Below are 455,702 nucleotides of genomic sequence, written 5' to 3'. Positions count from 1 at the left end.
ATGGGGGTCTGGAAACCCAGTTTCCTGTCTCCAGGAAGGGGTTGCGTCACCCAAGCAGGGAGGGGCTTCCTTTAGCCTCTCCCTCCCCTCCCTTGCTGATTAAACACCTTCGATCCCAGTATCAAAGTGCACCTTTCCCTAGACCAGAGCTTTCCAAACTGTGTGTTGGGCTGCAGTGCGTAGGTGTGTCCTGTGAATGCTCATTTTTAATCCTTGTTGGAAGCCGCCCAGAGTGACTGGAGAAACCCAGCCAGGTGGGCGGGGTACAAATAAATTATTATTATTATTATTATTATTATTATTATTATTATTATTGTAAAACTGAATGACTGTGTTGCAAAATGATGCACGTCCAAAAAGTGTGCCGCCAGCAGGAAAAGTTTGAAAAGCAATGGCCCATATTAATATGGATGGCCAGCATGCCCCGCTGGCTGAGAGCTGCGTGACAGGCAGGAGTCCCACTGGCATAGTTCCTGCTGGCATCATTCTGCTTCTTCACGCAGCTAACTTGCGGAATTTGCTGGAGCAGGAGGCAGGGATGGCTTTAGAAGAGGCTCAGACAAATGCACGGAGAAGGAGATGGGAGTCCAAGGTTGGAGGTTCTGGATCCCAGTTGCTGGAAACCCCCAGGGGGAAGTCCTCTTGCACCCGGGCCCAGGTTGTGAGAACAGGACTCTGGACCAGGCTGAAGCTTCCCCTCTTGAACTTCCACCTGCACGGCCGACTTTAAAGTCACCAAAACTCCTTTCTGTCCCACCAGGTTCCAGTAATGCCTCCCAGGCCATCTTTGCCATCCTTTACAGTGGTGCCCTGCAAGACGAATGCCTCGCAAGACGGAAAACCCGCTAGACAAAAGGGTTTTATGTTTTGGAGGTGCTTCGCAAAACGAATTTCCTATGGGCTTGCTTTGCAAGACGAAAATGTCTTGCGAGTTCCTGCGGGTTTCCCCCCCCCTTTTTTTCTAAGCCGCTAAGCCGCTTATCCGCTAAGCCGATAAAAGCCGCTAATAGCGCTAATCTGCTAAACCGTCAATGGGCTTGCTTCGCAAGACGAAAAAACCGCTAGACGAAGAAACTCGCGGAACGGATTCTTTTCGTCTTGCGAGGCACCACTGTATTTTAAAAAAGCATGTTCGGTGCAACCGAAGGAATTGTTTCATTTGTTTGTGTATCCTACGGCGGTGGCGGCAAGAAGAGGGATATAAGATTTTGGAGAAAGGTGGAATTAAGAAATGCTAGGATTGGGATTATTTGTGTTATGGAGAGGGAGAAATATAAAATGCAAAGGGATTCGTGGGCAGCCTGGCCAAACTAGGGCTGTTAAGCGGAAAGCAGAGACCCATGGAGAGCCATTGAAAGTCCTCAGCAAGACTTCTTGCCCCAGGTGTGACCAGAGATGGGGGGGGGCAGATTTGGGAGGTTGCAGGGTAACTGCTCCAGGGGAGGGCAAGGGGTTTGGGGGAAGGAAAAGGGGGAGAAGGGCAGAGAGCCATCTTGGCGAGGTTTGGGCTTCTGTTCTCCAGAGACGCAGGTCCTGTGGGGGCACCTGAAAGCCCACGGGCCCCTGGCCAGAGAGAGGGGCAGGAGCCAGCCTTTCTCCACGAGGGTCCACGTGCAAAAATGGAAAGGAGCCCTTGCCCAAACGAAAGGGGGGAAAGGCTTATGAAGATGGCGGAAGAATATGCTGAGATGCCATGAGAAAGAAAGAATTTCTTGGAGGATGGAAATGTTTGCCAGGTGGAGGGGGAAGCCATTGCTGGACTCCCCTCCTGAAGGAGGCAGGGCCTTCCACTTGCAAAGTCATTTCCAGAGGGAAGGGAGGCAGGGATGGCTGGGTCTGTGTGTGTGTGTGTGTGTGTGTGTGTGTGTGTGTGTGTGAGAGAGAGAGAGAGAGAGAGAGAGAGAGAGAAAGAAATCGTCACAGTTTTGTGACGATTTTCCCTTGTCCTCTCCTTCGCCCGGTTTCCTGAGGGAGTTTTCCCCCTGAGTTTCCCTCTTGGCTGCTCCCCCTCCCAGCTTCTCCTTCATTTCTCCTGCCTTCTCTCCATGTTTCTCTCTCCCCCCACCCATTGTTTGGGGCCAGCTGGATTCCTCCACCCCCCCCATGGCCAGGCAGGCCCAAGAGGAGCCCAGGAGGCGACAGGGCCAGGAGACGCCATTTCCCGCCCTTTTCTGAAAAAAGGCGGGAACGCCATTTTGTTTCTTCCAGAGGCCCCAGTGGCTCCCAGAGATGGCTCCCCTGTGGGCCTCGGGGGTCCCACGCTCTCGGGGTCTCTCCTCCCAGATGAAGGAGGGCGGAGCTTTGGTCCTCAGCCGCCTTCCTGCCATGATGGCTTGGCCTCCGCAGGGCAGCCTCTCTCCCCGCCATGTTGGCCCCACAGAGGAGGAGGCCTCTCCATTAGGGGACGCCAGGCAAGCGGCCTTGGGGGATCCGCCAGGTTCTGCGCCAGGACAGGCAGCGAGGAGGGAGGCCCAAGAAGAAGAAGAATAAGGAGAAGGGCTTTATCTCCCCAGAGGTGGAGGGTTCCCTCAGGGGAGTTTGACCCCCAGACCAGCTTCCTTCGTCACCCCAAGAGTCAGCGCAAGCAGAAGGGCTTCATCTGCCGGCCTGGGGGAAAGGGGGTCTCTTCCCAGACAAGGCTGGAGACTCCCTTTCTGGCCCCTCGGGGTCCCAGTGAAGGAGGTGAGGACAGGTGACCCCACCGAGGACCCAAAGTCACACACACCCCTCAATAATCACCCCAGGCCTCAAAACTGTCCAAAATCCCTTTTCTCTCTTCTAAAAAAAATCCACAGCTAAAGTTTTCCTCTGTTTTCTCACAAGATGCTGTGCAAGGGCAAACCGCTACTTTTATCAGTACAAGAGAGCTTCAGAAAGGCTAATGAATAGACTGTGTCAGAGCAGGCCTGAGAACTGAATCTTATCTCATTCAGTTGCAACATCTTGGACATGCTGAACCACAAGGCTCCTCGACCCCCCCACCCCCTTTCCTGGGTAGAGTCCCAAGACAGGAGCTTTCTGTTCATGCTCAGGGGAACTCGAGGCAGGACTCCTGAAGAGGAGGAGAAAGGGGAGGGAACTGGAAGGGGAATATATGCTCTGTGCAAATGACTGTGAACCCGTGCTTGTTTGTGAACTATCACACTTGCTCCTTCTACCAGTTCGTGGATGGTAGAAATAAAGCTTTTTCTCCGAAACTATTCCTTGAGTGTCTGTCTGACTCCCACTCCCTTTCCCGGGCGCAATATTTTTTCCCACCCGAGGGCAAAGCCTCATAAGGCTACACCAGGAGCCCTTTTGTAGACGGCCCTCACTTGCCCCCAAAACGGGCTAAGATACAAAACCCACTCAAGTCGTCATATTCTCATTATCTTCTAATTGTTATTTTGATTGCTATTATAATATTGATTAGTTATGCCATGCATAAAGCAAAAAAATAATAATTATTTGACTCGTTTTTGTTACATAAAATACGAGATTGAATTTTTCTGCATCAGTCTGCCCCGCTTCCCCCTAAGGAAGGTTTTCCAATAATAATATTAATAATAATAATAATATTTTTTATTTATACCCCGCCCTCCCCAGGCAAGGCCAGACTCAGGGCAGCTAACAAGCAACAATAAAAACAAGTTGAATGAATACAACTTAAAAACAAGATTAAAATACATTAAAATATTGAAACATTAAAATATTAAAATGTAGCCTCATCACAGGAGAAAGAAAAGAAAAAAAAAGAAAGAGGGGGAGGGAATCAAATTGGCTCCAAGCCAAAGGCCAGGCGGAACAACTCTGTCTTACAGGCCCTGCGGAAAGAGATCAGATCCTGCAGGGCCCTGGTCTCATGAGGCAGAGCGTTGCACCAGGCTGGAGCCAGAGTTGAAAAGGCCCTGGCTCTGGTTGAGACTAATCTGACTTCCTTAGGGCCAAGGACCTCTAGGGTGTTGCTATTTATGGACCTTAAGGTCCTCTGTGGGGCAGACCGGGAGAGGCGGTCCCGTAGGAACAAACTTCTTTGGATGCTGCAGAGAGGAGTTCCACAGGGATATGGAGGCAGAGGAAGCCCTCCCGAATCCGGGATACTGCTCTGGTAGATCCCTATCAGGAATGGCGCCCCCCTTTTGTCTAGTAAAAACATACATTTTTTCTTCCCATGAATTTCAGTTTACAGATGGGGGGACGACATTCCACCCTCCTCTATCTTCCTCTGCTTCAGTGCATTGCAGCATTTGTTGCCCCCAGTGGAGGCGGCTGTTGGTTTATAGACTGACATGGGGAGGAACTTATGGGGCCCTGCCTTTGGCATGCTGTTTAGCCACCTGCTTTGTGTACGAGTGTCCTGTCTTTCCAGGACTCCTCTGGTGATGTGGCTGGCATACAGACACCTGTTTAAGGGGGAGGCGTTAGGAGGGATGACTCCCCCCTCTGCAGAGGACACTGCAAGTTGAAGACCCTGCCTGTCTCTGTAAACTGAACTTCAGGGTAAGAAAATATTCTGCTTAAAAAATTTATTCTGATTCATTTTTTGATTGTTTTAAAGAGTTGTTTCTACCAATAATGTTAGTGTTTCAGTCTCATTATAAATCACATTCAGATTTGTTTATTTTTAAAATCCAGTCATTTCAAATATATATGTAGGAGAAATTCAAAAAGAGATTACCCACGCATAAAAACCCAAAAGAAAAGGATGCAGTCTCCAAGTGAAAAGATAGGCATTTATTGAAATACAAATGTGCAGGCAAAGAACCACATCCAAAACAATGGTTTTTAAAAAAATACACTTCCAAATTGCACATGTCATTCCTATTAACCAATCACAGAATCACAGCAATCTTAATAGTTGCAATCCAATGTCACAATAATCAACCAACCAAAATCATTTGACTCTTCAGATCAGCCCTCCTCATAATATATCATGTGATTACATATAACTATTTTCAGTGTCTTCCTTTATTAAGACTTTGTTCTAATACCGTATTTTTCGCACTATAGGACGCACCGGTCCATAGGACGCACCTAGATTGGGGGGGGGAATAAAGGTCCAGAACGGGACCCAGAGCCATGCCGAAGCTGCGCGCAGCTTTGGCATCGCTCTGGGAGCTTGCGGGGCTGGGGGAGGAGGAAGCCCTCCGCCAGCCTCCAAACCATGTCGGGAGTTTGTGGGGCTGGCGACGGGGAGGAGCAGGCTTCCTCCCCCCCCCCCGCCAGCCTTCTAGCCAAGTCGGGGACAGCGGGAAGGGCGCGCTGTGCCTCTCCCGCTGTCTCCCGAGTTTGCGGGGCTGGCGACGGGGAGGAGCAGGCTTCTCCCCCCCGCCAGCCTTCTAACCACGTCGGGGGACAGCGGGATGGCGGCGTTCCGCCTCCCCGCTGTCCCCCGAGCTTGTGGGGCTGGCGGTGGGGCTCTCCTGAAGCCTGGAGAGCGAGAGGGGTCGGTGCGCACCGACCCCTCTCGCTCTCCAGGCTTCAGCAAAAGCCGACATTCGCACCATAGGACACACACACATTTCCCCTTCATTTTTGGAGGGGAAAAAGTGCGTCCTATAGTGCGAAAAATACGGTATATGTCTTCCTTTATTAAGACTTTGGCTAATTCACTAAGTGTCTTCCAATGTCCTCTTTCATCCGTCTACAAAACAGTTCAAGATGAATCACAATTGCCATGCCTAGCAGATTCTCCTTTCATGCATTCAACGGTCCCCATAGAGTCCAACACTTAATACTTTTCAGAATTCCGGAACCAACACTTGCTATGTACAGGACCTAAAAGCAGCTGGTTCTGTAATGTAAAAGGTAGGCAGGCACAGGCCTTTTCAGTTTAACTAGGCAATAGGCTAAAAAGAAAATGGAATCACCCAAATGCGGTTTTATGAAATTGTTATTTTCTCCAACGTATGCATGTTATGAAAAGGGCTGTCACCTGCAGGATGGAGCAAGATGGTCCTTCTCCTGCTCCAGAGGGTGAGACCTGAGACAATGGCTTCAAGTTACAAGAAAGGAGATCCAACTCCATATCAGGAAGTACTTTAGGACAGGAAGAGTTCTTCCAGAGTGGAAGGTGGTGGACTCTCCTTCATTGGAGTTTTTGAAGCAGAGGTTGGATGGTCATCAGTCTTGGAGGAGATCCTGAGATTCCTGCCTTGCACGGGGGCTGGACCAGGTGACACTGAGGACCCCTTCATACTCTCCCATTCTACGATTCTGTGATGGAAACTTGGGCCAGTGTTGCCACAGAAACTAGGGAGCTAAAGATGCTTCTGGCAATGGGGCAGAAGGTCATGGCTAAAGTCTTTGAGGGCAGAAACTGGAAAATACTGGAGGTTCTGTTCTTTTCTGCTGAGGCAGTATCTGCTTTGTGAGGAGGAAAGCGACAAAGATCATCAAGTGTATGAAAACAAAGCCTTATGGGGAACACTTGAAGGAGCTGGGTATGTTGAGCCTGGAAAAGAGGATATATGAAAGCCATCTTCCAATATCTCAGAGGCTGACACATGGAAGATGGAGCAAACTAGCTCCTCCTGCTCCAGAGGGACACAGTTAAACCAGTGGATTCAAGTTGCAAAAAATTAGATTCTGACTAAAAATCAGGAAGAACTTCCTGGTGATTAGAGTTGTTTGACAGTGGACTGGTCTCCCTCTGGAATTTGTGGCCTCTCCTTCATCGGCGGCTTTTGAGAAGAGGTTGGATGGCCATCTCTCAGGGATGCTTGAAATGAGATTCCTGTGTTGCAGAGGGTTAGACTGGATGACCCCAGGGTACTTGCAACTCTTGTAGGGACGCAGGTGGTGCTGTGGTCTAAACCACTGAGCCTCTTAGGCTTGCTGATCGGAAGGTTGGCGGTTCGAATCCCCACAATGGGGTGAACTCCCGTTGCTCTGTCCCAGCTCCTGCCAACCTAGTCGTTCAAAAGAACACCAGTGCAAGTAGATAAATAGGTGGGAAGGTAAACTGTGCTTTCCGTGCGCTCTGGCACTCGCCACAGTCCTCCATGTTCCAGTAGTGGTTTAGTCATGCTGGCCACATGACTCAGAAAGCTCTCTGTGGACAAACAACAGCTCCCTCAGCCTGAAAGCGAGATGAGTGCTGCAACATAGTCGCCTTTGACTTAAACGTCCAGGGGTCCTTTACCTTTTACATTTACTTCCAACTCTACAATTCTTCCACTTTCCAAACACTGATATGCTTCCTCCTCTGGCATGAATTATTTGATGGACCATTTGATGTTCCGCATAAGAGACTCTTGGGAGGGCAGAGAGACATTGCCCTGCTGTGAGTCCTGAAGAGCTCAAACTCACTGGAACAAACTCTGGGGTTGGGGCAAATGTCCCACCCCCCCACCCCCGTTTTTGCTCTGTTGGGGGTGGGATAATTGTGGCTGGGGTATAGTTTACCGTATTTTTCGCTCTATAAGATGCACCTAGTTTTTGGAAGAGGAAAACAATAAAAAAATATATTCTGAATCCCAGAAGCCAGAACAGCAAGAGGGATCGCTGCTTTCGCTGCTGTTCTGGGTTCTGGGATAGCTGCGCAGCTTGCATTCGCTCCATAAGATGCACACACATTTCCCATTACTTTTTAGGAGGGGAAAAGTGAGTCTTATAGAGCAAAAAATACGGTAATTAAAATTAGTTTCTACTGTCTTATTGGTTTATTGTATAGTTTGTTTTCTGCACTGAAGGGGAGAAGATCAGGGCAGCCTGGAAGTGGGGATCAACCAACAGAATGGCTGGGGCAAGTTCCACGGGGGGGGGGGTAGGATGCACTGGGACACCTGATCTCAGTGATCACGCGTAGGAGGAGGAGTTACACTAAGACCAGACCATGTCCTTACCAAGGAGGTTGTTTGAAGACTATCCCTGCCTCCGGGTCTGGTCTTGACTGGAAGGATACTGGAATCAACAAGAGAGATCCTCATGACCTGAAGGTGCTGCTGTGCAATGCCAGGTCAACGATTCACAAGACAGCGGTCATCCATGACTTGATTGTGGATGGAGGGCTTGACTTGGCATCCATGACAGAGACATGGTTGGTTGAAGCAGATGGACCTGTCCTTGCCGCTGCTTCTCCATCGGGTTTCTCTTACGCACAGCAACCCTTTCCGCTGATTCCCTGGTGGCCCACTGGAATGTGGAGATAACCACGGCTGTTGACTGTCTGGCTCTGAAGCGCCCTATCTGATTGAATGGAGCGCGGACAGCCCTGTGGTTTTCCTCAGAGCTGAGGACAATGTAAGAATGGCTGAGACCTCTAGAGCATTAGTGGTGTAAAACTCATTCTGAATCAGACCAGACACGGTTTACAGCTCAATGCCAAGCCTACCAAGTGGCTATGTGTCTGCCTCAGGGTTCCATTCTCTCCCCCATGCTTTTCAACATCTATATGAAGCCACTGGGAGAAATCATCAGGGGATGTGGGCTGGGTGTTCATCAGTATGCAGATAATACCCAGCTCTACCTCTCTTTTACATCAGAACCAGTGAAGGCAGTGAATGTCCTGTATGAGTGTCTCGAGACAGTTGGAGGATGGATGGCACTTAACAGATTGAGGCTAAATCCTGACAAGACAGAAGTATTGTTTTGGGGGACAGGGTGCAGGCAGGTGTGGGGGACTCGCTGGTCCTAAATGGGGTAACTGTGCCCCTGAAGGACCAGGTGCGCTGCCTTGGAGTCATTTTGGACTCACAGCTGTCCACGGGGATGCAGGTCAATTCTGTGTCCAGGTATGCAGGCTGAGACCCTACCTGCCCGCAGACTGTCTCGCCAGATTGGTGCATGCTCTGGTTATCTCCCGCTTGGACTAGTGCAATGTGCTTTGAAGGTGACCTGGAAAATATAACTAATCCAAAATGTGGCAGCTGAACTGGTGACTGGGAGTTGCTGCCATATAACACCAGTCCTGAAAGACCTACGTTGGCTCCTAGTACATTTCCCTCTGGTGGTCCCTCACTGCGAGAAGTGCAGTTACATGGAACCAGGCAGAGGGCCTTCTCAGTAGTGGAACCAGCCTGTGGAACGCCCTCCCATCAGATGTCAAGGAAGTAAACTATTTAATGCTTTATACTTCTTCATGGATCACTGCCTTGTCGTGTCAAAGGGTCTTGAATAACTCAGAGAAGCTATGAGGTATGCCGTGCAGGGCCACCCAAGATGGACAGGTCATAGTGGAGAGTTTTGACTAAACGTGATCCACCTGGAGCAGGAACCAGCAAGCCACTCCAGTATCCCTGCCAAGAAAACTCCATGGTCAAAGACAACAGGCATATAAAAGTTATGCTGCTGAAAGATGACCCCCTCAGGTCAGAAGGCGTCCAACATGCTACTAAGGAAGAGCGGAGGACAAGTATAAGTAGATTCAGAGCTGATGAAGCAGCTGGGCCAAAGCCAAAAGATCGCTCAGTTGTGGATATGCCTGGAAGCGAAAGGAAAGTCCAATGCTGTAAAGAAAAATATTCCATAGGAACCTGGAATGTAAGAACCATCAACCTAGGTAAGCTGGATGTGGTCAAAAATGAGATGGCAAGAATAAATATTGACATTCTGGGCATCAGTGAACTAAAATGGACGGGAATGGGCGAATTCAGTTCGGATGATCATCCTATCTCCTACTGCGGGCAAGAATCCCATAAAATAATCCCATAAAAGCCCAACAAAAGAGTGGCGAAAGCTGTACTGGGATGCAGTCTCAAAAATGATAGAATGATCTTGATACGATTCCAAGGCAGACATTTTTGTTGGGATTCCTGCTCGATGTCTGCAATCATGAGATTGTTGTCTATCACATGATGGTGTATGTTTTCATTCCACAGAGTGGGAAGTGACGGAGACAGGATATTTATGTTACTATGTTCCATGGAGTAGGACTATTGTCCTTTGTTCTTTATCTTTGCTGTCTGATGAGAAAGAGGATGGAGCTAAGTCAGAATTCTCCGAGTGTATTATATGTAAATAAAGTAGATTAGCCAAAATGCTGAGCTACTGAGTTCTGTTACGCGAACCGCTAATACTCTGCTCTTCCGTAAGTGTGCTGATGCTTCTTGGCATCAGTTGCTGTGATGTTCGGGCTGAAGAAAGCTATTGAAGTTCCCGAACGATCGACCAGGAGGGAGAGAGCATGCCAAGCGGGCATGTGTCTTTACCAAGGTCCTACTCCGTGGAGGGAACTGGGTGGAAGAAGTCACATCCCCCGAGTTAGGGAAATGGGGGAGATAAAAGACCAAAGTGGTAAGGACCTAACAGAAGCAGAAGACATCAAGAAGAGGTGGCAAGAATACACAGAGGAATTATACCAGAAAGATATGGAGGTCTCATACACCCCAGGTAGTGTGGTTGCTGACCTTGAGCCAGACATCCTGGAGAGTGAAGTCAAATGGGCCTTAGAAAGCACTGCTAATAACAAGGCCAGTGGAAGTGATGATATTCCAGCTGAACTATTTAAAACTTTAAAAGATTATAGTGTTAAGGTGCTACACTCAATATGCCAGCAAGTTTGGAAAACACAGCAATGGCCAGAGGGTTGGAGAAGGTCAGTCTACATCCCAATCCCAAAGAAGGGCAGTGCCAAATAATGCTCCAACTACAACACAATTGCGCTCATTTCACATGCTGGCAAGGTTATGCTTCAAATTCTACAAGGCAGGCTTAAGCAGTATGTGGACCAAGAACTCCCAGAAGTGCAAGCTGGATTTCAAAGGGGCAGAGGAACCAGAGACCAACTTGCAAACATGCACTGGATTATGGAGAAAGCTAGAGTTCCAGAAAAACATCAACTTCTGCTTCATTGACTAAGCAAAAGGATTTGACTGTGTTGACCACAGCAAACTATGGCAAGTTCTTAAAGAAATGGGAGTGTCTGATCACCTCCTCTGTCTCCTGAAAAATCTCTATGTGGGATAAGAAGCTACAGTTAGAACTGATTGGTTCAAAATTGGGAAAGGAGTATGACAAGGCTGTCTATTGTCTCCCTGCTTATTTCATTTATATGCAGAATTCATCATGCGAAAGGCTGGACTGGATGAATCCCAAGCTAGAATTAAGATTGCCGGAATAAATATCTACAACCTCAGATATGCAGACGACATAACCTTGATGGCAGAAAGTGAGGAGGAATTAAAGAACTTTTTAATGAGGGTGAAAGAGGAGAGTGCAAAATACGGTCTGAAGCTCAACAACAACAAAACTAAAATCATGGCCATCACCTCCTGGCAAATAGAAGGGGAAGAAATGGAGGCAGTGAAAGATTTTACTTCCTTGGGTACCATGATCACTGCAGATGGTGACAGCAGTCATGAAATTAAATGACGCCTGCTTCTTGAGAGAAAAGCAATGACAAACCTAGTGTCAGGAGTGCGTGCAGGAGCCAGGCCCTGGGACCAGTAGGACTTTGCAGGACTGGGGCCTTCCTAAGTTTGTTCTGAAGAGGCAAGGTGCAGCTGCACAGGTGAGGCCGACTGGTAACTCACAGCACCTGGTGGCAAGAGCCAGGAAGGGATATAAGGTCAGCATTTCCCTTCGGCTCTTTGCCACAACAACACGTTTCCTGCCTTGCTGCATTTGGCTTCTTGCTTCCCGACTCTTGGACCCTTGACTTCATGACTCCTTGCGTCCTGACCCTCGGACCCTTGACTTCGTGACTCCCTGCTTCCTGATCCTTGGACCTCTGGCTTCTAGACTCTCGTTCCTGCTCCCACTCTGCCATCTTGCCCCCGGTCTCGACGTCCACAGCCAGAACTTCAATTGCCCGTAGACTGGACCGTGACACTTAGACAGCATCTTAAAAAGCAGAGACATCACCTTGCTGACAAAGGTCCATATAGTTAAAGCTATGGTTTTCCTAGTAGTGATGTATGGAAGTGAGAGCTGGGCCATCATAAAATCATAGAGTTGGAATAGACCACAAGGGCCATCGAGTCCAACCCCCTGCCAAGCAGGAAACACCATCAGAGCACTCCTGACTGACATATGGTTGTCAAGGCTCTGCTTAAAGACCTCCAAAGAAGGAGACTCCACCACACTCCTTGGCAGCAAATCCCACTGTCGAACAGCTCTTACTGTCAGGAAGTTCTTCCTAATGTTTAGGTGGAATCTTCTTTCTTGTAGTTTGGAACCATTGCTCCGTGTCCGCTTCTCTGGAGCAGCAGAAAACAACCTTTCTCCCTCCTCTATATGACATCCTTTTATATATTTGAACATGGCTATCATATCACCCCTTAACCTCCTCTTCTCCAGGCTAAACATGCCCAGCTCCCTTAGCCGTTCCTCATAAGGCATCGTTTCCAGGCCTTTGACCATTTTGGTTGCCCTCCTCTGGACACATTCCAGTTTGTCAGTGTCCTTCTTGAACTGTGGTGCCCAGAACTGGACACAGTACTCCAGGTGGGGTCTGACCAGAGCAGAATACAGTGGCACTATTACTTCCCTTGATCTAGATGCTATACTCCTATTGATGCAGTCCAGAATTGCATTGGCTTTTTTAGCTGCCGCGTCACACGGTTGGCTCATGTCAAGTTTGTGGTCAACCGAGAGACTTCCAGGTTAGCGCCATCGCCGAATGGCGGATTCCCTCCGAGCTCCGGAGGGAATCGGCTCAGCAGGGATCAGGTTCTGCCGTGCCGGCGACGTGGGGACCCTTAAAAACCATGGGCGCGAAAGCCCGTGGACTTGGTGACTCGGTGGGCACTGTTAGCGCCCTTCCCGACCCGTGAAGGAGCCTTTTTAAAGGCTACGGAACGGGGGATGGGGAGCGGCGCAGTACTGAGAGTCCTCTGCTTCCCCTGCTGAGCGAAGCCACATGCCATTTGACGGAGAGCGCTGACTTCTTCTTCTGAACATTTGGATTAAAACAACAACCCGTGAGTAATACGGAAATTGGACTTAAAAGGGAAATTCTTTGTCTTTTTTGAAATTCGGTACGAGCGGGGGAGGTGCAAAGAGGAAGTCCGCCTCCCCCCCACTGTAGACAACTTAAAGCAAGGATTTAACAATTAAGGTCAAGAGAAGAGCCTCTTCCTCATTGGGAAAAAGTTATTAATTCCATGAGTTAAAATTACAAGTAATTGTGCTGGAGGATAAAAGCGGATCGAGATTTAAAGTACAACCCCCCCCCCCCGGAACCGGGAGTAACCCGCGAGAGAGCCTGGGGAAGAGACATAGAGATTTTGACAGCTGTCAAAGTAGCTGTCAAAGTGAAGTACAAAAAGAGAACTTTGTTCTGGAGACTTTGCTGGCTAGATTTGTTACAATTTGGATATAATGTGTTGAAAACAAGGAATAACAAGTTAATTTGACTTTGGGCTTGGATTTGGAAGGAAACTAAGTAACTATAACCCCTCTAGAGGGGGTTCTGGGACATTACAAGAATGGCTGTAAGTGGAAAAATACTGATGGAGTTGAACAGGACTTTTTATCTCCTGGGAAAACTTCAAGAACAGAGCACTGTTTTGTCTACAGAAGTATCTACACTGAAGGAAACAATAGAAGTATCTATTGAAAATGGAAGGGACTCGACGCAAGTTTTGGTTCCTGAACAAAAAGCTTCTGTAGCGAAATTGGAAATACTTACAACTGAACAGGGAAAGAAACCATCGCAGAAGACCCAAGGAAGGCCAAGGGCCTGTCAGGAAGGACATAAAGGAAAACAGGAATTGGATCATGGAAATTTGGTTTAAATTGGACATGGAAGATGGGAGAGATCTCCCGATGGGGGGATTAGAAGACCTATGGAGTACAAATTTGAGCAAGATGGAAGTGGGAGCATTGGGGGCACTCAGGCTCAAAAGGATAGGCCTGGATGCAAGAAAAACAGATACTTTTGAGACAGAAATTTTACAAGACTGGATGCCTGACATAAAAGACTATCAAAAAAACCAGCAAAGAGGAGCAGAGAGAGAATTAAGAGCCTCGGATGTGAGATCGCCGGCTGACACTAGATAGACTGATGGATTTTGGGGATTGAAACCGGGAAAGAGGGGAGGGAAAATGGGAATCCAAAGGGGGTACAATCATATTTTGAATTTTTCTTTCTTTTTATGTGTGGTTTTTTGAAATGAATATAAAAAAGGGAAATTTGTGGAAGGGAACTGGGGTCGACCTTAGAAAAAAGATGTTTATGTTTAAAGACCGTGGAATATGAAAGAGGGTACTTAAAATGAGCTAAATTGAATAAGGGGTTAAAAACGATAAGGTTAGAAATTTGGGATAGGAACTTGTTGAATTAAATAAACAGAAATGGAATACAAGAAGGGGAAGGGTGGGGAAGTCCTGGAAAGATATTATTGAAATTAAGGTTTAAAATGTACATGTTTCTTTTTTATTTTTATTTTTTATTGTTCTTTTTTTTGTTGGATTTTTTACTTTTGGAAACCTCAATAAATATGATAAAAAAAAAACAAGTTTGTGGTCAACCAAGACTCCTAGATCCTTTTCACATGTACTGCTCTCAAGCCAGGTGTCACCCATCTTGTATTTGTGCCTTTCATTTTTTTTGCCCAAGTGCAATACTTTACATTTCTCCCTGTTAAAGTTCATCTTGTTTGTTTTGGCCCAGTTCTCTAATCTGTCAAGGTCGTTTTGAAGTGTGATCCTGTCCTCTGGGGTGTTAGCCACCCCTCCCAGTTTGGTGTCATCTGCAAATTTGATCAGGATGCCCTTGAGTCCATCATCCAAGTCGTTGATAAAGATGTTGAATAAGACCGGGCCCCAGACAGAACCCTGTGGCACCCCACTAGTCACTCTTCTCCAGGATGAAGAGGAACCATTGATGAGCACCCTTTGGGTTCAGTCAGTCAGCCAGTTACAAATCCACTGAGTGGTAGCATAGTCAAGACCGCATTTTACCAGCTTCTTTACAAGAATATCATGGGGCACCTTGTCGAATGCCTTGCTGAAATCAAGGTAGGCTACATCCACTGCGTTCCCTTCATCTACCAGGCTTGTAATTCTGTCAAAAAACGAGATCAGGTTAGTCTGACATGTCTTATTTTTCAGAAATCCATGCTGACTATTGGTGATCACAGCATACCTTTCTAGGTGCTCACAGACTGTTTGCTTAATGATCTGCTCCAGAATCTTCCCTGGTATTGATGTCAGACTGACTGGGTGGTAATTATTTGGGTCCTCTTTCCCCCTTTTTGAAAATAGGGACAACATTTGCCCTCTTCCAGTCTGCCGGGACTTCGCCTGTTCTCCAGGAATTCTCAAAGATGACTGCCAGTGGTTCTGAGATCACATCTGCCAGCTCTTTTAATACTCTTGGATGCAGTTCATCTGGCCCTGGAGACTTGAATACATCTAAACTAGCCAAGTATTCTTGTACTATCTCCTTAGGTATTCTGGGCTGTGTTTCCTCTGCTGAATCATTTGCTCCAAATTCTTCAGGTCGGGCATTGTTTTCTTTATCAGAGAAGACTGAGGCAAAGAAGGCATTGAGGAGTTCAGCCCTTTCTGTGTCCCCTGTTTGCATTTCACCACCTTCTCCTCTGAGTGACCCCACTGTTTCTTTGTTCTTCCTTTTGCTACGGACATACCCATAAAAGCCTTTTTTGTTGCTTTTAACCTCTCTAGCAAGCCTGAGTTCATTCTGTGCTTTAGCTTTTCTGACTGTGTCTACATGTGCTGGCTATTTGTGTGAATTCCTCTTTGGTGGTTTCCCCCCTTTTCCATTTTTTGTACACATCCTTTTTTAATCTTAACTCAGTTAAAAGTTCTTTAGATAGCCACCCCGGCTTCTTTAGGCACCTTCCATGTTTTTGTCTCATTAGTATTGCCTGAAGTTGTGCTTTTACTATCTCCCTCTTAACAAACTCCCAGCCATCATGAACTCCCTTTCCTTTTAGTATTACTGTCCATGGGATCTCACCCAGCACTTCCCTAAGTTTTATGAAGTTGGCTTTCTTAAAGTCAAGAAATTGAGTCCTAGTATGCTTGGCTGCTCCTTTCCGCTGTATAGTAAACTTCAGAAGAGCATGATCACTCGTGCCTAATGATCCTTCCACTTCTACCCCACTAACCAGGTCATCAACATTGGTTAGGACCAGATCTAAAATGGCTGTTCCTCTTGTTGCTTCTCCCACTTTATGGACAATGAAATTGTCTGCAAGGCCAGTGAGGAATCTGTTTGACCATATGCTCTTGGTTGAGTTTGACATCCAACAAATATCCGGGTAACTGAAGTCCCCCATTACTACTATCTCCCTTCCTTTTGCATGCTTGGCCATCTGTTCCAGGAAGGCATCATCTATGTCCTCCGTTTGGCTTGGGGATCTATAGTAAACTCCCACAATGAGGTCTCTGTTATTCTTCTCTCCCTTAATTTTGACCCAAATGCTCTCACTTTGGCTTTGAGGTTCTAAATCTTGCATCTCTTCACAGGTATACACATCCCTGACATATAACGCCACTCCTCCTCCTTTCTTGTCTGGTCTGTTTCTCTGAAATAGATTGTATCCCTCCATTATTACGTTCCAATCATGGGACTTATCCCACCAGGTTTCAGTGATGCCTATTATGTCATATTTAGTTTGCTGTACCAGGAGCTCAAGCTCATCTTGTTTATTTCCCATGCTTTGCGCATTAGTGTACAGACATTGAAGTCCATTAATCATTCCCCTGTGTCTCTTATTTAAGGATTTTTTCCTCCCACCACTAGGTCTGCGTGCTGTTTGCTCCATTTGGTCTATGACATTTGGATGATCATCTTCATCAATTGATAGACTCCTACCTTCAGGAGCACTGTCTCCCTCCCCCACATTAGTCAGTTTAAAGCCCTCCTGATGAGGTTTCTGAGATTTTTGGCAAAATCATTCCTCCCAACCGTTGTGAGGTGCAGCCCATCGCTTGCCAGAAGTCCATCTCCAAGAAACTGCAGTCCATGATCTAAGAATCCAAACCATTCCTGTTTACACCATTTGCGAAGCCAGCTGTTCACTTCCACTATTTTTCCCTCTCTCCCTGGGCCACGTCGTTCAACTGGGAGGACACGTGAGATGACAATTTGTGCATTTACCGTATTTTTCCCTCTATAACACGCAGATTTTTTCTCTGAAAAAGGAAGGGGAAATGTCTGTACGTGTTATTGAGCGAATGTGTGGTCCCTGGAGCCAAATGGCAAAAAAAAATCAGGCAAAAATCAAATTGCGCGTCTCGGAAAAGGGAAACCTGAAAAGAGGAAGTGGCTGCTTTTCTGCATTCTGCCTCAGGGTCTTACTGCCCACCCACCTCTGTTTCCTTGCTGTGTTTGCTCAAACGGAACAAAGAGCAGGGAAAGCCCCTCCCCTCCAGGCAAGAAGAGGGGAAAGCAGAGTGTCGTTCCTTTTAATTCCTCTCCGTGAAAACATGCAGGAGGGAGAGAGAGAGAGAGAGAGAGAGAGAGAGAGCTGGCTGGCTTGGGTGGGTGGGTGAGTGGGGGAAAACTTTTGCCTTCCTTTCCTCCCTCCCGTTATACCCCTCTCCTGCATTCTTAGCCAGCTGCTTCTCTGCACACCCCTCTCGTGCTCCTTGTCCATTCTGTTTTTCCTTCCCTCTCCACTTAAAATGTGGTTAAAAAGCATGGATCCACATGGATCCTCAGGATCTTTGCATTGGGTCACCCCAAATTCACCATCAGATCACATAGCATGTCCATGGCTACAGCCTGCCCCCCAAAAATCACGCACCCACTGTTGCCTGGGGCTGCAATGGTGCAAAAACGTAGTTACAAAACATGGATCCACAGGGATTCTCAGGATTTTTGCATTGGGTCACCCCAAATTCACCATCAGATCACATGTCTGTGGCCACAGCATGAAGCACAAAAATGATACATCCACTGTTTCATTCAGAATGTTTTTTCCCTTGTTTTCCTCCTCTAAAAACGATGTGCGTGTTATGGTCAGGTTCATGTTATAGAGCGAAAAATACAGTAATTGCTTCAATTTCCTGCCCAGAGCCTCGTAGTCTCTTTTGATCTTCTGGAGGCTATTGCTTGCAGTGTCATTGGTTCCCACATGAACCAAGAGGAAGGGGTATTTGTCAGTGAGTTTTATGATTCCTTGCAGTTGTTCAGTTACATCTTGGATCTTAGCCCCGGGGAGACAGCACACCTCCCAAGACATCTTGTCAGGCCCACAGATCACTGCTTTTGTTCCCCTCAGTAGGGAATCCCCTATCACCACTACCCGCCTCCTCTTAGGTTTGGTTGGGGTTCTTCCGTGAGCTGTCTGTTCCAAGGTCGCCTGCACATTCCCTGAGGACTGACTTTGCTGCTCGTCTTCATATACCTGATCAACTGTAATGAGGGAGAGATCCTCAAATGGAGTCTGTTCTTCGTCTTCCATGCTAGGGGAGAGGACTTCAAAGCGATTGTGTATTTCTAAACAATCAGAGCAAACCCTGGGCCTCCTACTTCTTTGAGTCACGTTTCTCCATATATCTGGCACCTGTGTTGGTGAACTAGCCTCCTTCTCAGGGGTGCCCCCTGTCTCCTCCTTGGTGGAGACGGTGTTCTCTGTTGCTTCCAAGAAGAGCTCCAGAAGAAGGCTGATCGCCGAAGAATGGACGCTTTTGAATTCTGGTGCCCCGCAAGACGAATGCCTCGCAAGACGGAAAACCCGCAAGACGAAAGGGTTTTCCGTTTGCGAGTTGCTTTGCAAGACGAATTTCCCTATGGGCTTGCTTCGCAAGAAGAAAGCGCATAGGGAAATCTCCGGGGACCTCTTTTAAATGCTGGCGGTGGGGAGCAAAGCCTTTCCCCCCCTCTGGCCTTCAGAAGAGGTCCAGGAAGGCCGGCGGGAGCCGAAAGGCTTTGCTCCCCACCGCCAGCATTTTAAAAGCAGTCCGGGATAGCAGGGAAGCGCTTCCCGCTATCCCGGACGGCTTTTGAAGGCAGGCGGGGGGGAGCAAAGACTTTCGCCCCCCCGCCGGCCTTCAGAAGAGGTCCAGGACCTCTTCTGAAGGCTGGCGGGGGGCGAAAGTCTTTGTCCCCCCTGCCTGCCTTCCCGGGGGCTTTTAAATCGCCCCGGGACAGCGAAGTCCTCTGCTGTCCCGGGGTTTTTTAAAATGCTGGGCGTGGGAAGAAAAGCCCTTGTCTCCCCCCCCAGCCTTCAGAAGAGGTCGGGGGACAGACTGTCCCCGGACCTGGTCTGAAGGCGGTTTCCATAGGACCACATTGATTGATTTTCAATGCATTCCTATGGGAAACCGTGCTTCGCAAGACGAAAAACTCGCAAGAAGAAAAAACTTGCGGAATGAATTAATATCGTCTTGCGAGGCACCACTGTATTATTAGTTCTTTAAACATTCCAAGCACTGTTAGTGTTGGGAGTCATTCTTCAAAGAAACAGTAAGGATGTTTGTACCTTTAAGAACTGTTTCTGTGAGCTTTGGGCAGATTGGTTACAGCTGGTCATGATTAGGAAGGAAAACTTGCAGTTTGAACTTTGCCTGCAGGAAAAACACCCACAAGCTTTGCTGTTTGTTGCTTTGTCATAAATCTTTATTTGATTTGGGTTTGCACCAGTCTCGTGGTGTTAGTCTTCTGTCATCTGCCACCAGAGGAAACCCCCCCTCTAACAGTTATGGTTTCTCTCCTGTATGAAATTTTTGATGGGAGGTGAAACTAACCTTCCATCTGAAGCTCTTTCCACATTCCAAGCACTGATAGGGTTTCTCCCCTTTATGAATTCTTTGATGGGAAGTAAGACTATCCCTCCGACTGAAGCTCTTTCTACATTCCAAGCATTGATAGGGTTTCTCCCCAGTATGAATTCTTTGATGGGAAGTGAGTTTACCCCTATCACGAAAGCTCTTTCCACATTCCAAGCATTGATAGGGTTTCTGACCTGTATGGGTTTTTTGATGGGACAGGAGATGGGCCCTTTGGGTGAAGCTCTTTCTACATTCCAAGCATTGATAGGGTTTCTCCCCTGTATGAATTCTTTGATGAGCAGCGAGTTTTCCCCTCTCACGAAAGCTCTTTCCACATTCCTGGCACTGATAGGGTTTCTCACCTGTATGAATTCTTTGATGGATGGTGAGTTCGTGGCTGTGACTGAAGCTCTTTCCACATTGGAAGCATTTATATGGTTTCTGACCTGTATGAATTCTTTGATGGGAAGTGAGATTATTCTTCTGAATGAAGCTCTTTCCACATTCATGGCACTGAAAAGGTTTCTCCCCTGTATGAATTCTTTGATGGGAAGTAAGACTAGTCCTAAAATTGAAGCTCTTTCCGCATTCCAAGCACTGATAGGGTTTCTCCCCTGTATGAATTCTTTGATGGGAAGTGAGAATTTGGCGGTTACTGAAGTTCTTTCCACATTCCAAGCACTGATAGGGTTTCTCCCCTGTATGAATTCTTTGATGGTAAGTGAGACCGTTCCTCTGTCTGAAGCTCTTTCCACATTCTAGGCACTGATAGCGTTTCTCCCCTGTATGACTTATTAGATGGGAAGTGAGGCTGTGGCTCTGACTGAAGCTCTTTCCACATTCCAAGCACTGATAAGGCTTCTCCCCTGTATGAATTCTTTGATGGGAAGTGAGCTCTGAGCTCAGTCTGAATCTCTTTCCACATTCCAAGCACTGATAGGGTTTCTCCCCTGTATGAATTCTGTAATGGGAAGTGAGCTCTGAGCTCTGTCTGAATCTCTTTCCACATTCCAAGCACTTATAGGGTGTCTCCCCTGTATGAATCCTTTGATGGGTTGTCAGATTGCTCCTCTGACTGAAGCACTTTCCACACTGCAAACACTGATAGGGTTTCTCTCCTGTATGAATTCTTTGATGGGAAATGAGAGAATCCTTCCGACTGAAGCTCTTTCCACATTCCAAGCACTGATACAATTTCTCTCCACTGTGAGTTCTTTCGTTTGAAGTAAGGCTATCCCTCTGAATGAAGCTGTTTCCTTGATGGGAGGTGGACTGGGAGCTCTGACGAATGTTCTCTCCATACCCTGTATATTTACTTGACTTCTCCGCTATGTGGATTCTGTTGTGGTCCCCTTTGTTCTTCCCTTCCAATTCATCACCATCTGCAATGAAGGGAGAAGCTAATTAGAGTGTCAGGAAGATTATTCTCCATATTATTGAACGATGTTAATGAATTAAAAAATTCCTTCCAGTAGCACCTTAGAGATCAACTAAGTTTGTTATTGGTATGCACTTTTGTGTGCATGCACACTTCTTCAGATACACTGAAACAGAAGTCACCAGACCCTTATATATAGTGAGAGGGTGGGGAGAGGTATTACTCAGAAGGGTGGTGGGAATGGGTGATTGTCTGATAGGTGTGGTAAATCTGTTGAAGACTGTTAAAGACTGCAATTGGTCTTACAGGAAAAAGCAAGGGGTGAGATGGCTAATAATAGCTACATATAACATGTATAATGAGATAAGAATCCAATGTCTGGGGGGCCACTAGGTGGCACGTTGGAAGATGGCTGACAATAACATCTCTCTGACCCATACGAGGTACTAAGGGGCTGCTATGGGAAGTATGCAGCCTTCCTAAGGATGCGGGGGGGGGCTCTGCCCTGCCAGCGGTGTTCACAATGCACCCCCTGATACGAGTGATGGGGGTGCTGAACACTTGACAAAAGGCCCTCGGTGAAGTCAGATCTTCCTGACGCCGATTCCAATCAGCGCGTGCTGGTTGCTTCAGCTTGGAATTATAATTGGAAACATATGATTGGAAATGAAGCTGAAAGCACATACATCAAGTAAAGCTCGAAGATAAGACTGTTGATTAATGGATCTCTGCGACCAGGAGTGATGGACGGATAAGTAAATCTTCTGATGAATTACCACAAGGAAACTGTATGTTTGGAACGAAGGGGGGGTGGAGGAAAAAACTCTTTTTTTTCCTGCATGATGTGACATAAATAACCCTTCACCCCAGAAAGAAACAAGATCGTTGCGTTTTTATGAAACACAGGCAGGATTTTAAGAACTATGTGGGACGTATTAAAACAGGAAAGAAGACTGGAGAATGGTGAGAAAAGTGGAAAATTCTTATGACGCAGTTAAAATATGGCGTCGGAGGAAGAAGGACTGGGGGAGGAGAATCAGGACTGTTTGAAAGAGAAGGAATGTTGGAATGCAAGTTTGACCTGACAGAGCCCCCAGACTCATTTGATTTATTTGAAAAATAAAGGACAGATTGGAGACTGAGCTTGTGTATGGAAGCGTTGTACAGAGGCTGTCCCTGATCGATATGATTTTTGGAAGAGTACAAAAATCCACATAGAATGCCAGCTTACAACCTGCTTGTGAAAATCATCAGAGATCGCAAAGAAAGGAATTTATGATAACAACAAGAAGAGAAAGGAAGTAATAAAGGACTATCCGGATCAAACTGGACAGAACTGTCTAATGAAAGCAGTAAGAAAGTGATGCTGTTTTGGACTCGAGCGGAGTTTGATGTATGGGCACCCCCAACAAAATTTAAAATTTGACTGTATAATTTGGAACTAATGTGATATGATAATGTGATGTGATTGGCCTGTTAATAAAAATTATTTAAAAAAAAAAAAAATCCAATGTCTGTATTCAGACCAGGTCTCTCCATGGCTTTAAGTTTGGTAATAAGTTGTAATTCAGCAATTTGATGGCATACATAATGTTAGAAGATGAGCAATTAAATAGTCCTGAGATGGTATTTTTGATGTTGTTGAGGCCAGTAATTAAGAATGTTAATGAACGCTTGTGATAGAGGAAGAACTGAAAATAATTAGTTATGAGGCCTTACTATAATTTTTACTACCTTTGTTAGCTGATATTTACTGATATATTACTTGGCTTTTATCTGGGATAGATAATGTTTGGCTCAGTCATGGAATTATCTTCATCTCCAAGGTCAGTCATCTCTTTGGTCAATAAAATGCAGACAAAAGCAAAAACAAAAACAACAAACCTGACAGAACTTACTTCAACTACCCTAAAAATTCTGAAGATGACATTTAAAAAGGCCTGGGTAGTTCAAAAAAGCCTGGTCATTGCTTAAACAAGCTTGATGAAATGAAGAATATTCAGAGAGAAAACAGTTGATATCCCTCCATTCAGGATTCACGGTGAGGATGTTGGAATCCCAGATGATGATGATGATGATGATGATAACAACAACAACAACAACAATAAAAATATATATTATTTGTATCCCGCCCTTCCCGACCAAAGCCACGGTCAGAGTGGCTAACAACAGGTAAAAAAATCATAAAATCACACAGTCAATTAATTAAACCACCAGGTTAGAGTTCTATGAAGATTACAGAAGGAGAGAGGGGGTCAGACTGTGCCCTGACCAAAGGCCTGGTGGAACAGCTCTGTCTTGCAGGCCCTGAGGAAAGATGTCAAGTCCCGCAGGGCCCTAGTCTCTTGTAACAGAGTATTCCACCAGATCGGAGCCACTGCTAAAAAAGCCCTGGCTCTGGTTGAGGCCAGCCTAACCTCCCTGTGGCCCGGGACCTCCAAGATGTTTTTGTTTGAAGACTGTAAGGTCCTCCGTGGGTCATACCAGGAGAGGCGGTCCGGTAGGTACGAGGGTCCTAGGCTGTATAGGGCTTTAAAGGTTAAAACCCGCACCTTAAACCTGACCCTGTACTCCAGCGGGAGCTAGTGCAGCTGGTATAGCACTGGGTGAATGTGATCCTGCTGTGAGGACCCCGTAAGGAGTCTGTCATGGGGCTGCCAGGAAATGCCCCGGAGCTGAGGGAGGGGGAAGAACAAGAGCCGTTAGAAAAGACAGGAGAGGGAGAGGAGGACAAGTAAGCGGAAGGAACTCAAGCGGTGAGGATGCTCCCGGATGCTGGAGACCATCAACACCACTCAACCAGTTCAGGGGGAGGACAGAGAGAGAGTCAATGCCCACTCCTTCAGCACAGGACTGAAGGGGGTTAAAATGTAGGGAATTAAGGAGGCGCTTGGGGTTTCCCAAGCTCCTCTGCTGGAGGAGGAGCCAAAAGCTCCCACTTCCTGGATCTGCTACCAAGGATGCATGAAAGCTATGTCCTGTACCTTGTAAATATGTATGTAAATAAAGACTGTAAATATATCTCTGAGTGAGCAGAGATATTTCTTGTGAAAGGCTTCCAGACCCACCAGAGGCCTGCCTTACATTCTGTATCTGCTGGAGTTTCTGGGTCAGTCTCAAGGGCATCCCGACGTAGAGTGAGTTACAATAATCAAGCCTGGAGGTGTCTGTCGTGTGGATCACAGTGGCTAGGTCAGGGCGAGAGAAGTAAGGAGCCAACTGCTCAGCTTTTCATCTCCATCAAAATAGTGAAGGTTCGTCACACAGAGCAGGGGTCAGGAAGGTTTACCTTGCCTGGGTCGGTTCAGCCCTGCGAAGATCCCGCCATGGGCCGGATCGCTCATGCGTCTGATTTCCGGCACCACAGAAGCAAGTCCCCGCCCTGGACTGGTTTTGTGCAGCAGGCGGGGACTCACTGAGTGGGCGGCTTGGTTCGGGGGTGGCTTGTGGCCCGTTTAAACGACCCCCCCATGGGCTGCAGGTTGCTGACCCCTGACATAGAGATATGTATGGAATTTCAAAACTGATTTTATGATCCAACAGGGAGTTTTACTGAGAGGGTCCATGATCCCACGGTTCTCCTCCTTTACTTCCTTCTGCAGAGCTCTGTGGTCAGGATGCAGCAACGTCCATGCCTTGTCAATGAAACCTACACCCCATCAGCAGTTGCCTCACTCTGATTGGTCTAAATTTAAATTTATACATAAATCACTTTCTTCAGTTTGAACCCCCCTCCCGTGTTCATGAGACCAACTCTGTATTGTTACATTGGAAACATAAGAGGAAAAGTGACTATAACTCACACTAAATCTAAACACAACGGCCACAAGAGCTCCTGACTAGGCATTCGGCTATGCAATGTTGAATGCTCTCTGTTCTCTCCTGTTGCCTCATTTTTTGTTCCAGTTTAAAACATTTCATGAACCCAGAACTCACACACTGACCGCTAATGATGAATCGTATGTTACAGATATTCCTGCAAATAGATTCTGCTAGTTTTGAGATGTACAAATGGCATGAGAAGACTTGGTCTACATCAGGGGTCGGCAAGCTTTACCTCGCCTGGGCTGGCTCACTCTCACGGAGATCGCTCCGTGGGCAGGATCACGTGTGTAGACACGGGACTCACCGAGCGGATGGCTTGGAGGCAGCTCAGGGGCCGGTTAAATGACCCCTGTGAGTCGCTTGCGGCCCAAGGATGGTAGATTGCTGACCCCTGGTCTACGTATTTCATCATTTAGTAGTCCTATGATCCTTGTTTTTAAAAGCAAATAAAAGTTATTCCAAAAAGAAAAGAAAAAGGCAACACACGGAGGACGCAGGATTACGATTCAGTTCCAGAAATTTGTGTGCAGAAGTCTGATCCATGGAAAATGTGTAAAAGGAATTAACCTTAAACCTAAACAGCATACAGCCTATAACTTGAAACTGTATTCAAGGTAATAGAAAAAACCAACAGCACTGTTTGTTCCATTTCAGTGGAAGAACCAAAATTCCTTGTTGACATCTGTTATAATAAAGTTTGTTTGCAACCTGTTTTCCCAAAGAAAACCCACGGTCGCTCGTGATTCATACTCCATTGGGGATTTCGCCTGAGGGAAAGGGAAGCAGAGGGCTGGCCCAGCGGTGCCAGGGAGAGAAAGTGACGTGGTGTCATTGCAGCTTCCGATCGGCTCTTCCCATTTCAAGAGCCAATCAAAAGTCACGCCTTGGAAATTGAACCAACTTCCAGAACGGATTCTGTTCGACTTCTGAGGTTCAACTGTATTCCTAACTCAAAATGCCTGCAGATTACAAAGGCGCAGGCAGGAAGCAGGGGGAGGAGCCCAAAAAAGTGCTCCCCTTCTCCATCTCCATCCGCCTGCCTGCCTCCTCCCACCCCCAAACTGAACAAGCCCTGATACCTCTCCGGCTCCATCCATCCACGTCCCCATCTCCCCTCCCCTGGGACTCACCAGATCTCTCAGAGGTCCCTGGGAGGGAACGCTCAGAGGTTGTGGGGAGGGATGCAGGAGACAACCTGACCAGGTCAACTGTCCATCTTCCTCCTTCCATCCTCACTAGCTTTGCAGGATCCGCCTCTTTCATCCTTCCTGAGGAGCCAAAACGAGCTGCAGGGTCCTGGGAGAGAGGAAGAAGCAAAGGGAGCCTCAGAGGCCCTGCAGGGATCCTCTTGCCCTAGATATTCTCCTGCCCTTAGAGAAGCACAAATGGGGCAGCCCCTTCCCAAGAGAAGCCCCATTTCTAAACATCTCCAGTGATTCCAATTTCCTCTGTATACTCCTCACCCCACTTCGTAAGGCTGGCATGGTCTGCACAGTAGTGACCTGAGAGTAGTTCCCTTTGAACTCAGTGGGGATAACTGACAGAACTTGGTGCAAAAACCAGTCACCGTCCTGTCCCCAAGCCTGAAAAATGCAACCCCAGAGCATGGGCAGAAAACAGCAGAGTAGATATTACATGTAGGTGCCCCCATGCTAGGTGCTCTGTATGGAGAGCCCTGTTCACAATCTTTGAGCTCTCTCACCACAAGCCAGATGTTGTGGCCATATTTGCCTCCGTCAGGTGTTGCATGGGGACCAAATCTGTATGTGGAAGCAGAGGAGATGGCGATGCCACATTTCTGAAATATCTTGAGACTAATACACCCCTCCTCCTTAGATATTATCTGGTGTTTATACACCATCTTCACAAGTCTCCAGTCTCAATATGTGGCCCCCACCCTGGCATGGAAGCCATCAAAATATAGATCTTCCACATGTCCTAAATCTGTTGTGTTCTTAAGAACACCAGGCATGTATACCCTTTGAAAAAACTCCTGAGGTGAGCTTTACACTCCTCTTCTGACAAGATTCCAAAAGGCTTAGTGTAGCTTGATAGAACTAGTCTATTTTGAGATAACACCAATTTGCCTTTCTTGTTTATCAAAACCCACAGACCCTCTGCTATATTTTCTCCCAGAAGGTTTTACAAGTACCTATCAGGATAATAAGAATTTTATCACAGTCAGGGGGGAAAAAAAGGATTTTATGCATTCTATGGCCTCTGTTTGTAGTACAAGCCATCCAGTTATTGATAATCGCTCCTCATTTGTCCCAGAATGTTGGGAAAAGGAGTCTTTTATCCTTGCTTTAGCATTTCCTGAAAATACATCTGAAATTTGCTTTCACATTAGTTCATCTACTTGTTTAGCCTGAACAGGGGAGAGGCATGTTTTGTTGCATCTGGGACAGAGGAAGTGGTCCAGTTGTGCCGCTGCAGATGCAGACAGGCTTTTCTTCTCCCTGTGCTCCCCCCACGTGGGAATGTTCCCGTCTGGCTGCAGCCTCTGTTCACAAATGTGACTTACTCCTCAGTCTGAAGGGGGTTTCTTGGTGTTATGTACTGAGTCAAATAGGATCCAAACTGCAGCAGTCTGATTGGTCCTAGAACAATAGGATCCAAAAGGCAGCAGTCTGATTGGTCCTAGAACAATAGGATTCAGAATGCAGCAGTCTGATTGGTCCTAGAACAATGCAGCAGTATGATTGGTTGGCAGGAACCACCCAGTCATGCTCCAGATTGAAGTGAATCCACAACCTGATTGGCTTACAGTAGAATTCCGGAATTAGCCAATCATGTGCAGCCCATTGTGTAAATAATGTATATAAAGCAGATACTTTGAGGGGACATTCATTCCTCCTCACCACTATGAGCTGAATAAAGAGCATGAAATCACTTTGCGACTCTGAGTATATTTCACTGGCGACGAAGGTGGGATCCCGCTGAGCTGACTGCCACACACAGCACCGCAGCACCGCCACCTGCCGCACCGCTGCCTCGCACCGTGTATCCAGGCTTCAGCTCCGGGACACAAGGAACTCAGAATGGCAACCGACAGCAGCTTCTCACCGTTCAACCCAGCATCCGGAGACTGGGAAGCGTACGCCTCCCGTTTCACCTTCCTCCTAGAAGCCAAAGGGGTCACCGATGAAGAAGACGCCAAGAAGAGGGCAATATTCTTCAGCGTTTGCGGAGAGGAGACATTTGAAATCGCCCGGGCTCTCCTTGCGCCTGAAGACGTTGCTACTGTTCCATACAAAACAATAATGGAACAGCTGAAGGGGCACTTTTCGCCACAGCCCTCAGTGGTAGCTCGTCGAAATGCCTTCTATGCAAAGCGGCAAGCCCCTGGGGAAACCATAACTGGGTTTGTGACCTCTCTCCGCCAAGCCGCCCGGTTCTGCAACTTCTCAGAGCTGGAGAACATGCTTCGTGACCGCCTCGTCGGTGGCCTGAGGGATGAGAAGCTGCAACGACGCCTCTACGCTAAGAAGAACCTAACGTTCCAGGTCGCTCTGGAGGAGGCCCTGGCAACGGAAGCTGCCGAGAGGTCGACGCAAGAGGCACGGCCGAGCCAGCCATCCCAACCGAGGGTCCACCACGAAGACCTCACCGACGACTCAGGATCTGACAGGGAGGAGGTGCACCGAGTACAGCAGCGCACTCAAGCAGCCCACATACCACAGCTGCCTCGACGAGAAGGAGGGAACTGCGCAAGCTGTGGAGAAAGTCACGAGAGGAGGACCTGCCGTTTCCGCAACGCAGAGTGCAGGCAGTGCAGAAAAGTGGGACACATCGCCCGGGTGTGTCGGGCTCGGCCCACCCGATGCCAGGCATCAGATGACCAATCCAAGAACCCCAGGTCCCGGGGCCCAACGCACCAAGGCAACTCGACGGAGCTCACGGACTTCCAGGTATACCAGTTGCCCCACCCCAACGTAGAAAAAATTTATGTAGAGGTACAGATAGAGGGGGCCCCATGCCGCATGGAGCTTGACACGGGTTCAACTCTATCCATAATCTCGGCAAGGACCTTAAGGAAACTGTGTCCTACTGGGGGTCCCAAACTCAGGCCGGCCCCATTCACCCTCCGGGACTTCCAGAAACGTAAGGTCCCCACAATGGGGGTGGGGACCTTCAGGGTGCAATACCGAGGGCGGACGCGGCAACTGGACTTACTTGTGGTCAAGGGCCCCTACATTAGCCTACTGGGATTGTCATGGTTTGGACCACTGGGGCTAGCTGTCACCGGGGTGAACCACACTAGCTTACAAGTGGACGTGGACGCCATATGCAAGGAATTTCCGGGGGTTTTCGATGGGAAATTGGGACAGTATACGGGCCCCCCCATTGCTCTACAGCTTGACCCCGCAGTACGACCGGTCAGGCTCAAGGCCCGCCGGGTCCCGTTCGCCCTGAAACCCCGTATAGATGAGGAATTGGACCGGCTCATGGAGCAAGGAGTGCTGGAACCGGTGCCTAATGCCCCCTGGGAAACCCCAATCGTCACACCTGTCAAGCCTAATGGTTCAGTCCGCATCTGCGCAGACTACAAATGTACTATAAACAAGGCCCTCACGGCCCATGCATACCCAGTGCCAGTGGTCAGCCATGTCCTTGCCACCCTGGCTGGGTCGAAAATTTTTGGCAAGCTGGACTTGGCCCAAGCATATCAACAGCTGCCAGTAGATGAGGCCACAGCAGAGGCACAGACGATTGTGACGCACAGAGGAGCATTCAGGGTAAAGCGGCTGCAATTCGGTGTCAGCGTGGCACCAGGCATATTCCAGAATCTAATGGACTCTCTCCTTAAAGGGATTCCTGGCGTCACCCCCTTCTTCGATGATGTGTTGATTGCCGGGCCCACACCAGAGGAGTTTGAGGACCGCCTCCGCACCGTTCTGCACCGTTTCCAGACAGCAGGTCTCAAGGTGAAGCGGGAAAAATGTCTACTAGGAGTGCCCCAGGTGGACTTTCTGGGATTTATGGTGGACGCAGAAGGGGTCCACCCGACTGGGGACAAGGTACGGGCCATTTGTGATGCCCCAGCGCCCAAGAACAAGACTGAACTTCAGGCCTTCTTGGGACTATTGAACTTTTACCATTCCTTCCTTCCCCACAAGGCGGCGGTAGCGGAGCCCCTACACAGACTCCTGGACAAGCGGGCCCCTTGGGTGTGGGGCCAGCGCCAGGAGGCCGCATTCCAGGCAGTCAAGGACTTGCTTGTCTCAAACTCGGTCTTGGCACACTTCGACGAGAGGCTGCCGGTGGTGCTAGCATGCGACGCCTCACCCTATGGCATTGGCGCTGTCCTGGGACACCAACTCCCAGATGGAAGAGAGGTACCGGTGGCATACTTTTCCCAGACACTCAACGCAACTGAGCGGAACTACTCACAAATTGACAAGGAGGGTCTGGCAATCGTGAAGGGAGTTAAAAAATTCCATGATTTCTTGTACGGGCGGCCCTTCACCGTGGTGACTGACCACAAACCGTTGCTTGGCTTGTTTGCCCCCGAAAAGCAGACCCCCCAAGTGCTGTCTCCTCGCGTCCTCAGGTGGTCAATTTTCCTTACCAGCTACCAGTATGCACTGATTCACCGCCCTGGGAAGGCGATGGGCCATGCGGACGCCCTCAGCAGGCTGCCACTACCGGAAACAGGCCCTGACCCAGCACCTGCACAAGAGGTTATGAGCCTGGAGCTGCTTCCTGACCGCCCCATTCAGGCACAAGAAGTTGCACACCATTCCAAGAAAGATAGGGTCATCTCCCGGGTCCTGGACTGGGTGTGGAGGGGATGGCCCAGCAGCAGCCCCGGGCCAGAATTCGCCGGCTACACAACCCGCAAACATGAACTGTCGGCCCACAAGGGGTGCCTGTTATGGGGAAGCAGGGTCGTTGTTCCCCAGCCCCTCCGAAAAAGGGTCCTCACAGCCCTACACGAGACACACCCTGGGGTAGTAAGAATGAAGGCCCTTGCCAGGAGTTATGTGTGGTGGCCGGGGATTGACGGAGAGATAGAGGCCTGGGTCAAACACTGCCAGGCCTGCCAAGAATCCCGCCCAGATCCCCCAAGGGCCCCAGTCCAGTCCTGGGAGTCCGCCCGAGCACCATGGTCACGACTCCATGTGGACTTCGCTGGCCCCTTTCAGGGGAAAACATTCTTCATAGTGGTGGACTCCTACACCAAATGGCTGGAAGTCGCACTGGTACCGTCCACTTCTACGTCCGCAGCCATCCGGGTACTACGCAGGCTGTTTGCTACCCACGGGCTCCCTGACACTCTCGTCTCAGACAACGGGACTGCATTTACGTCAGGAGAATTCCAAACCTTCACAGCGCAGAACGCCATCCGCCACATCCGTTCGGCGCCATTCCACCCTGCCACCAATGGCCAAGCAGAACGCATGGTGCGGACCACCAAGGAAACCCTTCGCCGCATGACGCAAGGGGATTGGGAGTACCGCCTTGCCACATTCCTTCTAGCACAGCATAACACTCCTCCCCGCCACAGTCACCAGGGTCACTGGCCCCGTGTCGTACGAGGTGATAACAGATGGGGGGCAATGCTGGCGCCGCCACTGCGACCAGATATGCCGACGATTCCCGGGAGAAAACCAGGAGGAGGAGGACAGGTCAGAGGAGTCCCAAGGGAACAGTGGGGCAGTGAGGCCCATAGAGCAGCAGGGGCCAGCAGGAGAGGCAGAATCAGTAAATACAGAGAGGACCCGTGAGGCTGAAAGGACACCGGAACCAGAACCACGACTGAGCGAGCCGGTTGCGCCAGACCAAACAGCCCCATCACAGCCAGCATCCTTGGAACACGAGCCAGAACCTGAACCCCGGACCAGGGAACACCCCAGGCCGCAACGCACACGTAGGCCGCCAGCGTACCTTGAGGACTATGAATGCGACCTCCCGGGCAGGACTGGAACTTAGAGGGGAGGGGTGTTATGTACTGAGTCAAATAGGATCCAAACTGCAGCAGTCTGATTGGTCCTAGAACAATAGGATCCAAAAGGCAGCAGTCTGATTGGTCCTAGAACAATAGGATTCAGAATGCAGCAGTCTGATTGGTCCTAGAACAATGCAGCAGTATGATTGGTTGGCAGGAACCACCCAGTCATGCTCCAGATTGAAGTGAATCCACAACCTGATTGGCTTACAGTAGAATTCCGGAATTAGCCAATCATGTGCAGCCCATTGTGTAAATAATGTATATAAAGCAGATACTTTGAGGGGACATTCATTCCTCCTCACCACTATGAGCTGAATAAAGAGCATGAAATCACTTTGCGACTCTGAGTATATTTCATTTGCATGCCCAGACCCAAAGCCCGCTCCCCCAAAAGGAATTCAGCATCTTGATCCCAAGGAAGAGCAAAGCTGCAGACCTCCTGCAAACTGGCTTGGCAGAGAGAACAAGGGAGGACCAGTGTGGTGTGGTGGTTAAGAGCGGTAGATTCGTAATCTGGGGAACCGGGTTCGCTTCCCTGCTCCTCCACCTGCAGCTGCTGGGTGACCTTGGGCCAGTCACACTTCTCTGAAGTCTCTCAGCCCCACTCACCTCACGGAGTGTTTGTTGTGGGGGAGGAAGGGAAAGGAGAATGTTAGCCGCTTTGAGACTCCTTAAAGGGAGTGAAAGGTGGGATATCAAATCCAAACTCCTCCTCTTCTTCTCTCTTCTCCCCCCACTGTGCATGATCTGAGCAGGGACCCTCATGCCCCCTCCCTGCACCCCCGGGACCCCTGAGGGGAAAGAGAGAGGGGACTCACCGAGGAAGCTTTTGCAAAGGAGAAAACAAAGCAACCTCCTCTCGGCTTGCAGGAAGGGATGTGGGAGGGAGGGAATTTAGCCATGGAGGACCTTGACCCCCCTTCACTTCCTGTCCTCTCTAGGAATCCAGCTCTGCTCCTTTTAACCCTCGCAAAGCCGAGGGCACCCCTCCCTCTCCCTACCTGCTGTTTTCTTACTTCTGCACCTGCGCTCAAGGGGCTGCCCCCCTCTGTGCAAAAGACGGGGGTGGCCATGAGGGGGGTTACCTTGGCTCTCCCCCTCCTCCAACACAGAGGCTCCTGGATCCCAAAGAAAGGCTGGGATGGAGAAGAGGCTAAGAAATGGCTCCATCAAGACACCCCTCAAAAAAACAAACCACCCTCCCGATCAGCGAGTGGGGGGGGAGAATGGAGGGGGGGCTTCCCAGCCAGGAGATCCCTCCCCCCCGAAAATAATCTCTCCCCCCGCCCCGCCCAGCGGACTTTCCTGCTTCTTCGGCCCAGGAAAAGAGACAGATGAGGAAGTGTCCCATGCGAGGAATGAGACGCAAACGCCATCCTGGGGGGGGGGGGGAGGTGAAAGCCCCCCCCCGTAAAAGCACCACAGGCAGGAAAGGCGAAGCCCGCTATTGGGGAGGGAGGGAGGGGGGCACATGCTGCTCAGGGGGCAGCCCCCCTACTCTGGGACTCTTTCCCCCTTCCCAACTCCATCCTTTCCCTGCGTTTCCTGTCAGAAAACCAGTTTATACTGGGCTCTCAGAACCATTTGACCCCATTTCTCACCACAGAGCAGGACCAATCAGAAGCCTCTCCATCCCCTTTCAGATTCCCCTGGGCCTCGTCCTCTCCTTTGCCAGGTTTTCTGAGGGAGTTTTCCCCCTGAGTTTCCCTCTTGGTTTTCCCCCCTCACAGCGTATCCCTCATTTTTCCTTCTTTTAATGTTCCTTCCCCCCCCCCCACAATGTCTGGGGAAGGGAAGAGTTTGGGGGCAGCTGCATCCCCCCCCTCATGGCCAAGCAGAAACCCACGGAGGCGGCAGGGCCAGGAGATGGCATTTCCCGCTCTTTTCCAAAAAAGGTGGGAACGCCATTTTGTTTCATCTGGAGGCCCCAGCCGCTCCCAGAGATGTCATGGCTCCCTGTGGACCTCGAGGGTGCCATGCTCTCGGGGGTCTCTCCTCCCAGTGAAGGAGGGCGGCAGCTTTGGGGGCCAGCAGTCCTGCCATGATGGCTTTGCCTCCACAGAGCAGCCTTGCTCCTCACCAGACCCCTTCTGGCTCCTCAGGGTCCCAGGAGCCCTTTCTGAACAGCCCTCGCTTGTACTTCCCCCTCAGTTCAACAGGAGAAGTCGCTTCTGTTACCGGAAAAATCCGAGGGCTCCCTTGGACAAAACAAAGACACCAACCAGGATAACTTGGAGCAAAACAGCAGCCTGTAGGCTTGGCCTTTATTGAACTGTTGCAACAGGGTATTCCCCTCACGTGCAGGAGAGAGGAAAGACCCAGAATAATGGTGTGCAAGACCTTATAAAAACTTTTGAAATTCCCCTCCTCTAGGTCTAGCCCACCCCCAGAAACATCATGCATACATTACAGAAAGGAGGGGCTGAGGGAGGAGTTGGTGGTAACTTGAGTGTCTTGTCACCTGGCTGGTTCCTCCTTTCCCCCCTCCCCACAGTTTCCTGCCCCCTGAGGGAAGATCTGATCATTGTCCTTTGTTTCAGTCCATGTTGAATCCACTCCCATATGCAAGTTCTTTGTGATCTTGATTGTCTTCTGTCTGGGATCATCAGGGTTGGTATGGGCAGGGCTCCTGTGTATGTGCTGAGACAGTGAAGGGATTATGGCTGACCAGGACTAAGTCACCCTCCTTTGTTAGTTCTTGTCATATGGAGTAAAAATAAAATGAAACAGTGCAAATCCGATGTATGATTGATTTTCTATTTTTCTATGAATTTATAACAGAAATGTGGCGTGTGTGTGTGTGTGTGTGAAGTTTATACAAACAGAATGATTGGGGTGGGGGGGTTCCTGCAACAGTTCCCCCCTTCGGAGATAAGATTGCAAAGGTGGCTACTTTGCAATCCTTTTCTCCGCACAATTTAAAGTAACCTGCTATTCTCCCTCCCAGATGCGTGTGTCCATGTGAACCTGAAAGGGACTTGGATGTCACATTTCTCAAGGATATTTGCATAGAAATGTAACAGTGTAACAGTGCTCATAGTTAGACATAGGATATCACGTAAAATCAATATTTTGTTGCTCAGTTACTTGTGGTATGTTAGCACCTTGGAATAAATATTTTCTCAATAGTGGCGTATGCTTTACATTTAGCAGGAAGGTCCACTAATGACTGAAAAATGCAGTTTGCTTTGTCCCCCGCCATTTTTGTGTTCTCAGGTGTCAAGGTAGCTCTTCTGTGGTCTCACACCGGCCTGGTGTAACAGTAGTAGCAATCCCTGGTGAATCCACTTAGGGCTTTCATATTAACCATGTTGCCTGGCACTCACCACAGCTGGCACAGGTTTGGGCACGTCAGGAGAGAAATGTCCTTGCCTGGCCATTCTATGGGATTTTATTATTACAGGCTCTGGTCTTGCAGTCATGGGAAGTTGCTCACTTGCACATTAAGGACCAAAAAGCTAATTGCAGCCTGGATACACTTGCCCAATTCACACTGAGTCCAATTTGAATTTTTCTTGCCCCATGGTTCTCAACTTTTCAAACCAATCTGTTAAAAGAAACCCATTCTTAAAAGGGCACTTGTCCAAATAAGTCAATTTAACTCTATAAGGGATTATTCCGGCTAAACCAAAGCATACACACCTTCCTGAAGCTTCTCCTTGGTAAAGTGAGTTTTAGCACATTTTTAAAATGGGTAGGGAAGTTGGCAGAGTGCCAGGTGAAATAACTAAATGTGGTTATAAATTTATCTAATTCTAAACATTGGACTACATAATAGCCTGATCTGTAAAAAGCATAAAATGTATGAGAATCCTCCACTGGGGTGTAAGGAATAAGACATTAAACATAAAAACAATTACACACAAAAATAGCCACAAAAATAGCCCCAATTCCCCTCATTTGTGGAAATAACACACTGTCAGACACATTTCAACATTCCTACATAATAACATAATACAAAACAAACTAATAGTATCAGTTGCATATCTTGAGACAATTGTGATATTTTTACGCATGTATCTTGAGGTTCAAAAGTGAGGAATGTCCTTGCAATTCAACTCCTCCCCCCTTTGTCAGCCCCACTCCCCCGGCAGTCTATATCCTTTGAAAGAGATAGCTGTGGCCACTTTGAAAACTTTGGTGTCTGTTGCTGCAGGTGGTGGCGAAGCTTTTTCATCATAGGTCTGTAGTAACACATCTGTAGAAGTGACATCCTGTAAGGGGCAGGGTTTTGGAGACTTAAAAAGACAGGAGTTAGTAAGGGGAAGGGGCAAAAGGGAAAAAGGATGTCCTTCAGTTTCCATGGGAAGCTGCAAATAATAAAAATCTTTGCGGATTAAGCATTTTATTCATTTCAATATTATTATCACATTTCCATATAATTACTGTTATTATCTGCTAAGTTTGTTTGCTTTCCTTCGCTTAGTTTTGTTGTTGTTGTTGTTGTTTTCATATTATTAAATTAAAAATTACTCCACATGTATAGAAAGAGGACTGTAAAAATACAACAAAGGTTAAAAAAATAAAAAAGAAAGCCAAAAATTAGATTACCAGTCAGATGAAAACAGACTTGACACAAAGACATCAGATTTAGAAAAGAATTATTATTAAATAATACAAAGATATTATCAAAACCACAGATTACTACTGGACCGAAAGAATGAGAAAACAATGGAAAAGGGCTTAAAATGACTTTCAATATGTGATGGACATGTCCCCAAAGTAAAACACACACACAATGACCTATGAGGAACCAAAAATAATAATACTCAGGCAAAAAGGTAAACAAATACCATTCCACAAACAATGTTTGGTTGTGCTTCGATTAATTTCATAGACATCATGGAAAAACTGATTAAATAAATGAAAAGAGATTATTTGTAACTTAAAGCGTCAAAGCCACAAAGAGATGGAAGTCACTAATACAGCAGGGATTCAGACTTGTTTCACAGAACAGGAAAGAAAGTTGCTGTGGGAGAAAAGAAGGGACAAACACTTTGTTATCGGGGTTCACATATCCTGTTAAAAGGGAAAAATTATTTCATGTGAGAAGCCTGTGAGGAAATGCTGTTCCTAAAATGCACACAAAGTCTGTGATTTAAATCCCTTGGGGGGGGGAGTGCTTTGATATTTACCTGTGAAAAGAATTTGGCATGTTAATCATGTTAAGATTTGAAACTTGGCAACCTCTTGACTTTGATGGTCCAGTACTTAACACCTTTTGTCTTACGAAGCCCCTGGAGCAAAAGACACATTAAGGGTGATTTCCCTCAGTGGCTCCAACATTAAGGGCGATTTCCCTCAGTGGCTCCAAGTTTTACATAAGGATAAATTTCCCCCTTCAGCCCAAGCTCCTACAGTTCCCCCTCCTTCCTCTCTCTATCTCTTCCCCCCCCTTTTTTTTTTTTTGATCTAGCCTCTGTGCATGTGCAGAGTTCATGTCTCAGCAAACCTTTTATACTATTGAAAATGTTGAAACCTTTGGCTAAATTACCATTTGAATAAAGGGAATGAAGGGTAAGGAGTAGATTTTAAAAATAGGGTTAGATTTTAAAACAAAAAAGAGAAACTCAGCAATTTAAGTATTCACAAAAGCTAGCAATTGCAGCCCAAGCAAAAGGGATTGCTTCCTTTATGTACAGGAAAGGGCTAATATCCCTCTGGCAATTCGCGGAACAATGCCACGCCCTTATATATGGGAAAAAATGGCCAGAGAGTCAGAATTTATAGGATTATTTTTTTTTTTCAACATAGGATTTTTTTTTTTAACATTCTCAGTCATTTCAGCCTTACCATTTGCAGACAAATTTTGCTGCCCTTTATTTACAGGATAAATGGTCAAGACTCATATGTATTTTATGTGCTTAAACTTTGAATTGACTTTGAAGTTTGATTTTTTATTTTTATTTTTAATAGTAGAGAAAATGATAAACACTGTAATTACTCAAATGCTTGAAATTACCAGTTCTGCTTCAAAACATCACGGATTTTACCTCTCACCTTTTTTTTTTTTTTTAAAGAAAAACAAAGAGCAAAGTTGGGCTGAATTTCAACTCATCACATGCTTGCAGACACATGGCCCTCCACACAGCCACAAACTGGGAGAGCTAAAAGGGACCCTTGGGTCATCTAGTCCAACCCTAAATACAGTGTTCATAGCAAGATTTCAAAGCAAGATTTGCACTACCAAAAGGACATATACATTTAAGTACAGATTTTCAACTGGGAAAGGAAACATCTATGCTCGTATCATGTACTAAGGAAGAGAAAAAGAAAAGTAGCCAACTTTACACAGAACCGTTTTAGCAGATCTTGAGATAGTTTGAGTGAGTTTGCTTCCTTCAAGTTCCTAGAGAAATTATCTTTAAAGGAAGATTGAAGTGAACATTTTTCCTAAGAGGGAGAGGATCTCTTATAAAACATAGTTAAAACAGCCATAGATTTGATTTAAAAGGAATACAAAAGTGAGTTTTTCCTGAACTTGCAGAGGAATAGTAAGCCTAATCTATGCCCCCCCCTTGCAGTTTCCTTTAAAGGAAGCTTACTTGGGAGTAAATTTACCTAGCACAGAAGTAAGAAGAAGGAAAAAAAAACCCTGAAAGAGACAGAATGAAACAAGGGGGGCATTTTCTAAGAAAAGAGGCCAGGAAGTCTTATAGAGACTGATATCAGGACTGGACTCAGATAGACAATTTCGCTGGCCATGGAAGCCTCTACATTTAATACCAATTTTCTTAGAAAGGACACATTTTCATAGGCATATACTTATGAAATACACACACTGCATTTTAGCTTGAGAGAGCAGTTGGCTCTACTAGGCTTTTGCAGCAGAAACATTAGTTTCTTCACAGCACATTTCAAAATACTAGAAAAAAGACTGGAACACAGATGTAGACTCACAAGCTTAAAAGTTGCAACAAAACATTATCTACCATCAACTTAAAATCATGCTCCTCACTCAAGCTACTCAGAGGAAGACTCCTTGGAGCCTCTCTCAAAGAACAAACATTTGCGCACTTCATTCTAATGATTTTTTATTTATTTATTTATTTATTGGTCCTGTTTAAGATTGATGAGGCCCAACATGGCTTCCTTAGATTCAAAATTTCGAAGCATGCTTGCAATTTAAAAACTATGTGCATTTAAGAACAGTCTGTGGATGCCGGAGCCAATGTAAACACAAACCCTTTAAATATTTCCAAATCTTTGAGTACATCTCTTATCCTTTTTTTTTTTTTTTTTTTTTTTTTTTTTTTTTTTGAGAAACTAAGATCTCAAATGCATGGGCTCCCAGGCTGGGCTATTATATCTACTGCCTTCTGAGCATCATTAAATTTACGGTTTCATGTTCTAGCTTTTGGTTCTAGTTTAACAACCCAAATTTGATGTGTTCAGCTCTCCCTAAGGGTTCAAACCCTGATTTTGTTAAAGGATCCCTGGGGTGGCCACTGTGCCCTGGGTTCCAGGTGGTGGGCCTAAGCCACCCACTAAAAGTTACAATGGTCTCATACTTTGTACTTGGAAAGACCATTTTGCCCCTTTATTTTATTTATTTTTATTTTTTTTTCAATTGGAGATGCTGGAGGGGCATTTTAGAATCCTCTCTGGGGCAAAAAGGCTTCAAGGAAGCTTTGTTGCCAGGAGGAGTCCAGCTAGGGTGTTTAGTGAGCTCCCATTCTCTCATATGTTATTATTAGGCTTTTTCTTCTTCTTCTTCTTTTTTTTTTTTTTTCATTAACAAAGTACGCTAAAGACAGAAAGAGTGGACGCACACACACAAGGGAAGAGGGGCGATGGGAAAGAAAGGGGGGACAGATAAAAGATCCTTTCAGTACTCAAAGTACCCTTGACTAACACAATTCCTACTTATCTATAAACCACGAATTAATTTCTGGAAATCTCAAACCTGAACCTGAAACAAAACCACGGGTCTCTGCCCGGAAACTCAAACCACGGGTCTCTCTGCCCGGAAACTAAACCACGGGTTTCTCTACCCGGAATTCCTTTACCTCAGCGCTGTTTACAAGACAATTTCCCCCTCTACCCTCCACGACAGCCTCCTGCCTAGCCTTTGAGACTAAGTTCGGAACCCCTACTGGACGCTTGCGCAGTGCAATGCCAGATTAAGGCCCGAGAAAATGAAGGTTTGGAAAGGAAACAAACAACCTTGCGTTCTCACGTACCCGGATCATCCCTAACAAAGGTCGCCAGGCAGGAGGGGCAGCTTTGTTTGCATAATTAGAGGAGAGAGAGAGAGAGAGAGAGAGAGAGAGAGAGAGAGAGAGAGCTTTGAAGGATGCCTCTGGACGACTCCGAGAGAGGGACATCAGAGAAAAACAGTAAAGAGCCACGCTTTCCCGGACTCAATTCCAAGACGGAAAACGGGGGAGAAAAGGGATAGAGAGATTAAGACGTTCCTGGACGACCCCGAGGGGGAACGTCGGAAAACAGTAAAAGTACCACAATTTCCCCGGACACGTTCCGCGTAAGAAATTGGGGGGAGAGAAAGGGAAAGAGGAGAGAGAGAGAGGAGAGAGAGAGTGCTTTGAAGGACGCCTCTGGACGACTCCGAGAGAGGGATGTCAGAGAAAAACGGTAAAGAGCCACGCTTTCCCGGACTCAATTCCAAGACGGAAAACGGGGGAGAAAAGGGATAGAGAGATTAAGACGTTCCTGGACGACCCCGAGGGGGAACGTCGGAAAACAGTAAAAGTACCACAATTTCCCCGGACACGTTCCGCGTAAGAAATTGGGGGGAGAGAAAGGGAAAGGTTTTGGCGTTCCTGGACGACCCCAAGGGGGAACGTCAGACAGTAAAGTTCCGCGACCTCCCTGGCCACTTTCCGAAAGGGGAGGGTCGGGGGAGAAAAGGATAAAGCTGAACGTTCCTGGCCGACCCCGAGAGGGAACGTCGGAAATGAAAGAAGGAAAGTCTGGCTGTCGTGAGGACGCTGCTTCTCCACCCCCCTCCCAATGTATTTACTTCAAACCATACTCACGTTTGAAGATGTCCCCCGCGGATCCCGGGATCCTTTCCCCTTAGCCGGCTTGACCTCGCCTTTGCTCCCCCTGGTTGGGCTTTTGGTGACGATTGATTACCGCCCGCAAAGAGGAAGCAGGGAGAGAAAGAAGGATCCCTGGGCTAAGGTTGCCCAGTGGCGCCCGATCCCCTCTATCTCCCCTCTCACCTTTGCAGGAGAACCAAGTGTCCCTTCGTGGTCGCCAAACTGTTACCGGAAAAATCCGAGGGCTCCCTTGGACAAAACAAAGACACCAACCAGGATAACTTGGAGCAAAACAGCAGCCTGTAGGCTTGGCCTTTATTGAACTGTTGCAACAGGGTATTCCCCTCACGTGCAGGAGAGAGGAAAGACCCAGAATAATGGTGTGCAAGACCTTATAAAAACTTTTGAAATTCCCCTCCTCTAGGTCTAGCCCACCCCCAGAAACATCATGCATACATTACAGAAAGGAGGGGTTGAGGGAGGCATACATTACAGAAAGGAGGGGCTGAGGGAGGAGTTGGTGGTAACTTGTCTTGTCACCTGGCTGGTTCCTCCTTTCCCCCCTCCCCACAGTTTCCTGCCCCCTGAGGGAAGATCTGATCATTGTCCTTTGTTTCAGTCCATGTTGAATCCACTCCCATATGCAAGTTCTTTGTGATCTTGATTGTCTTCTGTCTGGGATCATCAGGGTTGGTATGGGCAGGGCTCCTGTGTATGTGCTGAGACAGTGAAGGGATTATGGCTGACCAGGACTAAGTCACCCTCCTTTGTTAGTTCTTGTCATATGGAGTAAAAATAAAATGAAACAGTGCAAATCCGATGTATGATTGATTTTCTATTTTTCTATGAATTTATAACAGAAATGTGGCGTGTGTGTGTGTGTGTGTGAAGTTTATACAAACAGAATGATTGGGGTGGGGGGGTTCCTGCAACACTTCCACTCCGGATCCCTGCAGGTCTCAGGGGGCCACTGGAGCCCAGTGGGGAGACTGAGGGGAAGTGGATCAACTGGGGTCCTCCCAGTCCAGTCCAGCCCAGACAAGAAAGAGAGGGAGCTCTCAGAAGAGGAAGCCATTGCGGAGAAGAACCGGACTTGGCTGCTCTCTGCTGAGGGTCTCCTGCCTTTCTTCAAGGCTTCCTGGGGGCTGCCATGGCCAGAGGAAGAGGCAGGCCCCCCACCCTGAATCCCCTGCAGGGCCCTGGGGGGCAGCCAGAGCTCTTCCTATTGCCATGGCCAGGCCTGCCTCAGTTTCCTTCCCCAAGGCCTTGGAGGAACCTCGGGGTGCGGAATGACAACCCCAAAAGTGTTCGGGTAATTAAGCGTGACGTGGCTAATTACTTTACGATCCCAATTAGCCCTTTACAGCGGTCCGGTATGCTTCCTCAAGCTGCGTCAATCTGCTCCATTCCGTCATGCCTTGCAGAGTAAAAACACAGCGGAAAAAGCTGTTGCTGCTGCTTAGATCCAGACAAACACATCAAGCACTTGTGTGTCCATTTATCAGTTCTTTATTGCGACATTTCTCAGACATACACCCCAGGGCTCCTCGCAGCCATAGCTACTGCTTCCATCTCCCTCAAAGACAAAGGAACAGTGAGAAAAACTCCTCCCACCTTCCAAACCTGACGTCAGAATGTGAGGCATCACTCAGAACATCTTAACCCTATAAGTTCTGAATCCCAACAAAAAGGAGCTTAGGTTCCTGGCCAATGGGGAAAGGAACATTATATTGCAGGAGTCCAGGAATCACCTCCAAGGTCCAGGGACTGATCCGCCCTGGCTTCCTCCTCCTTGGAGGTCCCTTCTGGAGAAGGGGTCCCAGGTCTCTATGGGGGGAACGGGGAGAAGCGTCCCTGAGGCCTGCGTTCGAGTCCAATGCTTTTCCTCTTACGCCCCGGCCACCTTCCCTCTGGTGTTTATGTGAGCTCTAGAGATGGGATCACATACAGATCCTCCCCTTTAGGGATTCCTGCTCCTTCCTTGCCCAGGGAAGCAGCCTCTCTGGCATGTAGGGGGGAGGGGGCACATTGATGCAAGGGGCACATTGATACACCAACAATATTTCAATTTCGAGAAACATGTCTATAGATGTGAGAGTACAACAGTTGTGACCACGCCGACCACCAGTTAGCCGTTGGCGTTTCACAAGAGTAGGTGTGTTTTTAGTGCAGCCAAATGAACAATTATGAGAAATGTACAAGTGTTCCAACGCTGTTTCAAATTTATTAAGACCAAGTAAGTTATTCCACTCAGTAATCAAGATTACACATGATTTTTAAATAAATTCAGTGGTTTTATTAATAAATGTTAATTTCTTGAAAATGTCCATTGGGGCACTTTGATACACTAAGACATGGGGCACATTGATACGTATAGAAGTGCCCTGCTAGTGAATAATTATTGATGTTCCCAATCCTGAAAATATAAATGTTGGAGATTTTTACTCATTAAATTTGGAAAGAAAAATGCTGTTGTTTACTACAAGAGTCAGTGTGGTGTACTGGTTAAGAGCCGTGTTGGTCTGCCATAGTCAAAGCAAAATAAAAAAATTCCTTCCAGTAGCACCTTAAAGACCAACTAAGTTAGTTCTTGGTATGAGCTTTCGTGTGCATGCACACTTCTTCAGATACAATGAAACAGAAGCCACCAGACCCTTCTATATAGTGAGAAGGTGGGGAGGGGTATTACTCAGAAGGGTGGTGGGAATGGGTGATTGGCAGATAGCTGTGATGAGCCTGTTGAGATGTCAACAGGTTTACCACATCTATTAGCCAATCACCCATTCCCACCACCCTTCTGAGTAATACCCCTCCCCACCTTCTCACTATATAGAAGGGTCTGGTGGCTTCTGTTTCAGTGTATCTGAAGAAGTGTGCATGCACACGAAAGCTCATACCTAGAACTAACTTAGTTGGTCTTTAAGGTGCTACCGGAAGGAATTTTTTTATTTTGCTTTGGTTAAGAGCGATAGACTCGTAATCCGGGGAGCTGGGTTCGCATCTCCACTCCTCCACATGCAGCTGCTGGGTGTCCTTGGGCTAGTCACACTTCTTTGAAGTCTCTTAGCCCCACTCACCTCACAGAGTGTTTGTTGTGGGGGAGGAAGGGAAGGGAGAATGTTAGTCGCTTTGAGACTCCTTCGGGTATTGATAAAGCGGGATATCCGTGTGCTAGTAGCGGGTTAGTCATGCTGGCCACATGACCCGGAAAGCTGTGTGTGGACAAACAACAGCTCCCTCGGCCTGAAAGCGAGCTGAGCGCCGCAACACAGTCGCCTTTGACTTAAATGTCCAGGGGTCCTTTACCTTTTACCTTTACTTGCAACTCTACAATTCTATGATTGGGCAGTGAGACTGTTTCTCTAGGTGAAGCTTCTTCCACTTTCCAAACACTGATATGCTTCCTCCCCTGGCATGAATTATTTGATGGACCATTTGATGTTCCGCATAAGAGACTCTTGGGAGGGCAGAGAGACATTGCCCTGCTGTGAGTCCTGAAGATCTCAAACGCACTGGAACAAACTCTGGGGTTGGGGCAAATGTCAGAAATGTTTTAAAATGTTTTAAAATAGTTTTCAATCTGTGGTGTTTAAAATTTTGGTGTTTTTTTGTTCTGTTTTTGCTCTGTTGGGGGTGGGATGAAAGTTTAATTGTGGCTGGGGATTACTTTAATTTTATTATAAAGTTGATTTTTTTTAAAAAAAATAGTTTCTACTGTCTTACTGGTTTATTGTATAGTTTGTTTTCTGCACTGAAGGGGAGAAGATCAGGGCAGCCTGGAAGTGGGGACCAACCAACAGAATGGCTGGGGCAGGTTCCATGGGAGAAAGGAGATGCACTGGGACACATGATCTCAGTGATCACGGGTAGGAGGAGGAGTTACACTAAGACCAGACCATGTCCTTACCAAGGAGGCAGGTTTAGTCATTGTTTGAAGACTATCCCTGCCTCCAGGTCTGGTCTTGACTGGAAGGATACTGGAATCAACAAGAGAGAGCCACATGACCTGTGTGAGATTTTTAGACCAGCTTCGGCCCGTCTTATCTTGAGCCCGAACAGCGTAGTCCACACAGCGGAAGGATGAGCAGTATGTGCCACATTCTTAACTTTATTTACACTTCTATGCTGAGAGAATACAAACATGCATCTTGCCTCTGCGAGAGCAGAGAAGCAACTCCTCTCGGAAACAAAGAACACCGAGAGAAACAGTGAAAAACAGGAAACCAGTGAACGTCACATCCAGTCTCCCATTCCCGTGGGAACCCAACAGTACTCTGACTGTGGAATGTAAACAACTGTCTTGTGACAAGACAAGCATTTTGCTGCACAGTGAAGGAAGCAGAAACCAACAACCTGAAGGGGCTGCTGTGCAATGCCAGGTCAACGATTCACAAGACAGCGGTCATCCAGGACTTGATCGTGGATGGAGGACTTGACTTGGCATCCGTGACAGAGACTTGGTTGGTTGAAGCAGATGAACCTGTTCTTGCCGCTGCTTGTCTATCGGGTTTCTCTTATGCACAGCAACCCTTTCAGCTGATTCCCTGGTGGCCTGCTGGAATGTGGAGTTAACCAGGGCTATCAACTGTCTATTCTCTGCAGCCAAAGATGGAGAAGCTCTATGCAGTCAGCAAAAACAAGACCTGGAGCTGACTGTGGCTCAGATCATCAGCTTCTTATAGCAAAATTCAAGCTTAAACTGAAGAAAGTAGGAAAAACCACTGGGCCGGTAAGATACAATCTAAGTCAAATCCCTTATGAATACACAGTGGAAGTGAGGAACAGGTTTAAGGATTTAGATTTGGTGGACAGAGTGCCTGAAGAACTATGGATGGAGGCTCGTAACATTATACAGGAGGCAGCAACGAAAACCATCCCAATGAAAAGGAAATGCAAGAAAGCAAAGTGGCTGTCCAATGAGGCCTTACAAATAGCGGGTGAGAGAAGGCAAGCAAAATGCAAGGGAGATCGTGAAACATACAGGAAATTGAATGCAGATTTCCAAAGAATAGCAAGGAGAGACAAGAAGACCTTCTTAAACAAGCAATGCAAAGAAATAGAGGAAAGCAATAGAATGGGAAGAACCAGAGATCTGTTCAAGAAAATTGGAGATATGAAAGGAACATTTCGTACACAGATTTCCATAATAAAGGACAAAAGTGGAAAGGACCTAACAGAAGCAGAAGACATCAAGAAGAGGTGGCAAGAATACACAGAGGAATTATACCAGAAAGAAACGGATGTCTCATATACCCCAGGTAGTGTGGTTGCTGACCTTGAGCCAGACATCCTGGAGAGTGAAGTCAAATGGGCCTTAGAAAGCACTGCAAATAACAAGGCCAGTGGAAGTGATGGTATTCCAGCTGAACTATTTAAAATTTTAAAAGATGATGCTGTTAAGGTGCTACACTCAATATGCCAGCAAGTTTGGAAAACTCAGCAGTGGCCAGAAGATTGGAGAAGATCAGTCTACATCCCAATCCCAAAGAAGGGCAGTGCCAAAGAATGCTCCAACTATCGCACAATTGCACTAATTTCTCACGCTAGCAAGGTTATGCTTAAAATTCTACAAGGAAGGCTCAAGCAGTATGTGGACCGAGAACTCCCAGAAGTGCAAGCTGGATTTAGAAGAGGCAGAGGAACCAGAGACCAAATTGCAAACATGCGCTGGATTATGGAGAAAGCTAGAGAGTTCCAGAAAGACATTTACTTCTGCTTCATTGACTATGCAAAAGCCTTTGACTGTGTCGACCGTGGCAAACTATGGCAAGTTCTTAAAGAAATGGGAGTGCCTGATCACCTCATCTGTCTCCTGAGAAATCTCTATGTGGGACAAGAAGCTACAGTTAGAACTGGATATGGAACAACTGACTGGTTCAAAATTGGAAAAGGAGTACGACAAGGCTGCATTTTGTCTCCCTGCTTATTTAACTTATATGCAGAATTCATCATGCGAAAGGCTGGGCTGGATGAATCCCTAGCCGGAATTAAGATTGCCGGAAGAAATATCAACAACCTCAGATATGCAGATGACACAACCTTGATGGCAGAAAGTGAGGAGGAATTAAAGAACCTTTTATTGAGGGTGAAAGAGGAGAGTGCAAAATATGGTCTGAAGCTCAACATCAAAAAAACGAAGATCATGGCTACTGGTCCCATCACCTCCTGGCAAATAGAAGGGGAAGAAATGGAGGCAGTGAGAGATTTTACTTTCTTGGGCTCCATGATCACTGCAGATGGTGACAGCAGCCACAAAATTAAAAGACGCCTGCTTCTTGGGAGAAGGGCAATGACAGGCCTAGACAGCATCTTGAGAAGTAGAGACATCACCTTGCCAACAAAGGTCCGTATAGTTAAAGCTATGGTTTTCCCAGTAGTGATGTATGGAAGTGAGAGCTGGACCATAAAGAAGGCTAATCGCCGAAGAATTGATGCTTTTGAATTATGGTGCTGGAGGAGACTCTTGAGAGTCCCATGGACTGCAAGAAGATCAAACCTCTCCATTCTGAAGGAAATCAGCCCTGAGTGCTCACTGGAAGGACACATCCTGAAGCTGAGGCTCCAAGACTTTGGCCACCTCATGAGAAGACTCCCTGGAAAAGACCCTGATGTTGGGAAAGATTGTAGGCACAAGGAGAAGGGCACGACAGAGGACGAGATGGTTGGACAGTGTTCTTGAAGCTACCAACATGAGTTTGGGGTCATGAAGAGTCGGACACGACTAAACGACTAAACAACAACAATACTTGATTTTTTATCATGTTTTCAATAGTCTGTTGGGAGCTGCCGAGCGTTAAGAATTTTTTAAATTTTGTTTTGATTATGGCAGACCAACACAGCTTCCTACCTGTATCTGTTGTTGTTATTATTAGTTCTTTAAACATTCTAAGCACTATTAGGGTTTCTCCTCTTCATGATTTCTTTGATGGGAAGTGAGATAATCCTTCCTAATGAAGCTCTTTCCACATTCCAAGCATTGATAGGATTTCTCCCCTTTATGAATTCTTTGATGGGAAGTGAGAGCATCCTTCCGACTGAAGCTCTTTCTACATTCCAAGCATTGATAGGGATTCTCCCCTGTATGAATTTTTTGATGGGAGGTGAAACTAATCTTCCATCTGAAGCTCTTTCCACATTCCAAGCACTGATAGGGTTTCTCCCCTTTATGAATTCTTTGATGGGAAGTGAGAACATCCTTCCGACTGAAGCTCTTTCTACATTCCAAGCATTGATAGGGTTTCTCCCCAGTATGAATTCTTTGATGGGAAGTGAGTTTACCCCTATCACGAAAGCTCTTTCCACATTCCAAGCATTGATAGGGTTTCTGACCTGTATGAGTTTTTTGATGGGTCAGGAGATGGGCCCTTTGGGTGAAGCTCTTTCCACATTCCAAGCACTGATAGGGTTTCTCCCCTGTATGAATTCTTCGATGCTGAGCAAGTTTTCCAATCTCACTAAAGCTCTTTCCACATTCCTGGCACTGATAGGGTTTCTCACCTGTATGAATTCTTTGATGGATGGTGAGTTCGTGGCTGTGACTGAAGCTCTTTCCACATTGGAAGCATTTATATGGTTTCTGACCTGTATGAATTCTTTGATGGGAAGTGAGACTACTTTTCTGATTGAAGCTCTTTCCACATTCATGGCACTGAAAAGGTTTCTCCCCTGTATGAATTCTTTGATGGGAAGTAAGACTAGTCCTAAAATTGAAGCTCTTTCCGCATTCCAAGCACTGATAGGGTTTCTCCCCTGTATGAATTCTTTGATGGGAAGTGAGAATTTGGCAGTTACTGAAGCTCTTTCCACATTCCAAGCACTGATAGGGTTTCTCCCCTGTATGAATTCTTTGATGGTAAATGAGACCGTGCCTCTGTCTGAAGCTCTTTCCACATTCCAGGCACTGATAGGGTTTCTCCCCTGTATGATTTATTTGATGGGAAGTGAGACTGTTGCTCTGACTGAAGCTCTTTCCACATTCCAAGCACTGATAAGGCTTCTCCCCTGTATGAATTCTTTGATGGGAAGTGAGCTCTGAGCTCAGTCTGAATCTCTTTCCACATTCCAAGCACTGATAGGGTTTCTCCCCTGTATGAATTCTGTGATGGGAAGTGAGCTCTGAGCTCTGTCTGAATCTCTTTCCACATTCCAAGCACTTATAGGGTGTCTCCCCTGTATGAATCCTTTGATGGGTTGTCAGATTGCTCCTCTGACTGAAGCACTTTCCACACTGCAAACACTGATAGGGTTTCTCTCCTGTATGAATTCTTCGATGCGAAATGAGAGAATCCTTCCGACTGAAGCTCTTTCCACATTCCAAGCACTGATGCAATTTCTCACCACTGTGAGTTATTTCGTGTGAAGTAAGGCTATCCCTCTGAATGAAGCTGTTTCCTTGATGGGAGGTGGACTGGGAGCTCTGACGGATGTTCTCTCCACACCCTGAATATTTATTTGACTTCTCCGCTGTGTGGATTCTGTTGTGATCCCCTTTGTTCTTCCCTTCCAATTCATCACCATCTGCAATTAAGAGAGAAGCTAATTAGAGCCTCAGGAAGATTATTCCCCAGATTATTGAACGATGTTAATGAATTAAAAAATTCCTTCCAGTAGCACCTTAGAGATCACCTAAGTTTGTTATTGGTATGCGCTTTCGTGTGCATGCACACTTCTTCAGATACACTGACACAGAAGTCACCAGACCCTTATATATAGTGAGAGGGTGGGGAGAGGTATTACTCAGAAAGGTGATGGGAATGGGTGATTGTCTGATAGGTGTGGTAAATCTGTTGAAGATTGTTAAAGACTGCAATTGGTCTTACAGGAAATAGCAAGGGGTGAGATGGCTAAAAATAGCTACATATACCATCTATAATGAGATAAGAATCCAATGTCTCTATTCAGACCAGGTCTCTCCATGGTTTTAAGTTTGGTAATAAGTTGCAATTCAGCAACTTCTCTTTCCAGTCTATTTCTGAAATTTCTGAAAGACAGCTTCTTTGAGATCTTGTTTAAAATGTCCTGAGAGACTGAAGTGTTCTCCTACTGGTTTCTCTGTCTTGTGATTCCTGATATCAGATTTATGTCAAGTTACAGATAGGTAGCCATGTTGGTCTGCCATAGGTAAAGGTAAAGGTACCCCTGCCCGTACGGGCCAGTCTTGACAGACTCTGGGGTTGTGCGCCCATCTCACTTAAGAGGCCAGGGGCCAGCGCTGTCCGGAGACACTTCCAGGTCACGTGGCCAGCGTGACATCGCTGCTCTGGCGAGCCAGAGCCGCACACGGAAACGCCGTTTACCTTCCCGCTGGTAAGCGGTCCCTATTTATCTACTTGCACCCGGAGGTGCTTTCGAACTGCTAGGTTGGCAGGCGCTGGGACCAAGCAGCGGGAGCGCACCCCGCCGCAGGGATTTGAACCGCCGACCTTTCGATCGGCAAGTCCTAGGCACTGAGGCTTTAACCCACAGCGCCACCTGCGTCCCCCTAGTCTGCCATAGTCAAAACAAAAAAAATTCCTTCCAGTAGCACCTTAAAGACCAACTAAGTTAGTTCTTGGTATGAGCTTTCGTGTGCATGCTATCCCGGACTGCTTTTAAAATGCTGGCGGTGGGGAGCAAAGCCTTTCGGCCCCCGCCGGCCTTCCTGGACCTCTTCTGAAGGCCGGGGGGGGGGGGGGAAAGGCTTTGCTCCCCACCGCCAGCATTTAAAAGAGGTCCCTGGAGATTTCCCTATGGGCTTTCTTCTTGCGAAGCAAGCCCATAGGGAAATTCGTTTTGCGAAGCGCCTCCAAAACGGAAAACCCTTTCGTCTAGCGGTTTTTTCGTCTTGCGAGGCGTTTGTCTTGCGGGGCACCACTGTATGTAAATAAAGACTGTAAATATATCTCTGAGTGAGCAGAGGTATTTCTTGTTAAAGGCTTCCAGACCCACCAGAGGCCTGCCTTACATTCTGTATCTGCTGGAGTTTCTGGGTCAGTCTCAAGGGCATCCCCACGTAGAGTGAGTTACAATAATCAAGCCTGGAGGTGTCTGTCGTGTGGATCACAGTGGCTAGGTCAGGGCGAGAGAAGTAAGGAACCAACTGCTTAGCTTTTCATCTCCATCAAAATAGTGAAGGTTCGTCACACAGAGCAGGGGTCAGGAAGGTTTACCTTGCCTGGGCCGGTTCAGTTCTGTGGAGATCCCGCCATGGGCCGGATCGCTCATGCGTCTGCGTCTGATTTCCGGCACCACAGAAGCAAGTCCCCGCCCTGGACTGGTTTTGTGCAGCACGCGGGGACTCGCTGAGTGGGCGGCTTGGTTGGGGGGTGGCTTGTGGCCCGTTTAAACGACCCCCCCATGGGCCGCAGGTTGCTGACCCCTGACATAGAGGTATGTATGGAATTTCAAAACTGATTTTATGATCCAACAGGGAGTTTTACTGAGAGGGTCCATGATCCCACGGTTCTCCTCCTTTACTTCCTTCTGCAGAGCTCTGTGGTCAGGATGCAGCAACGTCCATGCCTTGTCAATGAAACCTACACCCCATCAGCAGTTGCCTCACTCTGATTGGTCTAAATTTAAATTTATACATAAATCACTTTCTTCAGTTTGAACCCCCCTCCCGTGTTCATGAGACCAACTCTGTATTGTTACATTGGAAACATAAGAGGAAAAGTGACTATAACTCACACTAAATCTAAACACAACGGCCACAAGAGCTCCTGACTAGGCATTCGGCTATGCAATGTTGAATGCTCTCTGTTCTCTCCTGTTGCCTCATTTTTTGTTCCAGTTTAAAACATTTCATGAACCCAGAACTCACACACTGACCGCTAATGATGAATCGTATGTTACAGATATTCCTGCAAATAGATTCTGCTAGTTTTGAGATGTACAAATGGCATGAGAAGACTCGGTATACATTAGGGGTCAGCAAGCTTTACCTCGCCTGGGCTGGCTCACTCTCACGGAGATCGCTCCGTGGGCAGGATCACGTGTGTAGACACGGGACTCACCGAGCGGACGGCTTGGGGGCAGATCAGGGGCCGGTTAAATGACCCCCGTGAGTGGCTTGCGGCCCGAGGATGGTAGATTGCTGAGCCCTGGTCTACGTATTTCATCATTTAGTAGTCCTATGATCCTTGTTTTTAAAAGCAAATAAAAGTTATTCCAAAAAGAAAAGAAAAGGCAACACACGGAGGACGCAGGATTAGGATTCAGTTCCAGAAATCTGTGTGCAGAAGTCTGATCCATGGAAAATGTGTAAAAGGAAGTACCGTATTTTTCGCTCTATAACATGCACCTGACCATAACACGCATATCGTTTTTAGAGGAGGAAAACAAGGGGAAAAACATTCTGAATGAAACAGTGGATGTATCATTTTTGTGCTTCATGCTGTGGCCACAGACATGTGATCTGATGGTGAATTTGGGGTGACCCAATGCAAAAATCCTGAGAATCCCTGTGGATCCATGCTTTGTAACCACGTTTTTGCACCATTGCAGCCCCAGGCAACAGTGGGTGCGTGATTTTTGGGGGGCAGGCTGTAGCCATGGACATGCTATGTGCTCTGATGGTGAATTTGGGCTGACCCAATGCAAATATCCTGAGGATCCATGTGGATCCATGTTTTGTAACCACGTTTTTGCACCATTCAGCCCCAGGCAACAGTGGGTGCGTGATTTTGGGGGGGGCAGGCTGTAGCCATGGACATGCTATGTGATCTGATGGTGAATTTGGGGTGACCCAATGCAAAGATCCTGAGGATCCATGTGGATCCATGCTTTTTAACCACATTTTAAGTGGGGAGGGAAGGAAAAACACAGAATGGACAAGGAGCACGAGAGGGGTGTGCAGAGAAGCAGCTGGCTAAGAATGCAGGAGAGGGGTATAACGGGAGGGAGGAAAGGAAGGCAAAAGTTTTCCCTCACCTACCCACCCAAGCCAGCCAGCACTCACTCACTCACTCTCTCTCTCTCTCTCTCTCTCTCTCTCTCTCTCTCTCCCTCCTGCATGTCGACACTCTGCTTTCCCCTCTGCTTGCCTGGAGGGGAGGGGCTTTCCCTGCTCTTTGCTCCGTTTGAGCAAACACAGCAAGGAAACAGAGGTGGGTGGGCAGTAAGACCCTGAGGCAGAATGCAGGAAAGCAGCCGCTTCCTCTTTTCAGGTTTCCCTTCTCCGAGACGCGCGATTTGATTTTTGCCTGATTTTTTTTGCCATTTGGCTCCAGGGACCACACATTCGCTCAATAACACGCACAGACATTTCCCCTTCCTTTTTAGGAGAAAAAATCTGCGCGTTATAGAGGGAAAAATAAGGTAACCTTAAACCTAAACAGCATACAGCTTATAACTTGAATCCGTATTCAAGTTAATAGAAAAAAACAACAGCACTGTTTGTTCCATTTCAGTGGAAGAAGCAAAACTCATTGTTTACATCTGTTATAATAAAGTTTGTTTGCAACCTGTTTTCCCAAAGAAAACCCACGGTCGCTCGTGATTCATACTTCATTGGGATTTCGCCTGAGGGAAAGGGCAGCAGAGGGCTGGCCCAGCGGTGCCAGGGAGAGAAAGTGACGTTGCATTATTGCAGCTTCCGATCGGCTCTTCCCATTTCAAGAGCCAATCAAAAGTCACGCCTTGGAAGTTGAACCGACTTCCAGAACGGATTCTGTTCGACTTCTGAGGTTCAACTGTATTCCTAGCTCAAAATGCCTGCAGATTACAAAGGCGCAGGCAGGAAGCAGGGGGAGGAGCCCAAAAAAGTGCTCCCCTTCTCCTTCTCCATCTCCATCCGCCTGCCTGCCTCCTCCCACCCCCAAACTGAACAAGACCCAATACCTCTCCGGCTCCATCCATCCACGTCCCCATCTCCCCTCCCCTGGGACTCACCAGATCTCTCGGAGGTCCCTGGGAGGGAACGCTCAGAGGTTGTGGGGAGGGATGCAGGAGACAACCTGACCAGGTCAACCGTCCATATTCCTCCTTCCATCCTCACTAGCTTTGCAGGATCCGTCTCTTTCATCCTTCCTGAGGAGTCAAGGAGCCAAAAGAAGCTGCAGGGTCCTGGGAGAGAGGAAGAAGCAAAGGGAGCCTCAGAGGCTCTGCAGGGATTCTCTTGCCCTAGATATTCTCCTGCCCCTAGAGAAGCACAAATGGGGCAGCCCCTTCCCAAGAGAAGCCCCATTTTTAAACATCTCCAGTGATTCCAATTTCCTCTGTATACTCCTCACCCCACTTCCTAAGGCTGGCACGGTCTGCACAGTAGTGACCTGAGAGTAGTTCCCTTTGAACTCAGTGGGGATAACTGACAGAACTTGGTGCAAAAACCAGTCACCGTCCTGTCCCCAAGCCTGAAAACTGCAACCCCAGAGCATGGGCAGAAAACAGCAGAGTAGATATTACATGTAGGTGCCCCCATGCTAGGTGCTCTGTATGGAGAGCCCTGTTCACAATCTTTGAGCTCTCTCATCACAAGCCAGATGTTGTGGCCATATTTGCCTCTGTCTGGGGTTGCATGGAGACCAAATCTGTACGTGGAAGCAGAGGAGATGGCGATGCCACATTTTTGAAATATCTTGAGACTAATACACCACTCCTCTTTAGATATTATCTGTGTTTATACACCATCTTCACAAGTCTCCAGTCTCGAAATGTGGCCCCCACCCTGGAATGGAAGGCATCAAAGTATAGATCTTCCACATATCCTAAATCTCTTCTGTTCTTAAGACACCAGGCATGTATACCCTTTGAAAAAACTCCTGGGGTGAGCTTCACACTCCTCTTGTGACAAGATTCCCAAAGACTTAGGGTAGCTTGACAGAACTAGTCTATTTTGAGATAACACCAATTTCCATTTCTTGTTTATCAAAACCCACAGACCCTCTGCTACATTTTCTCCCAAAAGGATAGGATGTATTTTATCAGAGTCAGGGGGGGAAAGGATTTTATGCATTCCATGTTCTCTGTTAGTAGTACAAACCACCCAGTTATTGATAATCGCTCCTCATTTGTCCCAGAATGTTGGGAGAAGGAGTCTTTTATCCTTGCTTTAGCATTTCATGAAAATACATCTGAAATTTGCTTTGACATTAGTTCGCCTACTTGTTTAGCCTGAATAGGGGAGAGACATGTGTTGCTGCATCTGGGACAGAGGAAGATGTCAAAGCGATAAATAACTACCTGACATTCAGAAGACATCTTAAGGCAGCCCTGTTCAGGGAAGTTTTTAATCTGTGACATTTTAGTGTATTTTTGGTTTCTATGGAAGCCACCCAGAGTGGCTGGGGAAACCCAGCCAGATGGGTGGGGTACAAATAATAAATTATTACTATTATTATTATTATGCAGATGCAGACAGGCTTTTCTTCTCCCTGTGCTCCGGCATGTGCAAATGTTCCCGTCTGGCTGCAGCCTCTGTTCACAAATGTGACTTACTCCTCAGTCTGAAGGGGGTTTCTTTGCCTGCCCAGTTTTCCTTGACCCAAAGCCCCCTCCCCAAAAATGAAGGCAGCATCTGGATCCAAAAGGAAGAGCAGAGCTGCAGATCTCCTGCGAACTGGCCCCCTCCCTGGCTTGGCAGAGAGAACAAGGGAGGACCAGTGTGGTGTAGTGGTTAAGAGCGGTGGATTCGTAATTTGGGGAACAGGGTTTGGGTCTTGGCTCCTCCACATGCAGCTGCTGGGTGACCTTGGGCCAGTCACACTTCTCTGAAGTCTCTCAGCCCCACTCACCTCACAGAGTGTTTGTTGTGGAGGAGGAAGGGAAAGGAGAATGTTAGCTGCTTTGAGACTCCTGAAGGGGAGTGATAAAGCGGGATATCAAATCCAAACTCCTCCTCTTCTTCTCTCTTCTCTCCCCCCCCCTGCATGATCTGAACAGGGACCCCCATGTCCCCTCCCTGCCCCCCTGGGACCCCCTTCTCCCCATTGCACCCTCAGGGGGAGGAAATGGGGGACTCACCGGATTCCAGGAGGGGCTCCAAGGAAGCTTTTGCAAGGGAGAGAAAACAAAGCAACCTCCTCTCGGCTTGCAGGAAGGGATGTGGGAGGGAGGGAATTTAGTCATGGAGGACCTTGACCCCCCTTCACTTCCTGCCCTCTCTAGGAATCCGGCTTTGCTCCTTTTAACCCTTGCAAAGCCGAGGGCACCCGCTCCCTCTCTGCAGTTTTCCTGCTTCTGCGCCTGCGCTCAAGGGGCTGCCCCCCGCGTCTGTGCCAAGGACTCTGCCCCAAGGAGACCACATCTGATCCGGACTGACCGGAAGGGATACGGGGGTGGCCATGAGGGGGGTTACCTTGGCTCTCCCCCTCCTCCAACACAGAGGCTCCTGGATCCCAAGGAAAGGCTGGGATGGAGAAGAGGCTAAGAAATGGCTCCATCAAGACACCCTCAAAAAAACAAAACACCCTCCCGATCAGCGAGGGGGGGGGGAGAATGGGGGGGGGTTCCCAGCCAGGAGATCCCTCCCCCCCCCGAAAATAATCTCTCCCCCCGCCCCACAAGCGGACTTTCCTGCTTCTTCAGCCCAGGAAAAGAGACAGATGAGGAAGTGTCCCATGCGAGGAATGAGACGCAAACGCCATCCTGGGGGGGGGGGGAGGTGAAAGCCCCCCCCCGTAAAAGCACCACAGGCAGGAAAGGCGAAGCCCGCTATTGGGGAGGGAGGGAGGGAGGGGGGCACATGCTGCTCAGGGGGCAGCCCCCCTACTCTGGGACTCTTTCCCCCTTCCCAACTCCATCCTTTCCCTGCGTTTCCTGTCAGAAAACCAGTTTATACTGGGCTCTCAGAACCATTTGACCCCATTTCTCACCACAGAGCAGGACCAATCAGAAGCCTCTCCATCCCCTTTCAGATTCCCCTGGGCCTCGTCCTCTCCTTTGCCAGGTTTTCTGAGGGAGTTTCCCCCCTGAGTTTCCCTCTTGGTTTTCCCCCCTCACAGCATATCCCTCATTTTTCCTTCTTTTAATGTTCCCCTCCCCCCCCCGCAATGTTTGGGGAAGGGAACAGTTTGGGGGCAGCTGCATCCCCCCCCCCCCCCGTGGCCAAGCAGAAACCCTCGGAGGCAGCAGGGCCAGGAGATGGCATTTCCCGCTCTTTTCCGAAAAAGGCGGGAACGCCATTTGGTTTCATCTGGAGGCCCCAGCCGCTCCCAGAGATGTCATGGCTCCCTGTGGACCTCGAGGGTGCCACGCTCTCAGGGGTCTCTCCTCCCAGCGAAGGAGGGTGCCAGCTTTGGGGGCCAGCACTCATGGGGCATCCTCAGCTGCCTTCCTGCCATGATGGCTTTGCCTCCACAGAGCAGCCTTGCTCCTCACAAGACCCCTTCTGGCTACTCAGGGTCCCAGGAGCCCTTTCTGAACAGCCCTCGCTTGTACTTCCCCCTCAGTTCAAAAGGAGAAGTCGCTTCCACTCCGGATCCCTGCAGGTCTCAGGGGGCCACTGGAGCCCAGTGGGGAGACTGAGGGGAAGTGGATCAACTGGGGTCCTCCCAGTCCAATCCAGCCCAGACTAGAAAGAGAGGGAGCTCTCAGAAGAGGAAGCCATTGCGGAGAAGAACCGGACTTGGCTGCTCTCTGCTGAGGGTCTCCTGCCTTTCTTCAAGGCTTCCTGGGGGCTGCCATGGCCAGAGGAAGAGGCAGGCCCCCCACCCTGAATCCCCTGCAGGGCCCTGGGGGGCAGACAGAGCTCTTCCTATTGCCATGGCCAGGCCTGCCTCAGTTTCCTTCCCCAAGGCCTTGGAGGAACCTCGGGGTGCGGAATGACAACCCCAAAAGGAGCTTAGGTTCCTGGCCAATGGGGAAAGGAACATTATATTGCATCTTTTAAGAGGAGTCCAGGCATTGCCTCCAAGGTCCAGGGACTGATCCGCCCTGGCTGCCTCCTTCTCGGAGGTCCCTCCTGGAGAAGGGGTCCCAGGTCTCCATGGGGGGAACGGGGAGAAGCGTCCCTGAGGCCTGCGTTCGAGGCCATTGCTACGCCTTTTATGCCCCAGCCACCTTCCCTCTGGTGTTTATGTGAGATCTTGATATGGGATCATATACAAATCCTCCCCTTTAGGGATTCCTGCTCCTTCCTTGCCCAGGGAAGCAGCCTCACTAGCATGTAGGGGGGAGGGGGGCACATTGATACACCAGCAATATTTCAATTTCGAGAAACATGTCTATACATGTGTGAGTACAACAGTTGTGACCACGCTGCCCACCAGTTAGCTGTTGGCGTTTGACAAGAGTAGGTGTGTTTTTAGTGCAGCCAAATGAAAAATTATGAGAAATGTAAAAGAGCTCCAACGCTGTTTTAAATCCTTAAGATTTAAAAAGACCAAAGGTAAGTTATTCCACTCAGTAATCAGGATTACACATGATTTTAAAATAAATTCAGTGGCTTTATTAATAAATGTTAGATTTTTAAAAATGTCCGTTGGGGCACTTTGATACACTAAGACATGGGGCACATTGATACGTATAGAAGTGCCCTGCTAGTGTACAATTATTGATGTTCCCAATCCTGAAAATATAAATGTTGGAGATTTTTTACTCATTAAATTTGGAAAGGAAAATGCTGTTGTTTACTACAAGAGTCAGTGTGGTGTAGTGGTTAAGAGCGATAGACTCGTAATCCGGGGAGCCGGGTTTGCGTATCCGCTCTTCCACATGCAGCTGCTGGGTGACCTTGGGCTAGTCACACTTCTTTGAAGTCTCTCAGCCCCACTCACCTCACAGTGTTTGTTGTGGGGGAGGAAAGGAAGGGAGAATGTTAGTCGCTTTGAGACTCCTTCGGGTAATGATAAAGCGGGATATCAAATCCAAACTCTTCTTCTACGTGGCCAAAATCATTTCTAAATATAATACGACCGATTTTCAAGTGTCATATCTCAGGGAAAAACCAGGATCTTGTATGTTGTTTTGCAGTTGCCAAAACCAAATTTATCAAAGGGCTCATCTTCCTGGTAATTAGAGTTGTTTGACAGTGGACTGGTCTCCCTCTGGAGTTTGTGGTCTCTCCTTCACTGGCGGTTTTTAAGAAGAGGTTGGATGACCATCTCTCAGGGATGCTTGAAATGAGATTCAGGTGTTGCAGAGGGTTGGACTGGATGACCCCAGGGTACTTGCAACTCTTGTAGGGATGCGGGTGGCGCTGTGGTCTAAACCACTGAGCCTCTTGGGTTTGCTGATCGGAAGGTCGGCGGTTAAAATCCCCACGATGGGGTGAGCTCCCATTGCTCTGTCCCAGCTCCTGCCAACCTAGCAGTTCGAAAGCACACCAGTGCAGGTAGATAAATAGGTACCACAGCAGTGGGAAGGTAAACGGTGTTTCTGTGCACTCTGGCACTCGTCATGGTCCTCCGTGTGCCAGTAGCAGTTTAGTCATGCTATCCACATGACTCGGAAAGCTGTGTGTGGACAAACGTCAGCTCCCTCAGCCAGAAAGCGAGATGAGCGCTGTAACACAGTCTCCTTTGACTTAAACGTCCAGAGGTCCTTTACATTTTACTTTTACTTGCAACTCTAGAATTCTACTGCAAGAAGATCAAACCTCTCCATTCTGAAGGAAATCAGCCCTGAGTGCTCATTGGAAGGTCAGATCATGAAGCTGAGGCTCCAGTACTTGGGCCACCTCATGAGAAGAGAAGACTCCCTGGAAAAGACCCTGATGTTGGGAAAGATTGCAGGCACAAGGAGAAGGGGACGACAGAGGATGAGATGGTTGGACAGTGTTTTCAAAGCTGCCAGCATGAGTCTGACCCAAGTGCGGGAGGCAGTGGAAGACAGGAGTGCCTGGCGTGCTCTGGTCCATGGGGTCACTAATAGTCGGACACGACTAAACGACTAAACAACAACAACGCTTGATGTTTTATCAGGTTTTCAATATTATGTTGGGAGCTGCCCAGCGTATCTGTGGAACACCAGCCAGATGGGGAGGGTACAAGTAATAAATTATTATTTTTTAAAAAAAAAATTCTTCCAGTAGCACCTTAAAGACCAGCTAAGTTTATTCATGCATGGTATCTGAAGTAGTGTACATGCACACAAAAGCTCATACCAATAGCAAACTTTTTGTTTCGATTATGACAGATCAACATGGCTACCTACCTATATCTGTTGTTATTATTGTTTCTTCTTTAAACATTCCAAGCACTGTTAGAGTTTCTTCCCTGTATGAATTATTTGATGGGAAGTAAGAGTACCCCTCCGACTGAAGCTCTTTCTACATTCCAAGCATTGATAGGGTTTATCCCCTGTATGAATTCTTCGATGAGAAGCGAGTTTTCCCCTCTCACGAAAGCTCTTTCCACATTCCAAGCATTTATAGGGTTTCTCACCTGTATGAATTCTTCGATGAGAAGCGAGTTTCCCCCCCTCACGAAAGCTCTTTCCACATTCCAAGCATTGATAGGGTTTCTCACCTGTATGAATTCTTCGATGAGAAGCGAGTTTTCCCCCCTCACGAAAGCTCTTTCCACATTCCTGGCACTGATAGGGTTTCTCACCTGTATGAATTCTTTGATGGGAAGTGAGAGAGTTACTCCGACTAAAGCTCTTTCCACATTCGAAACATTTATATGGTTTCTGACCTGTATGAATTCTTTGATGGGAAGTGAGATTGGCCCTCTGAGTGAAGCTCTTTCCACACTCATAGCACTGAAAAGGTTTTTCCCCTGTATGAATTCTTCGATGGGAAGTGAGACTTTTCCTCTGACTGAAGCACTTTCCGCATTGCAAACACTGATAGGGTTTCTCCCCTGTATGAATTCTTCGATGGGAAGTGAGTTTTCCACTCTCACTAAAGCTCTTTCCACATTCCAAGCACTGATAGGGTTTTTCCCCTGTATGAAATCTTTGATGGGTTGTCAGAATCCTACTATGGCTGAAGGTCTTTCTACATTCCAAACACTGGTATGGTTTCTCCCCTGTATGAATTCTTTGATGGAACGTGAGAGAGACTCTGTGACTGAATTTCTTTCCGCATTCCAAGCACTGATAGGGTTTCTCCCCTGTATGAATTATGTGATGGGAAGTGAGCTGTGAGCTCAGTCTGAATTTCTTTCCACATTCCAAGCACTGATAGGGTTTCTCCCCTGTATGAATTCTGTGATGGGAAGTGAGCTCTGAGCTCTGTCTGAATCTCTTTCCACATTCCAAGCACTTATAGGGTGTCTCCCCTGTATGAATTCTGTGATGGGAAGTGAGGTGTGAGCTCAGTCTGAATTTCTTTCCGCATTCCAAGCACTGATAGGGGTTCTCCCCTGTATGAATTCTGTGATGGGAAGTGAGAGTATCCTTCCGACTGAAGCTCTTTCCACATTCCAAGCATTGATAGGGTTTCTGATCTGTATGAGTTTTTTGATGCATCAGGAGATGGGCCCTTTGGGTGAAGCTCTTTCTACATTCCAAGCATTGATAGGGTTTCTCCCCTGTATGAATTCTTCGATGGGAAGTGAGAGTATCCTTCCGACTGAAGCCCTTTCCACATTCCAAGCACTGATGCAATTTCTCACCACTGTGAGTTCTTTCGTGTGAAGTAAGGCTATCCCTCTGAATGAAGCTCTTTCTTTGATGGGAGGTGGTCTGGGAGCTCTGACGGATGTTGTCTCCATACCCTGAATATTTACTTGACTTCTCCGCTATGTGGATTCTGTTCTTCCCCTTCAATTCATCACCATCTGCAATGAAGAGAGAAGCTAATTAGAGCCTCAGGAAGAAATGAAGCACCAGATTAATGAACAATGTTAATGAATTAAAAAATTCCTTCCAGTAGCACCTTAGAGACCAATTAAGTTTGTTATTGGTATGAGCTTTCGTGTGCATGCACACTTCTTCAGACACACTGAAAGAGAATTCACTACAGCCTTATATATAGTGAGAGGGTGGGGAGAGGTATTTCTCAGAAGGATGCTGGGAATGGGTGATTGTCTGATAGGTGTGGTAAACCTGTTGATGACTGCAATCGGTCTTACAGGAAAAAGCAAGGGGTGAGATGGGTAAAACAGCTTTATCATATATAATGAGATAAGAATCCAATGTCTCTATTCAGACCAGGTCTCTCCAGGGTTTTAAGTTTGGTAATAAGTTGCAATTCAGCAACTTCTCTTTCCAGTCTATTTCTGAAATTCTTTTGTAATAAGACAGCTACTTGAGATCTTGTATAGAATGTCCTGGGAGATTGAAGTGTTCTCCTACTGGTTTCTCTGTCTTGTGATTCCTGATATCAGATATATGTCCATTTATCCTTTGGCGTAGGGTTTGGCCTGTTTGTCCAATATAGAGAGCTGAAGGGCACTGTTGGCATTTGATGGCGTACACAATGTTAGAAGATGAGCAATTAAATAGTCCTCAGATGGTATGTATCACAGGTACAAGAGAGGTTTAAGTGGATAGGAGTTTAGGAAATGTTGTTAGAAATCTGCCATGAGGATGTTGGCATACTGTGGGGCCATGCGGGGGCCCATTGCTGTGCCGCTGATCTGGAGGAACAGGTCATCACCAAATTTGAAGTTGCTGTGGGTAATGACCAAATGGCAGAGTTTGGTAGCAAAGTCCGCTGTGATTTTATCTAAAATGGTGTTCCTTATACCTTGTAAACCATCCTTGTGTGGGATGTTGGTATACAGAGATTCCACATCCATAGAGGCTTCTATAGTATTGTTAGGTAGATTATTCAAATCTGTGGTGTCACATACGTAGCTGGGAGCACTGATGGCATATGGTTTCAGGACAGCGTCCATATAATCGGAAACACCCACATGTGCCAATACCTGAGATGATGGGGCGTCCTGGATTTCCTGGTTTGTGTATTTTAGGTAGAAGATAGAAAGTTCCTGTTCAAGTTTTTGCTGGTGTGTTTGTGAGGATCTGTTCTTGGATGTGTGGAGGTAGCTCCTCAACAATCTTGCTCAGTTCTTTGTTATATTCTTTTGTGGGGTCTGAGTCCGATTTTATGTAAAAGGCGGTACTAGAAAGTTGACTGTGAGCCTCCTGGATGTAATCAGTTTTGTTCATGATGACGACGACAGCTCCACCCTTGTCCGCCTCTTTAGTTATAATGTCTGGGTTGTTCCTGAGATTATCTATGGCTCTCCTTTCAGCATGGTTTAGATTTTGTTGTAAGCGATGGTGTTTTCTGGTCACATCCGTTTGGATTCTGTGGCGGAAGCCCAGTGCAAAAATCCTGAGGATCCATGTGGCTCTGTGCTTTGTAACCACGTTTTTGCACCATTATGGCCCCACGAAACAGTGCTTTTTTTGGTTCAGGCTGTAGCCATGGACATGCTATGTGATCTGATGGTGAATTTGGGGTGACCTAATATAAAAATCCTGAGGATCCATAGACTTTTACCTCCCCCCTCCCAGGCAGCCTCCTTTATCGCTAGCGTCCCTTATCTCCCTCCTGAGCCCTTAGCGATCAGCAGCTTCCTTTCAACACTCCCTTCCCTCGTTTGCCTTAGTTTCTTTTCCTTAGATGGAGCAGTTCTTTGCTCCTCCCTTTCTTCTAATTACTCTCCTCATTGCTTTAGTCTTCCTGTCTCCTCTCCTTGCAAGTTTGATGTCTTTATCTCCCTCCTCCCGGGCAGCCTTCTTTATTGCTAGCATCCCTTATCTCGCTCCCGATCGCTTGCCAATCAGCGGCTTTGTTTCAACACCCACTTCCCTCTTTCAAAAAAAGGGGGGGGGAGCATGATCTGCGTTTTGCCCCTGGGCAATTCGGCTCCAAGGACCACGCATTCGCCCCATAAGACACACAGACATTTCCCCTTACTTTTTAGGAAGAAAAAGGTGTGTCTTATGGAGCAAAAAATACAGTAATTAAAATACATTCTAGAATCAATTCAGAATGAAATTAATGGCAACCATTGGGTTAGAGTTCTATGAAGATTACAGAAGGAGAGAAGGGGTCAGCCTGTCCATGATCCCAGGATTCTCCTCCTTTACTTCCTTAGGCAGAACTCTTTGGTCAGGATCCATTAACATCCATGCCTTGTCTGTGAAACCTACACCCCATCAGCAGTTGCCTCAATCTGATTGGTCTAAATTTAAATTTATACATAAATCACTTTCTTCAGTTTGAACCCCTGTCCTGTGTGAGGAGACCAACTCCGTATTATTTCATTGGTAACAGAAGAGGGAAAAAGACTATTAATCACACTAAATCTAAACACAACGGCCACAAGAGCTCCTGACTAGACATTCAGCTATGCAATGTTGAATGCTCTCTGTTCCCTCCTGTTTCCCCATTTTTTGTTCCAGTTTAAAACATTTCATGAACACAGAACTCACATACTGACCACTAACGGTGAATTTTATGTTATAGATATTCCTGCAAATAGATTCTGCTAGTTTTGAGATGTACAAATGGCATGAGAAGACTCGGTCTACATCAGGGGTCGGCAAGCTTTACCTCGCCTGGGCTGGTTCACTCTCACGGAGATTGCTCTGTGGGCAGGATCACGTGTGTAGACACGGGACTCACCGAGTGGACGGCTCGGTTCAGGGGCAGCTCAGTTAAATGACCCCCGTGAGCTGCTTGCGGCCCGTGGGACATAGATTGCCGACCCCTGGTCTACATATTTGTATCATTTAGTGGTCCTATGATCCGTGTTTTTAAAAGCAAATAAAAGTTATTCCAAAAAGAAAAGAAAAAGGCAGGAGGACGCAGGATCAGGATTCAGTTCCAGAGATGTGTGTGGATAAGCCTGATCCATGGACTATACGACTGTATTCCTAGCTCAAAATGCCTGCAGATTACAAAGGCACAGGCAGGCAGGCAGGTGGAGGAGCCCAATAAACTGCTCTCCTTCTCCATCTCCATCTGCCTGCCTGCCTCCCCCGACCCCAAGCTGAGCAAGCCCTGATACCTCTCTGGCTCCCTCCATCCAGGTCCCCATTTTCACTCCCCTGGAACTTACCAGATTTCTCGTAGGTTTCAGGGAGGGAATGCTCTGAGGCTGTGAGGAGGGATGCAGGAGACAACCTGACCAGGTCAAGTGTCCATCTTCCCCCTTCCATCCTCTCTAGGTTTGCAGGATCCGTCTCCTTCATCCTTCCTGAGGAGTCAAGGAGCCAAAACAAGCTGCAGGGTCCTGGGAGAGAGGAAGAAGCAAAGGGAGCCTAAGAGGCCCTGCAGGGATTCTCTTGCCCTAGATATTCTCCTGCCCCTGGAGAAGCACAAATGGGGCAGCCCCTTCCCAAGAGAAGCCCCATTTCTAAACATCTCCAGTGATTCCAATTTCCTCTGTATACTCCTCACCCCACTTCGTAAGGCTGGCATGGTCTGCACAGTAGTGACCTGAGAGTAGTTCCCTTTGAACTCAATGGGGATAACTGACAGAACTTGGTGCAAAAACCAGTCACCGTCCTGTCCCCAAGCCTGAAAACTGCAACCCCAGAGCATGGGCAGAAAATAGCAGAGTAGATATTACATGTAGGTGCCCCCATGCTAGGTGCTTTGTATGGAGAGCCCTGTTCACAATCTTTGAGCTCTCTCATTGCAAGCCAGGCAGATGTTGTGGCCATATTTAATAATAATAATAATAATAATAATAATAATAATAATAATTTATTTATATCCCGCCTCTGTCAGGGGTTGCATGGGGACCAAATCTTTGGGGAAGATTTGAGGATACAATTTTCCCGAAAGCGAGAATTTAACTCACAGTGTTATATCTAGTGGGCTGGATCTGGAGCACAAAGGGTCAAGTTTTGCTTGCATGAGGCTTTCTGCTCCTTCTCCAAACTTATCAGTCAGGAACTTAAGAGGTCAAATCTGGAGAGTATTTCATTCTGGGCGTCTTGTGGCAGAGCACAGAAGGATTGTAATAAATTCTTTTCAGTTCTGTCAATAAGGTCATTTCCCAGATTCCTCAAGTACAAGGAGCCTGGGGTGTCTGAGTTATCGGGGCCTGGCAGGGACCCCAGGATCTCCTGCAATGCTTTTACAAAGTTTTGGTGGAAGAATATTCCCAGATAAAACAGGAGATACCCCCCCCACACACACACATTGATAGTTTTCCATTCAGGGAAAGTTGTGGTTGTGTTAAAATCTCAGATGCTGTAGCTGGCGTTATTGGGCTCCCTCAATATTGCAGAGGTTTGTCCTACAGAGATCTGTATGGAATTTCAAAACTGATCTGATGATCCAGCAGGGAGCCTTACCAGAGAGTCCAGGATCCCACACTTCACCCCCTTGACTTCCTTCTGCAGAGCTCTCTGGTCAGGATCCAGCAACGCCCAGTCCTTGTGTGTGAAACAAAAAGCTATGTCTTCAAAACATACTGGACCCTAAGAGAGAAAGGGAGAATGAAGACCATCTTCTACACATTGCTCCGTTCTTTTCTGCCTCTTAATAGCTGCACTGTTTTAATTCTATTCCTTTCCTGCATGCTTATTTCAACATCATAATGGAACAATTTTAATGATGGGTTTTAATCTTTGTGTAAATGGGGGAATTCCACATCATAATAATTTTATGATTATGATTATACGGCACGCATCTTCACATAATTCTTCAAAGTTTTCCCATTTTCCAGATGGAAGGACCTCCTCTCTCAGCATCTGGTGGGATGCACTCCCCCCCCAACGTCCTCAAGCCAACTTCAAGGGGCACCAGGAGGGGGAGGAGAGGGAAAGCCCCATTGTGTATTGTGAGGGGGTGTGAATGGTTCCTTGGCCTCCATCTGTCTTGGGAGACCATGGAAGAGAGTGCCTTTGGGAGTGAGATCCAGCTGTTGGAAGGTAACAGCGCCAGCTGTTGGTGGAGAGAGGGCAGGAGAGAGACATGTTTTGTTGCATCTGGGACAGAGGAAGTGGTCCAGTTGTGCCGCTGCAGATGCAGAAGGGCATTTCTTCTCCCTGTGCTCAAAGCCGCCTCCCCAAAAATGAAGGCAGCATCTGGATCCCAAGGAAGAACAGAGCTGCAGACCTCCTGCGAACTTGCCCCCTCCCTTGCTTGGCAGAGAGGACAAAGATGACCCTCTACTCCCTGACTTGAGGGTCTCCCCCCACTGTGCATGATCTGAGCAGGGACCCCATGCCCCCTCCCTGCACCCCTGGGACCCCTGAAGGGAAAGAGAGAGGGGACTCACCGAGGAAGCTTTTGCAAAGGAGAGAAAACAAAGCAACCTCCTCTCGGCTTGCAGGAAGGGATGTGGGAAGGAAAGATTTGGCATGGAGGAACTTGACCTCCGCTTCACTTCCTGTCCTCTCTAGGAATCCAGCTTTGCTCCTTTTAACCCTTGCAAAGCCGAGGGCACCCGCTCCCTCTCTGCAGTTTTCCTGCTTCTGCGCCTGCGCTCAAGGGGCTGCCCCCCCCCCGTCTGTGCCAAGGACTCTGCCCCAAGGAGACCACATCTGATCCGGACTGACCGGAAGGGAGACGGGGGTGGCCATGGGGGGGTAACCTTGGCTCTCCCCCTTCTCCAACACAGAGGCTCCTGGATCCCAAAGAAAGGCTGGGATGGAGAAGAGGCTAAGAAATGGCTCCATCAAGACACCCCTCAAAAAAACAAACAAAATAAACCACCCTCCCGACTAGCGAGTGGGGGGAAGAATGGGGGGGGGGGGCTTCCCAGCCAGGAAATCCCTCCCCCTCCGAAAATAATCTCTCCCCCAGCCCAGGAAAAGAGACAGATGAGGAAGTGTCCCATGCGAGGAATGAAACGCAAACGCGATCTGGGGGGGGGGAGGTGAAAGCCCCCCCCCCAACAGCACCACAGGCAGGAAAGGCGAGGCCCACCATAGGGGAGGGAGGGACGGAGGGAGGCACATGCAGCTCAGGGGGCAGCCCCTCCACTCTGGGACTCTTTCCCCCCTTCCCAACTCCATCCTTTTGTTACCGGAAAAATCTGAGGGCTCTCTTGGACAAAAAGTAAAGACACCAACCAGAGTAAATTGGAGCAAATCAGCAGCCTGTAGGCTTGGTCTTTATTGAAGAAAGACTGTCGCGACAGGGTGCTCCCCTCACTTGCAGGTGAGAGGAAAGACCCAGAAGAATAGTGTGCAAGGTCTTATAAAAACTTTTGAAATTCCCCTCCTCTAGGTCTAGCCCACCCCCAGAAACATCATGCATACATCACAGAAAGGAGGGGTTGAGGGAGGAGTTGGTGGTAACCTGAGTGTCTTGTCACCTGGCTGGTTCCCCCTTTCCCCCTCCCAGGAATTATTCTCTGAAGACAAAAGGTAGTGGCAGTTTCCTGCCCCCTGAGGGAAGATCTGATCATTGTCCTTTGTTTCAGTCCATGCTGAATCCACTCCCATATGCAAGTTCTTTGTGATCTTGATTGTCTTCTGTCTGGGATCATCAGGGTTGGCATAGCAACTGGGCAGGGCTCCTGTGAATGTGCTGAGGTGGTGAAGGGATTATGGCTGACCAGAACCAAGCCACCCCCTTTTGATAGTCCTTGTCATATGGAATATAATAAAAATGGAACAGTGCAAATCTGATATATGGTTGATTTTTTCTATGAATTTATAACAGAAGTGTGGCGTATGTAGTGTGTGAGTGTGAGTGTGTGTGAAGTTTGTACAAACTGGATGATGGGGGGGGGGTTTCCTGCTACACTTTCCTTGCATTTCCTGCCAGAAAACCAGTTTATACTGGGCTCTCAGAACCATTTGACCCCATTTCTCACCACAGAGCAGGACCAATCAGAAGCCTCTCCATTTGAGAGCTGACCAATCCCCTTTCAGATTCCCTTGGGCCTCGTCCTCTCCTTTGCCAGGTTTTCTGAGGGAGTTTTCCCTCTGAGTTTCCCTCTTGGCTGCTCACCCTCACAGCGTATCCCTCATTTTTCCTTCTTTTAATGTTCCTCCCCCCCCCCTCAATGTCTGGGGAAGGGAAGAGTTTGGGGGCAGCTGCACCCCCCCCCCCCCATGGCCAAGCATGGGCTGCATCAATAGGAGTATAGCATCTAGATCAAGGGAAGTAATAGTGCCACTGTATTCTGCTCTGGTCAGACCTCACCTGGAGTACTGTGTCCAGTTCTGGGCACCACAGTTCAAGAAGGACACGGACAAACTGGAACGGGTCCAGAGGAGGGCAACCAAAATGGTCAAAGGCCTGGAAACGATGCCTTATGAGGAACGGCTAAAGGAGCTGGGCATGTTTAGCCTGGAGAAGAGGAGGTTAAGGGGTGATATGATAGCCATGTTCAAATATATAAAAGGATGTCACATAGAGGAGGGAGAAAGGTTGTTTTCTGCTGCTCCAGAGAAGCGGACACGGAGCAATGGATCCAAACTACAAGAAAGAAGATTCCACCTAAACATTAGGAAGAACTTCCTGACAGTAAGAGCTGTTCGACAGTGGAATTTGCTGCCAAGGACTGTGGTGGAGTCTCCTTCTTTGGAGGTCTTTAAGCAGAGGCTTGACAACCATATGTCAGGAGTGCTCTGATGGTGTTTCCTGCTTGGCAGGGGGTTGGACTCGATGGCCCTTGTGGTCTCTTCCAACTCTAGGATTCTATGATTCTATGATCCTGTTTGCATATGCAGCACAGGTGTGGTCTGGGGCATGTGTTGTCTTTTTCTTTTCTTTTCAGAATAACATTTGGGGGGGTTATTAACAAGGATTGTAGGAATAATGAAAGATACAGATAAATAGACTTGAGTCTTTTCATGCCATTTGTATCACAAAAATAGCAGGAGGATCTATGACATATAGTTCATTATTGCTGGTTGCTGTATGAGTTCTTGGTTGGTGAATTAAACAGAAGCATAAAAAATGGAGACAGGACAGAACAGAGTTTACAGAACAGCCCACATTGCATAGCCAAATGGCTAGTCAGGAGTCCTTGTGGGTGTGTTCCTGTGTCCAAGGCGTTGGAGTAGAGGGGAAAGTGCCTGGTTCATCTCTGTGGAGAGAGGGAATTCCCCAGCGGAGGATCCGCCGCCAGGATGCCCTCCCTTCACCCCAAACTCTGAGATTGGGGAAACTACCAAGAGGGCCCCCTCTGCCAACCTAAACACGCAAGAGGGTCCCTGAACACCCAGGAAGGTCTGTAGGGAATCACAGGATCTGTGAGGTGGAAGTCATTGGCCAAGGTGCTGAATTCAGGCTTTTCTCTGTGGCAAGGTTACATTTAGGATTCACTGGCTGCTGTTCTTCAGCAAGTTTGCTTCAGCCAAATCCAGTTCACAACTGCACACGTCCAACACAAGTAGGAGGTTTGGATGGAACTGAGAGCAACACGAGTCACCCCAGTAGCAGTGTCTGAGTCCTTTTTCCATACCATGTGGAAAGAGCACCAGATGTTGATCAGGGGGACATTTTTGTCAATGTCTGACACTTTCCCCACAAGCTGCTCAAGAAAGTTTTTATGGTTTTCTTTTTACCATTGTTGATCTGCAGTGTTGAGGGTCATGGGCCCAGTGACTAGTGATTCAGACTCAAGTGCCTTCAAATAGGCAGGCCATGAGGAGGAGCTCCCGAACAAGGGTCTATGGATGCTTTCTTCTTCTTTCTCCTCCTCTTCTTTAATGTGTTTACTTTTAAGTACAGTGGTACCTCGGGTTACAAACACTCCGCTAACCCAGAAGTAATACCTCGGGTTGAGAACTCTACCTCAGGATGAGAACGGAAATTGTGTGGTGGCGGCAGCGGGAGGCCCCATTAGCAAAAGCGCACCTCAGGTTAAGAACAGTTTCAGGTTAAGAACAGGCCTCTGGAACTTATTAAGTTCTTAACCCGAGGTACCACTGTAGCTCTAAAACTTTTATGATATTATTGTTCTATGTGCTGTAAACCACTGTGGTATGTTTTTAAGATACCAGGGTCTATGAATTTTGACTAACCATCCTGTGTTCCCCGAGGACACACGCTGAGCTTGGTGGCAGAGCGGCAACGCTCCGTGTTAATATAACACATAATCCCATCTTATGTTCTGCTTCTGCATCACCCTGTTGACTCATGCTCAGCTTGTGATCTACCAAGACCCCTAGATCCTTTTCGTATGTACTGCTAGCAAGCCAGGAGTCCCCCCCCCCATATTGGTTGATCAGGTTCTGCCTGCCTAAGTGCAGGACCAGACATTTTGTTGAAGTAAGTCTCGCTCCAGGACTCCCAACTGGGAAATGTATTGATTCTTCTGTATTTTGTAGTAGTCAGAAGGGACCACCAGGGTCATCCAGTCCAACCCCTCGCCATCTTTTGCCCGAGGTGGGGCTCGAACCCACAACCCTCAAGTCCCCTCCCAATATTGCTCGGACCTTTCAAGCTGCTGGTGGGCAGGTGAAGGGGACTGGGCCCGAGGCTGCGCTTCCCTTCTCCTCCCTCCTTTCCCGCCTTTTCCTTTCCCCTCAGCTCACGGCCGCGTCGAATTTCGAGATCCCCTTGCGGCATGACGTCACCCACGAGCCGTTAGATCGAGGGACCCGAGGAGGCGCGGCCTCCTGCTGCCCTCGCGCGTCAGAGACGGCGACCCTCAGGGGTGCAGGGCGCAGGCGCAGGCGCCATGGAAGAAAAGGAGGCGAGCTGGAATCCTAGAGAGGCCAGGAAGTGGGGGCGGGGGTCCCAGGTCCTCCAGAGCGGAAGCCCCTCCTCCTTCGTCCTCCTCGGTGGCCCCTCCTGGGATCCAGTGAGTCTCCTCTCTCTTTCCCCTTGGGGCGCCTGGGGAAAAGGGGGGGGGGGTCCCAGGGCTGCAGGGGGAGGATGCCCAAGGGGGGGGAGCATCCTCCCCCTTCCTCTTTCTTCTTCCTTTGCCCCTTTGGGGAGGGGGAAAGTGGCATGCCAATGCCCCCCCCTTCTGAGGGAGGAGCCCCCACCAGGCCGTCCTTTGCTTCTGGAACAGCCTTTCCCCCTACAAGCTGCTGCCTTACAAGGGGTCCCCACCCTCCCCAGAAGAAAGCCCCTCTCTGTGGGCTCCTGCTCTCCATAGAGGGGGGAACTGGGTGCGTTCAGCTCACGAAGGGTTAAAAGGAACTACTGGATTCCTAGAGAAGGGAGGACAAGGGGGCGGGGTCCCTCAGAGCAAAAGCCCCCCCCCGTCTTGAAAGGGGAGGGGGTTGCTTTCCTCTCTCTCCTTTGCCAGAGCTGCCTGGGTCCCCCTTCTGGGATCTGCAGTCTCCTCTCTTCTCCCTTGGGGTGCCTTGCATAGAAGGGGGGTCCCCAGGCTGTAGGATGAAGATGCATGGGGGGCAGAGACCCACAAATCAACGAGCTTTCCCTGCACCCTCATCAAACTACAGTTTCCCTGATTCTTTGGAGGAAGCCAGTACTCTTTAAAGTGGCCTCATCCTGCTTTGTAGATGGGGGGGCTGTGCTTGTCTTTTTCCTTTCTTTTGGAATAACTCTTAATGGGGTCATGTAAACAAGGATAATGGGAACAGTAAATGATACAAATGAATAGACTGAGTCAATCAGTAAAGCATGAGACTCTTAAACCCCTAGTCATGGGTTTGTGCCTCAAGTTGGGTGAATATTTCTGCATCACGGGGCTGGACTAGATGGTCCTCAGGGTACCTTCCCATTCAATAGTTTTCCGATTTTAAATCCTCTCCCTTCATTTGTATATCACAAAATATCATAATAAATGTGCAGGGATATCTGCAACATATATTTCATTATTAGTGGTCACTGTACAGTGGTACCTCGGGTTAAGTACTTAATTCGTTCTGGAGGTCCATTCTTAAGCTGAAACTGTTCTTAACCTGAAGCACCACTTTAGCTAATGAGGCCTCCTGTTGCTGCTGCGGCGCCAGAGCACGATTTCTGTTCTTAACCTGAGGTACTATTTCTGGGTTAGCGGAGTCTGTAACCTGAAGCGTCTGTAACCTGAGGTACCACTATACTGAGTTCATTCATTCATTCCCCACCCATCTGGCTTGGTTTCCCCAGCCACTCTGGGCAGCTCCCAACTGAATATTAAAAACACAATACAGTATTAAACATTAAAACTTCCCTAAACAGGGCTGCCTCCAGATGTCTTCTAAAAGTCTGGTAGTTGTTTATTTCCTTGACATCTGGCAGAAGGATGTTCCACAGGGCAGGCGCTACCACCAAGAAGGCCCTCTGCCTGGTTCCCTGGAAACTCACTTCTCACAGCGAGGGAACCACCAGAAAGCCCTTGGCGCTGGACCTCAGTGTCTGGGCAGAACAATGGGGGTGAAGACGCTCCTTCAGGTATACAGGACCAAGGCTGTTTAGGGCTTTAAAGGTCAGCACCAACACTTTGAATATGCTCAGAAACGTACTGCCACTCCCAGTCACCAGTCTAGCTGCCGCATTTTGGATTAATTGCAGTTTCCGAGTCACCTTCAAAGGTAGCCCCATGTAGAGCACATTGCAGTAGTCCAAGCGGGAGATAAAACTAGAGCATGCACCAATCTGGTGAGACAGTCTGTGGGCAGGTAGGGTCTCAGCCTTCATACCAGATGGAGCTGATAAACAGCTGCCCGGGACACAGAGTTGACCTGCATCTCCATGGACAGCTGCGAGTCCAAAATGACTCCCAGGCTGCACATCTGGTTCTTCAGGGGCACAGTTGCCCCATTCAGGACAAGGGAGTCCCCCACACCCACACCCACTTGTCCCCTGTCCCTCCAAAACAGAACTTCTGTCTTGTCAGGATTCAACCTCAATCTGTTAGCCACCATCCCTCCTCCAACCGCCTCCAGACACTCACACAGGACCTTCACAGTCCAGAAGGAAGTTATGGTTGATGGTATCAAAAGCCACTGAGACCCAGCTAGGAGAATAATTGCTCTACTCATGCAGAAACATTTTTAATGTTTGATGCCTTACTGTGTTTGATGTTCATCTTATTGGAAGCCGCTCAGAGTAGCTGAGATGACCCAGTCAGATGGGCGGCATAATAGTAGTAGTAGTTATAGTAGTAGTAGTAGTAATTATGTATTACTATTAAAAGGTAAAGGTACCCCTGCCCGTACGGGCCAGTCTTGACAGACTCTGGGGTTGTGCGCCCATCTCACTTAAGAGGCCAGGGGCCAGCGCTGTCCGGAGACACTTCCGGGTCACGTGGCCAGCGTGACATTGCTGCTCTGGCGAGCCAGAGCCGCACACGGAAACGCCGTTTACCTTCCCGCTGGTAAGCGGTCCCTATTTATCTACTTGCACCTGGAGGTGCTTTCGAACTGCTAGGTTGGCAGGCGCTGGGACCGAGCAGCGGGAGCGCACCCCGCCGCAGGGATTCGAACCGTCGACCTTTCAATCGGCAAGTCCTAGGCGCTGAGGCTTTAACCCACAGCGCCACCTGCGTCCCTTGTATTACTATTACTATGCTTAAATTTTTATTTAGACCAGCCAGACTCAGCCAAATTCTGATGATTTGTGTGTGTGTTTTCTGCAGATAATAACTTCTTATACTTAAATTTAGACCAGCCAGATTAAGACAAATTCTAATGGTGTGGAGTTTTTTTTTTTCTGGAGTCTTTATTTTTCTCTCACGGAGCTGTAATAAGTTTAAAAACAGCTTAAAACAACTTACAACCACAATATGTTCAGAGCCTGGGCTTTAGTGCAGTGCAGCCTTGATCGCTAGCAAAAACCATCCACATTTGTCTGGGGACATTTTTCTGATCCTGACACAGTGCCAATTTTATAACAGAACAATGCATTTGCTTTGTAGGGTTTGCCAGCATCTCTAATTCGGACAGGAAGAACTTTCCAGAAGAAAAAAAGGACTCCTTCTGATAGCTTGGGAGCTTCCTGAAAACATAGATGGATGAGCAAGACTCGGCTGGACCTAAAGCAGGAAGAGACCATGCGATTGAAGATGGGAGCACTGGGGGATTCTGGGAAAACTCTGTGCCGGTGATCCAGGGTGAGAAGGACACCCTCCACTCAGATGTCCAGAGCCAGCAGCCCAAGCAATTCTGCTGCCAGGAGGCTGAAGGACCTCGAGAGGTTTGCAGCCGACTCTACCACCTTGACTGTCAGTGGCTGAAGCCAGAAAGGAACACGAAAGCTGAGATGCTGGACCTGGTGATCTTGGAGCAGTTCCTGGCTGTCCTTCCACCCGAGATAGAGAGCTGGGTGAGCGAATGTGGAGCAGAGACCAGTTCCCAGGCAGTGGCCCTGGCCGAAGGTTTCCTCCTGAGTCAGGCAGAGGAGAGGAAGCAGGCAGAGCATCAGGTGAGAGAGACTTTCCTCTGGAAACTCCCAAGGGGCTCCAAACCGGAGCTAGAGTATCCCAAAATATGGTACTAATGTCCCATCCCTTTATGGATCGGATCCAAGGAATGAGATCTGCTACCCCTAAAGTGTTTGCCTCTACCATTGCTTTTCTAATCCCCCTTGCCATTTTGTTTTGAATCTTTGTTGCTCTTTCAGGTTCAGGATCTGTTGACAGAAATGGGTCCTGATTCCTCTGAGGCAGAGAGGACTCTGATGGACACCAGAGAGAGACCACTAGGTAAGGAGCGAGTTATTTCTCTCCTTGGTCACATCCTGGGGATTTGGAAATTAATCTGTCAGTTCTTTCCGTCTTTTGTGGGGAGGCAGTTGGGGCCAAGACCCCAAAGGAGGTGGGATAAATTTTTACATAACTAAAAGACGAAAGGTGTACGGATGTCAAAAGGCACTCAATAGGGTAGACTTCTTCAAAGGTACACCTGTAATTAGAGATACACTCCTGAACATTGGAGAAAAGCAGGCATTCATGGCTTCCCACTTCTCTTTGTCTCTGGAAGGTGACAGGATGATACCCACAAGACCTCCTCATCTGTCTTTTCATGAGCCTGAAGGGGAAGCAGCAGCTATGGAAGCAGATCAGGTAGGGGGCAGGAGACATGTAGGGAGAGAGGCTGAGGGGTGGGGCTGGCAGGGTGACTCCCTCTACCTCCTGGCTCCTGTCAACGGTGCCCTGAAGTAAATGAGGAAATGCCATTCAAGATGGTTTATGTGCTGAGAATATGGAACATCCACCTCATCCTTATCGCCTTCTCAATGTCGCCAATATTATTTATCAGCAGTTGCTGTTTTGTTTCTATATTTACATTGAAGACTAAATAGGTTTCTAAGCAGTTGACAAACCATAAAAATGGGCCAGGATTTATCTAACTAACCCCATCACCCTTATTTGTTTAGGATTTGGTATGCTTTGAGGATGTCGCTGTTCATTTCACGGACAAGGAGTTGGCGTTGCTGGATCCTGACCAGAAAGCTCTGCATGAGGAGGTCATGGAGGAGAATCGTGGACTCCTGGATTCTCTGGGTAAGGCTCTCTGAGGATCATCATATCTGTTTTGAAATTCCATATCTCTCTCCTTGCGATGAATCTCCAAGGTTTGGCTGGAACTCAGTAGAGCTACCTACACCACCTGGAAATCTCACGCCCCCAGAAATCACTTGCAATGGAGGGCGATTGGCGGTGTTGTCTGTGAATATCCATCAGAGTGGGTAGGGAGGTTGAAGTAGCTTCTGCCAGATTTGTGTTTTTGCTTCTGTTGATTTTGGTTGACTAAAGAGATAACTGACAATGGATACATAGCAGATTCCATGATTGGGCCAAACAAAATTAATTGAATCTCAGGTTCCCATAAATATATCAGCTAATACCAGCCAACAAAGGCAGTGAACTCCATAGTAAAAATTCCCATCTAATTCCCTTCAGTTATTCCTCTTTTACAGCTGTTAATTAGCAATGTTGAAGAATGAACAGTTGTGAATAGTTGTTCTTCCTGAGTCTCTAATTACCGTGTTTTTTGCACCATAGGACGTACCCGACAATAGGACTCACCTTGTTTTAGAGGGGGAGAACAAGAAAAAAAATCTCCCTCTCTCTCCCCAGCGCCTCTTCAGCGAAGCGGCAGGAGGCGCTGCGCAGAGAGGGGGAGAATTTCCCCCCTCTTGTTTTCCCCCTCTAAAACAAGGTGCCGTTTAAGGTGCGTTCAGTCGCCTTCAGGTGGCTACCTTGGAAGCCTGGGGAGAGAGAGGGGTTGGTGCGCACCGACCCCTCTCGCTCTCCAGGCTTCAGGTTTCTTTCAACCTGCTCTTTGGGGCTGGCGGGGGGAATCCCGCCACCCGACCAAAATCTTGAATCAATTGTAGTACTCTTTTTGTACTAGATTCTGGCTCCTGCAGGGTCAGAACTAGGTCATCTGCAAAAGCTTTACGTTTATATTGTTTCGCTCCGACCTGAATCCCTTCCACCAACCGGTCCCCTCTAATCATATTCAAGAGCACCTCCAGAACCGATATAAATAACAAAGGGGAGAGCGGGCAGCCTTGTCGTGTTCCTTTTTCAATTTTAAACTCTTCTGTAACCACATTGTTTACTATTAATTTAGCCTTTTGTTCTGAATATATTGCATCAATCCCATTCTCAAAACCCCGACCCACTCCCATTTCTTTTAAGTTTCCCTTCATAAATTTCCAAGAGATATTATCAAAGGCCTTCTCCGCATCTATGAAAATTAGCACTGCTTTTGTATTTATATCTGTTTGCAAAAGTTTCAAAATGTCAATAATGTTCCTTGTATTAGCAAACATGTGTCTACCTGGGAGAAAGCCTGTCTGGTCTTTATAAATTACTTCATTTAAAACTTTTTTAAGTCTACTTGCCAGGACATCTGCAAATATTTTGTAATCCACATTTAAAAGGGAGATGGGACGGTAGTTCTTAAGTTGTGTCTTTTCAGAATCCGATTTAGGTATCAATGTGATAAATGCTTCCTTCCACGATTCCGGCGCCCTCCTCCCCTCCATAATTTCATTACTAACCTCCATCAGTGGTTGTATCAAGTAGTCTTTTAATATCTTATAATACTTGGAGGTTAGCCCATCTGGTCCTGGAGATTTGCCCAATTTCATGTTTTGAATGGCTTGTTCAATCTCTTGGCGTGTTATTTTACTGTTCAGGAGAGATCTGTTTTCTTGTGACAATTTTTTAAGTCCATTTTTCTCCAAAAATTGTTTAATCTCAACCTCGTCCTGCGGCCCTTGAGTATATAATTTTTTGAAGTATTTCTGGAAACACTTTCTGATCTCCATGGGGTTCTGAATGTTTCTTCCTTCAATTTCCAAATTTGTAACTGTATTTAATTTTTGTCTCTTCTTCAACTGCCAAGCTAGCAGTTTCCCACATTTATTTGCCGATTCAAAAGTTTTTTGTTTCATTAATTTAATCTTCCACTCTATTTCCTGATTTATCAATTTGGAATATTGTACTTGTTGAAGTTTGATTTCTCTCAAGATCGGCTGTGACTTCGGGTTTAATCTTAACTTCTTCTCTAGTTCTTTTATTTTCTCCAAAATCTTATCTTTTCTGTCGTTTTGTGTCCTCTTCCTTACAGCATTCTGTTGTATCAAGAACCCCCTCATCACAGCTTTACTTGCGTCCCAAACAATTCTTTTTTCCACCGTAGTGTTCATATTTATCTCAAAGTAGTCCTTCAAAACTTTCTGGGCCTTCTTAATAGTCCCCTGATCTCTGAACAAATTGGCATTCATCTTCCATCTAATGGAGCCGGTTGGTAATAGTATCATGTCCATTTTCAATGCGTTATGGTCGGAGCAGGTTTTTGGGCAGATTTCCACCTTTCTGACCTTGGGTGCCAGACCTCTAGTTATCCATATTTGGTCGATTCTTGTCCAAGTCAGCTGGGCTTCAGAGAAGAATGTTCCTTCTTTTCCCAAGGGGTTCTTCGTTCTCCAAATATCAATCCATTCCATATTGTCTGTCAGTTCAAAAAAAGTCTTTGGTAGTCTACCGTCTTTTGTAACATTTTGGCTTTGTGACTTATCCATATTTGTTGATACGACCCCGTTCGTGTCTCCCATCATAATGATGTTGTCATAGTCCAGATAATCCAGCATGGTCTCATGCAACTTCTTAAAAAATTCCGATTTCCCTTCATTTGGTGCGTAAATTCCTAATATCAGAATCTTTTCTCCTTGATGTTGTATTTCAATTGCCAAAATTCTTCCATATTCATCTTTAAATAAAAATTTAGGTGACAGGCTCTCTTTTGCATATATCACCACGCCTCTCTTCTTTACTTTGTCTGAAGATATAAATTCCTGACCAAGTCTTTTGTTTATTAATACTTTTCTGTGGAGCCTAGTCACATGTGTTTCTTGTAAGCAAATAACGTCCAGTTGTTCCTTTTTTAATATATGAAAAATTTTCCTTCTTTTTTCCGGAATATTGCAGCCATTTATATTCCAGCTCAAAAGTTGCAGAGACATCCTGAATAAATCTGGTTATTTTTCTAAGAGTGGTACCTTGTTCGCTGGATCTTCAGGATCCGAGGGTGCAGGCACCCCTGGTGCCCCAGGCCCCGAGGGTAATTCAAGTCCTTTTTGAAGGTCCTCTCCGTACGCGATCAGAAACCTGTCTCTATCTTCCGGTGTTCTGATTTTGATCTTCTTTCCTCTAAAAGTGAAAGATAATCCTTGAGGAAAATCCCACCTGAAGATGATTGAGTTGCTCCTCAACAGTCTTGCTAGTTCCAAATAATCAGATCTAAGGTCCAACAGTTGTTTAGGAATATCCTTGTAAATTTCAATTCTTTTGTCCAAAATATCCAGTGACTTTCCGTAATGCAGGCCCAAAATCTTGTCCCTTTCCTCCTTTGATCTCAATATTATTAAACAGTCTCTGGGCTTCTCTTTCTTTATAAGTCTTCCAAGTCTGAAGGCTGATATGATTTTAAAATCTTTTTCCTCTAAGTTCCAAAACTTGGAAAATTCTTTAGTCAAAAACTCAGCTAGGTTGCCTTCTTCCACTTCTGGTACCGACCTTATCCTTAAGTTGGTCTCCCTGTTCCATAGTTCTATCATGGAAAGATAGGTCTGGTGTTCACCTACTTGTTTGCTGAGTGGTCTTACCTCTTTTTCTAAATTTCCCAGTCTTTGGCTGGTATCCTCAGCCAATTTCCGATTTTCACCTGCAGTCTCCTTCAGTTCTCCAATTGCTTGTACATTCTGTGCAACTTGTCCAGTTAATCTATTTAAACATTCTGTGTTATGATCAATTTTAGCTGTTTGCTGATCAACTTTTTTATCCAAAGATTCCAATTTTTCAAGAATTTTCTCTAAAGTAGAGCCAATTGCTCCTGAGGCCATCTCTTCCAATTGTAATTCCTCAGTTTCTCCCTCCCCTGCCCATGGCAAAGAAGCAGCTTTTTCCTCAGAAGTCAAAGTAGGCAAAGTAAGCAAAGTAGGCACAGATGATCTACGTGCCTGAGAGACTGCGGTTAAAGTTGTTTGTCTGGTTCTCGGTCCCTTTTTTCTTGCGCCACTCATTCCAGAGTTATCTAAAATTCAAGGTCAAGCTGAGTTGTTCCCATGAGAAAACAACGGCCCAGATGGTAACAGTCAAACAGGAGGCCGGGAAAAGGAAAGTAAAACAATGTCACTGCTGTAAATCCCAAATCCTCTAGGGGGAGCTTAAAATGTCTTTAGGGAAGAAGTCAATTCCAATAAAAATAATAAAATCTAATTTAATGTCCAGGAACCTTCAATAAGGTAGGTTTTAGCAGAGTTAGTATTTAAAAAACCACAATGTTTCAGACAGTGCTTACTGGTATTCCGAAGGGTGCTTCAAAATAGCCAGTCCAAACACCCTCAGATTGTTTCAAAGTTTAAGTTCAAAGTATCCAACCCTGCAGACTGACTGCTCAGTTACTCAGGCAGTTCCAGCACCTGGGTTTCTTGCTTAAATTGTAATCCAAATGGAAGAAAGGTATCACAGTCCAAATAGAAGTCATATAATCAGTTACTTGAAGTCCTTATTCTGCTTAGAAATAGTTTCCACGGGTGCCAGATCAGTTAAGTTAAAAGTTCACTCTTTGCCTCCACTCCTCCAGCTCTTTGCTTTGAAGTTCAGTGTCAGCGGAAGACGGACATCCTATTTTTCGTCACTCCGCTTTCAGCCAAATTCAATGTTTTTAGGTCTCAAAATTTTGTAAAATCCTTATTACTCACGGATTGTTGCTTTCCAAGTCAGAAGTTTTAGGAAGAAAGGTCAGCGCTCACTGGCAGCAGCAACGCGGCTTCGCTCCGTTGACTGCGGAACGACCCACAGCGCCGCAACCCCCTCCGCGATCCGGAGCCCCTTACGGGGTTCCTTCAACGTTTTGGGGGCTGCTCCTGGCGCCCGCCGGGTCCCAAGACCACAGGCTTCTGCCACCTGTGGTTTTCCAAGATGGGTCTCCGCTTCGCCGCAGCGGACGACCCGTTCTTAGCGGAGCTTCCCTCTCCCGGTTAGAAGAGGGCAGCCATTGCCGTTCGCGCCGCCTCCGGAAGTGTGTATTTTTCCAACATTCTTTTCCTCTTTCAAAAATTGTTCTTCCACACTTTTCTCTTTTTATTCATTCCTCTTATCATATTATATTTTCATGAATGTAAAACATTTAAATAAAATGTTAATGTTTAAAAATTATTGTTTTTTACATTCCAGGGGGTGATGAATTGGAAATTAGTAACAAGGGGGACCAGGACAGAATCCACACAGTGAAGAAGCCATATAAATACTTGGAGAGTAAAGAGAACTTTAGTCAGAGTTCCCAGTCCAATTCTCATCAAAGAAATCCCATTCGAAAGAAACCCTACCAGTGCTTGGAATGTGGAAAGAGCTTCAATCAGAGCACCCATCTCACTTCTCATCAAAGAATTCATACTGGGGAGAAACCCTACCAGTGCAAGGAATGTGGAAAAAGCTTCAGATGGAAGATCAGTTTCATTTCTCATCAGAGAATTCATACAGGGGTGAATCCATATCAGTGCTTGGAATGTGGAAAAAGCTTCAGTCAGAGCACACATCTCACTTCCCATAAAAGAATTCATACTGGGGAGAAGCCCTACCAGTGCAAGGAATGTGGAAAGAGCTTCAGATGGAAGGTCAGTTTCATTTCTCATCAGAGAATTCATACAGGGGAGAATCCATATCAGTGCTTGGAATGTGGAAAAAGCTTCAGTCAGAGCACACATCTCACTTCCCATCAAAGAATTCATACTGGGGAGAAACCCTATCAGTGCCAAGAATGTGGAAAGAGATTCAGTCAGAGCGCCTCTCTCACTTTCCATCATAGAACTCATACTGGAGAGAAACCCTATCAGTGCTTAGAATGTGGAAAGTGCTTCACCTGGAAGAACAATCTCACTTCCCACCAAAGAATTCATACAGGGGAGAAACCCTTTCAGTGCTTTGAATGTGGAAAGAGCTTCAGCCACAGCCACAGTCTCACTTCCCATCAAAGAATTCATACAGGCGAGAAACCCTATCAGTGCTTGGAATGCAGAAAGAGCTTCAGTAAGAATGCCCATCTCACTTCCCATCAAAGAAGTCATACAGGGGAGAAACCTTATCAGTGCTTTGAATGTGGAAAAAGCTTTAGTCACAAAAACAGTCTGACATCGCATCGAAGAAGTCATACAGGGGAAAAACCCTATAAGTGCTTTGAATGTGGAAAAACTTTCAGAAAGAGCTCAGATCTCACTTCCCATCAAGTAATTCATACTGGAGAGAAACCCTATCAGTGCTTGGAATGTGGAAAGAGCTTCAGTCAGAAGTGTGGTCTCATTTTTCATAAAAGAATTCATACAGGGGAGACACCCTATCAGTGCTTGGAATGTGGAAAGAGCTTCAGTCACAATGGCTCTCTCACTTCCCATCAAAGAATTCATACAGGGGAGAAGCCTTATCAGTGCTTGGAATGTGGAAAGAGCTTCAGCCAGAGTAGCCATCTGACATCCCATCAAAGATTTCATACAGGGGAGAAACCCTATCAATGTTTGGAATGTGGAAAGAGCTTCCGTCACAGCTACAATGTGACTTCTCATCAAAGAATTCATACAGGGGAGAAACCATATCAATGTTTGGAATGTGGAAAGAGCTTCACTCAGAAGAGTAGTCTCACTTCTCATCAAAGAATACATAAAGGCGAGAAACCATATCAGTGCTTGGAATGTGGATATAACTTCAGTAGTAGCAGCAATCTTACTTCCCATCAAAGAATTCATACAGGGGAGAAACCCTATCAGTGTCAGGAATGTGGAAGGAGCTTCAGTCACAATTCCTCTCTCACTTCCCATCAGAGAATTCATACTGGAGAGAAACCCTTTCAGTGCTTCGAATGTGGAAAGTGCTTCAGCCACAGCTACAAACTCACTTCCCATCAAATAATTCATACAGGGGAGAAACCGTTTAAGTGTCAAGAGTGTGGAAAAAGATTCACACAGAGCACAGGTCTCACATCCCATCAAAAGATTCATATGGTGCAGAAACCATATAATTGCTTGGAATGTAGAAAGTGGTTCAGTCGGAAGGATAGTCTCATTTCCCATCAAAGAATTCATACAGGGGAGAAACCCTACCATTGCTTGGAATGTGGAAAGAGCTTCCGTCACAACTCCACTCTCTCTTCCCATCAAAGAACTCACTCTGGGGAGAAAGCATAGCAATTGCTAAGTTGTGATTGTATTTTAGTAGACTATAATTTGTATCGCAACAGTGTTCTTGTGCTTCTTCAACCCAGCAGAGAAGTCAGCCTTGCATCTCAAATCCATGGAGGGCAAACCTGGTGTCCCATATTATTCATACTATGTATCCAGATCTGTAAGGTGGAAGTCAAGGTGTTGATTTCAGACTTCTTTGTGGGAAGGTTAAGTCTAGAAATCTCTCACTACTCTTCTCCTTGATCCTTAAAAGTCCTTAGCGCATGCCAGGAGCAAAAAATTGCATTCTTGAGGGAGAAAGAATTCTCTGTATATTACATGTTGTGAACAGCAGTAAGCAGTTTGCTTCAGCCAAATCCAGTTCTCCTCTGCACACATGATACATGGAAGGAGACTTAGACTGAACAGAGATTCAGAGCAGTCTGATTCACCCCAGTGGAAACGTCTGACACCTTTTTCCATTCCTGTTGAGTGAGCACCAGATCTTGACCGGGGAAATTTTTGTCATTGTGTGGCATAAATTCCTTGAACTGGCGACCCTGTTTCCCTTCCTCCTTAGTGTTAGTGGAGTATCAGTCCGTCACAACAGATGAAGTATTTTTAGGGTTACTTCTTCACTGAAATTTCTCTCTGCCTGTTGAGATCAGGCAGCAACCTTGACTGTACTCTTTTTGATCCTTGCTTAAAATATTTTGCTATACAAACCTTTCCAGAAATAGAGGTATTGGTTTGTTTTAACATTATACATTTAATATTAATGTTTTTACTGTTTTCTTCCATTTTTTATTTATATTTCTCTTATATCTCACCAACAAAACATACTATGTTAACGTCATAGAGAAATACTACTACTACTACTACTACTACTAATAATAATAATAATAATAATAATGGCATACCTATATTATTCTAAATTATTTAAATCCTATACCGTATATTTTTACTTTTACTTCTCTTCCACTCTTTCCATGGTTTCCTGTCTGCACCTGTTATGATTCTTGGTGTAAAATGTTTCTATATAATCTGGATATGATATCCAGTCACCTTTCAAGTCTTTTATCATATTTCTTTCTTAACCTGTTTGTCATATTGGCTACTTTGATATATATATCTAGTATTTTGAGATGCCATTCTTCTTTTGATGGGACATTTTTGTGTAATTAGAATTTGAGTGAATGTCCTCACGTACATCCATAAGTTAATTTTTATTTTACTTTTTAGATTTCTGTCATTATTCCCAGAAGAAAAGCTTGTGGATTATTGGGTACTGTTTCTAAAAAAACCTTTTCTTAAGCTCATTGTACACCATTTCCCCAATTTTTTTGTTACCCTACAACATGAACACCATACGTGATCAAATGTACCAACTGTTCCCTTACATTTCCAACTACATTTCCAATTATACTTTTAGATCTAAACATTTTGGCTAGTCTGTTTGGTGTCACATACCACCTGTGGATCATTTTTAAATACTTCTTCTTTAGAGCATAGCTGACAATGAATTTCATTTGTTTTCTACAATTGCACCCATAAATTTAAATCACTATTGTGACCCACATCCCACCCCAACTTATCAAAGATGATTTCACCAGCTCTGCTTTCGTTTCCCACTCGAACAATATTTTATACATTTTACAGAGGTTTTTAACCGTACATCTTAATATCTTTTTCAAATTGTGATTATTGTTCTGTAAATCTGTTTTTTGTCTGCCTTAAATCTTGAGTTAATTTGATTATAGTTTAGCCAGTCCGACACATTTTTTTCCTAATTTCATTTTTGTTTCTCCCTCAAGTCTAACAGATGTAGCTACCCCATTTGTAACCCATATTGATTTTTTCCTTGTCTTTGCTTCTATTAAGGATACCCACCTTGGTGTTTTGTTTTCCAGTAAGTTTCTATGTTTTCTCCAAACTCTAATTATTTTGTCCTGGTAACATGATTTTGTTGTTTAGTCATTCAGTCGTGTCCGACTCTTCGTGACCCCATGGACCAGAACATGCCAGGCACTCCTGTCTTCCACTGCCTCCCGCAGTTTGGTCAAACTCATGCTGGTAGCTTCAAGAACACTATCCAACCATCTCGTCCTCTATTGTCCCCTTCTCCTTGTGCCCTCCATCTTTCCCATCATCAGGGTCTTTTCCAGGGAGTCTTCTCTTCTCCTGAGGTGGCCAAAGTCTTGGAGCCTCAGCTTCAGGATCTGTCCTTCCAGGGAGCACTCAGGGGTGATTAGAGAAGCTTTTATGTATTCCAGCTTTACCATACCAGATACATGAGTGCCAACCATGTCCCTCTAGCTCTTAACAGCTATGTGTTTTCCAGCAGTATCTAGCCTTTTATCCAACACAGATAGAACGCTTCAGAAGACGATTCTAAATCTGGAACTGTGGAGCCCACACTCACCCTGAACAACTAAAAGGCTCCTGGGAGGCCAGAGGGGCATTGCTGCTGCCCTGAGTGCCGGAAGGAAGACTGCTCCCTGCTGCAAGGCCCATTTCCATGTGGCGTAAAAGGCTCCTGAGAGACCAAGGGGACATTGCCGGAACAGCTGATTGAGGCAACTTGCTAAAATGTTTTAGATGGTTCTAATTTTGGTTCCCCTGTTTTGATTTTGTCGGGTTGGTGTTGGATAAATGTTATTTGGGGTTGATGGTTACTTTAATTAGTGTATAAATGTAAGCTGGTTGTTGTTGTTACTGTTTTCCATTGATTTATCGGTTACTTTGTTGCTTCTATAGGATTTGTTTTATTGTTTGTTGTGCTGTGTTTTTATATTTTTATATTGCTTTTATATTGTTGTTGTGCTGTGTTTTTATATTTTAAATGTTTGTTGTTGTGCTGTGTTTTAAGCCAAAGTGAGTGGCTGTGGAAACCCAGCCAGATGGGAGGGATGTAAATTAAAAAATTATTATTTATTCTCATTATATTCATTTTTATCGCCGAGATTCTCCCCATCAATGATAGTTTCATTCTTTTCAATATTTCTAAATCTTTGAATTCCCCCACCCCAAATATTCACATAATGCTAAACCTAGGTGAGCACATAATGCTCACCAAAAAGCTTCCAGACCCAATCTTTACATCTTCACGCTACAAAAGTAGAGGTCAGACTAAGCATCTCTCTGGTCAGCCCAGAAGCAACGCATGTGTAGAACATTCTTTGGAGTGAACTTGCACCTGTTCTGGAACCCATCTTCTGGAAACTTCACATAGTGTTGTTTCTGTGAATCAATGAATCTAATCCAGCACATTAAACAGGGCAGGTGGCAACCCTGCATGATGTGACTGTTGCTTAGCTGGGGTGGGGGGCAGATGGGGTCCTGCCACAATAGTGTGGGGGGGTCTCCTTTGGCATGAAGGAGCAGGGGGTGCCTGTCCCCCCCCAGAGTTCCCTTCCCCCACCTGACCTTCCTTGATGGCACCCTGCCCCTTGCAATAACATGTCCTGTACCAGATGAAGCAGGATTGCCACTTCTTGCAATGGCATGCAGAAGGTTCACTACCTGTACAGGTACTTCTTTGACTGGCAGGAGCTCTTCCATTTTGCTGATGACCGAGGGAAGATTGTAGCCATGTTCGCAGTGGAGGAGCCCCACATCCAAAACTGGGACAAGGACTACCTGCAGGGCTTCAAGTCCATGGTGGATGGCTTCTGCTGGGGCCACTACAGGATCCTTGGGCCCTTCTTGCACCCCAGTTTTCTCTCTCACACACAGACAGACACAAGTGCAACGCCTGAGGTGGAGAAGCCTCTTCATTTCTCCTCAGTAGCAGCGGAGGAGGAGTCGGGGGAAGGGATGGCACTATAAAGGACTATTTCGAAATCCATTTGAATAAATGGATTTCAATACTTAATGGCATGCAGGCAAAGCTTGGCGAAAGGAACTTTTTTAATAAAGGAAAATGCCTCTCTAAAGAAGCAGATAGAAACTCCAAAAGCAAGAGAGATGAACAGAAATCGCGCAGAATGAAAATAAATCCCCCGATAAAGGAGGGAGCCCAGGGAAACTGCTGCCTGGTGTGCCAGGAATCGGCCTCCTTGGCGCCCGAAACTGAGGGGAAGGTCAGGTTTCGAAAGGCGGGAAGGTGGGAAAAGTCGTTTCCCTCAGAGCAGCCACGGCCGCCTTCCCGGCGGAGGGGCGGGGCCAGGGCTGTTTCGTCACTGGTCCTTGCCCCGCCCTTCCTCCGCCTCCCCCTTTCCCCGCTTCGTGCTCTGAGGCGTCCGGGTCGCCGGCAGGGAGCATGCGCAGCTCCTCAGAGCCTCCTCTGCCCTCTGTGCGCTCGGCTCGCCAAGGGTTAACAGGAGCCGAGCTGGAATCCTAGAGAGGCCAGGAAGTGGGGGCGGGGGTCCCAGGTCCTCCAGAGCGGAAGCCCCTCCTCCTTCGTTCTCCGCCATGGCTGCCTCGATGGCCCCTCCTAGGATCCAGTGAGTCTCGTCTCTCTTCCCCCTTGGGGCGCCTGGGGGAGAAGGGGGAGGGCCCTGGGCTGCAGGGGGAGGATACTCAGGGGGGGAGAAGACCCCCAAGGCAGGGAGCATCCTTCCCCCCTTCCTCTCTGTTCAAGCTGCTGCTCCTCTCTCTGCCTGCCAAAGGGGTCCCACCTTATCATAGAATCATAGAATCATAGAGTTGGAAGAGACCACAAGGGCCATCGAGTCCAACGCCATCAGAGTACTCCTGACATATGGTTGTCAAGCCTCTGCTTAAAGACCTCCAAAGAAGGAGACTCCACCACACTCCTTGGCAGCAAATTCCACTGTCGAACAGCTCTTACTGTCAGGAAGTTCTTCCTAATGTTTAGGTGGAATCTTCTTTCTTGTAGTTTGGATCCATTGCTCCGTGTCCGCTTCTCTGGAGCAGCAGAAAACAACCTTTCTCCCTCCTCTATGTGACATCCTTTTATATATTTGAACATGGCTATCATATCACCCCTTAACCTCCTCTTCTCCAGGCTAAACATGCCCAGCTCCCTTAGCCGTTCCTCATAAGGCATCGTTTCCAGGCCTTTGACCATTTTGGTTGCCCTCCTCTGGACCCGTTCCAGTTTGTCCGTGTCCTTCTTGAACTGTGGTGCCCAGAACTGGACACAGTACTCCAGGTGAGGTCTGACCAGAGCAGAATACAGTGGCACTATTACTTCCCTTGATCTAGATGCTATACTCCTATTGATGCAGCCCAGAATTGCATTGGCTTTTTTAGCTGCCGCGTCACACTGTTGGCTCATGTCAAGTTTGTGGTCAACCAAGACTCCTAGATCCTTTTCACATGTACTGCTCTCAAGCCAGGTGTCACCCATCTTGTATTTGTGCCTCTCATTTTTTTTGCCCAAGTGCAATACTTTACATTTCTCCCTGTTAAAGTTCATCTTGTTTGTTTTGGCCCAGTTCTCCAATCTGTCAAGGTCGTTTTGAAGTGTGATCCTGTCCTCTGGGGTGTTAGCCACCCCTCCCAGTTTGGTGTCATCTGCAAATTTGATCAGGATGCCCTTGAGTCCATCATCCAAGTCGTTGATAAAGATGTTGAATAAGACCGGGCCCAAGACAGAACCCTGTGGCACCCCACTAGTCACTCTTCTCCAGGATGAAGAGGAACCATTGATGAGCACCCTTTGGGTTCGGTCAGTCAGCCAGTTACAAATCCACTGAGTGATAGCATAGTCAAGTCCGCATTTTACCAGCTTCTTTACAAGAATATCATGGGGCACCTTGTCAAATGCCTTGCTGAAATCAAGGTAGGCTACATCCACTGCGTTCCCTTCATCTACCAGGCTTGTAATTCTGTCAAAAAACCTTCCCCAGAAGAAAGCCTCTCTCTGTGGGCTCCTACTCTCCATAGTTAAAAGGAACTCAGCTGGATTCCTAGAGATGAGAGGAAAGAAAGACTTGGGGAGGAAGGTCCCCCAGAGCAAAGGCCATGAAAGGGGAGGGGGTTGCTTGGTCATGGGTATGTGCCCAAGTTGGGTGAAGATTTATTCATCGATGTTGCAAAATATCGTAATACAGTGGACTCTTGGGCTACGTTTCCCCAGACCCCCAGAACAAATTACATTCGTATCCAGAGGGTCCTCTGTAAATGTGCAGGGATATAGGTGACATGTTCTGTTATTAGTGGTCATTGTATTGAGTTAAGGGTTCGTGAATTGTCTTAAACAGAAGAAAGGGAAACAGGATAGAGAATAATTAACAGATTAGCAGTTACAGATAGGTAGCCGTGTTGGTCTGCCATAGTCAAAACAAAAAAAATTCCTTCCAGTAGCACCTTAAAGACCAACTAAGTTAGTTCTTGGTATGAGCTTTCGTGTGCATGCACACTTCTTCAGATACACAGTGTATCTGAAGAGTGTATCTGAAGAAGTGTGCATGCACACAAAAGCTCATACCAAGAACTAACTTAGTTGGTCTTTAAGGTGCTACTGGAAGGAATTTTTTTTGTTTTAACAGATTAGCAGTTCACATCGTATAGCCAAACACCTAGTCAAGAGGCCTTGTGGTTGTGCTTAAGTGTAAGTAAGAGTTATTTTTCCTCTTCTGCTACCAATGAAACAGCGGAAAATCTTGGAAAATCTTTGTCCGTTGATGAATTCGGGGGTGGGGGTGAGGTTCAAAGCGAGGAGAATAATTGCTGTATTGATGAAGAAAAGTTTTTACTCTTTGATGCCTTACTGAGTTTGATGTTCATCTTATTGGAAGCTGCTCAGAGTAGCTGGGGCAACCCAGTCAGATGGGCGGCATAACAGAAGTAGTAGTAGTAGTAGTAGTAGTAGTAGTAGTAATAGTAATAATTATGTAGTACTATTACAGTGGTACTTTGGGTTAAGAACTTAATTCGTTCTGGAGGTCTGTTCTTAACCTGAAACTGTTCTTAACCTGAAGCACCACTTTAGCTAATGGGGCCTCCTGCTGACGTTGCGCCACCAGAGCACGATTTCTGTTCTCATGGTGAAGCAAAGTTCTTAACCCAAATTACTATTTCTGGGTTAGCGGAGTCTGTAACTTGAAGCGTATGTGTCAGAGCTGCCCCTAGGTCCCAGCTCACAGAGGACCAATGCCAGGCTGTCGTTATGTACAAAAGTCTTTATTGAAGTTCAGTTTCCATTTCAAAGCCGCAGCGCGCAGCTCCACGTCTTAAACCCTAGACCGGCGAAGTCCCGTCTGAATCTCCTCCCCTCTGACACCAGTTTAAGATCCTAGCCCTGCTCCACCTTTTCTGCTGCTCTCTCCTCCTCTGGGTCCTCCTGCCCGCTGGGGCATTCCCCTTTCTGGACTCTTCTGACGCTGAGTCGCTTAACTCCTCCCCCTGCCTCCGGCGGGCTTTAGGACCCGGTTCCCAATCCTCATTCTCTGCTGTCCCGCGCTCCTGTACATTTGAACTTGCCTCTCGCGCCAACCCAGTGACCTTCCTCCTGACCGTTACACTACTTCTGTCACTGCTTCCCTCTTCCGGGACACTGGCCGGATCTGACCTCCCCTCCGTTGTCTGACTCTCCGATGGAGGCGTGGTCAGCCCTGCCTTATCTTCTCTCCCTGGTGGGGAATGCACTGGCCCCGATACCTGGGACTCTTCCCCCCCACTATGCTCTGGTGGGGAAGCTGGTCCTGATTTCCAACTGCTGCTCTGGGAGTCCCTGCTGCCCCCTTGCTCCTGGGGCGTTCCCCTTGGGAACCCCCTTCCCCTGGCCACTGGCGCCCCCTTCTGTGAATCTTCCGATTCGCTGGAGAGGCTCATGGAATCCCTCGGGCCACTGTCATCTTCTCCTACGCTCCCCTCGGATTCTTCCCCTTCGCTCTCCATCTCCTCTCTTCCCGGTGCCTCTGCTCCTGAGCCCCTGACAGTATGTAACCCGAGGTACCACTGTAATTCGTTCCGGAGGTCCATTCTTAGCCTGAAGCTGTTATTAACCTGAGACATGCTTTCGCTACCGGCACACGATTTCCGTTCTCAACTTGGGGCAGAGTTTTCAACTCAAGGTAATTCTTCCAGGTTAGCAGAGTTTGTAACCTGAATCGTTTGTAACCTGACGTGTTTGTAAGTCGAGGTCCCACAGTACTGCGCTGAAATTTAAATTTAGACCAGCCAGACTGAGCCAAATTCTGATGGTGTGTGTCCCCCCCCCACTACCCAAGGGATAGTAACTTCTGCTTATATTTAAATTTAGACCAGCCACATTAAGACAAATTCTGATAGTGTCTGCCCCCCCCCAAAAAACTTTATTTTTCTCTTGTGGAGTTTAAAAACAGCTTGAAACAACTTAGAACCACAATATGTTCAGAGTCTGAAGTGCAGCCTTGATTGCTAGCAAAAGCCATCCACGTTTGTCTGGGGACATTTTTCTGATCCTGACAGAGTGCCAATTTTATAACAGAACAATGCATTTGCTTTGTAGGGTTTGCCAGCACCTCTAATTCGGACGGGAAGAACTTTGCAGAAGAAAAAAGGGACTCCTTCTGATCTCTTGGAAGCTTCCTGAGAGCACAGATGGATGAGCAAGACTCGGCTGGACCTAAAGCAGGAATAGGCCCGGCCACTGAAGATGGGAGCACTGAGGGATTCTGGGAAAACTCTATGCGGAAGATCCTGGGTGAGAAGGACACCCTCCGCTCAGATGTCCAGAGCCAGCAGCCCAAGCAATTCTGCTGCCAGGAGGCTGAAGGACCTCGAGAGGTTTGCAGCCGACTCTACCACCTTGACTGTCAGTGGCTGAAGCCAGAAAGGAACACAAAAGCTGAGATGCTGGACCTGGTGATCTTGGAGCAGTTCCTGGCTGTCCTTCCACCCGAGATAGAGAGCTGGATGAGGGAATGTGGAGCGGAGACCAGTTCCCAGGCAGTGGCCCTGGCCGAAGGTTTCCTCTTGAGTCAGGCAGAGGAGAGGAAGCAGGCAGAGCAGCAGGTGAGAGAGACTTTCCTCTGGAAACTCCCAAGGGGCTCCAAACCAGAGCAAGAGTATCCCAAAATGTGGTACTAATGTCCCATCCCTTTATGGATCGGATCCTAGGAATGCGATCTGGTACCCCTAGAGTGTTTGCCTCTTCCGTTACTTTTCTAATCCTCCTCCCAATTATCTCTTTTGAATCTTTGTTGCTCTTTCAGGGAAAGGATCTGATGGCAGAAATGGGTCCCGATTCCTCAGAGGCAAGGAGGACTCCGATGGAAACCAGAGAGAGACCACTGGGTAAGGAGAGTGTTATTTCTCTCCTTGGTCACATCCTAGGGATTCGAATCTGTGGGTTCTTTTCCTCTTTTATGGGGATGTGGTTGGGCCCAAGAGCCCAAAGGAGCAGAGATGTATTTTTGCACAACTAAAATATGAAGTTGTACAAATGTCTCAGTAGGATAGACTTCTTCAAAAGTCCATCTGAAATTAGAGATGCAGTCCTGAACATTGGAGAAAAGCAGGCATTCATGGCTTCCCACTTCCCTTTGTCTCTGGCAGGTGACCGGATGATGCCAGCCAGACCTCATGCGTCTTTTCATGGTGGAGAAGGAGAAGCAGCGGCCATAGAAGCAGATCAGGTAGGGGGCATGAGACTTGTAGGGAGAGAGGCCGAGGGGTGGGGCAGCCAGAATGCTTGGAAGAAAAAAATGTGGAGTTCCACCCATTTACACAAAGATTAGGACCCATCATTAAAATAATAAAGGAATTCCAGCGAGATGTTAAAATAAGCATTCATACCATGTGAAGCAAAACAATCCCATTTAAACAACACAGCAATTAACAGGCAGAGAACAACGGAGCAATGTGTGGTAGATCATCTTTATGCTGTCTAAGAGGAGGACATTTCCCTTTTTCTTTTAGGGTCCGGTGTGCTTTGAGGATGTCGCTGTTCATTTCACAGACAAGGAGTGGGCGTTACTGGATCCTGATCAGAGAGCTCTGTATAAGGAGGTCATGGAGAAGAATCATGGACTCCTGGATTCTCTGGGTAAGGCTCTCTGAGGATCATCATATCTGTTTTGAAATTCCATAAATCTCTCCTTGCGATGAATCTCCAAGGTATGGACGGAACTCAGTAGGGCCACCTACACCACCTGGAAATCTAACGCCCCCAGAAATCATTTGGAATGGAGGGTGATTGGCGGTGTTGTCTGCGAATATCTGTCAGTCAATGGAGACAGAGCAGATTTCGTGATTGGGCCAAACAAAATTAATTGAATCTCAGGTTCCCGTAAGTATGTTAGCTAATACCAGCCAACAAAGGCAGTTAACTCTGTAGTAAGAATTCCCATCTAATCCCCTTCATTTCTTCTTATTTCACAACTGTTCATTAGCGATGTTCAATAACCAACAATTGTGAACGGTCGTTCTTCCTGAGGCTCTAATTAGTTTCTCTCTATATATACAGTCATACCTTGGAACTTGAATGCCTTGGTACGTGTATGCTTTGGCTCCCAAATGATTGAAAATTCAAAATGAGTGTTCTGGTTTTCGAACGATTTTCGGAAGTCGAATGGTCAGCGCAGCTTCCAATTGAGTACAGGAAGCTAAGTCAATTGGAAGCAGCGCCTTGGTTTTTTATCAGTTCTGGGAGTCGAACAGAACCGTTCGAGAACCAAGGGACAACTGGATATTAGTGTAACAATACCACTTAACATCTATATGATATAAAAGGGAAATTTATTTTTATTACACTGCATTTGTTCCACAATTTTTTTCCTCTTTTAAAAATCGTTCTTCCACACACTCTTTCCTTTTTGTATTCCTTTCTCTTGTATTACATCTTTATGAACAAAATATATTTCAATAAGATATTAATATTTTAAAATGAAGTGGTACCTCGGTTTTCAAACAGCTTAGTTCTCAAACTACTTGGAACCCGAACACTTCAAACCCAGAAATGAGTGTTCCAGTTTTTGAACCCTTTTCGGAAGCCGAACGTTCTCCAATTTGAGTGCACACTTCTGTTTTGAACGAGCAGCTTGTCCCAGCAGTGACTGCCACCACTCCCTTCCCTTCCCTTCCCTTCTTCCCTTCCCTTCCCTCTCCTCTGATGGGAAGCGCCTCTTTCCTTGCTACAAAGTGGAGTTGGGTGGCTCCTCAGAATGTAAGTGACTCTGGAGTAGGGAGACTTGGAAGTTGGTGACTCTCCCCCAGCGGTGGGGGAACTATGCTGGGCAGGTTGACCTTCCCATCCCTTTGCCTTCCCTCCCTCCCTCCCTCCCCAAGCCTGACCCCAAGCAAGATCCAGGCGAAGCAGCAGCGTGGGTGCCACATTCCCGAGCAGGAGATAGGGGCGCTCGCACGGTGCGTAGGCTCCAGCCCACCTGACTCAGCATCTGGCAGCTAGGAGAGCAACAGCTGCCGCCTCCTCTCTGCGCTCTGCTGCTGCTGCTGCTGCATTCCTGTTCCATCACACCAGGGATGTGTAGGCAGTACCGCCCTGGCTGGCCCAAGGCTGCCGCTTTGACATGCTGCCCAAAGTGGAGGCAGAAGCCCTGGGACTCGCCCAGGTGAATGGGGAGGATGGGCAGATGCTGGAAAACATGCAGAGGGGAGAGCAAGCAAGCGAGAGAGCTGCTTTGGGGAGAGAGAAATTTGCCTCCCTTTCCTTCCTCCCACTTAAACTCCCCCCCCCCCCCGCATCCAGTTAGCCACATCCTTCCCCACACACATCCTACGCGCACTCCTCTTCCCTCCAGTTTGAGTGTTTTTCGTTCCCCCCACTTAAACTCCCCTCCCGCATCCAGCTAGCTACCTCCTTCCCCACATGCACCCCTTGTCCCTCCAGTTTGTGTCCCCCCCTTAAATTCCGCTCTTCCACCCCTGTCCCTCCAATGACAATGGGTAGATCACTGCCAATTTTTGATACTAGGTAGTAGATGGCACCCTGGTTTATTGCTTTCATTTTATGGACCAATGGTCTCATTAGAGAGTAAAATTCATGTTAAACTGCTGTTTTATGGGTTGTTTTTAATTGTCTGGAACGGATTAATCCATTCCGCATTACAGTGGTGCCCCGCAAGACGAATGGCTCGCAAGACGAAAAACCCGCTAGACGAAAGGGTTTTCCGTTTTCCGATGCACTTCGCAAGATGAATTTCCCTATGGGCTTGCTTCGCAAGACGAAAACGTCTTGCGAGTCTTGCGATTTTTTCCGCTTCCCCCCCTTTTTCTAAGCTGCTAAGCCGCTAATAGCCTCTTAGCCGCTAAGCCTTTAATAGCCACTAAGCCGCTAATAGCGCTAAGCCGCTAATAGACGAAGAGACTCGTGGAACGGATTATTTTCGTCTTGCGAGGCACCACTGTACAGTGGTACCTCTAGTTACGAACTTAATTTGTTCCGGAGGTCCGTTCTTAACCTGAGGCATGCTTTCGCTAATGGGGCCTCCCACTGCCGCCGCGCCGCTGGCACACAATTCCCATTCTCATCCTGGTTCAAAGTTCTAAAGTCAAGGTAACTACGTCCAGGTTAGCGGAGTTTGTTACCTGAAGCATTTGTAACCTGACGCATTTGTAACTCGAGGTACCACTGTACTTTCTATGGGAAAGCTCGCTTTGGTTTTGGGATACAATTCAAGAACAGCTTAAGTTTGAGAACCAAGGTACCACTGTAATTGGTTTTATAATTGCAGGTGGTGATGAAATGGAAATTAATAACAAGTGGGAGCAATACAGAATCCACACAGTGGAGAAGCAATATAAATACTCAAAGTGTGAAGAGAGCTTTAGTCAGAGGTCCCAGTCCACTTCTCCTCAAAGAAATCCCATTGGGAATAAACCCTATCCATGTTACGAATGTGGAAAGAGCTTCAGTCAGAGCGCCTCTCTCACTTCCCATCAAAGAATTCATACAGGGGAGAAACCCTATCAGTGCTTCAAATGTGGAAAGAGCTTCGGTCACAGCAGCAATCTCACTTCCCATCAAAGAAGTCATACAGGGGAGAAACCCTATCAGTGCTTCAAATGTGGAAAGAGCTTCGGTCACAGGAGCAATCTCACTTCCCATCAAAGAATTCATACAGGGGAGAAACCCTATCAGTGCTTCGAATGTGGAAAGAGCTTCAGCCAGAGCGCCTCTCTCACTTCCCATCAAAGAATTCATACAGGGGAGAAACCCTATCAGTGCTTCGAATGTGGAAAGACCTTCAGTCAGAGCGCCTCTCTCACTTCCCATCAAAGAATTCATACAGGGGAGAAACCCTATCAGTGCTTGGAATGTGGGAAGAGCTTCAGCCAGAGCACCCATCTCACTTCCCATCAAAGAAGTCATACAGGGGAGAATCCCTATCAGTGCTTCGAATGTGGAAAGACCTTCAGTCAGAGCGCCTCTCTCACTTCCCATCAAAGAAGTCATACAGGGGAGAAACCCTATCAATGCTTGGAATGTGGAAAGAGATTCAGTCAGAAAAATAATCTCACTTCCCATCAAAGAATTCATAGTGGAGAGAAACCCTATCAGTGCTTAGAATGTGGAAAGACCTTTAGTCAGAGCGCCTCTCTCACTTCCCATGAAAGAAGTCATACAGGGGAGAAATCCTATCAGTGCTTGGAATGTGGAAAGACCTTCAGTCGGAGTAGCAATCTTGCTTCCCATCAAATAATTCATATAGGGGAGAAGCGCTATCAGTGCTTTGAATGTGGAAAGAGCTTCAGTCATAGCACCAATCTCACTTCCCATCAAAGAATTCATACAGGGGAGAAACCCTATCAGTGCTTCCAATGTGGAAAGAGCTTCAGCCAGAGCGCCTCTCTCACTTACCATCAAAGAATTCATACAGGGGAGAAACCCTACCAGTGCAAGGAATGTGGAAAGAGCTTCAGTCATAGCACCCATCTCACTTTCCATCAAAGAATTCATACAGGGGAGAAACCCTATCAGTGCTTCGAATGTGGAAAAAGCTTCAGTCGTAGCGACTCTCTCACTTCCCATCAAAGAATTCATAGTGGAGAGAAACCCTATCAGTGCTTGGGATGTGGAAAGAGCTTCCGTCACAACACATCTCTCACTTCCCATCAAAGAACTCACAGTGGAGACAAACAATAGCAATTGCTGTGTAGTAATTTTATTTCCAGAAACTTTAATTTCTATTCCAACAGTGTTCTTGTGCTTCTTCAGCTCAGCAGAGAAGTCAGCCCTGCCTCTCAAAGCTCTCGAGTGCTAACCCGGTGCCCAATATTCTTCTAATACGTATCCAGATCTGCAGTGTGGAAGTCAATGGCCAAGATGTTGAATTCAGGCTTTTCTTTGTGGGAAGGCTAGGTCTAGAAATCTCTTGCTACTCTTCTCCTTCGATCCTTCAAACCATTTCCTGAGTGCATGCCAGGAGCAAAGAATTGCGTCCCCAAGGGAGAAAGAAAAGAATTATCTGTGTATTATATATCAAAGGCTGTTGGGAACAGCAGTAAGCTTGTGGAGTGAGCACCAGATCTTGACCGGAGACATTTTTGTCAGTGTCTGGCATATATTCCTTGAGCAGGTGACTCTGTTCCCTTTCCTCCTCAGTGTTAATGGAGTATCAGTCCATCACAACAGATGAGGTATTTTTGATGATGATGATTTATCCTGCCCATCTGGCTGGGTTTCCCTAACCACTTTAGGTAACAGCAACAACCGGGAAAAGATAGACATAACATTTTACAAGGACAGGAAGGAACACTACGGACAGGATAATTGCCAGAACAAGGAGGTAGTTTGAATCCTTCATTTGTAGTCTTATAAATCATTTAATGTGTCAACACAAACAGAAGTTATTAATATTGCAGTTGTTGTATAAGGGATTATTATTATGACTGTAATGTAATTGAAATTTATAAGATTTTGGAATGCCAAAGTAAAGAAAATCATCAATTATACAACAAGCCAACAACACCAAAGCTGGCTTATGAATACAAATATAAAGGACAATTTTACTAGAATACGTATATAAACTCATAAACCTACTAAACAAAAAGCAAACTAAAGTGCAATGTGCATAACCAAGCCTGGAGATACTCATAAACGTAGAATGAACTAATGTCTCTCTTTACTATATCGGTTGTGTATGCGGTAAGCCGTGTTTGCTCACAGCTGGAGCAAACAAATCGTTCTGCAGATAGTCATTCACTGGAAGCACAAAACCATAAACGTAGGAGCAGTTGCAAGATAGCGTTCTTCCAATAGTCATTCCTCTTCATTAAGAGATAGAGACTATCTGCAGGAGTTAATTCAAACAGCCTTTGAAAGGGCTAAAAGAACTAGGCAGGATTTGTTGGTACCGAAACCTAAAAACAAACAGGACAGGCTTTTTTGTTCTATAGAGTACAATTATTTATCTTCTCCTATTTAAAGGGTGATTAAGCGACAGTGTACTGTAATTGATAACTAATAAAAATTATTATTAAACAAATCTGATGATAGCTTGGCCAGTCCAATACAAAAATTTCTTAATTTTTACATTTTTGTTTCTCTCTCAAATGTCTTAGCAGATCATTGTAGGTATCCCATGTAAGGAATGATAATTGGAGCTTTTCAGATTGCTTTTCCAGAATAAATGATGCTTTTATTGCTTTTTCATAAAGGTCATAAGGTTGCAACAGCCAGGGCGTAGGTTGCAACAGTTAGCATATTTTTAATATAGCTTGTGGCTAGGCTACCTACAGGGAAGTTGTATATTTAGAACAAATTGGGGTTAAGATATTAGCAAGAAGAACAGAACTAGGGAGCTAATGTCTTGAAAGTAGCCAGGATGTGGCTTTCTTGCTAAAACTAGTATGTCAAGGGTTGAAGAGGTCAGACCCAAAAAGGGAATTCACAAATACAGTGGAACCTCAGCTCCTGTATGCCTTGGGAGCCGAACGCTCCAGCTCCCAAATGAATGAAAACCGGAAGTAATTGTTCCGGTTTTTGAACAGTTTATGGAAGCCAAATGCTTGGTGCTGCTTCCATGGCTTCTGCTTGGCTGCAGGAGCTTCCATGGCTTCTGCTTGGCTGGAGGACGAGGTGATTAGACAGTGTTCTCTAAGCTACCAGCATGAGTTTGACCAAACTGCGGGAGGCTGTGGAAGATAGGAGTGCCTGGTGTGCTCTGGTCCAGGGGGTCACGAAGAGTTGGACACAACTCAATGACTAAACAACAACATCACACTCCTAAATATTTCACTTTTTTCTCTATTTTTCTTGTACCTGTTATAATAACCCATTATAATAACCCATCTTCTGGAAACTTCACACAATGTTGTTTGTAGGAATAAATGACTCTGATCCATTCAATGTATTATACAGGGCAGGAGACTACCCTGCATGATGGGACTGTTGATCCTTAGCTGGGGTGGGGGGCAGATGGGGTCCTGCCACGATGGCAGGAGGGAGCAAGGGTATCAGCCTGTTCCCGTGCCCCTCCCATACCTGACCTTCCTTTACGCCCCTCCCGCCCCCAACACATCCTATACCGGATGAAGCAGGGTTGCCACTTCTCCCAACAGCATGCAGCGGCTTCGCTACCTGTACAGGTACTTCTTTGACTGGCAGGAGCTCTTCCATTTCGCCATCGAACAAGGGAAGTTTGTGGCCATGTTCCCAGAGGAGGAGCCCCACATCCAAAAGTGGGACAAGGACTACCTGCAGGGCCAGCTCCATGGTGGATGGCTTCTGCTGGGGCCACTACAGGATCCTTGGGCCCTTCTTGCACCCCAGTTTTCTCTCACACACACAGACACAAGTGCAACGCCTGAGGCGGAGGAGCCTCTTCATTTCTCCTCAGTGGCAGCGGAGGAGGAGAGAGAGAAGGAAGAGGGTGGCACTATAAGGGACTATTTTGGAATCCATTTGAATAAATGGATTTAAATGCTTAATGGCATGCAGGCAAAGCTTGGTGAAAGGGACTTTTTAAATAAAGCAAAATGCCTTTCTAAAGAAGCAGAAGCTCCAAAAGCAAGAGATATGAACAGAAATCACGCAGAATGAAAAGAAATCCTCCGATAAACGAGGGAGCCCAGGGAAACTGCCGCCTGGTCTGCCAGGAATTGGCCTCCTTGGCGCCTAAAACTGAGGGGAGGGTCAGGTTTCGAAAGGCGGGAAGTTGGGAAAAGGCGGGAAAAGCCGTTTCCCTCAGAGCAGCCGCCGCCTTCCCGGCGGAGGGGCGGGGCCAGGTCTGTTTCGTCACGGGTCCTTGCCCCGCCCTCCCTCCGCCTCCCCCGTTCCCCGCTTCGTGCTCTGAGGCGTCCGCGAGAGAAGGCCCTGGGTCGCCCGCAAGGAGCATGCGCAGCTCCTCAGATTCTCCTCTGCCCTCTGTGCGCTCGGCTCGCCAAGGGTTAACAAGAGCCGAGCTGGAATCCTAGAGAGGCCAGGAAGTGGGGGTGGGGGTCCCAGGTCCTCCAGAGCGGAAGCCCCTCCTCCTTCGTCCTCTGACAAGGCTGCCTCGGTGGCAGTGAGTCTCGTCTCTCTTCCCCCTTGGGGCGCCTGGGGGAGAAGGGGGGTCCCTGGGCTGCAGGGGGAGGATACTCACGGGGGGGGGGAAGATCCCCAAGGCAGGGAGCATCCTCCCCCCTTCCTCTCTGTTCAAGATGCTGCTCCTCTGCCTGCCAAGGGGGTCCCACCCTCCCCAGAAGAAAGCCTCTCTCTGTGGGCTCCTGCTCTCCATAGAGGGGAAAGCTGGGTGCCTTCCGTTCGCCAAGGGTTAAAAGGAACTAAACTGGATTCCTAGAGAAGGGAGGACAGAAGGGGGGGGAGGGAGAGGTCCCCCAGAGCTAAAGCCCCCCCCCCGCCCTTGAAAGGGGAGGGTGTTACTTGGTCATGAGTATGTGCCCAAGTTGGGTGAAGATTTCTTCATCGCAGGGAATGGACAATATGGTCCTCAAGGTCCCTTCCCATTCAGTAGTTCTCAGATTGTAAATCCTCTCCCATTGTTTGTATATCACAAAATATCGTAATAAATGTGCAGGGATATTTGTGACATATGTTTCATTATTAGTGGCCACTGTAGTGAGTTCCAGCTTCGTGAATTGGCTGGAAAAGAAAAAGGCAAAACAGGAGAGAGAAGAATTAACAGATTAGGAATCCACATTCCATACTCAGACGCCTCCTCAGGAGCCCTTGCGGTCGTGCTTAGATTAAGTGTGAGTAAGAGTCATTTTTCCTCATCTGCTACCAATAAAACAGCATAAAGTGTTGGTCTACTGATGAATTCGGAGGAGGGGGGATTCAAAGGGAGGAGAATAATTGCTCTATTGGTGAATAAAATTTTTAATGTTTGATGCCTTACTGTGTTTGATGTTCATCTTATTGGAGGCCACTGAGGCAACCCAGTCAGATGGGCGGCATAGTAGTAGTAGTACTATTACTAGTAATAATATTTCTATTGCTATGCTTAAATTTATATTTGGACCAGCCAGATTGAGAAAAATTCTGACGGTGTGTTGTTGTTTTTCTGGAGTCTTTATTTTTCTCTTGTGGAGCTGTAATCAAGTTTAAAAACAGCTTTAAACAATTTACAATCCCAGTAAGCTCAGAGTCTGGGCTTTAGTGCAGTGCAGCCTTGATTGCTAGCTAAAGTCACCCATGTATGTTTGGGGACATTTTTCTGATCCTGACAAAGTGCCAATTTTATAACAGAACAATGCATTTGCTTTGTAGGGTTTGCCAGCATCTCTAATTCGGACAGGAAGAACTTTCCAGAAGAAAAAAAGGACTCCTTCTGATAGCTTGGGAGCTTCCTGAAAACATAGATGGATGAGCAAGACTCGGCTGGACCTAAAGCAGGAAGAGACCATGCGATTGAAGATGGGAGCAGTGGGGGATTCTGGGAAAACTCTGTGCAGGAGATCCTGGGTGAGAAGGACACCCATCATTCAGATATCCAGAGCCAGCAGCTCAAGCAATTCTGCTGCCAGGAGGCTGAAGGACGCCAAGAGGTTTGCAGCCGACTCTACCACCTTGACTGTCAGTGGCTGAAGCCAGAAAGGAACACGAAAGCTGAGATGCTGGACCTGGTGATCTTGGAGCAGTTCCTGGCTGTCCTTCCACCCGAGATGGAGAGCTGGATGAGGGAATGTGGAGCAGAGACCAGTTCCCAGGCAGTGGCCCTGGCCGAAGGTTTCCTCCTGAGTCAGGCAGAGGAGAGGAAGCAGGCAGAGCAGCAGGTGAGAGAGACTTTCCTCTGGAAACTCCCAAGGGGCTCCAAACCGGAGCTAGAGTATCCCAAAATATGGTACTAATGTCCCATCCCTTTATGGATCGGATCCAAGGAATGAGATCTGCTACCCCTAAAGTGTTTGCCTCTACCATTGCTTTTCTAATCCCCCTTGCCATTTTGTTTTGAATCTTTGTTGCTCTTTCAGGTTCAGGATCTGTTGACAGAAATGGGTCCTGATTCCTCTGAGGCAGAGAGGACTCTGATGGACACCAGAGAGAGACCACTAGGTAAGGAGCGAGTTGTTTCTCTCCTTGGTCACATCCTGGGGATTTGGAAATTAATCTGTCAGTTCTTTCCGTCTTTTGTGGGGAGGCAGTTGGGGCCAAGATCCCAAAGGAGGTGGGATAAATTTTTACATAACTAAAAGACGAAAGGTGTACGGATGTCAAAAGGCACTCAATAGGGTAGACTTCTTCAAAGGTACACCTGTAATTAGAGATACACTCCTGAACATTGGAGAAAAGCAGGCATTCATGGCTTCCCACTTCTCTTTGTCTCTGGAAGGTGACAGGATGATACCCACAAGACCTCCTCATCTGTCTTTTCATGAGCCTGAAGGGGAAGCAGCAGCTATGGAAGCAGATCAGGTAGGGGGCAGGAGACATGTAGGGAGAGAGGCTGAGGGGTGGGGCTGGCAGGGTGACTCCCTCTACCTCCTGGCTCCTGTCAATGGTGCCCTGAAGAAAATGAGGAAATGCCATTCAAGATGGTTTATGTGCTGAGAATATGGAACATCCACCTCATCCTTATCGCCTTCTCAATGTCGCCAATATTATTTATCAGCAGTTGCTGTTTTGTTTCTATATTTACATTGAAGACTAAATAGGTTTCTAAGCAGTTGACAAACCATAAAAATGGGCCAGGATTTATCTAACTAACCCCATCACCCTTATTTGTTTAGGATTTGGTATGCTTTGAGGATGTCGCTGTTCATTTCACGGACAAGGAGTTGGCGTTGCTGGATCCTGACCAGAAAGCTCTGCATGAGGAGGTCATGGAGGAGAATCATGGACTCCTGGATTCTCTGGGTAAGGCTCTCTGAGGATCATCATATCTGTTTTGAAATTCCATATCTCTCTCCTTGCGATGAATCTCCAAGGTTTGGCTGGAACTCAGTAGCGCTACCTACACCACCTGGAAATCTCACGCCCCCAGAAATCACTTGGAATGGAGGGCGATTGGCGGTGTTGTCTGTGAATATCCGTCAGAGTGGGTAGGGAGGTTGAAGTAGCTTCTGCCAGATTTGTGTTTTTGCTTCTGTTGATTTTGGTTGACTAAAGAGATAACTGACAATGGATACATAGCAGATTCCATGACTGGGCCAAACAAAATTAATTGAATCTCAGGTTCCCATAAATATATCAGCTAATACCAGCCAACAAAGGCAGTGAACTCCATAGTAAAAATTCCCATCTAATTCCCTTCAGTTATTCCTCTTTTACAGCTGTTAATTAGCAATGTTGAAGAATGAACAGTTGTGAATGGTTGTTCTTCCTGAGTCTCTAATTACCGTGTTTTTTGCACCATAGGACGTACCCGACAATAGGACTCACCTTGTTTTAGAGGGGGAGAACAAGAAAAAAAAATCTCCCCCTCTCTCCCCAGTGCCTCTTCAGCGAAGCGGCAGGAGGCGCTGCGCAGAGAGGGGGAGAATTTCCCCCCTCTTGTTTTCCCCCTCTAAAACAAGGTGCCGTTTAAGGTGCGTTCAGTCGCCTTCAGGTGGCTACCTTGGAAGCCTGGGGAGAGAGAGGGGTTGGTGCGCATTGGAAAGAAACCCTACCAGTGCTTGGAATGTGGAAAGAGCTTCAATCAGAGCACCCATCTCACTTCTCATCAAAGAATTCATACTGTGGAGAAACCCTACCAGTGCAAGGAATGTGGAAAAAGCTTCAGATGGAAGATCAGTTTCATTTCTCATCAGAGAATTCATACAGGGGTGAATCCATATCAGTGCTTGGAATGTGGAAAAAGCTTCAGTCAGAGCACACATCTCACTTCCCATAAAAGAATTCATACTGGGGAGAAGCCCTACCAGTGCAAGGAATGTGGAAAGAGCTTCAGATGGAAGGTCAGTTTCATTTCTCATCAGAGAATTCATACAGGGGAGAAATCATATCAGTGCTTGGAATGTGGAAAAAGCTTCAGTCAGAGCACACATCTCACTTCCCATCAAAGAATTCATACTGGGGAGAAACCCTATCAGTGCCAAGAATGTGGAAAGAGATTCAGTCAGAGCGCCTCCCTCACTTTCCATCATAGAACTCATACTGGAGAGAAACCCTATCAGTGCTTAGAATGTGGAAAGTGCTTCACCTGGAAGAACAATCTCACTTCCCACCAAAGAATTCATACAGGGGAGAAACCCTTTCAGTGCTTCGAATGTGGAAAGAGCTTCAGCCACAGCCACAGTCTCACTTCCCATCAAAGAATTCATACAGGCGAGAAACCCTATCAGTGCTTGGAATGCAGAAAGAGCTTCAGTAAGAATGCCCATCTCACTTCCCATCAAATAATTCATACAGGGGAGAAACCGTTTAAGTGTCAAGAGTGTGGAAAAAGATTCACACAGAGCACAGGTCTCACATCCCATCAAAAGATTCATATTGTGCAGAAACCATATAATTGCTTGGAATGTAGAAAGTGGTTCAGTCGGAAGGATAGTCTCATTTCCCATCAAAGGATTCATACAGGGGAGAAACCCTACCATTGCTTGGAATGTGGAAAGAGCTTCCGTCACAACTCCACTCTCTCTTCCCATCAAAGAACTCACTCTGGGGAGAAAGCATAGCAATTGCTAAGTTGTGATTGTATTTTAGTAGACTATAATTTGTATCGCAACAGTGTTCTTGTGCTTCTTCAACCCAGCAGAGAAGTCAGCCTTGCATCTCAAATCCATGGAGTGCAAACCTGGTGTCCCATATTATTCATACTATGTATCCAGATCTGTAAGGTGGAAGTCAAGGTGTTGATTTCAGACTTCTTTGTGGGAAGGTTAAGTCTAGAAATCTCTCACTACTCTTCTCCTTGATCCTTAAAAGTCCTTAGCGCATGCCAGGAGCAAAAAATTGCATCCATGAGGGAGAAAGAATTCTCTGTATATTACATGTTGTGAACAGCAGTAAGCAGTTTGCTTCAGCCAAATCCAGTTCTCCTCTGCACACATGATACATGGAAGGAGACTTAGACTGAACAGAGATTCAGAGCAGTCTGATTCACCCCAGTGGCAACGTCTGACACCTTTTTCCATTCCTGTTGAGTGAGCACCAGATCTTGACCGGGGGACATTTTTGTCATTGTGTGGCATAAATTCCTTGAACTGGCGACCCTGTTTCCCTTCCTCCTTAGTGTTAGTGGAGTATCAGTCCGTCACAACAGATGAAGTATTTTTAGGGTTACTTCTTCACTGAAATTTCTCTCTGCCTGTTGAGATCAGGCAGCAACCTTGACTGTACTCTTTTTGATCCTTGCTTAAAATATTTTGCTATACAAACCTTTCCAGAAATAGAGGTATTGGTTTGTTTTAACATTATACATTTAATATTAATGTTTTTACTGTTTTCTTCCATTTTTTATTTATATTTCTCTTATATCTCACCAACAAAACATACTATGTTAACGTCATAGAGAAATACTGCTACTACTACTAATAATAATAATGGCATACCTATATTATTCTAAATTATTTAAATCCTATACCATATATCTTTACTTTTACTTCTCTTCCACTCTTTCCATGGTTTCCTGTCTGCACCTGTTATGATTCTTGGTGTAAAATGTTTCTATATAATCTGGATATGATATCCAGTCACCTTTCAAGTCTTTTATCGTATTTCTTTCTTAACCTGTTTGTCATATTGGCTACTTTGATATATATATCTAGTATTTTGAGATGCCATTCTTCTTTTGATGGGACATTTTTGTGTAATTAGAATTTGAGTGAATGTCCTCACGTACATCCATAAGTTAATTTTTATTTTACTTTTTAGATTTCTGTCATTATTCCCAGAAGAAAAGCTTGTGGATTATTGGGTACTGTTTCTAAAAAAACCTTTTCTTAAGCTCATTGTACACCATCTCCCCAATTTTTTTGTTACCCTACAACATGAACACCATAAGTGATCAAATGTACCAACTGTTCCCTTACATTTCCAACTACATTTCCAATTATACTTTTAGATCTAAACATTTTGGCTAGTCTGTTTGGTGTCACATACCACCTGTGGATCATTTTTAAATACTTCTTCTTTAGAGCATAGCTGACAATGAATTTCATTTGTTTTCTACAATTGCACCCATAAATTTAAATCACTATTGTGACCCACATCCCACCCCAACTTATCAAAGATGATTTCACCAGCTCTGCTTTCGTTTCCCACTCGAACAATATTTTATACATTTTACAGAGGTTTTTAACCGTACATCTTAATATCTTTTTCAAATTGTGATTATTGTTCTGTAAATCTGTTTTTTGTCTGCCTTAAATCTTGAGTTAATTTGATTATAGTTTAGCCAGTCCGACACATTTTTTTCCTAATTTCATTTTTGTTTCTCCCTCAAGTCTAACAGATGTAGCTACCCCATTTGTAACCCATATTGATTTTTTCCTTGTCTTTGCTTCTATTAAGGATACCCACCTTGGTGTTTTGTTTTCCAGTAAGTTTCTATGTTTTCCCCAAACTCTAATTATTTTGTCCTGGTAACATGATTTTGTTGTTTAGTCATTCAGTCGTGTCCGACTCTTCGTGACCCCATGGACCAGAACATGCCAGGCACTCCTGTCTTCCACTGCCTCCCGCAGTTTGGTCAAACTCATGCTGGTAGCTTCAAGAACACTATCCAACCATCTCGTCCTCTATTGTCCCCTTCTCCTTGTGCCCTCCATCTTTCCCATCATCAGGGTCTTTTCCAGGGAGTCTTCTCTTCTCCTGAGGTGGCCAAAGTCTTGGAGCCTCAGCTTCAGGATCTGTCCTTCCAGGGAGCACTCAGGGGTGATTAGAGAAGCTTTTATGTATTCCAGCTTTACCATACCAGATACATGAGTGCCAACCATGTCCCTCTAGCTCTTAACAGCTATGTGTTTTCCAGCAGTATCTAGCCTTTTATCCAACACAGATAGAACGCTTCAGAAGACGATTCTAAATCTGGAACTGTGGAGCCCACACTCACCCTGAACAACTAAAAGGCTCCTGGGAGGCCAGAGGGGCATTGCTGCTGCCCTGAGTGCCGGAAGGAAGACTGCTCCCTGCTGCAAGGCCCATTTCCATGTGGCGTAAAAGGCTCCTGAGAGACCAAGGGGACATTGCCGGAACAGCTGATTGAGGCAACTTGCTAAAATGTTTTAGATGGTTCTAATTTTGGTTCCCCTGTTTTGATTTTGTCGGGTTGGTGTTGGATAAATGTTATTTGGGGTTGATGGTTACTTTAATTAGTGTATAAATGTAAGCTGGTTGTTGTTGTTACTGTTTTCCATTGATTTATCGGTTACTTTGTTGCTTCTATAGGATTTGTTTTATTGTTTGTTGTGCTGTGTTTTTATATTTTTATATTGCTTTTATATTGTTGTTGTGCTGTGTTTTTATATTTTAAATGTTTGTTGTTGTGCTGTGTTTTAAGCCAAAGTGAGTGGCTGTGGAAACCCAGCCAGATGGGAGGGATGTAAATTAAAAAATTATTATTTATTCTCATTATATTCATTTTTATCGCCGAGATTCTCCCCATCAATGATAGTTTCATTCTTTTCAATATTTCTAAATCTTTGAATTCCCCCACCCCAAATATTCACATAATGCTAAACCTAGGTGAGCACATAATGCTCACCAAAAAGCTTCCAGACCCAATCTTTACATCTTCACGCTACAAAAGTAGAGGTCAGACTAAGCATCTCTCTGGTCAGCCCAGAAGCAACGCATGTGTAGAACATTCTTTGGAGTGAACTTGCACCTGTTCTGGAACCCATCTTCTGGAAACTTCACATAGTGTTGTTTCTGTGAATCAATGAATCTAATCCAGCACATTAAACAGGGCAGGTGGCAACCCTGCATGATGTGACTGTTGCTTAGCTGGGGTGGGGGGCAGATGGGGTCCTGCCACAATAGTGTGGGGGGGTCTCCTTTGGCATGAAGGAGCAGGGGGTGCCTGTCCCCCCCGGAGTTCCCTTCCCCCACCTGACCTTCCTTGATGGCACCCTGCCCCTTGCAATAACATGTCCTGTACCAGATGAAGCAGGATTGCCACTTCTTGCAATGGCATGCAGAAGGTTCACTACCTGTACAGGTACTTCTTTGACTGGCAGGAGCTCTTCCATTTTGCTGATGACCGAGGGAAGATTGTAGCCATGTTCGCAGTGGAGGAGCCCCACATCCAAAACTGGGACAAGGACTACCTGCAGGGCTTCAAGTCCATGGTGGATGGCTTCTGCTGGGGCCACTACAGGATCCTTGGGCCCTTCTTGCACCCCAGTTTTCTCTCTCACACACAGACAGACACAAGTGCAACGCCTGAGGTGGAGAAGCCTCTTCATTTCTCCTCAGTAGCAGCGGAGGAGGAGTCGGGGGAAGGGATGGCACTATAAAGGACTATTTCGAAATCCATTTGAATAAATGGATTTCAATACTTAATGGCATGCAGGCAAAGCTTGGCGAAAGGAACTTTTTTAATAAAGGAAAATGCCTCTCTAAAGAAGCAGATAGAAACTCCAAAAGCAAGAGAGATGAACAGAAATCGCGCAGAATGAAAATAAATCCCCCGATAAAGGAGGGAGCCCAGGGAAACTGCTGCCTGGTGTGCCAGGAATCGGCCTCCTTGGCGCCCGAAACTGAGGGGAAGGTCAGGTTTCGAAAGGCGGGAAGGTGGGAAAAGTCGTTTCCCTCAGAGCAGCCACGGCCGCCTTCCCGGCGGAGGGGCGGGGCCAGGGCTGTTTCGTCACTGGTCCTTGCCCCGCCCTTCCTCCGCCTCCCCCTTTCCCCGCTTCGTGCTCTGAGGCGTCCGGGTCGCCGGCAGGGAGCATGCGCAGCTCCTCAGAGCCTCCTCTGCCCTCTGTGCGCTCGGCTCGCCAAGGGTTAACAGGAGCCGAGCTGGAATCCTAGAGAGGCCAGGAAGTGGGGGCGGGGGTCCCAGGTCCTCCAGAGCGGAAGCCCCTCCTCCTTCGTTCTCCGCCATGGCTGCCTCGATGGCCCCTCCTAGGATCCAGTGAGTCTCGTCTCTCTTCCCCCTTGGGGCGCCTGGGGGAGAAGGGGGAGGGCCCTGGGCTGCAGGGGGAGGATACTCAGGGGGGGAGAAGACCCCCAAGGCAGGGAGCATCCTTCCCCCCTTCCTCTCTGTTCAAGCTGCTGCTCCTCTCTCTGCCTGCCAAAGGGGTCCCACCTTATCATAGAATCATAGAATCATAGAGTTGGAAGAGACCACAAGGGCCATCGAGTCCAACGCCATCAGAGCACTCCTGACATATGGTTGTCAAGCCTCTGCTTAAAGACCTCCAAAGAAGGAGACTCCACCACACTCCTTGGCAGCAAATTCCACTGTCGAACAGCTCTTACTGTCAGGAAGTTCTTCCTAATGTTTAGGTGGAATCTTCTTTCTTGTAGTTTGGATCCATTGCTCCGTGTCTGCTACTCTGGAGCAGCAGAAAACAACCTTTCTCCCTCCTCTATGTGACATCCTTTTATATATTTGAACATGGCTATCATATCACCCCTTAACCTCCTCTTCTCCAGGCTAAACATGCCCAGCTCCCTTAGCCGTTCCTCATAAGGCATCGTTTCCAGGCCTTTGACCATTTTGGTTGCCCTCCTCTGGACACGTTCCAGTTTGTCCGTGTCCTTCTTGAACTGTGGTGCCCAGAACTGGACACAGTACTCCAGGTGAGGTCTGACCAGAGCAGAATACAGTGGCACTATTACTTCCCTTGATCTAGATGCTATACTCCTATTGATGCAGCCCAGAATTGCATTGGCTTTTTTAGCTGCCGCATCACACTGTTGGCTCATGTCAAGTTTGTGGTCAACCAAGACTCCTAGATCCTTTTCACATGTACTGCTCTCAAGCCAGGTGTCACCCATCTTATATTTGTGCCTCTCATTTTTTTTTTTGCCCAAGTGCAATACTTTACATTTCTCCCTGTTAAAATTCATCTTGTTTGTTTTGGCCCAGTTCTCTAATCTGTCAAGGTCGTTTTGAAGTGTGATCCTGTCCTCTGGGGTGTTAGCCACCCCTCCCAGTTTGGTGTCATCTGCAAATTTGATCAGGATGCCCTTGAGTCCATCATCCAAGTCGTTGATAAAGATGTTGAATAAGACCGGGCCCAAGACAGAACCCTGTGGCACCCCACTAGTCACTCTTCTCCAGGATGAAGAGGAACCATTGATGAGCACCCTTTGGGTTCGGTCAGTCAGCCAGTTACAAATCCACTGAGTGATAGCATAGTCAAGTCCGCATTTTACCAGCTTCTTTACAAGAATATCATGGGGCACCTTGTCAAATGCCTTGCTGAAATCAAGGTAGGCTACATCCACTGCGTTCCCTTCATCTACCAGGCTTGTAATTCTGTCAAAAAACCTTCCCCAGAAGAAAGCCTCTCTCTGTGGGCTCCTACTCTCCATAGTTAAAAGGAACTCAGCTGGATTCCTAGAGATGAGAGGAAAGAAAGACTTGGGGAGGAAGGTCCCCCAGAGCAAAGGCCATGAAAGGGGTGGGGGTTGCTTGGTCATGGGTATGTGCCCAAGTTGGGTGAAGATTTATTCATCAATGTTGCAAAATATCGTAATACAGTGGACTCTTGGGCTACGTTTCCTTTTTTCAGGTTGCGAACATGGCAACTCTGGAAGTGTATTCTCCTGGGTTTTGCTGCATGCGCAAAGCACTTTATGTACATGCACAGAAGTGGTGCTTCTACTTGCAGAGTTTTTGGGGTATGTACAGACCCCCGGAACAAATTACATTCGTATCCAGAGGGTCCTCTGTAAATGTGCAGGGATATATGTGACATGTTCTGTTATTAGTGGTCATTGTATTGAGTTATGGGTTCGTGAATTGTCTTAAACAGAAGAAAGGGAAACAGGATAGAGAATAATTAACAGATTAGCAGTTCACATCGTATAGCCAAACACCTAGTCAAGAGGCCTTGTGGTTGTGCTTAAGTGTAAGTAAGAGTTATTTTTCCTCTTCTGCTACCAATGAAACAGCGGAAAATCTTGGAAAATCTTTGTCCGTTGATGAATTCGGGGGTGGGGGTGAGGTTCAAAGCGAGGAGAATAATTGCTGTATTGATGAAGAAAAGTTTTTACTCTTTGATGCCTTACTGAGTTTGATGTTCATCTTATTGGAAGCTGCTCAGAGTAGCTGGGGCAACCCAGTCAGATGGCGGCATAACAGAAGTAGTAGTAGTAGTAGTAGTAGTAGTAGTAATTATGTAGTACTATTACAGTGGTACTTTGGGTTAAGAACTTAATTCGTTCTGGAGGTCTGTTCTTAACCTGAAACTGTTCTTAACCTGAAGCACCACTTTAGCTAATGGGGCCTCCTGCTGACGCTGCGCCACCAGAGCACGATTTCTGTTCTCATGGTGAAGCAAAGTTCTTAACCCAAATTACTATTTCTGGGTTAGCAGAGTCTGTAACTTGAAGCGTATGTGTCAGAGCTGCCCCTAGGTCCCAGCTAACAGAGGACCAATGCCAGGCTGTCGTTATGTACAAAAGTCTTTATTGAAGTTCAGTTTCCATTTCAAAGCCGCAGCGCGCAGCTCCACGTCTTAAACCCTAGACCGGCGAAGTCCCGTCTGAATCTCCTCCCCTCTGACACCAGTTTAAGATCCTAGCCCTGCTCCACCTTTTCTGCTGCTCTCTCCTCCTCTGGGTCCTCCTGCCCGCTGGGGCATTCCCCTTTCTGGACTCTTCTGACGCTGAGTCGCTTAACTCCTCCCCCTGCCTCCGGCGGGCTTTAGGACCCGGTTCCCAATCCTCATTCTCTGCTGTCCCGCGCTCCTGTACATTTGAACTTGCCTCTCGCGCCAACCCAGTGACCTTCCTCCTGACCGTTACACTACTTCTGTCACTGCTTCCCTCTTCCGGGATACTGGCCGGATCTGACCTCCCCTCCGTTGTCTGACTCTCCGATGGAGGCATGGTCAGCCCTGCCTTATCTTCTCTCCCTGGTGGGGAATCCACTGGCCCCGATACCTGGGACTCTTCCCCCCCACTATGCTCTGGTGGGGAAGCTGGTCCTGATTTCCAACTGCTGCTCTGGGAGTCCCTGCTGCCCCCTTGCTCCTGGGGCGTTCCCCTTGGGAACCCCCTTCCCCTGGCCACTGTCACCCCCTTCTGTGAATCTTCCGATTCGCTGGAGAGGCTCATGGAATCCCTCGGGCCACTGTCATCTTCTCCTACGCTCCCCTCGGATTCTTCCCATTCGCTCTCCATCTCCTCTCTTCCCGGTGCCTCTGCTCCTGAGCCCCTGACAGTATGTAACCCGAGGTACCACTGTAATTCGTTCCGGAGGTCCATTCTTAGCCTGAAGCTGTTATTAACCTGAGACATGCTTTCGCTACCGGCACACGATTTCCGTTCTCAACTTGGGGCAGAGTTCTCAACTCAAGGTAATTCTTCCAGGTTAGCAGAGTTTGTAACCTGAATCGTTTGTAACCTGACGTGTTTGTAAGTCGAGGTCCCACAGTACTGCACTGAAATTTAAATTTAGACCAGCCAGACTGAGCCAAATTCTGATGGTGTGTGTCCCCCCCCCCCACTACCCAAGAGATAGTAACTTCTGCTTATATTAAAATTTAGACCAGCCAGATTAAGACAAATTCTGATAGTGTCTGCCCCCCCGCCAAAAAAACTTTATTTTTCTCTTGTGGAGTTTAAAAACAGCTTAAAACAACTTATAACCACAATATGTTCAGAGTGTGAAGTGCAGCCTTGATTGCTAGCAAAAGCCATCCACGTTTGTCTGGGGACATTTTTTCTGATCCTGACAGAGTGCCAATTTTATAACAGAACAATGCATTTGCTTTGTAGGGTTTGCCAGCACCTCTAATTCGGACGGGAAGAACTTTGCAGAAGAAAAAAGGGACTCCTTCTGATCTCTTGGAAGCTTCCTGAGAGCACAGATGGATGAGCAAGACTCGGCTGGACCTAAAGCAGGAATAGGCCCGGCCACTGAAGATGGGAGCACTGAGGGATTCTGGGAAAACTCTATGCGGAAGATCCTGGGTGAGGAGGACACCCTCCGCTCAGATGTTCAGAGCCAGCAGCTCAAGCAGTTCTACCAGGAGGCCAAAGGACCCCGAGAGGTATGCAGCCGACTCTACCACCTTGTCTGTCAGTGGCTGAAGCCAGAAAGGAACACAAAAGCTGAGATGCTGGACCTGGTGATCTTGGAGCAGTTCCTGGCTGTCCTTCCACCCGAGATAGAGAGCTGGATGAGGGAATGTGGAGCGGAGACCAGTTCCCAGGCAGTGGCCCTGGCCGAAGGTTTCCTCTTGAGTCAGGCAGAGGAGAGGAAGCAGGCAGAGCAGCAGGTGAGAGAGACTTTCCTCTGGAAACTAACAAGGGGCACCAAACCAGAGCAAGAGTATCCCAAAATGTGGTACTAATGTCCCATCCCTTTATGGATCGGATCCTAGGAATGCGATCTGGTACCCCTAGAGTGTTTGCCTCTTCCGTTACTTTTCTAATCCTTCTCCCAATTATCTCTTTTGAATCTTTGTTGCTCTTTCAGGGAAAGGATCTGATGGCAGAAATGGGTCCCGATTCCTCAGAGGCAAGGAGGACTCCGATGGAAACCAGAGAGAGACCACTGGGTAAGGAGAGTGTTATTTCTCTCCTTGGTCACATCCTAGGGATTCAAATCTGTGGGTTCTTTTCCTCTTTTATGGGGATGTGGTTGGGCCCAAGAGCCCAAAGGAGCAGAGATGTATTTTTGCACAACTAAAATATGAAGTTGTACAAATGTCTCAGTAGGATAGACTTCTTCAAAAGTCCATCTGAAATTAGAGATGCAGTCCTGAACATTGGAGAAAAGCAGGCATTCATGGCTTCCCACTTCCCTTTGTCTCTGGCAGGTGACCGGATGATGCCAGCCAGACCTCATGCGTCTTTTCATGGTGGAGAAGGAGAAGCAGCGGCCATAGAAGCAGATCAGGTAGGGGGCATGAGACTTGTAGGGAGAGAGGCCGAGGGGTGGGGCAGCCAGAATGCTTGGAAGAAAAAAATGTGGAGTTCCACCCATTTACACAAAGATTAGGACCCATCATTAAAATAATAAAGGAATTCCAGCGAGATGTTAAAATAAGCATTCATACCATGTGAAGCAAAACAATCCCATTTAAACAACACAGCAATTAACAGGCAGAGAACAACAGAGCAATGTGTGGTAGATCATCTTTATGCTGTCTAAGAGGAGGACATTTCCCTTTTTCTTTTAGGGTCCGGTGTGCTTTGAGGATGTCGCTGTTCATTTCACGGACAAGGAGTGGGCGTTACTGGATCCTGATCAGAGAGCTCTGTATAAGGAGGTCATGGAGAAGAATCATGGACTCCTGGATTCTCTGGGTAAGGCTCTCTGAGGATCATCATATCTGTTTTGAAATTCCATAAATCTCTCCTTGCGATGAATCTCCAAGGTATGGACGGAACTCAGTAGCGCCACCTACACCACCTGGAAATCTAACGCCCCCAGAAATCATTTGGAATGGAGGGTGATTGGCGGTGTTGTCTGCGAATATCTGTCAGTCAATGGAGACAGAGCAGATTTCGTGATTGGGCCAAACAAAATTAATTGAATCTCAGGTTCCCGTAAGTATGTCAGCTAATGCCAGCCAACAAAGGCAGTTAACTCTGTAGTAAGAATTCCCATCTAATCCCCTTCATTTCTTCTTATTTCACAACTGTTCATTAGCGATGTTCAATAACCAACAATTGTGAACGGTCGTTCTTCCTGAGGCTCTAATTAGTTTCTCTCTATGTATACAGTCATACCTTGGAACTTGAATGCCTTGGTACGTGTATGCTTTGGCTCCCAAATGATTGAAAATTCAAAATGAGTGTTCTGGTTTTCGAACGATTTTCGGAAGTCGAATGGTCAGCGCAGCTTCCAATTGAGTACAGGAAGCTAAGTCAATTGGAAGCAGCGCCTTGGTTTTTGATCAGTTCTGGGAGCCGAACAGAACCGTTCGAGAACCAAGGGACAACTGGATATTAGTGTAACAATATCACTTAACATCTATATGATATAAAAGGGAAATTTATTTTTATTACACTGCATTTATTCCACAATTTTTTTCCTCTTTTAAAAATCGTTCTTCCACACACTCTTTCCCTTTTGTATTCCTTTCTCTTGTATTACATCTTTATGAACAAAATATATTTCAATAAGATATTAATATTTTAAAATGCAGTGGTACCTCGGTTTTCAAACAGCTTAGTTTTCAAACTACTTGGAACCCGAACACTTCAAACCCAGAAATGAGTGTTCCAGTTTTTGAACCCTTTTCGGATACCGAATGTGCTCCAATTTGAGAGCACACTTCTGTTTTGAGTGAGCAGCTTGTCCCAGCAGTGACTGCCACCACTCCCTTCCCTTCCCTTCCCTCTCCTCTGATGGGAAGCGCCTCTTTCCTTGCTACAAAGTGGAGTTGGGTGGCTCCTCAGAATGTAAGTGACTCCGGAGTAGGGAGACTTGGAAGTTGGCGACTCTCCCCCAGCGGTGGGGGAACTATGCTGGGCAGGTTGACCTTCCCATCCCTTTGCCTTCCCTCCCTCCCTCCCTCCCCAAGCCCGACCCCAAGCAAGATCCAGGCGAAGCAGCAGCGTGGGTGCCACATTCCCGAGCAGGAGATAGGGGCGCTCGCACGGTGCGCAGGCTCCAGCCCACCTGACTCAGCATCTGGCAGCTAGGAGAGCAACAGCTGCCGCCTCTTCTCTGCGCTCTGCTGCTGCTGCTGCTGCATTCCTGTTCCATCACACCAGGGATGTGTAGGCAGTACCGCCCTGGCTAGCCCAAGGCTGCCGCTTTGACATGCTGCCCAAAGTGGAGGCAGAAGCCCTGGGACTCGCCCAGGTGAATGGGGAGGATGGGCAGATGCTGGAAAACATGCAGAGGGGAGAGCAAGCAAGCGAGAGAGCTGCTTTGGGGAGAGAGAAATTTTGCCTCCCTTTCCTTCCTCCCACTTAAACTCCCCCCCCCCCCCGCATCCAGTTAGCCACATCCTTCCCCACACACATCCTACGCGCACTCCTCTTCCCTCCAGTTTGAGTGTTTTTCGTTCCCACTTAAACTCCCCTCCCGCATCCAGCTAGCCACCTCCTTCCCCACATGCACCCCTTTTCCCTCCAGTTTGAGTCCCCCCCTTAAACTCCCCTCTTCCACCCCTCTCCCTCCAATGGCAATGGGTAGATCACTGCCAGTTTTTGATACTAGGTAGTAGATGGCACCATGGTTTATTGCTTTCATTTTATGGACCAATGGTCTCATTAGAGAGTAAAATTCATGTTAAACTGCTGTTTTATGGGTTGTTTTTAAATGTCTGGAATGGATTAATCCATTTCGCATTACAGTGGTGCCCCGCAAGACGAATGCCTCGCAAGACGAAAAACCCGCTAGACGAAAGGGTTTTCCGTTTTCCGATGCACTTCGCAAGATGAATTTCCCTATGGGCTTGCTTCGCAAGACGAAAGCGTCGTGCGAGTCTTGCGATTTTTTTCGCTTCCCCCCCTTTTTCTAAGCCGCTAAGCCGCTAATAGCCTCTTAGCCGCTAAGCCTTTAATAGCCGCTAAGCCTTTAATAGCGCTAAGCCGCTAATAGACGAAGAGACTCGTGGAACGGATTATTTTCGTCTTGCGAGGCACCACTGTACAGTGGTACCTCTAGTTACGAACTTAATTTGTTCCGGAGGTCCGTTCTTAACCTGAGGCATGCTTTCGCTAATGGGGCCTCCCACTGCTGCCGCGCCGTTTGCACACAATTCCCATTCTCATTCTGGTTCAAAGTTCTAAAGTCAAGGTAATTACTTCCAGGTTAGCGGAGTTTGTTACCTGAAGCATTTGTAACCTGACGCATTTGTAACTCGAGGTACCACTGTACTTTCTATGGGAAAGCTCGCTTTGGTTTTGGGATACAATTCAAGAACAGCTTAAGTTTGAGAACCAAGGTACCACTGTAATTGGTTTTATAATTGCAGGTGGTGATGAAATGGAAATTAATAACAAGTGGGAGCAATACAGAATCCACACAGTGGAGAAACAATATAAATACTCAAAGTGTGAAGAGAGCTTTAGTCAGAGGTCCCAGTCCACTTCTCCTCAAAGAAATCCCATTGGGAATAAACCCTATCCATGTTACGAATGTGGAAAGAGCTTCAGTCAGAGCGCCTCTCTCACTTCCCATCAAAGAAGTCATACAGGTGAGAAACCCTATCAGTGCTTGGAATGTGGGAAGAGCTTCAGTCGGAGTGACTCTCTCACTTCCCATCAAAGAATTCATACAGGGGAGAAACCCTATCAGTGCTTCGAATGTGGGAAGACCTTCAGTCATAGTAGCAGTCTCACTTCCCATCAAAGAAGTCATACAGGGGAGAAACCCTATCAGTGCTTCGAATGTGGAAAGACCTTCAGTCGGAGTGACTCTCTCACTTCCCATCAAAGAATTCATACAGGGGAGAAACCCTATCAGTGCTTCGAATGTGGAAAGACCTTCAGTCATAGTAGCAGTCTCACTTCCCATCAAAGAAGTCATACAGGGGAGAAACCCTATCAGTGCTTGGAATGTGGAAAGAGCTTCAGCCAGAGCACCCATCTCACTTCCCATCAAATAAGTCATACAGGGGAGAATCCCTATCAGTGCTTGGAATGTGGAAAGACCTTCAGTCATAGTAGCAGTCTCACTTCCCATCAAAGAATTCATACAGGGGAGAAACCCTATCAGTGCTTGGAATGTGGAAAGAGCTTCAGTCATAGTAGCAATCTCACTTCCCATCAAATAATTCATACAGGGGAGAAGCGCTATCAGTGCTTGGAATGTGGAAAGAGCTTCAGTCATAGTAGCAATCTCACTTCCCATCAAATAATTCATACAGGGGAGAAGCGCTATCAGTGCTTGGAATGTGGAAAGAGCTTCACTCAGAGCGGCTCTCTCACTTCCCATCAAAGAATTCATACAGGGGAGAAACCCTATCAGTGCTTTGAATGTGGAAAGAGCTTCAATCAGAAGAGTAGTCTCACTTCCCATCAAAGAATCCATAATGGGGAGAAACACTATCAGTGCTTGGAATGTGGAAAGACCTTTAGTCGGAGCGACTCTCTCACTTCCCATCAAATAATTCATACAGGGGAGAAACCGTATCAGTGCTTGGAATGTGGAAAGAGATTCAGTCAGAGCGCCTCTCTCACTTCCCATCAAAGATGTCATACAGGGGAGAAACCCTATCAATGCTTGGAATGTGGAAAGAGCTTCAGTCAGAAAAATAATCTCACTTCCCATCAAAGAATTCATAGTGGAGAGAAACCCTATCAGTGCTTAGAATGTGGAAAGACCTTTAGTCGGAGCGACTCTCTCACTTCCCATGAAAGAAGTCATACAGGGGAGAAATCCTATCAGTGCTTGGAATGTGGAAAGAGCTTCAGCCAGAGCGCCTCTCTCACTTACCATCAAAGAATTCATACAGGGGAGAAACCCTATCAGTGCTTTGAATGTGGAAAGAGCTTCAGTCATAGCACCCATCTCACTTTCCATCAAAGAATTCATACAGGGGAGAAACCCTATCAGTGCTTGGAATGTGGAAAGAGCTTCAGCCAGAGCGCCTCTCTCACTTACCATCAAAGAATTCATACAGGGGAGAAACCCTATCAGTGCTTTGAATGTGGAAAGAGCTTCAGTCATAGCACCCATCTCACTTTCCATCAAAGAATTCATACAGGGGAGAAACCCTATCAGTGCTTCGAATGTGGAAAGAGCTTCAGTCGGAGCGACTCTCTCACTTCCCATCAAAGAATTCATAGTGGAGAGAAACCCTATCAGTGCTTGGGATGTGGAAAGAGCTTCCGTCACAACACATCTCTCACTTCCCATCAAAGAACTCACAGTGGAGACAAACAATAGCAATTGCTGTGTAGTAATTTTATTTCCGGAAACTTTAATTTCTATTCCAACAGTGTTCTTGTGCTTCTTCAGCTCAGCAGAGAAGTCAGCCCTGCCTCTCAAAGCTCTCGAGTGCTAACCCGGTGCCCAATATTCTTCTAATACGTATCCAGATCTGCAGTGTGGAAGTCAATGGCCAAGATGTTGAATTCAGGCTTTTCTTTGTGGGAAGGCTAGGTCTAGAAATCTCTTGCTACTCTTCTCCTTCGAACCATTTCCTGACTGCATGCCAGGAGCAAAGAATTGCATCCCCAAGGGAGAAAGAAAAGAATTATCTGTGTATTATATATCAAAGGCTGTTGGGAACAGCAGTAAGCTTGTGGAGTGAGCACCAGATCTTGACCGGAGACATTTTTGTCAGTGTCTGGCATATATTCCTTGAGCAGGTGACTCTGTTCCCTTTCCTCCTCAGTGTTAATGGAGTGTCAGTCCATCACAACAGATGAGGTATTTTTGATGATGATGATTTATCCTGCCCATCTGGCGGGGTTTCCCTAACCACTTTAGGTAACAGCAACAACCGGGAAAAGATAGACATAACATTTTACAAGGACAGGAAGGAACACTACGGACAGGATAATTGCCAGAACAAGGAGGTAGTTTGAATCCTTCATTTGTAGTCTTATAAATCATTTAATGTGTCAACACAAACAGAAGTTATTAATATTGCAGTTGTATAAGGGATTATTATTATGACTGTAATGTAATTGAAATTTATAAGATTTTGGAATGCTGAAGTAAAGAAAATCATCAATTATACAACAAGCCAACAACACCAAAGCTGGCTTATGAATACAAATATAAAGGACAATTTTACTAGAATACGTATATAAACTCATAAACCTACTAAACAAAAAGCAAACTAAAGTGCAATGTGCATAACCAAGCCTGGAGATACTCATAAACATAGAATGAACTAATGTCTCTCTTTACTATATCGGTTGTGTATGCGGTAAGTATTACATTACACGGCTGGAGCAAACAAATCGTTCTGCAGATAGTCATTCACTGGAAGCACAAAACCATAAACGTAAGAGCAGTTGCGAGATAGCGTTCTTCCAATAGTCATTCCTCTTCATTAAGAGATAGAGGCTATCTGCAGGAGTTAATTCAAACAGCCTTTGAAAGGGCTAAAAGAACTAGGCAGGATTTGTTGGTACCGAAACCTAAAAGCAAACAGGACAGGCTTTTTTGTTCTATAGAGTACAATTATTTATCTTCTCCTATTTAAAGGGTGATTAAGCGACAGTGTACTGTAATTGATAACTAATAAAAATTATTATTAAACAAATCTGATGATAGCTTGGCCAGTCCAATACAAAAATTTCTTAATTTTTACATTTTTGTTTCTCCCTCAAATGTCTTAGCAGATCATTGTAGGTATCCCATGTAAGGAATGATAATTGGAGCTTTTCAGATTGCTTTTCCAGAATAAATGATGCTTTTATTGCTTTTTCATAAAGGTCATAAGGTTGCAACAGCCAGGGCGTAGGTTGCAACAGTTAGCATATTTTTAATATAGCTTGTGGCTAGGCTACCTACAGGGAAGTTGTATATTTAGAACAAATTGTGGTTAAGATGTTAGCAAGAAATACAGAACTAGGGAGCTAATGTCTTGAAAGTAGCCAGGATGTGGCTTTCTTGCTAAAACTAGTATGTCAAGGGTTGAAGAGGTCAGACCCAAAAAGGGAATTCACAAATACAGTGGAACCTCAGCTCCTGTATGCCTTGGGAGCCGAACGCTCCAGCTCCCAAATGAATGAAAACCGGAAGTAATTGTTCCGGTTTTTGAACAGTTTCTGGAAGCCAAATGCTTGGTGCTGCTTCCATGGCTTCTGCTTGGCTGGAGGACAAGGTGATTAGACAGTGTTCTCTAAGCTACCAGCATGAGTTTGACCAAACTGCGGGAGGCAGTGGAAGATAGGAGTGCCTGGCGTGCTCTGGTCCAGGGGGTCACAAAGAGTCGGACAAAACTCAATGACTAAACAACAACATCACACTCCTAAATATTTCACTTTTTTCTCTATTTTCCTTGTACCTGTTATAATAACCCATTATAATAACCCATCTTCTGGAAACTTCACACAATGTTGTTTGTAGGAATAAATGACTCTGATCCATTCAACGTATTATACAGGGCAGGTGGCAACCCTGCATGATGGGACTATTGATCCTTAGCTGGGGTGGGGGGCAGATGGGGTCCTGCCACGATGGCAGGAGGGAGCAAGGGTATCAGCCTGTTCCCGTGCCCCTCCTATACCTGACCTTCCTTTACGCCCCTCCCGCCCCCCAACACATCCTATACCGGATGAAGCAGGGTTGCCACTTCTCCCAACAGCATGCAGCGGCTTCGCTACCTGTACAGGTACTTCTTTGACTGGCAGGAGCTCTTCCATTTCGCCATCGAACAAGGGAAGTTTGTGGCCATGTTCCCAGAGGAGGAGCCCCACATCCAAAAGTGGGACAAGGACTACCTGCAGGGCCAGCTCCATGGTGGATGGCTTCTGCTGGGGCCACTACAGGATCCTTGGGCCCTTCTTGCACCCCAGTTTTCTCTCTCACACACAGACAGACACAAGTGCAACGCCTGAGCAGGAGGAGCCTCTTCATTTCTCCTCAGTGGCAGCGAAGGAGGAGAGAGAGAAGGAAGAGGGTGGCAGTATAAGGGACTATTTTGGAATCCATTTGAATAAATGGATTTAAATGCTTAATGGCATGCAGGCAAAGCTTGGTGAAAGGGACTTTTTAAATAAAGCAAAATGCCTTTCTAAAGAAGCAGAAGCTCCAAAAGCAAGAGATATGAACAGAAATCACGCAGTATGAAAAGAAACCCTCCGATAAACGAGGGAGCCCAGGGAAACCGCCGCCTGGTCTGCCAGGAATCGGCCTCCTTGGCGCCTAAAACTGAGGAGAGGGTCAGGTTTCGAAAGGCGGGAAGTTGGGAAAAGGCGGGAAAAGCCGTTTCCCTCAGAGAAGCCGCCGCCGCCTTCCAGGCGGAGGGGCGGGGCCAGGGCTGTTTCGTCACTGGTCCTTGCCCCGCCCTGCCCTCCGCCTCCCCCTTTCCCCGCTTCCTGCTTTGAGAGAAGGCCCTGGGTCGCCCGCATGGAGCATGCGCAGCTCCTCAGAGCCTCCTCTGCCCTCTGTGCGCTCGGCTCGCCAAGGGTTAACAGGAGCCGAGCTGGAATCCTAGAGCGGCCAGGAAGTGGGGGCGGGGGTCCCAGGTCCTCCAGAGCGGAAGCCCCTCCTCCTTCGTCCTCTGACAAGGCTGCCTCGATGGCCCCTCCTGGGATCCAGTGAGTCTCCTCTCTCTTCGCCCTTGGGGCGCCTGGGGGAGAAGGGGGGTCCCAGGGCTGCAGGGGGAGGATACTCAAGGCAGGGAGCATCCTCCCCCTCCTTCCTTTGCCCCTTTGGGGAGGGAGAAAGTGGCATGCCATTGAAACCGCCCCCCCTTCCGAAGGAAGAGCCCCCTCCAGGCCGTCCTTTGCTTCTGGCACAGCCTTTCCCCCTACAAGCTGCTCCTCTGCCAAGGGGGTCCCACCCTCCCCACAAGAAAGCCTCTCTCTGTGGGCTCCTGCTCTCCATAAAAGGAGGAACTGGGTGCGCTCTGTCACCCAAGGGTTAAAAGGAACTAAGCTGGATCCCTAGAGAAGGGCGGACAGGAGGCAAAAGCCCCCCCCCTTGAAAGGGGAGGGGTTGCTTTCGTCTCTCTCCTTTGCCCATAGCTGCCTATGTGCCCCTTCTGGGATCTGCAGTCTCCCCTCTCTTCCCTCTTGAGCTGCCTTGGGAGAGAAGGGGGGTCTCAGGGCTGTTGGATGAAGGTCCATGAGGGGGGCAAAAAACCCCAAATCAGGAAGCTTTCCCTGCACTCTCAACAAACTATGATTCCCATGATTCTTTGGAGAAGGGGTCAGCAAACCTTTTCAGCAGGAGGCTGGTCCAATGTCCCTCAGACGTTGTGGGGGGCTAGACTATATTTTGGAGGGGGAAAATGAACAAATTCCTATGCCCCACAAATAACCCAGAGATGCAGTTTAAATAAAAGGACACATTCTACTCATGTAAAAATACGCTGATTCTTGGTCCGTCCACAGGCTGGATATAGAAGGTGATTGGGTCTGATCCGACCCCCGGGCCTCAGTTTGTTCATGAATTGGCTTAAACAGAAAAAGGGGAAATGGGATAGAGAGGAATTAATAGATTAGTAGTCCACATCCCATAGTCAAAGCCTAGTCAGGAACCCTTGTGGTTGTGCTTAGATTTTTCCTCTTCTGCTACCAATGAAACAACAGGTAGGAAGCCATGTTGGTCTGCCATAGTCGAGACAACATTTTTACAAAATCCTTCCAGTAGCACCTTACAGACCAACTAAGCTTGTTATTGGTATGAGTTTTTGTGTGCATGCACACTTCTTCAGATAGACTGAAACAGAAGTTGCCAGATGCTTATATATAGTGAGAGGGAGGGGAGGGGTATTTCTCAGAAGGGTGGTGGGAATGGGTGATTGGCTGATAGGTGTGGTAAATTTGTTGACGACTGTTAATGACTGCAATTGGTCTTACAGGAAAAAGCAAAGGGTTGAGATGTCCAAAAATAGCTTAGCATGTGTAATGGGATAAGAATCCCATGTCTCTATTCAGACCAGACCATTCATTGACGTTTACTGAAAGGACATTTTTATGATCCTGACAGAGTGCCAATTTTATAACAGAACAATGCATTTGCTTTGTAGGGTTTGCCAGCACCTCTAATTTGGACAAGCAGAACTTTGCAGAAGAAAAAAGGGACTCCTTATAATCTCTTGGGAGCTTCCCGAGAGGAAAGATGGATGAGCAGGACTTGGCTGGAGCTAAAGCAGAAAGAAGCCATGTGACTGAAGATGGGAGCAGTGGGGGATTCTGGGAAAACTCTGTGGGGAAGATCCTGGGTGAGGAGGACACCCTCCACTCAGATGTGCATTGCCAGCAGCTCAGGCAGTTCTGCTACCAGGAGGCTGAAGGACCCCGAGAGGTTTGTAGCCGGTTCTACCACCTTGTCTGTCAGTGGCTGAAGCCAGAAAGGAACACAAAAGCTGAGATGCTGGACCTGGTGATCTTGGAGCAGTTCCTGGCTGTCCTTCCCCCAGAGATGGAGAGCTGGGTGAGGGAATGTGGAGCAGAGACCAGTTCCCAGGCAGTGGCTCTCGCTGAAGGTTTCCTCCTGAGTCAGGCAGAGGAGAGGAAGCAGGCAGAGCAGCAGGTGAGTGTGAGCTTCCTCTGGAAACTCCCAAGGGCTCTGAACAAGAGATAGAGTATCTCAAAATGTGGTACTAATGTCCCACTGCTTTATGGATAGGATAAGTAAAGGTAAAGGGACCCCGACCATTAGGTCCAATCGTGGCCGACTCTGGGGTTGCAGCACGCATCTCATTTTATTGGCCGAGGGAGCCAGCGTGCAGCTTCCGGGTCATGTGGCCAGCATGACTAAGCCACTTCTGGCGAACCAGAGCAGCGCACGGAAACCTCATTTACCTTCCTGCTAGAGCGGTACCTATTTATCTACTTTCGCAGTGCTTTCGAACTGCTAGGTTGGCAGGAGCAGGGACCGAGCAATGGGAGCTCACCCCATCGCGGGGATTCGAACCGCCGACCTTCTGATCAGCAAGTCCTAGGGACCGAGCAACGAGCTCACCCCGTTGTGGGGATTCGAACCGCCGACCTTCTGATCGGCAAGTCCTAGGCTCTGTGGATTAACCAGGCATAGGCAAACTCCAGCCCTCCAGATGTTTGGGACTACAATTCCCATCATCCCTGACCATTGGTCCTGTTAAAACAAAAAAAATTCCTTCCAGTAGCACCTTCAAGACCAACTAAGTCAGTTCTTGGTATGAGCTTTCGTGTGCATGCACACTTCTTCAGATACACTGAAACAGAAGTTTCCAGACCCTTCTATATAGTGAGAAGGTGGGGAGGGGTATTACTCAGAAGGGTGGTGGGAATGGGTGATTGGCAGATAGCTGTGATGAGCCTGTTGACGACTCTTAACGACTGCAATAGGTCTTACAGGAAAAAGCAAGGGGTGAAAAGGTGAAAAATGGCTTTGTCATGTATAATGAGATAAGAATCCAAGGTCTTTGTTCAGACCAGGTTTCTCCATGGTTTTAAGTTTCGTGATAAGTTGTAATTCAGCAGCTTCTCTTTCCAGTCTATTTCTGAAATTCCTTTGTAGTAAAACAGCTACTTTGAGATCTTGTATAGAATGTCCTGGGAGATTGAAGTGTTCTCCTACTGGTTTCTCTGTCTTGTGATTCCTGATGTCCGATTTATGTCCGTTTATTCTTTGGCGTAAGGTCTGGCCTGTTTGTCCAATATAGAGAGCTGAAGGACACTGTTGGCATTTGATGGCATACACAATGTTAGACGATGAGCAATTAAATAGTCCCGAGATGGTATGTGTGATGTTGTTGGGGCCAGTAATGGTGTTGTCCGGGTGTATGTGGCAGCAAAGTTGGCATCTGGGTTTATTGCAGGCTCTGGTGCCAGTGTCCGTGTTAGGTCTGGTTGTAGTATTATTGTGGGTTAGGAGTTGTTTAAGACTGGGTGGCTGTCTGCAGGCAATGAAAGGTCTTCCTCCCAGAGCTTGAGAAAGAGAACTGTCATTGTCCAGGAGAGGTTATAGATCTCTGATGATGCGTTGTACTGTTTTAACTTGGGAGCTGTATGTGGGTCTGTCTTGCAGCAAGTTCTCTCTGGGTATCAGTCTGGCTCTGTTGATCTGTTGTCTGACTTCATCTGTTGGGTATTTTAGTTCTAAAAAGGTTTGCTGTAGATCTCTTAGGTGAGAGTCTCTGTCTGTAGAATTGGAACAGATGCGGCTGTAACGTAGTGCCTGGCTATATACAATGGACTGTTTGGTATGTTTGGGATGGTAGCTAGAGGCATGTAGATATGTTTGTCGGTCAGTTGGTTTACGGTATAAGGTGGTGTCTATGTGCCCATCCTGTATTTTTATAGTAGTGTCCAAAAAATGTATTTATTGCATAGATTGATTCATTGTTAGGTTGATTGTGGGGTGAAAATCATTGAATTTCTGGTGGAAGGTGTTCAGGGTCTGTTGACCATGTGTCCAGATGATAAAAATATCGTCAATGTATCGCAGGTACAAGAGAGGTTTGAGTGGGTAGGAGTTTAGGAAACGTTGTTCTAAATCTGCCATGAAGATGTTGGCATACTGTGGGGCCATGCGGGTGCCCATTGCTGTGCCGCTGATCTGAAGGAACAGGTCATCACCGAATTTGAAGTTGTTGTGGGTAAGGACAAATTGGCAGAGTTTGGTGGCAAAGTCCACTGTGGTTTTATCTGAAATGGTGTTCCTTATAGCTTGTAAACCATCGTTGTGTGGGATGTTGGAATACAGAGATTCCACATCCATAGTAGCTAGTATAGTATTGTTGGGAAGATTATTTAAAGATTGTATTTTCCTCAGAAAATCTGTGGTGTCACGTACATAGCTGGGAGCACTGATGGCATATGGTTTCAGAACAGAATCCATATAACCGGAGACACCCACTGTAATAGTGTCAATACCTGAAATGATGGGGCGTCCTGGATTTCCTGGTTTGTGTATTTTAGGTAGAAGATAGAAAGTTCCTGGTCGAGGTTCTGTTGGTGTGTTTGTGAGGATCTGTTCTTGGATGTGTGGGGGTAGCTCCTTAACAATCTTGTTCAGTTCTTTTTTGTATTCTTGTGTGGGGTCTGAGTCCAATTTTATGTAAAAGGCGGTATTGGAAAGTTGTCTGTGAGCCTCCTGAATGTAGTCAGTTTTGTTCATGATGACGACAGCTCCACCTTTGTCCGCTTCTTTAATTATAATGTCTGGGTTGTTTCTGAGATTATCTATGGCTCTCCTTTCAGCATGGTTTAGATTTTGTTGTAAGCGATGGTGTTTTCTGGTCACATCTGTTTGGATTCTGTGGCGGAAGCAGTCAATGTACAAGTCCAGTGTGGTATTGCGTCCATCAGGAGGGGTCCATGTGGAGTCCCTTTTTGTGTAACACTTTTTCGGTGGTAGTTGGTGGTCAGTGTTCTGTTGGGAGGGTGGTTGTTGTTCTCCAGTGGGTTGAGAGGTGTTGTGTTGTGAAGTTGTTGCTTGTTCTGCTTTGTCTTGTTGTGTGTGTTGAAAATACTCCTTCAGGCGTAAACGGCGGAAAAATGCTTCCAAGTCCCCGCAGAACTGGATCATGTGTGGGGATTTGGCAGGGCAGAATGACAGTCCACGTGAAAGGACTGATTCCTCAGCTGGGCTGAGTGCTTGCTGTGAGAGATTGACAATATTGTTGATCTTGGACCTTAAAGACCAAAGGTGCTACTGGAAGGAATTTTTTTTGTTTTGACTATGGCAGACCAACACGGCTACCTATCTGTAACTGGAACTATGGAAGGCACCACACTGAGCCGCATGAAATGGAAGTCCATCAACCTCACCAAGAAACTTGCACAGGTACAGACTGATATCTTCTTTCTTACTAAATGCAAGAACCTGGACATTATACCCAAGGGTCTTAGAATTAAGAACCCTCTACAATCCACGTATCCCACTGAATATGCAAGAAAACTATGCAACACTTTCTCTAAGAAGCTGCTCAAACATCTGATCAGCGTTCTCTACTCTAAACAGAAGCTAATAAAGGAGGAACTCCTTGTATTGGACAACTCTATCAGGAACCACCAAGCTTGGCAAGAGTTCCAAAAGGAAAAAAAACATTTACCACTCTCAACTGGAGCTACTGAAAAAACAGAAAAACAAGAAACTCTCTAACCTTTCCAACCTACAGGCTACAAATCAAAACAAGATCAACAGCTATCTGCCAGTCACCCATTCCCACCACCCTTCTGAGTAATACCCCTCCCCACCTTCTCACTATATAGAAGGGTCTGGAAACTTCTGTTTCAGTGTATCTGAAGAAGTGCGCATGCACACGAAAGCTCATACCAAGAACTGACTTAGTTGGCCTTTAAGGTGCTACTGGAAGGAATTTTTTTTGTTTTGACTATGGCAGACCAACACGGCTACCTATCTGTCATTGGTCCTGTTAGCTAGGGATGATGGGAGTTGTAGTCCCAAACATCTGGAGGGCCAGAGTTTGCCTATACCTGCCCTAAAGTGTTTGCCTCTGCCATTGTTTTCTAATCCCCCTTCCCATTTTGGTTTGAATTTTTGTTGCTCTTTCAGGTTAAAGATCTGTTGACAGAAATGGGTCCTGATTCCTCTGAGGCAAAGAGGACTCCGATGGACACCAGGGAGAGACCACTAGGTAAGGAGGGAGTTATTTCTCTCCTTCGTCACATCCTGCAGATTCGGAAATTAATCTTGGGTTCTTTTCCTCTTTTGTGGGGAGGCTGTTGGGGCCAAGAGCCCAGAGGAGGAGAGATGTATTTTTATGCAGCTAGCAGATGAAAGGTGTATGAATGTCAAAATGCACTCAGTAGGGTAGACTTCTTCACAGGTCCATGTGTAGTCAGAGATGCACTCCTGAACCTCAGAGAGAAGCAGGCATTCATGGCTTCCCACTTCCCTTTGTCTCTGGCAGGTGACAGGATGATGCCAGCAAGACCTCCTCATCCAGCTTTTCATGGTAGCGAAGGGGAATCAGCGGCTATGGAAGCAGATCAGGTAGGGGGCAGGAAACTTGTAGGGAGAGAGGTTTTTAAATAAATAAATAAATAAATTTTTGTTGTTAAAATAATTCAGCATTAATACACACATGTTATGAATATACAAACATACATTTCATACAATCCTTAAAAATATTCATACAGTCCTTAAAATATTCAGACATACCCACACACAATCCCACAGATACTTCTTTTTCCCACCACCATCCCTTACGCCTCACCCCACTCTTGTGCTGAACTTCCAATCTACTCAACTGCAATTTCTTTCAATTTCTATTACCTTCTTTCACACACTTTTAAACCAATTTTCTGCTTCTTTTTCTGTTACACATTGTTATCCATCTTGTTATTTCAGTATTTATAACGGAACTTGTTTATTCTAATAGGAGTTCTGATTTTTCAATATAGTTTTGCAAGTATCCTTTAAACACTTTCCAGTCCTTGTCTATCTTCTCTTTTGAGATCCTTCCAATTTCTCCCATTGTTTTGGATATATTGTAATACTCCAATAATCAATCAATAGCCTTGTGGCTACTGTTGCATATAAATATAATGTCTTGTCTTCTTCCTTTAGACTTCCTGGTACTATTCCCAATAGAAAACCTTCTGATGTTTTCCTAAATTAATATCTGAACATTTTTTTTCATTTCATTGTATATTGTTTCCCAGAATTGTTTGATGTTTAAACAATTCCACCATATATGCATCATAGTACCTTTTCCAGTGTTGCATTGACAGCAGACATCGTTACAATTTTTATTCATTTTTGCTATTCTTTCAGGTGTTAAATACCATCTATGTTGTATTTTAAGGTAATTTTCTTTCAATATATAACACATAGTAAATTTCATATTTTCTTTCCACAATTTTTCCCATTGTTTGAGCATAATATTTTTCCCAATATCTTGCGCCCATTTAATCATGGATGCTTTAACCAGTTCATCCTTTGTTTCCCACTCTAAGATCAGATTATATAATTTAGATTTTTTTTTCTTGTATTAAGTATTTATCAAATTTTGATATTTCTTTTTCAAATCCTATCTTCTTGCCTTTTGCTAATCTATACTTAATTTGAATATATTGGAACCAATCACTAATATGAGCTTTAATTTCTGTATAATCCTTTAATTCCAATTCTCCATTTTCTTCCTGTAATACAGTTTTATAAGTATTTTTCTTTCATATTTAATTTTTTCACTGCGACAATTTCTGCCGGCTATTCCCACCAAGGAGTTTTCGGTTCTAGGTCTTTCTCCCATATTTTAGATATAGACTTTCTGACTATATGCCCTAGGAAGCCTTTATGTACTTAGACTTTCTCATATATTAAATAGGGAGAGAGGTTGAGGGATGAAGGAGCCAGAATTCTTGAAAGAACAAAATGTGGCGTTGAACCCATTTACACAAAAACTCATCATTAAAATAATAAAGTAATTCCAGTGAGATGTTAAAATAAGCATTCATACCATGTGGAGCAATACTTTGGCCACCTCATGAGAAGAGAAGACTTCCTGGAAAAGACCCTGATGTTGGGAAAGATGGAGGGCACAAGGAGAAGGGGACGACAGAGGATGAGATGGTTGGATGGTGTTCTCGAAGCTACCAGCATGAGTTTGATCAAACTGCGGGTGGCAGTGGAGGACAGAAGTGCCTGGTGTGCTCTGGTCCATGGGGTCACGAAGAGTCGGACACGACTAAACAACAAACCATGTGGAGCAAAACAATTCCATTAAAACAACACAACAATTAACAGGTAGAAAACAACAGAGCAACGTGTGGTAGATCATCTTTATGGTGTCTAAGAGGACATTTCCCTTTTCTTTTAGGGTCTGGTGTGCTTTGAGGATGTCGCTGTTAATTTCACAGACAAGGAGTGGGCGTTGCTGGATCCTGACCAGAGAACTCTGCATGAGGAGGTCATGGAGGAGAATCGTGGACTCCTGGATTCTCTGGGTAAGGCTCTCTGAGGATCATCATATCTGTTTTGAAATTTCATCTCTCTCTCCTTGTGATGAATCTGCAAGGTTTGGATGGAACTCAGTAGCACCACCTACACCACCTGGAAATCTAACGCCCCCAGAAATCACTTGGAATGGAGGGCGATTGGCGGTGTTGTCTGTGAATATCCGTCAGAGTGGGTAGGGAGGTTGAAATAGCTTCTGCCAGATTTCTGTTTTTGTTTCTGTTGATTTTGGTTGACTAAAGAGATAACTGACAATGGAGACAGAGAAGATTCCATGATTGCACCAAACAAAATTAATTGAATCTCAGGTTCTCATAATAATGTCAGCTGATACCAGCCAACAAAGGCAGTTAACTCCATAGTAAGAACTCCCATCTAATTCCCTTCAGTTCTTCCTCTTTCACAACCGTTCATTAGCACTGTTCAACAATGAACAGTTGTGAAGGGTTGTTTTTCCTGAGGCTCTAATTAGTTTCTCTCTCCCTCTCTCTCTATATATATATATACAGTGGTACCTCTGGATGCGAACGGGATCCGTTCCGGAGTCCCATTCACATCCTGAACAGAACGCAATGCGTGTCTGCGCAGGTCGCCATTCGCTGCTTATGCACATGCGTGTGACTTCATTTTGAGCATCTGCGCATGCACGAGTGGCAGAACCCGGAAGTAACCCATTCCGTGACTTCCGGGTCGCCGCGGAACGCAACCTGAAAACGCTCAACCTGAAGCTACTTTAACCCGAGGTATGATTGTATTAGTATAACTCTTTTCTCTTTTTATTCCTTTCTCTTACCATATTATTTGTTTATGAATCAAAACTCATTTCAATAAAATATTAAGATTTAAAAAATAATTCATTTTTTTATTGCAGTTGGTGATGAATTGGAAATTAATAACAAGGGGGACCAAGAAGGAATCCACACCGTAGAGAAGCCATATAAATACTCGGAGTGTGAAAAGAACTTTAGTGAGAGCTCCCAGATCACTCCTCATCAAAGAAATCCAATTGGGAATAAACCCTATCAGTGCTTAGAATGTGGAAAGAGCTTCAGTCACAAAGCCAGTCTTTCTTCCCATCAAAGAATTCATACAGGGGAGAAACCTTTTCAGTGCTTGCAGTGTGGGAAGACTTTCAGAAAGAGCTCAGATCTCACTTCCCATCAAAGAATTCATACAGGGGAGAAGCCCTATCAGTGCTTGGAATGTGGAAAGAATTTCAGACACAGTAGCCATCTCACTTCCCATCAACGAATTCATACAGGGGAGAAACCCTATCAGTGCTTGGAATGCGGAAAGACCTTCAATCAGAAGAGCAGTCTCACTTCTCATCAAAGAATTCATAAAGGTGAGAAACCCTATCACTGCTTGGAATGTGGAAAGAACTTCAGTCACAACGTATCTCTCACTTCTCATCAAAGAATTCATACAGGGGAGAAACCCTATCAGTGCCTGGAATGTGGAAGAAGCTTCAGTCACAACGCATCTCTCACATCCCATCAAAGAATTCATACAGGGGAGAAACCCTATCAGTGCTTGGAATGTGGAAAGAGCTTCAATCAGAAGAGTAGTCTCACTTCCCATCAAAGAATTCATACAGGAGAGAAACCCTATCAGTGCTTGGAATGTGGAAGGAGCTTCAGTCACAACGCATCTCTCACTTCCCACGAAAGAATTCATACAGGGGCAAAACCCTATCAGTGCTTGGAATGTGGAAGGAGCTTCCGTCACAACACATCTCTCATTTCCCATCAAAGAACTCACAGTGGAGACAAACAATAGCAATTGCTGTGTAGTAATTTTATTTTCGGAGATTTTAATTTGTATTGCAGCAGTGTTATTGTGCTTCTGTCATTCATATCAAAAACAATCTTATGTTTTATTCTGGGTTTGTTCCCCTTTCGTATGAAACTAGACATGGGAGAACATTGCTGCTGCCCTGAGTGCTGGAACGAATACCGCTTCCTGCTGCAAGACCAATTTCCACCTGACTTTGAGGGCTGAGCCCACACTCACCCCAAACAATTAAAGGACTCCTGGGAGGCCAGAGGGATATTGCTGGAACAGCTCTTTGATTGGGGCAACTGGCTGAAATGTTTTACACGGTTTTAATTTTGGTTCCTCTGTTTTGATTTTGTCAGGTTTCTGTTGGTTAAATGTTTTTAGTTGGTGTTGATGATTACTTTAATTAGGGTATAAATGTAAACTGTTTATTGTTGTTGTGGTTGTAATCTGTTCCGTAAGTCTGTTCCAAAACCAAAGTGTTCTAAAACCAAGGTGTGCTTTCCCATAGAAAGTAATGCAAAATGGATTCATCCAGAGGTTGGCAAGCTAAGGCCCATGAGCCGGAAGTGGCCCTTCTTCCACCCCACTTTTTTCTCTCTCACACGGACAGACACATTTGCAACGCCTGGGAGAGAGAGAGAGAGAGGGAAGGGGGTGGCACTATATAAGTCTAATATAAATGAAATGAAATGGGTTACGGATGAGGTTTCAGTGACATTGTGAAATAAAGGCACCATAATTCACTTCTCCACTGGTATAACATTGTTGAAGTCCTATGAGAATGTATACTATATGGTTGTGTAATAAAAATACAATGTTCATAACTATGTAACCACCTGAATGTTACCTTGGAAAATATGCTAACTATAAAAGTAGGGAGTCAAGAGATTAAAGGAATAACTGGCAAGTTTGGTCTTGCACTTCAAAATGAAGCAGGGCCTATAGAGTTCTTGAACTATAGAGTTCAAGAGAACAAGCTGGTCATCACAAACACACTTTTCCAACAACACAAGAGACAGCTCTACTCATGGACATCACCAGATGGGCAGCATTGAAATCAGATTGATTATATTCTCTGCAGCCAAAAACGGAGAAGCTAGATACTGTCAGCAAAAACAAGACCTGGAACTGACTGTGGCTCAGATCATCAGCTTCTTATAGCAAAATTCAAGCTTAAACTAAATAAAATCCCTTATGAATGTTAGGAGCATCCTACTCTCATGTAGGACCCTGGCAGAGACACATGCCCAACTGGCATGGTCTCTCCCTCCTGGTCGATCGTTTGGGAGCTTCAAAAGCTTTATCCAACCTGAACATCACAGCGACTGATGCCTTGGAGACATCAGCACACTCAGGGATCCGCAGAGTCTTCGCAGTTTGCATAACAGACCTCAGTAGCACAGCATTTTGGCTAATCTACATTTATTTACATATAATACACTTGGAGCATTCTGCTTTAGCTCCTTCTTTCTCATCAGACAGCAAAGACAAAGAACAAGGGACAATAGTCCCACTTCACAGAATACAGTAATACCAAAACATCCTGTCTCTGCCACTTCCCACACTGTGGAATGAAAACATACGCTGTCATGTGATAGACAACAATCCCATGACTGCAGACACGGAGCAGGAATCCCCAACATCCCCCCCTGATTCATGAACCGTGTTGTAGTCATCAGTGTAACTGCAACAAACATACAGATGTCATACACACATTATACCCCTGTATCCCCCGTTCCACCCTTGGAGCTACCTGCAACTGGAAAAGCTTTGGGCCTTACCATCTTGCACTTCTGACTGGTCTTGGTGTCATAGCTCTCCTGACTATCAATAAGTTTCACACATGGCTTTGCTGGGACTTGAAGCCTAGCCTTGTTCCTCTCTGAGGAATCAGTCTTCACCCTTACAGCCCTTGGGCGTGGTTTCCCACCCTTTGAGGACAAACCCTATACCCTTTTCAATACTTCTGGTTCCAAGACCTGAGTCAAGCCACTAGCCACAGCTAAATCTGCAACAGCTGTGTTAGCAAACTCCTGAGCATACCTGGTGGTAGCTGTCTCAGATCTGCACATCAGGCACACATCCTTCACTGTATCAGTGGGACTCACCTCACTTTCAGCAACAGCAGTAGACTCAGTATCTGAGCATTTAGAAGTGGGGTACCACGGAAAATGGGACGCAGGTGGCGCTGTGGGTTAAAGCCTCAGCGCCTAGGACTTGCCGATCGAAAGGTCGGCGGTTCGAATCCCTGCAGCGGGGTGCGCTCCCGCTGCTCGGTCCCAGCGCCTGCCAACCTAGCAGCTCGAAAGCACCTCCGGGTGCAAGTAGATAAATAGGGACCGCTTACCAGCGGGAAGGTAAATGGCGTTTCCGTGTGCGGCTCTGGCTCGCCAGAGCAGCGATGTCACGCTGGCCACGTGACCCGGAAGTGTCTCCGGACAGCGCTGGCCCCTGGCCTCTTAAGTGAGATGGGCGCACAACCCCAGAGTCTGTCAAGACTGGCCCGTACGGGCAGGGGTACCTTTACCTTTACCACGGAAAATACACACATTTCCTTCCGATTTTGCACTGCACTGAACATCCCTAGTGGGTAAAATCTGCTTGGTATGAGGCCTTTGTACTTTGCACCAGCCATCTCCATACCCAAGGAAGAATCTATGCTTCCTACCTTATGACATCTCTACCCACATGTCAGACCCGTCCGCTGGTCCCTTTGCACATCTTGGGTTTACCTTGTCACAATCCCTATCAGAAACCTTGTTTGAATCCAGGGAAAGACCTTGCAAACTACGTTTGCTGAGTGTATCGCTCTGTTGCTTCTGAATCCACACATCAGAAATTCCATTACCAACAGGGTGCCTTTTTAAGATGCCCATTTTTTATTTTAAATAAGATATTTATTGAAATTTTCCAGATTAATACATTGTAAAACAACACAAAAAGATAACAAAAATGCAAAAATACAAAAAAAAAGAAAAAATGCAAAGACAACTAAAAACACATAAAATTTCCCTTTACCTATTTTCTTTTAACTTATTTTCCGGACCTCCTCATACCTCCCTTTCTTATATTCCAATTCCAATTGTAAATTCAGCAAATCCTCACCATTAATTTTTGCTTATTTCAGAACCTTATTTTCCATATCTCTTAAAGCATTACAGCTGGAAACCACTTAATTTTCTGTCCAACATCATTCTAACATTCATTAATTTTACAATGTTTCTGCAAATAGTCTTTAAACTTCTTCCAATCTTCTTCCGCCGACTCTTTTCCCTGGTCTCGGATCCTGCCGGTCATATCTGCCAATCCCATATAGTCTATCATCTTCATCTGCCATTCTTCCAGAGTGGGTAGATCTTGTGTCTTCCAATATTTTGCGATGAGTATTCTTGCTGCTGTTGTCGCATACATAAAAAAAGTTCTGTCCTTCTTTGGCACCAATTGGCCGACCATGCCCAGAAGAAAGGCCTCTGGTTTCTTCAAAAAGATATATTTAAATACCTTTTTCATTTCATTATAGATCATCTCCCAGAAAGCCTTAATAATAATAATAATAATAATTTAATAATAATTTATTATTTGTACCCCGCCCATCTGGCTGGGTTTCTCCAGCCACTCTGGGCGGCTTCCAACAAGGATGAAAAATACACTAAAATACACTAAAAATACACTAAAATCCTTGGGCACGTCCACCAAAGGTGAAAGAATGTACCATCAATCTCTTTACATTTCCAACATTTATTATCGGGCAAATGATAAATTTTTGCAAGCTTGACTGGGGTCATGTACCACCTGTAAGTCATTTTCATAATATTCTCTCTTAAGGCTGTAAGATACCCATATTGTACCCATATTGCCTCCCCCTTTTCCTTTGTCTTGAGCACTGGTACACCTGACCATCTTCGTGTCAGACATCAGCAATCTGGAAGACCAATACATTACAACATAGTAAGAACAAGCCATTTATAATGTCACTTTCGTTCTTCTGGATGGTCGCACGCTGTTTGTTGACATAAACATAACAGCCGCGTTGCATCAGCTGGGCTTCTCAACCTGGAATGAAAAACACGTTAGACATCACAATGTTACAGCTTTTCAGTTCCACGGTCCAGACTTGCCACTGGTGGCAAGTACCACAAAACAAAACGTAGCAGCTGTTGAAGCTTCATATTTGGTGGCACTTAGAATCGCTAGAGCTATGAAACTTCACACCATTGCAGAATCAGGCATGCCTACCTACCTCAGGAGACCATTTCAAATATAAGGAGTCACCAATGATAGGGCCCCACCATTGTATCTCCACCAACCTCACCTCCAATGACTGCATTATAGCCTCTGTTCCCTACTCATGCCTCCTTACTTCTCAGACTCCCGAATCTCCTTTGCCAAGTTTTAAAAACAGTGGGGACATTGGTTCCCGGGCTAGAGATGATCACGGTGTGGATTTGCCAAGTGTGCCTTCCTCTTAGCATGTTTCTCCCTTGTGTCCTGAGTTTGAGTGTCTTCAAAGCCCATGGCACCTTTGGTAAAGGCTGTTCTCCAACAGGAGCGATAGCAGGCCAGTGTTTCCCAGTTGTCGGTGTTTATACTACATTTTTTTTAGATTTGCCTTGAGACGGTCCTTAAACCTTTTCTGTTGACCAGCATTACACTTTCCATTTTAAAGTTCGGAATAGAGTAGTTGCTTTGGAAGACAATAATCAGGCATCTGCACAAGATGACCAGTCCAACGAAGTTAGAATCATAGAGTTGGAAGAGATCACAAGGGCCATCGAGTCCAACCCCCTGCCAAGCAGGAAACAGCATCAGAGCACTCCTGACATATGGTTGTCAAGCCTCTGCTTAAAGACCTCCAAAGAAGGAGACTCCACCACACTCCTTGGCAGCAAATGCCACTGTCGAACGGCTCTTACTGTCAGGAAGTTCTTCCTAATGTTTAGGTGGAATCTTCTTTCTTGTAGTTTGGATCCATTGCTCCTTGTCCGCTTCTCTGGAGCAAGTTGATGTTGAAGAATCATTGCTTCAACACTGGTGATCTTTGCTTCTTCCAGTACACTGATTTTAGTTCACCTGTCTTCCCAAGTGATGCGTAACATTTTTTGGAGACACTGTTGGAATCTTTCGAGGAGTTGGAAATGGTGTTTATAAGTGGTCGACATTTTCCAACATTACACCATTGAGTTGGATTTGTTGCCCTGCCCCCACACAACACATCCTGTACCAGATGAAGCAGGATTGTCACTTCTTGCAATGGCATGCAGCGAGTTCACTACCTGTACAGGTACTTATTTGACTGGCAGGAGCTCTTCCATTTTGCCATTGACCAAGGGAAGTATATGGCCATGTTCCCAGAGGAGGAGCCCCACATCCAAAAGTGGGACAAGGACTACCTGCAGGGCTTCAGGTCCATGGTGGATGGCTTCTGCTGGGGCCACTACAGGATCCTTGGGGCCTTCTTCCACCTCAGTTTTCTCTGTCGCACACGGACAGACACACATGCAATGCCTGAGGCGGAGGAGCCTCTTCATTTCTCCTCAGTGACACCCGAGGAGGAGAGAGAGAGAGAGAGAGGGAAGAGGATGGCACTTTAAGGGACTATTTTGGAATCCATTTGAATAAATGGATTTAAATACTGGATGGAATGCAGGCAAAGCAGTGGTGAAAGGGTCTTTTTTAATAAAGCAAAATCCCTTTCTAAGAAGCAGACAGAAGCTCCAAAAGCAAGAGATATAAACAGAAATTACGCAGGGTGAAAATAAAACCCCCGATAAACGAGGGAGCCCAGGGAAACTGCCACCTGGTCTGCCAGGGATGGGCCTCCTTGGCGCCTAAAACTAAGGGGAGGGTCAGATTTTGAAGGGCGGGAAGTTGGGAAAAGGCGGGAAAAGCCGTTTCCCTCAGAGAAGCCCTCGCCTTCCTGCGGAGGGGCGGGGCCAGGGCTATTTCGTCACGGGTCCTTGCCCCGCCCTCCTTCCGCCTCTCCCTTTCCCCGCTTTGTGCTCTGAGGCGTCCGGGTCGCCCGCATGGAGCATGCGCAACTCCTCAGAGCTTCCTCTGCGCTCCGTGCGCTCGGCTCGCCAAGGGTTAACAAGAGCCGAGCTGGAATCCTAGAGAGGCCAAAAAGTGGGGGCGGGGATCCCAGGTCCTCCAGAGCGGAAGCCCCTCCTCCTCCGTCCTCCGCCAAGGCTGCCTCGGTGGCCCCTCCTGGGATCCAGTGAGTCTCCTCTCTCTTCGCCCTTGGGGCGCCCGGGGGAGAAGGGGGGTCCCAGGGCTGCAGGGGGAGGATGCCCAAGGGGGGGGGAAACCCCCAAGGCAGGGAGCATCCTCCCCCCTTCCTCTCTGTTCAAGCTGCTGCTCCTCTCTGCCTGCCAAGGGGGTCCCACCCTCCCCAGAAGAAAGCCTCTCTCTGTGGGCTCCTGCTCTCCATAGAGGGGAAAGCTGGGTGCCTTCCGTTCGCCAAGGGTTAAAAGGAACTAAACTGGATTCCTAGAGAAGGGAGGACAGAAGGGGGGGGGAGGGAGAGGTCCCCCAGAGCTAAAGCCCCCCCCCCGCCCTTGAAAGGGGAGGGTGTTACTTGGTCATGGGTGAAGATTTCTTCATCGCTATATATGGTCCACACGGTCCCTTCCCATTCGACGATTGTAAATCCTCTCCCATCATTTGTATATCACAAAATATAAATGTGCAGCGATATCTGCGACATACGTTTCATTATTCGTGGCCACTGTAGTGAGTTCCAGGTTCGTGAATTGGCTGGAAAAGAAAAAGGCAAAACAGGATAGAGAAGAATTAACAGATTAGGAATCCACATCCCATAGTCAGATGCCTCGTCAGGAGCCCTTCAGGTTGTGCTTAGATTAAGTGTGAGTAAGAGTCATTTTTCCTCTTCTGCTACCAATGAAACAGCATAAACTGTTGGTCTACTGATGAATTCGGAGGAGGGGGGGTTAAGCAAGGAGAATAATTAGCTCTATTGATAAAGAAAAGTTTTTAATGTTTGATGCCTTACTGTGTTTGATGTTCTTATTGGAAGCCGCTAAGGCAACCCAGTCAGATGGGCAGCATAGTAATAGTGGTAGTAGTAGTAATAATAATATTACTATTGCTATTGCTATGCTTAAATTTATATTTAGACCAGCCAGATTCAGCCAAATTCTGATGGTGTGTTTTTTCCCCTTTTGGAGATAATAATGTCTGCTTATATTTATGTTTAGACCAGCCAGATTGAGAAAAATTCTGATGGTGTGTTATTGTTTTTCTGGAGTCTTTATTAAAACACCTTACAATCACAGTAAGTTCAGAGTCTGGGCTTTAGTGCAGTGCAGCCTTGATTGCTAGCAAAAGTCACCCAAGGTCACCCCAGACACCCAAAGTCTGGGGACATTTTTCTGATCCTGACAGAGTGCCAATTTTATAACAAAACAATGCATTTGCTTTGTAGGGTTTGCCAGCACCTCTAATTCAGACACAGCTTTGCAGAAGAAAAAAGGGACTCCTTCTAATCTCTTGGGAGCTTCCTGAGAGGAAAGATGGATGAGCAAGACTCGGCTGGAGCTAAAGCAGAAAGAAGCCATGTGATTGAAGATGGGAGCAGTGGAGGATTCTGGGAAAACTCTGTGCAGGAGATCCTGGGTGAGAAGGACACCCTCCACTCAGATGTGCAGAGCCAGCAGCCCAAGCAATTCTGCTGCCAGGAGGCTGAAGGACCCCGAGAGGTTTGCAGCCGACTCTACCACCTTGTCTGTCAGTGGCTGAAGCCAGAAAAGAACACGAAAGCGGAGATGCTGGACCTGGTGATCTTGGAGCAGTTCCTGGCTGTCCTTCCACCAGAGATAGAGAGCTGGGTGAGGGAATGTGGAGCGGAGACCAGTTCCCAGGCAGTGGCCCTTGCCGAAGGTTTCCTCCTGAGTCAGGCAGAGGAGAGGAAGCAGGCAGAGCAGCAGGTGAGATATATTTTCCTCTGGGTTTTCCCAAGGGGCTCCAAACCAGAGGGAGAGTATCCCAAAATGCATTACCGATGTCCGATCCCTTTATGGATAGGATCCAAGGAATGAGATCTGGTAAAGTGTTTGGCTCTGCAAAATCCTTTTCTAATCCTTCTCTCCATTCTCTCATTTGAGTCTTTGTTGCTCTTTCAGGGAAAGAATCTGATGGCAGAAATGAGTCCTGATTCCTCTGAGGCAGAGAGGACTCCGATGGACACCAGGGAGAGACCACTAGGTAAGGAGCGAGTTGTTTCTCTCTTTGGTCACATTGTGGGGATTTATAAACTACTGTAATCTGTTAGTTCTTTTCTGCTGTCTGCGGAGGAGCTGCTGGCTCTGGAAGGGGGGGTGGAGAGCAGGCGGGGGCATGGCTGGTGCACATCCTGGGGGCGGGGCGTCCAGCACGGGGGGGGGGTGTATGGTCACGTCCGGAAGTGGCCGCGATGGCACCCCACTGGCATGGTGGTGCGGGGGATGGTACACTTGCCTGTCCCTCTTGTCCTCCACCAGTGGAGGCTGTTGTGGCCAAGAACTCAAAGGAGCAGAGATGTGTTTTTACACAACTAAAATATGAAAGGTGTATGAATGTCAAAAGGCACTCAGTAGTGTAGACTTCTTCAAAAGTCCACCTGTAATTAAAGATGCAGTCCTGAACATCGGAGAAAAGCAGGCATTCATGGCTTCCCACTTCCCTTTGTCTCTGGCAGGTGACCGGATGATGCCAGCAAGAACTCATGCGTCTTTTCATGGTGGAGAAGGGGAAGCAGCGGCCAGAGAAGCAGATCAGGTAGGGGGCATGAGACTTGTAGGGAGAGAGGCCGAGGGGTGGGGCAGCCAGAATGCTTGGAAGAAAAAAATGTGGAGTTCCACCCATTTACACAAAGATTAGGACCCATCACTAAAATAATAAAGGAATTCCAGCGAGATGTTAAAATAAGCATTCATACCATGTGGAGCAAAACAATCCCATTTAAACAACACAGCAATTAACAGGCAGAAAACAACGGAGCAATGTGTGGTAGATCATCTTTATGCTGTCTAAGAGGAGGACATTTCCCTTTTTCTTTTAGGGTCCGGTGTGCTTTGAGGATGTCGCTGTTCATTTCACGGACAAGGAGTTGGCGTTGCTGGATCCTGACCAGAGAACTTTGCATGGGGAGGTTATGGAGGAGAATCGTGGGCTCCTGGATTCTCTGGGTAAGGCTCTCTGAGGATCATCATACCTTTTTTGAAATTCCATGTCTCTCTCCTTGCAATGAATCTGCAAGGTTTGGATGGAACTCAGTAGCGCCACCTACACCACCTGGAAATCTAACGCCCCCCGAAATCACTTGGAATGGCGGTGTTGTCTGTGAATATCCGTCCGATTGGGTAGGGAGGTTGAAGTAGCTTCTGCCAGATTGTTTTTTGTGTATTTCAGCTAATACCAGCAAACAAAGGCAGTGAACTCCATAGTAAGAACTCCCATGTAATTCCCTTCAGTTCTTCCTCTTTCACAGTTGTTCATTAGCAATGTTGAAGAATCAACAGTTGTGAATGGTTGTTCTTTCTGAGGCTCTAATTAGTCTGTCTATATATACTGTATTAGTGTAACAATACTACTCATTACCTATATAATAACATTATAGCCTATAGAATATAATAACCTACCATATTTTTCGCGCTATAGGATGCACCGGCCCATAGGACGCACCTAGTTTTTTTTTTGGGGGGGGAATAAAGAAAAAAAATTATTCCCTTCCCCCAGCCGCGGCTTCAGCACGCCCTGCGCTCCGGGCAGCAGGCTGCTATCCGCAGCCTAGGGAGCCCTGCAGGAACTCCCACGGGCTCCCCAGGCTTGCCTATAGCTTCCTGAAGCCTGGAGAGCGAGAGGGGTCGGTGCGCACCGACCCCTCTCGCTCTCCAAGCTTCAGCGAAAGCCTGCATTCGCCCCATAGGACGCACACAGATTTCCCCTTCATTTTTGGAGGGGAAAAAGTGCGTCCTATAGGGCGAAAAATACGGTACTTAGTCTATTACACTGCATTTTTCCACCATTTCTCCCTCTTTAAAAATTATTTTCTCTTTTTATTTCTTTCTCTTACCATATAATCTCTTTTTTTGTTAGAGCATTTATTAATTTTCCAATAAAAAACATCCAATCAACATATCAAATCATAATCCAATAAAAATAAAAAAGATCAATTTGTCTTCCAAATAGTAATTTTGATTTTAAGACTCGAATCATATCCAAATCGCAGTCCTGCATCTCATCGATATTTCCATATCTCGATTTTATCTCTCCAACCTTCTTTGTCTCTGCGATCCTCAATCATGTCAGAAAACCCTTTGTCCGTCGAGTGCAGATTTGTTTGTGTAATGTACCCATTTAACTGTTTTTTGTTTTTTTTTACTCACGCCACTTCATCTTGCCCCCATCCATTCCAGGCTTTTGTCCAGCTCTCTGAAGTTTATTATCTTGGCAGCTCCCAAATCATTAACCTTTCCCGTCCAGCTGTTGTCAAAACCTACCTTTTAAGATTTGTAAATGTAGTATCTTGCGCCTTATTGAGTTGTTCTTAAGCAGACTGTTTGCTGTATTGCAATATATCAGTCATTCGGTGATCGATCAGCCTTCCTGGAAGCCACCCAGTCCCCCCTCCGGGCCCTAGAGGCCATTTAGTCTTTTCTCTCGTTCATAATGGAAAAAATCTTTTGCAAACAGCTGCACTGTATATTATCCAAAATATTGTCTCAAACCATTGTAGTCAGCCATCAATTACCGTATTTTTCGCTATATAACACGCACCCGACCATTACACGCACGTAGTTTTTAGAGGAGGAAAATCCGTAGGCATGCCACCCGTAGGCATTCCCTCCATAACACGCACAGACATTTCCCCTTACTTTTTAGGAGGAAAAAAGTGAGTGTTATGGTGCAAAAAATACGGTAATTCCTGTTTCTCTTAATCAGGGAGGGATTTCAAATTTTCCGTAACCGCGTAATAGGGGAGCGACATTTTAATCCTTTGTTCTCCTCTTTAACAAACATTTCAAGTCTTAAAAAAAAGAAGCTGCTCATGAGTCCGAATTGTAAATAGAAGTCCTTCTGCACTCATTTTTTTAAGAAGCAGTTTAAGTTCTAAATGAGGCTTAGCGTGAAAAACCAATTGTTGATCTTAAGAAAGGAGAAGAAGAAAAGCATACTACTCACCTCCGCAATCCACACACCACAATGAGGATATTTTTGAAGTTCGAGCTTGTACACCAGAGACTGCATTCTGCAGGGGTTTTTGTTCAGCTTCTTCGATTCAGACCATGTCTGTTTGTTTTTCAAATCTATTTTAATTCCCAAACAGATGTGTCTGCCTATAGAAGTGACATCGGAGAGTGCCAGCCGTGACCGTGCTCTTTGACCTCGTGTCCTGTTGGCTGCACCTTAGTGCACGCTGGCAATCTCGGACAATCCGCAGGTCTTTGAGACAGTCCTCCCCTACCCCGGGGAGGCTGCCAGGGCTAATTACCCCCATATAAGCCCTGAATTATCAGCACAGCTGGAGTCCGATCTTGTGGGAGTCAGCCATTTCCCACTGCCGGAAACAGGAAGTCCTCTTACCATATAATTTCCTCATGAATGAATTATCTTTCAATAACATACTAATATTTTAAAAATAATTGGGGTTTTTTTCATTGCAGGGGGTGATGAAATGAAAATTAATAACGGGGAACAAGAAAGAATCCACACCGTAGAGAAGCCATATAAATACTCAGATTGTGAAGATAACATTATTCAGAGCTCCCAGACCACTTCTCATCAAATAAATCCCATAACGAATAAACCCTATCAGTGCTTGGAATGTGGAAAGACCTTCAGTCAGAGCTGCTCTCTCACTTCCCATCAAAGAATTCATACAGGGGAGAAACCATATCAGTGCTTGGAATGTGGAAAGAGCTTCAGTCGGAGCACTTGTCTCACGTCTCATCAAAGAATTCATACAGGGGAGAAACCCTATCAGTGCTTAGAATGTGGAAAGAGCTTCAGTCAAAGTGCACATCTCACTTCCCATCAAAGAATTCATACAGGGGAGAAAACCTATCAGTGCTTGGAATGTGGAGAGAGTTTCCGTTTGAATCGTCATCTCACTTCCCATCAAAGAAGTCATACGGGGGGGAAACTCTATCAGTGCTTGGAATGTGGAAAAAACTTCACTCAGAGCATTCATCTCACTTACCATCAAAGAAATCATACAGGGGAGAAGCCTTATCAGTGCTTAGAATGTGGAAAGAGCTTCAGTCACAAAGCCAGTCTTTCTTCCCATCAAAGAATTCATACAGGGGATAAACCTTTTCAGTGCTTGCAATGTGGGAAGGCTTTTAGAAAGAGCTCAGATCTCACTTCTCATCAAAGAATTCATACAGGGGAGAAACCCTATCAGTGCTTGGAATGTGGAAAGAGCTTTAGTCAAAGTTCACATCTCACTTCTCATCAAAGAGTTCATACAGGGGAGAAACCGTATCAATGCTTGGAATGTGGAAAGAGTTTCCGTCTGAATGGTCATCTCACTTCCCATCAAAGAAGTCATACAGGGGAGAAACCCTATCAGTGCTTGGAATGTGGAAAGACCTTCAGTCACAGTAGCCATCTCTCTTATCATCAAAGAGTTCATACAGGAGAGAAACCCTATCAGTGCTTGGAATGTGGAAAGAGTTTCCGTCACAGTAAGACTCTTATTTCCCATCAAATAATTCATACAGGGGAGACACCCTATCAGTGCTTGGAATGTGGAAAGTGCTTCCGTCACAGCTGCACTCTCTCTTCCCATCAAAGAACTCACTGTGCGGAGAAACCATAGCAATTGCTGTGTTGTGATTGTATTTTAGGAGACTTTAATTTGTATCGCAATAGTGTTCTTGTGCTTCTTCAACCCAGCAGAGAAGTCAACCTTTCCTCTCAAATCCATGGAGTGCAAACCTCGTGTCCCATATTATTCATACTATGTATCCAGATCTGTAAGGTGGAATCAATGGCCAAGGTGTTGAATTCAGACTTTTCTCTGTGGGAAGGTTAGGTCTAAGAATCTCTTGCTACTTTTCTCCTTTGATCCTTCAAAGTCCTTAGCGCATGCCAGGAGCAAAGAATTGCATCCATGAGGAAGAAGGAGTTCTCTGTGTATTACATGTTGTGAACAGCAGTAAGCAGTTTGTTTGCTTCAGCCAAATCCAGTTCTCATCTGCACACATATGATACATGGAAGGAAACACCGAGGGTCTTCTCAGTAGTGGCGCCTTTCCTGTAGAACGTGCTCCCAGCAGATGTCAAGGCAATAAACAACTATTTTACTTTTAAAAGACAACTGAAGGCAGCCCTCTTTAGGGAAGTTTTAATATTTAGTTGGAAGCCGCCCAGAGTGGCTGGGGAACCCAGCCAGATGGGTGGGGTATAAATAAATTATTATTATTATTATTATTATTATTATTATTATTACTATTACTACTACTACTACTACTATTCAGCCAGACCATTTAGAGGACACCCCCTACAAGCGTCTTTTGATGCTAGTTTTTGTTTTGTTTGTTTGTAATGTTGGCTTTTAACTAGTTTTTAACTTCTTGTGATGCTATTGTTCAGTTTTATGTTTTTGCCTTATCTCCCAGGTCCTGCACCATTGAATAAAAGACACAATCCTGTAATGTTTAAAATGAATTAATAGATATGCACAATTGTTTATTTTTCAAAGTGAAAAATTTCAAGCATATAGCACAGTCGTCAGAACAACCATGTGAAATAAAAATAAAACATTTCATTTTTTTTTTTATAATAATTTTTATTAATTTTCCACACATAAAATAAAGAACAATGTAACACAATATAACTTCATACTCATCGGTTCATAGCCTTTTTTCTTTGACTTCCCCATACCTCCCCATCCCTGCATCCTTGTTTAATAATTCTTTAGCAACCCTTAAGTCCATTGTCTTAGTTGCTTTTCGTAAATATTTCTTAAGTTTTTTTGTTTACTGCTGCAATTCTTTACTTCTTACCCCCTGACATCTTAACATTCCTCAATTTTACAATTATTTTTAAGATATATTTTGAAATTCTTCCAGTCCTCTTCCACTGTCTCTTTCCCCTGGTCCCGGATTCTGCCCGTCATCTCAGCCAGTCCCATAAAGTCAATCACCTTTGTTTGCCATTCTTCCAGAGTAGGTAGTTCTTGCGTCTTCCAATACTTTGCCAGTAGAATTCTTGCTGCTGTAGTGGCATACATAAAGAAAGTCCTATCCTTCCTTAACACCACTTGGCCCACCATACCCAAGAGGAAAGCCTCTGGTTTCTTAGGAAAAGTCCACTTAAGGACCTTCTTAATTTCATTATAGATCATTTCCCAGAAAGCTTTAACCTTTGTGCAGGTCCACCAAAGGTGGTAGAAAGTGCCTTCAGTCTCATTACATTTCCAACACTTATTATTAGGCAAATGATAAATTTTTGCTAGCTTGACTGGGGTCATGTACCACCGGTAGATCATTTTCATAATATTTTCTTTTAAAGCATTACATGCAGTAAATTTGATACCGGTGGTCCATAACTGTTCCCAGTCAGCAAACATAATATCATGACCTATATCTTGTGCCCATTTAATCATAGCTGATTTCACCGTTTCATCCTGTGTATTCCATTTTAACAGCAAGTTATACATTCTTGATAAATTCTTAGTATTGGGTTCCAACAATTCTGTTTCTAATTTTGACTTCTCTTTCTGAAATCCTATTTTCCTGTCCTGTTTAAACGTCTCATTTATCTGATGGTAATGCAACCAATCTCGAACCTTAGGTTTTAGTTTCTCATAACTCTGAAGTTTCACCCTTTCACCATCGTATTCTATAATCTCATGATATTTTGGCCATTTAGAATCCATATTAAGCTTTTTTACTTCCCTAGCTTCCATTGGTGACACCCACCTAGGGGTTTTACTTTCCAACAAATCTTTATATCTAGTCCAAACGTTATACAATGCTTTCCTTACAATATGGTTTTTAAAACTTTTATACACCTTTACCTTGTCGTACCATAAATATGCATGCCAACCAAAACTATTGTCATACCCTTCCAGATCCAAAATGTCAGTATTCTCAAGAAGTAGCCAGTGTTTCAACCAGCAAAAAGCTGCTGATTCATAGTAGAGTCTTAAGTCCGGCAGGGCAAACCCCCCTCTATCCTTTGCATCAGTTAAAATCTTAAATTTAATTCTGGGCTTTTTGCCCTGCCAGACAAATTTTGATATGTCTTTCTGCCACTTCTTGAAACAGTCCATCTTATCCACAATCTGCAGCGTCTGGAATAAAAACAGCATTCTAGGCAATACATTCATCTTAATGGTAGCAATTCGGCCTAACAAGGAAAGTTTCAGCCTTGACCATATTTCCAGATCCTTTTTAACTTCTAACCAACATTTTTCATAATTATCCTTAAATAAATTCACATTCTTAGATGTTAAGTTTACCCCCAGGTATTTTACCCTTTTTGTTATTTCCAAGCCTGTTTCATTCTGAAAACTCTCTCTTTCTTCCATTGTTAAATTTTTTTCCAACACTTTCGTTTTTTGTCTGTTCAATTTAAAACCTGCTACTCGACCAAATATTTCAATTAGTTCTAATACTCTTTTAGTACTAGTGTCTGGCTGTTGCAAGGTCAATACTAAATCATCTGCAAATGCTCTTAATTTATAATGTCTAACTCCGACCTGAACTCCTTTAACCAACTGGTCCTTTCTGATCATGTTTAACAAAACCTCCAGGACTGATATAAAAAGTAAAGGGGATATTGGGCAACCCTGTCGTGTACCTTTTTCTATAGGTATTTCTTCTGTTACCACATTATTTACAATTAATTTGGCTTTTTGTTGAGAATATATTGCACCTATACCGTTTTCAAAACCTTGGCCTACCCCCATCCCTTGGAGATTCTTTTTCATAAAAGTCCAACAAATGTTGTCAAAGGCTTTCTCCGCATCCACAAAAATCAAAACTGCTTTCCTATTAATGTCAACGTCCAGCAGCTCCAAAATATCTATAATATTTCTCACATTGTCTGACATATGTCTACCTGGGAGAAAGCCTGTTTGGTCCTTATGAATCTCTTCTGCCAAAACTCTCTTTAATCTTTTTGCCAAAATGTCTGCAAAAATTTTGTAATCCACATTAAGTAAAGATATAGGGCGGTAGTTTTTGACCTGGTTCTTTTCAGTCTCTGTTTTCGGTATAAGTGAGATGAAAGCCTCTTTCCACGATTCAGGTGCCTTTTTCCCCTTCAAAATTTCATTGCAAACTTCCTTCAATGGTTGTATCAGCCATTCTTTCAGCATTTTGTAGTATTTGGCCGTCAGGCCATCTGGTCCTGGTGATTTTCCCAATTTCATATTTTGAATGGCACCCTCTATTTCTTGTTCTGTTATTTCCTCATTTAAGATCCTTTTACTTTGTTCTGAGATTTTTGGTAAACCGTATTTTCTGATGAATTCTTCTATTTCTTGCTCGTTGGTTGGCCCTTGTGCATACAATTTCTTAAAAAAGCTTTGAAAACAATTGTTGATCTCGTTGGGTTTGTGGATAATCTTTCCATCCATTTCTAAACTTGTTACCGTATTCATTTTCTGCCTTTTTTTCAATTGCCATGACAGAAGTTTCCCACATTTATCCGCTGATTCAAAAGTTCTTTGTCTCATTTGCTTTATCTTCCATTCTATTTGTTGGTTCATGAGCTCCATGTATTGCATCTGATGAAACTTTATTTCTCTCAAAATCTCATGGGACTTTGGTTTGGACCTCAACTTCTTCTCTCCTTCTTTAATTTTTTCTAAAATTTTTTCCTTCTTTTCATTTTGTTGCTTCCTCTTAATAGAATTTTGTTGAATTAGGAAACCTCGCATCACGGCTTTGCTTGCGTCCCAAATTATTCTTTTTTCCACATCTGTTTTCCTGTTGATCTCAAAGTAATCTTTTAATGTTTTAAGGGCCTTCTTATGGATCTCTTCATCCTTGAATAGGGTGTCATTCATTCTCCATCTAAAGGAACCAGTTGTTGTTAGTTTCATCTCCATCTTGACCGCATTATGGTCGGAGCACGTTTTTGGGCATATTTCTACTTTTTTTGTTCTTGACGCCAGACTGCTAGAAATCCAAATTTGGTCTATTCTTGTCCATGTCATTTTTGCTTCTGAGAAGAAAGTTCCCTCTCTCTCTAAAGGATTCTTTGTTCTCCAGATGTCAATCAAGTCCATTGTTTCAGTCATTTCAAAAAAGATCTTTGGTAGTCTCCCTTCTTTCGAGATCACTTGTCTCTGTGCTTTATCCATGTTTGTTGAGACAACTCCATTCATGTCTCCCATCATTAGGATTTTATAATCTAAAAAGTCAACTAATGTCTCATGCAACTTCCTAAAGAATTCAGCCTTCCCTTCATTTGGGGCATAAACTCCCACAATTAATATCTTTTCTCCTTGAATTTGTATTTCAATTGCCAGGTATCTTCCTTGTTCATCTTTAAATATCAATTTTGGAGCCAACTTTTCCTTTGCATATGGGTTTCTTGCAAACATATTATGTCTAATTGTTCTTTCTTCAAAATGTGAAAAACCTGTCTTCTTTTCCGAGGAAGGTTCAAACCGTTACAGTTCCAGTTTGCAAGAAACCCATATTGCCAGGATACATAGGAAATTACTGATAAATAAGAGACTCGGTCAAGAATTTATCTCATCAGATAAAGTAAAGAAAAGAGGTGTGGTGATCTATGCAAAGGAAAAGTTGGCTCCAAAATTGATATTTAAAGATGAACAAGGAAGATACCTGGCAATTGAAATACAAATTCAAGGAGAAAAGATATTAATTGTGGGAGTTTATGCCCCAAATGAAGGTAAACCGTATTTCAGAAGTTCCTGAAAGGATGGATCATTGGTCCAAAGACAGGGGCCACGACGCTGGGCTTTGCTGCTGCCAAAGATGAGTCTGGCAGATCACAGTTCTGTTGGAGATTCATTCCCTGTGCCTGCAGTCATGGGATTGTTGTCTATCACATGATGGTGTATGTTTTCATTCCACAGTGTGGGATGTAGCGGAGACAGGATGTTTTGGTATTACTGTGTTCCGTGATGTAGGAGTATTGTCCTTTGTTCTTTCTCTTTTTGCTGTCTGATAGAATGAGGAAGGAGCTAAAGCAGAATGCTCTGAGTGTATTATATGTAAATAAATGTAGATTAGCCAAAATGCTGTGCTTCTGAGTTTGTTACGCAAACTGCGAAGACTTTGCGGATCCCTGAGTGTGCTGATGTCTCCAAGGCATCCGTTGCTGTGATGTTTGGGTTGGAGAAAGCTTTTGAAGCTCCCAAACGATCGACCAGGAGGGAGAGAACATGCCAGTCGGGCATGCCTACACGAGAGTAGGACGATCCTAACAGGTTCCTGTGCCTGGACTGGAGAAAGCTTTTGAAGCTCCCAAAAGCTTCAAAAGCTTTCTCCAACCAGGCACAGCCTGCGCCCATAGCACTTGGCCCCTTTGTGGCAGAGTAACACGCAGCTTCCAAGTGCGCAGGAGTCCCAAGTCTGGTCCAGAGAATGGAAAGAAATTACAGGAAACATCCAAGTACAGACAGAATTCTTTTGGTCTCAGGCCCGCTGGCACCAGGTGCATGCTGCGGGGCATGTGCATCTGACATCAGCGGGCAGTGACATTGGGCACTTATGCCCCCACTGGGCCATGCATGGCCCTGGTGCAAAAGTTGTGGGTGCCCAGCCCCTCGATTGGGGGGGTGTAGGGGCTGTCAGGGCCCTGGAGAGCCAGTGCCTATGGTCTGTTTTCAGCATAATGGTTACAAATCATACATAAATTAAGCATCTTTGCTTCAACACTGGTGATCTTTGCTTCATCCAGTACACTGATTTTAGTTGGCATCTTTCGAGGAGTTGGAGATGGTGTTTAAAAGTGGTCGACATTTTCCAACGTTACACCATTGAGTTGGATTTGTTGCCCTGCCCCCACACAACACATCCTGTACCAGATGAAGCAGGATTGCCACTTCTTGCAACGGCATGCAGGAAGTTCACTACCTGTACAGGTACTTCTTTGACTGGCAGGAGCTCTTCCATTTCGCCATTGACCAAGGGAAGTATATGGCCATGTTCCCAGAGGAGGAGCCCCACATCCAAAAGTGGGACAAGGACTACCTGCAGGGCTTCAAGTCCGTGGTGGATGGCTTCTGCTGGGGCCACTACAGGATCCTTGGGCCCTTCTTGCACCCCAGTTTCTCTCTCCCACACGGACAGACACAAATGCAGTGCCTGAGGCGGAGGAGCCTCTTCATTTCTCAGTGGCAGCGAAGGAGGAGAGAGAGAAGGAAGAGGGTGGCACTATAAAGGACAAATAGTCCATTTGTAATCCATTTGAATAAATTAATTTAAATACTGGATGGAATGCAGACGAAGCTTGATGGAAGGGTCTTTTTAATAAAGCAAAATGCCTTTCTAAAGAAGCAGAAGCTCCAAAAGCAAGAGATATGAACAGAAATTACGCAGAATGAAAATAAATCCCCCGATAAACGAGGGAGCCCAGGGAAACTGCCGCCTGGTCTGCCAGGAATCGGCCTCCTTGGCGCCTAAAACTGAGGAGAGGGTCAGGTTTCGAAAGGCGGGACGTTGGGAAAAGGCGGGAAAAGCCGTTTCCCTCAGAGAAGCCGCCGCCTTCCTGCGGAGGGGCGGGGCCAGGTCTGTTTCGTCACGGGTCCTTGCCCCGCCCTCCCTCCGCCTCCCCCTCGCCCCCCTTCCTGCTTTAAGAGAAGGCCCTGGGTCGCCCGCAAGGAGCATGCGCAGCTCCTCAGAGCTTCCTCTGTCGTCTGTGCGCTCGGCTCGCCAAGGGTTAACAGGAGCCGAGCTGGAATCCTAGAGAGGCCAAAAAGTGGGGGCGGGGATCCCAGGTCCTCCAGAGCGGAAGCCCCTCCTCCTCCGTCCTCCGCCAAGGCTGCCTCGGTGGCCCCTCCTGGGATCCAGTGAGTCTCCTCTCTCTTCGCCCTTGGGGCGCCTGGGGGCGAAGGGGGGTCCCAGGGCTGCAGGGGGAGGATGCCCAAGGGAGGGGGAAGACCCCCAAGGCAGGGAGCATCCTCCCCCCTTCCTCTCTGTTCAAGATGCTGCTCCTCTGCCTGCCAAGGGGGTCCCACCCTCCCCAGAAGAAAGCCTCTCTCTGTGGGCTCCTGCTCTCCATAGAGGGGAAAGCTGGGTGCCTTCCGTTCGCCAAGGGTTAAAAGGAACTAAACTGGATTCCTAGAGAAGGGAGGACAGAAGGGGGGGGGAGGGAGAGGTCCCCCAGAGCTAAAGCCCCCCCCCCGCCCTTGAAAGGGGAGGGTGTTACTTGGTCATGGGTGAAGATTTCTTCATCGCTATATATGGTCCACACGGTCCCTTCCCATTGGACGATTGTAAATCCTCTCCCATCATTTGTATATCACAAAATATCGTAATAAATGTGCAGGGATATTTGTGCAGGGAGAAGAATTAACAGATTAGGAATCCACATTCCATACTCAGACGCCTCCTCAGGAGCCCTTGCGGTCGTGCTTAGATTAAGTGTGAGTAAGAGTCATTTTTCCTCTTCTGCTACCAATTAAACAACATAAAGTCTTGGTCTATTGATGAATTCAGAGGAGAGGGGATTCAAAGGGAGGAGAATAATTGCTTTATTGATGAAGAAATTTTTTAATGTTTGATGCCTTACTGTGTTTGATGTTCATCTTATTGGAAGCCACTGAGGCAACCCAATCAGATGGGCGGCATAGTAGTAGTAGTAGTACTATTACTAGTAATAATATTTCTATTGCTACACTTAAATTTATATTTGGACCAGCCAGATTGAGAAAAATTCTGACGGTGTGTTGTTGTTTTTCTGGAGTCTTTATTTTTCTCTTGTGAAGCTGTAATCGAGTTTTAAAACAGCTTTAAACAATTTACAATCCCAGTAAGCTCAGAGTCTGGGCTTTAGTGTAGTGCAGCCTTGATTGCTAGCTAAAGTCACCCACGTATGTCTGGGGACATTTTTCTGATCCTGACAGAGTGCCAATTTTATAACAAAACAATGCATTTGCTTTGTAGGGTTTGCCAGCACCTCTAATTCACACAGGAAGAACTTTCCAGAAGAAAAAAGGGACTCCTTCTGATAGCTTGGGAGCTTCCTGAAAGCACAGATGGATGAGCAAGACTCGGCTGGACCTAAAGCAGGAAGAGACCATGCGATTGAAGATGGGAGCAGTGGGGGATTCTGGGAAAACTCTGTGCCGGTGATCCTGGGTGAGAAGGACACCCTCCACTCAGATGTCCAGAGCCAGCAGCCCAAGCAATTCTGCTGCCAGGAGGCTGAAGGACCCCGAGAGGTTTGCAGCCGACTCTACCACCTTGTCTGTCAGTGGCTGAAGCCAGAAAAGAACACGAAAGCGGAGATGCTGGACCTGGTGATCTTGGAGCAGTTCCTGGCTGTCCTTCCACCAGAGATAGAGAGCTGGGTGAGGGAATGTGGAGCGAAGACCAGTTCCCAGGCAGTGGCCCTTGCCGAAGGTTTCCTCCTGAGTCAGGCAGAGGAGAGGAAACAGGCAGAGCAGCAGGTGAGAGAGACTTTCCTCTGGGTTTTCCCAAGGGGCTCCAAACCGGAGGGAGAGTATCCCAAAATGCATTACTGATATCCAATCCCTTTATGGATAGGATCCAAGGAATGAGATCTGGTAAGGTGTTTGGCTCTGCAAAATCCTTTTCTAATCGTTCTCTCCATTCTCTCTTTTGAATCTCTGTTGCTCTTTCAGGGAAAGAATCTGATGGCAGAAATGGGTCCTGATTCCTCGGAGGCAAGGAGGACTCCAATGGACACCAGGGAGAGACCACTAGGTAAGGAGGGAGTTATTTCTCTCTTTGGTCACATTGGTTCTTTTCTGCTGTCTGCGGAAGAGCTGCCGGCTCTGGAAGAGGGGGTGGAGAGCAGGCGGGGGCATGGCTGGTGCACATCCTGGGGGGCAGGGCACCCGGCACGGGGGGGGGTGTATGGTCACATCCGGAAGTGACCGCGATGGCACCCCACTGGCATGGTGGTGCGGGGGGCGGTACACTTGCCTGTCCCTCTTGTCCTCCACCAGTGGAGGCTGTTGTGGCCAAGAACTCAAAGGAGCAGAGATGTGTTTTTACACAACTAAAATATGAAAGGTGTATGAATGTCAAAAGGCACTTCTTCCAAGGTCCACCTGTAATTAGAGATGCAGTCCTGAACATCGGAGAAAAGCAGGCATTCATGGCTTCCCACTTCCCTTTGTCTCTGGCAGGTGACCGGATGATGCCAGCAAGAACTCATGCGTCTTTTCATGGTGGAGAAGGAGAAGCAGCGGCCATAGAAGCAGATCAGGTAGGGGGCATGAGACTTGTAGGGAGAGAGGCCGAGGGGTGGGGCAGCCAGAATGCTTGGAAGAAAAAAATGTGGAGTTCCACCCATTTACACAAAGATTAGGACCCATCACTAAAATAATAAAGGAATTCCAGCGAGATGTTAAAATAAGCATTCATACCATGTGGAGCAAAACAATCCCATTTAAACAACACAGCAATTAACAGGCAGAAAACAACGGAGCAATGTGTGGTAGATCATCTTTATGCTGTCTAAGAGGAGGACATTTCCCTTTTTCTTTTTTTTCTTTTTTTTAAATTTTTATTAAAAAGTTTTTCATAAAAAACTCCAGTCATATCAATTTACACATCACATATTTTAGCTTATTGGACCTCCCTCAACTTCTCTGACAATCATTCGTAATTCGAATCCTATCTTCACATTCCTTAATTTTAATATTGCCATTAAACACTATATTTCTGACCTTATTTGTTTACTAACAATATTCCTTGTATTTTCACAAAGCTTCTTTAAAGCACACTAGCGTTGTACAGTCCTCACAAACAGTTTTCAAATACTCCGTAAATTTTCCCCAGTCCTCAAAAAACCTGTGATCCTTTTGGAATCTGATTTTCCCAGTTAATTTATCCAGTTCTGCATAGTCTGTTAATTTTGTCCTCCATTCTTCCAAAGTCGGTACTTCTTCTTGTTTCCATTTTTGGGCCAACAGTATTCTTGCTGCGGTGATTGCGTACTGAAAAAGTTTACAGTCTCTCCTATTTATGTCCATTCTTGTTATTCCCAGCAAAAAGGTTTCTGGTTTCTTAACAAAGCTATATTTTAGCATTTTCTTTAATTCATTATATATCATCTCCCAGAACCCCCTTACTTTCTTACAATCCCACCACATATGCATGAATGTACCTTCTTTCCAGCGAGATGTTAAAATAAGCATTCATACCATGTGAAGCAAAACAATCCCATTTAAACAACACAGCAATTAACAGGCAGAGAACAACGGAGCAATGTGTGGTAGATCATCTTTATGCTGTCTAAGAGGAGGACATTTCCCTTTTTCTTTTAGGGTCCGGTGTGCTTTGAGGATGTCGCTGTTCATTTCACGGACAAGGAGTTGGCGTTGCTGGATCCTGACCAGAAAGCTCTGCATAAGGAGGTCATGGAGGAGAATCGTGGACTCCTGGATTCTCTGGGTAAGGCTCTATGAGGATCATCATATCTTTTTTGAAATTCCATGTCTCTCTCCTTGCAATGAATCTGCAAGGTTTGGATGGAACTCAGTAGCGCCACCTACACCACCTGGAAATCTAACGCCCCCCGAAATCACTTGGAATGGCGGTGTTGTCTGTGAATATCCGTCAGAGTGGGTAGGGAGGTTGAAGTAGCTTCTGCCAGATTTGTGTTTTTGCTTCTGTTGATTTTGGTTGACTAAAGAGATAACTGACAATGGAGACAGAGAAGATTTCGTAATTGGGCCAAACAAAATTAATTGAATCTCAGGTTCCCGTAAATATTTCAGCTAACACCAGCCAACAAAGGCAGTTAACTCCATAGTAAGAACTCCCATGTAATTCCCTTCAGTTATTCCTCTTTCACAGTTGTTCATTAGCAATGTTGAAGAATGAACAGTTGTGAATGGTTGTTCTTCCTGAGGCTCTAATTAGTCTATCTATATATACTGTATTAGTGTAACAATATTACTCAATACCTATATAATAACATTATAGCCTATAGAATACAATAACCTACCGTATTTTTCGCCCTATACGATGCACCGGCCCATAGGACGCACCTAGGGTTTTTTTTGGGGGGGGATAAAGAAAAAAAATTATTCCCCCCCCCAGCCGCGGCTTCAGCGCACCCTGCACTCCGTGCAGTAGGCTGCTTTCCACAGCCTAGGGAGCCTTGCGGGAACTTCCACGGGCTCCCCAGGCTTGCTGATAGCTTCCTGAAGCCTGGAGAGCGAGAGGGGTCGGTGCGCACCGACCCCTCTCGCTCTCCAAGCTTCAGCGAAAGCCTGCATTCGCCCCATAGGACGCACACACATTTCCCCTTCATTTTTGGAGGGGAAAAAGTGCGTCCTATGGGGCGAAAAATACGGTACTTAGTCTATTACACTGCATTTTCCCACCATTTCTCCCTCTTTAAAAATTATTTTCTCTTTTTATTTCTTTCTCTTATCATATAATTTCTTTTTTTGTTAGAGTATTTATTAATTTTCCAATAAAAAACATCCGATCAACATATCAAATCATAATCCAATAAAAATAAAAAAGATCAACTTGTCTTCCAAATTGTAATTTTGATTTTAAGACTTCCCACAGTCTGAACCTCGAAGCATATCCAAATCGCAATCCTGCATCTCATCGATATTTCCATATCTCGATTTTATCTCTCCAACCTTCTTTGTCTCTGGCTCTGCGATCCTCAATCTTGTCAGAAAACAGATAACCTTTCGTCCGTCGCATGCAGATTTGTTTGGGTAATGTACCCTTTCAACTGTTTTTTTTTTTACCTCACTCCACTTCATCTGGCTCCATCCATTCCGGGCTTTTGTCCAGCTCTCTGAAGTTTTAGTAACTTGGCAGCTCCCAAATCGTTAATCTTTCCCATTCAGCTGTTGCCAAAACCTTTTAAGATTTAGAATTGCAGTATCTTGCCTCTTATTGAGTTGTTCTTATGCAGACTGTTTGCTGTATTGCAATATATCAGTCATTTGGTGATCGATCAGCCTTCCTGGAAGCCACCCAGTCCCCCCTCCGGGCCTTAGAAGGGGCATGATAGACATCCATTTAGCCTTCTCTCTTGTTCATAATGGAAAAAATCTTTTGCAAACAGCAGCACTATATATTATCCAAAATATTGCCTCAAACCGTTGTAGTCAGCCAACAATTACCGTATTTTTCGCTCTATAACATGCACTCGACCATAACACGCACGTAGTTTTTAGAGGAGGAAAATCCGTAGGCATGCCACCCGTAGGCTTTCCCTCCATAACACACACAGACATTTTCCCATACTTTTTAGGAGGAAAAAAGTGAGTGTTATCGTGCAAAAAATTCCTGTAATTCCTGTTTCTCTTAATCAGGGAGGGATTTCAAATTTTCTGTAACCGCGTAATAGGGGAGCGCCATTTTAATCCTTTGTTCTCCTCTTTAACAAACATTTCAAGTCTTTTTTTTAAAAAAAAGCTGCGCATGAGTCCGAATTGTAAATAGAAGTCCTTCTGCACTCATTTTTTTTAGAAGCAATTTAAGTTCTCAATGAGGCTTGGCATGAAAAACCAACTATTGATCTTCAGAAAGGAGAAGAAGAAAAGCATACTACTCACCTCCGCAATCCACACACCACAATGAGGATATTTTTGAAGTCCGAGCTTGTACACCAGAGACTGCATTCTGCAGGGGTTTTTGTTCAGCTTCTTCGATTCACACCATGTCTGTTTGTTTTTCAAATCTATTTTAATTCCCAAAGAGATGTGTCTGGCTATAGGAGTGACATCGGAGAGTGCCAGCCGTGACCGTGCTCTTTGACCCCGTGTCCTGTTGGCTGCACCTTAGTGCACGCTGGCAATTTCGGACAATCCACGGGTCTTTGAGACAGTCCTCCCCTACCTTGGGGAGGCTGCCAGTGCTAATTACCCTGAATTATCGGCACGGCTGGGGTCTGATCTTGTGGGAGGCAGCCATTCTCAACCGCCGGAAACAGAAAGTCCTCTTACCATATAATTTCTTTATGAATTAATTATCTTTCAATAACATACTAATATTTTAAAAATAATTGTTTTTTTTCATTGCAGGGGGTGATGAAATGGAAATTAATAACAAGGGGAACCAAGAAAGAATCCACACCATAGAGAAGCCATATAAATACTCAGATTGTGAAGATAACTTTAGTCAGAGCTCCCAGACCACTTCTCATCAAATAAATCCCATTACGAATAAACCCTATCAGTGCTTGGAATGTGGAAAAAACTTCATTAAGAGCATTCATCTCACTTCCCATCAAAGAATACATACAGGGGAGAAACCTTATCAGTGCTTGGAATGTGGAAAGAGTTTCCGTCTGAGTAGTCATCTCACTTCCCATCAAAGAATTCATACAGGGGAGAAACCCTATCAGTGCTTGGAATGTGGAAAAAACTTCATTCAGAGCATTCATCTCACTTACCATCAAAGAATACATACAGGGGAGAAACCTTATCAGTGCTTGGAATGTGGAAAGAGTTTCCGTCTGAGTAGTCATCTCACTTCCCATCAAAGAATTCATACAGGGGAGAAACCCTATTGGTGCCTGGAATGTGGAAAGAGCTTCAGTCAGAGGAATGGTCTCACTTACCATGAAAGAATTCATACAGGGGAGAAACCGTATCAGTGCTTAGAATGTGGAAAGAGCTTCAGTCGGAGCACCTCTCTCTCTTACCATCAAAGAATTCATACAGGGGAGAAACTCTATCAGTGCTTGGAATGTGGAAAGAGTTTCCGTCTGAGTTGCCATCTCACTTCCCATCAAAGAATTCATACAGGGGAGAAACTCTATCAGTGCTTGGAATGTGGAAAAAACTTCACTCAGAGCATTCATCTCACTTACCATCAAAGAAATCATACAGGGGAGAAACCTTATCAGTGCTTAGAATGTGGAAAGAGCTTCAGTCACAAAGCCAGTCTTCCTTCCCATCAAAGAATTCATACAGGGGAGAAACCTTTTCAGTGCTTGCAGTGTGGGAAGACTTTCAGAAAGAGCTCAGATCTCACTTCTCATCAAAGAATTCATACAGGGGAGAAACCCTATCAGTGCTTGGAATGTGGAAAGAGCTTTAGTCAAAGTTCACATCTCACTTCCCATAAAAGAATTCATACAGGGGAGAAACCCTATAAGTGCTTGGAATGTGGAAAGAGTTTCTGTCTGAATGGTCAACTCACTTCCCATAAAAGAATTCATACAGGGGAGAAACCCTATCAGTGCTTGCAATGTGGAAAGACCTTCAGTCATAGTAGCCCTCTCTCTTATCATCAAAGAATTCATACAGGAGAGAAACCCTATCAGTGCTTGGAATGTGGAAAGAGTTTCCATCACAGTAAGACTTGTTCCGTTCACAAAGTAAAGGAAGGATTGAACTCTGATTGATAAGAATACACACAGAGGCTTGAACCAGCAAGACTCTGGGAAGGGTGCGTATAATCGTGTCTCTCTGTGCTTGTCCGTCACACAGCCCCTGGCCCAGGCCATTTTATTCACAAAAGAACTTTTACAGAGTGTTCAAAAGAACCAATCAGATTTCTTCTGAGCATTTCCACAAACCCACGTGGGGAGAAAGTTAACCTATAAACTAGTTTTCCAGGCATACTTTTGGGGTAAATAAGTTGAGAACTGCAAAGGGGTGCATCTGGCAACCCGAGGTGAGAAATAAACATGATAAGAAGGATGGCCAGAAAGACCAGATCACAGATCACCCTATGTGGGGATCGAATAACTTTTGGGATTTGAATCTGAGTCAGGTGGAGATTGGAGCCTCTGGGGCCTTCGGATTTGGCAGGAGTGTGAAACAAGATTTGGAATATTCTATGGGCCCTACCTTTAACTATGGAAGTCTGGCAGACCCGCTAAGAAGGAATATGACTACCGGTGGGTTGGAGCTCCCCCGAGATCTGTTCTTTAACACCAAAGACTATCAAAAAGATCGGCAGAGGGGACATGAAAGAGAGTTAAGAGCCTTGGACATAAGATCTCCGGGTTGATGGACTTTTGGAGAACTGTTTGGTACCAAACTTAAAACCATGGAGAGACCTGGTCTGAACAAAGACATTGGATTCTAATGACAAAGCCATTTTTCACCTTCTCACCCCTTGCTTTTTCCTGTAAGACCTATTGCAGTCGTTAAGAGTTGTCAACAGGCTCATCACAGCTATCTGCCAATCACCCAATCCCACCACCCTTCTGAGTAATACCCCTCCCCACCTTCTCACTATATAGAAGGGTCTGGTGACTTCTGTTTCAGTGTATCTGAAGAAGTGTGCATGCACACGAAAGCTCATACCAAGAACTAACTTAGTTGGTCTTTAAGGTGCTACTGGAAGGAATCTTTTTATTTTGTTTTGACTGGTGTCCCATATTATTCATACTATGTATCCAGATCTGCAAGGTGGAATCAGTGGCCAAGGTGTTGAATTCAGACTTTTCTCTGTGGGAAGGTTAGGTCTAAGAATCTCTTGCTACTTTTCTCCTTTGATCCCTCAAAGTCCTTAGTGCATGCCAGGAGCAAAGAATTGCATCCATGAGGAAGAAGGAGTTCTCTGTGTATTACATGTTGTGAACAGCAGTAAGCAGTTTGTTTGCTTCAGCCAAATCCAGTTCTCATCTGCACACATATGATACATGGAAGGAAACATTTCTATTCAGCCAGACCATTTAGAGGACACCCCCTACAAGCGTCTTTTGATGCTAGTTTTTGTTTTGTTTGTTTGTAATGTTGGCTTTTAACTAGTTTTTAACTTCTTGTGATACTATTGTTCAGTTTTATGTTTTTGCCTTATCTCCCAGGTCCTGTGCCATTGAATAAGACACACAATCCCGTAATCTTTAAAATTAATTAATATGCACAATTGTTTATGTTGCAAAGTGAACAATTCCAAGCTTATAGCACAGTCGTCAAAACAACCACATGAAATAAAAATAAAACATTTCAGAAGTTCCTGAAAGGATGGATCATTGGTCCAAAGACGGGCCACGACGCTGGGCTTTGCTGCTGTCAAAGATGAGTCTCGCAGATGAGATTCATTGCCTGTGCCTGCAGTCATGGGATTGTTGTCTATCACATGATGGTGTATGTTTTCATTCCACAGTGTGGGAAGTGGTGGAGACAGGATGTTTTGGTATTACTGTGTTCCGCGATGTAGGAGTATTGTCCTTTGTTCTTTCTCTTTTTGCTGTCTGATGAGAAAGGAAGGAGCTAAAGCAGAATGCTCTGAGTGTATTATATGTAAATAAATGTAGATTAGCCAAAATGCTGTGCTACTGAGGTCTGTTACGCAAACTGCGAAGACTGTGGATCCCTGAGTGTGCTGATGTCTCCAAGGCATCAGTCTCTGTGATGTTTGGGTTGGAGAAAGCTTTTAAGCTCCTGATCAACCAGGAGGGAGAGAACATGCCAGTTGGACATGTGTCTCTGCCAGGGTCCTACACGAGAGTAGGACGATCACAACAGGTTCCTGTGCCTGGACTGGGACACCCAGCTTCTAAAGTGGACTTAAACCATTGCAGGAATCATATCAAAAGGTTAAAGGGAACCTCTTCAGTCACCCACAACCCATGGGGAAAACCTCCATAACCAAAACCTGTTGTGGTTATGCGGTGGGATCAGCCTGCGCCCATAGCACTTGGCCCCTTTGCAGCAGAGTAACATGCAGCTTCCAAGTGTGCAGGAGTCCGAAGTCTGGTCCAGAGAATGGAAGGAAATTGCAGGAAACATCCAAGTACAGACAGAATTCTTTTACTCTTGGTCTCAGGCCCGCTGGCTTGGCCCTGGGACCAGGTGTCTGGGGTTGTGTATGCTGCAGGGCATGTGCGCCTGACATCAGCATACAGTGACATTAGGCACTCATGCCCCCACTGGGCCATGCATAGCCCTGGCGCAAAAGTTGTGGGTGCCTAGCCCCTCCATTGGGGGGATGTAGGGGCTGCCAGGGCCCTGGAGAGCCAGTGCCTATGGTCTGTCTTCAGCGTAATGGTTACAAATCATACATAAATTAAGCATCTTTGCTTCAGTACTGATTTTAGTTCACCTGTCTTCCCAAGTGATGCGTAAGATTTTTTGGAGACACTGTTGGAATCTTTCGAGGAGTTGGAAATGGTGTTTATAAGTGGTCGACATTTTCCAACGTTACACCACTGAGTTGGATTTGCTGCCCTGCCCCCCGCACAATACATCCTGTACCAGATGAAGCAGGATTGCCACTTCTTGCAACGGCATGCAGCGAGTTCACTACCTGTACAGGTACTTCTTTGACTGGCAAGAGCTCTTCCATTTTGCCATCAACCAAGGGAAGTATATGGCCATGTTCCCAGAGGAGGAGGCCCACATCCAAAAGTGGGACAAGGACTACCTGCAGGGCTCCAAGTCCATGGTGGATGGCTTCTGCTGGGGCCACTACAGGATCCTTGGGCCCTTCTTGCACCCGGTTTCTCTCTCCCACACAGACAAAGTCCAACACCTGAGGCGGAGGAGCCTCTTCATTTCTCCTCAGTGGCAGCGAAGGAGGAGAGAGAGAAGGAAGAGGGTGGCAGTATAAAGGACTATTTTGTAATCCATTTGAATAAATGAATTTAAATACTGGATGGAATGCAGGCAAAGCGGTGGTGAAAGGGTCTTTTTTAATAAAGCAAAATCCCTTTCTAAAGACCCCTAATAGAGGCCCAAGAAAGGATTCATGCACCCCGCCTAGCACTTTATCCCTGCCCTTTGTTACTATATGCGGATGACGCAGTCATTCTTTCTTTTTCTAGAGTAGGTCTCAGGAGGGCCTTAAAAATTTTTGGATCATATTGTAACGCAAATTCCCTTACAATTAACTATGGAAAATCTAAGATCCTGATTTTCTCAAAGAGCCGGAAACTCCATAATTGGAGAATTGATGGGAGAGTCATCGAACAAGTCTATAGATTCCAATATTTGGGAGTTTGGTTTCAACATAACCTTAGATGGAAGGCCCATGTAGCCTATGTTACAAATAGAGCCAAAGCTATCTCCTTGGCGATCTTGCGATTCTTCTTCACCGATGGGGCCCTACATATCCCATCGGCGTTGAAAGTCTTCAAGGCCAAGGTGATCCCGACAATTGCTTATGCCATCTCAATTTGGGGGACTCTTGTCAACCTATCTCACCTGGAGGTCATTCAAAATCAGTTTTTAAGAGGGATATTGAAACTGCCAAACTGTGTAAGTAATACAGCGTTACGTATGGAACTTAATACTGTATCCCTGGAAAATGCTCTGCGGAAGCACATACTTTGTCATTGGTTATCTCTATGGCACAATCTCCCAAACTTGTACTTGATACAATGTATGTGGAGAGATGATTTCCAGAGCCCATGGGTAAAAAATTTACAGCTGAAAATAACGGCAATGGGAATCTCCCCATCCAAATTACTAGAGCAGGACATAAGGTAAAGGTAAAGGTAAAGGTACCCCTGCCCGTACGGGCCAGTCTTGACAGACTCTGGGGTTGTGCGCCCATCTCACTTAAGAGGCCAGGGGCCAGCGCTGTCCGGAGACACTTCCGGGTCACGTGGCCAGCGTGACATCGCTGCTCTGGCGAGCCAGAGCCGCACACGGAAACGCCGTTTACCTTCCCGCTGGTAAGCGGTCCCTATTTATCTACTTGCACCCGGAGGTGCTTTCGAACTGCTAGGTTGGCAGGCGCTGGGACCGAGCAGCGGGAGCGCACCCCGCCGCAGGGATTCGAACCGCCGACCTTTCGATCGGCAAGCCCTAGGCGCTGAGGCTTTAACCCACAGCGCCACCAGCAGGACATAGTCCCAGCTAAAAGATGTAACCTGTAAGCTAGAGGAGATGGACTTGCAGCAGAAAATGGTCTTGGGCAATGGTACCTGCTCACCTCTAAATCTTGGTTTATTACCCCTCTTAAGGCTCCCAAACTATTTGAATTCTTTAACTTCCTCAGCTCATAGATATGCCTTTGTAAAGGCAAGATTCAACACCTTCCCATTGAACGTGCTGAGAAATAGATTCTCCAATGGACAGATATCGCTCTTATGTGATTGTAATTGTGGGGCACCGGAATCGTTACATCACATAATTTTTGACTGTCCTTTTCACTTACCGGCCAGGAGCAAGTTTCTTGCTCAATATCTTAAGGGAATTACCGATGATACGATTGAAGCCAAACTGAGAGATATACTAATTGATGATGACCCCCAAAGATCACTCATGGTTGCCAGATTCTTGATCAGCGTCCTATCCCTAAAGAAGAGAAACGGACTCCTGTGTGGCTCCGATAATCCCTTTAAACCACGATCTATGTTTTAAGTGATATCACCATTGATATCCCTGATTAATTTATGAGCAGAGGGCGATGTATAGGTTACAAATTTATTGTAATGTATGATGGTGGTCTTTGTTTTTATTTTGCTTTGGTTCCTGTTTGTTTTTTGTAAGTTTTGGCGATTTAAATTTGGAGATTTAAGTATATTATGCTGGTATGGGAAACTGTCGTGTAACGGGCCAATGGCCGTAATAAAGATCAATCCAATCCAATCCTTTCTAAAGAAGCAGAAGCTCCAAAAGCAAGAGATATGAACAGAAATTACGCAGAATGAAAATAAATCCCCCGATAAAGGAGGGAGCCCAGGGAAACTGCCGCCTGGTCTGCCAGGAATCGGCCTCCTTGGCGCCTAAAACTGAGGGGAAGGTCAGGTTTCGAAAGGCGGGAAGGTGGGAAAAGGCGGGAAAAGCCGTTTCCCTCAGAGCAGCCACGGCCGCCTTCCCGGCGGAGGGGCGGGGCCAGGGCTGTTTCGTCACGGGTCCTTGCCCCGCCCTCCCTCCGCCTCCCCCTTTCCTCGCTTCTCGCTCTGAGGCGTCCGCGAGAGAAGGCCCTGAGTCGCCCGCAGGGGGCATGCGCTGCTCCTCTGTGCCCTCTGTGTGCTCGGCTCGCCAAGGGTTAACAGGAGCCGAGCTGGAATCCTAGAGAGGCCAGAAAGTGGGGGCGGGGGTCCCAGGTCCTCCAGAGCGGAAGCCCCTCCTCCTTCGTCCTCTGCCAATGCTGCCTCGGTGGCCCCTCCTGGGATCCAGTGAGTCTCCTCTCTCTTCCCCCTTGGGGCGCCTGGGGGCGAAGGGGGAGGGCCCTGGGCTGCAGGGGGAGGATGCCCAAGGGAGGGGGAAGACCCCCAAGGCAGGGAGCATCCTCCCCCCTTCCTCTCTGTTCAAGCTGCTGCTCCTCTCTGCCTGCCAAGGGGGTCCCACCCTCCCCAGAAGAAAGCCTCTCTCTGTGGGCTCTCTCTGGGGTTGTGCATGCTGCGGGGCATGTGCGTCTGACATCAGCGGACAGTGACATCGGGCACTCATGCCCCCACTGGGCCATGCATGGCCCTGGTGCAAAAGTTTTGGGTGCCCAGCCCCTCCATTGGGGGGATGTGGGGGCTGCCAGGGCCCTGGAGAGCCAGTGCCTATGGTCTGTCTTCAGCGTAATGGTTACAAATCATACATAAATTAAGCATCGGAGCCGTGATAGAGATTCAGCTTAATAACTTAACAGTTTGAGAGTAGAGTTCTGACTTGGCTACAATATCATCAGCTATATGAAATGTTTAAAACAGACAGGAAAACATTTTTTGGACCAAAGCTCACCATTTGAAAAAGACCTTTTACAAAACAAAGAAAAATATTATCTATAATGTACAAACTGTTGTTAGATTGGGAAACAAAAGATGAGCTTGTTAAAGCTTCTATGACACACTGGCAATAGAGAAAGGATATAAATAATAATAATAATAATAATAATAATAATAATTGTGGCGTTTGCCTCCTAGGTGGGTCATAAGGAAAGGGTTAAATGAGTGTGATGTGATTGGCCAGAGAGAGGAGTGAGAGTGGAGTTGTGTGGAAGTCAGTTGAGAGTTGGGAGTTGAAGAGGGAGGTTAAGTCTGTGGGTTAGTCGAGTTATGTTGTGAGTAAGAGGAATTGTTAGGTGGAGTCTGATAGATAGTTGGACTAATCAGTTTTGAATATTTATTAGCATTTTCAGAAAAAAACACACACAAAAACAACAATTAAACAAAAAACAAACAAACAAAAATACAAAAATCCAAATTTTAAAAGAAAAAAAAAATTAAAAAGACATATAATTCCAATTACTTATTTTCATATAACTTATTTCTCAGACCTCCTCACACCTCCCCTTCTTGTATTCCCATTTAAATTATTAATTCAGCAAATCCTTATTATTATCCAAATTTAAACATCAATACTTAAGCATCGTTGCTCATTCTTAAACATTTTTCCTAAAGTCGACCAAAATTTCCCTTCCACGGCTTTCCCCAGTTCCAAACAAATAGCAAAGCAAAATAAAAACAAAGCAAGTTATAGCTATATACCCTTTGGATTCCCAGACTCCACCCACCCCTTTCCCGGTTTCAGTCCCCAACAAGTGTTCATCAATTCAATATCTTGTCTAGCCTGGAGATCTCACGTCCGAGGCTTTTAAATCTCTTTCAGTTCCTCTTTGCCGGCCTTTTTGATAGTCCTTAATGTTGAACCCCAGATTTCGAAGAGACTTCGGCCCAACAGGATCCATATTTTTTCCAGCCAGCCCTCCATGCTTGAAAAAAAAGCCTATGGGGTACTCCGACATACTCCTTTCAAGTCCAAATGTCTCCAAAGCTCCAACAGCCACCTTAATCAAATTTGTAATCCTTCGGTCTTCAGATCTCCACATAGGGGGATCTCTCAGTTTTAGGCTCACCAATTCAGGCCAGGCTTTCCACATCAGATTGTTATCCTCCTTTATTACCTTCATGTCAGGCCACAAATTGCAACCCTCATTTAGCATCTGGGAAGTTACAACTCCTCCTTCCTTCTCTTCAGGAACAGCACATATCTCCTTTTCTATATTCTCATAACACTCAAGTTTCCCTAATTGCTCAGTTGTATGAGCTTCCTGCTTCGAGTCCTTATCAACTTCAACAAAATTGTTTACTGCTGAGACCAGAGTTGTGACACTTGTAGCCAAAACATCGATTTCACCTTGTAACTTTCCCAAGAGAACAAATGTTCTATCCAATTCAGTCTGAATTTTCCCTCCTCCAGCCATTCTTGTAATGTCTTAAACCCCCTCTAGGGGGATTTTAGTTTCTTAATGTTTTTCAGCTCAAGTCAATTTATTGTATCAGTCCTTCCTTATTCTCCACAAATTGTAAGAAATATAACCAGCAGAAGCAACAGAAACAAAGTTCTTTTTTTCCCTCTGACAGCCAATTTGACAGCTGTCAAACTCCTCAGTACTTCATCAGCAGGCTCTCTCGCGGGACACTCCCGGGTCCGCGGGGGTGAAACTTCAGCTCCCTCAGTTAATTTTTTATCCTCCGGTAAGATTTCTTATAGTGTCAAACCATGAAGGTTAAAGTCTTTTAGAGTAGGAAAGAAAGGTCCTCTTGACCTTAGATGGCAGGTTCTTTGCTTTAATTTATCTACAAAGGGGGGGCGGACTTCCTTTTTAACCCTTCCCCGCTCGTTCCTAATTCAGCAAGGATTTTTCTTTAAATTCCGAATTCCATATTACTCACGGGTTTTTACTTTAAAGTCCAATTGTTCCAAGGAAAAAGTCAGCGCTCTCCGTCAATGCCTTGCGGCTTCACTGCGCAGAAGGAGCAATGTACTCTCAGCACCCCGTCCCTGTTCTGAAGCCTTTAAAAAGGCTCCTTCGCGGTTTGGGGGGGTGCAAATGGTGCCCGCCGAGTCACCAGGTTCACAGGCATCCGCACCTGTGATTTTTAAGGGTCCCTGCGTCGCCGCCGCAGACAAGACCCGATCCTGCGGAGCCGATTCCCTCCGGAGCTTGGAGGGAATCTGCCATTAAACGATGGCGCTAACCCGGAAGTCCTGGAATAATCAGTTTGAAGTTGTTAGGAACGCATAGGACAGTTAAGGAACAAAGATTAAGAAACTGCCAAGAAAAATTAACTGTAACCTTAAGTTTGTTCATGCCTATAAATAAACTTGATCATTTGTTAATGTTGACAACTGTCTGGACTCGTGTGTGTACCTGTGAGAAACGGGTTGGTGGTAGTGAAGAAAGCAATCACAGTGGTGGCACAGGGTCAATAGACCATCAAACGTCCGGGGACCCTGTGTGATCGCCACAATTAATCTGAGCCTCTGGGAAAATCTGTGGAAGAGCGATTTGAAGTACACAGCATGTAATTCTTTGAAGGAGAACGACCTGAAAATGATTTCCCGATGGTGTTTAACACTGAGCAGACTTGCTAAAATAAGTGCTGGAGATGTAATGAAGTTGAGGGTACATTTTATCATATGTGATGGATTTGTAAAAGGGTAAGAGTATTGGGAAATGATATACAGCGGTGTCTTGGTTGTTGAACATTTCGGTTTTTGAATGCCAAAACCCCGGAAGTAAATGCTTCCATTTGCAAACACACCTTAGAAATCAAACAACTTCTGAGGCATTTTTCAATTTTCTCAATAGAATTTGCCAACTGCCGATTGCGCCCTGGTTGTCGAACGTTTCAGAACTGCCAGAACGGATAACATCTGACAGCCAATGTACCACTGTATCAAGAATTGGGGGGGGGGGGGGGGTTGTGCCTAAAAGTACATTTCCAAAAAAAACCACCCCAGTGTTATTTTTGTTGGAGATGATTCAGAGGGAAATTTCCAGGTGTCAAAAAAGGCTATTCATGTACGCCACTACTGGGGCCTGTGTCTTGTGAGCCCAAAGAAGTAAAATGAGGTCCCAACCAAAGAAGAATGGAAACTTAAACTGATGAAATATGTGCAGCTTGCAGACTTAATTTATAGAATGAGAGAAAGGATGCACGTTTAAAGAAGCCTGGAAAACGTTTACTGAATATATGGGTGTCAGGGGAGTGTCATCGGAACAGGGAAGGGAGGCAGAGAGGCGGTTGGGATACAGGGAGCCTCCAAAGATCTTGCGAAGCAGTTCCTCTTCCTGTGGTGGGGAAAGCCAAGCCTCCAGTGGGGAAGAGGGATCAGGGGACGCCCCAGCACTACACCTTGCCAGGAGGGAAACACACATCTTCAGACACTCATCTTGCACAGAGGGGTAAAATGCAAGGAAGAAAACGGCTGGGGGTGACGAAGTTCTTATAAAAGAAAAGAAAAAAAATTCCTTCCAGTAGCACCTTAAAGACCAACTAAGTTAGTTCTAGGTATGAGCTTTCGTGTGCATGCACACTTCTTCAGATACCAAGTTCTTATGTCGGGGTAAAAACCGGAGAGAGCCACTTCTGGATTGAGGCAGGCACGAACTTTGGGGTTCTGCACTGTAAATAGTTTTGCACCAAAATAAAACCTGTAAAAGACAGGTCAAGAGTTCTGCCTGCTAACTCACAAGCAGCCACCACCGCCACCACCTGACAATGGGTAAAAAATTGTGTTCATTTAAAAACGCTGGTAAAAGGTAAAGGTACCCCTGCCCGTACGGGCCAGTCTTGACAGACTCTGGGGTTGTGCGCCCATCTCACTTAAGAGGCCAGGGGCCAGCGCTGTCCGGAGACACTTCCGGGTCACGTGGCCAGCGTGACATCGCTGCTCTGGCGAGCCAGAGCCGCACACGGAAACGCCGTTTACCTTCCCGCTGGTAAGCGGTCCCTATTTATCTACTTGCACCCGGAGGTGCTTTCGAACTGCTAGGTTGGCAGGCGCTGGGACCGAGCAGCGGGAGCGCACCCCGCCGCAGGGATTCGAACCGCCGACCTTCCGATCGGCAAGTCCTAGGCGCTGAGGCTTTAACCCACAGCGCCACCTGCGTCCCTAAAAAAAAAAAAAAAACGCTGGTAGCATTAAGATAAATTCAACAGTGTAAATAAGTTTTGATGGATGCAATAATGGAATACTGAATGGTTTAGTTCATGTAAAATATGCAAGGATATATGGTATGTAAAATAAACCACCGAAAGAGAAGGGAGGACATTGATTTAAGGTTGTTTAAATGTCGTTTAGAAAATTTAACAAAAGTTATATATACTGGTGTAAAAGGTAAAGGGACCCCTGACCATTAGGTCCAGTTGTGGCCGACTCTGGGGTTGTGGCACTCATCTCGCTTTATTGGCCGAGGGAGCCGGCATACAGCTTCCGGGTCATGTGGCCAGCAGGACTAAGCCGCTTCTGGCGAACCAGAGCAGCGCACGGAAACGCCATTTACCTTCCCTCCGGAGCGGTACCTATCTTATCTACTTGCACTTTGACGTGCTTTCGAACTGCCAGGTCAGCGGGAGCAGGGACCGAGTAACAGGCGCTCACCCCGTCGTGGGGATATGAACCGCCGACCTTCTGATCGGCAAATCCTAGGCTCTGTGGTTTAACCCACAGCGCCAGCGAAAGGGCAAACCATTTTAGTTTCTATTCTTGACCCTGTTTTCCTAGAGGGGGGAAAGAAGCAAGCGCCAAGCTTACCTTCAGCTGGGAGTCAGACCCACCCCATGCATTTTGGAGCACACAGCCTCTCTCCAAAGAACCTTGGGAACTATCGTTTGTTGAGGTGCTGGGAACTGCAACACTGGGAAGGGGTAAACCAGTTCCCAGGATTCCTTGGGCACAGACAAGTGATTTAAATGGGGTGCACATGACCTTATAAACCTTTATCCTTCCGTCTCCTGGCTAAAAATTCCCCAAGCTATTTAGACTTTCCTTGTAAGGGATTCTCACAGTCCCTGGCAGTGCTGCTTTTAATCAGGTGTTTTTTAATTATTTTATTTACTGGAACATTTCCCCCCCCCAAAAGAGGGATCCCTCCCAACGTACATTCTGCCGTTGTCCCTGAGCATTGATGCTGTGGGCCTCTGAGCCCCCTGGGCTGGCCAAGACCCCCCTCCCTCCTTTGCCAGGAAATGTGCAGAGATGGGAAACCCACTGTCCAAGCCCCCCACCCACCAGAGACAAAGGAGGAGACAAGAGCATTGAGAAAACCCTTTTTTTTATTATTATCTGCACGGGGAAAGATTTACTTCTTCTTTGAGACGCCCACGGTTCTGCCACGACGGCCGGTGGTCTTGGTGTGCTGGCCACGGACACGTAGGCTGGGGTGGGGAGAGAACAAAAGTGTGGCGTATCAGCAAGGTGGGGGGAGGAGAGAGATGACAGGCATGCCCCACTCCCGACCCCCCCCCCAGGCTCAGCCCTCATGACCCAATTTCTCAACCCAGTAATGAGTACAGTGAGGGGCCTGCCAGATATCAACTGCCAGGGATTTACCACCCAGCAAGATTTCTTATCCTCTCAGTGTCGCCCCGCTGCCCCCCAACACCTGCTTGCTGCTGTTTGAACCCGCATGGACACCCTTTTCTTAGCCCCCTCCCTCTCGGCTACTCACCCCCAGAAGTGGCGCAGGCCCCGATGCGCCCGGATCTTCTTCAGCCGCTCCAGGTCCTCGCGGAGCTTGTTGTCCAGCCCGTTGGCCAAGACCTGTTGGGGCAGAAGAAAGGGGTTGGCCATGGGGCAGTTCCTTTCCCAGAAAAGAGGCCCTGCATCCATGGGGCAGAGGATACACAGCCACCAGCCCTGGAGGCAGGTGTCCACCTAGCATGGCCTTTGGGGCTCGCATGGAAGAGGTCTGGGCAACCGCGCCAGGTCCTAGCCCCCCACTGAACTCAAGTGAGACAATTTCACACCTGCTTCTTGAGTCCCTTTTGCAGATTTTACAAACCATAAGGACCTAGGAAGAGCCCTGAGGTTGAACCAGGCCAGAAGGGACCTTTCTGGACTCTCAGCAACTAACCAGATCCCTGTTAAGGGGAATCTCGCAAGCAGGATCCAAGCTGAAGGGTAGCTCCTGAGATTCCTAGCAGATAGTATGCAGTATCATTGCCTCTGAGCAGGGAGGAAGTGTGGAAACGGCCTTCACTACAAATCTGTCCAGTCTTCTGGTAGCCAAAGCTATCAACGTTTGTGGGTCAAACTCTTTGTCTGATCAGGCTCTCCTCCCCTCTCAGCTTTTCAAGTCCAACCGTCACCACCATCCTGGGAATTCTCTTTGGCAAGGTTTCAAATTGACGGCCCACCAGCTGCTCCTCAGAGGAGGCAGGCGTTTCGCTTCCTGCCGTCCTCCTGGCTCTCACCTGGCTGTACTTCCCGTCCTTGACGTCCTTCTGCCTGTTCAGGAACCAGTCAGGGATCTTGTACTGGCGAGGGTTCTGCATTATGGTGATGACACGCTCCACCTGCGAGGGAGAGCGCAAAGAGCGTCACAGATACGTTCTGTGTTGCGTCTGAATCAATCCTAAACATCAGATCGATTGTATAATAACTACAACAGACAAAAACCCAAGTAAACAATAATAATCATATTGTGTTAAGTAAAACAAAGATCAAGGTACATATATATTTAAAATCCTGTTTTCTATTTCAGGTTCGGGAAACAGGAGTACCAAAAAGAGAGAGAAGACACCAAGAGCTATCCCAACAACAATGAAAAGTTTAATAACAATAATAATAATAATTCATTTATACTCCGCCCATCTAGCTGGGTTTCCCCAGATGGAGTCATTCAGGAAAGCAGGGGAGCATTAGAGGAGGCTGTTGGATTTAGCCCAGCATCCCCTTCAGTGGCCACGTGCCCCCACCCACATGCACAGCTCACCCTCTAGGCTTTCTGCAAGGACACCCAAGACCCACTGAAGATAGGACACACACACACACACTCACCTCATCTTCTGTGAGCTCTCCAGCCCTCTTGGTCAGGTCGATGTCCGCCTTCCTCAGCACCACGTGGGCGTAACGCCTGCCCACCCCCTGAAAGGAAGGAGAGGGGAGGATCAGGACCAAAGAGACACCCAGAGAAAAGGCCACACGAAGGGATGTGACAAAGAGCACGGAAGTAGTAATCCGAATCTGCTTACTCAAGACCGTGCTAGGGAACGACTGTGCAAATATTATTTTTTTTGCAGACGCAAAGAGTACATTTGTGCAGGAACAACTCGGCCTTGAACTAGTTTGATAGAGGGAGAAAGGAGGCCCGCTGCTTTCGCCGAACCCCAAACCCAGCTCCTGCTTTCCCCCCAAGAATGTGACTTGGTTCCTACACAGGGGTTACGTAAAGGCGAAGGAACGCCATGCCATTTACTGACCGTTGCAGGTCCCCCAACGGCCGCCGCTGCCTCAAATGTCACAACTGCTGTGAGAGCGGCATTCCAGGGGGTGGGCTGGACTAGATGACCCATGGGGTCCCTTCCCACTCTATAATTCTAGTTAGCTGAAGGAAACGCGCAACAACCGCCCCATTACGGACCTTGATGGCGGTGATGGCAAAGGCGATCTTCCGCCGCCCGTCGATGTTGGTGTTGAGAACTCGTAGGATGTGCTGGAACTTCTCGGGGATGACGAGCGACTTGGGGAGGAGGAGAGAAGCAAAGATTTATTGAGACTCTGGAAAGGGCAACAAATCCTGGCAGCTCTGCAAAGGAAACAAAGTCTCCCCATTGCCACTGACACTGGAAGCTTGGAGGGCTCAGAGATGGGGGCCCAGACTTGAATGACTTGAAACCAGGCTTCCCACGCCCTGAGTGTGTGTCGAAAGTAAATCGAGGAAATACATGTTTGCGATTTCAGGCCTCCATTTCACAGATGGAGAAACTGAGGCTGAGATGGGCCACAAGCTGCCCATTTCCAGCCTCAGAATCCAGAATCCCACTTCTCCCAGCGGCCCGAAAGGGAAACCTAGAAGTAATAGTAATGATAATGAATTATTCTGCAGTTCCAAGAAACAACATCGCTGCCTCTGACCGCAGAGACAGAACATACTACTCTGAACCGCCCTGAGCCCTGTGGGTCTAGGGCGATATATAAATTTACTATAACGATAATAATAGCAGCTGCCACAGGGATTTCCACCGTTTCAGCCTCACCACCACCTGTGAGGAAGGCTAGCCTGACAGTTGCTGGAGCCACCCAACCAGACGGGCAGGGTATAAACAATAAAATTATTGTTGTTGTTATACAGTGGTGCCCCGCAAGACGAACGCCTCGCAAGATGGAAAACCCGCTAGACGAAAGGGTTTTCCGTTTTGGAGGCACTTCGCAAAACGAATTTCCCCATGGGCTTGCTTCGCAAGACGAAAATGTCTTGCGAGTTCCCGCGGTTTCCCCCCCCTTTTCCCTAAGCCGCTTATCAGCTGATCCGCTAAAAGCCGCTAAACCGCTAAGCTGTCGCAAGACGAAAAAACCGCTATACGAAGAGCCTCACAGAACGGATTAATTTCGTCTTGCGAGGCACCACTGTAACTAGACTATGAGCTTGCAACTAGTAAGCTCCAGAGCCCCACGAGGGCTTGACCCCAGATGAAGCCCCTGCCCACAAATGTCCCCCATCTCCCTCTCTGCAAAGTCAAGACTCAGCACAGCGATTCCCGCCTCCCTTGTAGGCTGTCGCCAGAAGCATCTGGAGCGACTTGAGGACTAGGAACCTGTCAAGCCCGTTTGCCCTCAGCAAACCCTCAGATTCAGCCTGACCCTTATGTTTCCCTCCCCTCACGGTCTCGATTTATTGGCTACTTTAAAATGAGGCTGCATTTTAACCTGTATCTTAAATTGGTTTTCCCCCCTTCTCTTTTCCCCCTAATATGTTTTTGCTGTGATCTTATTGGTGTTAGTCACCCCTGAGCCTGGCTCTGGCTGGGGTATAAATAAAGATTATTATTATTATTATTATTATTAGTGAAGGAAGCTGAAGTGGACTGTGCGGTTGAGGCTCCTCGAGGGGGCACTGCCTGCCAGGATCAAGGAGGCTGCCCCCCATGGAACTCGGCCAGGCCCACTCTCGGGCTCAGCGGCCCATTCGCCCCCATTTCCCAATTGGAGGGGGCCCTGGTCATCACACGACTGGCCTGCCTAGCAGACTCGGTGTGAGGCTCGCAGCTTCACCGGAGCTCCCAGCTGCGGCCACGCAGGCAGGCGTTCACCAGGTGCAGCGCTTCGCCCGTCTCCATGCTTGGGAGAGAATCTGGGGAACTCCCTCCTTCGCCCACTGGGAAGACCCCCCCCCGCGCCCTTAATAGCTCCCTGAAACCGGAGCCCATGCGGCACCCTCCCCGCGGAACCCCCCAGTCCCGCTCCCGGCGCTCCCCCCGCGGCGGATGGCGGCGGATTCCCGGTCCCCCCCCCCCAGGACCCACCATGGCTGCGGCGCCTGTTTCTCTCTCCTGCTGTGGCCGGAAAAGGAAGTAGAGCCGGCGCGACGGCCTGCATATAAGACCCGCCCACCGAAGAAAAAGCGACTTCCGGCGGCGGTGGGCCGTTCTCTAGAGTCTAGAGAGAAGACTTTCTAACGGGTTGAAGTCATAGCCGAGTAAGGGCAGGCCCACTTCCGGAACCATAGAGATAGAAAAGTAGAGCCGTCCCATATCTGCTGGGAAATGCAATTACGTGCCAAGCCGTTTTCTATATCTACGGTCCAGGGAGTTCCTTCAGTGTTGTGCTCCGCCCTACAATGCCCGAGTAGGAAACAAGGAGGTGGAGCGGAAGGTTCCGTGAGAGCATATCTCCCCGCCAGAGGAAACAAGGCGTCCTTTTGGGGCGTCATGGGGGGGAGGAGGAGGAAGAGGGGTGCTCCACCCCCCAACCCCTTCGAAGCTTCCGCCGCCTCAGCAGCCGACGAAGGGGTCTCCTATCGGGCCACTTCCGCAAAGCGGCCGCTGGGCATTCTGGGGCTTGTGGTTCTTCGTGCCGACAAACCGGAAGCCGCTCCCCTGGAAGCCCCGGATGAGGAAGGCGGCGGCCCCGGGCGAAGCGGGGCCCGAAGAACAGCGGCGGCGACGACAGCAGCAGGAGTAGCAGCAGCTCCGGGCGGGAGACATGGACGAGGAAGAGGCGGGGGACGGATCGGTGAGGGTCACGGACCTGCCCCCGTTTCCGGTCTCTGAGCCCCCGACTTCCGGTGTCTCATAAATAAAGGACACCCTCCTCTCGTTCCCCCTCTTTATTTTTTTCCTCTTCAATCGCGAAAAGAATATTTGGGCTGGGGGTGGGGAATGTTCTGGTGACCTTTGACTCCACCCCCTCAGCCCCTCGTCTTTGGCCAGTGCGCATGCGCGGTGGGGCTTCCCCCTCTGCACCTGTTGGGCTCCTGCCTGTCGCTTTTTAAGTCGACGCAGCCCCTTTGGGCTGCAAAGAGGGAAAGCAGGGCAGAAACGCAGCTGGACGAGCCATAACGGGGAAGGCGGGCTGAATAACAATAGTAATAATAATAATAATAATAATTAATTATATTTTATATTATTTGCACCCTGCTCATCCGGCTGAGTCGCCCCAGGCCCTCTGGGAAGCTTCCAGCATATACAGAAACCTAATGAACCATCAGACATTGCAAACTTCCCTCTTCTGGGCTGCGTTCAGGGGCCTTTGATCTGTCCATTCCATGTGGCAGAACCTTTGCCCTTTGGAACTCCCTGCCTCATGACACCAGGCAGGCAACCCTTCTCTCACTTTTTCCGGCACCAGTTGAAGTCGCCTTTGTTTAAACAAGCCTGTCCAGGGGTTCAGAAAATCTGTATGCGTTTCTAGTTTATTCTGCTTTTAACTTTCCATTTGTTTTAAAGTCACAGCTGCAATTTTTAAAGTGATGATTTTACTGTTTTCATCTTTCTTTTTAAAGCACTTGGAGGTCTTCCCCTGCCTTGACACGCGAACACTGGTTTTTCCTCTGAACAGCCCTGCGGGGTAGAAACCGGCCCAAGGTCACGCAGTGAGCCTCATGGCTGTTCAGGGATTTGAACCCGGGTCTTTGATTCTATTGCTCTAGACTCCCCACCAGCTCAACTGGCCCTTGATGGAAGCAGCCCTTGCCCGTGTTGGGTTACAGCACCAGACTCAAAAGGGCGGCAAAGTTAGGACTCTGACCATGTGTCTGCCGGTTAATGGCTTCCTCTCAGTCTGACCTGTGGGGGATTAAAATTGTGCTGAGTGTGACCATTTGTGTCTCCCCTCTGAGCTCCTTGCAGAAAACATTATCCAGTGGCTGAAGGGGAGAGTGGTTCTGGAGCTCAGATCCTGGCTCTTGTGCTCAGATCGTGCTTCCTGATATGCCCCATGGAGGACCTTAAGGTCCATAAATAGCAACACTCTAGTGGTCCCAGGCCCTAAGGAAGTTAGATTAGCCTCAGCCAGAGCAGGGCCTTTTTAGTGATGGCTCCGGCCTGGTGGAACGCTCTGTCTCATGAGACCAGGGCCCTGCAGGATCTGATTTCTTCCCGCAGGGCCTGCAAGACAGAGTTGTTCTGCCTGGCCTTTGGCTTGGAATCAACTTGATCCCCTTCCCCTCTTTCCTTTCTCCTTCTGTGATGGAACTCCTATTTGGGGACTTCCCTGGCTTTTTTCTGGCCCACGTGAAACCAGTCTGGATAGCTGGCCTTGGTGAAGACTTGACGTTTTCATCCCCCAAAAAGTTTTTGATTTGAGTTTCTACTGAAAGGAGGCTGCATTTTGAATGTTGTATTTTAATCTTGTTTTTAAGTTCTATTTTAATCAATTGTTTTTATATCTGGTGTTAGCCGCCCTGAGCCTGGTCTTGGCTGGGGAGGGCAGGGTATAAATAAAATTATTATTATTATTATTATTATTATTATTATTATTATTATCGTGGGCACCTGGTTGGCCACTTTGAGAACAGAAGGCTGGACTCAATGTGCTCTTTTCTTGCGTCCTTAACCTTCCTTCCTCTGCCCTTTAGGGTCCGAGTGAGGAGGCCTTGCAGCTGAACCTGGGCGAGCTGGACCTGACCTCGGATGAGTTCATCCTGGATGAAGTCGACAGTAAGTTCTCTTCCTTCCCTCTCCTTCAGAGCTACTTGCTTTGGGAAGGGTCCCAAAGGGTCATCCAGACTGACCTTTGTTCAAGGGAGGGCCAGGAAACTGTTCCACCTCCTCCTGGAGAGGAAGCAGGGTTCAAAATCTGCGTTTTGTGACTGGCGCGGGTCCAGTCGCGATCTGTGGGTTCCCGGTGGGCGACTGACGTCTCCACCTGCCTGAGCCCTTCCTTGAGCAGGTCAGCAGAAGAGCTGATTTATTGCATTTCGGATCCACGTTTTTCTCCAAGGAGTACATGGTTCAGTTAGGGTGGCGCTGTGCTCTATATTCCTTTTTTTTTGAATTTGCATTTTATTTATTTGTTAACATTCTTACATTACAATTGGTAAATGTTGCCATATTACATTACAGGATTTACTATAATATAATTTACAACATGTATACAAAAATTATATACAAATTTTATATACCTAGAAAGAAAAGGGGGAAAAAAAAGACCAAAGGGAAAAAAAAACAAATTCCCCTCCCCCAATCATATACATACCAACACACTAGACTTCCTGTCTTTCCTGTTGTATATTCCTTTTTTACAAATGAATGTACTCTTATTATTGTATATTTCTTTATATATTATCTAATACATTCCTATATCAATATGTGCTCTTAGTCTTATTTCTCAACTCAGTCTCACTCCAACGTCAATCAAATGCTAGCATAGATAGCGAACCTTTATTGTATTTTTGAACATATGTTTTATATCTATCCCACTTTTCCATAATTTTTTGTTTTGAATTTCCTCTCAGGGTATTTGTTAACTGTGCCATTTCAGCAAATTCTTCTAGCTTGTAATGCCAGTCCGTTATTGTTGGGGCTTCTTGTTCCTTCCACCCCTTTGCCACCAACGTCCAAGCTGCGGCCGTTGCATATAAGAATACCTCCCTAAAGGCCTTCTTGTTCTCTAAACTACTTATCCCCTTGGGTTTGCCGATCGGAAGGTCGGTGATTCGAATCCCTGCGACGGAGTGAGCTCCCGTAGCTCTGTCCCAGCTCCTGCCAACCTAGCAGTTCGAAAGCACACCAGTGCAAGTAGATAAATAGGTACCGCTGCAGCAACTCCCTCCTGCCGCGAGAGGCGGGCAGCAGCCGGGCCTCGGACCTGCAGCCAGGAGCGCTGCCTCTTCCCGCGCCCCGAGGGCTCCCCGCGCCCAGTAACCCGGGGAAAGCGCCGCACTTCCACCACTGGCCCTGCTTCCACCACTGGCCCCTGAACCCCAAGGCTGAGGCTCATGGCGCGCACCCCGGCTTGCAGCTCCTCCGCCGCCCTTCCAATGGGGCAGCGGCCCGCAGGGACGAGCAGGCGCGCTCTCTGTCCCCAGCTGAAGCCGAGGGGGGCTTCTGGTAGCCCCGGGGTGGGAGGCGGAGGGGGGTCGCTGGCTGCAGCCGCCTCGCCTCGCCTCCGTTCTCCTCTCAAATCAGACACAGACGGCTGCTGACAGCGAGGAGAAGGGGCGGGGGTGGAGAAGCGCAGCGTGGGCAGCGGGAGGCGGCTGGGGGGGGCTCGCAAGAGAAGCGCGCCCCGCGGGACTGAACCAGGTTCCTCTCCCCGGCTCCCGCAAAGCGACGTGCCCGTCTTGTGCTCTCCGCAAAAGGCGCCAGATCAAAGCAGCAAACGGTACAGATCCACACCACGCCCCCCGCGGAACAGTCGTGCCCTCCACATCACAGGCAGCTCAGAGTTAAACTCTGCGCCCGAGGCTCTTCGGCAACTCCGGAGGCGGCGAGTGCGCCCCCCCCAGATGTTGCGCCCGGTGCGGCTGGCCCCCCTTGCACCCCCCACGCTACGCCACTGGTCCCATTGCACCAGAAGGTGTTTAGTCATTCTGGCCACATGACCTGGAAGGCTGTCTGTGGACAAATGACGGCTCCCTCAGCCTGAAAGCGAGATGAGCGTCACAACCCATGGGCTCCTTTACCCTTTTTCACCTTACATGGTTCACTCCCCTCCTCCTGTGAGGTAGGTGAAGAGACTGCATGACTAGCTCCCAGCTCACCCTGTGAGCTTCATCATTTCTGATTTGAACCCTGATTTCCCAGATCCTAAACCGACACTCTAACCCATGGGTAGACAAACTAAGGCCCCGGGGCTGGATCAGGCCCAATCACCTTTTATCAGTGTGTTTTTACATGAGTAGAATGTGTCCTTTTATTTAAAATGCATCTCTGGGTTATTTGTGGGGCATAAAAATTCGTTCATCCCCCCCCTTCAAAATATAGTTCGGCCCCCCACAAGGTCTGAGGGACAGTGGACCGGCCCCCTGCTGAAAAACTTCACTGACCCCTGCTCTAACCACTACACCCCACTGGCTTGACTTTATTCTGGGTGGTTTCATTTGATGTTTTAATGGGTTGTAAACAGTGTTGAGATTTTCCCCCTTTAAAATATAAAACAGCATTTTGGGGGCTTGGGGGGGCTGCGTGTCTTGAAAAAAGGGGGGGTTCCCTCCTGCCCATGCCCTGCTCTGAGTCATGGCCAGTGGGAAAACCTTTCCGTCTTGGCACGATTGCTCTGTCACGCCCCCATCAATTTTTTTTTTTGGGGGGGTAGAGGCAGACCAGCCGTGTTCCCCCCCCCGGTCTTGACCTTGTTCTTTCTCCCCCCACCCCCCCAGTTCACATCCAGGCCAACTTGGAAGATGCTCTGGTGCAGGAGGCGCTGAAGACGGTGAGAGGGGGGAGGTCTGCCAGGGCTGGGAGGTGGGGAAGGGACAGTGCCCCCCCGGGTGGTGACCCCTCCCCATTCTGTCCCGCAGGGGGTGGACCTGAGGCACTACTCCAAGCAGGTGGAGCTGGAGCTGCAGCACATTGAGAACGCCTCCATCAAGGACTGTATCCTCAGAAGCAGAAGGGTTGAACGGGGCACCCAGAGGTCCTCTAGCCGAACCCATGCAAGGTGGAAAAGGCTCACCAGAGCCCAGGAACAGAGCTGGCTTGGCCTGGCTTTCTGCACAGGGGGTGGGGGTTCTGTGCAGCCTGTGCTTTGGGCATGCACCCAAATGTTTGGGGCTGGAGGAGGGGGACTTTCGTCGGCTGTCTCCTCCCAGCAGGCATTTCTCCTTAGCGGCCTCATCCAGACATCAAGGAGAGCAAGAACATTGCGTCGCTCCACACGCAGATCACGGCCTGCGACGCTGTCCTGGAGGTGAGGAGGGTCCCCACCTGTAGTAGTAATAATAATAATAATAATAAATTTTTATTTATACCCCACCCTTCCTGGTTCAGAAAACTGGGCTCAGGGCGGCTAACAACAAATTTATAAGACTTAATTTATGCTACAAAAAACAGCATAAAATACGGTATAAAACGTGAATAACAATAAAATAAAAAATCAATTTAGGGGGGAAATCCATCCAATAAACATTAGATGATCACCAGGGCTAGCTGGCTAGATTAGTCTTAGTAGCGAGAAGACCAGGGGTGAATTAGCTGTGGTGTCTCAGAGCAGGTAATCTTCATAAAAAGGGGAGGGGGAGGGAAGGAAGGGCAAGAAAAGATCAGGCTAAGTTCAAATGGAAAGCCAGGCGGAATAGCTCTGTCTTACAGGCTCAATGGAAGGAGGTTAAATCCTGCAGGGCCCTGGTCTCATGGGACAGAGCATTCCACCAGGTCGGAGCCATCACTGAGAAGGCCCTGGTGGAGGATAGTCTGACTTCCTTAGGGCCCGGGACCTCTAAACTAATTATTCAAGGACCTTAAGGTCCTCCGTGGGGCATACAAGGAGAGGCGGTCCCGTAGGTACGAGGGTCCTAGGCCGTGAAGGGCTTTAAAGGTCAAAAGCAGCACCTTGAACCTTTGGGCCCTTGACCACTAAACTATGGTTATACATGGACCTTAAGGTCCTCTGTGGGGCAGACCAGGAGAGGCAGCCCCGTAAATATGAGGGCCCTAAGCCACAAAGGGCTTTAAAGGTCAAAACCAGCACCTTAAAGGCACATTAACTGTTTTAAATCTCATCCTGCCTGCATTGGGAAGGGGAGAGGGAGAGTCACAAAGCTGTATTTCACCCAAGCACCAGTGTGGGGTGTTGTGCTCTGCTCTCCCTCTTCACGATGCCCCGATCTCTTGTTCTCAATGAGGCTCCTCCCTCCCAGAATCATATATAGGCTTGTCATTGGAAGAGACCCCTGGCGGTCATCTAGCCCAACCCCCTGTAACACAATCATCTCAGCTAAATAATTTCTGACAGATGGCCATCCATTTCAGGCAGACCTCTTGTTATGTTCAGTTCAGGTTACGTCTTTTCAGGTTGTGTCCCACGGCGACCTGGAAGTACCGGAAAGGGTTACTTCTGGGTTTCGCCGCTCGCGCATGCGCTCAAAATGACGTCATGTGCAGAAGCGGCGAATCGCGGGACGTATAGACGTGGGTTGCATTCTGCTCGTGTTGTGAACGGGGCTCTGGAACGGATCCCGTTCGCAACCAGAGGTACCGCTGTATTATGTGTTATTATGGTATTTGTGTTTCTTATATTGTGATCCACCCTGAGGTCTGAGGGTGTAGGGTGATATGCAAAATTGATTGATGGATTAATAATATCGTCGTCCAACCACTGCTTCAAAACCTCCAAGGAAGGACAGTCTACCGCCTTCCATCCCACGGTCAAACAGATCTGGCTGTCAGAAAGTTCTTCCTGTTGCTTAGCTGGAATCTCTTTTGGAAGATGGCTCTCCTGCGAGCCCCCCAAGGGGGAAGTTCAGGGGCGGGCAGCCAGCCATCTCCCACTGTCTTTGTCCTCCGCTGCCCACCTGCAGCTCCTCAAAAGGATTTTTTCCTCTGCAAACATAAAATTTCCCCCCCTCCAGTTAATCATTCCCAGAGGTAGACTTCTCCTGAGCGAGGAGGTTCGTATTAATAATAATAATAATACCGGTAATAATAACAATGATAATAAATTTTATTTATACCCCGCCCTCCCCAGCCAAGACCGGGCTCACGGCGGCTAACACCAAATATAAAAACAATCGATTGAAATACACTTAAAAAACAAGATTAAAATACAACAGTAAAACATTAAAATGCAGCCTCATTTCAGTGGAAACTCAAATCAAAAACTTTTTGGGGGATGAAAACGTCAAATCTTCACCAAGGCCAACTATCCTGACTGGTCCTACATGGGCCAGAAAAAAGCCAGGGAAGTCCCCAAATAGGAGTTCCAACACAGAGGGAGAAAGGAAAAACGAAAGAGGGGAAGGGGATCAAATTGATTCCAAGCCAAAGGCCAGGCGGAACAACTCTGTCTCACAGGCCCTGCGGGAATAAACCAGAAATCAGGCCCTGGTCTCATGAGAGAGAGCGTTCCACCAAGTTGGGGCCAGTGTTGAAAAGGCCCTGGCTCTGGTTGAGGCTAATCTGACTTTCTTAGGGCCCGGGACCACTAGGGTGTTGCTATTTATGGACCTTGAGGTCCTCTGCTGGGCATACCGGGAGAGGCGGTCCCGTAGGTACGAGGGTCCTTGCTTCCTTCAGCCATTTCTCCCTAAGCATGACCCCGCCTTCCCTTCCTCCCTGCATGTTGCAGCGCATGGAGGCCATGCTGAGCTCCTTCCAGTCCGACCTGAGCAGCATCAGCTGTGAGATCCAGACCCTGCAGGAGCAGTCGGTGGCCATGAACGTCCGGCTGCGCAACCGCCAGGCCGTCCGAGGCCGCCTCTCCCAGCTGGTGGACGAGCTGGTGGTCCCCAACATCATGATCAGGTCCGTGGCACAGGTGGAGGGCGGGAGAAGCACCAGGCGAAAATGTCTCCCTTCGAAACAAAGACTGAAAAGTGCATAAGTTCAGATCCAAGCAATATTCGCTGCTAGTCAGTCTTTCGGTGTGGCAGCAACGATGCCCTCTGGAACTCCCTGCCACTTGAGTTTCAATCTCTTTTTTAATTTTATTTTCAATTTTTTTGGGGGGTGGGTTGGGAGACGGGAAGTCCTAGGGGTGAGGGTGTGACACCCCCCCTCCCCCTGCGTTGTCTTCCCAGCACCATCCTGGAGTCGCCCGTGACAGACCAGGCCTTTCTGGAGCAACTTCACGAGCTGAACAATAAGATCAACGCCGTCAAGGAGCAGGCTTTCCGTGAGACCATGGCCTGTACGGATGTGACCGACATCCTGGACAAGCTGAAAGCCAAGGTGAGGGGTGAGGGGACACCCCCCCAGCTGAGACCCTCCCCCCTCCCCACATAACCCCCCATTCAGGGTTGGCACCTTGGTGAGTTGTCTCGTCAAATGCAGCCCCTGGCAGGTATCTTCTATCCATTGCTTGAAGGATGGATTTTTGTTCTTCCGGTTCATCAATGCCAGTCTTTTTGTTCTGTCAAAAGGGCACGGAGTGTCCATCAATGCCCTCCATGTATTCCTGTTGTGTTTTAAGATTTTTCTGATACAGTGGTGCCTCGCAAGACGAAAAGAATCCGTTCCGCGAGTCTCTTCGTCTAGCGGTTTTTTCGTCTTGCGAAGCAAGCCCATTAGCGGATTAGCGCTATTAGCGGCTTTTAGCGGATAAGCGGCTTAGCGGCTTAGAAAAAGGGGGGGAAAGGGGAAAAAAGTCGGAAAAACTCGCAAGACATTTTCGTCTTGCGAAGCAAGCCCATAGGGAAATTCGTCTTGCGAAGCGCCTCCAAAACGGAAAACCCTTTCGTCTAGCGGGTTTTTCGTCTTGCGAAGCATTCGTCTTGCGGGGCACCACTGTATTGTAAGTAAGCCAGAACTGGTCTGTGACCGTAATAATAAAAATTCAATTCAATCACCCATGCCGTCCCTTAGCTAGACAGGGATGTAATTCAAAAGGTTTTTTTCCTCTGCAAACATAACATTTTTCCCGTCCAGTTAATCATTTCTGTCACCCTCTCCCAAAAATTTACCAACGTGGGACATTGAACGAACGTCTTTTTTGAAAGAAGCGCTGTCACAAGGGCAGCAGTTTCTTTTGTCCTTCCCAAAGTCTTTGTTTCGTTGTCATAGAGGCCAAGTTCCTGTTTCTATGTGCATTCTATGCCCACATGTCTCCCTCCGGCTAAAACCTCTGTTGCTATTACCGTATTTTTTGCCCCATAAGACGCACCTAGTTTTTAGAGGAGGAAAAGGGAAAAGCCCCATTTTTGGGGGGATCAGCTCACAGTTGTGCAGCTTCTTTTGCAAAGGGGAAAAGCCCTGATTTTTTGAGGATCAGCTCAAAGTTGTTGAGCTTACTTTGCAAAGGGGGGAAAAAATCCTGTTTTTATGGATTCAACTCTGTTCTGTTCAATTCTGCAGCTTCTTTAGGAAAGGAAAGGGAGCTGTTTCTACAGTTTCCAGACAGATATTCTAATCAGCCAGTCACATGTCGCTGGGGAAACAGCCAGCCTCCATCTGCAGAACATTCAGCAATGGAGACCTGGCCAAGGGGGCAGAAAGGGAGCCAGCGATCGACCACACTTTCACTCCATAAGATGCACAGACATTTCTCCTTGATTTTTAGGAGGAAAAAAGTATGTCTTATGGAGTGAAAAATACGGTAGTTATTAAATTTCTACCGTGCCCTTCGTGATTGACCTCATATGGGGAGAGGCAGTCCTCGCAGTCCTGAGCTTTTTAAGGTTTTATGGGTCAAAACCCGCCCTATGAATCTGACCCAGAAACTACTTGGCAGCCAGTGCAGAGATTTGTCAATTCTGGAGTGATTTGGGGGAGGGGATTTTTGGACGGGGAACTGCTCCTTCCTCACTCTGCGTTGCCATGGAAGAAAGGCTGAGCCCCCGCCCCCCAGTCCTCTTCCCTGACCTGCCCCCCTCTCTCCCCCTCCTGCCAGGCGGTGGCCAAGATCCGGGAGTTCATCCTACAAAAGATCTACTCCTTCCGCAAGCCCATGACCAACTACCAGATCCCCCAGAATGCCCTGCTCAAGTACAGGTAGGAAAATGCAGTGCCCCTTCAGGAGTCTCCCAGCATTCCCTGCTGCTGGCTGGGCCAATAAGAGAGCACAATCCCACAATCCCCTGCCTAGTTTCGTTTTCTGGCCACCCGCTGTGGACTGCCAACTCCCAGCAGCCCTTGCTCAGCCTGATCGGAAACATCAGGCGCATGTGTGTGTGTGCGCGCCCTGCGTTATGAACACTTGTTTGATTATCTTATTTATTCCATTTGCACAGCGCCCTTTCTCCAAAGATCCCAGGGCAGTGTTCAGCTTTCAGAGTGTCACTTTTAGAAAACACCTGAAGGCAGCCCTGTATAGGGAAATTTTAAAATGTCTGATAAATAAAAAATGCTTTTTTATTTTAATGTTTTTAATGTTTGATGTATTACTGTATTTTAATCTTTGTTGGAAGCTACCCAGAGTGGCTGGGGAAACACAATCAGATGGATGGGCTGCTGCTGCTGCTGTTGTTTGGTGGGCAGTTGTTGTTGTTGTTTATTTTACACAGCATAATAATAAGATCAGCACAGTAGTAATCCCCCCTGACTTGCTCAAAGTGTTGGTGCTGACCTTGAAAGCCCTAAACGGCCTCGGCCCAGTATACCTGAAGGAGCGTCTCCACCCCCATCGTTCTGCCCGGACACTGAGGTCCAACGCCAAGGGTCTTCTGGTGGTTCCTTCACTGCGAGAAGCCAAGTTACAGGGAACCAGGCAGAGGGCCTTCTCGGTGGTGGCTCCCGCCCTGTGGAACACCCTCCCACCAGATGTCAAAGAGAAGAACAACTACCAGACTTTTAGACGACATCTGAAGGCAGCCCTCTTTAGGGAAGCTTTTAATGTTTGGTGCATTACTGTATTTTAATATTTTGTTGGAAGCTGCCCAGAGTGGCTGGGGAAGCCCAGCCAGATGGGTGGGGTGTAAATAAATAAATAAATAAATAAATTATTGTTATCATTATCATTATCATTATCATTATCATTATCATTATCATTCAATGCCCAGAGACCTGGGAATGTTTTTGCCTGGCGCTTAGAGACATGCAATGATGGTGCCACCACAGAAAAGGCCCCCCTCTGGACCTCATGGGGAGGGGGACACACAGAGAAGGGCCTTGGATGGCAAGCGCAAGGTCCGGGTCAGCTCTTGGCAGGGGGCTGGTGTGCAAATTCCTCTGGCATCATCCTGGCTCCTGAATTTCCCAGCATGCCTTGCTCAGGGCCAGGAAGTGAAGTCTCCCCTCTCGCCATGTCCCCCAGTCTCTCTCTCTCTCTCTCTCTCCCCCCCTTCTCTCTGCAGGTTCTTCTACCAGTTCCTGCTGGGCCACGAGCGCTCAGTGGCCAAAGAGGTCCGGGACGAGTATGTTGAGACCATGAGCAAAATCTACCTCAGCTACTTCAAGTCCTACACCAGCCGCCTCATGAAAGTGCAGGTGAGTCTCCTTTTGATAACTCGAAGAGTAGGAAAGCACCCCAAGGTCATCTAGTCCAACCCCCCTGCCATGTGGGAATATTTGTGGGGCTCAAACCCACAACCCAGAGATTAAGAGCCTCGTGCTCTACCCACAGAGCTACCTGCTCTTGTTTTTGTCATAAACGAATGCTAAATAATATTTAAAAAGCGCTTTGGTAAAGGTTCCGTGACGCATCTTAAGAGCAGCGGTAAAAAGGTACTCCTGCCCGAAGGCCAGTCGTAGCCGACTCTGGGGTTTTGCGCTCATCTCGCTCAAGAGGCCGGGAGCCAGCGCTGTCCGAAGACACTTCCGGGTCACGTGGCCAGCGTGACGAAGCTGCATCTGGCGAGTCAGCGCCAGCGCCGCACACGGAAACGCCGTTTACCTTCCCGCTATAAAGCGGTCCCTATTTATCTACTTGCACTTAAGGGTGCTTTCGAACTGCTAGGTGGGCAGGAGCTGGGACTGGAAGACGGGAGCTCACCCCGCCGCGGGGATTCGAACCACCAACCATGCGATCGGCAAGCCCTAGGCACTGAGGTTTTACCCACAGCGCCACCCGTGTCCCTTCAGTTAAGAGCAGTGGTTGTAAACAGGAAAACCAAATGTCAGATAAATAAACTGTGAAATGTGGGTTGCGCTCGCTGAGCCTTGGGGACATAGCTTTTCCCTTTTCTTGCGAGGAATCCTATTCGGAATAAGGGAATTTCCCTTAAAAAATGGGAAACGTTGACAACTATGCTTGGGGATCCTGTCCAACTCTGCAATTCCATGATTTTAAGTTCGGTTGCCCAAGCGCTAGAATAACAAAGTCCAAGTTAAAAAGTGGGAATAAATTTTGTGTTCACAAAAAGGGATAATACCAGCGTTACCTGATGATCGAGTCTAGTTCCAGGTTTGCCAGGCTCATCTGGAAAACGTGCATGCCGTAAAGGAATGCCAGATCACGTAAAATGTGCTTGGAGGTGCTAATCCTCATGGAAATCTCAAATTACGCATCATTTCCTCCGTTGTTTCAGTATTCCCTAGTGAGTGGCGTAAGGTTTCGAGGTGCTTCCTATCGAATTGCAATTAATATTTGAGCTGGCAAGATTGCAAGATTGCTCGATATATCTATGCTGGTATCATCAGAAGTATTCTGTGTTAATTTTGGGTGACAGCCGTCTGTCCATTCTTTCAAACTCCTCTCTCTCTCTTTCTCCCTGCCTGCAGTATGAAGAAGTGGCCGAGAAGGACGACCTCATGGGGGTAGAGGACACGGCCAAGAAGGATATCCTTTTTGCGGGGACGACGACACTTGCACTGAAGGGGCAGAAAGGCCGGATCAGCCCTGCCCCTTTCCCAGCCTGGCCCCTGATAACAGGGTTGGAATAGATGACCTTTGGGGTCCCCCTCCAGTTGGGCTGGCTGCCAAACGGGAGCTTCGAGAGCTGCCTTCAACAATTCCCTCTTGTGAGGGCTTGGATCCTGAGCAGAACTCTCATTATCGTCTATTAAATTTATCAGTCACAATTTTTTTGCCATTGCAACTCAGAAAAAGCCACATTAAAACTGGGCAGGGACTGCATTTGAAACAGCCCACCTGCTCCCAAAGGCCACCATTGGCAGCCAAAGACCTGGCTAGGAATGAAATAATAATAATAATAATAATAATAATAATAATAATAATAGAAAATTAATTATATGCACCACCCATCTGACTAGTTTGCCCCAGCCACTCTGGGCAGCTTGAGGAGATGTAGTGATGGCACCAGGTGAGCCTCCCAGGGAGAGATTTCCGCTAGTGGGGAGCCGCCACCAAGAAGGCCCCGTTCCCGTGCTCCTTTGGGGGGTTACCCACAAGGTCTGGGTGGGGTCTGCCTCCCTGGGCACGTTTCTCCCTTGACTCTCCCTGCTGCCGCCACGCTTTTTCTCAAAGCCGTCCCTCCGGAACCGCAACACCATTTTCACACTGGGGAACCGGGGCAGTGTCATTGGGGGGGCCGAGCTGGAGGGCCCCATCATCGTCCCCCACTCTGCCCAGAAGAGCGACGTCCGGGTGAGTCCCCCTCTTTTAACCCTCTCCTTTCTGGCTCCCCCTTTGGGACTGGGCTCTATGAAAAACATCTAAATATTAGGGATTCTTGGAGCAGCTGTTTGCACCACTTTTGAGCATAGCTGTCAACGTTTCCCTTTTTTAAAGGGAAATTCCTTTATTCCGAATAGGATTCCTCGCAAGAAAAGGGAAAAGTTGACAGCTATGCTTTTGAGGCTTATCATCATCATCACTATTATTAAGTAAATTTGTATACTGCCCTTTATCCATAGATCTCAGGGCGGTTTACAACATAAATGCTCTGAAGCCCTCCAGTGGGAGGCAGTTCCACAGGTTATGTCCTTTAATCAGTCCCGATTCCGCCAATTCTAGCGTTAGGCAAGAGGGATAAAAAGCTTCCTCTCTCCGCTCTCCTCCAAGCTGGGCAGGATTTTACAGACTCCGATTGTGTCGCCTTTCCCCAACCCTACAATGTCCCTTTTCGTGGGCTTCTTCCCATTTGGGGACATCGGTTGAGGACAGGCCTGATCCGGCAGCCGGGCTCTCCTTGGGTCCTTATGGAGCCTTCCGCCCAGAGCCAGTCTACCTGGATTCCCAGGTTCATTTGGCCCTTGCGAGAAGAGGCCGCTGGCCTGAGCTAGCTGTCTTCTTGGAGAAGGAATAGATTGGGGTGCCAGGCGTCTCCCCCCTCGGGGTGCAGAGAAGCTCTGCCTGCTGCTCTCCTGGTCCTGATCCTGACCCCCTTCTCTTCCCGCCCCCCCCCCAGTACCCCTTTGAGTCCCTCTTCCGCAGCCAGCACTTCGCCCTCCTGGACAACAGCTGCCGAGAGTACCTCTTCCTCTGCGACTTCTTCCTGGTGACAGGGACCCCCGCTCTCGACCTCTTCAACGCCGTCATGGGGAAGACGCTCACCATGTTCCTCGTGAGTAGGGGTGCCGGGAGGGGAGGCTGCCAGGGACGGAGGAAGGAAAGCGACACCCCCTTCACGTTCCCTTTTTCCGCCTCCCCAAAGCGTATGCTTCCAAGGAGCGTGACTTTGGAACTCCCTGCCTCTTGATACACGGCGGGCGACTTCCCTGTATGCTATTCGGTGCTGACTGAAAACATTTGGGTTTGTCCATGCAAAGAGTGGCTGGGGGAACCCGGCCAGATGGGCGGGGTATAAATAATAATAAATAATAATAAATAATAATAAAATTTATTTATACCCCGCCCTCCCCGGCCAGAGCTGGGCTCAGGGCGGCTAACACCAATAAAATCACAGTAAAAACATAATAGGGGGAAGGGGGGGAAGGGGGGGAAAAACACAATTTAAAATACAGGTTAAAATGCAATTTAAAATGCAGCCTCATTTTAAAGTAGCTGATAAATCAAAATAACTCAATAACTTGTGTGTGGGGTTTTTTGTTTGTTTTTTTTTAAAAAACCACTTTAAAGCAGTTTACAAAAAAAAAATGAAGTGGTAAAATGGTAAAAAAAAAATAGACAACAGCTGAGAAACCAAAACAGGTTACAATTCACATCTAGTTTCTAAGCATTGTGCTAACTTGATAACTCAAAGGGGTACTGGGGGCGGGGTGGGAAGAGAAGGGGGTCAGGATAAATAATAATATTATTATAAAGGATACATACACTTTGCATGGAATATAGCAGCACGTGGAACCCATTTAAACAAACTATAGCTGATTCAAAATAAATATATATGGACTTGGATAATGAAAATAATAATGTCCATATACAGTTGTACCTCAGAAGTCGAACAGAATCTATTCCGGGAGTCTGTTAGACTTCTAAAACATTTGAAAGCACAGTTTCCGATTGGCTGCAGGAAACTCTAGCCAATCACGGAAGCCGTGTTGGAAGTTCAGGTTCCAAAGAACGTTCGCAAACCAGAACACTCACTTCCAGGGTTGTGGCGTTCAGGAGCCAAAATGTTCGAGTCGCAAGGCATTCAACAATCAAGATACGACAGTTTTAGATTTGCTTATTCTTTTAGTAATGGAGTATCCCTTTCTTATTTTGACTTTCTCATGTTTATTTTAAGGGTTGTTAGAAAACTAGTGATAAAAATAAAAATTCGGGTTTAGGCAACCCGGATGCTTAGAAACTGGATGTGAATTGCAGCCTGTTTTGGTTTCTCAACTGTTGTCTATTTTTTTGACCATATTACCGTTTAATATTTTTTCTTTTAATTTTCAAATACCTTTATTGAAACTTAACATATGTACACAATAACCAAAATTCCCAATGATTCCTTCACATAACATATAATATCTAAATTCCAACAGCTGCATAATTATACACTTAATTATAAAACCCACCCCCACCCTCTACTTTCCTCCACAGCAATTCGACTTCTTTATATTTCTTTCTACCTTTCCCCCCTTGCATTCTATAATAAATTATTTTTGTTAAATCCTGATTTTTCCTTCTTTCTTCATTGGTTTTGTTATTGCTTACATTTTTTATTCTAAGCCTGTTAGCATGTCATTTTTAGAACAATGTTTTGACATATAATCTTTGAAATACTTCCACTCCATTCTTAACTTCTGATTTGATTGATATCTTATAATTGAAGTGAATTAATCTTATAATTGAAGTGAATTAATCTTATAATTGGGACGCGGGTGGTGCTGTGGGTTAAACCACAGAGCCTAGGACTTGCCGATCAGAAGGTTGGCAGTTCGAATCCCCGCGACGGGGTGAGCTCCCGTTCTTCGGTCCCTGCTCCTGCCAATCTAGCAGTTTGAAAGCACACAGTGAAAGTAGATAAGTAGGTACTGCTCTGGCGTGAAGGTAAACGGCGTTTCCGTGCGCTGCTCTGGTTCGCCAGAAGTGGCTTAGTCCTGCTGGCCACATGATCCAGAAGCTGTATGCTGGTTCCCTCGGCCTATAGAGCGAGATGAGCGCCACAACCCCAGAGTCGGCCACAACTGGACCTAACGGTCAGGGGTCCCTTTACCCTTTACCTTTAATCTTATAATTGAAGTTAATTAATCTTATAATTGAAGTTAATTAATCTTTTTTGTGAACTGCTTTATAGTGGGTTTTTTAAAAAAAAAACCACACACACACACAGACCATCAGGCGGCGTATAAATTTGTTGAAACAAATGACTAAATTGTGGGTTTGCCCTTTGGGTTTGTCTCTCCCTCCCCCCCCAACGACGGCAGAAGCACATGAACGCTTACGTGAGCGACTGCTACGACAGCATCGCCGTCTTCCTCAGCATCCATATCGTCCTCCGCTTCAAAGCCATCATGGCCAAGCGAAACGTCCCCGCCATCGACAAGTGAGTGGGGAAGGGGCCCCTTCCCGGGGGGGGGGCGGTCATAGCTGTCAACTTTCAGATTTGAAAATAAGGGATCAGCAGCCTCACCTGTCCCGGGGACAGTCTACAGGATATCTAACAATCTGGGATAGCAGCAGGAAGCAGCGCAGGAATAAGGGAATTTCCCGTAAAAAAAAGGGAAGGTTGACAGCTATTGGGGGGGGTCATCTAGTCCAATCCAGTTCAGGAATCTCAGCTCAAAAGATCCCTGGCAGACGGCTGCCCGACCTCTTCTCCATCCCCTCCCGCTCGACTGCTCTCCCAGCAGAGCAGGATTCCCCCTGGACCCGCCTGACAACGGAAGTCTTTCTCCCAGCCTTGCTCTCCTGCCGGGTTGAGGGCGATCTTCCCCCTGGCCAGCTGGACACTTCTGGTCTCCAGCTTTGGGGGGGGGGTCGCCTAAGGTACTGGATCTCGGGACATCTCCGTCAAATATAAATATTAAGTGAGGAATCCTGTCTGCCTGCTCTCCCCTGCTCCCCGCCCCGGACATGCAGGTATTGGGACGCGCTCCTGGAGATGCTGTGGCCGCGCTTTGAGCACATCCTGGAGCTGAACATTCAGAGCATCCAGAACACTGACCCCCAGAAGCTGGGCTTCCTCGACACCCGGCCCCACTACGTAAGTCTGGGGAGGGGGCGCCACACCATTCGAATCCCTTCCGAGGGAATCAGGAACAGTTTAACGAGGGATATAGCCTAGGTTTAGGTTTGTTCTTGTGCTTGCTTTTAGTATGTGTCTTTGCGTCTCTGGCAGGCAAGCAGCCTGATCAGCAGTAACAACTCTCCGCCAGTTTTATGTACGTTTATTTGCAAGAAAGACACATCCAGAGCACGGCTTTCTGCCTTCTCTCATTAACGACAGTTGATTAGTCTGAATCATGGTCCCTCCCCCAACAGGAAGAATGTCGCAATCCGGCTTTTCTTCCTCTTCCCTTCTGTTGCTCTCTGAGCTTCTCCCACCTCCTAGTATTGGGACTGATGGGCTAGTCTGCCTCCTCCCCACTCCCAGAAGACACAGTCTTGGACTCTGGCTTACCTGCTGGCTGCCTGGCAACACTCTGGCCACCTTCCAACTCTCCCTCTCCTTGAGAGCTAACAGCTTCTTCCTTGGGAAGGAGGGGGGCCGGGCTGTCCTTTCCAGACTCTGACAGCCAGCTCTCATCTGCAGAGTCAGCCCCTTGCTCACTCAATTTCTGAGGCCGACTCTTCCGCTGCGCTCTGGGGGGGCCACATTCCTGACATTGTGTTTTTATGCTGCGAGCTGCCCTGAGACTTTCAGATGAAGGGGGTGGTATACCAATGTAATAATTAATAACAATAATAGCAATAACAATAATGCCATTTGAAACTTCCCTCCTGACTCTTCAGAGCCTGGCCATGGGAAGAGCGAACCCGGAGGATGCTGGGCGGTTTGGTTTTATCTTCCTTAAAAGTACTGATTTGTCGACAGCATTTTGGCCAGCTCAAAAGAGGCTCTTGCAGCGTGGCTTCAAAACTCCTTAGGGGTGGTGAAGGCAGCCCCTGCACTAACACACAAAACTCAGGCTCACATCTCCAGTACATGACACAAAAGGAAAAAGGGCTGCGGGGGGATGAGGGGGAAAGAAAGCTCAGACGCCAACTTGCAGCCCCCTCAAAGTTGGTGGGCCTTGCCATTGCCCCTTCCCCACGAGCTTACCTGCAAACCGCCGCCCCCCAATATTTTATTCAAGTTGGCATCCCTGGTCTTCTCTCTCTCCCTTTCATGCAACTGGAAAAGGCATCCATCTCTGGGTGGGAGTTGAGGGAAGAGCCTGACAGAGCCGGTCTGGGGTGCACGTTCCCCGCCCCCCAAGCGTGCTCAGCTCCTAACCCTCTCCCTCCACCCCCAGATCACCCGGCGGTATGCAGAGTTCTCCTCGGCCATTGTCAGCATCAATCAGACATTCCCCCACGACCGGACGCTGACTCTGCTGGGGCAGTTGCAGGTAAGGTGGAGGCTAATTTAGTCACCATTACTTGTATTTAGAGCATTTGCACCAGAAAGGGACTTGGGTTCAATCAGAACGAGACACGTAGGCTCTCAGTCTTAAAAAAAAGAAAAGAAAAACAGCAACAGCATGCAAGGGAAAAGGTACAGGGAGGGAAGAGGAAAAACTAAAACTCAGGCAGTAGCATGTAAACAGGTGTCTCTGTTGGCGTACGCTGGCTTATGGCTAGCTGGCAAATGGGGGGCCTTCAGAGGGCCAGGCCCCCACCCCCGTCCCACCCTGTGATGCTGTTGCTTCTTTTTTGGGAGAGGGGATCATTTGAAGCACCCACCCCTTCTCTCCCTCTCCCTCTCCCTCTCCCTCTTTCTCCCTCTTCCAGACGGAGGTGGAGAATTTCGTCCTGCGGGTGGCGGCCGAGTTTTCCTCGCGCAAAGAGCAGCTCATCTTTCTCATCAACAACTACGACATGATGCTGGGCGTCCTCATGGTAAGGAGTGGTCCCGGGGAGCTGGGCTCCTGAGCCCCCTGCACTTGGGGGAGGGAGCGGAGGCCGAGATCTCCCAGCCCTGGTGGGTCTCCGGTTGACGGGCAGCCGGGCAGCCAGGGTTTCATTTCCTGCTCCCGGCGGCTGGACGATGAGAAGACTTGCTTCCTCTTTTCCTCCTGTCCTGAATTAGGCTGTTGAAACCAAGAGAGCTTGAGAACATGGAGCCACAGACTCCCAGGGCTGGAAAGGGACCCCCAGTGGCCATCTAGTCGGTGATTTATTAAATTTACGTACCGCCCTTTATCCAGGGACCGCGGTACAGTTTGCAGCATAGAACACAAAATACGTAGGCCATGTATACATATGAACCACCCTGACGTCCTTTTTTATAATTGACCTCATCTCCAAAGGGGTATTGTTGGGTTGATATTTATAATTATCATTTATTTATTTATACCCCGCTTTTCCCCCCTGACAGGGATTCAAGGTGGCTTACAGATAAATTACTGTATTTTTGGCCCATAGGGCGCACCTAGTTTTTTTTTGGGGGGGGGGAATAAAGAAAATAAATTATTTCCCCCCCCCCCCAGCCTCCAAACCAGGTAGGGGAACAGTGGGAAGGCGTGCTCCGCCTCCACGCTGTCCCCCAAGCTTGTGGGGGCTTGCAGATAGCTTCCTGAAGCCTGGAGAGTGAGAGGGGTCGGTGCGCACCGACCCCTCTCGCTCTCCAGGCTTCAGCGTAAGCCTGCATTCGCCCCATAGGACGCACACACATTTCCCCTTCATTTTTGGAGGGGGAAAAGTGTGTCCGATAGGGCAAAAAATACGGTATGCATTTTGTGTTTTTTACATTGTGATCTTACGTTGTGAGATCTATGGGCATACAAACAAACTAAACAAAGGTGCTCTCCTCCATGGTCTCCCAAGACAGACAGATGCCAATCAGTGTCATTGAATACACACACACACACACACTGTATTTTTCGGTCCAGAAGACACACCTAGTTTTTAGAGGAGGAAAACAAGAAAAAAATATATTCTGAACGAAACAGTGTATGCATGATTTTTGTGGTTCATGCTGTGGCCACAGACATGTGATCCATGTGGATCCATGTGCTTTGTAACCACATTTTTGCACCATTGCAGCCCCAGGAAACAGTGGATGTGTGATTTTTTTTGGTGCAGGCTATAGCCATGGTCATGCTATGTGATCTGATGGTGAATTTGTGGTGACCCAATGCAAAAATCCTGAGGATCCGTGGGCTTTTACCTCCCCCCTCCCAGTCCCTTATCTCTCTCCCGATCCCACCAATCAGCTGTTTCCTTTCAACACTCCCTTCCCTCTTGTTTGCCTTAGTGTCTTTTCCTTCGCTGGAGCAGTTCTTTGCTCCTCCTTTCCTTTTCTTCTAATTTCTCTCCTTATTGCTTTAGTCTTCCTGTTTCCCCCCTTTTGCAAGCTTGCTGTCTTTGCCTCCCCCCTCCCAGGCAGCCTCCTTTATCTGTAGCGTCCCTTATCTCTCTCCCCGATCCACAAATGATCAGCAGCTTTGTTTCAACACCTACTTCCCTCTTTCAAAAAAAAAAAAAAAAAAAAAAAGCACGATCTGCTTTTTGCCCCTGGGCAATTCGGCTCCAGGGACCACGCAGTCACTCCATAAGACACACAGATATTTCCCCTTACTTTTTAGGAAGAAAAAAGTGCATCTTATGGAGCGAAAAATACGTGTGTGTGTGTATATATATGGTGTGGGTGTGTGTATATATATCTGGCGGAGAGAGGAAGGCCTGGCTCTGCCCGCGAGGGGAGGGGGCAGGGGTATCAAAGGCCCCTTTCCCCCTACCCCACTTCGTGACGCCCCTCTTCCCACCTTCCCAGGAGCGAGCAGTGGAGGAGAGCAAGGAGGTGGAGGGATTCCAGCAGCTCCTGAACGCTCGGACGCAGGTAAGCAAACGGAGTGCGCGGAGGGAGCTGCGCCTAAGGAGGGAGGGCGCAGTTGCACCCATACCTGTGCCCCCTCTCCTGGGTGCTGGGGGTGGGAGACGAGTTTGAGGCAGGCTCCAGGAAGGCCCTGTGCTGCTGGCTTCAGCCGTGGAGCCAGGCCGCAGTTTCCTCTCCCCTGGGTTGCACACCCTCGTTTTCCGGGGCTTCTGGGAGATGGAGTCTAGCTAACGGAGGGCGGCTCCTCTGGGGGGGGGGTCTCTCCCATCCTTCCTTCTCCCTCTCTCCCCCCACTCTTTCTCCTTTCCAGGAGTTCATCGAGGAGCTCCTGGCGCCCGGCTTTGGGGGAATGATTGCCTTCGTGAAGGAGGCGGAGGCGCTGGCAGAACGAGGCCAGATGGAGAGGCTGCGCGGGGAGGAAGGTGAGGGGCCTGGCAGGAGCGGAGAAGCAAGGAGGCAGGAAACCAAGAGTTGGGACCCCGAGGGTCATCCAGCCCAACCCCCTGCATTGCAGGGAATATTTTGCCCAATGTGGGACTTGAACCTATGGCCAGGCCAGGGTGGATAAAAAACAATTTACAAATAAATTAAAAATCGGATTTTTTAAAGTTCAAAACATTTTTTTATTATCATTTAAATTGGATTTTTGAAATAAAATGCTTTCGGAGGAAAAATCTTTCTAAATATAGTTTTCTATTTAAGTTGCATTATAGTCCAAAGGCTATTCATCAGGAAACAAGGATTTGTTTTAAGTTTTTCATGTGTGCTAAAACTCAACCTAAGGGTTGACACACAAGGATGTCATTATTATCGGTCTGTGTATTTCTAATAGTATAACCAAATCAGTAATTTTTTATATGACTGTAAAAATGACTTCCAAAAAGGAAACCTTCATCTGGTTGTAAATATTAAGATTATACCAGCAAGAATGAGTCCTTCTGTAAAAAAAAGATTTCAAGTCTAGTGATTGATTTGATTTAGCTCATGGGTAGGCAAACTAAGGCCCGTGGGCCGGATGAATTCAGCCCGCAGTTGTTCCAGAAATCAGTGTGTTTTTGAATGAGTAGAATGTGGGCTTTTATTTAAAATGCATCTCTGGGTTATTTGTGGGACATAGGAATTCGTTCATTTCCACACACACCCCTCAAAAAATATATATAGTCTGGCCCCCCACAAGGTCTGAGGGACAGTGGACTGGCCCCCTGCTGAAAAACTTCACTGACCCCCAATTTCGATCAAATCCACCCTGCCCACGGCCCTGAGGCTAAGAGTCTCATTTGCTACTGACGGAGCGATTCATGGAGCTGTAGGGATGGAAACGGGTCCCCTGAGGATCATCCAGCCCAACCCCGCCTCCCCCGTGCAATGCAGGCGTTGGCATCCGTCTGACCTCTGCTTAAAAAACCTCCTGGAGGACGAAAGTCCCTCTTCAATGCCCCCCACCCAAATCTCGCCCCTTCCCCTCTCAGCCCGGGTGACGCAGCTGGTGCGCGGCTTCGCGGGGACCTGGAAGGCGGCGGTGGAGTCTCTCAGCCAGGACGTCATGCGCTCCTTCACCAACTTCAAGAACGGCACCACCATCATCCAGGTGGGCCCGTGGGCACAGAAGGGTTAATGGGTGCCGGGGGGGGGGAGGGAGGGGGCAGCCCCTTGGCTTGTGAAAGCCCCACCCTGAGCAAATTCAGGAAGAGCCTGGTGTGACTTGACCTTTCCATCCCCTAAAAAGTTTTCGATTTGAGTTTCCGTTGAAATGAGGCTGTGTTTTAACGTTGTATTGTGATCTTGTTTTTAAGTTTCAATCCATTTGTTTTTATATCGGGTGTTAGCCGCCCTGAGCCCGGTCTAGGCTGCGGAGGGCGGGGTATAATTAAAATTTATTATTATTGTGTGTATTATTGCAGCATCCAGATTTTCCCCTAAATCCGCCCCCCGCAAGGGAATAGGGCGGGATTCGGCTGAGGTCCCCCAGTCGCAGATTCCAAAAATCATCTTTAAAACCCCCCAGGCTCTCTCCCTACCCAATTTCAAATGGTTCTTTCAAACACCCCTCTCCAAAAAAAACCCAGCTGCTTCCTGCTTGTAGAATCTCAAGGGACCCCCAAAGGTCATCCAGCCCAACCCCCTGCAGCACGTAGCATGGGGTGTCTATTTGTTGCTGGCGGGGGGGCTCTCGGCTGTGCCCTTGTGTGTTGTCTGGGGGGTACCTGTGACCTTCTCCCCATCCCCCACCCCCCGTGTCTCTTATCTCACCCCCATGACCCCCCCTCTCTCTCCGCACAGGGGGCCCTGACGCAGCTGATCCAGTATTACCACCGCTTCCACAAGGTCATGGCACTGCCCCCCCTCAAAGCCCTCCCCGTACGCTCCGAGCTCATCAACATCCACCACCTGATGGTGGAAGTCAAGAAGCACAAGCCCAACTTCTGAGCTGGGGGTGGGGTTTGTGCATGGCGGGTTGTGGTTTTTTTGGGGGGAGGCCATATCACTGCTTCCTGCCCCCCTCCGTGATCTCCATGGGGTGGGGGGGGGGCAGCCCTGTTTGGGCCGCGTCTCCCGTTTGTCTCTCCGTCTTGCTTTGTACAGTGGAAATAAATTCTCTAGCAACTCAATGCCTGGGATCTGTCGCCTCATTGCCGGGAGGAAAAAAGGGAGCAGGGGAGTTTATTTCTGTGCAAGGGAGTCACAGCGCTGGAAGGGGGCCTGGGGGTCATCTAGCCCAACCCCGAGAGAACGAGAGAGGGGAGGCGTGTTTGTGTGAGGAGGATGAGGCCCATGCAGTTCAGACTCCTGCTCTCATAGTAAGGTAAAGGTAAAGGGACCCCTGACCGTTAGGCCCAGTCGTGGCTGATTCTGGGGTTGCGGCACTCATCTCGCTTTACTGGCCAAGGGAGCCGGCGTACAGCTTCTGGGTCATGTGGCCAGCAGGACTAAGCCGCTTCTGGCAAACCAGAGCAGCGCACGGAAACGCCGTTTACCTTCCCGCCAGAGCGGTACCTATTTATCTACTTGCACTTTGACGTGCTTTCGAACTGCTAGGTTGGCAGGAGCAGGGACCGAGCAACGGGAGCTCATCCCATCGCGGGGATTCGAACTGCCGACCTTCTGATCGGCAAGTCCTAGGCTCTGTGGTTTAGACCACAGCGCTACCCGTGTCCCTTGTGCTCTCACAGTAACCAATAGAAAAAAGACAGTCACGGAACTGAGAAATTGCACAAAACAAATGAAACACTATGAAAATCCCTGAAACGAGAAGTAATCGACTAGAAATATTATCTTGTGGAAATAAACTAAGTAATAAAAATCAAAAAGCTTAAGCAAAAAATTAGAAAAACCTAAGAATTGAACAAAGCCTTAACGGGATGCCGGCTTCAAACTTCGTTTCACTGAACTATTCGGTTTCCTCAGAAGGAAATAGAAAAATCACAAACTTTAAATGACCAAAATTCAAAAAGAGGGGTAGAAACCCCAAAAATTCTGAAGTGTTATAATCCTAGCTCGACCGAGGTAAAGCAAAACGCAGTAATAAAGGATTAAGGACTCAAAGGTACAGTTTCTAATACTGAATTTACAAAAAAAAGGGGTTTGAACACCTAGTTTTTGACAAAACCCAACTTGAAGAAAGCCAAGCACAGTACTAAAAGGTTGAGGACTCTTTCTACTGATGCTTTTACAAAAAGGTTTAAAAACCTAAATGGCACAAATTCAAAGAAAGGAATACAGGATAAGTTGTTTTAGATTTCAAACAAACTCAAGAACAGGGCTGAAACACTCCCATGGTCTAGATGTTACTGCTGATGTTAAAGACTGATCTTTTTGATTTTTATTATTTAGTTTTTCCCCTACAAGGTAATATTTCTAGCCGATTACTTCTCGTTTCAGGGATTTTCACGGTATTTCATTTGTTTTGTGCAGCTCCTGCTCTGATAGTGGCCAACCAGACCCCTGCGATCTGCCCTGAGATCATGTGATGAAATAAATTGCTATCGTGGGAAGCCAGCGAGCAGTATTCGAACACAAGACCCCTCTCCCCCTGCTGTGGTTTCCACCAACCGATATTCGGAACCATTTGCTGCCTCTGCTGGGACTCTTTGCCATCCAAGTTGGTCACTTCGCCTTGTGGCAAGAGGTTCCGCAGGTTAACAGTGCCCAAGTCCTTTTTACCTGTCCCGAATCTCCCAGCCTTCAGCTTCCTTGCTTGCCCACCAGTTCGCTGGATCCAGAAGCTGGTTGTTGTGGAGCGTTAGGAATCAAGGCCCCCCTGCCCCCCTGCCCCACAGAGACCCCTGGGGGGGGGCGCCTCCCTTGAACCCCCTGCAGAAGGCTTTAGTTGACCCTCAACCGGGAGGCTGCATTATTTTCACACTGGGGGGTACGAAAGCGAAACTCCAATGGACGGGCAAAGGCGAGGAAATAATAACGGAGCCAAAGAAAGCAACAAAATTATAGATGATCTATTAGGCACCATACAATTTCCACAATTAATTACAAAACATTACACGGTTGGGTCGCCTGCTTCCAGCACCAGGGGGCAGCCCCTCGCTTGCTTTTTAAGAAAACAAAAAAGCCAAGGAGGAGCTTTTGTGTGTAGGGGGGGAGAAACCCCTTTCAAGAGAGAAGGGGTGGGGGGAAAAACTTTGCAGGCGGCCGAGAGAAAATAAATTTATTTTTTAAAACTTCCCGAGCACCAAAAACTGGATGTGAAACTCGCCTTTTTCCATCTTCCGTAAAAATAAAAAGGCAGCAAGAGATGAAAATAGTCTCTTTTTCTTATATCCACTCCTTTAAATAATATAGTTAATTTATTTAATTTTTTCTCTTTATAAAAAAAACAAAAACAAAACACACAGTTTTCCTTTCTGGTCTTTGGAGCTGCTCTGGGGGCGAAGGGAAGTTGCGGAGGCAGAAGACGCTTCTTAGAAGCACGCAGAACACGGGGGAGGGGCTTGAAAGTTTAGCAGGGGGGAGGGGAGGGGGGCTGAATTCCTGGCGGGACACTATAATTTGTGCAAAAGGGGGGAACCTTCTCCCAGGGGCAGTGTCTAGTTTTAGAATCATTAAAAAAGAAAGTTAAGATATGTTTGGGGCAATGGTGGCTAGGGTGGAGATAACCAGGGTTTGGGGGAGACTCCATTGGGAAGTCAAAGAACCCCTCTCTGCTCTTGGTCTCTGAACTGGGTGGGGGCTTTTGTACCAAGTTTGCCCCCACCCAACGTCGTTTAGCCCTTCTGGTTTCAGCAGTGCCTATTCAATCGCATTTGCCACCTTGTAATGGGAGCTTGAGTTCATCTTGCTTGGTTCCCATGCTCTGTGCATTAGGATAGAGACAAGCAAAGTTGTTCACTCCAGCTGCCTCTTTTAAGCCCACAAGCAGGTTCTTATAGTATCTGCCCCCCCTATTTCCTCCTGTAAATGTGGGGCTTAATTGGTGCTGTCTGTTAGGGGGTGAGGGGATTGCCCTAGAGAGCCAGGAAAAGGCTTGTGGCTTCCCTTTTGCAAAAAACACTCACCTGTTGGGGAGCTGCGACAGGGTGGCGGGTGAGATCTTAAAATGGGTGCAAGGGCCAACAGGGGGTGGGAGTGGCCATTAGGGGTGGTGGCAAGGGGTCCCTGTTCTGGGGTGGGCAAGGGTCATGGGGGGAAATGCAACAACTGGATTTGGAACTGGGGAGTTACAACTGGAAAATTCTGCAGATTATTGTTGATTATACCCCCCACCCCAATCGCTTCCTCCCCAAGGACCCCTGAAGGAATAGGGAAAGGGATGCTTTAGTGCTTTTGGGGGGGGGGGGAGACAGACAGCCGTGAGATCAGGCATGGGGTGGGGTTAGAGTAGTGGGTTCAGCGGGAAAAGAGCTACAGTGGGGAGGGATCCCTGTGTGTTTGGGGAGGGGGCTTTGCTTTGTAACCCGCTACTCGTGGAGGAGAGGTGGGGAGGAGGAATGGCGATAAAACATCATCTGGCTTGTCCCAAACGGTCCACTTCTCTTTGGTCTGCATTGGTGCCCCGGACCCCTGATGCTCCTCAGTCTCCCATTGGTTGGCGGTGGATCCGCTGTGTCTTGAGGGGGGGGGGCATGGAGAGAGGCCGGATCCTGTTCCGTCACTGCTTGTGGGGTGGGGGGTTCCTCTGGAGACCAAGGGCAAACGGGGTCGGGGGGGTGGGCTCAGTGAAGTGCGCAGGGTGTTCCTGCCGCCTTAGCCTCGGAAGCAGACCGGCCCCACCTCGAACCCGAACCTCTGGCCGGGCTCCCCAAAGTCCGCCACGCGAACGTCCGTCAAAGGCAGCTGCTCCACCTGGGGGGTGTGGACCTCCAGGACGGTCTTGTCCGATCCTTTCCGTGTCTGCAAGAGAGAGGAGACGGCGTGAGAACGTGAGGGCAAACCTGGCCAACGTGGTGAGAAACCCACGAGCGGGATCCGAGTGTGAGAATAACTTTTCCTCTGGCGTTCAGAAACAATGCTGCGAAACGAAGACCTTTAGAGGCCCTAAAAGGTTTTGGTGCCCCGTATATATGCAATTCAAAATATAAACAATGGTAAACTGTAACATAAAATTATATTTTGGGGGACGAAATGAAACCTACAGTCTTATTGTCTACTTCCGCTTCATTTATATTTGAAAGGGGGGGGGGGGAACCCTCCTTTTTCTAATGGCAAAGTCTTTGACCAAGATCAAATCCATCCATTTCCTTTACATAGTTAAACTAAGTAGTTTTAATTGAGTTTTGAACAAATGTACAATTTATCGCTACTGCTTTGAATTTTGTTGCATTATTATCTTAGAGGGTCATGCAAACTGCTTTTCTGAATTACCATATTTTTCGCTCCATAAGACGCACTTTTCCCCTCCTAAAAAGTAAGGGGAAATATGTGTGCGTCTTATGGAGCGAATGCAGGGGGGAGGCAGGCGGGAAAAGCCCCCAAGAGCCGCACACACACTCAGCGCGGTTCTTGCGGGCTTTTCCCCAGGAGGGAGAAGGGGACTGACTGGCCGTGTCAATCCCTTCTGCTTCCTTCTAGAAAAGCCCGCAGGAGCTGCGCACCCTTTAAAGAGCGCGCGGCTCTTGCTGCCTTTTGTGGGAGGTGGGGGAAGGGACAGAAGGCAGCCCCTCAGTCGATTCCCCCACCTCCTGGAAAAGCCCCCAAGAGCCGCACTCCCTTTCACTAGCCGCGTGGAGTGTGTGTGTGGCTCTTGGGGGCTTCTCTCTCCTCGGGGAAAAGCCCGCAAGCGCCGCAACCACGCTCCACGCGGCTCGTGAAAGGGAGTGCTCAGCGCTCCCTTAAAAAAATTTTTTTTTCTTGCATTCCCCTTCTAAAAACTAGGTGCGTCTTATGGAGCAAAAAATACGGTATGTTGTTTTGGGTTGAGTGTAAGTTCATTGAACCAGGGGGGCAGGGCCCCCCCCCCAGGAAAAGTTGGGGAACCGCTGATCTAGCAGAGCAGTCATTCTTTTGTTTGCGATTGCTTGACTGATGATTTGTTAAGTATTCTATACGATTTATGCTGTATCTGTGACGTTCCATTATGTCATTTTTGTCTTTTGCTTGTAAGCCGCTTAGGGATTTATTTGAAGAAAAAGCAGCATAGAAATAGAATTGAGAAAAAACAAAAAAACAAACAACCCAAAACCCCAAAAACCTGCTTTAGAATCACAGAGTTGGATGAGTCCCTGGGGTCATCCAGCCCAACCCCGTGCCATGACCAGAATTTCTACTACAGCATCCATGACAAATGACTCTTTAAAAAAAAAAAGGAGCTGGACTTTTCGTGGTTTGGAGATCCCTGCTGTCGGATAGCCTCCTTGCAAGAATGATACTCAGTAAAGGCTGGGCATCGATTCAGCTCTCTGAAAGCTTCAAATTCCCCTCAAATTCCCGTAAAGTGACCCCCACCAGCCCACTCTGTCATAAGGACTACTGGATCAGGCCAATGGCCCACCTAGACCACCACCCCCTTCTCAAATGCCCCCAATGAATCTGGGTAGACTGCCTCTGTCCCTGCAGGCTCCATTGGGGCGTACAAAGAGCCCCCCCCCCAGCTCAGCTGCCCGAAGGGGCCCGTGTGACCCAGCCTCCTGTCCTCACAGCATGGCCTCTGGGTGCCCCCCACCCAGGGAACCCGGCTCTCGCCCGACGCCACCCCTGCTGGGAGGACTCACCGCGCAGCCGTCCCGCAGGGCCTTGATGTAGGGGCTGCTGTCGTAGCTCAGCTCATCCTCGTTGGCGCCCTGGAAGCGGAGGGCGCGCTGGTAGCCCCCGGGGGCCGGCTCCCCGCGGCTGTGCCAGGCGGCCGAACGCTGGCAGTGGTAGGTGAAGTTCTGCCGGGCTGAGACGCTCAGAAGGCGCAAGAAGGTGAGCTGCACGATGCCCAGGGGGTTGCCGTCGGCGTCCGAGTAGGAGAACTGGCGAGGGGAGAAAAATGTTAGGATATACTGTATTTTTTGCTCCATAGGGTGCACCGGACCATAGGGCACACCTAGTTTTTTTTGGGGGGGGAATAAAGGGGAAAAAATTATTCCCCCCCGGTCCAGGAGCGGCGGCAAGTTTGCGCGCAACCTCGCCGCCGCTCCCGGAGCTTGCGGGGCTGGGGGCTGGGGGCGGGGAAGCCCGAGCTTCCCCCGACCCCCGGCCCCAGAACAGGCAGCTATCCGCAAGCCTTCGGAGCCCAGTGGGAACTCCTGCTGCGCTCCAAAGTCTTGTGGATAGTTTCCTGAAGCCTGGAGAGCAAGAGGGGTCGGTGCGCATCGACCCCTCTCGCTCTCCAGGCTCCAGCGAAAGCCTGCATTCGCTCCATAGGACGCACGCACATTTCCCCTTCATTTTTGGAGGGGGAAAAGTGCGTCCTATAGAGCGAAAAATACGGTAGTTCCGTTCCACCTTAAAAGGGAACAGGCATGAGTGTTGTGTATCACATGCCTGTTTACATTTCCAGCACAGTTTGCTGGGAACTTCCGTTTGTATATTGCTTTTGCTTTTTGCTGTTTTGCTGGAGATGAAGGGAAGCAGGCATGTTTTCCTCTGTTCCTGAACTATGCTGAATAAAATACTGTACATTATGCTAACACATATCTCTGTCCTCCTCTGCTGCTGGGTGAAGATTTATTCACTCTGCTGATAGAGCGTGCACGGGTCTCTAAATGTATCTGAGGCTTGTGTCGCTGATTGACGCTGTTCCAAGGTGGTTGCCTGGCTGCCGGCCGGTGGCTGGAGCCAGCTGGGGGTCTGCCTGATGCCCCCGTCTCCCCGGCAGTATCCCAACAAAAAGGAGTCAGGGCTAGACTGCTGCAACATACTCTGCCTGGGGCTGCCCTTTTGTGCCCCGTCTCTGCTGTATTCAATAAACACACAAGATGTAACCGGCTGTACGTTTGAAAAAACAATGTATGCTATTCATTGTATTGAATTGTAGATTTCAACAAAAGCAGCTCATCAAGTTCAACGCAAAAAGAAGAAGACCCAGTGGATCAGTTCGTTCTCTAATCAGTTTATGCATAAGGTATGTGAAATATGTGAAAGCGTCTATTCCACACGAAAGGTTGTTGCAGTTCCACAGAATCCTTTCACAGTCTACTACTACTGATGAAGCCCAAGACGGCGAAACAAGCCTAATATTCCGGAAATCCTCGTCTTAGACTCTGTGAAAGGATTCTGCAACAACCTTTCCTGTGGAATAGACACTTTCACATATAAGGACCTTATGCATAAACTGATTAGAGAATGAACGGATCCACTGGATCTTCTACTTTTTCCGTTGAACTTTATGAGCTGCTTTTGTTGAAACCTACAATTCAATACAATGACTAGCATATATTATTTTTTTCAAACGTACAGCCGGTTACGTCTTCTGTGTTTATTGAACATGTTTCAGGTAACCAGAGGTTTGTTGTTATTTTACCCAGTCTCTGCTGGGCGGAGGTTTGGAGGAGAGCTGGTGGGGATGTTGCAGACAGGCTGGGACAGGGGTCAGCAAGGTTGACCTCGCCTGGGCTGGTTCACTCCAGCAGAGATCCCGCCGTGGGCCGAATCATGCGCATGCGTGAGCGCGCATGCCCGCGATTTCCAGTGCCTGTGTCTGCGCAGACGCGATTTCCAGCGCCACAGAAGCGAGTCCCTCAGCGAGTCCCTCGTCTCTCAGCCTAGCCTACCTCTGTACTGGTGTTATATACCATCTATACATCATTTTCGTATAATTTCCTTTCAAAAGAGAGTAATCTGTAAATTTTAAATTTGTTTTCCACAATTTTTCCCAATCTTCAAATAATATGTTATGACCTATATCTTGTGCCCATTTTATCATTATTTCACCTCCTCATCTTTTGTTTCCCATCCTAGCAGAATACTAAACGCACCTTTCAGCAACTTCACTTTCCCTTCTATGACTTCCTTTTGAAATCTAGAAGTAGTGTAAGTAAATCCTTTCTTGTTATCTTATTATTACAGTCATACCTCATGTTGAGCGTGTTCGAGTTGCACTCCGCGGCAACCCAGAAGTAACGGAGCGCATTACTTCCGGTTTCGCGCTTGCGCATGCACAGACACTCAAAATGATGACATGCGCAGAAGCGGTGAAAAGCAAGACGTGCGTGCACAGATGTGCCGTCGTTAGTTACATTTGCTTCTGGGCGCGAACGGGGCTCCAGAACGGATCCCGTTCGCATCCCGAGGTACCACTGTATTATGATTATTATGATTATTATGATTATTATGATTATTATGATTATTATGTGTCAGAGTCCCTGACATTATGATTATTATGATTATTATTCCTCTTGGTCTGCAGAGCCCCAGAGGCGCTGAGGGGGTCACTATACAGCATGTAAATAACCCCCTGGATCACAATTCTCTCACCTTCTTGCCTTTCTGGAATTGGCTGAACCAGGTTTGAGGTTTCTCTTTCTCCCACGTTGACATTTTCACCTGGGAAAAGGAGAGAGAGAGAGAGAGAAATATACTGGAAAGCAACCTTCATTTGTAAAGAATAAGAATAAGAACAGCAGCAGCCATCATTTCAGAACAGGGTTTCCGTCACGTGAACATTGCAGTTGGTCCAGTTGCGCATCAATTAAATCAACATCTGGAGGGCAGAGATTCAAAGAATCGCAGAATGGGAAGGGACCCCCAGAGGTCATCAAGTCCATCCGTCCCCCCAGCAGATCTAATCCCATTTCTCTTACCTCTCGAATCTCCTGGCTGGGGAAGACGCAGGTCTCTCCGCCGGCCGTGAAATTACAGTAGACCTTGAAGGAATCTCGTGAGCAGCCCTGGTTGGGGTCGATCCAGTATTCACCTGGATATTATTATTTTGGGGGTGGGAAGAAAAGGAGAAAGGAACATCAGAAAACCTTGCAGGAGCAGTTGGGTCAGGCCATAGGGGCCCCCCCATCGAATTCCGACAGTGGCCAAAGAAAAAGGAATCGAGATAGACTACATCTGGGTCTGGAGGTTCCCTTAAAGCAAAGAATTCCCCACAGCTGCGCAACTTTTTCTGAATGCTGCACGGAAAAGCACAAGAACCTGACCTTTGGAGAGTTTGTAAGTGTCAGAGCTGCCCGAGGTCCCAGCTCACAAAGGACCAACGCCAGTTCTTGCTATATACAAAAGTCTTTATTGAAGATCAGTTTTGATTTCAAAGCCGCGGCGCGCAGCTCTACGTCTTAAACTCTAGACCGCTGAAGCTCCGTCTGAATCTCCTCCCCCCAGACACCAGTTTAAGACTCTAGCCTTGCTCCACCTCTTCCTTTGCTCTTTCCTCCTCTGGGTCCGCCTGCTGCTGGGGTCTTGCCCTTTCTAGACTCTTCTGACGCTGAGTCCCCTGAGTCTTCCCCCTGCCTCCGGCGGGCTTTAGGACCTGGTTCCCAATTCGGGTTTTCTGCTGTCCCGCGCGCCTGTACATTTGAACTTGGCGCGCGCGCCCAGCCGGCCACCTTTCTCCTGACCGTTATACTGCTCCTGTCACTGCTTCCCCCCTCGGGGGGGCTAGTAGGATCTGACTTCCCCTCCGTTCCCTCACTCTGCGATGGAGGCGTGGTCAGCCCTGACTCATCTTCTCTCCCTACTGGAGGGGACGCTGGCCCTGATACATGGGACTCTTCCCCCCCCCGCTACGCTCTGGTGGGGGAGCTGGTCCTGATCTCCCGCTGCTGCTTTGGGAGTCCCCGCTGGCCCCTTGCTTCTGGTGCGTCCCCCCTGGGACCCCCCTTGCCCTGGCCATCGGCGCCCCCTTCTGGGAATCTCCTGAATCGCTGGAGAAGCTCATGGAATCTCTCGGGCCACTGTCATACTCCCCTACGCTGCCCTCAGATCCTTCCCCTTCGCTCTCCGTTTCCTCTCTCCCCTGTGCCTCTGCTCCTGAGCCCCTGACAGTAAGTAATCCAATTTTTCGGTTACTCAATTTATGGTCTCTCTGTACGCTTAGGGAAGAGGGGAACTTTTAAAGGAACTTGGAAGGGCCTGTATTCCCACACTGAACCGCTGCACGTTTTGAGATTTTAAATCTGTGCTGGGGTTTTCTTATCATCTTTGCCTCCAGGAATTCCCCTTTTCTATCCTTGCTGCCCACCTTGCATCAACAAAGCAGGCTAGGAATCCTGGGCTGCTCTCATCCCAAAGGATGCAGCTGGGCTCACTTACGCGAGTTACCCAAGAGGCTCTTTGTCCTGCCTCCTTGCGAGGCAGGAATCGCACCTCCCACCTCCCGCTTTGGTGGTTCGGGCAGAATGGGCCGGGAAGCCTCACCCAGCAGCTTCTGTGACTCCTTGCAATGGCCTTGCCCACCTGTAGACATTGGACTACAACTCCCAACATCCCTTGCACTTGTTGGGAGCGCATGGGAGTTGCAGAAGAACTCAAGTGCGGCTGGACAACCACTACCCTGACCCAGCCAGATGGGCGGGGTGTGAAGAATAAAATTACTATTATTATTACTACTCCTGTCTTACAGGGGACCCTGAGCCCCCCAACCCACCATCAGGCAGGTCCGGGTGGCAGAGCAGCAGGTCCTGGCAGGTTCGGCCGGGGCTTTCCTGGGTGCCCAGGGGCTTCCTCATCTGCTCAATCTCCTGCCGCAGGGAGTTGAGGGAACCGTAGATCTCCTCCATGCCCTCTGAGGGTGCCTGGCCTGCCCCGTCCGACAGCGGCTGCTCCTCAGCCACCAGCTGGCTGCCGTCCACCGAACGCTTGTTCTTCTTGGGCCTCTGGATGGGCAGCGGCTGGATCACCTCTCCGGGGGGTCCCTGGGCAGGAGGACGGGAGAACATGAGAACCACAGAACCAACCTACCCTCCCACCCGTCAGAATTCGAACTCGAGAGCCCTCTCTCCCCTCCTGCGGTTGGTTTCTGGCAGCCGCCATTCAGGCCACGTTCCCCTTCAAGTCAAGAGCACGGCCGTGAACTTGCCCAGTCCTCTCAGTGTGGGATGTGAAACACAAGAGCAGTCAAGTACAACCTTCCTAGAGTGAACATGTTTAGATATGGGGAGGAATGTTTGTCCAGCCAGAAGGTCAACTTCCTGTTTCCTCCTGGGCTGGGACAGACTTCCTCTGCATGGGACTAGAGGTGGGCGTGGCCTCACCTGTGCAGGTAACGACAAAAGTACAAAACCATCTCTCTCTTTTTGACTACATGCATCGAAGAAGCAACACCTGCTTAGCCAAAGATGCTCTCTTGGCCTCCCGCCAAGAGAGGACAAAGGGACTGTCTCCTTTTGAGATAGTTTCCAGGTGTATGTTACTTTTCTAAGCAAAGTCTGCCTTCTGGGATCTGATTGTGAACAGAATGATGTGTGAGTAAACTTTTTTATACTTTTATAGAAGACTGTGTTGTGTCTTATCTTTTATGAGGGAATAAGGGGGAAATACCAGAACAGTATTTTCTGGTAGCATGGGTGGCACTGTGGGTTAAACCACAGAGCCTAGGACTTGCCAATCAGAAGGTCGGTGGTTCGAATCCCTGCGACGGGGTGAGCTCCCGTTGCTCAGTCCCTGCTCCTGCCCACCTAGCAGCTCGAAAGCACGTCAAAGTGCAAGTAGATAAATAGGTACCACTCTGGCGGAAAAGTAAACGGCGTTTCCGTGTGCTACTCTGGTTCGTCAGAAGCGGCTTAGTCCTGCTGGCCACATGACCCGGAAGCTCTACGCCGGCTCCCTCGGCCAGTAAAGCGAGATGAGCACCACAACCCGAGTCGTCCACGACTGGACCTAATGGTCAGGGGTCCCTTTACCTTTACCTTTACCAGAACAGTTATTCTAGAGCCTTTAGCGAGCCTGAGCAAACGCATCCGCAGCGAGTTTAAAAAGGGGAATGTTACTCTGCAAAAATTGTGAACTTGTTAACACAAGTTGAAAAGGCTATAATCGAACAATATATCCTCTCCTGCATCCCTGAACATTCCCACACTCAGTAATAATAATAATAATAATAATAATAATAATAATAATAATAATTTATTTTTTGTACCCCGCCCATCTGGCTGGGTTTCCCCAGCTACTCTGGGCTGCTTCCAACAAAGATTAAAAATACATTAAAATGTCACACATTAAAAACTTCCCTGGTGGCAAGGAGTTCCACAGTCTAACTCTGGAGAGGGGCTTCCTTTCGGCTGCCCTGAGGAAGGGTGTCTGAGTGGGGAAATCCCAGTTACCAGAACCCAAGCCAACAGCTCCACTGCTCTTATTATTACCACAGAAACACAGGGTTGGAAGGGACCCCCAGGGTCATCTAGTCCAACCCATCTTCTGCCCAACGTGGAGCTCGAACCCACAGCCCTGGGATTAAGAGTCTTGAGCGCTACCGACTGAATATTTACCATGAATATAATTTTTTTAAGAACAACAACAACAACAACACAGTTTCCCACGCCTTTCAAGTCAGGAGGGGGTTTCACCTTCCCAGCTGGAGGAGCAGTGGGGTGTGGGGAGGAAGTGGGGAATATGTGGGGTTTTCTTACCGGCCGTCCAGGGGGACCAGGGACTCCGCGCTGACCTTTGGGTCCCGCTTGACCCTAGAAAAGGAAGTTGGCAATGTGAGTGGCGTGCGAGGGAAAGAGGGGCACGCCCTCGCCCCGCCTCTCCCCCCAAGTGGGTGGGGGGCTCAATGTGTAGGGAGGCTCTTACCGTGGCTCCTTTAGGACCTGGGGGGCCGCCTGGACCCTGGGGAAGGGAGGAGGAAATGATATATAATGAAACGAAAAGGATGTTCAAAATAACCTTTGTAAAAAAATACTAGAAACTTTCCTTTTGGGAATTATAGGGACAGAACTACCTAAACTGTATAGGAACGTATTCATGTACGTGACTATGGCGGCAATAATAATAATAATAATAGTAATAATAATAATAATAAATTTTTATTTATACCCCACCATTCCCAGTTCAAAAACCGGGCTCAGGGCGGCTAACAACAAATTTAAAACACTTAATTATAAAAGCAGCATAAAATACAATATAAAAACATGATTAACAATAAAATTCAAAAATCAATTAGATATGTTACTTGCCCTCAAAACGGAAAGAAGTCCCAGCAAAGGAAGAATATGTACAAAAACTTACAGAATATGTGGAAGGGGCAGAACTTACCGGAAAAATAAGAAACCGAGACAGCAAACTTTTCATAAAAGAGTGGAAATGTTTTATTGAATATTTACAGATAAATCCACTGCCAGGATTATTGTCATAACCTGCGGTTTTATAAGGGTTATATATTCAAAGTAGTCGACTAAACGAGCAAATTCGGTTAATTTGGATAGGCAGACGGTATTAGAAATAAATTTAAGGAACTGTAGAAAGAGGGGGAAGGAAGTCAAGTTTTGAAACGTCAAAATGATTGAAAAATTAGTGAAAAGTATAAATCTGAAAAGCATAAGTTTTTAAAAAATGTGTTAGAAGATGCTACACAGGGAGGGGGTGTGGGGAGGGCAAAGGGGGGGCTCACTTACGGGGAGACCAGGGGGCCCTGCGGGTCCCAGGGGGCCGGTCGGACCAGGGATTCCCTGTGGGGGGAAACAGAGGGAGAAAGGGTCAGTCGGGCAAGGCAATGCCATCTCAGAGGACCCAGGAGTCCTAGCTGGCCCCCCGCCGGTCCCTGAAACCTTCCCCCCATGCTATAGGCACAGAAGACCCCCACCCAGCTTCTCCCCCCACCCCCCAATGTCCCCTCCCCCGCCCTTCGCTTCTCTCCCTCTTTGCGGCGACCAGAATCGGCTTCACTGGAAGATTTTGGTCTTGTTTATTCGTTGAGAAACCTTTAAAGGCAACAAAACCCGCAGACAGGTAACAACGACAAATTATCTGCATTTTTATTCCTCTTTGTTTATTCATTGCACACCCTTCACTCACCCTAAGGATACAGAATTAAAAAATAAATCAAATTAAACAAGTGGTGGTGCAAAAGTGTGTTCGGAAGAAGACTCAGTTGGGTGTCAACATCTCGTAGGACGGAGGGTTGTTTCTCTGTGTAATCCTAGAGTTGGAAGGGAACTCCAGGGGTCATCTAGTCCAACCCCCGCAGAGCAGAAATTCCAGCGAAGGAATCCTTGACAGGCAGGCAGACAACGTCCCCGGAATGGAGGCCCGGCCACAAATTCTCCTTCATCCGGTGTTTCCTCTTGGCGTTTCCCTGATGGCTCAGGGGTTAGGGTCCTCCGGTTTTTTTGTTCTGGTTTTATTTGGATCGCGCCCGCCCCACATCTCTGCCCCCAAACACTCACCGTTTCTCCTTTCTGCCCTGCGGTGCCTTGTGGGCCAGGCAGGCCTCGGTCTCCCTTCTCCCCTTGCTCTCCTGGGGGTCCGATCAGGCCGATGAGACCGGGGTGTCCCTGTGGGGAGAGGAGGCACTTACTGGAGGGGCACCAGTGCAGGCGGAGGGGGGAATGGACTGGACCACTTCACAAACCACTGAGGGTCTAGTCAATCTCTAGATCCCAAGCCACTTACGGTCTAGTCAATCTCTAGATCCCAAGTCACTTAGGGTCTAGTCAATCTCTAGATCCCAAGTCACTGAGGGTCTAGTCAATCTCTAGATCCCAAGTCACTGAGGGTCTAGTCAATCTCTAGATCCCAAGTCACTGAGGGTCTAGTCAATCTCTAGATCCCAAGTCACTGAGGGTCTAGTCAATCTCTAGATCCCAAGCTACTTACGGTCTAGTCAATTTCTAGATCCCAAGCCACTGAGGGTCTAGTCAATCTCTAGATCCCAAGTCACTTAGAGTCTACTCCATTTCCAGATAGCATGCAACCTGCAGCCTGGTCCATTTTTGAGGATCCCAAGCGACTTACGGTCCAGCCAATTTCCGCATCACAAGCAACTTATGGTCTAGTTAATTTCCAGCTTGCAATCGAATTATGGTGTAGTCAGTTTCTGGCTTGCAAGCGATTTATGACTTCATCCGTTTCCAGTTTGCAACCGACCTGCAATCTAGTTACTTTCCAGATCCCAAGCCACTTGTGGTCTAGTCAATTTCACACCCCCCAAGAGAAACCTGGAAAGCACCCATCTCAAGCTACATTTCCCCGCAGATTAAACTGGGCCTGCATTTGTCCATTTTTGCCCATCAAACACCAAGGGGAAGCTTCCTAGCCAGAGGTCTCCCTGACCAACAGTCCCTTTTCTACTGGCTGAGTTTGATGTTCACCACTTAAGAGACCAAAGTGATGATGTGGCATGGACATCTTGGGGGCAAACAGAGAAGCAACTGCCCCCTATGCAAGGAGGGAACCCACGCCTTACCTTCTCTCCTTTGGGTCCAGAGTCACCTTTCAGCCCAGGCAAGCCAGGGGGACCCTGCAGGAAGAACCGCAGAATAGTAGAGTCAGAAAGGAACCCAAAGGTCATCCAGCTCAACTCCCTGCAAGAGGCCCAACGGTTGGGACCCTTATCTCTTTCCCCATAGACTGTCACACCACCCACCATCCCCACCCCCCTGGCCATGGAGAAGACCCCAGACACTCACCACTGGCCCCGGGGGCCCAGCCTGCCCGGTCGCTCCTGGCTTGCCCTGTGCCCCCTGGAAGAGACGGGGAGGGTGGCAAAAGCGTTCAGTCAGGGTGGGAAACTCAGTGCCCAAAGGCAGCCCTTCCAAGCCTCTCTAGGGGGCCCTCGGTGGCCTCATGCAGCCCCACCCTTCAAAGCGCCCAGTGCCCCGCCCACTTTTGCTCTGGCCCCGCCCACCTGGCCCCGCCCCTTCCTGCTGCAATGCACCCCCCCACCCATCTTCTTCAGCTGCCGGAGAATCACAAGCAGGGTATCACAACTTCCGGTTTTCGGTGGTTGCGCATGCGCAGAAGTGCTGAATCGCAACCGTGCATGTGTGTGCCGCTGCGGGTTGCGAACACTGCAGGTTGCAAATGTGCATCCCACACGGATCACGTTCACAACCTGAGCATCCACTGTACTCCCTTCTCTTTTTTATCCTGATTGAACATACTTTATTTATAGCCTTTAGAAGCAACCATGTGAAGCGCAGAGATTTCAACCACCTTCCATTCTGGTCTTTGCTTTATTTCAGGAAAATCAGAATCGATCCAACAACCAATGGATTATCCACTAGCATAAAAATACCCCGTAGACTAAGCATTGACTGTAACAGTTTCTATGGAGACCACCTTCAGCCATAATTTTGGCACCTCCATTATAATAATAATAATTTATTATTTGTACCCCGCCCATCTGGCTTGGTTTCCCCAGCCACTCTGGGCGGCTTCCAACAGAATATTAAAATACAATAACCTATTAAACATTAAAAGCTTCCCTAAAGAGGGCTGCCTTCAGATGTCTTCTAAATGTCATGTAGCTGTTTATCTCTTTGACATCTGGTGGGAGGGCGTTTCAAAGGGCAGGCGCCACCACCGAGAAGGCCCTCTGCCTGGTTCTCTATAGCTTTGCTTCTCGCAATGAGGGAACCGCCAGAAGGGAACCTCAATGTCCGGGCAGAACGATGGGAGTGGAGACGCTCCTTCAGGTATATTAAGAACCATTCTCTGCTTTTCGCCTTTCATATTCTGCTAGATGTTCATTCTGCTGCTTTAGGAACGGCCCCCATATGGCTAATGAGGAACCAAAAGTCACTCAGTTTGGTCCGCTTAGAATTCAGGGGTACCCAACCTTTTTTTCAAAGAGGGCCAGATTTGTTGAAGTGGATATGCGTGAGGGCCAACCAAAGTTGTTTTAACTTTTTTTAGGATTGAGGTTGTTTCAAGGATTTTACCCCAGCACATATACTGCCACGGGGGCTGGATTAAATTGACCGGTGGGCCAGATCAGGCCCCTGAAATGGACTTTGGACATGCCTTGCCCTGGATGCATAATAATAATAATAATAATAATAATAATAATAATAATAATAATTTATTTATACCCCGTCCATCTGGCTGGGTTTCCCCAGCCACTCTGGGCGGCTTCCAACCGAATATTAAAAACAACACAGCATTATCAAAAACAAAAACGAGATGGTTCTCGGATCGGCTTTCCTGATAACCACAAAAACCTCCTTGCAACCTGCCGCCATGTTGTTTTCCTTCCTCCTCCTCTACTGCCTTCTTGAAGGTTGGACTTGGTCCCGCCAGAGCCCCCAACTCCGAGGGTCCAAGACCCCTCAGCTCCCCTCACCGTTTCCCGGGATCGGGACCCCTGCCCCAGGATTGCAAGGTGGGGGCCAGAGGTGGACAAACCACCCCAGAAGGAGAAGACATGGCCCCACCAGAGGTACCACCGCTCCCCTGACACCCCATATGCCCCCCACAATCTTTCCAGCGGCCCCAAGGTCCTGCAACTGGACTTGGTTGGACCACAAGACACCAACCCTGCCCCACTGGTGGGGGTCTTTGAGGCTCCCCTGGTGCCACACGAGGGGCCCCCAACTGAGCCCGACTTCAGCGGGCACACACATGCACACCCGGCCCCTCCCAGAGAACCCCGGCGTCCGGGTGGGTCTCCTTACCACTGATCCGGGGAGGCCCCTCAGTCCGTCCGTCCCTGGCTTCCCAGGGGGTCCCTGAGGGCCCACGGGCCCCGTCTTCCCTGGGGCTCCCAGCGCTCCTGGCTCTCCCTAGAGAGGAAAGGGGAAGAAATGTCACAGGGGGATGGGCTGGATGACCCCCAGGGTCCCTTCTGACTCAACAAGTCCACAAAGCGGCCAATCCCCACCCCCTCACTTCTGTTTCGGAATATTTTTGCATTTGCCCAGATGCACAACCCGGTTGCTTTCCTTCTTGCTCTTCCACGTTGCTTTTTCTACGGGGATCTACACTCAGTATTTATCACTCCTGTTATACCAAAAGCTCCAAATGTGTCCGAACTTCAATGTCTAAAACTCCTGGTAGAGGACAAGGATCTAGAGATCACGCTCAGGGTGGCCAAATTCTGTGCAACTGCCATAAACTCAGGGAACAAGCTGTGCCACCAAAATGACTAAGGTTTTAAATGACAATTTTAGGTTATATTTTAGTGATCAAGATTTAATATATATTTTAAACTGCCGCTGTATCTGAATTTCCTCTGTTATACCCAACTGCAATTCAATGTATTCCTGTTGTGTTTTATGATTTTCCTGATATTGTAAGTGAACCGGAACTGGTTTGTGACCGTAATTATAAATTTCATTCATTTACACAGGCTGGCAGCCCGTTCTTACAGTGGCTGAACAGATCCCCCACATGGAAAACCAGCAGGCAGGATTCATTCTGTATTTTGTGGTTTTTATATTGCATTTTTATGTTGTGTTTAGATCTGTGGAGGAAGGGCGGCATACCAATTATTATTATTAACTGTAAGTAAGTAAGTAGGTAAGTAAGTAAGTAAATAAATAGAGTCGTTCACAACTAAATAATACATTCACTGAACAGCAGTATCAAAGAATCATAGAATCGTGCCATCGGAAGGGACCCTGAGGGTCATCTAGTCCAACCCCCGATTTCACAGTTCAGATTTTCCATCTTTAGATTTTCACCCATTCGTATACGACGTATAAAAGGAAATGAAAACCTTTACCGATAAAAAACAGAAAAACCACCTCACCCAACAGGCCTTGAATTAAAATGTGGATGGGCGAGGTATCCTACTTTATTGTAAGTGGGAAAGGGAATAAAGGGCTGGGTGAAGTTTGGGGGGCTGCCAGTTCTGCAGGAGCCCCAACAATGAAATAAAAAATATAATTTATTATTTACACTCCACCCATCTGGCTGTGTTTTCCCAGCCGGGGATTTTGGGTGGGGTGGGGTAGGGTTTTGCATGGGGGAAAGCCAGCAGGGAGAAAATTAGGCACACACACACACACACACACACACACACACGCACGCACACACACACACACACACACCCCTTCCCTCCAAAGCCACAAACTCCCCAGGCTGTGTTTCATCTAGAAATAATCAAAATTATGGTGGGAGGGGGGTCTGTCCCAGCCTCTTGAAGCTGCACCCAAGTCGGTCCCCACCAGTGTGGAATGGCAGACCAAGCTGTTGGACTATGCAGAGATAGCAAAAATGACCGGGGAAATCAGAAACTAGGAGAATCAAAACTTCAGCGAAGAATGGGAGATATTAATACTATAGTTGAGAGGCCACTGTAAGCATTTGGACTCTATAGCAGGTCTTAAATAACTCTTGCAATGTTACATGGACTTTGGACAACTGACAAATTAGAGTGATTTACAATATGCAGTTGGAAAGGTTAATTAAAGAACCCGTGGAGGGGAGGAGGGAAGTCCAGAGATTTGGAAGAATCTTGTGTAATTTTTTATTATTTGTGGTTTTGAATGTGAACAAATTCATAAAACCAAATGATAATTGTTTTTTAAGAAACTGCACTGAAGTCCCTGAAGCAACTCGTTTTCCTGGAAACGGACTGTCAGATTTGTAAACAAAGGCCACTCTTGCACATTGAGATGATGATGATGATGATAATAATAATAATAATAATAATAATAATAATAATAATAATAATTTTACCCCAGCCCCATATACAAAAACATTTTTGTCTCTTGAGAGGGAAGATCCGGAATTGCAGGGCTGGAAAGGAACCCCAAGAGTCATCTATCCCAGCCCCGTGCAATCACAGCTAACTGGTCCTTGTGGGGCTTTTGAGTTGTGCTTTCTGGGAAGAGCAAAACACCTCCGTCTCCCACAGCTGTTTAGCGATGGCGTCAGGTGTGCAGGTTGGTGCATTGCTGTCCTAACAGCTAGATAAAGATCCCAGAACTTCGTTGTTCTATTTCAGAAAAACAGAGCACCCAGTTTCCAAGCCTTCTTTTGCTGTTTATCCGTTTTGAGAATTTATAGCCTGCATTTCCATGAAATATATAATCAAGGTGGCCTAAGCGAGGGAGGGCTCCAACTTCATCTCGGCAGCGGATTTTATTTCTGTTCTTTCGCAGCCCCAAGAGGTTTGCAGCCATCGCCCCGTAATCTTTCGAAATTACAGCCCAGGGTTTTGTTTTCTGTTTTTTAATTGCTGCTGGGAGATCCATCCTAAAGCAGCTACAAATCCCTCTGGGGCCAGGAGGAAGCGGAGGACCAGCCTCAGGCCACAATCCTGCCACCTAGCAATTACTTCTGCGTGGGCCTCTCCGGGGCTTACTCCTGAGTAGACGTGCACTGGGACTGTGCTGCCCTGCAGAGTGCCAAAGAGAAGCGACCAGGATGTGGAGTGGGCTGGGGAAATTCAAGTCCTTGAAGGGGTTTTGGGAGTAGGATTAGCCTGGAGGGAGGGAGGTTAAGAATCATGGAACTGCGGAGTTGGAGGGGAACCTCAGGGGTCATGCAATGCAGGAATCAAAACTAAATCTATTTTTTAAAAAATGAAAGAGCAGTAAAAATATATTTCAGTTGTTCTAACCCCTGCCCTGCGACCTTAGAGTGCAGGGCAAATAAATTCAAATATTAAAGGAGCTCATGGAAAACAGAAAGGTATAAGCCCCCAACACACACACACACACACACACACACACACACACACACACACAGTTGTAAACAAAAATCTGCCCTGTGATAATAATTTTAAGGTCTTAGATATATGTTAAATGTTCACGTGCATAGATCAGTACAGGAAGACCGACCTGAAACCATTTTCGATTCCCAAACTGACTAAATGTTTTCTCTGCAAGATCAAAGGAAAATGGAAAAGCCTCCCCATTGTCATTTCCTTCACTAATTCTGTCTTAAGGACACATTTAAGATATGAATAGGGTGTGAGCCTGTGACCTGGCTCAGGAACTAAGTATTTGTCATTACAAGACTGGACAGGCTCCCCAGGGTATCCAATCAAGTGAGCATTAACAGAGCACCTGCCAGACAGGAAACATACAACAACAGGAGATAAACAATGCACTCAAATTTCTGCTGTAGACCGCCCTTTCTGTGATGTAGGTATGATGTATCTGAGGGAGTGGTCTTGGGTAACACCCTTTCTGTGATGTATGCATGATGTTTTTGGGGGTGGTCTTGAGCTCCAGGGCAGGGAATTTAACATGTGTATATAAGGGCAGGCACACCTTGGTTCTGGGGTCCTCTTCCTCTCCTGCGTGTGAGGGGAGCACCCTGTTGCAACAGATCAATAAAGATCAGGCTTACTAGCTGCTTTGCTTCTCAATATTCTCTGGTTGGCCTCTGTTATTTTCTCCTACCAATAGAGAACCTACGCAAAGACTCTATATGGGCTCTTGGATACCCCTCTGATATCCCATAGTTTCTTCTTTAGGGTAGCCAAGCCACCTCCCTGTCTGGCTTCCCCTTCCATTTACCTGGCGACCAGGTAACTCACCTTGGCGCCTTTCTCCCCTTGGCGTCCTTCGGGGCCTGGGGTGCCAGCCGGACCCTGTGGAGAGAGGAGCGGAGGCACTGGGCTCAGAGAGATGCCAAGCCAGCCCCCAGGCACAGGGGGCCCTCTCTCTCTGGCCCCCAATGCCCAAGGGCCTGGACCCTCTTGATGTTGGACTCGTGGGTCAACCAGGATGAGCCCCCTCCCTCTCCACTCACCCTCTTGCCAAGCGGGCCAGGGGGTCCGTTCTCGCCAGTGGGTCCTGGAGAGCCCTGGGAAGGGGAGAAAGGGAAGGGGGTCACGCTGGGCGGGGAGGAGTGGAATTGGGAAGAAGACAAAGAAGGGGAAGGGGACTCTGGAAGAAGGGCATCTTGGGAAGCCAAGAAGGTGATGGAGACCCTTCGCCGTTGGGGAAAGAGGAGGGTGGACTCGCAGGAGGCATCATGTCTGGAACCAAACCCAGCAGAAGATGACCTGGAACCTTTTTCCGGCCAGACCTAGAGGGCTTACCGCCACGCCCGGCTCTCCATCTTCTCCCTGGTCGCCTTTGGCCCCGTCTTGGCCCTGTTGGCAAGAGAGGAACGAAGTCACGGTCAGCCCCCGGGTCAGATCCTGGCCCTTCCGTGGGGGCTCCTAGGGAAAGCGGTCCCATGACTCACCCGAGGTCCCATTTCGCCAGGGGGTCCCGGATCTCCAGGGAAACCAACTGGACCCTAAAAAAGTGAGAGATAGAGATTAGGCCAATCAAAACAAAAAGTCTACAAGGATTGGGGAATCTTTAAAGAATCTTTGGAAAACTATGGAATAAAAGGAATTGGCAGAATTAGACTGATCCCTGTCTTGTATAAATATAAGTTCGTAGGGAGGTAAAAAGATACAATATAAGAAATATGTAACTGTGCGGTATAAAGTAATGGATAGATAAAGTACAGTGAGATTAATTGGAAGTCAGTTTTAAATTTCTTCTCTGTAAATTTTATAATTGTGTTCAGTATCAGGAGTATATAGGATGATAATTATATTAATCTTGTATCTTATAGTGTGGTGGTTTGTTTGATTTTTCATGTTATTTATTTATTTGATTGTATATTTGTTTACTTGTATGTACGTCTGTTTCCTCATAAATGTATTTATATTAAATTAATAAAGATATATTTAATTAAAAAAAGAGATTAAGCCCTCCCTCCCGGTTGCCCAGCTGTTCCTTCCCAACACACATGCCTTCGTTTTACCTTTTCCATCCCATTCAATGACAGCCCCCTTCCCGATTTTAAGGAACTTCCCCCCAAGAATGGAATGAAATCAAGTGGAGATAGAAACAGAGAATCACAGAATTGTAGAGTCAGAAGGGACCCTGAGGGTCATCCAGCCCAACCCCCGGCAAGGCAGGACTCGCCCCACTCTCTCTCTGCAGCACCACTTACGGGGTTTCCTTTGGGGCCGTCGTCTCCGGGGGGCCCCTTCCCGCCAGGGGGCCCGGCCACGCCAGCAGCTCCAGCCTCGCCTTTCTCTCCTCTTTCTCCCCGTGGGCCCTAGGGGGAGAAGAATGGCGGTGAGACAAAATGGCTTCCAGCTCCAGGGGCAGTCTACCCTCCAAATGCCAGGGGCTGTGTGGAGGGAGGGGGGCTCTCGGGAGGGCAGAGGGGGGGCTGGGTTGGCCACTGCAGGAGACACCAGAAGGATTTTTTTTGCCTGGTCCAGCGACCAAGCCCTTAAATTTGGGTCTTCAATAGGGGCAGAGAGAAAAGGTGGTCGCACTGAGATTAGGCAGTGGGTCATTTGCATCTGTGGGAAGGAAGCGTCTATGGAGGGCCATGAAGGATTTTGGGGGCCGGGAGGGAAAATGTCAGACATTAAAGTTCTGTACGGTGAACCTGGATCAGGGCCTGGCAAATGTACAAGTTCTTGTTTTTCCGTTTCTCCAATCTTTAGCCTGCTTCCCCACGTTTCCCCACATTTATCATTTTTTTTCAAAGTCCTTCCCATCAGCATTTTAGTACAAATTTCTCCCCCCACGGGCATTTTTGCAAGCCGTTTGTGCCTAACCCACAAATTTTGGCAAAGCGACTTCCTCCGGCACAAAGCGAGGAAGGGAAGGACGCAAATTAAACAAATTGATAACAATATTGCCCATTCAGATAGGTAGCCATGTTGGTCTGATGCAGTTGAAATAAGTACAAAAATTGTCCAGTAGCCCCTTAAAGGTAAAGGTAAAGGTAAAGGTAAAGGGAGCCCTGACCATTAGGTCCAGTCGTGGCTGACTCTGGGGTTGTGGCGCTCGTCTCACTTTATTGGCTGACGGAGCCGGCGTACAGCTTCCAGGTCATGTGGCCAGCAGGACTAAGCCGCTTCTGGCGAACCAGAGCAGCGCACAGAAACGCCGTTTACCTTCCTGCTGGAGTGGTACCTATTTATCTACTTGCACTTGGACGTGCTTTCGAACTGCTAGGTTGGCAGGAGCAGGGACCAATCAACGGGAGCTCACCCCGTCGCAGGGATTCAAACCGCTGACCTGCTGATCAGCAAGCCCTAGGCTCTGTGGTTTAACCCACAGGGCCACCCATGTCCCTCTAAGTAGCCCCTTAGAGACCAACTAAGTATGTTCTGGGTATAAGCTTTCGTGTGCATGCACAGCTGGTATCTGAAGAAGCTGGTATCTGAATAAGTGTGCCTGCACACGAAAGCTTTTACCCAGAACATACCTAGTTGGTCTCTAAGGGGCTACTGGACAATTTTTTTATTTAGTTAAATATTGCCTGTTTTTGTCTGTGGTTTTGCACTGATCTTTGCCCCCTCGTGTAGATGTGTTAGTTGGGGCACCTTGTTGCAACGCAACATTTCATTTTTTACTTTTTTACTTTTTTTAACTTTATTCCAAAACCGAAAAGGAATTACAAACATCAAATTCAAAATCCATATTCATTTTGTAGCATAAGCCTATTACATAGCTGACTAGATTAAAATATACCTAATTGCTAGAGACTTCCCTTTGCTATATATAGATCCAACGCAATTAGAACTATTAGATATTTTTATAAATTCCCCACTCCCATGTGTGATCTCAATATTTTTAAAACTTCTTCCATCTTGTTGTGTTGTTGTAGTTTAATAATTATTCAATAGATTCTTTTATTACAGTGGTGCCCCGCAAGACGAATGCCTCGCAAGATGAAAAACCCGCTAGATGAAAGGGTTTTCCGTTTTTTGATGCGCTTCGCAAGACAAATTTCCCTATGGGCTTGCTTCGCAAGACGAAAACGTCTTGCGATTTTTTTCACTTTCCCCCCTTTTTCTAAGCCGCTAAGCCGCTAATAGTGCTAATCCGCTAAGCCGCTAATAGGGTTGCTTCGCAAGACGAAAAAACCGCTAGACGAAGAGACTCGCGGAAGGGATTATTTTCGTCTTGCGAGGCACCGCTGTATTTCCTTGCTTACCCCTGCACGTTTTACACATTATCTATTAATATTCCAGTTCCAGAACCATATTTTTCCATGTATTCCTTCACTCCATTCTACTCTTTAATTATTCTCTGATTTGAATGGCCTCTAACGATTGCCGTCAATTTTGCCATTTCCACAAACTCACAGAGCTTGCTTTGCCATTTGAATAATAATGATGGTATTTTCTCCCCCTTCCAGTTGGAAGTGAGGTGGTTTGCCTTCAAATGGGGAGAGAATCCAACTCTTCTCCCCTGTCCCTCACCGGGACGCGGGTTTCACTCCTGTCAATCAATCCCATCAGGGGTGCTGGGCAGGCCAGGTGTCGCAATGGTGGTGGCAGAGGTGGTGGATGGGGCAGGTAAGGAGGGAGGGAGAGGGGTCTCTTACCTTGCCACCCGGTTCTCCAGGGACTCCAGGACCTCCTGGCTCTCCTGCCTCACCCTGAAACGACAGAAGGATATTGAGGGCTGTGTCAGTGTGGGTCTGGTCCTATCCAAAGCTCTTCCCATCCTCCATTCTTCATATATTCCAAGCCAGTGTGTGTGTTTATACTCATTCTGAATCTCAGGCCCTCCAGACCTCTCAACCTGGCCCCTGAGGTTCTCTCCAGGACACACCCCTCACTGCAAATAGACTTGGGAACAGTGAATATAACATAATAGGCTCAAGAGAGCTTTCATTAGGCAGCGGGGGCAATTGGGGGGATTTGAAGGGGGTCGTGAATATCTGGAGAGAGAGATCCCTAAGGGGGGGGGGGAGAGTCTGTTTGAGAGACTCACAGCTCATCTGCCATCCAGAGAACCAAGAACCAGGAAGAGGAGATCAATACCCAACTCATCCCCAGATCCCCCAAAACACACAGAGACCCTACTCATTGCATCATAGGATCGTACAGTTGGATGTTCATCGTGTTCATTTCCCGTGCTCTGTGCATTAGTATAGAGACAACCGAAACTAGGAGTCATTCCCTCCAGCTGCTTCCTCCTCGTTCCCTTCTTGCTCCAGGGAAGCCAGATTCGCTTTTCAGAACACACAGGGATACTGGCTCCCAGGCCCCACTCCCAACTAACCTCCCCAGAGGACCCAGGGGTCCTGTCTCCCAGCCACTTACCTTCTGTCCTGGGGGACCAAGGTTTCCTACGCCCCCTGGCGGGCCTTGGGGACCCTGTGTGGGAAGGAAAAAGAGACCCCAAATTGTTAGACTAGAAGCCCATGCTGAATATCAGTTAATGGGCGGTGGTGGTGTAGCGGTTGTGGGGGGTTGTGGAAGGAGAAATACACTCACATTTGCTCCAGAGGGTCCGGCTGGGCCACGTGGTCCGGGGGGTCCTGGGGGTCCCTGCATGGAGAAGTGTATTTATTATTAGCACCCGAGCCCCACTATGTGGGTCATTGATGCTCAGGTCCGACTCAAGGACCAATGTGCTGCTCTTAGCAAACACTCTGCTTTAGACAGGCAGAAAAGGGAGGGGAGCAAGAGAGCCCCTTTGCTTTCATTTCCATAATATTCAGAAAAAGATGCCCTCTTCTTATTCTTAGGTTCCCAAACTCAAAGGGGCGACACACAGTTTCACCTCTTAAAGAGTAGGCAGAGGGCTTAGTCCCCAATCTCACCCTTCTAGTCTTCACAATAAGATCATAGAACCACAGCATGATAAAGGGACCCCGAGGGTCATCTAGTCCACTCCCACAAGGCAGGAGCATCCCTGACTGATGCCCATGGGCATCGGTCAAGAGCAGGCAGGGGGATCTTTTATGTTCACATCTGATCAGGGGTAAAGCTGTAGTGGCTGGGAAGCCACTTCCCATGGGGCAGCACTGGCCTGCAGGAACGTGGCCACCCTGAGCACAGCAGAAGAGTCGGCCTCAGAAGTTGAGCTAAGCAAGCAAGGGGCCGACTCTGCAGATGAGAGCTGGCTGTCAGAGTCTGGAAAGGACAGCCTGGCCCCCCTCCTTCCTCAGGGAAGACACTGTTAGCTCTCAAGGAGAGGGAGAGTTGGAAGGTGCCCAGAGCGTTGCCAGGCAGCCAGCAGATAAGCCAAAATCCAAGAAAATCTGATCAGGGGGTAAAGCTGTAGCAGCTGGGAAGCCACTTCCCATGGGGCAGCTCTGGCCTGCAGGCCACAAGTCACTCACGCCTGGTCAAGGCAGCAAACCAGCCGTCCAACAGATATGTACGTAAAAAGAGCCGAAGAGCTCCAAATCAGCTGGATCAGGCCCAACAGAAAACATCAGGCCCCCTTCCTGATGAAGAGTGACTAGTGGGGTGCCACAGGGTTCTGTCTTGGGCCCGGTCTTATTCAACATCTTTATCAACGACTTGGATGATGGACTCAAGGGCATCCTGATCAAATTTGCAGATGACACCAAACTGGGAGGGGTGGCTAACACCCCAGAGGACAGGATCACACTTCAAAACGACCTTGACAGATTAGAGAACTGGGCCAAAACAAACAAGATGAATTTTAATAGGGAGAAATGTAAAGTATTGCACTTGGGCAAAAAAAAATGAGAGGCACAAATACAAGATGGGTGACACCTGGCTTGAGAGCAGTACATGTGAAAAGGATCTAGGAGTCTTGGTTGACCACAAACTTGACATGAGCCAACAGTGTGACGCGGCAGCTAAAAAAGCCAATGCAATTCTGGGCTGCATCAATAGGAGTATAGCATCTAGATCAAGGGAAGTAATAGTGCCACTGTATTCTGCTCTGGTCAGACCTCACCTGGAGTACTGTGTCCAGTTCTGGGCACCACAGTTCAAGAAGGACACTGACAAACTGGAACGTGTCCAGAGGAGGGCAACCAAAATGGTCAAAGGCCTGGAAACAATGCCTTATGAGGAACGGCTAAGGGAGCTGGGCATGTTTAGCCTGGAGAAGAGGAGGTTAAGGGGTGATATGATAGCCATGTTCAAATATATAAAAGGATGTCACATAGAGGAGGGAGAAAGGTTGTTTTCTGCTGCTCCAGAGAAGCGGACACGGAGCAATGGATCCAAACTACAAGAAAGAAGATTCCACCTAAACATTAGGAAGAACTTCCTGACAGTAAGAGCTGTTTGACAGTGGAATTTGCTGCCAAGGAGTGTGGTGGAGTCTCCTTCTTTGGAGGTCTTTAAGCAGAGGCTTGACAACCATATGTCAGGAGTGCTCTGATGGTGTTTCCTGCTTGGCAGGGGGTTGGACTCGATGGCCCTTGTGGTCTCTTCCAACTCTAGGATTCTATGATTCCTGTCCCCAAAGCTCCAAAGAACCTAGGAGTTGAGATAGACTGCTGCTGGGCCTGGAGGTTCCACAGGAAGATGAGAAGGGCTTGGCAGCTGGGTTAGTTGCCAAAGAGCCAACCAAGACCCCAATGGAAAACCTGCAATGCAGCTAGAAACAGGAACCCCAAAACACCACCATTAGGGGTGCCTGTATAGGAACAGAACTACCTAAATTGTAGAGAAACTTATGTATGTATGCAGCTACAGCAGCAAGAGTGTTACTTGCCCAGAAATTGAAAGAAGAAGTCGTCCCAGCAAAGAAAGAATGGATACAAAAACTTATGGAATATGAAGAAATGGTGAAACTTACCGGAAAAATAAGAAATCAAGATAACAAACTTTTTATAAAAGAGCGGAAATGGTTTATTTGATATTTACAGATAAATTGTAAACAGATAAGAACACCGGCAGGGTTAATTGTAATAACCTGCAGTTACATAAGTTTATATATATAAATAAGATAAATAAATTAGTAAATAAAGTGAATTTGGACATGCAGAAGATATTAAAAATAAATTTAAGGAACTGCAGGAAGAGGGGGGAGGAAGACAAGTTTAAAAAGTCAAAATGATTGTAAAAATCAGTGAAATGTACATACCGTATTTTTCGCTCTATAGGACGCACTTTTTCCCCTCCAGAAATTAGGGGGAAATGTGTGTGTGTCCTATAGAGCGAATGCAGGCTGCGCGGCTAAGCCCAAAGCCAGAACAGGGAGACGGAGCACTGCGCAGCGCTCCGTCTCGCTGTTCTAGCTTGGGGATGGCTGCGCAAAGCCTCCGCAGGACAGCGGGGTGAAGGCACCCCACTGCCCTGCAGAGGCTACGAAGGCATTACGAAGGTGGGGGGAAGGCTGCAATGACAGTCCCACAAGCTCGGGGGGCAGCGGGAAGGCACGCACCACCTTTGCACTGCTCCCCCACCGCCAGGCCCAAAGAGCAGGTCGAAAGGAACCCAAAGCCTCCGGAGCCCAGTGGGAACACCCGCTGGGCTCCGGAGGCTTCGGGTGAACGCACCTTGAACGCACAGAACGCACCTTGTTTTAGAGGTCCTATAGAGCGAAAAATACGGTATCTGAAAAGTATAAATAAAAATATAGAGGGGAAAAACCAAAACTGGGGTGCCTTGGAACAGAGAGAGAGAGAGAGAGAGAGAGAGAGAGAGAGAGAAGGGGCAGGGAGGCAGTGCTTACCATGGGCCCCACATCGCCCGTCTCCCCTTTTTCTCCAGATGGTCCAGGCAGACCCTGTCAAGAGGCAGGATCAATCATGGTTATTTATCATGACATCTCTCTCCTGCCTGCATTCCTCTGCAGAGCTTGAGGTGGGGTAGTACATGGTCCGTCCCACCCGCCGTTTCACCCCCACAACAGCCCTGTGAGGTAGGTTAGGTGGGGAGAGAGTGACTGGTCTAAGGCCACCCAGGGAGCTGAATGACCAAGTGGGGAATTGGGTGCAGGTTGGAGGGTTGGACGGGGGGAGGAGGAGAGGTGTGACCCTCCCTTCAGGGTGTCCCTGGGCATACCTGCAGGCCGATGGGCCCTGGGGGGCCATTGAACCCTCGGGTTCCCTCATCCCCCTTTGCGCCAAAGTGGCCTTGGGGGCCCCTCGCTCCAGGCTCTCCGTCTGCGCCCTGAAGGGTGAAAGACAAGAATCATAGAAAGGGCACACAAGGGTCACCCAAGCTGGAAACCCCCCCCCCACACACACACATAATGCAGGAATCACAACTAAACCAGTTTCCTTTTCTTCTGAAAGATACCCAATTCTTCATGGCGGTTTCAAATTTCGTCTTGCTTCTTCCTTAGCGGGTCGCGCAAACTGCTCTTCTGAAAAATGCTTTTGACAGGGTATGGTGGGAAGCTTATTGAACTAGTGTGGCTGCCTCCAAAAGTTTGGAGGTTTAGCTGGAGGCAACCCTCTGTTCAGATAAAACTGGCCGCAATATGGTCAACTGAACATTTCATAACTGTGCTGATTTGGGGAGGGGGGACATTCTTAAAATTCCTGAATGACACCAGACACAAGGTGGTAAAATGAATTTGAGGACTTACTGCGGCTCCTGGTTGCCCGAGAGGACCCAGTGGGCCAGGGGGGCCCGGTGGCCCCTGCAGGGAGGAAGAGAAAAAGGCGAATGGCATGGATGGAGAGGCAGGAGAGGAAGAGCCCCACCCAACGCGTTTCGTGGCCCTGCCCCACAGGTCTCAAGATGACCCCAACTTACGTGCTCCCCTTTTGCCCCTTTGCCGCCCTTCTGGCCAGGATCGCCCACTTCGCCCTGAGGAGAGAGAGAACGAGAGAGTGAGCCGGGGAGGCCCAGCCCAGAGGCCGGGGCAATGGGCAGGGGAGACGCATTCCAGACTCTTACCTTGTCGCCATCCTCACCTGGGCCCCCCGGAGCTCCTGCGGGGCCAGGCAGCCCGACAGGGCCCTGGACGCCATCGCGGCCTGCGGGGCCAATGGGACCTTTCTCGCCCTGGGGAAGAAAAGAGAAAGTGAGGGGGAGGGCCCCCGAGACTCACCCCGGAATCTCAACCACCCACCCCCCTTTCCCAGGGGTGCTTCAGAGTTCTTTACCCCAAGCGCCACTTGCAGCTTCTGCGTCTCTTCCACCAAATTCTTGCCTTGAAGGGGGTTGGGCTGGATGACCCCTCGGGGTCCCTTCCAAGTCTACAATTCTAGGATTCTAATCAACATGACCAAGGAATCCGGGGAGTGTCGAGGGGTCCTGATTACATTCCCCCTCCCTCCAGAAAAACTTGGGGGGTCCCCTCTGCCGTACCCCACCATCTGCCCCTCTCCCCGCTCTGCTAGCCTTTTTCTCTACCCCCCCTTCCTCCCGAGAAGACCCATAAGTCCTGCCCCTTCAGCCCTACTCACAGGCACGCCTTTCTCCCCAGCCGAGCCAGCGGGTCCTTGAGGGCCTGGTCTTCCTGGGGGTCCGATGGGGCCACCTGGTCCTGGGCCCCCCCTTTCCCCTGGGGATCCCTGGAAGGCAAAATGAAATGAGGGTGCTTAGGCCTGATCCTGAAGGGAGGCTGAGTGCAGGAGAAAAGGGGCTTGTACCCAGAGCACCCTCTGCTGGAGCCACAATGCACTACCCCAGCACAGTGGGATGCTCAAAGCTGACGCAGGCTCTCGCCAAATGCGAGATCCAACATGGAGACGACGACAGACCCATTTAGACAGAAATTCCCCTCCCCTCCTGCTTTGACTCTCCACTATTGAAATGTTTCGGTGGGCTTCCTTATTCTCTATTTTAATTGCAGGTGCTCTTCTGTAGGCTGGGGGGGAAAGGCTGGCGACAAAAATTCCTCTGATGATAACCTTTTGTGCTTTTTTTTTTAAAAAAAAGCACACAAATCGCTGCAAAATGTGGAGAGCTGAATGTGGAGAGCTGGGGGGGGCGATGAGAAACTGGGGAAGAACTTAAATTCTTAATAGATACGGGTGTGAATGTGGTTTCTTGGGCATGTGCAGAGCTCCATCGGCACGTCAGGAGGTGCCAGGAGAAGGGCAGCATTGTGGCTGCAGGGCATGCATTGGGTCGGTGTGTCAGGGCCAAGGGGGGGGGGGAGGAAACACTCACGGCGGGTCCTGGGGGTCCAGCGGGTCCCTCGTTGCCTTTCAGTCCAGGCCCGCCCTGCAAGGTTGGAGGGAAGAGTTTGAGGCAGGCCGACAAGTAGACACACAAGCACAAAACACCCACCCCTTGTCCAGTCCTTCTTCCGTTCCCCTTTTAGTCCTGTGAAGTGTTGCAGAGAACACTTCCTCACCAATAAGGCAGAATAAGAGAATGGCACAGTTGGAAGGGACCCTAGCGGTCATCTAGTCCAACCCGCCCTTGTGAAGCAGGAATCACAGGTAAGTAAAATATAAGCAGCCAGGTGAGCAAATGAAGGATCAGCGCTGGCAGCAGGGCCAAGGCGGAGCGGGAGGTGCAGGTCAAGTGGCAGGGAGTCCCTCTGTTAGGAAGTTGCTGCTGAAGAGGGCAATGTGGGGTTTTATTTTGCCTTTTTTTGCTATGAACCGCAACCCCAAGATGCAACCATATAATTCTATTTTTCAGTAAAGAAGCTGAAAGGATCTAAAAAGGGTATAAGCAATTTAATGAATAATGGCAATAATCATAAACCAAATAAACCAAAATAATACTATTTGGGACTCAAGGCAGGTAAAATACAAAAAGCTAAAAGCATACAAAAGGTAATTGTTTAATTAAACACTAATAGAATTAAAGCAAACCTGCTAAAAAAATGAACAGCACAGCACTGTTGAAATACCCTTTCCTAAAAAACAGCAGAAAACAAACCCGGCCAGATCCCAGAGGCCTGTGGTGAATTTTTCAATGCTCACATTCAAAAAACGAGGGGTGCTAAAAAGTTGCAACATAATTTGGGAATTCAAACGGTATTTTGGTGAAGTTAATGCTACTCAGTTTTGCTTGGTAAGCAAAACGTGTGTAAAATTGTATAAAAATCATTAAAAATTGTTGCCAGGCACTTGCAGTTATATTATATATTAATATTGGTTTTTTATTTAATAATATATAATATAAATAATTATTATTTAGCATCACCTGACATTTTCAGAAGGTAAAATTCCTTGGTTTCCCGAAAGCAGTTTATGGGCTTCTTCATCTAATGTTCCCCAGTTGCAAAAATAATAGCAGATTTGAATGCCTTACACACCAAAACATATTTTTAAGACCCCTCACTGAAGAAATTTGCAAAACTTAAGCTTTGGGGGCCGCCTAAAATAACACACCTTAAGTGTGGGAATAAAAAAGCCTTCAGCTGCCAGCAGAAGAACAACAAGGCAGGAGCCAGTCTGGGTTCTCCAGGCAGGGAGTTCCAAAGTTGCTTGGGAAGAGCCACCACCAAGAAGGCCCTGTCCTGCCCAAGTATTCCTGGGAGGGTGGTGGGACCAAGAAAAGCCCCCCCCCAAAAAAAAAGATCTCAAAACCTGGGCAGCCTAATAAGAAGGAATACGGTTTTTCAGACAGCCTGGCCCTAAGTCATTGTAGCATCCGGAACTTTCCATCTTAACAGTACAAATTTTGCAAACACCTTCCGTATCTCCTCAAAACTATTCCTCCTGTGTATTCCCCATCTTACCTTAATGGCACATGTTAATTTATCATTAATAGCTATATCCCAGACCTCTTTATACCATTCTTCCATTTTATATTCACCTTGCCCCTTCCACTTCCTGGCTATAATAATTTGTGCAGCTGTCAATAAATTCCTAGCCTGTGAACCTTCTGTCCCATCGTAAATTGATAATAACACTACCTCTGGACTTTTGGTCAGCTTTAACCCAGTGATTTCTGTCATCTCCTTAAACACCCTTTCACAAAAAAATAAAAATAAAAAATTGTACATATTTGCATCCCCACCACATATGAACAGAAGTCCCTGTTTCCTGGCATCTCCTCCCACAGACAGTGCTTAACTTGTGGAACTCTCTGCCACTGGAGAATCATGGGGCCCTTTCCGTGCCAACTTTCACAGACTTGCTGAAATTCTTTCTATTCTGCCTGGCCCACGCAGGCAAATGAAGAGGACCCCCCCCCACACACAAAAAAAACCCAAGTTTGTTTTTAACTTTTAACTTATTATGCTCTTACTGACTAGATTTATATTGTTGCACCGTGGGTGTAGCCAAGAGGGGGGAGAGAGGAGCAGCTGTCCCCCAAAATCAATAAAAATCCTTAACCAAATGAGGTTCTTACCCCCCCCACCAAAAAACCCCAAAATCCTGGCTACACCCTGCATGGCGGCATTTGAGTATTTTTTCTACCTACATTTAGCTCCTGGCAGTTTAATCTCAGCCCCCAGAGCGGGCAGGATGATTGCAACGCAAAACGCTGTGCCCCCCCCCGCACCCAGGCTATGTTTTCCCAGGCCAGCCCCATGGAAGGAGGCCCCCCCCCAAGTACGTACGGCAGTTCCAGGCAGACCGCGCTCTCCGGGGAAGCCTCGCAGCCCAGCCGGACCGTCCTTGCCGGGTCCTCCAGGGGTGCCGGGGTCGCCCTGAAACACAGAAGGGGGCAAAGGACACATTGACCCCCCCAAATCCTGGCCAGAGCCCCCCAGACCCCGGACCCCCTCTTCTGGGGCTGGAGGGCCTGAATCCATCATGGCAGGATCCTCGAAGGGGGAAGGGGGGCAGGTATCCCGAGGCTCAGATTTCTGGGGCGCACTAGGCTAAGGGGCGGGGCCTGTGATACCAGGGGCGGGGCTTAGAGGGCAAAGGGGATTTTCAGGAAAGTTTTCTAGACCTTTGAAAGCACAGTTTGAGCTTCCTCTCTCCTCTTTTGAGCCTAACTAGTGCAGTACTTGGAACCCCAAAAAAGCACCCCGAAAAGCGGTTCCGCTTTGGATGTTTTCACCCCGTGCGTCCCCAGGAAAGGTAGCGCGTCCCTTAGAGAGCTTGTGAGCCTGTTACGCTCCTGTTATGGAAATTACGGGGGGGGGACACATCTTTAAAGTTGTTAAATGTTACAGATATTATGCATAAATTTATCCTTTCGACTAGACAGCTCAGGGAAGTTACCTAGCTTTAAAAATACCGTATTTTTCACTCCATAAGACGCACTTTTCCCCTCCTAAAAAGTAAGTGGAAATGTGTGTGTGTCTTATGGAGCGAATGCAGGCGGGAGGGCAGCCCAGCAGTCCCTTCTCTCACCTCGCGGAAAAGCCCCCAAGAGCCACACACACGCTCCGCGCGGCCCTTTAAAGAGAGCACGGCTCTTGGGGGCTTTTCCCTGAGGAGGGAGAAGGGACTGACAGGCTGTCCTCTGTCCCTTCCCACACGTCCCGGAAAAGCCAGCAAGAACCGCTGCCAGGCTCTTCTCAGCGCTCCCTTGTAAGGGCTCCCTTTCGTCCCTCATCCCGCTTTGCTGGGAAGCCAGAAGAAGAGGCACTGTGCAGCCATCGCTCTTGCTCTGCTGGCTTCTCAGCGAAGCGGGAGGAGGTACGGAAGGGTTTAAAGCAAGAAAAGCGAGAGCCGCTTACATGCTCTGCGCAGAATTTTTTTTTTCTTGCTTTCCCCCTCTAAAAACTAGGTGCGTCTTATGGTCAGGCGCGTCTTATGGAGCGAAAAATACGGTAATATAAAATCAACTCCTTTGCCAGTTCCCTCCATTTCAACACTATTTTGCCCTTCAAAAAACCGACTCTTTTCCCCGCCACCTCCCCAAGCACACCTCCTACCCCAGGAAGTGCCCAGAGGTGACAATTGCTGAGCTGATTCTTGGCCAAGAAAAGCCTAATCCCATCACTAAAACTTGCCAAGGGGTCCAGACATGCAAAGGAAGTTCTATTGTACTTTGGGTGGTGGGACTTCAGAGATGTTTGCCTGTGCTCATCTTATACCTGGGTCTTGCCCTGCCATGTCTGCTTATGCTAATCTTGTACCAAGGACTTGTCTGGACATGTTTGCCAAGGTTGAACTAGTGTAACCCCTGTCTAAAAGCTAAAGGGAGCCCTGACCATTAGGTCCAGTCATGGCTGACTCTGGAGTTGCAGCGCTCATCTCGCTTTCTTGGCCGAGGGAGCCGGCTTACAGCTTCTGGGTCATGTGGCCAGCATGACTAAGCTGCTTCTGGCGAACCAGAGCAGTGCACGGAAACGTCGCTTACCTTCCCACCATAGCAGTACCTATTTATCTACTTGCACTTTGCTGTGCTTTTGAACTGCTAGGTTGGCAGGAGCAGGGACCGAGCAACGGGAGCTCACCCCGTCGTGGGGATTCGAACCGCCGACCTTCTGATCGGCAAGTCCTAGACTCTGTGGTTTAACCCACAGCGCCACCCGCGTCCCTTTAACCCCTGTCTACCCCTCCCCTTTTCTGGCATGTCAGTGATGTAGCAATGATGCTGTACGAACTGTATCCTGGGATATGGTGGGAAAGTTTTAAAAGTCCTTGTCACCCCATCCTCGGGGTTCAAAATTCCTCTTTGAACCTGTTGCGCAATAAACTTTGGTCTACAGCTCTTTGCCCTGGTTGGGGGCTGGACTCCATCCTTTATTCCTGGCTTTTTTCTGGCCCACGTAGGACCAGTTCTGGATAGTTGGCCTTGGTGCAGATTTGATGTCACCATCCCCAAAAAGTTTTTGATTTGAGTTTCTACTGAAATGAGGCTGTGTTTTAATGTTGTGCTTAATCTTGTTTTTAAGTTGTATTTTAATGAATTATTTTTATACTTGGTGTTAGCCGCCCTGAGCCAGGACTTCGCTGGGGAGGGTGAGGTATAAATAAAAATTATCATTATTATTATTATTATTATTATTATTATTATTCCGCAGGGACCCGCGGGCCAATGAGCTGGGTGACTGAGTAGCCTCGCACCTAGATTTTTCCCGTAACCCCACACCTGCCTCCCCCTGCTGGGCTGCCCGTGAGCCCTTGCCCTCGCACCCAGACCCAGCTCCCCCCGCCCAGGACTTACCTTTGTGCCTTCTTTCCCAGATGGTCCAGGCAGGCCTTGCTCTCCAGGAGGCCCAGGAGGGCCGGGGTGGCCCCTCTCCCCCATCTGGCCTGTTTCTCCTGCGGGGCCCTGCCAAGGAAACAGAGAGTTGTAGGGTATGGAGGGAACCCCAAGGCTCATCTAGACCAACCCCCGGAATGCAGGAATCTCAGCTAAAGTGTCCATGACGGGCGGCCAGACAACCGCTGCTTAAAAACCTCCAAGGATTGAATCCCCTGAGCAAGGAGAGACCCCCCCCATAAGCAACCCCTTCCCCACCCTGCATATTTTATTATTATTTATATTATTAGTGATTTATTTATTCACAATTTGTTGTTGTTGTTGTTATTGCTGCTGCTGCATTTATATCCTGACTTTTCCCCAAGCCAGGACTCAATATAACTTGCACAGATAAAATAACATTAATATTAATAATAATATTCTGTCCATCTGACTGGGTTGCCCCTCTGAGTGGCTTCCAACCAATTAAGACATCAAATTAAACTGGCAAGAGTTTTGTTAGCCCAGAAATGGAAGCAAGAAGAAATTCCGACAAAAGAAGACTGGCAGATGAAATTAATGGACTATGCAGAATTGGACAAAATGACAGCAAGGATTCGAAACCTGCGGGACCAGAGATTTACAGAAGATTGGAAGAAGTATATGAATTATTTGAAGAGCAACTGTAATCAACAAATTACGCTAGTAGGACTACAAGAAGTTTTGTAAGGAGAAATATACGAAGCGTTACAAAGTAGAAAAAGATAGAGATATTGGTTATGAGTTTGAAATGTAATAGGGAAAATAAGAAATGCATACTGAGAGATTAGATTGGAAAATTTTCAGACAGGACTGATGGAAGTCAAAAAAATTGAATAAGATGTAAAAGTATGTTCAATTATTGTTGAAAATGGTATGTTAAAAAACTAATAAAAAGTTATATAAAAAAGACATCAAACTAAACTAGAAAGGTATTCAATGTAATTGTTTTAAAGTCATCAAACTCTAAACAGAACTAAAACAATATAAAAAACTAAAATCTGTTAAAATACAGGTGATTAAAACAGAACAGGCCCCACCCTTGTCATCTTCTGACCATGCCCTCCCAAGGTCAGTCTTTTGGCTGCTCTGCTGGTGCTGGAGAGGGGAAGAGTGACCCCTGTCTCCTTACCTGAGGGCCCACAACCCCCGGTCCTCCAGGGGGTCCGGTCTTGCCTTGGAATCCCTATGAGGGGGAGAAAGAAGGGGGGAGGAGGTTACAACTGTGATAAGAATTTTAAAGTCTCAGATATATAATAAATGTACCAACCAAGCACATACATAGATCAGCGCAGGAAGACTGACCTGGAACCATTTTTTATTCCCAAACTGAGCAAATGTTTTCTCTGCAAAGTCAAAGGAAAATGGAAAAGCCTCCCCATTGTCTTTTCCTTCACAAATCCTGTCTTAAGGGTATGTCTGTCTGCGTTTGAATAGGGTGAGCCTGTGACCTGGCTCAGGAACTAAGTATTTGTCATTACAAAAGACTGGCCAGGTTCCCCAGGGTATCCAATCAAGTGAGCATTAACAAATAACCTGCCAGACAGGAGGTAAACAATGCACTCAGATTTCTGCTGTAGACCACCTTTTCTGTGATGTGGGTATGATGTATGGAGAGGTGGTCTGGAGCTCCAGGGCAGGGAATTTAAAATGTCTATATAAGGGCGGGCACACCTTGGTTCTGGGTCCTCTTCTGTCCTCCTGCATGTGGGGGGAGCACCCTGTTGCAACAGCTTTAATAAAGATCAGGCTTACTAGCTGCTTCGCTTCTCAATGTTCTCTGGTTGGCCTCTGTTATTTTCTCCTACAGATAGGGAACCCACGTAAGGACTCTATATGGGCTCTTGGGTACCCCATAAGGGAAAAGGGGCAGATTTTGTTTACAACACGACTCTCTCTTGTTTCCCCTGGGTGGGATTCCTCCTGAATGGCCTGGTGTCCACAATGGTGTCAGAAGGTGGGATGAGATGCGATGGAGGAGTGAGGGGGATCCGTTGGAAAGCAGGGTTTTCGACGCACCAAGAGCCAGCCGTCAAGTGCATGAAAACCCCCGAGTTTGTGCAGAGCGCAAAGGCAAAAAAAAAAAAAAAAAAAAAAAAGCACACTCAGAGTCACTCAACTCTGAGTGTATTAACTGTTGGGGGATCCTGAGGAAGCAAATCTTTCCAGGTCACCTAAGGGATCGCCTGAACCTTTATAGCTCAGCTCAATTCCTGAGTGCCATTGGTCATTCCCCAAGTTGGTGAGGCTCATTTGACCACAATGAGAATCCAAGGATTTGGTGTCATCGGCGCATCCCTGTGGAACTCTCTGCCACTGGAGACCTACCAGCTTTTCAACACCTGCTGGAAACCTTTTGATTCCACCAGGTGATTACGAATCGGTCCTTCTGCAATGTTTTGCTAGTGTTTGTTTTTAATTCTTTGGCTTGCTTTTACTTTTTAAATAGCTTTTACCTTTATATAATCGCAAACTGCTGTGATCTAGTTCTATGGTAGAAATACAGTGGTTATCTCAGTTGTCAAACGTTTCAGAAGACCGTTCAAATTCCAAAACGTTCAACAACCGAGGCACAAAGGGAGAGTGTCAATTTCAATGGTGAAAACTGAAAAACACACAGTGGAAGCCGTTCAACTTCCAAGGCGTGTTCAAAAACAGGAGCAGCTGCTTCCAGGTTTTCAGCATTCGGAAACCGAAATGTTCGGCTTCCCAGATGCTCGAAAACAGAGGTATCACTGAACTTTCATAAGGAAACGAATGTTGCTCTTCGGAGTTTGGTTAGCCAACAGATCCGCCTTGCAGCGACGTCATCTAGCCTGCACTTTGCCAGCTTCTCCCAAAGATTATTATGGGGTGCTGAGTGGAAGCCACCAGGGGAGAGGAGAGGGAGTAGGAGTAGGAGTACTAGGAGTAGGAGTACTAGGAGGAAAAAGCAAAGAGTAAGCAAAGAGTAACTTACGACTTCTCCCCGCTGGCCAGGGTGTCCGGGCAGACCATCCTTCCCCGAGGGGCCCTGTGGGCAAAGAAAACAAGAGGGTCAGTGGGTGGCCGGAGGGGGGAGTGACCGGTGGGGGTGGGCAGAGTGTGGGGGCAGATAACCAAGAACTCACCGGAGGTCCTTTTGGCCCAGGGAATCCGTTTGGTCCTTGTGGTCCCGGTTGACCCTGCGGAAGACGCAGAAGGAGAAGGAAACATTGAGAAGAAGCTGGTGGAGGGGGAACCGGAAGGCTTCCTAAAACCATTGGGACCCCAAAGGGTCATCTGGACAAACCCCCCTGTAAGGGGGGGGGTGTTATTGGTTTTTTTTATATTATGTATTTTTAGATTTTGTGAGTTTATGAGGTCCGTGGGCACAGGGCGGTATACAAATGCGATAAATAAGAATAATTTTAAAAGCAGGAATCCTTTTTGCCCAATGTGGCTCTCAAACCCACAGCCCTGAGATTAAGAGTCCTATGCTCTACCGACTAAGCAGACGGTGACGCAGAGGGAACCGACCCCTAAGTAGCAGCAGCACCCAGAGAGCGACCGGCAACACTGAACAACTGCATTGATAAAAGTTAGAAATTTTAGTTGGACAGGGCCTGCCCTTGGGAACTCCCTGACACTGGATAGCAGGCAGCTGCCTTCGCCGTGCTCAAAACCTTATACCCAGGGGCTTGGAAGGCGGTGTGAGTTTTAATCTGCTTGTTTAACTTTCTCAAAGTCCTAAATTATTGCTGTTAATTTTTCTCATTGACAATTTTATTGTTCTTTCTTTTTTGCAAACCATGTGGAGGCTGCTGTTTGTTTGTTTACAGTCAAGCAGTAAATAAATGTCACAAAACAAATACATAAAATGAATAAACGTTGTGCTGGATCCGGATGCGCCTTCACCACCCAGATTCCAGAGCAGCGATGCCTGAGGAAAGGCAGCTGTGACCTTTGGAACTCCCTGCTGCTGGACGTTCACATGGTGTGCGCTTTTAAATTCGAGCCTCGGTTCTCTCTTAATTCCCTGAGATTCTCACTGGGGGCTCCTTCCTCCTCCTCCTCCATCCTTCCTTAACCCCCCCCCCGTCTTCCTTCCTGTTTACTCACCCTTTCCCCGGGGGGCCCAGCTGGTCCTTCGCTGCCCGAGGTGCCCTGCATGAGGATGAGATGAAAAGGAAGCTATTTAGAAACACAGAATCGCCCCTTCCAGCCCTGAGAGAACCCAGGAGGCCCCTGGAAAGGGAGGCTGAATCTAAACATATATAAAACACGCTGTGGAAATGCTTTTCTAAAAAACGTTTTAAGATATATATTGAACTTGTGGTTAGCTCAACATCGCCATCTACTGTCACGTTTGTATAATGCACTTAAAACACACTTGAAACGTTATATTTGCAGCTGTATAGCTGAGTCCAGAGACAAAGAGAGAGGAGCCCCAACCCCATATCCCATAAACCAACCTTTGCTCCAGACTTCCCTGTGGCCCCTCGTGGCCCCCGCTGGCCTCGTGGCCCCTAGAAGAACAGGGGGCAGAGAGAGAGAGAGAGAAGTAAGTGATCCGGAGAGCCAGGGGGCAACTCATGGCAGCACAGCCTCCCTCCCATCTGAGGGGATCCAGTCCCGCCCTCCTTACGGTCATTTCCGGGTTCAGCGCATGATCGCGCATGTATCAGTGGCGCCTAAAACGGGGGTTGCCGGTATTGCAGATCCTCTTGGGTGGGGGGTCCTCCCCTCCCCTCCCCACTCTCGCAATTAACCTCCGTCTCTGAAAATTATTGCAGGTGCTCTCAGGGGAGTCTGCCCTCCTCTGCTCCCCCCTCCCCTCTCCCAATTAACCTCCGTCTCCAGGCCTCACCAGTAGGAGGGAGCACACAGGAGAAGAACTACTAGGGTCCACCATCCGCCCCCCAGGATATCACCAGGGCCTGCCCCCACATATCAGGCTTGGGCTCTGGAATTTTTGGGTCTAGGGTGATCCTGACATGGCACCCCTTCCCATGACATTATTCCTTTCCAGGTGGGCGGGAAAGACAGTGTGTGGGGGTCCCACCTCCCCCCCACAACTGGGTTACCAGGAAGCCAGCATCCATTAAGATGTGGGGAGGGAAATGGGGGTGGTAAATAGGAAGGCAAAGACTGCCCCCCACCCGATTTGACCCATGCCACCTTCCTCCTTGGTTACTCACCGTGGGGCCTCTCTCGCCTCGGGGTCCCAACTTCCCAGAGATCCCCTGCAAGGAGAAACAAAGGCAGATGATCCACAGCAGGACCCCACAAACATTTACATCCCCTCGGCCCCCCATTTCCCCTCACCCTCCTTCTAGCTGTGCGACGAATCAACACAGTTTGGCTTCAGCCTGTGAAAGGGGCTTAGTTTCCCCCCCCCCCCAGCTGCTCCAACACCTTTTGGCAGGATCGGAACTCGGTCTTCCTTTACAACAGTCATTCACTTTTGGGGGGCCCTACGTTCCATAGACTCACCCCCAGCTCCCCCTAACCCTAGAAAAAGCACTGTTTGGAACAGACATCTGCACGACCCCCCAAGGAAGACTCCGCTGCCATAAAATTCAGAACAGTGGTGGAAGTCTTTTAGAATATTTCGACTAGGATTTATATATCGTAATGTCTAAAGTGTGAATTTGGAATCATTGATTATGAAAAGCATTTTTTTCTCTTTGTTCTTTTTCGTTTTTGTTCCTTTCTTTTATTTTTCGTCTTTCTTCTTTTCTAATCTGCATTCTGGAAAATTGCTTAGGTTTTATGTATGGTTATGTATTGCTTCTATTTCTTTTTTTCATTTTTTTTGGGGGGTAACATCTAATAGTTTTTTTAAAAAAATAAAAAATAAATATCAGAACAGCAGCAATCCATTCGAAACTATTTAGTTTAACAAATTTGACGTCTTTCCAAAACCGCCCGCCCAAAAGAGAAGTTGCTTGGGGGGGGGCTGGGAGAGAAGGAGATCCCCGAGGAGGAGGGGGCTACTTACCCGTCCCCCCTTTTCGCCGTTCGTCCCGGGGAACCCAGGAAAGCCTTGAGAGCCCTGAAGAGGAGGAAGAGGCGGTTAAGACAAGGTGGAAGAGGACTTTTGGCATGGACCAGCCAGGACATCGCAAAGGGTTGGACTAGATGGCATCAGGGGGTCCTTTCCAACACTACAATTCTATGAAAATCAGAGTGGGGGGGCCCAGAGAGTGCAGGGGCCATGAAGGAGGCGGGAGGAGGACGGACAGAACTTCTCTCCCTGCAAGGAGATGGGATGATTCCACCCACCCCCATTATTAGGGGGGCACAGCGCTGGGTACCGGTGATGCCACAAGGGGGCCGGTACAGATCCGCGCAGGGAAACTTCACCCCCTTCTTTGCAGGGAAGAAAACGGCTCCCACGACCTCCCAAACCGTCATCCTTCGATTGCTCCGCTTTTACAGAGAATCCAGGGAATATAGCCGAATATTGCAAATATTTGGGGTTTTCCGTGTTCACAATTGATTTATGGCCGTTATTTGCTGAAGGAAACACACTGGTGAGAAGATATCTTTTTTTTGGGGGGGTGCAAGAGCAAAAGTAACTGCAGTCAGTAATAATAATAATAATAATAATACTTTATTTGTAATCCGCCCATCTGGCTGGGTTTCCCCAGCCACTCTGGGCGGCTTCCAACAAAGATTAAAAATACACTAAAATGTCACACATTAAAAACTTCCCTGAACAGTAAGGCAGGTCAAGTCCCCAATTTGGAGGAATACTGACCTTAGGTCCTTGTCGGCCGGGATAACCAGGGAGACCCGGAACACCCAGTTTCCCCTGCAAGAAAGAGAGACATAAAAAATAAAGTGAGCAAGGAAGCCTTATACCCCCAGGGAGGAGGCCCTGAAACCCCAAAAAGGAGTAAAACCAGATGAAATAATAATAATAATAATAATAATAATAATAATAATAATAATAATAATAATTTTACCCCACCCATCTGACTGGGTTTCCCTGCTGGACGGCTCCCAACGAATTATAAAACCACAGTGGGACCAGTCCACCTCCACCTGCGGCTGGACTAGATGACCGCTGCAGGACCCTCAGAACTCTACAGTTTTATCTCCACCCCCCCAACCCAGAAACCGCACCTTCTCTCCGACAAGCCCAATGGGACCTGGGTCCCCGTGGGGCCCGGTGCGGCCCTTAGGGCCTTCGGGGCCGTCTTCGCCTCGGGATCCTGGGACGCCGACTTCGCCCTGATCGTGGGGGGGGGGGAGAGAGAGAGAATGAGTGAGGCAGGAACAAGGAACAGGGGAGGGGGCTGCGGATACAAGGGGGGAGGGGGCTTGTCCTACTTACCCGGTCCCCTTTCACGCCCATGTCGCCCTTGAAACCAGGAAATCCTTCTTCCCCCTGCAGTGAATAAAAGGGGGGGAGTGGTGTTAAGAGGGATTCAGGACCCCCCAGACTCAGAACCCCAAAGGAACACCAGGCTCTCCCCCCCCCCCCATGTTGGATGGTGTGATAGGAATTTCAAGGTCTTAGATAAATGTTCATAAGTGTACCAACCAAGCACGTACATAGATCAGCACAGGGAGACCGACCTGGAACCATTTTTGATTCCCAAACTGACCAAATGTTTTCTCTACAAAGTCAAAGGAAAATGGAAAAGCCTCCCCATTGTCTTTTCCTTCACAAATCTTGTCTTAAGGGTATGTCTGTCTGTGTATGAATAGGGTGTGAGCCTGTGACCTGGCTTAGGAACTAAGTATTTATCATTGCAAAAGACTGGCCAGGCTCCCCAGGGTATCCAATCAAGTGAGCGTTAACAGGTAACCTGTCATACAAGATAAACAACGCACTCAGATTTCTGCTGTAGACCGCCTTTTCTGTGATGTAGGTATTATGTTTGTGGGGTAGTGGTCTTGGGTTACACCCCTTCTGTGATGTAGGTATGATGTATGGAGGGGTGGTCTTGAGCTCCAGGGCAGGGAATTAAAAATTTCTATATAAGGCCTTGTGCGGCATTGTTCTGGGTTCCTTCTCCCTCCTGTCTGTGGTGAGTGAAGACCCTGTTGCAGCAGATCAATAAAGATCAGGCTTACTAGCTGCTTTGCTTCTCAATATTCTCTGGCTGGCCTCTGTTATTTTCTCCTACCTATAGGGAACCCACTTAAGGACTCTATGTGGGCTCTTGGGTACCCCATAAGGGAAAAAGGGCAGATTTATTTGTTTACAACAATGGCCACCTGCCAGCGATTCCTTTGCTGCGATTGTGGCGGGTTGGAATAGATGACACCTGGGGGCCCCTCCATCCCCTACAGTTAGGGGTTTCCGTGTTTTCTCCGTAGCTGAACAGAAATGTGGGTTTTTGGGGCTGCTGCTCCTGTCTTCTGACCCACCAGTTCCCTTCCCAACAACCCACCTTTTCGCCTTTGTGGCCGTTGAAGCCTCGAATGCCGTCCATTCCCTATGAGGAGAGAGAGGGGTTTGGGGGGAGACAATATCCGTGGCGTGTCTTAGTATATTCCAGGTTCCTGCCTCCTTCCCCCCCCCCCACCATACCCGTCCTGTCTCTCCTACCCAACAGGTCCAGGCCCAAAACCGGGACACACGTCTCCCAAATTAACTTGTGTGACCCGCGTGCAATCATGCCCCCCCACCATCCCACCACCAAAAGCACTTTTTTGGGGATAAGATTGTGGTTGCGAGATCACAGCACCCAAAATGACCACCATTCTCTCATGCAAATTTTTTTTTAAATCCCCCAGTTTTCCCAGGACAGTTACAAGGTGTGCAACCATTCTTATTACTATTATTTATTAGATTTGTATAAAAAGGTAAAGGTAAAGGGACCCCTGACCATTAGGTCCAGTCACGGACGACTCTGGGGTTGCGGCGCTCATCTCGCTTTACCAGCCGAGGGAACCGGCGTACAGCTTCTGGGTCATGTGGCCAGCAGGACTAAGCCGCTTCTGGAGAACCAGAGCAGCGCACGGAAATGCTGTTTACCTTCCCGCCGGAGCAGTAGCTATTTATCTACTTGCACTTTGATGTGCTTTTGAAGTGCTAGGTACAGGAGCTCACCCCGTTGCGGGGATTCAAACCTTCTGATCTGCAAGCCATAGGCTCTGTGGTTTAACCCACAGCGCCACCCACATCCCTTATTAGATTTGTAATACACCCACCAACTGAAGATCCCAGGGAAAATATTTGCAGAAAAATACAGAGGGGGGGGGCCTCTCAATTTATTTCATTCTGACTGCATATGCCGTCTTATATAATTAGTAATTATTATTATTATTATTATTATTATTATTATTATTATTTATACCCCGCCCTCCCTGGCCAGAGCCAAGCTCATGGCGGCTAACAACAGTAAAATCACAGTAAAAACATAATAGGAAAAAAAGACCAATTTAAAATACAGGTTCAAATGCAATTTAAAATGCAGCCTCATTTTAAAATAGTCAATAAATCAAGACCATAAGGGAAGGGAAACAGAAGGGTCAGACTGAGTCCAAACCAAAGGCCAGGCGGAACAGCTCTGTCTTGCAGGCCCTGCAGAAAGATGTCAAGTCCCGTAGGGCCCTGGTCTCTTGTGACAGAGCGTTCCACCAAATCGGGGCCAGTACTGAAAAGGCCCTGGCCCTAGTTGAAATCAACCTAACCACCTTGCGACTTGGGACCTCCAAAATGTTGTCATTTGTGGCCCTTAAGGTCCTCCGCGGGGCATGCCAGGAGAGGCGGTAACGTAGGTACGTGGGTCCTAGGCCGCAAGGATGGCTTCAGGGGGTTGAGCTAGATGACCCCCAGGGGCCCCTTCCAACTTCTCTAAGGCTCCCCAAGGGGCCGCCCTTCTCCCCTTCTCCAAACGGAAAGGGCAGCCCTGCGCCTCGGAAGCAAAGGACAGTGAGAAATCCGGCCCTGCCAAGTCCCGCGAGCCAATCAGGCGCTTGCTTACCTTCGCCCCGCGAGGCCCCGGGTAGCCAACTGGCCCCTGAGGACCAGACGGGCCCTGGAAGGGGAAAACAGAGAGAGGAGGAGGAGCCGGTCAGAGGAGAAAGGGTTGTTCAGAATCACAAGGAGGGATGCCCCCCCCCCCATGCCCACTGGAAGACCCTCAGGGATTAGGGGCTCCCAGCAAATTTCATTCCGCTCCTCCACCACGACTTTTAAGAGCTGCAGGGCAGGCAGAAATTCAACAGGTGCAGGCTGCTCCCCTTCTGCATGCCAGTCAAAGCTGGATTTCTGCCTGCGTTTGCTAAGAGGTAGGATGGGGAAATGACCGACCCTGCTGCCCTCCACCCCTCAACGCCCCCGTTTTCCCAGCATAACCAGATGCCTGTGGGGAAATGGCAAGCAGGATTCGAACGCGATTCTGGATTCTGGATTCAAGCAACTGGCATTCCAGCTAGTAGCCATCGAGAGCCCTCTCCTCCTCCGTGAATTTGCCTAACCCTGTTTTGAGGCCGTCTAGGTTGGCAGCTGTCAATCACTCCCTCCAGTGGGAGGGAGTTCCACAGGTTAACGGTGCGCTTTGTATGCATGAAACTGCATTGCCTCCTTCTGGATGGAAAAGGAGGCACTGCTCTCTGTGTCGATTCCTCCTGCCACCTAGTGTCTGGAAAGGGCATAGCAGGAGTGCAAAAATAAAAGCATCATTTTTTCGATATACTTTGCTCTTCCTGGGATATTTTTTCACTTATGGTCTGGAAACTGAGCTGCCTGCCCACCCTGGAAAGGCTTGTTCTCCCTCTTAAAGACCCACCACTGTCAGCAGAGACCCACACGGTGTCAGTGGCTCAGAGAAACCGTTTCTCACGCCTGGTAACGGGCCACCTATGGCCGTTCGTGGGTGGGGAGAGCCTCATGGCGCTACTTCATACTTCCATCACCCCCCTGGTTAGACTGCTGCCACGTGCTGGGCGTGGGGCTGCCCCTTCTCACCTGGTTTCCTTTGGTGCCTGGGTGCCCCTCTTTGCCAGGGTGGCCCTAAGAGAAAGGGATGAAAGGAAGGAGAGAGAGAGAGAGCAAGAAGTAGTTGAGTTAATAATCCATGGGACTTGGATCGCTGCCTCCTTTTCGAATCCCACTATTTGGGGAGAGGGCAAATCTCCATGCCAGTCTGCCAGGGCCTTCTTTGCCAGGGGAAAGCCGTTTGGGGACATGGGAGTTCAGCTGGAAAATGCCAGGAGAAGGCACAAAGGATGGGGCAGCAGCTCACTTCCTGTCTAATATGACTAGCAGGCTATGTCAAATGTTGGGGGTGGAATGATTATTATTATTTTATCATTATGCTCTGTATTATTATGCTCTGTATTGTGTTTTTATTATTATACTACATGAATTATGTCCTTAATGTTGTACACCACCCTGGGATAAAGGGTGCTACCGTATATAAATTGAAATTAATTATTATTACTACTACTACTACTGACCGTAGTTCACTTCCTGTCTAATATGGCTGCCACATCAACTCACTTCCTGTCTAATATGGCTGCTACATCAACTCACTTCCTGTCTAATATGGCTGCCACATCAACTCACTTCCTGTCTAATATGGCTGCCACATCAACTCACTTCCTGTTTAACATGGCCGCCACATCAACTCACTTCCTGTCTAATACGCCTGCCACATCAACTCATTTCCTGTTTAACAAGGCTGCCACATCAACTCACTTCCTGTCTAATATGGCTGCCACATCAACTCACTTCCTGTTTAACATGGCTGCCACATCAACTCACTTCCTATTTAACAAGGCTGCCACATCAACTCACTTCCTGTCTAATACGCCTGCCACATCAACTCATTTCCTGTTTAACAAGCCTGCCACATCAACTCACTTCCTGTCTAATATGGCTGCCACATCAACTCACTTCCTGTTTAACAAGGCTGCCACATCAACTCACTTCCTGTTTAACAAGGCTGCCACATCAACTCACTTCCTGTCTAATACGCCTGCCACATCAACTCATTTCCTGTTTAACAAGGCTGCCACATCAACTCACTTCCTGTCTAATATGGCTGCCACATCAACTCACTTCCTGTCTAATACGCCTGCCACATCAACTCATTTCCTGTTTAACAAGGCTGCCACATCAACTCACTTCCTGTCTAATATGGCTGCCTTCCTGTTTAACATGGCTACCAGGGAATGCAAAGAGCGCACTTCCTGTTCGAAACTGCACCCTGTGGGCCCCGAAAGTGTCCGTCATGCCAACATTTCACAGTTTTACCTGTGGGAGGCTGATCTGTGACACTTTGTGGTGCCGACATGACCAGGACAGAAGGGCCACCCTTTGGGGGGATCTCAGGGGCCCTATGGACGCCTGCTCTTTTTTGTAAGGGCCCCAACCCGCTTGCGTTGCTGGGTAGGCTGACCATGAAACTGCTGCAACATGGTTGCATGGTTGTGACCATGGGTGCGTGAAGGTGTTGGTGCGGGGTCTGGCGTCTGGCATGGCGACTAGGAAAACCCCACCATAATCATGTTAACATTGTCCTCCCCTTGACAGAAACAGTGGCTTCTCAGCGTTCTCTCTTCAGTGGGGACTCCAAGAAGGGTAGAGGACACGGCCACCAGCTACTTCCTGTTAAACATGGATCCCATTTTTTTGGGGGGGGGGCCACTGAGCCACGGGAGGCCTGAGGCAGAGGTGAGGGGCAGGTACTTACAGGTGGGCCATCGGAACCAGGCATCCCCGGAAGTCCAGGTTTCCCTCTGGGGCCCTGAAGGAGAAAAATGGTCACCCCAACCCTAAAAACCCTAAAACCCAACCCAACCCTAAAACCCAACCCTAAAACCCAACCCTAAAACCCAACCCAACCCTAAAACCCAACCATAAAAACCCAACCCTAAAACCCAATCCTAAAACCCAAACCAACCCTAAAATCCTAAACCAACCCTAAAACCCAACCCCACCCAACCTAACCCAGCGGCCGCCTCCCTGCTTTGGGGTTCGGCGTGGCTGCTCCTCTTGGTCAGCAAGCCGGGGTCCCTCCCAGCTCACCTTCTCCCCATGAGGTCCCGCTGCACCTTGAGGTCCCGGCAACCCCTGAGAAGAAGGAGAAAGGAGAACGTTGGGTGAAGGGTTCTTGGAGACGCCCTCCTGAGCCCCCCACACGAGGACAGAAACGTCCACCCTCCCAGTTCTCTCTGGCGGCCCCTCAAACCCTTCCTCCCTCTGGGCCGTTCCTTTGGGACCAGAAGGTCAGGAGAGCCTGCGGGATCGGGCCCAAGGGGTCTCATCCTGCTCTCACAGTTGTCGGCCGGAGGCCTCCTCTAGAGACATTTCCGGAGAGGGTCAAAAAGACCCCACACCAAACCCAGGAAGAATTTCTATTTCCTGGGCAAATTCTCCCAATTTGATGCATTTTTGTATCCCCTTTCCATCTGAAGCAAAGAGAATTTGCCCGTTTTCAGAGAAGCAGGCAAGCTGCAGCTTCGAAGGAGCACTTCTTGGAAGTTGTCCGTTCTTGAATAAAGAGATAAGCTTGCAAATGTTGCTTCCCTCTACTTTTTGAACCCACAAGACACTCCACAGATGGGGAGTAGACGGAGCCAGTCCCTCTGCCATCTCCCAGCTCCAAAAATCCACTTAGTAGAGGACATATCTGATATTAAACGGACAAGAGCAGATCTTAGCCAAAAGGCTGATCCAAACACAGGAATCATAGCGTTGGAAGGACCCCAGGGTCATCTGATCCAACCCCCTAAAACGCAGAAATAAACATTGGCTCGGAATATATCTAGCAGCATTTGGCGTTGGCTTCTCCCAACCTGAGGCCCTGGACTGCAACTCCCACCATTCCCTACACCCTGTGGGGCTGATGGGAATCGTAGTCTGAAACGTTTGGAGGGCACCAGGTTGAGGAACGGCAGCTGGAGCTTCTCCTTAAAGCGATGCATCTGGAGAGGAAAGGGGCCTGTGAGCCAGTCCTGATGGCCGCCGTACGGAACCTCCCCATTCAGGGGCAGTCTATCTCCCTGTGCCAGCCAGCCTGCGGACTTCATGCCGTGGGGGTGAGCGGGAAGGAGGATGTTGGGGTCTGATCCAGTGGGGTTCACTCACCTGCGTCCCTGGTGTCCCCTGCTGGCCAGGGGGTCCCGGCTCCCCTTGAGGTCCCTGGTCAAAAACAAGAGATTCAGAGTCAGATTGTCACAGTCCGAAACTGGGGAGCATCATGTCCCAGGACCCTCGTACCTACAGGACCGCCTCTCCTGGTATGTCCCACAGAGGACCTTATGGTCTTCAAACAAAAACATCTTGGAGGTCCCGGACCACAAGGAGGCCAGGCTGGCCTCAACCAGAGACAGGGCCTTTTCGGCCATGGCCCCGATCTAGTGGAACGCTCTGTCACAAGAGACTAGGGCCCTGCGGGACTTGACATCTTTCCATAGGGCCTGCAAGACAGAGCTGTTCCACCAGGCCTTTGGCCAAGGCACAGTCTGACCCCCCTCTCTCCTTCTGTAATCCTCACAGAACTCTAGTCCAATGGTTGCCATTAATTTGAGTCTGAATTGATTTTAGAATGTATTTTAATTAATTGATTGTGTTTTTATGGAAACTATGTTACTTTTTTTTTTTTGTTAGCCGCTCTGAGCCCGGCTTCGGCCGGGAGGACGGGATATAAATAAAATTTTATTATTTGTTTGTTTGTTTGTTATTATGGGGTGGGGGGCAGGCATGGAGCCCCTCATTGAGCCCCTTCAATGCACAGAAGAGGCAATGCAGAAATCACAGCATCTCCATCTTCCTTGCAGACCAGCTTCAATGGGGCCAGAGAGCAATTTACTCATTTGTGACACCGATATCCCCAGCCACTTTCCTCCATGGAAGAATACACGGTGTATTCTTAACGCTCTCTTCATTTCCTTAAACTTATAGACCGCTTGACTGTATTAAAAAAAAACGAACAACCATCCAAAGCAGATTTCAAACCATACAATCAAGAGAAATCTACAACCCTGCTTTAAAACATACAAAAAGTTAAAATACTAAAGCAGGGGGAAATTCACATCCAATTTTTTTTTTTAGCAACTATCAAAACAGGGATGTTTTCGGCAGGCCCTCAAAAGCAGACACCCTCTTGGGATCAAGAGGCAGGGAGTTCCGAAGTGTAGATGCCACCAAAGTCATATATTAAATTCTTACAAACGTGGAAAGTGTCTTGTGCGGCACCTTGTAGTCGATCGAAGTGGTCCAGTGGGAGGAAAGGCAATCTCGTGGGATCACCCGCTCCCCATTTTGTCCTCACAACAGCCTTGGGATGAGAGACTGTGAGTGGCCCGAGGTCACACGGAGAAGCTCCTCGTCTGAGTGGCATTTTGAGTCCTGTATTCCCAGGGAAGTTTGGGACAGCAGCCCGCCCAGCACCCACCACAAGGCACCCCGGGGCGACTCAAAGTAGCACAATTCAAAGCGTTGGTGCTGACCTTTAAAGCCCTAAACGGCCTCAGTCCAGTATCCCTGAAGGAGCATCTCCACCCCCATCGTTCTGCCCGGACACTGAGGTCCAACGCCGAGGGTCTTCTGGCGGTTCCCTCACTGCGAGAAGCCAAGTTACAGGGAACCAGGCAGAGGGCCTTCTCGGTGGCGGCACCCGCCCTGTGGAACGCCCTCCCACCAGATGTCAAAGAGAACAACAACTACCAGACTTTTAGACGACATCTGAAGGCAGCCCTGTTTAGGGAAGCTTTTAATGTTTAATAGGTTCTTGTATTTTAATATTTTGTTGGAAGCTGCCCAGAGTGGCTGGAGGAACCCAGCCAGATGGGCAGGGTATAAATAAATTATTATTATTATTATTATTATTATTATTATTATTATTATTGCTCACCAGGTTCCCCTTGGGCCCGTGGGGTCCATCCATGCCACGCACACCCTGTCAGGAGAACAGGCAGAGACACAAGAGGCGGTTAGCGATGGGGGGCTGGGGGTGCAGCTCAGTGGGGCAGGAAAACCCCCTCCCCAGCACTTACCGGAGGGCCTGGGATCCCTGGGGGTCCTTTGGGGCCAAGAAGACCTCGGGGTCCCTGAAGAAAAGGAGAGAGAAAAGGTCAGGCACTCACCTTCAGGGGGCTGGATCACAGAACTGTCAAGTTGGAAGGGAAGGGACCCCTAGAGTCATCTAGTCCAACTCTCTGCTTGGCAAGAATCTGCCGCATCACACTGCTGGCCCATGTTTTCAATGCTCAACGTTTTACAGTGGATGCTTGGGTTGTGAACGTGATCCGTGCATGATGCACGTTCGCAACCCGCAGCAGCGTGTCTGTGCACACGCGGATTGCGATTCAGCGCTTCTGCGCATGCGCGACCACCGAAACCCAGAAGTAACCCGTTCCGCTACTTCCAGGTTTCGGCGGTCTGTAACCTGAAAAAACACAACCTGAAGCATGTGTAACCTGAGGTGTGACTGTACAGTGGTACCTCGGGTTAAGTACTTAATTCATTCCAGAGGTCCGTTCTTAACCTGAAACTGTTCTTAACCTGAAGCACCACTTTAGATAATGGGGCCTCCTGCTGCCGCCGCACCACCGGAGCACGATTTCTGTTCTCATCCTGAAGCAAAGTTCTTAACCTGAAACACTATTTCTGGGTTAGCAGAGTGTGTAACCTGAAGCGCATGTAACCGGAAGCGTATGTATTGTGTTTTTATGTCTGTTGGAAGCCACCCACAATGTCTGGGGCAAGGCAGTCAAATGAGTGGGGTACAAATATTAATGTTGTTGTTGTTTTCTCCCCTGGACTGGAAATGGGGCTTGGTCTGGATTAAAAAACTGCAGTAGTAGTACAGTGGTGCCTCGCAAGACAAAATTAATTCATTCTGCGAGCTTTTTCGTCTTGCGATTTTTTCGTCTTGCGAAGCACGGACTTTGGAAAAGCTTCAAAAATCACCAAAGTCTTCAAAAACCTCAAAAAAGGCTACCACACCTCGTGCTATGAGTTGCTCCTCGAAGTGAATGCACGGTTTTAAGAAAAAGGAAACAAACTTGCTAGACGTTTTCCTCTTGCGAATCAAGCCCATAGGGAAATCCGTCTTGCAAAGCAACTCAAAAAACGAAAAACTCTTTCGTTTTGCGAGTTTTTCGTCTTACGAGGCATTCGTCTTGCGAGGTACCACTGTAGTAGTAGGAGGAGGAGGAGGAGGAAGAAGAAGAAGAAGAAGAAGAAGAAGACACAGTCCACTGTATGGTGTCTAAACACAGCAGCTACGAACCACCTGGATGTAATGTCCAGAAATTTGGCAATACAGTGGACGCTCGGGTTGCGAACATGATCTGTGCGGGATGCATGTTCGCAACCCCCAGCGTTCGCAACCCCCAGTGGCGCGTCTGTGCACGCGCGGGTTGCGATTCGGCGCTTCTGCACATGCGCAAAGCGCGACTTAGCACTTCTGCGCATGAAAGCTCCAAAACCCAGAAGTAACCTGTTCCGGTACTTCTGGGTTTCGGCGGTCCGTAACCCAAAAAAACGCAAGCTGAAGCGCCTGTAACCGAGGTATGACTGTACTTGAAATAATAATAATAATAGCCACCTTTATTTTAAGGGTGGGTGGGGCTTCCGGGGAAGAGGGAGGGGCTTAAGGCCTTGTTGGCCGGAAGCCAATGTGGCTACGATCCAGTGGTCAGGAGGAATGTGCCACTTCGGACAGGAGGTGAGGACTCGCCACCTGCTTTCCCTGCCCCCCTTGTCACCCTCGTCCGTTACTTGGGGTGACGAGGCCCCCGCCATTGAGATACACCAATAGGGGCCCCAGACTTGGCCAGACCCCAAGATCCCTTGTGGAAACGAGACCATACGCACCGGTTCTCCAGGAAGCCCACGTTGGCCGACCTCTCCGTCGTCTCCCTGCATTGGGGGGGGGGGAAGGGAGACAGAGTCACAGAGGAGCTCAGGGAACAACAGGGTCTCTGTGCGTGTGCAGAATTCATCTCAGGAAATGCTGCCCCTGCCCCTCCACCAAAAAACATCCCTGTGTATGCGTAAAGGCTCTCAAGCCCGCCCCCCCCCCCCGCTAGTGCTTGCGTCAGAGAATCTCAACTCCTGCTGTTTTTGAAGGGGCAGGTCGCTAGTCCTCAAGGTTGAAAAATAATGCATATACTTGGTTTTTAATGTCTGATGTTTTTGATGCTTTCCTATTTGTTGGAAGCCACAATTATCATCATTATCATCTTGGAACATGGAAAGAGTCTATCCTTGACAAACTGATAACACCGATAGTATTTACTTGGACTTTTTCATTTTAACCCAGGTACAACTGGACTCGTTCTGGTTTTCTTTCTCACCTGTTGATCTTTGCCTGCGGTTACAAGGGTTCTCTCTGTTACATATACGTTATAAAAGGGGTTTGTATATATATAAAAATGCAAAGAGATAAGGTCAAAGGGCCTGCGTAAGTCAGCGTCTTGGCCTCACAGTGCCTGCGGGAAATTGGGAAACAGGATTCGAACCCCTCTCCCTTCCTGTGGTTGCCAGCAGCTGGGCTTCAGAAGCCTCGCTGCCTCCAGCCATGAACAGCCCTTTCCCCCTCCAGGAATTTCTCTCATCCCCTTGTAAAGCCATTCAACTTTGGCGGCCATCATGGGGGAGGGAGTTCCGTAGGTTAACCTGCATGGATATGGACTTTTGAAATCCATCCTCAACAACGAGGAGAAGCAGGACTAAGATGTGGAGATATGCTTCAGAGATCCAGACCGTGGGGAGATCCGAAAAATTAATAATTATAATTTGTACTAGAAGAGTCGGACACGACTAAACGCCTAAACAACAATTTGGACTATAATTTGATATTTTTTTATTATTATTTGGAGTATTATGATTGGATATATTAATTATTATTTTTTGAAATAATATTTATTCAAATTTTTCAACAAGAAAAAAGATTACAGAAATAATGAAAGAAAGAATACAAAAAATGCAGAACCAAAAAAGAAAAAATAGTAAAGAAAAATAAAAACCGTTAAAAATAAATCCCTCTTTCTCTTATCTTACCACTCATTTACTTATTTTCATGACTTCCTCACACCTCCCTTTTTTGTATTCCATTTAATAATTAGTTCAGCAAATCCATACCCTCTTTGTTTACCCTTAATTTCTTATCTTCACATATTATAACATCAAATTTTCATCTAGTATCAATCTATTTTTACATATTCCTTTTGCCTTATTGCTAAAACCACTTCCTTTCATTCCAACATCATTAACATTCAATAATTTTGCAGTGTTTCTGTAAATAGTCTTTAAATTTCTTCCAGTCTTCTTCCACCATGATTGGATATATTAATTGGATGTTTTTATTGGAAAATCAACAAAAATGATCTTTAAAAAAATAATGAAATCCATGCTGAATCTTCTGACATTCCGCTTTCCCGGACGTCCACCGGTTCGAATGTTATGAGAGAGGGAAAAGAACTTCCTCCCTTCCATGCACAATTTTGTTAATTTCTACCATGCCTCCACCTCCTCTTCCGGGCTTTTTCTCCAAGATGAGAAGCTCCAAACCTGGCAACCTCGTAGGGGTCTCGCTCCCCGCCCCCTAGAATATTTCTGCCTTTTTCTACGCCCTCTTGATGGATGGACTTCTGTCGGATCAAACTCCACTGTATGCTCCCTGCACCCCAAATCCCCCTCTCTTTGCACCCGCAGCCAGTACTCACCCTCTCGCCATCTTCCCCGGGGGGGCCAGGAACACCCTGAGATCCGGAGTCACCCTAGTGTGGGGTGAGAGAGAGACACACTGATCAGAAGAGACACAGAAGAGCAGACCCCCTGCACGAGGCCCCGCCTCCTTCACCCAAGGGATTCTGGGAATCTGAATACGTGCAGCTACTCACACTGAGTCAATTAGGGTTTGGCCGACAGCCAAGGCAATGTGAAGGAGTAAGTCTGCCTGGTGATACAGAGGCATGGAGACAGCTCCATGATTGGTCAAGCTCTCTCACGGGAATAATGATTAATGGCCTGTTAACTGGAATGTGTGCCAGTACGAGTTTGAGAGTAGGAGTTGGAGCTTGAGAGCTGTGAGTCGTGTATGAGAGAGCTAGCTAAAGATCCGTGTTCTGTTCTGTTCCTGTAAATAGTACACTGTATATAATAAACACCTAACTACAAGTTCCTGGCTCCTACTTCATCCATCCTGTCTGCAGCCAAGTTGTCAATTGCTTTTGTGAACTCTGCGTTTACTCTGCTAGGTCTGGCTAAGGCCCTGCAACTAGTCAGAAAGTTGCGAAACACCAATAGGTTTTGCCAATAGGTTATGGGCCCAGGACACTTCCAATGGGGTCAGGAAACCCGAGCTCCTTTGGGCTCTGTCTGGGCCACCAGAGGGATGAGATGCAGAAGTTCAACAGGTGCATTCAGTGAGGGTGGAAGGATTCACCTGTTGAACTTCCACCTGCCAGGGAGTGGTCAGAAAGCACCAAGGAAAGCCTAAATAATTTGTTGTTGTTGTTGTTAAGAGCCCGGTGGCAGCAGGATCACGCCCAAGCAGGGAGGGTGCATCTAGTCTAGGATCTTGTCCTCACAGTGATCAACCAGGTGCCTATCATGGGATGCAGCCATTCTCCCCACCTGCGATTCCCAGCCATGATATCCAGAGGCATTTGGAAGGGAAACAGCCATTGTGGATAGTAGCCATTATTATTATTAGTATTTTAATCCAACAAATAATAAGCTGGGAACCAAAAGTTGTTTGTTTGTTTGTTTGTTTATTAAAAAGTTGAATTAATTTAAATTAATGCCCCCAGGGGTGGGGGAATGAATTTGATTTTGTTTGCAATTTAATGGGAAGCTGCCTAATTTGCACTCCTTGGAACGATGCCCAAACCAAAACGGAATTACTCCTTCGAAATTTGCACTTTTCCAAAATTCTCGATGCAATTCTCCACCCAGATGATACATACAAAAATGCACATACTAGAGGGTATAAGAATGTTTGTAAAAAAATAAGGCATCTATTAGTGAACGTGTTAAACTATAAAATGTTATTCAAATATTATTCAAGGTGGTTATGAGAGGGCTGTTTGTCCAACAAAACTCAACAAAAAAGAAAGAAAAGGAAAAAAATAAAAGAGAAATTTTAGATGCAATTCTAGAAAAAGAGAAAGAATTAGCTAAAAAACCTAACAATGAAACAGTAAAACAGGCAATTTGGTTGTTGCAAACACAATATTCAATGGTTATTAATGAAGAAATAGGATGGAAAATTAAAAGATGCATACAAAAATATTTCGAGCATGCTAATAAGTCAGGAAAATTATTGGCATGGCAAATAAGGAAAAATGAGTCAAAAAATTATATCAACAAAATAAAGGCAAATGGCAAGATAACAGAAAAACCAAAAGAAATTAGGGAAGCCTTTGTCAAGCACTTTGCTGATTTATATAAAAAGGAAACAGAAAAGATATCAAAGATAGAGGAATATCTTAAAAAGAGTGATTTACCAAAAATAAAAACAAATAAGTTAGAAGTATTAAATGAAGAAATAACAGGGCAATTAGTCTTAAATGCAGTAAGTCAAGCAAAAGTTGGGAAATTGCCTGGACTGGATGGGCTATCAGCAAGTATTACAAGAAACTTAGTGAACAGCTTGTGAACCCTCTAAAAGATGTGATGAATGAAATTCTAAAAATAGGGAAGGTTCCAGAGACATGGAAAGAAGCATATATAACACTAATTCCAAAACAAGCGTCAGATTTGATGTCAGTTAAAAATTATAGACCTATTTCTCTATTAAACAATGATTATAAACTGTTTGTGTACATCTTAGCAAACAGATTAAAAAAGGCTTTAGAGGAATATATTCACAGAGACCAAGAGGGGTTTCTACCAGGTAGACAAATGAAAGATAATATAAGAAATATTTTGAATATAGTAGAATACCTGGGAGTTAGAAATGAAAAACAAGCGGTCCTAATGTTTATAGACGCAGAGAAAGCCTTTGATAATATCTCTTGGGACTTTATGAAAAAAGACCTAGAAGAGATGGAATTTAGAGAAAAATATAGGAATATAGGAAAAATATAGGAATATAGTCCAAGCTATTTACTCAGAACAAAGAGCAAAACTAATTGTAAATCAAGTGATGACAAAACAGTGTGAGATTCAGAAAAGAACAAGACAAGGATGCCCATTCTCACCACTTTTATTTATTATGGTCCTGGAATTTTTAGCAAGGAATATTAGAGAGGATAAAGAAATAGTAGGTATTAGGAAAGGTAAATATGAATACTAATTAAAAGCTTTTGCGGATGATTTAGTAATCACTGTAGAAGAACCAAAGATATCTCTCCCAAAGGTAATAGAAAAAATACAGGAGTTTGGTCAAGTGGCAGGATTTAAACTTAGCAAGAAGAAAATTAAGCTACTTCTTAAAAATCAAAAAGAAGAAGAGAATAAAGAACTATCCCAAGAGTTAGGAATTGAAATTCATTTTTAAAAAGTTAAGTACCTAGGAATATGGTTAACAAGAAACATAAATATATATAAAGATAATTATGAGAAAATATGCAATGAAATCTAGAAATCTGGGGAAGGTTGAATATTTCCATGTTAGGGAAAATTGCCAAAGATACTATTTCTATTTCAGATGATCCTGGTGATAAATAACAAGATATCCTTCAAAAAATGGCAAAAAGATATTTCAAAATTTATCTGGAATGGGAAAAGACCAAAGATAAAACATAAGATACTAAAGAAACAGAGGAGGCTTTTCCCTTCCAGATTTGAAATTGTATTTTGAAGCAGCATGTCTTATTTGGATAAAGGATTGGATAAAATTAGAAAAAGAAGAAGAGTTAGAATTAGAAGGACAAGACAATAGATTTGGCTGGCGCTCATATTTATGGTATGGGAAAGGGAAAATGCATAAAGGTTTTTCAAATAATATAATAAGAAAGTCATTAATAAGAGTCTGGAGAAAATATAAAGATCTGTTAAAGTGGAAAACATCATGGTGGCTGTCACCCACTGAAGGATTTTCACTTAAGTCGACCAAAAAAGTAAGTTGGTTGACATATAGAGAGTTATTAGCAGAAGAAGAAGGTAAACTCAAATTAAGAGATTATGATGAGTGGAAGACTATTTACAAAGTTGGTTACACCATAGGCAATTAAATGAATTTTTTAAGGAAAACAACAAAAAGGGGTTTAGTTATACAACCTCCAGATTTCAAAAAGAAATAGTGGAAGAGAATGTTAAAGCATATAGTATTTTATTAGAGTGGGAAGCCAAAGATGAAGAGGTTAAATCAGTTATGATTAAATGGGCTCAGGATGTGGGACACAACATCCAATTTGAAAGTTGGGAAAAATTATGGAAAGTTGATATAAAATTCACAGATTGCATACTATTAAGAGAGAATTACATGAAAATTATGTATAGATGGTAATCACACCAGTGAAAATGGCAAAGATGTTTAGGAAAGAAAATAACAGATGTTGGAGATGTAAGGAAAAGGAAGGAACATTTTGTCATATGTGGTGGGAATGCAGATGCATTAAAAAATATTGGGAAATGATATACAATGAATTGAAAAAAATGTTTAAAATGAATTTTGCCAAACACCCTGAAGCCTTTTTGTTAGGTATTTCAAATCAAGAGCTACCAAAAGAAAAATGGACATTATTTATGTATGCTACAACAGCGGCAATAATCTTGATTGCACAATATTGGAAGATGGAAGAAATACTATCAAAGGAACAATGGCCAGAAAAGCTGATGAACTATGTGCAGAATTGGCTCAGCTAACAGATAAACAGACAAACTACGAGAGAAGGACGAAAAGGACTTCAAAAGAGTCTGGGAACCATTTACAGTTTATTTGCAGAAACAACAGAATGGACTGGATTCACTGGCAGGATTTGAATAAACTTCCACAACTTTATTTGAGTAACAGATATTTTAGAGAAATAATAATAAGGGATTTTATTTTTGTGCAGAAAAAGCAGAATACGATAAAACTAAATAACTCAGCAAAAGGAGAGTTGAGGGAAGTCCAGAGGTACAATAATAATAAATAACATGATGAATGAGTTTTGTATCATTAATTATTATAAAATTTAATAAATATTTTTTTAAAAAAAATCAAAAAATGAATAAGTTTATGTAGCATTTTTAATTTAAAAAAACCAAGGCAGTTTACGGCAATGAAAACATAAAACTGTATGATAAACGCCGGCCTAAAAAAAATAAATAACCCCTCTGGAAGGAGGATTCTGCGTATTATCGAATGCCTGCACAGAATTGATGGAATAGAAAGTGGCAGGGAGTTCTACAGGACTCCCTTGGAGCAAAGCCACCGCAGTTGCAAAAGGGGTATTCCAAGAGTTAGAATCACAGCGGCAAGAGTATTGATAGCCCAGAAATGGAAGCAAGAAGAAATTCCGACGAAAGAAGAACAGCAGACGAAAATAATGGACGACGCAGAATTGGACAAAATGATAGGAAGGATTCGAAACCTGCGGGACCAGAGATTTACAGAAGATTGGAAGAAGTATATGAACTATTGGAGAGCAATTGTAATCAACAAATTACGCTAGTAGGAGTACAAGAAGTTTTGCAGGGAGAAATATACGAAGTGTTACCAAGTAGAAAAAGATAGAGATATTGGTTATGAGTTTTAAATGTAACAGGGAAAATAAGAACTGTATACTAAGAGATTAGATTGGAAAATTTTCAGACAGGACTGGTGGAAGTCAAAAAAAATTGAAGAAGATGTAAAAATATGTTTAATTACTGTTGAAAATGGTAATAATAATAATTTATTATTTGTACCCCGCCCATCTGGCTGGGTTTCCCCAGCCACTCTGGGCGGCTTCTATAAAAACCAAAAATACACTAAAAATTCACAGATTAAAAACTTCCCTGAACAGGGCTGCCTTAAGATGTCTTCTGAATGTCAGGTAGTTATTTATCGCTTTGACATCTGATGGGAGGGTGTTCCACAGGGCGGGCGCCACTACCGAGAAGGCCCTCTGCCTGGTATATGTGTGTGTGTGTGTATATATATATATATATATATATATATTTATACACATATATATATGAGTTAGAATCACAGCATGGTGGCGTTGAAAGGGACCCCCAGAGGTCATTGAGCCCACCCTCCTGCAGTGAGCAATTCGGGAGGGGCTGCCGACCCCCAACTTGCAGGCTCCCCCGTTTCACTTACCCGGTGCCCTTTCTCCCCCGGAAGGCCTGGAAGCCCATCAAACCCGCGATCGCCCTGCGGAGAGAGAGAAGGGAAAGGTGACCCCCCCTTCTCACAAGGTCAGGATGGCAAATCCCGAGGGGACGGCGCTAGTCCTCATGAAACCACATTCCCTACAGGCCCTTTGTCTAGAATGGCAGAACTGTCGGGTTGGAAGGGACCCCAGTGGTCATCTAGCCCAACCCCCTGCAATGCCCAGAGGGTCGCCTTACCTTCATGCCCGTTTCCCCGGGCATCCCCCGGGCACCATCCGCTCCAGCACGACCCTGTGGGAGGGAGGGAGAGAGGCAGGTTGATGGAGGGAGACAAATCTCATAGCCCCCCCTTACAAAGGGGCCCATGGAGCCCAGCACCCTGGCCTCACAGCAGCCAAAGAACCCAAAGAATTATTATTTATTTATTTATTTATTTATTTATTTATTTATACCCCACCCTTCCGGGTTCAGGAAACCAGGCTCAGGGCGGCTAACAACAAATTTAAAACACTTAATTGATGCTACAAAAAAACCAGCATAAAATATGGTCTAAAGAGTAAATAACAATAAAATCAAAAATCAATTTAGGGGAGAAATCCATCCACTACCAGGGCTAGCTAGCTAAATTAGTCCTATTTGGGCCAGTGAGGAGACCAAGGGAGAATGAGCTGTGGGATCCCAGAGCAGGTAATCTTCATAAAAGGGGAGGGGGGGGGAAGAAAGGGGAATAAAAGATCAGGCTAAGTTCAAATTGAAAGCCAGGCGGAATAGCTCTGTCTTACAGGCCCTGTGGAAGGAAGTTAAATCCTGCCTTTTGACTCATGGGGCAGAGCATTTCACCAGGTTGGAGCCATCACTGAGAAGGCCCTGGCCCTGGTAGAGGATAGACTGACTTCCTTAGGGTCCAGGACCTCTAAACTATGGTTGTTCATGGACCTTGAGGCTCTCCGTGGGGCATACCAGGAGACGGAGTTCCATAGATACGAGGGCCCTAAGCCACAAAGGGCTTTAAAGGTCAAAACCAGCACCTTGAACCTGACCCTGTACTCCACCGGGAGCCAGTGCAACTGGTAAAGCACTGGGTGAATCTGCTCCCATAGCAGGGACCCCGTGAGGAGCCTTCTGCACCCGCTGGAGTTTCTGGGACAGCTTCAAGGGCAGCCCCGCATAGAGTGAATTACAGTAGTCAAGCCTGGAGGTGACCGTCACACGGATCACTGTGGCCAGGTCGGGGTACGAAAGGTAAGGGACCAACTGCTTAATGCTGCAAATCTTCCAAAACGTCTCCCCCTCAAAGGCTCGCCCCGCCTAACTTTCAAGCAAATCACTACTGTTATTTTTTACTTTTATTCCGCGACTTTTCAGGACTCCCGGGACCGTAGGATCGTCATGAGGGAATGGGACCCCGGGGCTCATCTAGACCAACCCCACCACAACGCAGGGGTCGCAGAGGAGACAAAAAATGGCAACCTGCCTCCGTTGGTGTTTTTTTAAAATAAAAAATAAACATCAGAAACGGAAACTTACTCGGCGTCCGGGCTTCCCTGGGGGCCCAGTCAACCCCTGTGGACCTCGAGGACCCTAAGTGGAGAAAAAGAGAGTCGTATTAGGGCGTCCCGTCTTGTCCCCAAACATTTGGGGGGGAGACGAGAGAGGAAACCCTCAGACTTAATGAAAGAGGGGTGGGGAATTGGGTAGGGGTCCCACCCCCCCACCCTGCCACCTGTCTGTTGCATTTGAGGTCTGTAGCAGCCACTAGATTTTTTTAGGGGGGGAGGAATCTGAGCTGGGGGGCAGCAGCCAAATGACCCCAAGAACATGGAGATGGCGGCAGTTCGCTGTTTTCTGCTGGTTTGCGGAATATCCCACCCCCTCCAACATTTCTCCCATGGAAACGGGGGCATCCTAAGGAAAAGTGGAATATTCTGGGGTCAAATCAGAGATCGCGACTGTCCCTGGGAAATAGGGACATTTGGAGGGTCCGATATGCCTGGCTGCAAGGACGTGGTTTGGACCCGGGAACAAATCAGCAAAAGTCCAGCTCGTACGCAGGTCCTTTGGGGTGGTGTGCAATGGGTCTGTGTGAGCCAGAAAAATCAGAATTGGCCTCCCCAAGGATCGTCTAGTCTGACCCCTTGAATAAAACACAACTTATATCGTACTGTGACGTTCAGCTCATGTTTTAGTTGTTTTCTAAATGCTTTTGCAATTGTTTTACTGACGATTTCCTCGCTATCTTGTACGATTCACGCTGAGCTTGCGATGTTCCGATGCACTGCTGTTCTGTCTCGTTTGCCAGCCGCTTTGAACAGAAGGAGGTCAGAGACGCAGGTTGTGCTAAAGGGGGGTTTGGGGGGCGCAGGGGGGAGAGACTGGGGCGCTGGCAGGGGGCTCCCAGCTCAGGCTGGGAAGCCAGCTTACCTGGGGACCAAAGTCTCCGTGCTCTCCCTTCACGCCGTTGCTGCCAGGTTGACCCTGGAAGAAAAAAGACATTTTTAGTTCTGAAGGGCTGCGCATTTCATCTGGTTTGGTACGGCGATTATTTATCCATTTGGGCTGCCCTTGGGGAGATAAAGCAACTAACAAATCCAAATTGGCTGTGTTTGTATCCCAGCTTTTCCTCCAAAGAGATCGAGGTGGCGGACTCTGCGTCAGAGGTTACCAAACACACTAGTGTTTCGGCTGCAGTGTGTCGGCGAGTCATGTGATTCCTTCCCAGGGCTGGAAAAGGGTTAGTTTAACCTCCGGTTTGCTAGCAAAACTGAATTACTGTGTTGTGAAATGATGCGAAACTGAATTACTGTGTCGCGAAATGACGCAAAACCGAATTATTGCGCCACAAAATGATGCGAAACTGAATTACTGTGTCGCGAAATGATGCAAACCGAATTACTATGTCGCAAAGTGATGGAAAACCAAATCACTGTGCCACGAAATGATGCAAAACTGAATTACTGTGTCACGAAATGATGCATGTCACCAAAATGAAGTTTGGAAAGCTCTGCTCATAGAATCATAGAATCATAGAGTTGGAAGAGACCACAAGGGCCATCGAGTCCAACCCCCTGCCAAGCAGGAAACACCATCAGAGCACTCCTGACATATGGTTGTCAAGCCTCTGCTTAAAGACCTCCAAAGAAGGAGACTCCACCACACTCCTTGGCAGCAAATTCCACTGTCGAACAGCTCTTACTGTCAGGAAGTTCTTCCTAATGTTTAGGTGGAATCTTCTTTCTTGTAGTTTGGAACCATTGCTCCGTGTCCGCTTCTCTGGAGCAGCAGAAAACAACCTTTCTCCCTCCTCTATGTGACATCCTTTTATATATTTGAACATGGCTATCATGCTAAACATGCTCTGTGTAGCCCAACGTCTGGTAACTTCCAGACTGGAGGTACAGTATAGAACCCTAGGATTGTAGACTTTGAAGGTAGGCCCAGGGGTCATCTAGCTCAACCCCCTCCAAAGCAGGAAACTCAACTAGAGCATCCATGACAGATGCTCCAACCTCTGCTTAAAGGCCTCCAAGGAAGGAGAGTCCACCAGCTCCTGAGGGAGACCCTTCCGCTGTCACGCAGCTCTTCCTGTCAGAAAGTTCTTCCTGGTGTCTAGTCAGAATCTCCTTTCTGGTAACTTGAAGCCATGGATTCGAGTCCTACCCTCTGCAGCAAGAGAAAACAAGCATGCTCCCTCTTCCATGTGACAGCCCATAAGATATTTGAAGATGGCTCTCCTATCTCCTCTAGTGTCATCCTTCCCAGGCTAAACATACCCAGCTCCTTCAACCGTTCCTCATCAGGCTCACTTTCCAGACCCTTGATCATCTTGGTCGCCCTCCTCTGCACATGTTCTAGCTTGTCAACATCCTTCTTTAATTGTGGTGCCCAGAACTGGACACAATAGTCCAGGTGGGGCCTGACCAAGGCAGAATAGAGTGAGACTATGACTTCCGCGGGTGGCACTGTGTTTTAAACCACAGAGCCTAGGACTTGCCAATCAGAAGGTCAGAGGTTCGAATCCCCGCGACAGAGTGAGCTCCCGTTGCTCGGTCCCTCCTCCTGCCAACCTAGCAGTTCAAAAGCACGAAGTGCAAGTAGATAAATAGGTACCTTCTCTGGCGGGAAGGTAAACGGCGTTTCCGTGCGCTGCTCTGGTTCGCCAGAAGCGGCTTAGTCATGCTGGCCACATGACCCAGAAGCTGTACGCCGGCTCCCTCAGCCAATAAAGCAAGATGAGCGCCGCAACCCCAGAGTCAGCCACGACTGGACCTAATGGTCAGGGGTCCCTTTACCTTTACCTTATGACTTCCCTTGACCTGGAAACTAGGCCTCTGTTGATGCAGCCCATAATAGCATTAGCTGTTGACTCAGCTACTGCAATCTGTTCTGTCTGGGGCTGCCCTTGAAGACAACTCAGAAACTTCACTTGCTCCAAAATGCAGTGGCAGAACCCCCCCATTCCAGAAACAAACGCTCGGGTCGACAGCTTCATTTCCGGGCCTGATTCATGGTGCTGAACTGCTTTTTGCTCCGACTGCATTGCCACACCTCACGACCGAGGGGGGATTCGAACTCTGGTTTCTTCTAGGTCTTCGTCCGAAAAAACTCAAACCACCACAGCACTGTTGGATTCTGGATTTATCGTCCTGGGAATGTGGGTGAGGGTGGCTCTTCCAAACGCACACAAGTCCTTCTACTCTGAGCCCCAGGAAACAAACCCAAGCAAAATACTCACCAGGGGTCCAGGACGACCTGTATAGCCCATGGGTCCTGGGGGGCCACGCAAGGCCAGCTGCAGAGGAAAGAAAAGGGGAGGGAGGAGAGGTTAATGTGTTCGTACCAGACCAGCACTGGAAGAGCGTTTGGATGTGAGTGGGAGGGAGAGGGGAAGTGAAGGCAGGAGGCAGGAGTTGGTAATGCAGGTGAGCTGTGCACAGGCAAGCTGCCAGCTAGCTCTGTGGAGGCTCGTTTTATTAGCACAATATGCAAAACCAGACAGATACATTTTGCAGACTATGCCCTTTACACATCTTCCAATCCCGAGATCATGGGGTGGTACAAAGCTATTTTGGCACCTGTCTCCACCGCCTCATTTCCCCCTTGCACAATGTATGGCGGAGGAGACAAAGGTTACAGACAGGGCACGGCAGACCACTGAGAAAGCCAAAGGTTAGATAGAGGGCATGATGTTCAGACAGCTGTGGAAGTGTGCTCCACACCCGGTGGTCATTCCTTCAGAGAGGATTTTTAAGAGCAGGGAAAGAGCCTTGCCGGATCAGGCCGGGGACCCCCTCTCGTCCAGCACCCCGTATTCTCACAGTGGCCCAATGCCCCTAAGAAACTAGGGCTCCAGATAGACTGCCTTTGGGCCTGGAGGCTCACGAGAACATGGGAAAGGGCCTTCTCACTTAGGCCAGCATCCTGCTCAGTGGCCAAGCAGATGCCCCAGTATGAAACCCGGAGGCAGGATTTGAGCACAAGAACAGCCCCCTCCCCTCCTGGGCTTTCCAGTCAGTGGGATTCAGAAGCCCTCTCCTCCTCCCTGACCCTAACCCCTTTTAAAGGTATTCAGGTTGGTGACCCCCTCCCTGACTCCGGTGGCAGGGAGTTCCACAGCTGGACTCTGTGAAGAAGGACTTCCTCTCATCTGCCCTGAACCTTCCATCATTCAGCGTTATGAGAGAGGGAGGAAACCTTTTTCTCTCTCTCCTTATTCTCTACGCCAGGCATATTATATTTCATAAACTTCTGCCCTGTGGGCTCTTCCTCGTTTTTTCCCTCTAAACTGAGATGCCCCAAAGACTGCTGCCTCTCTTCACAGGGTCCCTCGTTGCACCCCAAAAAAACAGCCCCTCTTTCAGGGTCCTGGAAGACCAGTGTCAAGTCAGACAAGGACCCGCCCCAGAAAGGCAGGCAGAGAAATCTGGGTGGGCCACCAGGAAGCAAAGACCACCTTTCCCTGGACTTTAATAGGGGAAGTAAATGGGGGGGGGGTCTTCATCACCATCTTCATCCCCCCCTGAAACCGGACTCACCCGAGCTTGTTGCAAGATGGCCTGGGCTTGGGCTTCCTGGGCCGCCACGACTGGCCCCTTTCCACCTCCGCTGCTCCCAAATCGGAACTGAGGGAGGGAAGAGGCAGATTTGAGGCTCCACCGAGAGGCACCCAAACACCCCCAAATCCACACATTTGCCCCCCAACCCCAGTTGGAGGGAGATGTTTCCCTCAGACTCCTTTCAGGGCTGATTTCTAGGGGAGAGCCATCCGTCTGCAGCAGAATTGGGCTGTGCACAGCTCTGATTGGCTAGTGTTCATGGTGTCAAAAACCCTCACCCCAATCCCTGTAGAAACTGGCACTGGTCAGCCGCTCACAGCATCCTCAAGAACTACACTGCATTTAATCCCTGAAGATCCTAGATGTCAGCCTCTGGCTTAGGACCTTGATACCGGCCGGCCTCTCTCTGCCATCCCGACTCACCGGAAGCATCATAGACGTGCCAGGGGGTCCGGGAGATCCATCTGAGCCAGGGATGCCGGGGCGTCCTGGGGGGCCCTGTTGGGGAGAAGGAGGGAGAGCAGAGTTGGGGCGGGAAGGGGCGGCTCGCACGCTTGAACGTGTCTGTGAACGACAAAGCGCACTGTCAACAATCGGCCAAGGGCTCACGGCCACCCAAGCCCAGTTTAACCAGTCCAACCTAGTCCAGCATCCTCTTCTCCCAGGTGCCTCTTCAACAGGTCCGGCGGCCTTGATCTGGGCTTTTGCATGAGCAGAAAGCACCGTGTGTGTCTGGCACTTGACGATTGCTGAGACGCAAGCACGCAGGGGAGGGGAGGTCGATCCCTTGCCCCAAAGAACACCTTACTCTCCTTTGCACTGGCTCCCAGGACGTTTCCGAGACAATTCAAAGTGTTGGTGTTGACCTTTAAAGCCCTAAACGGCCTCGGTCCTGTATACCTGAAGGAGCGTCTCCACCCCCATCGTTCAGCCCGGACACTGAGGTCCAGCGCCGAGGGCCTTCTGGCGGTTCCCTCCCTGAGAGAAGCCAAGTTACAGGGAACCAGGCAGAGGGCCTTCTCGGTAGTGGCGCCCTCCCTGTGCAACGCCCTCCCATCAGATGTCAAGGAAATAAACAACTATCTGACTTTTAGAAGACATCTAAAGGCAGCCCTGTTTAGGGAAGCTTTTAATGTTTGATTTTTTACTGTGTTTTTAATATCCTGTAGGAAGCTGCCCAGAGTGGCTGGGGAAACCCAGCCAGATGGGCAGGGTATAAATAAATTTATTATTATTATTATTATTATTATTATTATTATTATTATTATTTGCAGGCGCCCTTCCCCAAAGGACATCCGTAAAGGAGAACGAGGCATCCTTCAGGGTACCAAACGACAGGAGCCAGCCAGCACTGCATCACCCCAGCCAGCTGGGAGTGAACTCCTTGTGAGCAAAATCAGGAGCGCCAGGCCCAATGAGCAGAGCGGCTCAGTCAGCTCTTGCCCCACGGATCAGTTGCTGAGGTCCCCACCTCCCCCCAGCCGTCTATGTCTCCGCCTCTCTAGGGCTTCCACAAGCAAACAGAGACCTGACCCTCACATCTGCCTCTGCTCTTCACACTTCATGCCTCTCCTGGTCCTGGGAAACCAGCAGCAGGAGGGGGAGACCCCCGTGCCTCTTCCCCAGCCTGACTCCTCTCTGCCTCTTGGCCTCCCTCCCTTCTCTCCAGCTTCAGCTTCTGCCTCTGAGTCTGGACTTTGCTCTGCCACAGACTCCCCCTGCTCACTAAGCCCTGTCGCCTCTTCAGCTCCTACATCTCCTCTTCCAGGTTTCTCCCTCTGACGGCTCATCATTGTCCCACCCCAGATATCTGGGCTCTGAGCCTTCTTCCCATTGGGGTGCCCCCGCTAGTTCCTCCCACCCTTCCTCTGCAGCCAACCAATCTGTGACACTGAAGTTTGTCTGCATAGGGGCAAGAGCTGCCCTTCGGCGCCTCCTTCACCACATGCCCTCTCCACTCTCCTTCCCCGGATCGCAGCCTTACCCTCTCCCCAGAGTCGCCAGGGGGTCCTGGGGGTCCCGTGGTCCCTGGTGGTCCGCTGATACCCTGTGGGGAAGGAGGAACAGAAGACCATGACCCTTGCCCACCAGACAGGGGGCACAAGATGGGATGGAGGCCTGGTTCACCCCCTTAAACCCCCCACCCTGGGGTTTTGCATGCCTCTTACCGGAGCTCCTTCGGGGCCTGGGGGACCTTCGACTAGCATCCCCTGCAGAGGCACAAACACATGCAAAAAGAAGGAGTTAGGAAGCAGCCGCAGACCTGCCTTGGCAGAGGGACAGGCCCCGTCCCTCTGCTCTCGCCCGTGAAAGAGCTCATTGTTTACCCCACCACCGGCTATTCTCCCCCCTCCCCACCAACACACACCCAGCGCGCTATGCTGAGACGATAACGCTACAAAAAAACCCGAGAACTCTGGGGGATCGCAGCTCTGCCGGTTGGGTGGCTGCCTTGCACGGTCGCTCAGAGGTCAACCCCGTTCTCCGGGGAATTCTGAAGGCCGTCCAAAAGGAGCCGAGAGGCCCCGATCCTGCCTAGATCTGCTGGTGAGGCCTCAGATTCCCCTCCTGCCTTGGGAGCTTGCACGGAATCTGGAACTGGGAGGGGGGGTCTTTGGAGGGGATGTTATTCTGGGGCAACTGCTGGTGCAAAAAGGGCTCCCAGTCCTGCAGTTACTGGGCGGGGGGAGCAAAATGGAAGTCCCCCCTCACGCTTGCGGAGATTTATTTTCAATACCTGAGTCGTTTGCATCCTGGTTTTGTGGACTCAGGGATGCACTCAACGCAGCCTGTGAAATGAATGGAAAGAACCAAAGCCAATGGGAACCCTGCTTTGCTGGGGGTTGGACTGAATGATCTTTGGGGGTCCCATCCAACTCCACAACCGTCTTAGGGACTCCGATTTGTCTCAGGTTTACTCCTGAGCCTTTTCTTCTCCGCAGGACAGCAGAGGTTTAGGGTCAGAGTTTTCCGTCCCCTAGAGGGGCTACCTTCCCAATATTACCAATTAAGTTAAAACCTACAGTGACATGAAAGATGCATTACTGGATCCATCCAATTCGTGGATGAAAATAAGCTTATCAATAGCTACCGTGGGTTGTGTTTTCCAGAAAGGCCTCTGAATCATCTCTGGAATAATTGCTGGAAACTGGGGAGAGAGTCTTGCGGCTCAGATCCCACTGGCTTCCCTTTGAGGACTCTGGCCGGCCTTTGCCACAATCTCAAAATTTTGAGACCTGGGTGGGGCAGAAGCAAGCTGCTAGACCTCATGGAAGTGAAGCATCAGGGCAGCACGGCGGAGGGTTGGGCTAGATGACGGTGCCGGAGCTTGGCTGGACGTGCCTGTTTCCAGGGGTCGGGCTTTGCGAAAACCAGGCCTTGCGCACAACAGACTTACTTGTGCGAAACGGGGGTCATGCAGGTTAGAAGTGGAGAGATATTGCAGAATATGGGAGACCTCCAAGCGAGCTCCTTTCTACAGTGGTATCTCGGTTTGCGAACAATCTGGTTTGCATACCTTTTGGATTACAAACACGTCAAACTTGTGTCCCGGTTTGCAAACTTTTTTTGGATAACAATCCATTTTTTGGGGGGGGGGGGATTCCGAACAATTTCTTTTTGGAGGCCCCATTGGCGAAAGCACGCCTTGGGTCGCAACCTGTTTTGGTTTACGAACGGACCTCCGAAACGTGGAATTGTAGAGATGGAGGAGACCTCAAGGAGATGGGAGTCCTTTACAGCCTGCCTAGACCAGCCGATGTTTGGAGGGGCTGCCCCACATCTAGAATACCCCGGACGTAGCCGGGATTCGCCCCTCGGAAACGGTGGAATTTTCAAAAACCGGAAAAAATGTCTTTGCTAAAAAGGTTTGGCAACTTTGCCCAAAAAAGGCTGAGCAACTTTTGTATGGGGGGGGTGTTCACCTTTGGAAAGATGGCATCCATAATGCTGAATTTTCTCTCTCTCACACACACAGTCCGAAATGATACACCCCCCCCCCATCCAAGCCAGGCCAGGACCCCCTTCCCCTCCAGGAACTTACGGGTTCGAAGACGGCCGGCTCTCCCTTCTCTCCTTTGTAGCCTCTGGCTCCTCGGACGGCCTGGGGGAAGCAGACATGTAGCCGCACAGAGGGGGCCAGTCAACAGAATGGCACCACGGGCTCAAACACCCCCAAACCCAGCCCCTGGGTGCAAAAAGTGGGGGGGGGTCCACACCCGAGGGGGTTCACAGAAGCAGTTCAGTGCGGGCGGGGAGAAGAGGGGCTCTCTGGGGGAAAGGAACCGCCTGCAATCGACCGGGAAGGGCCCCCCAAAGGCCATCCAGCCCAACCCTCTGCTATGCCGTCCCGGCGAAGCGGGCAGCTTGGCGACGTGGACTTAAAGCCAAGCATATGTTGGTGAGCAGCTGCTAAAAGGGCCGGAAAGGACTGAGATGCCCACGTTGCAGAGGGTTGGACTAGATGACCCCGGGGTCCCCGATTCCGATTCCATGATTCTATGCTCATCTGAAAAGGGGAATGGCTGGCTTGCTGCTGAAAGGTGGGGCAGGAGGGGGAGTCAAGCTGCCGTTTGTTTTTCATGGAAGCAAACAGCGAGGGCCAGAGCCGCAGGCGAAGAAAAAGGGATCTGTTGTCAAAATGGACTGAGAATGAAAGAGGGGCGGCACGTAAATAAACCAGCTGGAGGAAACTCAGAGTAAATCTGTAGTAAGGTCTGAGTAGGGCCTTGAGTAAAAGTGGAAAAGGGGGAATTACACGAGCTCCGGCGGAGAACATTTTTCAGGCACCTAAGAAGTAGACGAGGTTCATCCTACTCAGAGTAAACCCACTGGAATAGATGGATGTGACTCCCTTCAATGGAGTAGAATTTAGCTGGCTAAAAGCCTGTGTGTTCATTATTTTAAAAAATAAAAATAAAAGTGGAGGTGGCTTGCCCCTATTCTTTCTAAATTTAGATAGAAATTAACTCTATGTATCCTGGGTCTTTTTTCATTTCATAAAATTTATACACCGCTTGTGACCAGTGAGCCTTTGAATCCCACAACTCTTCTGCAAAATTCTACACATGAAGATTTGGAGGTTGAAAGGGGTGTGAGGTTCGGGGCCAAGGTGTGGGGAAGAAGGGGAAGGGGCTGTCTTCCAAGATGGCAGCGTGGACTGACAGTTACCGTGTCCCGTTTGGGGGCTTTTGGCCCTCCCCCCAAACTGGTAACTGAGTTCCAGCGCTTGCACCATGCCAAGGAAGGAGAGACTGTCTGCAGAAATGGCCCTGCAGTGCAATGACATCATAGGGCACGTGATGACATCACAGAACAGGGAGGAAGCTTCCCTCCTGCCATTGCCGCAGCCGCGACCAAGGAAAGGATGGCAGCCCATTTCTATGTAGACTGTGTTGCAGGACATGTCAACAAGGAAGGAAATGACATCACAGGAAATGACATCGCCACACAGAGAAATGGCATCACAGGAAGTGAGTTGCACACATGGCTGGACAGCTTGAAATAATAACTAAAGAGCAAGTTCAGAAAAGAGTGTAGCAGAAAATGGCAAACAACCCAAACAGGCAGCATGACAAAACATCCAGCACCTGGCAATAGTAGGAAATGATGTCATCAGACAAAGAGGAGGGTCATAGGAAGTGGGAAGGGTTGTGAACGGAACAGGAAGTGCTACTGCCACCCAGTGGTGAATGGTGGCAAAGGCAGGAGGAAGTGGCGACTTCGAAACAGGAAGGGGTGCGCAGTCAGCAGGAAATGGACATCCACAAACAGGAAGTGACATCAGCAAACCGAATCCACAGCCACATGCCCATCAGGAACCACAAACCAAAGCTGTCGGGAAAGGAGGAGTGTCGTGGCGGAGAACCGAAAGAGGAGGAAACAGAAACGGGTTGCGGATAAAACACCAAAAACAAGAGCAAGAGGCCAAGGCCAAAACCATTCCGTAAGCAAACCCCGGGCGAGAGGAAGTGACAACACAGACAAGCACGACCAACAGGAAGTAGACCCAAGAGGACAGGAAGGCGCGGCAAAGAACGCCAGAGGGCCTCCAGGGAGGGGGCAGCACCCCACTTACGCCTCCGCTGTGGGGGGTCTCGGCCGAGAGCACAGGCCCCAGCTCCGACGGCTCGGCCCCCTCGCCATAGCTCCTATAGGCGTACTCGTACTCCAGCCCCACGCCGGGGACCTCCTCTTCGGTGAACACCTCCTCCTCAGCGGGACGTGGGCTGGGCGCTTCCTCCTGGCCCCCGGGCAGGGTGGGAACCCATGGATACGTTAGGGGGGCAAACGGGGCTGGTGCCCACCCACCCAGGTGTCATTCTTGGGGGGGGGGTCTCCTGCCCCACCAGCCTGCCAGAGAGCAGCAAGGGGGCAGAGGAAGCTGCGGCGGGGTCCACCCATTGCCTTGGGACTACAACTCCCATCATGCCTTCTGACTTTCCAGAATTTCAGGCCCAGGGGGTCTTCCCTGGCCCTACCTGCACTCAAAGCCCCTGAGCTCAGAGGGCACCTCCCCTCGCCTGCCAATCCGCGCTGCTCTTCCTGAGAACCCAGGAGTCCGGGGCCTCAAGGCCATTGGGTCTCTCCTTCCCACAGAACCCAGGAGTCCTGGCTCCTCTCTTGCGGACCCTGCACGGTCCACCCAACCAGGGAGCAAACGCCCTTCCGTCTCAGGTTGGCCCACCAGGACGCGGGTGCCAGAGGCACATTTACCTCTCCCCGTGGCGACGAGGCAACAGGTAGGGACGCCTCCTGTGTGGGGCCCTCTTCCCAATAGGTCTCTTCTGCCTCAGGAGGCAAGGTGTAGTCAAGGTACTCATGGGCCCCCCAGGGCTCCTCTGTGGGGAGCAGGCCCACGTCCTTGAAAGCGGGTGCAGCAGAGTGGTGGCAGCGGAGGAAAGAGTCACGAGCCGGGGAGGGGAAGAGGAAAGCAACGCAGTGTGTGGGGTTGGGTATGTACGGAAGGAGGAGGAGCAGAGTTGGCGTGTTGAGGAAGGAAAGGAAGGATGTGTTGATGGAGGTGCAGAGAAGATGCCCACGAGAGGGGGGGGGACACGGCCATCACATTGTGGGGGAAACGGACGAGTGGGAGAGGGAGAGGATGGATCGAAAAAGGAAACAGGCCAGACAGGGGAAAGGTGGGAGAGAAAAAAAAATATGCAGACATGGTTAGTTCATCCAAACTTCTCCTCTCGAGTCCCGGGAGGAAGGAGAAGGAGGAGATGGCCGTGGGTTGGTCTGGATGACCCTGTGGGGTCCCGTCCCAAACTCAGCAATTCTGCAAGGAGTGTTCCTCCTTATCCCGGATCATTTTCCCTCGGGGAGACAAATGGATCTCGGGGAGCAGAATCTCACCCCCCCCACCTGCAAGCCGGACAAGGATGCCAGCAATTTGGGGGGGGGACAGGTGTCCATTAGGGGGAAAGGAAAAGTGCAAGAGAAGTCCGAACTTAGGATAGGGTCCCCTGGCACGGATGTGGGTTCTCGTTTCCCAGGAGGTTGAGGGAAAGTCAAATCTCAATCCGGCCACCCTTCCCAAGAGAGGCTGGGGAGCCCTTCCGAAGTTTCGGGGGCCCTTTCTCTTGCGGCCCCCCCCCAATGGCCCAGCATGCAGGACGTGGTACAGTTAACACAGAGACATGTTGGGGCTGGGGAGACGCAGACAGACACACAGGCAGACGAGAGGGCAGTGGGATGGTTTTTGGGGGGCCAGAGCAGCCAGCTTTGCCCGGATCCCAGGGGTGGGGGGCCAGGCCGCACCCTGCACCCCCTCCCCTGTGCCTCTACCTGCTGGTAGCCGTTCCCCGGCTTCCGAGCTCCGACGGCGCCAGCGTGGGCCTGGCCCCCCGATTTGCCCAGGGGTTTTTTCGTGGTCGCCTTGGTGCTGCCAGCCTTCCCACTGGACTTCCCGTTGCCGGGGTACTTGGAGCCATTTTTGGGGCCGGTCTTGGCGGCGTAGGCGGGCGCCGTGCTGGCGAGCTGGCGTTTCTGGGGCTGCTTCGGCTTCGGTTTGGGCTTGGCAGGGGGCTTCCCCTTGGCCGGTTTCTGGCAGCGGCGAAGAGGACGTCGAGGACAAACAACAACAGAGGGCGGGGTGATGAAGATGGCGATGGAGGAGGAAGAGGGGAGGAGCAGGAAGCAAAAGCAAATGAGAAACATGGTGGCCAAACCGTAAACTGTGGTTAATCCCAACCACCATCAGCGGAAGAGCTTTGTAAACTGTGGTTTGAAGCTGCCTTCTCTGCACTAAGCATAGTTGCCTCCAAGGTGGCAGAAGCGGGATTCCCCCCCCCCCCCCCCCAGGTTTGGAAAACACAGCAACACGGCTTAACCGAACACAGGAGAAAAAACTTCTGAGCTGCTTCGGGTGGCCAAATTGGGGCAGAGCATGCTCTCCAAACACTAAACTATGGTTTAGCGTTTCTCCTGAACCAGCCCACTAAAACCCACTTCCAAGTAAATACTCACAGCCTTCCAGTAGTAAAGGAACCACAGAAGGATATTTCTTATTATGATGGTTTTATTTAATTTTTTTGGTTCAGAATGAATTCAGTCCACAGCCTAGAGCTCCACAGATTTCTGCAGAAAACCCGCCTGTAAGATTGTGGTTTTCCTCACTGCAACTAGTCCACCAATTCCGCATTGCCCCAGATACTCCTGCATGTTTGGGTTTCAGCCACGGCCGCGCTGCATCATGGGCTCCGCCATTTCCAATGGACTACGTGGGATATGATGCAGCGCAACCGCGAGTGAACACCATTCATTGCGGCATTTAAAATAATAATAATAATAGTAATAATAATAATAATAATAATAATAATAATAATAATGTTTGCCTGCAACTCAGCTATTATCTACCCAAGGATGGTCATGATCCTGCCTCTCCAGCAATGGCTATTTCCCAACCCACGCTCCCCCAATCTGCCTGGATAACTCTCCAGACTCTACTCTCTCCATGGCTGTTCATCTCTGGACAAAACTAGCAGGAGGAGAGGTTTGCCCCCCAAGCTGCTAACTTAAAGGCAAGGTAATGCATAGACATTGATAAATGGATGGATGGATGGACTGATGGACAGGTGGACAAGACAGACAGGTGGACTCTTCCACAACCACATGACAAGGACAAGACGGACGGAGGGACGGAGGGACGTTTCTGGGGAGGAGCACCGCAGCGCCGCTCCCTTTACCTGCTCACTGGCTCCCCCCAGAGGTGCGGAGGAGAGAGGGCCCAATCCTCCCTCGCTAGGCCCGTAATAGTAGGGGTAGGCGTCATAGTCCTGCAGGTCCTCACCAAAGTACTGAGGGAGAGCAAGAGAAGCGGTTTCTTCAAAAACAGAACAAAAAACCATAAACGGCTGCAGAGATTCGCCAATCCCGGGGGGGGGGGGGGCAGAAGGCCAACCCCCCCAGCAGTTGAGAACCATTTCCGCAGATGGGTGCAGGGTGCTCCTAAAAATGAGGGGTGCAATATTGGGGGGCTTTGAACCCCCTGAAGACACTCTCCTCTCTTTTTTAACTCCAAAAAATACTGGATTGGGGAAGTGGCAAGTGGTTTCCTGCCTTTTGAAACACCAGCAAGGGGGGGCGCTTTTTCCTGCAGATTCAGTGGCTGATCATCCCCACCCCCACCCCTGAAAAGCAAACAAGGGAGGGAAAGTTAATCCTAAGAAACCGCAAAAAGGAAAAGAAAAAAAACGATTTGAGAGAGAATCCAGTTTTTGCCCGCTAACCGACTGATAATTCACCAGGACTGCAAAGCTGATCTGTCAATTAGCTGGTGAAATTGATCAACTTAAAAACCTTTGGCTGGATTAGCCAAGCTGCTTAAAAATGCAGGTGGTAGAAACTGGAGCCTCTTTCACCAAGGGGGGGGGGCGAGGGATTATTTTTCACTCTGCATATGAAAACGAATGCAGATTTAATCAATCCGTTAAAATGCAGCAGGTGGCTAATGGAATAGGGTTTATTTGATCAAATGGCAGCCGCACCACCTGAAATGTTCCAAAAAGTTCATAGAATTGCAGTGTTGGAAGGGGACCCTAAGAGTCCGGCCCCCTGCGATGAAGGGATCACAGCTCAAGTTGTCAACGGACAACAATGTGCTCAAATTGGTGTGTGAGAGAGTTTTTGCCCTTTCACCATTACGAGGAGGGGGGCTCATTGCTAGTCCATATTTTACCAATATGTAAAAACGTTCTCAATAATCGCCCCTTCGGGTGCAATATGGACACAATCCTGCACTCCAGATCCACCGGCAAAAGGGGGCGTTAGGAACTGCCAGGAGGCGAAATCGCAGTGCCAGCGAGGACACTTAAACACCCCAGAGTCTTTAGCTGTGCTTCCTGCATTGCAGGGGTTGGGCTAGATGACTGCAGAGGGTCCCTTCCGACTCCGCAATTCCATCTTTGGGCTGGCCGAAAGGGGAGCCTGGCATTGCTCCGAAATACAAGGAACCAACGAAACGCCCTGAGTCAGAACGAAGGTGGAAAATTCCCCGTAGAAGGAAGATGTGAGGCGGATTTTCGCTCTGGTTGACCTTAAGAATCTGGCACGTGGAAAAGGTGTTTCCTTTGCGTCATCGCAGCCTGCAAAATACTTTCCTTTCCCTCTCCTGGCACAGTCCAGGCAGATTTAGTGTCCTAGGAAGCTGTTCTGTACAGAGTTGGACCCTCGTCCGCAAAGATCCGTCTCTCCCAGAGGTCAGGCGGGGGTCTCTCTGAAGGCCCAACCTTGAACCACGAGCCTTTGGGCATAGCTGTCAACGTTTCCCTTTTTTTAAGGGAAACTCCCTCATTCGGATTCCTCGCAAGAAAAGGGAAAAGTTGACAGCTATGCCTTTGGGATTGGTTAGAAGCATGTCGCCACTTCCCCACCTGTCTGCCCTCAACAACAACCCCATCCCAGGAGGGCAGGCGAGGGTTCATCCTGTGTTTCGAACACAGAACCGCCTCCTGGGTTCCTCCTCCCAGAAGGAAACAACCTTTCCCCAACTCCCGCTGCCCAGCAAGGATGCTGAGGAGGTGGAAGGGGGGGGGGGAACGTGGACCCCTTTCCTGAAACCCAGCTCCTCCTTGCCCCTCACCTCACCTCAGGTCTGCTGGGGTTCCTCTGGGCCTCCTGGGCTTGGGGCTTCTGGGCGGCCTTCACGTCGCAGTCGGGGCTGAAGTGTTCGCAGAAGTCGTAGGCTGCTTGGGGGCTGGAGGAGATGAGCAGCTGCTGGATGTCTCCCTGTGGGGAGGAAGCCAAAGGAAGAGGTTGGAAGAGCCGGGCCCGGCACCTGCAGGCCGAAGTAGCAGCGGGAGAGAGCGGAGAAGGCCGCCCACCTCGAAGACCTCCTCGTCCAGGATGCGGGTTCCAAAGACGGTGATGCCGCGCGTGTCGATGGCCGGCTGGTTGCCCCGGGGCAAAGGGCGGGTCACTTTCTTCTTGCAGTCCAGGATCAAGGTCACCTGCTTCTTGCTGACGCTCAGAGCCACCCGGTGCCACCTGGATAAAGGGGGGGGGGAATCGCAGAGTCATGGAACTGCATAAAGTCGGAGTAATAATGCCAGTTCTGCGTGGATAAGAAGGCCCGATATTCACCTACAGTTTGGAACTCCCTCGACTTTATTGAAATGCACCGCTGGCAGAATGGGAGGATGAAAAAAATTAAAAATTATTATTATTATTAATATTAATATTATTTATTGGAAACCCTCCATCAGATGTCAATGAGATAAGTAAATACACACCTTTAGGAGACACCTGAACTTAGGCAGCCCTGTACAGGGGAGATTTTAATGTCTGGTGTTTTATTATGGTTTTTTAAAAATATTTTATTTTTTACCAACCACCAAAACGCAAACAGTGAAACCCCCCAGGCGGCTGATACATTGAGTATATAATATTCAATAATAACATATTCAAATCAACCATATGTACACTTCTATATACCTTAACACTCCTCCTTCCACAAGGTTTATTTAACTTTTAACATTTGAATTGCCCCAAATTGTTCAAACCTACTCAAATAGTTCAATATCAAACCAATCCTCCTCTTTCTCACTGACCTTAAACCTTTTCATTCATTCTATGTATCTTCAGAGTTAGGTATTCTAAAATTATATTATTCAGTTTTTTCCTCCATTGGTTCACCCCTAGCTCTTCTGCATTTTCCCAGTTACTCGCTATAACCTGTCTGGCTGCAATTACCATCAATTTTACCCGTTTGCATTCCTCTTTTGTTTCTAACTCAGTGCTACTCAGGCTAATAAGAACCATTAGGTGTTTTATTATGTTTTTGTGTGTGCTGGAATCTGCCCAGAGTAGCTGGGGAAACCCAGTCCGATCGATGGGGTACAAATAATAAAATTATTATTAAATTATGACGAGGCCATGGTCTTCCCAGTAGTGATGTATGGAAGTGAGAGCTGGACCATAAAGAAGGCTGATCACCGAAGAATTGATGCTTTTGAATTCTGGTGCTGGAGGAGACTCTTGAGAGTCCCATGGACTGCAAGAAGATCAAACGTATCCATTCTTAAGGAAATCAGCCCTGAGTGCTCACTGGAAGGACAGATCCTGAAGCTGAGACTCCAATACTTTGGCCACCTCATGAGAAGAGAAGACTCCCTGGAAAAGACCCTGATGTTGGGAAAGATGGAGGGCACAAGGAGAAGGGGACGACAGAGGATGAGATGGTTGGACAGTGTTCTCGAAGCTACAAACATGAGTTTGACCAAACTGCGGGAGGCAGTGGAAGACAGGAGTGCCTGGCGTGCTCTGGTCCAGGGGGTCAGGAAGAGTCGGACACGACTAAATGACTAAACAACAACATGACGAGGCCATGAGCAGGTCCAACGGTCAAGAAGGCGGTTTCTGCACAGGTTGTAGAGGAAAGGAGCCCATCTAGGAGAAAGAAAACTCTGGTCCTAAATCTCCACTGCCTTGCGGGATATTTTCGGGAGAAGAAAAGGCTCAGGAGCAAACACTACACAATTCCAGTGTGGAGTGTCCCATAGCCCAGGGGAGATTCACCCTGGGAGTTGTAGTATGGAGGCGCACGCCATTGCCTCTTGAGACAGATGCAGACCACGCATCATGGAATAAAGTCTGACCGACAGAGAATTAGGTGTGAGCCTCCGTACTACAACTCCCAGGGTGAATATCCCATCTGGGCTACAGTTCGAAGGTGCCGAGTGGAGCCTACGAATTTATTTTACCTTGTATTTCTCAGAATTTACCATATTTTTCGCTCCATAAGACACACTTTTTTCTTCCTAAAAAGTAAGGGGAAATGTCTGTGTGTCTTATGGGGCGAATGCGTGGTCCTTGGAGCCGAATTGCCCAGGGGCAAAAAGCAGATCATGCTTTTTTTTTTTGAAAGAGGGAAGGGGGTGTTGAAACAAAGCCGCTGATCATTTGCCGATCGGGAGAGAGATAAGGGACGCTAGAGGCTGCCTGGGAGGGGGGAGGTAAAGACAGCAAACTTGCAAAGAGGGGAAACAGGAAGACTAAAGCAATAAGGAGAGAAATTACAGTAGAAGAAAAGGAGGAGCAAAGAACTGCTCCAGCTAAGGAAAAGACACTAAGGCAAACAAGAGGGAAGGGAGTGTTGAAAGGAAACAGCTGATTGGTGGGATCCAGAGAGAGATAAGGGATGCTAGCAGAGGCTGCCTAGGAGGGGGGAGGTAAAAGCCCATGGATCCTCAGGATTTTTACATTGGGTCACCTCAAATTCACCATCAGATCACATAGCATGACCATGGTTATAGCCTGCACCAAAAAAATCACGCACCCACTGTTGTGGGGCCGCAAAGATGCAAAAATGTGGTTACAAAGCACAGATCCACATGGATCCTCAGGATTTTTGCATTGGGCTACCCCAAACTCACCATCAGATCACATGTCTGTGGCCACAGCATGAACCACAAAAATCATACATCCACTGTTTTGTTCAGAATATTTTTTTTTTCTTGTTTTCCTGCTCTAAAAACTAGGTGCGTCTTATGGTCAGGTGCATCTTATGGAGCGGAAAATACGGTATATACCACTTGGTGGTAAAGAGAAGATGAAAAAAACTGTTTACATGAAGAACGGAGCAATGGAGCTATCAGGAAAACACAGCTAAGAATGCACAACTATAGTGAACCTTCAAAAAATAAATTGAGTCAACTGATAAACTAAAAACCAGATTAGAACACCTGCCAACATTGGTCTACGTAGAAACACAGGAAGACGCTTCCCGTGGAGTCAGACTGTGAGCTCCTCTGGATCAGTATTGTTTACACAGACTGGCAGCATCTCTTTCAGGGAGGGTTGGACTAGATCATTCTTGAGGTTCTTTCCTACGCTACGATTCCCCACAAACAAAACCGTTTTTAGCAGGGGCCGAAAAGAGTCCAGCGAAGGCACCTGCTCGATGTCGACGGGCAGAGAGTCGCAACATGTAGGTCTCCAAAGATCGGTTTCTTGCAAACGCGTCAGGATATTTCGTGAATTAGAAATAAAGAACTCGTAACACATCCGGTCACCACGGGGGGGGGGCAAGAACAACCATTGCCAGGACATGGAAATCATTCCAATGACTGACTCCAGGCCAGAGGCATAGGGCAATCTGGCAGAAAACATGGTTGGAAAAACTGACACAGAAATTACAGGTTGAGCAAGAGGCCAAAGGTTTGTATAAAGAACATATTTTAATTATTATTTTTCTTTCCCCCTCCTCTTGCTTTTGAATAAACTCCTGTAGACCATAGTTGATGCTGATACAGTATATATATACCATAATAAAGGACAAAAGGGGAAAGGACCTAACAGAAGCAGAAGACATCAAGAAGAGGGGGCAAGAATACACAGAGGAATTATACCAGAAAGATATGGATGGCTCGTACACCCCAGGTAGTGTGGTTGCTGACCTTGAGCCAGACATCCTGGAGAGTGAAGTCAAATGGGCCTTAGAAAGCACTGCAAATAACAAGGCCAGTGGAAGTGATGGTATTCCAGCTGAACTATTTAAAATTTTAAAAGATGATGCTGTTAAGGTGCTACACTCAATATGCCAGCAGATTTGGAAAACTCAGCAGTGGCCAGAGGATTGGAGAAGATCAGTCTACATCCCAATCCCAAAGAAGGGCAGTGCCAAAGAATGCTCCAACTATCGCACAATTGCACTCATTTCACACGCTAGCAATGTTATGCTTAAAATTCTACAAGGAAGGCTCAAACAGTATGTGGACCGAGAACTCCCAGAAGTGCAAGCTGGATTTAGAAGAGGCAGAGGAACCAGAGACCAAATTGCAAACATGCACTGGATTATGGAGAAAACTAGAGAGTTCCAGAAAGACATCTACTTCTGCTTCATTGACTATGCAAAAGCCTTTGACTGTGTCGACCACAGCAAACTATGGCAAGTTCTTAAAGAAATGGGAGTGCTTGATCACCTCATCTGTCTCCTGAGAAATCTCTATATGGGACAAGAAGCTACAGTTAGAACTGGATATGGAACAACTGATTGGTTCAAAATTGGGAAAGGAGTACGGCAAGGCTGTATATTGTCTCCCTGCTTATTTAACTTATATGCAGAATTCATCATGCGAAAGGCTGGGCTGGATGAATACCTAGCCGGAATTAAGATTGCCGGAAGAAATATCAACAACCTCAGATATGCAGATGACACAACCTTGATGGCAGAAAGTGAGGAGGAATTAAAGAACCTTTTATTGAGGGTGAAAGAGGAGAGTGCAAAATATGGTCTGAAGCTCAACATCAAAAAAAACGAAGATCATGGCCACTGGTCCCATCACCTCCTGGCAAATAGAAGGGGAAGAAATGGAGGCAGTGAGAGATTTTACTTTCTTGGGCTCCATGATCACTGCAGACGGTGACAGCAGCCACGAAATTAAGAGACACCTGCTTCTTGGGAGGAAAGCAATGACAAACCTTGACAGCATCTTAAAAAGTAGAGACATCACCTTGCCAACAAAGGTTCGTATAGTAAAAGCTATGGTTTTCCCAGTAGTGATGTATGGAAGTGAGAGCTGGACCATAAAGAAGGCTGATCGCCGAAGAATGGATGCTTTTGAATTCTGGTGCTGGAGGAGACTCTTGAGAGTCCCATGGACTGCAAGAAGATCCAACCTCTCCATTCTGAAGGAAATCAGCCCTGAGTGCTCACTGGAAGGACAGATCGTGAAGCTGAGACTCCAATACTTTGGCCACCTCATGAGAAGAGAAGACTCCCTGGAAAAGACCCTGATGTTGGGAAAGATGGAGGGCACAAGGAGAAGGGGACGACAGAGGACGAGATGGTTGGACAGTGTTCTCGAAGCTACCAGCATGAGTTTGACCAAACTGCGGGAGGTAGTGGAAGACAGGAGTGCCTGGCATGCTCTGGTCCATGGGGTCACGAAGAGTCGGACATGACTAAATGACTAGACAACAACAACATATATATTATGGCCAACAACCTAGGCAATGGATGTTACTACGCATTATATTTGGTGTTTGTTAAAATTGTGGTGCTTTTCTCATACACACTTTGGCGAATTCTGTTGGTGTATTTAGACACGATCTTCAGAGTGTTTGTTTCATTTTTGATTTTTATATTCTGTAATTATCGTGCGTTGTATGTGTTAATCATAATATCAAAGGATCGCGGAATGGAAGAGTTGGAGAGGGGCCCCCTAAGGGTCATCCAGCCCAATCGCACCGGGGATCGTGACAAAGCACAGGCCTTCCCCCTGCAGTGGGGCGATGGAGGGGGCAGAGAAGGAAGCCGGGAGGGGAGGGCACTCACTTGCCATCGGCCAGGTTGACCCCTCGGAAGATGGGGTAGTCCTCTGGGGCTGGGCGCCCGCTCTGGTCCTCATAGAGGAAGACGGGGGAGCGGCCCAGCTCCACGCCCAGCTGCTGGGTGCCATGCTGGTTGTAGATGGAGAGCAGGAACGCCTGGAGTCCAGATTTGGGCTTCACCAGGGCCATGATGGAGAAATCCTCTGGGAATTTACCTGGGGGGGGGGGGAGGAGAGAGGGGAGGGTTTAAGGAGGGCTCCACAGCACCCACCAAACGCCACAAAAGGGATGCTTTTGGAGTCTCCCCACATAATAAGAATAAATAATGATAATAATAATAATGAAATAAAAAAGTCAAGGTCTTATATATACTAAATTTTTATAAATGTACCAATCAAGCACGTACATAGATATGGGGACCACATGTCTGGAGCAGCCCAGGAAGACCGCCCTGAAACCATTTTTTGACTCCCAAACTGACCAAATGTTTTCTCTGCAAGGAGGGGGTGAAAAAAAAACCTTCCTTGTTACAGGAACTGAGTAATCACCATTTCAAAGGAAAGGCAATCAGATAAGGCATTATCAGACAACCTGCCAGAAAGGAGATAAACAACACACTCAGATTTCTGTTGTAGACCGCCTTTTCTGTGATGTAGGTATGATGTATGGAGGAGTGGTCTTGAGCTCCAGGGCAGGAAATTTAAAATGTCTATATAAGGGCAGCCACACCTTGGTTCTGGGTCCTCCTCCTTTCCTGCGTGTGAGGGGAGCACCCTGTTGCAACAGATCAATAAAGATCAGGCTTACGAGCTGCTTTGCTTCTCAATATTCTCTGGTTGGCTTCTGTTATTTTCTCCGACTGATGGAGAACCTACATAGGACTCTATAAGGGCTCTTGTGTCCCCCATAAGGGAATAAGGGCAAATTTTGTTTATTACAATAATAATAATAACTTTTATTATTTATACTCTGCCCACCTGGCTGGGTCTAAGCTATGAGAAGCACTGGCACATTTAAAGTACAGCGGCCCCTTGGTTCTCAAACGCCTTGGTACCCAAACAACTTGGAATCCAAACACTGCGAACCAAAAGTAAGTGTTGCCTCCTGGGCTAAACTGAGGGGGAGTGATGGGAACTCGCCCCCCACAACACACACACACACTTCGCTTGCATACCTGGGAAAAGCTGCCGGGTGGGGGCGCTGATCTGCGCCTGCCTTGATATCCGGTAGGCCACATCGGGCCCCGATCCTGAGCGCCTCTTGGGGCAGAAGCCCGTGGTCTTGCGGACGCCCTCGGGCTGGTTCTGCAGCTGCAACACTTTCAAGACGTCAACCGGTTCGGCTGCAGGAGGGAAGAGATGGAAAATGGGGTTACAAAACTGGCTTGCCTGCCGCCCCCACCTCACCCCATGCAGACCCTTCCCACTGCTCTAAAATTGCCAACTTTCCCCCCTGGCCCTGCTCCTCTGCTTTCAGGAGAGCCTGCTGGCCCGGTCCAAATATCCTGCTCCCGTTCATCTGCCTGCTTTTGGCCAAACTGGCACAGGAGCAGAGCCGGTCGGGAAAGGTGGCAACCCTGTGCGGCTCCGCCAAGCGGGGAGGGTCGGGGGAAAGGTGAAGCGAATCTGATTTAACATCCAAGGACAAAGTTTTCACAGGCTCCGCGCAGCTGCCTCCTCCTCATCCACACGGTTGTGCCTGACGCGCTCTAACCACTGAACCACGCTACCTCTCAAACCCGCACGGTCCGGTCATCGACCCTCCCAGTCTCGCTGCCCCCTCTGCGTGTCACAAAGGGGGTCCCCATGGGACAACACCCTCTCCCCCTCCTTTAAATGTGGGGCCCTCCCTCCACGAGGCTGCATGGGAACGGAAGGGGGCGGGCATCTCAGGTGTGCCCAAAGCAATCGGCATTCCGATCTCCTCTCTCCGGGCCGTGAAAAAGGGGTCTTTGTTTGGCGCTGGGAGGTGGATCCCGGCCAGGCGGACGCCGGGCACACGCCTGTGCGCCCCGCCAGCGAGGAAAGAGGGAGGAGGAGGGAGGAGGAAACGCAGCGGACAGGCAGCTGCACGCGCCGCGCAAGACGCCGCAGGGTGTGCGCCTTGCAATCTCAGCTAAAGCGTCCAACCTCTGCTTAAAAACCTCCAAGAAGAGTCACGCCTGCCCTCCCCAGAGCTGCCAGGTAGAGGCACTGCCATCCCAGAATTTGGGGGCAGAGGTCCACACGCCGCCCCTGCAAAAGCGCTGCCGGCTCGAAATCCACGTACATGAAGGCGGAGCGGGGCCTTCAACGCAAGACCCGTTCCGTATTTGTGAGAACCGGGTCTTTATTTCGCAGTGTGGCAGCACCAACTCACTTTGGAACTCCCTGCCACTTGACAGCCGGCAGGCAGGCGCCTCCGCTGAGCTCTTTTTGGCACCCGCTTAAAAGATTATTTTGCTTGGACAAGACTGACTGGGTGATTTAGAGAGCTGGCGTGAATACACCACCGTGGAATATCTTTCACAAATCTGTATAGCTTAGTCGGTAGAGCACAGCTCTCTCAATCTTAGGGTGGTGAGTTCGAGTCCTACTTGGGGTGCAAGATTCTTTTCAAGCTTTCTACGATTATTAGGATTATTATTATTATCTTGCCATTATTATTATTATCCTTCCTGCTGTAGGTGAGCTTACAGAACCAGCCACTGGACACAAACCTCCTTCTCCGTTGTGGCCACGTAGTTTTAGGGAAAGGGCCACGAAGAACGTGTTTTAAATTTGCCATTTTAATAATTAAGGGATGGTTGCTGTTAATTTTCCAAGCGGATAAGCTTACTGCTTTTCTCTTCCATAAACCGCTTTTAGGGTTGTTTGTTTTCTCATTTATAATCAAGCAGTGGGTATAAATTTTATGAAACGGAATCATAGAATTCTAGAGCTTCCGGGGACCCAAAGGATCATCTAGTCAAACCCCAGAATAGACAAATATCCATTCATTCACTCGCTCATTCATTCATTCATTCATTCCCTGCCCTTCACCCTTTGGTGCCAGGGCAGGTCACAACAATTTTTTTTTTTATTAATTTTTTAAGAGATTTTTTCTTTTACAAATTATATAAACACACTCATATTCAATATAATACAAAATTATTTTAGACTTCCCCCCACTCCCTCCGCAATCCTCATACTTTTATATTTAGTCCACATTTCCTTTATAACTGTATTGCCAGTTAGGCAGGTCACAACAATTAAAACAGTTTGAAACAATTCACCATTGTAAACACAAGGTGAGTTTTCAGAACACACACTGCAGAAGTCAAAAGCAGCCAGGCCAAAGAGGCACAGTCTTCATCGTATCTTCTGGAAGCTATACAATTAAGGTGCCAGGATGCACCTCTGTAATCCAAAATGACCGTAACAGATTGGAGACCTGGGCCCAGGCTAAGGAAATGAATTTCAACAGGAACAAATGTGAGATTCTGCACTTAGGCAGGAATAACCAGATGCACAAATGCAGGGACACCTGGCTGCCTAGCAGTACACGTGAGGAGGATCTCGGGGTCTCGGTGGACCACAAGCTGAGCATGAGTCCACAGGGTGATGCAGCAGCAAAAAAAGCTAATGTGATTCTAGGCTGCATCAAGTCTAGTGATAGTCCCACTCTATTCTGCCTTACTCAGACCACTCTTGGCGTACAGTGTCCAGTTCTGGGCACCACAATTTAAGAAGGACGTTGACAAGCCGGAAGGTGTGCAGAGGAGGACAACCAAGATGGTCAAGGGTCTGAAAACTAAGCCTTATGAGGAGCGGTTGAAGGAGATGGGTATGTTTAGCCTGGAAAAGAGGAGCTATCATAGCCATCTTCAAATATCTTAAAGGCTGTCCCATGGAAGAGGGAGTGTACTTGTTATCTCCTGCTCCAGAAGGTAGGACTCGAACCCATGGCTTCAAGGAGATTCCGACTAAACATCAGGAAGAACATTCTGACAGTAAGAGCTGTCCAACCATTGAATGGATTCTCCTTCCTAGGAGGTGTTTCAGCGGAGGTTGGATGGCAATCTGTCATGGAGGCTTGGGCTGAGATGGCAGAGGGTTTGTCTAGATGACCCTCGGGGATCCCTTCCAACTCCACAATTCTATGATCTACGATTCTAGGGACCTCCATGGGCAGGGAGAGACACCGCTCAGGTGCCACCACTGAGAAGGCCCGCCCCCCCTGGACCACCACCCCAGCTCTGCCCATCTCGGTACCCAAGGATGTCTTCAGGGAGGAAGGAGAAGGCCTCTCAGGTATTTGGGACCTGAATCGATAACAGTATAAGCCTTTGGCCACCATCCAAGCCATGCCTACTTAGAAGCGGGTCCTTTCGTTGTTGATTTTATATATATATTTATTATTTTTTACATATCATTCCCAACAATCATATAACATAATTTCTTCTTCTCTTATACAATGTTTTGGACGTCCATCAACCACATCTGAAGATTTCTCCAGTCTTTTATCACTTTAATCTACATTCCTTAATTTCCTTATTACTTTCAATTATCCTTAGCTTACAATTCTCTTCCTAATCTTCTCTGCAATATTCCACATAGTACCTCATTACAAAACATCTTGCAGTCCTACTAGCGTAATCTGTTTATTGCAATTGCTTTTCAAATAGTTCAAATATTTATTCCAGTCCTTTGAGAATCTCTGGTCTTGCAGGTGTCCTTCGGAGTGCAATGGCGCTTGCTCCCAGGTAAGTGGGGTTGGCCTTGTAGCCTGAGTCCAGTAAGAAGCTGTTTTCCACGTGAGGGCCGCTGTCCTTTCAAGGCAACCTTTCAAGGGCCGGTGGTGGTGATGGGCGGGGCCAGAGGCAAAAGTGGGCGGAGCAACAGCTGTACATGTGGCCCTTTGTACAGTAAGTTCGTTTTCTGCATTCTCTCTGTCTTTCACCCAGTCAAGGAAGATACTTAGTGCACAACATAAGAACGCAAGAAATTTCTTCCAGATTAAGCCAGTGGCTGCAGCAGGAGGAGAAACCGCAGCAGGGGAGAGGGTGCATTGGGTTCAAATCCTGCTTGTGGGTTTCTCTCTCTCTCTGTTTTAAAAAATAATCTTTATTCATTTAAATTACACACTTAGCTAAAGTGGTGCTTCAGGTTAAGAAGAGTTTCAGGTTAAGAACGGACCTTTAGAACAAATTAAGTTCTTAACCCGAGGTACCACTGTACTGTATTCCAAACTTAAAAATGGAAAGCGTAATGCTGGTGGTCAACAAAAGAGGTTTAAAGACTGTCTCAAGGCAACTCTTTAAAAATGTAGTATAAACAACCAACAACTGGGAAACACTGGCCTGCGAGCGCTCCAGTTGGAGAACAGCCTTGACCAAAGGTGTCCTGGGCTTTGAAGACACTTGAACTCAGGATGAAAGGGAGAAACGTGCTAAGAGGAAGGCACACTTGGCAAATCCACACCGTGATCAGGTCCCGCCCGGGAACCAATGTCCCCACTGTGGAAGGACATGTGGATCCAGAACTGGCCTCCACAGTCACTCCTTGTTAAGGCTGCGTTTATGGAAGACAATCTCACTCGCCAGAGATAAAGAGAGGGACGTGGGTGACCTGCCTTCCACCTTCCCGGTTAGACTGCTGCAATATTTGGAGATTCTTCCTGCTCCAAGGCATCCCTGGGTTCTGCTTTGGCTTCTCCATTGAGAAAAAGGAAGCTTTTCGTTTACAGAGAGCAGCCAGGAGTTCAGAGGCTGCCTCCCAGTAAATAAATACGGGCCATGCCAGCGAAGGAGTTTTTGGCAGCTGGCAGATTTGTCCTCAGGCTGGGTACCTTCAAAGCACGTCCAGAGCTCATGAAACCTTGCCTGGCTCTCGTGATGCTGAAACTCACCCACACCCCGTGAAGCTGAAAGGCCTTGTTCACGCAGCACAGTGTTAGCCTATGGAACCTGCTGCCACTAGAGAAAACTATGGATGGCTGCTAACCAAGGGGGCTGTGCTCTGGCTCCGCAGTCCAGGGCCTCCTGCTGCAGCCACACGATTTCTGTTCTCATCCTGAAGCAAAGTTCTGTTCTATCCTGAAGCAAGGTACTATTTCTGGGTTAGTGGAGTCTGTAACCTGAAGCATCTGTAACCCAAGGTGCCACTGTAGTTGCTTTGGAAGACGATCATCAGGCATCCACACAACATGACCAGTCCAAAGAAGTTGATGTTGAAGAATCACTGCTTCAACACTGGTGATCTTTGCTTCATCCAGGACACTGATTTTAGTTCGCCTGTCTTGTAAGTGATGTGTAAGATTTTCCAGAGACGCCGTTGATGGAATCTTTCAAGGAGTTAGAGATGGCGTTTATAAATGGTCCATGTTTCACAAGCATATAGAAAGGTTGGTAGTGACCGTTGCTTCTTCCAGTACATCCAGACAGGGGCTGAGCCCCCAAGAGCCCAGGCTCACCCCCAGATCACTAGCCGGCTCCTTCCTCCCTTTGGAACTGGCTGAGCAACAGAGATGAACCCCCCCCCCGCTGCCAACGTCGCCTCTGTCTTCCTGGCCCTCATCCAGTCCCTTGCCAAGGTCAGGAACCAGTTCAGCTTATCCTCCGCCTCCCCTGCTTGTGTGGGCAATGCAGAATCGCAGAATGGGAGCATTGGAAGGGACCCGGAGGGGTCATCTAGTCCAGCCCTCAACTGTCGCAACAGAAACATCCCTGGCAGGGTCCATCCATCTGTGTGTGGATGACAGTGCATCCCCAAACTGCAGAAGACCACTGCCCAGTGGTTTCACACAGATGCCCAACAGAAGGGCGGGGGAGCTGTGTAGAGAAGGTGCATTCCTGCGGAACTCCAGTCCACAGGATCCTAATATCAAAACATCCTCCAAACGCCACCTTCTGGGGCTGATTGCAAAAAGAGACACACACCCCTCACTCCTAACCCAGACAGAGGCTCCAGATTCCAGAAGGGCACCTTGGCTGATGGCATGGAAAGTCGCTGAGAGATAATAATAATAATAATAATAATAATAAGAAGAAGAAGAAGAAGAAGAAGAAGAAGAAGAAGAAGAAGAAGCAGGGTGGGTGCAATCATCCCAGTGCTGAATCCAGGTCTAAATGGGATCTCCTCCAAGATCCAAGATCCATGTGCCTGGATGCCAGCACAGATGTTCTGGGATCTAGTGGGGCCGGCATGTAAGCAGTTCTTAAACTGCTGTGAGCTAATGAGCATAAAATCCTTCATTAGATTATGCCCTGCTTGTGTGCCAGGTGTTATTTATTATTTATTATAATAAATAAACAATAAACATAATAAATAATTAATAATTAATAAATAATAAATAACTTCTTCTTCTTCTTCTTCTTGTTATTGCTACACTAGACTGTAATCGTGAGATGAGAGGCAGCGTATTTTGCTATAAACCTGCTCTATGGCAGCCTCCGCCCACCTGACTGGGGACTACGATTCCCAACACAGGATAAGTGGGGCCGGGGGGCACAGCGGCTGCGGGCCTAGTGGTTAGAGTGCTGGACTAGGACCCAGGAGACCCGGGTTCAAATCTCCACGCGGCCACGCAGCTCCCTGCCTTTCGGCCTCAGCTGCCTCCCTGGGCTGTTGTTGTGGGGAATAAACGCTGGGGGAGAGAAAGGCATCTAAGCTGCTTAAAGCTCCTTGCCAAAGGGTGGCATGTGAGCGCAATAAATTAATAAACCTCTCTGGGATCCCTGCATTGAAAGGGCTTGGATAGATGACTCTTGGGGTCCCTTCCAACGTTACATAAAATGGATACGTGCCCCCACCCCGCCCAGAACTTGACCCCGCCGACTGTTGCCATTCCCACGCGCGGTTATTTTTCTTTCCTGGAAATATGTTTCGCCTCTTCTGTGACCCCTATCCTGAACTTTCCCCACTAACACCACTGCCTCCGACAGCCCCAGCTTTCTGGGGGGCGCCGGCTTGGCAAAGGCTGTTCTTCCAGCCGGGGGGGGCCCGCGTCCGCTGCAGAGCCGAGCCGGCAAATCTGCGCGTAAAGACGCAGCGCGCGATCCGGGGGCCTCTGGCTCTGCACTGGCCCGCCGTCGGTTTTGTGCCGCTCCCCGTCCCGCATCTGGCCAAGCCATCATCCCCCGGCGTGTGCCTCCCCTAGACTCCCCCCACCAGCTCCTGATGGCTTCCCCAGACTTGTTATTGTTCCGAGGGATATCCGAGCCGACGCCTTTGGGTGCCAACTGGGCGGGGTGGGGGGAGCGCGCGAAGCTGACCGCTGAGAGAGACGGGGGGGTGCAGCAGAGGACGAGGGGGCGCGGGTGGGGAGGGACACACACCAACTCGTCTTGGCGCAGGAGGCAACTCCCAATAAAATATTTGAGGGGGCGGGAGGGGGGCCGTTTAAAAGGTGTGCAGGCATCACGTCGTGTGATCGATTAAGGGAGCGGGGCTTACCTGTCCCGTCCCCCATATTTTATTCAAGTTGGCATCCCTGTCCCGGGGTGGGGGTCGTCCTGCTGCTGCTGCTGCTGCTGCTGCTACGGGGGGGGTGAGAAGAGGGCATACAGGAGGCGCCCCCCATCCCTCTCTGCTTGTCGCCTGTTTGAGCCCCCACACCTCTCAGTCCGGGGGACGGGGCCTGCAGATTATATGTACCGTCCATTTTTTTACAGCGTCAGGAAACTTTCGCCAAACTTCCCCTCCCGCACTGCGCACAGGTCCCTCAGTAGCAGTTAGAATCACAGAATGGTAGAGTTGGAAGGGACCACGAGGGGTCATCTAGTCCAACCCCCCTGCAATGCAGGTGGGTCTCGAACCCAAAATTGAGAGTCTCGCGGTCCTCCAACTGAGCTATTTTGCTGTTTTTCGTTATTCTGCCATTCTTATTCAAACCCCTTGCATCCCGGAGTCGGACTGAATGATCCTTATCCCTACACAGAATCCTGGAATTGGGCACACCAGTGGTCATCTAGCCCAGCCCCCAGACCACAGGTAAGAAATCCTCAAGAGGCCTCTTTCTAACCTCTCTGTTTCTAGGATCAATTTCCCTGCCCAGGAGTTGTGGGTTGCCTGCACGCTTCTCCCCAGCCATTTCATCAACACAACATCCCTGTGAGGCGGGCGAGAGGCTGAGAAGGGCAGCAAGTCCACCCACTAATAATAATGATAATGATAATGATAATGATAATGATAATGATAATAAATAAATAAATAAATAAATAAATTATTTGTACAGAGCCCATCTGACTAGATTGCATAAAACTTATCACAGCTCCGCTCTCTTCACACCTCTCCTGGGACGCCAGGTTCTGCCCAACTTTTTTTTGGGGGGGGGAGGTCTGGCACATGCATGTGGTGGGGCGATGCTTGTACTATTGTGACCCAATAAAATCCTTAATAAAAACAATAACAAGAGCTACAATGATAATGGAGAATATTGAGGCAGGCCAACCCCTCCTTGAAATATTTTGGGGGGGCACCCCTTGATGGCACCCTTGGGGCTAGGGGAGCTTGTTGCAGCGGGAGAGGGAGACCCCCCCCCCGTGCCTCTTCCCCAGCCTGACTCCTCTCTGCCTCTTGGTCTCCCTCCCTCCTCTCCATCTTCAGCTTCTGCCTCTGAGCCTGGACTTCTCTCTGCCACCAACTCTCCCCTCTCACTAAGCCCTGTCGCCTCTTCCACTTCCAACATCTTCTCTTCCCAGTCTCCTCCCTCTTCTCCCTCATCCCTCCTCATCCCACCACCAATCTCTGGGCTCTGAGTCTTCTTCCCCTTTGGGGTTCCCCAGCTGGTGCCCCCAGACATTCCTCTGTGTCCAAGCACTGCCTGACACACACACACCCCAACATTTCTCCAAGGAAAACAGGGATGTCCAAAGGGGGACATTCCAGGATCAGATCAGAAACCAGGATGGCGTCTGTAACTCCAGGGCTGTTCCTGGAAATTGAGTACACGTGGAAGGTCTGAGTGGAATATAAGATGATGATGGTGATGACGGTGATGATTACCTTAATTAATTAATTGTACCGCCCTACACCCACAGGCAGATCATTTGTTGTTGTTGTTTAGTCGTTTAGTCGTGTCTGACTCTTCGTGACCCCCTGGACCAGAGCACGCCAGGCCTTCCTGTCTTCCACTGCCTCCCGCAGTTTGGTCAAACTCATGCTGGTAGCTTCGAGAACACTGTCCAACCATTTCATCCTCTGTCGTCCCCTTCTCCTTGGGCCCTCCATCTTTCCCAACATCAGGGTCTTTTCCAGGGAGTCTTCTCTTCTCATGAGGTGGTCAAAGTCTTGGAGCCTCAGCTTCAGGATCTGTCCTTCCAGTGAGCACTCAGGGCTGATTTCCTTCAGAATGGAGAGGTTTGATCTTCTTGCAGTCCATGGGACTCTCAAGAGTCTCCTCCAGCACCACAGTTCAAAAGCATCAATTATTGCAGCATGAGTTTGACCAAACTGCGGGAGCAGTGGAAGACAGGAGTGCCTGGCGTGCTCTGGTCCAGGAGGTCACAAAGAGGCGGACACGACTAAACGACTAAACGACAACAACAATGAATTGTTGGAGGTGGACATAAGGGGTCATCTAGTTCAACCCGCTACACAAACATGGAGTAGCTTCGAATAGAGCTTGAGGTGACCTCATCACCTCAGTGCTCCACCATGGGATGTACAAAAGTGAGCCCTGCAGGCCTCTGCGTGGCCACACGAAGGAAGAGCTATGGAGCTTCAGTCGGTGCGTGTGTGTGAACACGCGCACATATGGAAAGGGGGTGTTCTGCAGCATAATGTTGCAGCACAGAGTCCTCAGGCGGTGCATTTGATGACACCCGGTCCCCTGGTTTTCCTTCCAGGTCCCTGGCCCCTCCTGAGCAGCCAGTCAGCAAATGCTTAGCCATCTTTGGGAAGAGTTACCAGGCGTCCCCAGTTCCCGGGGACAGTCCCCGGATTTGCAAATCTGTCCCCGGACAAATTCCGTTCCCGGATCGTCCCCAGACTTGCTAATCTGTCCCTGGGAAACGTTGACAGCGGCAGCCTCGGCAGCGCAGTTGGTTCTGGCTGGTTTCAGGAGCTGCTCGCTGCTGTGGCGCCTGCCATTTTTCCTCGCCAGAAGTCCCCATATGATGTGTCTTGTGCACAACACATCATATGGGGACTTCCGGCGAGGAAAAATGGTGGGCACCACAACAGTGAACAGCTCCTGAATCCAGCCAGAGCCAACTGCGCTACCAGGCCAGCACTGCCAAAGGGGAACCGGGGACGTCTGGTGGTACAGATCTCCTGCCCCCCTTCCTCCGTTGCCCAGTTTTAAAAAAACCTCTGCGCATTTATGTTTCACAGGGTGTGAAAGAAAGGCTTTGCAGAAACCATGCGCCTCGCGCCCCTCCTGGGCAACGCCTGCCCACCCGCGACTCCTGAGCCTCCCCCGATCTGTCAAAACAAAGGGAGGAGGGGGCAGATCATCAGGGAAGGCTCGGGATATGCATGTGTGCTTGGGCCCAGGGTCTTTTGCCTCTCCATCCCCACTACTGACTCCCTGTTGCTTACTCAGCTTACAAAAAAAAGAAAAAAGAAAAGAAGTGACCCCGGATTCAATCTGGTAACCATATCTTGGGTGGAAACGCAGGGTGGTCATACTTTCCACAATTTTCCCATCAATGTGATTCCTGCACTGCACGGGGTTGGGCTAGATGACCCTCATGGTCCCTTCCAGCTCCACAATCCTACGTTTCTGTGATTCTCCCCCGGTGTCTCTGCGCAGCTCTCCCCTTCCGGCCCTGGGAAGGGAGACCAACAGTTTCCCAAACTGGTCCCTTTCCAAAGAGAGGGTGGAATGGACGGACGGCTCCACATTTGCCTGCCCCCCCCCCGTTCCTGCGGCTCCCTCCCCCCCAGCCGGCTGCCCCTGCTGGGGGGGGATCACCCTGAGTCTGTCGGGGCTTCTCTCCCCCGACTACACTACCATTTTATTTTTTTAAAAAATCATTTGGCTGCCAAAACGGGAAGCGGAGGAAGTCCCATTAAATATCATTGGGCTGCGCGGGGAGAGAAAGAAAGAGCTACTGGGATCTTTCCAGGGAGAATCCTAGAAACGCAGGAGTTGGAAGGGACCCCCAGGGGTCATGTAGCCTGACCCCGACCCCCCCGCCCTTGCGATTCAGGAACCGCAGCTCCCATTTTGCAAAGAGGCGCGGGGAAAGAGGCGCGGGGAGAGGAACGCCGGAGAGACGCGACGCGACACGACCTTCTCCCGCCAGCCAAAATTCCACTCCCAGAAATGACCCACATTCCCGCAGGGAGCGCATAGCTGTCAACGTTTCCCTTTCCCCCCTTATTCCGAATAGGATTCCTCGCAAGAAAAGGGGGAAGTTGACAGCTATGATGGAGCGCAAAGACGCGCGCAACGAGCTCACGGAGAAACCAGCCGCCTCCCCAAGCCCGATCCACGCTATTTTGGGAATGTCGGGGATTTGGGGAAACGTCTTCTTACTAGGGCTGCCTCGCGACCCCAACAGCCAGCCGGGGGGGCGCTTGGCTGGCGAAGGAGGCGCGTTTTTCCAGCAAGACGCCCCCACTGGATTCCGCTGGCTCTTTTCTCAAAGCCTGGAAAAACTTGGAAGTGTCAAGCGGCGGGGCACCTGCCTTCCTCCTCCTCCTCCTCTTCCTCCTCCTCCTCCTCCTCCTCCTCCTCCTCCTCCTCCTCCGCCTCCTCCTGTCTGGTACAGGAGTGCCAGGCCCAGAAGCTCTGGATCAGTGGCCAGAACTAAAGGTCCCTAGTCCATCTGAGACTGCGCCGGTGTGAAGCCAACCTCTTCTGGCTTTGGAGGCAACTGCCCGATTCATAGACTCATGGACCCGTCAAGTTGGGAGCCAAGGGTCATCTAGCCCAGCCCCCTGCGAAACGGCAGAGGTCTTTTTTTTTGGGGGGGGGGGTCCGATCCAACTTAGCAGGCCTTGGATTTTTAAGCTTCGAAGGAGCTCTCAGAGAAAAGAATTTGAGGGGGGGGGGAGAATTCCCTGCTCCGTCTCCAAGAAGCAGCAGCCAGAAATTTTGGGTAATAAAAGGATTTGGGATCCAGCCAAGAGACTCTCTTTCTTATTTTTTGTTCAGTCCTGAGCGAGGATCGTGATTCTGTTATGGATAGCAATTTCCCGAAAAAAGAAACCTGGCCCACAAAATTTCCTTTTATCTTTAGCTGAGATTCCTGCGCTGCAGGGGGGGGTGGGCTAGATGATCCTTGTGGGTCCCTTCCAAATCTACAATTTTATGAATCGATTAAAATGCACTGCTCATTTTGCATACTCCTCCCACCCGCCAGAACCCAGGTGTCCTGCTCAACAACACGCCCCCCCCGCTCCCGCCAGCTGCGTCGGACGGCCAGCTGTTCGCAATTTCGCCGGCTGGAATTTGCAGGCGGAAAAAAACGACTTTTTCCAGGCGCGACCTGCTGAGGGGGGGGGGTTGAGGGGAGGCGCCGCCCCCTTTCTTAGGACTCCAAGGCCTGGCGGAGTCATTTGCAAGGAGCGAGTGTGGGGTGGGAGTCTGGGGTCTAGAATCTGCTTCCAGATTCATTCCCAGGGGAAAAAAATTGGGGGTGCAGCTTTGATGCGGGAAGCAAAGAAGGGGTGCATTTCATAATTCAATTTTTAAGCTATAAGTCTTGCACTGCAGGGGGTTGGACTAGATGACCCTGGGGTCCCTTCCAACAGTTCTATGATTCTAAAAGCAGACAAGGCCGGCGGGGAGGGGCGCCCCCTTTTTCAGGATGCCGAGGCCTGGTGGAGTCATTTGGGGGGAATTAATTCTGCGGCCCAGAGACTATTTGCACATTCCTTCCCAGGAAAAAATTGATCTCAAGCTTTGTCGTATTGTGGGGCGGTGGGAGCAAAATCAGGCAAGGCTGGGGTGGGAGACGCATCCTGAGCCAGCCAAGGCTCCGCGTGCCCGGGCTGGAATTCCAAAGAGGTGACCATCCAATTTCGAGTCCTAAACCCAAATTATTTTATACACACACACACACACACACACACACACACACACACACACACATCACAGCCTCCTTCTCCAGGCAACAGGCAGAGATGAGTTTAGCAGAAAGACCAGCCTCGGCTTCGGCCCCACAAACTGCATGAACGTGGAGGGGCGACGCCGCCTCGCCCGCAGTGCGCTGCGATGGGACGTGTGAACCGTGGCGCGCGCGTGTGCCGGCAGGGGACACGCGCGTGGGTGGCCAGGCGCGCCACCGCCTTTGACGCGCGCCTGGGCGGCATTCCTTCCTATTATATATATCTCCCAGACTATTTATAGGGCGCCCTGGCAGCGCGCGGCCCCTTTCCAGCCTGGGGGTGGGGAAGAGGCAGGGACCCCCCTTCCCCGAGGAAGCCACGTCCAGGTGAGGAGTAGAGAGGTTTGGGATTTAGAGTTGGGGAAAGTTCGGAAAAGAGGCAGCCAAACTATGTGGAGCGACTCCCCTCTGGAGAAAGGGACTTTTTAGTTTAGAAAAATGGTGAGTAAGCGTGGATTTGAGAGAAATTAATAAAAGAGAGAAGCTGGATGCTTTGGTGGGAGCCGATTGAAACTAAATCCTTCGAAGACAGAGGTCCTATGGCTAGGTCGGGATGGCATGGGGATGAGGGACCAACTCCCTTCTCTTGTGGGGGCCCAATTAGTGCCATTGCCTTCCGTTAAGAGTTTGGGTGTAATCCTTGACACCTCCCTTTCCAAGGAGGCGCAGGTTACAGCAACAGCCAAGGCGACATTTTCCCACCTTCGCCGCATCAAGCAGTTGGTCCCTTACCTTTCCCGCCCCGACTTGGCCACAGTGATCCATGTGATGGTCATCTCCAGGCTTGACTACTGTAATTCGCTCTACGCGGGGCTGCCCTTGAAGCTGACCCAGAAACTCCAGCGGGTGCAGAAGGCTGCAGCGAGACTCCTCACGGGGTCTCTGCCATGGGAGCATATTCACCCAGTGCTTTTCCAGCTGCACTGGCTCCCGGTGGAGTACAGGGTCAGATTTAAGGTGCTGCTTTTGACCTTTAAAGCCCTTCACGGCCTAGGACCCTCGTACCTACAGGACCGCCTCTCCTGGTATGCCCCACGGAGAGCCTCAAGGTCCATAAATAACAACACCCTAGTGGTCCCGGGCCCTAAGGAAGTTAGATTGGCTTCAACCAGAGCCAGGGCCTTTTCAACCCTGGCCCCAGCCTGGCGGAACGCTCTGCCTCATGAGACCAGGGCCCTGCAGGATCTGATTTCTTTCCGCAGGGCCTGTAAGACAGAGTTGTTCTGTCTGGCCTTTGGCTTGGAGTCAACTTGATTCCCTCCCTCTCTTTCTTTTTTCCTTTCTCCTCCTGTGATGAGGCTGCATGTTTTAATGTTTTGACGTTTTAATGTTGTATTTAACTTTGTTTTTTAAGTTGTATTTCAATCAACTTGTTTTTATTATTGGTTGTTAGCCACCCTGAGTCCAGCCTTGGCTGGGGAGGGCGGGGTATAAATAATAATAATAATAATAATAATAATAATAATTCATAATACTGGAACTGGTGGCATTCAAGGAAGCTGAATGTTGGAAGATTCAAGACAGATAGAAGAAAGGACTTCTTCATGCAGTGCAGATTTAAAGTGTGGAACTCCCTGCCACAAGGGCCACCAACTTGGACGGTTTTTTAAAAAAGGATTAGACAGATTCATGGAGGAGGAGAGGGCTATGGAGAGTTGCTCTTGCGCTGGGATCCCACTTGAAGGTTTCCCATAATAGGCAACTGAGTGGCCTCTGTGAGAACAGGATGCTGGACTCCACGGGCCATTGGCCTGAACCAGCAATTTCAAATAACTTCAAGGAAAGCACAGCTCAAGTCACTCTTCAAGCGGGCGTTGATTGGAGCAAACCATTTGCCCATGTACAATGTTGCAATGCCTAATATTAATATTAGTACATTATTGTAAGGTGTTTGTTGTGCTCTTAGAAGGTTGCATAATGTTAAAAGGGTTAAAAGGCTGTGAGGGAGGTGGGCTGCGACTCTCCAGAAGGGACCCTGCTGCACTTCTGAACCTTAAACGGCTCAGGACCACAATGGCTCAAGGACTGCCTCTTCCCACATGAACCTACCCGGACCCTGAGATCATCATCCGAGGTCCTTCTTCATGTGCCTCCCCCTCGAGGGGTCCAGAGGGTGGCAACATGAGAACGGGGCCTACTCTGCAGTGGCTCCCCATCTGTGGAATACTCTCCCCAGGGAAGTTTGCCTGGCGCCTTCATTACACACCTTTAGGCACCAGGCAAAAAACGTTCCTTTTTAACCAGGCCTTTGGTTGACCTGTTGCAACATCCCACGCCCTTTTAAAATGTGGCTCTTTTTTGTGGGGGCGTGTTACTGGGCTGTTGTTTTTATTCTGATTATATATGTTGTGATCTTTCCTGTGAACCACACGGAGACCTCTGGGTACAGAGTGGTATATAAACTCAATTAATAATAATAATAATAATAATAATAATAATAATAACCTGTCCCTGCACGACTGGCCTTCGGCTTAGACTGACCCCTTATATGGGATTTGGTATATAAATTTTCCCTTGGCTTTTTGCTGGCCCATGAAGGACCAGCATGGATAGCTGCCTCGGGTGAGTATCTGATGTTTCCTCCCTTTATGGTCTTGATTTATGGGCTACTACTAAATGAGGCTGCATTTTAAGCAGTATTTTAATTAACTTGTTGTTGTTGTTTTTCTATTACATTTTATTGTAATTCATATTTGGTGTTAGCTGTCCTGAGCCCGGCCCTGGCCAGGGAGAGGGCGGGCTATAAATAAATTATTATTATTATTATTATTATTATTATTATTATTTGATGTCCTCCTCCTTCCCTCCCCTCCAAGTTGCAATATGAGGAAAGGGAAGGGAATTTCTCTCTACGCACTTCTAGGGCACCATCCGAGGCCCTCCTTTTATGAAACACAAAAAGGAGGGTCAGAAACGGCGGCCAGGAGGGATGCAGCCCAACACCTTTGGATAGAAATGGCCTGCAGGACCGCTCTTCCTGGCCAGCCTGCTTGGCTAAGGCAACCTTGAGGCGACTCTGGTTTCTGGAAAGACAGTTGGCCTGGCTTTCTGAACAGGTGAGGCCGGTGGTTCTGCTAGGTGCATGGGTAGGCAAACTAAGGCCCGGGGGCTGGATGCGGCCCAATCGCCTTCTCAATCCGGCCTGTGGATGGTCCGGGAATCAGCATGTTTTTACATGAGTAGAATGTGTCCTTTTATTTAACATGCATCTCTGGGTTATTTGTGGGGCACAGGAATTCGTTCATTCCCCCCCCCCAAAAAAATATAGTCCAGCCCCCCACAAGGTCCGAGGGACAGTGGACTGGCCCCCTGCTGAAAAAGTTTGCTGACCGCTGTGCTAGGGTGTGGCAAGAGACGATGGCTAGTGTGGCAAGGGCAATCGAAGAAACATTTCAACATTTCAACTGAATCATATCATATTGTTGTTGTTGTTTAATTTTCAGAATATGGATAGATCTTTTCAAACCAAGAGCACTGGATATTTATTATTCTACAGTTCTCCGTGACGTATTGTTGTGTGAGTTTTCAATTCCGGCAAACGTTAAGGATCAGAGTAAGGTTTATTTGTGTGGAAGAGGAGTTCAGCGTTCGCCTCAACCTAGACCTGACATAAATTAGGTTATGCAGCCAAGCAAGAATGCCTAATTATAAACACCCTTCTGCTGTGTCCAGCTGGCCTCGGACACAGATTGGATGCGGGTTAGACTAGATGACCCTTGGCACTCCTCCCCAATCTGCAGTTCTATGATCTGAATGGGCCTGGATTGCTCTGGCTGGGTGTTGCATCCTTCATGACTCACAAGCAAAAGTTTGTGGAGTCACACAGATCTCTTGGTCAGGGACATGGCTGGGACCTAGAGCCAGCAGAAGGCAACTCAGTGAGGTGGAAATGTGCTTTTCTCCCTGATGTCATTGTCTCCATCTGCGCGCATTTCCTCTTGCGAGCAGCTTGGCTCTGGGTCTGGAGGGAAAGGCCTTCCCCATCTTTCCTGACAAAGAGCTCTGTGTCAACTCCAAAGTCTGCATGTCCCCACTGAGAGATGGTTGACCTGGTGTTATTTGTATATTTGTCTAGTTTTCAATTAGCTATTTTTAAACTCTTTGGTGACGCCTGGGCTGCAAGCTTCCTGGGAGTAAGGACATGCTAATGTCCAACCACAGGCATGCATGGAGATTTTCCTGCCAGTCTCCCCATTACAGGCAGGCATTCAACCAGGAAAGCCTTTCAGAGTTTTGCCTCCCATTTAGCTGCTCCTCCATCGCATGAGGGAGAGCGGTTAAAGGATCCCAAGGGTATATGGGTGGAGTGGGGGCTCAGAGCTGCTTTGCCCCCCATCAGAGGGCCAAAATGGTGGATTTTCAGGCCTCTTGTGGGGAATCTCAGTCCAGATTTCAGCACGGGACACCTAGGGCCTCAATGGTGCCATTCCATCAAATGGGTATGGCAAAGTTTTCAGTGGGTCTTCTGCCTGCAAACAGGCTTGGCAGAAAGATGAGCCACCTATTTCTGGAGTCACCTGCCAGGCATAAACCCAACAGGTGAAGTCCCCCTTACACTCTGATTGTATCACTTGTGACAGGCAGGAGACCAACAGGCACAGTTCCCACCCACCCACCCCCTTGGCCAGGAGGAAAAGTTCCGCCGTGACAGCTATTAAATGCACAGGAGCTCTGCCCAGAAGAAAACATGGCAACCCAACCCTCTCTTGACACAGCTCATCCCGAGCTCTTTTTGGAGTCGGACCCTGGAGGGGGGGGGCATATTTTCCTGCCTGTCTCTTCCATGCATCCTTTGCTAAGCGTTGAGGGCAAATTTGCATTTTGGCATCAACAACCCAGCTTAGGCTGTTCTCTTTGCCAGCTGTCCAAACCTTTCCCCTTCCCCCTTCCTCAACAAAAAGGGGATCTGTGGCCCTCAAATCGCCCCCCCCAATAATCATGCTTATACTCAGCATTCTGGGTTCCTGTAGGCTGCGGGGGGGGGGTGGCTCTGAGAGCCCCTAACCTGGCCAGATCATGATCTATCATTTCCTGAAAGCCCCACTGCAGCACATACGTTCAAGACGACGCAAGACCACCAGGGGTCATCCAGCCCAACCCCCGTTTAAAAAGAAAAGCCACCGTTGAGCAGCGATTACGTGATGACGGGTGGCAGTAATGAAATCATGCGCCAATGAGTTCCAAAGGCTGCTGGTGGAGGGCCTTGCCGGCCAGCTGCTCCCGCGCGCGCCCCCTTCCGGTTGCAGGAAAGCCTGCGCTAGTGCGCCCCCTGCAGGTAGCTGCCCGGAGACCCCCAGTGCATCCTTGGCTCCTCTGAGTTCAAAAGGGTCCCTGGAGGTCAAGCGGCCGGCAAGACCCTCCTCAAAGAAGGAGCTGTCCAGCCTCCCTCTGGGGACGCCTCCCGCAAGGGGTACCCAGCACCCCAGCTCTCCTCTGCTGCTCCCAGGGACCAAGCCTGATGGCAACGACACCCCCTTGCCCCCCCCTCCTCAGAAGGAGGTCCGGGGCAAACCGTAGGAGGAGAAGTAAAGGGACGGAGCAGGGCACCTTTTAGAAACGGGGTGCATCGCACAGCCCCACTGCAGCCCGCCCCCAATTTAAGTGGGGGAAAGCAGGAAAAGTCGCTGCTTTAGTGCAGGGGGGTCGCTTTAAAAGGCAGCTCTTCTGCATTAGAAACAGACATAAGTCCGGCAGGTGCTGCGGGCATGCCCACACCTGTGACTGCACCGGTTGATCTCCCGCCTGTCTGTTCCCTGCAACCTGGGCGGGACGAACGCGCAGGAGAGGGAGAAATTCCTCGAAAAGTGGTTGGAACTCACTTATGGGGTGTGTGTTTTTTGGGCGGGGGACCAGCGTCCAGACCCTCCCCTCTTGCCTTCTCCTTCTTCTCCTGGTGCCTTTCAAAGGCAGCTCTGACGCCTCGGAAACAGGCAGAAACCCGCCCGGTGCCGTACGGCAACCCCTGTCCGTCCGTTTGGCGGGACGGCTGAACCGGTTGGTCTCCTGCCTGCCTGTTCCCAGGGACGGGCAGAATGTGCAGAAGGCGGGGGATAAATCCATCGATGTAGGGGGGACAGGGGTGCCCCTGCAAGTGCCTCCTCGGCCTGCGGGGGTGTGGGGAGCGGGGGGGGGGTCTCGGCGGCCAAGGAGCTGCTTCGGGGGCCGCCGCCCAAAGGCAAACAACCTCCGCCCGGGCGGGCGGCCGCGCACACTCGCTTACTGTTCGGGCGCACAAAGGCCGCCCTGTCTGGGCAGAACGGGGGGGGGGGCGAGGTAGACCGGGCAGCGGAGGAGGAGCAGCAGCAGCGAGGCAGCGAGACCCCCCTCCCGCTGCATAAACACCCCCTCGCCTCTTCTCCAAACTGGTCTTGGGAGACCCCCCCCCAAAAAAAAATCCCCATGGCTGAAGGGAGCTCCTGCGCAGTAGCCAAAGGAGACTGCTCCCCCCAAGCCAACGCTGCAGGACACCCCCCCCCCCGCAACAGCAAAAGGTGACTGCTTCCCAGAACTCAAGACTAAAGGGAGCCCCCTGCAGAAGGGAAAGAGGACTGACCCCCCCCCAAAAAAAAACAAGGTGGGAAAGGGGAGAGCTGCATTAGGGAGGGAAAGGAACTAAAAGCCCCCCCCCCCGAAAACACCCGAAGGCTTAAGGGCTATCCCTGGGGGCTTCTCCAGCGCTGAGATTTCGGATATGCACTTCGGAGGCGACCCTCCCCTAATCTCTTTCCCGGCAGGGTTTTTTGGGAAGGGGAGAAATAAACGTATTAAATAGGCTCCACGGGGTTTTTTTTGGGGGGGGGAATGAAAATGGCGCAGGTCACCCCGTCACCCCCGTTCCCAAAAGGTTATTGTTTATGGCGAGATGGGGGTTCGTGAAATGTACACCCGACGACAACCCATACCTCTAGGGCCACCTTTTTTTTTCGGAGGGGGGGGGGAGATAGACGGAGCAGCGGAGCCAGATCACCACGTGGCGCTGGGGGGGGGGGGCACTGCCACCTGGTGGGCGCGGGGCGAGCTGCGTAGATTAGGGGGGCAGAGATGGGATGAGTGACAGACGCGGAGCGCTTCCTCGAGCAGGCTGGCTGTAGGCCAGGTAAAGGCCTCTTGCGCCCCCCAGGAACATCTTGCAGCTCCCCAAAACTTGGGCAACCTCCTCTGCAGTTAAAGCCCCCCCCCTCCCCCTTCCACGTCCGGGCAGCCTGTTAAACTTCCAGCCCCGCTCGGTGCGCGGCTGCAGCGACACCTGCAAAACGCCCTTGGCACCGGAGCCCCGAGCGTAAAAACTCCCTTGAATCCGGCAGTGGGGAGTTTGGTCCTGCTGCGGCGCCTCATCTGCCCCCCATCGCCCCCTCCTTGGCGGGGGGACCCCAACATATCGCTCCTTTTCACCGCCACAAATTCGCCGGCCACCGTTTCCAACCGGAGGTCTCCGTGCGCCCATCACCCTGGCCTCCGTCCTGGCTGCTCTTCTCACCTGCGCGCCATCGCCCTTCTTCCCGTGGGGAACCCCAACACACACACACACACACACCCTAATTCCAAGAGGGGTCTCCAGAAGAACCGTCAGCGCCACGTCCCCCCCAGCCGGGGTCTTCTGGTGTGCCAAAATCCGGACCTCCATCCTAGACGGCGCGGTCTCCCCAATTCTCGTCCATCCAAATTGCAACCCCCTGGACTCTAAGCACTGACCCCCCCCCGCCACTCCGTCCAAAGAAGAGGGCGCCCCCCAATTCTGGAAGAAGAAAACTGACTCCTTCTTCCTCGACGGGGCGCACAAGCCAGGCCCCCCAGCCGGCGCAAAAGAAGAAGAAGAAGAAGAAGAGTTTGGATTTGATATCCCGCCTTTCACTCCCCTTCAGGAGTCTCCAAGCGGCTCACATTCTCCTTTCCCTTCCTCCCCCACAACAAACCGTCTGTGAGTGTTTCGGCGCGGGCTGGAAAGCGCGCCGCACCCGCCACTCCGCAGTGCCAGTCGGACGGTGCGTCCGGCGCGCTCTTACCTGCTCGGGCGGCCAGACAGGGCAGCATCAGCAGGAGCAGCCGGGCCACCTCCATGGCGGGCGGGCGGGCGGGCGGGCGAGGGGCGACGGTCAGCGGCGGCCCATGCGGACGGGGCGGGCGCGGGAGGAAGGCAGGCAGGCAGGCAGGGAGGCAAGGCCGGTGGCGGGCGGCTCGCTCCGTCGGTCCTCTGCGCCGTCTGGCTGAGGGAAAGGGAGGCGCGGCCGCTCTCTCGCTCCAGCCCCGACCCCGCCGCAGCCCCAGGCAGCCTGGCTCCCCCTCCAGCCCTGCCTCCGGGCCGCCTGGACGGCCCCCGACACGCCCCGGCCGCCAGCCCCGGACGGCGCGGCCACTCCCTCCCGCCACAGACCGCTCGGAGCCGGCCAGGTGTTCCATGAAGCTGCACCGGTTGGATTTCTCCCCGGCCTGCGGATATCAAAGGCAGGCAGTGTTGGCCAGCAGCAGGAACCCCCACCAGTCCTAAGCCTGTCCTGTCCCCTCCCCTCTGGGACCCCCTGGTTTTCCAGGGGTCGCCCCCCGCCTCCAAAGTCCTCTGCATCAGTTTATAAATCTCTGTCGTGACGCCCCCTCCCCTCCCCGTCTATCTTGCCAGCTTCAAACGCCTCATCTGGTAGGAAAGGTTCTCTGGTCGGCTGGGTTTATCATTAAACACGGTTTAAAATAACTTTGCACGTCATTCTTTTGCCTTTATTGTGAACAGACTTGATATTTTCATATGCCTGCTTATGTGTGTGTGTGTGTGTCATTGCTTTGGAGAAAGCACTCTGCACATGCCCCGGGGTGCCCTTTCCTTATTGCTCATGCCCCGCACCCGCTGGCTCCTGTCTTTCTCCAGACCAGCAGCATTCCCCCGGGGCCCTGGGCAGAGTGGTCGCCTCCCAGCCCCAACCTCCTGGAGCTTCTAGGATTCGAACACAGGGCACAGCTGGTTCCAGAGGTGCAGCCTCTGGACTCTCACTTGCAGCTGGCCTGGGAATGCACCAAGCCGGCCCGGGTGTCCGGGCAGGACTGTCGACCTGGCAGCCCCTCCCAGGCGTTTTTTGGACTACAACTCCCATCAGCCCCCAGAATGGCAGGGCCTGATGGGAATTGTAGTCCAAAAGAGCTGGAGTTGGGCAACCTCCAGGCTCTCGGACTCTGAGCTGTTAGCAGTGGTTCCTGCATTTCAGGGGGGCTGGTCTAGATGGCCCTGGGGGGTCCCTCCCAACTTGACATGTCTCTGCTTTTTCTCTCCGGCCTCATTTAGGCTCCCTCGAGAGTCTGGGATGGGCTTTTATTTTATTTGCTATTTATTAGATTTGTAATAATCTCAAGATCCCAGGGTGATGGTTCACAAGTACAGTGTAAAAACACAAAATGGAATCATAGAATTGGAAGGGGACTGCCAGGGGTCATCTAGTCGAACCCCTCGTGATGCAGGAATCTCAGCAAAAGATCTCTGACAGAAATCCACCCAACCTCTACTTAAAAGCCTCCAAGGAAGGAGGGAGACTGTCCCACCATCCAAAAGCTCTTCCTGGCAGAAAGTCCTTCCTGATGTTGAGTCGCAATCTCCTTTCTTGGCCCATGAAGCCATGGGTTCGAGTCCCACCCTCTGGAGCAGGAGAAAACCAGCTTCCTCCGTCTTCCCTGGGGCAGCACTCCAGAGATGGGAAGATGGCTCCCCTATCTCCTCTCAGCTGGAGATATAGAGAGATAGATATAGATATACATATAGATGATATAAATATAGATATATAGATATATAGATGATATATTGATATATAGATATAGAGAGATAGAGAGATAGAGATAGAGATAGAGATAGAGATAGAGAGATAGAGAGAGAGAGAGAGAGAGAGAGATAGAGAGAGAGAGAGAGAGAGAGAGAGAGAGAGGGAGGGAGAGAGATAGAGATAGAGATAGAGATATAGATATAGATATAGATATAGATATAGATATAGATATAGAGATAGATATAGAGATATAGAGATATAGAGCTATCTGACTGAACTTCAGGACGAACTTTCTGGTAGCAAGAGCTGTTCCACTCTGCAAGAGCTCTACCATCCTTGGAGGTTCTTAAGCAGAGGTTGGGCAGCCACCTGTCATGGATACTTTATTTTATTTTATTTTTTTTAACATAATTGTTACAAAATATAAGCAAAATATTGCAAATACATACATACATATTTCAAATGAGCACATATGTATGAAAAAAGGAACAAAAGAGAAAAGAAGAAGAAAAGGGGGGGGGGAATAAAGAGAAAAGAAGAAGAAAAGTTGGAAGAATTTCTTCCGAGTTTATTCTACAAATATCTCAATACAATAATAATAATAAAACTTCATTGATTGACTTCCATCGTTTACACTGCACTTCCTATATACATTTTAAGCAAGGTTGTATTTGTAATTCTGTATTTTCCCCGTACAACGCCACACAAATACTCTAATCGATAAGTTTCCAAAATCTTTCCTAAATCTCTCGTGGGTACTTTAGTGGCGATTCCTGCGTCGCAAGGGGTTTGACTAGATGACCTTTGGGGGGTCCCAACTCCAACCATCGTATGATTCTTCACGAAGGGCCTGCCACAGAGCAGGAGGTGCCCGTTTGGGAACCACCGCTCCACGCAGTGCCAGGGGCCGTATTCCCCCAGGTGAGCCTGTGGGTCTCAGGGAATGTGGGGCGGGTGGTCTCCCAGGGTCTTCTCCTTGCCCAACTCAGTCACACCGCCACATCTGCTAGGCAGGAGCGCCCGGGTTTCACGGTGCTGCCTGGCACAGGAGCCCTGCCCTGCCCTTGACCACCGCTTTTGCCCAGGGAAGCCATCTCTGGGCAGGCTGGGCGTGGCTCCCTCCCGGTGGCTTCCCTGGCCAGCTCCTAAAAATGGCACTATAATCAGGGTCCCTGTAATTAGCCTCTCGGCCTCCTCTCTCTGCGGGAAGCGCAAGGAGCAGCTCAGCTGGGAGGGGGGCAGCGTGTGGGATGCGAAGAACGGAATGGAGGTGCCAATGGGGCACATTTCGGGGCGGTTGGGCCCTGAGGACTCTGCATGGTGGCAAGTCAATCTGGTTCTGCATATCGGGCCCCGGAGCCTGTCTCTGACCCGCATGCAAGAAAGGCCCAGGGGTATTTTGTTTCACTGACTGAATTTATATAACACCCTTTATGTATATATATATTTGCGTGTGTGTGTATAGATACATATATAAGGGACGCGGGTGGCGCTGTGGGTTAAACCACACAGCCTAGGACTTGCCGATCAGAAGGTCGGCGGTTCGAATCCCCGTGACGGGGTGAGCTCCCGTTGCTTGGTACCAGCTCCTGCCAACCTAGCAGTTTGAAAGCATGTCAAAGTGCAAGTAGATAAATAGGTACCGCTTTGGCGGGAAGGTAAACGGCGTTTCCGTGCGCTGCTCTGGTTCGCCAGAAGCGGCTTAGTCATGCTGGCCACATGACCTGGAAGCTGTATGCCGGCTCCCTTGGCCAATAAAGCGAGATGAGCGCCGCAACCCCAGAGTCAGCCACGACTGGACCTAATGGTCGGGGTCTCTTTACACACACACACACACACACATATATGATTTGTTTATTTGGTTTTCAAATCAATGTTTCACAATCACATATCCAATATACAGTGGTACCCTTGGTTGCGAATGGGATCCGTTCTGGAGGCCCATTCGCAACATGAGCAGAACACAACCCGTATCTGCACGTGCGCGGGTCACGATTCGCCACTTCTGCACATGCGCATAATGTCATTTTGTGCGTCTGTGCATGAGCGAGCGGTGAAACCCGGAAGTAACTGTTTCTGGTACTTCCGGGTTGCCCCAGGACGCAACTTGAAAACGCTCAACCGGAAGTGAACGTAACATGAAGTATGACTGTATGACTGGACACAGAATGGACCTGCACCTCCGTGGACAGCTGTGAGTCCAAAATGACTCCCAGGCTGCACACCTGGTCCTTCAGGGGCACAGTTACCCCATTCAGGACCAGGGAGTCCTCCACACCCGCCCACCTCCTGTCCCCCCAAAACAGTACTTCTGTCTTGTCAGGATTCAACCTCAGTTCCGAAGCGCATCTCTGCGCACTTGCAGACAGTGACTCGCCTTTGCCATTCGCGGCCCCTTCGCTCCTTCCCTCCTGGCCAGCCAGCCTGCAATTTCCACCCTGGCCTGGCCCTAATTGTAGCCTCGAGAGATGCCTGGATCCGGCCAAAAGACGTCTATCTATATCTATTCTATGGGCCCACCTATTTTCTCTCCCTGGGTAGCTTTGAGCTGGAGATGCAGAGGGGAGGGGCACCCGATCACTGCTCAAAGCAGCCCAAGGCCTGGTTGTGGGGCCGGACAGCTTGGGGTGGGGCTGTGGTGGAGAGGGGCAGAGGGCAGGCACCCCACCCACCCCACAGCCGCCCAGAGGGAGGGAACTGGCCAGAGAATAGCAGGGCCCCGTCTTCCCAGTGCAAAAGTCAGCCGGAGTTCCAGCTTCAATTCTGTGACTTCTGTTCACACAGAATTGCAGTGCCTTATTAAAATGTGGGGTTTTTTTATTTTGATTATGGATTTTGTGGTTTTTATATTTTGATTTTATTCTGTAAACTGTAAATTCAATAAATTAATAGAGTTGGAAAGGACCCTGAGGGTCATCTAGTCCAACCCCTGAAAGGCAGGAATTGAACCCATAACCTTGGCATTATCAGCAGCAGGACCTCACCAGCTGTGCTCTCCCAAGCCCACATTTCCAGCACTTAGGGAAGTTTTTAATGTCTGATGCTGTATTGTTTTAATATTGAGTTGGAAGCTGCCCAGAGTGGCTGGGGAAACCCGGCCAGATGGGCGGGGTATAAATAAAAAAATTATATTATTATTATTATGTGAGAGGCAGTGTGGCACAATGGTTAGAGTGCCCGATAAGGACTCGGGAGAGCAGGGTTTGAATTCCCACTCCACCCTGACGATCTATGTCAGGGGTAGGCAACCCAATCGCTGTCTCAATCCGGTCCCCGTACGGTCCGGGAATCAGTGTGTTTTTACTGGAGTAGAAGGTGTCCTTTTATTTAAAATGCATTTGTGGGGCATAGGAATTCATTCACCACCACCCCCCCCCCACAATATAGTCCGGCCCCCCACATGGCCTGAGGGATGGTGCACCGGCCCACGGCTGAAGAAGGTTGCTGACCTCCTGTTCTTACAGTGGCCAACTAGATGCCCCCCAAGTGAAACCCTCGAGGAGGATTCGAACCCAAGAGCCAGCAGCCGAGATTCAGAAGCACTGAGCGTCCAGGAGAGCTATCCTAGGCAACTTCCTCCGCCTCCTCCTCTGCCACCTCGAGAGGCAGTGTGGTGCATTGGTTAGAGGCCAGGGGTTCCAGTTTGCACTTGGAGACCAGGAACCCCCCTGGGTGACCATGGGACCTGCCCAACTTCTCAGGGTCGCTGTGGGGCTTAGAATCATAGAATCATAGAATCATAGAGTTGGAAGAGACCACAAGGGCCATCGAGTCCAACCCCCTGCCAAGCAGGAAACACCATCAGAGCACTCCTGACATATGGTTGTCAAGCCTCTGCTTAAAGACCTCCAAAGAAGGAGACTCCACCACACTCCTTGGCAGCAAATTCCACTGTCGAACAGCTCTTACTGTCAGGAAGTTCTTCCTCATGTTTAGGTGGAATCTTCTTTCTTGTAGTTTGGAACCATTGCTCCATGTCCGCTTCTCTGGAGCAGCAGAAAACAGCCTTTCTCCCTCCTCTATGTGACATCCTTTTCTATATTTGAACATGGCTATCATATCACCCCTTAACCTCCTCTTCTCCAGGCTAAACATGCCCAGCTCCCTTAGCCGTTCCTCATAAGGCATCGTTTCCAGGCCTTTGACCATTTTGGTTGCCCTCCTCTGGACACGTTCCAGTTTGTCAGTGTCCTTCTTGAACTGTGGTGCCCAGAACTGGACACAGTACTCCAGGTGGGGTCTGACCAGAGCAGAATACAGTGCCACTATTACTTCCCTTGATCTAGATGCAATACTCCTATTGATGCAGCCCAGAATTGCATTGGCTTTTTTAGCTGCCGCGTCACACTGTTGGCTCATGTCAAGTTTGTGGTCAACCAAGACTCCTAGATCCTTTTCACATGTACTGCTCTCAAGCCAGGTGTCCCCCATCTTGTATTTGTGCCTCTCATTTTTTTTTTGCCCAAGTGCAATACTTTACATTTCTCCCTATTAAAATTCATCTTGTTTGTTTTGGCCCAGTTCTCTAATCTGTCAAGGTCGTTTTGAAGTGTGATCCTGTCCTCTGGGGTGTTAGCCACCCCTCCCAGTTTGGTGTCATCTGCAAATTTGATCAGGATGCCCTTGAGTCCATCATCCAAGTCTTTGATAAAGATGTTGAATAAGACCGGGCCCAAGACAGAACCCTGTGGCACCCCACTAGTCACTCTTCTCCAGGATGAAGAGGAACGCTTTGGGTTCGGTCAGTCAGCCAGTTACAAATCCACTGAGTGGTAGCATAGTCAAGACCGCATTTTACCAGCTTCTTTACAAGAATATCATGGGGTACCTTGTCAAATGCCTTGCTGAAATCAAGGTAGGCTACATCCACTGCGTTCCCTTCATCTACCAGGCTTGTAATTCTGTCAAAAAACGAGATCAGGTTAGTCTGAACTAGGGCGGCGGGACAGGAAAGCAACAAGCGCGTAATACGACCGTGGGAAGGAAGAGGGGCTGCCTTGGCACATAGAGACTGCGGAACTCCCCGCCACAAGAAGCAGCGAGGGTCACGAAGGTGGCTGGATGGAAAAGGAGCCTTCGGCGCATCTGCAAGAGCCAGGACACTTCGGTATCCCTGCCCCCCTCCCATTTTATGTCTCTGGGGTGGAGTCCCCCAGGATGGCGAGGCCAGGAATGTCCTGTCGGGAGGCGGCCAAGCGCCCGGGCTATTCCTGGCAGCGGGCGGGGCGGGAGCGAGAGGCCGCAGAGCCGCCCGGAGCCAAGTGGGACACAGCGGAGGAGCGCCTGAAAAAGAGAATTTTTTGGCTTACGGGGGAGATGTCCAGGAGAGCCGCCGACACTCCCCACAGACGGGATGAGGGTCTGATATCTACATTTTTAAACAGCAAAACTCTGTCCAAGCCAGCCGGTTCTCCCCCCGCCCCCTGTTGTGTCGACACGCTCTGCACATGTTCAGAGGCAGATTGCGCGCGCACACATATATATATATCAGGGCTGGAAACTCGATCTTAAATGGGACCCGGGTCTCCTAAATGCGTGGACACGCTCTGCACATGCTCAGAGAGCAAAGGCTAAGCCCGGTTGCTTGCGCGCGTATATATACTGTATTATCCATCCTAGTTGTTGTTGTTTACTCGTTTAGTCGTGTCTGGCTCTTCGTGACCCCCTGGACCAGAGCACGCCAGGCCCTCCTGTCTTCCACTGCATCCCACAGTTTGGTCAGACTCATGCTGGTAACCTCGAAAACACTATCCAACCATCTCGTCCTCTGTCGCCCCCTTCTCCTTGTGCCCTCCATCTTTCCCAACATCAGGGTCTTTTCCAGGGAGTCTTCTCTTCTCATGAGGTGGCCAAAGTCTTGGAGCCTCAGCCTCAGGATCTGTCCTTCCAGGGAGCACTCAGGGCTGATTTCCTTCAGAATGGAGAAGTTGGATCTTCTTGCAGTCCATGGGACCCTCAAGAGTCTCCTCCAGCACCAGAATTCAAAAGCATCCATTCTTCAGCGATCAGCCTTCTTTATGGTCCAGCTCTCACTTCCATACATCACAACTGGGAAAACCAGAGCTTGAACTATACGGACCTTTGTTGGCAAGGTGATGTCTCTGCTTTTTAAGATGCTGTCTAGGTTTGTCATTGCTTTTCTCCCAAGAAGCAGGCGCCTTTTCATTTCCATCCCAAAAGCCAGCCAGCGGCCCAGCAAATGCAGGGACCCGCTCTGCACGCGTTCAGAGGGGCGCGTGTATATTTTGCATGGAAGCTCCCATTTCAGAAGGGGCGCAAGGCTTTTGCTGCGCCCCCGAACGTCATTTGGGAATGGTGAGTGGGGGGAGATAAGGATATGGGGGGGCTTCCCTTTCTTGCCCCCCCCCACTGAACAGCTGATGTTGCGTGGTTGCGCTTTGAACGGTGTTTCCTTGGCTTTTTCCCCTTGGAGAGAAATATATTCCTGTATTTTTTTCCTGGGTGGGGGGATTTCAAAGGAAGGTGGGGGTCACTCTGCACCCACCGGCGCCCCCTCGCTCTTCTCCCCGTCTCCCACCCCTCCTGCCAGGGTCTGCGTGGCCTGCCGGGCCCGCCAGGTGAGAGCGGGCAGGACAAGGCCCCCATTGATGGGGCGGAACAAGCCCGGCTTTGTGCCGCCTCCTGGCGGGCGGCGGTTTGCAGGCCGGCCTGTGAAAACAGCAGCTCGGGGAGGCACTGAGCGCCATTCATGAGCCAGGATGGAGCCCGGGGAGGGGGGCGGTGAGGCAGCAGCGAGGAGGGGGGGGCTGGGGGTCAGTCCAGGCCACGATTCCAAGCTGCGGGGAGGGAGAGGAATTGCGCCAAGGGAAGCCACCAAAAGAGCATTTTGCATTTTATTTTTTTTTAAAGGCGGGGGTCCTGCGGATTTAGGCGGGATGCTTCCTGTGGAGGTCTGTTTTAGCGAGGCGGGAGGAGCCGTATCTATCCTTGGGAGGTTTAGAAACATGTCAGGAATTTCGAGGGAGGGAGAAAGGTTGTTCTGCAAAAGAAAAAGCAACTTTCCCTTCCAACTGGGAGACGTAATTTTGGGGTTGGGAAAGAGGTGCCTGTCCCTGGAAATGGGAACCTTTCATCCTGCCCCCCCCCGTGTCTTAAATCTGCGGGAGGCAGGCTGCGGTGAATTGGGCAGCAAAATGCAGCGGCGCTCTGCGTGCGCTCAGAGGAAGCAGTCTGGGTGCTGCTCCGCGCAGACGAGCCAAACTTTCTTTCGAACCTGTTTCGCTCCAGTTAAAGGTTGTGGGGAGCTGTGCACACAGGAAAAAGTTATAGAGTAGTGGGGCAGGGAGCGTGCCCCATAGACTGAAGCAGGGCGATGATGATGGAGAAGGAACTAGCCCAAACCCCTGCAACGCATGAATAAAAAGTAACCAGTTTCCCATCACTTTTTTTCCCAGCGGCGGCGGGGGGAGCCAAATAAAGGACAGGAGGAGAGAGAAGCGCCCCCCCCCCCAGTGGACGCCAAGAGAAACTCCAGGTGTTTAGGAGCCAGGAATGGGGCAGGGCTCTTGCGGGGGGAGGCGATCTGGTGACACGGAGGCGGCGTCACCTGGAATACCCTCCTTTGCAGGGTGGGGAGAGGAAATGAGGGTGGCAGGTGGGAGATCAGACAACGCCGCCCCCCCCAAAAAAACCCCCCTCATATACAGCTCTGCTCATGGGGCACGGATGCCCCCTAGTGGCGGAGACTGAACTGAGAAAGCCAGGCTGTGCTGGACTCGCGTTAAGACGGGATGGGGCTCAGGCCAAAGGGACTCTGGGAGGGGCTGAGCAGATGCTCTCAGGTGAAGCCCCCCCAGGGAGGATTCAGGCACAAGACGCTTCTCCCCTCCTGCGACTTCCAGAAACCGAATTTGCCTAATCTCTATCAAAGCAGTTCCTATTGGTGGCAATCCTTGTTTCCTGTGGCAGGGAGTTCCATGTGCTGCATGAAGGGCTTTATTTCATCTGAATCTCCCAGCATTCTTCTTCCTTGGAAGTCCCCAGCCCTGCAGCCTTCCTTCCAAGAGGAGCCACTCCTTCACCCCAGGGCAGCCCTTTCCTGAACTTTTCCCAGCTCTACAACATCCTTTTTAGGCAAGGAGACCAGAAGAGGACACAGGACTCCAATGGCAGCTGCACCGCAGATTTATAGAACAGCATTAGGATATTGGCAGATTTGGAATCAGAGTCGGGACCACGAGGGCAAGTTAGTTCAGCCGCCTGCAATTCCCCCCACCAACATGGGATTCAAACCCGCAACCCTGGGATTAAGAGTCCCGTGCTCTGCAATCTCTTTCCTAATGATCTCCAGCACAGGGGCTGCCCTCTTATACTGCCACTCTGCCTTACAAAGAGGTCTGCAAAAGGGACGTGAAGGTTGGCAATCCCTTGCAGACCACCCCGGTCAGGTTGTGCGTCCGTAGGAGTGACCAGAGGAGGAATGGCCGCTGGGAGGAGCAGAGTTGATGATGAATATTAATTGAATTTGTTTACCACCATGTGCCCATAGATCTGAGTGGTTCACAACCTAAAATTACGAGGAATGCCCTGGTTGCTTCTGCGCGGCCAGACGCCTTTGTCTGCCCCAGCTGAAACAAAACATGTCTCTCCCATCTCTGCCTCTACTACAACAGCTCTTGTTATTAAATATACCAAGAAAAAAGCACACCAAGCTCTCTGGCCAATATAAATTTCAGTAGTGGGAGTGGTCCCCACTCGCACAGCAATAGGCAATTGTAACAAAAACTAATCCATTCAAAAGTATGTACCTCGGGTTACATACGCTTCAGGTTACAGACTCTGCTAACCCAGAAATAGTGCTTCAGGTTAAGAACTTTACTTCAGGATGAGAACAGAAATCGTGCTCTAGCAACGCGGCAGCAGCAGGAGGCCCCATTAGCTAAAGTGGTGCTTCAGGTAAAGAACAGTTTCAGGTTAAGAACGGAGCTCTGGGACGAATTAAGTACTAAACCCAAGGTACCACTGTATTCTGACAAGGATTACAAACTCAAATAGAGATTATAAACTCAAACTCATAAGGATATGTATAACACAATAATTCGCTACAGAATCAGAGATAAGAGTTTATGAGTAGAGATAAGTTAATGTTAGTCCATAGTCAGATTTGACATGAAGGTCTTAGTTTCAATCATTGAGCAGAAGTCAGAAGTCAATTATGGATCAGAAACCAGGACAGGGCCCTGTTTCGATGTATTCACCTTCATCAGCTAATTTTTAAGGGGTCATGTAAGTTTTTAAGGGGTAATATAAGTGTGGGTAGATGTGCGACTAGGGACCACTACTGAAATTTATATTGGCCAGAGTTCTTGGTGTGCTTTTTTCTTGGTCTACTACAGCAGCGACAAGAGCAGGGACTGCAGCTGCCAACCATTTGACTTCACCCACGAAGACGCCCTCCGTTGAGAGACAGATGCCAATCAACTATGACCAGGTCAGCTCTTGCCCTTTTACTAAACTAGAAACTCTGCCTCCTTTCTTCAACCCTCTGGCCTGTGGGCCACACTCAGCCCCAGCCCTACCCCCAGGATGTTTCTGGCAAGCCCGTGATACAGAGGGGGGCCCGTGATACAGAGGCCCCCCCCCCCCCCGTTCCCAAGCCCCCTGCCTCTTTCATGCATGTTCGCAGGCCCTCTGTGCGCGCTCAGAGGCTCTGCTGCTCGTTGGCATGCAATCCCATAGAAAGGGTCTGGGGAGCAGTTTTGTTGCTCCTACGCCAGAGTCCGGGGGGGGGGGGAGAGACTGATAAATTAGTGGAGAGCACACACACACACACATGGAGAGGGGGGAGAGGGAACCCCCCCTCCGGAAAGAGCAGCTTTTATTAAAATCAACATGTTCCAGAAGCAGAGATTCAAGTTGGGGTGTGAGTTTAATAACAGAAATAAAATTAATGGGGGGGGGGGGAAGAAGCAATGAATGAATATGGGCATGCTGAGGGAGGAAGGGGGGAGGCCAAATAGAGAGCAGAGCCATGCATGTGGGTCACCGCCAGCCCCCCCGACCAGGACACCCCAAGGAGAATGGAGGAGTAAAGACCCAAAGGGATATGGGGGGGGGACACTGGATTCCTCCCCACCGACCTTGAAAAGGTCAGACGCCTAGGTGGGGGGAAAAATGAACGACATCAACCCAGCTCTGCCCCCCCCCAAATAATCATAATTTTATTATTTATATGCCATCCATCTGACTAGGTTGTCCATGACATTCTTAGGGAATCGAGGAGGCAAAAAAATGGGAACATCCTTTTGGGGGGGGGGGTTTCCTGGTGTAGAGAGAAACGCATGCATGGAGGGGGGCTCTCTATTGTCCCACCCTCCCTCCCCAAACTCCACACCTCCTTGCATAGATGAGGAACAGGGCCACGTCCAAAGTGCTAAACCAGAAATTTTTTGGGGGGTGAGGGGAGAAAGAGAGGAGCGGGAAAGGGGTTTGCTTAGGCCTCTACCTGGGGGGTGAGAGGGACAAGAATCTAGGAAACCGTATTTTCTGATAACCAATATTGAGGTAAAAACTCGACCCCTTCCCCCTACAAGCTTAGCTTTCCCCAAATACCTTAGAAACCATTTTTTCTTTTTTTTAAAAAAAGCGCCCCTGCTTTGGGGGTAAGGGGGCTGTCGGCGGGAGGTTACAGTGCCCCTCCCCACATTCTCTAAAATTAAGTCTGTTGCGGGAATCCTCTTTGGGGTCGGGAGCTGCGCCCCAAAAGCCCCCCGCCCGGCCCCTCACAAGCACTGTTTGTCTCCGTGGGGCAGAAGGAAGACCTCTCCCCAAAAGCCTCAGAGGTGGGCAGGGGGGGCTGCGCAGGAGACCCACAGCAAAGAGAGGGCTGCCCCCCAAACACAGTACCATGCCTTTAAAACCCGCATCCCTCCCCCCCGTCGAGGGAGGGGCAAGGAGGTGCTCCCCCAAAGGTAAACTGCCCCCCAACAGCCCTGGAGTGTGTCTGGGAGATCTGGCCAGAAAGCGACCCCTCCCGTGTCCCGAACCCCTAAAAATCCATCCGTGGAGGAAGCCAACGTCACCTCGCTTGGGGGGCTCTTCTGGAGGCGGTGGGGGTGTGGGGGGGCAGGCGTGTCAGGGGGGGAAGAGAGGCAGCTGATGGGATGGCCGTTGTCGTGGCGAAGAGAGAGGCGAGTGAGGGGCACCCAGTCCAGCCCCTGCCGCGATCCCCACAAAAGTGCCCCCTTTCTTTCTGTCGGCAGGAGTGACTTGGGGGGAGGAGGAGGAAGAGGGCGGTCAGGACATCTGGTGGGGGGCTTCCAGCATCTCCATGAGGAAGGTGTCGATGGGGGTGTCCCCAATCAGCTTGAAGAAGAAGAGGTGCTCCAGGCACTTCAGCCCGATGGAACGCAGCGCAGGAAGACGCAGGAGCAGCTTGGCAAACCTGGAACGAGCGGGGAGAGGCGTCAAAGTCCCCAGCTGTCAACGGCAGAACTCCCTGCCACAGGACGCAAGGGGAGCCTCCCTCGGCAGCTGCCCTGCCCTCCGCAAAGGCCACTTTCTGGACCTTTCCATGGGAGGGGAGCGAGAATATCCCGGGGGGGGGGGGAGAAGTTATGGAACTGGGATTTAAAATTTACCAGCATGTTACACGCTAAAAGAAAACTATGTGAAAATGATGTACCGTTGGTATTTAACTCCCAGTAAATACCTGCCCACCTAGCAGTTCAAAAACACGTCAAAGTGCAAGTAGATAAATAGGTACCACTCCGGCAGGAAGGTAAATGGCCTTTCCATGCGCTGCTCTGGTTCGCCAGAAGCAGCTTTGTCATGCTGGCCACATGACCCAGAAAACTGTGGACAAATATCAGCTCCCTTGGCCTATAGAGTGAGATGAGCGCCGCAACCCCAGAGTCGTCCGCAACTGGACTTAATGGTCAGGGGTACCTTTACCGTTACTTTGCCTTTAAATTAGCAAAAATGCTTAAAACGGGGTCAAATGTATGTTGGAAATGTAAGGAAAAAGAAGGCAACTTTTATCACATGTGGTGGACATGTAAGGTAGTAAAATAATTTTGGGAAATGATATATAATGAATTGAAAAAAAATGTTTAAAATAACTTTTTCTAAAAACCCCCGAAGCTTTTCTTTTAGGAATCCTAGGTGCTGAAATGACAAAGGAGCATAAAAGACTATTTATGTATGTGACCACAGCTGCACGGATGTTACTGGCCGAGATGGGAAGAAGATAAAGTTGCTACCAGAGAAGAATGGCAGGTGAAGTGGATGGATTATGCCAAATTGGCAAAAAATGCCCGGAAGAATAAGAAATCAGGAAGGCCAAAATTCCAAACAAGGAATGGGAGGAAATTTATAATTTATCTCAAAAACCATTGTAATCAACACAGTTAGCAGGACTGGAATAACACTTGCGGCATAATGGTGAACTTTGGACATAATGGAGATGTAAAATATTTGTTGTTTAGTCGTGTCCGACTCTTTATGACCCCGTGGACTAGAGCATGCCAGAATATTTGGATTATAATAAAAAATACAAGAGGGAATTATTAACAATAGGACCCACTAAGGGAGGAGGGAAGTCCAGGAGATTCCCTGGAATTTTGTTTTTTTGTATTGGGTTAAGGTAAAGGGACCCCTGACCATTAGGTCCAGTCATGGGCGACTCTGGGGCTGTGGCGCTCATCTCGCTTTATTGGCCGAGGGAGCCGGCGTACAGCTTCTGGGTCATGTGGCCAGCATGACTAAGCCGCTTCTGGCGAACCAGAGCAGCGCACGGAAACTCTGTTTACCTTCCCACCGGAGCGGTACCTATTTATCTACTTGCACTTTGACGTGCTTTTGAACTGCTAGGTTGGCAGAAGCAGGGACCAAGCAATGAGAGCTCACCCCGTCGTGGGGATTCGGACCGCCGACCTTCTGATCAGCAAGTCCTAGGCTCTGTGGTTTAACCCACAGTGCCACCCATGTCTCTATGTATTGGGTATGTGATTGTAAAATTTGATGTGAAAACCGAATAATAAATATCCCAGGGGGCTTTGCCACAGTCGCTGTCTGCGGGGCCTTCCCAGCGCAGCCCCCCACCCCAAATCCCCGCCTGCCCGTACCTGCCCTGTTGCTCAGGATACTTCTGTTTGCAGTAGGACTCGAGGGAGGCATAGACCTTCTCCCGCAACAGCTCCACCTCTCCGGGGTTGGAGAGACCCTTCGCATCTGCCGGAGAGGGAGACGGAGGTGCTCAGGAAAGGAGAGGGAATCAAGACCCTCCCCGGGTGCAGGCCTCCCCTGCTGCCCCAGGCCCCTCCTCTGCCGCTCACCTGGATTGAAGAGGATGATGGCCCTCAGGCAGCCCAGCTCTGTCTTGTCCATGCGCATGTCTCGCATCTTGGACACCAGCTCTGTCAGGACCCTGGTGGGACGGAGGGAGGGCGGGGGGGGGTCAGCAGCAAGAGAGAAAAGCCCCACCTACCCACCCCAATTGAGGGCGGCCGTCGCCCCCCTCCCGCCCAGGCGCGCACCTGTCAAAGATGGCCCCCACGCCGGCGCTGTGGGCGCTGTTGCGATGCACGTGGAGGCCGGTGGCCAGAAGAATGCCGTCTTTCACGGAAATTGAGCGGTGGGAGAAGGAGGCAATGAGCAGCTCGTTCCAGCCTGGAGAGAGAAAGGAAGGGGGGGGGTTAATAATACTAATAATAATAATGATAATAATAATAATAATTTTTATTTATACCTGCCCTCCCCAGCCAAGACCGGGCTCAGGGCGGCTAACAACCCATACAAACAAGATTCAAATACAGCATTAAAACATTAAAAACATTGAAATGCATTAAAACGCAGCCTCGCTTCAAGGGAAAATCAAGCCAAAAACGTTTTTTGGGGGATGAAAATGTCAAGTCTTCACCAAGGCTAACTATCCAGAGTGGTCCTACGTGGGCCAGAAAGAAAGCCAGAGAATGGCGGGGGATTTGCCTAATTCAGGGGTGTCCAACCGGTTGACTGCAACCAGCAGGTCGATCCCCAGGTGACCGTGGTTGATCGTGGGATCCTTATCGCTCACATTGTTTAGAATCATGTCTCTGCCCCCTCACTCTTTCCCAGAGTCACATTTAGTGGGCGTTCCTTTATTCTCTTCTGTAGCGTTGTGTTCGCCTGTTAGCGGCAATTTATTGCAATTCTTCACACTTACTGTTTTTTAAAAAAACCTCAACAACTTTGGGACCCCCCCCCCAAAAAAAGTCAATAACTTTGGGAAGCCGCCCCCTAAGAAAAGGTCAACAACTCTGCCCTGCTCCCCTAAAAGAAGCTTGACAACTCTGAACTCCCCCCAAAATAATGGGTAGATCACTGCCTTCTTTTTCTGGGAGTAGATCGCAGTCTCTTGGGAGTTGGGACATCCCTGGCCTAATTCAAAGCATTCCAAGATGGTGGCCATCCCTGTCTCCAGTGGGAGGGAGTTCCATAAGGCCATGAGTTGAGACTCACACAACAGAAAATACTATTTAGAATCTATTGGACTCCCCATCTATCGTAGCCCTTTGCTAGAGACGTAATATGGACAATGCTTGTTGGATATAAGATGCTTTTAGTGTACCCCACACTTAGTAAGTTTGGGGAGAAAGTGCTGGAATATATCAACAAGACGGAAAAAGATTTTCAGTATTCTTTCGAACCACACAGTGGAACCTCGGTTGACCGGAAGACCGTTCAACTACCAAAACGTCCGATAACTGAGGCGCAATTGCTGGTGGGCAAAATCCATTGGAAAAAATGGAGAAACGTGCCTTGGAAGCCGTTCGACTTCTGAGGCATGCTTGGAAAACGGAAGCATTCACTTCTGGGATATTGGCGTTTGAAAGTCAAAAAGTTTGACTTCCAAAGTGTTCGACAACCGAGGTTCCACTGTATGGAAACTGACAACGTGGGACAGAAAAAAGGGATTCTCTGTTCCCTAATATGCAGCATTTATCAACCATAGGGCCTCCCAGTATATTCCAAAGGGGCCACAGGTGAAATTATATAAATTATACAATAATAAAAATTAAAAATAAAACATGTTCTGTTTACAAAGAGAATAGCTCCTGCCTTCTAGCTCCTCCCTCCCTGCGAGAAGCAAAGCTACAGGGAACCAGTCAGAGGGTCTTCTGGGTAGTGGCGCTTGCCCTGTGGAACGCCCTCCCACCAGGTGTCAAACAACTATCTTTTTTCCTTTCCCCTGTGCTTTAATGTTGTATTTTAATCTAGTTTTTTAAGTTGCATTTCAATCAAAATGTTTTTATTATTGGTTGTTAGCTGCCCTGAGCCGGGTCTTGGCTAGGGAGGGCGGGGTATAAATAAGATTTATTATTATTATTACCTGATATTTTACATCTGAAGGCAGCCCTGTTCAGGGAAGTTTTTAACGTGTGACATTTTAATGTATTTTTAATCTTTGTTAGAAGCTGCCCAGAGTGGCTGGGGAAGCCCAGCCAGATGGGCGGGGTATGAATAATAAATTATAATACAGTGGTGCCTCGCAAGACGAAAAGAACCCGTTCCGCGAGTCTCTTTGTCTAGCAGTTTTTTCGTCTTGCGAAGCAAGCCTATTGACGGCTTAGCGGATTAGCGCTATTAGCGGTTTAGCGGCTTTTAGCGGCTTAGAAAAAGGGGGGGGGAGGAAAAAAACCCTGCAGGAACTCGCAAGACATTTTCGTCTTGCAAAGCAAGCCCATAGGAAATTCGTTTTGCGAAGCACCTCCAAAACGGAAAACTCTTTCGTCTAGCGGGTTTTCCGTCTTGTGAGGCATTCGTCTTGCGGGGCACCACTGTAACTCTAAACCACAGAGCCTAGGGCTTGCCAATCGGAAGGTTATTATTATATGGTAGGATGGGGGTGGGGGGGAAGGAAACAAGGCCAGAAAAAGGTTGGAAAAAGGCCAGAAAAGAGGAAGGAAACAAGGCCAGAAAAAGGTTGAGAAACACTGCCCTAATGGTGGCAAGAGAGAGCGAAAAGGATGAAGGGGAAGAATAGGACTGCAATTCGCCTTCACCCAGGGCTTGGCAGCTTCTGGAGGCAGACTCTATTTGGATAAAATGCAGTGGCATTTGGCATGGTTGTCCACAGAGGGTTCCCGGCGACTCCCCCACTCACCTGCCCGCAGCAGGATGACCTGGTCGTCGAGGGGCAGCTCCGAGAAGTGGGGGATACGCTTAGCCCACTCCACCAGGGTGAAGAGCTGCTTGTCGGCTGCCTGGCAGATGTTGGTGACGGGGTCGTTGGGCTGCAGGAGCAGAGAGAGGGAGGAGGCCGGGACGGTGGGTGGGCAGGTTTCTGTCAGGAGAAACGCCACCCCCCAAAAAAAATACACCCCTGCTATGCAAGAGACTGGGACCCCCGACCCACCCTTGCTCGGCCCCTCACACCCACTCCCCGACCCAGCTGGACGCCACTCCATGCCCTTCCCGCCCCCCTAGACCAGCACCCTATTGCTGTGGTTATTCATTAGATTTAAACACGGCCCTTCACCACAAGAGCTCAGAGGCCAGCCTGATAGCAGCACTCGAACCCAAGACCAGCGTCCTCCTGTGGCTTCCAGCAGACGGGTTCCGGGCGCGTTTGCTGCCGCCGACGGTGGAGGCCGAGCATGGCCTTTGGGGCCCCCTCCAAAGTCAACCCAAATCTGGCGGCAGGCAACCCTCTCCCGCTGCAGCAAGGAGTTCCACAGCTGAACAACGCACTGCCAAAGTATTCCCGGGGGACCAGCTGCCCCCCCCCCGCCCACAACCAACACAGCAGAGGCAGCAAGCCACCCCCTGCCCCCCACCGCGCCTCATTTCCCTCTCCCCCCGGCGGGTATTTACCTCGTTGACGTCAAACGTCCGGGGCGAGCGTTCTGATCCCGCAGCACCACCACCCCAACTCACCGAGCTGCCCCCCGTGGCGCCGCTTCCCTCGACCCCCTGGTCGGACTTCTGCTCCACGGCCAGCTCCGCCTCCAGGATCTTCTCCACCGGCATGTCCTCATTGGCCCCGCCCCCGGCCAGGTCCCCCTCCCCGTCCTTGTCCTTGCCGCGCTGTCGCTCCTCCTGCACCGCTGTGGGGGACCCCGGGAGAGCGGGGGGAGAGAGAGAGAGACAGAGAGAGGCGGGGGTGAGGGACGAGACGAGGGCAGGTCCCAATCCACCCCCCCCCAGGAAAGCAGAGAGAGAAGGGAGAGGGAAAAGTCGAGGAATCACCCCAAGCACAAACTTCATCCCTCTCTCTCTCTCTGCCTCTGGGTCAAACCCGTCGGCTGAGAGAGAGAAGGGGATTCTGGGTAGGCGGGACGGGAGGCACCACCACCAAGGAGGCCCGGTGGGGCGAGGCAACGCGACCCCCGCCACTGCTCCCCCCGAACCCAAAGGGAGCAAGGACGGGGGCCCCTGCCGATGGGGATGGGGTGGAGGACGAACACAGAGATCAACCGCTGCCGCCACTGGGCTGTTGGAACTGCTACCCCTGGGCTGCCTGGACCGCCCCCCCCCAGCCCCCCCCAACCCGGTACCCTGCGGGGCTTTGGTTTCACGGCTCCCGTCAGCCTCTGGGTTGCGCTGGCCAGAGTTTGAATCCAACCAAATCTGGATGATGGTGCTTTGAGGGACGGAAGGCTCTCTCCCCAGCTACCTCGGGGACCTACGCTGTTCCGCTATGCCCTGGAGCCCAGCGCTGCCTCAGATGGTGGGCTGCAGCTGCCTGGGGGCTCCCACATCTGCCCTCCTTCTCCTCGACCTTCTGCAGTCAAAGCAGCGGCCCGCTAGCGCAAGACAGGAGTAGGAGCAGTGAGAGAAAGGAGGGTGGGCAACTGGTTCACTGCACAAGCCCTCACTCAAGGAAGCTACCCTCTGGCTAAGAGTCACCAGCAAGCGCTATGATCTGGCAGGCGTCGATCGTAGAACAGGAAGGGACCCCGGGGGCCATCGAGCCCAACCCTCCACAATGCCAGAATCACAGCTAAAACAACACGGCAGAACAGTCAACTCATGAGAAGGTGGCGCTGAGCCGCCCAGGAATGGGCACAGCACTTTTGGTCAGTCCCGTGTCCAGATCTGGGCATCCCAGTTAAAGAAGTGAGGGGGCAGCTAAAGCCGCAGAGGACAGAACTGGGATTCAAAATGACCTTAACAGATTGGAGAATTGGGCCCAAGCTAACAGAATGCATTTCAACAGGGACAAACGTCAGGCTGTGCACTTAGGAAGGGGGAAGCAGACGCACAAATAGAGGATGGGGGACACCTGGCTGACTAGCAGTACACGTGAGAAGGATCTCGGGGTCTTGGTGGACCACAAGCTAAACTTGAGTCCACAGGGTGATGCAGCAGCAAAAAAAGCTAATGCGATTCTAGGCTGCAGATCAAGGAAAGTGATAGTCCCACTCTATTCTGCTTTGGTCAGAGCACACTAGGAATTGTTGTTGTTTAGTCGTTTAGTCGTGTCCGACTCTTCGTGACCCCATGGACCAGAGAACGCCAGGCACTCCTGTCCTCCACTGCCCCCCGCAGCTTGGTCAGACTCATGCTGGTAACCTCGAAAACACTATCCAACCATCTCGTCCTCTGTCGCCCCCTTCTCCTTCTGCCCTCCATCTTTCCCAACATCAGGGTCTTCTCCAGGGAGTCTTCTCTTCTCATGAGGTGGCCAAAGTACTGGAGCCTCAGCTTCACAATCTGTCCTTCCAGTGAGCACTCAGGGCTGATTTCCTTCAGAATGGAGAGGTTTGATCTTCTTGCAGTCCATGGGACTCTCAAGAGTCTCCTCCAGCACCATAATTCAAAAGCATCAATTCTTCGGTGATCAGCCTTCTTTATGGTCTAGCTCTCACTTCCATACATCACTACTGGGAAAACCATAGCTTTAACTATACGGACCTTTGTTGGCAAGGTGATGTCTCTACTTCTCAAGATGCTGTCTAGGCCTGTCATTGCCCTTCTCCCAAGAAGCAGGCGTCTTTTAATTTCGTGGCTGCTGTCACCATCTGCAGTGATCATGGAGCCCAAGAAAGTAAAATCTCTCACTGCCTCCATTTCTTCCCCTTCTATTTGCCAGGAGGTGATGGGACCAGTAGACACTAGGAATACTGCTTCCAATTCTGGGCACCACAATTCAAGAAGGGAGACCAAGAGGATCAAGGATCTAAAAACTAAGCCTTATGAGGAAGGGTTGAAGGAGCTGAGTATGTTTAGGCTGGAGAAGAGGAGACTGAGAGAAGACATGAGAGCCTTCTTCAGTTATCTTAAGGGCTGTCCCATGAAGGAGGGAGCGTGCTTGTTTTCTCCTGCTCTGGAAGGGAGGACTTGAACCCGTGGCCTCAAGGAGATTCTGACTAAACGTCAGGAAGAATATTCTGAGAGAAGGAGCTGCTGTACTGCGGGACGGCCTCCCTCGGGAGGTTCTTAAGGAGAGGCTGGGTGGCCATCTTTCAAGCTGCGATTCCGGCAAGGCGGCGGGTTGGTCTAGATGATCCCCTGGGGTCCCTTTCCCGCTCCACGAATCGACGAGGAAGCCGACTCCCTCCCTGCGGCCCTGCAGCCACCCTGCCTGCCTGCCTGTCCCTGGGAGGCCCCTCCCCCTGCTGCAGCCCCCCCTGCCGCCCCCTCCCTCCCTCCCGCTACCTTCGCGCTTCATGCCGGTGGCCAGGCATTTCTGGTAGCGGCAGTACTGGCAGCGGTTGCGCTGGCGCTTGTCCACGATGCAGTCCTTGTTGTCGCGGCAGGTGTAGCTGAGGTCCTTCCGGATGGTCCGCTTGAAGAAACCTTTGCAGCCCTCGCAGCTGTAGACCCCGTAGTGCTTCCCTGGAGGGAGGGCGCCGGACGGACGGGGTGAGCGGGGGCAGCAAGGGGGCCGGGCGGGGTGGGGGGGTGGAAGAGGAGGAGGAGGAGGAGGAAGGGCCAGCTCCTCACCCACCCACCCTCCCTCCCTCCCCACCCCCAGGACACCTCCAACGCCCTTGGCCTCCCCACCCAAGCCAGAACCCAGGCTCAGCCCATACTGCAGGGTCACAGAACTGTATACAGGGGGGAGGCACCTAGGTCCTCACCCTAAAATGCAGGAATTTCCTTGGTTTCAAAATCTCCCCCACCTTATCTCTCCCCCCGCCCCTGTTCCCTAAAGCATCAACCCCAAAGCAGCCCTTGGCCAACCATTCCTTCTTCCTTAAATATGCCACAAATCCAAGACTGTATTGAAGGTAAAGGTAAAGGCACCCCTGACCGTTAGGTCCAGTCACAGCCGACTCTGGAGTTACGGCGCTCATCTTGCTTTACTGGCCGAGGGAGCCGGCGTACAGCTTCTGGGTCATGTGGCCAGCAGGACTAAGCCTCTTCTGGTGAACCAGAGCAGCACACGGAAACACCATTTACCTTCCCGCCAGAGAAGGACCTATTTATCTACTTGCACTTTGACATGCTTTTTAACTGCTTGGTTGGCAGGAGCAGGGACTGAGCAACGGGAGCTCACACCGTCGTCAGGATTTGAACCGCCGACCTTCTGATCGGCGAGTCCTAGGCTCTGTGGTTTAACCCACAGCGCCACCCGCGTCCCTAAGACTTTATTGCATCCCCCAACCAGCTTTGCCTAATTTGGAGACTGGGAGGCAGCAGGGCTAGAATACACCCATCCCTCCTTGTCTTCATCTGGCAGGACCTCATCCGGATCCAGTCTCTGTGCAGAGCCCAGAGTGACAAAATATCTCCCTCCATGACTGTGGGGACACAGAGAGACCAGCCCCTTCCTTGCCACCCCAAACACTAAGGAGTCTTTGCATTATTATTCTTCTGCTAGCCCTCAAGTGGGAACGCAGGGGCTGCTCCTGCCCTCTCTCTCAACTCCCCATCTTCCCCGTCAAAACAAGCCAGAGACTTCTCCCCCACTCCCCGCTGCCTCGAGCCCTGACCCCACCCAAGCCAGAACTAACCGCCCTGCCCCAAGCGCCCCCCGCCCCCCCCCCCCGAGACACCAACTCCGCTGACTGGGGCTCCTGCGAGGTCCGCACGCACACCTGACGACCGGTCGCCGCAGATGGCGCAGAGCCTCTTCCCGGGCATGATGGCTCCGTGGGGGTGGCCGGCCACCACCCGCATGCCCAGCGGGGGCTTCACGTCGTCCGAGCTGCTGACCGAGTGGAGTCCCGACAGGTTGACCGTGGAGTTGATCTGCGGAAGGGCCAGAGAGGGCGCTCAGTCGCACGGCCTGAAGACTGGCCTGACCGTTCACTCAAGGAGCAGCGATCGGGATGTAAAGTGCTGAACAACTTAGGTCTCACAACCCGACGAATCGCCTCCCCCCCAATGTGCCTTAGTTCTTAGTCTATAATAATTTATAATAATAATAATAGTTTATTATTTATACCCCGCCCATCCGGCTGGGTTTCCCCAGCCACTCTGGGCAGCTTCCAACAGAACACTAAAAATATTAAACATTAAAAGCTTCCCTAAACAGGGCTGCCTTCAGATGTCTTCTGAAAGTCTGGTAGTTGTTCTTCTCTTTGACATCTGCTGGGAGAGCGTTCCACAGGGCGGGAGCCACCACCGAGAAGGCCCCTGTAACTTGTTATTCTACTTTATTGACAGTCTGAAAGTATTGCTGTCAATTTCTCTTGGCGAGAATTTTGTTGTTACTTCTTTCCTGTAAGTCGCTTTGAGGCTTGATTGGGTTTTGTTTTGTTTTTACAATCAAGCAGGATATGTGAACGAGAGGAAATGAAATAATTTTTCATTTTATTACTGACATATTGAATTCCTTGTTTGCATTTTCTGCCATGGCAATCCAAAGCAACTTACAACCCCATAGTAAAATAAAAGTAAAAAATAAAAGTCAAAGGCCCGGTTGGAGAGGAATGTCTGTCCCCTCGGGAGCCTGAAAACGTGTAACGAAGCCGCCAGGTGAGCCTCCCTGGGAAGAGTGTTCTGCAATGGGAAGCCACCACTGAAAAGGCCCCGTTCTCACACTACCACCCTCCTGCCTATCCATCTGCCTGCATTTAATTCTATTAACATTGTTTTTTATGACAGTTTTCCTTTTTCCTAGGCTGTTAGCTGCTCCTACTTCATCTGTAAGCTGCCTTGATTCCCATCAGGGAAAAAGGCAGGGTATAAATAAATATTATAACAACAACAGCAATGCTTTGTAGGTCAAAAACAGCACTTTGACTTGGGCCCAGGAACTAAGTGGTCACCAAGTTTATTTACTTCTTCTTCTGTTTATTTATTTTTCATTAGAATTTGTATACTGCGCTCCATCTGTAGCTCTCAGGGAAGCCCACAGCATAGAATCACAGAATCATAGAGTTGGAAGAGACCACAAGGGCCATCGAGTCCAACCCCCTGCCAAGCAGGAATTGCCAAGCATACAATTGTAATTTAAAACACACACAAATAATAATAAAAACAATGATGGGGGTGGAGATGCTCCTTCAGATATACAGGACCGAGGCTGTTTAGGGTCCTAAAAGTCAGCACCAACACTTTGAATTGTGCTCAGAAATGTACTGGGAGCCAATCATGGCGCAGAAGGCATAGATCTTGGCTCCCAGCCCGTTTGCTCCCCTTCACCCAGCTCCCAGAGGGCGGCGGCGGTGAGCAGGCTTACCTGGGGGCTGCTGACAGGTCCGTAGCCGATGGAGGGTGTCGCTGGGAGTCCTGGGGACCCCATGGAGGAGCTGATGACAGGGAAGGGAGAGCCCAGGCCGCTGATGGAGGTGGTCATGGCGGAGCCGATCATGGAAGGGTGCAGGGGAGCCGAGGGCTCTGGCAGAGGGGATGCTCCAGTGCCTCGCAGCGGTGGGGAAGAACTGAGAGAAGAGCTATCCGGACTCCGGCAGCCTGGAAGGGGAGAGAGAGCGTTAAAGGTGACTCTCACCCCTCTGTGCTCGTGAAGACACACACCGGAGAGAGACCCAAGTCTGAAATGAGCCCCCGCAGCCTCCACCCCTTCCGCCGTTTCCCCAGAACTGCTCACTCCGGATATTTTGCAACCCCGCAAGAGGCGCCACGAGACTCAAGGGCTTCCTGGCCGCCCGCCTCTGGTGGGGAAGGAACCCAGGAGACCGGCGCCCAGGCGCCTTCCCTCCCTCCCTCCTGTACACAGTCAGAAGCTGGCGCTCGGAGAGAGCCAAGGAACCCAAACGCTGGGAAGTTTAGAACAGATTGATTCTTTTTATGGAACCTCCAGTCCCAGAGGCAGCCTATCTTGATTCCTAGCTTCTCAACGCCCCCCTTGGCCTGATCCTGCAGCAGACTCCTCTTACATTCTTATGTTCTACTCTCTTCACGAAAGAGCTTCCCAACCATCAAGCGAGAGGTGAGCAAATCCTGCGGGATAAAAGCCCCCACGGTGGGCACAAGACCCCTGCATCGCAGCAGGCTGGACTAAATGACACCCCAGGGTCCCTTCCCGCTCCACAATTCTGTTGTTCTATGCTTCTTCACATGGCCTGCTCTGAGTAACCGCAGAAGCTCGGTGGGAGAGGGAGCTGGTGGATTGAGCAACGGCCACTTCCTCCTTCCTTCAAAACAAGCTGCCACTTCAGGATCATTCCCACACAACTTGCGCACCCCCACGCAGCTTCCTCCCCGCAGCAGAGCCCGCCTGCCCCGGACTCTGCCCTCTTCTTGTTCCTAGTAGTGCGACTCACGCAACACGTTGGCAATTAATATACACAGAACAATAATTATACATACTTTATCAACCTTCTGAGAAAAATACAAAACATTACACAAAGCCACAAAGACTTGCGAACTACCCAGCCTAAAATGAACTTGTAATGTCAGGTTTCAATAGATTTTTCAAATGCTTAACTCAGTTTTTTAGATAAGTTCATGAAGATACCAACAAAAGGTAAATTCGGTGATTATCCACAATACCGAGAGATGCTAGTGGAGTTGTAAAGAGACAGGCCGCTGTTCTGTACTACAAAATTTTGATTTTATGTATAATGAATATGTATTTTTGATTTATTTGATCATTTAGAAGTGCATTAAGCTATTTCTAATAAGATTTGGTTTGAATTATTATCAGTGAATATCAATATACGTATCAAGACTTTGAGATTAGACCACTGAAGAAGCCCGGAAAACTTTCTTGGGAGTGTGCTACCTGCAAGCCCCAGTTAAAGGGCCCCATCGGGGGTGAACAGCAGCCTTTTGATTACCGTATTTTTCGCCCTATAGGACACACTTTTCCCCCTCCAAAAATGAAGGGGAAATGTGTGTGCGTCCTATGGGGCGAATGCAGGCTTTCGCTGAAGCCTGGAGAGCAAGGGGGGTCAGTGCGCACCGAACCCTCTCGCTTTCCAGGCTTCAGGAAGCTATCCGTTAGCCGTGGGAGAGCCGCGTGGCTCTCCCATGGCTAGCGGAGAGCTTGCCGGCACCCAGAAGCTTGGGGCGCGCTGAGCTCCGCACACCCCAAGCTTCGGGATTAGCGCAGGGCACTACCAGGGCAAAACAGCTGCAAAACCCTTCTTGTTCCTGGCAGCAGAGCACACGAACCCCAGCCCTTCTGCCAGGAGCCACCTGCGCAGCAGACAGTCTCCAAGCGTCCTGTGGTGGTGAGTTCCAGGGGGCCCAGGATCTCCTGCCCCTCACAGGGATCGGCACAAAGTTGTTCAGAGCAAGGTGTGTGTTCCTCTTTTGAAAGCCCTCCCTGCTTGGGGGAGCATGGGCGGAAGGAAATGGGGTTGGGCTGCTTTGAGGTCCTGAGACGGGGAACTGGGGTCTGGCCGGGCAGAGCAGCCATCGGGACCTTCTCTGGAGGCCACTCAGACCAGAAGGACATCAGCTGAGCCTGGCTGCTAGACCAGGCCAAAGGGGGCCCATCTATCTTGCCCAGCCTCATGTTCTCACAATGGCTGATCAGACGCCGCAATGGGGAACCAGCCAGCGCCTCTCCCCTCCTGAGGGTTCCAGCAATCAGTATTGGATCACAATGTTCACAACTCACAGATAATTGCCAAATGGCACCTTAAATCTAGGTTATGGTTGCCACAATGGAATGTCCTTTTATTTTTTCCCAACGAGGTTTGTTGTTTTTATTATTCATTTCATTTACAGGGGTACCTCGGGTTAAGTACTTAATTTGTTCCAGAAGTCCGTTCTTAACCTGAAACTGTTCTTAACCTGAAGCACCACTTTAGCTAATGAGGGTCTCCCGCTGCCGCCGTAGCCCGATTTCTGTTCTTACCCTGAAGCAAAGTTCTTAACCTGAAGCACTATTTCTGGGTTAGCGGAGTCTGTAACCTGAAACGTATGTAACCCCAGGTACCGCTGCATTTACATTCAAAAGAACAAATCTCAAAGGTGGCTTGCAGCACGTTCACACATCAGACAAAACCATCCAGGATAAAACTAATTCAATCTTCCAAAGGAAATGTTTCAGATCCTTCTCTAAGTGACATTTGGCTTTCTTCATATTTATTTATCTACTTAATTTTCATAGCTGCCCCACAGCAGAAGGACTCTAGGAAGCCAGTGGGGGGTAACGGTGAGTGTCAGGCGAGGGCCTGGCTTGCGGGGTGAACTTGGGCCAGTCACAACCTCTTTCCCCACCTCGCAGGGTCGTTGTAGGGAATAAGGGTGTACCATGTACTCCGTGGAGAAGAGAGTGGGATATAAATGTAGTAACTACACCCCACTGTATTCCAAGAATACTTTAAAATATAAACTGATATAGAAATGAATTGAAGGGGGAAATTAGCGCTTAGACAATCCCTTGTGTGGCAACCAAAACCTAAGTTTAAAGGTGCCATTTTGGCGATCAGCTTATACACCTGAGCTTCTAACACTGGTGTTAGGGTGACTGAACTCTCCCCCCACCTTCTACGTACACACACCTCCCCTCACAATCTCAGTTTGGGTTTTGTTGCTTCTCCGGTGGCAGAAAGGACCTTGGGCTGCAGTTAAATCTTGCCTCAGGAACCCTGTGCGTCTATGTTGGTGCAACATCAAACTGCCTGGGAGAGCTCAAGGGGTGCAGAGCAGAGGCCCACCATGGCCAAATCCTGCTCCTCCAGCATCTTCTGCAGCCCCAAAGGAGGGGCAAGGCGAGGGGGCTGCTCTGAGAGAGCTTCCCTAATCCCACTTGCAAGGGGGTTGGGCTAGATGATCCTCTGGGTCCCTTCCAAGGCTGCAATTCTAGGATTCTTGTTTTTAAGCCAGGGAAGCGAGGAGGAGGAGGAGGAGGAGGAAAACTGCACCGCTTGGGTCTCTGCCTAATGCTGCTGCTTCTCTTAGTTGCAACCCTTGTGCAGACAGGGCGGGAGTCTTAGAAGATATCTGAAGGCAGCCCTCTTTAGGGAAGCTTTTAATGTTTAATAGGTTATTGTATTTTAATATTCTGTTGGAAGCTGCCCAGAGTGGCTGGGCAAACCCAGCCACAGATGGGTGGGGTATTAATAATAATTTATTATTATTATTGCCAGAAGCAGCAGCAGGACTTCCCAAATCATTACTATTATTATTATTATTATTGCCAGCAGCAGCAGCAGGACTTCCCAAATCATTACTATTATTATTATTATTATTGCCAGCAGCAGCAGCAGGACTTCCCAAATCATTATTATTATTATTATTATTATTATGATTATTGCCAGCAGCAGCAGCAGGACTTCCCAAATCATTACTACTATTATTATTATTATTATTATTACTATTATTATTATTGCCAGCAGCAGCAGCAGGACTTCCCAAATCATTACTATTATTATTATTATTATTATTGCCAGCAGCAGCAGCAGGACTTCCCAAATCATTACTATTATTATTATTATTATTGCCAGCAGCAGCAGCAGGACTTCCCAAATCATTATTATTATTATTATTATTATGATGATGATTATTGCCAGCAGCAGCAGCAGGACTTCCCAAATCATTACTATTATTATTATTATTATTATTATTATTATTATTGCCAGCAGCAGCAGCAGGACTTCCCAAATCATTACTATTATTATTATTATTATTATTATTACTATTATTATTATTGCCAGCAGCAGCAGCAGGACTTCCCAAATCATTATTATTATTGTCGTTATTAATTAAATCTCGCGCTTCCCCCGGAGATCACAGGCGAACAACGCAAAGGCAAAATGCACAATAATAGAGAAGGGAAAACAGAATCAAAGCAAACCCTTATTATTCTCTGCACACGCGAACACGGCGCCCCAAACCACAGCAGATGCCCCCCCCCGCCCCTAATCTCCTGAGAGGAGGACCCCCCCTTCTGTTTTTGCGAGGCTAATCACGTGTCCCTGGGGGGGGAGGGGCGGCCCCCCCCTTACCTGCTCCGGCCCGTCCCGGGTCTGCCATGGCTGCTCCGCGGGCGGATCCCGAGGGAGGCCGCGACCCCGACCCCGCCGCCGCCGCCAGGGGCTCCGGGCCTCGTCCCGACGCCGACGCGGCCTCCCCCCCCTCCTCCTCCTCCTCCTCCCTGGGCCTACCCACAATGCCCCTGGCGCGCAGGCCCAGGCGCCCCCGCCGCCCCCGCCTCGGCCTCCGCTGGGCCTCTCCGCCGGGCGCTGCCCGCCCCGCAGCCGCCCGCTCACCCACCATGCACCGCGGGGCCGCCGCCGCCGCCGCCGCCTCTTCCTCCTCCTCCTCCTCCTCCCGGGCGAAGGGGCCTCGGGGACAGGGCCAGACTCCCAGCAGGCACCGCGCGAGGCCAGGAGAGGGGGTTACCCGGCAGGCACCGCGCGAGAGGCGGAAGAGAGAGGGGGGGCCGCGCTCCGCCCGCCCGCCCGACAGGCGCCGGGCCAGCCTCCCACAATGCATCGGGGCCTCCCGGATGCGAGGCGTTTCCCGGCAGGCGCCGCGGCCCCAGAAAGGGGGCGGGGCGGGAGGGGAGAAGGGGCGGGGCCTCTCGCATTATAATACAATCTCATCATATATTCTATAGAAACATTGGAATTATATCGTATTATTTTATACGCACATGTATACATATTATATAGTGCACTCATATATCTATATATACATAAAAATATATAATATATTTGCATGCAAAAGTGTAATATAATACGTATATAAATACAGGCACGTATATAATCACCTATTTGAAGCCGGTTTCTCAGAAGGGCGACGCCTCACTCTGCCCTTAACAATCATGGCGCCCCTCGTCCGCGGAAACGGCCGTTAAACCCCAAGCGGTCGCCATCTTTGTTGAGGGCAGGGTCCGTCGCCACCGGCGGCCGCCATTTTCCCCCTTCCCTCCAGTTATCGCGGGAGGGAGGAAAGAAAGCAGGTGCGCGGCCGCCATTTTTGTCGCGGGCAGAAACGCTCCGTGGGCGCCATCACAGGGATGGGCAAAGAGGGGGGGTATTATTACCACTTTTTTTTTTCAATGGAGGGAGGGTGGAGTTCCCGCGATGTTTGGGGCTTGGTGGGCGGGGCTCTGCTGCCACGTCAGGCTTCAGGCAGGAGATAGCGGATCCGGAGAGAGCCGGGTGAGAATCCTGCTCGCGGGGGGGGGGACGGATTACCTGGGGGGGGTTTCCTCGTGGCGCATAGGGGGTGGGGGGCCTGGGATGGGTGGAGGTCCCTTTGGGAAGCTCCCCCACCCCTCCGTGGACCCCTTCCTCGCGAAGGGGTGGACTAGATGCCCCCTGGGGTCCCTCCCCACTCGCAGCCTCTCCCTCCCCTCCCCCAGTCTCCCTGCGCTTGGGGGTCCCTTTTCTTGGCTGCCCCCTCCCTCTCCTGCCCCCCGTCACGTGTTTCCCCCCTCTCCTTCCTTCCTGAAAAGCCAGCCCTGGGGCGGAAAACGCAGCCGCCCCCTCCCTGGGGGGGCAGGAAAGAGGGGCTGGGCTGAGGGTCCCAAGCCAGGGCATGGCTGCGGGACAAGCATCCTTCGCAGACTCTCCTGCGCCTGGGTCTGATCCTGCAAAGCATCTTGAAAAGATCTGAGTTTTTGACATGGGGGGGGGGGCAGAGAGATGCCAGTAGACCGGCTGCTTGAGCCCCCTCCCCCCCCCGTGTGGGTCAGTGTCTCCCTTAAAACAAGCTGCCCAAACAGAAAGTCTAGTTGCCCTTTGGGGGGCAAGGCGGCTCTAAACTCTTGTTTTTCAAATGAGGAACTGTGATTGAATCTCAGTTAAATATCTGGCTAGTTTAGACGACAACCTGAAGATCTTTGAGAACTTAAGAGGAGGAAAGTCGCTCAATCCAGGGACAGTCAATTTTGTCCTCTTTTTCTTAATGGTTACACGAATCGTTCGCAACATATGAATATTATTCCCAGCAATGAGCGGGGGGGGGAGGGTAAGAGAAGACGAGCGACAACAATTAGCTATGACGTCCTTCGTTCCTCCTGCTCGGGCTGCACAGAAAAAGCCATTTGGTTCCAGAAATCCATTCCGATTGTGCAGATAAAGTATAATGGATAGAATTCTACAGGATGAGGTCTGAGTGCATGAAAACAGACCATATCCAAGAATCCCCAAATGCTGGATATGTTAGGTAGCATCCTGGCACCCGGGCATCTTCACATGGTTGCCGGCGGTCGAAAGCCAGGGGCAAAATGCAACTGGCACCTGGCTAATTTCGAAGGCTGGTGTGGTTATGCAACCCTTGACCTTCCTTCTCCCCACAGATCCGGCGCCATGGCTGCTAGCAGGTTGTTCGCGAGCCCCCAGCCCACAGACGTTGCCACCGCCGTGGTGCTCTGCTTGGCGCTGCTGTGGGGCGCCTCCGCGCAGCACGAGGGCTTTCACGGCCATGCTCACGAGGACTTCCACCACGGCCACAGCCACGCTCACGGCCATGGCCACACGCACGAGGATATCTGGCACGGCCACGCACATGACGACGGCCACGGGCACACGCACGAGGGTATCTGGCATGGCCACGATGACGGCCACGGGCACACGCACGAGGGTATCTGGCACGGCCATGCTCACGAGGACCACCACGGACACAGCCACTCGCATGGGGGCCACTCGCATGAAGGCTTGCACCATGGGCACTCGCACGAGGATTTTCACCACGGACACAGCCATGGGCATGAGGGCCACCACCATGGTCATGGCCATTTCCACGACGGTCCTCTCCACCACAGCAACTCTCACGAGTCTCCTGCTGGCGGCCCCAGCAGGGCCCAATCCTTCCCCGGGAACGAGAAGCCTTTGCCGAGGAGGGAGAAATTGGAGCCGCTGCAGTTGTGGACTTACGTGAGTGGCTTCCAGCATCAAGACAACCCAGGGTCTTCCTGGATCCCTTTCCCCTGGCTCTGGGTGGGACAGGGGTCTTTTGCTCTTTCTGGGGACGGGAGAGGCCAGCAGCGCTTTCCCCTCCGTGTTGTCTTGGAAGCAAGTTCCACATATCCAGTGGGGTTTCTTTCCTCATAAGTGCCTTTAGCAGGGCGGCCGTACAGAGAGCCGCCATCGTGTCGATGGTGAATTCTGTGCCCTCCCTCTTGCCCATTTTTTATCATCCAACATTATCTCCCGGTCTGCCCCACGGAGGACCTTAAGGTCCATAAATAGCAACACCTTAGAGGTCCCGGGCCCTAAGGAAGTCAGATTAGCCTCAACCAGAGCCTTTTCAACTCTGGCTCCGGCATGGTGGAAAGCTCTGTCCCATGAGACCGGGGCCCTGCGGGATCTGATTTCTTCCTACAGGGCCTGTAAGACAAAGTTGTTCTGCCTGGCCTTTGGCTTGGAGTCAATTTGATTCCCTTCCCCTCTTTCCTTTTTCCTTTCTCCTTCTGTGATGGAACTCCTATTTGGGGACTTCCCTGGCTTTTTTCTGGCCCATGTAGGACCAGTCTGGATAGTTAGCCTTGGTGAAGACCTGATGTTTTCATCCCCCAAAAAGTTTTTGAGTTTCCACTGAAATGAGGCTGCATTTTAATGTTTTAATGTTGTATTATAATCATTTTTTTATATATATAGGGTTTTAGTCTTCCTGAGCCCGGTCTTGGCTGGGGAGGGCAGAGTATAAATAAAATTTAATATTATTATTTTCTTTTTTCAGTCTGCAAAAGAGACCCCCAGCCTTGGCGGGGGGCCCTCGCGAGTCCTGTATTGCAGCGGCCTGGGCTGGATGGCTCAACAACTCTGGGGCTGGGCCAAGGGGCCCCTGCTGGCTGTGGGGGTGACCCTCTCTTTCTCTCCCCCCACCCATAGGCCATTGGCGCCACTCTCCTCATCAGCGCTGCACCGTACTTCATCCTCTTCCTCATCCCGGTGGAGTCCAACACCTCCCAGCACCAAGCCCTCCTCAAGCTGTTGCTCAGCTTCGCCTCGGGGGGGCTTCTGGGAGACGCCTTCCTCCACCTCATCCCTCACGCGCTGGGTGAGTTGAAGGGCATCCCCCTGGTCCTGCCCCCTCCGCCCTCCCTCCCCTCCTCTCATCCGAGTGACCTGCGATCCTGGGGGTTGGACTACATGGCCTTCAGGGGTCCCTTTTACTCATCCGTTTCTTCTCCCCTCCAGAGCCGCACTCCCACCACGGGGAAGGCGCAGGACACAGCCATGTGAAGCCAGAATCCCACGGGCATTCTCACCAGGGTAAGAACTCGGCTATGGGGGGGGGGGAGCTTTTTGCACTACAATTCCCAGAATCCCTAGGGAGCCCAAAGCAGCAGCCATGGATGATGGGTGTTGTAGCCCAATGACATCTGGGGAACTCAGGTGGAGAAGGGCTGAGTCATCGCAGGAGAGGGCAAACATTTATTCATTTATGGTACAGTATGATTCAATAATCTTTATTGTCATTGTCCCATACAGAACAACGAAACTGAAAAGTTCTACATCAGATATTAAAAAACTGACAAGCCTGCTATCCCAGCCTGTTTGACCCCCTAAAAACTCTGATACCCCATAATTAAATACAATATACTCCCACAGAGACTAACTTACACTGCGTTTAAAACCAGAATCGCATTTAGGCAGAAACTGTTTCTCAGGCGGCTAGTCCTAGTCTTTATAACCCTGGACCTTCTTCCAGAAGGCAGAAGCTGAAAGAGATCATTTCCGGGGTGTGCACTATCCTGCACTATCTCTGCAGGTAGTTTAGTAGTTTGCCTGGAGAATTTGCACTCCACTCTTGGGCGAATGTGGGATGCAGGTGGCGCTGTGGGTTAAAGCCTCAGCGCCTAGGGCTTGCCGATCGAAAGGTCGGCGGTTCGAATCCCTGCGGCGGGGTGCGCTCCCGCTGCTCGGTCCCAGCGCCTGCCAACCTAGCAGTTCGAAAGCACCTCCGGGTGCAAGTAGATAAATAGGGACCGCTTACCAGCGGGAAGGTAAACGGCGTTTCCGTGTGCGGCTCTGGCTCTGGCTCTGGCTCTGGCCAGAGCAGCGATGTCACACTGGCCACGTGACCCGGAAGTGTCTCCGGACAGCGCTGGCCCCTGGCCTCTTAAGTGAGATGGGCGCACAACCCCAGAGTCTGTCAAGACTGGCCCGTACGGGCAGGGGTACCTTTACCTTTACCTTGGGCGAATACGTGCCACACCTGAGCTCAATTGAAACAAGACAGTCTTACAATTTAAAGGATGGATGGTGGCTAATGGATTGAGGCTGAATCCTGACAAGACAGAAGTACTGCTTTGGGGGGAGAGGAGGCGGGCAGGTGTGGAAGATTCCCTGGTCCTGAATGGGGTAACTGTGCCCCTGAAGGACCAGGTGTGCAGCCTGGGGGTCATTTTGGACTCACAGCTGTCCATGGAGGCGCAGGCCAATTCTGTGTCCAGGGCTGCTGTCTACCAGCTCCACCTGGTATGCAGGATGAGATCCTCCCTGCCCGCAGACTGTCTGGCCAGAATGTGCATGCTCTGGTTATCTCCCGCTTGGACTACTGCAATGTGCTCTACATGAGGCTACCTTTGAAGGTGACCCAGAAACTACAACTAATCCAGAATGGGAGCGGCTGCCGAGACCACATAACACTGGTCTTGAAAGACCGAAATTGGCTCCCAGTACGTTTCCAAGCACAATTCAAAGTGTTGGTGCTGACCTTTAAAGCCCTAAACGGCCACCCCCATCATTCAGCCTGGACACTGAGGTCCAGCTCCGAGGGCCTTCTGGCAGTTGCCTCCCTGCGAGAAGCAAAGCTACAGGGAACCAGGCAGAGGGCCTTCTCGGTGGTGGTACCCGCCCTGTGGAACACCCTCCCACCAGATATCCATGAAATCAACTTTCCTTTTCAACTGTATTTTTATTGCGATGTTTCAGTAACAACAAGAGCAACTTTCTAATTATTATTAAATAATTATTTATACCCCGTCCATCTGACCTGGTTTCCCCAACCACTCTGGCTTCCATTACATATAAGCATTAAAAACTTCCCTATCCAGGGCTGCCTTTCGATGTCTTCTAAAATACACAATAAAAACTGGAGAAGAGAGATCAGAAACAAACCAAGAGAAAAGTGAAAAAGGAATGAAAAAAATACTTTTCAAAGACGTTTGAAGGCAGCGCTATTTATGGAGGTTTTTAAGCTCTGAGGTTTCATGGTGTTTTTATAAAATTTTGCTGTAAGCTGCCCAGAGCAGCTGGGGCAGCCTATTCAGATGGGTGGGATATAAGTAATAAAATTATAATCGTTATTATTAAAATAGAAACCACCAGGGGCAAGGGCCTGATCCTTCTGGAGGCTCTTCTTTCTCATCATCTTCTGCTCATCTTCCCCCGCCTCTCTCCGGCCTCCTTCCAGGTTCTGAGCACCAGCACATGATGTCGGTGGGCCTCTGGGTCCTGGGGGGCATTGTGGCCTTCCTGGTGGTGGAGAAGTTTGTTCGGCACGTCAAAGGAGGCCACGGACACCACGGACACAGCCACGGTGGGTGCGGCCAAAGCCCCGGGGCCAAATCTGCCCCCTGCGCAAGTTCCTTGTTTATTCGGTTCTTTGTTCTATTTATACACCGCCCTTTGTCCAAAGATCTTGGCAGCTGCGTAGCGTGGGTTGTCAGCACCCGGGGCAAGGCAAGTAATTTGCGGCCCCTAACCCGGGGCAAGGCAAGTAATTTGCGCCCCTAACCTGCCGCCGCTGCCAGCTTCTTCTTGCTGCTGCCTGGGCTGGGGTATTTACGGTAAGGTAGCCACGGCGGCGGCGGCGGGTCCGTGTCAGGTGATCTGAGGCGAGTTGCCGCTGGCGCTGCCGCCCAAACGACGCCGCTTGCCCGGAGGAGGAGGGCAGAGAGGCGAGGAAAATGCAACATGGCCCAGCAGCAGCAGCAGCAGCAGCAGCAGCAGCAGCGGCGGGGCTGTGAGGAGGGGCTGTCTGGCGCGCCCTCCACGGCCCTGACGCGCGGGGACCGCAGCGAGCGCTGAGAGCCGCTGCCTGCCGGATGCCTTCAGCCCGGACGCGCGCACAGCTTGTCGGTTCCGCAAGACATGGGGCTCTGCTACAGCCTGCGCCCGAGGCTCTTCGGCGACTCCGGAGGCGGCGAGCGCGCCCCCCCCCAGATGTTGCGCCCGGTGCGGCCGCCCCCCCCCTGCACCCCCCACACTACGCCACTGGATTTTGGGGCGACGGGAAAGATAAACTTGCAAAAGGATGAAGGAATTTGGGGAAGTGATCTACAACGAACTAAAAAAAAATGTTTTAATTAACCTTTCCCCCCAAACCGGCAGCCTTTCTCCTGGAGATTATGGGCGTGGAGATAGCGCAAGATTTAAGGAGATTATTTATGTATGCAGCCATGGCAGTGAGAATGTTGTTAGCCCAGTGCTGGAAAAGAAAGAGCATACCGATAAAATTGGCAGGGCAGATGAAACTGTTAGAATATGCTGAAATGGAAGCATGTAGATCAAAAATTCAACAGAGAATGGGACAAATATATCTAAAAGATCACTGTAAATATCTAAAAGATCATGGTAAACATGTAAAATCGTTGGCAGGCTTTGAATGATTTCTGCAACATGTCCCAATCCTTGGATGCATTGGATAATTGTAAAATAAATTATGTTTAATATGCAGTCAGTATAGAAACAGAGGATCCAGATTGGGGAGGAGGGAAGTCTCAATATGGGAACAATTTTAACATATTTCCAGCTTTTCTGTTCTACTTCGTTTATCTACATGATCAACATGAGAGTTGCAGCTGTCATTCATTGCATGAAATTAATAAAGATTAATTGAGGTGGGGGGAGATAAACTTGTTGCCGTGGCTTTATCAGTTGGGGGGGCAGGGGGTGTCTTCCTGCCCCCCCCCTAGAACTTTCCTTTCCTCCCCCCAGTTCCCAAAGCCAAGAGCAGCGACGACGAGACAGAGAAAGAGCCTTTGCGGGGAAAGACGTCGGAGAAAACCACAGCCCGCACCCAGGGGAAGCAAAAGCCCCCCGACTCTGGTGAGGTGGTGCATTTGGGCGAGCCCTGGATTTTTTGGGGGGAGCGATTGGGCTTTTCTAAAATGTGGGGTCCAGGGACACAGCCCCCCGACTGACTTTCTCTTCTCTCCCCTCTGCTTGTCTCCCCCCCCCCCCAGCCATGCGTGTGTCTGGCTACCTGAACCTGGCCGCCGACTTTGCCCACAACTTCACGGACGGGCTGGCGCTGGGGGCGTCCTTCCTGGCGGGGGGCACGGTCGGGGCCGTCACCACCCTGACGGTCCTGCTCCACGAGGTGCCCCACGAGGTGGGCGACTTCGCCATCCTTGTCCAGTCCGGCTGCAGCAAGAAGAAGGTAACGCATCTCCCTGGCGGGGAAGGGTTGATAAACGTATATAACAATAATAATAATTTATTATTTATACCCCACCCACCTGGCTGGGCTTCCCCAGCCACTCTGGGTGGCTTCCAACAAAATAGTAATTTACAAACATTAAAAGCTTGCCTAAACAGGGCTGCCTTCAGATGTCTTCTAAAAGTCTGGTAGTTGTTGTTCTCTTTGACATCTGGTGGGAGGGCGTTCCACAGGGCGGGAGCCGCCGCCGAGAAAGCCCTCTGCCTGGTTCCCTGTAACTTGGCTTCTCGCAGTGAGGGAACCGCCAGAAATCCCTCAGCGCTGGGCAGATAGGGTCTCAGCCTGCATACCAGATGGAGCTGGTATGCAGGCTGAGAGCCTATGGAGCTGGTAGACAGCTGCCTTGGGCACAGAATTGACCTGCGCCTCCATGGACAGCTGTGAGTCCAAAATGATCACTCCCAGTCACCAGTCCAGCTGCCGCATTCTGGATTAGTTGTAGTTTCCGGGTCACCTTCAAAGGTAGCCCCATGTAGAGCGCATTGCAGTAGTCCAAGCGGGAGATAACCAGAGCATGCACCACTCTGGCGAGACAGTCCGCAGGCAGATAGGGTCTCATCCTGCGTACCAGATGGAGCTGGTAAACAGCTGCCCTGGACACAGAATTGACCTGCGCCTCCATGGACAGCTGTGAGTCCAAAATGACTCCCAGGCTGTGCACCTGGTCCTTCAGGGGCACAGTTACCCCATTCAGGACCAGGGAATCCTCCACACCTGCCCGCCTCCTGTCCCCCAAAAACAGTCCTTCTGTCTTGTCAGGATTCAACCTCAATCTGTTAGCCGCCATCCATCCTCCAACGGCCTCCAGACACTCACACAGGACTTTCACCACCTTCACTGGTTCTGATTTGAAAGAGAGGTTGAGCCTCCTTAGAGAGGGGCAGTCTACCTCAGCACGGGACCGTGGGCAAGAGAGCCTTGGGTGAGACTGTCCTCCTCTTTTCCCCTCCGCCAGGCGATGAAGCTTCAGCTGGTGACGGCGCTGGGCGCCCTGGCGGGCACCGTCTGCTCACTGCTGGCGGAAGGCGTGGGCGAGGCGGCCACGGCCTGGATCCTGCCCTTCACGGCTGGCGGCTTCATCTACGTGGCCACCGTCTCGGTCATCCCCGAGCTGCTGCAGGACTCGGGGCCGGTGCAGTCGCTCCTGGAGGTGCTGGGACTGGTCGGCGGAGTCGCCATGATGGTCTTCATCGCCCAGTACGAGTAGAGCGGAGGGGGGGGACGGGGAGGGGGCCAGGCGCCCGTTTGGGGCAGCGGAGGCGGGACCAAGGAGAAACGGACAGCCCGGCCCCCCCCTCCCCCTCCAGCTCCATCTGGGGTCCAGACATTTCAGCCGCTGCAGCGCACCTCCCATCCTCCAGGAGGCGCTGTGTTGGTTCTCCAGGAAGAGGAAGTGGAGAAAACGGCCAGACTGGGACTTCCCGGGAGGCCAGCTCTTCTGCTCCACTTGGAGATAGCAAAATGCCCTTTTCTATAGGGCAGGGGTGGGGGGTAGGAAGAGAATTTTAGGGTTCTCATGTGTGTGTGTTTGCGTGTCTGTCCTCTTGGCCCCGAATTGTTGCGGTTGGGGGCTCGGAAGCAAGGACCAGGAACTTGGGGGACCAGGGTGTGGGATATGGGGGAGCCATGATTTTGGGAGGTTGGGGGTCAGGAGAAATCATGCTTTTTTGCGGGAGGAGCATAGTTGCTGGAAGCCAATAATGGAATAATTTGGCGCAGCTCTGAAGGGGGGAGCTGAGGGCGTCACAGTGGGGACCCCTCTGCCCCCCAAAAGGGAACCAAACTGCGCCCCATAGGAGAATTTTCCAAGGGGATCTTTCGAAAAGCGTTTCTGCTACTGTAAAATACGACTCCTGGAAGTCTGTTCTCGCCGCCGAAGAAATCCTCGCGGCAGAAATCCTGATTTATACTCCAAGGAAAAGGTGTGGGGGTTTAGGAACGGACTTTCCGTGTACACGTCATATATATATATTTCTTTTCTCTCTCTTTTTTGCAATTTCTTTTGTAGGGTGGAGGGGTCTTAACTTTGGGGCGACGGTTGTACCAGGGAGAAATGTGTAAAGGACAGGAATAGTGACTCCTGCAATTAAAACTTACTTCTGCCCTGGAAAAAAAGGGAAAAGGCTTTGTGTATAGTTCCTGCACTTGGTCATCAGGGGGCGATGGAGGTTCCCCAAGGCCACTGGCCGCCCTCCTTGAAACACCCAGGCACTGGGAACTACAACTCCCATCATCCTGCTCTGGGCTAATCTTGCTCAGGCCGACAGAACACGATTGCTTTCCTGCTTTGCAGCGGGTTGGGCTAGATGACCCACAGGGTCCCTCCCATTCCTACCACCCTGTCATTCCTCACCAGCCCCTGAACATCTCGACCAGGGGGCCGTCGAGATGGGATTTTATTTTAAAAAATCGAAATGCCCTTTTTAGGGGGGGGGAGCAGGATCCCACCTTGGCAGCGGAGTAAACACAGAGGTAAAGGAATATTTTGGGGGGAGGGAAGCAAGGAATGATGCCAAGCACCTAACCACTGAGCTCTAAACACTGAGCAAGATGACCCTTTCCCAAAAGTTGGGGGCTGGCTGACCATTAAGCAGGTAGGGCGTCTTGCATGCCCAGGAAAGACACAGGAGACTGGAGCGGTCATCAATTGGCAGTCCATCACCTGCTTTGCCAGGGCCCAGGTTCGATTTCTGCCAGCATTTCCAGGTAGGAACTGCAAGTCTGACACCTCAGGGTCCCGAGAGTCATCTAGCCTGACCCCCTTTTCCCTCTGTCCCCCGTCTAGTTTGAAACCATCCCAGTCCCTGCTTAGCTTTGCAAGCGTCTCTCATTGCCACAGTGCTGGGGGAGCAGCTGCCTGGCATGCAGAAGGGCCCGGGTTCAATCCCCAATGGCAGGGCTGGGCAGAGATCTCAGGCCGCTAGTCCTTGCGGTGCAGAGCCACTGCTGCAGCAATGGATGGAGCAACGGCCTGTCTCAGGCATGCATATCGCAGGTGTTTCTGTTGTCGCTCAAACTGCCCAAAAGCTTAGATCTGAAAACCCAGCCTGATTGCAACCCTGTCGGATGAGAGAGGAAGCCTCTAGCGCTGGGGTGGTCTTGAGATGCCCACCCAGAAGGCAGAAATTCAACAGGGGAAGGTTCAAATGCTGAATGCCTGTTAAAAGGTGGAGGAAGGGTCACTTATGTTCCTGGTAAAGCTTGCAGAAGACGCTGGCTGAGTCTCCTGCAACTTGAGCACTTGAGAGGCAGTGGGGTGCAGTGGTTAGAGTGTTGGACCAGGACTTTGGAGACCAGGGTTCGAATCCCATACTGGGCAAGTCTCTGCCTCTCTCAGCTTAGCCTCCTTCACAGGGTGGTTGTGGGGGTTCAAGGAGAAGCATGCGCCCCACATTAGCAAGTGGGATAGACATGCAGTAAATTACTACTACTACTAATAATAATAATAATAATTTTTACTATTTATATCCTGCCCGTCAGACTGGCTTTCCCCAGCCACTGTGGGCCTCTGACAGTACATACAAAACGTATTATTAAATATGTCTTTTAAAAAAATAAGCGCTTGGGTGGAAATTCAACAGGTGCAGCCCTGCACGAGCAGCACCTGTTGGATCCCCTCCTCTCCTGCTGCTGCAAAGGATGGAGCGGGGGAAACACACACATCCGCTGACCCTCCCCAAGGACCCAGGAGTCCGGGCTCCCTCCCCCCTGGAGGACTGCGGCAATAGAGACGGCGGCCCAGAAGGGCCTCCACGGCCTGCACTTCCGGTGCGGGGCGGAGCTTCCTCCCCCCACGGAGCCTCACTTCCGGTCCTTCCCCCACAGAGCGATGGCCGCCCACCTGCGGCTGCGAGGAACCCTGGCCCTGGTGACAGGTCCCTTCTCCTGGGGCGGGGAGGCAGGCAGGAGTTCAACAGGGGCAGCGGGACGGGGGGGTATTTGGGGATGGGGTCTGCCAACGGGGAAAGGCAGCATATTTCAGGCATCAGTTCAACAGGTCGAGCTCATGCCTTGGCTGCCTTTCTCTCCACCCCCCCCCAATCTCCCCACAACAACCTGCCAGGAGTGACCTGCTCCCACGGTCCAGCTTCCAGGCCAAAGTCTGGACTTGAACCCAGGCCCCAGCCCCACAAGCACGGTTGAGGACGGAGAGCAAAGGGGGTGGCTCTACCTGTTGGGTTTCCGCCTCTCGGGTCCTCCCAGGAGCCCTGACCTTTCAGCCGTCAGCTCAAGCCACTTGGCGGTGACAAGCCCTGAATGTAACTTTTTCATTTAGAAAAACTGCACCCGTTCCATTTCCGCCTGCCGTGGAGCAGTTGAAGGCAGAGGGGTTGCTGGGGAAGAAGCCCGTCCGGGGAGGGTGACCCAGGCTCCTCTTCCTTCTTCCTCAGGGGGCGGCAGCGGCATCGGCCGTGCCATCTGCGCCCGCTTTGCCCGCGAAGGGGCCCAAGTGGCCATAGCAGACTGCGATGAGGCCGGTGCAGCCCAGACGCTTCGGGGGCTCCAGGCGGGGGACCACCAGGCCCTGCGCGTCGACGTGGGGTGCGCCAAGAGCGTGGCCGACCTCGTGGCCCAGATCCAGGTGGGCATCCGCTGGGGGTTGGACGAGATGAGCTCTGGGGGTCCCTGCTCTGCCAAGCCTTGCCCTGAGTCAGCATTCGGCCTCGGCACCCTGCGTTTATTGGCTGCCTTCGTATCCTGCCTTCCTTCTCCTCCGCTCCCGTTCCATCCTCACCAGAGACCTTCAAGGCTGGCCAGCCTAAGGTCCTTCAGGGAGCTTATCATGGAATGCTAGAATTGTAGGGTCAGGAGGGACCCCGGGGGGTCATCCATCCCAACCCCCCTGCACTGCGATATTGAGGCCCGAATCCTTTTTACCTCCTGGGGTCGCGACGGAGGTTTCGGTGCTGATTTCCTCCCTCTGGCCCCCAGGCCCGCTTCTCCCGCCCGGCCAACGTCTGCATCAACTGCGCTGGGATCACCATGGACGAGTTCCTGCTGAAGCAAACGGAGGAGGCCTTTGACGCCGTCCTCAGGGTCAACCTCAAGGTACTCGGCCGGCAAGGGGGGCGTCCCCGGGAGTCCCCCCTCCCTTGGTTCCCAGGCCCTCCATCGCCTTGCTTAAAGGCTCGTAAATGAACCCATTGGTCATCCATCCCAACCCCGCCCCGCTCAGTCTCTTCCTTCTCCGCAGGGGACCTTCCTGGTGACGCAGGCCGTGGCGAAGGCGCTGGTGGCAAGCGGGGCTTCGGGGGGCTCCATCATCAACCTGGGGAGCATCGTGGGCAAGGTGCAGTCACCCCCCCCTCCTAATGACCTCCTTGCCCTCTGCCCCCCCACCGCCAATAATTCAACGCAAAATCCATTGCCCAACTTCTGTACGCTGCAAGTGTCTGGCCTAATGGGGACCTGCCTGAGCTAGGTGACTTTCAGGCCAAATTTCTACGATCTCTGCTGCAGGTGCCCAGCTGTGTCCCCAACTCCATACTTCTGTTAGAAGCTGGCGAATGCCCAATTTCAACTGCCCTAAAACATTGGCTCAGGATTTCGGTCTTTGGTCTAGGGAAGGGTTTGTACCAGCACCTGACCAATGAGGAATTTGTCAGCAAATGGCAGAAAACCATGGCTAGAAAAGCCATCTCTAATGGTCTGTCTACCCCCCCCCCCCAACTGTATTACCTGGGTTATGAAGGCGCCCTAAAGACGTTAAAGCAAAGATTATGGGATAATGCACACAGTGACTTGCGATCTCGATCACACGCAGTCTGTAGTCCGCTGGCAGTAGGAGTACAATATGGGCATGTCTTTAAGTTAACATCTTACATTAAAAACCTGACAGTACCAAATTATCGAAGGCTTTTCACCAAAGCCAGACTAAACGTCTTTCCTTCTGCAGTGTTGAGAGGAGTTCCCTGCCAGGACAGACTTGGCTCGTGTGCTCAAGACATCGATTCCATAAAACATATTTTGTTGCACTGTGCAAAATATGAGCAAGCCAGGGCTGAACTGATAATACCCTTGCTGCTGCCTTTCCCGGGAAAATCAGAGGCTCACTATGTCAGGTTCCTATTGGAAGACTGGACAAATGCTAGAACATTAGCAGCGGCAAAGTTTTTATCGATGGTTGCAAGAACCAATGATCCTTATCTTTAAGTCTGAACAAAATGCTTGGTTCCCCCCCCCCCCCCAGTTTTTTAAATTAATTTTCCACATTTATAACAAATATAACATATAAAAGACACAAAACAAAACACATTACAATACTAAACATAAAAATAAAAACACTTATTACTTCTAAAATCCAAAGCGCTTGTTTAACCTGGAGGTAGGCTGTCTGAATTGTGCATTGCTTTGTAACGATTTGTTGGGTCTCTGGACTGTAATAAATATTGATTGATTGATTGATTGATTGATTGATAATTCAGTCCCTGTGCCTCCGCCCTTTTCTCTTCTTCCTGCCCAGGTGGGGAATCTGGGGCAGGTGAACTATTCAGCCTCCAAGGCTGGGGTAGAGGCCCTCTCCAAGACAGCAGCCAAGGAGCTGGCCAGGTAAGCCAGGCTGGGGGGCAGAGGGAGAGATCGGGGTGGGGGGGGTGGGAAGGAGCCCCCATTTGCCTGCCCGCCTTCCCTGGGCAGCAGTCCTCTAGGGATTCCTGCATTTCAGGGCCTGGGGCTGAGTGGCCCCCAGCCAGTGAGCGTTGAGGATTTGAACCCTGCCCTGTCCCGGGTCTAACCACTACGCAACGCTTCCTCTCCTTGCCGCTCTGCAGGTACGGGATCCGCTGCAACACGGTTCTGCCTGGGTTCATCCGCTCCCCCATGACGGACAAGGTCCCCCAGAAAGTGCTGGACAAGGTGGGTGTTGGGGGGGGGCTGAGGTCAGGCCCCCACCCCGGCCGGCACCCATCCCTCCCTGACCCCTGTCCCTTCTTCTCCCCAGTTTGCCGCCATGGTGCCGCTGGGACGCCTCGGGGAGCCCGAAGGTCAGGTGACGCAGTCCAGCAATAGGTTTGCGCTTCTTTTGAAGGGTGGGGAGGGTGCCTCTGAGCGCCTGCAGAGTGCCCTCCCTCCTCCTGCTGGGCGGGGAGTGCCCAGACGTCATAGAACGGAGGAATCGTGGCGTTGGAAGGGACCCCAACCAAAAAATGCGAAAAATATCTGGGGGTTTTTAGCGATGCCTCTCAGCTGCTGCCTGTGAGGGATTTCTTACTGTGTTTTTATGTTGTCAACCACTCTTAGATCTGTGGATGAAGGGCAGTACAGGGTGCAAATTTAATAAATAATATTTTTTTTCCCTGACCTATGGCCCTGCCCCCTAATGTGAGGTATTATTATTATTATTATTATTATTATTATTATTACCAACAACCCAAACACAAACAGTAAAACCCCCCAGGCGGCTGATAAATTGGGTATACATAATCAGTAATAACATATTCAAATCAACCATATGTACACTTCTATATACATCAATACTCCTCCCTCCACAAGGTTTATTTATCTTTTAACATTTTAATTGCCCCAAATTGTTCAGACCTACCCAAATAATTCAATACCTTCTCAAACCAATCCTCTTCCTCCTCACTGACCTTAAACCCTTTCATTTTATGTATCTTCACAGTCAGATATTCTAAAATTATAATATTATTCCGTTTTTTTCCTCCATTGGTTCACCCCTCGCTCTTCTGCTTTTCCCCAATTACTCGCTATAACCTGTCTGGCTGCAGTGACCATCAATTTTACCCATTTACATTCCTCTTTTGTTTCTAACTCGGTGCTACTCAGGCTAATAAGAACCATTAATTTAGATATTTCCTACCCACGATTCCCAATTATTCTATACCACTAATATAGCCTAAGGGAGTTTGGGGGAGGAATGTAGCTTTGCCGCGATTCCTGCCTTGCGGGGGGGTTGGGCTGGATGACCTCAGGGGGACCCTTCCAGCTCTACAATGCTGCATAGATTGTACAGGAAATAATAATAATAATGCTCGGAGAAGGTCCCTGGCTCCGTCCCCACCGGCAGCTGGGGAAAGACCTGCCGCTGCTTCCGGCCTGTGCCGACAAGACTGGCTTCGCTGGCCTAAATCTCTCTGAGGCTGCGGAAGAGAAAGGGACAGGTTTCTTTTCCTGGGAGGGGGCTGGCGGTGTCTGGGGGGCTGCAGGCGTTGGGAGGAGGGGGCTTCACGGTCTCCTACGTCTCCCGCCAGATGTTGCCGAGGTTTGTGCTTTCCTGGCCTCCGACGACAGCCGCTACATCACCGGCGCCAGCCTGGAGGTGACCGGTAAGTGGGGCGATGGGGGGCTGATTTGGGGACCCTTTGGGGTGGGGGGGCTCCCCTTGGATGTCAGCGCTGGTGGTGGGGAGCAGTGAAAAGAGACCCCAAAAGGTCTCCCGTGTTTGTGACAACTCGGATCTTTCCACGTGGCCTTCGGAACTCCCTGCCACTTGAAACCGGCCAGGCGCCTTCGCTGCACTCCTTCCAGCGCCCGCAGAAAACGTTTCCATTTTAGACAAGCCTACCCAGAAAAAACACAGAACGTTTGTTCTTTAAAGAGTTTGCATAGCTGTTTCCCACCCTGTATAAATTTTACGAAACAGATAAATTCTCCCGTCAGACACGTAGAATAGCTGGTACATGTTTGGATCTCCCTTTATAGCTCAGGGTTTTTATCATCTGAACATTTTTGCAGAGAGTTTGATTGCTCCCCCGCCCCCCTGGGAATGTGTATAAAGATTATGGAGCAAAATTAAGTGAATTATTATTGTTATTGTTATTTTATTTTATTTTTTAATATCCTGCCTATCTGAATGGGATACTCTTTAGCTCATGGTTTTTATCATCCGAACATTTTTGCACAGAGTTTGATGGCTTTTATCCCCTCTGGGAATGTGTATAAAGGTTATGGGACAAAATAAAGTGAATTATTATTGTTATTGCTATTTTATTTTATTTTATAATACCCTGCCTATCTGACTGGGTTACCCTGGGCAGCTTCCAACCATCTCCAAAAGGTCAGCCGCTAACCCCTTTTCTTTCTCTCCCTCCAGGGGGTCTTTTCATCTGATGCCTTTTCCTGCCTCTGGAGAAACCCGCCCCCACCCACAAGGGAACCACACTCCCTGATGCCCCCCCCCCCTTTCAAAGGAAGGACGTGGGGGCAGGTTCCTCCTTCGCTGGGGAGGCGGCCCTGTCTAGGAGAAGCTCCCAGCTAACATCTTTGAATGCAAGATTTGGGGCTGGGGCTTAGAGGCAGGGGGGCCTCCCCCCCCCAGAAGAGGGGGGTCTTTTGCACAAGGAGCGAGGCTGAGATCTCGCCAGACGGAGACCCCTGACTTCCACTCTGAGGATTTCTGTGCCTTGTTTGGGGATATATATATATCACTCAGTTAAATCAACGGCTTCTACAAATGCTCAGGCGATCAAAGTACCTCTTTGAGAAACACTTTCATGCTGTGAGCCACCTTGAAATAGGGAAAATTAAGGGGAATTTAAGGGAAATGCAGAAATTGTTGCTTGAGGACTGCGGGAAGAGACACTTTTTCACCCCGGACAAACACTGGCAGAGCTACACAGCCTCAAATATATGTGAATGGGAACAAGATATATAAGAGTCGTTTTACAATCGACTCTCTCCCATGTATTCTGCCAAGTTGTCCCCCTGCCCCCCCCCCACGCCAGGAAATATCCCTGGGGGTGACTCTTCCTGCAGCGGATATGATCTTACATCCACGAAAATGTCTTCCATAATATGATGGTCTGATTCTATGATAATAAATATGTTGAGTCTGCTCGGTTTTCTTTTCCCCCCGCTTTTTAAATAATTTTTAGTAAGTTTTCATATTTAATTACATCTCATCACACAGATCTATAACATAAAGCATTGCTCAAACGGCTTCCTCCCTTCCCTCTTTCTGACTTGCAAACATCTTTTACTGGATTCTCGCATTTCTAGAACCACTTTTTTTACCTTAGAACTTAGAACTACATTGGAAGACTGGCAGCTAAAGATGGTAGAATATGTTGAGATGGCAGGGAAGATCGGAATCGACTGGAGCAAATTTATATTCTGTATGAAAGAAAATTGGAAACGTTTGTAGGTTTGAGTTGAAATGCTTTGCAATGTGGAAATAAGGAACTGATTTACACATAAGTAGGTAATTATTATTTTAAAAAAGAGTCTGCTCAGTTTTCTTATTCATTTATTACATATATCAGCTTCTAATCCAAAGAGCTCAAGATGGGCTATCTGGTTCTCCTGTTGCCATCGCGCCCCCCCCCCCATTTAATCCTCGCACCAACCCTGCAAGGACTGGCCCAGTCACCCAGTAAGCTTCATGGCTGACGGGGAATTCGAACCCTGGTCTCTCCCAGGTTCCAGCCCGGTGCTCTAACCACTGCACAACCACTGCCTCTGCTGCTTCCGCTGCACTAAAGGATTTCTTGGTTGAGGAGCGATTGTATTTATCATCCTCTCTTGCACAACCACCCTCTTTTTTAAAATTTTTCCTGGTGGCTTGCGTTTGTGTAAGAAGCGCCCCAGGAAATTGCACACCCACAAGCAGACACACACCTCCCCCAGCCTGGAGTGGTACAGTCCAGCACGATCTGTACCACATGAGCCGTTGGGGTCCCACGACAAACCACAAGCCCCCCAAAATGAAAGCAGCCCTTCGTCTCAAAGCACCCAGGCTCAACTTTAGAACCTGAGGGACTAGTGTGCCTTTATCATGTGCAGAGTGCCTTTCCTACAGCGGCTGCAATGATCCTTTTTTAACGTGACTCTTAAAATAATATTTTGGTCCGGGTTTGCCCTTCTCGTAGGCAGCGGGGGGGGGGGGTGATCCCGGACGCCTGGGTCCCCTTTTGCCTGCTAATCCCAGGGGGGGGTTATGGGTGGCTGCCCAGTTGTGAGCCTGCACTAATGAATGTTTGCCCAAGGGATTATTGGGGTGTTCTGGGAAGGCAGCCCTGATTCCTCTGGGGGAGAAAGAGGATTAGCCGCTGAGTGGGTTGGGGCCCCTGTCTGCACCCCCTGACCCAAAGGCAGCCCTGCTGGGCCTTCCCACCCTGTCCAGGGAAGGAAGGGTTAGCGGACAATGCAGAGGAGACCCAGCAGACCCTTCTCATGCCTGGGAATCCCATTTCAAAGCAGGATCTGGTCCGCAAACTCCCACCAGAGGTGCGCATGAAACACCCAAGTGCAGAGGAACTAGGAAGTGCCGCCTTTGGGGAGGCCCAAAGGACTCCCGGTAGACTGCCTCTGGGCGGGGAGGTTCTAGAAAAAACGGCAATCAGGATTTGAACACAAGCCCTCTCCGCTCCTATGGGGTCCAGCAGCTGGGATTCAGAGCCGAACCATCCTGCCTAGGAGCCATCAACAGCCACCTCTTCCTCCCTAAATTTGTCTCATCTTCGCTGCCTCTTGTGGCAGGGAGTTCCAAAGTTTAAAAGCATCTGCCCCAAATCTTCCTGGGATGGACCTGAGTTCGAGTCTTACAAAAGAGGGAGAACATCTCTGCCTGCCTTCTCCTTGCCATGCAGTTTCACAAAATTCTATCGTGTCTCCTGTTTCTTTGCCTTTTCTCTTAAGCTAAAAAGCCGCCCAAAAAAAACACATTTATTATTCAAAGGGAAGTCACTCTTTTCTGAACACTTTTTCCAGCTCTACAATATCCTTCTGAAGATGGGGCAACCAGAACAGCACCTTGGGCTGGTTAACATTCTGTTATTTTTTTTATTCTGAATAAATTTCACTAGGTTTTATGGAGAACAATACAAAAGTTAATACAGTACCGATCATATTTTTCCTTTTTTTGGGGGTGTTTCTAAACCAATACTTTGAATATTCTACAGCCTTTGAAATGTGTGTTATTGTTTCATTTTTCTTCTAACTGCTTATTTTGCACTTTTATCCTGAATTTTTTATCTATCATTCCTTCCTGAGATCTTTGGACAAAGGGCGGTATATAAATTTAAGAATATAATGTATATGTATCATTATGTAAAGATTTCATACGTTTTGCAACATTAATAATAAATAAATTAATAAATGGGGGGGGTACAGTAAATTCAATACATAAGATGCTGTTGCACCAAACTCTCCTTCGTTGGAGGTTTTGAAGCAGAGCTTGGAAGGCCCTCTGCCATCGATGCTCGAGCCCAGGGGGTCAGACTAGACCACCCTCAGGGGTCCCCTCCAACCCTGCCATTCTAGGATTCTGCTCTGTCAGTGTGCAGAGGTCCTTGCCAGGGGTGCTGACCTGGAGCCAGGGGGGCCAACTTGAATAAAATATTGTTGTGCTGGAGGGGGCGGCGGAATAAGCGACGCCCTGCGTAATCCATCCCATGACGCGCGCTATTTGAATGGCAAATCCTATCAACTTTTTTTGGGGCGGCCCCTTAAAATATTTCCTTGGGGGGGGCGAGCATAGGGACCTCAGCACCTCGGAGTTGGCTGCTATGTCTGGAGCTAGCGAAACGCGCTTGCCTCGCACAGGAATGGAAGGTGTGTTTTGTTTTGGGGGGGGGGTCCCCAACGTTGCCTGATCCTGCGCGGAAATTCCCTCTGCGGAGACGTTTTGCAGAGGTCGGAATTGCCCGCAGCCGCAACAGGATCAGGCCAGAGGGGGGGTCCCAACATCACCCGAGAAGCAGCGGCAGCAAGAGCCTCCCCCCCCCCCCCCAGCAACTGAGATTATTCAGATGCTCTTCCTGACTCAGCCAGAGGAGTGGGAAACGTGGGAGGGGGCATATTCACAACCTCTCCCCCCTCCTCCGTCCAAAGCGATTTGATCTTGCCGGGCAGCAAAGCCCCTCCGCTGACCCCCCCCCCATCGGAAAGGGGTTTGCGGGGGGCGGGGGTCTTCCCTGACGCTTCTTTCTGCGCGCGAATCCCTCCTATGGGGAATATTTATAATTTAGGGGGGGGGGAGGACGTTGCACAAGAAGCTTGAATGAATAGATCTCCCTTTCCTCCTGGGCCATTTTATTTCCTTCCTGGGGGGAAAAACCACCTTCATCTGGTGGTCCAAGGCAGGAATCGCTGCTGTGGGGGCGATTCTTTCTCTGCCTTGCGATGGGTTGGGATGGATGACCCGCGGGTCCCTTTCCAGCGCTACAGTTTCTGTGATTCTGCCCAAGGCGCAAAAGCCGTTTTGGTGGGAACTTTCCCCCCAAAACTTTGTGTGTGTTGCGTGACGCCGGTTCCTAGCAAGCCTCGCAGATGGAAGAGCTGTTCAGAGGCGCGGGGGGGGGGGGAGATCTTGCCCCCACCCGGGTGAGAGCCTGCCCTGGTTTTTGCCCATCGCGCTGCCACGTGGTATCTGGGAGAGGTTCCGAAGGCGACTTTCTGGGGCTCACCCCCCCCCACCCCACGGGCTTGGTTCTTCATTCCCTTGGAGGCCGAGGTGGGGAGTGGGCTTCTCCCTTCCTCTCCCCCCCCCCACTCCCCATATTCACTCCCCCTAAGCGGGGCCTGTGTGCGAGATAGACAACCGCTTTCTTCTGTCGCTTGAATTGAATTGGGGATGGAGGAGGAGGGGGGATTAGGGTTAAGGGGAGAGGGGGAGGCAGGAGGGGAGGGGGATTAGCCGGGGGTCTCACTCTCCACCCCCCAGCCCAGCCCAGCCCCTATTCTCCGGCCTCTGTTTGAAGCCTCCGGCTCCTGCTACCTCCCATTGAAAGGCGCATCACCCCGGGCAACGGAATGGGGCGGGGGAGCGCAGGCGAGGATGGAGAGACCAGAGGCCGCCAGGGACCCCCGCCCCACACCCACCCGACCCCCCACCCCCAGCTGCAACGCGGGCTGGGTGCTCCCTGACCCGCTGGGGGGTCCTCGGCCTTCCTCGCCCTCCTGCCCCCCACCAAGGCCTTTCCTCGGCATCCTTCGGCGTCTCCGTGGCAACTGCATCCGCCCCCCATCCTGGCCACGGTGACCCCCATCGCCCTGGGTGGCTCTCCAGCCCACCCCCCTTTTTTCTACCCTGCACACGGAGGGAGGGGAGGGGGCTTTCCCCTATTGAGGCGGCCGCCCCCTATTCAACCTCCTTCTCTCTCTTCCCCCACCCCACATCACTGGGGCCTATTGTGGGTCCAGCTGCACAGACAGGGAGAGGGCGAGGCCGGAACGCTTCGCCCCCCAAAGGCCGGCCGAGGGGGCCGGGCAGGCGGCTGGGCCGGGCAGCGGGACCCCCGAGAGGAGGAACTGGGGGCGCAGAAATGGGGCAGAGGGGAGGCAGGGCTGTGAGTAGTTTCTGCCTCACCCCCAAATCTCCCTCCTGGGTTGCCTAGAATAACTCTTGCCCAGCGAGAAGGGGAAAGTTAGGGTGAGTTTAGGGGACGGCTGTGGGGCAGCCTTGGGGTCCCGGGTGGGGCCAAGCTCGGGTTGGGGGCGACGGGAGTGGGGGGGAAGGCACCCTCAGCAGAGGGACCCCAGAGGATCGGGGCCCACGAGGGTGGGGAGTAGAGGAGAGACAGAGTTGGGGGTGCGCTTTGCTTTCTCAGGAGTTTCCGAGACTTCAGAGATGGCGCCAGATGGGACCGGGCGGTGGGGAGGGAGGGAGGGAGGCTGGACCCCGAGCGCCATCTGGGACACCGGACCAGCCCCCCCCCCAAGTCTGTCCTGGGGGCGGGAGGGCAGGGAGACCCCCCTGGAGTGACGCAGCAGCCCCTCCGAAGCATCAGAAAGAGATGGAAGAAGGAGACGGAGGACGAGAAAGAGACGCGCCTGGACGAGGGAAAGAAGGATGGATGGATTGGGGTGAGTGGAGCCGGGGGGGCTCTTGCATTTCGGGGTGCAGGGGGGGCAGAGAGAGAGAGAGAGACCACCCCGTTCCTCAGACGGGAATCTGGTTTCTAACGGGATTAAATTCCGAATGGTTGTAGCCCGCCCTGGGAGCTGCCGTCGAGGGCCGGGGGATTAGCGATTATTTTAAAACAATTAATAGCTAGTTTATTAACTAATAATGAACTAACGATTAGAGAATCAATTAATGATTGATGATGAATTGGAAAAGTGGCCCGGTATTTTTTTTTTAATTATAGCCCGTTCATAATTAATTAAAGATTAATCAATCAATTGATTGATTGATAATTAAATGAAAAGTGGCCTTATTAGAACTCCCGGTGTTTCAAAAAGTTAATAGCTAGCTCATAACTAATAATTAATGAACGATTATTCAATCAATTAACGATTCGTCGATTGATAATTAAATTAAAAGTGACCTTATTAGAACTCCCGGGTTTTTCCATCTATCGCCGCGTCTCTCAATAAATAGCCCGGCTCCTTCTTTCTGGCGCTAATGGCGAGGAAGCAGCGATCTCGAGGCTGCCTAGATCGGGGGGGGGGGGCGGCTGGGAACCCCCTTTGCAAGACGCCCCCCTCCCCAATTTGCACCCCCCCCATAAAGGCGGCCTCTTCTTGCTTCGGAGAGGCGGGAAGGGGGATAGAGGGGGCGTCTAAAGCCCCTCGGCAGCCGTGCCAAATGTCCCAAGGAGGTTTTTATGGAGGGGGGGGGTTGAGTTCCCTAAAATTGGGTGTGAAGTCGGGGACCCCTCACCGCCCTCCATGAGCTTTCAGAGGGTTTTCCCCCGAGAAGGCCACAGAGTCGGAAAGGGTTCCGAGGGTCATCCAGCCCACCCGGTGCGTAGGGGGGGGGGCGGGGAAGGAAACCCCCCCCCCTCAAAACAGCTCCCAGCAGCGAGAGGATTTCTGATTTTACCAAGACCCGAGGAGAAATGGGGTTGGGGTGCTTTGCATTCAAGAAAAAACCCATTTTATTTTATTTTTTTGCAAAGTGGGGTGGGGGGCCGCCTGTGGGAGGGGCGCTTCTCCTCTTCACACTTTCCCTTTTAACCAATTATTTGGAGAAAGGAAGTTTATTCATCGGCTGAACCGGCCTTTCATTTCCAGCAGGGTCTCCCTGCCGGTTTGAGCGATCTTCCAGGCAAAGTCGGATCCATCGGGTGCGTGACCGGTTTTTGGAGGGGCCGGTTTGCGCAGGAAGCGGGGAGTCCTATCCCCGCCGCGTGGGGGAACCCCAGGCCGCAGGGAAAGTGTGAGCCCCCCCCCAGCAAAAGTAGGGGGGGCGGCGAAGGCCAACCAGATGCGCGAGGAGGGGCCGCACTCAGTCCGTGCCCATCCCTAGCGTTGCGCCTCAGTAGCTGAGACTCAGAGGTAGAGTGCCTATGGACGGGGAGGCTCCACAGGACTCGCCGGGGGGCGGGCGGGATTGCACAGCCCCCCCCAAACCACCGCCACAACTAGGAGTAGGGAGTTCCAGAGTCTTACGACAGCGGTGGCTCTCATCCCTGGTGGCTCTCATCTTGTGGCAGAGAGTTCCAAAGTTCCACGGGAAGAAGGGAATGATTTTATCTGTCCTGAATCTTCCAGCGTTCCGGATTCCGTGATTCAGGATCCCCCCAAGTGACCTTTGAGGACCAGTCGCTGCCTCCTCGCAGAGCTGCGGTGCGGAGGGAAGGAAGGGGGGGGGACTCGAACCCAGAACTTTCTGAGGGTAAGAGCTGCTTGGCTATGGCGGTGATGGACTCTCCTTCCTCGGATGCTTTAGCCGAGATTCCTGCATCGAAGGGGGTTGGTCTGGATGACCGCCAGGGGTCCCCGCCAACTCTATTTCCCCACAATTCCACGTGAACCATCTTGGTCTTCTTGCGGAGAAAATGTTGGGATATGCAATAAATGCAACAAACGGATAAATATATAGCCCTTCCTCCCTCCCTCGCCTGGGCAGATTGAATTAATGTGATTTCCCATTTGGGAGGGAGGTCAAAGTTCAGCCCTGAGAGCAGCCTCGGCGGATGGGATTTCCTGAGACGAAAAGCGGATCCATTTACTTCTCACACTCTGTCTATAGATCTCCGTTTAGAAATACCCTGCTTTTCCAGATTAAAAACTTCCTTCTTTTACCTGATTACCCAGTTTATATCCCTCCCTTCCTCCTACGGAGACCAGGGCGGCAAAGAAGAAGGGCCACATGGAATAATGGAATCGTGGTATCGTACAGTCGGATGGGACCCTGAGGGCCATCTAGTCCAAGCCCCTCAAATGCAGGAATCTCAACTAAAGCGTCCAGGACAGATTTGGGCAACCTTTCCTTGGCCCCAGGTTGGGGACGGACTCACCTTCGCTGGACGTTTTTCAGCAGGGGGGCACCTGCTGTGAATTATTCCACTGTGATTCCTGCCCTTCAGGGGGGTTGGACTAGATGACCTCGGGAGTGCCCCCCCAACTCCACAATTATTTTTATTCTGCAATGTTCCTCCATGCTCCAGCAAATGATAACTGTCCTCTGCCCTTCACCCTCCTACGTGCCAGGGATGGATGGCAAGAGACAATGCCTGGGCCTCTCGTCCTGTGACGAGACTCCCATAGAGCATGTGCAAAAGTCACAAAGGCTGCGCCCTTGTTCTCACCACTAGGCCGGCTTGTCTCAGGGATGATGTGTGTGTGGTGGGGGCTACATTGGCAATACACCCCCCAGACTCCCAGGGGCTGGCTGACTTACATTTCCCTTTCCCTTTTTTAAATAATATATATATATAACCCTTTTTCTTCCTAATGTCTCAACAAATGAAACTGATTTGTAAAAATGTTACATGGGGGGGGGATACGAGAGAGGGACATTGCACACACTTTTGTAAATCAAGAAAATCTTCAATATATATATATAATTATTATATTACATACAATTATATATTATAGTATAGTATATAGTGTATATATACTATATACAATTACATATTATATACAATTATATATATCTATATCTACATATAAATCTAATATATCTATATCTATCTATATATAGCGTTAAATTTTTTCAACGTGTAACACTGTGTCTAAAGAGAAATAATGAGAAGAGACAATAGAAGAAAAAAAAGAAGAAAAAGTTGTAAGAGGAGAAGAAAAGAGGGAGGGAGAGAAAAAGAAAAGGAAGGAAATAGAATAGCAGAATTCTAGGAAATGATAAATTATTCTTATGTATTAGTAGTAGCAGTAATGATGATCATGATAAATTACAACATTATATATGGATAGCCCTCTGCTGCCGTTATATCCTAATTCTAAACCCACACACCACCTGAGAAAGGCCCCTCCGGCCGGCTGATCCCTCTCCCAGGGGTGGGGTCCTTCCTCTTTCCACCCAACTCTTCTTCTTCTGCGTCTTCTTATTCCAAACAGAGTATAAGTCTTCAGAAAACAAAACATTCCTACCTGCTGGGGTTTGTACCTTGGGGTTCCCTTCCAGCTCTACAGTTCTGGGTTCCTATGATATGATATGAATAAAATGAAGAGAAGCTTCTCAAGAATTAAAAATCCCAAAAGAACAAAAATGGGAGCCCAAAGAGCGTCTTCCACTTCTCTCCCACCTATGCATATAACTATGATTCAAAAGACAAAAATTGTCCAGAACAGCTCCTGGCTGTCATTAATATCCAGCTTCCCCCCCCCCCCCATCTTGCTAGATGGCGTTTCCCCAAATTTCCATCCCAGGGACCCGGAATTCATCTTTAAATCCAATATAGCTCTTCATATAGTCTTTAAATTATTCCCCCCTCCCCCAGTTCCTTGAGCTGAGTTTCTCCCCAGTGTTTCTCTGTTGGATGTGGGTCAGGGGGGGCACGTATGGAGGAGACACCCCCTCAATAATAATAATTTATATAATAATACTTTATTATTTATACCCCACCCATCTGGCTGGGCTTCCTCAGACACTCTGGGCAGCTTCCAACAAAATATTCGAACCCTGGGCCCAGCCCAACGCTCTAACCACTATGCCACACATCCTGGGAGCAGTAAGAGCCCCATCGGAAACATCCAGCACCGAGGCAGATCTGCGAGGCGTCCTTCTGAATCGCCTTGTGTCCGTCCGCAGGGCACTTTTGAAGCAGGCAGCTGCCCCTGGAAGAACCCTGGGAACTGTAGTTCGCCCCTCGCGGAACTATAACTCCCGACACTTGCAACAAACTGCGGTTCCCAAGGATCTTTGGGTGGGTGAGAATGTGCCTTTAAATGTAGGGTGTGGAAGAGGGGCAGACAAGACCAACTCAGAGGCAAAACCAGAGAATGGTGGAGTCGTAGAATTGGGAGAGGCTCCAAGCGGTCATCTAGTCTAGCCCCCTAGAAATAATCCCTAGCAGTTGGCGACCCAAAAGGAAACGGGTTGAGAAGGAAGAACTTTGCTGTCCTGCCCGCTGACAAATCCCCCTGCCGCTGTCCCAAAAACCCTGCAGGAGAAGCACAGATGTGAACTGGATTATTTATTTCCTTGTAGTATTATTATTATTATTATTATTATTATTATTATAATACCACCCTATACCCGCAGGACTATTTATTCCAGGTATTTATGCACTGCTGAATAGTCATAACATTCTAAGTTTAAAAAAGGGAATTGCAGAGCTGTCGATTTGCAAGGGACCCCAAGAATCATCTAGCCCAATGCAGGAATCTCAGAGCAAAAAAGTTTGCAACGTTTCCCAGAGGTCATCCATCCGAGCCCCGCCCGCGCTCAATGCAAGATGCAGCCACAGCGCCCCCCAATTGCTCCTATCTGTCCTGCAGCCCCTTCCTTTAAATGCCTCCAGAAAAAGGGGCGCCTCCCCACCTGCTTTCCTCTCCCAGGACTTCCCCTCCGCTGCCCCACCAGAAACTCCAGCTCCCCCCGCCCCGCCCCCCCCCCGACGCTCCTGAGCCCCGGGCCGTGATTGTCCAAACGCAATTCTTGTCTCTCGGCCTGAGAGTTGAGTCTGGACATCGCGAGCCGGAGGTTTGATGCCGACAAAGGTCATGGAAGGGCAGAATCGCAGAGCTGGAGGGGACCCCACGAGAGCATCCATCCCAACCCACTGAATTGCGCGGGTCTCAGTGGCAGAGAATGCCGGTTTTGCAAGCGGAAGGTGGGGGGGGGGGCAGCGTTGCTGGTCTGGAGACCGTCCTTTCGTTGGGATTAACAGTTTTAACTGGTTTTTGAATAAACGTGCAAGCAATCGTTCCCTCTCTTGGTTTGGTTGTGTTATTATTTTACTGAGCGGAATGTGCAAAACAATGTTTCCGAAAATGTTAATAAAAATAAAAGGATTACAAAAACAAACCAACATGCAATCTCTCTCTATATGGTGGGGGGCACTAGCTATGAACCGCTCAGAGGGGCTGGAGGAACCCGGTCTGATAGGAGGAGAAGAAATAATAATAAAATTATCATTTAGAAGGAGTATGATTATTGCGGAACCCGAGCGGCGATGGCCCCCCAAATTTAGGGGACTCCCCTAAGTCATCCGGATTCGTGTTCAGCCCCGCGTCAAACCTGTTTTGGGGCCCGAGAGCGTTCAAGATTGGGAGCAACGGACTGCCTCTGAGCATGCACAGAGTTCTTTCCCCGCAGGGCTTAGGGCGCCCCACCAGCCAGACCCAAAGCGGGGAGAGGGAGCCAAGTCCTTTGCAAAAATGCCGTCCCAAATAGGGGTTTGCTTTCCCCAAGCCCAACTCTGCGCCCCCCTGAGCAGAGAGGGGGCTGGGACCTTTGGGGAGGGGTGGGATAGCCGGCTGCTCGAGGAGCCGCACAAGGCAGCGGACCCCCCCCCTTCCCGCCCCCTATAATCCTTGCCCAGGCCCCTTTCAGTGGGGACAATGGGGCAGGCAGAGCCTGGGTGGTCTCCCCGGCCCCTTTCAAACTAGCTGTCAGTGTTAGCCAAAGACGCCCTGCCAAGCCTCTCTGGGGCTGCGCTTCCTTCCCCACAGATTTTTCTCTGGGGTCGGTGGGGGTGGGGGGCGCCTGTCAGTCTGTCTTCCTCCCCACAACCCGCCACTTGCGCTCTTTCTGGAAGCGATGATTTGCCGCAGACGGTTTCTGTTCTTGCCGCAGAATAAGGCGCACGGAAATGGGCAAGCCTCCGGGTGACACAGGTCTCTTCTTCAGCCAGAGAGAGAGAGAGAGAGGATATCTGACCAGACAGAAGCCGGCCCAAGCCTGCACCACGCACCCACCACAAAATTCTGGGAACCGTAGTTCATGAAGGGCACTGAGAATGGCAGATCTTCATTCCTGGGGTGTAGCTTTCAAACACTACGCCGCGGGGCTTGTGTTCAGATTGGCCAGGCCAAATCTCCCCAGACCCCGGCTGCCGTTTAATCAAGGCCTGCTGGACTACAACTCCCGACAACCGGCGCCCCCAATGATGGGAATTGTAGTCTGTGATCACCCCCAGCGTTTCACAGATGGCAACCAGGCGCCAGGACTGGGAAGAAGAAGCAGCAGCCACAAGCTCAGCTCTTGCCTCCCCCTCCTCCAAAATGGGACCCCCCAGCCGTTATCCGGTTCCATCAGAATGAGAGACGCACACAAATCTGCGAGCTTTCGGATGCCACAAGTCTCTTCTTTAGCCGGGGTTCCGGAACTGGAATATCAATAGGTAATGTGTGAAACGTGCAGGGAAGTAATGAAAGAATCAATTGAATAATGATTAAACTACAACAACACAACAACAAGATGGAAGAAGTTAAAAAAAAAATATATTGAGATCACACATGGGTGAAGGGGAGTGGGGAATTTATAAAAATGTCTAACATAATATTTCTAATTGCGTTGCATTTATATATAGCAAGGAGAAGTCTCTAGCAATTAGGTATATTTTAATTTTAATCTAGTCAGCTATGTAATAGGCTTATGTTACGAAACGAATGTGGATTTTGAATTTGATGTTTGTAATTCTTTTTCGGTTTTGGAATAAAGTTTAAATAATAATAATAATGTCTCTTCTTTAGCCGAAAGAAAGGAACAAGAGGATTTCACATCAGACAGAAGCAGTGTTCTTGCCTTGCATCTCAAGAAGATTTCTGACACACTTATCTGGGGAGGGGGGTGTTGTTAAGGTGTTGTTGTTGTTTAGTCATTAGTCGTGTCTGACTCTTCTGACCCCCTGACCAGAGCACACCAGGCCCTCCTGTCTTCCACTGCCCCCCGCAGTTTGGTCAAACTCATGTTGGTAGCTTCGAGAACACTGTCCCACCATCTCGTCCTCTGTCGTCCCCTTCTCCTTGCGCCCTCCATCTTTCCCAACATCAGGGTCTTTTCCAGGGAGTCTTCTCTTCTCATGAGGTGGCCAAAGTCTTGGAGCCTCAGCTTCAGGATCTGTCCTTCCAGTGAGCACTCAGGGCTGGTTTCCTCCAGAATGGAGAGGTTTGATTTTCTTGCAGTCCATGGGACTCTCAAGAGTCTCCTCCAGCACCAGAATTCAAAAGCATCCATTCTTTGGCGATCTGCCTTCTTTATGGTCCAGCTCTCACTTCCATACATCACTACTGGGAAAACCTTGGCTTTAACTATACGGACCTTTGTTGGCAAGGTGATGTCTCTGCTTTTTAAGATGCTGTCCAGGTTTGTCATTGCTTTTCTCCCAAGGAACAGGCGTCTTTTAATTTCGTGGCTGCTGTCACCATCTGCAGTGATCTCTCACCGCCTCCATTTCTTCCCCTTCTATTTGCCAGGAGGTGATGGGTAACCACCCCCAGCCCAGTTTGACCTCCCTATATTTCCCTCTCCCCTCCATCCATCAAAATGTCGCACATCAAAAACTTCCCTGAACAGGGTTCCTTGACAGACGGCCGTCCAAATTCAGGCAAAAATTCAGGAAAGCCTGCCCAGATATTTGGAAAGTAGGCATTATTATTATTATTATTAGTTACAGGTAGGTAGCCGTGTTGGTCTGCCGTAGTCAAAACAAAATTAAAAAAAAATTCCTTCCAGTAGCACCTTAGAGACCAAGTTTGTTATTGGTACCTGCAGGTATCAGGGCGGTTCAGAAGATAAAATTACCCAACCCCCCCCCCCAAAACCCACACAGATTACATAATCAAAATAAAAACAGGGACAACCCAATAACCCGCCCCCACCCCAAATAAATCTGTTTTTGGCCGACTGTTATTTCAACTTTTCAAAAGTGCCAAGTTGTCACAGTTGTTTCACTTCATTGATCATCTCATTAACCTTATTGATAATCAATTTTCTTCTTTTTGTGTGTCTGATCTGACTCTGTGCACGATTGTAATCACGTGCTTTTTATTTTTTCCAATAAAGAATATGTGTTTTAAAATTGATAGTCTTATGGTCCTTTTCTGTAAGCCGCTTTGAGGTTTTCCGCGGTCAAGCGGTTTATGGTTTTTCCTAAATAAATCGCAAGCACGTAAGTAATTAAGTAAAAATAAGTAAGTCAAAGCACATCTCTTCTGCTTTTGATTATGCTCAAGGCTTCTTCATCCTTTTCGCCCGTCATGTCAATATTTCCGGCGAGCCGCTCGGAGGCTGAGTCACAAATCGAGCGGAAAAAGAAGCAGAAGGAGGCCGGGGGGAGATCGCGTCGCGGGGGGTTGGGATGGATGACCCCTGGGGGTCCCATCTACAATTCTGCGATCCAATGAAAAGCGTCGCTTAAAACCTGCCCCAAGTGACCCGGGATGGATCCATCCCCGGCGCAGGCTGCTGTCCACCCGGGGAAGCTGTCTTTGGGGGTGGGGGGTCGGCCCCCTTGAAGTGGGGGGCGGGGTGTGTGCCCTCCTTCCTCTCTTCTGGCCCCTTTCCGCCCCCAGCCAGCCACCCCACCGGGGCAGCTCCCGGGCTGCACCGGACGAGCAGCCGCCTGCCTGCCTGTCCCGGGCGGGCGGGGGAGGCGGGGAGACCCCCTTCTCTCTTTCGTGCTCTGTGACGTCAGCGCGGGGGCGGGGAGAGGAAGTGACGCGGCCTCGGAGGTTCCCACCCTCTCCCGCCTCCGGAGGAGGAGAAGGAGGAGGAAGAAGAAGACGAAGGAGACGGAGAGGCGCCTCCGGGGATCCCGGGGATCCCAGCAGGTAGGGGGATCCCCCTCTCAGAGTGGGGGGGGCAGAGGGAGCCCCGGAGCCCCTCCCTGGGGGGCGGAGGGGTCTGGGGGGCGCCCCCGTCCTGCCCCCAAAGGAGAGCCGAGCGCGCCTCCCTTCCAGCCCCGGAGCCCCTGGGCTGCAACGCTGCTCCCATCCGGGGCTGGTTTGTGTGTCCCATCCGCCCTTTGGCAAAGGACTGGGGGGTCTCTGAGCACGTGCAGAGTGCAGCTCCGAATCTTCCCTCCCCACTCCCGTTCCCCCGCTTGGTGAAGTTTGACGGAAGGGGGAGGGGGGTGGGGTTACCCCTGAGCACGTGCAGAGTCCGAGTGCGCGCGCTTATCTTTCATATACAGACGTATCGCAAGAGTTCGTTGCCGCTTGATCTGTAGACAGAACGGCGGCAGCAACCTCAGGATGGTTTGCGCAGAAATTAATAACAACATCCTAGAATCATGGAACGGTGTGGTTGGGACGGATATCCTGAGGGTCATCTAAGCCAACCCCCCGTAACGCAGGGGTTTTTTTTTTGTCCGACGTGGGGCTCGAACCCACAGCTCTGAGATCTGTCAAACAGAAGAATGAACAGCGTTAATCTGAGACTTTCAAAAAGTGGGAGTAGCAAGAGGAGGAGCAGTGCCTCTGAGCATGCACAGAGGACCAAGGGGTTAGGGGTAAGCCCCTTTGTGGCCTGCGACCGGAGAATGCTGGTTTGCACACACATACAAACACCCCAGGTTCAAACCCTGCTTGCCGTGCTAGCTTAAAAATTATCAGTATCGTGGGAGCAACCCCCCTCCCCGTTTTTGGACAAGTCCAAAGAAACCCAGAGGGGCTGCCAGGCTGGCAATCCCCGCTGTGCCTGGCTTGGTACATTCCCAGCTCTGTGCGCTGGTCCTGCTTTTGCACTCCGCTCCCTTCCACTTCTGGGCTTCTTCTTCCTGTTTGGGGCTGGGCTCTCGCAGGGCCGGGGTTGGACTGGATGACCCTCGGGTCCCCTTCCGACCCGGCGGCTCTCTGAGAATTTAAACTGCGCTTCTCTTCTTTCCTGCCTTGAACCCTGCAGTCCGCCATGGCGACACCGGCCAACGTGCAGAGTGCCAGCAAGACCTGGGAGCTCAGCCTGTACGAACTTCACCGGACGCCGCAGGTGAGGAGGAGGAGGAGGAGGAAGAGCAGGCCTGAGGCCAGGGGGGTGGGCCTGGTTTGGGGCAGGGGCCGCAAGGGACCTTGGAAGTGCCCCCTTTCTCTTGACCTTCCCCGCCCCTCAAATATCCAGGTCTGGTGGGAAGATCTTCTAAGTCTCTCTCCAGGTTCCAGATTTAAGGGGATCACAAATTCGGTAGGAGTTTTTGTAAAAAAAATTTTAAAATTGCCCTCCGTTTGTTTTCTTCTAGGTATTTATTTGTACTTTGCTAGAGGAATAAACACAATTCGCAGGGCATCTTGCACTGATGTGCTTCCTGCTAAGAAGTTTTATTACTTCTTATCTTTAAGGGTTTCTACACTATTTAATAAGTTGTACGCTGTCCTGGGCGTTTGTGTGTAGGAAACCGACAAGTCTCTCTGACTTGCCCAAATCCTTTGTTTATATTTATTTCTCTCTGCACTGCTGTTTTGGTTTTTTTACTCATTCTCTGTTGCATTTTTGCGCTCGTGCTGATCGTTTTATATGCTGTCTGCTGCCTGGAGATTTTGGAAGCATTAAATCAAGCGGTTCGCAAATGCTTTGGCATGAATAGATTCATAATAATAGATTCTCAAGCTTTTCCAGCAAAAAAAAACTGGGGTGGTTGCCGGTGGGCTTCTGGAATCATAGAGTCGTAGTGTTGGAATCTCAGCTGAATTGTAGAATTGTTGAGCTGGGAGGGGGACCCCAGCGGTCATCTAGATCAACCCGCTGCAAGGCCAGCCACACTCCCATTTTGCTCAGCTCTCTCTTTTTCAGGAGGCCGTGATGGACGGGACGGAGATTGCCGTCTCCCCACGAAGCCTCCACAGCGAGCTGATGTGCCCCATCTGCCTTGACATGCTCAAGCACACCATGACCACAAAGGAGTGCCTGCACCGATTCTGCTCCGACTGCATCGTGACGGCCCTGCGGAGCGGGTGCGTGGGGCCTGGGGGGGTGGCATTCAGGGGGGCGGCAGAGAGGCAGGTCCCAGGAAGGCCCGTCCCGAGTTCCCGCAAGTGAGCTGGTCCCAAGCTGTCTGGGGTTAGTTGTGAATCTGGCCCGACTACAAATGGGTACCTGGTCCGAAATCTGTGCCTGACAGTTGCATTTCTCTTGAAGCAACAGTTAAATATATATATATATATATACAGTCATACTTTGGGTTACAGATACTTTAGGTTGTGTTTTTTCAGGTTACAGACCCTCCGAAACCTGGAAGTACTGGAACGGGTTACGTCCGGGTTTCGGGGGTCGCACATGCACAGATGGGCTAAATTGCGCTTTGCACATGCGCGGAAGCGCCAAATCACAACCCGTGCGAGTGCAGACGTGCCACTCCAGGTTGCAAACATGTACCCCGCACGGATCACATCCGCAACCCGAGCGTCCACTGCAAATTAAAACTTAGTTGCTAACATATAACCTAAAATTATCATTTAAGGCCTCAGTCATTATGATGGCGCAGCTTGTTCTCCAGGTTTTATGGCAATCGCACAGAATTTGGCCACCCATAACGTGACCACAGGATCATTGTCCCCTACCAGGGATTTTAGACATCGGATTCATTTGGAGATTTTTCATACAAACCGAGCGTATCTCCCCGTAGAAATGGCAGCGTAACAAGGCACGACAGTTTCTACCTCCATCCAGCCGCAGGGGCGGTCTCGTTCCGCGTATTATGGGTTACCCTCGAATCTGCCCTGCAATAAGGCACATGGCAGCATGTTGAATCTAGCGAGGGTAAATGACCGTCTGTATTTGGGTATTTGTAATTTTGACAAATAATTTGCTGGGATCATAGAATCATAGAATCATAGAGTTGGAAGAGACCACAAGGCCCATCGAGTCCAACCCCCTGCCAAGCAGGAAACACCATCAGAGCACTCCTGACATATGGTTGTCAAGCCTCTGCTTAAAGACCTCCAAAGAAGGAGACTCCACCACACTCCTGGGCAGCAAATTCCACTGTCAAACAGCTCTTACTGTCAGGAAGTTCTTCCTAATGTTTAGGTGGATAAATCCTCTCCCATTATCTTTTATTGCTGGGTGTTTATTCATCTCACGCACGCGGCACGAAGCAACGGGAAGCAGCAGCTCTTACCGCCAGAAAAGTTTTTTCCTGATGTTGCGCCATAATAATAATAATAATAATAATAATAATAATAATGAATTTAATTTATACACTGCCCAGCCAAGACCGGGCTCAGGGCGGCTAACACCAAATATAAAAACAATTGATTAGAATACAGCTTAAAAAACAAAATTAAAATACAACATTAAAACATTAAAATGCAGCCTCATTTCAGTGGAACTCAAATCAAAAACTTTTTGGAGATGAAAACGTCAAGTCTTCACCAAGGCTAACTATCCAGACTGGTCCTACGTGGGCCAGAAAAAAGCCAGGGAAGCCCCCAAATAGGAGTTCCAACACAGAAGGAGAAAGGAAAAAAAGAAAAGAAAATCCCCTTTCTTTTAACTCGAAGCCACGGGTTCAAGTCCTACCCTCTCTAAAGCAAGGCGTTCCAAGCGCTGCAGCCCCGCAACCCTTTCTTGCTGCTTCCTTGATTTTGGTTTCCCGGTTTCCTCCGCCGCAGGAACAAGGAGTGTCCGACCTGCCGCAAGAAGCTGGTCTCCAAGCGCTCCCTGCGCCCCGACCCAAACTTTGACGCCCTCATCTCCAAGATCTACCCCAGCCGGGATGAGTACGAGGCGCACCAAGACCGTGTCCTGGCCAAGCTCAACCGCCTGCACAACCAGCAGGCCCTGCGCAGCAGCATGGAGGAGGGGCTCAAGATGCAGGCCATGAACAGGTACGGGGGCTCAGGCTGGGGGGGGGGGCGGTCTCCTGCCCGGACCCCGAGAGAGATCCACATCCTCTCGAGATTCGCAGCCAGATCCCTTTCGGATCTCCTCTGGGTCTTCCCAGCGCAACCTTGTTATTTGGGACCACATGTCTGGAGGTGGTTGGAGGATGGATTGTGGGTAACAGATTGAGGTTGAATCCTGACAAGACAGAAGTACTGTTCTTGGGGGACAGGAGGCGGGCCGGTGTGGGGGACTCCCTGGTCCTGAATGGGGTAACTGTGCCCCTGAAGGACCAGGTGCGCAGCCTGGGGGTCATTCTGGACTCACAGCTGTCCATGGAGGCGCAGGTCAATTTTGTGTCCAGGGCAGCTGTTTATCAGCTCCATCTGGTACGCAGGACGAGACCCTCCCTGCCTGAGGACTGTCTGGCCAGAGTGGTGCATGCTCTGGTTATCTCCCACTTGGACTACTGCAACGCACTCTACGTGGGGCTGCCTTTGAAGGTGACTCGGAAACTGCAACTAATCCAGAATGCGGCAGCCAGACTGGTGACTGGGAGCGGCCGCCGGGACCACATAACACCGGTCTTGAAAGACCTACATTGGCTCCCAGTACGTTTCCGAGCACAATTCAAAGTGTTGGTGCTGACCTTGAAAGCCCTAAACGGCCTTGGTCCAGTATACCTGAAGGAGCGTCTTCACCTACATCGTTCTGCCCGGATGCTGAGGTCCAGCACTGAGGGCCTTCTGGCGGTTCCCTCACTGCGAGAAGCCAAGTTACAGGGAACCAGGCAGAGGGCCTTCTCGGTGGTGGCGCCTGCCCTGTGGAACGCCCTCCCACCAGATGTCAAAGAGAAAAACAACTACCAGACTTTTAGAAGACATCTGAAGGCAGCCCTCTTTAGGGAAGCTTTTAATGTTTAATAGGTAATTTTATTTTAGTGTTCTCTTGGAAGCCGCCCAGAGTGGCTGGGGAAACCCAGCCAGATGGGCGGGGTATAAATAATAAATTCTTCTTCTTCTTCTTCTTCTTCTTCTTCTTCTTCTTCTTCTTCTTCTTCTTCTTCTTTTACAAAATCTACTGGCACATTTGGAAAGCTAAACAGGGTCCAGTTTGGTTTCAAATTGGATGGGGGGGTTGTGTTGAAATCCCTGCTTTATAGGGGGTTGGAGTAGATGACCTTTGGGGTCCCTTCCAACTCTACGATTCCATGATTCTGTAGGATTCCAAAAACAGCTGTAACCTCCCCTTCTGCCTTTTTTTTTTTTTTTGCAGATGTGGATGGAATTTGCAAGCTCGTTTATTTATTTAATTTATTTATGATTTATTTCTTCCGAAAGGAGCTCCAGAGGGTGGGGGAGAGGGAGGGGCATCGAAATGGCAAAAACGATTCCGATGAAAATGCCATAAATAAACATGTAGAAACAAACCAGCATTTTGAGCATCTGGATTGATTTCAAAGTAACCCCACCTGATTTTGGGGTTGACACGCTGCAGGCAGATGCTGAGTAGATGGGGGGGGTATATATTTAATTTCATTTAGCAGGACTGCTGCTTAATGAATAAAAGTCCCTTACGTCGTCTTCATGCAATAGTATGATGCATTCATTAAAAATAAAAAACCAGTGGCTGGGAGTAAACAGGGTGAAGCTGACAATAATATTATGAAAAGAGAGACTAAAAGCAAAAGACAGGCACATTTCTGCAATTGCTATAGGGGATTATTTCTTAAAATGCCGTGCAGATTATTTCTTCGTTCACTTTCATAAATGCTTAAGTATATCCTCCAGAGAAAACAATTTCCAGGGTGTCTGGAGTGAAGATTATTAGGTGTGTTTTGTGCCAAGAAACTCGACTTCTTCTGCTTCCGACTGTAAATTGCTTGATTTTAATATTTCTATGCTGAGGCCACTTTCCCTGGGATCTAGTGCTGAGAGGAGGTGCTTAGGAAATCTAATAATAGAGGAATTATTATTATTATTATTATTATTATTATTATTATTACCCAGACGTGTAGAATCATAGGATGGTAGGCTTGGAACGCACACCAGGGTTCAATCTAGCCTGGAATGTCAGCTAGCAACAGTAGCAGCAGCAGCAATAATAATTATTATTCATAGATTTCTTTAAAGGCGTTGTAAGCGGGATCATGTGGTGATGTTTTGATTGTAATTACCTGTATTCTTAATCTCTCTCTCACTCACACATACACACACACACACAAGTGTTTAATAGCTTTTTCTCTATTGTCTTTTCTATGATGTTTTCCAGTTTTTCTATCTTATCTGTAAACTGCCCTGAGTCCATTCTGGGGAATAATAACAATAACAATATATATATATATATATATATATATATATATATATATTCATTTATTCATTTATTCATTCATTCATACATACATACATACATACATACATACCCCGCACATTTGGCTGGGTTTCCCCAGCCACTCTGGGTAGCTTCCAACAAAATATTAAAATACTGTAATGCATCAAACATTAAAAGCTTCCCTAAACAGGGCTGCCTTCAGATGTTTTCTAAAAGCCTGGTGATATTATTAATATAATTATTAATATAATCAATTATTAATTAATATTAATTAATTAATATAATTAATTAATAATAATGCAAGATTAATAATGTGCAAGAGAAATCCTTGTTGTCCTTTGGCCACACTTTCTTCTTCCAACCAGCTTTGGGGAATCCTATAAACCTGTGTCCTTTAATAGACCATATATTTATCCTTTTAATGCTTAGTTGTTTTTTAACGGCTGCTCTCCCACCCCAATGTTTTTTAGCTCTTTCTGCTTTGGGTCTGAGCTGCCCTGAGTCCCTGCCAGGGAAAGAGGCAGAGTAGAAAGGAACATAACCATAACTGTACAATGGAATCATGAGGCAGGGAGTTCCGCCTGAGCTTTTGCTAGTTTTATTCGGTTGGTGTGTGACGCTCCCGCCTCTTTCCTCCAGGGGGCAGCGTGCCCGGAAGCACCCCCAGGAGTCGGACAACACCACCTTCAGCGGGGCGGAGGACAACTGCGACAGCCGCTCTCACCTCAGCAACGCCTCAGCCCCCAGCCAGATTGAGGCCGGGCCGAGCTGCAAGCGCTCCCGGGCCTCGGACGAGTCGTGCGCCGAGCCGGAGACCTCGCACGAGGGGGGCCGCCGGAGCCCCGAGCCAGGGGCCGAGCCCGGCAGCAGCGAGATCGAATTGGTCTTCCGGCCCCACCCCGTCCTGGTGGAGAAGGGAGCCTACGCCCAGACCAGGTGAGCGGGGGGCAGTGGGGAACCCTCCTGACCCGTCCAGGGGGGGTTTGCGAGCACACCCACCCCAGTGGGAAGCCACCTTGGGCGCTGGGGAAGGTTGCTGGGGGGTCATTGGGCTGGAAGGGACCCCCGGGGGTTATCCCGGTGGCTGGGGAAGCCCAGCCAGATGGGTGGGGTATGTTAACGGAGAAATGTTAACAGGAAGACCAGAGCAAAACAGCAATCAGTAGGCTTGGTCTTGATTGAAGACTGTCACAACAGGACTCCCACCTGCCACAAGGTGGAACAAGATGGAAGCCCCGAACAAGAGAGACCCCAAACTTTTATTAGCTGCTCATCCCCATGTTATGGGGTGCGGTTCGCGCTGTGGGTTAAACCACAGAGCCTAGGGCTTGCCAATCAGAAGGTCGGCGGTTCGAATCCCCGCGACGGGGTGAGCTCCCGTTGCTCGGTCCCTGCTCCTGCCAACTTAGCAGTTCCAAAGCACGTCAGAGTGCAAGTAGATAAATAGGTACCGCTCCGGCGGGGAAGGTAAACGGCGTTTCTGTGCACTGCTCTGGTTCGCCAGAAGCGGCTTAGTCATGCTGGCCACATGACCCAGAAGCTGTACGCCGGCTCCCTCGGCCAATAAAGCGAGATGAATGCCACAACCCCATAGTCGGCCACGACTGGACCTAATGGTCCAGGTCCCTTTACCTTAATCCCCATGTTACACCTCCCCAATCTACATCACTAATACATCACGGTTACATCATGAAAGGGGAGGTCTGGTGGCAGGAATCTGAGCATCCTGGACCCTGCCCCATGGTTCTCCTTGCCCTCCACCAAACACCCATCAAGTGTAACAAGAGAGATATTTTCATTTCCCTGTTTCCCAGCCAAGTTCATTACACCCTTTTGTCTTCATCTGGGTTTGTTATTTCTGGAATGGCCACCTGTCTGGCACTCAGGTATCAGGATGTCAGGAATTATCCCTCAGGCAGAGGGGCTGCTGAGTAGTTGAGCTCACATGTCTATACAAATTTCTGAAGTTTTCCCAGTGAGCCAGAGACATTTATCAGTGAATAGGTACATTTGGTATCGTGCAGCAGAGGCCCTTTGAACAGATAGGAAGAAACTGTGACCAGGTGTTTTGTGGGGACAAATCACAAAAGTCACAAAAGCAATGGTGCTGATTTTGGTAGTGGGCTGCACGTTGCTGGAGGGGCAACCCCCCCAACCTATACATAAATTCCTGCAACAGGCATAAATAAATTATTATTATTATTACAGGGAAGCTTTTAATGGATGTATTTTAATATTTTGTTGGAAGCCGTCCAGAGTGGCTGGGGAAGCCCAGCCAGATGGGCAGGGTATAAATAATATATTATTATTATTATTATTATTATTATTATTATTATTATTATTATTATTATTATCCAGTCCTACCCCCAGCCCAGCCTCTCGTTTCAGCACCTCCAAGGAAGAGGAGCCCACCGCCAAGTCCTAAGACCCCCCCTCCACCCCACAACTTCCTCCCCGCGCCCCTAACTCTGCCTCCCCCTCCCCGCCAGGTACGTCAAGACCACGGCCAACGCCACGGTGGACCACCTCTCCAAATACCTGGCCCTGCGCATCGCCCTGGAAGAGGCACCGGGGGCCGGGGCCGAAGCCCCCGCCCTGGAGGATGTCAGCGAGAAGCAGTACACCATCTACATCACCACGGCTGGGGGGGCCTTCACGGTAATAGCCGGCCAGGGGAGGGGGTGCCGGACATTGACGGGGAGGGTCTCCCCCCACCCCGAGGGATGAAGGGTGTTGCACCCCGCAGGCCGAGGGGGTTCTGGGTTCGAGGCCCCGTAGCAGAGACGGAACCAGTTGCTGCCTGCTTGGGCAGGTTGAGCTTCCCTGGGGGAGGAGCTTTTTTTGGGGGGGGTGTCCCAGGATCAGGGTTTTCCTTCACCTAGACAGGCTACTTTATTTGATACGATGCAATAAGAGCATAGAAATATATTTCGCATTTAATCCGTATACCGTTTGCCTAAGCAGGTTTCTGTTCAGCCGCCGGCGGGTTGCCAGTGCAGATGGGGGAATCTCATATTTTGCCAGTCTATTTTTTGGGTGGTGGTGGGGAAATAATTTTTATTTGCAGAACTATAACATTACAAAACGCATATCCATATTTAGAGATTTCTCTGAATCTCTGGACCCCATGTGTCCTTTCGTCAACCTTTCCAACTGCATATTATCCCATAGAATCCATGTTTTACATCTCTCCGTCTTGCCCATGATAATTACATTTTGCCAATCTCATTATGTTGCGACCCCCCCCCCCCGAGATCTACAGGCACAGGGCGGCATGCAGATTTAATAATGAAAATAAAAAAAGAACATTTCTGCAGGGAAACGGCCTGCCCTCACTGCAAGCTGACAGCCATAGCGGTCCGCTTTTCCCTTTCCTTGCGAGGAATCCTATTCAGTATAAGAGAATTTCCCTTTAAAAAAGGGAAACGTTGACAGCTATGCTGATAGCCCCCCTGCCCGTCTGTGGTGAAAGGGGGCAGAAGGGGGGGGGGCTTCTCTTACTTCTGCACTCCCAATGCCGCCTCCTCTCCTTTTTCCCCGCAGACCCTGAACGGATCCGTCACGCTGGAGCTGGTGAACGAGAAGTACTGGAAGCTGAGCAAGCCCCTCGAGCTGTACTATGCCCCCACCAAGGAGCAGAAATGAGGGCCGAGACCCCCCCCACAAGACTGTTGGGCTAACAGCCAAAGAGGGGGGCACCGGCATGCCCCCCCCCCGCCACGGGGACTCGGACGAGGAAGACGAGGAGGAGGAGGAGGAGGAGGAGGAGGAGGAGGGAGATGAAAGCGCTTTGCAAGGGGTGGGGGGGTGCCGAAATGGCTGAAACTGCTCCCTCCCCACTCCACCGCTTCCGGCACACTTAGCCCCCCCACCCACCCAGCAAGGACTGATGCCCCCCCCCAAAGAAGGCTGGGGGTGAGGGAGCGCAATGGCATCCCACCCCTCTCTGTTTTGGCTTCTCCAAAGGACGGGTGCCCCCTCCCTGAGCAGGGATGATTGGGGGGGGCGCCTTGCAATGGTGGGGGGCAAGATGGGGTGCTGCTGCTGCTGCTGCTGCTGCTTGGACCAGATGTTTCTCTCTGGCCTTTTTACAGCTGTTATCTCTCCCCCCCTTTTTTGTGGAATTTAATTCATCAAGGAGTTTTTTTGCCTCTTTGAAAGACTGAAGCCTCTCTCTCTCTCTCACTAGGAGGTGGGGCAGGGCCAGGTGGGCATTCAGACCCCACAATCCCAAAATTGTAGGTCTGCAAGGGAACCCCAGAGGTCATCTAGCCCAACCCCGCACAATGCAGGAATATGCAGCTGTTCCTTAAGGGGCTGGAACCTGCAACCTTGCTGTATCTACCTTGAAAGCCTTTGCCTTACCTGGGCGGTTGGAGCCCCTACCCCTGCCTTGTAATCCGGCAGGTATCTGCCATGTGAGGTTTTGAGCAAAGGGCCCCTCCTCACCCCTTCTCTCTCTCGGGCCTCTGGCAAACTCCGGGAAATCTCAAGTTGCTAGATCTCAAGGAACTGGATTTTTTTTTCTTCCTGTGCTCACTACTCCAAAAAGAACCGCAGTATAGCCAGATCAAATAATAACACAACACAGGAGACGGTTCCCTTTTTTGTGTGTGTGTGTCCCCACCCCAAATGCTGTGTTAAGGTGTGGAAAATTGCAGTTTAATGAAAATTGCAACGGCAGCTGTGTTGGACACCTGCTTGGAAGGGCGAAGGGTCCGGCAGGGACGCAGCCCTGTGGCTCAAGGGGCAGGACACCTGCTTGCACTGCAGAACGGAGGCCCCGGGTTCAAACTCTATCGCAGACGTCAACACACACTCTGTGCTTGTGAGCTTAGCAGCCGCAAAGGAACATTTCTCCCCCCTAAAAAAGAATATTTTAAAAACTGAGCTGCCCGTTTGGTTCTGGAAACGGCTCTGGGACTCCTTTTAAAAACCCCTTCTGCTTAGGAAAGGCAGCAGGATGCAGTTGGTTGAGGGTGGGGTGGAGGCCTCCGTAGCTGAGTGGTTCTGGGTTCAAATCCTGCCGGTGGCATCTGCAAGCAGGGCTGCCGAAAGCACAAAACTTGCCTGGAATTCTGGAGTGTCAGAATTGGCTGCCGGTCAGAGTGCGCAGCACTGAGCGGCAAGGACCCCAAAGGCAAAGAGAGAAACCAGACAGCACGTCCGAAGGCATTTTGCCCTTTATTTTTGTCTCAACAAATCTCCCTTAAAAAACGAAGCCTGAACGCACGACGGCAGGCAGGTTAGGAAGAGGAGGGCGGAAGGTCCTTGGATAAAGGGGCTTGCTTTGCGAGGGCAGAGTTGGAAGGGGCCCCCAGGGGCCATCTAGACAAACCCTCTGCAATGCGGGAAGCGCAGCTTAACAAAAGCAAGCGAGAAATGGTTTGAATGCAAAGTCCTCTTTTGCAGGTAAATCTTCTCGCACACACAGGAAGGTGGACCCGCCGAACTTGGGACCTTAGCTTTCTCCTTGGTTTTTATTTTAATGAAAAGTCTTAATAAAAGCATATATACAGATGTGCACACAACCTCTCATTAAAAACCTGGAGCGAAGGAGCCCCACGAGTGGATTTAAAAAAAAGAGTTCCTCTCCCACAGAATCAAAGAATTGTACAGCTGGGACCCCCAGCGGTCATCAAGCCCAACCCCGCTGCAGTGCAGGAATCTCAGCTCGATTGTACCTGATGACAGGCAGGTGGGAATAGAGGAGGGGCATCTTTGCACAATGCGCTGCAGGGGGTTGGTCTAGAGAACCTCCTGGGGTCCCAGCCCCACAGTTTTGTGGTTCTAATCAGCTGCGGAGGAGGAGGAGGAGGAGGCAGCGACTTAGACGGGGTGAGAGAAATTAGCAGAGGAGGAGGAGGCAGGGTGTGGGGAGGGTTCTGGGCTCAAGGGACCCCCTTGGGGCTTTGGGGTGGGGGTCTCTGGAGGGTCTTTGAAGTAGCAGCAAGGCCAAGGTTGGTGGCATCCCCTTCGATAGTTTGGGGTCTCCCCAATGGATCCAGGATGAAATCACCGACGAAGGAGTTTGGGGAGAGAGGCATCTTCGGAGTCAGGCTAGCGACCTGCAGAAAGGGAGGGTGTCGGAATTTAGAGGTTCATGGCAGGAAGTGGGGAGTAAAAGCTTTTATTCTGCTTGGCGACCCCCCCTTGTGGTTCTCTGTCCCAAGCCAAGCCCCCCTGCTGTCACATCTGGGGGGCACCCTTGTATAACATCTGGCTGTGTAGTCCTCCCTGGCAGGGTTGTTGTGGGAGACAGGGTGGTGTAATAATAATAATAATAATAATAATAATAATAATAATAATGATGTTTTATTTATACCCCACCTTTCCCGGTTCAAAAACCGGGCTCAGGGCAGCTAACAGCAAATTTAAAACACTTAATTGTAAAAGCAGCGTAAAATACAGTGTTAAAACATGGATAACAATAAAATTCAAAGTTGAGAATCGTTAGGACCTGCGAGACCAGAGTTCAAATCCCCACTCAGCTGTGTAATTCACAGGGGGGGCACAATCTCTTTCTTTCTCTGCCTACCCTACCTCACAGGGTTGTTGTACGGAGCAAAATGGGGGAGGGAGACCTCTGTGTGCTGCTATAAATGTGATAGGGAGCAGAGATTTCCCAGAGGCTTTTCACTTTTCTGACTCTGAAAGCAGGGGACCCGAGTGGACCCGATCCTTGGAATAATTGGAGGGTGGGGGACTCGAAGGCTGGCTGTGGGATCTTTGCTAGAAGGGAGACCCCTGCCCTTTCCGCTCCAAACAACTCCCCTAACCCTTAAAAAATTACCCCGATGCTCAGCCAGAATTTGTCGTCCTAAGAACACGAGCAGAGCCTGCAGGATCAGGCCAAGGAACATTGCAAGGCTGCCCAAGTTGGCTTCTTGTGGCAGGTAGTTCCATAGTTTAACTAAGCAGGAGGGAGGGAGCAAAGGTGCTCTTACCATTTGGGTAGGTGTTGCCATCAATGGGGGCATAGCCTGGAAGGGGAGAGAGAAAGAGGGAGTCAGCAAAAAGAACGGCCCCCACCCAGAGGAAAGCCCCACCCAACCGCCCACCTGAGGGGTCACACATCAATGGGGCCCAAGCTGATGAGAGCTCAGCGGTTTCAGTGTATAAATCTTAAGGAATCTGCAAAAAGCAGGTTATAAATTTTAAGGAGTCGGCAAAAAGCGGTGTATAAATCTTAAGGAACTGGCAATAAAGCAGTGTATAAATCTTAAGGAACTGGCAAAAAGCGGTGTATAAATCTTAAGGAACTAGCAATAAAGCAGTGTATAAATCTTAAGGATTCGGCAAAAAGCAGTGTATAAATCTTAAGAAACCGGCAAAAAGCGGTGTATAAATCTTAAGAAACCGGCAAAAAGCAGTGTATAAATCTTAAGGAGTCGGCAAAAAGCGGTGTATAAATCTTAAGGATTCGGCAATATAGCAGTGCATAAATCTTAAGGAACTGGCAATAAAGCAGTGTATAAATCTTAAGGAACCGGCAAAAAGCGGTGTATAAATCTTAGGGAATTGGCAATAAAGCAGTGTATAAATCTTAAGGAACCGGCAAAAAGCAGTGTATAAATCTTAAGGATTCGGCAAAAAGCAAAACCCCATCCCCCCAGCTCATGTTCTCCTCTGGCCCATACCTTCGGGGAATCTCCTCTTCCAAAGGACGGTGCCCACGGCAAGGAGAAGGATGCCGACCCCCAGCATGGCCGCCGAGACCCCCACTTTCCACCGGAGGTCCAGAGCCAAGCCTGGTGCTGCGGGAGAAACAGAAACGGCAGGGAACTGTTAAATGTGGGTCACCTTCCTCACCTGTGGGGCAGGAGGTTTTCTGACCCCCTCACCCATCCATCCTCTTAACCGCTTGTATCTGTGGGGCTGGGGCTGCCACCTAACACCCGTCCCGACTTCGTAAGGAATCAGCATTTCAGTGTGGCAGCTCCCGAACCCTGTGGAACTCCCTGCCTCTTGATACCAGGCGCCTGCTAAAAAGCATTCTTGTTTCTGCAGATGTGGGTGGGTGTTTCGATCTGCTTATCGCTCATCACAGATTTTTACTTATTGTTCTATTTCCCCCCCCCCCCTTTCCTTGGGGTTTTTAAAGCAGAGGTTGGTTGGCCATCTGGCAGGAAAAGCTTTACCTGAGATTCCTGCATTTCAGGGGGTTGGTCTAGATGACCCTCAGGGTCCCTTCCAATTCTACAATTCTGTGATTCTTACTAACTGCTTGGAGTCGTCGTCCCCCCCCTCAAAAAGCGACATATAAATTTAATGATATAAATAAATGAGAAAATAAGGCTCAGCGAGATCATAGAATCCTAGGCTTGTGGGTTGGAAGGGACCCCCAAAGGCCATCTAGGCCAGCCCCCTGCAAGGCAGGAATCGCAGCTGGACCTTTCCTCCAGATCTCAAGTTAGTTGGTGGCTCATTGTGGTCACTTGGAAGGGGGGGGCGGCGAAGAGACATTCTGCACATGCACAGAGGCATTTGGGGAATCCAGTGGGAGGCTGCCATTCTCTTTCAAAGCCATCCACGTCGGTGGCAGGGAGTTCCATAGCTGAACTCTGTGCTGCGTGAAGCAGCCCAGCCCCCCCCCCCGCCATCACTCACCCCAGTCCTTGGTGAGGGTTTCATTCAGGCTCATGTGGGTCACCTGGCAGGTGTAGGTGCCTCCCTGCCGGGGGTCCACGGGGAGAGTGAGCAGAGCTTGGTAGGTCCAGTCCCCGTTGCTGGAGGGCATTGCCGGGGGGCCTGTCCCGTTCTTCAGGGGGGCCCCGTTCCACAGCCAGGTGACAGTCACGTCTTGCGGGTAGAAGCCCCACACGACACACGCCAACATGATGGACTCCGGGGTGTTCTGAGGGATGACAGGGAACACCCGGACCTTGGGGGGAGCTGTGGAGAGGAGGGGGTACAGAATCAGAATCCGCAATAGGTCCTTTGAGGGTTGGCTCAGCTGCATGCCTCCTGCTGGGATAATCTTGCCGTCACTTGCTACACCACTCACCAGTCACTTGTCATGTCACTTGCCACATCACTTGCCACATCACTTGTCATGTCACTTGCCACCCCACTTGCTGTCACTTGCCATCATTTGCCACCCCACTTGCCTTCACTGGCCACACTACCTGCCACCACTTGCAACCCCACTAGCCACCCCACTTGCCACCCCACTTGCCTTCGCTTGCCACCCCACTTGCCACGTCACTTGCCTTCACTTGCCACCCCACTTGCCACCCCACTTGCCATGTCACCTGCCACCCCACTTGCCACCCCACTTGCCTTCACTTGCCACCCCACTTGCCATGTCACTTGCCACCCCACTTGCCACCCCACTTGCCATGTCACTTGCCACCCCACTTGCCACCCCACTTGCCTTCGCTTGCCACCCCACTTGCCATGTCACCTGCCACCCCACTTGCCACGTCACTTGCCTTCACTTGCCACCCCACTTGCCATGTCACCTGCCACCCCACTTGCCACGTCACTTGCCTTCACTTGCCACCCCACTTGCCATGTCACTTGCCACCCCACTTGCCATGTCACTTGCCACCCCACTTGCCTTCGCTTGCCACCCCACTTGCCATGTCACTTGCCACCCCACTTGCCTTCACTTGCCACCCCACTTGCCATGTCACTTGCCACCCCACTTGCCTTCACTTGCCACCCCACTTGCCTTCACTTGCCACCCCACTTGCCTTCGCTTGCCACCCCACTTGCCACCCCACTTGCCTTCGCTTGCCACCCCACTTGCCACCCCACGTGCCTTCGCTTGCCACCCCACTTGCCACCCCACTTGCCTTCACTTCCCACGCCACTTTCCCCACCTGGCGTCCTCCAGATACAACCCAGGTCTTTGGGGCTGCTACTCCCCCCCCAGCGCCCCCCACTCACTCTTCCTGAGCGCTGAGGCTCCCCACAGCGAGTGGACCTGCCCCTGGCAGCGCTGCGCCTCCCCCTTCATCTGCGCCCCCAGGACGGCGTTCAGGTGGTCCGCGAAGTAGGCGGTCAGCTGGTCCCAGGGGCTGTAGGCGCCCAGGCCGCAGGGCACGAAGCTCCCGCTGGATCCCTCGAAGCAGATGAAGGGGATCTTGTTGAAGGCCACCGTCCAGTTGAGCCAGAGGGCACGACCCCCGTCCGAGAGGAAGCAGTCTTCCTGCAGATGGACGACGAAAGCCCCTGCGGAAAGGATTAATGGGTCGAGAGCTATGATTAGATGGGCACAAGACATAGGTCATGACATTATGTTTGCTGACTGGGAGCAGTTATGGACCACAGGTATTAAATTTACGGCATGCAATGCCTTAAGAGAAAACATTATGAAAATGATTTACAGGTGGTACATGACTCCAGTCAAGCTTGCGAAGATTTATCATCTGCCCAATAATAAATGTTGGAAATGTAAAGAGACTGATGGTACCTTCTTCCACCTTTGGTGGACCTGCCCAAAGATTAAGGCCTTCTGGGAAATGATTTATAATGAGATTAAGAAAGTACTTAAATGCACCTTTCATAAAAAACCAGAGGCATTTCTCTTGGGTATGGTTGGCCAATTGGTGCCGAGGAAGGACAAAAAATTTTTTTTTGTACGCTACTACGGCAGCAAGGATTCTTCTAGCAAAATATTGGAAGACACAAGAGCTACCCACACTGGAGGAATGGCAGGCGAAAGTGATTGACTTTATGGGATTGGCAGAAATGACCGGCAGAATCCGTGACCAAGAGAAAGAGGCTGTGGAGGAAGATTGGAAGAAGTTTAAAATATATCTTAAGAGCTACTATAAAATTGAGGAGTGCTAAAATGTTAAGGGAGAGGAAGACGTAGAATTACAGCGGTAAATCTTGTTTGACTTAGGGTGAAATTGAAAAGGAGAATGAATTTAAATTTAATTGGTTAAAAGGGTTGTTGAATAATTGTTAAAAAAAAAAAGGATGCAAAAAGGGGAAGGTATGGGGAAGTCCGAGAAAAGAGGCTTATGAAAATGAGGTTAAGAAATTATGAATTTATGTGTTTGTTTGTATGTTGTTCTTGTTGTGTCTTTTAAAAATCGGAAAACTAATAAAAAATCTATATAAAAAAAAAGGATTAACGGGTCGAGAGGTGGGTTATTTGCACCCCACTTTTTTCTCAAGGCCGAGTCTCCCCTCCCTCTTCCAGCCCCCCAACAACGACCCTGCGACGAGCCCCGGATCTCTCGATCCTTCCCGCCCCAGCCTTACCTGTTGGCAGGTAACTCAGCGCCAGGCAGAGGCCGGCCAAAGCCGCCCCGAGAGGCCGCATCCTGACTCCGCTGGGCGAGGAGGAGGAGGAGGAGGAAGAAAAAGGAGGATCCGCTTTGCAGGCTCTGGATCTCTCTCCGCGCTCCTAGGGATCCACTTGGCAAGGGATCCCGGGTTTCGTTTCTGCGCTCTCTGGACGGATCACCAACTCTGACCGGCCCCCGGATCCCAGCGAGAGATCTGCTCTCCTGGATCCCTTCGCTGTAGTTTTGGGGAATCTTTTTTTGCGTGGGGGGGGCAGTGGGATCCCTTCCCTTCCTCCAGAGGAGGGTCGCTGTCTCTGGATCCCAGCTGCTCGAGGGGATTCCTCAGAGAGAAGGATCTCCTCTGCTGCAACTGCTGCTCTGGCCGCGTCCAGGGGAGCCGACTCTGCCCCCCAGCCTCAGCCCCACACTGTGGGGAGGGAGAAGCCAGAAATCCCCCGTCCCGCGGGGAGCCAATGGGGAGTCGGCCCGCCGCCGCGTCATCAGTCGCCGGGCAGAGAGGAGCCGTCGGGGTTTTTCAGGAGGAAAGTCTGTGAAGACTAGTTCCCTGGCACGCCCCTCTCTGCCCCCCATTCCGGCTTCTCGGGGTGCAAAGCAGGGCCGGAGAGGGGCGTGGCCTGGGGAGAAGGGGCGTGGCCTGAGCAGAGTCCCGAGGGCCGGGCAGCGAGGCCTGGAGGGCCGCAGTGGGGAGGTCTCCACACACGCCTTGCCCTAATAATAAAAAACCCCATAGAAATTCGCTCTACTATGAAATTGGAAGGGATCCCCGAGGGTCATCCAGACCACCCCGCTGCGATGCAGGAATCTCAGGGCGCACAGCAGGCCAGAACCGGCCCCCGGCCCCCCAGGCCCCAGTCCCTGGAGCCAGAGCTCCTGTTTGGTCGTTGCTTTTTGCATTTTGCAGAACCAGCACCAGCCAGAGGGGATCCGAAACCGCCCGGCGCCGCCACATGTAGAATCAGGCCCCCCCTCCCCCTCCGCCTCCCGCTTCCTCTTTCCCTCCCCTCCCCCACTGCCCTTTGGCTCGGGTCCACTTTCACTTTCGCCCTGCAAAGGAGCCGGGCGAAGCGTCAGGAAGCCGGCGCTCGGGTTGGGGGGGGGGCTGTGCGGGAGGTCTTTAGAAAAGATGGGACCAGTCTCTCTTTTTTTTTTAAAAAAAAAATGATTTTTATTAAATTTTCCACTTTGATCATAATCACATTTTGTTACATAATTCTATAACTTAATACATTGCTCTATAAGAGCATCGACCTACTTCCCTCCCTCTTTCTGACTTCCACACACCTTTCTCTAGTCTTCGCATTTCTATCATCACATGTTTACCTTCTATCTTATTGTAATATTTCACCTTGTTAAGTCAGTTCCTTATATTTACATTGCAAAACATTTCAATTCAAGCCTGCAAACGTTTTTCAGATGTTTACAATTTTCTTGGACTGCTGCTGCTGCTGCTTGCGTGAGTGTTGGGAAGACCGCTCCCTCTCCTGCCAACTCCATCCGGCCTAGGGGGCGGGGCCTGCACTCGCACCCACAGCATAAGAGGCCTGAGAGAGGCTTCCGGGACACGACTGCTGCTGCTGCTGCTTGCGTGAGTGTTGGGAGGACCGCTCCCTCTCCTGCCAACTCCATCCGGCCTAGGGGGCGGGGCCTGCACTCGCACCCACAGCATAAGAGGCCTGAGAGAGGCCTCCGGGACACAACTGCTGCTGCTGCTGCTGCTGCTGCTTGCGTGAGTGTTGGGAAGACCGCTCCCTCTCCTGCCAACTCCATCCGGCCTAGGGGGCGGGGCCTGCACTCACTGCCACAGCATAAGAGGCCTGAGTAGCTACCGGCAGCAATGGACAAAATGGTTTTAAATGTTTTAATCGCTTTTAATTTGCAGCACTTTAAATGGTGGTTGTTGTTTTTTATAATATTATATTATTTCATTATTTTATTTTTGCTTGGGGTGGGATAAGCACTATTGTTCCTTGCTTTGCTTTGTTTTGTTTTGTTTTGTTCTGTTTTGTTTTATTATTATTATTATTCTGTTAAATTATTATATAGTTTGTATTTTGCCTTTTAAGGGGGAGGGTCATGGCTGCCTGGGAGTGGGCCTCAGCCAATAGATTGGGTGGGGCAGGTTCCACAGGGGGAGATGTATTGGGACACCCGATCTCAGTGATCACGGGCAGGAGGAGGAGTTATGCTAAGACCAGACCATGTCATTACCGAGGAGGCAGGTTTAGTCGTTGTTTGAGGACTATCCCTGCCTCCAGGTCTGGTCCTGACCGGAAGGATACAGTAATCAGCAAGGGAAACCCACATGACCTGAAAGTGTTGCTGTGCAATGCCAGGTCAATGATGAATAAAACTACTGCCATCCACGACCTGATTGTGGATGGAGGATTTGACCTGGCATGTGTGACAGAGACCTGGTTGGATGAGGCAGATGGGCCTGTCCTTGCCGCTGCTTGCCCACCAGGTTTCTCTTACGCACAGCAACCCAGGTCATGTGGGCGGGGAGGGGGGGTTGCAGCGATTTTTAGGAAGTCATTAGTCTGCACCAGGCGTCCTATTGGGAAGACCCAGTTTTCTGAGTGCATGTTCTGGAAGTTGGGCAATAGGGGCAGTACAGGATTCCTACTGGTGTACCGACCTCCCCGCTGCACCAAGGATTCCCTGCCCGAGCTGCTTCAGGTCGTGGCGGATATACTCCTGGAGACACCTAGCTTGGTTGTCCTGGGGGATTTTAACATCCATGCCGACACGACCTTACAAGGGGCAGCTCGGGACTTCGTGGAAAGCATGGCCTCCATGGGGCTGTCCCTGAATAAGTTTGGCCCAACTCATAGCCACGGACATGCCTTAGACTTGGTGTTTACCTCTACGGATGTTGGTGATCTGACATTAACTAAAAGCGAAACAAAAGAAGTGCCATGGTCAGATCACTTCCTGGTGCAACTGGACTTCTCCGCAACCCTTCCCCTCCGCAGGGAGGTGGGACCGATTCGGATGGTCCGCCCCCGCCACCTAATGGATCCAATTGGCTTCCAGAGAGTGGTAGGGGATGCTTTATCCCAAGTTGATGGCCTTTCAGCTGATTCCCTGGTGGCACGCTGGAATGCGGAGCTAACCAGGGCTATTGACTGTCTGGCTCCGAAGCGCCCTCTCCGATTGCATGGAGCCCGGACAGCCCCGTGGTTCTCCCCGGAGCTGAGGGTGATGAAACAATCGTTGAGACGGCTAGAGCGCCGGTGGCGGAAAACTCATTCTGAATCAGACCGGACACGGGTTAGAGCTCAACGTCGAGCCTACCAAGTGGCAATGGCGACGGCGAAGAGGGCCTTCTTCGCCGCCTCCATTGCATCTGCAGAAAACAGCAGCAGGAGACTTTTTCAGGTGGTTCGCAGTTTATCGGAACCACCCGTACCACCGGGGCCTGGTAGGGACCCCAAGATCTCCTGCAATGCTTTTGCAAAGTTTTTTGCAGATAAAATCGCTCAGATTCAGAAGGAAGTAGTCTCCACAGTGGGAGCAGGGCCAGGGCGGGAGAGTGCTAGAGTTCTGTCTGGTCCTGTTATATGGGATCAATTCCAATCTGTTACCTCCGAGGATGTGGACAGGCTGCTTGGACGAGTGAAACCGACCACCTGTCTTCTTGATCCTTGCCCATCCTGGCTGATAAAAGCGAGCCGGGAAGGGCTGGGCGATGGGCTTTGCGGGGTGGTGAATGCTTCCCTCTGTGAGGGAGCCTTCCCAGACCCGCTGAAAGAGGCGGTCATTAAACCGCTTCTTAAAAAAACATCTTTAGACCCGGCCAATTTGGCCAACTATCGCCCAGTCTCAAATCTTCCATTCTTGGGCAAGGTGATTGAGCGGGTGGTTGCTGAACAACTCCAAGCACGCCTGGAGGAAACGGACCATTTGGATCCCTTCCAATCGGGATTCAGGCCTCACCATGGGACTGAAACTGCCTTGGTCGCGCTGGTTGATGATCTCCGGCGGGCTAGGGACAAAGGTGAGAGCTGTTTCCTAGTTCTGCTGGATCTCTCAGCGGCCTTTGACACCATCGACCATAACATCCTTCTGGACCGTCTAGAGGGGCTGGGAGCTGGGGGCACTGTTATACAGTGGTTCCGCTCCTTCCTCCTGGGCCGTGTTCAGAAAGTGGTGGTGGGGGATGAGTGTTCAGACCCTTGGGCCCTCACTTGTGGGGTACCTCAGGGTTCCGTCCTCTCCCCCATGCTTTTTAACATCTATATGAAGCCGCTGGGAGAGATCATCAGGGGGTTTGGACTGGGTGTTCATCAGTATGCAGATGACACCCAGCTCTACCTCTCCTTTAAATCAGAACCAGTGAAGGCGGTGAAGGTCCTGTGTGAGTGCCTGGAGGCGGTTGGAGGTTGGATGGCGGCTAACAGATTGAGGTTGAATCCTGACAAGACAGAAGTACTGTTTTTGGGGGACAGGAGGCGGGCAGGTGTAGAGGATTCCCTGGTCCTGAATGGGGTAACTGTGCCCCTGAAGGACCAGGTGCGCAGCCTGGGAGTCATTTTGGACTCACAGCTGTCCATGGAGGCGCAGGTTAACTCTGTGTCCAGGGCAGCTGTCTACCAGCTCCACCTGGTACGCAGGCTAAGACCCTACCTTCCCGCGGACTGTCTCGCCAGAGTGGTGCATGCTCTGGTTATCTCACGCTTGGACTACTGCAACGCGCTCTACGTGGGGCTACCTTTGAAGGTGACCCGGAAACTGCAATTAATCCAGAATGCGGCAGCTAGACTGGTGACTGGGAGTGGCCGCCGGGACCACATAACACCGGTTCTGAGAGATCTGCACTGGCTCCCAGTACGTTTCCGAGCACGATTCAAAGTGTTGGTGCTGACCTTTAAAGCCCTAAACAGCCTCGGTCCTGTATACCTGAAGGAGCATCTCCACCCCCATCGTTCAGCCCGGACACTGAGATCCAGCGCCGAGGGCCTTCTGGCGGTTCCCTCATTGCGAGAAGTGAGGCTACAGGGAACCAGGCAGAGGGCCTTCTCGGTAGTGGCGCCCGACCTGTGGAACGCCCTCCCATCAGATGTCAAAGAGATAAAGAATTACCTGACATTCAGAAGACATCTGAAGGCAGCTCTGTTCAGGGAAGTTTTTAATATGTAATGCTGTATTGTTTTTAACACTGATTGGGAGCCGCCCAGAGTGGCTGGGGAAACTCAGCCAGATGGGCGGGGTATAAATAATAAATTATTATTATTATTATTATTATTTCATATGAAGTATAAATTTGTTCCAGTCCTCCTGAAACAGTTCGTCACGCAGATTACGAATCATCAACTTGGCCATCTCTGCGTCCTCCACCATCTTAACCTGCCAATCTTCCAGTGTTGGGAGTTCCTGATGTCTCCATTTTGAGCCAGAAGTATCCTTGCAGCCCTTGTGGCATCATAGCTGTCAACATGCAGGTTTGAAAATAAGGGACCAGAAGCCTTGAAAATAAGGGACTAGCAGCCAAAATAGGGGATTTTGCTAAGCTTATACACAAATCTGGCACTGATGGAGCCAGGCTGCTTTTGCTGCGACTGACTGTGTTTTGCAGGGGGCTGGACTGGATGATCCGAAGGGTCTACAACTCCCACCCAAGAAGAGGGCCAGACAAAACTGGTGAACGACGCCCAGATGGCAAAGCTAACAGGCAGAATTAGAAACCAGGAAAAGGACCTCTTTAATCAAGAATGGGGAAAGTTTATAATTTAGTTGGAAAGCTATTGTAAAGAGTTACATACATTGGTAGGACTGACAGAACACTTGTAGTAAAGATTTGAACTATGGATGGACAAAGGATATATAAAAATAGAGTTAGGAAAGGGATGCAGAGGGGGAAATCACTACATTAAGATGCTGCACTGGTTGGAGGGGATGCTAAGCAGCACGTCGGGGCTGGGCTGCCGGCGTCCAGGCGCGAGGAGTTCCATCGGCCCTTCCCCACCAGAGAGAGAGGGAGACTCTCGCCCACGCCGCCCGCGAGCCCAGCATGAGGCAGTTGCGGCGCCGCCACGGCCGCTGAAGCGCCGTCCTTCTGCGTCCCTCCCCATCCCCTCCTCTTCCTCCTCCCTCAGGCCGCCTCCTCAGCCGCCGCCTCCGGCTTCCCCTGGCAGCATGGCGGAGGGGCTGCCCGCCGCCACCCGTCTCCTCACGATGCACCCCTGAGGGGTGTTGTAAACAAAAATTGCCCTTTTCCCTTATGGAGTATCCAAGAGCCCATATAGAGTCCTTACATAGGTTCCCTATTGGTAAGAGAGAATAACAGAGACCAGCCAGAGAATACTGAGAAGCAAAGCAGCTAGTAAGCTTGATCTTTATTGCAACAGGGTCCTACCACACCACACGCAGGAGGAACCCAGAACAATGGTGCACAAGGCCTTATAAAGACTTTTGAAATTGCCCGCCTTGGAGTCCAAGAACACCCCCAGAAACATCATACATACATCACAGAAGGGGTGTAACCTAAGACCACCCCTCAGATACATCACACCTACATCTCAAAAAACACGCTCTAAAACAGAAATTTGAATGTTCTTTTTCTCCTGTCATTGTTTATCTCCTGTCTGGCAGGTTACTTGATTGGATTGCCTGGGGAGCCTGGCCAGTCTTTTGTAGTGATAAATACTTAGTTCCTGGGCCAGGTCACAGGCTCACACCCTATTCATATCTTAAATGTGCCCTTAAGACAGGATTTGTGAAGGAAAAGACAATGGAAGGTTTCCCACTTGGACCTTGCAGAGAAAACTGTGCTGAATTTAGGAACCAAAATTGTTCCAGGTCTGTGTTCCTGTGCTGATCTATGTTGGTACACTTATGAACATTACCATATATCTAAGACCTCAAAATTCCTATCACAGGGGGGAAAGGGAGAGACGGAGAGGCGGCAGCTCACGCGCACACTCTCTTTCGCGGCGGAGGAACCCTAGCCACTGTTTCCCTCCCGAGCCGGGGGAGCATGAAACCTGGGGAATTTAAGGGACATCATCAATAAGGGACAGCAGCGGCAAACTGCGCTGGGATAAGGGAGTTTCCCGCCAAATAAGGGACGGTTGACAGCTATGTGTGGCATACATAAACATATTTACATCTCTTATATGTATTTCTTCTCCAATTAAACCTAATAAAAATGCCTATGGCTTTTTATTAAAGTTATATTTTAAAACCTTTCTCAATTCATTATATATTGTATTGGAAAAGGTGGGGCGAGTCTCTACACCGCCTAAGGCGGATGTTTTCAACCCATGTGCCGTGGCCCCCAGGGGTGCCTTGAATGGCGGCCAGGGGTGCCAGGGGCAACACTGCTCTCTGTCCCTCTTTCCTTTTCTCCCTCCTCGGATGCCCCCTCGCGTCCCAGGTGCCCCCATCCTATATTTGTGCAGTTGATTCTTCCTGCCTAAGTCTAGAACCTGACATTTGCCCCTGTTGAAATACATTTTATTAATTTCTCTACAATCCCACGGCATGTGATAAAAAGTCCCTTCTTTTCCCCTTACATTTCCAAAATATATTTGAGCCGGTTTTATACATTCTTCCTATCTGTATTGGTGTTATGTACCATCTATAATGGTAAAGGTAAAGGTAAAGGTAAAGGTACCCCTGCCCGTACGGGCCAGTCGTGTCCGACTCTAGGGTTGTGCGCCCATCTCACTCTATAGGCCAGGGGCCAGCGCTGTCTGGAGACACTTCTGGGTCACGTGGCCAGCGTGACAAAGCTGCATCTGGCGAGCCAGCGCAGCACACGGAAACGCCGTTTACCTTCCCGCTATAAAGCGGTACCTATTTATCTACTTGCACTTAAGGGTGCTTTTGAACTGCTAGGTTGGCAGGAGCTGGGACCGAACGACGGGAGCTCACCCCGCCGCGGGGATTCGAACCGCCGACCATGCAATCGGCAAGTCCTAGGCGCTGAGGTTTTACCCACAGCGCCACCCGCGTCCCATTACCGTCTATAATGAGTTGAAGAAAATGTTCAAATTAATATTCGTAAAAAAAGCCTGAAGCATTTCTGTTAGGGATTGTAGGAAAAGACAAGGAAAATGAAGAACATATGTATGTATGTGACAACGGCGGCAAGAGTCTTAACAGCAGAAGGATGGAAGAATTAAGAAATCCCGACAAAAGAACAGTGGCGAGAGAAACTGATGGACTATGCGGAACTGGCAAAATTGACGCACAAACTACGCGACAAGGACAACTGTGACTTTAAAGAAGAATGTGAACCTTTTATAAAGTACTTAAAGAAATGACAAAATGAGTTGGACTCCTTGGCAAGTTTCGAATAAACATACACAAATCTATTTGTTAACATAATAGATACATAACTTAGAGATTTTTACTTAGCAGAGAACAATATGTGTTAATAAATCAGAAAGAGGAACTGAGAGAAGTCGTAGGGGGAAAATATAATTGTTGGAATAATTTGTTATGTGAAAATAGTCAAAAAAAGAAGAAAAAAAGAAGAAAAAAGAAATTCATTTTATTGATCCTCCTTGCAAATACAGTATGAATTCACTCATTTTTATTTTTTTTTAAACAACTTGTAAAGCAGGACTCTTTAAATAAGCTGAAATCAGGGCATTTAATTTTTTTGCAAAATAAACAGAAACCCCCACAAGTGAAGCTTTCCCAAATCTTCCAGCCTGGTCATGTTGTTGCATGAGAACAGCAGGGCCAGGAAAAAAACAAAGAACAAAAAGCGCAAGTGTGTGTATTGCTATTTTTTGAGACAGGGGAGAGGCATCTCTCCCCCGCCCACTATGCAAGAAGATCAAAGTGGAGGAGACAATATTGCAGTCCCTTGCAAATTTGTAAACCCCCCCCATGTATTGGAAAAAAAAGAGACACAATGTACGTACTTTGGAAAACCCAGAAAAACGTCAATAAACATAATAATTTTTTTTTAATGCCATGGATTTTGTAACATAGCTGTCAACTTTTCCCTTTTTTTAAAAGGGAAATTCCCTTATTCCGAATAGGATTCCTCGCAAGAAAAGGGAAAAGTTGACAGCTGTGTTTTGTAACTGCCTGCCCCTCCCCTGCTCTAATCCCCCAATGCCACGCCCCCTTAATCAAGCCCCGCCCCCAGCTCTGCTCTACGCTCTACCTGAGGAATTCTACCTGGCAGGGAATAACGCACCTTCTTTGCCTGTACAAGTCCACACCCATGGACTCACTCCCCATCTTTCTGGCCCTGACCCCCCCTTGGATTCCCCCACCCCCGCAGAGCCACCCCCTCCCCCACCCCAGGGGCTTCTGCCTCAATTCCTGCTTGCATCGCCAGGAAGGACGCGAAAGAAGAGTTCCAAAATCTGATTTCTTTTTGTTTTTTCCCCATTTTATTTTTTGCACCCCTGGCAATAATTCCACCTGGCACCCGGCGTCAGGAACGCAAAGGAAAGGGACACATCGCTGAGCAGGAACAATTGCAGGTGCAGCGTCCGTAAGGTCCGAAAACAACCCCCCCCCCAAACAAACCTCCCCCCCCACTTTTTTTTTTTGCTCCTTCCATCTCTCTGCTTTCCCTCTTTTAAAAGTTGCAGTGCCTCTTTAGTCCTGCATGGGCCTCCCAGTCTCTCTCTCCCCCCCCCCCCTTTAAAACTAAGAAGATGCCCACTGCCTTTTTATCATGTTGTCTGGCACAACCACCCTGCAAAGTAGGGGAGTCCCGGGGATTATTCAAGCCTTCCCCATAGCTGCTGTATGAAAGGGCAGAAATTCAACTGGTAGTGAAGCTTCCCTCTCAAAAAATCTCCTGTGCTTCCACATCGCCGATAACTCAGTTGGTAGAACAACTAACTTAGCCAGCTAGCCCTAGGGATCGTATAATGTTTATAGGATGGATTTCCCCCCTAAATTGATTTTTGAATTCTTAATTTATTGTTATTCACGTTTTATACTGTATTTTATGCTGTTTTTTTGTTGCATCAATTAAGTGTTGTTGTTAGCTGCCCTGAGCCCGGTTTTCTGAACCAGGAAGAGTGGGGTATTAATAAAAAAATATTGTTGTTGTTGTTATTAATCTCAGGGTCATGGGTTGGAGACACACATTGGGCCAAATATTCTTGCCTTGCAGCAGGGGGTTGGTCTAGATGACCCTCGGGGTCCCTTCTATGACTCTATGATGCTAAAACATAGAAAAGGGAGAATGGTTCTGGGGATTACTTCTGCCCAGAAATACCACAGCTGCCTTCTGTAAGCTGAAAAGGAGCAATCTGCCCTTCCTTGCTGTAATGGACAGCACTCTCAACACGCTCAGAGGCACCATCACTTCACAAGTGCCTGGGCTCAGCCCTGCCACACACACAGAAGAAAAACTGTGCTGCAGGGCGCAGCTGCCCCTAATGAAGAATCATGTGGTACGGTCCTCTCCTGCTGCAGCAATTAGCAGGTGATGGTCTCTGTACCTCCAAGAGAAGGTCCTGTTAAAGGGCCACTGGCAGACCAGAAAGGTCTCTCATTCCCCTGGGAGGGGCGGAAAAGCTGGGTGCTGATGGACCAGAAAATAGATCTGAGGCCAAAGCGTGTCCCTCTCCTGGCGAGAAAATGGACCAGAAAATAGATCTGAGGCCAAAGCGTGTCCCTCTCCTGGCGAGAAAGGCTCGTAGGTAGGAGGAGGAGCAGGAGTGGTGGTGCTAGCGATGTGAGCAGTGGGGTGAGTGATGGTTGTGGGGCTAGCAAGATTCAGTCTATGTAAGTTTCTTGTTCTAGCCAAAGGCCATCACAAACCTGTAGCAACAGTGCCAGTGCTAGCAGTGGGGTTGGTGGCGACAGCGGTGTCAGAAGTGGGATTGGTGCAACAGCGGTGTCAGAAGTGGGGTTGGTGGCGACAGAGGTGTCAGAAGTGGGGTTGGTGCGACAGAGGTGTCAGAAGTGGGGTTGGTGGCGACAGTGGTGTCAGAAGTGGGGTTGGTGCGACAGAGGTGTCAGAAGTGGGGTTGGTGGCGACAGAGATGTCAGAAGTGGGGTTGGTGCGACAGAGGTGTCAGAAGTGGGGTTGGTGGCGACAGAGATGTCAGAAGTGGGGTTGGTGGCGACAGAGGTGTCAGAAGTGGGGTTGGTGGCGACAGTGGTGTCAGAAGTGGGGTTGGTGCGACAGAGGTGTCAGAAGTGGGGTTGGTGCGACAGTGGTGTCAGAAGTGGGGTTGGTGCGACAGAGGTGTCAGAAGTGGGGTTGGTGCGACAGAGGTGTCAGAAGTGGGGTTGGTGCGACAGAGATGTCAGAAGTGGAGTTGGTGGCGACAGAGGTGTCAGAAGTGGGGTTGGTGGCGACAGAGATGTCAGAAGTGGAGTTGGTGGCGACAGAGGTGTCAGAAGTGGGGTTGGTGGCGACAGAGGTGTCAGAAGTGGGGTTGGTGCGACAGAGGTGTCAGAAGTGGGGTTGGTGGCGATAGAGGTGTCAGAAGTGGGGTTGGTGCGACAGAGGTGTCAGAAGTGGGGTTGGTGCGACAGAGGTGTCAGAAGTGGGGTTGGTGCGACAGAGGTGTCAGAAGTGGGATCTGAGCCAGCACTCCTTCATCCAAACCTGGTTGGGCTCCTCTCCTCTGCTCCTTCCACCCCCTCATTTACCCCACTGCTTCTCTAGCAGCAAGAACTTTAATGGCAACAGAAGAAGCTCACTCACATCACTGACCCGCCTCACCCAGGACTGCCCACACTGACTGGCAGCAGTTTCTCTCCGGGTTCACAGACTGGACTCTCTCCCACCCCTGCCGGGAGCCAGTGGCAAGGGAGACACGGGACCAAAGCAGGGCGGACAGATGTTCGCGGCTCACTGAATATTGCAAATGGGCACACACACACACACACACACACACACGTACACACAGATTCTGGCACCGAGGGGCAGTTCCCATGGTGGGGGCCAGGGGTGACTTTAAAGGTGACGCTCCTTCTCCTCCAAATCCCTCCTTCAGGTTGACTCTGGGGATTTCATTCTGGAAAAGAGAAAGGTCGTAGAATCACAGAACTGGAGGGAGGGCCCCTAAAGGTCATCTAGCCCAGCCCGCTGCAATGCAGGAATCTTTGATGGTTGCCATATTTCACGTCAAGCGGCGTACACGTTTCGCCCAGCAAGGAAACAGATGAATGAAAAGGGAACCTGCGACCTTGCAGGGGGTTGGGATGGATGACCTCAGGGTACCCCCTTCCAACCCTACAAGCCTTTGGCTCCACCTGCCCCAGAGCTGCAGCCTCCTCCTTCCCCAAGGGGCCCAGGGGCCTCCTCCAGCTCTACCTGTGCTGTCGCGCTTGCAGGATACTGCCACCAGGACCACCCCGGCGATGGCAAAGAGGACGCCAACCCCAAAGGCCAGGCCACACAGTATGTTCTCCAGGAGCTCCGAGGGGACGGGATCTTGGGGGACTGCAGGAGGGAGAGAGATGGGACCGAGGGTCAGTTGGGGGGGGTGTGAGAGAGTACAAGGGTCATTTGGGGCAAGGTGTGGGAAGAGAGGGGGAGAGCAGGGCCTCACCCCAGAACGTCTGGATGCTGAAGGTGTCGCGGGGACTCTTGACGTTGCAGCTGTAGATGTCTCCTTCCTGGGGGGTCACCTCCAGATAGGAGAAGAGCTCAAACTCCAGGTCCTCCACAGGGACTGCCGGAGGGGTGGAGACCCCCTGGGTCACGGGCTGGCCTTGGTACGTCCAAGTGACCTCAGCCGCAGGAGGGAAGAGGTTGGTCACTGAGCAGACGAGCTTGTTGGGCTGGCCCAGCTGCAGCGGCTGCAGGGGGAAGACCTTCACCTGAGCAATACCTGGGGGGGGCAGAGGGTGGCAACTTGAGAATGTGGCCTTTTCAGTGGTGGCTCCCCATCCTTTTACTTACATTATTATTTGTATTCTTTATTTTACTTATTATTATTTTTATCGTAGCAACTTGAGAACGTGGCCTTTTCAGTGGTGGCTCCCCATCCTTTTACTTACATTATTATTTGTATTTTTTATTTTACTTATTATTATTTTTATCGTAGCATATTTTTTTGTTTATTTTTATTGTAACATATATTCTACAATTCCTCTCTGGAGGAAGTTTCTGGTGGCTCCCTCCCTCCCTCCCTCCCTCCGTCCCCCCAAGGCAAAGAAACCCCCCTCACCTTTTGCTTCGGGCATAATTGCGAAATAGTACGAAAAGTTGCTCAGCACGTCGTTGCAGAGCTGGTTCAGCACCCGGATGTGACCTTGGGGGGTCCGGGTCCGCACCCCCGGCTGGAAATCGGGGAGGCGGGCGTGCCAGGCAGACTCCGAGGAGTTGAACCAGAAGAGTTCCTCGTTGTCCAACGTTTGGACCATCTCAGGGAGCAGGGAATCCTGCTGGCACAGGTAGACCTCAGAAAACAGGTGGGCAGGATCCTCTGGACACAAAAAAGAGGGAGGTTGGTCAACCGCTGTCATCGAGGTGGAGATAAGAAGCTGCCCCCAAATCATAGCTCAGTCAGTAGAGTACGAGGCTCATAATGTCAGGGACACGGGTTCGAGTTCCACGTTGGGCAAAAATTGCAGGGGGGTTGGATTAGATGGCCCTTGAACTCCACAATTATTTTGATTCTGTGATGTGCCTCCATGCGCCCCTCCATGTGTCCATCTTCTGCTGCCTGCCCTCTGACTTCTGCCCTTCACCCTCCCTGGCTAAGTCATATGTGCCAGCGATGGATGGCAAGAAAGCATGGACTTTTGATTTGAGTTTCTGCTGAAATGAGGCTGCATTTCAATGTTGCATTTTAATCTTCTTTTTAAGTTGTATTTTAATCCATTGTTTTTATACCTGGTGTTAGCTGCCCTGAGCCCAGTCTTGGCTGGGGAGGGCGGGGTATAAATAAAATTTTATTATTATTATTATTACTATTATTATTATTATTAACTAACCTGGGGCCATCCAACCTCTGCTTGACATGGCCTTCTGAGGAAGCTTCTTCTGCTTGCAAACAGCAGTTACTGTCAGAAAGTGCTTGTGGGGTGAAACAGGGGTTATTGAGCTGGGGTTGGACTAGATGACCCTGGGAGCCCCCTTCCAAATCTATTGTTCTACGAGTCTGTGGTTCTGCCAGAGTCCCGCTCTGACAGCGCTGCTACAAGGCGTGGAGAGGAAGGAAGGAACTTCCTCAATGCAAGTAGGGGATTCTAAAGCACATTTTCCCCCTCTGAACACCATTTCCCCCTCCCCCTTCCGCAGCCCCCTCAGTTATGGGGGTTTGGGATTATTAGGGGATGGGGGAGAGAGGGGGAAACTAGGTGCCAAAATACTATTTACATAGTTGAGAGGTCCCGGGCCCTAAGGAAGTCAGATTATCCTCCACCAGGGCCAGGGCCTTCTCACTGATGGCTCCGACTTGGTGGAATGCTCTGTCCCATGAGACCAGGGCCCTGCAGGATTTAACCTCCTTCCGCAGGGCCTGTAAGACAGAGCTATTCCGCCTGGCTTTCAATTCGAACTTAGCCTGATCTTTTATTTCCCTTTTCTTCCCTCTCCTTCCCTTTTATGAAGATCACCCGCTCTGAGACCCCGCAGCTTATTCTTCCCTGGCCTCCTCACTGGCCCAAGTAGGACCAATTCAGCCAGCTAGCCCTGGGGATTATCTAACTGATATTTGATTTTTTGAATTTTATTGTTATTCATGTTTTTATACTGTATTTTATGCTGCTTTTATAATTAAGTGTTTCACATTGGTTGTTGTTAGCCGCCCTGAGCCCGGTTTTTGAACTGGGAAGGGCGGGGTATAAATAAAAAAATATTATTATGATTATTATTTGGGAAAAAACTCTGTAAACAATTGTGCCTTGGCAGAGGGTTGGGCTAGATGCCCCCCTCATGGTCCCTTCCAACTCGCTAGTCTGGCACACGGGTGTCAGATCCGAGTTCAAGTCACACCAACAGGCTGCTCGGAAGTCTTTCCCCCCCCCCCCAGTTTAATTGCAAAAGTGAAACTTGAGAAAGGGATTTTAAAATAAACAAACAAATAAATACGGGGTGGCATTTCTCTAGCGAGCCAAGGTCACCTGGAAGTCCCAGAGGAGCCGGCATCTTCTGGGTGGGGGGGCTGCAGACCACCCAGAAAAGAGTTTGGGGCCGGGTGGGGGAGAGAGAGAGGGAGAAAGCTGCACCGGTTGAATTTCCGCCTGGCAAATGTTAGCAAGTACACGGACGCGCTGCCGAGGGAGGCTCGCTGCCAGCTCGTATGAACTCGCCAGGGCTAGGGGAAAAGCATGCAATCTGAAAGCCCCCCACCTCCCCCCCCCCAAAAAAAACCCCCCACACCTTCGTTTTCACACCCCACGCAGGCAGGGAATAGGGAGACGCATTTTTGTACCTCGCACTTCGGCCGCTGCAGCCGCCGCTGCCCCCCAGAGCCAGGCCAGGGCCGCCAGACCCCCGGTGCACCTCGCGGGACCCATCGTCCTCGCTGCCCCACGGCAAATCTCCGAGCCCCACAGCTGAGTTCCCCCAACTCGCAGCAGTTTAGGGATTGCCTCTCCCAGGCAGCCAATGGGGCTTCGTTGCGCTTCGTCGTCACCAGTTGCCAGGGAGAGGCTGCCGGGTTCCGGCTCCGGAGCGCAGACTTAGGCTGCGGGAGGAGAGAATCGCAGGGACCCCTGAGGGTCATCCAGCCCAACCCCCGGCAAATGCAGGGAGTGGGACCCCAGCTAAGAAATCCCGACGCATGGCCCGTCTGACCTCTGTTTAAAAGCTCCCAGTGAATCGTAGATCACTCTGAAGATGGCCAGGTTGCTGACCAGGGTAAAATGGTTTGAACGTCGCACTGGCTGCCAATTAGTTTCTGGGACACATTCAAAGTGCTGGTTTTGCCTTATAAGGCCTTGAATGGCTCAGGATAATAATAATAATAATAATAATAATAATAATAATAATAATAATAATTCTTCACTGGGGAACAATTTTTTTGTTGGATTGACACCTGCAGTTGTTCTAACCTAATTTCAACATGCTGGTTTTGTATCTGAAGTTGGTTTTGTTCTGTAAGCTCTAGGGTTGTGGGTTTTTTTTTTTGCATTTTTCCACTTTTCACCGCAATCTGTTTTTCACAATGCAAGTATTCAATATTTTATTAAACACATAGCCAAAGTAGTACAATATGAGTATAAATGTGTAAGTGACTTATATAGCATTGAACATGACATGTGTAACATTGAAAAGAGCATATAAGAACAGTTGAAATATCTCATGCAACAGAAAATGGAAAAAAAATGTTCCCCAGTGAATAATAATAATAATAATAATAATAATAATATCCTGCCCCACCTCAGAGTCTGCCTCTCCCCCTATGAACCAAGCCAGGCTCTGCAATGCTCAGCTGGTCCCCTCTTTGTGTGTGCCCCCTAAATGGGCACGAGAACAGGGCCTTTTCTGCAGTGGCTCCCTGTTTGTAGGATGCTCTCCCCAAGGAAGTTCGCTTGGCACCTTCATTAGACACCTTTAGGCACCAGGCGAAAGCGCTCCTCTTCCACCTAAGCATTGGGCTGACTAACATCCCATATGTGCTTGTGGGAGGGGGTTAGTGTTTCGTTCTTCTTTTTATTATATATTTTGTGTTGTTGTTGTTTTTATCTCACATTTTTATGCTGCAAACATGTCCTGAAATGTATTCACAAAGGGCGGCACCCAGGTTTAATGACAGATAAATAATAGATCATAGAACCATGGGAGATTTAAGGGTCACCTCAGGGTCATATGGTTCAACCCCTGCAAATGCAGGAATGTGTGTGTGTGTGTGTGTGTGTGTGTGTGTGTGTGTGATCTGGGGCATCACGCAGGAAAATGAAGAAGGATGAAGGAGCTCCAGGGACCATAGCTAAACAGGAAACCCCCCCTCCCTACCTGCCATTGTTCCCCAACAACTGACATTCAGAGGTAGACTGCCTCTGACGCTGGAGGTTCTATCCTCCATGAATTTCTGCAGACAAGCAAAAGGAGATCGTGCCTGGCTCCAGCAAGCTCTGACCCCCATCCCCTGCCCACTTCCCTATAGAAATCCACCACAGGGGGCTCAGGGCGGAGGCAGAGTTTTGCTTTCACTTCCCCGTCCTCAGAGTTTCCCTTTTTGTCAGGCCCTGTCTGTGTGTGCCTGTTATAAAAGACTCAATGAGTCACAAACAGGAAGTGTGCTTGGGGAAATTCCCAAGCCACCTGCCTTGCGAACCTCCTAGCAACTTACTCCTGAGAAGCCCCATAAGGGACCTTGTTGAAAGGCGAGTTAAACTTGCAAAGCAAAGCTACAGGGAACCAGGCAGAGGGCCTTCTCGGTGGTGGCGCCCGAGATAAAGAACTACCTGACATTTAAAAGACACCTGAAGGGAGCCCAGGGAAGGCAGTTCAGGGAAGTTTTAAATGTGTGACATTTTAATGTATTTTTAATCTTTTAATCTTTGTTGGAAGCCGCCCAGAGTGGCTGGGGAAACCCAGCCAGGTGGGCGGGATACAAATAATAAATTATTATTATTATTATTATTATTATTATTATTATTATTATTATTATTCCACGCCCTTATTGTGGATCCCACGTGCTCTTATTGTGGCCAAGAGACTGATATGGATGAATTGGAAGAATAAAAACAAGATCCTCCTTAATCAATGGATTGGCGATATGACGGAGGCGGACGGGGGCACCCTGGGGCTCATCTAGACCAACCCCTCGCTGGCACAATTCTCCCAAAGTCTCTGTGCCTGGGTGCAGTGGGAGGACAGAGAGAAATTAAGGCAACTGCTAAGTGATGGGTGCAAATTGATTAAAAGCCACCTTCGATTTCAGTGGGGCTGCCGTACGTCCACCCACTCAGAGGGCTTTCAAGGGGGTGGGATGAGATGAATTTGTGGTCATGGTGGCTAGGGCAGAGATTTGTGGAGTTGGAAGGGACCCAAGGGTCATCTAGCCCAACCCCCTGCAATGCACAGATCGCAGTTAATAGGACATAAAAATTACAAATACCCAAATACAGACGGTCATTTACCCTCGCTAGATTCAACGTGCTGCCATCTGTCTTATTGCAGGACAGATTCAAGGGTAAACCATAATACACGGAACGAGTCTGGATGGAGGTAGAAAGCGTCTCTCATGTCTTGTTACGCTGCCGTTTCTACGGGGATATACACTCAGTATTTATCACGCCTGTTATACCAAATTCTCCGAACTTCAATGTCTAAAACTCCTGGTAGAGGACAAGGATCCTGAGATCACGCTCAGGGTGGCCAAATTCTGTGTGACTGCCATAAAACATAGGGAACAAGCCGCACTACCAAAATAATTAAGGTTTTAAATGACAATCTTAGGTTATATTTTAGTGATCAAGATTTAATATATATTTTTAACTGTATTGTCTTTGTTATACCCAATTGCAATTCAATGCATTCCTGTGGTGTTTTATGATTTCCCTGATATTGTAAGTGAGCCGGATCTGGTCTGTGACGGTAAGAATAAAGTTCAACTAGGACATCCATTGTAAGAGGCAGTCTACCCGGAGGAGAGCAGCAGGTGTCTAATTCCCTAGCGAAGCCGTCCAGGGTGATGGCCAGCGCCGCCTCTAGTGGCAGGGAGTTCCACAGTTCAACTCCGCATTTGTCGCACGGCGAGAGCAGGCACGCGTGCTGCAGTCGCGCACATGCATAGGTGCAGGAAAAGGAAAGAGCGTTACAGTATTTATTCCTGGAACTGCGAGCTGGCGCAGGACTAAATGGGACTCGCCCGGGACTCGCCCTCTTGCAGCAGCTGCATCAGGGCAGAGAAAGGGCTGGCCTGCTCCTGCGCATGCGCCGTGCCGGGGGCTCCCCTCGCTCCTTCCCCGCGCCATTGCGCCACCGCGCAGAAAGGGACTCGCGCCGCAGCGAAGCCCCAGCGCGCATGCGCCCCGGACGGGAGGGGGAAGAGTCGGGGAAGGAGTGGGGCGCATGCGCAGTCGCCGTCCCCGGGCGTCGCGGGAGCCATGCTGACTTCACCCCCAAAGCGAGACCTCGGCGGGGGAGGGGGCGGCGCTCGATCCGGACCCCCCGCCAGGCGGCTTCGACGAGGCGGGTTATTTTTCTCCCTCCACCGGTTTGGCGCTTTCTTCTCGGCGGACGGGCAAAATCGCCTCATAGATTGACACCCCCCCCCCGCCTTGAAGGATCATCCGGGCATTTTTCAGATGGAACGGTCGCGTGACGGCGGGGAGCCAATCAGGAGGCGATGACGTGGGCGTCACTTCGGATTCCCGCCCGGCCATGGCAGCTGAAGCGACCGTTGAGAAGAATTTTTTTTTTTTTAATGGGTGTTTTGTTTCTTATTATTTTGTCACGTCGCGGGGGCCTAATTTTGGCCGGAATTTAATCAGGATGGGCCTCGTCGCACCGGGACCGCCAAGGTCGCGCGCCTTCCTCCTTCTCCCGATGGCGACCAATGAGGTGAGTCCCTTCTGCCCACGTGACACTTCTGGACGAGTGGAGGCTCGGCTGGCTGGGGGATGGGGAAGGAGAGGGATCTGCCAGTCAAGTCGCTGCTCCCGCCTCCGGTGGCGCAACCTGGCCAATCCAAGGCGACGACGGGCGGTGGCTGTTTAAAGGGCCAGCTGCCTGAAATGAAGGGAGAAGTTGGCTGTCACGTGGCACCTGACAATGGGACCCCCATTTTTTTATGTGGGGGGGAGGAGGGGCGTCTTCGGAAGGGGGGGGGGAAGAGGTGTCCCCCCCTCTGTCTTGTGGCTCATTCCAGGCTTCTTTAAAGCTACAATGATGCAGAAGCTTCTAGGAATTGGGGTAAATCTCAATATGACAGGTGGGGTTTTGTTTTGCAATGATGGGGGGGGGCGCTTGGGGGGCGTCTCTTTGCCTTGCTGAAGTCGGGGTGTGTGTGTGCTTGCATTGGGGGGGATTGCTCGTCTTTTAAAGCAAAAGGGGAGAGTTTGGGGGGCTGCCTTGCAAAGGAAAGCGGTGGGGCTATCTTTTGGGAAGGGGGGGATGTGAGCCCTCAGCCCCCCCCCGAGATATTGGGGGGTGCCTGGGAGAGTGTCCTGGGCAGCAGAGGGTGGGCTTGACCTTGGCACCCGCCTTTGTTTGACCTTGAGCTGTTTTCTCCCTCCAAGCCCCCAGTCCCCACGTGGAGGAGGCCAGGCAGCCCCCCTAAGTAGGCGATTCAGAAGAAGCAGCAGAATCTGGGCTGAAAGGAGCGAAGAATATCAGTGTGGGGCTGCCTGTTGTTTCTTAGGTCGGGCTATGTGAGAGAAGGGCGTTTTCGATCATCTCAGAAACTGGGGGCTGCTGGAGATGTGTGTGTGTGTGTGTCCTGCGCAAGCAGGGAGGTGAGTGGGGCAGCGTATCAGACATGGTGGGCGAGGGGCAGCTTTGCCTGGCGTGCTTTCCTGCGCCTCCAAAATGGCTGCGGTGAATGTGCTGTGTCACTCCTGCCTGGTGATGGAGGAGGAGGAGGAGGAGGAGGAGGAAGAGGCCTCCTCGCTGGAATAGGGCTGGGCGGGAGCGCAATGGGGCTGGCAGAGGAAATGGAGGAAGGGGCAGGATCTGGCACTGCCCTCCTTTCGCTAACCCTCCAGTTTTCTCCCCAGTTTTCTCCTCTTTCTGGAGGCCGTCAGCTGGAAGGCTCTGGCTGCCCGCGCAAAATGGCCGCTGCGGAGAGAAGCAGGCGGAGGAGCGCACGGCATGACGCGGGGAGCAGGACAGGCCCCTTGAGCCCCGCGTGTGGGGCGGCTGGGGGTTAGGGGGTGCTGCCTCTCCCCACTTGTGTCCACAGGCCAGCGGGAGGGAGAAGCCTCCTTTCAGCCCAAAGTGGCGCTTGGCCTTTGCGCCAGGATGTGACTCATCTCAAAGGACCGTCCCCTGATTCTCCTTCCAGAACAATCCAGGAAAAGGGTGGGGGGCTGGGGATATGCCACCAGCTTGATCCCCCCCCCCAATTTCCATTGGATTCAGGAAGTCGGGTGGTGGATCCCTAACAGCTCCTTATTTCTGTCCCTGGCTGTAGAGAGAGATCCCCGCCTGGAAAGAGGACCTGCCCCCTAGATCAACCGGCCCCCTTTCCACGCCCTCCCTCTGGGGAAGGGAAGCCAGGCGCTCTCCCCATGGAGCGGCCAGAGAGGCTCCCAGCATGGCCATCCCTGCCTGGGCCATGTGGGGCTGTGTGTAGGGCTCCACCACCACACCATGGCATGGGGCCAGAGCCTGGGGGAAGGCCACGCGCCCCACACCCAGGGGGTCAACGCCAGCCTGCCTCCCAGGAAGGGGCCTGCTTGCTCCAAGGGGTTAGGGGTCTGAAATTGGCTCCCCCATTCCCCCCCCCCCGCTGAAATGTTTCTGCACTGGGCCTTGGGGACACTTTGGCCCCACTTTGTCTATGGGCGAGGGCGATAGGCTTGCGTTGTGGCCCCTGACTGGCGGCGGGGGCAGTGCAGAGGGGCTGCCCCTCTTCCAAGGCGGGTCTGGCGCCTGACCTTCGCCCCTGGCGTGGCAAAAGAGGGCCATGTTGCTGTGAAGCCTCATGGCGTCTTGGGGGGCTTTTTTAAAGGAGGCTCTGCGGCTGGTTTGGCTCCCCCTCAAGGTCCCCCCCCCTCTCGGCGCCTTGAACTCCTGCCTCCGTTCTCACGTGCAAAGGGTGACGCGCGAGGGGGAGCAGTGGGGACTTTGGGCGGCCAGGGCGCCATTTCTGACGCGCAGGGCCCGGTGTGGGGGTGCCTGGACCCTGATGTGTGGGGCCCCCTCTCCAGGCGGCGTTTTGGAGTGTGACTCGGGTGCTTCCACCCCACTGTGAGGGGTTCGCCCCTCGATCCCTGACTGCTGCGCTGAGGCGACGGGGCTTTGCTTGTGTCGCTTGTGAGGGGCTCTTGTTTTGGCGGGAAGAACGACCTGAGGGAAAACGTTTCTCTCTTTTTTTATTTAAACGCGCCCTGCCATCACTTTCGCGGCCGCTCTGCCCGTGCGGAGAAGGAAGGGCGAGAATATTTTCCCGGGGGCGGCTCGGTCGGAGCTGCCGCCGCCGCGGCTCATTGTTCGCCCTCTCCGCGCCCTGCCTGCTTTCTCTGGGCTGCCACAAAATGGCGCTGCTGCCTCTCTCCCCCTCCCTTCCCCCCGCGGTGAGCAGAGAACCACAACAACCAACGGCCGCTTCCCAACCGCCGCCCCGCCCCCACGTGACAGGGCGGCCAATCGGGAGGCAACGAATGGCAGAGCCGTCCAATGCGCGAGCCGGCTGCCGGGGCCGACGGAGCGGGGAGGCACAACAGGAGGCGGAAAGGGGGAGCGTGATGGATGGCGAAGTCGCCCAATGGGCGGCCGGCGTCGGTCTCTGCTCCGCCCAGAGGGCTCTCCCGAGCCGGCGAAGGGGCGTGGCTTGGCGGGATGGTGATGTCAGCCGCTCCGCGGGCCAATGGGAGCGCGGGGAGCGTCTCTATAAGGGCGGTCGGGGGCAGGCCGAGAGGCGCCATTTCGCTGGAGCGGAGGAAGGATCCTGGCCTGGGAGCGGAAGAGAGTGCCGGGCAGGGTGGGCGGACTCAATCCAGATCCATCCTCGCCGGGCGGCCCCCTAATCGCCGGTCATCGCTGTAGGCGCCAGCTCGGCGGACCCTCCTCCCGGCTTCCGTAGCGTCCTCTTCTCCCCCCACAACATCCGCCCCCACCTACGCGGCGGAGAGCAAAGGTGGAGTGCGGCCAGTAATCCCAGTACAATCCAGTGCCATCCGCGCCTCGGACCGCGACGACTCGCCGGGGGAGCGGCGCCTCCGGACGCGGCGGCCTCCGCGGAGACGGGCGCGCCCTCTATTGCCGGCGCCCCTGCGCGGGGGGAGCCCGGCGGGGGCCTGGACGGAGGGACCCCCGCCCGCCCGCCCCGCCTCGGGGTCCTGCCGCTGCCAAGGCCGCCATTTCCCTAGCTCTTGCGCCTAGTCGTTGGCGGCGGGGCGAGCGGCCCCCTCCCCGATGGGGGCCCCGCAGTAGCCGAGCTCGCCTGCCTCCGGTTGGGCGGGGGGAGGCGCGGCGGCGATGCGCCCCTGAGCCCGGCGCCGAGGGCGTTTTCTTCCCCCCGCCAGGCCGAGACCGCCGAGCAAAGTGGGGGGGTTCCCCGAGGCCACGGAGGCGCCGGCGGCTGGAGCGGGTCCGTCCCGGGAGAGAGCCGGGCCCCCGGGAGGAGGAGCTCCTGCAGGCATGTTGCAGAACGTGAACCCCAACGGCAAGTACGTAATCGGGGGAAGGGGCGGCCGGGCCAGAGGGGATCGGGGGGGGTCGCCGGGGTGGGGGGGGCAGTGAGCCCTGCGCGCGCCCGCCCGCCTTGATCGAGCATACCTGGCTGTGTTGTGTCACATGACGGGCGTCGCTTTTGAACTGGCGGTGCCACTTGCGGCGGGAGGCTTCCCTGCCTGGGTGTGTGGAAAGGAGGAACGTCGGACATCGCCATTGCTTAGCAACATGTTGCGTCGCCTGCCTTTCCTCTGGGGAGCCTTTGCAGTGCTACAGCTCCTGTGCCATCTCTTTCCCCTCTTATTTCACCCCCACAGCTCTCAACCGTTCCCTTTTCTTACAAGGAATCCTATTTGGAATAAGGGAATTTCCCTTAAAAAAAGGGGAAAGTTGGCAGCTGTGTCCCCCACCCCCGTTATTCACTGGTGTGAAGCCTGCAGCAATGAGTTGTGTGAATTATTTGGATGGCTTGAAAGGGATTTGAGTTGCCTGTGAAGGGAATGGTAGCATCCCGGGAGCTGTCTTGTCATGAGACCCTGTAATGCCTTAGGGGCAAGCCAGGCTTTTGTGAAGCGCTCCTCTCTCCCTGGGTGGCAGGGCTGCTCTGCCCTTTGATGCCCTCACTCTGTTTACCAACACGCTCATTTCCCAGGGCTGGTGGTGGAGCCGCAGGTGTCCTGGGTGATGGGTTGGCAGCTACTGTTGCACGCTGGGCTTGTGCACTGTGAATCTGTGGCTCTGTATTCAGAATGTGCCACAGCTGGATTTGTGGGCCAGGAGACAGATCAGAATTCTGCATTCCCCCCACCCCACCCCGTTGTTTTTTCAACTCAAAACACACCTTGGCTTACCTGCTCCTTGCCAACTGGCTGGCCCCATTGTGTGGAGGCCTGGTCAGCCATTCATTTTGTTGTCTCCCTCGCTCTGATTGGGCAGCACCACGGCAACCGGCAATGAACTCTGTCCTTTTCATCTTATGAGCAGGCTGACTATGGAGGAAGCCTGGTGTCTCTGTTTTCCCAGATGTTTACCCCCCTCATTGGTCCTGGGGGAGGAGTCCCTGTTCTCTGGTTCAAAACACCAATCCTGGGCATCATTGGGACTGTTTTAAGATGTTGTCGCTGCTCTCTGGAGTGTGCCTAGTTGGCCTTGGTGGGATTCCTGCGACACCCTTCTGCTTACTGGGCTTCGTGACGGCACTTTAAGGGGGAGTGAGTTTGTGGGCAGCAAGTGTAGTGTCGCAATCTGGAAATGCCAGTGTGCTGAGGTTCAAGGGGGGGGGAGTGGGTGCAGATGGCTCAGCACTTAGGTTGGCCTGGTCTCTGCAGTTTCACCTGGCTCTTGCTGCGCTTAGGGATGTAATTTGGTGTTTCTCTTCCAAGAGGTGACAGAACGGGCATCTCCGTGCGCTTTTGCACAGATGGGGGCGGGCAATGCTACTCCCCCTCCATGTTCTATTTGCTGGCTCATGTGAGGGAGGGGAGTGCAGGTCCCCCCCCCCCCGGCTCTTGCCTTAACAGCCCTTCTCTCCCTGTCTTGCAGGATCCTTGGGGAGGGCAATGCAGGTCTGGCAGTCGAGTGTGCGCCAGGGAAGCGGATCCGCAAGCCGTCGCTTCTGTACGAGGGCTTCGAGAGCCCCACCATGGCCTCCGTCCCAGCCCTTCAGCTGGCTCCAGCCAACCCTCCCCCTCCGGAGGTCTCAAACCCCAAGAAGCCGGGCAGAGTCACCAACCAGTTGCAGTACCTCCACAAAGTGGTGATGAAGGCCCTCTGGAAGCACCAGTTTGCCTGGCCCTTCCGCCAGCCGGTGGATGCCGTCAAGCTGGGTCTTCCGGTAATGAGCTTCCTCCTTGCCTTGTGGGGGGGGCTGGGGGCGTGAGGGAGATGAGCCCCGGCGGCGGGTGGGTTCTGCTGTGTTAATGATGCCCTTGTTGCTATGGTTACTGGAACACCTCCTGCCTCATCCCATGAACCAAGGTTTTTGTTTGTATCTGGTGTGCTGAGCTAGTCTTCTGGATTATTGAGCTGTGCTGCTAAAATTCAAGGTGTTTTGGCAAGCTCCTTGGGTTGCTCACCCCAGTCAGCAGCATACTGAGGGAAATGTGCCTCCTTGGCTGCCTCAGAGCGGAGTTGTCTCCTGTTCCCTGAGTTTGAGCTCAGCTGCATCTCTTCCCCAAACAATCTTAAGGCTGTTGGTTTGGCCAGGAATTTCACCTGGAGCAGCTCCTCTGATCCCCGCCCCCCCCATGTCCCCTACAAAGGTATGGATGAGATAATACAGCCGCTTTTGCGCTCTCACGCTGCCCCAAATCTAATCTTGTGCCCTGAATGCGTTTTGCAGATTCCCATCCATGACTTTGTAGAAGACATCAAGTGACCCCCAAATTAAAGGCCAGCACCTGTGGCACCTAAGGAGTTAAAGCCCAGAGGTAAAAATCCATCTAGGTTTATGCTTGCCTAGCTTCTTTGTGCACAGTAGGGGTGCTGAGGTGGTGCTTTTTAGGCAGGGCAGGCCTCCAGCCTTGCTGCCCCCTGGGGAGCGTCCCTTGACAGAAGGCACCCTCTCTGCACCCCAGGGAAAGAAGCGAGAATCCCCTTTTGGCCTAGCAAGCTGAGAAGCATTTATTTCCTACTCTTTGCAAGGCTGCGCATCAGTCCCCACCTGCAGCCAACATTTGGCAGGGACCTTTGGATGTGGCGTTGACGGGTAGCCGCGTGGTCGGTGCGGCCTGTGTGCCGTGCTCTTTGGGGTGACCATGTGGGTTTGCTTGCTGTTCTCTGCCCCCAGGACTATCACAAGATCATCAAGCAGCCAATGGACATGGGCACCATCAAGCGGCGCCTGGAAAACAACTACTACTGGAGCTCAGCCGAGTGCATGCAGGACTTCAACACCATGTTCACCAATTGCTACATCTACAACAAGGTGAGGGTTTGCGTGTGTGGCGGGAGAGGCAGCTGCCGCGAGGCTGGAGGGTGGCTGGAGTGTCAGGGGTTTGGCTGCATAAGTTGTGAGGGAGGGGTTGGGGGGGGGGGAGACTCCCAAGTGTGCAGAGCAGCCTGCTGGCAACTTCATGCCTTGATCACGACTTCTCTTGGTGTAGCCCACAGATGACATTGTGCTGATGGCCCAAACGCTGGAGAAGATCTTCTTGCAAAAGGTGGCCCAGATGCCTCAGGACGAGCAGGAGATTGTGATCACCGTGGCCAAGAACAGCCACAAGAAGGGGGCCTCTCGGGCTGCAGGTAATGGCGCGAGAGGGGATTGGGGTGGGCGGGCTTTGGGGCAGAAGCGGCTAGGGTGCCTGCTGGCTTGCTTGGGTTCTGCTCCAGTTGGGGGCCGTCTGGGGCAGGCTGCCTCCAGTTTAACAAAGAGCCACTTTTCTTTTTTATCCCTCCAGCGCTCCTGGCAGCAGCCAACGCAGCTGCTCAGCAAGTGCCAGCCATCTCTTCCGTGTCCCACGCCCAGCTCTACCCCACAGACATCCCCACCACCGTCATCAACATCCCTCACCCGTCAGTCATCTCTACGCCTCTCCTCAAGCCGCTACACTCCACTGCTACCTCCCAGCCGGTGCTGGCGGTGCCTGCCCCAACGCAGCCGGTGGCCAAGGTGAGCCTGCTGTGCGAGCTGGCAGCCGAGGGAGGCGGGTGGGGGCCTTGAGCTGTCTGGGGTTCCTCCTCTCCTCAAATCTGGCTTGGAAGCCTAAGAGCCGTGCTCTTGCCCCCCAACAGAAGAAAGGAGTGAAGCGGAAAGCGGACACGACCACCCCGACCCCCACAGCCATCATCGCCACCAGCGGCGGAGAGTCCTCTCCCTCCGCAGCGGTGCTGGAGACCAAGGCAGCCAAGATCCCGGCCCGGCGGGAGAGCGGGCGCCCCATCAAGCCCCCCCGAAAAGACCTGCCCGACTCCCAGCAGCACCAGACCTCCAAGAGGGGCAAGCTCTCGGAGCAGCTCAAGTACTGCAACGGCATCCTCAAGGAGCTCGTCTCCAAGAAGCACGCTGCCTACGCCTGGCCCTTCTACAAGCCGGTCGACGCCTCCGCCTTGGGCCTCCACGACTACCATGAGATCATCAAGCATCCCATGGACCTCAGCACCATCAAGGTAGGCGGGGGCTTGGCCACCACAAAGAAGGGGAGAGGAGCAGCGGGTGGGGACTCCTGGGCACAGGAGAGGGGGGCTTCCAGAACATGGTTGTCTGTGGTGTGCTGTGGATTTTAGGTAAAATCCATCTGCTGACTTCTTGCATGTTCACCACACAAGCAGGTGCTTCCACAATCTAGGTTGAATAGATTTGTTGGAGGTATCTGTGGCCTTACTATTTTTTAAAGGGGCCGCCTAGTGTGAAATGCGTGTTTCTGTTCCAGGTAGAAAACATGCCCTCTGCTAACCTTTCAGTGCCAGACGTTGAACAGGTTCTTTATAACTGCTGCAATCTCCGCCCCAGTGGGCTTTGCAGTCAGTGTTGAGGGGAGGAGAGAGGCCATAGGGACATGAGTGAGCATGGGTGCATGGCAGAGGGGAGTCTTGTGACTGCTAGGGCTGGCAAAGCAGGGCTTGAGTAGGGCAAGCGGTGGGGAGGAGAGGCCCCACCCTAGTCCCACTGGTTTTTAGTGTGAACTGGCCATGTGTCTTAAGTGACTTTCTGTAGTCATAAGGACAAACAAAAGAAATAAAACACCAGTCTTGTGGGCTTTTTTGTTCCTTGTGGTCCTCCCCTTTTACTTACCTACCTTCTGTTTCCTTTCTCTGTGGGTTCAGCGTAAGATGGAGAACCGGGAGTACCGTGACGCCCAGGAGTTTGCTTCTGACGTGCGGCTGATGTTCTCCAATTGCTACAAGTATAACCCCCCTGACCATGACGTGGTGGCCATGGCTCGGAAGCTGCAGGTGAGTTTGATGGGAAGAACAGAGAGGCCAGTAGCTCTTCCTCCCTCCCTCCCTCCCTCCCCCCCCCAATGACCCAGCCCCTCAGTAGCAGACCTCGAGTCTTTGCTGCTCTCCCGCAGGATGTCTTCGAGTTCAGCTATGCCAAGATGCCAGATGAACCCATAGACATCAACCCCCCCTCCACGTCACTCCCACAGCCGGGCCTCCTGATGAAGTCCTCCTCGGACGATTCCTCCAGCGACGATGATGACGACGAGGAAGAGGAGGGGGATGACGACGAGAGCAGCAGTGAGAGTTCGTCGGACAGTGAGGAGAGTTCCGACTCAGAGGAGGAGCGGGCCAACCGGCTGGCTGAGCTCCAGGAACAGGTGAGGCAGAGCGAGCAGGGGCCAAAGGGAAGCCTGCAAGTGGGACCCTAGAACAAGAGCAACACTCTTCTCCCCCCCCAAAAAAAAAGTGGCTTTGAGCCACTGCTGATCACGGCCATGGATTGAGGAAAGGGTGCCTGCAGCTGGTGGGGTTGGGATCCCCCTAACCATGTCCCTTTTGCCTCCCCAGCTGCGGGCAGTGCACGAACAGCTGGCGGCCCTCTCTCAAGGCCCGGTCTCCAAGCCCAAGAAGAAGCGGGACAAGAAGGACAAGAAGAAGAAGAAGAAGCTGGAGAAGCGCAAAGGGGGCAAGGCGGGAGGCGAGGAGGAGGCGGCCCGGCCCCACCAGGCCCAGCTCAAGAAGTCCAAGAAGGCAGGCGGCGGCGGCAGCAGCGGAGGTGGCAGCAGTGGTGGCAAGTGAGTGGGGCAAGCGAGTGCGTGGCCATGGGGTCGGGGTGGGGAGAGCAGGGCGAGCAGCTGGCTGATGACTCCCTTTCCCCGGCGGATCGACCGTGGCGAACTCCTTGTAGAACAAGCCAAGATGCCTGACAGCTGCAGCTGGCCGGGTCCCGCCAGGGCACAAGCGGTGGGGCCCCTGGGTCTAAGGTGTGTCTCCCCTCCCCAGGAACTCGAAGAAGGCCAGCGCCAAGGCCCTCCCTCTGCCGGCCCCTGTGCTCTACGACTCGGAGGAGGAGGAGGAGAGCAAGCCCATGACGTACGACGAGAAGCGCCAGCTCAGCCTGGACATCAACAAGCTGCCGGGGGAGAAGCTGGGCCGGGTGGTGCACATCATCCAGTCGCGGGAGCCCTCCCTGCGCGACTCCAACCCCGAGGAGATCGAGATCGACTTCGAGACCCTCAAGCCCTCCACCTTGCGGGAGCTGGAGCGCTACGTCCTGTCCTGCCTGCGGAAGAAGCCTCGCAAGCCCTACAGCGAGAGTGAGTGGGGGCGACCAAGGGGGCTGGGCTCTGGGCACTCTGGACCTCCCACAAGGCTCCTCAGCCCACTCCAGGAGTCCCATGGCAGCTTTGCCCCTTTGTGAGGAAAGGGGGCACCTCCAGACTCCATGCCGTGAACTAGGAAATACGGTGGTACCTCGGGTTACAGACGCTTCAGGTTACAGACTCCACTGACCCATAAATAGTACCTCAGGTTAAGAAATTTGCTTCAGGATGAGAACAGAAATCGTGCTCCGGTGGCACGGCAGCAGCAGGAGGCCCCATTAACTAAAGTGGTGCTTCAGGTTAAGAACAGTTTCAGGATAAGAACGGATCTCCTGAATGAATTAAGTTCTTAACCTGAGGTATCACTGTATACAGTGGTGAACTAAAAGGGATAAATGACAATATAGTCAGTCAGCACAAACTCAGTCTCATCAGCAGGCAGGGCAAGATGCACCCCAAAAGGATTTTTGGTTTGGCGCTTGGCTACCAAATGGTGGTATTCAGGGCAGTCCAATGTAAGACAAGGAGTCATAGTAAATACAGATGATCTGGGACAGCCAACACCCTCAGCAGGGAGGCTGGGTGATGGGTGGGGGTTCAGTGGTGCTGGAAGGGGAGGGGTCTCTGTCGAGGCTCCTCTTTTCTTTCTTTAGCCCTTCCTTGGACTCCCCCTCTCTGTTTCCCCAGCCAGGCTTGGGCTCCTCCTGGCTTGAGAGCAGTACATGTGAAAAGGATCTAGGAGTCTTGGTTGACCACAAACTTGACATGAGCCAACAGTGTGACGCGGCAGCTAAAAAAGCCAATGCAATTCTGGGCTGCATCAATAGGAGTATAGCATCTAGATCAAGGGAAGTAATAGTGCCACTGTATTCTGCTCTGGTCAGACCTCACCTGGAGTACTGTGTCCAGTTCTGGGCACCACAGTTCAAGAAGGACACTGACAAACTGGAACGTGTCCAGAGGAGGGCAACCAAAATGGTCAAAGGCCTGGAAACGATGCCTTATGAGGAACGGCTAAGGGAGCTGGGCATGTTTAGCCTGGAGAAGAGGAGGTTAAGGGGTGATATGATAGCCATGTTCAAATATATAAAAGGATGTCACATAGAGGAGGGAGAAAGGTTGTTTTCTGCTGCTCCAGAGAAGCGGACACGGAGCAATGGATCCAAACTACAAGAAAGAAGATTCCACCTAAACATTAGGAAGAACTTCCTGACAGTAAGAGCTGTTTGACAGTGGAATTTGCTGCCAAGGAGTGTGGTGGAGTCTCCTTCTTTGGAGGTCTTTAAGCAGAGGCTTGACAACCATATGTCAGGAGTGCTCTGATGGTGTTTCCTGCTTGGCAGGGGGTTGGACTCGATGGCCCTTGTGGTCTCTTCCAACTCTTCTATGATTCTATGATTCCTCATGAAGACCCCCTTGGTGGGCTTTCCCTGCCCGCCAAGTTCTTAACCAGAGGTACCTCTGTGATGATTTTTTCAGCCATGCTCTGAAAAGGGATAATGGAGGTGTTCAGGGGTGTCAGCCAGAGGTCTGAGAATCGGAAGCAGCTCTCCTTGTGTGGAGCTGGGTAGTGCTTGCCCTCCTCTTGTCCCAGATGAGAGCTGGATGAGGGCGCAAGGGGAGGAGGAGCTCCCCAGTAAATTCCTTCCTTCTTTCTTCCTTCCAGCCCTGAAGAAGCCGGTGGGCAAGACGAAGGAGGAGCTGGCCCTGGAGAAGAAGCGGGAGCTGGAGAAGCGCCTGCAGGACGTCAGCGGGCAGCTGAACTCTGCTAAGAAGCCCCCCAAGAAAGGTGAGCCCTGGCTTCGGATTCCTGGGCCTGGTTCTCTCCTGCCCTTGACCCTCTGGCATCCTTCACCACCTTTGCCCTCTCTCTCTCTCTCCCTCCCTGTGCAGCCAATGAGAAGCCGGAGTCCGCGCAGCAAGTGGCCGTCTCCCGCCTGAGCGCCAGCAGCTCCAGCTCCGACTCCAGCAGTTCCAGCTCCTCCTCCTCCTCCTCGGACACAAGTGACTCTGACTCCAGCTAGGCAGGCTGGTGGAGGTGGCAGCGGCGGCAGCATCAGCCGCCGGGGGGTGGCTGGCCGGCCAGCGATGGCAGCCTGCTCAGAAGAGGTTCTGCAGGACCAGAACTGGCAAGAGAGCGGCGCAGGCGGACGAGCGGGCTCCCCTCCACCCCCCCTCCAGCTGGGCGCCCGGGGCGGAAGGGCTGCGGCCGGCTGGCTGGCGGCTTCCCTGTCGTCCCGCCCCCCTTGGGGCCCTGGGGTGAGAGCTGGCCCTGCTGTCTTTGTGCTGTGGAATGGGGCACCCCGACTCTGTACAGTTGGCTCCAGCAAGCGTGGGGGGGCAGTGTTTTCCTGTTTTGGTTGAATCTTAGGAAACAAACTTGTGGTTTTTATAAAAGCATTTAGCAAGTTTTGGTTTTGTGACGCTCCGTTCCTGGAGGGGCAGGTTGGGGGCGAGGAACTGCGCTGGGGTGTTTGTGCCCCGCCAGCTTGGATATGGAGCCCTGAGGTGTTTGTGCCCCGCCAGCTTGGACTTGGAGCCCTGAGGGGGAGACAAGACTCTTGTGGGGAGATGCTCCTCTTCTGACACACCCCCTGGCAGGCACTCAAGAGGTTCCTTTATTTATTTTTCTTTGTTTCCCCTCGGTGGCTTTCCCTGGGATCTGGAGTGAGTGCGATCGTTTACGTCCCTGGGCAAAATCGAGACAGCATGTTCTTCGCCCCTCAAGGGAGGCTGGTTGAGGGGGGAGGGCAGCCCGCTTGAGGTTTTTTTTTATGTTGACTGTATATTTTTTTTTCTACTGTTCCTTTTATTCCCCTTGCCCGTGTCCACCTTCCAGGGCTCTGTTTCATCTTATTGTATGTTAAGCCTTCTGGTTCTTTAAACATGTAAATAAAAAAAAATATTATACAGGCTGGTGTGGATTGAGTGGGGAAGAGGGCAGCGCTGGGCACAGACAACAGGCAGCCTTCCTGTCGAGGGTCTCGCTGCCGCCAGGGCTTGGTTCCTCTGCTTTGTAGGGTCTCCTGAGCAGCCCTGCTTCCGGGGGAATTGGAGGGGACTCTTAAGGGCTCTTGTAATTACCCCTGGTTGTTGACCATCACCCTTCAGTGGGGCTTCCAAATATGCCAGGGTGAAGCTTCCGTTTTCCTTGGGGAAAACCAGAATATCACAAATGTGTGGTTTCAAATCTTTGCCTGCTGGCTGCGCTGCCATCACAAACCCACTTGAGTAGCTCAGCTTCCGCTGCGTAGGGGGGGGGGTCTTGAAGATGGTTGTTGCAGAAAAACTACAGGGTCACCTGATAAAGCTGAGGGTCAGAAAACTGGAGCAAAGGTAGGTACTTCTTCACACATCAAGCCATCAAGCTGCAAGTCCCTCCAGCAGGGGGCTGTGAAGGCAGGATCTCTTGGGCTTGCCTCCTGCTTCCTCGTTTCCCATAATAGGCCTCTGGTCAACCACCGAGAAGGGATGCTGGACCAGATCCGCCACTGGCCTGATCCAGCATGATTAGTTACGGCCTAGAGAACTTTTGTAAGCCCAGGGAGAGTCAAGAAGACGGGCAGACTGGACAATTCTCCCTCTTGCCCACAAATTAATGGGTGGCACAGAGCAGAATTTTGAGGCTCCCCATCAGCTTGACACCTGCTTCCCCTTTTTGCTGAAGGCCAAAGGTGGCTGCATTTGTAGATAATCTCTGGACATAGGGGAGAGCTTGGAGCCCCTTCCCTGCTGGTAAGGCTGAGAGCTGCAGTGGGGAACCTCTGTTTTCTGACCCACTACTGCTGTACTGGCCCTGCTGCACACAGGAGGGCTTTGCCTGAAAGCAATTCTTGCTTGACGGGAGGGGGGGGAGGGGCTGATCCAGCCAAGCCAAGTGCCCCCCCCCCCCACGCCCATGTTGCCCAGAGTCCACTTGGCTTCTTCCTGGGTCTGAGGCAGGCAGTGAGAGGCTGGGAGGGCTTTCCTGAGGAAGGAGGGCACTGTGGGGCTGGATTGTAGCAAACCCCCCCCCCCATTTCCCCACTTTGGCCCTCTGCCTGAAAGGGACTCTCCTGCCCCTCGGAGTTTGCCAAGGAAAAACAGACGAGTGGTGGAAATGGCACATGGAAACCGCTCTCGAGACCCCACCTACTGCATTGCCTCCCCACAGCAGCTTGCTAGGTGCCTCTGGGGTGCCCCATGTATCGGGCCGGAAACATTCTTGCACCCCTCTTTCCTCACTGATGGAAATCCAGAGGCAGGCTGGAGGTACTGGGCCACTGAGAGGATGAAGCTTCTTTCTCCACTGATACATCCTGCAGCCTGGATTGTTTGAAATCTGTAATCATAGAATCAGAGAGTTGGAAGAGACCACAAGGGCCATCGAGTCCAACCCCCTGCCAAGCAGGAAACACCATCAGAGCACTCCTGACATATGGTTGTCAAGCCTCTGCTTCAAGACCTCCAAAGAAGGAGACTCCACCACACTCCTTGGCAGCAAATTCCACTGTCAAACAGCTCTTACTGTCAGGAAGTTCTTCCTAATGTTTAGGTGGAATCTTCTTTCTTGTAGTTTGGAACCATTGCTCCGTGTCCGCTTCTCTGGAGCAGCAGAAAACAACCTTTCTCCCTCCTCTATGTGACATCCTTTTCTATATTTGAACATGGCTATCATATCACCCCTTAACCTCCTCTTCTCCAGGCTAAACATGCCCAGCTCCCTTAGTCGTTCTTCATAAGGCATCGTTTCCAGGCCTTTGACCATTTTGGTTGCCGCCCTCTGGACACGTTCCAGTTTCTCAGTGTCCTTCTTGAACTGTGGTGCCCAGAACTGGACACAGTACTCCAGGTGAGGTCTGACCAGAGCAGAATACAGTGGCACTATTACTTCCCTTGATCTAGATGCTATACTCCTATTGATGCAGCCCAGAATTGCATTGGCTTTTTTAGCTGCCGCGTCACACTGTTGGCTCATGTCAAGTTTGTGGTCAACCAAGACTCCTAGATCCTTTTCACATGTACTGCTCTCAAGCCAGGTGTCACCCATCTTGTATTTGTGCCTCTCATTTTTTTTGCCCAAGTGCAATACTTTACATTTCTCCCTGTTAAAATTCATCTTGTTTGTTTTGGCCCAGTTCTCTAATCTGTCAAGGTCGTTTTGAAGTGTGATCCTGTCCTCTGGGGTGTTAGCCACCCTTCCCAGTTTGGTGTCATCTGCAAATTTGATCAGGATGCCCTTGAGTCCATCATCCAAGTCGTTGATAAAGATGTTGAATAAGACCGGGCCCAAGACAGAACCCTGTGGCACCCCACTAGTCACTCTTCTCCAGGATGAAGAGGAACCATTGATGAGCACCCTTTGGGTTCGGTCAGTCAGCCAGTTACAAATCCACTGAGTGGTAGCATAGTCAAGTCCGCATTTTACCAGCTTCTTTACAAGAATATCATGGGGCACCTTGTCAAATGCCTTGCTGAAATCAAGGTAGGCTACATCCACTGCGTTCCCTTCATCTACCAGGCTTGTAATTCTGTCAAAAAACGAGATCAGGTTAGTCTGACATGACTTATTTTTCAGAAATCCATGCTGACTATTGGTGATCACAGCATTCCTTTCTAGGTGCTCACAGACTGTTTGCTTAATGATCTGCTCCAGAATCAATCCTAGGACCTGGGGCTGTGGGTAGCAAGAGAGAGGGCCCTCCAATAAAATAAAAGGATGTGTATGAGGGCAAAAATGAAGCTCTTCACACAGCTTGTGGGATCATTCCCAACTGGAGCACTTGCATTTTTTTCAAAAGGAAATGTTTTGGGGGGTTGAAGACAAATTCTGGAACTGCCCCACTGTGGAGTGCAAATCCCAGGCAAGGGAGACTGGCTGTGCTGGGGGTTGTGCCCAAGGCCAAGTCTGGTGATGTGATTCAGCGGGGCCCCTGGTGTTCTCTTGCAGTAGCTGAGCAAGGTCCACAGCCCACCTTTTTCACACGAAGCCCATAAGTGGATAGATCAGTCAGTAGAGCATGCGCAAGGGTCTCAGGGACTGTGGGTTAGAGCCCCACATTGGGCAAAGGATTCCCGTCTTGCAGGGGGTTGGACTAGATGGCCCCTGGGGCAGAGGAAGAGGGGGCGGTGGGGGCAGACAACAAGGGGGTGTCAAGAGTGAGGGAGGTGACAACATGGCAAAAAGGTGCAAAAAGTATTCCGCCCAGCAGCGTGCCTTTGCTCTTTCCCCCCGCCTTGTCTAGTCCTTCCTCTCCCTCATGCTCCCGCCCAACACACAGTTCCTCTCCGACGCCCCTGCTTTTCCATGCAGGGTACATCCTCGTGCATGAAAGGAAAAGCAGCGCAGGCTTTGCATTGTTTCCTTTTATAGCTGGGAAGGTGCCCGGCAGCAGACAGAGAGAGGAGCTTTCTGCAAACCTTTCCACACACCCTCCCTGCCTCGTTGCCTTAAGGGTTAAAGTCAGAGAGTGCAAGCTGAGAGAGAGAGAGAGAGAGAGAGAGAGAGAGAGAGAGAGAGAGAAGGGGATGTTGGATACTGACTTGGGAAAGGGGGCGTGGCTTAAGCAGAACAGCTGTCCCGTCCCCTCTGCAGTCACAGGCTGCCCTTGGGTGCGTGCAAGGAATCGGGTGCGTGCAAAGCGCCTTGGGGTGCAGCAGGATTTGGGCTGTTTGGGTGTGTGTTTGTGCAATGCAATAGTCAGCTTCGTGCTGAGAGATCCCCGCCTCCGCTCATAAACACGGTTTTAACAATGAGTCCGTAAGTGACTGTGGAGGCCAATTCTGGATCCACACGTCCTTCCACAGTGGGGGCTTTGGTTTCCAGGTGGGAGTTGAGTTGATCCCGGTGAGGGTTTGCCAAGTGTGCCTTCCTCTTAGCACGTTTCTCCCTTGCGTCTTGAGTTCGAGTGTCTTCAAAGCCCATGACACCTTTGGTCAAGGCTGTTCTCCAATTGGAGCGCTCGCAGGCCAGTGTTTCCCAGTTCTTGGTGTTTATACTACATTTTTTTTTTAAATTGCCTTGAGGCAGTCTTTAAACTTCTTTTGTTGACCACCAGCATTACGCTTTCCATTTTTAAGTTCGGAATAGAGTAGTTGCTTTGGAAGACGATCATCGGACATCTGCACAACATGACCAGTTCAACGAAGTTGATGTTGACGAATCATTGCTTCAACACTGGTGATCTTTGCTTCTTCCAGGACACTGGTATTAGTTCACCTGTCTTCCCAAGTGAAGTGTATAAAAATTTGGAGACACAGTTAATGGAATCTTTCGAGGAGTTGGAGATGCCGTTTATAAGTGGTCCAAGTTCACTTTGAAGACTTTGGCAGGTCCACTGGCTTTGTTGGTTTTCATTTGGTTAATAGCTGTACACAACTCTCCCAGATTTGTAGATACAGTGGTACCTTGGTTTGCAGACAGTTTGGTTTCGATACGTTTTGGATTACAAACACGTCAAACCCGGAAGTGCGTGTCCCAGTTTGCAAATTTTTTTGGGGGGGGGGGATTGCAACGCATGTTCTTTGGATTACGAACGAAAAATTTTTGGAGGCCCCATTGACGAAAGCACGCCTTGGGTTACAACCTGTTTTGGTTTACAAACAGACCTCTGGAACAGATTATGGCTGTAAACCAAGGTACCACTGCACTGCAAGCTCATCTCTAAATTGTTTCAGAGCTTGCAGGGCAGCAGCTGAAGAAGGAGGAAAAAGGTGTTTCTTGTGTGTGTGTTTCTTGTGGCTGATTAGTTGCTCTCCCAGTGCAAAGGTCAGAGGGGGCAGGGTTTCTGTTGAGGCAGGTGATTAACTGTGGGAGGAGCTTATCAGAGCTTGCAGGGCAGCAGCTGAAGAAGGAGGAAAAAGGTGTTTCTTGTGTGTGCTTGCAGGGCGCGCGCAGTTTGATCCATCTTTAGATTTAGGGGAGCTAGTCTCAAACGTTTGTTGGGGGAGACCTAGGGTTTTTTGGGGGGAGTTATTTGTCCTGTCTGCACGCTTCTTATGATGGAGGACCGCTGTAGTCACCCCCAACGACACGTTCTCAAGATGGAGAGTGAGGGAACAGCTGCAGTTGCCTGCGGTTCCTGCGCAATGTTTGCCATCTTGCCAAAGGTTGCAGGCAGCTTTACCTGCAGCAATTGCATGTTGATTGCCCTCTTAAAAGACAAAGTCCAGCAACTGGAGGAATGTGTAGCTACGCTCCAAAGAATTAGAGAGCTGGAGCTCTTCTTGGAAGCAACAGAGCACACCGTCTCCACCAAGGAGGAGACAGGAGACTCCCCTGAGAAGGAGGCTAGTTCACCAACACAGGAGCCAGATATATGGAGAAACGTGACGCAAAGAAGTAGGAAGCCCAGGGTTCACTCTGATTGTTTAGAAATACAGAATCGCTTTGAGGTCCTCTCCCCTAGCATGGAAGACAAAGAGCAGACTCCATTTGAGGATCTCTCCCTCGTTACAGTCGATCAGGTATATGAAGACGAGCAGCAAAGTCAGTCCTCAGGGAATGTGCAGGTGACCTTGGAACGGACAGCTCGCGGAAGAACCCCGACCAAACCTAAGAGGAGGCGTGTAGTGGTGATAGGGGATTCCCTACTGAGGGGAACAGAAGCAGTGATCTGTGGGCCTGACAAGATGTCTCGGGAAGTGTGCTGTCTCCCCAGGGCTAAGATCCAAGATGTAACTGAACGACTGCAAGGAATCATAAAACCCACTGACAAATACCCCTTCCTCTTGGTTCATGTGGGAACCAATGACACTGCAAGCAATAGCCTCCAGAAGATCAAAAGAGACTATGAGGCTCTGGGCAGGAAATTGAAGCAATTAAATGCACAAATTGTCATCTCATCTGTCCTCCCAGTTGAACGACGTGGCCCAGGGAGAGAGGGGAAAATAGTGGAAGTGAACAGCTGGCTTCGCAAATGGTGTAAACAGGAACGGTTTGGATTTTTAGATCACGGACTGCAGTTTCTTGAAGATGGACTTCTGGCAAGCGATGGGCTGCACCTCACAATGGTTGGGAGGAATGTTTTTGCCAAAAATCTCAGAAACCTCATCAGGAGGGCTTTAAACTGACTAACGTGGGGGAGGGAGACAGTGCTCCTGAAGGTAGGAGTCTATCAATTGATGAAGATGATCATCCAAATGTCATAGACCAAATGGAGCAAACAGCACGCAGACCTAGTGGTGGGAGGAAAAAATCCTTAAATAAGAGACACGGGGAAATGATTAATGGACTTCAATGTCTGTACACTAATGCGCAAAGCATGGGAAATAAACAAGATGAGCTTGAGCTCTTGGTACAGCAAACTAAATATGACATAATAGGCATCACTGAAACCTGGTGGGATAAGTCCCATGACTGGAATGTAATAATGGAGGGATACAATCTATTTCAGAGAAACAGACCAGACAAGAAAGGAGGAGTGGCGTTATATGTCAGGGATGTGTATACCTGTGAAGAGAGCCAAGATTTAGAACCTCAAAGCCAAAGTGAGAGCATTTGGGTCAAAATTAAGGGAGAGAAGAATAACAGAGACCTCATTGTGGGAGTTTACTATAGATCCCCAAGCCAAACGGAGGACATAGATGATGCCTTCCTGGAACAGATGGCCAAGCATGCAAAAGGAAGGGAGATAGTAGTAATGGGGGACTTCAATTACCCGGATATTTGCTGGATGTCAAACTCAGCCAAGAGCATAAGGTCAAACAGATTCCTCACTGGTCTTGCAGACAACTTCGTTGTCCAGAAAGTGGGAGAAGCAACAAGAGGAATAGCCATTTTAGATCTGGTCCTAACCAATGTTGATGACCTGGTTAGTGGGGTAGAAGTGGAAGGATCATTAGGCGCGAATGATCATGCTCTTCTGAAGTTTACTATACAGCGGAAAGGAGCAGCCAAGCATACTAGGACTCAATTTCTTGACTTTAAGAAAGCCGACTTTATAAAACTTAGAGAAGTGCTGGGTGAGATCCCATGGACAGTAATACTAAAAGGAAAGGGAGTTCATGATGGCTGGGAGTTTGTTAAGAGGGAGATAGTAAAAGCACAACTTCAGGCAATACCAATGAGACGGAAACATGGAAGGTGCCTAAAGAAGCCAGGGTGGCTATCTAAAGAACTTTTAACTGAGTTAAGATTAAAAAAGGATGTGTACAAAAAATGGAAAAGGGGGGAAACCACCAAAGAGGAATTCAAACAAATAGCCAGCACGTGTAGACACAAAGTCAGAAAAGCTAAAGCACAGAATGAACTCAGGCTTGCTAGAGAGGTTAAAAGCAACAAAAAAGGCTTTTATCGGTATGGTCATAGCAAAAGGAAGAACAAAGAAACAGTGGGGTCACTCAGAGGAGAAGATGGTGAAATGCAAACAGGGGACACAGAAAGGGCTGAACTCCTCAATGCCTTCTTTGCCTCAGTCTTCTCCGAGAAAGAAAACAATGCACGACCTGAAGAATTTGGAGCAAATGATTCAGCAGAGGAAACACAGCCCAGAATAACTAAGGAGATAGTACAAGAATACTTGGCTAGTTTAGATGTATTCAAGTCTCCAGGGCCAGATGAACTACATCCAAGAGTATTAAAAGAACTGGCAGATGTGATCTCAGAACCACTGGCAGTCATCTTTGAGAATTCCTGGAGAACAGGCGAAGTCCCGGCAGACTGGAGGAGGGCAAATGTTGTCCCTATTTTCAAAAAGGGAAAAAGAGAGGACCCAAATAATTACCGCCCAGTCAGTCTGACATCAATACCAGGGAAGATTCTGGAGCAGATCATTAAGCAAACAGTCTGTGAGCACCTAGAAAGGAATACTGTGATCACCAATAGTCAGCATGGATTTCTGAAAAATAAGTCATGTCAGACTAACCTGATCTCATTTTTTGACAGAATTACAAGCCTGGTAGATGAAGGGAACGCAGTGGATGTAGCCTACCTTGATTTCAGCAAGGCATTTGACAAGGTGCCCCATGATATTCTTGTAAAGAAGCTGGCAAAATGCGGACTTGACTATGCTACCACTCAGTGGATTTGTAACTGGCTGTCTGACCGAACCCAAAGGGTGCTCATCAATGGTTCCTCTTCATCCTGGAGAAGAGTGACTAGTGGGGTGCCACAGGGTTCTCTCTTGGGCCCGGTCTTATTCAACATCTTTATCAACGACTTGGATGATGGACTCAAGGGCATCCTGATCAAATTTGCAGATGACACCAAACTGGGAGGGGTGGCTAACACCCCAGAGGACAGGATCACATTTCAAAACGACCTTGACAGATTAGGGAACTGGGCCAAAACAAACAAGATGAATTTTAACAGGGAGAAATGTAAAGTATTGCACTTGGGCAAAAAAAATGAGAGGCACAAATACAAGATGGGTGACACCTGGCTTGAGAGCAGTACATGTGAAAAGGATCTAGGAGTCTTGGTTAACCACAAACCTGATATGAGCCAACAGTGTGACGCGGCAGCTAAAAAAGCCAATGCAATTCTGGGCTGCATCAATAGGAGTATAGCATCTAGATCAAGGGAAGTAATAGTGCCACTGTATTCTGCTCTGGTCAGACCTCACCTGGAGTACTGTGTCCAGTTCTGGGCACCACAGTTCAAGAAGGACACTGACAAACTGGAACGTGTCCAGAGGAGGGCAACCAAAATGGTCAAAGGCCTGGAAACGATGCCTTATGAGGAACGGCTAAGGGAGCTGGGCATGTTTAGTCTGGAGAAGAGGAGGTTAAGGGGTGATATGATAGCCATGTTCAAATATATAAAAGGATGTCACATAGAGGAGGGAGAAAGGTTGTTTTCTGCTGCTCCAGAGAAGCGGACACGGAGCAATAGTTCCAAACTACAAGAAAAAAGATTCCACCTAAACATTAGGAAGAACTTCCTGACAGTAAGAGCTGTTCGACAGTGGAATTTGCTGCCAAGGAGTGTGGTGGAGTCTCCTTCTTTGGAGGTCTTTAAGCAGAGGCTTGACAACCATATGTCAGGAGTGCTCTGATGGTGTTTCCTGCTTGGCAGGGGGTTGGACTCAATGGCCCATGTGGTCTCTTCCAACTCTATGATTCTATGATTCTATGATTCTATGAATTTGTGAAAGGACCTCAGCAGCTATGGGGGAGTTCTTTCCAGTGCAGTGCAATAGCTTCCTTATCTTTTAGAAGTGTGGTACTGTCTGCTGGGCGTAGGGGGCATATGCCATGATTTATTGGCCCATAGATGGTCTTTGTGGCTTCAAATAAGCTCTGTGCATCATGAGTTAGTTTGAGAACTAAGCTGTTCGAAAACTGAGGTACCACTGTCTTTATTTTCCCCAATTTGAACTGTATTCATCCCCCCCCCCCCGTGGTGATTTTCTTGAGTCAAAATGAGAGTACCCCTAACCATTTTTTTAGAAAGGAAAAAAGAAGCACTCAGTTATACCATAAAATTGTATATCAATGGAAAGATAATTTAATGAAGAATGTAATCCGATAACTTTTATGAAGGATTATTTATTGCAATGGCAGTCATAAAGAACCGTGAAACACACAGAAAAAAAAGAGCTATACAGGTTAAATTGCCATAAATAAATAAGTGGGTTTTGGGTTGCAGTTTGGGCACTCGGTTATAAAGGTTCACAATCACTGTGCTATTCAATTGAGCGTAACAGCAACATTTATACCCCGCCCATCTGGCTGGGTTTTCCCAGCCATTTGGGCGGCTCACAACAGAATATTTCTTTAAAAACCAATGAAACATCAAACATTAAAAGCTTCTCCATACTGGGCTGCCTTAATATGTCTTCTAAAAGTCAGATAGATGTTTATTTCCTTGTCATTTGACAGGAGGGCGTTCCACAGGGCGGGCGCCACTACCGAGAAGGCCCTCTGCCTGGTTCCCTGTCATTGAGTTGATAGAGAATCTATCCTAAATTTGTCAGCTTCCCTCAAAGATCAGGATCAGGAAGTTTTTAATGTTTGATGTCTTATTATGTTTTTATATTTTGCTGGAAGCCGCCCAAAGTGGCTGTGGAATTATTATTATTATTCTCCCCATTCTTCATTTGCAATCCTACGAGCTGAATTTGATTTGAGTCCTGGGATAGCTCAGTTGGCAGAGCATGAGACTCTCAGGGTTGTGGGTTCAGCCCCACCTTGTCAAAAAAATTCCTTCATTGCAGGTAGTCTATGAACCTCACTTATTTGAAATGAGGAAACCACCACAATGGAGGCGGTTGGAGAATGGATGGTGGCTAATGGATTGAGGCTGAATCCTGACAAGACAGAAGTACTGTTTTTGGGGGACAGGAGGCGGGCGGGTGTGGGGGATTCCCTGATCCTGAATGGGATAACTGTGCCTCTGAAGGACTAGGTGCGCAGCCTGGGAGCCATTTTGGACTCACAGCTTTCCATGGAGGTGCAGGTCAGTTCTGTGTCCAGGGCAGCTGTCTGCCAGCTCCACCTGGTACGCAGGATGAGACCCTACCTGCCTGCAGACTGCCTCGCCAGAGTGGTGCATACTCTGGTTATCTCCTGCTTGGACTACTGCCATGCGCTCTATGTGGGGCTACCTCTGAAGGTGACGCGGAAATTACAACTAATCCAGAATGCGGCAGCTAGACTGGGGACTGGGAGTGGCCACGAAGACCACATAACACTGGTCTTGAAAGACCTACACTGGCTCCCAGTACATTTCCGAGCACAATTCAAAGTGTTGGTGTTGACCTTTAAAGCCCTAAACGGCCTCAGTCCTGTATACCTGAAGGAGCATCTCCACCCCCATTGTTCTGCCCGGACACTGAGGTCCAGCACTGTGCCAAAACGGGCCCTAAACCCCAATTGAAATGGATCCAGAAAATCAGTTTCTTCCAATAGCACCTAGAAAAATGACCTTTTTAGGTAATGAAGTGATACTCTCTCCAGTGGCATAGGAAGGGGTGTGTGGGCTTCCCCAGGTGTCATCACAGGGTGTGTGTGCGCGACAAAATGGCAAAAATATGCATGTATAAAATAAAATAAATTTGGGCCCACAATATTTTGTGAATTTTTTTTTTAAATGAGATTAATAACTTTGCCTGACCACTGATTAACCTCAGCAAGTCAACATAATACGTATTGAAACGTTTTTGTTCAGTCAACAAACGCAACAAAAAGCATCTTAACTTGATGCTGTGCAGTGGAAAGAAGATGGATAAGGAAGGGGGAGGGTTTTTTTCGTTCAGACGAAAGTGAAAGGAATTGGTTTTGATGATTTGATTTCAAAATTTGCAGAGAACAAAGTTAGGGGGGAAAGGTTTTAAGTGCTTACACTCAAAATGCTAAGTAAATAATAAACCAGAAATACAGGCTTGCAACTGTATTTTATTTTTCCTTCTTTTAATAATTTCAAGGGGGGGGGGGTTGACCAAAAAAAATAAATTGCACTGAGTGCCACCTGGCCTTAGTACACCACTGCCCTGGTGCCCCCCAACTCTCCAGGTCTATGATTCTATGACAGAGAGAGGACATGGGAGAACGTATGAGATGTTAAAATACAAGAGTTCTAATTCCTGGAGGAGACTGCATTGATGGCTAATAGCCAGTTGGAGGTGGCAAAGCGTCTGAATATCAGTTGCTGGAAACCCAGGGAGAGGAGAGGGTTCTGGTGCTCATGTTTGGCTGACTAGGTCTCCCATAATCTCCTGGCCTAGTCACATAGCCCCTTGCTCTTGAGCTCGGATCCTGCTTTCCGGCTTCTTTCTGGGGGCACCTGGCCAGCCAGGGAGAGAACTGGAGGGTGAACAAGGTGGGCCATAGGAACGTGAAGTTCTTATAGGGCCACAGGGTAGGACACAGCTGTTGTGGCTGCGCATCCTCTCCACGCTGCCGCATGCCCCCCGCCCAGGAGGCAAAGGCCACAGCAGCTCCGGTTCCCCTGGCAAAACTCCTTCCCTGCTGAATAGCAACAAAGGGCAATGTGCGGAGAACCTGACTGCTGTTGGCTCCGATTCAGCTGTAAAGAGGGGAGAAGTGGGGGAGCCAAGTGTGGACGAGCCCCGAGTGCCTCACGCCAGCAGGATGTCCTCTGGGGAAAGATGATCTGCAAAAAGGATCCCACTTGTCTTCCACTGGGCGACCAGCAGATCCAAAGAGATCTCGGCAGCCGGAAGATATAAGATTGCACAGCAGGCTGGGGCTTGTCTGTTGACCTCTGCGATGTTCCTCTTCACGGCTTGGCACCAGGAAGGACGCCTCTCCCAAACCCCACTCGGTGGTGTCATTCACCTTCTGGAGACACTTGCAAGGGGGAGAAAAATAGCTGAACAACTCCTTCAACTCACATTAGTTTATTTTAATGAGGCACAAAAATAAGGGCAAGATAGGGAGAAGAGGGAAAACACCAGATCAAGACACCAGAAAAGAATGAATCCTTCCTTGAGGATGTTAAGGCATGATCCAGATAACACAGCCAACTCATGACTGGGTTGCACGCTGACCTTGCATGTCCTGAAACACACCCCTTCCCTGCAGGTTGCTCCCCGCTGGCAGAAGATATGCAGTCATGCACACTGGATTTGGAGCGGTCTCTGCACATTTCCTTCCTCTTCCCCCCATCACTCACTCCAGTCTCAGGAAGACCAGGTGCTTTGCTCTGGTGAGACATTTTAGGAGAGGCAGGTGGCCTGTTCAGTCTCTCTCCTCTGTTCCCACAGAGTGGGGATTCACGGGTTGTGTGGGATAATGGTTTGGGGCATCACACATGACCCACAGCAGGCCTTGGAGATCAGAAGCATAGAGAAGGGCTCGCCCCTGCCCCTTCATTTTGGGGATTAGTAGAGTGGGGGGAGGGGCTGATCCAGGCAAGCCAGCTGCAAAGTGGGATGTCCCACCCCCGCTCTGTAGGAAAATGGTTGGTTGTGCCTATGTGGAAAAATGGGCGCATGGGTGGAAATTTACTGCAGCCTGACCTTTTGGCAGGGCAGGCTGTGCTGGGCATGATCAGCGCGTGAACACCTCATGCTAGGCTGGTGATTGGTCCACATAGCATAGCCTGGTGATGGGGTGACTTCCATGTATGGTATTGTCTTTATCTGCCGGGTTGATACAATGTTGTAAGTTTTTTACTGTTCAAATAAGAAATGCTCGGCTGCAGCAGCTTTTAAGCTGGTTAGGCTCTTTCAATCCATCCTGGCGTGAGACTGATTATTTCTGATGACGAGCAGGCCCTCGTCACCGCCCAAGTGTGTACTACAAGATCATCTGTGAAGCAGAGATGGACCCAGCCTCTGGGGGTGGGAGAATATATATATATATATATATACACACACACACACACACACACACACACACACACACACACAGATAAGCAAAGTTACAGGGAACCAGGCAGATGACCTTCTTGGCAGTAGTGCCCAACGTCAAGGAGATAAAGAATTACACAACTTTTACAAGACATCGGAAGGTAGCCCTGTATCAGGAGGTTTTTTATGCTTGATGTTTTCCCCCATGTTTATAAGCTGCCTACAGTGAGGGCATTGGGAAACCCAGCCAGATGGGCAGGTTATATATACTATTACTACTGCTACTGCTGCTGCTGCTACTACTACTATTACCAGCCCTGCTTCCAAAGCAACACTCTCCCCCTCTCTTTGTAACATTACATTAAGTCAGACATCCTCAAACTCAGCCCTCCAGCTGTTTTGGGACTGCAACTCCCATCATCCCTGGCTAACAGATCCAGTGGTCAGGGATGATGGCAGCTGTACTCGCAAAACAGCTGGAGGGCCGAGGGTGGGGACACCTGCATTAAGTCTTACATTATGCTTACTATTGGGAGATGCTACCTTCATCTCAATACATGAAAGACTTAAACTGACGGAAATTCTTTCTATATTGCTGACATTTACATGATTTCTCTCTTCTCTGAGCTGATTGATGTCTTCTAAGTTTTACACTATCAGTGAACCTCTTTGCACACGGCATACATTGAAATGGTCTCTGCCCTTCGAGAGTCTACTGAGATTTTCAAAGTGTTTCACTTGGACGAAAATTCTTTTCACTCTCCATGTGAATCCGTTGATGAATTCTAAGTGTTCGACTTGTACTGAAGCTCTTTCCACACTCCAAGCATTTAAATTTCTCCCCTGTGTGAATCCGTTGATGAATTTTAAGTCTTGAACTGTCAGTGAAGTTTTTTCCACACTCCATGCATCTAAATGGTTTCTCCCCGGTGTGAATTCGTTGATGTTTTTTAAGGTTGCTATTCATACTAAAGCTCTTTCCACACTCCATACATTTAAATGGTTTCTCCCCAGTGTGAATCCGTTGATGAATTCTAAGCGTTCCACTTGCGCTGAAGCTCTTTCCACACTCTATACATTTAAATAGTTTCTCCCCAGTGTGAATCCGTTGATGTTTTTTAAGTGTTCCACTTGCACTGAAGCTCTTTCCACACTCTATACATTTGAATGGTTTCTCCCCAGTGTGAATCCGTTGATGCTGTTTAAGTGTTCTACTTGCAGTGAAGCTCTTTCCACAGTCTATACATTTGAATGGGTTCTCCCCTGTGTGAATCAGCTGATGAATTCTAAGTGTTCGACTCTCAGTGAAGCTGTTTCCACACTCTACACATTTAAATGGTTTTTCCCCAGTGTGAATCCGCTGGTGAATTCTAAGTGTTCCATGGTCAATGAAGCTCTTTCCACACTCTATACATTTAAATGGCTTCTCCCCAGTGTGAATCCGTTGATGTTTTTTAAGTGTTCCACTTGCACTGAAGCTCTTTCCACAGTCTATACATTTATATGGTTTCTCTCCTGTGTGAATTCGATGATGGGCTCTAAGCGATCCACGATCTGTAAAGCTCTTACTGCACACCCTGCAATTAAATGGTTTCTCCCCTGTGTGAGTCCGTTGATGAATTCTAAGTGTTTCACTCTTATGGAAGCTCTTTCCACACTCTATACATTTAAATGGTTTCTCCCCAGTGTGAATCCGCTGATGTTTTTTAAGTGTTCCACTTGCACTGAAGCACTTTCCACACTCTATACATTTAAATGGTTTCTCCCCAGTGTGAATCACCTGATGAATTTTAAGGTTTCCACTTGCACTGAAGCACTTTCCACACTCTATACATTTAAATGGGTTCTCCCCAGTGTGAGTCCATTTATGAATTCTAAGTGTTTCACTGTCAGTGAAACACTTTCCACACTCCATACATTTATATGGTTTCTCCCCAGTGTGAATCCGTTGATGTATTTTAAGTTTTCCACTGTTCCTGAAGCTCTTTCCACACTCCATACATTTAAATGGTTTCTCCCCTGTATGAATCCGTTGATGAATTCTAAGTGTTCCTCCTGCACTGAAGCTCTTCCCACACTCCATGCATTGGAATGGTTTCTCTCCTGTATGAATCCGTTGATGAATTTTAAGTTTTGAATTGTCAGTGAAGCTCGCTCCACACTCTATACATTTAAATGGTTTCTTCCCAGTGTGAATCTGTTGATGAACTCTAAGGCCTCCACTCTGACGGAAGCACTTTCCACACTCCATACATTTATATGGTTTCTCCCCTGTGTGAATCCGTTGATGTATTCTAAGTTTTCCACTGTCAATAAAGCTCTTTCCACACTCCATACATTCAAATGGTTTCTCTCCTGTGTGATTTCTTTGATGTCTTCTAAGTGTTCCGCTACAAGTGAAGCTCTTTCCACACTCCATGCATTCAAATGGTTTCTCTCCTGTGTGAATCCGTTGATGTTTCTTAAGGTTTGAATTCAGACTGAAGCACTTTCCACACTCCATACATTTAAATGGTTTCTCCCCTGTGTGAGTTCGTTCATGTGAACAAAGGTTTGTACTCTTACTGAAGCTCTTTCCACACTCCACACATGTAAATGGTTTCTCTCCTGTGTGAGTCCGTTGATGGTTTCTAAGTGTTCTGCTGCCAGTGAAGTTTGTTACAGACTCCATACCCTGAAAAGTCTTCTGCACTGCTTGCTTTGGAGCGCGTGGAAAATAAAGTCTTGTTCGGGTTTCAAGCTAGAGAACAAAGGAATATGAAAGACAAAAAGTTCAATTAGCATATTCTCCTTTTTAAACATCTCATTCATTCTCCCATGTCCTCCCCGTGTCATAGAATAATAGAACTGGAGAGTTGGAAGGGACCCCGGGCGCCATTTAGTCCAACCCCCTGCAATAAAGAAATGTCCATGAACATGCCTTCTACTTGTGTTGTTCAGTTTCTAATGATATATTTCATCCTCTGTATACTAATCCACCACACCCAAAGCCCCAAGACAAAGAAGGATGTCCAGCGATACCTGGGCTTCAGCAACTTCTACAGAAGGTTTATCAAGAACTTTGCCCACTTGACAGCGCCCATAACTGATTGCCTCAGTGGGAAGAAATTTATGTGAACTGAGGAGGCACAGAGGGGACTGGATAAACTAAAGAAGGTTTTTGCATTGGAGGGGCAGCTATTGCACATGAACCCAGACAAGCCGTTGGAAGGGAAACTGACGCCTCTGATCGGGCGATCGGAGCGGTCCTGCTGCAGCAAGATGCTGGGGGAGATTGGAGGCCGTGCATCTTTTTCTCCAGGAAACAACAAATCGGAGCAAAACTAAAGCATCTATGACAAAGAATTGCTGGCTATTTTTGCAGCCTTTAAGCAGTGGAGGCACTTCCTGATTGGGGCGAAGCAGCAGATACAGCTGTGCACAGATCACAAGAACCTGGAGTAGTGGTGGACCGTGCGTGTGCTTTGCCAAAGACAAATATGCTGGGCCGAGTTTTTTGGCAGCTTTAACTTTAGGATGCAGTACGTTCCGGGAGAGCAGAACGTGAGGGCAGATGCACTATCTCGCAAGCCCGAGAACTGGGAGGAAGAGGGACCTCCCGTGGCCAGGCTCATGTTCCCAGATGACAAATGGACTTGTGAAGGGGCACTAGTGGCATGTTCCCATGCAGTGACAGCGGAGGAGACCAGCAAGTTGTTCGAGGAGCACATTTTTTGACTGCATGGGGTTCCTTCAAGGGTAATTTCTGACCGGGGAGGCAGTTCACCTTGCATTTTTGGCACAAGCTCATGAGTTTATTGCAGGTAGAGGTGAGCTAAACGGCCTCGGCCCAGTATACCTGAAGGAGCGTCTCCACCCCCATTGTTCTGCCCAGACGCTGAGGTCCAGCGCTGAGGGCCTTCTGGCAGTTCCCTCCCTGCAAGAAGCAAAGCTACAGGGAACCAGGCAGAGGGCCTTCTCGGTGGTGGCGCCCGCCCTGTGGAACGCCCTCCCACCAGATGTCAAAGAGATAAACAACTACCTGACATTCAGAAGATATCTTAAGGCAGCCCTATTCAGGGAAGTTTTTAATGTGTGACATCTTAGTGTATTTTTGGTCTTTGTGGAAGCTGCCCAGAGTTGCTGGGGAAACCCAGCCAGATGGTGGGGTACAAACAAATTATTATTATTATTATTATTATTATTAAGCAAAGGCTCACTCAGGCTGAGGTGAGCCACGACACCGCTCCCAGGGAAACAGAAAGGGAGAGTGACGTGCTGCTTCTGTCGCATAGTTTTCGCCAGGGAAATAAACATAAGGAAGAAAGGAGGAGAGGGAGGTTTCCCGGGCTTTTGTGCTGGAGAGCAAACCAGAAGAAACCACTCCCGGAATCTACTAGTGATTGAGGCAGATATAGATTTTGGACTTCTGCACTGTACATAGTTTTCCACTCAATAAAAGCTGTAAAAGGCAGGACGGAGTCCTGGCTGTTTACTTCGTGAGCAACCACACACATTCCTCACAGTAAGTATACAAACCACATGTCTGAAAAATTACAGGAGGACCAACTCTCCCAATGCCATAATAATAATAATTTATTATTTATCCCTGCCTATCTGGCTGAGTTTCCCCAGCCACTCTGGGGAATCAAGTGTTAAAAACAATACAGCATTAAATATTAACAACTTCCCTAAACAGGGCTGCCTTTAGATGCCTTTAAAAATAAGATAGCTGCTTATTTCCTTGACATCTGATGGGAGGGCATTCCACAGGGCAAGCGCCACTACCCAGAAGGCCCTCTGTCTGGTTCCCTGTAACCTCACTTTTTGCAATGAGGGAACCGCCAGAAGGCCCTCGGCGCTGGATTTCAGTGTCCAAGTTGAACGATGGAGGTGGAGACGCTCCTTCAGGTATACAGGACTGAGGCCATTTAGGGTTTAAAAGGTCAGCACCAACACTTTGAATTATGCTCAGAAATGTACTAAAATTTTCCTCTGCAGTAAGGGAGGCAAATGGAAGCCTTCCCATTGTCTTTGTGCTTACGAATACTGTCTTAAGGAGGGATGAACAGGGTGGGCCTGTGACCTGGATTCAGGAACTAAAGTATTTACCATCACAAAAGAATGGCCAGGCTGCCCAGGTAATGCAGTTAGTGACCATTAACATGTGGAGTTAAGATGGCGTCTGGCACGTTTCTCTGCGCCACTGTGCTTCTGTGCCAATAGAAAAACTCATTAGCTCTCTTAGCATAGTCCCAGCAGAGTTTAGGCAGCGGGAGAAACTATTGCCGTGTGTGGATAATAAATCAGACTGCAAGCTTCTCGCTTATCTCCAACAGTCTTTTATTGCGTAGAAAAACATCGTAAATTAGCCCGGCGAAAGAGCAGGCATCCCTTTCGCCTCTTCAGTCAAAACCAAAGAGAACTCACACAAAGGAAAAATTCCCGTATGTGAACATAACCACGCCTCAGAATGTGAGACATCACTCAGAACTGTTTAACCCTGTAAGTTCTGATTCTCCTCACATAACAGGTATCCTTGGGGACAGGTTTTCTGCTGTAGACCGCCTCCTGTGATGTATTCCTGCTGTAGACAGTCTCCTTCTGTATGATATTTGGGGGGGTGGTCTTGGGTGGGCAATTTCAAAAGACTATATAAGGCCTTGCACACCTCCCTCCTGGTTGTGGTGAGGGGGGGGGGGACACTGTTGCAATAAAGATCAGGCTACTAGCCGCTTTGCTTCGCCATATACTCTGGTTGGCCTCTGTTATTTTCTCCTACCTACCGTATTTTTCGCTCCATAAGGCGCACCTGATCATAAGGGGCACCTAGTTTCTAGAGGAGGAATTCAAGAAAAAAATATTATTTAAAGGGAGCGCTGAGCAGAGCTCCCTGGTGCCCTGCGGAGGCTTTGCGCCAGTAAGGCAGAAGCTAAAAGCTAAAAGGCAGAAGCTGTGCAGCGCTCTCTCTCGCTGTTCTGGCTTCTGGGGTAGCCCGCGAAGGCTCCACAGGGCAGCATCGAGCCTTCATCCCGGGCTTCCCCCGCCAGCCCTGACAAACTCTGGGAGTATTCCCCACCTCCCACAAAAGCCCACAGGAGCTGCACACCCTTTAAGGAGCCTGCGAGCTTTAAGCTCCTGCGAGCTTTTTTTACGAGGTGGGAGACGCAGCCAGTCAGTCCCTTCTCCCTCCTCAGGGAAAAGCCCCCAAGAGCAGCATGCTCTTCAAAGGGTGTGCAGCTTCTGCGGGAGGTGGGGGAATTCTGTAACATCATTTGGGGAAGTTTTTCTAATGAGAAGATATTGTCACAGATGCTTGTTTTTGCCATTCTCAAAAGTGTGAATTTGTGTCTGCAGAGATAACATGCCTTTTCTTCACAGGAAAAATGTTATAAAGTAAACATACAGAGTTGAGGGGAAACCTTAATCCCATTGTTCCTTTGCAGATTTATATACACAGAATTAACCCCTTAAATTTGAAGTTCTAAGAGGTTCAATGAATAGATGGTTTGCAGTGGAAGAGATCTGCACAAGTAGCTAAGTGTGAAGCAGTAAAAATGAAAGTGCAACCTTGTGAGCAGAATACTCCACACATCTTGGGGTCTTTGTGTAATAATTGTGCAAGTCAGACTTGAGGCAAGTGCTGAAGGCTCTTCAGGGCTGGCAACTTCTTCCCAATCCCACTGGGTTCCAACAACCGCACTAACACTTAACTGTACAGAATAGGCACCTGAATGCAGAAGCCAATCCAAAGGGGTGGCTGGTAGTGGAGGTGGTGAAATGCTTAAGTTCTGAGTTTTTCATGTGCGCTAAAACTCAGCCTGCTTGGTTGTTTTTTATTTAAAAAAATGTTTACCAACATGCTATAATATTATTGTTTTAGTTAAATAAATTGTTTAAGTTGTTACTAAGGCAATGATTATTTTTCTCCTTCCAGTAAATTACAGCAGAACTGTTGTCCAAATATAGACAATTAACTTATTAAACCTCAGAATGATTTCATAATTATCTGTCTATGTATTTCTAACAGTGTGTTTGTGGGGAGGGCTCTTCCCCCTGCTAGCCCATTCTCCATCTTGGGCTTGGGGACGGGCCCATACTCCACCTCAGCGTGAAGGACTCCAAGGAGGCCCGGGACACTGCTGCTGCCGCTTTGCCGGTGAGTCTTGGGGAGGACCGCTCCCCCTGCAAGCCCATTCTCCACCTTGGGCCTGGGGGCGGGCCCCAGACTCCACCTCAGCATATAAGGCTCCACGGAGGCCTCGGAACATTGCTGCTGCCACTCTGCCGTGCATTTGTGGGGAGGGCTCTTCCCCCTGCAGGCCCACTCTCCACCAGGCCAGGGGGCGGGGCCCACGCTCACCACCGACGCAGCCTCGGGGACACTGGTGCTGCTGCAGCGGTTGTTTGAAGTGTTCTTATATGTTTTAAACTGTTTTTATTTTTTGCTTTGTTGTACCACCATAAGCGGTGGTTTTTATCCATGTACTTTTATTTTGTTTTGATTTATTTTGGGTTGGGGTGGGGTGGTTGGGGAGTGGGGTGGGGATTGGTTTTGTTTTCGTGTAATTGTTTTTGTTTGTTTGCTTTTATATTCTGTAAACGGAGGCGAGCATGAGGCTTGGGATTCCTACTGTGGAGGGGCGAGGGAGGTATGGCGGTGGGGGCAGATGTCATAGGCGAAGGGGATCGAGATACGGATATGCTCGTACCCCTTCCAATCTGCGCCCCATCCCGAGAGACGGGGGTAGGGTGAGCAAGGATTACTCACCTCCGTCACTGGTGTTGTGCAATGCCAGGTCTATAGGCAACAAAACCGCCACCCTGCGAGATTTCTTCACCTCGCAGGGGGTTGACCTGGCATGTGTGACTGAGACCTGGGTGCGCGAAGGGGATACTGTTACCTTACGAGAGATGGCGCCCCCGGGTTTCTCCGTCCTTCACCAGTCGCGGACTGTGGGCCGGGGGGGAGGGGTGGCGTTATTAATCCGGGAAGATTGTTCTTTCAGGGCTCTACCATCGCCATCGATCCCCGGCATTGAATGTGTTGGCCTAGTGTGGGGCTCCGAGGTGAGCTTGGCTGTCTGGCTGGTGTACCGGCCACCTAGCGCACCAGCAGCCACCCTGTCAGGCCTGCTGGAGGCGGTGGCCGGCTGGGCCTTGGAGTTCCCTAACCTATTGGTATTGGGGGACTTCAACATCCATGCTGATGTCACTCCCTCCTCACAGGCTCTGGACCTGGTGTCTTCCATGGCGACACTAGGGCTCTCCCAGTTTGTTTCGGGCCCCACACATCAAGCAGGCCACACGCTGGATTTGATCTTTGGCGTCGGTATAGATGTGATCATGTTTCCTTCGATGAAGGTGCCATGGTCTGATCACTATGCTCTGAAAGCCAGGATTGACGTTCCACCCCCACCCTGCTTGGGTGGCGAGCCAATTTGGGCTCGCCCGCAGAGGCTGATGGACCCTGATAGATTCCGTCAAGCCTTGCGGGACCTTTCTCCCCCTGGCGACTCATTGACTGAGCTTGTTGAGGGCTGGAATACCCAGCTCCTGGCAGCCATCAATGAGATCGCACCTAAGCGCCCTCTGCGACCCCGCAGAAACCGGGCTCCCTGGTTTACCGAGGAGCTCCGGAAAATGAAGCGGGACCTCAGACGGCTAGAGCGAGTATGGCGGGGTGCCCGTGACGGAGCTTCAAGAACATCTTATAGGGTTTTTATGAAAACCTATGAGATGGCAGTGAAGGCCGCTAAAAAGTCCTACTTCTCGGCCTCCATTGCATCCGCTAGCTCTCGCCCGGCGCAATTATTTAGTATAATTTGGTCTTTAACGTCCCTCGAAGGACAGCCAAATTTAAATAACAATCTGACAGACAGCTGTGAGGCATTTGCGAGCTTTTTTGCGGAGAAGGTCTTGTTGCTCCGCCATGACCTCCCTGCCAATTTGGATACAATAAAGGAACTGGAGGCCCCTCGACTGTCCTCGGGTTCAGTATTGGACCATTTTGACTGGATATCCCCAGCTGATGTAGACAGACTCCTCCGAGCTGGAAAGCCCACCACCTGTCCTCTCGACCCGTGCCCGTCCTGGCTGATTAGAGAGTGTCCAGACGAGGTGCGGGCCCCCCTGGGGGATATCATCAATCTGTCCCTTGGCACCGGGACATTCCCAGGGGAACTGAAGGAGGCAGTGGTGCGCCCGCTCTTAAAGAAAACATCATTAGATCCCTTAGATCTATCCAATTACCGCCCGGTTTCGAATCTTCCATTCCTGGGTAAGGTGATTGAGAGAGCGGTTGCTGAACAGCTTGGTAGGTTTCTGGATGAAACATCAGCTCTGGATCCATTCCAGTCCGGCTTCCGCGCTGGTCATGGGACCGAGACGGCTCTGGTCGCCCTAACAGATGATCTCCGCAGGCAGCTGGATCAAGGCGGGTCGGGGCTGCTGATTCTTCTAGACCTGTCAGCAGCCTTCGACATGGTCGATCACGAACTCCTGGACCACCGCCTTGCCGACGTGGGGATCCAGGGCACAGTCCTTCAATGGCTGCGCTCGTTTCTCTCTGGTCGGGGACAGAGGGTGGCGCTTGGGGGGGAATTGTCATCCCGCCACTCCTTGGTGTGTGGTGTGCCTCAGGGTGCAATACTCTCCCCGATGCTTTTTAACATCTTTATGCGCCCCCTCGCCCAGCTTGTCCGGAGTTTTGGGCTGGGCTGCCATCAGTATGCTGATGACACCCAACTCTATTTGTTGATGGACGGCCACCTGGACTTGGCCCCAGACACACTGATCAGATGCTTGGAGGCTGTGGCTGGATGGTTACGTGGGAGCCGGTTGAAGTTAAATCCTTCGAAGACAGAGGTCCTCTGGCTGGGACGGGACGACATGGGACTGAGGTTGCAACTCCCATCTCTTGCGGGGGTGCAATTAGTGCCAGCACCGTCCGTTAAGAGTTTGGGTGTAATCTTCGATACCTCCCTCTCCATGGAGGCGCAGATTGCAGCTATAACAAAGGCGGCATTTTTTCATCTCCGCCAAGCTAAGCAGTTGGCTCCTTACCTCTCTCGCCCTGACCTAGCCACTGTGATCCACGCGACGGTCACCTCCAGACTGGATTATTGTAACTCGCTCTACGTGGGGCTGCCCTTGAGACTGACCCAGAAACTCCAGCGGGTGCAGAATGCCGCAGCGACACTCCTTACGGGGTCTTCGCTTAGAGATCACATTCATCCGGTGCTATATCAGCTGCACTGGCTCCCGGTGGAGTACAGGATCAGGTTTAAGGTGCTGGTTTTAACCTTCAAAGCCCTATACGGCCTAGGGCCCTCGTACCTACGGGATCGCCTCTCCTGGTATGCCCCACAGAGGAACTTACGATCTTCAAATAAAAACACCTTGAGGGTCCCAGGCCTCAGAGAGGTTAGGCTGGCCTCAACTAGAGCCAGAGCTTTTTCGGCTGCGGCTCCAACCTGGTGGAACGCTCTGTCACAAGAGACAAGGGCCCTGCAGGACGTGACATCTTTCCGCAGGGCCTGCAAGACAGAGCTGTTCCACCTGGCATTTGGTCAGGGCGCAGCCTGACCCCCTCCTCTGGCAATCTTTACAAAACTTTAGTTTATGGTTGCCATCGATTTTGATTTTAATTCATTTTTATAATGTTTTATAATGTCATACTGTTTTAGTGTTGTTAGCCGCCCTGAGCCTGGCTTCGGCTGGGGAGGGCGGGATATAAATAAAATTTATTATTATTATTATTATAACCAAATCAGAAATTTTTGATTTAAATAGAATCATACTGACTAGTGATTTACCGTAAATTGTGATTGAAATCAATTTGATTTATATCAAATCCACCCTGATTGCAATCTATCACAATGTCTGAAATAAGGATGGAACTATACAGAGGCGAACAGGACAATGTCCTGGCAGCTGCTACTACTTAGGGGTCTGAAACGGATAAATGAAAATATTCTCAATCCTCACACACTCAGTTTCATCAGCAGGGAAGCCAAGATGCATCCTAGCAGGACTTTTGGGTTTGCGCTAGGCGATAATTGGTGGTATTCAGGACAATCCAAAGTAGGGAGATGAGTCCTAGTGAATACAGATAACCTGCCAGTGTCATCAGGGAAGGGGGGGAGAAGGGGGGTCAGGGGTGCTGGAAGGGGAGGCGTCTCTGTTGAGGCTCCTCCCCCTTCCATTAACCCTTCCCTGGACTCCCTCTCTCCCTTTCCCCAGCCAGGCGCCCCACGACCCCAGGGAGAATGGGGGGGCTCAGCCCCACCCCCAGCCCTGCTTGGGGTCCTCCTTCCCCTTCCCGCCAAGGCTTTCAGGGGGGGGGCAGGGCAGCTGAGCATCTCTCGGCCCCCCAGGAAAGAGAAAGGGGAGTCTGGCGGTGCTGCTGCTGCTGCCCAGGAGATCTTGCCAGGTGTAGATCCCTGCAGGTGTTGGCTCCCCCCTTCCCCCCTGGGTCGGGGCCTGGATCGGGGCCCCTGTCGACGGGCCCCAGGGAGGGCGCTTTCCTTGGGGGGGGGTCTCTTCGTCCTCCCCCCTTATCCCCCCTCCCCTATCCCCCCCCCTTCTCTCCCTCCCTCTTTACCTCTTGGTCCTCCGCCTCCCTGGCTCCGGATTAGTCCGCTTTCCTTGTCAGCAATAGAAAGGGGGGCGGCGGCGACGGGGGGGTTTTCCTCCACTGACGCCCCTCCTCCTCTTCCGGTCTGGGAACTTCCGGCGCATTTCGCGGCGACACTTCCGGCTCCTTTTGAGACGCGCGCATCCCTAGAGCTACGAATGTAGAGCAGCCCCTCCCTGTGTCCGGAGGGGAAGGAGACGGGACGGCGCTGCCTCTGGCCTCCTGCTCTGGGGGCTCCATGGGGACCCGGCCCCCTCCCCCCAACTGCCTCTCCTCCTCACGGGGAGTCTCACTGGGGTCTCCTTCTGGGCCTCCTTCTGCAGGCCAAGCACTCAGCCGGGGTCCTTCTGCATGCAGAGCAGCTGCTGCATTGCTGAGCTCAGCCCCCTAGCAGCCAAGCCCCGCTTCAAACACCAGCCCCCCTCCTCCCCCCCCCCCATTAAAAGACCCCCCACTGGATTGAGAGGCAGGGAGGGATCCCAGACAGACAGAGGCGCCCTTGCTCTGGGATTCCCTCCCCAGCAGGGAGACTTCAAAAGCCCCCCCCCCCATGCCTCCCCCTTCCCTCATTTAGTAGGGAGACTTTTCATCTTGTGGCTGGGTCATTTTAAATCCAGTTTCTCTCTCTCTTAATACTGTTGTTGGTTTCCTTGTTTAAATTATTCTGTTCACTAGTGATATTTCACATAGCCTTTGTGAATGCAAAGCAATTGTGGCTCTTATGATCCCTCCAGGGTATTAAGTGTTGTTCTAACCTCCCTATTGCAGGTGGAAAGAGGAATGTGGGGCTTGCTTATAATATCTTAGGGTGGCAGGATTAAGATTTGGGACTGGGACTTTCAGATTCAGAGCCACTCTTCGCATGAGATTTCTTCCACAAAGAGGCCTGAAGATGTTTGGCTTTATCTGTCCCAGTTGTCGTCCCAATAGCCCCAGTTGGGCTTCTCCAGCCAGGTGCCAGGGCAGGTTGGAGGCTGTGTTGGCCGGTGAAGACAGAAGCAGTAGCAGCAGAAGAGTTTGGATTTGATATCCCACTTTATCACAATCCGAAGGAGTCTCAAAGCAGCTAACATTCTCCTTTCCCTTCCTCCCCCACAACAAACACTCTGTGAGGTGAGTGGGGCTGAGAGACTTCAGAGAAGTGTGACTGGCCCAAGGTCACCCAGCAGCTGCAGGTGGAGGAGCGGAGACGCGAACCCGGTTCCCCAGATTACGAGACTACTGCTCTTAACCACTATACCACACAGCCCTGGTGGAGAACCGGTAGGGGAACCAGGGCGTTACCAGAGCTTTTACTCACCAACTGCTGCTGCTTCCCAACCCGCAAGCAGCAGCTGCGGCTGCTGCAACAAACTGCCTGAACGCCATGGGAGGAATGAAGGAGGGAGGGGGTGACGAAGAAAGCGCGTGAGGAAGCGGCACGGAGAAGGGGCGCAGAAAGGGAAGGAAGGGTGGACTGAGGGAGAGGGAGGAGGAGCAGGAGGAAAACGCAGCAGCAGCCGGCAGCCAGCGTCACACCCCCTTCCCAGCGCCACCCTTCGGAGGCAGGCAGGCGGGTGAGCCGACTCCCCCCATTGATGGCACCCGGTGTGGGACAAGATTGCTCGTCCCTGAGGAGAAAAGTGCTGCCGTGTGAGGGAGAGGGAAAGAACGGTTGCGTTGGCAATCCATGCGGCGATTCCTGGACCGTCCGCAGACCGGATCTAGAAGGCAATTGCGCCTGATCCGGCCCACAGGCCTTAGTTTGCCAACCCAGATGCTTGGAGATTCAGACCCCCATTAGAACAAGAGTAAACATGTTCTTCTGATTCAAAGGATTCTGCGGGAAGACAAAACATGATCTGGATATTGAAGGAACTGCCTACAGGATTAAAGACTGTAGAGATCCAGCCAAGAACTATATCAGATAAACCTCAACATGGATGATAATGGGGGTGAAAAGAGTTCATTGTATAGATGGAGACTAAATAAGGGTTTATTTGAAAAACACTGAATTACAACATATTCCAATTACGTTAGAGTATCAAAAAATGTTTAAAACATTTGGAAATATAGGGGAGGATGAAACTATCACTTTTACGAAGGATTTCAACCATAAAGAGAAATGTTTTACCTAATATACTGTTTTTATTCTAAATGATACCAATAATAAATAATACAAGCTTCTTTAACGAATGGCAAAGAGATATTTCATGATTACTCTGTCAGGGGGAAAACACCAAGAATAAAGTATAAAATTTTGATAGATACTAAAAATAGAGGTGGCTTCGCACTGCTAGATTTTCTACTACGAGGCAGCCGCTTTGTGTTGGTTAAAAGAATGGATATCGTTGGACAACACACTATTGCTGGATTCTCAGTGGAATCTCGGTTGTATAAGGCTTCGGAAGTTGAACGTTTGGGGCTTTCAAACGCCAAGAACCCAGAGGTGAATGCTTCCATTTTTGAACGCAATTTGTAAATAAAATTATATACAGTGGTGCCTCAGGTTAAGTACTTAATTCATTCCAGAGGTCCGTTCTTAACCTGAAGCACCACTTTAGCTAATGGGGCCTCCTGCTGCTGCTCCGCCGCTGGAGCATGGTTTCTGTTCTCATCCTGAAGCAAAGTTCTTAACCTGAAGAACTATTTCTGGGTTAGCAGAGTCTGTAACCTGAAGCGTATGTAACCCGAGGTACCACTGTATTAATAAAATTATCTATATATAAAGCAATTGAAACACTTCCCACACTGTTGGGTTGAAATAAGCGACAGACGAATGGCAAGGTGTCATACGGGAGGCATCTCTCGAGCAAGTCTCGGAGAGTCCCTTTTATTGAATATTACAGCATTACATATGTGCTTGTTGCTGATTGGTTAACATGAATACAATGCAAGGGTTGAATATAGGTATTAATCATCAATAGATTAAAGGGTGGGAAAGGGAACACAGAATTGGACAGGCGTGAAACCTCCTTATTAAACTATTAACTAGTGATTGAGTATCAAGACTTAAACTATTACTAATAATTGATTTTGCATGACATGAAAGAACATAACAATCGCGTTCCGTAGATGTGGTCAACAATGCGTTAAGAACAGGTCAGGGTACTGAACTCAATATGAACTGATCAGAACATTCCCAGACCCATGCGTAGAGGCAAAAACATCCCAGCATCCATCCCAGCACGACACTCCTTCCATTCAAACCATTTCAGATTTTTCAGTTTATGGATTGTAGGGTTTCAACTCTTAAAGCTTTTCCTCCTTGCGAGTCCATTGATGGTTTCTAAGAACATCAGGACTGAAGCTCTATGTACGCTCCATATACGTAAGTGGTTTTCCCTTTTTGAGTTCGCTGGTGTTTGCTAAGGTTTCCACTTCTATTGACGGTCTTTCCACACTCCATACATTTATTTGCTTGTCCCCGAGTGAGTCTGTTGATGTCGTCTAAGTTTCCTGTGTGTGAAATTAGCGTTCCACTCTGAAAGAAACGCTTTCAACTCTCCATACATTTAAATGGTTTCTCCCGTGTGAGTCCGTTGATGTCTTCTAACATTTCCAGCATTGGTGAAGCCCCTTCCACACTCCTTACATTTAAATGGTTTCTCCCCTGTGTGAGTTTGATGGTGGATACTAAGTGCTGTACCATCACTAAAGCTCTTTCCACATTCCATGCATTTAAATGGTTTCTCCCCTGTGTGAGTCCGTTGATGTTGTCTAAGTGTTCCACTGCGATTGAAGCTCTTTCCGCACTCGGTGCATTTAAATGGTTTCTCCCCAGTGTGAGTTCGATGATGGGTTCTCAGCTCTCTTCTCTCAATAAAACTCTTTCCACATTCCATGCATTTTAATGGTTTTTCCCCTGAGTGAGTCCATTGATGTCGTCTTACTGCTCTATTAGAAGTAAAGCTCTTTCCACACTCCTTACATTCAAATGGTTTTTCCCCTGTGTGAGTCCGTTGATGGATTCTAAGTGTTCCACGATCAGGGAAGTTCTTACCGCAGTCCATGCAATTAAATGGTTTCTCCCCTGTGTGAGTCCATTGATGGATTCTAAGTGTTCTACTGCGATTGAAGCTTTTTCCACATACCATACATTCAAATGGTTTCTCCCCTGTGTGAGTTTGATGATGGATACTAAGTGCTGTACCATCAATAAAGCTCTTTCCACATTCCATGCATTTAAATGGTTTCTCCCCTGTGTGAGTCCGTTGATGTTTTCTCAGTGTTTCACTGTGACTGAATCTCTTTCCACAATCCATACATTTATATGGTTTTTCCCCTGTGTGAGTTCGATGATGGATTCTAAGTTTTCTACTCTCAGTGAAGCTCTTATCACACAGCATACATTTAAATGGTTTTTCCCCAGTGTGAGTTTTATGATGAATATTCAGTCCTCTATTTGTACTGAAGCTCTTTCCACACTCCAAACATTTAAATGGTTCCTCCCCTGTGTGAATCCGTTGATGAATTCTAAGGTATCCACTCTGACTGAAGCTCTTTCCACATTCCATGCATTTGAATGGTTTCTCGCCCGTGTGTGTCTGTTGATGTTTTCTAAATGTTCCACTATCAGTGAAGCTCTTTCCACACTCCATACATTTATATGGTTTTTCCCCTGTGTGGGTTCGTTGATGGTTTTTAAGGTGTCCAGTCTGACTGAAGCTCTTTCCACACTCCTTACATTTATATGGTTTCTCCCCCGTGTGAGTGTGTTTATGTATACGAAGGTTTGAACTCCAACCAAAGCTTTTTCCACACTCCATGCATTTAAATGGTTTCTCTCCTGTGTGAGTCCGTTGATGTTTTCCAAGTGTTCCACTGTCAGTGAAACTCTTCCCACACTCCATACTTTCAAATTGTTTCTCCTCTCTCTTTTCACATTCCATGAATTTATATGGTTTCTTCGTTATTCCCATTGGACATTGCCCTCCAGAATTTTGACTGCCTTCTCCATTGTCCTCTTTCAACAGGGAGGAGCAGGGGGAAAGGAAACCTAGGAAGAGAACAAAGGAATATTACACACATCAATTAGCACCTGCTCTTATTTTGACATCTCGTACATTCTTTCCTGTCCTCCATATGTTCCAAATTTTTCAGAAAGACAGATGAAATAATGTTAAATAATGGTCATGCATCATCAGCCTTTCCTAACCTTTAATTAAGCATTAATGAAGCAGCATTATCTTAGAATACGGTTGAACTGTGGGGTTTACGTTTTATAAAAAGTGGTTTCTCACAGGAACGGGAGCTGCTCTATGTTCCATGAACCTGGCCAATATTAATCAGGATCTTAAATTCATCATGAAGTTCTTCATCTGCTGCTCTATAATCCTCCACCCCTTGGGCCACATTTTGTCCCCTTCGACCTCTAGATCTTTATTCATCACCTGCATATTCCCTTTGGCCTCAGGAGGTGCATAGTGACCATTTTGGGACACCCATATATAAGTTTAGTGACAGGGCTTGGTGCTTGTGGTTGGTTGAAGGAGTGCTCAGTTGGAGAATGTTCTAGGGGTTGGACCTCCATCTCTCAGCCTTGCATTATTGAATGGAGAGAGCTGGAGATGCAGAAGGAAAGCAGCTGGAGCCTGACCGCTGGGAAGGCCAGATTGAGACACCCACCCCAATTATGATTTATAATAATTATATGCCACCAGGTCTCGCACCTGCCTCCTGACACTGGCTTATCTTAGTGGAGATTCCCTGTCCAGGCCTCTCTCACTGTTCTTCCTCCTTTGCCCTGGGTGGCCAAGGGCTTCTGGATATTCTAGCTCTGCTCCAACTGGGATTTATTTATTAAATTGTTATACCTCTCTTCATTTGAAGATCACAAGATAAAAATATGTGTTACACTGAAAAAGGTGAGTATTAAAGGTGAATAACACTGATTGTGGGAAAGAATAGAAAGATGATGAAACCAGTGGTGTGTCCAGCTGAATGTAATATAATAAGAATAAGAATAAGAATAATGAAGTGTAAAGAAGAAACCAATCTTCAAATCAGTTACATATTCCCTGGCTGTATTTCTCAGCCACGATTGTGACTCAGAATCTTAGCCACACTTTATTCTAGATTATCAACTGGATCTCTTTGTAATAGGAGCCAAGCTTCCCTGGGATTTCATCCAGACATTCCTTTAGTGTGGGCAGCAGCAGCGGAGAAAGGAAGGATGCAACTTTGGGGACAAACCATTTCCTTCAGAAGGTCTTCCCCAGCGGCCAGCAGGGTTGATAAACTGCTCAGTGGGGACACCTTGGCATTATAGTGTTAGGGTCTGGATACCAATCACAATCCCTTGGAAATGTCTCAAGAACCCTTAAGATTCAGTTCCACCAACTCCCATGTAACACTGAGCCCTAGAGGAACCGTTTATACTGAGGTGAGGCACCTCTGGCCCTAAAGATGTGGTTGGACTCAAAGTACCACCTGCCCAAGCAAGGATGGCCCATGGCCAGGGAGGATCAGGGTCTTATCTGGTGGGACACACTTTCCCCTTCTTCCCCCTCCCCTGAAAACGCTGAATATCTGCATTTTGTTTCCTCCTTCCTCCGTGATCTCCAACATCTTCCTGATGAAGTCCAACCAACTGCACAGATTCCCAAATCATCCTGCACTTCCCAAGGCTGCTGCATTGTGTCTAGGACACTGGCAATGGGACAGCACCTTCCACTGGATGAGAGGATAGAGGGTTTATTCAGGGCTGGCCAAATGGGACTCAGCTCCGTCCCCTCCTTGCCCCTCCCTGCATCTCCTGCCTGAGGGGGCTGCCTCAGTTTCCCTCGTGGTGGAGCAGGCCCCGAGAACAGCCTTTTCTCTTCCCCCAAAATACAGGAAACACGACAAAGAAGGCCTTGGAGTGTCACCGTGGAACATAACAACAACAACAACAACAACAACAACAACAACAACTGGTTGTAAGTCACTTTGGGCTGCCCGGGACAAGAGAAAGAGACTAATAGATTAAATAAATAAATAACAATAAGAATAACTGAAACTGCAGTACAGTGGTACCTCGGGTTAAGTACTCAATTCGTTCCGGTGGTTAAGAAAGTGTTCTTAACATAATGGGGCCTCCTGCTGCTGCCGCGCCGCCAGACCACAATTTCTGTTCTCATCCTGGGTGAGCGGAGTCTGTAACCTGAAGCGTATGTAACCTGAGGTACCACTGTAATAATAATAATAATAATAATAATAATAATAATAATGCAGGCTCTTGAGGGGGGAACACGGGAACCCACCCATTTCCATAACAATCTTCCCCATCCCTTAAATCCCACAGAGTTAAGAGATCTGATATAGTGGGAATAATGGAAACCAGGTGAGAAGGAGTTGGGGCCAGGTGTCCCTGGGGGGGGGAGAGCCCTTTAGATGCTTCTGCACAGAAACACAGGCATGTGGGGGAGACTGGAGTTGCCCAGAGAGAAGTCTCAAAGGGGGAGGGGGATGATAAAGGGGGCTTCCTCTTTCCCCCCATGGTTGGACTTGCTCTAACAGCCCCCCAGCGCCCCCTGCAGCTCCTGATCTGGGACCTGAGGCAGGGCAAGGACTGAGCTTCAGGGGAGGAGAGGGTGGCTGGATCGGGGCTCCTGCTCAGGGATCTCTCCCTGGTCTAGTCCTGGCAGATTCCTGGGCAGGAGGGAGAAGTCAAGGCAGGCGGCCCCCCAGTCCCTCTCTCTTTCTCCAAGATGGCTTCGATCCCTCCCCAGGGATGCTCCCTTCCTCCCTCCGCCCCCCCAGGGTCCCCTTTCCCCAGAGGCCCCCCTGGCCGGCTCAGCCTTTCTGCCAAATCTCTCCCCATCCCAGGAGGGAGACGGGGGGGGGGTCCTCCATCCAGACCTCTCTCGCCCCCATTAACCCTTCTCCCCCCAAAGGGGACCCACCAAGCCAGGATCGCGGCGCCCCAGGGATTGCTGCCAGAGGGAAGCCAGAACTGGGGCCTGGGTTCAAGTCCCAGCCCTGGGGGGGGGCCTCCCATTTCCTTCCGGGGGGGGCGGCGGCTGAGCATCTCCTCTCCCCCCTCCCTTGCTCGCTCTGCTATTCCCATTTCCTTTCCCGCAAGACAAAGAGCTGGGGGTCTCCAAGGAGGCGCCCCCTCGGGGGGAGGGGCTCCTTTCTCCTAAACCAGCCCCTCCCCCGCTCGCCGGATCCCCAGAAGGGAGGGGGAGAGGGAGGGATCCCCCACTTTCCTTTCTCCCCCCGCCCCAAATCCTGCCCCCCCTTCCCAGCTGCCCTGTTTGCAGATTCAGGGGGAGGAAAAGCGCCTCCTTCTCCCCCCCCCGAAGATATAGATATATTTCGCACCTCTTTTCCCTCCTCCTCCTCCGCAGAGCTGCTCCTCTTCCGGGAAGGTGGATCAGGCCCCTCCACTCCCCCCTTGGCCCCCCCCCACCTGCCTCTCTAGGAAGCGGAGCTCACTGACCGGGGGGGGGGAGGAATGAGTGGCCCCTCCCTCCCAGGAGACACAAATTCTCCTCCTTCCAAACCAGCTCCGTTTTCCGGATTCTCTCCTGAGAAAGTCCCGGGTTCGATCCCCGGAGGCGGCAGGGAAGGGGACCCCCCCACCTGGGAAAAAGCCCTCCGGGGCAGAAAGGAGACCCCCCCACCTGGGAAAAAGCCCTCCGGGGCAGGAAGGAGACCCCCCCCCACCTGGGAAAAAGTCCTCCGGGGCAGGAGAGACCCCCCCCACCTGGGAAAAAGCCCTCCGGGGCAGGAAGGATACCCCCCCACCTGGGAAAAAGCCCTCCGGGGCAGGAAGGAGACCCCCCCCCACCTGGGAAAAAGCCCTCCGGGGCAGGAAGGAGACCCCCCCCACCTGGGAAAAAGCCCTCCGGGGCAGGAGAGACCCCCCCCCCCCACCTGGGAAAAAGCCCTCCGGGGCAGGAAGGAGACCCCCCCCACCTGGGAAAAAGCCCTCCGGGGCAGGAAGGAGACCCCCCCCCACCTGGGAAAAAGCCCTCCGGGGCAGGAAGGAGACCCCCCCCCACCTGGGAAAAAGCCCTCCGGGGCAGGAGAGACCCCCCCCCCCCACCTGGGAAAAAGCCCTCCGGGGCAGGAAGGAGACCCCCCCCCACCTGGGAAAAAGCCCTCCGGGGCAGGAAGGAGACCCCCCCCCACCTGGGAAAAAGCCCTCCGGGGCAGGAAGGAGACCCCCCCCACCTGGGAAAAAGCCCTCCGGGGCAGGAAGGAGACCCCCCCCCACCTGGGAAAAAGCCCTCCGGGGCAGGAAGGAGACCCCCCCCCACCTGGGAAAAAGCCCTCCGGGGCAGGAGAGACCCCCCCCCACCTGGGAAAAAGCCCTCCGGGGCAGGAAGGGGACATGCCCCCTTCATCTCTTTTAATCCCTTGCCGGGAGAGGGGGGTCCGCTCAGTCTCACCCCCATTTCCCGAGGGGGGGGAGGCAGGGCCGGGGCGCAGGGGGTCCCCGTTACAACAGCCCCGCAAAGTAGAGCGGAGTTGCTGCGCCCTTTGGGGACTCGGAGGAGTGACTTACGAGCACCCTAAATGGGCTTATCCCTTGCCATTATATGTATATATATATATATAGATCCGCTGATTTTGTGTGAGCTGCTCGCAGGACAGCTTTGGTTCAAAGGCAAGACTGAAATGCAAAGGTTTCCCCCATTCGTAGCAAAGAGCTCTTCCGCCGCCCCTCCTCTCCAGATCCGGGGCTCCCCCCTTCCTCCCCCCCTGGAAGACAGAGCCAGAGCATCGCCCCCTCTCATGGGAGTCTCTTCCCCTGCCAAACAGCTCTTGCTGGCAAAGGTTTCGTCAGAATCGCCTTTCTTGCAGCTTGAGGCCATGGGTTCGAGTCCTACCCTACAGCCTAGAACAGAGCTATCTTTCTTTGTTGCTGCATCACCCTGTGGACTCAGGTTAAGCTAGTGGTCCACCGAGACCCCTGGATGCTCCTCACGTGTACTGCTAGTCAGCCAGGTGTCCCCCATCCTCTATTTGTGCAGGTGGGTCTCCCTGCCTAAGTGCAGAGCCTGACCTTTGTCCCTGTTGAAGTTCATTCTGTTACTCATTCTGTTCTGCAAGGACGTCCCCCAGCGGAGCTGCTATTCCTGTTACAGGAAATCTCAGGGGAGCATCAATAGCGCAAGTTGCACCCAAATTCTCGGTCCTGGTCCTCCCGAGTGGTGGCTCTATGGCTGGGCAGGATCTGTCCCGCCTCAGACTGCAGGGGAGGCAGCTGGCAGGATGGACTGCTCCCCAGTGCACTCCTTCTCCCAAGGGAGGAGGGTCCTGGCTGGACATCTCCTCCCCCCTGACTTGCTCTGCTTCCCCAAGTGGTGGCTAAACCCCTGGGGGTGTGGAGGAGGCAGAGACCTTGGGCCTCTCCCTCCCTTCCCCACCCCCGGGGCACCATGGGTTCAGCCCTTCCTGGAAAGAGCCCTGAAAACTGGCCACGCCAGGTCCACGTGCCCCTATGACCTTCAAAGGAAGCCGCCTCAATTCTCAGAGGTGGCTCCTCCCTCCAGGCAGCGTGTGGATTTGTAGAAAGTTGACCCTTAAGTCTGGGACCTGCCAAACACACACTATAGACATCCACAGGGTTTCTCCCCTAGGTGTGTTATCTTGGGGATAATGTGAGAGGAGCTTCCAGTGAAGCATTTAACACACACTTAGGCCACCTCCCCACTGCATCGAGGTCTCTCTGGCACTGCCCACTCTGCTCTGCCACCTTCCCCCTTCATGCAAGATGTGCAGCTAGGAGGCCAGTCCTTCCTGGTTATGCCGCTAAACAGATCTGCCCCCCCCCCCCCGAGATAATGTTTTATACGTACACTTCCGTCTTCACATAGCTAAGAATGAGGAGGTGTTGTGAGACAATTTATTTGTAAAATATAAACAATAGCCCTTCCAGTCTGGAGCTACCATGGTGAGCAGCAGATCCCATGATAGCGGACGTGCAGATAATTATGGAGGATTTGAGAGTAATTCTCCTTGCAAGCCCCCCCCCCTGCCCCCCTGTGTTGAGGGGGTGAGCTCTCACTCGCAGATCGTCCAATACCTGTCGCTTCCCTCTAAGATGCGGGGCAGGGGACGCTGAGTGCATGGCACTGCACTTATCGGTAACTCTCCAACGTCGTCACCATGAGCGGCGGTTCCTCTGTGTTTTAAGATAGATATTAATTTGGACTTTAAAAACAGACATGCTCTGGAAGAAGGAGACAAGATAACCTGCTGATTGAATCAGCCACTGAGTGCGAAGGTCTCGATTTGGAGAGGACTATCGTCGTAATTGGATTGGAAGGTGGGTGAAGGGAAGCCTTTGTGGGAAAACACTCTGGGCTACCTGCAGCCCCCCCCCCCCGGATCTCCCACCGAGCGTCCTCCGGTGAGCATAGCTCTGGAAAAGGCATCCCCTTCTCCAGCGACATAAACCATCTTGATTTATGCACACTAGCCTTCTGGCTTAACACAGCAAAAGAAAGAGGCATCGTAGTTCTAAACTATTTATTTACATAATATTTACATACATATGCATAATGGCATCCGTTCTCATCAGCTCCAAGAACAAAACAGAACAACGTAAAAGTGAAAACAGTTTCACAGTCTCAAACCGGAAGAGAGATAAGACAGTCTTCCTTTCTCACGCTCCACTCAGACAGGCGTGTGAAATATATCAAACATAAAATCAGGATTGGGGAGCATGAAATCCTAACAGCCTTTGTACTTTCTCTATACATGCACTACATTGTTTTATGATGTGGCAATCCTTCACTCAAGAAAGAAAAATAATTCCTAATGGAATATAATTATTAATGGATGGTAATTAGTAATGGAAAGCTGGAAGTCAGCCCTTGTTGTTGTGGTTTAGTCGTTTAGTCGTGTCTGCCTCTTCGTGACCCCCTGGACCAGAGCACGCCAGGCACTCCTGTCTTCCACTGCCTCCCGCAGTTTTTTTTTTTTTTTAATAATATTTTATTGAGATTTTTAAATACCAATGCAAAATTAGTAAACAATGTAACATATTTCATAACATAGTTTCATAACTTCTTTGGACTCCCTCACGTCTCCCACTCCCACTTACATCATTATAAATTTTTGCCAGCAATTTATCAACTTGTTTGCGTTCTTATGTCCTGCTCGTTTAAATATAATTAATAATTCTCCAAAAAATTATATTTTCCTCAATCTCACTTATCATCCTAATTCCAACTATTTTAGTGGTGCTCAATTGTTTGTGATCTAGCATCCTTATTAACATTCAACCAAATTACAATATTTTTGTAGGTAAATCTTGAATTTCTTCCAATCTTCTTCAACCCTCTCCTCTCCCAGGTCTCGGATTCTGCCGGTCATCTCAGCCAGTTCCATATAGTCTATCAGTTGCATCTGCCATTCTTCCAGTGTGGGTAGATCTTGGGTTTTCCAATATTTAGCGATGAGTATCCTTCCTGCCGTTGTTGCATACAAGAAAAAAGTTCTGTCCTTCTTTATCACCCTCTGGCCGACAATACCCAGAAGAAAGGCCTCTGGTTTCTTAAGGAAGGTATACTTAAATACCTTTTTCAACTCATTATATATCATTTCCCAGAAAGCCTTCACTTTAGGACACGTCCACCAGAGGTGAAAGAATGTTCCTTCATTTTCTTTACATTTCCAACATTTATTATCAGACAGGTGGTATATTTTGGCAAGTTTAACTGGGGTCATGTAACATCTATTTATCATTTTCATTACATTTTCCTTCAAAGCGTTACAAGCAATGAAGTTCAACCCAGTGGTCCACAACCTTTCCCAGTCATCAAACATGATATTATACCCAATATCCTGTGCCCACTTTATCATAGCCGATTTAACCGTTTCGTCTTGTGTGTTCCATTTTAACAGCAAGTTATACATTCTTGAAAGTACCGTAGTCTTAGGTTCTAACAGTTCTGTTTCCAATTTCGATTTCTCCACCTGGAACCCT

At 49.2% G+C, this 455,702-nt stretch overlaps 21 protein-coding genes and 1 long non-coding RNA gene across 40 annotated transcripts; 12 read left to right on the top strand and 10 right to left on the bottom strand.

Annotated features, from left to right (window-relative positions):
- Positions 1 to 19,437: 19,437 nt before the first annotated feature.
- Positions 19,438 to 66,892, bottom strand: LOC307209537 (uncharacterized protein). The gene is made up of 4 exons (XM_079964715.1): positions 66,832 to 66,892; positions 65,903 to 66,021; positions 25,945 to 26,110; positions 19,438 to 20,993 (listed from the first exon to the last, which is right to left on the bottom strand). The coding sequence occupies exons 3-4, from the start codon at positions 26,075 to 26,077 to the stop codon at positions 19,540 to 19,542; spliced, it is 1,587 nt and encodes a 528-aa protein (XP_079820841.1). The 5' UTR covers positions 26,078 to 26,110; positions 65,903 to 66,021; positions 66,832 to 66,892; the 3' UTR covers positions 19,438 to 19,539.
- Positions 47,520 to 56,169, bottom strand: LOC307209524 (uncharacterized protein). Of its 3 annotated transcripts, none has more exons than XM_079964688.1 (3): positions 56,049 to 56,169; positions 53,594 to 53,818; positions 47,520 to 49,291 (listed from the first exon to the last, which is right to left on the bottom strand). In XM_079964688.1, exons 1-3 carry the CDS (start codon positions 56,131 to 56,133, stop codon positions 47,670 to 47,672), a joined length of 1,932 nt encoding a protein of 643 aa, XP_079820814.1. In that variant the 5' UTR covers positions 56,134 to 56,169; the 3' UTR covers positions 47,520 to 47,669. The 3 variants fall into 3 exon arrangements, with proteins under 3 accessions (XP_079820814.1, XP_079820815.1, XP_079820816.1); XM_079964689.1 differs by lacking the exon at positions 56,049 to 56,169 and adding an exon at positions 55,715 to 55,828; XM_079964690.1 differs by lacking the exon at positions 56,049 to 56,169 and adding an exon at positions 55,486 to 55,509.
- On the bottom strand, positions 59,706 to 71,171 carry LOC307209529 (uncharacterized protein). The gene is made up of 3 exons (XM_079964701.1): positions 71,051 to 71,171; positions 64,657 to 64,830; positions 59,706 to 61,416 (listed from the first exon to the last, which is right to left on the bottom strand). The coding sequence occupies exons 1-3, from the start codon at positions 71,082 to 71,084 to the stop codon at positions 59,894 to 59,896; spliced, it is 1,731 nt and encodes a 576-aa protein (XP_079820827.1). The 5' UTR covers positions 71,085 to 71,171; the 3' UTR covers positions 59,706 to 59,893.
- Positions 71,172 to 71,261: 90 nt separating this feature from the next.
- Positions 71,262 to 86,021, top strand: LOC307209510 (uncharacterized protein). Its single transcript, XM_079964641.1, has 6 exons — positions 71,262 to 71,319; positions 74,329 to 74,834; positions 75,033 to 75,114; positions 75,392 to 75,474; positions 75,789 to 75,915; positions 81,106 to 86,021. Exons 2-6 carry the CDS (start codon positions 74,421 to 74,423, stop codon positions 83,103 to 83,105), a joined length of 2,706 nt encoding a protein of 901 aa, XP_079820767.1. The 5' UTR covers positions 71,262 to 71,319; positions 74,329 to 74,420; the 3' UTR covers positions 83,106 to 86,021.
- A 74-nt stretch (positions 86,022 to 86,095) lies between these two features.
- On the top strand, positions 86,096 to 107,889 carry LOC307211004 (uncharacterized protein). The gene is made up of 11 exons (XM_079967199.1): positions 86,096 to 87,526; positions 91,483 to 91,988; positions 92,189 to 92,270; positions 92,532 to 92,611; positions 92,895 to 93,021; positions 95,669 to 97,079; positions 99,498 to 99,617; positions 100,324 to 100,441; positions 102,351 to 102,432; positions 102,710 to 102,792; positions 103,890 to 107,889. Exons 2-11 carry the CDS (start codon positions 91,575 to 91,577, stop codon positions 104,991 to 104,993), a joined length of 3,621 nt encoding a protein of 1,206 aa, XP_079823325.1. The 5' UTR covers positions 86,096 to 87,526; positions 91,483 to 91,574; the 3' UTR covers positions 104,994 to 107,889.
- On the top strand, positions 100,873 to 119,511 carry LOC307209511 (uncharacterized protein). Of its 5 annotated transcripts, none has more exons than XM_079964643.1 (7): positions 100,873 to 100,948; positions 110,972 to 111,111; positions 113,215 to 113,717; positions 113,918 to 113,999; positions 114,261 to 114,340; positions 114,624 to 114,750; positions 117,378 to 119,511. In XM_079964643.1, exons 3-7 carry the CDS (start codon positions 113,307 to 113,309, stop codon positions 119,291 to 119,293), a joined length of 2,616 nt encoding a protein of 871 aa, XP_079820769.1. In that variant the 5' UTR covers positions 100,873 to 100,948; positions 110,972 to 111,111; positions 113,215 to 113,306; the 3' UTR covers positions 119,294 to 119,511. The 5 variants fall into 5 exon arrangements, with proteins under 5 accessions (XP_079820769.1, XP_079820772.1, XP_079820770.1 ...); XM_079964642.1 differs by lacking the exon at positions 100,873 to 100,948 and adding an exon at positions 109,156 to 109,393 and having other exon boundaries at positions 111,003 to 111,111; XM_079964646.1 differs by lacking the exons at positions 100,873 to 100,948; positions 110,972 to 111,111 and adding an exon at positions 103,111 to 103,233.
- A 2,907-nt stretch (positions 119,512 to 122,418) lies between these two features.
- On the top strand, positions 122,419 to 133,551 carry LOC307209532 (uncharacterized protein). Its single transcript, XM_079964709.1, has 6 exons — positions 122,419 to 122,625; positions 124,062 to 124,567; positions 128,540 to 128,621; positions 128,898 to 128,980; positions 130,809 to 130,935; positions 131,817 to 133,551. The coding sequence occupies exons 2-6, from the start codon at positions 124,154 to 124,156 to the stop codon at positions 132,722 to 132,724; spliced, it is 1,614 nt and encodes a 537-aa protein (XP_079820835.1). The 5' UTR covers positions 122,419 to 122,625; positions 124,062 to 124,153; the 3' UTR covers positions 132,725 to 133,551.
- A 6,617-nt stretch (positions 133,552 to 140,168) lies between these two features.
- LOC307209526 (uncharacterized protein) lies at positions 140,169 to 145,789 on the top strand. The gene is made up of 5 exons (XM_079964696.1): positions 140,169 to 140,670; positions 140,848 to 140,947; positions 141,420 to 141,499; positions 141,783 to 141,909; positions 144,388 to 145,789. Exons 1-5 carry the CDS (start codon positions 140,257 to 140,259, stop codon positions 145,542 to 145,544), a joined length of 1,878 nt encoding a protein of 625 aa, XP_079820822.1. The 5' UTR covers positions 140,169 to 140,256; the 3' UTR covers positions 145,545 to 145,789.
- A 1,502-nt stretch (positions 145,790 to 147,291) lies between these two features.
- LOC307209548 lies at positions 147,292 to 162,873 on the top strand. The gene is made up of 3 exons (XR_013835631.1): positions 147,292 to 151,046; positions 151,086 to 151,142; positions 162,315 to 162,873. It is a non-coding gene; the product is annotated as an uncharacterized lncRNA (long non-coding RNA).
- LOC307209518 (uncharacterized protein) lies at positions 152,590 to 162,114 on the top strand. 2 transcript variants are annotated; one of them, XM_079964659.1, is made up of 6 exons: positions 152,590 to 152,726; positions 153,823 to 154,328; positions 154,524 to 154,605; positions 155,034 to 155,113; positions 156,177 to 156,303; positions 158,910 to 162,114. In XM_079964659.1, the coding sequence occupies exons 2-6, from the start codon at positions 153,915 to 153,917 to the stop codon at positions 160,235 to 160,237; spliced, it is 2,031 nt and encodes a 676-aa protein (XP_079820785.1). In that variant the 5' UTR covers positions 152,590 to 152,726; positions 153,823 to 153,914; the 3' UTR covers positions 160,238 to 162,114. The 2 variants fall into 2 exon arrangements, with proteins under 2 accessions (XP_079820785.1, XP_079820786.1); XM_079964660.1 differs by lacking the exon at positions 152,590 to 152,726 and adding an exon at positions 153,205 to 153,302.
- An 8,903-nt stretch (positions 162,874 to 171,776) lies between the features above and the next one.
- Positions 171,777 to 176,133, bottom strand: RPS18 (ribosomal protein S18). The gene is made up of 6 exons (XM_079964171.1): positions 175,988 to 176,133; positions 174,106 to 174,204; positions 173,523 to 173,609; positions 172,937 to 173,038; positions 172,192 to 172,283; positions 171,777 to 171,898 (listed from the first exon to the last, which is right to left on the bottom strand). The coding sequence occupies exons 1-6, from the start codon at positions 175,988 to 175,990 to the stop codon at positions 171,823 to 171,825; spliced, it is 459 nt and encodes a 152-aa protein (XP_079820297.1). The 5' UTR covers positions 175,991 to 176,133; the 3' UTR covers positions 171,777 to 171,822.
- A 390-nt stretch (positions 176,134 to 176,523) lies between these two features.
- On the top strand, positions 176,524 to 200,378 carry VPS52 (VPS52 subunit of GARP complex). The gene is made up of 20 exons (XM_079962295.1): positions 176,524 to 176,696; positions 178,540 to 178,621; positions 181,285 to 181,337; positions 181,426 to 181,501; positions 181,747 to 181,814; positions 184,191 to 184,366; positions 184,642 to 184,792; positions 186,450 to 186,550; positions 187,852 to 187,984; positions 189,218 to 189,275; positions 189,910 to 190,043; positions 190,807 to 190,962; positions 193,214 to 193,332; positions 193,869 to 193,992; positions 195,245 to 195,340; positions 195,723 to 195,830; positions 197,707 to 197,772; positions 198,080 to 198,191; positions 199,239 to 199,357; positions 200,050 to 200,378. The coding sequence occupies exons 1-20, from the start codon at positions 176,667 to 176,669 to the stop codon at positions 200,194 to 200,196; spliced, it is 2,109 nt and encodes a 702-aa protein (XP_079818421.1). The 5' UTR covers positions 176,524 to 176,666; the 3' UTR covers positions 200,197 to 200,378.
- A 3,172-nt stretch (positions 200,379 to 203,550) lies between these two features.
- Positions 203,551 to 309,736, bottom strand: COL11A2 (collagen type XI alpha 2 chain; the record flags this gene model as incomplete). Its single annotated transcript, XM_079967198.1, has 68 exons — positions 203,551 to 204,111; positions 205,929 to 206,171; positions 208,618 to 208,686; positions 208,944 to 209,056; positions 210,734 to 211,001; positions 212,715 to 212,768; positions 212,881 to 212,916; positions 213,702 to 213,755; positions 214,473 to 214,580; positions 215,492 to 215,545; positions 215,715 to 215,768; positions 217,701 to 217,808; positions 221,519 to 221,572; positions 221,734 to 221,787; positions 222,026 to 222,079; positions 222,175 to 222,228; positions 222,940 to 223,047; positions 225,343 to 225,396; positions 226,067 to 226,120; positions 226,241 to 226,294; positions 229,413 to 229,466; positions 229,745 to 229,852; positions 230,274 to 230,327; positions 230,444 to 230,497; positions 230,588 to 230,695; positions 231,100 to 231,207; positions 231,809 to 231,862; positions 234,165 to 234,254; positions 236,675 to 236,782; positions 237,864 to 237,917; positions 239,691 to 239,744; positions 239,842 to 239,895; positions 240,812 to 240,856; positions 241,165 to 241,218; positions 241,891 to 241,935; positions 242,694 to 242,747; positions 243,456 to 243,509; positions 243,824 to 243,931; positions 244,035 to 244,088; positions 245,101 to 245,145; positions 246,640 to 246,693; positions 247,626 to 247,670; positions 249,355 to 249,408; positions 249,690 to 249,734; positions 250,752 to 250,805; positions 252,520 to 252,564; positions 252,662 to 252,715; positions 254,487 to 254,531; positions 256,340 to 256,393; positions 261,853 to 261,906; positions 262,104 to 262,157; positions 263,394 to 263,447; positions 264,288 to 264,341; positions 266,599 to 266,655; positions 267,899 to 267,985; positions 268,343 to 268,417; positions 269,904 to 269,966; positions 270,088 to 270,129; positions 271,962 to 272,021; positions 273,996 to 274,160; positions 274,634 to 274,780; positions 275,708 to 275,965; positions 279,008 to 279,148; positions 279,244 to 279,406; positions 284,697 to 284,907; positions 285,867 to 286,034; positions 306,716 to 307,139; positions 309,608 to 309,736. The coding sequence occupies 68 exons, from the start codon at positions 309,734 to 309,736 to the stop codon at positions 203,965 to 203,967; spliced, it is 6,009 nt and encodes a 2,002-aa protein (XP_079823324.1). The 3' UTR covers positions 203,551 to 203,964.
- Positions 309,737 to 319,570: 9,834 nt separating this feature from the next.
- On the bottom strand, positions 319,571 to 335,944 carry RXRB (retinoid X receptor beta). Of its 2 annotated transcripts, none has more exons than XM_079963608.1 (10): positions 335,710 to 335,944; positions 331,026 to 331,258; positions 329,437 to 329,590; positions 328,052 to 328,231; positions 325,328 to 325,497; positions 324,555 to 324,684; positions 321,946 to 322,078; positions 321,745 to 321,836; positions 321,535 to 321,640; positions 319,571 to 319,853 (listed from the first exon to the last, which is right to left on the bottom strand). In XM_079963608.1, exons 1-10 carry the CDS (start codon positions 335,735 to 335,737, stop codon positions 319,706 to 319,708), a joined length of 1,374 nt encoding a protein of 457 aa, XP_079819734.1. In that variant the 5' UTR covers positions 335,738 to 335,944; the 3' UTR covers positions 319,571 to 319,705. The 2 variants fall into 2 exon arrangements, with proteins under 2 accessions (XP_079819734.1, XP_079819733.1); XM_079963607.1 differs by having other exon boundaries at positions 325,265 to 325,497; positions 335,710 to 335,857.
- Positions 335,945 to 336,754: 810 nt separating this feature from the next.
- Positions 336,755 to 346,222, top strand: SLC39A7 (solute carrier family 39 member 7). 2 transcript variants are annotated; one of them, XM_079963360.1, is made up of 8 exons: positions 336,755 to 336,870; positions 338,013 to 338,589; positions 339,547 to 339,715; positions 339,856 to 339,930; positions 342,077 to 342,202; positions 343,603 to 343,713; positions 343,851 to 344,047; positions 345,063 to 346,222. In XM_079963360.1, exons 2-8 carry the CDS (start codon positions 338,023 to 338,025, stop codon positions 345,312 to 345,314), a joined length of 1,497 nt encoding a protein of 498 aa, XP_079819486.1. In that variant the 5' UTR covers positions 336,755 to 336,870; positions 338,013 to 338,022; the 3' UTR covers positions 345,315 to 346,222. The 2 variants fall into 2 exon arrangements, with proteins under 2 accessions (XP_079819486.1, XP_079819485.1); XM_079963359.1 differs by lacking the exon at positions 336,755 to 336,870 and having other exon boundaries at positions 337,849 to 338,589.
- Positions 346,223 to 347,910: 1,688 nt separating this feature from the next.
- HSD17B8 (hydroxysteroid 17-beta dehydrogenase 8) lies at positions 347,911 to 353,903 on the top strand. 2 transcript variants are annotated; one of them, XM_079966552.1, is made up of 9 exons: positions 347,911 to 347,982; positions 348,499 to 348,689; positions 349,040 to 349,156; positions 349,302 to 349,397; positions 350,571 to 350,656; positions 350,878 to 350,962; positions 351,048 to 351,090; positions 352,318 to 352,392; positions 353,160 to 353,903. In XM_079966552.1, the coding sequence occupies exons 1-9, from the start codon at positions 347,937 to 347,939 to the stop codon at positions 353,174 to 353,176; spliced, it is 756 nt and encodes a 251-aa protein (XP_079822678.1). In that variant the 5' UTR covers positions 347,911 to 347,936; the 3' UTR covers positions 353,177 to 353,903. The 2 variants fall into 2 exon arrangements, with proteins under 2 accessions (XP_079822678.1, XP_079822679.1); XM_079966553.1 differs by lacking the exon at positions 351,048 to 351,090.
- A 13,923-nt stretch (positions 353,904 to 367,826) lies between these two features.
- RING1 (ring finger protein 1) lies at positions 367,827 to 378,448 on the top strand. Its single transcript, XM_079967783.1, has 7 exons — positions 367,827 to 367,972; positions 369,045 to 369,128; positions 369,927 to 370,087; positions 371,747 to 371,962; positions 374,928 to 375,224; positions 376,778 to 376,946; positions 377,832 to 378,448. Exons 2-7 carry the CDS (start codon positions 369,051 to 369,053, stop codon positions 377,931 to 377,933), a joined length of 1,023 nt encoding a protein of 340 aa, XP_079823909.1. The 5' UTR covers positions 367,827 to 367,972; positions 369,045 to 369,050; the 3' UTR covers positions 377,934 to 378,448.
- A 1,005-nt stretch (positions 378,449 to 379,453) lies between these two features.
- On the bottom strand, positions 379,454 to 385,989 carry LOC307211296 (class II histocompatibility antigen, M beta 1 chain). Its single transcript, XM_079967784.1, has 6 exons — positions 385,509 to 385,989; positions 384,183 to 384,467; positions 382,899 to 383,183; positions 381,929 to 382,045; positions 381,236 to 381,271; positions 379,454 to 380,356 (listed from the first exon to the last, which is right to left on the bottom strand). Exons 1-6 carry the CDS (start codon positions 385,567 to 385,569, stop codon positions 380,349 to 380,351), a joined length of 792 nt encoding a protein of 263 aa, XP_079823910.1. The 5' UTR covers positions 385,570 to 385,989; the 3' UTR covers positions 379,454 to 380,348.
- Positions 385,990 to 396,974: 10,985 nt separating this feature from the next.
- On the bottom strand, positions 396,975 to 401,023 carry LOC307210879 (class II histocompatibility antigen, M alpha chain). The gene is made up of 5 exons (XM_079967060.1): positions 400,879 to 401,023; positions 398,668 to 398,925; positions 398,047 to 398,328; positions 397,809 to 397,937; positions 396,975 to 397,509 (listed from the first exon to the last, which is right to left on the bottom strand). The coding sequence occupies exons 1-5, from the start codon at positions 400,961 to 400,963 to the stop codon at positions 397,505 to 397,507; spliced, it is 759 nt and encodes a 252-aa protein (XP_079823186.1). The 5' UTR covers positions 400,964 to 401,023; the 3' UTR covers positions 396,975 to 397,504.
- Positions 401,024 to 404,483: 3,460 nt separating this feature from the next.
- Positions 404,484 to 417,853, top strand: BRD2 (bromodomain containing 2). 6 transcript variants are annotated; one of them, XM_079960422.1, is made up of 13 exons: positions 404,484 to 404,960; positions 410,277 to 410,568; positions 411,523 to 411,660; positions 411,839 to 411,980; positions 412,136 to 412,347; positions 412,470 to 412,844; positions 413,502 to 413,630; positions 413,750 to 413,998; positions 414,189 to 414,415; positions 414,624 to 414,937; positions 416,610 to 416,732; positions 416,837 to 417,413; positions 417,452 to 417,853. In XM_079960422.1, exons 1-12 carry the CDS (start codon positions 404,956 to 404,958, stop codon positions 416,965 to 416,967), a joined length of 2,337 nt encoding a protein of 778 aa, XP_079816548.1. In that variant the 5' UTR covers positions 404,484 to 404,955; the 3' UTR covers positions 416,968 to 417,413; positions 417,452 to 417,853. The 6 variants fall into 6 exon arrangements, with proteins under 6 accessions (XP_079816548.1, XP_079816550.1, XP_079816549.1 ...); XM_079960424.1 differs by lacking the exon at positions 404,484 to 404,960 and adding an exon at positions 405,135 to 405,311; XM_079960423.1 differs by lacking the exon at positions 404,484 to 404,960 and adding an exon at positions 405,135 to 405,330.
- Positions 417,854 to 428,946: 11,093 nt separating this feature from the next.
- LOC307208473 (uncharacterized protein) lies at positions 428,947 to 442,868 on the bottom strand. Of its 3 annotated transcripts, none has more exons than XM_079963075.1 (2): positions 442,763 to 442,868; positions 428,947 to 433,901 (listed from the first exon to the last, which is right to left on the bottom strand). In XM_079963075.1, exon 2 carries the CDS (start codon positions 433,847 to 433,849, stop codon positions 431,903 to 431,905), a length of 1,947 nt encoding a protein of 648 aa, XP_079819201.1. In that variant the 5' UTR covers positions 433,850 to 433,901; positions 442,763 to 442,868; the 3' UTR covers positions 428,947 to 431,902. The 3 variants fall into 3 exon arrangements, with proteins under 3 accessions (XP_079819201.1, XP_079819202.1, XP_079819200.1); XM_079963076.1 differs by having other exon boundaries at positions 428,947 to 433,918; positions 442,763 to 442,842; XM_079963074.1 differs by lacking the exon at positions 442,763 to 442,868 and adding an exon at positions 436,705 to 437,110 and having other exon boundaries at positions 428,947 to 436,078.
- A 2,694-nt stretch (positions 442,869 to 445,562) lies between these two features.
- Positions 445,563 to 449,943, bottom strand: LOC307208737 (uncharacterized protein). Of its 2 annotated transcripts, XM_079963654.1 has the most exons (3): positions 449,792 to 449,943; positions 446,280 to 447,773; positions 445,563 to 446,110 (listed from the first exon to the last, which is right to left on the bottom strand). In XM_079963654.1, exon 2 carries the CDS (start codon positions 447,694 to 447,696, stop codon positions 446,290 to 446,292), a length of 1,407 nt encoding a protein of 468 aa, XP_079819780.1. In that variant the 5' UTR covers positions 447,697 to 447,773; positions 449,792 to 449,943; the 3' UTR covers positions 445,563 to 446,110; positions 446,280 to 446,289. The 2 variants fall into 2 exon arrangements, with proteins under 2 accessions (XP_079819780.1, XP_079819779.1); XM_079963653.1 differs by lacking the exon at positions 449,792 to 449,943 and having other exon boundaries at positions 446,280 to 448,194.
- Between the last annotated feature and the right edge of the window lie 5,759 nt (positions 449,944 to 455,702).

This window comes from Podarcis cretensis (assembly GCF_951804945.1).
Source record: "Podarcis cretensis genome assembly, chromosome: 2".
In the NCBI taxonomy this organism is placed as follows: Eukaryota; Metazoa; Chordata; class Lepidosauria; order Squamata; family Lacertidae; genus Podarcis; species Podarcis cretensis.
Note: the sequence above shows the minus strand (reverse complement) of the source record. Positions and strands in the feature narration are given on the sequence as shown.

What these genes read in the sequence shown, in the direction of transcription:
- LOC307209526 (XM_079964696.1), top strand. Translation starts at nt 140,257, where the DNA reads ATGGATGAGCAAGACTCGGCTGGAGCTAAAGCAGAAAGAAGCCATGTG. An exon ending in GGAAGCAGGCAGAGCAGCAG is followed by an intron (nt 140,671 to 140,847) that starts GTGAGATATATT and finishes CTCTCATTTGAG; the next exon opens with TCTTTGTTGCTCTTTCAGGG. An exon ending in CACCAGGGAGAGACCACTAG is followed by an intron (nt 140,948 to 141,419) that starts GTAAGGAGCGAG and finishes TGTCTCTGGCAG; the next exon opens with GTGACCGGATGATGCCAGCA.
- RING1 (XM_079967783.1), top strand. Translation starts at nt 369,051, where the DNA reads ATGGCGACACCGGCCAACGTGCAGAGTGCCAGCAAGACCTGGGAGCTC. An exon ending in GGAGCCTACGCCCAGACCAG is followed by an intron (nt 375,225 to 376,777) that starts GTGAGCGGGGGG and finishes CCTCCCCGCCAG; the next exon opens with GTACGTCAAGACCACGGCCA. An exon ending in CGGCTGGGGGGGCCTTCACG is followed by an intron (nt 376,947 to 377,831) that starts GTAATAGCCGGC and finishes TTTTCCCCGCAG; the next exon opens with ACCCTGAACGGATCCGTCAC.
- SLC39A7 (XM_079963359.1), top strand. Translation starts at nt 337,864, where the DNA reads ATGCTGGATATGTTAGGTAGCATCCTGGCACCCGGGCATCTTCACATG. An exon ending in CCACGGGCATTCTCACCAGG is followed by an intron (nt 339,931 to 342,076) that starts GTAAGAACTCGG and finishes GCCTCCTTCCAG; the next exon opens with GTTCTGAGCACCAGCACATG. An exon ending in CCGGCTGCAGCAAGAAGAAG is followed by an intron (nt 344,048 to 345,062) that starts GTAACGCATCTC and finishes CCCCTCCGCCAG; the next exon opens with GCGATGAAGCTTCAGCTGGT.
- LOC307209532 (XM_079964709.1), top strand. Translation starts at nt 124,154, where the DNA reads ATGGATGAGCAGGACTTGGCTGGAGCTAAAGCAGAAAGAAGCCATGTG. An exon ending in CACCAGGGAGAGACCACTAG is followed by an intron (nt 128,622 to 128,897) that starts GTAAGGAGGGAG and finishes TGTCTCTGGCAG; the next exon opens with GTGACAGGATGATGCCAGCA. An exon ending in CGGCTATGGAAGCAGATCAG is followed by an intron (nt 128,981 to 130,808) that starts GTAGGGGGCAGG and finishes CTTTTCTTTTAG; the next exon opens with GGTCTGGTGTGCTTTGAGGA.
- LOC307209529 (XM_079964701.1), bottom strand. Translation starts at nt 71,084, where the DNA reads ATGCCGCAAGGGGATCTCGAAATTCGACGCGGCC. An exon ending in TCTCGAAATTCGACGCGGCC is followed by an intron (nt 64,831 to 71,050) that starts GTGAGCTGAGGG and finishes CCTCTCTCCCAG; the next exon opens with GACCCTGCAGCTTGTTTTGG. An exon ending in TGAAACCTACGAGAAATCTG is followed by an intron (nt 61,417 to 64,656) that starts GTAAGTTCCAGG and finishes TCTTCATTGCAG; the next exon opens with ATGGTGATGAATTGAAGGGG.
- VPS52 (XM_079962295.1), top strand. Translation starts at nt 176,667, where the DNA reads ATGGACGAGGAAGAGGCGGGGGACGGATCG. An exon ending in TGCAGGAGGCGCTGAAGACG is followed by an intron (nt 181,338 to 181,425) that starts GTGAGAGGGGGG and finishes TCTGTCCCGCAG; the next exon opens with GGGGTGGACCTGAGGCACTA. An exon ending in AGACGCTCACCATGTTCCTC is followed by an intron (nt 190,963 to 193,213) that starts GTGAGTAGGGGT and finishes CAACGACGGCAG; the next exon opens with AAGCACATGAACGCTTACGT.
- LOC307210879 (XM_079967060.1), bottom strand. Translation starts at nt 400,963, where the DNA reads ATGGGTCCCGCGAGGTGCACCGGGGGTCTGGCGGCCCTGGCCTGGCTC. An exon ending in TGCAGCGGCCGAAGTGCGAG is followed by an intron (nt 398,926 to 400,878) that starts GTACAAAAATGC and finishes TTTTGTGTCCAG; the next exon opens with AGGATCCTGCCCACCTGTTT. An exon ending in CAGCATCCAGACGTTCTGGG is followed by an intron (nt 397,938 to 398,046) that starts GTGAGGCCCTGC and finishes TCCCTCCTGCAG; the next exon opens with TCCCCCAAGATCCCGTCCCC.
- HSD17B8 (XM_079966552.1), top strand. Translation starts at nt 347,937, where the DNA reads ATGGCCGCCCACCTGCGGCTGCGAGGAACCCTGGCCCTGGTGACAG. An exon ending in TCCTCAGGGTCAACCTCAAG is followed by an intron (nt 349,157 to 349,301) that starts GTACTCGGCCGG and finishes CCTTCTCCGCAG; the next exon opens with GGGACCTTCCTGGTGACGCA. An exon ending in CCCAGAAAGTGCTGGACAAG is followed by an intron (nt 350,963 to 351,047) that starts GTGGGTGTTGGG and finishes TCTTCTCCCCAG; the next exon opens with TTTGCCGCCATGGTGCCGCT.
- LOC307208737 (XM_079963654.1), bottom strand. Translation starts at nt 447,696, where the DNA reads ATGGGAATAACGAAGAAACCATATAAATTCATGGAATGTGAAAAGAGA.
- LOC307209518 (XM_079964659.1), top strand. Translation starts at nt 153,915, where the DNA reads ATGGATGAGCAAGACTCGGCTGGACCTAAAGCAGGAAGAGACCATGCG. An exon ending in CACCAGGGAGAGACCACTAG is followed by an intron (nt 154,606 to 155,033) that starts GTAAGGAGGGAG and finishes TGTCTCTGGCAG; the next exon opens with GTGACCGGATGATGCCAGCA. An exon ending in TGGACTCCTGGATTCTCTGG is followed by an intron (nt 156,304 to 158,909) that starts GTAAGGCTCTAT and finishes TTTTCATTGCAG; the next exon opens with GGGGTGATGAAATGGAAATT.
- LOC307209524 (XM_079964688.1), bottom strand. Translation starts at nt 56,133, where the DNA reads ATGGAGCCATTTCTTAGCCTCTTCTCCATCCCAGCCTTTCCTTGGGAT. An exon ending in GGAGGAGGGGGAGAGCCAAG is followed by an intron (nt 53,819 to 56,048) that starts GTAACCCCCCTC and finishes CCTCTCTCCCAG; the next exon opens with GACCCTGCAGCTTCTTTTGG. An exon ending in GGATGGATGGAGCCGGAGAG is followed by an intron (nt 49,292 to 53,593) that starts GTATTGGGTCTT and finishes TCTTAATTGCAG; the next exon opens with ATGGTGATGAATTGGAAGGG.
- RPS18 (XM_079964171.1), bottom strand. An exon ending in GAGAGCTCACAGAAGATGAG is followed by an intron (nt 173,039 to 173,522) that starts GTGAGTGTGTGT and finishes TCTCCCTCGCAG; the next exon opens with GTGGAGCGTGTCATCACCAT. An exon ending in GGCCTGCGCCACTTCTGGGG is followed by an intron (nt 171,899 to 172,191) that starts GTGAGTAGCCGA and finishes TCCCCACCCCAG; the next exon opens with CCTACGTGTCCGTGGCCAGC.
- LOC307209510 (XM_079964641.1), top strand. Translation starts at nt 74,421, where the DNA reads ATGGATGAGCAAGACTCGGCTGGACCTAAAGCAGGAAGAGACCATGCG. An exon ending in CACCAGAGAGAGACCACTAG is followed by an intron (nt 75,115 to 75,391) that starts GTAAGGAGCGAG and finishes TGTCTCTGGAAG; the next exon opens with GTGACAGGATGATACCCACA. An exon ending in TGGACTCCTGGATTCTCTGG is followed by an intron (nt 75,916 to 81,105) that starts GTAAGGCTCTCT and finishes TTTACATTCCAG; the next exon opens with GGGGTGATGAATTGGAAATT.
- LOC307208473 (XM_079963075.1), bottom strand. Translation starts at nt 433,849, where the DNA reads ATGGAGTCTGTAACAAACTTCACTGGCAGCAGAACACTTAGAAACCAT.
- LOC307211296 (XM_079967784.1), bottom strand. Translation starts at nt 385,569, where the DNA reads ATGCGGCCTCTCGGGGCGGCTTTGGCCGGCCTCTGCCTGGCGCTGAGT. An exon ending in GCTGAGTTACCTGCCAACAG is followed by an intron (nt 384,468 to 385,508) that starts GTAAGGCTGGGG and finishes TCCTTTCCGCAG; the next exon opens with GGGCTTTCGTCGTCCATCTG. An exon ending in AACCCTCACCAAGGACTGGG is followed by an intron (nt 382,046 to 382,898) that starts GTGAGTGATGGC and finishes TTTCTCCCGCAG; the next exon opens with CACCAGGCTTGGCTCTGGAC.
- LOC307209511 (XM_079964643.1), top strand. Translation starts at nt 113,307, where the DNA reads ATGGATGAGCAAGACTCGGCTGGACCTAAAGCAGGAATAGGCCCGGCC. An exon ending in GGAAGCAGGCAGAGCAGCAG is followed by an intron (nt 113,718 to 113,917) that starts GTGAGAGAGACT and finishes TTGCTCTTTCAG; the next exon opens with GGAAAGGATCTGATGGCAGA. An exon ending in TGGACTCCTGGATTCTCTGG is followed by an intron (nt 114,751 to 117,377) that starts GTAAGGCTCTCT and finishes TTATAATTGCAG; the next exon opens with GTGGTGATGAAATGGAAATT.
- BRD2 (XM_079960421.1), top strand. Translation starts at nt 408,702, where the DNA reads ATGTTGCAGAACGTGAACCCCAACGGCAA. An exon ending in CCGTCAAGCTGGGTCTTCCG is followed by an intron (nt 410,569 to 411,522) that starts GTAATGAGCTTC and finishes CTCTGCCCCCAG; the next exon opens with GACTATCACAAGATCATCAA. An exon ending in TAAGAAGCCCCCCAAGAAAG is followed by an intron (nt 416,733 to 416,836) that starts GTGAGCCCTGGC and finishes CTCCCTGTGCAG; the next exon opens with CCAATGAGAAGCCGGAGTCC.
- RXRB (XM_079963607.1), bottom strand. Translation starts at nt 335,737, where the DNA reads ATGGCAGACCCGGGACGGGCCGGAGCAG. An exon ending in CACCGGCATGAAGCGCGAAG is followed by an intron (nt 325,498 to 328,051) that starts GTAGCGGGAGGG and finishes GGTCCCCCACAG; the next exon opens with CGGTGCAGGAGGAGCGACAG. An exon ending in GGACGTTTGACGTCAACGAG is followed by an intron (nt 324,685 to 325,264) that starts GTAAATACCCGC and finishes CTGCTCCTGCAG; the next exon opens with CCCAACGACCCCGTCACCAA.
- LOC307209537 (XM_079964715.1), bottom strand. Translation starts at nt 26,077, where the DNA reads ATGAAAGAGGCGGATCCTGCAAAGCTAGTGAGGATGGAAGGAGGAAGA. An exon ending in AGGGACCTCTGAGAGATCTG is followed by an intron (nt 20,994 to 25,944) that starts GTGAGTCCCAGG and finishes CCTTCATTGCAG; the next exon opens with ATGGTGATGAATTGGAAGGG.
- LOC307211004 (XM_079967199.1), top strand. Translation starts at nt 91,575, where the DNA reads ATGGATGAGCAAGACTCGGCTGGACCTAAAGCAGGAATAGGCCCGGCC. An exon ending in CGGCCATAGAAGCAGATCAG is followed by an intron (nt 92,612 to 92,894) that starts GTAGGGGGCATG and finishes TTTTTCTTTTAG; the next exon opens with GGTCCGGTGTGCTTTGAGGA. An exon ending in CACAGTGGAGACAAACAATA is followed by an intron (nt 97,080 to 99,497) that starts GCAATTGCTGTG and finishes TTCTCCCAACAG; the next exon opens with CATGCAGCGGCTTCGCTACC.